This window comes from Carettochelys insculpta, chromosome 5 (assembly GCF_033958435.1).
Source record: "Carettochelys insculpta isolate YL-2023 chromosome 5, ASM3395843v1, whole genome shotgun sequence".
In the NCBI taxonomy this organism is placed as follows: Eukaryota; Metazoa; Chordata; order Testudines; family Carettochelyidae; genus Carettochelys; species Carettochelys insculpta.
This window is the reverse complement of record NC_134141.1, coordinates 5,262,759-5,839,474: the sequence shown is the minus strand read 5'-3', so window position 1 is coordinate 5,839,474 and position 576,716 is coordinate 5,262,759. Positions and strand designations below refer to the sequence as shown.

The 576,716-nt window shown below is 46.5% G+C and overlaps 8 protein-coding genes across 12 annotated transcripts in view; 4 read left to right on the top strand and 4 right to left on the bottom strand.

Moving 5' to 3' along the window:
- RNF170 (ring finger protein 170) overlaps window positions 1–17,183 on the top strand; it is a 73,630-nt gene extending 56,447 nt beyond the window's left edge. The window contains exons 8-9 of the mRNA XM_074994586.1: window positions 16,563–16,612; window positions 17,071–17,183. Of these exons, the coding sequence (XP_074850687.1) occupies window positions 16,563–16,592 (30 nt within the window). The 3' untranslated portion in view covers window positions 16,593–16,612; window positions 17,071–17,183. The remainder of the gene's footprint in view (window positions 1–16,562; window positions 16,613–17,070) is intronic.
- Window positions 17,184–25,920: 8,737 nt separating this feature from the next.
- On the bottom strand, window positions 25,921–27,428 carry LOC142013335 (transcription factor Jun-like). The gene has a single exon (XM_074994582.1). It carries the CDS (start codon window positions 27,126–27,128, stop codon window positions 25,929–25,931), a length of 1,200 nt encoding a protein of 399 aa, XP_074850683.1. The 5' UTR covers window positions 27,129–27,428; the 3' UTR covers window positions 25,921–25,928.
- Window positions 27,429–29,679: 2,251 nt separating this feature from the next.
- Window positions 29,680–39,937, top strand: THAP1 (THAP domain containing 1). 2 transcript variants are annotated; one of them, XM_074994027.1, is made up of 3 exons: window positions 29,680–29,883; window positions 30,729–30,924; window positions 39,065–39,937. In XM_074994027.1, exons 1-3 carry the CDS (start codon window positions 29,813–29,815, stop codon window positions 39,494–39,496), a joined length of 699 nt encoding a protein of 232 aa, XP_074850128.1. In that variant the 5' UTR covers window positions 29,680–29,812; the 3' UTR covers window positions 39,497–39,937. The 2 variants fall into 2 exon arrangements, with proteins under 2 accessions (XP_074850128.1, XP_074850127.1); XM_074994026.1 differs by having other exon boundaries at window positions 30,729–30,930.
- Window positions 39,938–71,586: 31,649 nt separating this feature from the next.
- On the top strand, window positions 71,587–83,038 carry CHRNB3 (cholinergic receptor nicotinic beta 3 subunit). The gene is made up of 4 exons (XM_074994581.1): window positions 71,587–71,628; window positions 76,573–76,682; window positions 78,289–79,171; window positions 82,695–83,038. The coding sequence occupies exons 1-4, from the start codon at window positions 71,602–71,604 to the stop codon at window positions 82,827–82,829; spliced, it is 1,155 nt and encodes a 384-aa protein (XP_074850682.1). The 5' UTR covers window positions 71,587–71,601; the 3' UTR covers window positions 82,830–83,038.
- A 10,938-nt stretch (window positions 83,039–93,976) lies between these two features.
- CHRNA6 (cholinergic receptor nicotinic alpha 6 subunit) lies at window positions 93,977–112,094 on the bottom strand. 4 transcript variants are annotated; one of them, XM_074994577.1, is made up of 8 exons: window positions 112,018–112,094; window positions 105,887–106,180; window positions 103,343–103,473; window positions 102,095–102,139; window positions 100,466–100,575; window positions 99,528–100,353; window positions 98,740–98,892; window positions 93,977–96,510 (listed from the first exon to the last, which is right to left on the bottom strand). In XM_074994577.1, the coding sequence occupies exons 2-8, from the start codon at window positions 105,963–105,965 to the stop codon at window positions 96,388–96,390; spliced, it is 1,467 nt and encodes a 488-aa protein (XP_074850678.1). In that variant the 5' UTR covers window positions 105,966–106,180; window positions 112,018–112,094; the 3' UTR covers window positions 93,977–96,387. The 4 variants fall into 4 exon arrangements, with proteins under 4 accessions (XP_074850678.1, XP_074850677.1, XP_074850680.1 ...); XM_074994576.1 differs by having other exon boundaries at window positions 112,027–112,065; XM_074994579.1 differs by lacking the exons at window positions 103,343–103,473; window positions 112,018–112,094 and having other exon boundaries at window positions 105,887–105,895.
- Window positions 112,095–139,147: 27,053 nt separating this feature from the next.
- On the top strand, window positions 139,148–231,626 carry LOC142013333 (neuronal acetylcholine receptor subunit alpha-7-like). The gene is made up of 10 exons (XM_074994580.1): window positions 139,148–139,226; window positions 157,759–157,898; window positions 185,364–185,408; window positions 187,957–188,066; window positions 189,658–189,737; window positions 193,311–193,478; window positions 197,887–198,081; window positions 200,082–200,168; window positions 217,136–217,245; window positions 231,105–231,626. Exons 1-10 carry the CDS (start codon window positions 139,148–139,150, stop codon window positions 231,624–231,626), a joined length of 1,536 nt encoding a protein of 511 aa, XP_074850681.1.
- A 3,816-nt stretch (window positions 231,627–235,442) lies between these two features.
- Window positions 235,443–403,726, bottom strand: DNAH6 (dynein axonemal heavy chain 6). The gene is made up of 76 exons (XM_074994025.1): window positions 403,481–403,726; window positions 400,854–401,030; window positions 399,830–400,089; window positions 398,622–398,889; window positions 397,953–398,087; window positions 397,738–397,861; window positions 395,672–395,816; window positions 391,857–392,025; window positions 390,588–390,704; window positions 387,155–387,355; window positions 386,549–386,669; window positions 383,375–383,526; window positions 381,324–381,476; window positions 377,812–378,063; window positions 376,451–376,579; window positions 375,265–375,378; window positions 371,403–371,546; window positions 370,796–371,008; window positions 369,953–370,045; window positions 368,890–369,009; window positions 366,716–366,896; window positions 364,235–364,331; window positions 363,810–364,008; window positions 363,309–363,473; window positions 361,744–361,857; window positions 359,379–359,504; window positions 359,118–359,273; window positions 357,702–357,863; window positions 354,726–354,863; window positions 350,201–350,368; window positions 349,083–349,231; window positions 347,589–347,696; window positions 345,493–346,048; window positions 343,337–343,459; window positions 342,619–342,801; window positions 341,176–341,319; window positions 338,865–339,086; window positions 336,241–336,388; window positions 333,863–334,020; window positions 329,207–329,338; window positions 326,466–326,637; window positions 323,333–323,479; window positions 323,171–323,244; window positions 318,368–318,522; window positions 317,009–317,240; window positions 312,595–312,747; window positions 312,007–312,147; window positions 309,280–309,522; window positions 308,239–308,406; window positions 307,039–307,274; window positions 304,517–304,778; window positions 302,773–302,896; window positions 301,993–302,189; window positions 301,470–301,673; window positions 297,709–297,834; window positions 287,972–288,136; window positions 284,373–284,440; window positions 278,980–279,160; window positions 276,877–277,056; window positions 275,218–275,451; window positions 274,600–274,735; window positions 273,588–273,763; window positions 272,578–272,768; window positions 271,795–271,955; window positions 269,606–269,694; window positions 267,875–268,021; window positions 265,814–265,952; window positions 259,143–259,262; window positions 253,976–254,097; window positions 252,073–252,202; window positions 249,537–249,664; window positions 244,011–244,196; window positions 242,430–242,502; window positions 240,370–240,521; window positions 239,245–239,467; window positions 235,443–235,715 (listed from the first exon to the last, which is right to left on the bottom strand). The coding sequence occupies exons 1-76, from the start codon at window positions 403,724–403,726 to the stop codon at window positions 235,612–235,614; spliced, it is 12,501 nt and encodes a 4,166-aa protein (XP_074850126.1). The 3' UTR covers window positions 235,443–235,611.
- A 12,416-nt stretch (window positions 403,727–416,142) lies between these two features.
- Window positions 416,143–513,495, bottom strand: TRABD2A (TraB domain containing 2A). The gene is made up of 7 exons (XM_074994024.1): window positions 512,983–513,495; window positions 497,588–498,148; window positions 454,541–454,687; window positions 450,247–450,421; window positions 430,101–430,191; window positions 424,741–424,995; window positions 416,143–420,254 (listed from the first exon to the last, which is right to left on the bottom strand). The coding sequence occupies exons 1-7, from the start codon at window positions 513,100–513,102 to the stop codon at window positions 420,071–420,073; spliced, it is 1,533 nt and encodes a 510-aa protein (XP_074850125.1). The 5' UTR covers window positions 513,103–513,495; the 3' UTR covers window positions 416,143–420,070.
- Between the last annotated feature and the right edge of the window lie 63,221 nt (window positions 513,496–576,716).

The window sequence follows — 576,716 nt, the reverse complement described above, 5'->3', positions numbered from 1 at the left end:
CTAATTGTCTTTTCCCCTCCTCTCCCTGACTCTTCATTCTCCAACTCTCTCTCTCCCCAGCTCCCACTTCCCAGCGGGGTCTCGAGGGCTGGACTAAAATGGCTGAGGGGAGGAATGAGGCCATCGGGCGGTAATGTCTGGTCCAGAAGAAGGAGAGGGCTAACCTGAACCAGCCCAGGCGCAGTAGATGGTGGTCCATGGTCAGAGCTGACACCTGCCTCAGCTCAGAACTAACATCTTCGATCACTCACCCTCAGGCCACATTACCCCACTGCTCTGGTCCCCACCCCCACTATCTTCATCCTGGTTCACACAGGCCTCTGCACAGGGGTGACGTTCACCTTCAGCTGTTTGTGCCACTTCCTTACTCCCCAGTTGTCCATGTCTTTAGCTTTCTTGCTGAAGGCAAACTGAAGAAGGGCCATTAGTATCCAGCCACTGGGGAGCTGTCATGCATTTCATCCCCTTCCCTTTAGAAAAGGGCCTAGATTTCTTCTGAGCAAACCACCTTTGCCAACTCATGTGACTTTATTGCTGATCTCACAATATTTGACTTCTCACTTGAAGGCCCAGCTCCTGGAGTCATGTGATGATGTAGGACTCACATACACACACCCATAGAAGGGAGGGAGGGAGGGAGGCAGCGTGGGAAGGAGCAGAGAGGAAGGGGTGATGCTTAGGGGTAGGGCTGAGAGGTAGTTAAGTGCTCCTGGGAGAGGGGTTCTGTCCCTCTCTCTCTCTCTCTGTTTGGCCTCTCTCCCAGGCAGGTGCAACCTCTGCCTGAGAGAGCCTGACCTGAAGCCAGTGAGGCCCTCTTCCCTGCCTGGGCTCAGCTGCTGGGGGCAGGGTACAGTGAACTGGAACCTCCCTGCCCTGGCAAACTTGGCCCCCTCCCCACAGCTAAGCCTTGGTGGGCTTAACCTGCTAAGTGTATAAAGCCAAACTCCCTCACCCTGTCCCTGCTCTCTGCCTCTGTTGCCTGCTCTCCCCTGCCCTCACTTTTACCCCGAGGGGGCAGAAGGCTGGGGTGTGGGAGGGGGTGAGGGTGATGAGGAGGGGCCAGAGGTGTGGGGTGCAGGACTGAGCTCTGGACTGGGGCTAAGAAGTGCTGAGTGTGGGAGAGGGCTCAGGGCTGGAGCCAGAGAGCTGAGGTGTGGGAGGGGGCTCAGGCTAAGGGTAGGGGGCTGGGTGTGGGAGGGACCGAGGGGTGTGGGTTCCTGGAGGGAGTTGGGGGGGAGGAGGTGCTCGGGGCAGGAGCTGAGGGGGAGGGGTGTGGGCTCCTGGAGGGAGTTTGGGGATGGGAGGGGCTCAGGCTAGGGACAGGGGTGTGGGATGAAGGCTCCTGACAGCGCTTACCTTAGGCAGCTCCCGGGAGTGGTGGCAGGTCCCTCTGTCTCCCAGGCAGAGGTGTGGCCAGGAGGCTTTGCATGCTGCCCTCCACCAGACACTGCCAGGCAGAACTGGCTGTGTCCCGCTCTCCTGACCTAGCTGCCAGGGCGAGTGGCCAAATGTATGTGGGGGAGGTCAGGGAGAGAAGGACAGAGCTCCCCCTGCCAGGCGATAGGGGGCAGGGAGAGCGCCATGGCCCCAGGCTGGGGGAGTCACATGACCTCCCCGTTAGACGGTGCTGCCGGCCCCGGTTGTCTAGCTCAGAACAGCTGAGGTGTAGGTCCCTGGCCAGAAACCTGGAGTATAGTGTGGACCTAGATTCCCTCCCAGCCATGGAGGAAGAGGCACTGGGGCAGTGACTGGACAAACTTCCACTGAACACTTGTAGACCTACCGCTGAGTGACCCGGCCGGAGGACTACATCCCAAGAGGACACCCCCGGTTCTGAAGAGAGAAAGTCTGCAGACCAGTACTGGAGCGATGGTGTGTGCCTGTGGGCAGGGCGTCCGCCTCAAGAGCTCCTCAGCGTGCTCAGAAGGAGACGCCAGCCCAGCGGTGAGGGAAGTGCCCAGTGACAGAGCACTTTTAGCTTCTTTGCCAAAACTCTGTTTTCTTCACTCTTTGCTCCAGCCACTTTTCCCTGAAGTCAGGGGTGGTGGGGGCGGAGGGGGATGTGCATGAGCAAAGACAGTGTGTGGTCCCACCAGAGTACAACTGTGGGCCCAGGAAAATAATGTTCAAGACTGGTTATCTTGTTGTTTTTATTTAAAAAAAAAAAATTATGCCAAGCCATCTGTGGCTAATGTAAAAAAAGATGTAAACAGATGATGCATCATGTACAGTATGTCACATGAGCGCTCCATCTGCCTTGGCGAACAGCAATGTGCCTCAGCAGCAGCTCTGGAGGCTGGAGACTCGGAGTAATCTCTGGGATAGTGCAGCATGGACAAGACTCTTGTAAATGATGAGCTTCACTTCTGGAAAAATGTACCTGGTCCCACCTCCCTTGGGTGCCTTGCGTTGGTAAACGGCTGCTCCGAACGAGTGGCAAGAGAGCAGCAGGGCTGTCGACTTCCTTGTGATGTTGCTTCCTCTCCTTCCTGACCCGCTTTGAAGAGCAGGGAGATGGTTCTCAGTGTTACGACTTAAGCTCCATTGAGATGCACGGGGCAATTGGTGTCTCAGAGCTCTTGTTTCCGGCTCTCTGCAAAGTCAGGCAGGCGCGGCTGCTGTGGTGACGCTCAGGCCAGGTTTTCAAGCTTTTCTTTGCAAACATATCAGCTAGAAACTCCCTTCTTTTTAGCTTGCTGAGAGCTGGGACGCTGCAGGACAATGGAGAGGTCTGCTTTCCCTCCTTGGTCCGCCACACTGCCCTCTGCTTTAGGGACACTGGTGTAGACTTAGGGATGCACGTGAGCATCAGACGTCCATGTCACATCACAAAATACCAAGTTGTGAGCCCATGTGCCGGTGGAGGTACGCCCGCTCCTGCAAGCCTTAATGCCTCCGGGTTGGAACAGAGAAGGGAACGGTTCCCAGAAGATGGGGAGGATATCCCACCCTGGCTACCTGCTGCCAGCCTGCCTCCCATTGGAGGAGAGGAATGTCACTCCAGGGCAGGACAGAGCAGCAGACCACCTGGTCTTCACTAGCCAGTGGGACGGGAGGGCAGTGAGATGGCAGGGAGGAGCCAGAGGGCACCTGCTGCTGCTGTGAGAAGCAGAACAAAATCCCGCCCAGGCTCAAGGCTCCAGAATAGCGCAGGGAGCAGGCCAGGGGCCTGGTCAGATTCAGTGTTCCCTGTAAGCTGAGCACTGGGGCAGCCGCCCAGCTGATTGGCAGAGGGCCCACAGCCGGCAGTCTGTGTTTTTCTTGGTGGTGCACATCTGCATATGCCTCAGCGTATACAAAAAAATTATTCCACACCTGGATGGAAAAATGAGAGAAAACGTGGTCCAGGTTCCCACTGGGAGCTGGCCATGCAGCAAAGACTGGAATGCCCCTCTGCAAGCTCACACCCCACCGCCACGTAACGCAAAGGAGAGCATTGGCTGGGAGGTTGGCCGGGCTCTTGGCAGGCCAGTGATGGGGCCAATATTCCTTCTGGCCTTTTTCACCCATGTGTGGTTTTTTTCTGTCCGTGCGCAGAATAAATTAAGTGCACCGAGACGTGTGGACCACAGAATAAATTAAGTGCACCACCAGTAGAAACACAGACTTAGCTGTGGGCGCTGTGCTCATCAGCTGGGTGGCAAGGGAGTCTCTCCCCAACAGCTGCGCAAGTGTTCGGCTTACAGAGAACACAGCTGCGAACCCAGTCTGTTGGGCTGGTGCTGGGTTCCGGGGCCACAGAATCATCCCTGGATGAGCTACAGTTTCGTGTCAGGTTGAGGCATTGCTGCTGTACCTGAGCACATTTGTTTCTGGGGTTCAGTCTGGTCTCCCCTGACGCTGTGAAAGGAAACCAAGGAATTTGGTGCTGCTAGGAGGCCCCTGCTGAGAAGTGACAGTCACCCCATAAAGGTCTCACGACAGGGTCACTAGCTGTGGCTGGCTGAATTCCTGGAGGTTTCAGTCACATCACTTTATCTTTAATGAAAGAGTCATCTTGAATTCCTGGAGATTCAGGACAATCCTGGAGGGTTGGCAACCCTAGCTCAGGAGCCTGCTGGACTTGGCCCTTGTAGTAAGGTATCTAATTAAATATGGATGTTCCCGGTAGACGGATGAGATGCTACCCTGCGGTGAGGTGTACAGCAATCAGACTAGGCCATGGGGTGACTTAAAGAGGGATACATTTTAGAGCATGAGAACTGAAAGAAGAAGCAGGCCATGCAGGAAAGCCACTGAAGACCTCTAAACTGCTTCTTCCACTCCTTCACCAGCTCAGCTGCCTTTCCTCCTCTATCGTCCCCCTCCCCGCCCCCAAGCTATCTATCCTGAGGGCGGCCCGGGTCCTTACAAGGGATTCTCTTAGGACAGGCTCAAAAGGCACTGCCAAGCCCTGCGTGGTTCCATTAGAATGACTAAATATTTCCCAGGAATGCTAAAAGGGCCTTTTCCTTTGATGCTTTGCCTGGGGTAGTATTAGTCTTAATGCTTCCAAAAGGAAATTGGCAATTCTCCTTGGAGTCTGGCCTTAGTGCTAAAGACAACCTGGGAGTCGCGGGTGGTGTATATGCACGTCTGGTCTCTCCCAGAGCTGCTCCCAGAAAATGAGGTGAGACCCTATTAAACAACTCTAGTACAGTATCTCTGAGGGCTTGTCTACAGCTGAAAATTCATTTGGATTAAAGCACAGTAGCTATTCCTGAGGGAATAAAGCTGATGTTTCTGCACCATTTTGCTCATTTTTGGGGCCTATCAAGAAAGAATCAGCAGACGAAAGAAAATTTTGTCAATGCTGCTTGTGTGTTACATTTGAAATTCAGGATCCGTCAGAAGACTTTCTACCCTTTCTGCACCATAAACAATAATTATCAATTTCTGGTGAAGGCTGAACATAGTTCGGCTGCGAAGGGAGAGAAGGACAAACCAGGTTCAGTGCTGTTTCAGGAATCTTAGTTATAACCTGCTCCCATTTAAAACCTGGTTTCTGAAATGGTGCCAAACATGATTCATCCTTGCCGACATGACTTGCAGCTAAAATGTGTTCATGCTGGCACCCGTTGTCAGCAGTGGGTAATTTTTGCAGTGCAGATGAGTCCTTAGATACCTGGAGCACTAGTGAAAATGAGGACTTCACAAGAGACTGTGGGGCACGGGGGCAGGAACCTGAGCAAGTGTGAGAAGGGACATGAAGGGCAATGCGTGAATCTCTCTGATTTTGCCAATATTGAGTAATGCCGAGGCCTAACTAACACATTGGATAACTGAAGCCTTTCTTAAAGGTTCAACAGCCTTGCCTTTCCCTCAAGATGTCAGAGCTCCGTATGATTCTCTGGCCTCTCCCAGAGCTCCTCCAACAATAAAAGGTGAGACCCAATTAAATTATCCTAATACAGTATTTCTGAGGGCTTGTCTATTCCAAATGAATTTTCAACTGTAAAGCACAATAGCTCTTCCTGAGTAACTCTGTGTTGTAGACAAACCCTAATATAAAGATATGAGCAAGAAAAAAAGTGGTTTCTGTCTGTCTTTACAAAACACAAGCCAGCAAAAAGGGTCACCTCCTATTTCTTGAACGCCTGGGGAAGTTCCCTCTCGGAAGAGCTTTGGAGCTGGACTGAATATACGTGAAACATAGGGACTAGGGAGCTGGTTTGGTCCTCATGGCCAGTTCGGCCTGGGAATGACGAAGAGTTGTTTAAAGGGTCGCAGGTGGCAGACTAAGGCGGTGGTACTCCTCCAGGAGTCCACGTAGGGGTGGGGGAATGCAGAGGACTTCGAGAGGATAGGTCAGCTGATGCAGGGTTGTCTGGTTTTAACACAAGCTATGTGAAAAGCACTAGTGAAGTCAATACAAACTGCAATTGCATTCAGACAGTGACTTGTTTATGATGCTCTGAGCGATAGGCCGGGGGCTGGGGGGCACGGCATGATTTATTTGATGATTATATGGAACAATGAGAAAGCAAGCATGTTGTCAGTACGATCGGCCGCCACGCCTGTATTAGGTCTGATTTTGTAAGCAGGTCAGTTGTGTTGGGATGCACAAGACAAATCAGACTCCTGCAAAGGGGAGCAGTAGTGCGGTGCCATTGAGAGTCACCGGATTAAGGCACTAGAGGAAAGAAGGAGGGCTAGGAGCTCTGGGTTATGCGTGGAAAGCAACCCCTTCAGTTCAGAACAAGGGCCCAGACTGTCTTACCCCGGGCTAGTGCTAGGGTTGCCAACCCTTCAGGGTTGTCCTGTGATGACGCCTCCAAAAAGACTTCCAGCCAAAACTGGCAGCTCTAGCTTGTGTGGGGGAGGGAGCAAGAACCATCCATCCTGCTGTTGGGTACGGGTTCTGTCCCTAATCTCTCAGACAGAGACTCATCCCTACTGGAGACAAAACCCAAACTAAAGGGGGCTGTGGAGATGGAGAGACTATCTTCTCCGTTCTCAGTGGGCTGCTGGAGGGGGAGGAAGCCCATTGCAATGTCTCATGGAATGCAGCCCTTACACACCTGCCACTGCAGGGCTGAGAAGTGCTGCGGCCCAGTCCCTTGGGGAGCTCCCTGCTGCACTGCATGTATGGGGTGGGAGCTGGGCAGGCGTACAAGGGCTATTTCCTAAGAGAGGCTGGAGCCAGAAGGCCCTGAAAGGGTCTTGGAAGGGTAAATATTATGCTCTTGCACACGGCCCTTGGCCGTCACGTGTCCCAGTTTTCCGTGTAGACTATGATCACCCCCCAGAAGGGTGTATCTGTGCCAAACCCCGTGTTCCAGCCTGATGTGGTTTCTTCTCGTCCAATTTACACCTTGGCTCTGAATTTGCTGGGCTTGTTGTGCTGGTGGGTTTTCTTTTGGGGGCGGGAGGTGTGAGGATTGCAGCATTCCAGGAACGTGTGGGATCCTTGCCTGACTGGTACGTGCTCTCGGCTGTAACGCTGGCTTGTGGGGTCTGTGGGGGAAGGGACGGATGCATATAGCATCCTCAGGTGTTAATGGTTTATCCATTGTTGGGTCATCAACACACAAACCCCAGGATGGAAGGCTACTAATGACAGATGGAGTTGGAAGGCTTGGGTGGGGGAGAGCTCTTCTTTGAGGAGGCCTCTAGTCTTTTCCAAACTTGGAACCAAAGGGTGCCGGGGGGATGGGAGGGAAGAGTTGTGCTCAGGATTACCTAGCCAGGCCACGTGGCCTCAGCCCTGGATGAGGGTTTGCCCAGCTGAAAAGCACAGCGGTTGAGGGAGGAAAAGAGGCGGAGTTTAAACAATAGGAGATTTGTGCTAAGACCTGGGGCGGCGGAGCAGGGAGAGAGGCATGAAGCCATTGCTTCTGCAGCCAGGGCAGTAGTGCCTGACCTGAGGTTTCTGTGAGAGGGAGTTAGGCACCTGCCCTTTGCCACCCCCCCTGTTTTAGGACCTGAATCCACATCCCTGATTTCTGACTTGCAGGACCCCAATTTCCACAAGGGATAAGAAAAGGGAGTTGCCTTCTGTTTGTCTGTGCGCCCCAGTGTGATGCTGGGTTCTGTCTAATAGGTGGGCTCTCAACATGCAGCCTGCAGCCTACCTGCCCCCTGCCACCCACCCCCGTCCCACTAAACGTAAGAGGCTCCCAGCCAGGCAGGGTGGGGAATTGAGACCTGCTGGTAAGACTGCTGTTGCTGTAGCAACAGGCGGAGGCTAAGCAGCAGCAGGAAAGCTTCCTCTGCTGCCAGTCCCAAGGTTTCTAAAGCGCATGGGTCACAGGCAGATGGGGGTCAGGATGCCTGCCCTGTGAGAGGGTCACCTGTAGTCTTGGGGCGACTTGGACCTGGGCAGGACATCACCACGCAGGCCTGCTCCTAGAGCTCTCTAAGTTGGTGGTTCTGTGTAAAGGAAGCCTGCAGCACTGGGTTAATGAGCTCGGCTGGGACGAGCAAACAGGCTATGCCTTGTCTCTGGCGGACTCCTGCCCTACCCTCTTTTGGCTGCTTTTCGATCATCTGCCAGAGAGCTTGGCAGGCAGAAATTTGTGCTGTGGCCTCAGACGCTACCTCATTCCTCTTTGTCCCGGCTCTTAAGTTTAGTACTTGAGCATGGTGCTTATCCCATGTGCGCAGTGAGATGGAAAGAAAGCTACAGCCCTTTCTGTCTACAGTCACCTTCTCACCTCTAGCTCTCTTTGCAAGGCTGGGGGAGTCAGGGACCTGAAGGGGCGGGTGGTGGCTGAGCCCTTTGCCCTGGCTAGGTTAAGAACACAGCTGTGACTCTTACCCCCTCCAACAAGCACAGCCGTGTCTGAAAAGTGTGGACAACTGAACAGCAAGAAATACAGCACTAAGCCGCTTCTGCTGAAGCTGGATGCGCAGGAACCTGCTTGTCGTGAGTCTCCGTGGGTAGCTACATGGCTGAATGGGAACCCGAAATGGCTTCACTCCAACTTCCAGGGGCTTCATGCTGCTGGTAACCAATGGAACTAATTTTTCTGGGGCCTGACCTCTGTGCGTATGGTCAGAGAATAACAGTTGCACGGGGAGAAGAGCAGAGTCCCCAGAAAGCTACACGGAGGCTGCTCCCAGTGAAAAGCATCAATGGACACAGGGCTTGGGAGGGGCAGCACTAGAGCCGAAAAGAACTCCAGGCCGCACACCACCACGTCGCAGCAATGCCAGGCAAGAGCTCATGGGCAGGAGCTTGACACCAGCCTCTGGGAAGGAGCAGTACCAGCTCTCTCAACGAGGCCTGTGTTGGGAAGGCAGGACCTGCAGCTCCCGGGTTGCTGGCGCAGCAGGTGGGCAGGGTGCTGCAAGCGTCGAGATGAAGCTGGCTCAGCTTTATTCGACTCGACAGCATGCGTTTAAGTGAAGCGTGTTCCTACACGTCAATCACTTCTTTCTCGCTCAGCTCCTGGGGGCAGTTCAGCTGCTAAGAAAAGCAGACAGCGGGTTCAGCGTGTATTGATGACAATGCCAAAGAGCGCTGCATATTTACCCCTTCAGCGCTGCTTTGGGCAGACCCTCGCCTCCCCCTCCCCCCCGGCTTGCACCTTGTAATTAAAACAAAAGATCATCAATGCAGGTCAAGACAAATATCTCCGTTTCCATTATTAGTGAGCCACCAGCCACTCTAAGGAGTCTCGCCGCACAAAACATCATGCACTTGTCAGGGTTCCCTCTAATCTTTTCCACCCAGGTGCAGAATAAATTTTATGTGCACCAAGGCATGTGTGGACACACACCACAAGGAGAAACACAACCCCAGCTGTGGGCGCTCTGCTAATCAGCTGGGCAGCATTGGTATCTCTCCTGAGCGCCTGCACAAGCATGGCCCTTTCAGGGAACACAGACACTTTTCACAGATTAGCACAGACCTATTTCAAATCCATACTGGCTAGTTGCTCCCTGAGGTCACACGGGTTGGGTACCTATGGCGAGGTTCCATGAACACCTGGCAGTCTTCTGCCACCCCAAAACTTTTGGGTTTGATGGGGGGCCAGGGCTGGCCAGTTACCTTCTTGTTTCTGGAAATGACAGTACAGTAAACCCTCAATTGAACAGGTTACTGGGGAGAAGGGGTGTCTGTTAATGCCAAAAGTCCATTATAGCCAAATGGTTCTAATGTATGATGATGCACTGACCTTCCCAGCCCATCACTCACTCCTGTCCTCTGCCTCCACTCCTACCTTCCCTCCTCACCTCCATCTCCCTCTCCCGTTGACCTCTCCTTCCACCTCCTGCAGCCGCCAGCTCCGAGCCACCCGTGTGAAGGTAGAACGTGGCTGGCCCCAGCCTGCCAGCAGGCAGCAGCCTCCAACACCCTGGCTGCTGCTCAGCGCCAATCCAGGCAGTGGCGGCCAGGCACCACACAGGCAGGGATGGGGGAGGAGAATCCTGCATCCCAATGGGCCCCCTCCGGCTTCTCTGGCTGTGGTGTCCCCAGCTGGTTCAGCAGCTCCTCCAGCCCTGGCGATCTCTGGCATTTATGTGGGGAGAGAGAGGGGAGGCGTCTGTTATATGGGGGCCGTTAAATCGAGGGTTCACAGTCAGCCATGTTAGAGTGATGGCTTTCTTTAAAAGTACTGACGGGGTTTGGTGTACGCTCTGGGGAGCAGTGTAATGCGAGATGCTGGGACAAGGGACACGAACAAGACATAAGAAGAGTTTAGGAAGCAGGTTTACTATCCGCGTCTGTGGAGTTTGGTCCCTCACCTGCCGAGTTACTCACTGGAGTGGTTAGGCCTGTCCCCAGCAGACTCTCTGCTGAGTTCCCCTCTGCAGAACTGCAATCTTGGGCAGGTTTTGGCAAGGCAGCTATCAAAGTAATGGCTGCCACGCATCAGGGAACCTACACCTAAACCAGCTTAGGCTGAGGGTCTGAGAGAATTCCAGGTCTCAGTGGAGCAGCCCAGTCAGACCATGGCTGGATGAAATGCCTCCAGCTTGTTCCCTGGGCTAAAGCAATGAAAATGAAGTAAAACCTCTCATTTAGCTGTTAAAAAAATAGTTTACCACAAGCACCAGAATGGCTTAATGTGGTCATTGTCTGGCACTGTCAGACTGAAGATAATTTAAGTGCCCAAACTGCACATTCCCATTTCTTAGCCTCTCTGGAGTTCTTAAGCATCCCCTTCTCTCCACAACGTCTGGAATTGTAAGGCACATTTTGGGGACAATTACTACTCTCAGGGGCCGTGTCTACACTAGCCCCAAACTTTGAAATAGCCATGCAAATGGCCATTTCAAAGTTTACTAATAAAGCGCTGAAATGCATATTCAGCACCTCATTAGCATGCAGGCAGCCGCGGCACTTTGAAATTGACACGGCTCGCTGCCGCGCGGCTCGTCCCAACAGGGCTCCTTTTCGAAAGGACCCCGCCTACTTCACAGTCCCCTTATTCCTATCTACTCAAAGGAATAAGGGGACTTCGAAGTAGGCGGGGTCCTTATGAAAAGGAGCCCCGTCAATTTCAAAGCACCACGGCCACCCGCATGCTAATGAGGTGCTGAATATGCATTTCAGCGCTTCATTAGTAAACTTTGAAATGGCCATTTGCATGGCCATTTCTAAGTTTGGGGTTAGTGTAGACACGGCCATGGTGTGTGAGTGAGCCGAGGTCTACACTAGACCTTAAAGTCAATTGTAGATACACCATTGCAGCTACAGAATTACATAGCTGGATTCAACATAGCTGCACTGGACTTACCAGGCCAGCCTCACTGAGGGCGGTTGAAGGGAGAAGCTTGTTTACGTGACAAGAACTATGGGTCATCGCAGGGAATTAATAGGTAACAGGTTTAAAAGAAAAGGAAATATTTCTTCATGCAACACAGTCAACCTGTGGAACTCTCTGTCGGAGGATGGTGGGAAGAACTGGGTTTTTACAGAGATCAGAGCAGTGCTAGATAAATTCAGAGAGGATAGGTCTGTCAGGGGCTCTTAGCCCGGAGGGTCAGACAGGTGCCCCTCGCCTTTGTCAGAAGCTGGGAATCAGTGACAGGGGAGGGGTCACTTGCTGTTCAGTTCATTTCCCGTCAGGTGTTGGCCATGGTCAGAAGACAGGACACGGGGCTAGCTGGGTATTTGGTCTGATTTACAACTGATAGTAACTTTTTTTTTCCCCCACTGTTTTACATATATCCCTGCTTGCTTTATTCAACAGATCTGCTCCATGGGTATCTCCAGGTCAGACTAGTCTGTGCGGAAAAACAAGTTTTTACTAGTTAGCTGAGAGACAATAATAAACCTTAATAGCATGAGCTGTATTCGAATGAGCTACTGTCAGCTCTACTCTGATTAATAGTGCTCGTTCAGAGTCCAAGCTATTGATGAGACAAAATAATTAAGATAAATAAGGGCTGGAGATGTTTAAGATTTACAGTTCAAGTTGTGAACTGTGTATGGTTGAACCTCTCTAATCTGGAATTCTCTTGCCTGGCAACACCTGTAATCTGGCATGGTTTCAGTTTGTCAGAAGACCACTTATGGGCATGGCCCAGTTTCCCAGGGTCTCAAAGGTTGTTTACCACCACCAGTCCTGGCTCTCAGTGTTCTGTGCTGTTATAAGACACAGGTGAGGGGTGGGGAGGTAAATAAGACCCCACTAAGCAGTGGAAGTGTTGGTAATACTGATAGACAATGACCTCCTGTGGTCCAGCAAATTCTTTTGTTTGGCACTGGTCAGGTCCCAGACTAGAGAGTTCAGCTGGTAGTCGGGGGAATTTATTCAGAGAAACACAAAGTTCTGCAACATTTTTACAAGTTCATTTTCCCAGCTCCAACTTGGAATGCTAAGAGAAGAAGAGCAAGGTAAAACGGCTAGCACCAGAAGAAAGACGACTAGCAAGCACCAAGCAGTTGTTCAACGTATTTTAATAGGAGAGATCAGCTGAGCTTTAGTGTTAGGCATACAGACAGTGCCAAATGTGTTTAGTTAAACACTTTAAAGTGAAATTGAAATTAAGTTTCTGAATTTTCAAAACATTACACAAAATTAAATAAAGAAATTTTATTTTTTCAGAAATTTGTATCAAAGAAATCACTCATGGCCAAGTCCTGAGCAGACAGCATCTTTCTTATAAGCTCTTCTGTTAGCTTAAAATGCATGTACAAAATTGCACATTACAAAAGTCGACTGTGTAATCTCTTTGCATGTAAACCATGACAGCCCACGGATAAGAGTTACACATTCCATTAAAAAAAAAATCTCAAACAAACTGCAATCTCCAGACAGGTGATAGTAGTACAAACTCATCAGTACATTTCTAAATTATACAGGACACGCCAGAGCACAAAGTAGAGGACTAGGCAAGTCGCCTTTCTGTCTTAAGCATATAAAACAAAGAGTTAGGATCTCAAAACAGGAGCAAGTTTGGATCCTAACAAGTCTCCCAGTGCTGTCAATGGCAGCAGGATTAGATTAAAGAGCTAATTTTTAAAAAACTGGAGATTAAAAACAGACTGCAATTGGCTACCATCAATCAGTAGGAATCAGGAGTATACTTGTAAACATGGATTTACCACTAAACTCAATTAGAGTTACAGTATCTCCTAAACACCACTAAATAAACTCAACTGTTTTACATTTAATCAAGTGCAAGTTATCAGCCAATGTTTTTTATTTTGACTAATTGCAACAGCACTATAAAAAAATCTCTTAGCTATAATCGCCATTTGCTTTTTATTAAGCCCTGTAGTCTCTGGCTTGAGTATAGAATTTTACCGTGTTTGAAAGCTGATCTGTCAAAGGTTATCTTGGAAAGTTTGTTCTGTCCAAAATGAAAAATTTGCAACAGAATCAGTTGGTTAGCTCTGCGTATGGGACACGAGCCAGAAGAGACATTTACTTTCACACAGAATTCCAAAACTCCACTAGAAACAGAAACCCTGAAGAAGGGCTGAATCCAAATGAATTAGTATCATGTGAGCAGGCTTTTTTTTTTTTTTTTTTAAAAAGGAATAAATGCCAAATTTCTCATCTAACCAACACCAAAACATAACTGCTCACGTTTCTAAATCGTCCTTGACAGTGTTCCCTGTAAGCCGAGCGCTTGGGTGGACGCCTAGTTGATTAGCAGGCTGCCCACAGCTGGCAGTGTGTGTTTACAGCGATGGCGCATATCTGTATATGCCTTGGTGCACGTAGAACTTATTCTGCCCAGGCATGGACCAAATTAAGGGGTACCCCTGCCTCCTGGGAGGGAGGTTCTCAACTAGGGAATTGATCAAGGTGAAGGAGGTACAATTGTCACCCCACTCCTAATTTGGTCATCAGGGTGGGGTGGGAGAGAAAGCAACCACTATCCCTCGAAGACTGAGCATATTCTTGTCACAGCAAAGTGGAGTCTGGGATGAGTTGCCTAAGTTTACTAGCTACTCTTCACATCAGGTTTTGAATGCATGGATTCCAGCTGGTCCTTCTAGTTACACTGAAGGATATGGTTTAAGGCTCAAGTTTTTAACTCACTGATTTTTGTACACACGTCCGGTTTTGAACAACCCAGAGGTGGTGGGTATTATTGGTGGCTATCCAGAGGAGAATACCGTGCAGTATCTTCTCCCTTCCCTGAGGGAGCCCTTTGATCCCCATTTGCTTGTTGGCAAAACAAAGCTGCCCCTTTAGAATGGAGAATCGGACCCATAGAAACCAAGCGGTGGCTAACAGAGATCCAAGCTGAAAAGTGTGAGGCACAATAGATTCCCACCCCGCACTCCACCTGCCTTATTATAAAGAAGTTTGAGGGCTCTATCCAGCCTCCCATCACTCCTGCAGCAGCTGGCCCATAAAGGCTGGGTCAGTCTACCACAATGCAGTCCATCTCCCAGAGTTCAATTTTGCTGTGTGGGTTAAGACATGGAAAAAAAAAAAAAAATCACTCTCTCTGGGCTCAGCCATCAACCCTGATACTCCACACAATAGTGTGGAGTAAAGGATGTCAAGGCGAGCCTGAACAGCCCTGATACACAGTAGGTAAGAAAGTAGATTTGGATATGTCGTGTCTCACCACACTAATGGTGGAGCTAGAACTGCGTATCAGAAATCGACTTTCTACCCTAGTGTAGATCTAGCCTGACGTACCATCAGTGTTGCTGGCATATACCTGCCCAAACCAGTTCCCTTTTGTACAGTCAGCCTCTCCCCAGGCCAGCAGTAGCAACACTCAGGATAAACAGCAGGGACAGCCCATTCTAACCCAGGAAGCTTTTTCAGCTAAGGAAGAAATTTCAGGCCGAGCATGACAACCCACCTTGGGCTTACACCTTCAAAACCAGAGCTTGCCAGGCAGCAGCAGCCAATTCCTTCCTCCCTCTTGTCCCAACTGCAGCAGAGGTGGTAGAGAACCACCTCCGACAAACTGCCGGAGTTGTCACTCCCTGATGACCTGCTTGGGGCGTTACTGCAAGCTCAACGTTGCAATCACTTGGGAACCAGGAGCACTGGCGATGCCTAGATTCAACATACGTAAGCTCTTCATTCCCTCCTAAACTGTTGTAAGGTTGGGTGGGAATGATTTCACCCCTCCCTTTTCGGCCTCGAACTCAGTCTCCTGGACATTCAGAATACAGGGTGTGGTGGGTACAGCTGGATAGTACTCTTCAATTTCATCTCCCTTAACCCATCATGCAAATCTGCTTATTTTTAAACGGCAAGTGTGAAAGCCAATAACTTCACTAACAATATAGTGCAAATTTAAAAAAAAAAACCTAAAAACAAAACTAACTCTCCCTTCACTCCCCATGTGACAGTGGTAAAGCTTTTTCAGCATAAATACAATGCTTAGTAAGAGAGCACTGAAACCGGTGGTTCGTACGCCAGAACTGCCATACACGTCTTCATAATACACAGCATTTGCAAGTAAGGAGCACTGTTCCTCCAGAGCTGACTTTTCAACCATTATAAGCCAAACACTGCTAATCTTTTAAATACAAGGGAACACCCAAAGGACTAGCAAAAACTTGTTTCCCTTTATAGTGAATCCTCAATTAGAGACCCGCCTTTTTTAAAAAATTAAGTAAAAAAAATAGCTCCTTTTTGGAGTTGTCCTTATGGCATATTTCACTTAACCACAGATCAAAGAGTTCTGCTTCATCTGCTTTGTATTCCAACTCCAAAATGTTACTTGATTTTATTTGTGGGATGGTTACCATGGGTATAAATAAATAGACTGTGAAGTTACCACTCACAAGGCTGGGAAGGGCAAAATTCCCAGAGAACAAGTTTGGGAAACATTTAAATGAGCAATACAACCTTTTGACTAAATAATATTTACAAAATTTGAACTTGATAGAGAAAACTTTTACTAAATGCATCACATGTACCAGAGACTAGTCAAAGATGATTTCATGCCTATTGTTTTATAGACTGTTTCCTCCCCCAAAGTGATTTTTTAAATGCTGCATAACATCTTCCCACCCTGATGGGATACAGGACACCTCACAGGCTTCTGCTGTGATCCCCAAACCCAGCTAGCTCAAGTTTTGGAAGCCAGAAGGACTCCTCGCTGCAGTATTAGCAGTACTAATGAGTCAGGAACAAATACAAAAGGTTGAGTTATACCAGTGATTTAACATCCCGGGAGTGTTTGAGAGCACTGCACAGATGCAATCTTGCAGAGTGTATGTAAGACAGAGATCCTGTTTGTGGTCAAGAGATTTATTATACTGGCTCTAGAATAGAGGTAGGTAGTGACTAAGGTGGCATGAAACAGTCTTACATGGTCATTACCTATCCCCCATTTTAGAGTCTTCTGCTTGCAATGGAGATTAAAGAGGAAAAATGTGGCACAGTGAAAACCCAGAACCTCATTCCTGAGCCTGCACTGTGAGAGTTCTTTTTGTACAGAGCAGGCCTAGGTGATGTGGAGGAAAGAGTCATACTCATAAAATTAGAGCTATTATGTGAGTGAATGAAGAAGGTAGTCCAAGTTCCAGGAAGTATTTTCTGCATACACCACCATAATATGCTCTTATAGATGGAGCTTCCATATCCTTTCACTTGTAAAGCCAGGCTCCTTAAACTGACTGGACGGGGCTCAGTAACAGCTATGAAATCTACTTGGGACCTAAAAATCACCACATTCAATCTCTCTGGCTTTTGCAGGACAGACAGGAGCCCTGTGTTCCCCAGTAGGGACTCTTCTTTTTCCACAGGTAAGCTTCTATCCTGTCTCTACAGCACTGATACATAATTGGACTTTACAGGTGTACCATTTTGATGCATAAAAAAAATTATCCCTGGTGTAAGACTGAATTTTGCCCATGCTGGGCCTCTGTGGCAAAGGTGATTTTGGAGGTTAGGTGGAAATCGGGAGTCCACACAGTTCTGCAAGTCTCAACTGTTGGTTGCTGAATATCTGAAAAAACTTGGTGTGGAGATAAACTCTGCTGGAAAATATGGCCTTTACCATCTTCCAGCTTTTTTCATTTAGGGCAGAATACTTACTTCAGGATGAACCTCTCTAATCGGGAGCCCTGGGGCCTGATGGGTGCCAGTTGAGAGAATTTGCTGGACCACAGGAGGTCAGTGTGGCCTAGCAGCATGGCCAACATTTCCACTGTTTACTGGACTCTTACTCAGATCTAATTTACCTCTAACTCTCTTGTAACAGCACAGAACACGGACTGGTGGCTGTAAAACTTTACAGGATCATGGGAAACTTGGTCACACCCATGAGAAGTGGTCATCGGGCTAATTAAAATCATGCCAGATTATGGATGTTGCCAGAGGAGAGAGCGCCAGATTGGAGAGGTTCAACCTGTAGTGCCTATCGATTAACAATTTTTTAAAATATACAACTTAACTGTGCTCAAAATACAGATGGGTGAACAAGATAAACAGAACTGTAAAGAGAAAAAATCTTTACTACTGGAGTTATTTTTTGCTCAGCTTTGGGGATCTAACAAAACAACCATCCAAGTAGGTGTCAACAGTACAAACACTTACCAATTCACTTTGCACAGGCAGGCTGTGTAAATTTCTGTCTTTTGCAGATGGTGCTTATTCAGAGCTACACCAGGAAACATAATGCCAAAGCCTATCTATAGCAACCATTATATCTCCAGAAGCGTATTTACTAATTACAGTACTTTATTAGCTACTTTTCATGAGCAACATCATGCAATATTGATAGAGAGAGCCCTTTGACTGAATTCACAGCCATGCACACTGAATTCTTCATTCTTATGTTCTTATGTTCTTATGTATTTAAAAAAGCAAACACGGGGAGGTAATGACTTTGGTGCTAATTCACAGCTTCTGTTATATACAGTGACCTTCCCTTTTGCCTGCAGCACATACAGCTAGGAACTGTAATGCTTGAAACTGTATCAGTGGTAAATGGCATTATAAAATAACCATCTTCTACTGCCTCTTGGAAGAAATGCTGTTTAGCAGACCTTCTAAACATGATGTTGTGATCACAGCAAGATTTGGGATAACTTTATGGGGCTTCTACCTTACTATTTAAGTGCTGGACTGTGGAACGTACAGTGGTTATATACTTTGCCACCACATTCATTACAGTTGAGGAAACTGCAGTTCCTTTTGTTTTGTATTTCTAAATGGGTAAATTAGATAAAGCAAAGTATTTAGCCCTTGCTTTGAATGCACATATATTTGCGTGCATCAATCCAATTTGTTTAGCAAAGCTTTGGATAGTTGGTTATTGACCAATGACATCTAAACTAGCAGGGTAATACTTCAATGCCCATATATGACACAAGAAACTGCATAACTTTAAAATTATTTATGGCTGGAACCACACAGAGACAAAATTCAGTATTTCTGCACTCACACCATTTATAATTTTGTCAACACCTTAGCATAGTGGCTCTGTTTTCCAGACTACTGTACCCCTTTCAGGAGTCTGGTTTGTCTTGGGCACCACCAAATTTAACCTCACTTAAATGACTTGCTTACAAAATCAAGACGTAACGATATCACAGCACCCTGTTGCTAAAAAAAATGGCTGATTTTCTTATTGTTACTGTAGAAGATCAACAGGCCTATAAATATCATGTTTCCATTGTAGTGGGGTAGTTCAGCCTGTTTTTGTGAGCCTTGTCTGAGGCACTCTCTTAGCTTTGAGGGATCCCCATGACATGGACAGTTACACTACCTGCCACCTCTAATGCCCTCCCTGTACTTGCAACCATTCCTAAACTTGTCTTGAACCCTCAGCTTGAGAAACACTGATCTAGATGAGCTGCATAGCCCCTAGAAGGCCTCTTTGTATCCCTGAGGTATGCATACCCGTGGTTTGGGACCACTGACTTAATGCATAGGTACATTTTCAAAAGACATAGCTAGTACTGCCAGGTTGGGTTGCTTCCAATGGCCCCAGTACACCTATGCTCATTAGCAATGTGGACTTTTGATTCCTTAGTCAAGGTACACACACTCTATTTGTATGACATATTTTAGCCTATCAGTGGACTTGTATTTTATGTATGCAAACTTCAGAAGCAGCTTAGAAAGAGTCTAGCCAGCAGCCATGATGTCAAACAGGGACCAGGGACTAAATAAAGTCAACCCAAAGTTGTTACGACAGACAGTCCAAAGTGTCAAAATTCAATCAAACCTTTTTAGGTGTTTTTCCCCCATTAGCACACAGGATCTCTCCGCACTTTTCTCCTCCTGTTTTCTGAAACCTGAGCAACCAGCATTTGCCCTGGAAGGACCCACAGTGCAAAAGTAAATGATGTTGGCTTAGAGCAGGAACATCTCTCTCTCCTTTCGCTGATAAGTTGAACAGAATGAACAGCATGCAAGTCCGTTCACAGCAGAAATGCATGGTACGATGTAACAACTGTGGACACAAGATTGCTTAGGAGTTTAATATACACTGCCCTTATTTTTAAAAAACATGCTCACCTAGATTGAGGCTCTCCATAAACTGTCATTTCGTTGACAACCTTCTTCTGCAAGGCAGTTGGAAAAAAAGATTGCTGAAATACACCAAAGAAGCCACTCCCATCTTTCTATAGTATCCCAGGAGTAGTTGTCCTGTAATTAATACCAGAGTTAGGACTTCGTGTACTTCAGGCTGCATTGCAGCAAGAGATTGTGGCTTTGCAGTTAGTATTTCCATGATTAACCTCGCACATACAGTGCAAGCTGCCCTGTCAAGACTCGACTTTCCTTTGCTCATGTTCCTCCCACACGCTTAAAAGGGAAGCTTCCCACCAGATGCTGTATACCTGATAGCCCATCCAGTTACTGTGCTCAACATGGTGACATGGTCTCATCCTTGGTGATCAGGATGTGTTATCAGACAGGTGATTTTGTTGTCCTTATTGCTATTTTACCAAATCAAAATACTTGGAAGATGGCAACGGTATTGGACAAATCAAACTGAGTGGCTGTCAAACTTGTACTTAGCCTCAATGATAAAATAAAGGAAATCACAAAAATCTTGTGAAGGAAACAGTAGCTGGAGATGCAAACAAAGATGGTGAAAAAAGTACGAGAAAAATCAATTCTACATCAAGACTGCAAGTTCTGACAAAATGCACTGCAAAAACAGGGGAAGCGACATTAGTTGGTTTCACAGTAAGTAGTCCTGTGGCACCTTAAAAATTAATCCATTTACTTGGACATCAGCTTTCCTGGACTGTAACACATTTCGCCAGATGCAGTATCAGATGAAGTGGGTTACATCCCATGAAATTGATGCCCAAGTAAATGGATTAGTTTTTAAGATGCCCCAGAACTTGTTTTTGCTGAAGAAACAGCAGAGGAAGTTACAAGAACTCTGAGTATAACCTTCAAGAAAAAGTCTGTCAGTCACTTAACTTTAAGAAGAGGAAGGAAGAAGCCCAGAAACTGTCGGCTTTTTGGGCAGGCATTTATACATTCAGTATATAAAATTTAGTTATGTTATGGCAACTCAAGTGCCAACTGTAGTGTGACTAACGAATAAGACATAAAGGAGATTAGTATATAGTCAAATATCAGCAACACGCTAAAATCTGATCAGAATACTGAATAAATGCCAGTAATTAAAACCCCCATACCACAGATTAGAAGTTGGTTGCTAAATAGATGACGTAGCTGTTAACAGCACGATCATTATGTAGACAAATGTCATCTGGGATAATTTAGGGTTTAATACTGGGATCTACTCAAACAACATTTTATGAGACAGGCGCATTTAACCAAAGAGGTAAGAATGATATGTAGTGACTACTCCACCAAAACACTGAAACGCACCTACCGCTGAGGTGAACGACAGCTATGGTAGCACTGCTTTTCTCTAGACAGTGTTGGTATAGGCCAGAATACTTTGTATCACACTGAAAATGGAGTAGGAATTTTACGTAAACAGAATTGCTCAAGCTGTACCAAGACCTGTGGCTTAACAAGACACCACATACTCTTAGAAAAGTGCCATGGGCACTACACTATGGGGACTACTGTGCAGCATAGCTACAACCCTGAAGCTATGCTGACAACGCTTAGTGTAGACGGAGCCTACAGCACTGAAAGGGGTTTTTCATGGTGTTCTGTAAGAACTGTATCTCCCTGAGTGGTGGGAGCTAGGCCAACAAAAGCATTCATCCATCAGCCTAACTGTCTATACTAGAAGTTAACGTGGCATAATTACAGTGCTTATGGGTGTGAATTGCTCACACCTGTTAGAGCTACAGCTATTCCACCTAAGTTTTAAGTGCAGGCCAGGCCTTAGTTGGGACACTGTCTTTATGCCTCTTCTGACCTTCAGCAGAATAGTGCACCCCAGCAATACTCTGTGACATTAGTTCAGGACTGAATTAATGAGAGAAAACTGTCATACTTATTTATCAATATCACAATTCAGAAAAAAAAGAAAAACACACCAAAACCAGGGGAAATAGAACAGGGACAAAAACCTGCATCTTACTCCCCAGAAAACACATTTATTAGGCCTGGTCCACATTACTGTGGGCCCCTGACCCAAGTTGTGCAACTTCAGGTACGTTAATACCGTAGCTGAAGTCGGCGTGCTTAGGTGTGCTTACTGCAGTATCTTTACAGCGGTAAGTCGACAGCTGATGCTCTTCTGCCAATTCTCTCTCTTCTCATTTTGGTGGAGTGCTGGAGTCGACAGAAGAGCGCTCAGTGGTAGATTTATCATGTCTATACTAGATTTGATCATTCAACCTCCACTGGATCAATCCAATTTGTAGTGAAAAGATGCCCTCCACATATCAGTAGTGTTTGGATTCCACATCTAAGCTGACAAAATTTCTACCAAAAAGCAGAAAAAAAATCCATTCTGGCAGCTCTGTAACAACCATGCTGATGTGCCAGGCCAGTTTATGAAACTGGAAGATGTTACTACACGTTCCGAGCGAGGCGTTAATTAAATAAGTTCTTCTAGTACCAGAAGCACAAACTAACAATGGAACCTGCCTCCTATACTTTTTGGCAGCAGACCAGTTGCCACAGCTCTCACCCGCTTCCCAGGAAAACAGGATTCACAAATTCAGCCAAGAGATGTTGGGTTCAACATCAAAACAAAATAGTATCTAGTGAATCCACCATCATCTTCCTGGAGCACCTAGACACAAAAATATTCCAGACTTAAATACAGGTTAAACCTCTCTGCTCTGGCACCCTTGGGACCCGACAAATCATAGGTCATTATTGTCTAGCAGCGTTCCAACACTTACACTGCTCATTTGACTCTTAGAAGATCTTCGGGGTGAATGAGAACTAAATAACACCACAGAACACTGAGACCCAGGACTGCAGACTGTAAACAAACTTTATGGGACCGCAAGAAACTTAGCCACACCAGTACGTGGACTTTTGGCGAACTAAAATCATGCCAGACCATGGATGTTGCCAAAATGGAGTGTGCCATATTAGAGAGGTTCAACCTGTACTGACATGGGCCTATGCTTTTTTGGCACAAAGTATTTTTGTATTCTAAAGCTGTAAACAAGGTGTCAGCTAAACTGTAAACAAATTTGCTCACAAGAAACAGAAGAACAGTAGCACACAGGCACAGTGATCATGAGAGATTAGAGAAACTGTCTGGAAAACAGCATAAGATTGAAGTGATGATAAATTGTATGAGACTCTTTAGCTTGAACAGCCAATATCAGGAATGTGAAGAGATCAGATATAAGTCAGGGACAATGCATAAAATTTTTGAAACCCTGAAGTCTCATTTAATGTTCAACTGACTTTTAATGAGAGTTAGGTTTCTACATGCATGTCACTTTTGTAAACAGGATATAAGCACCCAAGTCACTTAAGTGGTTATGAATATTTCCACCAACAATCAGGTCTAAAATGGCTTAATGACACTATGCTTGGTGCACTGTGTACTTTACTGGTTCTGAAAATTCAGCAAAAAGAAAAAAAAATGAGGTGAAATATGAAAAGGCACAAATGTGATACAAGGATTGGATAAAACATGAAAAAGACTGAAGGAACCATATATATATATATATATATATATATATATTCTAAAAAAAACACTTGGGGAAATAAACAGGGCATAACATTGTAAAAGATGATACAACAGGCGACAGACTAAAGTAAAGAAAGCTTAGGCTTAATATTACAAGATAAAAAGAATGGTACAACAGAGTCCAGAAGTGATAAAAGCAACACTGCAAATATTTATGATGTAGTCAGATAAGACTTCAGTAAGAACAACATGCCACATAGCTCCACAAACTGCAAAGATATGACTGGAGAAATCAAACGATGTTTTGTAGTCCTACAAAAGGGAGCGTCTCGTTGGCCCCATATTGTAATTCCAGATACTGCTAATTATCCATGAGAAATAATACACCATACTTCAGTCAAAGATGTATCTTCAACTACTTCTGAGGACCAAAGAGCAACTACAGAATGGACCAGATTGTACTGAGTGTCAGGTATTTTCCAACCTTTTCCTCAAATACTGCTAGAAGGTCTTTACTCCACCCTACTTTCATTTCAAACTACACAAGTTGACCGTGGTGCTCTATCATCAATACTCAATGTGTTTTCCTTTAATGAAGAAGGAACACTGGCAGAGCAGAGCACTTAATGCAAGTTTGTTTACCAAGTCAGGTTACCACCTTCAGTTACACACAGCTTGCATTTACGTGTGAAAAATTAATAGATTCTCTAGTTTTGCACCATCTTCTTTGAAAATGCATGCAATTTTTCATGTCCTAAGCACTGGCTCATCTTTAAACAGATTTGTCACCCAGGGCACATTACTACTGGTTGAATTCTTATTAGTGTGGTGAAATGGACTAAATGCTTAGCAAAATATTTTTACATTGTACTTCTACTACACAATTCTTAGGACAGAAGGGCTTCTCAGACGATCACTCAAGTCATTCAATTTTGGCTCTAGCTATGCTATAACTTTACTCAGTTTTAAATGATTAATAGGGTTTGCATCTTTATTACCCATTTAAGTCATTTGTGCTAAGTGTATGTCCAAACCCAGAGAAAGGGAAGTCTTGCACACAGTTTACATTTCCAACTATGCTAAGCTAAATTAACATCCCAGAGGCCTCCAATTACTGAAAAAATAACCACTGCATGCAAATCAGTTCCCCTTCATGCATTTCAAAACCTAACTGAAGTGGCTTTTAGAAGAGGACACAGATGACGTAAAACAGTTACTGAACTGGTTTAACTGATCCTGATCATCAAACAAACTACATTTATTTTTGTTTGGAATAAGTGGGTCTTACCTATGGGAGCTCATGACTTAATAATTTTGTTAGTCTTTAAGATGCTACAAGACTGCTTGTTATTTATATTACTTAAAATACTTTCAAAGACTATGGTGAGCCCCATCCTCTAAGTTGATCTGCTCATGCTGAGGTCCACTGACTCTAATGGTTCTGAGTATGAGCAGATCCAGAATAAGGGCCTTAATCCAGACAGGGTTTCTTGTTGAGTGGACCTTCGGAGTTCGTGCTGAAGTCAAAATGTAATTGTACCAAGCCACAGGACTTAATAAACCTTGATTTACAGAACTGATCAAAACATGCATATCAAAGTGTAGTAAAAAAAAAAGCAAAAACTGCCCATAATGAGGTCTTTGCTATTTATCCAGAGCATCCCAAAAAACAGGGATTAAGTCTAAGCAGAGAAAACCAATTTTTTTTCTATTCCTTCTGAGTAAAATCTAGACAAAAATAAATAAATCATACTGGACTCTTGCATCCAGAAATTCATTTCACATTCCGACTTCGACCTTCTTCTTTCCCTAGACAACTAGAAAAATGTCTTTAGAATAAAATAGAATGACAATATTTACATATTTCTTATGAAAAAATAAATCTAGTTCTCCATTATGGCTCTATGATTTATTCAAACATAATACAATGGAGTTACCATAACAGTTGTTAGAGCTAAAAAAAAACAAAACAAAATATCTGAGCCCTTTTCTGGATAGCACTGAATTGTTACTATACCCAGTAAAGAGCAAGCAGAACTGGAATGTACACACTAAAAGAAAAAAGGCATAAATGCAGCTCTCTTGCCAAAATAAATTTCTTCCACTCCTATGCATTTGCTATAAAAATAAGTTTTTAGGTGACATCAAAAATTTCAAGTTTCAATAAATAAATATATATATATTTATATAGATATCAATGCCCCAAGTTTGCACTGGCACAAGAAATAATCTGGAGCTTATGATAAGAGTATTTTCTTAGGGTTGACTTTATAATTAAATATGATTCATTCTAAGCTAAAGTTATGTGGAGAATCTCTCTCAGCTAAGCCTAGATTTCAAAACTAGACCCATACAAGTGCTTTACTTGCACGGCTTAACTGTCAGCTACAAATTAAAAGCTGCTCTGCAGCAAAACACTCTTTAAAAAAAATCCCATTCAACGCTGAGGAGGAAATACACTGCCACATTTTGTGTTACACACGCAGTTTTTTTAAAAACGTATAATTTTAGCTTTTTCAAGCTCTGAACAAACACGTGAACCATGGCTACACACCATCATTAAGATGTGTTATGCCCTTCGCCGGAAAATAAAGTTGACTCCTTTTTCATAAACTTTTTTGCAGTGCTGAAATCTTTTACAGCTCTCCCAAGTTCTTCTCGGGGACTTTGAAACACAACCCCCGCCACAGCCGTTTCTCCTGTGGCAGAGGAGGCCTCTCTCCCCCAGTTCAGCTTTCAAAGCCAAAGACCCAACAGTCCCAGGGGTCGGTCCTCGGCGCGACATCGGTGGCCACCTCGGGAGACGTTTCAGAGCCCAGGGCTGCGGGCGGACGTGTCTTCCAGGCTTCACAGGAGAGATCCCCGCTCTGGGCCTTACAGCTCTCGGGGCCTCTCACATGCTCCCGGCGCTGTTCGAGTCCCCGCGGCTGAGAGGCCACGCGAAGCCGCCGCTGCTCAGGGAAGGCGACGCTCTGGCAGGATCCGCAGCGAGCTGGGCCCGGCCCGCGGCTTCCCCCCGCCCCGGGCTGAGGCGAGAGGCCGCGGCCCCCTCCCAGCCGCCCCCCTCAGCAGGCGCTGGTCTCCGGCGCGGCGGGCTCCGCCGGGCCCTCTGGCGGCGGGGGCGGGGCGGGGGCGGCGTTGATGTGGCAGCCGCTGGAGAGGTGGCTGCGGACGCGGCCCTGCAGCTGGCTGACCTGGGCCCGCAGCAGGCTGGCGGTGGCGGCCAGCTCGGCGTTCTGCCCCTTCAGCGCCTTCACCTTCTCCTCCAGCCGCGCGATCCGCTCCAGCTTCCGCCGCCGGCACTTGGAGGCCGCGATGCGGTTGCGCAGCCGCTTGCGCTCGGCCTTCAGCCGCTCCTGGCTCTCCGCGTCCAGCGGCGACAGCGAGGGCGGCGTCGGGGCGCCGCTGCCGGCCTCGCCCGCCGGGGGCGCCTCGGGCACGGTCTGCGGCTCCTCCAGGGCCCTGGCGGCGCCGGGCGCGGGGAGCCGGCCGCTGCCCAAGGCCGGCGGCGGCGGGGCGGGGGAGAAGGGCAGGCCCGGCGGGGCGGCGGAATAGGCGGCGCCCGCGGGGCTGAGCGGCCCGGCCGGGTTGAAGCTGCTGAGGTTGGTGTAGACGGCCGGCGGGTCGGCGGCGGGCCGGGCAGGGCCGCAGGGCGCCGGCGAGAGCGGCGCCGCCAGCAGCTGGTTCTGCTTGTGCAGGTCAGCCAGGGCCTTGACGAAGCCGTCGGCGAAGCCCTCCTGCTCCTGCGTCACCTGGTGGCGGTAGAGGAAAGGCCCGGCCGCGGGGGGCGGCGCCGGCGGGGCGGCGGCGGGGCAGGGGCTGGCGGGGCCCAAGCCCGGGCTGCTCTGGATCAGCAGCTGCTCCAGGTCCGCCGCGGGCGGCAGCTTCAGCAGCGGCAGCTCAGCCGAGGCCCCGGCCGCCAGCAGCGCCGCTTCCGGGCCGCCCCTGCCGCCGGCTCCTCCCCCCGCTGCCGAGCCCGGGGGCGCCGCGGCGGAGATGAGCCGGAGAGCCGAGCTGCCCCGGCCGCTGCCGGGCGGCCGGTGCGGGAAGGAGCCCGGCAGCGCCGAGGGGGAGGCGGCCGCCCCCGCCGCCAGCTCCCGCTTCTTACCGACGCCGAGCAGCAGCTTGTGCCCCGCCGCCTCCGCCCCTGGGCCGCTGCCGAAGCTGGGGAGCGGCACGAAGTCGGGCAGCAGCTCCAGCCCCTCGTCGGGGTAGAACGGGGCCTCCATCTTCACCGCCGCCCGGCCGCTGCGGCCGCCGCTCATCCTGCCCGCCGGGCCGGCCAGGGGGCCCGCCCCGCCTCCGGCCGCAGCGGGAGCAAGGGGAGCCCCCGGCGGGGGCGGCGGGCTGCGTGCGCTGGCCTGGGGTGTCTCAGCCCGGCCCCCGGGGGAAGGAGATCCAGCGCTTCGGGGACGGAGGGCGGCTCCGCGCGCCCGGGCTCGGCTCTGCTCAGCTCCGCGAGGGAGGCGGCGGGGGCCGGGCTCACCCCTGGCAGGCGGGTGGGCTCCCCCCGGGGGCCGCGGCAGCCGCCTCCTCCGCCGCCCAGGGCTGCGCGCCTTCGGCTTGTGGCATTTACCGAAACTCCTACAGGGGAACTGATGTCAAACCCCCACCCAGCAGCGGCGCCGCCTTCGCGCCCGCTCTCCCCGCCCCTCCGGCGGCCGCCGCGCTCTCTCCCTCCCGCCCGGCCGCGGAGCGCACCCAGCTCCGCGCTGGCAGCTGCCCACACGCCCGCCCACGCTCCCTGGCTGCGGGCGGAACCGCTCCGGCAGCTGGGGGAAGGGGCTGTGCCGGAGCGCTGCCCCTCGCTGGGCTGGAGCGCGCCTCAGCGGCTTCATGCTGCCGCAGAGGCTTGTTCGGCTCCTCCTGTTCATCCGCCGGCTGGAACGCGCCTGCCCCCGGCAGCTCTCTACAAGGCTGGGGAACAGGCCGGCCCACGGCCGCGGCGAGGATTTATACCGTGCAGGCTTTGTGGGGGAGGCCCACGCTGGGTGAAATAGTCACGACCGTAATCTGGGCAGAGGACTAGGCAGTAGGTATGCCAAGGGAGTGCGCAGGTGACATAACTAGGCACTGAAAAAATCAGGCGGTACCAGATCGAAAGGTCCCTACCCGTGCCATCCCCGTGCCTCCTGACACCCTCTTCACTCACCTCACTGATGGTGTCTGCAATAGCAGGGGGTAACAGCCCTGCAGTTTTCTACTGACCTTGTAAAGGGCATCTTGGAAAGTGAGAATGAGGCAGGACCCTGCAGCTGCTCTCCCCTCCTGGCTCATGTACTGTAAAAAAGCAGCCATGTAGCATTTTAGAGACTAAGAAAATAATTTGTTACATGATGAGCTTTTGTGGGACAGACCCTCTTCTTCAGATCTGTCCCACAAAAAGCTTGCAGCTAATGCATTATTTTGCAAGTCTTTAAAGTGCTAGGTGACTGCTGGTTTGTTTTGTTGGCATACACAAAGGGCTACCTCTGTTACTGTAAAAAAAAAAAAAAAAAAAGCGAAGGCTTCGCAGAATACCTCACTGTAGTCCAGGGGTGAGAGAATTTTTTATGCGGACCCCCATTTTTGTCTCTGCAATTAGCAGTGCCGTCCCCACCAAACTTCTCTAATGTAATCCAAATCAACAGAAATTTTATGTCCATATAAAAAAGCCCTTTTGGCATGTGTAATAAGATATGTAGAACATAACATCTTTATTAATTGCTCCGCAAATACACATATAAAAGTAACATTTCAACATTTTTATGAGATGGGTGAGCCTGTTCCAACAGCCAGTTATGCTGTGCCCCTTTTACAAAATATCATGGACCTCCATGGTAAAATCTATATATCAGAATCGACTTCCTTGCCGAGTGTAGTCTGGGCCTCCTTCCATCACATTGACCTCCCTTACTCCATGCAATAGAATGAAGTCCAGGGGTGGATGGAGGAGCCCAGAGAAGTTGAGCTTGCCACATCTTAACTGTCTTAACTTACCTGTCTTCTCATAAGTATAGATCAGCCCTGAGAAACAACGGTGGGCAACCTGTGGCCTGTATATGCCTCATTGGTGATCTGTGTGTGACAAGTGAAATGCCACTGGCAAGGCTGCCAGATTCCACTGGTTGTAGTCCATGTATTTTTTTTTCTTTTTGCTACTAGTATTACAAAGGTGTCGTGCAGGTGAACCGAGCTGCCTGGCGATTGTACACCTGGACTGTGAGAGCCTTGTCCTCCCTCTGTATCCAATCAAAGCAGCTGCTGTGGTTCCATCAGCACTCCCTACAGATTCAAGGGAAGGCAAGTGCAGTTAGCAAAACTCCCCTGTGCTGGGAGACACTCTTGCTAATGTGAACCTTGTAGCCCACAGACATGGCGGGACGCTCATGCGGCCCAGTCACTAGGCTGGCTTGCTCATCGCTGGGCAAGAAGCAGCCCCTAGTGGGAAGGAGGCTTCGCCTGCCCGCCCTTTCCCAGCTCCCCTAGGGAACAGCCCAGAGTAGCTACAGGGGAGGGGACGGAACTTCTGGCCCAAGGCAGAGCGAGACCAGCGTTAATTATGTGAGCAGCACACCCCCTGCTGGCGTCACGCTGGAAGTTCAGGGAGTCCTCGCTAGGCTCCCGTCCAGACGTGTCTGCGGAGGGAGGAGGGGCAAAGGATAAGGAAGGAACTGGGTGGCTGGGGCTGCCGCGCCGCGCTCAGAGCGTCTGCCCCCATTGGTGAGTAGTCGCAGAGCCTCCGCCCACGTGTAGGGGAACGTCCAATAGAGGGCACAGGAGCACTGCTCTCGCGAGCCTTGCCCTGAAGCTGGCACCGCCATCTTGAAGTTGGGAGAGGCCGCGTCCCTTTCCTGCTCCTAGGGGCTAACAAAAAAGGATGGGGGTCGCGCGGTGACTGAGTTCGCCGGGTCCTTGCATTCATCCCTGGGGCGTTCCGGAGTGGAGCAGGCGGCCGCGGCGGGGGAGAATGGTGCAGTCCTGCTCCGCCTACCGCTGCCGGAACCGATACGACAAAGAGAAGCCGATCTCCTTCCACAAGTGAGGACGGGGCGGGAGCGCGCCTGCGCGGAGCGGGAGCGCGCCTTGGCGAGGGGGAGGGGCCTGAGGGGCGGGGGAGTAACTGTCATTGGCGAGAAGCCCACAGCGCCTGCGCACGGGCTGCACACGGGGAGGGGGGCCGCGCTCTCCCGTAGGGTGGGTCCTGCCTGAGCACGTGGGACCCGTCCCGCCTGTCTGGGCGGGGCTGTCTCTGTGCCCGGCGCTGTACAGAGCCCAAGCGTTGCCACTCCCCTCATGGAAAAGGGGGCAAGCCTGGCCTGGCCTCGCCTGTCCTTAGGCTTGTTGCCTGATGTGAGCCCAGTAAATGAGGGGCGGCATCAGCCCATCTGTTCTTGACTTTGGCCGTCTGCACCCTGTTGCTTGGCAGCGCTGTCAAAGGAACTTAAGGTTTCTTAGCAGGTTCCCTGTCTGGGAACGTGCTTGGCTGAGGCGTCATGCTCTGTAGTGAAGCCTCTTTGCCACATGCTCCTTGGGCAGACTGATGGTGGCATGTATTTGTCAGTTCCCCTGAATAATGCAAAAACTTGCCCTTAGGCCCTGGTCATCAACTTTAAAACTCATCTGTACAGGTGACCCCCTGTGCCTCCTCATCAGGTCTGTTGGCTGTGTGTGTCAGCTTGCAAACTGAGCAATGGTGCTGAATGTAGCTGTACCAGCAGGCTGCCTTACTGCTCCTTGTTTGTACAGCAGCTAGCACAGAGGCCCATGAATAGTGTCTCCTGGTGTTCCTAGGCCAATACTTCATCTTAAGTGCCTTTTGCCTGTAATGCTGTCCTCTCTTTGAAAAGCCTTTATATGGAGTTGAAGGTCCATCTTCTTTGCAGGTTTCCTCTCACAAGACCTGATCTCTGCAAGAAATGGGAAGCAGCTGTTAAAAGAAAAAATTTCAAGCCAACAAAGTACAGCAGTATTTGTTCAGAACACTTTACTCCTGATTGCTTTAAAAGAGAGTGCAACAACAAGCTACTGAAAGAAAATGCTGTGCCCACAATATTTTGCTACACTGAACCCAGTGAGAAGGTAAAGGTAACATGGAAATGCTTCCTTAGATATTGTAATATTTGTATATGTAGCCAAATACTGCTGTATCCGTCTCTTTTTTAAATGTAAAGAGAAGCAGTGTTAAGGAGATACAGATTTTCTGGTATCTCCTCGGTATTTCTGTACAAGGGTGGAAAGCCAGACAACTTTGAAGGGTCTAGAGCAGTGAGGGACCAGTTAGGCGGCCCTCCTTCATCTCAGTGGGCTGCAAGATTATTGTAACAGGGTGGCCTCCTTGGATAGGGTAGTTATGCTAACATCGCTTGCATACCTAGAATTTACGGGGTGTGCCAAGTGAACTGCAGCAGCACTTTGATTGAATGCAGAGGGATAGGGTGACCATATCTCCCCAGGCCAAATATGGGACATGGGGAATGACTCCTGGCTAAAACGGGATGGATGATCACCCTATCTGGGGTGCCGGGATCAGGGCTGCGGCTGCTCCAGTGAGCTCCTGGCTTCCCTAATATGTGGGTGGCAGCCCACTCTGCTGCACAGGTCCAGCTCCCGGCTGCCCCAGTGGGGAGAAGCTGGGCAGCTCCGGCTCCAACCCCACTGCAGCCACAGTTCAACCCCCACCCCTCCAGCTCTGACTCCAGCGGCTGCACTCCAACCCCCCTTCCCCTGGTCCCAGCTCCTGCTCCAACCTCCAAGGCCCAGCTCAACCCCCTGCATCTCCAGCTCCAATCTTGGCTCCCATTCCAACCCCACTGAATCCCCAGTTCAGACCCCCCCCAGCGGCTCCCGCTCCAGCCCCTGTGGCCCCGGCTCAGCTCCAGCCCCCGATGGGGGAAGCCGTGTGGCAGCGGAGCCACCGCACGGTCTGGTTCCCAGCTCCCCCAGGTGGGGGAAGCTGGTGAACCACAGTGAAATACGGGGCAATTAGCTCCTTTTGCAACATAAATCAGGATGCCAGAATGGTGATCGAAATACAGGGCTGTCCTGCTGCAAACAGGACAGATGGTCACCCTGCAGAGGGAGCACACAGCTCTTTCAATATTGTATGCAATCAGCGCATCCCTCATTTCATGTGCTTTTACTGTATGGGCATGTTGTGTGAGTAATGCCAGTAGGAGTTAAAACCAACATGGATGGAAATCAGTGGAATCTGGCAACCCTGCATTTGGGCAGTGGTTAACAAAATGTCTCATGGGCCACGCATAGAACCCCAATGGGCTGCAGGGTGCCCCAGTTTGGTCTACAGATATACAGAAGTGGTGTTTGGTAACAACTGAAAATGCTTAGCTGTTTTTGTGAAGCCCACATGGAAAGTTTCTATTAAGTGCAAGCTGTCTTGTGGGTTCTACGCAATCGCCACCTGAGAGCTGAGTCAGCTGCCATTCAGGGGGAAAAGGTTATAAGTATGTGACTTGGAGTCCTCAGCTGATTGATGTAGGACCAAAAAATTGTTTCTGACATGAAGGCTGTATCCCAATACTGGCTTCAGTTAGGATACAAACTCAGATTTCCTATTTTGCTGGAAACCAGTGGGTCAAGGTGAGGGAGGCAATATATTTTATTCAACCAGCTATTGTTGGTGAGACAGATAGGTTAGCCTAAGTAGTTAATGCGTGTTTCAAAGGATCATTTAAAGACATTAACATGTCTCCAGAGTACTACCTGCTCCAGGAACAACTATGTGGGTGAAATGAGGCAATCACTGAAAAGGTAAAGACACCTTAACACCTGTAACACTTTTCATAAATTAATTCATTTTAGATCTGACCTTTCAGTCCTCATCCTTAACTGTCCCTTGGAAATATGTGTTAACGACTTATGCAAAACAAACCTTGTATTTAGTTGTGACACTGGGTACATTCGCCAGACCTGACGATAAGCACTGTGTAAGATCAGAAGCTTGTCCTTTCATGAACTGAGGTAGGTCCAATAAAAGATAGTACCCCACCCACCATGTCTCTGTAATATCCTGAGCCCAAAGTGCCTGTCTCACAATGGTGCATCAATAGAATTTTAGAACAAATTGGTACGTTTAAGAGTAACGCATCACCAGAGCCAAATGACATTCACTCAGAATTTCTGAAGGAATTCAAATAAGAAATTTCAGATCTATGAACAATAGTAAGTAACTGCTGTAAAAAGTCTCCCCAGATGACTGCAAGATAGCTCGTGTAATACCATTTTTTAAAAACAGGCTTCAGAGATAGTTCTGTCAAGTATAGGCTGGTGAGACTAATTTCACTGCCGGGCAAATTGGTCGAAACTATAGTAAAGAACAGAATTATAAGTGCTAATGCAGAGATAAACATGATTGTTGGGGAAGAGTCAACACTGCTTTTGTAAAGGAAAGTTATGCTTCACCAGTGTATTAGAATTGTTTGAGGCTGCCAACCAGCATCTGTGTTAACAGTGACCTGGGTGATCTAATGTACAGTTTGAATGTGTCTAATCTGGAACTCTCTCATCTGGCAATATCTGTAATCCAGCATGATTTTAGTTAGCCAGAAGACCTCTTATCATGCATGGAGCCAAGTTTTCCCTGGTCCTGTAAAGTTTGTTTACAGCCACCAATCCTGGCTCTCTGTGTTCTGTGCTGTTGTTTAGCTGTACAGTAGAGTCTCATGATTTGCGAACTTAACGTTCACATATTCAACTATTTGCAAGCAGTCGAGTGTCCGCTTCGCTCGGGGCCCTGGGCAGGAGCGCCGGCAGCCACCGCTTCCCCCAGAACCCCGGGCACGCCCTGGATTTGCGAAAAATCAACATTTGTGAGGGTTCAAAACACGGAACCCTTGCGAATGTTGAGACCCTACTGTAACCTACCGCTAAATGTCTTCTAAGAGCCCAGTAAGCAGTGGAAGTGTTAGTAATGCTGCTAGACAATATTGACCCCCTATGGTCCAGCAAATTCTCTTGTTCAGCATCAATTAGGTCCCAAAAGGGCCGGATTAGAGAAGTTCAGCCTGTGCTTGGATTTCCAGAAAGGCTTTGTCAAAGTCCCTCACTAAAGACTTTTCAGGAAGTGAAGTAGACCTCCTGGAATAACAGAACTCATATGGCTCAATAACTGGTTAAAAGATAAGAAATAAAGGGTAGTAGTAAATGGTCCATTTTTGCAATGGGGAGAGGTTCTGCCAAGGAGCTGTGCTGTGCAACATATTCATTAATGATCTGGAAAAGGAAGAGAACTCTGCAATGGCATTTGCAAATGCAACATGTTTATTCAAGTTATGCCCAAAGCTGGCTGCAAAGTACTACAAAGGGATCGCTCAAAACGGCGATAAAATGGCAGATGAAATTCCGTATTAGTAAGGGCAAAAGAATGGACTTTGGAAAGATAATTAAGTATTCCATTATACATACATATAGACTGAACTCGGTTGTTAACACTTGAAAGAGACAGAGAGAGAGCTTCGAATCACCTTGGATTGTTCTCTGAAAATTTCAGCTTAATGCACAGCAGCAGTCAAAAAGGGCACCAAATATTAATAACTATATGGGAGAGAGTCGAAGATAAGACAGAAAATATGGTGCAACCGTGTTCATCTCTGGCACGTCTGCACTTTGAATATTGTGTCTCATTTTGGTTTCCCCATCTCCAAAAGGATATAGCGGAACTGGAGAAGGTTCAGAGACGGGCAACAAAGATGATCAAGGGTATGAAGCAGCTTCCATAGAGAAGATTACTATAGAGTTTAAGGCTGCTTAGTTTAGAAATGAGATGACTAAGAGAGGATGTGACAGACGTCTGTGCAATCATAAATTATGTGGACAAACGGACAGAGAAGTATTGTATAAACTTTCCCACAATACAAAACCAGGGCTTACCCTGTGAAATGAATAGGTAGTGGATTTAATATGTACAAACAGAAGCGCTTTTTCACACAACTCGTAATTAACATGTGGAACTCACTGCCATGGGTTGTTTTGATGGTAAAAAGTATAACTCGATCCACAGAGAACTGACCTAGATAGCTGGGGATGCAAAGTCATGCTTAGGATGACTCTAACTCTTTGAAAGAAACTAGGAGGGGAAGACGGGTGGATCCCTCTAACTGTCCTGTGCATTCCCCCAGAAGCTGTGGTACTGGCCACTGCTGGAGACAGGATACTGGGCTAGGTGAGCCATTGATCTGACTCTGTGTGGCCTTTTTTACACGTTTAAGTGACAAAGTCTGTGTAAGGATTACCAAAAGGTTTGCTGCCTAATAGTTTGTTTAATAAATTATTCAAAAATATTCCTGATATTTTTTTGCCACTGTCTGCTTCTGTATTAATTGTTCACTAAGTAATTATATGTGTCTCTGCTGTTTTACTTATTCCTGCTTTCAGGAGTTTTGATCCTATAGCTCCAAAGTTGACCTCTTTGTCTTTTCAGAAGAGGGTATTACTCACACTGGGCTATGGTTTAGCAGAGAGATGCAAGAAAAAGTAGAGTGTAATAGAATATATCTAATATTATCTCTGTATTTCCACCTCTAATACATCTTGTCTATTAGATAAACAGCACTACTACCTCCAAAGATAAAAGGAGGTGCAGGAGAAGGTGAGGAGAGGGGCACGTAGGAAGAGTAGAAAAACAGAGAAGATAACCTGGCAGTAAAGAGGGAATGTAAGTGGAAAAAGGAAGGCAGGTAATAAGACAAAGAGAAAAAAGTTGGCTGTGTCTACACTTGCATTCCTCTTTTGAAAGAGGTATGCAAATGAGGGAAATTGAAAAGGCAGATGACGTACATATTTGCATATCTGACACCTTATTTGCATATTCTTATTTTGAAAGCTTCTTTCGAAAGAAGAAAATCAGTGTAGACACTGCTCTTTTGAAAGTAAACCCCATCTTCAAAAGAATCCTTCCCTTTTTCTATTGGAAGATGGATTCTTTCGAAGATGGGGTTTACTTTCAAAAGAGCAGTTTCTACACTGGTTTTCTTCATGCGAAAGAAGCTCTTTTGAAATCAGAATATGCAAATGTGGTACCGGATATGCAAATCCACACCTCATTTGCAGTTTCGATTGCCCTCATTTGCATACCTCTTTTGAAAGAAATGCAAGTGTAGACACAGCCATCGTGTGCAAGAAAGGGTGAGCCCCTTTCAGATAAATACATTTGATACATAGTTTCTTCACTGATTGTATTTCCCTGAGAGAAGAGAGGTTTGTGTGGTGGGAGCTAAATCAGATGCAAGAAAAAGGGTGAGGAGGAGAATATTCTACGCAAGTTGTGCCCCATGAGATGGGATCGCTCTGCAGTGCTTCTTTAACTCTTCAAAGGCTGCCACAGGACAAATATGTGAGGATCATTGGCAGTGCCTGCTCCTGCATCTGACCACTGAGCCTCAATCCACGTGGATGAACCACTTCCAGGGAGCAGAGTGTAATTCTCTTTCTCCGCTTATCCATTCTGCAGCCCCTCTGTTTGTACTGTTAGTTGGGATTCCTGGTAGTGTCCACAGTGGAGGTGGATTTGGCAGTGGGCGCAGCTGTTTGCTCGGAGTGGTTGTGATATTACCAGCTCGTTTCCACAGGTGTTTAAATGGCCATAGCTAGTGGGGACTGTTACTTTTTCTCAGATTGTTGATCTTTATGTCAAAGGCTGTGTAATACTGTTTATTTTAATACCTGTTGCAGTTTCTTGTGTTAGGATCTTTCGGACAAAAGCTTTCCTTGGGTATAAGAAATATTTTGAATTCATTCATAATATGAGAGTGATGGATTAGTGAGGGAGCAGGCCTCATATACATATAGGTCTCACATATGGGACCTCTTCTGTGAAAGATGCCATGTACCATTAGTCACAAAGCAGAGACTAGAATGGACAGATACTAATTTATACACCTCTCGTTGTATGACATTAGTAAGGTTGTCTCAGATGCTCCTAAGCAGGGAGAATTGCTCCCTCAGGCCAGGTCTACACTAGACCAGAAAGTCGATGTACGATACACAATTCCAAATATGACAGTTGTGCAGCTGGAATTGACGTACTGTAGATTGATTTTTCTGGCCATCCACACAAGGGAGGTCAATGAGGGAGCCTCTCCCATTGACCTCCCTTACTCCTCATGAGAATGAGGAGTACCAGGGCTGACTGTAGAGCCCCAATGGTTTGATTTAATGCATTCCCACTAGGTGTGCTGAATTGAACCCTGGAAGATCGACCCTGAAAAAGCTGATCATCCGGTCAGTGTAGACACGGGAAACGTGGCTTCCCTGCCCTCTTTCCCTTGCAGTGTTCCCCACAAAAGGGTCTCTGACAATTATATTTGACTAGTGCAGGTTTGATGTGGTCAAAATGCTTGACATCTTCCTGTGTGGTGTGAAAAGATACATTATGGTAAAATATAAGTTCATTCTGTTTGAGGCATACAACTGGGATTGTCAAGTTGTGCTTCTGTAGCCTGATTGATTACACATGCGCTGTGAACTAAAAAACACTTTAAATCAACACCTAAATCAAACCTGACTTTCTACTTACACTCTGCTTAGTATTCTAATTGATGCAGGAGTAACGTCCAGGCAGTAGATTAAAAATAACACTAAATTGCTTGGCTTGTATTTCTTGGATACTGCTGGATTTCTCCGAGACCTGTATGTTAGACTTAGGTAGATCGCTCTGGGCTGTGGAAAAACTTTGCACCTTGTGTGATCTAGTTAGCTTACCCTGACCCTCCTTGTAGATAGAAGGTTGATAGAATTCTGTGTGGCTATCACTTCTTGGAGGAGTCGATTATTTGCATTGATGACAAAACCTTTTCAGTCAATGAAGGAAACATCTACGCTGGTCATGTAAGCATAAACATACCTCTGTGTGCGCTGAGATGCTGGCACTAGATTAGGTAATCTGTGGGAACTTGGGTGAAGTATATAGCATCTCTCTTTCTGTCACTGTTAATATCATTAAATGCATTGAGACCGTGGAAACAGACAGTTACAAAATTGCCTTTTAGCTCAATGCGTCTTTGATGGAGAAGTTCTTAGCTGGTTTTGCTAGGTAATGGATATGCTTAGTATTCAGTTTCAAGAGTTCTTTTTCATGTAAGAGTCCAAACAGAGGCAACTCTTAATGCCCTCTATAACTTTGGGGTGGAAAGGATTTAAGCCTTTCCTCAATTTATTACCCGTTTTGAGGGGGACAGGATGCATTCCATCTGTGCCCAGATAAATATACTGAGGCTGTGTCTACACTACAAAAATAACGTCAAAGTTGCTTATAAAAAGCAACTTCGAAGTAGAGCGTCTACACACACCCTATTTCGAAGTTAAACTTCAAAGTAGGGCACTACTCCATGCCCAGGAATGGAGTAAGGACTTCGAAGTTGGCCTCCCTACTTTGAAGTTAACTTCGAAATAAGGAAAAATGTGTGTAGACTCTCTGCTGGCTACTTTGTTATAGCACCAAACTTCAAAGTTAACTTTGACATTAGTTCCTAGGGTAGGTGCACCCTGAGTGTGTCTAGGACAGGTTAAAGAGACAATAAGAGTTCTTGCAGCTGATAACCCTTCAGTCATAGGACAGCTCGACACTACAGGAGAAGGTCAAATTAAGATACACAATTCTAGTTGCGTTAATTTTACACAGCTGGAGTTGACAGTTTCTGTGCCCTCTCCATTAAAGGAGGTGAACAGAATTCCCTCCTAAGGGCAAGGAGGAGTTGGGGTGCTAATGCAGGTGCCCTATAAGTTTGGTTTAGTGCGTCCCGACTAGGCACACTAAATCAAACTCCATAAGATTGACCCTGCTGCGATCAACCTTCCCCATAGTGAAGACGTACCCTTAAACACCACCACATAGCTGAACAGTTTATAATTTTAGTGTTTTGCAAAAGTCTTCAAAAGTGACTAGGGATTTTGGTTGCCTCAATTTCTAGCTGTCCAAGATGAGACTTTACAGAAAGGGGGTTCTCCGCGTTTCTGAAGCCTTTAGGTTGACTTCAAACTGAGCACTGAAAACTGAGGTTCCCCCAAATCAAGGGTTCCTTTTGACTTCATGATCAGATTTAATGCTAAAAGGGGGTGGGGGGGGGTGCTTATCACCATTCACTAATTTCAGTCCCGCTTACCACGTTGCCATATGGGTGCTGCCCCTGTTGCTGGCGCACGACAACGTGCTGATTAGATCCTCTGGTCACAAAACTGATTAAAATGTACTTTCTTGCTGTTTTAGACCGAGGAATTCACAGAGCAACCTGAAGATCTGTCTGCAGCACCACCTCCACCACCCCCGCCCCTGCTACCACCTGCACCACCGCAGCCTGCCTTCCCTTTGCCTCAAATTGATGCAAGATTTGCAGATCCCAGTGTTGGATTATTAATGCCTCCTCTCCAGACCCCTAACAATCTTGCCGTTTTCTGTGATCACAACTATACCGTAGAGGATACAGTACATCAGCGAAAGAGAATTCAGCAGCTGGAGGAACAAGTTGAAAAACTGCGCAAGAAGCTTAAGACTGCACAGCAGCGATGCAGGCGGCAGGAAAGACAGATTGAGAAACTGCGAGAGATCGTTCAGTTTCAGAAGGAGAAAGACATAGTGGCAGGAAAAGGCTACGTGATCCTGCCCAATGATTATTTTGAAATCGTAGAAGTACCAGCATAAAAACATTGGCGTTAATTTTAAAGGGGCAGTGCCAGCTAGCCTCTCCAGACTAACTCAGAAGTTCGGTTTAAAAACTAATGTGCTCTAATTGTGTGTAAAACCATTCTAAAAATAATAAAGAAGCTATAAAATACTCAAAGGGCCACAGTTTTGTTCATTGTCATCACAACTTCTAACAGGTTTTGTCAGGTTGGTAGAATTAGACTTTTATGGTAACTTTGGTGGAAAATATCAATGTTTGTTTTTTTTTAACTGCAAATTTAAAATTTTACTGCTGTGCAAAATTATGGTGGAGGGGGTCAGATAATCATGTAATGACTGTGGATATTGCAAATAGAAAGTTAAACCTTTATAACTGTACAATGTGTCAGCATCACATGTCAAAATATACTTTGTATAATTACATATATACTTTGTATATTTTGTCCTTAAATCACTATAATAAATTCTGAAGCAGTAAGTTTGATTATTGATGGAAATATTTTTCCGCTAGTTTACGCGAAATTGATGTCTACTGATGAATCCTTACAATTTTTAATAACCCGAAAGAATGCTTTACAGCCAGAGCTTACAATTAGAATCTGTATTTGGTTTTTAAAATCTGCCATGCTTTTAAGAGGGGAGGATGCAGGTTAATCATGTTTAAAACCTGTAAGCCATTTTTTTCAATGGTTGCCTGGGGTTGGCTGGGCAAAGAGTATCTCAGCTGACTGTGAAGGCCATTGGGGGCAAGATTTTCAGACCTATTTAGCATCTGCCTAATTGTGCTCCTGTTTCCATAGACTTTAATGGGAGTAGAGGCAGTTTTGAAAATCCCACCTGTGTTTTATTTTGTACGTATTGCAAGATGGCATCCTCTGCATATTATCAAAGCACCGTATAGACATTAATCCAACATCACCCCAGTATAGCCAGTTCCATGGAACATATCCAAGTAGGTGCATATCATCCTTTGGAAGAACCCATGGAAACCCATTAAAATTCTGAATCTGAAGCTGTAGCTATCGCAGCTTTGGCATTGCACTGGAAGTTCCATCAGCCCCATGTTAGCCTATATTTCTGCTTAGAAATGTGTGGTGTCAGTCAGTATTACTTTTGATAAGGCACACAGCAGGTGCGGAGGCCTAGGAGAGCTTTGTGGAAGGTGGGACTGTACTATGTTGTCTCTGTTCCCTCTTGTGGTGTCAGATGCTTTCCTCCCAGGTGGTTTAAAACAGAGGGGAGCATGGGGCAAAGTGTTACCCTCTTTTTAAAGATGGGTGAACTGAGGCAGGTTTGGACCAAATCTTTCAAACATGGGTGACTAAAGGATTTGATTTTCAAGGTTGCTGAACCCTCACAACTTTCACTGCAATCAGCTGTAACTTTTGAAATCAGTGAAGTATATGGCTTAGGGTTGCGGGGCCCGTTAGCATGACAAATTTAGCACAACAGCTTTTAAATTGGGTATATGTCTAATGAGATCTGGAAGTCACACCCCTCAGGTTCATTATCATATTCATTCTTAATGAGAGAAGCAGCTCGTGCCAACCTTGATGTAGTCATTACAAGTGAAAGAACCCCCCACCGCTCAAATCTGTTAGAAAGTAAGGGAGTGATTGTCTGTGTCCACCTCTATGCAGTGAGAATTCTAGCAATTCTAGTTCCCAACGGGCTTTCAAAGTATGTGTTTCATTTTTCACTTCACTCTGCTCTTTTGAGTGTGGCATTACGAAACGGGAAATGGTATCGAGAAAGTTTGCTACTCTGATATCTGCCACCCTGTATCTGCTTTTGTTAGTTTGGCAATGGCCCTGTACTTAAGGATCTGACAGTGTTTTTGTTTAAATGCCATTTTTAAAGTTCTCAACCTACTTTTGTACAATTCCAGGTGGACACTTAGCTGTTTACCTTTGGGGTACCTGTCCCCCATACCCTCCTTGCGAAATTGTTAATACATTTATAAGAAATGTATTTGTGGTGTCCTATGCAGGAGAAAAAGCATAGGGAAATTTAAAACAAAAATGTGCAAACTTGTGTTGCTGTTACTCTTATGGACGTAAAATATACTGGGAAATATGTAGGTTAAGAAATGGCTAATACAAAAGCACTGTCAGTTCCAAAGAATTGTTAATGTTTGCACACTGATACTATGTATGGTGACATGGGGCATGTTACATCAGCTTGTTCTTGTTTCATTTACAGTTTTTTTCCTGCAGATTCCTACTCAAGCACATCTGACTTAAAACATAGATATATGTTACTGACTTGGAGCCAGAATGAATATCGTCATTTTGTGCCCGTAATGCAGTGACTCTTAGCCCTCTGTGCTGCTTCGTTCCTGCCAATGTCCAGTAAGGAGGTAGCGATCCGTACCTCTAACTGCTTGCACTTCCTCTCTTACCATAATGGAGAATAGTGACAGAGAGGTAGCCGTGTTAGTCTATATTCTATCAAAACAAACAAGCAGTGCTTTAGCACTTTAAAGACGAACAAAATAATGCGTTAGGTGATGAGCTTTCATGGGACAGACCCGCTTCTTCAGATTCTGGTTCTGGCATGGCTATCATCTGAAGAACCGGGTCTGTCCCATGAAAGCTCATCACCTAATAAACTATTTTGTTTGTCTTTAAAGTGCTCCGTGACTGCTTTTTTGTTATAATGGAGAACGAGGTTTCTGATGGCAACAGGCACATGAGGCAGCCAGTCATGATGCAATATTTTCATCCCCAGTGGAAGCTTCCCTTTATTCCCTGCTTTGATCCCTTCCTTAAAGCAGCTAGCACAATATCTGACTATCTCCGGCAGGCCCTGACAGCTGTAACTTAATTACGCAGCCTTGATGTGAAGGGCAAGCCTTTTAGTAAAACCTAATATGCCAACTACAGCTCACATTGCTACAGGTGATTTGTGCCCCACTGGAATCTCCACCCCCAATGCTGCAGCAGATGCATTATGGGAAGAAGTGTAGGCTGCCCACGAGTGGACCTTGAAGTAAAACCAGACAGCACATGGACTAGTTTGTCCAAGCATCTCAGTAGGAAAGCTCCCATTGACTTCAGTGGGGCCAGGATGTCACCTTAGTAGCTATTGCAAATTCCACCATCAGCAGTCCTCTTTTCCCACTTGTCAGAGTGGTGCAGAATAAGGCTTTAAGAAAGGAAAGGTAGGGTAGCAGCACCACTTGAAATTAATCTAACCAGGCGTGTGGTCGTGTAACAAGGGCATGGAAGCATATGTGCTTTCCACTCTGACAGCCTAAATCATAGCTGAGAATGATGTCATAATGCGAGCTTTGTTCTCAGGACACACATCCAAGTCGCTGGTGAGTTGTGTCCAAAGCGGATCGATGGTAAAATAAAGCCCAGTTACCATGTTAAATGATTATTTAAATAATCAAGGTATAGACTAATATTGATGCAGGGATGATCCTCTCTCTACCAGTACCGGAGTGCAGAATTTAATGCTAAAGGATTTTCTGTATCAAAACCCACTTGTTCTTGTAGTTGTCTTGCTTTGACTGGGTATTAAAGGGTGGGCTAAGCTTCTGTTGGCCCCTGCTGTAGCATTCTTGAGGCCTGTTTGAAACATGCGTAGTTGTTTGTTACATTGAAAGTAATGATAGAGTTACTGTCTGTAGTTATGTTCTTCAGCCCAAGAAAACTAGAAAAAAGAGATGCAGGTTGAACCTCGTTCATCTGGCATCCTCGGGACCTGACTGATGTCAGATGAGAGAATTTGCCAGATCATGGGAGATCATTATTGTCTAGCATGTTGCCAACGCTGCTACTCCTTGAAGACATTTAGAGATAAATTACAGCTAAAAAACAGCACAGAACACTGAGACCCAGGACTGGTGGCTGGAAACAAACTTTATGGTTCCGTGGGAAACTTGGCCACACCCATGATAAGTGGCTGTCTGACTAACTAAAATCATGCAGGATTACAGATACTGCTGGATGAGAGAGTTCCAGATTAGAAAGGTTCAACCTGCAGTGACTTTAGAAACTGTCTGTGTTCATGGAGGGGTGTCACAGCAGGCTGCCAGTGTGTCTGAGGTTATGCCTACAGAGCACTTTTGTTGGTAAAACTTTTGTCAATTAGGGGAGCTAGGACTTATTTCAGTTCTGACACCTCTTTGGTCCTCCTTTTGCCCAGGGAGCCCAAGGTACAGGGTTAACTGACTCCTTGCATTCTCTTCCTTAAGCTCAAACACACCAGTGGGGTTGTAACTACTTAAGCCTGTGCCTTACCTTAATCACGCAAGAAGGCTGAAGTCCAGGAGATTCCTCCCTTGGTGAGTTGGGACCCGTGGCACTGTCAAATTAGGATAGCTCATGTATGAAAAACCCTGGTAGCCAAAACATACAAAAGTGTAGTTAGGTTCTGAAGTTTATAGTTAAGCACCTAAATCTGTAGCCTGCATTAATTTCAGTGAAAGTTGGTGAAGGGAGCTGATGGTAGCAAACTCCTCCATTTTGTCCTTCCGTTCAGGCCTGTGGGCCGGGCATATGTACCACTAGCACAAAGAGAAGTGTTTGTTGGTGTTTTGAAACACAAGACCCCATAGATTCCAGCAGTTAGGACAGAAGAACAGCCACACTGGGTCAGACCAAAGGTCCATCTTACCCAGGATCCTGTCTGCTGAGACTGGCCAATCACAGATGCTTCAGAGGGAATGAACAAGGAGGACATTCATAGAATAAACAGTGGCCGATCACAGGTGCCCCAGCAGGGATGCAGGGCTGGACTTGATGACCTCTTGAGGTCTCTTCCAGCCCTAGGAGTTAATGAACCCAACAGGTAAGCACCAAGCGATCCATTTGTTGTCATCCATTCCCAGCTCCCAAAAAACAGAGACCAGGGACAACATTTCTACCCATCCTGGCCAATAGCCATTGATGAACCTATCTTCCATGTATTTTATCTAGATCTTTTTCGAACCCTGTTAAACTTTACAGATTAAGCTGCTGAACTCTAAACTAGAGGTTTAACAGTAAACATACGGGCCTAATCTTAAAAGACTCTCAAATAAGAATAACTCACATCCTTGAACATGTTAAGTGTAGTAAGACAAACTAAATTAATGTGACTCCTAGCTTTCCTACCATTACCTGACATTGCCAGAAAGGAGAAGCAAGTCCTATCCCAAGGCATCCCATTGACTTTCAAACAGATCGAACCTTCCTAAGTGAAACTGAGAAACAGAGGTGATATATTGTTTGGAGTCACCAAGCTTAGGATGAAATCCCTTGAACTCAGAGCTCTGCTTTCCCATTTTAGTCCATCTCACACTACAAGCTGGAACCAACCAAAACTGCTGACTAACTCAGTTACTATGACAACAATCAGTTTTATCACTATGGCCGCGTCTACACGTGCACGCTACTTCGAAGTAGCGGCGCCAACTTCGAAATAGCGCCCGTCATGGCTACACGTGTTGGGCGCTATTTCGAAGTTGAAATCAACGTTAGGCGGCGAGACGTCGAAGTCGCTAACCCCATGAGGGGATGGGAATAGCACCTTACTTCGAAGTTGAACGTCGAAGTAGGGCATGTGTAGACAATCCGCGTCCCGCAACATCGAAATAGCGGGGTCCGCCATGGCGGCCATCAGCTGAGGGGTTGAGAGACGCTCTCTCTCCAGCCCCTGCGGGGCTCTATGGTCACCGTGTGCAGCAGCCCTTAGCCCAGGGCTTCTGGCTGCTGCTGCTGCAGCTGGGGATCCATGCTGCTTGCACAGGGTCTGCAACCAGTTGTCGGCTCTGTGGATCTTGTGTTGTTTAGTGCAACTGTGTCTGGGAGGGGCCCTTTAAGGGAGCGGCTTGCTGTCGAGTCCGCCCTGTGACCCTGTCTGCAGCTGTTCCTGGCACCCTTATTTCAATGTGTGCTACTTTGGCATGTAGACGTTCCCTCGCAGCGCCTATTTCGATGTGGTGCTGCCCAACTTCGAAGTTGAACGTCAACGTTGCCAGCCCTGGAGGACGTGTAGACGTTATTCATCGAAATAGACTATTTCGATGTAGCGTGCACGTGTAGACGTAGCCTATGACAATCCAATACACAAGAGGAGTCTCTGGTGGAGCTTCACTTACATTGTTCCTGTTGAGAAGATGGTTGGGATTCTTTTCTAACTCAATGAGCCTCATGACTTCAATGAACTCCCCAGGGGCAGCAGCAGCCCACCCCCACCCATGATGGCTTTTTATGAGCAATCTGTGCTGGGGGAATGATGGGCATCCTCCAGTCCACCTAACCCATTGCTGGCTTGTCAAGGATTTCTCTTACCCCTCTGTTCCCCACCTTGCTACACAGATCCTAATTTCACAAAAAGACTTTGTAGGAAGAAATAGGGGCTGGATAGTCTGCCTAGCATGGTGAGCCCAGAAACCACAGAAGCAAATAGTTGAGAGGAATAAGAATTAGAACAAACAGGCTCTCAGTTGCAGCTAAGAAGAGTTCTACCACCTTATTTCATGCCACCGAAGGACATGATGACATGATACAGAACATACCTCCAATAGCCCAAAATTTCAGATGGATAAGCTGGTCTGAAAACAGTGAACTGCAGCAGGCTGTCTTTTCCTTGATGAATGTACTTGAGGCATATACTGCTGGTTTGGATATGCTCACTGCTTGCTTAAGTAGAAGATAAGTTGTCGGTGAAGTTATTTTACGGTTACATCTACACTACCACCACACTGATGCTCTGAGATCAATCCACTGGTGGTCTATCTGGCAGGTCTAATGAAGGCCTGCCAAATAGATTGCAGATCACTCTCCTGTTAACCCTGTTACTCTACCGCACAAGAGTAAGGGAAGTCAATGGGAGAATTGTTCTGTTGACCGCCCCCCTTCCCCCCAGTGTAGAGCTTACCATAACTCTACTTGAGGTACATCAACTCCAGTGACGTTAGTCATGTAGCTGGAGTTGTACAGTTTAAGGTGACTTTCTGCTGTGGTATAGATGCAGCCCAAGCAGCAGGAGAAGGAAGCCCACACTGACTGCCATATAAGAGAAAAGAAGACGGTAGCAGTTATAAAACAGATCTGTTTGGGGTTAGGCTGTGCTTGTGGGTCTAAGCACAGAAAAAATTGCTATGCCAGCTGAGTTACCACAAGTTATTGATACTTACTGGAGAGCACACTGCAGTGAATTGAGTGATTCTTCTGTGAGGGTAAAACACATGGCTGAACAATATTCTCTTTCTGTGATTCCTAGCAGGTTGCAAGGGAACATGGAGCAGATATAACAACCATTGGATTTATGGTTGCTAAAAGATCATGAAAAGAGTCCAAAATGCCAACAAAACCACCAGTCATGTGATGAGGCAGGAGCCACCGGAATATGAGTCCTCAGACATCTCTGGCAAACATGTTATGTTTTCCCATCACACAGGAGGTGAGCAATATGTTCTGCACAGAAAAGCAAATGTACCTGAAACTGCTGGACCTAACCTGCCGCCACGAGGCAGGTGTGCTGTAATAAGGCACTTGCACAGGTCAGTGATCTTTGATACCTCAGGAAAAAATGCTGCAAGACCCTGGAAACTGACATTAGAGGGAAGTGAGGATGGTGAAACTGACCAGGCTGTTGGTACACGAGAGTTCCGACACAACCCCAGGCTTTTTGACTTCAGCGCTGTGTGCCAGAACAAGGCATCGCCATCCTGGCAGCCTGGAACCAGACCCAGAAAAACCCAGCAGCAGCTTCAAAAAGAAAACCACTCGGCGACAACCATTCAGTCTGCCTGGCGTGGCTATCAGGTCAGACGGGAAATGGATGGCAGGAACAAAGCCGCAGCCAAAATTCAGGCAGCTTTTCGAGGCTACAGGACACGCCGGGACTTGCCCCTGGGTTTTAACACCTGTGACACAGATGCAGGCCTGCAATTAAAAAAGAGATGGCAAGCAAAAGGCAAGCCAAAGCTCTTCCCAGTCATTCTGGGGTTCTATCAGCTGTGGGATTGGGACACCGGTACACCAAGCCCCATAGCTCAAAGCAGCAGCTTCAGAAGCTGCCACAAGCCGACCAACAGAGAAGGCAGCTTGTTTTTCCCCACAGTCATCTTCCCGAAAGCAGAGTCTTCGCTCAAGACCAGTAGGAAAGGTTTTGTGGTCCCTGCTGGCTTTCCTACCTGCACTGCCTTTGAAAGTAAGACACAGCTGCGAAGGATGAGTCAGGCTGCAGTTCTGATCCAAGCTGCATGGAGGAGGTATCGATCCAGGAAGCAGCTGTGGGAAGTCAAAAGGCAGGCCAAGGTGAAGGCTAAGGAGAGCCAGCTTCTCCCGAATGGCTATAAAAACAGTCCTGAGAGCTGTGAGAGACTGTTGCCGTCAGGGGCAGCTGCTGCTGCAGAAATTCCTTCTTCCCCTACTGAGCAAAAAGCCCCAGTGCAGGACCCCGCTGTGACAGAGACACCGAGTAAGGCAAGCCAAAGCACTAGCACTGAGGGCAGTGTGCCAGCTGTCAGAAATATTAACCTACACCTCTTTGTGAAGGGGGTACCTGCTGCTAGGAGACTCCCAGTGGCCATTCGAGTGTCCAGTCCTAATGCAATAGTGCAGGGCTACCACCGAGACATGAGCAGAGGGATGCAGGGGCTCTACACTGTCAAAAATCAGCATGATCCCAGGCCTTCTCGCATCATCATTCAAATAACCATGGCGGAGAAGGAAGGTACGCCAGCCTCTCCTCCTTAGTAACGGCAAAGAGGAAATAAAATCTGGGACCTGCATCGCACCGCGAGGGTTTCTTTGAAGATAAGGGCCCAGTTGTTGCAGGACTTCTGGGGTGTGTCTACAAAGCAAAGTTATTCTGGAATATCTTATTCTAGAATAACGAATCTGCTCTACAGAGAAGCCCCAGAATAAGCAAAACTTATTCCAAAATAGCGTGTCTGCACACAATGAGCCTATTTCTGGGGTCTCTAATCCAAAATACTTTGTCTGCACAGCAGAATTATTTCAGAACAAGCAAATCAGGAATAAAGCAGCAGAAATGGAGCACTTGAAAGACTAACAAATTGATTTATTCGGTGATGAGTTTTTGTGGGACAGATCCACTTCTTCAGATCAATTTCATTTCCAGTACAGAGTGACGTTTATAAGTACAGAGGACCAAAAAAAAAAAAAATTGCAATGAAAACTGACAAATCAAATAGGATAGTTTTTATTTTTATTGCATGTTTTTTTTTGGTCCTCTGTACTTATAAATGTCAGTCTGTATTGGAAATGAGATTGATCTGATGAGGTGGGTCTGTCCCACAAAAGCTCATCACCGAATAAATCATTTTGTTTGTCTTTAAAGTGCTCCATTTCTGCTGTTTTGTTTTGTTGGAGTACAGACTAACACAGCTACGTCTCTTACTGTTCAGAAACAGTAATAGAGAGAAAGCCGTGCTAGTCTATACACTATCAAAACAAAAAAACAGTCCAGTAGCACTTTAAAGACTAACAAAATAATTTATTAGGGACATGGCTATGGTCTGAAGAAGTGGGTCTGTCCCACGAAAGCTCACCACCTAGTAAATTATTTTGTTAGTCTTTAAAGTGTTACTGGACTGCTTTTTTGTTTTGTTCAGAAATCGTTTATTTCAAAATAGCCCATTCCCTGTCTATACAGCCCCTATTCAGAAATATCTATTTCAGAACAAGGCACTATTACCCGTACAATGAGGTTTACCAAATTCAAAATAAGCCATCTGCTCTTTTGAAGTTATTTTGAACAGCAGTTGTGTTGTGTAGACGCTCATGAAGTGATTTCAAAGTAACTTTGTTGTGTAGACACACCCCTGGGAAGCTGCCATTCCATTTGCTAATTTCCTCTAGCAACTCTCCCCAGCAACCTGCCAGCTGCTGCCTGCTTCTGTGATTCGTGTGACAGGGACCCGCTCGCTTTAGGTAATTCTCTGTTTCCCCTCCCAGGCCCTTCCAGCTCCCTCCCCCTCCCCCACTTACTCTGAGACAAATGTCCACTCCCTCTTCCTGTCAATGGCTCAATATCTGGATGGTGGTCTGTTTCAAGTGGAGTGCTGCAAGGCTCGGTTCTGAGGTCAGTGTTGTTCAACATCTTTGTTATTGACCTGGATGAGGGGCTGGATTGCGCCCCCTGCAAGTTTGCAGATGACACAAAACTTGGGGGAGAGGTGAGGTAGATAAGTTGCAGGGTAGAGAGAGAATCCAGAGCGACCTGGATAAATTGGAGGACTGGGCCAAAAGAAATCTGATGCGGTTCAGCAAGGAGAAGTGTAGAGTCCTGCACCTGAGCAGAAGAATCCCAAGCATTGTTACAGGCTGGGGACCGACTGGCTCAGCAGCAGTACGACAGAAAGGGACCTAGAGGTTATGGTGGATGAAAGGCTGGATATGAGTAAACAGTGTGCTCTTGTAGTCAAGAAGGCTGATGGCATATTAGGGTGCATTAGGAGGAGCATAGCGAGCAGATCTAGAGAAGTGGTTGTTCCCCTCTATTCAACACTGGTGAGGCCACATCTGGAATATTGTGTCCAGTTTTGGGCCCCCCAGTACAGAAAGGATGTGGATGTGCTGGAGCAGGTTCAGCGGAGGGCAACAAAAATAATTAAGGGGCTGGAGCACAAGACCTATGAGTATAGGCTGAGGGATTTGGGCTTGTTTTGTTTACAGAAGAGAAGACTGAGGGGTGATTTAATAGCAACCTTCAGCTTCCTGAAGGGGAGCACTAAAAAGGAAGGTGAGAAACTGTTCTCAGTGGTGTCAGATGGCAGAACAAGGAGTAAAGGTCAGAAGTTGAAGAGGGAAAGGTGTAGGTTAGGTATAAGGAAAAAGTACTTCACCAGGAGGGTGGTGAAGCACTGGAATGCGTTGCCTGGAGAGGTGGGGGACTCTCCATCCCTTGAGGTTTTTAAGTCCCGGCTTGACAAGGTCCTGGCTGGGATGACTTAGTGGGGGTTGATCCTGCTTGAAGCAGGGGGCTGGACTAGATGACCTCCAGAGGTCTCTTCCATCCCTATGATTCTGTGATTCCTTGCTGCCACTGTAACTAACGGCTGGTCTATTATTAATGGTTGTTATTATTAATGTGATTGCTTCTCACTAGTTACAGCATGGCGTTCATGTGAGAGCATCTCAAGGTGTTAGTGCCAAGGTGGGGGGCTCAAGGCCAGCTGTTAGCTGAAGTGGGGTCAGGTACACCACCTTCTGAACAATCACCTCCTTGATATTCTTTGTATTAAAATATTGCCTGTTGTTCCCCACTGAGACCGGAGCCCTGTTGTGCAGTACTGTGTGAATGTAGAGTGCTCACACGTGTAACTGAATAAGGGTAGAGAACAGAAAATAATAGAATCACCATTTTATAGATGGGGAGCATACTGAGGCATAGGAAGATTAAGTGATTGGATGAAGGTCACTCAGTAAGTCTATAGCAAAGTCAGGGAATTCAGGTCTTCTGAGTCCCAGGCCTGCTTTTCTCTACAGAGATGTATTTTAAAATAGATTTTGGAGGTAAAAACCTTTAATAAACATAGAATTTCAGAACGGTGGGACTGTAAGTGATCTCAAGAGATCACCTAGTCCAGTGCCCTCTGCACAGGGCAAGACTAAATATTATCTAACCATCCCTGACAGCTGTTTGTCTAACCTGCTCTTAAACCTCTCCTAAACATAAGTGATGTTTTGCGCGACCTGCCACTCGCTGACACAAATCTTCATTGCATCTTTACAGATTTCAACCACTTTGAAGACAACTAGACCAGGTTCTAGAAACATAAACCTCCTGAGAGGGAAAGGGCAGATGGGCCTGATCCTAGGTCAGCTGAGGACAAGGGAAGGCCTTTAAATCAGCCCCTCTGGCTTTAATTCACCCAACACGAACTTTAAAGGACTTACTAATAGCCTCAGAATGTAAAAAGAGACTAAAAGATTTAAGCTAAACTGTCAAACTCGGGGCCTAAAATTAAGCACCCATGTAAAAGTGGCCTGATTTTTCAGAGTGCTGATCACCCTGAGAACTGTACATGCGCCCTACTTCTGCACATCAGGCTGCTTGCATGAAACTTCCTACATCAGCGTTTGTGGGATGGCACTTTCAAGGGAGCTGAGCAGCTGACGATCATTGAATTTCATTCCAAAGCCCAGCCTAGGTGCCTAGCCTAGGGTGCTCACGAGTGAAAATCTGGGTCTGGATTTATATGTAATTTTCAGGTACATTATTTAATATTCCATGCAAAAGTAATACGAGGAACAACCTTACACAGGTGCAGGAACTAGGGGTGGGGGTGCTGCAGCACCCCCTGGTTTGAAGGGGTTGTGTACAGGACTTGCAGTTTAGCTCAGTGGGTTCCGGCACTCCCTATGCAAATTGTTCCAGCTCCCCTGCAAACCTACATATTTTTTAACCCCCCGGCAATCAGTTAATTTTGACTTATTGGTGCTTTTGCATGTCTTCCTTGCAATGCAGCCTTACATTTCCTAATCCTGCAACATGGGCCATGTAGGCATGGCAAACAACAGAGCAACCTGAAAGAGCCTCGTGGTTTAAACGCACACGAATGATCCTGTGCCAGTTGCTGCGATTTCATATGAAATCCACTAGGAGTCCCCATTTTCCTTTGCAGATCTTGCTGGGTTGGTCTATGTGCCTAGCTTGCTCAGGGTGCAGGAATTTGCCTTTCCCACCAGGATACAAGCAGACATGAGAAAGCCGTTCATGACAACGGAGTCTCAATCCTTTTCTTTCTGAACTCCCCACAACATGCTACAATACTCCGCAACCCCCTGTGCTACAGTAAGTGGCTTTCTGAGTACAAAAGCCAGGGCTAGCCTTCGGGGTTAGGAAGCTGGGCAGTTGCCTGGGACCTCATGACGCAGGTGTCCCTGCAAAGCTAAGTTGCTCAGGCTTTGGCTTTCGACTCATGTAGCAGGGCAGAGAGCCCTGGCCTTCAGCCCCACACTGCAAAGCTTCAGCCTCCAGCTGTGGGCCCCAGAAAGTCAAACACTTTCCCCACTGAGTTCACCCCACCCCCAGATCTGCTTGTGGCCCCGTGGTAGCCCTGGCCCCCTGCTTGAGGACCTCTGCTTTAGAGCTGCCATTACTGACGTAATAGGAGCCCTACATTTGTGCAAAGTTCTTGAGTTATGACAAAAGGAGGGTGCCAAGGATCAGAGAGGTCGCTGTGTTAGTCTGTATCTTTGAGAACAAGATGTCCTGTGGCACCGTATAGACTAACAGATATTTTGGAGCAGAAGCTTTCATGGGCATAGACGCGCTTCATCAGATCCATTTGGGTCTTTGCCCACGAAAGCTCATGCTCCAAAATATCTGTTAGTCTATACGGTGCCACAGGACGTCTTGTTGTTGACGAAAGGAAGGGTATCCCTGGAATAAATTTTTAGCAGGTTTGGTGGCATGGATCCACCAGCAATATGGAAAAGTTGCACATAATCCTGGGTCCAGATTTTCAAACCTTGGTGCCTAGAGTTAAATCCCTAAACTGCACTGATGCCTGTGAATAGTCACAGTCAGTTGATGGGACCCATCAAGTGCAGGAAGTTAACACATCCCAGTTTGCGGAAGCAGAGCCTTCGTCTCCCAATTAAAAGCGTCCTGATCGTACAAGGATCAAGGCCTGGTTTACACTGCCAAGCTTGGTCAACACAAGGCACTAACTAGGTTAGTGTCAATACTAAAATTTCACTCCTGCCACTGTAACACACCTGCTGCATCGATTTAAATACTCCAGCTCCAGAGTTTAGAGCAATGGAGATGAGTTGGGGAACTATCCGTGGGGATACTGCATGACTTACGTTAGTTATTAGTGGCATCCAGGAGGTGTCTCACAATACTGCACCTTGACTGCTCTGGTCGACATTTTGACCTCCGCTATCCAGGGGCCAGGTGCTCAGGAAGCCGCCCTTTCCCTTTAATGCCCATAAATTTATGAACTTGCATTTCCTATTTGACTGTTTTGGGGAGCTCTCCTAGCAACCCTGGAGAACATCTAGCAACTGCCTTCTGCCTGTGCTAGCTCTAAGCTGCAGATGTGCTGTGGCCTGGAGAGCCCAGAAGATGAAGGATCTCCTGGGTCTGTGGGCAAAAAGAGGCACTGCTCTGATTCAGCTGCAGAGACAGTGGCCACTACCCCAGCTTGCTCAGGGCATGGGGGAGCAGGGCTGCAGGACCAAGGAGCAGGGGTGCTGAGTGGAAGCCAAAGAGCTGCAGCATCATCCAGAAGGCAAGGGAGGTGAATAACCATTCAGGTGCAGAGCTGCCAACCTGCTGCTTTTAGCAAGAACTCCAGGCCATCCTAGGCGGAGACCTCACCCCAAAAGCCCTTCGATAATTCAAAGGAGTCTGAGCTGGTGGCAGTCCAGCCAGTTCAAGTTCAAGTGAATGTAGAGCAGGGGAAGGAGCTGCTGGTCAGTATGTTGTTTGCCTTGAAATGACGAGGAGGGACTCCCCGAAGCAGCAGGACACCTCTGTTGATTTGCTCATACTAGATAGAGTCCTAGGGCTGGAAGGGACCTCAGGAGGTCATCTAGTCCAGCCCCCTGCCCAAATCAGGATCAACCCCAACTAAGTCATCCCAGCCAGGACCTTGTCAAGCCAGGACTTAAAAACGTCTAGGGATGGAGATTCCACCACCTGTGTCAGTAACGCATTCCAGTGCTTCACCACCCTCCTGGCGAAAGAGTTTTTCCTAATATCCAACCTCCCCCTCCCCCTCTGTAACTTCAGACCATCGCTCCTTGATCTGCCATCTGTCGCCACTGAGAACAGCCTCTCCATTCTCTTTAGAGCCCCCTTTCAGGAAGCTGGAGGTTGCTAAGATAAGATAATGATGCAAACAGTGAAGACACAGCTGCTTTGTGTGTCTCATCCCTCGCTGAGGTTAAGCAGTGTGGGGTCCACAGAGCAATCTTCACGTGCGCAGGGATGTCCCGTAACTCCTCCATAGAGACCTCGATGGAACTCTCCTGCAGGTACTCTGCAGTCCTCTCCCACAGGTTTCTGGGGCCGGCTGCCCTGTTCCTTCTGCCGCCGTAGGGCACAATCTCACGCCACTCAGCAACCCAGCAGCACCACTGCGGCACACCGGCTAGCAAGAGTCAGTGCCTGCAGGACCTGTTCCCTTGCAGCCTCCGTTACCCTCAGGAGGGAGGCGCTGGCTGTCGTCACCACTGTCTGGGGGAAATAGGGCAAGTAAACAAAACACCGGAACCATCTGCATGTACTCGTGCTTGTGACCTACTCCTGCCTTGTTATGCAACTCGCCTCCTCCCTCTGGGCCGTACCCTCCATGACTGGGCCTTCCCCTGTGCTCCATACAGCCCAAGGCAAAGTCAGAGTGCCTTGCAGGGATCAGCAGCTTTTCCGAGGCAGAGCACCAAAATGTGACGCTTTGACCGCTGTGTACGGGCCGAGTGCCAGTGATCCTTTTTAAAGTTACTTGTAGTCCTACTCCCTGTTGGCAGAGAAGTCCCCTGCTGACCCCGGCATTGTTTTAGGAAGGGTCAGTTTAGACGTATGAAGGGCCATTTCTTGCTGGGATCTGACATGGTTGTTTACCCGCCATTACACAAAAGCGCTGACTTTGGAAGGGTCACTGGCCCCCAGCCCTGCGCCCTACTGGGGGCCCCACCCCTGGCTCTGTGCCCTGGCCCCACACCCAGCAGGCGCTCCAGCTCTAGCCCTGTGCCCCAACCCCACTCCCCAGTCAGGGTCCACACCTGGCTCTGTGCTGTGGAGGGCGGGGGGAGCTGCAGCCCTGCATTCCTGCGGGGGCCATGGCCTGAGCCCTGCATCCTGGCAGGGGCTCCAGAGTAGGCCTTGTACTACGGTGGGGGCTCCGGACCCCTCCCCTGCTGCTTGGGGAGGAGGGGGGGCAAAGCTAAGCTGTCACCATGTGCCACTCTAAATCGGCTTGCATGCCAAGAGTGGCACATGTGCCCGGGGTTGCCGGCCCCTGATGTAGTGCTTGTCACTTGCGTGGACCAGAGCAAGCGAGGTCAGAGCATGGGTTCCTTTTCTCTCGTGACTACACGGAGTACATCTGTGCATTGGAGCTTTTTGTGGTGGGAAATGTGGCTTTGAGGTCTTCTCCATCCACTCCAGGAGAGTCGCTCTCCCAGACAACGCGAAGGAAGAGGTAGCGGGATGACATGTTCCAAGAAGGGACACTCGAAAGTGAGTGAATTACTGTGCTGACCGTGTGTAGCTGTGACTTAGATTGACCCAGTTTTGCAGTGTAGACATGCCTCAAAGCTACTCCAGGACCTGCGTCCAGCAGCGTCTCAACCCGGTGGGGCAGTGGGTGGTGGACCAGCAGCATGAAAGAAGTAAGGGGGAAACTATGTGGAAAATGGACCCATTCAGGGTTGATCTTCTGGAGTTCAACTTAATGCACCTGGTAGAGATGTGTGAAATCAAACTATCTGGGGTCAGCCGTGCCCCCGCACTCCTCAATATCGCAAGGAATAAGGGAAATTGACAGGTGATGTTCACCTGTCCACCTCCCTTTGTGAAGACGGTCAGGTAAGTTGATTGCAGAGAAGTGGATTGCAACTATGCAGTTGCTGTAGCTAGGATTGTGTATCTACCATTGACTTACCTGCCTAGTGTGCACCAGCTGTAAAGCAGGTGACGGGGAGGAGAGGCTCAGGAATGGGGAAAGAGAAAAATAACAGGGAATGAGAAAGGCTGTGCCAGGAGAGAGAAAAAAAGGGGCAGGCTGGTGAGGTTCTGGTGGGATGTCACTGGGACAGGACAAGGGGAGAGAGTGGGGCCATGGGTGGGTGCTGGTGGAAGAAGGACTAATGAGCATGTCCAGGCAGGAAGGGCCATGTGTGAGGACAGTGGAGGGGAGGGGCACAGTCTGTGCAGGGGGTTGCAGGACAGGGCAGCGTGTCAATGGGGACCTGCTGGGCAGGGCATGCAAAGGGGACTGCCGGGCATGTCTGGAGGGAGGGGCAGAAGCGTAGCGCTGTCTGTGAGGAGAGGCGGGAGTGGCAGCCTGGCTCTGCACAGCGTTGGATCTCAGATACTGCAGCCAAGAGCCACAAGGTGCCCTGCAGATGGGCGGCGGCCTGCGGTGAGGCTGCAGAGCCGTGTCTGATGGTGACCAGGGAACAAGCAAGCGCCAGAGATACTTATGGCTGGATGCTGCTCTTTCCCTCTGGCTCAGGGATTGATCTGTGTTTAGATGTGCACCCAGGGCTCCTCACCTTGTCTCCAGGCACATTCCCAGCTGGGCCAGTACCAGGACTGCATCTCATCATCCGATTTAAAATGAGCGGCTCAGTCAGATGTCCGGCTCTTTACAGCTTGCCCCTGCAGACAAGGTCTGTCAGATGAATGGGCCTCACACCATGTCCTGCAGACCAACAACCTTGGGCTCCATCAGACCAATGCCAGGAACGTGTGACAGGTGGGGCCCGTTGCCAGCAAGCCTCCAAGGGCTGTGCGTAAGTGTGGTGGGGCAGGCGGCAGGACGAGAAGGGTTCCTCCTCCCTCACCCGCTGCCAGTCCCAGCAGCTCCCAACTATCCTCCCCAGCATCTCGCACTTCCAGTCCCTAAATTCACCATAGAGTTGCTCAGCGCCGGGCCGTCTTTCCCTGGCTACAAAGGGGCACAGCTCTGGTACCTGAGTAACCATCTGGGGGTCTCCAAGCCAGGGTGTGAAAGGCCCCAGAAAGCCTGCCAGAACATAGACAACTCCCCAAGCCTTATGGCTAAGCCTACGATTTAGTCAGACGCCTGTGCCCTTGTGGGGGGCCTGCAGCTGGGCTGTGTGGAACCTCCCCCAGCTGTGCCCAGCTCCGGTGCAAGGGCTGTGCACCTCCAATGCCTGCATCCTCTGCTGCATCCCAGCCCTGCATGCATCTGTGTGCACCAGCGCCATGACAGAGGCTGCAATGGGAGCTGAGCACCCTGCCCCGCGGCATCCTTGGACCACACGCACCCCCTTCAATTGTATCTCCCATGGCTGCGTTTCTCCCATTGGCATCCCTTATTCCTCATGAAAGGGAGAAGTACAGGGATTTACTGCCGACCCCGCGAGGTCAATTTCACACATCCCTCCCACGAGTGGAGAATTGAACCTTGGAAGATCAGTCCTAAATGGGTCAATCTTCTGGGTAATGTGGATATGATCTTAGCATCTGACATTTATCCCCAGGATTTTAAGAACACACTCTTAACTTCTCCAACCTTTTGCTTTGCTACATGACTCTCCTCTTGTGAGACAGGCTCTCCATTCTCTGATCAGCCTAGTAGCTCTTCTTTGAACCTATGCCAATTTGAACGACTATTTCTTGAACACGAGTGATCAGACCTGTACACAGTGTTCCGGGTAAGGTCTTACTCCTGCCTCATACAATGACATTAATGTTCTTCTATCTCTAGTCTACGTGGAAGAGTTCAACAGAGAAGTGGAGGAGGAAGCTGCATTGCTTGCAGCTTGAAGACCAGGAACAGAGCAGAGGAACCAGGGAGGATAAGATCCTTTAGATTACTGTGTGTGGCAAGCAGAGGCATGGACGATGCACAGTACCAGCCAGTGAGAGTATAAATGGTGCTGCAGACTGTTACACAAAGGTCATGAAAAATGTCACGAATGCTTTGAGCTACACAGAAATGTTACTTGAGAAAGGCCCATTTTCTTTAATGGAAACTCACTACCAATAAGATAATAGGCCTACATCAGTGTTTCCCAATTTTATTTGGCCACAGAACCCTTTTAATGCAAAAGAATTTTGTGGCACCCCAAATAGCACTTTTATATATGGGGGCTGAAAAAGTAGCCTACAAATAAGTAAAGATAATAATAAACAAATGCTAAACAAGGCAATGACATCAACATTTAGTTGAATTGCACACTTTTAAAAACAAAATCACATTGAATGTGTACAAAAAATAAAGCCCAAACCCGAATATGCATGATATTGGCAGTTTTCAGTGTGAAGAGTGGTTTTGTTCTTCTTTTTTTTGGCCCATTCTTTTTATATTTGGTTTAATACTGGAAAGTTGTGTTTGCATATCAGGTGTGGCTCTCAGTCGATTTCTGTGTGTCATTTTTGTTGCTGCATAATTCGAGAACCCAGTTTCACACAAGCACATGCTGGCGCAGGGTAACAACTGATGAATTGCATCTCCTGATACAGCTTGACATACACCAGCCCAAAATGACCCGCATTCCCTGAAAGTGGGTGCAGAGATTTATGGTGATATACAACAGGTGATCGCACCACAGGCTGACTGCACGAGCAGAGCTGAGTGATGATGTCATTGTCCCCACTCTCTGGCTCAGCTGGCATTACATGGGGACACTTAGTGGCAATCAGAAGTGAAAGTTGTTTTTAATAAAATTCATAAATGCTTAAATAGTTTTTAAATCATAAAATGTTATTGTAATGGAATTTTCTCGTGGAACCACTGTTTGGGAAACACTGGCCCAAATGATGTGAACCTGAAGAGTTAACAGAAAGGCTCCTGACACCCTGATTATCTGTGGTAGAACTGATAACAAGATCAAAGCAAAGTTACTGCAAGAATTTGGAAAAGTTTGATGATTGTCAAAACTGAGCTTTCCAACTTAGGGTGCAACAGCACTACAGCACAAAGTCGACTAAAGCTAGGCAACTCCAGCTACGTGAATAATGTAGCTGGAGTTGACGTACCTTTAGCTGAGTTATCCCAGGTTCTACACCGCAGACAGTCAATGGGAAAAACTCTCACGTCAACGTCCCTTACTTTTCTCATCCAGAATAGAGTAACAAGGTCAACTGGAGAGCAATCTGCAGTTGATTTTTCAGGTCTTCACTAGACCCACTAAATCAACTGCTGGTGGCTCCATCTCAGAGCCTTGATCTGAGTTTAACCAAGAGGGAAAGAGAACCTAAGTGTGTGTAATTATAAATGCAGTCTATGTGGCGTAAACACAAACTGCACTGGTAAACAATCAGATTTATTTGCAACAAAAGCGGAGGCATTTGCAAAACAATATAAAGATGGACGGTGAAAGCAGAGTGATAAATGTATTGGGAACGCAGCCATTTTGCAAAAGTGCATCTCTTGCAACCCAAGTTACAAATAAATACAAAAGCCAAATGCATGCCTGAATATAAAATTGGAAAACGAAGTTCTCTTGATTCAGAAGGCAGGTTTCTCAACAGGCTGGATTGTGATTTTGGCAATAAATTAACAACAACAAAAAAGCCCTTCAGAACATATACAGGAGCAGAGTGTAAAATGAGCCCAGCAGGCATATTACATAAAGGTTAGTGATTATCCTTGGTTAAAGACCCATGATTCCATGCAGCAAAGCCACATTGGCAAGTGTGTAAAGACAGGAACCAGTTGGAAATAGGGCACCCCCGCGTCCCTGTTTCCTCAGTTGGAAAGGGATCCTGGCAGCGCCAGTCAGCACTGCTGACCAGGCTGTTGACTATACCGTTGGCGGTACTGTGCAGTGATGTTGGCAGGCTCCCTGCTCGCCTAGGTGCCACATAGCTCCTGAAAAGTGGCCGGCACGTCCCTTCCCCAGCCACTATACATAGGAGCAGCCAGGGGTCTCTGCACACTGCCCTTGCCCCAAGCACCACCCCACCACTCCCATTGGCCAGAAACCAGGAACAGTGGGAGTGATGGGTGGCAGCAGTGGAAGAGGAAGCGCTCACAGCCATCAATGTTGCAGCTGAGGATGGAACATGCTGTTGCTTCCAGGAGCTCCTTGAGGTAAGTGCTTCCCAGAGCCTGCACACACCCGTCTCCCATGCCCCAAACCCGTTTCTCAGCCCTGGTTCCCCCTCATGCACTCCAAACCCCTCAAACTCCACCACGACCACCCTCCTGCAACCCCTTGTCCCTGGTTCTACTGCTGAGCCTGAACCACCAGCTGGAGCCCTCACACGCCTCTGCCCCTCAATCCCTTGTCCCAGCCTGGCGAAAGTGAGCGACTGAGTGACAGAAGGATGGGGAGATGGTGTGAATGTGGGTGTGGCCTCATAGAGGAGGTGGGGCCTCAGAAGAGGGGGTGGGGTGGGGCCATTGTGTTTGGTTTTGTCCAAGCGGAAAGTTGGCAACTTCAGTTTGAAGGAATGCAACAGAGTTGGCGGGGGGGGGGGGCCGTTCCCAGGAATGCTGGAGTTAAAAACCAACCTGCAAACACCGATAGTCGAATAGGGATGGAACCTGCCTGTTGAATGGGATGGAAAAAATGCTGGTAAAGAACTCAGTGAGCCATTTAACAGGCAGGGCTAGCTGGAGGTTATAACCCATCACACTGATAGAGCTCTGAGTGTGCTGCCCACCAGACATAGCCCAACAAAAGCCCCATTGGCACCAAGAAGTAAGAAGACCTTGGCCAGCTGGTAAATGAAGATGTTACAGGGTGCCAGGCTAGTCACTGCCCTAGAACTAAATCAAGCAGGGAATTTCAGAGCTCCAAAAAAGTTTAATGTGGCAACCAAAGATGGTGGATATCCCACTCGAACAGCTGAGATGGTCATGGCTAGATTTCAAACTGGAAATGAATTACCAAGTTTGGCTGCGAGCTGAGGCTTTTGGCCAGTCCATCTTGCTATGGCAAAGGCAAAAACGGGCCCTGTAAACTCCCTCTTTGCTCAGTACATGTTTAAGTGACTTGCACTTAAAGTGCCTGAGGTGGGGAAAGGAGCATTTAGGTTGAATGGGTCTGATTCAAAGCTCATTTGATGTCATCAATTGCCAGTAGCTCACGTCCAACACGAGGAAGAACTCCCAAAGCATGAGATGTAGAAACCTCTTCAATAGTCTCCCCTATGGATCTGCTAAGCCCCATCAGTTTGGTTATTTAGCGCTCCACCAGGAGGACACAGGGGAAATAAAGTAGTGAACAATCCTAGGCTCACAGAAGTGTCAGGCTGGAAGACAGGACTTGGGCTAACCTGGTTTTCGAATCACCCACTGTTTCAGCGTTTATCTATCCTTAGAGTTAAAAGCTTTCCCTGCCATCTAACCTAAATCTCCTTTGCTGCAAATCAAGCCACTTACTCCTTGGCTTACCCGCAATCCATGTGGAGTTCAGTTGTGCACTGTCCTCTTTAGAAAAACATATTCCATATATGAAGACAACCAGCCCTCCCCTCCCACCCAGCCTACTTTGCTCAAGAGGAAACATGCCCTTCTTTGAACCTTTCCTGTTCCAGTGAAGGGAGACTTTTTCCATCCCCACCACCTGCGAGGTAGTGGTAAAAGATGTATTTGTGGAATGTGTTGTTACCTACCAGCTCTGTTTTTGGGGAACCAGAGCACGACCCCCTGTCAGCGTGGTGCTCTTGGGGAGTCAGGGAGTGACACTCATGGAAAACAAATCCACTTCCACCCAGGCCTCTGCTTGAATCAAAGACAAAGCACTGGAACTGGCAGGGGTGGGTACACCTAAATCCTACCACAAGGGTGATTGGACTGAAGAAATGCCCCTAGCCTCATCTGCATTGAAGATGGAACAGAAAGACATCGCCATTAGCATAATGAATGGAGAACTGCTCTTCCAAAGCAGGAACCCCACTGAGCTATGGGATACTAAAAGCAGAGAAGCATGGTCTGATGGGAAACCTCTGTTCCAGATGCTAATGAACCCAGCCCTGCTCACACCCAAATTAGTGATTATCAGACCAGTTCTAGTAATGGAGCCTGTTGATACTCAAAATACTGAAACTGCCTAGTTGCACTGTGAGCTCCTTCAAGGAACATCACCCATCGCCAGTCATGGTCTGTCTCTATTGTCTCACCTCTCTTTACTCATAATCAAACCCAGTGCTCTTCTTCAACTATTGTCCTGTCCTTACAAAAACACCGACCCTCGCTCAACAAACTGTTCCGATGCCTGGATGTAAACTCTACGTCATTTCCATTGAAACCTCATCATCTTCTGCCTGATTGTGCTGGGGGCTCTGCTTGTCTCCTGCCCTCTGGATCCCCAGCTACCCTCACCATCTGGGACTCCTGATCAGTGCAAGCTCCATGGAGTGGTGAGATCTCTCTCTCTCTCTTTCTTGGCATAGTCTCCTAACCTTGCCTTGTGTAATTAGTTCTGTGGTTTGCTAGCCTAACATTTGCAATCAGTTTATCTACTAGTGTGACTTAAATATATATTTACTACCCAGCAATAAATAACTTTCATTGTTTCACTGGTTGCTTCTCTCTCTTTTTTAACTCTCTGGCTCATTCTTCCTCAGGGCTGTTGTTTTGGCTTCCCCACTCGCTCTGTAACAATGCCCTTTATACCTAAGCAAAAAGCTCCCTGTGGTGCCCAGAACTCCTGTGGGTTGGTCCATTGAGTGGGTATTAGTAGAACGGCCGTGCTGTGAAAGTGGGGACTGGGGGGGAGGCTGAACTGGGGCGACGTATGAGTGTGGCAGCTGAGAATGCTGTTGAACCCAGCTACTGAGTCCAAGGGCACATAAGGGCCACAGCCTGGCACTGCTGTGCAAGCCAGCCCAATGAGAAGAGGGATATATAAGGTGTCAGCTTGTAAGTGCTGATTAACCGGTCTGCTCAGATGAGCTCTGGCAGTGTGTGTGTGTGTGTACCTGGGTGGGAAGAACTGAATCCTGGGGACTCTGGGTTGGGCAGAATAGCTCCATTGGGAGGGAATGAGCAGAAGGGAGAAGTAAAGCTCCTTAGGAACACCAGTATCACAAGCAGCACCCTGTTGGTCTACAAGGTGCTGCAGGACTCCTTGTTGGTGTTGAAGATACAGACTAACTCAGCTACCTCTCTGATAACAGGCAGCGCACTGATACGATAACTCGTCTCTCCCCCTGCAGCCCCAAATAAATGAGCACACCCCAGAGTAAGGGGCAAAACTGGTAACTGTATGATGGTCAGTCTTGGCTATCTGCTGCTTCTATTTTTTTCTGACTTCACATTGTCTCTAATTCAGAGCAGGCGACTGCTCACTGGTTACAATATAGAACAAACGTGTCAGAGTTTAGGACCCAGAGATTTTTGTTTAGACTCTTACAGGATGTGACAGCTCACTGGGAATCAATGAAGTGTACTTTAAAAAGCTTTCCGGCGATGCAAGATGAGTCCTGAAGTGCACTGTCCTTCTTTGCAGACACTCTTATCCTTTGTACTTTCTAACTAGTTTGTGTTAACCCGTTTCTAGGCTAGAAGTCGTTTGCTCGTGAACACAAAAGATTAAAAAAACTGCCATGCTGCTGCTGATAGAGCTTCTTACCGTGTCACATATTCTTTGCCTGAGCAGCTCAGGTAAGTGCAAATACTTCATTTTCCAGCCGAAATGTCAGAAATGCGGATTTCTTTCTGTCACACAGGTCGGCTGAAATCAGCCATTCGCGTTCTTTGTTCTACTAATTCCTCTGCTTCGTTTTAAAACAACTAACTTGCAAAAACATGCCTTACGTTTGTTCTTACACCTAAAAAGCCTTCTTTTAAACGCAAGGCAATGACGTTACTGGTAGGTACTATTGTAGAAGAGGAGAAATGAAGAGAGATTAAGATAGCAGAGCCACTTGCTACTCAGAAAAGCTCATCTTGGGTTTAGGATCCAGTCCCACACAATATATGACAGGTGAGAAGAGAAGTAGGGTGTTAAGGGTGTGTGAGACGCAGGGAGAGAGGGAGAGTGTATAATTGTTAAAGAGAGAAGCTGCAGAGAAATCCTCAGCAAGAAGACGAACACTTAGCAGCTCAAATTAAAAGACGAATGGCTAAATGTACCAGTTATGTATTCCTTATGGAGTAGTAACAGAGAGAAAGCCGGGCTAGTCTATATACTGTCAAAACAAAAAAGCAGTCCAGTAGCACTTCAAAGCCTAACAAAATAATTTATTAGGTGAGCTTTAGTGGGACAGACCCACTTCTTCAGCCCATAGCCATACCAGAACAGACTCAATATTATCACATGTAGAAAGTTCCTTCGACTGTCCTTGCCAGAGCCTTTTCTATCCATCAGCTCCCTTGCTGGTAGGATCAGAAACCACAAACCACCATAAATGAGGAAAAGTTACTGAGGGGAGGTATAAAGTGGTCTGGCCAGCATGATGAATTAACCTTACCCACAGCAAAGGGTGGTGATGAGCCCAGAAACTTGCATACGCAGAGACACATGAATCAGAGAAAGTGGAGCTGGGTCTGACCTACAGCATCTGATATTCATGGTCACCTCTCTTCAAGGGCAACCTTAATTTCTCCAGTATATTTGCTTCCTCTGTAGAAGATTGCAGCCTGAGTCTGCTCACATTTCTCTGGAGAGATGAGATCACACCAGAATAGACCTGACTGAAAGGATGTTTTGTCAGTTATACAGCCTGTGTTTTCTGGGAACACAGTGACTTGGATGGAGAGAGAAGTACAGGGGGTGGGGGGAGAGATTGGTGCGTTCCTGCACTTCCCAGCTGATGTAACAGCTGCTAGGGTACTATTACAAATGGGCAGAACTTAGAACAGCCTGGAGGCTCCTCTAAATTGTACCTGGTGGGCCAAATGCTGTCTCAGTGCTCAGTTTTAGCCCGTTTCTCAGTTTTCTAAATAGCCTTTATCCTTCCATAGGGCTGAAGGGATGCCTGTTAATCACAGCCCTCTGGGAGGGGGTAATACCTGAAGGCTTTGCATAGAATGTAGCCTTTGTATTAGGGAGATGATGCCTGCACTTTTATGGGATGCAGCCTGCTCACCCTGTGCCATAACATTGCCCTGCCTTGCCCCACTCTCCTGCGTTTGAGGACAAATTTACACACAGTGGATAACTCAGATCACCATTTACACCATAGCTAAATTTGGCCTGATCTGTCTTTTGTGGCTCTGTTTGTGGGATCCCCATTTCTTCCTCCCTTTCTGCAGCTCCTCTGTTGATCACACTCTTCAAGGCTGATAGTAGTCCAGGTGTAAGAATCATCCCACCAAATTTACATTATGCTCCCTTGATTAGAGTCCGGCCCATACCCTGTGGGCTGCAGCTCAGGGGAGGGCTGCATTGCATTACATCGAGAAGGGGACAAAGGTGGTTGTTAATTGGTTAGCAGAGAAATCTAGCACATTTCCCTGGTTTGGGATTTTATTGGTTTATGGTCTCCCCAGTTCAGCCCTCTGCGGACAATGTACCAGTGCAATGTTCACTGGGGAAAGCTGGAGGGCTGGGCAGCAAGTGAGTCTGGTGCCTGAGAACAGTGGGAGCCAAATTCGGGCTCTCGCATTTAATGAGGCTTTTGGCAGTGGGCTGGGGAAATGGTGTGTCTTTCCCTTTCCTGGTGGACAGAGGCAATAATGAGCAGGGGTTTGGAAAAGAGGGCTGAAACTTACAGAGGCAGAATCTTAATCTCTACTCCAGCCTCTGGTGGTGGGGCTGGCCAGAGCCAGCTAAAGCCACCCTCTCCCTCTCGATGGGAATGGGGGCATGTCAGGGCAGAAGGGAGCACAGTGATCTAGCTGGAGAGAGCAGTATGGAGAAGGAGAGATTGGGGTGCTCCAGCACTTTTCGGCTAGCGTAACAGGATTTAGGGTGCAATTACAAACTGGCAAGACTTAGAGCAGCCCTGAGGCTGCTCTAAATTGCTCACAGGGGCCAGACTGGCTCTTTTGCTGTCTCAGTGCAGAGAAGATGGAAAAACGACCACATCAGATTAACTGTGCTTGGTCTCCTCAACCAGCTGCTTCACTCCACGTTCATATCCAGCAATGTAGGACATGGACAGGAGCTGGGAAGCTTCTACTACCAATCAGCAGTGAAACAGTTAACAGACTAACCGCATGCAGTGTTATTGTTAGGCTCCAGGGTCAACAACCTACCTGAGATGCATGGGGCATGTCCCATTCTCACAGGTTCCGTTACCTGCGCAAATTTCTTTATCTCAACCCCACTTCAGGGACTCACACACTTTCACCCAATTTCCAGGGCTCAAGGTGTGACCTTGTTAATTTAAATACCCACCCTTACCCAGTCCCTAGGGCTCAGGGTGTAATTCCCTGCAGGTCTACAGGATTTGTGCCACTGAAAAACCTTGCACGATACTCTTCTTGTTCTCTATTTATTGACAATTACCAAGCAAGCAGAAGGATCAGAGAGGTAGCTGTGTTAGTCTGTAGCTTCAAGAACAACAAGAAGTCCTGCAGCACTTTATAGACTAACAGATATTTTGGAGCATAAGCTTTTGTGGGCAAAGACTGTTAGCCGATGGCCAGGTGAGATGCCACTATGCCCTTGTATTAATATGAGATTTCAACTGCCAGGGCAGAGCTCACTAGTGACCAGGCTGAGAGCCGCTGAAAAGCAGCTGGGTTCTTTGTTTTGTGTTCAGTTTGCACAGTAACAGGAGGAGTCAGGTTACCACTTAATCAATTACTTTATTTATCTAACAAGTTAAGCTCTTACTGTTGCAATGTTGCTTTATTTGTTTACCTAGGGAGTTAAGCTCTTGTGGTTACAATTGTTACAAGGTTTATACTTTGATTACAAATAGCTAGCATACACTCTAATTCATAGATCTGTGCTTGTTAAATGTGTGCACAAAGAAATGGAAAGTGAAATACCTAGCAGGTCTTATCCTCACCCCTGCATTACTAACGTGGCTTGGCCAGTTTTCCTCTCAATCCCTTGGGAAGAAGTCCTTTGTCCCTTTTTCTCTGGGAGTCGGGCATCCCCGGGGACCTGGGGGGACCCTCACCCTCCTGTCTGGCAGGAAAGATGATTGGAGCTCAAATAGGGGGTCTGCTGGACCCCTCTTTTATACCCATTGGGTCACATAGGCTTCTTCCTTGGTTTAATTGAATTAAACTGTCTGATGCTGGTTCTCACAGGCAGTTCAAGGGCATAGTTCACACCTGTGAGGTAGAGACAATTAGGGGCATTTGTTTCTTAATGGGCCAGGAGATTTTTCTCCTGTCTGGTACAAGTGTCCTGGTGAATCAACTGGTGGTAATTAGCCAAGGGCAGTCCGAGACCTGGCTGTTCATTAGCCCATTGTTCTTAGCTTTGCTCCGGAGCTTCAAAGGCCGTGGCTAAGACAAGCCCATCTGCGCTCTCGGGCATTCCAGGGCTGGGCTATTCCTTTTCATGCTTTCGTGCTCTGAAGCACCTAGGGAAGGCAAGATGGAGTAGAACAAAAGGGGGAGGGTTCTGTCTGGCTACATTGACCCACTTTATCAGATGCATGAGTGGGGGGTGGTGGCTTTAGAGGGGTATTTAAAGAGCGGGGTCCCAGTAGGAGGGAGGGCCAGAGCTAACAAGGTCTATTCAGCAAGGTGGAAATGGGAGAATACAAGCAAGCAGAATACACGCTAAGCATACAGGGTCCTGCTCACCCATCCTGCTAAAGGCCGACAGATTTCTCCTGTTGGCCAAGGTCTGTTTCCCTGGATTCTGGTTGCTGCACCTCAGGATCTTGGGGGTGAGTCCTTTCTTTGGGTCTTTTCCCTTCTTCCTTCTCCCTGCTGTTTTCCTTCTTGGACTCCAGTTTAGGTAGTGAAACTTGAGTCCTGCTTCGCTCTAACTTGACTAATGATTTTAGTATAATTTTGCTAACCAATCATAACCTACTGTAACAAAATTCCTTAACCAATCAAATTCCACCACCTTAATTTGATTTACATCTTGCAAAATTAATTCTACAGCAGACAAAAACAATTACAAGCCAGACAGAGATCATACAGACAAACAGTAGGAAAATGAGGACAATTATCCTAGAATGAGGATTCCACAACTGCAGTTATTGCTAAGTAATTTGTTGCTGGATGAAATGCTGTTAACTAAGTTTACCTTACCCATCGTGAGATCTGCTTTCTTTTATCTGGTGACAGGGGGGTGACATTTGGGTGGGGTCTTGTTCTAACCTCCTGGTGGCTTTAGATGGAGTGTGAGTGGGTGACTTGTAGTCCAATTTCTTCCCATGGCGACATGCACTGAGCTGATCTAGGAACCCTTAACAAGCTTTTAAAAATACACCAAACACAATAAACACACCTAATCAGACCAGGTAACCCAGTGACAACAAAAACGTAACAAAATCCATGTCTGAGCTGATTCATCTTCCTTCTCTCTTTCCTTGTCGCTTTTGAGAGATTGTCAGTTTGCTCTGTATGTGGCAAGAGTTTTCCTGAAGCCAATTTTCCTATTTGCATTGGTGATGGTTGTCTTTTTTTTAACTGCCCATTGCACTGCCACATAAACCCACGCCCTCTTTGTCTCCTTTCAGCTGTTGCTGGGTTCAGTTTGATTGCTGAAAATGAAGACGTCCTACTGAGACACTTATTTCATGGGTACCAGAAATGGGTCCGACCTGTAGCAAACGCCAACGATACCATAAAAGTCCTTTTTGGCTTAAAGATCTCTCAGCTAGTGGATGTGGTAAGTGACTTGTAGAAACTTTAACTATGAGAAAACCTAGATCTAGCAAATTCAGGTAGTGGTTAGCCATTGTTTAAGGTTTGTGTCATTTTTCTCGGCAAATATTAAGTGAGTAGTAGTAGTAGCAGTAGGCATCCTTCAGTCTGCGTAGACTATGGATTGCGCCCTTCGTAGTTCCATTTGGGATCATCATTTGCAGCGTCGACTCTGACTGTGAAGGCCCACACGAGGGTGACAGTCCTTGCTGCATCTGTTGCATGTGTAATGGGTGTCTGGCAGGTCCTTACTGTGCTTTCTATGGGCTTGCTTCTCCTCTGCTAGCTGTCTGAGCCTCATCTCACCCTTCTGAAGGCCCTTGTGTAGTTCCTGCCTCCATCTGGTGCTATCATCTGCCAGCTCCTCCCAGCTGTCCGGCTCGATGTCTACCTCCCTGAGGTCCCTCTTGCAAACATCTTTGTAGTGCAACAGGGGGCATCTGGGAGGTCTTTTGCCAGAGGCTAGCTCGCCATACAGGATGTCTTTTGGGATCCTTCCATCACTCATCCTGTGGACGTGGCCAAGCCAGCGGAGCTGCTAGGATCAGGAATAACATAGTTCATTAAGCTTTCGCCCTGTAATACAGGATGAGGAATGGAGCTGTATGTTCAGATGCATGTCAGTTGTTAGCTGGAGATGTAACAGCTCACCACGTGCAACCTTCGTAACTACCCAGTCTCTGCATCTAGGATGTTATTGTATCTTGCTACTCTGAAAGAAGCAGGAAGACCCTACTCCAATATGGTCTTGTTTCTTGGTAATCTGCCTTTGATCTGTCTATATCTATGTGTTGTCTCTTGCCTTGCACATATTTTAAACTCCTTGGGGCAAAGGAGCATCTTTTTATTCCGTGCTTGGGTAGGGCTCCGTGACTGGGGGTCTAGGCTGCTATGGGTTGAACAAATAATAAATAGTACTAAAGTGTGGTAGGTAGTTTGCACACAGAGGGTCCCTGCTCCGATGAGTTCACAGGCTCATAGGAAGAACCCAAGGGGAGGGGAACAGAACAGAGCTGATAAATAAGGTTGTGCTTCGTGTTGTGAACTGAATCTGAGAGCTGGTTGATATTTTTTAATTTCAATTAAATTTCTAACATTAAAATTTTGCAATTACACTGAAATCAGGAACAACTTGCTCCAGCCGTTCCCACTTTCCTCTGGCCCATGATCCAACTCTCCTGCTCACTGATGGTTTTCAGTTTGCAAAATGGCAACCTTTTGATGTTCCAAAAAAAGGGGGAAGTGAATTAAAACTAAAATACCCATTTTTCAGGCAGTTCCACCAAATACCAGCCCCAAGAACCCTCAGCTGTGTGTATGGAAGAGTTGGGCGCAACTCATGTCTGGTCAGCTCATAACCCAAATAGAAGCTGGACATGAAACTAGTCCTTCCACCCTAAAAATGATTTTTCTGCCCATCCATAAAATGCTGTAATGCCTGAGCGAGTCTGCAGCTTGCTGGGGAACTCAATGTGAATGGGAGCATGGTCCCAGAGTTACTTATGCACACAGCTGCTGTGCAGTCCAGGAAAGGAGCCCTCTGGATCACACTTCTGCCCAGATCTTCTCAGACACCCTCGTTCTCCCCCATGTTGTGTAAAGGGCACGGTTCTGCAAGGACACGCCCTGGGTTACCTCCTCTCAGCATGGAGAGCGGCACTGGTACGGGCTGCGCTTCTGAAATCCGGTTCTCTCTCATCTGGCAGCGTCTGTGGTCCAGCAGGTTCCTGGATGTTGCTAGATCAGAGCCCAGTGGCTGGGAGCGGGGCCTGGCAGGGGCTGGAGAGCAGTGGCTGTGCAGCAGCAGCCCCATAGCAGCAGGGAGCTGCTGCCATCAATGGGGCTGTGGAGTGGCAGCCTGGCAGTAGCCAGGGAGCCGCTGCCACCAGGACTAGAGAGTGGCAGCCCACTCCCAGCTCTGCAGCAGTGGCCCTGGTACCCAGCCCTGTCACAGCTGCCACGGCAGGGCTGCAGCAGCTATGAGAGGACTGGGAGAGAGGGTGAGTGACAGGGTGGGATGGGCAGGGCAGTCACTAGCAAGGCAGTGAGCTGGGGCAACCCAGCAGGGGCCAGTGGCAGGGTGCAGGCTGGGGCCAGAAGTGCTGAGGGGACTGCAGCAGGGGACCACCCCTCTCCTGCAAGTTCCCTCATTCGGGACTGGTCTGGTCCCAAGGGGATGGGCCAGGGAGGTCCAGCCTATACTTAGCTTTATAGGCCTAGGCCCTGTCTCCTGTACTGGATTCAGGTAGTTCAGGCTTTGGCTGATTTTTTTCCCTCCCCTTTCCCTCTATGTCAAAGTAAACAGCACAACCCCTTGGCTTTCAAGCACATTTTGCTTTCATTTCTGCAGAGGACTATAATTGCCCAGAATCGTATTCATCTGTTACTAGGAGCCACCAGGCAGAATGCCTATGAACCTCAGCAGGGCTTGTTGGAGCTAGCGGGCATCAGGGCTGGCCGTTAAGCGCCTGGGCTGCGATCTCATTGAGCCAGTGAGTTGGGCACTTGACTCCTTTCTGACATCTGACGACCCCAGTGGAGCTTCCCCAAAGCCGTCAGAATGCAGGGGCTCCTGACGTGAGCTAGGAGACCTGGGTGCTGCGCTTTTTGGGAAATCTGCCCCTCCTGTCGTGTGCCCATCCGCACACTTCTAAAGGAGCCGAAATCCGCTGGGTCAGACACCAGCGCAGGGAGCGTTTCTTTCCTCTGGCCAGGTTTAATTTCGGTTCTCATGTCTCCCCAGGATGAAAAGAACCAGCTGATGACAACAAATGTCTGGCTGAAACAGGTAAAACACAGCACTGCATTGCATTACGTCTTGAGCTGTCTGGGAGAACGGTGGGGGGATACCAGACCTTGCTTCCCCCTCTCTGGGCTGGGAATCCTCATGTGATCATGTGATGGGGGGTGTACTCACTTACAGATCTGCATCAGGCCAGACCAGCCTAGCATAGGCAATATACAAGCCCCACTTCGGGGAGGCTAGCCCAGTAGACCTACCTCTTCTGCCTAGGGCTTCATGCCCACTCCTCTGGACCCTAGCATGCCCCTCCCGCACAGCCAGAGGTGGAGCTGAGCTCCTGCCTGCTTAGGTACCAGCTTGGAAAAGAGGATGGAGCCAGAATTTGGCTTAGATGAGGCTTTGATTCCCCTACCGCTTTTCTGGCCTTTGGCTGCAAGCCGGTCAACACAAACACATGAGCCTCCTTCTCTGTCCTGCGATTATGCCAGCTGTCTGTTGGGAGAACAACCTCTTTCTGTGCTACAGAGAGCCAAGGCAGGCCTTGGGATTCAGGTCATAGTGCCTGTCAGACTACTCTGTCTTGTTCTTACAAGCATCAGAGTGGCTGGCGCTAGCCTTTGGCCAAGGGCTGTGCCTCGTCCAGGTGCTGTTCTCAGCAAAGTCAAATGACAAAGCAAAATCCAAACAGTCAACAGATTTCTCAAATAATTAAAATGTCTTGGGCCTTTAATTCATGCTCTTTTTCGAAAGTGCTTGTCCTGGCAGGACGTCACATTTGCTGGCATTACTGAACAAAACAGCTGCATGTGTAACCATTGTTCACTGCCTTTTCCCCAGCCCCCAAAGATCTGAGTGTTTTGTTGGTGCATAGACATAGTGACAATTCTTTTGTGTACCTGACCCATTCAGTGGTTTGATTGGCTGGTTCAGGACTATGTTCTCCGATGGCTGAAGAATTTCTAAGTACAAAGGTTGAGACTGAAAACAATGAAGACCAAGCAACAGCCTTCAAATAGCCACAGAGGGGTAGCCGTGTTAGCCTGGATCTTCACACATGCACAATAAAAAGCAGTCCGGTAGCACTTTAAAGACTAACAAAATGATTTATTATGTGATGAGCTTTCGTGGGACAGACCCACTTCTTCAGATCTGGAAATTCTGATAGGATGAGTGCAGGCAAAGAGCCTAATTAGTTTTCAGACAGAGGTTGAAATATCTATGAGCAGGCTTGTTTGGTAGTGTTGCCTGCAGCGGCATTGGTCTGGACGTGATGACCCAGGAATCTCCTTCTGGTCCTATGTCCCATGTTCCCAAGTGAATAGAAAACTAGAGTCAAGTTTTGAGACACGGCTACTTTGGGCATCTCTTTCCCCACAGCTGAATGCTCAGATTGCTGCAGAAGTGCACGAAGCAGATATTTAGATTCCTAGGCTGATGTGAGCATCCAGCTTTGGGATGTGGACATCCCATTGAGGTGTGAAAGATCAGGAGCCACATCTGATGTACTCCAGGCCTGATACTCTTTTTAAGAAAAGGATGAGATGAAATCGCAACATTTTAGCAGGCAAATGTCGATAAACCTAGATCAGTTGGAATAGTGAAAAGTGAAAAAAAACCCAACAGATCTTATTCCACTGCAGCAACAGGGACTTCAGACACGTGGATAGGTCAGTTCTGGCCACAGATTATAGGTCAGGGCAAAGGCACCCCTTCCAGTCGGTTTTGGCTCTGCTTTCCGAGAGAGTTCCTGGGGGTACTGTGGGAGTTGCTTAGACTTCTTTCTGAGAACGCTGACACTTAAAGCTGTGGATTCTGATGTGGTCTGGCTGGTGAAACATTTCAAGGACATTCTGGGTCTTCTAGTTGCCTCCAGAAAGTTATCGAGTGTCAGATGAGTGAAGATCCAGGAAACAGCCTGAAAGTCGGGCACTCTGAGGTTAAATGATGGAAATTAGAGCTGGAAAAGTCCAACAGATAATCTTGTCTGTAGCCTTCATTTGTATCAGGCCTGGGCCAGGGTCTGGTTCCAGTGGGCAATGACAATAGCACGTGTAGCTATTGTCTGCTTGGGCTAACTTTCTGAGCGTGGGGGCTGCTCCACCAATACCACACAAGAGTGCCGCCTCCAGGGAGTCGTAAATGCTATATAACAAGTGAACTCCAAGCCCTAGGAGTAGGGGTCAGGCACAGCCACTGAACTGGTCCAAGGGAAGACACTGTATCTGAGGTCACGGAGCGGCTTTAAAACGGTCCTGGCAAGAAGCAATGGGCCTCCTCTAACATGTTCAGCCTTGGTGTCTGCAGCCGGTGGTGAGAGACTTCGTATCTGAAAAATCACTAGTGGTCATGTGAGAGGTTCATCCTGCAGGTTCCCACCCTGTATGTTTGAGCACGTAACATGACACACAACTCCCCTGTCAGACCCCAAATGGCGCCTGAGCACAGGGAGACATCTGTGCAAAGCCACAGGCTGTGCTTGTGCTCAAGGTTGTTTTCTTACATGTTCCCTCCTGTACTGAGAACGGTTACGTCTCCCAGATTTTCAGGGTATATTGGCACAGGTCCCAGCCCACTGGTGTGAATTAGTGCAGCCTAGGAGCTGCTCTAAGTTATGTCAGCTGGCTGGGTTCTCTGTGGGACTAGATGCCAACTGAAGATTGGCATCATGCAGACACGTTGTCCTGTCTCCTGACTTGACTTACTTGACTTAAACCCTTGTGCTCTGAGTGGAGCATAAGTCATCTACAAGGCTCCTCTGCTTCACTCTGTCTCAGGACAAAACTTCTAGCTGACCCCAGGAGTACTCTAATTGTTGCCCTTCAATCACAATAGATCTTCTCCACATTGTCTGAGGTCTTCCTCTTTTGTGTTTTCCTTGTGGGTTCCATGGGAGAGCTTGACGAACTGTGCTGGAGGATCGTTTCCTGAGAGTGTGGCCCAGCCATCCCCACTTCTTCTCTTGATTTGAACGTCAAGTGGTTCTTGTCCTGCTCTCTTCCAAAGCTCCTTGTTTGTGACCACGTCTTGACATTGGATGTGAGGGATGTGCCTCAGGCATCTGTTTATGGATGTCTGTAGCTTGTAACTTCTCTGCAGATGATTCTGTAATTTTTGGTTTTTATGGGTAGGGTTGTTAACCCTCAGCCAGCCCCTTTTACCTCGGGGAGAGGTGGTCCAAATGTGTCTGGTCTCTACCCTTTGAGCTGTCCAGGGCGAGTGACTCTTCCAGGAGCTGTAGCTGCCTCTGGCATGGATCTTCAGGTCATTGAGACAAACAAGCCACCTCAGCATGGCAAGGAATAGGCCGAGGGGTGTTACCAGGTAAGAAGTGGCACATATGTAGCTGCAGGAGCACACAAGAGCGCAGTGTGGATGTGGCCATGTAATATGGATGCAAACAAAACAGAGGCCGGAGTGATCAGGACTCCATCGCATCCCGGAGCTGCAAGGTAATGGTCCCACTCTATTGCTCTGATCCATACCTCCCTACTGTTTACAGGCCGAGTAGTTTATCATTAGTGTTGCCCTTTTGCCCTGTGTGCTTAGCCAAAATTCAGACTCTTGCGGGGTGGAAGAAAAACCAGTTACAACCTTTAGGTTCATTCTTGGTGTAATCGTCTTTATTCACAAAGGGTGTCCGAAGTCCCCTGTCCCTGAACACAGTAGAAACAGGTGGCAGGAGCTTTCCTTGCCCAGGAATTCCCAAGACTGACACTCCAGGGAGCCCTGCTCTCACACTCTGCCACTGCGTCCTCTCAGGGTCACAGCTGTAACTCCGTGTGCTGGCTGTCTCCTTCCAGCACACACAGCCTACACCACCAGGAATACATGCTGCTGACTGCAGCTGGCTGTGGGCGCTCTGCCAATCAGCTGGGCAGCCCCTGGGCAGCTGCCCAAGCTCTTAGCTTACTGGGAACACAGGACATCATCACTAGCGGTGGACTCATTGCAAACTCTGCATCTCCATAGCGTGTGAGCTGCCGAAGAAGGTTGCAATTTGGGATGCCCACAACCGATCAGCAAGAACCAGGGAGGAAGCTTCTGGGCAAACCCGGGGGCTAGTGAGGTTCTGTCTCCTGAGCTTTTACAGAAAGCTCGCCCTTCTTAGCGGTATTGATTTTGGTTTGCATGTTCTCTTTTTGCACTCTCACAGGGCGACCTATACCCATAAATAATAAACGGAGCAGCGAAAATCTGCTCCTTCACTCTCCCCAGGTCTTCATCCTGAGCACCACGTGAGCCAAAGTTAACACAGCTAAACAAGGGAGCAAAGAGAGGAGCCATGACATCACACCAGCGCTCAGGGATGCAAGAAAGGCCTTACACCAGTCTTACTCCTAAAACGCAAATGTAAATGGTCAGGGGTGCTTACTTGGTCTGTGGGTTTATGGGTGGAGCCTGGCTTTGCCCTCTCTTGCCAGCTCTGGATGTTGAGGCAACTTCTTGGATGCTGGGTCCTATGTGCCAGGCTGAAGGGTGCAAGGGAAAGGCTCAGGGGCTCAGCTTAGCTCTCTCCGCACTGGCAGCTGATTGGTGTTCTCCATGCATATTGCTGCTGTTGCTGCTTTTTTAGGAGCTTCCCAGCTTGGGAATGTCCAGTGATTTTTGAGATCCACAGGAGAGAAGGGGAAAAAGGGTGATTTTTATCTCTTCATATCTCGACCAAATCTGACTAGAATTTGACGGGGTAAAGAAAAGGCCTTTATCGGTCCTGAAGGGATTTTCCCTGCCCAATATCACAGGCCCGCCATAAACAGTGGAGGTGAGAGAGTGCCTCAAAGAAAAGGTGACAAGAACCCTTTGATAATCGAGTGTTACCACCTAAATATTCCCAGCTTCAATGACAACGATAACTGGGATCTGCAGGTGCCAGCCAAGACTTGGGGTTCCATTGTGCTGGGCTTATATCCGTGTCTTACAATCCTTCTGAGATGACCCATTGGGTGGCAGTTGTGCGTATGTGGAGAGAGGACTGTTGATTTGTTGTAGGAATGGACCGACCACAAGCTGTGCTGGAATCCTGAGGACTATGGGGGGATCACCGCAATCCGGGTCCCATCAGAGTCACTGTGGCTGCCGGACATTGTTTTGTTTGAAAAGTGAGTATATGGATCTTCGCGGTTTTTTGGAAGAAAGGCTCGTTGTTCTGAGTGCCAGATGCTTGTTTAGACTGATTCTGTGACTCACTGACATCAAGCTTCAACTATAGCAGGGCTAGCTCTGGGCTTAACAAGGGATTTTGCTAGAACGCAGCTACCCAGAAATCATTGTTCCCTGTAAGCTGAGTGCTTGGGCAGTCACCCAAGAGAGATTCAGGTGCTACCCAGCTGATTAGCAGAGTGCCTACAGCTGGCAGCCTGTGTTTCTATTGGTGGTGCACATCTGAACATGCATTGGTGCACATAACAAAATTTATTCCACACACAGATTAAAAAAAATTAGAGGGAACCCTGCCTGAAATGTGTCTGGACTAGAATACTGGTTGGCTTAGATGGCTCCATATAATGGCATATACTCTGCCTGGGACTACTCAGAAACTGAAGCTGGTGCAGAGTGGCTTTGAACCCCAGGCGCCCATTAGATCAGTGCTCTGGCATCTGCCCTGGCTTCCAGTAAGGTTGGGTTGGAACTCAAAGGCAATTTTTTAAAGACGGCCTGAGTGGCTTGGGACAAGGTTGCCTGAGAGAGCTCCTCCCCTTGTAATATGCTGAAATTTAAGTACCATCTTTCTATTCCAATTCGTTTGTCTGATAATAAGGTGGTAGAAAGTCAGCAAGTTTTCAGCAGTAGTCTCCTGTGATATTGTTGCATGTTTTTGTGAGTCGTTTTTAAGGCAGGTGTAACTCAGTGGTATGCAAAACAAATCTGACTCCTGCAAAGGGTAGGTAACCTGGCAAGGTTGAACGGCACTTGTTTCAAGACCTCAGAACCTTTTTTCTCAGCCGGTGGTACACGTACCCTTGGGGCTATGTGAGAGAAGTCGGGGGGCACTTATAATTTTTTTTTAAAGGGGAACTTTATAAAAAGGGTTGAGAAACACTGTTTTAGTCAAGCACAAGTGACTGGGCCCAGTGGAGGAGTAAAGGAGATAAATTTAATGGTCTGTAGTCCATGGGAGGTCAGATTAAATTGATGACCTAATGTTCCTTCTGGCCTTAAACTCTATGAAACTTCATAGCATCCCAAAGTCCCATGAAACCTGGGATTGTTGGGCGGTATGGAACTATTGACCCCAACAGAGTTTAGCACCTCCTTGTGCTAGGTGCTGTGTTAACACAGTGGACCAGTCCTTGCCATGACGCACTTACTGTCTAAAAAGCCAAGCCAGAAGCAGTGGGGAGGGAAAACGTCATTACAGAGCGTTGATACAGGTTGCTAGGGCTGGCAGTAGACTCAATGTCTCCTGACTTCCAGTCCCATGCTTTCTACTCTGGTTCATAGAGTCTCCCAGCATCAGACATGAACAGTTCCACTGGTCCCTGGGCTAGAAGTTGAGATCCGCTGAACAAGGAATAGTCCAGCACTTTACACAGCCCAGTGTTTATCATCTGGGGCATTTGACACAGAGTTTTAGTCCAGTATTTACACAGTGTCACCCTTCTCCCATTTCAAAGGACTCGACAACACAACTGGAATCTGAAAACCCAGACGACTGAGCTTGGGCTGGTGAAAAACCGAAACTGACCCTATTTCTCCTCTCCCCAGCGCCGATGGACGTTTTGAAGGCTCTCTGATGACCAAAGTCACAGTGAAATACAATGGGCTTGTTACCTGGACACCGCCAGCCAGTTATAAGAGCTCCTGCACGATGGACGTGACCTTTTTTCCATTTGACCGACAGAATTGCTCCATGAAATTTGGATCCTGGACCTACGATGGCAGCATGGTTGACTTGATTTTAGCAGATGAAAACGTAGATAGAAAAGACTTCTTTGACAACGGAGAGTGGGAGATCCTACATGCCAAAGGGACAAAAGGCAGCAGAAAGGATGGGTTGCATTCCTACCCTTTCATTACGTATTCCTTCGTTTTAAGACGCCTCCCGCTTTTTTACACTCTTTTCCTCATCATCCCTTGCCTGGGCTTGTCTTTTCTGACCGTGCTGGTTTTCTATTTGCCTTCAGACGAAGGGGAAAAACTTTCCTTATCCACATCTGTTTTAGTGTCCCTCACTGTTTTTCTTCTAGTCATTGAAGAAATAATACCCTCTTCTTCCAAAGTCATTCCGCTGATTGGCGAGTATTTGCTGTTCATTATGATTTTTGTAACCCTTTCAATTATCGTTACTGTTTTTGTAATTAATGTGCACCACCGGTCCTCAGCAACCTACCATCCCATGGCTCCCTGGGTGAAAAGACTCTTCCTTCAAAAACTTCCTAAGCTCTTATGCATGAAGGGTCATGCAGACCGCTATTCCTTCTCAGACGCTGGAGGAACTATCCCGGTGTTAAAATCAAAGCTCTCCAGCAAAAAGAAACAGAAACAAGCCAAGGATGGAGAAAAAGTAGTGATTGCTTTCTTGGAAAAAGCTGCTGATTCCATTAGATACATCTCTGGACATGTAAAAAAGGAGCATTTCATCCGACAGGTAAAAGTAATATGTGAGGAGTACATGATTGTTTTTTGGTTTTTTTTTTTCAGATCTGCAGCATAGCTAAATAACTTGTATTTCCTAACAACTGCAGATATGTTCTTCTTAAAGGCCTCATATCTGTCTTACATCAATATAGCTCCACTGACTTCAGGGAAGGTATGCTTGATTTAAGCTAATGTATGTCATAACAGAATCAGGCCCTAAATATTAAGTATATTTGGCTCTCCAAGCTTTTTCGCCCCAAATTATCTAGCTGTCTGTTCTGATACTGATTTTTACTAATTAGCATAGCAGCAGAAATTAACATGCAATTTCTAAAAGCTGTGGTTCTGGGGACGAGGTATACAGAGAAGTTATGAAAAAGAAACTGAGGTTTTGTCAGTACCATTCAGAAAAGAATTATGCTTGTTGTAGTTGCTTCTGATTAGTGGTAAATAATTAATGTTAATAGTATCCTTTCTTCTGAGGCCCCAGTACTTAGAGTCTGTAGTTTCCCTTTATCTTTAAAAAATGGATCAAAGAGGTCTGGACCCAAGATGTAAGACCTGTTCTTTTCAAAATTCCTCTGGTAACTTCAGAAGATCATTGAGTGACACTAGGAAATGCAGGTTAGGGACAGAGTATGTTAAATTTTTTAAAACCAAAAAAGAAAAAAAATTCAATTAAAAATAGTGTGTTTTAAACAATGTGCATAGTGTTGTAAAAGACTTAAAAACAAAAAGAGCTCTGAGATGTTTGTGAGGTTTTATTTCTCTGCTCCTTGGCCAGCGCTAGGAAGGGCTGCAGCACCGACAAATGGAGGAGGGCCAAGGGGCGGGGCCAAGATCAGTTAGCTCACAGTGCCATCCGGACCATGATACTGGGCCACCTCTCACTTTCTCAGAGCTCTGCTCCGCCAAATCAGCACTGCTGCAGCATTTCAAAGGGGCCCAGTAGCATGCCAAAGTAGCAATGGTGGGAGCTGGACTCCAGACCCCTTTGAAACACTGGACCCAGGGGCAACTGCCCCCTTTGTCCATCCCCGTCGACAGGCCTGAGGAAAAGGATGGGAAAAAGCTCACCGATGTGAACCTAGATAGCTACAATGGCTGTATAACTGACCCTTTGTCCAGAAGAGGTCATTCAATTCATCCTAAAAGTCCAAAGGGGAACATTCCCAGGGAAAGCTCCCCTCCCAGCAAACGTGAGCTCCGTCGGCATCGTGGGCTCAGGTAATTACATCACACAAATACTAAGGACTCCATCCAAAGCTTCTTTTTGTGTTTGGCTCTTTGATACTTCCTGCACCTATGAGCAGAGGGTGAATGGGAGGAACAGTGATCTGTTCTTGCAGTGGGGTTAGTGGAAGTGCCTGGCAGAGAGAAGAGAAAAGACCATGTATGATGCAAAGAAACTCATGTGCCCTGCAACCATGTCAGATGGCTTTGGCTCGCAAGGCTCCCATTGCTTTCTAGCTCCTGGGATCCCAGAGCCCAGGCTCCAACCAGAATCATACAATCATGGAATCCTAGGGCTGGAAGATGCCTCAGGAAGTCATCAAGTCCAACCCTTGCTCAAAGCAGGACCAATCCCAACTAAATCATCCCAGCCAGGCCTCTGTCAAGCCAGGACTTGAAAAACTCTAGGGATGGAGATTCCACCACCTCTCTAGGCAACGCATTCCAGTGTTACACCTTCCTCCTAGTTACATAGTTTTTCCTGATATCCAACCTAGACCTCTCCCAACATAACATCTACACTGAAATTGTATAGCCGTGCAGCCTGACCCCTGAAGGCCAAATCAGCTGGCCTGGGTGTTTTACTGCAGTGTAGCCATACCCCTAATGTCCCAGCAGCATCCTTATCTTCCTTAACTGCTCTCTGTTCCAGATGACCCACTGGCCCTACTGATTCTCTTTCAAGTGACTTGTTTCTGACATACACAAAGCTTGTCCTGCTTGTTTCCAAACCTGTTTTTCATAATCCATCTTAGCCCTTCTGAGTTCCCTTTCCCATACTCCCTGCTCACTCTCAAATTTGGCTGGCTTCACCAGGGTCAGATTTCCAACTTGGAAGGATTTCTGGTTGGCTCAGTGGGCTCCAAGCCCTGCTCGTTAGCCACAGCAATCAGCTATCTGGTTCCCTTGCGTTCAGGCTGCTCGCCCCTGCTAACAGTCCAGCATTGGTTCCTAAAGAGGCACCCTGTAGCATCCCAGGGTTTTACATCCTTTCCTGTGGGTGCTCTTGGCCAGCTGATGTGGCCCTTGCTAAGGTTTAGTGTCACTATGTTAGCTGTTGGAACCCTACTGCCAATGTTCCCTGTAAGCTGAGCTCTTGGGCAGCTGCCCAGGGGAGGTGCAGGTCCTGCCCAGCTGATTGGCTGAGCACCCACAGCTGCCAGGGCCATCCCGAGGCATACGCAGGGTATGCAGCTGCATAGGGCACCATTAAATTTGGGGCACCACTTTGCCCCAAATTAAATAGTGCCCTATGCTGCGGTTATGTCTACCCCAGCCCAATTCCCCGGTCCCTCAGCCCTCTTGCTCTTCCTCCCAGTCCCACAGCCCAATTCTCTGCCACCTCAGCCTCCTTGGTCCGCCTGCCAGCCCTGCAGCCCAATCCCCTGGCCCCTGGACCTCTGCTCCTTCTCCTGGCCCTGTGGCCGAATCCCCCACCCCCTTAGCCTCCTCACTCTGCCTCCCAGCCCTGTGGCCCAATCTCCCAGCCCCCTGCTGTGCCTCTGGACCCACAGCACTGATGGGCTGCACCATACCTCTTCCCACCTGTTCTCCTACCTGCCTCCCTGTCCTGCTCCTGCCTCCATTACCCCCCACCCTGCAGAATTGCTGCCCTGCTCTCCAGCAGGGAGGGAGGGTGCAGGTGCTCTGGCTGCATAGGGAACCTGACATCATGAGGATGGTCCTGACGCCTGCCCCAGCTGGCAGCATGTGTTTCTATCAATGGTGAAAAAAACAATATTTTGCCTGTTTGATCTCAGCATCCAGGGACGCAAGTGCTCAGTGTGAAACCAGGAGGGTAAAAATTTGTTCTTTAAACCGATACACTGTGTGTGCAGCGATGCACCAGAACTTGCTTCTGGCTCTGCAAAATCCCAATTTTCCCTTCGTACACAGCGTGTATTAGGCTCTGGCCCAGCAAAGCACTTGAACACGGTGAGGACAATGGGCTGGTCACGTGCTCAAAGTGATGGCTGGACTGATGGGCATTGCAGGATCGATGGCAAAGCACTTGAGGCTGAATCTTTTAAAAAAGTCTCTCTAGAGCCATTTCAAGGCCCTGATCCCGTAAGCACTTGCACACGTGCTTAATGTTAGTCCCTGAAGCAGACTCATTGGAGCCAATGGAGTCACTGAGTTAAGCACATGCATAAATGTTTGATGGACGCAGAGCAATATCTTTGGCATTAGCAACATTTGTTCAAAATTATAACTAGACCATATTTTGTAATTACATTTTTTGCAGCTAAAATATATATATTTAACGGACCAAGCTAATATACTATTATTTTTTCTTCTAGGTCGTTCAAGACTGGAAGTTTGTAGCTCAAGTCCTCGATCGGATCTTCCTGTGGTTATTTTTGGTGGTGTCGGTGACAGGTTCTGTTCTCATATTCACCCCTGCTTTACAGGCGTGGTTAAGCAGCAATTTATAGGAGTACATTCAGGTGTTAATGGGGATAATGGCTGAAAGATACAGTTGCCCCTTCGGACCAATGGCTGCTTATCTTTCAGGCAGCACAAGGTCAAGAAAACCAGTTGAAATGGAAACAAAACCCATAGACTCATAGAATCCTAAAACTGGAAGGGACCTCAAGAGGTCATCCCCTCCCCTCACACCAGGACCAAGCACCATCCCTGTTGGATATTTATGCAACCCCTTCTAAATATCTCCAGTGATGGAGCTCCCACAACCTCCCTAGGCAATGTATTGCAGTGTTTAACCACCCTGACAGTTAAGGATATTTTCCTAATGCCCAGCCTCCCTTGCTGCAATTTAAGCCCATTGCTTCTTGTCCTATCATCCAAGGAGAACGAGAATAATTGTTCTTCCTCCTCCTTGTAACACCCTTTAAGGTAACTGAAATCTGCTATCATGGCTCTGTTCAGGCTTCTCTTTTCCAAACTAAACAAACACAGTTCTTTCGCTCTTCTCTTATACATCATATTTTCTAGACATTTAAATCATTTTAGTTGCTCTTCTCTGGACCCACTCCAGTTTTTCCACATCTCCTAAAATGCGGTGCCTGGAACTGGCAGTACTCCAACTGAGGTCTAGTCAGCACAGGTTAGAGCGGGAGAATGATTTCTCTTGTCTTGCTCACAACACTCCTTTTAATGCACCCCAGAATCAGGTCTGCTTTTTTTGCAACACCATCACATGGCTGACTCATACTCACCTTGTGGTCCACTATGACCCCCAGATCCCTTTCTGCAGCACTCCTTCCTTCCCTTCCCATTTTGCATGTGTGAAACAGATTGTTCGTGTCTAAGCGGGTACTTAGGGAGGAACGGTGGGGTCCCCATGTATTCAATGTGCTATGTTCAAAGAAAAATTAAATAGTATAGGAATACACAGAGCATTGATGGGCGAAGATTTTTGTCAAGCCCCCGTGTTCTCTTTAAGTGTAATAAGCACAGCGGTTTTATCTATTATCAATATTTGTTTAATAACCAGCTATTATAAGGCATGTATTTGTGCGTGAGAAAATATAAACACGTATCAGGAATAGTTGCACACATAAAGCTGTACGTGATCATGTTAACTTCTCTGGACATTCAATAATGGATTTAAAAGTAGCCATTTTGCTACAAAAGCACTTTACCACAAGATTACAGAGAGAGATATCTTACTATAATGGTGGCCTGAACAGAGATCTTTACTGCTTAAAGTGTCACAAGGGCAAGTTCCCCACCTTTGGTATTCGCAGGAATAGGAAACGTCCAGCTCAATTTGCTTCATTATCTGGTCTTACTGGTGCCAGGTAATTTTTTTCTGCTCTCTCCTTCTCCCTGCTATATAAACCCTGGATTCTATTTTTCCTCTCCATTTTCTCCTGATGGGGCAGGCTTTACCCAAAAAGCGCATGGCCTAATGCATTTGTTAGGCTCTAAAGTGCCACAGGACTGCTTGTTTTTTGTGAAGTTACAGACAACACGGCTGCCCCTCTGAGACAAGTTTTAAGTGGGATTTTCCAAAGTGCTTTGTTTTAACACAGCGCTGTTCCCACTGAAGTCACTGGATTAGAAACCCCAGGAGCAGCAGGCTTGTGGGAACAGCAGGTATTAACTCCCTCTGGAAGAAGTGAGCTAACATTCCGACCCCCTTCCAGACTATTTGCTTCCATTGCTTTCTGTCACCCTCTGTGGCACAAAGAGGGTAAAACCTTTCCTCATATGTCACATTTGCAAAACTCTGTAACCATTTTTGTTGTGTTGTTTAGGAATCCACATTTTTCCTAAAGTGTGGTGCCCAGAATTGGACACAGTATCCAGATGAAGCCTGATCAGTGGCATGTAGAATGGCACAAATAAACTCCTTTGTCTTACACATGACACACCTATAAATACAGACCAAAATTATAGTTTTTTTTTTTTTTTTTGGCAACTGCATCACCTTATAGTCTCATATTCAACTCTGGCTCCTATGTAGAGAGACTTTTTGATATTACTACCACCCACAGCCTTTGCAGCAGTAATTATACCTACCTAGGCATTCCCTATTTTGCAGTGGAACACTTAATTTTTCCTTCTGAAGCGTACTTTGCACGTGTCTTTATTGAATTGCCTCCTGTTGGTTTTAGACCAGTTCTACGATTCATCAAAGGCCATTTCGAATGCTAATCCTGTCCACCAAAGTGCTTGCAACCCCCCACAGTTTGGTGTCATCTGAAAATTTTATAAACTACTCTCCGCTCCATTCTCCAGTAGTGTTGGACCTCGGACGGACCCTTGAAGGACTCTGAGAGATAGAGTCCTCCCAGTTTGATGGCAAACCATTGACAGCCACTTTTTGAATATGACCTTTCAATCAGCTGTACACCACACTTCCCTAGTTTCGACTATCAGGTAGGACTATGTCAAAATCCCAACTAAAATCAAGAGATATGATAGCTATTACTTCCCTTCTAGCCACTAGACAGTAACTCTGTCAAAGAAGGAAATTACGTTGGTTTGGGATGATTTTTCTTGACATACCCAGGTTGGCTATTTCTTATAACCCTATAAGCCTCTGGTTCTTACAAATGGATTGTTTAATAACTGATTCCAGTAGCTTTCCACAGACTGAAGTTAGAATGACTGATTTACAATTCCCCAGATCCTCTTTGTTCCTCATTTTAAACTAGGTACTGTGTGTTCCTTTCTCATTTTCTCTGGGACCTGACCCATCTTCCTATAGTGACTGGCCAGTGCCACTATTGTTTAACCTTAACTGCACCAAGTATAACATAAAAGAAAAAGAACTTTTAAACAACAGCCTGCAGTTTTGTCTGTCTTACCTAAAGCCCTAGGCTGTGTCTACACTTTCATTCCTCTTTCGAAAGAGGTATGCAAATAAGGTAAATAAAATGTAAATGAGATACAAATTTGCATTTAGACACCTCATTTGCATATCCTTATTTCAAAATGGCTTCTTTCGAAAGAAGAAAACCAGTGTAGACACTGCTCTTTTGAAAGTAAACCCCATCTTCGAAAGCATCCTTCTTCCCTTCTCTTATGGGAAGAAGGATTCTTTCAAAGATGGGGTTTACTTTCAAAAGAGCAGTGTCTACACTGGTTTTCTTCTTTCAAAAGAAGCTTATTCAAAATAAGATTATGCAAATGAAGTATCCAATATGCAAATTTGTACATCATTTGCATTTTTGCTTTACCTCATTTTCATACCTCTTTTGAAAGAGGAATGCAAGTGTAGACGCAGCCCTAGTGTGTAATGCTCATAAGAGTCCCTAGGACAAGAAAATCCCCGCCAACTGGAAAACTGCTAAAGCTCTGACCATGTTTAACAAAAAGCCAATTCAGGGAGTGTTACTACGAGCTGAGTTTTAGGAAGCCCTTTTACAAAGCTTTCAAATTACTCCTGAAGCATCTGGCTTGAAATTTAGCACTCTGAAAAGGGGTGTTGGCATGAGTCACCATAAAGTGTGATCTAACAAAAATGGCTATAAGGAAAAGGTGCTCCTTGCTCAGGAGCATTTCTCAACTGTAGGCACCCAGGATGTGACAAACAGGCTGTGGGATAAAGCTTTGAAAGCTGTACTAGAGCTGACTCTCGTGGCTGATGCATTTGTGAAAGCCCAGATGCCTGAGGAATGCAAACCACAGCTTGTAGCTGGGGAAGCGATGCCTTGCCCCTCCCGTGGTGCTGACCCCACCAGCCCTACCTTATTCAGAGCTCTCAGATCTGTCTCTGTTCTCCTGACAGTCTGCTCAACAGCAACTACACCCCCTGCCCCAGCTCCTGGGCTTTGCAGGCCAAAGAAGTTTGTTGGGCCACCAGGCGCTCGCCCAGTAGGCTGTAATTGTCTTCTCGCCTGCTAAGGGCCACAGAACAGGAGGCCATTGTCCCATCATTTTAAATTGCGCGCCCACATGTTACTGGCAAGCAATGGAGGGGGGGAGATTGGAGTGGGCAGGGAGCGTGTCTTGGGGCATGAGCACAGTTCAGGTGGTGATGGCTCCACCCTACTTTTAGGCCATGTCTGTTGCCCCTGTCGACAGGCGTCCGTTTGCCTTTTTGTTTATTTTTCAACAGTCCTCATTAAACCAAACCAACATATGCATATGGTGAACCTCCCAGCAACCAGGTCACCGTGCGGCACTTATAAACTTTCACAGTGCCGCTCCATGGCACTCAGGCACAGCTAGGGAATGGGACCTAACTGCACGCTAGACCTAGAGTAGGGCCTTTAATATTATGGGCGCAGCCTCAAGGCTTTCGCGCTGACATGTCACCAGGAGCCAATGACACAGACTAAGTTGGTGAGTTACCAAGTGACCTAGATGGGTTTCATTTGCTTGCTTCTCCCCCAGTCTCAGCGTGGCCGGTTTGCTGACAGGGTCACCTTGTGTAGCTACGCCAGACACAGCTCGTGGGGAGCGTGAGTCCTGTGGGAGCTGTATTGGCTAGCTGCTGGCACAAGACGGTCCTGAGCTCCAGTGATGGGAGCTTGCACCGTGGGATAGCTTGCATAGGAGCTGGCAACAATCTAGAGCAATTCTGCGGCAGAGGTGAACCCCTCTGGCCTACATAACTGAGCAGAATATTGGCCTAAATTTGTGGGTAAGGCCTAGGCAGGTGTCTGCTAGGAACCAGAATGTTAGGGAGCTACCACTAACAAGCTGCTCTCCTAGGCCAGTGGTTGGTTCATGTTCCCAAGCTAAGAAGACTCTACGTGTGCCTGCCAGAGGGGCAGATACACACGGCCCGATGATTGACATGATGGTCTGACCCCCAGGAAAGGATATGGTTTTAGGTGAGGGTGTGAGCCTTTCATTTAATTTACTCTGACAAGAATCCACAGCTGTTACTCGGTCCTTGACCTAATGACAGCAGGCAGAAGATGCACAGGTAAAACAGCCATTGATGTCCACGGGAGCAGCTTTCTGCCGGGCCTACGCTAGGAGGCAATGTCAAACGGAGGTACACAACTCACTTGCCTGGTGTCACTGTATATTAAATTGCGTTACTGTGGTGTCTCCACTGGGAGCAGGTGGATGAGGGACTCTCCTTGTCTCGGTCCGGTGGAGTACTAGACTCAATGAGCATGTGATCAGTAGTTGATTTAGCATGTCTTTATTCGACCCACTAAATCAATCCCCCGCGGGGATCAAGCTACACAGCGCTGATCTTGCTGGAAGTGGAGCCAAGGCCAGCATGTATTTGGAAAGCCCAGCCTCCCTCAGCTGTAGGCTGAAATTTTCAAGGCTCTGTAGGAGTTTTGTGTTTCCAAGGCCCAGGAATTTTAATGGGCTGTGGTAGCCCACTCCAGTTGGGCACTTCTTGGCATTGCCCATTTGTAAGCTATCGGTGTATGTTTATGAGGCTGGACTGTTGGTCCCTGCCAGCCATTTTTGAATGTTGCTCATCCACAATCTTGTGACCACACAATGTGCTGGCCCCTTGCGTAAACAGTGTTAATAAACCACTGAGTTGATGCTGTGGCGCACAGGCAGTTGCATGGGTTTGTGAAGCACTGAGAAATAACTTGAGACAGGCAATCTGGCCATGGATGGCTCCCAAAGGAAAGGCTGGCTGCTTTCAGGAGAAGGCACAGAAGGCTCTAAAAGGGGATAGAGCCTAAGTTAGCTAAGGCTGCATAGGCAGGTGTGGGGAGGGGGGGCAGCAAGGCCTGTAATAGTTTAGCTCAGATGAAGGTCAGTTCTGCAGTGGGTTCATTCTAGCAGGAAGGTTAAGCGACCAGCCTTGCAATAATGTGGGCATTCAGACCCTTGCAAGGCCGGCTTTAGGGGTGGGAGCTGTCCCGGGGGTGTGGGTTGTGGGGGGGCACCATAGTTAAGGGGAGCCGTGTGGCAGCACAGCACTGGCATTGTCAGCTGCTGCTCCCGGCTGGCCACTGCATGGCAGTACAGGGTGGGGTTTTTTTTTGCGGGGGGTGGGGGGGCAGATATCTCCCTACATCCCCCAGGTGGAGGAACATGGGGTGGGCGGGGGGTGGGGTGGGAGAGCTGGGAGCACAGCTAACGCTCAGCCACTCCCTCCACATCCCACTGTACACCACAGGCGGCGCTATCGGGGTGGGGGGCAGGGAGACAAGTGCTTCTGACAGACAAGTCATGGCTCCTCCCTGGGCTGTGAGCTAACACTGGGCACAACTGCACTTCTCCCTCCCTCCACGCAGCCCCAGCAGGGGGTGCTGCTGCACTCTTCCCTTCCTCTTCCCCAGTAGGGGGGCACCGCTGCGCTCTTCCCTTCCCCAGCAGGGGGCACCGCTGTGCTTTTCCTTTCCCCTTCCCCAGCAAGGGGCACCGCTGCGCTCTTCCTTCCCCTTCTCCACCAGGGGGCACCACTGCACTGCTCCCTTCCCCTTTCCCACCAGGGGGCACCACTGCACTCTTCCCTTCCCCTTCTCCACCAGGGGGCACTGCTGCGCTTCTCCCTTCCCCTTCCCCAGTAGGGGGCACCGCTGCACTTCTCCCTTCCCCTTCCCCAGTAGGGGGCACCGCTGCGCTCCTCCCTTCCCCTTCTCCACCAGGGCGCACCACTGCACTGCTCCCTTCCCCTTTCCCACCAGGGGGCACCGCTGCACTTCTCCCTTCCCCTTCCCCAGTAGGGGGCACCGCTGCGCTCCTCCCTTCCCCTTCTCCACCAGGGGGCACCACTGCACTGCTCCCTTCCCCTTCCCCAGTAGGGGGCACCGCTGCGCTTCTCCCTTCCCCTTCCCCAGTAGGGGGCACCGCTGCGCTCCTCCCTTCCCCTTCTCCACCAGGAGGTACCGCTGCACTCCTCCCGTCCCCTTCTCCACCAGGGGGCACCGCTGCGCTCCTCCCGTCCCCTTCTCCACCAGGGCGCACCACTGCACTCTTCCCTTCCCCTTCTCCACCAGGGGGCACCGCTGCGCTTCTCCCTTCCCCTTCTCCACCAGGGGGCACCACTGCACTCTTCCCTTCCCCTTCTCCACCAGGGGGCACCACTGCACTCTTCCCTTCCCCTTCTCCACCAGGGGGCACCGCTGCGCTTCTCCCTTCCCCTGCCCCAGTAGGGGGCACCGCTGCGCTCCTCCCTTCCCCTTCTTCACCAGGGCGCACCGCTGCGCTTCTCCCTTCCCCTTCCCCAGTAGGGGGCACCGCTGCGCTCCTCCCTTCCCCTTCTCCACCAGGGCGCACCGCTGCGCTTCTCCCTTCCCCTTCCCCAGTAGGGGGCACCGCTGCACTCCTCCCTTCACCTTCTCCACCAGGGCGCACCGCTGCACTTCTCCCTTCCCCTTCCCCACCAGGAGGCACCGCTGCACTCCTCCCTTCCCCTTCCCCAGCAGGGGGCACCGCTGCGCTCCTCCCTTCCCCTTCCCCAGCAGGGGGCACTGCTGCAATTCTCCCTTCCCCTTCTCCACCAGGAGGCACCGCTGCACTCTTCCTTTCCCCTTCTCCGGCAGGGGGCACCGCTGCACTCTTCCTTTCCCCTTCTCCGGCAGGGGGCACCGCTGCGCTCCTCCCTTCCTCTTCCCCAGCAGGGGGCACTGCTGCTCTTCCTCCTTCCCCTTCCCCAGCAGTGGGCGCTGCTGCTTCTCCCTTCCCCTCACGCAGCCCCAGCAGGGGGTGCTGCTGTGCTCCTCCCTTCCCCTCATGCAGCCTGGTTGGGCCGGGGGGACGGGGCATGACCTGGCTTCAGGGCACCCTGGTGCTGCTCCTACTCCACCCCCACGTTCCCCGGAAGGTGGGGGGGGGGGGGGGGTAAGAGTAGGCAGTGTTGTGGTTGAGGCCAGGGTAGCAATGCCACCTGCTCTGTTCATCCAGGACACGCTCCCTGTGTGGGCACAGTCGGGCGTGCAGGGATGGGGGTCACGGGGGCAGGGCAGAGCCCGGGCACCCATGGGGGCCATGGGTACTGGGGGGCGTTACCAGTGAGGTGGAGCCAATGAGGGGGCACCAAGACTAGGATTGCTCAGGGCCCGTTTCCTGAAGGCTGGGGAGCACAGGCCAGCTAGTCACGTAAAGGATTTTATGGCTCCCACAATCACCCTAGTATCTGCGCCGCTCACAGGCTGAGACCCGCCAGGGCTGTGCTGCAAGGCCCAGGGAGACCTGAGCCACACACAGCTCCGGGCTTTGTCTGCAATCACACTGGCACAGCCGCGAGGGCTCCCATGTACTAGGCTGGTGCCCTAACGCCTCTGTCGGCCCACAGCCCTGCCTCTCGCTCAGGGCTGGCTGTGCAGCCCTCGCCACGGCCGCAACAAAGGGCCCCCACCTTGTTACTGTCGGACTGGTGCTCAGCGCCTCTGGACACTGCCGCACTTACCCAGGGCCCGAATCCATGAGTGCAGCACCTCACGCCAGCCCCGGGGTTTAAAAGTGTCTCCGCCTCATTGGTGGCCCCACACGAATGGCTGCAGCTGGCCCAGGGCAGCAGCGCGGTGCTGGGGGCCTGGCCTGTGAGCCTGCAGAGTGTGTGAGAGAGACACAGACCATGCATCTGCTCTACCCCATGTTCCCTGTAAGCTGAGCGGTTGCAGCAGATGAAACCCAGCTGGTCAGCAGGGCACGCACAGCCCTCAGTGGGTTTCTACTGGTGGTGCGCATCTGCACATGCCTTAACAAAATTTATCCCTCCCATGGATGGAAGAAAAATAGCGGGAACACTGACTCGCCCACCCCCCCCCCAAGCTTTAGTCAGCTCCTGCTGACTGACTTGTACCTAAGCACAGTAGCCAGACTGCCCCCCGGCCCTGCCCTCCCCTCGGCTGTCTTTCTGGCTCTGTGCCAGCACCTCCTTGCTCGTCTTGCAAACGCATCAGGGCTGTGATGTAATTGCTGGCTGCAGAGACACAGCCTCTCCATGGCTGCGGTGCGTGCAGAGCAGCTGGTGTTGCCCTGCAGCATGATGGTAGATATATAACCACCTCCCCCCCCGGCCTCCGAGGTCAGCCCATCACCCCTTTGGCAATAGCAAATGGCACCTCAACAGAGAGCTGTTTGAACATGGGCCTCTCGGGTGGGGGGATGGAGGAAGGAGGGCGGTGCTTTGGATGACAGCGCCAACCCAAGACTGTTGTGTTCAGCCCCCTCCCTTGCACTGGTGCAGTGGTACAAGTCCCTTGGCTCAGCTTGCTGGAGACGTCTGCCAGGCTTAAGTGCTTCCTGCCTTGGGGCCTCAGAAGGCCGGCAGGCGGGAGGCAGAGCTTTTCTAGTTCCTTGCTCTCAGACAGGGAGCCATAGCTGCTATTCCATGGGGCACTGCCCATCGCTGGTTAAATCAGCAGCACGTCCCTGAGGCTGAGAAAGGCCACCTTGAGGCGCTGACTCGCACTGGATGACAGTGTGGAAGTACAATCCATTATTATCCTGTTTTCCTGGCCTCTCGGTGGGGTGGGGGTTGGTGTTTTTTAAATGAAAGAACAACAAAAGATCTCTCAGCGGTTTACGATGGCTGCTCTTGATGCCATCATTAAGCCAAGTCACAGGATGGGGATGAGTGTGAGAAAACAGCCCGTGCATATTTTTTTTCAGCTTTACAACCCTTGGCATAGTGCTGCATTTTGCCTTTGTGGTGCACTAGATTGGACAGAGCTGGCCCTTAAGTTGGTTAAGGCTGTTGCCCACAAAATGTCTCCAAAACTGCCCTCAAGCCCCGTGTGGAATTTCTAGGCAGCTCTGCCTCATAGCTCCAACCCGGCAGTCAGTGAGGGCGTTCAGCGGGGATATAGGTGTGCCCAGGCCAAGTTCCTACTCTCAAGCAGACAGAGTAGGACCCGCGTTGGTGTCCTGTCCCACGGAGGGCCCTAAGCATCAGTGGTTGTTCTGGGGTGGAGCAGGCTTCGCCCTGGTTGCACAATTTTCAGACAGGTCTTGGGCTTGTCCCAGTGTAGAATGGGGAAACAAAGTTTGTAACCTCAGTATTCCAATTACAGCTGGTCACAAAGGGGGTGGAGACTAACCTGGGCCCTCCCCAAGTGATACGTTGCCTCTGGTGCACTGGGTTGGAGCAAAATGTCACTTGAACCACAACATCGGAGTCCTGACTGGGGGAGAAGCTGCTGAGCTGCAGCTGCAGCTGCCCATGCCCCAGAGGCAAGAGCGAGCCCAGGTGACCTGACATTGTCGTCACGGGTAGGGGCATCAGGAACACACCAAAGTCAAACACGCCACTTGCTTCGGAAACCGCAGCTGGCCTGGCACTGCTCAGCAAACTCCAAGGGGCGGCGTGCTGGGTGCGCCCGGCCTCCTCTGCAGCCCAGGCCAGAGAACCTCCTCACAGCATGTCGTGCAGCCGGCCAGGCTCGATTTAAAAACGTCCAGTGACAAAGTCTCCACTGTGCCACCACATAAACTGGTCCAGAGGTTTTCTCACCCTCTGTTCAGTGCATGGCGGATCTCCAGTCCGCACTTGGCTAGCTACAACACCCAGCTGTGGCTGCCGCTAGACCTGGCGCTGCTGGGCTGAAGCGCCCAGGACCTATTATTGGGTCCTCCTGGAGGCACTTCATAGCTTGTAACCAAGTCACCCCCAGGCGTCTCTGATTAAAGGATGAGCAAACGTCTTACAGTGACTGCCCTTCTACCCGACCCTCGGCCCTGCAGCTGGTCCTGCCCCTACTCTCTACCCCCACTCAGACTGAACCCCCCCCACAAGGCCCCTGCATTCCCCCTGTCTGAACAGTCCCCTAGCCCAACCCCCCCACTCAGTCCAAAACCCCCCTCCCCTAACCTCTGCTCAGCACAAGGACCGCTGCACCCCAGCTTAATTAGAAGATCCCATCCCCCCCGCCAGCTTGGCTTGGGAGAGGGAGGGAAGGGTGGCCCATTGGGGGTTGGATTCCCACTTCTCCCTCCCCCTGCATCTGGGCCTGCATTGTTTCAGAGGTGTTACCTTCCGGAATCTGGCCCCCACTGAAACACGCTTTCAGCTGCAGCTCTTACTTGACCCGGCTGCAGTTTGTTTCTAAATAACAGCAAAGGGCTGAGAGCAGGCATTTGCCCCCACCCGTCTCAGCCTATGGGCCCCAGCTCCCCTGCCTTCCTAATCACACCTCAGCGAATTCCGAAAACTAATGCAACTTGACAGCACCCCTTGAAGTCCTGGAGCCTGACGCTGGTGGAAGAACCACATATAAGCTGCTCAGGCCGTCATGCTCCAGCCTTTTTATTCAGGAACAGGCTAATGCACTAAACCAGGCGTGATCAGACATCTGCACAGCCGTCACCGGACACGAGTCTGCAGCATTCAACTCTATCACAGACTGCACAGGTTATATGTGTTTTTTATTTTTCAAAGAAAATAATTTACCTGCTGTGCACTTGAAATACTGGAACAGGAAAATTATATTCGCTCCATATCCTTATTGCTTGCATAAATCAACCCCCTCTTGTCCTTGATCGAGTGTGTACTCATTTGAAATAATCAGCCATGCGCTAAATAATCGTAGCGCTTAAGCATCTGCTGTGTTGTACTATTTTTTTTAGAAAAATGTTCTTTTGTCATAAGAAATTGCATCTGTCCAGGAAATGGTGCTGATCAGATCTCTGAATGAGCTACAGTATTGTGGGAGTCGATCACATCCCCAACTGCACTGCACGTATGTCAGGGTCAAAAATCTTGTCCAGAGAAAGAGGCCTGATCTCCCACAGCTTATTCACGTAAAATCATCCTGGACTTTAATGGACATTTTGCCTTTTAATAAGGAATTCAGTTTTGAGTCTGTAGGACAGTGGTGGGTAGCCTACGACCCAGCAGGGTTCGATGTGTGGCCTGCAAGACATTGTTTACTGCTACCCAGATTTCATTCGTTTCCATCCACATCGGTGTTTTTTCCTACTGGGGGCGGGGGGAGGGTCTTACTAAAGTGACATGCATATAAAGGAAGGGAACATGACCTGTGTGCTGATTGCACAAAGCATTGACTGTGAGAGCTGTGTGTTCCCTCCACAGCCAGTCAAAGCACTGCCACCAGTGAGTTGGCACACCCACAAATTCTAGGTACAGAAGTGCAGTTAGTAAAACTACCCTGTCCTGGGAGACCATTTTTGTAGTGACAATCTTGTGACCCACTGAGATGGAGGATTATTCATGTGGCCCAGTCACTGTCCAAGGTTTTCCATTGCTGCCTTAGGAACAGGTCCAGGGACAGACCTTGTGGTAAACCATGAAAAGGTATAAAAAAACCCTTTGGAAGAAGTTCAGCAAAGCACTTCAGCTCAATTTCCACACACATTTCACTTTACCCACTGTGCGTGGTGTAGCTAAGTAAACGGGCCTATTTGCCATGCAAAAAGTTAAGCAGATATGTTGTGGCAGGACTGAAGCATGTGCTTACACCCCTCGCCCAGCTGACTTCCCTAGAACTTACTCATAAACTGAAAATTAAACAGTGTGATGAACAGCTTTGCTGAATCAGGGCCTTAAATTGGGGAGCTGCACTGCAGAAGATGGACAACTTTTCGCTGAATTGGGTCAGAATAGTCTGGTCTTTTTTTGTCAGCGTCCAAATTTCTTGGTCAAGATATAGCCAAGTTCTAAACTATTGATAAAATACTAATAATAAGCATTGCTTTTTTTTGTGCCGATACTGAGTACCAGCACCTTAGCAGCCTCAGCCCTGGGACTGGCTGGGAAGGGAGGCAGAAAGCCAGATGAGGACTGGGTCCTTTGTTTTTCACAAAAAAAAAAAAAAAAGCACTGGTAATAAGTAATCTAAATCATTCTGGGCTCCCTTCCAAAGCAACTGGTGGCTTCGATTTGGCTCATCATCTGCCTAGTGCCTAATCCCTTTTCTTAGTTTGGTTTCCACAGTACTTTTATACTTGGTGATGGCTTCGTGTTGTAAGAATACAGCCACCAACTAGGAGGCATTCAGCATGACAGTCGTGCATAATCCAAGCTCTGTAATGAAGGCTAAGTGGATAGGAAGAGCGCAAAATAGCCACTCACAATATTCAGGGCGCACATGTGACTAGAAGCAAGAGCTAACGTACATTCGGCGCTGGATTTTCCACGCTGGCCTACCTCCAACTTCAATGGAGAAAAATGGTAAAATTACAACAAAGATAGCCCTGCTTCAGTTGGAGTCGGCAGTGACCAGTGATGTCAATGGGAGCAAAGTTAGTCCAATATCGGAGGGCCTTTGAAAATCTCCCCCTATATAAGAAGGAACAGGAGGTGCCACCGAGATCCCCAAAGGGATCATTGACCTAGGTGCAATGTGCCCAGCCATTTAATGGTGTCATCAGCTGGGTGGCCAGGCAGTAGCCTGCTGTTGAAGTCAGTCAATGGGCACTGAACGATATGCAACAGGCTGATATTGACTACAGGGATGGCATACCTTCTCTTCCTTCTTCTAGCCGTCTTCGCTTGTTTGATGGTTGGATGGGACAGCCGCGCCGAGTCCTCTTAGCCAGAGGGGACATCGTCTTAACAGCACCTCTTTGCAGATGGGCCCTTTCAGGATGGGCTGAGCATCACAAGAGAAAGTGAGGGGGATGGGCGGATCTCTAAAAAAGTAGGGAATTGGACAAAGCCAAACTGAACCAGCCTTGCTGGGATTATGCGTCTGCTATTAGTGGCTGCAGAAACAACCCTGCTGTCCCAAACATACAGAGAACAATGAACACCCAAAGGAAGACCCTGTCTATCACCATAGCCACGTATTTCCAATCATCCTCCACCTGCAATGAAGAAAAGATAAACCACATTAAATGTACTATGCATGTGATAGGTTCGTTTGATGCTGTGCTGGAAACAACTGTATTGTACAAGGAGCTAGTGAGCTTTGGGAACAAGAATATACACAAGCTATTACATTTGCAAAATTGCCTCTATTTTTGGGCATTTAATGGGAGACAGCTTAAATGGGCTCGATTTCCCCGGGGGAGGGCTCAGCACTTCAATGTGTCGAACGCCGGGCTATTAAAAGTCCTAAACGAGTTTTGAAAACTATTTTGAACAGAACTACAAACTCTTGGTCCCATTTGTAGCATCTCAAATAAACACATCAGCTGCAAATGACAGAACCGTGCTACAGAACAGCAAGAGCATCAAATTCTGTGTCAGATACACCCATGTAAATCCAGGATAACTTCGATAAACAGGAGCACAGAAGGCAACTCTAGGACTTCAAGGTAGAGGAAAACAAACAAAGGATATAACAATCAAGCTCACTAGTTTAGGGTTAGGATAAAAACCAGAGAAATGCCAAAAATCTCATACAAAGTGTAATAGTAAACAGATTGCAACAAATAAAGAAATATAAAATAGTGGCAATTAGTTGAACTCTGCTTTCAGGTGGGCTGCTGGAAATCCAGTACAGCGGGAAGAATTAGTTCCTCCAGATTTCTACCGGTGTAACAAAATAGAATCTGACCCTGGAGCCGATAAAAGAGACACCTGAGGCCTGGTTCACAACTGTGATATTCCAGAGTTGTCCTGGTCAAACTCCACTAATTTCAGTCCAAAATGGGGAATCAGATCTGCAAGGTATTTCAAAGTCCTTAAATGACTCAGCCACGCATGTGCTCAAATGCTTTTCTTAATCCAGGTCTAAGTGCTTTTAGGACAATCAATGGGTGCACAGAATACACATCAGAGGATGCTATTGCCCTTTACAATTCTGCATTAAACCATCTCCAGGGAGATTATTGGCAAAACCATCACATTAAAACTAAAACTAAGCAGCAGGAGCACTGATGTAGGACTTCATACCGTTATGGTGCTTTATTTTGCCAGGACCTATTCTCATGATATTTCTGCCAGCACATCAGCAAGGTCTACTAGAACCAACATGAGATAGGCTGTGTCTGCAAGATTTCTAGCCCCACTTTGCTGATGCAGGAAGTTCAAAAAGTAAATATAAATAAAGGAGAAGCTTTATCCCAACCAGACTGACTATCCAGCCTTCTTGAGGTGCCTTTCCCCTAGGACGTCGACGTGCAATATTAATTCTTTTATGGCGAATGCTGAGCTGACATTGTCCTGTTAGCATGACTTACTCATGTGTTCCCTTCCCCTTTTAGCATCCATCTCCTTTTTTACAAGCAGAGCTGCTGTGGCTGGACTGGGCCTGGGCTTGTGGAGAGACAAGATGGGTGCGGTCCTTTTGTACAGTGAGCCAGCTTCTGCTGCTGAGATGGACCAGCTTTTGAGTTAAACACTGCTCTTCCTCAGGCCTGGGAAATGAACTTCGAGCGCCACGGGTAGGACAGATGGAATGACTTATGCTAAACCATCTGCTCTGTCTTGCATATAGCTGTGGTGCTGGGAGCGTCTTTCCCATTCACAAGCCTGCTGACAGGAGCGGCAAAGGGGACAGTTACCCCTGGGCCTGGCATTTCAGAGCTCCAACCACCACCGCAGAAGAAGTGGTGGCAGCCAGAGCTCCAGGCCCCTTTGAAACGCCATGGAGCACGGTGCTGCCACTCTGAGCACAGCACGTGTGTGGCGGGGGCGCCCTGGAACCATTTTGAAACTCCTCAGAGGGGCCTCGTTTTCGGAAAGCAGCCAGCTCCCTCTCTCGGAAAACCAGGCCCCTTTCCAGGCAGCTCAGGTTGGGCCCAGAAATGGAGGCTCCCAAAATCATCAGTCACTGAGGAAAATTTAGGCCTGTGAAACGATGGAAAGCACTGGGAAGGGAAGGGAAAGCACTATGCAGGAGGTCAGAATATACATATATTGGCAGGTTCAGAGAGCAGGTCTGTAAACCCCGAGACAACGGCAGAACCCTGAGCACCAAGCAGCACGGGGTCATAAACAAGCCACTTCAAACCAAGCCATCAGCTTTTGGAGATCAACAGCAGAGCTGCTTGGACTTCCATAGGATGGCGCCTGCCCACCTGCTCCCTGGTAGGAGTGGATGGTTCAGAATGCAGCCCTGTGTCGGGTGGTGGACATAACCCTCTTACCTCTTTAGTTTCATTTTGGCTCCTCATGTTCTCAGCGATGAACTCGATGTTGCTAATTACCTCTCTGACTTCTGCGGAGTACTCGATGGGGTCCGTCCCCCACTTCAGGGGCTGGTGACTCAATCTTCCTTTGCTGGCAACAAGTTCATTCACCTTAAAACATAAGAACATAAAAGCAGACACAGTGGGTCAGACCAAATGCCCATCTAGACCAGCATCCTGTCTTCCGACAGAGGCCAACGCCTGATGCCCCAGAGGGAGTGGACAGAACAGGTAATCATGAATGTGACCCCTCTCCTGACATCCGTTTCCAGCCTCTGACAAACAGAGGGGAGGGACACCATTCCTACCCAGCCTGGCTAATAGACATTGATGGGCCTAACCTCCATGAATTTATCTAGTTCTTTTCTGAACCCTGCTAAAATCCTGGTCTTTCCAACATCCTCTGGCAAGGAGTTCCACAGGCCTATTATGTGCTGTGGGAAGAAAAACTTCCTTTTGTTAAAACAAAAAGCAGTCAAGTAGCACTTTAAAGTTTAAAGTGCTACTTGACTGCTTTTTGTTTTGATAGTGTATAGACGAGCACGGCTTCCTCTCTGTTAGTATTCCTTTTGTTAGTATGAAACCTGCTACCCTTTAATTTCATTTGGTGATTCCCCTAGTTCTTTAGTGATGGCGACAAGCGAATACCTTTTCCTTGCTCACTTTTCCCATGCCAGTCATGATTTTATAGACGTTTACCACATCTCCCTGCTTAGTCTCCTTTTTTCTAAGCGTTTTTTTCTCACCTTGTCACAGTAGCGGCATCTCTGCTCCTTGTGTAATTTAACCTCCCTGTATGGCTTCATTTTACTAGACTTCCTAGCAAACCCTTTTGTACTCTGCTTAGAGCTGGCTTTCTTCGGCTTCTCTAGAGGCTGTGTCATCATCAGGACTTTGGGCAGCAGCCTGAGAAAGACGCTTTTCACCCATTCGGGCATGGTGTGGGTGGTTGGTGTCCGATAGTGAATGTTCAGCACAAACACTGTGACCACGATTGAGAGGGTCACAAAGATCATGGTGAAGAGCAGGTATTCGCCCACCAGCGGAATCACCAGCGAGGTTGACGGGATCGTCTCTGTGATCACCAGTAAAAATACAGTCAGCGACAGGAGCACGGAGATGCACAGGGTCACCTTTTCCCCACAGTCGGAGGGAAGGTAGAAGACAAGCACGGTTAGGAATGAAATGAAGAGGCAGGGAATGATCAGATTAATGGTGTAAAACATGGGCAGCCTTCGGATATAAAAGGAGTAGGTTATATCTGTGTAGATCTCTTCACAGCAGTTATATTTGATGTCATGTTTATAGCCAGACGCATCAACTATTTCCCATTCGCTGTTTTCCCAAAGGTCATTCATGTCCACTTTGGAGCCAATAATCAGGAGGTCAATTTTGGCTTTGTCATATGTCCAGGAGCCAAATTTCAGGGAACAGTTCTGGTGATCGAAGGGGAAAAATGTAATGTCCATCGGACAAGAACTTTTAAAAATAGCGGGTGGGGTCCATGTGATCATCCCATCGTATTTAAGAAGCGCTTTGGTCTTGCTTTCGACTTGAAAATCCCCAACGGCACTAGAAATACAAATGAGACAGCGTAAACCTTATGAACAAGGAAGCAAAACAGCATCTTCTCAGGAAGCAAAATAACACAATGAAGATGGCAGACAGAATAAAAGAATTGTACTTATTATACAAGACGATATCAGGCTTCCAAATTTTATCTGCTGGCACCCGAACAAATTCAATTCCATCATACTCCATTGGATTCCAGCGCAATTTATAGTCATTCCAAATCTAAAGGAAGGAAAAGTCGTTATTTTAAGCCTAGCGTTTTCAATGAGCATTTCAAGATTTGTGTGGGAAAGGTGCCACAAGAAAGCTAAGGCACAGCCTTTGGGATGCAGTGCAATGCAATGGCTTCAGCTAATAACAGCCATGCATACAATACACAAGAGTACTGCTCATGTTTACTCCATCCTCATTTGCAAAAGGCCATGGGTTCTGACTACTGTGGAGCATGTGGCCTGGCTTCTGGCTGTCTGCTTCTCCACAACCACCAGCCATATTGAGACCTTGGGGGGAGATTCTTCAGGTATGCAGAGAGGACAGATGAAGTCTCTTCATTACCACCTAGAGGTCCAACCAAAGCCAGGGCTTGGCGTACTCATACAGGATAGTCCCTGCCAAGGAGGACTGACAGCCTCCATAGGCCACGCAGACAAATTCAAGGGAGTGGAAACAAGGGCACAGGGCGGGAGAATGATTCATCCAGCAGGTTAATGACTGAGTCAAGGCTAGAACCTAGATCTCCTGAGTCTTGGCCTTATGCCTTTTCACTGGAGCACACCACCTTCCTGTAGGGCTTGTGGCCTGTCATTTAGCCCTGCTTAGTGGGCAGAGCACTTTGGGCCACACCCAATATGGCTGCATTTTCAAAGCAGCCTACAGGAGACAGGCAGCCAAATCTCCTTGAATTTCAAAAGGAGCTGGGCACCTCAATGTTTCAAATTGTGTATCTTACTTTGAGTTAAGGGTGCAGTGTCAATGGAGCAATGTAGCCTCTGTTCACCTGCATGCATGTACACTCACGCACGCACGCACGCACACACACACACACACGCACCCAGAGGAGAGATGAAAAAGGCCAGGGAAGATGCATAAGCAATACAACTGTGGGTCCCCACAGGAAGGAATGGGTATGTTGTGAAGCAACCCCCGCCCAGTATTTCATTGTCTGTGCAATTGGGCACACAAGCTAATATCTCCCGGATGTTTGGATAATCTGAAAATTTGGTTGCTTTGTTAAGCACCCAAAATTATTGGCTTCTGAATTAATCAGGCATTTAAATTGCTCTTAGGAAACTCTTCCTGTCTGTGGAGAGAGCTGCATATTTAACTGCCATACTGTGCACAGGCTAAGCCTATGGACATGCAAGATAACAAATGGAACGCACGGTAATATACTTGGTAGAGAATAACATACAATGGAAACATAAGAGAATGCTGTACGCAATTTCCATTTCCAAGTATGGTCCTTAGATTATAGGACATTTCAGATGTAGCTCTGGTTAAACTGACTTTTGTGGCCTGTCTACACTACAAAGTTAAGTAGGTGCAAAGACAATGAATATTGTCATGCTCCATGCAATGCAATGAAATTGGCCTATACTCCAGCATGGGTGCTGCTAGATTGCTGAGAAAGTTCTCCCATCATGTCTATTATAGACATCTGTGTCTCTGAAGACACGATGAGAGAACACATGCCCCCCCACACATTCAGAGCACCGTGTTGATGCAAAACGCTGACACTTACATGTCGTAGCCACAGGTTGGTTTCCATAATCTGATTGACTTCATCCTAAAGAGAAGCAAATGGATGCGCACATTTCATTCCCGTAACGCAATTACAGCATATGGAGAGAGTTACAAATTAGCTCAGTACAGTACAGACAGAAACCATTGAGTCTAGCACGTTAACAGAGAAACGCACAGAGGTCTTAATTCAGCCAAGTACTTAAGCACATGCTTAACTTTAAGCACCCAAGTATTCCCACTGCAGTCAGTGGGACAACTCAGATGCTTAAAGTTACAAAGGTGCATAAGTTCTTTGCTGGACTGAATGTTTAATGTGCTGCTTCCACGCAATAGAATATAAAATGCTTTGTCAACATTAACGAAAACCACACTAGAGAGAGCATATTGATGTGCTCAGGCCAGCGCAAACCTCCAAAGTAAATGCATTCACTCTTGTATTGAATCCAATGGTTGTTGGATTGGGTTCTCAGGCAGAGAGATGGCAGAAGCTTGGAAACATATATTAATTGCAAACAGCTGGCTATTTGTGAGATGCGTAGGGCCTGTCTACACTAGAGCCACTACTGTGGCACAGGTCTGGAGTTGCAGCTGTGCCATGTAGGATCATGGCATAGACACTTCCTACATCAACAGAAGTGTTTTCCTCACTGTAGTTACTGTCTCTTGGAGAGGCGAATTAATTAGGATGACAGAAGAATTTGTCCATCGACTTAGCCATGTCTACACTGGGTTTAGATTGATCTAACTGAAGCACACAGGGCGTAAGCTTTTTCACAGCCCTTGAAGAGGTAACCAGATTGACCTGCTTAGGGTATTGATCAGGTGTTAATTTGGGTGACTAATAAAAGTTAAGCATTTGGGACTGGACTTTAAAGGTAATTAGGGGCATCTTTAGGTGCTGGGGTGCATAAGAGGATTTTCTCTTGCACCTAGGCCCAGTTGCACCCAGGTGCTTTTGAAAACCCCACGAGGTGCCCGTGTGTCTCTTTAGGCATCAAACTATTCTTGAAAATCTGCCTCTAAGTTGATAAAACCCAACAGGCTGGCTCAGGATTTTTCGGTATCCAAAATGACAACTGTGGTGCATCCTGTGCATCAGATGGTAAGACTTGGGTACAAATGAGCAGCTCTTGGGTTGCACATACAATTAGTGCAATCGTGTGTAAATGACGTGCATGCCATTGAGCTTGTAAAGGTCTACAGTCAGCACCTGTGTAGCTAGTAAGCACTCTGTAATTAATCTTACCACATTAGCAAGCTGTGTAATTGCCACTTCAAAATACACGGTCACAGGATCAGATACATTTTCCACTGGTCTGATGAAGTGGTTGTAGTTGGAGAAAAGTTTTTGGAACAATCGTTCTTCTGGTTCACATGCTGAGTAACAGGCATTGACAAAAATTAACAGAGAGCAGTTACTGAGGAGGCAGGAAAGAAGAGAGAACATTTCAGGCCTGGTTTTCAATGGCTGCTCAACTTAGCCTCTGTTTTGGCGCACTAACACTTGGATGCACAGATTTTGATAGACGAGGGCCCATTAAGCTGCAGATAAAGGCCTAGCAAAATCCATTGGCACTTAAGCTAGACAAATTCTGAATAAATGTAAGGTGCAACCGATTAGCAGATTGTGTATATAACCACTGGATGGTTATACCCTGTCTAGGGACATTGCCAGGGTGCAATCTGGAGCAGAGATTGCAAACAAAAGAGCAAAAAGAGCCATTTTTTAAATTCAGTAAAACACTCAATAATTTTAGAGCTGCTGTGCATGTGAATATGAAATGGCCTTTAATAAATAACATCAAACCCCCAGGAGCAGCTGCGCAGCCCCTACCACATAGCCCCACCACAGGAGCTGCTGTGTAGCTGTACTGCACCTCCAGCCTTCCCAGGTAACTGGAGTGTAGGAGGCAGAGCTATCACAGTCCTTCCCTTGCCTTTCTTACCCCTCACCCATGGGTGCCTCTGTTATCCATCAAATAGATTACATCAATGAAGGTCAGAACTTCACTCCTATAGCCTTCAGTAAACCCAACGACGTGCTGTTCAACTGCTGCACAACTGAATGTAAGACACCCATGCTTGATTTTGAGACTGCAGGTGATGGAGAATTCACCTCAGTCATTGGCAATCTATTAAACACATGCCTCTTACTTCCAGCAGACCTTTGCTGACTTCACTCTGCAGGCATGGCTTGAATTGAGCTACGCAGCTGGTCATTGTCAAAGCTGACAAACTGTTTATAGGCCCAGTGTTTTGACACCTTTAAAATGACATTCCTTCCCCGAGGGTGAAAGAAAAATCAGCCCAAATGTACGTATCAATATGAGAGTTTGAAATGATGGTCATTAGGCCTTTTCCTTCTATTTAGGGAAAGACATTTTAAATATTCCACCTACAATCTTACGTTTGGTTATGTGGAACCTGCATATACTAGAGAAGAGGGATCAGATAAGGAGTACGTACTCTTTGTTGAGGCGTATTTGTTGCACCTACTCCAAACTAAATGCAAGTCTCTTTTGAGCTCTCCTGCCTCTTTAGCATGTGAACTCGTGCTCAGTGTAGTTTGTAAACATAAGAACGAGCTTCTACTCCAAGCCTCCTGGGATAAAAACACAGTATTTCCCAACACCTTTTCATGTGACTAGAAGGAAGAGCAAGCAAAAGTGACAGCTGCCAGCTCGAATGTTGGAGATTAAACCAGAGTGAGAGCAAGACCAAGACCAATATATTTGTAATATTCTGGACAAAGTACAATATCTGTTGTTTTTTTAATGGTCCCTTATCTTAGCTCTAAAGTCACATTTTGAAACAAGATTTTTGTTCAGGGGGTGTGCTGAGCTGCCTCAGCTCCAGTGATTTCAGTCCTTTTCACTTTTGTCTCAGTTTTAAGCTCACACTATTTGATATTAAGCTGGTACCTTCCTGCTGTCACAATTCACAAAAGCGGAGTCCTGGTAACCATGAAGGGTAGGATCTTTAAATGTTGCAAAGTCACTTGGGAACACAAGTCCCTTTGAAACTTAATGGGGCTGTTGGTCCAAAGTCAAATGTATCACACAACTGAAGCTATATGTGTAGTTAACGAGAAACTTCTAACTTGCGTATGTTTTAAAGCAAAACTTGCACAGAACCTTACAACTTTTGTCCTTATCAGTTAAGCCAGGGGCAAGCCAACTTTTTATGCTGGGCCCCGCTTTTCGCCCCTGCCATTAGCAGCCCCCTCCTGCAACCTGTCTAATGTAATCCAAAATGATGGACATTTTGGTTATGTTCACATAAAAAAAACCTTTTGGCATGTGTAAGAAAATCAGTCTGTAGAATGTAAAAACTTTATTAACTGGTATAAAAATATGAATATCCATACATAAAAACAGTGACAGCTTTCAGCTTTTTTAATGGGACGGACATGCCTGAGACCCAGCAGCCCGATCGCATTGTACCCCATTCAGCAATTTTACGCCCCCAATTGGGGGTGCACCCTCAACTTCCTATACCCCTACAGTGCCTTCACATTCAATTACTTTATCTTCTTTTTTCTATGATATGCTCAAGATATTTTCTCATTCAATCAAAGCAGGAAGAAAAGTTATATGTTAAAAAAAATAGCATAATATTCCTAAAATTTGCTTTTATAAGTAACACCCGGTTTTGTATACTGAGCTTTAACACAACAAGGCTATTTTAAGTTAAACAGTTGGTTAAAACTTTCCCTCAAGCTGAATCCAAGACAATAGGTGCAGGAAGGGGTTAAATACATTTCTTAGAGCCAGGATAAAAAGAAACCTACCTTTAACCAAGGACAGGAATGCATATGCCCACAGACAGGAGCTGGAGGAAAGAAATCTGAGCCACTTCTTGGAAAGCATCCTCCAAACAGAACAGCAACACCCTTTGGAGAAGAGTGGCTTGGAAAAGCAAAGGAATAGGTCACAAGATGCATGTGCCCTTCAGTTCTTGAACGGTCTCAGTGATGTGGTGGCGTATTTCAGTTCCGCATTGATAAATCCTGCAGCTGGAGGACCCTTACAACGGCACACTGTCTCTCTTACTACCACCAGGCGAGGACGGCTCATGCTGTGCACTGAACAGGGAACCACGAGGATTAGTGTCAGGGGAATCATTGCATTTCTAGTCATCCTCCACCCCTTCCAGTGCGTGTGACAATGCTTGATTACCAGGCGAGCTGTGTGGCTGGGAGGGGACAGACCACTGCCAGCTGGTAGGAGAGCCAGACCGCGCCCCCACCAAGTTGCCAATGTTTGCCCACCAGCAGCAGCTGTAACGGGCCTTTTCCACAGCTCCTGTGTGCAAACCTAATGGGACGGGCAGGTGAAACCAGTTCATCTCTTCCAACCGGAGAGCTTTTCTGCAGAGGGAGAAGCGACATTATCAGGGTTCAATAATCAGAAACCATCTTCACTTTGAAACCGAGAACTGCTGTAATTGCATATGACTTTTCCAGTTCCTAATCCTCACTGAGCGTAATATCATCATAGCTTTTATTACACAGTAAAGCCCAAAATGTGCGGGGTGTTTGGCCAGACAGGAAAGAAAGATGGGCTCTACCCCAGAAACTCACAATTTCGTGCGCTGCTATAGTTTTATACCGTGTGACACAGGTGCCACTGAAACACTAGAGTGGACCACTGAGCAATCATTATTTATTTGCAGTAATGACTAGCAGCCAGTGTTCCCTGTAACCCAAGTGCTTGGGGGGGCCACCCAGGACAGATTCAGGCACTGCCCAGTTGATTAGCAGAGGGCTCACAGCCACCCACCATTGGCAGCATGATTCTCTACAGGTGGTGCACATTCCCTTGCACCTCGGTGCACATAACAAAATTTATTCTGCCCACGGATGGAAAAAATTAGAGGGAACCTTGTGAGCAGCCCAACTGAACAGATATATTGCAGCACATATTGTACCTGTACACCGGAAGAGACAGCCCTTGCTATGGGCCCCAGTCCCGTAATTATGTACATGCATATGGCTTTTTAGACAGTGAGTGCAGTAGACCCTCGAGTTATGCGAGGGTTCCGTTCTGCATGCCCTCGCGTAACCCGGATTTCGCGTAAGTGGGGTCTGGCCTTTTCCCTGGTGGAATACACATTCTGCAGCCGGGGAAGCAGCACAGAGGTAAGTCCTGGGATGGGGGGGGGCAGCTGGGGAGGGGTAAGTCTGGCAGTGGGTTGGGGCTGTGGGAGGCGGGTGGGGGGCTTAGGGCTGCAGGCGGGTGAGGGGTGGAGTTGAGCCAGAGCCTTGCTAGGGAGGCGAGCCGGGCTGCGGGGGGTTTGAACTGGGGCCGCACATGGGGGGTTTAAACCTGGGCAGTGGGGTGTGAGCCAGAACCGCACATGGGCAGTGAGCCAGCAGGGGGTTGAACCGTGGCCGGGGAGGTTGAGCCGGAGTCACGCCTGAGGAGTGGTGAGCTTGAGCCAGAGGCAGGGTAGGGGGCAAACATGTGCAGGTGCTGAGCAGAGCTGGAGGGGGGCTGAGCCACAGCTGTGCAGAGCCAGGAGGGTTGAGGCAGGGCCAGGGGGGTGGGGGGGCGACCGAGTTAAGCATAACTGGAAATAGCGCATGTCCAGGGTTTACGGTAGGAATTGGGGGTCAGCCACGAATCAGCGGGTTTGTGTACTCTGAGACATCACTGTAATACCACTGACTGCCCCCACAGCCTGTTATGCATGCATGTCCTTTGCAGGGAAAGGCCTACAGAGACAGGCCAGGTACAGAGCTGGAGAAAACAGCTGCCTTATTTTGCAAAGGGGGGATGGAGGCACCACACCTGGTTAAAGACACCTCTGCATAATAGCTCCCTGTCAGATGGTTGCTTGGAAAAAGAATCCCTGGTGTGTGAGATGCTCCCACTGGATTAAGTAAATATTGTTCATTCCCAGTCAGTTAATTTCCTTTTTTGTTGACACATCCTTCTGTCGTCAGTGCAGATCACAAGAAAGTGCCTTTGTACAGCAGCAGGGCGAGAAAGTCTCTCTGTTCTAAACACTCTTCTCAGTTACCAATAAACAGAAGTGAGGGGCTGGGCTGAGAAAACAGGTCTAGGAGTAGGGCAGTCACCCAGGGCTGATGTTTGAAGTGGCTGGGGCCATCAAGGGATGGAGGGAAGAGAAGACAAAACTAAGGAATACTGACAGAGAGCCCCCTCCAAAGCCTCCTGAGGCCTAGGAGTGTCTTTCCATTAACTTCAGTGGGTCTGGAACCAGATCCAGGAAGGGGAGGAGGAACGGGGGAAAGCAGCCAACAGAACAGGTGAATGAAAAAATTCACAAAAATTAAAACAAAACCAAAAAACCTTTAAAGACTACAGGTTAAAGCTCCCAAATGGAGTGTTTTCTCGCCCAGCAATGGCCATGGTCCAGCAGGACCAGAGAGTCCCGGGGCTGGGAGGAGGAAGCGCCAGCCAGCCCAGCGGCAGGAGCCCAGGGCAGAGCAGACACAGCTGGTTTAGTGACAAAGGCGGTGCAGCAGCAGCCAGGGAACCTGGGTTGGGAGCAACAGGCATGCCTGGTAAGCTGGCGGCCCAGGTCAGGGAGCAGTGGCTCATTGCCAGGGCTGGACGGGAAGCTACAGATGCAGGAAGCTGTAGCCAGGGCTGCATGGAAAGCCCCAGACTGGGCAGCAGAGGCTCACAGTGGCTCATCCCCAGGGCCATGTGGAAAGTTGCAGATCCAGGAAACTGGTCAGTTTCCTGGCTCCCGCGAGAGGCGGGGGCATGGACCAGGGGATGGACTGGCTCAGTGGCACGGCTGCTCCCTGGCTTCCCCCAACTGGGGGAGGCAGGGGCCGGAGCCCCTGGCCAACTGCACTTGCTGATTTCGACTTGCGTTAATTCAAGCAATGCGAATGCTGAAATTGTGTGAGTAGGGTTTTACTCTACTCAGGCGTTGAAAGCTTGAATGCCATCCAGTGGGAGGAGATAACGACGTGGCTGAGGTCCCCAAGTATCCCTCTGGGGAGAAATTTCGATTCTTTGTCACTTGAAGTTTTAAAATTAAAATTCGATGTCCTGCTAAAAGAGCGGACCCAGCTCAATCCAGACCGGAAGAAGGAGTTGTTGGGTAATATTCGTTGGCTTGTGTTACACCGGCAATCAGAGCAGGTGATCCGAATGGCTCCTTAATCCATGGCTTTATAATTTCCTCAGACCTATCCTTGCTGGTGCGTGTGAATCTATCACGAAGCTGTTTGATTAATCGCTAAACACGGCTAGATGGAGACAACTGTGTGGGGACAATGCACGACGCTAGTTATGGCAAGTCTGGCTTTGCGCAAGGCTCCCATCTTGAGTGCAGTCTAGCATGGGTGCAGCTGAATCAGCAGACAGAACCAGTGCACAGTAACCTTGGACAACCTATCTGTTCCCTTCCAAAGCTGCTGCCTGGGAGCTCGCGCCGTGGCTGTCGAGCAGGTCAGATGTTTTCTAAGGAGACCTCTTCCCATTGGAAAGTGTTGATTCTGCAGAATCGAAACGTTACATGGGACTGTCTCCCTGTCATCAATTTTTTGATGCAAACGTGTTGACAGCATCTCCACTTACCTCCTCGGGCTCTCTAGCAGCTTGAGAGCTCCCCTGCTGGGTGGAGGGCAACCAGATCCCTGGACTAGCTGGGTTCCTGGGCTGTTGCCTGTAGGCGTATTGTCCGGGATGGGCAGCTGTGGAGCTAGCTTGGAAAATGTTTGAAAAATCCCACTTTGAGGTTTGGGAAAGAATTCTTTTCGAAAAATTCTGCTGGGGGAGGTTCCCCATTTCTACCTTTGAATCTGAAGTGGAATGAAAAAAAAAGGTTCAGAAATGCAAGAATCTCTCTCAGGACAGGAACTCCAGCAGTTCCAACTGGCTGCAGTTTCTCTGCTTGCTCGTGAAGCTGTGACTGCAGGGCTGGCTGGGATGTTGCGTCCGCCGTCCTTCTCTCTGGTCTCCCTGCTGCTTTGGTGTGGGTGTGGATGAAGCTGACAATGATCACAGCTCCCCACAGAGCAGCTGCGAGGAGGTGGTGGTGGTGGGGGGGCTATCGCAGGACAGGTGAAGAGAATGAGGAACACACATGGGAGAGGCAAGACATTAAGTCTCTTTGAAAATCAAGAACACTCCGGTGGCTGCTCCAGGGACCACAGGAGAGAAAATACATCGGTTGCTTCCACCTTCCCCTCATGCTCCCCTGCAGCTGGCCTCAGGGGACAATGTGCAGTGCAGACTCAGACAGCTGCCAACCTCAACTCCTCACCTCAGGCCAGAGCAGCAAGTAGCTGGTGCAGGAAATATGGAAGCTACAGAGCCTCACAGGGTGCTAGACCTGGGGCTGCCATTGACCCACCATGCGTCTCTGGGCAACCCCACGTTTATCTGATGGCTCCTGGTTTCCATCCTCCCCAACCTCTTTCCAGCCCATCACCTGCTCCCTTCTGTAGGCAATCTGACCATCTTTCCTCCTGTCACCCCAGGCCCAGCCATTTCCACCTCCTTGCACCCTGTCCTTCCCTGCTCCATTTCCCTGGCCTCGGCTCCCTTGCTCCAGCATCCTCATCCTCACTTCCTCCTCAGCGGCTGCCCGGGCTAGTCCAGTGGGGCTAACAGCCACAGGCAGCCCCAGGGCAAGGTGGGAGGGGGGACCGACTATGTGCCTCAGAAGGGGCGGGACCAAGGCAGGAAGGAGCAGGGCCAAGGCAGGAAGGAGCCATAGCAGCAGCAGCAGCCAGAGCTCTCGGCCGCCTTGAAATGTCAGATATCTCTGCAACTGTCCTTCCTCCGCACCCCATCGGCTGGCCGGGCCTAACTTAATTCCTGTCCTCATCACCATATCCAGTCAGAGAAAGAATTCAGCCCCTACATTTGGAATTCTTGCCGCTCAGGGACACCAACTCTGGGAACGCCACATGTCTGGCTCTGTCTTTAAACAGCACCACACCCAGAGAGTGGATAATTCGTACCACACGTGTAAGAACAATTAACAACACCAGTACAGTGTCAAAAGCTACACGCCCACTAACAGTTATGCTTCGTATGGACAACCTGAGCCATTACATGCAACTAAAAATAAATCATATCTTAACATCTTAAGTTTTATGTTAGATAATGATAAAAAGGCACATTGGTTATATCCAATATAATGGAAACTGACTGACTGTTGCATAAGAGACTTTATGTGGTGTGCTCACACTTTCTGGGTAGGACGTTTCTGTTTCTTCTGCGTGAATAAACATACTGTTGACCTTGTTTCCACAGACATCAGCTCACCTTAATCTCAAAAGTGAAACCAAGGCTTTCAAAAACACACGCACACTGCCCCAGAGGAATGTAATGGAAATAAACCACCAACTATGCACAATGTAAAGCGATGCATTATTTATACATCCGACCATGATAATGTCAATCATTTAAAGATCATCCACATTTGAGTATTTCTTTTAGCAAATGTCATGGCTCCTTCCCCACTCTAGCAAGACAAATGTAGAAGTGGGGGCCAGCAAAAGTACCCCCCAAAACCTTATTTACTAGGTTTTGGTATAAACTTCACCCCCAAAATCCTACAAAAAACGCTTAGATTTTGGGGATAAAATTCGCTGCCACCACCCAAGTAATCACAGGGAAAAGAGGGAGAAACTAGTTGGGAAATCTCAGCCCCAAAAGTAAAAACCAGGACACAAACATTAACCAATACCAGGTTAATAAAAAGAAAAAAAGAGAGAACTTTTATTTTTACAACAATATTCGTGTTGCAAGCCTCATGACTAGATGGAAGAGTCACAAAGTAAAACACACATGGGGAGTCTCCACCATGGGCCTAGAACTTAGTTACAATGAGAGTAAAAGAACATTTCTAAAAAGTGCACAGACATCAGATGCCACTTCCCAAACCAGAAAACAATAAAGCCTAATGGATTTACCTAAACTTTACCTTACTTACAGAAGATTGGAGGGCCTGTTCTTGGAGGGAGATATTCTATGTCTGTCTCCCTCCCGGCTGGAAAGAAGAAGAAAGACCAGAGGCCAGAAAAGGGAGGAACCAAAAAATTCCTTTGTCTCAGTTTGAAATGCTTACCTACATTCCTATAGGCCAACTCCACCTGGCTAAGGAGGTTAACCCTTTTACTCCCAGGCTGCTGGCTAACCCTCATGATCATGACAGCACATAACTCACTTTTACATAATTATAGGAATATTAAAATTCCTGGGGATATTGCACAATCATTAAATTTCAGAGAGATCCAACTTTGCCTATTCAGGAAACAACCACAAGTATATAACTAAAACAGAGAGAGAAGTACTCTATTTAGATGAAGTAGTTGAGATTTACAGCAATAAGTACAAAGAGCAACAGCTGAATTCCTTTCCCAGGAGAAGCAGAGGGACTTCTAGAGGGAGGTGATGAAGAAGGATGATGGGAATGTGTCTTTCCTGGCCACTCCCAGTTCTGAAAATGGAGAGGCTCCCCAGATTGAAAGAGGAATTTGAGGAAAAGAAAATCTTGACAGGAGCCTCCCCAGTGGAGGATATTCCCAGGAGGGGAAGGGGAAGGGAGTTTATTCTGTAAGACTGTCAAGCAAGTGGATATGCAAATAACGTGGAGGTCAAAGAAACCAAAAGCGGCTCTTGTGGATTAAGTTTAAACGAGGCCTGGATGGAAATTTTCCCTTCAAATTAGTTGTCAGTGGAATATTGGGTTTTTCAACTGAACTACAAGTTTTCACAAGAAATGGCAGCTTTCCAGGGAAAAAAGTAAATTGTTCTCGAAAAAAAATCTTTTGGTCAAATCCTGAAAACGTTCATTTTCAGTTGTGACAAAAAAGTTGTGTCAAAATTATCAGTACAAAAAATGTCTACTTCAGACAACAAACACTAAGTGGTGAAATAGAGAACGCAGGGTTTCTCTGGGCAGGGGGTATTATCTAATCTGACTGTCTGACAACATCCAGAGTGGGAAAACTACAAGGAGGTGGGAAAAGCAGCAAAGACTGACATGCAACTGCTCTTTCTATGGTGAATGCCCAGGGAACTATGGTCCATTCCTTGTTGCAGTGAGGTGGCTTGTGTGTCCCAAGGATCTGAAGACCTGCTACAGCTCCTGGAAGGGTCACCCGAACAAGACAGGTCAAAGAGTAGAGACCAGACAAATTTGGATGACTCCTCCCCAAGGTAAAAGGGGTTGGCTGAGGGTTAATTACCTTATCTGTAAAACCCAAAAGTCACACACACACCTACAAAGGAACCTGCAACTACACAAGTCTTGGGAAGAACTGGCAATCCTCAGGGACTGAGTAAGAAGCGTGGTAGGAAAAGCCAAAGGGAAGCTGCCCTGCAGATGACCCTTCTGCCACCCCAGGACAACCACCCGGTCTGGAACGTGGAACGTTTGGACCATGTGTCGAGCGGGGAAGACAGCGCAGGTTGCAATGGAGATGAAGCAGTATAAGCTTGCAGTTTTGGACTGGTGTCAGACAACAAATGCGGTACTCCTCTGGTCAGCTCGAAGTTTTGTCCAGAGACACAGTGAAGTGGCGGAGACTTGTAAGGGACCTCTGCTCCGCCTGAACTACAAGGGTATAAGTTAAGTTAGAGCCACACATGCAGGAAGAGAGACTAAACCTACGTCCAGAGGGTCAGAGAAGTTTCACTCAGCTCGAGCCTCACCAAATAACCAGTTCCACACAGAACAGCAGCCTTAGCAATGTGCTGAACAAGGGCAAGCCTCAGTCTCTGCCCGGCATTTATCTGACACACACGATACCACAGAGGAGGGGAACTAAATACAGTAGGGTCTCAACATTTGCAAGGGGTCCATGTTGAGAACCCTCACAAATCTTGAATTTCGCAAGTAGGGCAGCCTGCCCTGGAGCCCTGGGAAGTGGCGGCTGCTGGCGGTCCCTGCCTGGAGCCCCGGGGAAGTGGCAGCTTTCAGGGCTGCATGCCCCAGAGCCCCCGGGGAAGCGGCTGCTCGGCCGCTCACAAATCATTGAATTGGCAAACATTACGTTCACGACTCTTGAGACACTGCTCTACTTCTGATGGCGTGTCCGCATTATCAACAGGGAAAAACTCACGCTAGACAAATCTCCGCAAATGCTCTGAATGTGCTAAAGCCTTCCCTCAGAGCTCCTCTCTTATGCAGCCTCAGGAGCAGCACTCGTGACAAGAGCTCTGTTGATGTGTAATCCCGGCACCTTTCAATGGGATTTTTGCCTCAGACTTCAACAAGGCCAGGATTTCACTCACTGCCTTTCTTTGCGGCTGTTTCCTTTGTGACGCTCAGAGAATCCATCACAGTGGTGCCATAGTCAAGGATGAAAAAGCTTCTCTTCTGTGCCTCATTTGGAGCCCCTATGCCCCAAAGGGCTCCTGAGGTGCTGTCTCTCTGGTGTGTGCTTTGGTGATCCAGACCATGGAGCTTTACAGCATGACTCCACGGCAGGCCTGCCGACTGGAGGTTGCAAAGGGGGCACTTGCCCCAGGGCCCGGCATTGCAAAGGGGCCTGGAGCTCCATATGCCGCTGCTACTACTTCGTCCTCTTTGTCCTTAACCCCATCCCTTCCGGGGTGCAGAGCCAGGCCTCCCGCCCACCTTGCCCCAGGGCCCACGGAGGCTGTTGTCCCCGCTGCTCTACAGTAGGAGGGTCACTGCAGAGATTTTGCAACTGCATCCATTCAGGCCCTAGCCTTTCACTGAACCAGCAGCCTCAGGCCTGCTGATATGCCCTGGGAAAGTTTCCTGGGAGGTCTCAGGGCTAGACTAGGCATGGGTGATAATTTTCGCAGAGGGGCCGCTCCATGAATTTTTGCAGGACAACTCTGATTTTTCTGGCAAGCGCCTTTGTATTTAAGCTGAAAAGCTATGAGACTAGCCAGTAGATTTTTGTATTTACTAGGTGGTGCTGAAGCATGAAAGACTGGGATGGTTAGCGAGATCTGCAGGAAGGATTATGCATACTTCATTTAATGCGTAGCTCTGTGAACCTCATCTGCTTAGACATTTCTGGGCCAGAGAGAGCCATCAATATCTCCGATGGCTTTTAGCAAAACTAGAAGGAGAAATTCTGAGGTTGTGATGGCCAGGAGACACTCTGTCCAAGCAGAAGAAAGACAAAGAACATATGGAAAGAGAGGACTTAAACTGAAACACTATTTGTATTATGCCAAACAGGGGTGGAGGGAGAATCCATAGTTATAATGGGCATGATAAAGCCACGAGAAATGTGGTCTCCACTGTTAAGTGAGCAACAAACTTGCGGAGCCAGACGCACCTTTTAAAGCACAAGCTTAACATATGTGACAACCAGAATGGCTCCTGTTTCTCCTGCATGCTATGAACAGGGCTCATAGGGTTCAAAATAGAAGGGGCATCCTTGTAGTTAAGGCCCTCACGTGGCACACAGGAGAATCCTGTTCAGTTTCTGTCTCTGCTGCAGACTTCTTGTGTGACCTTAGGCAAGTCACTTAACTGCTCTGTGTCTCAGTCCTACACCTATAACACAGGGTAGCAGAGCTCCCTGTTGGTCTTGTCTGGTTAGATACTGAGCTCTTCGGGACAGAGACCCTCTCTTGGTGTGTGTTTGTACAGCACCTAGCACAACATATGTAATACAGATAACCACCCACCTGCCCCTGGTTACACAAATAACTGAGTGCCTTGCATGGTGTCAAGTATCGGAGGGGTAGCCGTGTTAATCTGGATCTATAACAGCAACGAAGGGTCCTGTGGCACCTTATAGACTAACAGAAAATTTTGAGCATGAGCTTTCGTGAGCACAGACTCATTTCATCAGATGCTGGTCTTGGAAACCTGCAGGGCCAGGTATAAATAAGCCAGAGCAAGGGTGGGGATAACAAGGTTAGCTCAGTCAGCAAGGGTGAGGCTTACTACCAGCAGTTGATCTGGAGGTGTGAACACCAAGGGAGGGGAAGCTGCTTCTGTATTTAGCTAGCCATTCGCAGTCTTTGTTTACGCCAGAGCTGAGGGCGTCGAATTTGCAGATGAATTGTAGCTCAGCAATTTCTCTTTGGAGTCTGGTCCTGAAATTTTTTTGCTGTAGGATAGCTACTTTTAAGTCTGCTACTGTGTGGCCTGGGAGATTGAAGTGCTCTCCTATGGGTTTTTGTATATTGCCATTTCCTCTTACTACAGGACAAGACCAAGAGAGAAACCAACAGAACACCACTAGCCATCACCTACAGTCCTCAGCTAAAACCTCTACAGTGCATCATCAGGGATTTACAACACATCCTGGACAATGATGCCCCGCTTTCACAGGCCTTGGGAGACAGACCAGTCCTTGCCCACAGACAACCTGCCAACCTGAAGCAAATCCTAACCAGCAACTATACACCGCACCACAGTCACTCTAACTCAGGGACCCATCCATGCAACAAACCTCGTTGCCAGCTCTGCCCACATATCTACACAAGCAACACCATTACAGGACCTAACCAGATCAGCCACACCATCGTGGGTTCATTCAGCTGCACATCTACAATATAATTTATGCCATCATGTGCCAGCAATGCCCCTCTGCTATATACATCGGACAAACTGGACAGTCTCTACGTAAAAGAATAAACGCACACAAATCAGACATCAGAAATGGCAATATACAAAAACCCGTGGGAGAGCACTTCACTCTCCCAGGCCACACAGTAGCAGACTTAAAAGTAGCTATCCTACAGCAAAGAAATTTCAGGACCAGACTCCAAAGAGAAATTTCTGAGCTGCAATTCATCTGCAAATTCGACGCCCTCAGCTCTGGCTTAAACAAAGACTGCGAATGGCTGGCTAAATACAGAAGCAGCTTCCCCTCCCTTGGTGTTCACACCTCCAGATCAACTGCTGGTAGTAAGCCTCACCCTTGCTGACTGAGCTAACCTTGTTATCCCCACCCTTGCTCTGGCTTCTTTATACCTGGCCCTGCAGATTTCCAAGACCAGCATCTGATGAAGTGAGTATGTGCTCATGAAAGCTCATGCTCAAAACTTTTCTGTTAGTCTATAAGGTGCCACAGGACCCTTCGTTGCTGTTACAAATAACTGAAGTATTTACCTGCCCTTCGGTCAGATGAGGCAAGAAGGAAGTGCGGAGGTGATGAGAAAGGATGCAATTGCTCTGCAGGCTTCAAGAGTGTGCTCAAGAGCCCTTCAGTAACTTCCCCTGCCACAGAGGCTTTGGTAGCGGTGCTACAACTGGGACAGGCACAGCTGGTGAGAGGAGGCGCGCAATCATTCCGCTCACATGCAGGCCTGGCCACGGGGAACGGCTGTTTGTGCCTCCCTCGGATGGCATTGCTGCTGCACGGCCACACGCAGAGCGTCTGGAACCGAACGAGCCCAGAACGTGGCACGTCATCATGTGGCTTGTACTCCCTTTTATCGAGCCCTCAGGGTACGGCCTACACTACCGGGAAGATCAACCTGCTCAGGGTCCATCTTCCAGAGTTCAATGTCACGTGCCTGGTAGAGACATGCACAATTGACCTATCGGGGGTCAGCAGTTGACCCCTGTACTCCTCACTTCTTGCGACAGTAAAGGAGGTTGACGGGAGAAACTATCCCACCGACCTCTCCCTGGAGGGATGGCCAGGTAAGTTGAGTGCAGATGAGTTGATTTTAGCTATGCAATTGCTGTAGCTAGAATTGCATATCTGCTATCGACTTGCTGGCCTAGTGTAGACCAAGCCTCAGGGAAGTAGAACAAATGTCATTTAACTCAGAGTCCCGAGTGAAACTAGGGTCTGCTTCACAGCCTATAGAGCCCCCATGGCAGCAGCAGAGCTTCATGGTATGTGCCTTGCCAGAGGTTAGCAGACTATCTCACTCGCCCTCTTCAGACAAGCACATCTGGTTAACTATGCCCAGGTCATTCCCAGGAGCAAAAATTCCTGCTACTTTGGGCAGCAGAGTTCCTAAACTCTGTATGGCTCCAACGTCTCTTCCACAGAGCTCCAGCCGCTTTACAGCTGCAAATCCTGCTCCTGAGCAGCTCCTAGCTCAGGAGGAAGGCAGTTACCCTCCAGCTCAAGGAATTTACATCACTTTGGGGATGCAGCAAAGCGTGTGAGCTGTGCAAGCTAATCAGACCAAGAGTCGCCAGTGATTAAACCCTACTTGAGAAGCTAGTAACAGAGAGAGCCGTGCTAGTCTATATATTATCAAAGCAAAAAAGCAACAAAGTAGCACTTTAAAGACTAACAAACTAATTTATTAGGTGAGCTTTCATCGTCTGAAGAAGTGGGTCTGTCCCATGAAAGCTCACCACCTAATAAATTATTTTGTTAGTCTTTAAAGTGCTACTTGACTGCTTTTTTGTTTTACTTGAGAAGCTGGTTGAATGTGTAAGTTTTACAGGTTGCACAGACTTTTTTTTTTTGCAGGGGGGTCATTTTAAATCCCCCTCCCCACACAATGATATAGGAAATTGATTTCTAAGTATTACAGTTCTGCTGGGGTTGGGCAAAACATCAGCGAAGCTGGTGGGTGTAACAGATGTCCTTCGGTCAGGACCAATGGCAGAAGCAGTTGAGCTGGGTTCCAGGATAGATAGGAAACCCCCCCACCCCAACCCAGGTCACGCGGCTTTGGCTTTGGCCAAGACTGACGTAAGAGTTGAGTCACGCAGTCCAAGGGGTGTCAGGAGAGTCTAGTGGCAGTGCCAGCAGTGAACGAGCCAATGGGGCCTGTGCCCAGGAACGCCTGCCAATGAGGGAGCTCTGGAAAACAGGTTGCATGCCCCCAGCAGACACCTGCTCAGGGCAGCAGAAGGCCACAGCCCCAGCAGTAGTGCCAAGTGGGCAGGATGAGGGAAGGTCCTCTGTCCCAACCCTGCTCCCTGGCAGAATCCCCTGTGCCCCAACCTGGCTGCAGCTCCTGGAGTGGAGCAGCTCTAACTACCTGCTGTAACCCCCAGGGCAATGAGGGGGACAGAGCTTTTCTAGTTTTGGGGCTGCACCGCGGGGGGCTAGAGGAGAAGGAAAAAATGGGTTGGGGAGCTGCAGGGGGCAGAATGGAAAGAACCATAGTTGGACAGGGGCAGGGCTGCAGAAGGAAGGGTCAGAATGGTGTGGGGCCAGAGGTGGAGAGGCCCTTCTACCTTGCTGTGGGCCAGGGCTCCACAAAGTCTTCATCCCCTCCTGGGTAGCTAGGAGTCTGTGTGAGAGAGACAGAGAAACAGTCCAGAGACAGAGGAAGCAGCAGAAAGTCAGGGAGGCCAGGAGAAGTGTTTGGAGTACACGGAGTGAAAGCAGGGAGGGTTTGGGGGCAGAGTGCTGGCTGGAAGAGGCTTTGAATTACGGTTTCGTTTCTATTGTGTTGAGGAAAAGAGGTCTCTGTGTGCCCTCTTTGTAAGATGGCAGGATTACGCCAAAGAAATAGCTCACTCCATCGTCACCTGCCTCCTCCTAATGGGAACAACCTGCACGAACTCAAACTCTGGCTCACTGCTGATGTCACAAGAGCTAACACAGTCTCAGCCCTGACTCAATAAGATGATCAGTCCTCAGACTGTTGTACAGTGATGCTTCCAACCACCGTCTGAGCGTGTCCTGTGAACCGTTGCACAGCTGCGCCCTTTTGGGGGCCAGCTGAGAGCACATATGTCAATTCTGGATAAATAATCTGCGGCTTAAATGGATGCTGCAAATTCGCAACTGACTGAGTGATGGAAAGATCTGTAGATCCACTGAATCCCTGCTTTTGTTCTTTGGTAGCATGGCTTTCAGCTGACTCACACTGCAGATCCTGTAGCAAAACTCTGGGTTAATAGCGTGAGATGAGTTTTTATCCTGATTTATATTAAGATGACTGTTGAAAGGAATTGTAGTTAAATGGAGGGTACTTGAAACAATCGCCATTCAATTACTGCCTCATTTTGGCAAGGGTGGCTGGGAATCAGTAATAGGACAGGAATGCACATGCTTCAGCCACACAGAGTTCACTGAGGGAGGCAAGGACCCAGTCCGTGCAGGGGAGGGCACTGAAGGGCCTGAGGGTATTATGCAGGTAACAACCCTCCTCTGGGACTTCAGGGAGGCGTGCCCCTGGCTGCACCTCTAGCAGGCAACGCAGCGAGCCTTCCAGTGCATGTAGGGGCGACCATGTCCCGCCACTGATTGGGACTGCTGAAGGCGCATGAGGGTTTCCCAAACCTCTGCTGCATTGTAACCCTGTACACACTGGGGGCCTGTCTTCCTCTAGTGGCTACCTCACATACAAAATATAAAGACCTGCTACTGCTAGCAGAGCGTCTCCTACATATTGGACCTCCCCAGTCCAGCACACTCGGGACCTGACGAGTCCCAGGTGAGGGAATTTGCTGGAGCAGGGGAGGTGGCCTGCCTCTCCTGGTCCAGCCTGCACTTCTCCCTGCCACCAGCTCTGCCCCATCCTGGCCAGCCCCCTACTCCTGGCCCCTCTGAGCTGCCAGACTTGCTGCTACCAGTCCTGGCTCCTGCCCCTGCTAGGCTGTTGGATGCTGTCCCCACAGATGGCCACCTCACCAGGCTCCTGGATGGCAGGGCTCCTGGCCCTCTTGCCATGGGGCACCTGGCCCCAGGGCTACTAGACCATGGATGTTGCTGGATGGGAGAGGTCCTGATTTGAGAGATGCCATCTGCTTTTAGTTCTGCTGGTCCCAGGTTCGAACACCACATAAGGTTAGTTATAAGCCTGCATGCAGAGGCATGATTCAGCTCAGTAGATTCAGCATACTACTGTCAGACCCCACACATGCTATAATAAGTCATTACAGCGAACCTCATACTTCAGAGGAACTTTACCCTTTTAAATTGAAAGTCTCACAGAAAGGAATGTTACTGTGCTCTGTTCCCCAGCTCGGGATTAAAATAGAAAAGCCAGAAGGGCTGTTGGGAAGAAAGTGATGGACAGCTCTGGAAATTGTTCCAAGTGAACCATAAAACTGTGAAATAAACGAGACATGTCAGGTCTGACGGCCCCAGCCTTCCAGAAATAAAGCAGCGCCGTAATGGAACACTGGGGTAAGGTATTAAGAATTAATTAGGGCATACAAAAGAGGACTATAAAAACATGAGCAATACATTGTAGGTTTGCTATGGGGGAGATCAGGCAAGGAGACATGGCTATTGGTTTCTGACTTTGGCTTTTGATCAGATTATAGGCAATGCAAAAGTGCACGTTGGATGGTAAATGGAGAAGACAAAATAGCTGTCCCTTCTGAGGTGAATAATGCCAACACCCTCCCAATCCCTTCACAAACAGCAATGCACTTATCTCAAATATTAACAAGTCTCTGGCTATAGGAGCTTCTGTTGTGCTGTGCCGAGAGGTCACGTGATGGTCGCGGCAGCTTTAATAAGGAATTAATGTTGTACTTGGCACTGAAGTGATGTCGACGGCTTTGTAATGATGATACAGTTCTGGTTGATGGATTAGGGCTGACTCAGGTGGAATGAGCACAAAGCAATCTAAGGTTCAGCTGAGCAAGCAAAAGCCAAAGCAACAGTCTTTGGAGAATTTTCATGGTGGTGTATTGTTTGTACCCAGGGCCCCCTAAACAAAACATCAGTGGTAGAAGATTGAAACTGGGGTGGATATAGGAGGAAGGGATTTCATCCCTCAAATCCCATTAACTATGAGTGGAAATTGGACATTCAGGTCCATTGCTCACCTTGGACAATGAGAATTTACTGGACTGGTTAGAGGTGACCAGCCCGGACGAAAATTCTGCACCATTTCAGCCATCCCTAATTCTACTCTAACCATTGTTACATGTCTGAGACGAAAATTATTAACTGAGAGTGACAGTATTGTTATTATTAATTGATATTATTAATTGAGATCGATGGTATTTCTCCCTTGATCACTCCAAATGACAATATGTGCACTTCCGTTTAGTTGGCATCATGAACGAGAAGAGGTAAACTGCACCATATTTACATATATGTATAAACATCCACTTACGCCACGTCTTTCTGGAATCTTTATTCATCTTCCAAAACTGAACCCAAACCAGGCCTTGTTAGGTGTGGAGGAGAGAAATGGTGAATTCATCGCTTGCAATGTTCTGACAGAAATCCTTCATCTTCCCAGAAGAGAAGCTCTTGTCCGACCACTTAGTTATTGGAGTTGTGGGTGCACTTAGCAGTGAAGGTTAATTCTCTTCCCCACCAGGGATTGCAGCATTTTGAAAATGCAATCAGCCACATCAGTGATATGGAACTGAGCAGCTTGAACAGTATCTTCCATTATAAGTCAAATTTCTAATCCCCTCTCCACCTGCCAAAAAAAAAATATCATGTTGATGCCAGACTGGCTTCCAAAACAGTGAGTCAGAAGGTAGGAAAGTTCCACCAAGCAGAGATGGAGAGATGGCTTTGGTAGTCTACTAACCCCATCAACGTGTATTTTTGGCCACTTTGTAGCTAAACCGAAGTAAAGAAATCCACAAAGAAGGGCAGAGAAAACTTCACTTACCAGATGCCCTTCTCCAAGATCAACAGTAGCTCTACACAGAAATCAATATAGAGCCTATGAACTTTTCAAATAGGGTCATGCTGGCAGCTCCAGGTGTTAAATTTAGCTCACCTTGAGCTCCAGTGACTATAAACCAGCAAGTGGCTGGGGGTGCTGTACTCCCAGTCTCTTGTCTGGGGTCTTCACATGTTTTCCACAAGCCCCCTGCTCTCACCAGTCCCCATGGCCTGCACACCACACAAAAGTGATGAAAAGGGACCTGTCCTGAGAGCTTCACAGGTGACATCAATGGAACCTACCCAGGAGACAGGAACATTCTTCCCCCTTTGAACACTGCTCGTCCTGTTACACAACGTGAAACGGAAGCAAGCTAAGGACGGGCCATTCAGGTTAATAGTGAAGTGAACCTATCCAGCCCCTTGCTGAGGCAAGGCTACTTCAAAGCACCAGTCCAAGTGGGGGCAGTAAAAATTATTGAAAGTAAAGCCACCAGCCTTAGTTCAGGAGTCTGGAGAAAATACCGACACAGCTAGGAGTCTGTGAGGAAAACCACAAACAAGTCTCAGAAGAATTACAAGACGCATTTAAACAGCAGAGCCACACTCTGTGAAAACACAACGGCAATAACTTGACAGCCATGCACCACGAAAGGGGCGATCAGCCAGTACATTACAGAGAAGAGCCTTGCATTATGGATGGCTTGGAGCACATCAGCAAGCCATACGGGCAACTCACTGGACTCTCTAATGAACTAGACTTTTGTTAACTGCAGCCATTTAAGGACCACAGGTAGTGCCAGACTCAGTGGTGCCAAAAGCCACTGTGGGCCCTGGGGCAAGGCGGGAGGGGGGAGCAGCTCTGTGCCCCAGAAAAGGCAGAGCCAAGAGCAGCAGGGGCGGGGCATCGGGACCACGGAACTGGGCCCCCACAACTCCCTCACAGCTGGGTGCAGCTGGAGCAGCACTGCCACGGCACTTCAAAGGGGCTTGGAGCTCTGGCTGCTGCTGTTGCTATGGTAGCAGCAGTGGGAGCGCCGGGCCCAGGGAAAACTGCCCTCTTTGGCTCCCCCCACCATTGGCAGGCCTGGCCACACTCGATCGGACCCCGGGTCTATCCAGTCTAATGTTGCTCAATCTTTTTTTCTTTATAAAGTTCCCCTTAAAAACATCATAAGCACCCCCGCCCCTCGACTTCTCTCGCATACCCCTAAGGGTACGTGTACCACTGGTTGAGAAACATGGTCCTAAGGTAATCTGAGGTCTTGAAACAAGCGCCGTTCAACCTTTGCAGATTACCGTACCCCTTGCAGGAGGCAGGTTTCTTTTGCATACCACCGAGTTACACCTTCCTTAAAAACTACTCACAAAAACATGCAACACTATCACAGAAGACTGCTACTGAAAACTTGCTGACTTTCTACCACCTTACTAGGGCGACCATATCTCCTGGTCCAAAATATGGGACAGGGAGATGTGAGCAGGAGGGGCAGCTCCTCCCGGCTCCACCAAGTCCCAGGGAGCTGGGAAGGAGGGGCAACCACTGATGTACTCCAGGAGCCCCGGGGAAGTGGCAGCCACTGGCGATCCCCAAGCCCCGGGAAAGTGGCCGCTGATGGCCCTCACCCAGAGCTCTGGGGAAGCAGCAGGGACGCAGCAGCTGCCCACACTTCCTCTGCTTCCCTGAGGCTTGGGACAGCAACCTACATGCTCTCTAGACAGCAGCTGCTGGCGGAAAAGGTCGGTGTAGGGAGGGCCCAAATATGGGACAATTAGTCCCTTTCAAAAAACAAGTAGGGATGCCTTTTTGGTGTCCCAAACACGGGATGGATGGTCACCCTACACCTTATTATCAAATCAATGCATTGGAATAGGAATGTTGTACTTACATTACAGTGTCAGGCATATGAAGCAATAGAAACAAGTCCTTGTCCAAACGAACTTTAGATTGCACTGACTTTACTAATGGTTTTTACGTGGCCTGTTGCAAAACTAGGCAAATATCTAGATGAGTTGATGGACTCCCTGGAAGACCTCAGTGTACCCCCAAGTGTACCCATACTCCTGAGAAACACTGATCTAGTCTACAACAGTGACATAGACCAGATGCTCCAGAGAAAGGGGTAAGTAGGTCTCTAAATTGGGACATTAGGTCTCATTCTGACCCAGCCATTAGAGACTGGGTTATGCCAGGCAGTATGAGGTGCATATGCCCTTTACCATGTAAGAAGACCTCTGTCCATCACTGGTTAACCTTTCATGCACAACCCACAAATCCACCTGCAACGCAAAGAACTTAGCTTCTGGTCCCACTGCCTCATAGACCTGGGAAGAGAATTTCTGAGTTGTAAAGCACCTGCTTTGCCATCAGAATAGATAAGACTGTTCCTTATAATTATAATTAATTATAGTCCTTGTATACTTAATTATATACTTATAATTAAGTGGGAAAGACTGATAAAGCAATTCACGTATTTCCAGTTTACATGAGTCACTTTTTAAAATAAAGTTCTGATTAAACTAATGATACAAGGAAGAGGTTTGAGACTGAATCCTCAAAAACATCAATACACAACCTGAATAAACTCTGGTATCCAGACGCCATCTGTTGGAGAAAGAGAACACTCCAGTCACATGCCACTACTTCAATCTGCCTCTGTTCAAAACAAAAAAGCAGTAAAGTAAAGTAGCACTTTAAAGACTAACAAAATAATTTATTAGGTGATGAGCTTTCGTGGGACAGACCCACTTCTTCAGACCATAGCCATACCAGCACAGACTCAATGGCTGGTCTGAAGAAGTGAATCTGTCCCACGAAAGCTCATCACCTAATAAATTATTTTGATATTTAAAATGCTACTTTACTGCTTTTTTGTTTTGATGGTATATAGACTAGCTCGGCACACAAGATGGGTGAGGTGATTTCTTTTGTTGGGCTGTCTTCTGCTAGTGGGCAAGACCGGCTTTCAAGCTTGTACGCTATGTGTCTTCAGGGCTGGGAAAAGTACTTCCAGCTTAATGCAAGGTGGAGCAGATTGTTTAGCAGAAGTAGTTAGCACATATTGTCAGGGAGTCCTGCAGAACTTTAAATACTGACAATATAATTTATTAGGTGATGAGCTTTCATGGGATAGACCCACTTCTTCAGATCTGGAAATAGTGCTGAAAGTGGACTGGCACGATGAATAGATAAGAGAGAGAGAGAGGAAAAAAAGAAATGAAAACTGACAAATCAGCTAAATAGGACAGAAGGAGGGAGAGACGGATGGGGAAGAAAATTACTGCAAGTGGCGGTTTATTACATCACAGTTTATTACACATGTCTGACGAAGCGGGTCTTTGCCCACGAAAGCTTATGCTCCAAAGTATCTGTTAGTCTGTAAGGTGCCACAGGACTTGTTGTTCTTGAAGATACAGACTAACATGGCGACCTCTCTGATACTTATTACATCAGGTCTACTCTTTGGAACTGGGACTCTCCTGGGCATGTATTTTCCCTGCCTTAATCACTCGTTTCCTTTTCTTAGCTAATAAACTTTCAGTTACCTATAAAAGTAGCCAGCAGCATGGCCTTTGGTGTAAAAGAGTACCAGCTGATCTGGGTTAGGACTGGACACATACTCAATGGGATGTGATTTTTGGTACAAGTGACCATTTACCGCAAAGTCCAGCTTGTCTGTGCAGCAAGGTAGACAGCACAGACTGAGCGGACTGTCCATGACTTCACTGCAGGATTGTTACAGTGATCCAGGAGTTCACATTCATTACTGGCTTTGTGAAATCTGATTTTACATTGTACCAACAGCTTGGGGTATCTGTAGGGTTTCTGACAGTCTGCTCTGATACAGACGCCTGTGGACATGAGCATTCAAGGTAATGTGGCTACTTATTTAATATTTATTATATATTTGATGGTTAATGTTGTGCTCCAATAGGCTGACATTATGAAACAATGTTTCTGTAAGATCATCTCAGAGTCTCTGAATTAAGATATTTTGTAATTGCAAGACAGACTTCTGCCCCAATTTGGGATGAAAAGAAAATTCAAGAGAATGGAATTTCCCATTGGTTAAAAATTGTTTTCTGAGCAGCTCACATTTGGGCCTACAGTACCTTTAAATCTGGACCTCATGTTTCCTCACAGTGCCACCTACTTCTCACCTGCTCTTAAAAGGATCAAGTAGTTATATCCATTTTACAGATAGGAAACAGAGGCACAGAGAGAAAAAAATGACATGACTGGGGGTTCCAGAACAAGGCAGAAACATAGATGGGGAAAGAACTGGGGAAAATCTGCTGGCCCATTCCTGGCTCTAACCACTAGAGAATTCTTACAATTCATCACCATTCAGAAGTTCTTGTCTAGACGTGAGAACCTTTGAGGGCATTTTGAAAGAACTGGCTTCTCTGTATCCCAGTCTGGAGCCTCACCTTTGTTACTGACCAGGACTATACAGCAGTAATGTTGATTTCTTGTGTACAATATCAAATGTGTGTTTAAGGAAGAGATTTACAGGAAGATCTTTCTGCACATGACTGGTGGACCAGAAGATGGCAGCAGATTTCTCCTGCATTTGATGTTCCATATGGTCATGAAAACAAAACAAACCAGCAGTCATGTAGCACTTTAAATACTACCAAAACAATTTATTTCATGATGAGCTTTCATGGAGCAGACCCACTTCTTCAGATCTAGAAAACAGTGATGGGGGGTTGTGGATCACCTCTGTGATCACCAGAGACAGACTATTTACGAATCTGCTGCCAAGAATGAGACACAGGGTTAAAATCCCAAATATAAAGCTGCTCAGACCCCAGAACTGGTTGGTTCTGAAGCTCTGCAGTAACTGTAGGCAAGGCTCAAAGGCAGCTTCTGTGGGTCACCCAGATTCCATCGTCTTCTGCCAAACTCCCCTAAATAGCAAAGCAGGATTTTAACCTGAGCTTTGTGGTTAGAAATGATCCCCCACGAAAAACTTGGCCAGAAAAATCAGAAGTGATTCCAGCCGCCCATTCTTGCCCAGAGTGTGTTTGTGCATATGACACATATGTCATCACAACATATGTAGACACCTGAGCTAGCACAAATATCAAAGCAGCTAGCCCCTATCCACTTATTTGGGTGATGACTGCAAACAGCAGTTTGTGCTGTTGCTTCATTGCCATTGGCACGCAAGTGACCTAGGTTAACGCTTGCTCAGCTCTGTCTACCCCTGCTGCAATCCCTCCCTGTCGCTGCAATTCAACACAACTGTTTTGCGTCCAATGACGCCCCCTCTGCTGATTTACAAATCTCAACAGAACACACAAAAGACCTCCAATGGGCTCTCTTCGCAGCAAGGCAGCCTCCATCGAGGTTCACCTGCCCCACATCTCACTCTTCACAGGCAAGGGACAATCTTGATTCTTTACCTGGAGTCAGGAACTTCCTGCCGACTGCAACTCAGCTCCCAGCAGCATAAAAAGTCCTTCTCTAAGCTCCTTACCGGGGGAGAGCCACTGCTCTGTTTCCTTTCAGCACTTTTCGCTATGGGCATCTCCCTCCCAGTGAGCTTGGACAGGCTTTTACCAGATCCAGATTCTCTTTTGCTGGTTATCTACCAAGCAGCCCAGCCAGCTAGGTAGTTAATTACTGAAAGGAGAATGGGCCCATCTTAGCCCATCTGCAAAAGATCCCATGAGGCATACACTGGGTCTAGGCTCCCCTTAAAGGGGCCAGCCACCCTGCAATGTGCTACCTAATTTAAAAGGGTTTTCTGGCTCAGCACCAATGGCTCTGGCATCAGAAGAAGAACCATCCCCCAGTCTGTTAGCTAGCTTGGCTTCCCAGGGGATGAGTAAGAATTAGTGCAGGGAAGGCACACTGTGGAAGCATGCTTGTGAGTGCAAAGTGTGAGGATGCTTGGCACATGCTATCTGGAGAGCAGAGAGTCGGGAAAGGGTCACTTTTCTCCAGGAGACATGGAGCTTCCTTCTCCTCCAAGCAACCCACTTGTCTCAATGGGGTTTGCTCCTCTGCCACGGAGGGAAGATGTTGCTCTGTCTCCCCTCTGAGAAGTAGGATGGTCAAAATTTTTGAAAAAGCCAGGCCTGAAGTCAGGCTCCTAAGTCTTTAGGTGCCCAAATGTGCAGTGTGCTTTCCAGAGACCCAGAGCATCCCGTAACCCCAAGTGACTTTAACTGGAGGTGCTGAGTGCGCTCACCTGAAGAAAACCAGGCTACTCTTTTGGTGCATAAATAAGGATTTGAGAGAGTCACTTTATAAGCCTATTACTGAACATCTTCTCTGTAGCCCTGCAGGATAAGTTAATAGGAGCCTTATGGTGGCATAAACTTCAGCTCCTTGCCTGGGGAGGGGAAGACATGAACGACTTCAACCACAATACATATAGCAAATGGGTCCAGAACTGCCTTGGACAGAGTGCCCACCAGTGCCTTTGGCCCACCAGTCTGGCTACCACCAAAGGTAACAAACTGTTTTCCTTAGGTCTTGGAATGGACTATATTGTATTCTCCCAGACACAAGCTATGGGAGAAGTCCTCAGCTGGTGTAACTTGGCATAGAGCCACTGAAATCAACGGAGCTCTGTAGATTTCCAGATCTAGTGCTGAGATCTAAAAATCTGTAAGTTAAAACCAAGATAATCAGAAAATTCAGCTTTGTTCCCAGTGATATCAACAAACCTAGATAACTTGCATCTAAGAGTCTTAAAAGAGCTGGCTGAGAAAAATCTCTAGCCTATTAATGTTAATTTTTCAATAAACCTTGGAACATTAGGGAAATTCTAGAAGACTGGAAGAAAGTTTATGTTGTGCTATTGTTCAAAAAGAGCAAAGGGGATTACACAGGTAGCTTGACATCAGTCTTGGGGGTGGGGAGGGGAGGAAAAGTAGATACAGGATCCAATTAATAAAGAATTGAAGAAATATTTTTAATACCAGTCCATATAGTTTTGTGGGAAACAGTTCTTGTCAAGCAAACATGATTTCATTCTTTGATGAGAGTATCAGTGTGGTGGACAGAGGTAACTGTGTATATATATCAGAATTTTATAAACCTAAGGTATTTGACAAAGTACTGCCCAGTGTTCTGGTTATGAAATTAGCACTACAGATTATCAATAAAGTGCACATTCAATGGATTAAAAACTAGCTCACAAACAGATCTCAAAAGGATGATTCCATGTGAATCATCACCTAATGGGGGTGTTTCAAGTGGGGGTTTACTGGAATTAGGATTAGGCTTGATGCAATCAACATTTTTCTCAAAGATCTAGGAGCAAATCCAAAGTCACAGCTGGTAAGATTTATGCAGGACAAATTGGAGAGTGATAAATAATCAGGAGATCAGGGCAGTAACTTAGAGAAACATTTTCCAAACTCAGGTCTGCAGACTCCAGGGATCCCTATGGGTGCTCTAGGGGTCTGCAGACTCTATTGAGAAACTGACAATGTCTCAGCAACCACTGGGGTGGTGACAAGGGGGGCTCTGTATGCTGCCCCTGCTCTGAGTGCTGACTCCACAGGTCTCATTGGCCGGGGACTGCATCCAATGGGAGATGTGGAGGCAGTGCCTGCAAGCAGGGGCAGCATGTGAAGGTTCTGTGGCCCCTCCATCTAGACATTGCTGCTGGAGGGATGTACCACTCGGGATCTGACTGAGCAAACACCAAGCCCCTGTCCCCTCCTTCCTGCACCATGACCAGCTAGAGTCTGCACCCAAACTCCCTCCCAGAGCCTCCACTGCCTCCTACACCGGATCCCCTGCCTCAGCTCAGAGATTACGCCCCCCTCTTGCACATAAACTCCCTGTCTGAGCCCCCTCAGCCCAGAACCTGCCCCCCCCCACCCAAACGCCCTCACAGAGCCTGCCCTAGCCTGGTAAAAGTGAGTGAGGGTGGGGGACAGCGAGAGAGGGAAAGAGGAGGGACTGAGTGATTAGGGGGTGGGACCTCAGAAGAGAGATATGGGAGGGGTGTGGCCTAAAGGGAGGGGGCAGGGCAAAGCCTGGGCAGGAGGGGGTTGGGGTGGGGACAATGGGATCTCTGCACGCTGCCCCTGTACCCCAGGAAAAATTTTAAATCAAAATGGGGGTTTTCTGGTTGCTAAAGTTTGTGAAACGCTGATGCAGAACAATTCACTTGCATCTTCAGCTGGGCCCATTCCAGCACAATCTGCTTCCACACAGCTAATTGCAAGGCCCTAAGTCTCGGAAGAAGGAACGCAGGCCGTACCCACAGAGCCGGGTCTGTGTGCTGGACAGCAGGGGCCTGAAAGGAATGCATGGGGGGGGCGCAGAGTGGACAAACAACTGAATGTGAGCTCCCGGGGAGATGCTGGGTGTAAAAGGCTAATGCTGCCCTGGGCTGTATCACCTCCAGAGGCATGAGGCAGAGTGTGGAGGGGAGATTTAGCTGAGCTCCAGGGAAATCAGCCTCCATTGAGGGGCTGCAGGTCGGGCATCCAAAAAAATTGCTGGCCAGTTTTGAAAATCTTGGCCAGGCTGGCCACTCCTACCCGCCGCTCCCGTCTGTTCTGAGCTGTGAGTTCTGCACAGATGGCGTCCAATCTGCCGCATCCCTCCGCCTCTCGGCCATCAGAGGGGAAACTCACGCCCTCGGGCATCTCTGGGAAGTGACTGAACATCCCCGTGCGCCCTGCTGTCCAGCCGCTCTTTCATGCTTGCTTTCCTCCTGCTGCTTCCTCCCCTAGCCTAGCATCCTAGGGCTCGCCTTCAATGGATGAGCTCTCCACTAGAATCACAGAATCCTAGGACTGGACGAGACCTCATGAGGTTACCAGGCCCAGCCCCCTGCCCAAAGCAGGACCAGTCTCAGCTGAATCATCCCAGTCATGGCTATGTCAAGGCGCGACTTAAAAGCTTCTAGGGATGGAGATTCCACCATCTCTCTAGGCAATTCTGTATGTGTTATTCCAGCTAGTTCCTCCTTGCAGTGAGAGGCTGTGAATTCCTCCCAGCTTCCCATGAGAGTGCAGTTCAGGGCGCTTTCTTAGTAATAACCTTTGTTTCAGCATTGGGATATCCTTCATACTTCACCCAGTAGTTAGAGATGTGGTCCCAGTATGCATCCGTCCCTTCTCATTGCTGTTCTGTGGGTTGTCTTAGGAGTTACGTCCCTTCTCTTGGTGAGCTGGATCAGGCCCTCATTGTCACTGTGATAGACAACCTGGGGTGTGAAATTTCTCCCTACCTCTCACTTTTGTGGGCTGCTTTCAAACAAAAGGCTTGAAGATGAATGGGGTGTTTAAACCTCTCACCCCAACATCTACATTTATATTGCTATAATATACATTGTTATATTGCCTGCCGCCACCGGGGAGTTTACGCATGGGAAATTCAGGTTAGACCCTTTGTGACCCATCTGTGCCATTGCCCAGTAAAACATGAGGAGAGTAATCAAGCAAGGCCCTCAACCTCAAATTCCCTGTGTTGACTTGTGCTCTGCAGAAGAATCTCACTGAGTATAGGGAACAGTTCAGCCTCAGAACACACGCTTACAGGCACTGCTCAGCCTCTGGTCAGGATGTCTCGGACCAGTGCGACAGTAGCTCCTGAGTCATGCCAGGGTCAGAGCAAAAGCTCTCCTTAGGAGGAAAGTTCTGCCATGCTCCCCAAAGTGACTGAACTCTGGCTAGGTCTAACAGCATCTGGAATTTCATTCTGCAGCCCAGTGCCCAGGACTGAAATCCTTTCCTTGGCTTTACTGTGCTTTGCCCTGGCCTGTGTGGTCCACCAAAAGGAGCAAAACTCCCCTGGTAGCTTGCAGATGGGCATTCGCAAATGTGCCTGGGGCCTTCTCTAGGCTTGGGGGGTGAGCAGCAGGGACTGGAGCATGGCCATGGGGAGGTTGTCTTCTAATGCCACTGGCGCTGTGTGCTTGCTAGGCCTTATTGTGAAACCTGATTGCTGGAGCTAAGTTGTGTTGCTAGAGTTGTGTTCTCTTTTCAGTGAGATGAGTGACAATAACCTCGACTGTCCGTGCGAGTGTCGCTGCTCCGCCAGTGTTTGCCCCATGTTTGAAAACAAGGCCCCCTCTTCACCACACCGTATTCCTGGTTGGGGAAGAACCGCGTGATGTCTTCTGGTTCATTTCGCTTCCCTTGTTTTTTTTTTTTTCCCGTGTCCTTCACCGTGATTCCTCGGTCATAAACAAGCGTCATTCCTGGGCTTCTTTTCTCTGTTTTCCTATCGGTTTCACTGATCGTGCTGCTGTTTGAGTGCCGTCGCTTGCTTTGGTATCCAGCTAGTCTGCTTGTCTAGGTTCTTATATGACTGCCTCATGGTGGTGCTCACCTGCCTTTGTAGCAATCACCACACTTCCAGGAAGACTCCTGGAGACACTTTGAATTTCCCTTTTCATACCTTTGGTGCCTTTCCCGAATGCAGACCCTTTCCAGCATGCTTTTCTCAGCCCATTCCGTCAGCTACTCTCGAAACAGCTTGAGATATGTTACAAGAATGTCAAGTATCAGAGGGGTAGCCATGTTAGTCTGGACCTGTAACAGCAACAAAGGCTCCTGTGGCACCTTATAGACTAACAGAAAAATTTTGAGCGTGAGCTTTCATGAGCACAGACTCACTTCATCAGATGTGACCAGCATCTGATGAAGTGAGTCTTTGCTCACGAAAGCTCATGCTCAAAACTTTTCTGTTAGTCTATAAGGTGCCACAGGACCCTTTGTTGCTGTTACAAGAATGGACACCTCACCCTGCCACTTTCAAAGCAGTAAATTGTGTGTCTCTTTGGGTTGTGAGTATTTCTCCTTTCAGCAACAGCTGCTTTTGATCTGTGCCCTGAACTATCCCAGTGCCTGAAATAATGAATTTGGGGTCAACACATCCTTCTATACATTGATGTGCAACCAGCATTCCCCTTGGTTTTCAGTTTTCCCACTGTAATGTGTTTGTGTAATTATTTCTTCAGTACTATTTAGAACAGACTTTCATGCCTTCCCCCTGAGTTATTCGAGCTCTTCCCCACCACAGATTATTGTTATATGCTAAATACGCCCTGAGCCTTGTTTCAGAGTAATGTTTTAACAAATCCCCGGAGAGGGAATGAGATTACTTATTTTTATGTGTTCCTCTTTCTTTGTATTTGATCTACTTTTCAGAAGATGATGCACAAACTGTGACTATTTGTCTGTCATTGGAAATGGCTTTTCACTGTTAATCTGACCAGCGTCTTTGTCTCCTCTCTTCAAACAGATGGGTAGTTTTCAGTCTTAACAGGCAGCTCATCAGATTTTGGCTGGTTCCTCAGGGTAGGGCCCCGTGATGGTGTTCCAAAACCTCATGCAAAGCACAGGCAGAAGGGACTAAGCAGTCTTCCTGCCAGCAGGCAGCAAGGCCAACCTGCCTCCCAGGTCAGCTGGCTCAGCCAGTGTGGTCTCTTGCCATACTTTCCTATGCAGTGGGATAGTTTGCTCTTGTGCCCTTAATAATGCCTCTCTGAATAACTGTCAACTGTCTTCAGTTGGTTCTCCCCTTCATCCCCCTGCTTCCCATGCAACCTAACCCACCAGCTCCCTGAGTTTGCTCTGCTCTGCCTTCCTGACATCCATTGTCTCTCTTTTGCTGCTGTTCTCCCTACCATTCCATAGAATCATGAACTCCATCATTCTGTGGTCACTCTCAGCCAAGCTGCCTTCCATTTGCAAACCAAATCTAGACCAGCCTTTCCCGAGCAGCTTTCTTCACTTTCTAAAATAAATACCTTCTCTGCCTAGACCACGGGTGGGCAGCTCTTGATAGCTGGTGTGCGGCATGGGTGGCCCTCCTTCACTTCAGTGGGCTGCAGTGGCCCATGGTCCACTGGGGTCCACTTGTAGCCCTGTGGTCCCCCCACTCTGTGCCTCCTCCCCACATGCCTCTCCCGTACTGGAGCCTTGCACCTCCTGCTCCCTTTCAGCATTTTAAGAGTATATGAATTGCCTGGTTCGTGTTCCATCCAGGCTCCTCCCCTTCCCCTCCCAGGGCTGGAACACCATGAACAGCTGTTTGCAGCATTCCAGTCCTGGGACGGAGCTGGGAGGGGAGCAGGGATGGAGCCTAAATCAGGTGATTCACAGCTCCTGCAAAGGTGCTGGGAGGGAAAGGGAGGCAGTGCAGGGTTCAGGTGCCCCAGAGACACAGGCAGACAGGGGGTCTTCAAACAACAGGTTCAGATTGCCCACCACTGGTCCAGCAAAAGCTTGTTCTGAGTGCCTGTGGTCCACAGCCGCTCAAATGCATTCCTACACATGAAAGGGTTGCCGTTTTGGCCAACACCAGGGCTTGAACCAGGGGATGGCAGCACTACACAGGGGGAGGACATACAAGTCACTCAGACCCCTGGGTTACATCCAGAGCTGCTGAGTGGTGCATGTGAAGTGAAATGGCTGGCAGCCCCTACCCATACGCCCATGAAAGGCTGAGGGCAGTTAGGCATATTGGCCAGGGGCTTTGGGATGAAATATCATTTTGTAGCTCCTTAGACATTTGCTCTGCACAAGCTAGACTCCTGCTGGACTCATCCTGACTTAATACACAGGCTTAGGCTGACCAGAGAGTGTCACAAACCAGGACCAGAATGCGATAACAGATGCCTGTGTACGACAGAGCCCCAAGCCTGTCCCTATAAAATCAGGACATCTGGTCACTTAAGCCCACTCTTACACAACAGCTCTGAATTTGGCTCAGAAAGTCTAAGAGTCAGATCCACACACAGATGTAGGTTAGAGCCTTGCTTAGGCAGGTCTGCTGGCACGGGGGGGCCGGGAGGGGAAGAGGGGCAGTTGCCTGGGGGCCTCGCGATTCCAAGGGCCCTGGAGCACCTGTGGGTCTTCCTACTCCTCCATGGTGGCTCTTCTCCTTATGTGCTGCTCTGTCATTCTCTAGCCTCAGGAATCCTGGAGAGAGGAAGCACAGAGAAGTGCCCATCTTTACTGGGGAGACTAGTTCTCCCTATTTCCCGTCTCTGGCTTCCATACTATCAACGAGCTTTGCTTAAAAGAGGCGGACAGATGGTGACGGATGACAATAACCCTGTGGGTCAACGGTTACTAGCAAAGGAGCATTTCCACGGGAGACTTCAGCTTTCAGAAGTGCGTCTGTCCACTGTGTATTTGAGAATCAACGAGAAAAAAAAAAACCAACAACCCTCATTGTGTCAGAAAAGAGGAAAAAACGGAATTATCACCCGAGTGGATTTAATTGCCAGCATGTCCTTCCAAGAAAAGAGAATAGCAATCCTTTGTTATGATGACTGTATGGGAGCAGTGAAGCCCCAGTGCACCATCAGAAGCAGCTGCTCGCTCGGCAAAACTTCTATCCTAATGTGCTGTGGTGACAAGCGTAAGCTATTAACAAAGACGACATGAGGAAAGCGATGGCTGATGTGTCTGGTTTTACAAGGTGATGGGGGTGAGTAAGTCCATTTGTGCCATCATCCTGCGATAAACAGCCCAGCTCATACGTGCCATTGTATTCCTCCCTGTGCTGCCTGCAGTGTGGCTGGGCTTTGAAAAGCTGCTCTTCCCACCAGCGCGGCGTTCAGATGAATAAACAGCATGAGGAGGTGTTGAGCTCTCCTTGGGGTGCAATGTTCTTCTGTTCCCAGCAGTGCCAGGGAGCCACAGAGGTGCCAATGGTGGTTGATCACAGAGAACCTGTGTGTGGCTTGCCCCCTGGGTCACTTAGAAATGCTTGGGTGTTGCTCTCAATTATGTACGGGTTGCAATAGCCCTCAAGGGGCAATGCATGAGGAAGGGATGGCTGGAGCACAGGGCCCTCTGGATTGGCCCGCTATTCTCATGTCTAGGTCTGGCACTACAATGGGACACAGCCCTCCGGCGGTGGCCCCACCACTGCCACATTCAGCAGTAACGCCACCTTGTGCTCTTGCTCAATCTCTCCCTGTACACATTAGCTAGTTTAATCACAGCACCATGCTCAGAGCTCACGGTCAGCTGGTTAGCCTCTAGCTCTCCAAAGGCCTTTGCAGAATCCAAGCACAGATGTCTTGCAGGACTTGAAACCCAACTGGGCCTCTTGACTCAGAGTCCCTTGCGCAGGAGAAAACTTTGAGGCCGTCCCTAGGGCCCTTGAGCCGGCTGGATGGGAATCAGTGGAGGAAGCTCTGGAAGTTGCTCCAGCTTGGTCATGACTGCAAGCTGATGCCATGTTGGAGCAAGCCAGGACCCTCTGGGGGCGGTGCAGACAGAAGCTGCACCTGCGGTGGGAGGGGCACCATGTGATTGCTGGCCGAGATTTTTGTGAAGTCAGAAAAGGGGGCGAGGGTGAGGAGAAAACCACCACCAATTGCTCCCACCCAGCAGCGAGCTCTGCAGGGAGCAGCACACACGCCTCAAAAGGTGAGACAAGCCACAGGGCTCAGAGCCTGGATGTGTCAACAGGGACTGTGGTTGGAGCCACTTCACTGAACACACTACAATTAGGATATTCCATGGAGATGGGTGAACCCAAGAGGCACTGAAAGAGAGCTGGGAAACCTGCAACTTAATTGGTTGTACCAACCCAGGGGCGTTTTCTCATCAACCCTTAGCAGACAGGGCTTAGAAGTTGGACCTTACTTAGGCAAAATGTAGGATGGGTCAAGAGATTATTATATATACCACTACAGGTTGAACCTCTCTAGTATGAAACTCTCGAGACTGGACCAGGGCTGGATGAGAGAACTTGCTGGACCACAGGAGGTCAATATGGTCTATCAGCATTACCAACACTTCCACGGCTCACGGGGCTCTTAGAAGACATTTGGGGTAAATTACAGCTACATAACAGCACGGAACGCTGAAAGCTAGGACGGAGAGCTGTAAACAAATTTTATGGGACCACAGGAAACTTGGCCACGCTCAGGATAAGTGGTCATCTGGCTAACTAAAATCATGGTGGATTACAGATGTTGCCGAAGGAGATAGTGCCGGATGAGAGAGGGTCAATGTTTAGCTAAAAGTCTGTGCTGTCATACGTGTGCACAAAAGAATTAAAATGGCAGAGAGGGTAAAAACTGGATTCTAACAAACTGCAAGGCCCAGTGGTGCTTGAAACTGGAGCCATTATGCACAAAAAAAGCCCCCCCCCACCCCCCCGGCCATGCCTGTAGCTGTTTCCACAGCTTTTCCCTGATACAGACATTTTAGCTTCAGAATGACGTGCAGAGTGACAATCCTGGTATATTATTAGGCATCTTACGGTAGCCCCTAGTGGCCCCCCCCCTGAGCCCAGCAGTCTGGTGCGCTAGGTGCTGTACAGAACTGGGAGAATTTCTGCCCCCTCCCACCCAAAAAACTTCCAATCTAAACAGAGACGATAGAAAAGATGGGAAACAGAGGCACAGAGAGCAGAAGGATCTTGCCCAAGGACACACAGCAGGGCACTCAAGCTCAAGCTCTATTCATTACACCAGGCTGCCTCCCGCCTTCACACAGTGCTCAGCAGTTGTACTGGTGGGTTAAGCACTCTGGAGCAGGTATTCCCTGGAGATGGAGGGGCCCAACAGGTGTTGAAAGTGAGCTGGGTAGCAATGCCCCTGAAAAGCAGATCGCTACAACCTAGGGGATGCCAGCTCTGGTCAGAAGGAGAACAGTCGTGGATGGTGTTTGGGGTGGGGGCGCTGGAAGATGCCTGGAGGGGCCGACGTGAGACGCCCCTGCTGGAATCACAGCGCAGAGTCCGGCTGTGGGAAGTTGCCTTGGGGATTGCCAGGCAGCAGCGTGGCCACGTTTGAGGGAGCAGAGATGGAGGCTGGGGACGAGCAGAGAAAATGGCCGGTTGGAGGGGTGCGTTCTCCACGTCTAACGTTCTCCTGCAGGGGCTCGGCCCCTAAGAAGAGGAGCTGAGGAAAAGAGGGTGAGGGAAACAGACCAGAGTGTGCGCCACATCTCCCAGCTGAGAGCAAACCTGGTGGGGAGAGCGCAGCACTGGAAGGCTTGGAGCGCTGACCCAGTGGCTGTATTGCGATGCACACATGCCAGGGGGAAGTCTGGAGGCCGCCTGTGCCCACAGCTTGCTGCTTTCTGGCTTCTGTGCAGCTCCATGCTGCAGAGGGTTTCTGGGTGTTTCCTCCCAGACGGTGGCAGGCTCTAATTCCCTGCTAGAAATCACACTGGCAGGTGAAGGGACCAGCGAGGAGCTGCCGCTCGCCTTGCCTGAGAAGCAGCTCTAGAGGCACTCGGGTACTAGCGTTGGAAACGCAGCTGATGTGCTGCCTCTGAGTTCCTCACAGAAAGTGGGGCTGTGGGCAATCGCTCTCAAGCAGCACCGGCCTGTTGCTATTCCCCTCTTCACACACTCCCTCTTGTGCTTTCTCACCGGTATTTGTTTCTGCACTAGAAAAGGTGCAGAGCACCAGGGAAAAAAATACAAGCCCAAACTAGCCAGGCTTGGCATGCACTTGATTTATTTAAGCACCGCTGAACTGGGCTCCCTTAGACTGAAGGGACACTTGGGCACATGCACTTTGCTTTCACTGTGAGTAACTGCTTGGAAGGCTCCTTATTCCTGTTAATCCGACTGGATTCATCATTTGGCGCTGCAAGCTCCTGCTGGCTACTGAGACGTGGCACTCGTGTTGGACAATGCTCACGGAGAAGTGTCTGGGATTTGTTTACTCCGGGTTATATCTATGGGCATCTTTGTTTCTGTCTTTCTTTAAAGGTAAGATCTGTTCACCTGCTTTGTATTCACAGGATTGCCCCCAAGAAATTCAGCTGTGTCTTTCTCTGAATTCAGCTGCCACAGGGGTCATATCCCAGTCCCAGGGAAGTCAGGGGGAGTTTTGTAACTGATTTCATTCGAGAAAGCAGATAAACAGTATTGATGAAGAAAACAACATCATCATCCTAGGAAACACCAGAGTTCAGTGGTGTGTTTCACAATGTAATATTCTTGTGCTCTTATTAACAACAAAGGAATGAGACACTGTAACTAGTGACTAGATGGCGAGATGAACAGAAACTTACAAATGTCAGGAGGACAGAGATATAATTGCGTTTTCTTAGTACAAAATAAGGTTAGAAGGGTCTTCCAGAACAATTTACTTCTTAGACATAATTTTATAAGATTTACCACCTATATAGACAGTAGACTTTCAATGTCTTTCTCTATAGTATAATTCCCCCCTGCCCTTTTTCTAACAGCAGTGTTTTAAGCCAGTGTTGGGTTATAAATTGCCAACATCTATCCATTTAATGCAAATTACCACTAGTCTTGTTAGAATGGGAGAATTGTACTCTAAGAATAATTCAGTGTTTTTGCATACTTTGTAAAAGAACTACTACTGGGTGTTATGGAATTACACGGGAGTTGTATGCTTCTTCCTGTATTTTAATGAGATTGTAAGATGTGTGAGACAAGCTAAAAAGACGGAAGTTGAAGATGCAATTGTCCAAAGAAAGATCCAGTATTTCACAACTGATGTTTTCTTGTCAATTTCTATATAACCACGTTTCATGTCAAAACCTCTACGTGTTTGTCCTCATTATTTTTTGACAATTGTTCTTGCTCTGAACATGTGGCAAAATTATGCCGTTCGTGTCTAGGCAGAAATCCTAGAGATTATTGCTTTAAAACAAACAGTCAGATGTAGCCTGTTGATTTTAGAACAAGGCAGGCACTGAAATAATTTCTCACCTTTGTAGTACTATATAAACCATGATCTTTCCACGTGAACCATTTTTTGTCAGTTTATCTATTTAGCCTTACACAACATACAGTCGTTTCATTGGACAGCTGAAAAGTGGGGTAAGGATAATACTGCAGGAAAGTGTCTCAGGTCAACACTCTATTCCCCAGCTACAATGGGAGTCCTGATAGTTTTGTTTGTTGTATTTTAAATGCTGAGACTTACTAATTCATGATGGAGCTGTCTGGTTTTGATGAAGAGTTTGCAAGTAGAATGCTTTTCTTACCAACAGTGTGTGATTTTCTTTTTCGAAATGTTATTTTAAAGCTACAAATGGCCACATTTAGAGCCCTGTCCTTAGAGCAGGGGGTGCACATGTGATGGACCTGCAAGTTAGAAGATCCCCAGTTATCTCAAACTCTCTATCAGGGATGACCTAGCCATGCATGGTCTTGCTGGGAGGGCAGGGGACTGGACTTGATGACCTCCTGAGATCCCTTCCAGTTCTAGTGTTCTATGATTCTATGTACACAGATAAATATTATTTATTGACCCTAAGCAACCTCTTTAGATTTGGGAAAAATGAGACATGAGTCTGACCAGTGCTGGAGCCTTTCTATCATACACTCCTGAGTTCCTCAAGGGTTACACACAACATCCACATGAAAGTCAGGCAAGTTCACTGTAATTAACATCACTATGAACACCACCACACCAAAAAGGAATTCATTAAAATTTCTCACTCGTTGCAAATCACTTCACAAGCTATTATATGGTAGAGCATGGCATGACTTTCTGGTCATCCTTTCCAGTCTGTGCAAGGCACCCACTCCTCCAAAACATGACACATCTTGTACGAAAACACTTCTATGAACTCCCTCACGCCAGCTCTTCCAATGTTTAACAAATCATCTCCACCATCTGCTTCCTAGAAGTAATGGGAAGACCTTTCATAAACTTAATAGGCAGGTGATGGTTAACCTGGGGTAAATTACATATCAGTCAAGGCTAAGGAAACAGAAGGAGAAATGGAAGTCACATGTGAAGGAACATGCAGAAGATGGTATTGAAGGAAAAACAGGTAGGAGATTGTAAGCAGCTCTAAGTTAAAACAGGCCACCCTCTAATTCACTCATACATCATGCTGGTCTCTTGTCATATAAATTACTTTCCCTACCATTTCCATGCACTCAGACTGAGGCTACATCTGCACTACCACAGAAAGTTGACAAACTGGGCAGCTCCAGCCATATACCTTAAACCAATTTTCCACAGGCTCCACACAAGAAAAGGCTGACAGGAGAAACTCTCCTGTCAAACTCCCATACTCTTCTTGTCCACGGTAGAGCAAGAGAGTCAATGGAAGAGTGATCTGCAGTCAATTTGACAGGTCTTCACTAGACCTGCTAAATCAAACACCTGTGAATCAAACTCAGAGTGTCAGTCTGGGCTGTAGCGTAGGTGTAGCCTAACTTATACCATTAATCAACATCCACCTTATACTACCTCCTGCCTCGCTCCCGAATTGGAGGTAGTATGGTCCAGTGCATAGGGTACGAGAATGAGAGTCAGGAAACCTATTTCCAGTCCCAGCCGTGCTGCTCACTTGTTACAAGTCCTTGGAAAAGTCACTTCCTGCCTCTGTTTGCCTCTCATCCTTTTTCTGTCTGGTTTAGTTTGATTGTAAAACCACTGAGGCTTTTCAGCCTCTTACCTTTGGTATAGTAAGTAGCACACTGGGTCCTGGACTGGGCTGTGACTTGTAGGTGCTCGTGTCAAACCACCACCAATGCAGCCCTACATGTCCAGGGTATAAAAACATTTAAAAAAGGGTTTTCACATTTCCTACTTAGATGTCATTTACTCACACCTTGGATTTGGCGTACAGCTCGCAGAAAATGCCACAGCCGTGGCATTTACAGTAATTAAGAAAAGAAGAACAAACGCCAGGCCTGGAAACAGAACAACAGGCACGATGGATCCAGTAGCTGAAAGCATCTATTTTCAAAAGTAACTTAGGATCCCAAGACTTAGGCTCCTAATGTCTACACTGGTGGCTGGTCTGAGTCAGCTGGCTTGGGCAAAGGAGCTGCGTAATAGTGACAAAGACATTGGGACTGGAACTGAAGCTAGAGCTCTTGGATTTTCCTACCTTGAAGAATCACACAGCCCATGCTTCAGTTCAAGCTGGAACATCTATGCCACAATTAAATGGCCCCAGGAGCCTGAGTCAGGGAGCCCAAGCAGGGGAGCCAACAGGCTCCATGGACCACTGGGCAAGATGAGGAGGGAGGGGCAGGCTCCCCATTCCCAGAAGAGGTGGGACCAAGGGTGGGAAAGGTAGGGCCAGAGGCAGCCAGCCTCCAGCACTGCCCGTAGCACAGCACGCCAACCCCCTCAGCTCTGAGTGGGTGGCTTGACACTTTCATGGCTATTTAAAGGGCCTCAGGCAATTGCCTCTTTTGTCCTTCTCTCTCATCAGGCCTGGGCATAAGCCAGGCCTGAGTTCTTAACTGTGATGTAGACATAGGGAGATATCATGGCTGGACTGAAAGCAATGGAAGTTGTGTCATGGATTTCCACAGAGCAAGAATTTCACTCTTAGGAACCTAAGTCCCACTGACTTTCAATGAGACACCAGTTCCTAGGGAGGCCAGCACCTTTAATCCATTTCATGGTGCCAAGGTAATTTTATATGGTCCATATTTTTAAAAAAATCCAACTATTTCATGGTACCAAGACAAACACCTTCCAGGAGTCTATTACACAAACATTAGTACCTCCATTAACTCTACAAGTAATCACACCAGATCTATTTTCCATAAATACACTTTGATAGGCATTAAACTACCATCTTTTAATTCTGTATTAATCTTGCCTCATGTCAGCTATTTCATTATTTTGCACAGGATCGGTCTTAGATTGGAAGGCCTATAATTACCCCGTCAGCCCATTGATACTTTCAAAGTATTAGCAGAAGATTAGTTTTCTTCCAATTTGACTGAGCTGCCCCACTGTTCCAAGATTTACTGAAAGTCATCATAAATGGTCCAGTGAGCACCTTGGCCAGCTCTTTTAAAATCTTGCCTGCCGGTTACCTGGACCTATTGATTTTAAGAATGCCTGAGAGATTTAATTTTCTATTTCCCCAGCTTGATACCCTATTCAGTCACTAACATACCCATGATGCTTGCTGGCCCATCTGAGAGGTTGCACAGTGTAGCTGAAGGTATAGGAGAAGATGCAGTATAGAACCAGACCCTCTAATAATATAAAACAGCAGACTCCCTTTGAAGATAATGGCACTGCCTAGATTTACGCCTACTGAGGGCTCTGTATTCTCTGTATGGGTGCTGGTGAAAGGAGGGAAAGATAGTCCATGATCAACTACATTGCCTCTGCCCTGTCACTTAAAAATCACTGACTGGGATCCTAATCACTATTAGAAGTGTCAGCAGGAAAATGTCTGTCCCAGAGAGAAGGGGCCAAGACTGTAGCTTTGGCCCAGAAGTTAGAGTGTGGACACCACAGCTTATTGGCATGTGAGAAGGGGAATGCCCCAGTCAGAACAAGCTCTTGGCCTTGGTTTTAATATGACTACCAGCTTTTTGTCAGAAGATTTTTTATTAGTCCTGGGAAAGTTTTCTGACTGAAATAGTTCTGCCACAAAAACTTGCAGCTTTGGGTTGTCAGGAGCACTTCATAAAATCCTATTGAATTTTCTGTTCACAATGTCTCCTTTTCTAAATTGACTTCAATAAAACAATTAAAAAATTAAATACAGGTTGAACCTTTCTAGTCCAGCACACTCTAGTCTGGTAACATCCATGGTCCAGCATGATTTTAGTTAGCCAGATGACCACTTATCATGCGTGTGGCCAAGTTTCCGGTGGTCCCATAAAGTGTGTTTACACCCATCACTCCTGGCTCTCAGTGTTCTGTGCTGTTATATAGCTGCAATTTATCCCTAAATGTCTTCTAAGAGCCCAGGAAGCAGTGGAAGTGTTGGTAATGCTGCTAGACAATAGTGACCTCCCCTGGTCTGGCAAATTCTCTGGGTTGGCACCAGTTAGGTGCCAGACAAGAGAGATTCAATGTGTAGCTGGAAACGAAAGGGAAACATTTGGAGCAGAGCCATGTGTTGGAGTTGATTTGAAAGTATGCTTCCCTCCTTCCCTGCCCCTGAAGTTTTGGGAATAGCCAGTGAATCAAAACATATCAGATATTTGAACCGCTCTCTTCCTAATAGCTACTGGGGCTTGTCTGGACATACAGGGCTTCCTGATTTTCTCCAGGGGGTTGGTTCAGTACTAGATGAGCAAATTAGTTTGACTTCACAATGATTATTGGGTCACCCGATGTTTTGCTTGGTGATCATGAATGTTTTCATAAAATGAAAAATGAGTCTAGGGCCACCATGGAGAGAATGAGTAACCGCGCCCTTGACCTTTCTGTATGAGATGTGCACAACTGAATCCAGGATTAGCAAGCACAGTAGCAATCAAGGTAGAAGGGAGATTTTTACCTGGTTATTACATTGAGATTTTCACATCAGCCGGAGGGCGTGAGGAGCCCAAATCCCATTAGCACTTCAGGGGTTATTCTGAATCTACACCCAGAACGAGCCATGCGAATGAAAAGCTATTGCAGATTGCAGGCTGGGAGGTAGCACCTCACCTTCTCCAGTAAGTGGCACTTTGCACTTAGCTTGGTTGTCACATAGTGTTCAGGACCCAGAAATCCTGCCCGATGGACTTACAATAGATGGGTAAAGCTGTGACCATGAGGGAATCCCAGAATTCCCGGAGCGTCACTAGCTTGCCTGCTGTAATATCACAGTCCTATGGGAGGCCCTATGCAATAACCCATCCCTTGATATGACTGCTGCTTGTTTGGAGTGTTCTCACTTGGGTCGGCAAAGCTGCTGACTTGGGGGAGGGGCATGGGACAATTGCCTTGGGGGGGCTGGGGATTTAAAAGGGCCCAGAGCTCCAGGCTGCCACTGTTGCTACTGCAGCAGTGCTGGAACCCTGGGCCCTTTAAATCCCTGCCAGAGCCCCGCCTCTAACCACACCCCTCCTGTCTGGGGCCCTGCCCCTTCCAGGGGTCCAGAGCCTGCACACAGTGCAGGGCCCAGTGAAGTCTGCCGCCAGCCTGGCTGGTATGCATTATTCCAAAGGAACGTGGTGTTTGGTTCATGTCATCTGCACTCAGCCATGCTGCAGCTATGGGACCCAGAGGCCATGCTGGAAATAACGCACTCTGCCTAGCCCAGGCTCACAGCTAGGGCAGTGCGGCAGGAAGAGATGCAATCGGTTGTTTGTGTGGCCGCTAGTCCTGATGTCAGTGGTACGTGGCTAAGAGTCGGCTGCTCCCGGGGGTGGGGAGTAAGGGATGCAATGGAACGTAATCTGTTAAGGACTGCAGGGGGAATGCCTCTGACACTCATGGCCACAAGGATCCAGTCTTCTCCCGGTTGGGTGCATAGACCCATGCTCTGGGCAGGTGACTCCCAGCCATTACCCCTTGAGGTTTCCTCCACTGTTTCTGAGCTTCAAGCTGTGAGGTTCCTGGTTGCCTACGCCAAGGTCTTAACCCCCGGCTTGTTGGGTTCCACGCACAGCATCCCACCCCACCCTCTGTGGAGCCTCTCTCTAGCTACGCTGAGAAGGGCAGCCCACAGCCCCGCAGGAAAGGAGCCCTGCCTTGGTGAGGCCTAGCGGAACATACAGCAGTGGTGCAGACCAAGTCCATAGGCTCTTGAGAGGCAGCCCGTGGGGAAAACGGTCTGTAATCTCCAGGAAGAGGTTACTGAGGAGATCGCTGCTTAAGGCGATGTGGCTTAGTTCACTGCTCGCCACTCGCTTGTCACTGTTAACAGAGCTAGGCCAGCGGGGACCAGCTGGGGGCTGGAGGGTGTTATGGTTGTTTGGAGCATGAGGCCCTGAAGGCGTGGGGCCAAGGCAACCCCCTTGCTCACGCTGCCCTCAGGCTTCCCTGGCAATAAAGGAGTTTCTCCTCAGGCAGACAAAGATTCCACCTCGGAATCAATTTCGGATGTTCCTCTCCTGTAAGTGTCTGGGACCCACCTGTTGCCAGACTGGCCCTGAAGGTGTAAAGTCCTGCTCCACCACTGCACTGAGCGGACAGCACTCCTGTGATAGCAGTACCAATAGGACTGCCTAACCTGGGCATTCTGTTGCCAGGCTTAACCGGAAATCAGGCCTTTTGTACATTTACAAGCCTAAACATGGTGTTTAGGGACCCATCTTTAAACAGTCATGCTTGAAAGGAGTGGCCTTAATTTTTAATGACAGAGATATTTTCTCAAAACTATGCTGAGTCCCTGGTGTGAGGAAGCACCAAGAGACGCCACCCATCCGTGCACATGCTTTAAAATGATCGTGGACTATGAAACTGAGACCAAATGGAAGGGCACTACCTAGAGAGACTGTCCGTGGCATCCCCATGTAGGCGATGAATCAGTGCCTTTCCAGGGAGCTTGGCCAGGTGATACTATTGTTGAAAATCAAGTGGAAAATGAAGGTTGCTTTTCAATTAAAGGCGTCAGCAGGGATATTCCAGGCAGACTAGGGTATTAATTTCAATGGAAATTGTGCCACGAAATCCCTCCTGGAACTCTCACTCTGCACGTTCATGTTCAGAATTGCATTTTCCCCCCAGGATGTTTGTAACATTGATCGCTGCAAGGAGTGATTCCCAACCCAGTCGAGTTGATGTCCAGCCTCAGCGGTAGCTGCACGGCCCATTCTCTAATGATGTATCGTTCGAGGGCTAAGTCAGCTTTCTAGCAATAACATTTACCTACAATACCAGTAAAGAGGAGTGGTACAATGCAACTTCAGTCATTGGCCTTTTAAGGGCCAAAGAAGCCCGTATGTCAGGTCTGATCCTGATCAGGTACCAGTTTTACACTGGAATAGCTCCCTTAAATTCAAGCGAGGTACTTCTGATTTACACCTAAGTGAGAGCAAAGTCAGGCCCCACACCCAGAAACAATCGGGCGCCTTAGCTGGTAGGAACCAAGAGCTGAGATTTTTTAAAGGTGCCTATGGGATTTGAACACCTAACTGCTATTAAAAGTAGCATCCGGAGCCCCTCGGGCAGCGTTCAAAAGCTCAGCCCAAATATTTAATTGTTTCAACCTGGTTATTTCCTAAAGCTGGAAACGACGTGCTCAGCAGGGTTGCCAACCCACAGATATTTCATTTATGGACAAAATGGGAAAAATTTATGGACAGACAAATTTTTTTTTATGGACATAATTTTTATACTATATTAAGACGACATAAATGGCCAAAAGTGAAAAGTAATTGTAGTCATTCTTACATCATCACAAGAACAATACACTATTTAACGCTCTTTCATTTTGTTAGTCATGTTGCCAGTGTGCTGATGTTAACTTGGTGGGATGACACAGACAATGACATCACATGGATCACGTGATTCATGTTACGTCACCTTGACTAAAACGTCCAATTTCCGTTGCTCCGCAGTACCATGGCTGGAGCAGCGCAGAAGTGTAATTGCTATAGAATAATTGCTGTTCTTTGAAATTTTGTTGCACTTTTACGAAATTTCTGGACACCTGATTTTTCTTTTTAAGGACTTTACAGACACATTTAATTTTGGCTCATTTTTTTTCCTCACAGACTGTCCATAAATTTACTGATGGCTGGCAACCCTGATGCTCAGAGCCACAGAAGGCACATGGGAAGCTACCCCCTGCCCTGAGTAGCTGAAATGAAGCTTATGACAGGCCCCTGCTTCCTGCTTGCACAGGCCACTTCCATGCTGGCCTGGGAAAGCGGGGACCAGAGCAAGGAATACTGAAGCAAGAGAAAACCTCCTTTCAGTCTGAGCCTCCTGCATCAGACGAGAAGCAATTCCACAGAGACCTGGCACAGCCAATGGACATGGGGCCAGGCAGAAGGCAGCCAGGTCTGTAGCTCCATGGGAATAGGGGAATTCAGAAACCTGACAGGGGATTTCTTTGTTGAGAGAGCCCAGTTGTTAACCTGGTTCTGCTCTCACAGACATGTACAGGTGTAGCGCCATTGGCTTCAGGGGCTGTCTCCCCATCTCACTCCCACGCCCCTTAGAACAGGGCCCAAATTCAAATGCTTTGGGAAGGAATCAGAGCGTGTGACTATAGATGCGTGGGGCCTGGTTCTATCCTTGCTTACAGTGGTACAAATCAGGAGTGACTCCATTTCAGGAAGTGGCATTACAGTGGCACAAAACCACTTTAAGTGAAATCAGAATGGGGTCCCTACACCCACACACTCTTCATGCTGAAATCTTGATCCCGGCTCCATCCAGACTTGATTCTCCTGGGTCTCCCCAAATCTCCAGCATGTTCACTATCAACATGGGGCTAAGCAGGCTTTTCACCCCTACAGCACATCAGTCCTGCTTTGGAACGTCTCCCCAGCCTTCCTGCAGCTGGCTGGAAACTGAAAATAAAGTAACAATGCCTGGCTTGTCGATAGCGCCTTCCATCAGCCCATCTTGAAGTGCACTGCCAGAGCATCATGACTTCCATGTTATAGACAGGGAAACTGAGGCACAGCAAGGTAAAGTATCATGGCCAGCAGAGGGTCTCCTAAGTCCCATACCCATGATTCATACTCTGGCTAATCCTTATTACACAGGTTTCACCTCTCTGGTCCCCTCCAGTCTCTCTCCACCCTGCAGGCATGTTCTTTCAATCCCATGATACAATTTGGCCCTTGTGGGCGAAAGAGTATTCCCCTCTGTCACTCCTGATAGCTGTGGTAGCCTTCATGCTTCCTTCCTCTCCCAGAGGCATTGGGTGTCAAATTTCAGCAAGACTTTTTCTCCCTCATTTGTGCCTCTTAATTTTTCTCTCCCTTGGTTGTTCTGAGTTAGTGCACTGTGTAATGCTCAGTCGTTCCAGATAAAGTGAAAAAAAAACCCCTATGTTATCATAGAGTTATTTTGACTTTTGTGAATAATTGTTTGAACAATAGCTATGTCTGTCTTAGGGGGATCTGGATTTAATTCTCTCAGCAAAATGACTGACCAAGTATGATTATTTTATAACTACAATTGGTTAATTATGTAGTAAAAGGATCCCGATTGGTTAATAATTAAATCACTCAGTGTAAGAGCCACTTGCGGAGCTCAGGAGCATCACTAATCTAAATGAAGTGTTATTTCAGAACACCACACTGGGCTACAGCATCATGGCATATTCTGTAGGGATGTGACCATCGGTGCTGTGGTGATACGCATTTTGTAATTTGCATCCCAAACAGAGCTTGGCATTTCATATATCCGCACCAGTCCAGCAGGGTCACTTTCATTTCGTTTTATTGTGCAGTGATCTGCATTATCTTCTCAGTTTGTTATTTTGCTTTTGCATCACATCAGTGTAAGATAAACCGAAGTTTTTATTCTCACCCTCAAGCACCTTTAACTCAAGTGACCACAGTGTAGTCTGCAGCCAACTTCGATTCTCAGGTGCTCCAGTATAAGTGCTAAGAAAGTTTGGATGCTTATGTCCAGAAAACATGGAAAATTTCCCCCCAATGAGACCTGAAGCCTAGAATACAAAAAAAGATTATTACAAAGGGAACCAGATGAAAGCTATTTTAACCAAAGACAAGAAGTGCTCAAGCACAGAGCGCACACATTAGAACGCAATTGATGCGAGAGAATATAATTTTCACGTCTGAATAAGGATTTAAGTTTTAAGAGCACCATTTCCTGGGGATTTTAGTCCCTATTTAATTTAAGACAAAGGACTAAGAAAAGAAAAAGAAAAGAAAAGAAAAGGCTTGCCATTGCAGCAAATAACACAACACTGGCTACACATAAGAACAAAGGCAGATGGGACAAGCTGGTATCTCTGGGGATTAAGCAAGAAATGGCAATGACACGCTTACATTCCCAGAAGTCTGCAGAATATGTTAAAAAAAACTGTATACCTGCACGTCTGGCAAAATGCTTTAAGTATGCTGCATTTCTTTAAATACATTTCTGGTTAGATCCCCAGTGACTATTCTAATTGAGGCACACCTGAAAACATATGTATGCTCCACTCCTCCACACTTTGCCTGCATCATCCCTGCTATCCGTTTCATAATTCATTATTTCACATCCTAGGAAAAAGGCCTTGCATTTGTTCATTCCATATAAAAAAAGTTTCACAGCGGAAACTAGAACCCCGATAAGAATGTGCAGAGAAATCATATGAGAAATACATATTTAAAGTGAAAATATAGCATAGGAGTCTAGAAGGTCTTCTCTAGTTTTCTGAATGGCATCTCACTGTGCCGCCTTTCCTATTATATGGAGTGAAGTCTGAATTCAGTATACGAGCAAATATTATCTATTTCTAGAGTGAGACAGAGGTTTAAGAAAGGAAAATGTGGGGAATTAAGAATATAAAATTTAAAATATTGAACAGAAAAAGAAAGAAGTATGGGAAACTAAAAATAGACTCCACAGGAATATGCAGATTCAGTTAAAGCCAACCCAGAAACTGGAAGAGCAACAAATAAGCAGAACGAGTTAACAATAGTCTAACAGATTAAGGGCTTTTGCAAGTACTTCAGAGGGGAGCGTACCACAGAAGCAGCAATGGGGTGGGAAGAGGAATGGAATTAATGCTGAGCCAAGAACACTGAGCTACTGAATCGCGCTGGCAGAGGGAGAGGCCGTGGGACGCTTTGTGGCTAAAAACTGCAGGCCAGAGGGGGAGGCACAGCTTGGGGGAGCAGCGTGTGTACTTGCCTACGCTCCCGTACCCTTCAAGCATGTCTGTACTCCCCTAAGCCTTGCCTCCCCAGTGGCACTGTGCTTGATATCCAGGCTGGTGGGGCTACGCTGTATTTATTGTACATGCTGCCAATGGACGTGTGCAGTGCAGAAGTACCCACAGAGGGAGCCGCCCCCTGCCCCAAAGAGCATCTATCGACATAGACAGACAAAGGGCTTGTCTACACTGGGGCCTCTGCACAACAGACCAAGTGCAGGGGGCAGGGAGCGAGGGCTGCTCAGTGGTGCACTCCAGAAATAGCGCCTGGCATCTGAGCACGGGGCTCCAGCAGGCTCTCCTCCTGCAGCCAGGCCCTGCTCCTTCCAGGCTTTCCAAACCAAAGTGCCCAGTTACGCTTTGCACAGCACTCCCAGCAGAGCGCTGGGCCCATGGCGACAGGGCACTGCCTGCCCCAGGGATCTTCCCAGGATGCGTCCCGCTGCCACCTCACACTAGGCTAAAGGTCACCCAGGCCAGTGGCACCACAGAGCGGTTCGACTCCATCGTCTCCCTGAGGCCTTCAGAGCACATTACAAACACCCACGAACTGAGTTTCACAGTCCCAGTTTGACAGTGGGGCCATAAACGCCATCTGTATAACCCACACTAAGGCAGTGTGGCTCCGTTTCCCTCTCGGGGCTAGACCTGTGGTGTCCATCATGGTAGCCAATAGCAACTTGTGGCTATCTGGCCAGTGGAGTGTGGCCAGCTGGCTTGAACAATAAGTGTATTTTCAGAATCGCATGGCTAGATCACTGTAGCAGTGGCCATTATAGTGTCTAGTGCTTCAGAACTGGTGGGACATCACCAACATCACCCCAGACCACATGTAGAGGTTTGAATCCACAAGCCTTTGAGCTTAGATCAATTATTGTGGCTAGACTTCTTTTCTCGCTCTCCTTTTGCACTTTACCTAGTCTCTCAAGTGGGGCCAGCTGAGTTCATTATTGCCAGTCAGCATCTCCTGGGGCACTAACTGGCTTTCAAGGGATGAGAGTGCAGGCTGGCCTACTCCCGGTCACACTTGCTCAGTAACGTCATCAAGCTGACGCCAGAGGGGACCGTTAGCTGATCTAGTATATTGCAGACCCTCACATCTTACCTGGCTACCCCTTGTATGGAGCCCAATAACCTGGGTCTGGTTCAAGCATTGCTTCCCAGGCTTGATATGAAGAGAGATGGAGAATCCACCACTCCCCTTAGGAGTCTGTGCCTCAGGTTCACCATCTTCACTGTATCAGCGAGGTAGCTGTGTTAGTCTGTATCTTCAAAAACAAGAAGTCCTGTGGCACCTTATAGATTAGCAGATATTCTGGAGCATCAGCTTCCATGGGCAAAAACCCGCTTCACTATGAAACTCTTGTACCTTACGTCTACTTCGAACTGGTTTAGCTATAGCTTCTCGCAATTAGCTCAAAGAGCCCATTAATTCCCAGGAGTATTTTCTCCCCATGAAGCCCTTCAGGACCTGGTCTTTTATCGACAGTGCTGCCTACCGGTAAGGTTGCCTTCCACTTTCTACTGTAATTTCAGAGGGGTAGCCATGCCAGTCTGGAGCTTTATAAACAAATCCAAGCAGTCCTGTAGCACCTTAAAGACTAACACATTTATTAGGTTATGAGCTAAGAGGGTCTTGTCCACAAAAGCTCGTGATCTAATAAGTAAAATTGTTAGTCTTTCGGGTGCTACAGGACTGCTTGGTTTGTGACTTTCTATTACAAGGCTGTTTTCAGCTGGTTATAATTCTGTCAGACCTTTCTCCTAGGCTTGTTCTCTGCCTGAGGCTGAATTTAAAAAGTATATTCATAAAAGTGAGTCAGCCATCTGCAGGCAGAAAGATGAGGGAAAACACATTGTGTTGAGAACATTTAACTTTTTTCCAAGCCATTTCTCTGAAGAGCTGGTGCGCTTCTATGCTTTGGAGCAGGCGCTTGACAGGCGGCAGAGAGGTAATCCCGGGGTCAAAGTTTGCTGGTCCCAGAAAATCCCCTCGGATCTGGCAGAGTTAGAAAACTCTGTGCGAGCCCTTTGTGCATGCCTGGATTTGGTTAGTCTGGCCACTAAAACCTCTGAGTGTTCCACCCACCCCGAGCGCACTCTGGCCTCGCTGCTGTGCTCCGAGCTACTTCCCAGCTTCCTCCACCTTTCACCAGCTCTGAGCACACTCTTTGGCCCCACAGTACGTGGCTGTACACGGGCAACAGCAGCCGCCGCTCTAGCCTCGAGGAAGGTTTGTCTGGTTGGAAGCCAGCAAGAGGCCAAAGGGTCCCAGCATTTCTACTGCCTAGTGGTAATATTTCTGTGTATTCAGACTTTTCCCTTGAGCCAGAGCTAATGCCTCCACCCCAGGAGGCAGGCAACTATCGCTCCCACAGTGCAAGAACGACAAGGTCATGCACAGTCACTTCTGCCAGCCCTGTGTCTAATATGGCAGACTATAGTATCACCCCAGCGACCTCTTTGAATGAAGAAGGCAAACCTGTGTCTTTGGTAACCACAGTGCACAGAAACAGCCAAGCTGAGGACCCAGAAATCCTGATTCAGCCTGTTCTAATGCTGGCTGGCAAATAGCTATGTAAAGCAGTAGCAAAATGTGTGCTGCCCCATTCAAAGGCTAATCCAAATGTAGGAGAACAACCTACTACTGCTACCTGTTCGTCTCAAATGATAGCAGTCTGTGTCAGATCTAAAAGTCCTGCATTCAGATCCTGATAATAAGCCAGGCAGGTGTCAATGTTGTCCTACATAATGGGATTATTATATTTTTATTACAGCTTTCTTTGTTGAAAAGAACAGGAAATTGCATTAAAAACCTCTAATCTAAAGGCTATTAAGCTTGCAAACTCAAACATTCTAATACCAGGAGATGTCAGATTTGAGGTTGACTGTACAACCTTAAATCAGCCCACTTGTGAGTACAGTAGAGCGCTGAGATACGCACACTCAAGCTGCACGAATCTCGGGTTAACGTGACTCTGAGTGACTGGGAGCTGGCACCTAGCTCTGGGCTGTCTGCCACTCAGGGGAGCCGAGAAACTTACTACCTAAGCAGCGTGTCAGTGGCTCTCGGCTGCCACCACTGACAGGAGCAGGGAAACCGCTGCCACCTTGACAAGACTGGTTTCACAGTTTCTCCTCTCCTGTGAGCAGGGAAAGGCCCAGAGCCAGGCTCTCGACTGCCCGCCACTCACAGGCGAGAGGAAACTGGCCAGCACTGCTGCACTGGTCAGTTTCTGGTTCCCTCAAGTTATGCAAAATTTGACTTAGTGGGGTTGTGCAGGAACACAACCGCCGCGTAAGTCAGGGGTCTGCGGTATGCATTGTGAAACGGTCTTTGCTTTCATAGCCACACACTGTAGCAGCCCTGCCTGATCAATCCACACAGTGGACTGTAAATGAGGCACATTCTCTTGTGCTTAAAGACACTGGACCAAGATTTAACAGCTCTGGGGTCTAGTCCTGGCTCTTCGTGCAAGGCAAGGCTGTGCCCTAGTGTAAATGCATGAGGGAAACGAATGGAAGTTTCACTTCATTTCTGGCATCAGTTCGGGTGATGGACTCTTCATCTTTTTCATTCATCCACAATGTCATACAGGCCCCTGGAAGAATAAAGATTCAGTCCCAGAGAGTGGAGTTCAGATCTGAGGTGGAGAGAGGAATCTCTCTGTATCTCACAATCAGCCCCCGGAACCACAGCTTATAACTGCTTGTTACCAAAAAGTGCTGTAATTGTCTCATTGAAACTTAACACCATGAAGTTTTCTGGCCTTGAAAGAGAGAAAAGTATCATCTCCCTGGTGACTGACTACTGAGTATTTTAGGGTGGAGAGTCTAGTTTTTTCTTTAGACATGTATTTTCATCTGTCCCCTCTCTCACCTCTCCTCCTGCCACAAGAATAAAAGAGATGCCAGCCTTATTAGACAGCCCAATCGTTTGTGACACCGACAGCTGCCGTGGCAATTTGCCAGGAGCCCCCAGGCTGCAGACGGCATGGAGATTTACATAAATAAAAATTAAATGCGCAGGAACATATGGATACAAATCCCAGCACAAGGGGCTGGGCTCTAAGCCGAGAGGATGCCAGCAATTGCATAACAGTGAGCAGGAAAGTGAAATCAAGTCAGAACGGAGACTGCAGTGACCCAAGTATTACCAGACCCACGAGGGCACAGGCTTGAGGTGGAATGCCTCAGCCCCATAAAGAAATGCTTCTAGTTACAGCGGGTCCGGGGGGTGGAGAGGATATCTTTGACTCTGTCTTAAGTAATACCCAGGAGAGCTTGGTGGAAATGAAGCCAAAGGACCACCAGGCAAGTACAGTCAACACTGTGGTGGGTACAGCAGAGATGGGCAGCCATCAATAGGGGTGGGCTGCAGGAGTCCCCTCCCTCACCTTGGATTGCTGCATGAGCCCACCGTCCACAGGGGTTCCAGCTGTGGCCCTGGGGCCGTTCCCTCCTCCATGTGACCCTCGCACCCTGGGGCACCGCACTTCCTTGTGCCTCCCCCCAGCACTCTTGGGGGAGCTGTGAATTGCTTGCTGTGTACTCCCCTCTCCTCCCCCCGCCCCAGCGCTGGAATGGTGCTTAGATCTAATGCCATCAGCCCTGCAAAGATTTCTCTCTCGCAGGTACTTACGTAACCGCCCTAGAGTCCAAGGGCCTCGTAATCCTGAATGCACTGACGTACCCCTATGCCTACGCACAGTCCCAGTGAAACTAACTTCCACACATGGCTCCGTCTTCGCAGGACCAAGGGGCCAGAACAATGCTGAAATTATTTGCGATGCCATAGGGGAAACCAATGGAGCACTCTCACCTCGAGCGCTCAGCTTCATTCTGGTCCCACTAATGCAAAAACGACAACAACAATCATTGCACTGCTCGGAGAAGGATCCAGAGTGACCAGGGCCAAAGGAAGTCAGTGGTCTGGAAAGACCACGGAGAAGAGAAACACTTAATTGGAGCAGGCGGTGGTGTACAGAATTGTCAACGGCTCACAGAAGATAGAGGAGCATTTCCCATTACTGCCTGGCAACAGACAGCTGAGGAGCACCTCAGGAAAGCAGATGTTCAAAACCAGCACAAGGAATTAAAAACCCACACGCAAGCACACAACGTCACAGCCGAGGCGGCGGAGATCATCGAAGCAAAGAGTTACAGGATTTTAGGAAAGGATTAGGGATTTACATGGGGCCAGAGTGCATTGAGGGGGCGCAGCAAAGGCATTGACAAAAATAACGTGCCCATGTCTCTACCCCTTTTGCTGCTATCCCCATCATGTGCAATTGTGGCACCCCTGCAACACCCCGATGGGACAAGTCTGCACCCCAGAACAAGGGTTGCAATTCTGCCCAGTCCCTCGGAGCGCTGCCACAGAAGAGGGGTTTTCTGCCTCCCCCCAGACAGCACGCGGTCACAGAGGGCCCAGCCCAGTAGAACCATTGCTAACAAGGACCCTCCAGTTAGCTCAGCTAGGATTAAACGCGTGCAAATGCCACTGTCAGGCCAATGCTCGTGCTTCGGAACACAGCACAGCCACTCAGAGCTGGGCAGAGATTTTTGGCAGCCTGGCTTTTCCATTTCAAAGTGCTTTTTGTGGTGCACCAAAACTATTTGCAAATGCAGGCAGAATTGTGCTTATAGCTTCAGCCTGGATGGGGTGGGGCGGGGCGGGGCGGGGCGGGTTGGGGAAAAAAAAAATCAATATTTGGTTTAAAAAGTTCACACACACACACACACACACACACACAGAGAGAGAGAGGTCGGGCAATGGCCAAATCTAACGCCGTTTGTTGTGCAGGCTTTTCCTGCCTGACAGCGATTGCCAACGCTTCAGGGCTGCGTTTTGTTCTCTTGCACTGCCGCTTGCTCTCCAGCCGGCACCTCTCGCTCTGGGCTGCTCTGTGAAGGAAATGCTTGCCAGGCACAATACTTTATGAAACCAACCAACAGCTGATGTGTTGGCATATGCGGGGGAGACTCACGACCATGGCGCCTCCTGCTGGTCACATAGGAATTAGCTCTTTGGCCTCTTGGGCACCGTCTTCTGGCTGCTGTCTCACCTGCTGTCACCGGCCTTCTGTTTTCCACCAGCCTCTGTCAGGATCAGCACCCCTCCCAGACCACAGTGCCCCTCCCTCAGGATCCTGTCGTGGCCACAGTGTCCCCCTCACACTGGGGTCCTCCCCTCCCACAGAACCCCCAACCCCTACACCTACTTTGCCTCAGTGGCCCACTGCTGGTCAACCTCTAGCTCCTTTCCTCAGGGGCAGACTGCAGCCTGAAATGGCCACTCATCATTGGCAAAGGGGTGGACCTGCTGCCTTCACCTGCCCTGGCTGCCTTAGGCCTCGTCTCAGGCCCTGCAGCCTGGGGCTTGCCTAGCCAGGGGTCACCCAACTCTGCCTGCTTTTCCACCTAGCCCTGCTCCGTGTTAGGAAGCCCCTGCAGCTTTCCTCGCTGCCAGCTCCTTCCTGCTCCGCAGCTGGAGCAAGAGTCTTCTCTCCTGTCCCAGAGCCTCTATTTACACAGCCCCAGCTGGGCCCTAATGGGCAGCTAATTACCTCAGCTGCTGGCTCCCCACTACTACCGTCGGATATGGGCAAAAGTGAGGAGGTCTTTACTTTCTGGGGAGCTGTTTCTCTCTTTTAGGTGCTCAAAATGAGCGAGGGCGGGTGCAAAATTAAAAGGACTTTCTGATGAGCCCAGGTGATTAATGTGTCCCTCTTTTCCCTCCCCGCCCCACCTTACAAAAGTTTCCCAGCAGGGTGAAAACCAAAGGCGCCTGTACAGAGAACTGTTGAGGAACTACAACCGCCTGGAACGCCCTGTCGTGAATGATTCCCAGCCTCTGGTAGTCGAGCTGCAACTTTCTTTGCTGCAGATCATCGATGTGGTAAGTCAGTGGCAATCGGGCTTCTTGGGTGCGACCTCATCACGGTAATAAATTCAGCTTCTGTGGGAATCAGGTAGGGACGGCCAGTGTCCTCGGCCCCCCAACTGCTCTAGAGTGGAACGCAAGAGCCGTGGTTTGGATGGAATATTTTGCAGGGTACCAACACATGGATTTGTCACTTGGCAATGCGAATCCTGCTCAATGCACGGATGTCCCTGACAACCTGAGGTCCGGTGGATTAATCTTGTAGCCTTTTAAAGCCACACTGTATGGTTAAAGAGATTGTGAACCATGTGTCACTACACATTAATACTCACAGGCTTTTCTCAGAGCCAGCCGCCAAGCTGCAGTTAGGGAGCCTGTTCTTTTTCTATTGCCATTCTTGAAGAGTTGTACACAGTGAAATTATGCATGGGCTAGCCTGGAATGACTATCTGAGGCACTGTGCAATAGGGAGGTTGGAACAATTTGTACTTTGTGGCTGTCTACAGTAGAAGCATCTGTCAGGGAAATCTCGACAGAACCGCTGTGAATAAATTGCACCCACGCACAACTTGCTCTGTTGACAGAGAACTGCCAGGCTGCACTGCCCTCTGGTGCCAGAAAGCGGAATGGCAGCTTTGCAAAGAGGGCTGCCCGGCAACTGACAGCCCTCACTGTTGACAGAACGGGACTGGCGCACTGTACTGCTGTCGATAGTACAGTGCCGACGGGTTGTTATACCTCAAGGCTACGTCTATACTAGCACACTATGTCGAAGTAGCCTATTTCGATGTAAGAACATCGAAATAGGCTACTTCGACGCTTATTGGCTACATGTCCTCCAGGGCTGGTGTCGTCGACGTTCAACATCAAAGTAGTGATGGGGAACATCGAAAGGAGCCACCCCGGAAGGAAATACGGAGCATCCATGCACACAAGCGTTCCGTCGAAATAAGGGGCCAGCAAAGCCCCAAGCCGCTCCCTTAAAGGGCCCCTCCCAGACACACTTGGCTTACACAGCACGAGATCCACAGACTCAACAACTGGTTGCAGACCGTGTGCACACAGCATGGACCTCCAGCTGCAGCAGAGGCAGCAGCAGCAGCCAGAGGCCCTGGGCTAAGAGCTGCTGCGCGTGGTGACCATAGAGCCCCACAGGGGCTGGACAGAGCGTCTCTCAACCCCTCAGCTGATGGCCGCCATGGAGGACCCCGCTATTTCGAAGTAGCGGGACGCGGATCATCTACGCACACCCTACTTCAACGTTCAATGTTGAAGTAGGGTGCTATTCCCATCTTCGGATAGGAATAGTGATTTTGACGTCTCGCTGCCTAAGGTCAGTTTCAACATCGAAATAGCACACAGCGCGTGTAGACGCGACGCGTGCTATTTAGACGTTGTGCCGGCTACTTCGAAGTAGCCGGCTAGTGTAGATGCACCCCATATGTTTGAGGGATAATACTGTCGAGGCAAATGCAGAGTTCTGTCAAGAATCTGTCAACAGAATGCTTTAAGCATATGGACGCTCCCTGAGTTATGTTGACAGAAGGCCCCTTCTGTCAGCAAAACTCTCTAGTGTAGACCCAGCCTGTGTGTGTGCGTGTGCACACACGCGCTGAAAACTAGTAACCAAACTCTTAACAAGGGAAGCAGCTTTAAAGCAGGCAGTGCTGCTCTGTCCCCAGGATCCCTGAATCCAACCCCCAAAACACAATAGCAGCTGTTTGCAGAGACAGCAGCGCCTGTCTACAAGAACCCGTGCTGCAGACAAGCTAATCCTCTGCCAAATAGCTGGGGGGCAGCAGCTTCGTCCTCTGTCCCGCTGGCCTGTGAGCACAATGCAGCCAGGGAGAGTTTGTGCAGGGCGCAGAGCGTGAACAGGGTGGAGGGCAAAGGACAGGTTGCAGCAGGATGGGTAGTGAGTGCAGACCCATGTGGGTCATTCACAACAGTTCAATCCTGGGATCAAGGGTATTTGAAAGCATGAGCTTCTCCTGCAAGCACTAGCAGATCTTGCTCCGGTAGCCAAGGGAGTAAGTCTCTACCAAGGAGACTGAAGGAGCAGCGGTTCTCTGTTCAAGTACTGACTTCTCTTTCCAGCATCCCGATGGCACTCGCCTCTCCCTTGCCTCACTCCCTGCTGTGCACAGACACGCAGGCAGCTCCTCCAGAGCCAGGCTTGGAGCAAGTGCGCAGGTGTGTGTGTGTCAGATCCCAGCACAGGAGCCTCAAATACTCATGTGCCCTTGCACAGCAACACAGGAGTGACCCTTCCAGAGGGCGTTGCAGAGTGGAAGCTACGTGACCTGTAAATGATCCAGGTCAGAATCTTTCCTCAGTGAGCAGGGTTCCTCGCCTTGCAAACACAACACAATTTACTCCCTAAACAACTTACTGCATATGAAGCGTCTACCTGCTACACTCCAGCCTCCCAAACTATGGTGTGTGTCTTGGTCTCATCCCCTGCATCTACCTACACAACACCCTCCTTTTATTATTATTATTACAGGTTGTCCTTTTCGTTTCACTAACAATAAGAGTGCCTTGGTTTTCTACCAGCCTGAGGAATGACACTCGACTATTTTCCAGACTCACCCACCTTGTCTTCTAGTCCAAGGATCACTTAAGGAGACCGGGGAGTTACATTCACATATTTGCGGGGGTGCACCAGAAAATAAGGCCCCTTTTGGGGAAAGGGTTTTTGAAAGCCCGGATGAAAGCTTCCTTCAAGAACATTTCTTTAAGCACTTTAGCTCCTTGGTGTCCTCTGTGCCAGTGAATTCAAAATGTCTATATCCCTTTCGTAGGAGCCAAAGTAGGGAAGATTTATTTTATAAACAAGGTCAGCTACGCACTGATATGCTTTCGAAACAAAGCTTTTGCTCTTTGTCTAATGCTCCAGATGTTGCTGTGCATTAGTGTTCATCAGCTATGACCTACGCCCTGACAAGGCTGCGTTAAGTCCCCTTTGAAGTCCCTGCAGAATAAACTCTCAGGAGAAGGTCTGGGATCTACACCGTAAGACACTTTAAACAGCCTTCACCAAACAAGGACGTTGTAGCAAAGCACTAGACTATCATGTAACAGACTACCCCAGTTCCCCAAAAGAACCTGTTTCGATACAGGAAAAGCTAACCGTTCGTTATGTTGGTTGTTGCCTACAGTCGCTCCCTGTGCAGGGTATCAAACAATTTCAAACCATGCCTGGTGGGGACCACAACCTGAAAGATATTCCAACCTCCCACTCCCCTGTTCTTCAAACAATTCCCTGCCCTCATCCAGATCAGCATCAGAAAGAAGCTGCTCACAGACCACAACATACAACTCACAGTAGCACCGGACCCTGCCACAACCTGATGCAAAACCTGAAGCCTTGTCCTGATGATCAATACTCTCCACAACTCACCTTTCCAGAGGCATGTGTAGGGTCCACGCCTATCGCGGCACACAGTGGGCCTCCTCCAGGGCATCCAAGCCCCCCCGACACCAAAGATATGGGTGAAACCTGACAATCACCGAGTTCTCTAATGACATCATACAGAAAATGAGGAGAGACAAAAGCCATCTATCACCAGTGGGTGAACACTTCTCACAAAGAGATCACTCCACATCTGACCTTTCAGTCCTTACCAAAGGGAACCTCAACATCATTGGCAAAAGACGAGACTGGCAGCTTCAATTCAGAATTCTGCTGGACACCAAAGATCAGGGTGTCTATACACAGTTGTGTGTTTCATTGCCACAATCTGCAGCCCACTAACTCTTTGTCCTACGCAGAGGCGTTAATTGGCCACTGCATGCAAGGTTTCTTGCACTGTGCATTAGCTTCTTGTGCTTCACAATTTGGTTCACTCTGTATTTAGCCATGCCGCAGATTGCTTATGCCAGGGCTGAAGAAGAGCTGGGTTGAGGAATGGCTGTGTGAAACTCGGGAGTCCTGGTGCCTGGTTAACCAGCCATTGCAGGGGACTTGGGAAAAGTGGAATATGGAGATGTCTTATGTGATCTCAGTTTTTTCCACCACTCTGCGGTGATGGAAGTGGGTGTGTTATGTTCCACTCACCAGGCAGAGTGGATGAATGAGTTCTGTGCGTGAACATACAGGAAAGTTTATTTTATTGCAATAAAAGGGAAATAACCCTTGGCTTTGCTCCTATTAAGTGCCATAGCAGCCAACCCACAGAAGTCATTTTCTTTTGAAATCTTGGTCCAGTCAGAGATATAACTTCACCCAACTTGTCGCTCTCACAACAAAACCGCAGTCCCTGCCCCAGAGAGCTTACATGCTACCTGTAATGCTGGGCAATGTGTGGTGCTATTAACTCTTTCATTTCCCAACAGGGAAAGGAGCCAGGGACACCCACAAGGGCTACTGCTGGACGTTAAAGAACCAGAAAAGTAGCCAGGAGCCTGTGTCTCAATACACAATCCCCCTTCTGGTGTGGCTGTTGCAGGATAAGGAGCAATTAGAGGGATATTTCCTTTGTTCTCTGGCCTTAATCTGGCTTGCTTAGAAGCCCCTTCTCCTGCTGCTTTCTCCTGCCAACACTGAATGGTTTGGTCATTTTTGGAGCAGGCCTGTGGGTAAGGATGGGCACCATCAATGTATTTTTATTTTCCTACTAGGCTGATTATATGGTCCACAGGACCAGGCCCTGGACTGGGTCTCGGAGAGATGGGCTTTATTATCAGCTCTGCCGCTGAGCTGCGGCATTCCCTTGGGCAAGCCCCTTTCCCACGGCTGGTCTTGTGTCCCTCTGACCCTATCTGTCCTCTTGCACTATGTGCCTAGCACGGCAAGAGCCTCATTGTTGGGGTTTCTATTGCTCCTGAGAAACAGGAATTGCCTTGTCCTCGAATGGCGTTAGATTAGCCCTAAACAGGACCCAGATTCTCTCCACGCATGACATACCCACTTCCAGCCCTACAGGGTGGCAGAAAAATCTCTGCCACCACATGAAACATCTTATTCCATCTTTCAGCGGAGTAGGCAGGGCAGTACGACACACCTGCTGCTAGCCCTTGGTTAGACTCCATTCTGCTGGCTTCAGTGGTACGACCCAAAGGAGTAAGAACTACTCGCCTGAGCAAGGGCTTGAAGGCCTGTGCCCTGTTCTCCCAGGGAGCTGTAACATGCCTGAAAGCAGCCATATGGCAAGCGTCCTGAGAAAGTTTCTGCGGGAAGTTTGTCGTGCTGAATCCGCTCGGACATCCCCCAGTCCTAGAGGGCAGAGTAGCTGATTCGTGGCCTGGACAAGAACTTTCACAGATAAAGATGTCCGGGTCTGGGTGAGAGCCGAATATTTTTGAAAAAAAAAAGACGAAAAGGATTTGTTAAAACCCCCACCCCATGATGTCCTGGCTGCACTGCAGAATTAATAACTTCATTAAAAACTCCTGCTAGAGAAGAGATATTTCTGTGGCTGCCTGTAATTACTGTGCCCCAGTTCATAGAGATTACTCATTGCTGAGTGGCACACTGGAAAACTTCATTCGTCTCTTGGCTCCGTCTCCTGCCTGGTTCCAAAAGAAGGGCCTGGCTATCTCTTAGCCTCAGCCGCCCCTGCAGTCCCACCTCATCTCAGCAGAGCTGAGATCCCTAGTACTGGTGCGAATGCCTGGAGCGCTTGTGAAACGCAGTGGGCCCTATTCTGGAGTCCTTGTTCATGCTTCAGCTGTGCAGCTGGGTTCACTACCATGGCACTGTGTAAGTGTGAATGTGCTACACAGCCTGAATGTACCCTGGAGATTTTAGGCCTTTGTTTCCATACTCTTGTGATTTTACTAGTGTCGAAGTTTTGTTGCATTGGCTCCGAGGCTGGGTTACCCACCGTGGGGGGAGCGTCCCCCTCTAACAGCCAGCCGAAGTAAAGCCTGTGTCTGTTCCTGGACGTAGCATCTGCTTTGCTCAAGCAATTAGGTCTCTTCAGCCAAACCAGCCGGGCCACGTTGACATCAGTGTTCAGTGAATCTCTGCCCGCTCCTGCTCGGCCTGAACAGTTTCCACACCAAAGCTCAGGTATTGCTACTGCATTGGTAGCACCTCCCAGCCATGTCCCATAATTCCCCTTCAGTGTTCTCTCCACCCACCCACTAGTTCTCAGCGCAGTCCCAGCACTAGCAAACCAGATGCTCCTGGGGACGAAAATGGCAAATTACGTGGTCAAAAGGGTGATTTTTGCAGCCTGCTGGGAGCTGAGGCATGGAGAGATTCAGGTCAAAAGCAGCCACTGATTTTGGGTGCTCAGTCTGAGATGCCAAGGCCCTGATTCTGCAGAGCACTTAGCAACATATCATGCCTCCTATGCTCGCAGCACAGCCTCCAGACAACACAGTTGCAGCGGTGAGTGCTCAGCACTTTTGCTTATCAGACCCCAGGGGCTCACGTTTGGCCTCCAGAAAGTGGGCAATGCTCGGTGCCAGAGCACGGGGGAAGGTTTGGTGTGTGTGACTTGCCCAGCGTCACTCAGACACTTAGTGGCAGAGGCAGGAGTAAAATCTAGTTACTGTCGCCAAGAGAGTCTCTTCCTACAGGTAATTTACATCTTCTACAAGAAGCAAAGCAGAGCTCTGTAACCGGGCAGGGCTCACCATGATGGTGTCTCCTGCTGGCCGTCAGCTCCACCCTCTCTCAATGGTGCCCTGCCTATTACATCTGCTCTCGGTGCCACATCACCCCAGGGATCATGGCACCTGCTTCCCGACCCAGCCTCCTGGATCTGTCACTATCTGTGCATCCCCACCATAGATGTTGTACTGCAGTCCAGCCTTCCGCCTGCGGCGGGTGAGGGAAGGGAACCTGGGCCCACCGATTACTCAGGATCATGGCCCAGGAACCCTGTAGGTGGCTGCCACGTACTTCATCCTCTCCCACTTCTCAGTATATTTCCCTGGGCCACTTTCCCTGACACAGCACCATCTTCATCCCTCCCTCAGAGCCTCAGCCTGTCAGCCCTAGCAGCCAGCTAGGAGCATCTCAGTCCCCTGGTCTCCTCCAGCATTGCTCTGTCCAGGGTGCTAGTCACCTGCTAGGACCCAGTTCACCCTCTAAGCTCCAGCCGGTGACTAATCCTGCTTGGTCCTGCAGAGCCTCTTCTATAGGCCTGGACTGGCTGTTCTGTGCAGCCTCTCTCTTCTATTTGCTCCATCTCCTGCACAGCCTTGCTAGGGCTCTATTGACCCCTCACTTGCCAGTGGGGGACGGACACCCCATCACAAGATCCTACTGACAACAGCCTCTTTCCTTGCACAACTTCAGTTCATTCCCAAAGCACTTCCAGCCTCCTTTCCCACCCTCTTCTAGACTGCACCCCCTCCGGCTCCTAGCCTCGCCCTTCTCCACCCCAAGGACCAGCTCTGGGGCTCTCTGCATGTGAATCAGGCAGTTACTTCTCACTCTTAGCTTAACAATAGGGGCTTTGAGACCCAAGTGAGCTAGGCTCCTTGATCTCCTTCCCGGTGGCTAGACTCAGCACTGCTACCACAATTGCAGTCGAAGGCCTCCTTGGTCCTCTGCAGCCTCAACCTGTAGCACACTCAGGGGGACAGAATCTTCAGGGAATGAAGCTGAGAAGCCTTAGCCAGTCTCTGAGCATGTGCTCACTGTCATTTTGCAAGGGCTTATAATGTAGCCAGATGTAGGTGGATGTTCATGAGGGTGGAAAAAGGCACATCACCACTATGGAGGTTACACCCTGTTAAATTTCCAGTCCGTGCTCCACAGCCCAGGTGTGTGTGAGCTTCTCTAAGAAAAAGTTTCAAGAATATTTTGAACTTGGCAAAACAGATTTCCTAGCCTCATTCCTGGTATTGGCTCAGCCACTTGGGCTGAAATCTTCCAAGAAAATTCAGCCTCAGGCAAACGAGTGGCATGGAAAGTTTCAGCCTAAAGTGTTGAAGTTTGGCAAAGTTAGAAGTAACTGAAATCTGGGCCTTATGGTGAAAGATGTTCTCTCTATTGTCATATGTACTGCTCTGGCTGTTGAGAGACCTTCCTGATCCTCAGCACTGTAGTAACTGAATATCTTCCATGGATTAAAAAGATGGCCGGGCCATTTCTTTCTTCTCCTTTCCCAGCCACCCAGAGTTCCTTTGTCTTTTTCTTAATGACTGCGAGAATGAGGGCACTATTATGGAAAGCAATGGCAAAGATGTGGCCTTGGAATGGATCCAGGTCAGCAGGTTAGCAGTAGGGTCCATATTTGTGGGCCAGCTCACAGGAAGGTTCCATCTCTGAGACATACCAGCCTCCTCCCTGTTGGCTGACGGTATAATTGTTCTGGTGGAACACAGTTCCTATTTTGTGGCATATAGCCAAGTACTCCCAGTGAGGCCAGGAGTTCTCAATGCACCAGGAAAGCAGGGTCAAGCCCATGTGAGAAGAATACATTTAAGGCCCCAACAACCCAGCACTGGACTCAGTTCTGGAAAACACAAGCAAAGAAATATTACATGAAAAAGTCTCCAAAGTGCCGGGTGGAGGAGCCCAGAGGGAGACTTTGCAAGAACATTATATCGACTGCCTGTTTGGAATCTCCTCTTCTCTGCATCACACATTCTTCTTCTCATTTTTATGTACCACAGTCTTTCAAACAAGCATGTGCGTACAGATAGGCACAAGTACTTTGCTGAATGGATGTTGTAGAGGCCAATATCAGGCAAAGAAGGAGCAGAGACATCCCTTGCAACTGGACAAGCGAGAATCTTAAATACAGATTCAATGTTGATGTAAATTTTTAATTTACATTTGGCTAACTTTTGCTGGAGTTTATCAGACTGTCGAGGAAAGCAATGAATAATGCATAGCTGGGGACAACGATTCCTGTCTAGTCCTGTTTATCACAGCACCTGCTAACTACGTGCAAAGCACACAGAAGGCTATTTAGGGACGACACACTCAGGCTAGAAAATACCTCAGACTCCCCAACACTGTGTATAAAATACAGTAAGATTTTAGTCATAGAATTGGTGACACTGGAAGGTGATACAACAGCTTCTTCTAGATGCTAATGATGTAGGCTATAGACATCTGTGTGGAACTCAATTTATGGATCGCTTGGCGTGGACGTGTGCTTTGACTTAGCTAAACTGGGAGCAGAAGGAGGTATGGCTCCCTAAAAAATGCTCCATGAACAGAGAAGCAGAAACGCTGGCTGCACAACTTCACAGGTGCCACCCAGCAGGGGGACTTGCCCACGCTAGGGGCAGGTCAGCTGAGCAATCCATCAGTGGGAGTTGGTCACTGGAGTTTGTAGGTCAATGGTGTGGGCAGTGGGCCTGGGGAATTCCAAGATCCCTGACTTTCAGAAAGTGCTGCGCCCCTACACTCTGGAAACCAACTCTTCCAGAGGTCTCAGGTTGGACCCCCAAAAATGGAGGCCCCTACCATCACTGTTGAAACTCATGGCCTTTGCGTGGCATGGGAGCTATGAGTCTGCTTGTTACATTGCTCTCTGCAGCAGGGCAGTTGCCAGTACAGAAGTGTAGGTGTTGCCCATGTAGGCCTGGTCTCCTGGCATGGTGCTGCACCTCCTCATTTACACCACTCTGAGCATGAGGCCCATCAGAGGCATTTTCAGTGGCCCCCCATCTATTCCCTTCCGATAGCATAAATGGTAGCCTTGCCCTCAGATCCAGTTCTCATACATCTCTTGTTTGGGTGGCCTGCAGCACTCAATCTTTTCACTGCCACTCCCTGTGTGTACTCCCTAGCTGGCGGCGGGGGGGGGCGGTATAACGGGGGGAAGATTGGTCTGACAGCAACCTGCTGGTGCTGACTTGCTACATTTTTGAAAGGAGAGAAAGAGGATCCAAGCAAAGTGTTCCTCTGCCCTTAGAGGGCCTGAAACACAAGCCCAGGTATCACAGCCCCAGGGTGAGGCCTGAGGCCAAGGTAAAAGTGGTCAAGTCTTTGCTGATATAAGGCACCAAAACTAAGCCGTGAGCAAAGGCAGGCCCTGCTTGCAGATTCTGGCAGGAATGGGGTGTACAGAAACAGTATGATATTACAGAAACACTCCTACCTAAGAGGTAGGAGGCGCAAGTCGCAAACACATACCAGAAGGTTGGTAACAGAACACCTCGTTAGGATACATCCTGGTACCAACACAATCCCAATAGACAACAGGGACAGGCCAACCCAGGTTCAGGATAGGGTCTAGGATGATAGCAGTGTTTTGATCAACCTGCTGGAAACAAGGTAATGGGTAGTATGCAGGTACATCAGAGGGTAGCCCCCGATACAAACAAGTTACACGTCACTCCTGATGTATCTGTGAATAAGACCATATCCTAAGGAGGTTGTCCTTGTCTGGATTAGGGAGAAATGGAAAATCCCACCACCTACTGAGCTGGTCCATTACAACAGACACACATGTGCTAGGGCTCTGGTGGATAGGAGGACCATGCTTCATAGACAATAAACCCTAATTTCTCTGGTTGTGTGGGGAATCTTTCAGGCTGGGTCTCCTGTGCCAGCTGTCTGCGCAGAGCTGGGCAGCACGCAGAGGAGCACGTGCACGCAGCTGTCAACCTCTGGCAGAGCAAGATACCCATCAGAACACCACATTGGTGCCATCTGAGCACAGTCATTGCAGCTGAACCTGGTGCTCGCTTGGTGCAAGTGTCCATGGGCGCTTTATGGTCTTGCATCCTCCATGCAGCAGTGGGGTTGGAGTCTAATTATCCCCAGGAACAGTTCTCCCCATGCAGCCTTCAGAGAGCAAGAGGTTCTTGAGTGGAGGAGGAGGAGAAAAGGCCTGGCCAGGAGAGGGTATATCTGCAGGCATATTCCCTCTGCAGGGTGGGGGGTTCAGAGAGGAACTGGGAGGAGCTGTGCCTCTGACACACAGCTGAGCCCTAAATGAGTCATGAGCAGCAGTGGAAATGAATACAAGCTCCCCTTCAGCAAAATCCCAGCTCCTAGTTAGGGCCAGTCTCAGCTAGTGGGAGTCATGGACTGTTTCCAACAGGAAGAGCCCACAATGGCTTTCATACGGTGTCAGGTTGTACAGTCAAGCACTTCAGTGTCATCTCAGGAATTTCCCCGACAGTTACTGTGGCAACATCCACTCAACATTTTTAGCAACCCCCTTCCAAACTGAGACATTTAACTCAACATCACAGGTCTAGATGGAACCGCAAGGATCATTCATCTCTAGACACGTTTTTATTGCAAATGAAACCTCTGAAGTATCCAGGCTGTCCAGCACAGCTAACTGAATGTTACCAGGGTAACCCTGACCCTTACAATTTCTTGTTTCTTGCAACATTAAATGGAGGGGGGGCGGAAAAAAAAAATCAGCATTTCCACTCTGCAAACTTCCTTTAATAGCATTTATGAGGCTAGTGAGATGCTGTTGGTGATCAGCATCTGGGCTGACGGGAGTTTTAGACATGGAGTACTGAGAGAAAAAACTGCTAAGTGGCCTATTTTGGAAGGTAAAGTGGACTGTTTTAATTTAATCTGTGCTGGAATGGTACCTTATGGGGTTGTCTGGTGAGTAGCCAACATGTCCCTTCACTGGATCATCTGTGAGGACTGAACCAGGGACCTCTGTCTCAAGAAACATGCGCAACTCCTTGCTGAGTGAATGGATTGGCTCTAGTAGAGTGTCACAAGTTACAAACTCCTAAATCTCAACACATAGTCCAGCCACTACATGGAGACAAAAATACACTGGACCAGCTTGTTACACTTAGACTACGTCAACACGTGAAGCCAACATAGAAATAGGCTATTTCGATGAATAACGTCTACACGTCCTCCAGGGCTGGCAACGTCGATGTTCAACTTCGACGTTTCACGGCACCACATCGAAATAGGTGCTGCGAGGGTACGTCTACACGCCAAAGTAGCACACATCGAAATAAGGGTGCCAGACACAGCTGCAGACAGGGTCACAGGGCGGACTCAACAGCAAGCCGCTCCCTTAAAGGGCCCCTCCCAGACACAGTTGCACTAAACAACACAAGACACACAGAGCTGACAACTGGTTGCAGACCCTGTGCCTGCAGCATGGATCCCCAGCTGCCGCAGCAGCAGCCAGAAGCCCTGGGCTAAGGGCTGCTGCCCACGGTGACCATAGAGCCCCGCAGGGGCTGGAGAGAGAGCATCTCTCAACCCCCCAGCTGATGGCCGCCATGGAGGACCCGGCAATTTCGACGTTGCGGGACGCAGATCGTCTACACGGTCCCTACTTCGACGTTGAACGTCGAAGTAGGGCGCTATTCCGATCCCCTCATGAGGTTAGCGACTTCGACGTCTCGCCGCCTAACGTCGAAGTTAACTTCGAAATAGCGCCCGACGCGTGTAGCCGCGACGGGCGCTATTTCGAAGTTAGTGCCGCTACTTCGAAGTAGCGTGCATGTGTAGACACAGCTTTAGAATAGCCAAAGCACAGTGTAGTTTGACTTTGCTTTCTCCAAAATGCTCTAGCAACACCCTCATTCTGCTCGCCCTACACCACCAAGCAACTACCAACTCCTAGTAGAGAGATGCACTGACTGTACAGAACACACACACTGGTCCCCACATGCCCCCTTGTAGGTGGGCACTCTAACACCAAGGTTATCCTACTGCCCCTTTTAGATCCCTCAGGACTCCATGACAGGCTTCCTTGCCTCAGTATTATCACTCTCTGGGGACAGTTTATCGCAACACTGAAGTGACACTCCACAATAAAGCCTGAAAGTAATAGTCCATTTGTCACCCCCAGGGCATACAGCCCTTGTCATCCCATGACTTCTAGTCCATCAGTGTACCAGGAACACCTCTGCTGGGAGTTCAACCTCACAAAGGGAGCCTCCATCATCTTCCCATTTCTCTTCCAGCCTTCTGGCATGGGGAAATCAGTGGGGAAGTCCCCTCACTGCCCTCAGCCCACAGCCCTCACTTGTGGCTCTTTGGCGTGGAAGTCGAAAGGCGATGCCCTCTGATCTTCTGCTACCTTCGGTGCCCTCTGGGCCTGGCTCTGTGGCTTGGGGAGGGCAGCCAGCAATCCCTTTGGCTGTCCTTCAGCACCCCACAAGAAACCTCCTACCGCTCCCCTCACGGGGCTCCTCCCTCTTCCTATGATGGACCAAGTGGGTTTACTTCTGCACTCTTCATGGCCCACCCACTGGTCTCCACCTCCTAGGTTCACCATCCCTTTCACAGTCCATGAAACGACAGGCACTTGTCTCTCAGGAGCACCCTCTTCTATCTGCATCTTTAAGGGGTCCTGGCCTTGGCATCAGACCATATCTCTAGTCAATGGTTTCACCCTCTCTGGACTTGTCTGTCCCCAGCTTAGCCATTAAGCAGATCAGCTTCCCTTCTGGGTCTTTAACACTGTCCAATTGTTGGTCGCTTCCTGGGTGGCCTATGGGTGGGGTGGGGGAGGAGCCAAGCCTGCTCCCTATGTCAGGTCCCAGCCAAGGAATGCTAAGAACAGCAGCCACATACTACCATGCCCCTTTCTTGAAACACTTCCCCGGGGCCCAGCCTTCACTGACACTTCACCCTCCCTGCTCTTCCACACTCCAACCCAACAAGGAGCTCATTGCCCCTCCTCCAGTCCCTACCTGCACTGAGCTGTCCATGGTGCTGCAGTCCTCCTTGGCCAGCCAAGAGCATCCCTGACACTCTCTGGCTCCAGCAAAGAACTGATCAGTCTTCCCTGCAGCTCCTTTTTATGTGGCTTTCCTGCACCCTGACTGGCTGCTCCATGTAGCCTCTCTGATTGGCTGCCTCCCCTGCAGCTACTCTGTACTCCTTGGAGGACTTCTCTACTGCTTCTTTCCTGGGACAGGTGTGGCAGGACACTGAGGTCTCCAGCAAAGGGCTTCTGGGCCTAGTCCACCCTGTCACAATCCACCCTAGCAGTACTTTAGCTCTCAAGCCACAAACGCACCAGTCCTACCCTCCCAGGGCGTTAAGGACCAAGACAAATCAACTCAACACCAGAGTTGTCCCATGAACTGTCAACAGGAGCCTTACAGGCTATGCTGGTTTGTCTTCGAACAGTCTGTACTCTGGCTGGTCCCCCAGAGGCTGATCATCCCTCCCTTTGGGACCATGTCTACATAGCCCACAGCAGACAGCATCTCAGCCTAGAGTGACTGACATGGGGCCAGCAAGGGTCCTGCCAGTGCACTGAAAACAGCTGCAGAGAGAGTGCTCGGAAGTCATGTCTTGGGCTCCCGGCTCCATCCCAAGGTGCTGCCTGCACAGGGCAAGTCTCAGCCCAGGCTGGGAGGCTGGCTGCTGCAGACAGCGCAGGCACACCCAAGAGGCTCAGCTGGCAAACCGCCTTGGGGAGAGCTGTTCTTCTTCCTGGTTATCCCTGAAATGGGCTGGGTCTCGCCCCATTCACTGCCATCCCTGCCTGGCTTCTGTCCAGCAGTAGCAGGACAGGGTCCACAGGCTCTCATGTACCCCTGTCTTGGCACTGTGGGGTCAGTCAGCCCCATCACAGGACTTACTGTAATCCATACGGCTAGGGAGTACCTAGCACTGTATCGGGGCTCACTGCATTTTAAAGGGGCAAACGTCACAATGGAAGTAGCTCCTGGGACCACAGCACCAATCAAATATGAAAAACCACACAAGGGTAAAGGGGAAGATTCACAAAGCACTTATCTGTTCTCCCATCAATGTCCCTAGGCTCAGCACTGGACCAATATTGTGAATTGTCTGTACTCCCATGACTCCTAGGCACCACTGTGTTAGGTGCTGTACAAACACAAAACAAAAGGATGGTTCCTGCTCCCAGGAGATTATTGTCTAAGAGCAGGAACTGTCCTTTTGTTTTGTGTTTGTACAGCACCTAACAGCATGGTGCCTCGGTATCACTTTTGAAAATCTTACCCCTAGTTATAAACCTCTGAGACAATAAATTCATTTACAGAAATGCTTGTGACTAAAATCCAGCACCGGGAACCGATGACCTTGGCTGAGCTAATTGCCTGACCAGAAGCTTTCTACTCTGCCCAATTGTCTCACAGAAGAAACTAATGCACTACGCCTCATACACAGGGAAGGACACGTGTATGGCAGAAATCTAATAGAAAATCACCAGCCCTTTGCTGGCCTCTTACGATCATGTTTCAGATCTGCAACGTCTCCCATTATTCCTCATCTTGTAATGATTGTGTTTTTCAACCTTCCAGTGTGCAGCTCAGTGGGAGGTGGAACATTTAATTATGATAGCCAGGTATCTGATCCAAACATCTGCTTTATAAAGCATCTGTGTGCTCTGTGAATGTGCAGAAAAGTGGGCCTGCTTTTCAGCAAAAGCATGCATACCGCTGCAGGTCTAACTTGCCACTGAAATTATTCCATTTACCGTCGCACATTGGGCCGCTGCGACAAACTGGAAAAAGTTTGAAAGACTTTGGAAAAAAAATCACATCCTACAAATTTGGGAAAGCGTCACATCCCCCGTTGAGAACTGGGAGCGGGGTCTGTGTTGCTTCCTCCAGGGAATGGCTGTGAGCAGCAATTTCCTGTATTGCTCTTTGCAAAGCAGATTTTACTGTGGGAGCGCCCACAGGCCCTGAAGCAAGGCAGAGACTGGACTGTGGATGGCCACCAGGGGATCCTATAGGGAACTTCATTTGCAAGACTGACGGAGACCTAAGTAGCTCAAAGCATCCATTGGTCAACATTCTTGCTGTTGCTCTTAGCAGCGAGCAAGTGGGGAAGAACACTCCTTTCGTGGGACTCCCCTCCTGGAGAGCTAGAGCCCAGCACCAAACCTGAGTTGTTTGAAGTTTGATTGCCAAGGGCATGCGAGGGGGGCTGCTGAACAGGGAGGACAAGACGGAAAGGTAGCTTATAGCCTTAAGATGGAGGATTCTAAAAACTTGAGAGGAGCATTTACAGGTCTGGGTTGGGCACCGATCTACGACCAATACGTTCCAAAACTGTAGCCGTGCCAGTAGGGGGGTCATTGACTTCTCCCGCCCTCACAGATTCCTTTCACTTGACTGCTGGCCAACGAGTTGCCTCACTAAAAACACTAAAGTATTAAGGTCTTTGCAGAGCTGGAGTCCAAGGCACGGCCCAATCACTTGGGTGACACAACAGTGGGAAAAGATTTCCTGCCCAAAACCTTCAGGAGGGCAATGCCAAAGCCTGAACCACCTATGTGCTTGTTCCCATGGGGAAGTTATGGTGCAGCAAGCTGGGTGTGAATTTACACTGCCCAAGCTCTGTGTGCAGATGTCTACTGCATGTGGAAAGTGCCTTGTCTTGCAATAGACGCTCATGAAATCTTTCTGGGATCCTCTGGTCTTGCAGACCTTCAGAGGCCCAGAGGAAGGGACAGATGCCTCCACATCTCCTCCTCCAAAGCTCCTGGACCTTACCTTACCCTGAGAGCTTGCTGATGCCAACAAACTCAGTGCACAGGGAGATGGGGAAGTTTCTCTCCTGTTCACCTCAGGAGGCCCATGGGATGGGGGAACATGCCCACATTCCTGGCCCAAATCCTGAAAGGATAAAACACTGGTTCCAAGCAATGTAAGTTAGTCAGGGAGAAACTTCCCCTAATGCACGTGCTGACATTACACAGAGTGTTACCTCCAGCTCATCAGGGAGGGTTACTGAATCCAAATGGGTTATTGTGGGATATCACAAAACGTCTTTATTAATCACCCCCTTGGGACCATGAGGCAGCTATGTGCAGAAAAGGCTCCTACCATCAGCTTGTCTAATGTAAGGAGGAGATAAAACTAGATGACAAGAAAAAATTTCTGCTCTCTCTGTGTGGTTTGGACTCTTTCAAGGCTGGAGCTGGGGAGCAGAGACCCCCAGGGTCAGGCTGGGTTAGCCCTAAAAGACATTCACTGCTAACAGATTAGAATAGCTCTGTCACCTTTTGGAACCAGACAGTGTAACTCATTTATGTGTGTCTGTGGCCTGCTTTAACACTCTCTTTTCCCTCCCCTCAGTAATAAACCCTGAGTTAATTGTAAGGTCGGATGTAAGCTGTGGCCTTGGTGTGAGCTCGAAGGTACAAATTGACCTAGGGAAGCGACTGCTGCCAGTCCTGAGAGATTGATACGAACGGAAACAAAATTGTGTATCAGCTCTGTAACTGAGCGAGCGCATGAGTGGAGGAGTGAGTGGGAAAGTACTGAAACATAGCCAGGCGACCCTGGAACTGGCTGGTGTGGCTGACCAAGCAATAAACTGGACAACTGATGGCAGAAAAATTGTCATCTAAGGGAGCTGGACCCAGTTGTGCAAGGTGCCTATGTGGCTGGAGAAGCAAGGTGCAGTCTGATGCTGCATTAGCTAGGAGGAGATCATTTGGAACAAGGAATTTGTGGACATGATCAGCCAGAGATAAAAGGCCCAAGCACCAGGGATACTGTGGAGGTGAACCAGCAAACAACACCCAAGGCAGTGTGTGCACTGCCAGAGCTCCAGCCTCCAAGCTTCACCCACACCTCGGGGCTGGCCACCTGAGTATGATGCATGAATAGGAAAATTCTGCTGGTAATTTGGGAAATGCACTGATTTTGTTGAGGGATGCTCGCGTGGGGTCGCTCCCTCTCTGTAAGGTCCTGGTATGAGGGCTTGATCACCCTTATTGCCACAAAGGCAGTTTAACAAGATATTTTGTGATCTTTGCAGTAAATGTCACTTAGAGTCTCACTTAAGCCACTTGCCTGGGTGGCAAGAGAGACTGGTGCGCCCAAGGGGACTGGCTTTGACCCCCCGTGGTAAGACACACACAGCGATTCGGGAGTTCACATTTATTACTGGCTTGGTGAAACCTGCTTCTAGAACGCAGCACCAGTTTGGTGGGGGTCTGCCCTGAGGTCAGAACTCTCAGTCGTGGGCTGCTCCAGGCAGCGTGACAGATGCACTTGGCTTACATTGTCTCTTTGTGGGTAGCACATTTTGCTGCCTACCGTGAAGGTGACCGTGCAGAGAGCTGGCAGCTTGCGGTGGTGTAATGGGCTATTTTCTGCAGCTAGTATTTGCATTGCAGGAATGGGAATACAGCTGGGGTCGTTTTCCCATTGCAAGAGATAACACGCAGCAAAATGCCCAGGCCACTGCCAGTTCATTCATGCTTTCAGTGCTGGTTGTTTTTGGACACAGTGGAACTACAAACAGGCAATGACACAGTGGATTCAGATTTCACGCAGGGGTGCAAGGGAGCTGGTGATGTGATGCAGTGGATTCAGGTTTCACATGGGACAGTGACACAGCTGATTCAGGTTTCATGCCAGAGTGCAGGGGAGCTGGTGATGTGACAAGTTGCTTTGCTTTGAGGATGTTCGCAGACACTGATTCTTTTTATCCTCAGCTCCTTTAGGGCCTTTGATTCAGAGACGGTCCTGTTATCTGCACACAGCTGTGTCATTGGCAGGCACGAACAGGAATTCACTACTCCCTTTCACTCTCATTGGAAGATCCAGAGAAAACACTAGTTGCAATAAAGACTGTGGCAGCCATGAAAGTAGACAAGGTGGGACTAGGGAATGCAGCTGGCATTGGCAACAGAAGGGCTCAGACTGCAGTGCCACTCCTTCAGAGCAAAAGAGACCTTTACTAGCTTGGTCGGGGCCAGCTGCCTGGGAGACCCTCAGCTTCCAAAGTGCCTTCCAAGTTAGACAAACAAATCGCGGGAATTTTCTCAGGCTGTCTTCTGTGGGGGAGGCGCAGGGGCTGTGATTGTTTGTCTGAAAATCGGTGGGTAACTGAACACGGCGTCTGACACTTCAGCCTAGTCCGCACTCCAGCATTAGGTGGATGCCAGGCAGCGTATGGTGACTTCATGATATCAGGGTCTAGACTTGGATGCTGCTTCTGCTGAAGTAAATCTGCTACACCGGCATGATAACTACACCGACACAACAGGTGGAGGGAGGGCTTAAGTGTGTGGAGTTAGGGTGATGCAGTGTCCAAGAGGCCTCAGAATTGCTTATGTCTCCTGCTGGCTGTTAGCCCCCAGTGCATCTGACACCTGGAGTCCTCCACCCCTGGCTCTGACTGACAACTGAACTGACAGCAGGGGTCCCAGCTGTCCCCACTCTGCCCTGGGGCTGACAGACCAAGCTGCCATGCAGGCACAGGGTTCACTTCTGCTCAAGCTGTCAGGACTTAGACACGGGGACAGGGGAGGGAACATCCAGGAGCCTACAACCTGGCTGACAAGGTGGCCTGCCAGATCTGGGGCTGCTGGCCTAGAAACTTGGAAGCTTGGACTAGAAACTCAAGAGCTGAACAGCTCTTTGTTGCCTGGAAGGGCTGAGGCTTTGGGTCAGGTTGGGACAAGCTGTGAGTTCATATGGGGGGTTGAGCAGGAGTGACTTGGAAGCCACAGGGGCATCCCATTGTAAAAGGTTGCAGGGCACAGACTGCCAGCTTCTTAGACTTCCTGACTGGTGCTAACAGGAGGATGCTCCAAAAGGAGAGCTGCCCACCGGTATTGGTTACCCTTCAGGGCTTTCAACCTACACAAGACCACAAAGAGCCACCAGGGCTAAAAGTCTCTTTGGTTTGTTCTACAGACTTCCATATCCAGCGGGTTTGTGGCTCTGCTGCCTTTGCCTCAGACCACAGAGTAGTCAGGGCAGCTGCAGAGGTTTTTTTTTATAGGCACCACATGAAGAGATGCTGAGAACTTTTTAAAAAAATCAGATGTTTCATTAAGGGGCCTAAAAGGGAACTGAATCCTTTTAAAAAGCTGGTCTCTTATCTCAGGCATTAAATGTCTGGGATGGAGCTTAATCAACTTTGGGTCAAATCCTGGCCCCACTGAATTCAGCGAAGCCAAGATGTCATCCTTGTCTCAATGAAGTTGCATCTGGGAACTATTCATATTTTCCTATTCAAAGCATTCGCTATTATAGTCTGTTCATTTTATCAGCCTGACAGATTCAGTGCTGAGGCCTGAGTCTCTTTGATCATTGCAGGCCAAATACAACGTGTTACAGCTCACAAGCTTTACCATGCTATTCCACAGCAGCTTTGCTCCACACCACTTACATCTTCAATGCATTTTGGGCTCTAACTCCTCTCTCGCTTTGTGGACAAGGTCCTGGCTGGGATGACTTAGTAGGGGTTGATCCTGCTTGAAGCAGGGGGATAGACTAGATGACCTCCTGAGGTCCCTTCCAGCCCTGTGATTCTGTGTTTATTGGCTGTCTTTCGCTGCCAAAGAATGAGACCAAAGTGCACACACCACAAAGTGGTTCTTTCCTAGTACAAAAGGAGGGGAGTTTTTAGGTCAAAATCATCATTCACCCAACCCTCCAGCACTGGGGAAACAGAAGGCTGCTACGCACATTGCTAGCCTTCATTCCATGCTGACTGGTCGGAAATGATGAGAAATGGTTGGCTAGTGCTCGAGCGAGACACGAGAAGTCATTCTTCTGCTCTACTCAGCGCTCATTAGGCCTCAATTGGAGTGCTATGCCCAGTTCTGGGCACCGCACTTCAAGAAAGATGTGGAGAAATTGGAGAAGGTCCAGAAAAGGGCAACAAGAATGATTAAAGGTCTAGAGAACATGAGCTGTGAGGGAAGACTGAAAGAACTGGGCTTGTTTAGTTTAGAAAAGAGAAGACTGAGAAGGGACATGATAGGGATTTCCAAATAGCTCAAAGAGGGTTACAAGGAGGAGGAAGAAAAACTGTTCTCAGCCTCTGAGGATAGGAGGAGGAGCAATGGGCTTAAACTGCAGCAAGGGACATTTAGATTAGACATTAGGAAAAACTTCCTAACTGTCAGAGGGTGGTTAAACGCTGGAATAAGTTACCTAGGGAGGTTGTGGGATCTCTATTACTGGAGATATTTAAGAGCAGGTTAGATAGACACCTATTGGGGATGGTCTAGATGGTGTTTGGTCCTGACAAGAAGGCAGGGAACTGGACTTGATGACCTCCTGAGGTCCCTGCCAGTTCTAGTGTTCTATGATTCTATAGAAGGGAGCCACCTGTCTCTCCCATGGCCTGGAGTCCTAATTTCTCCCAGTCCTTCCCTGCACCGATTCTGGAGCACCCTGCTTATCCACTGCCCCTTGTACAGGGAGAAGAATAATGTGACAATTGTCAGCCCCTGCCCCTCAACGTGCTTCATGAAAACTGGCTCATGAATTTGAAGCTGCACAACTCGAAGATGCTTTGGATAAAATGCATCACTGTAACTTTGAAAATGATCTATTACAACCTGCTGACTGGGTATATTCTATTTCTGTGCATGTGTCAGGTGTATGAAGTTAGAAACATGAAGCGCAAATCTGTTTATATTTCTAAGGCTACATCTACACTAGGACACAACGTTGAAGTAGCCTATTTCGAAGTAAGAACTTCGAAATAGGCTACCTTGACGATAATCGTCTACACGTCCTCCAGGGCTGGCACCGTCGACGTTCAACGTCGAAGTAGCCCCGGAGAACATCGAAAAGAGCCGCCTTGGAAGGAAACGCGGAGCGTCCACACACACACAAGCTCCCTCTTTCGAAATAAGGGGCCAGGAAAGCCCACGGACCGGGTCACAGAGCACACTAGCCCTTCCAGGGCAGCTGCAAGCCGCTCCCTTAAAGGGCCCCTCCCAGACACACTTGGACTGCACTGCACGAGCAGCCCTGCATTGGTGATACAAGCCTCACAGACCACGAGCCCACAGACATGGAGGTCCAGCAGCAGCTGGAAGCCCTACAAGCCGCCTCCCGTGGAGCAGGCGCCCTTCTAGATGCTGCCCGGGCAGCCGCCCAGCAGCTTCTGGAATGGGAGCCCTCCGCAGGAGCACCAGGAGATGCCTCTGACCAGTGGGCCCTCCTCACCCCCCCCCGCCGGGTGCCCCGCCGACTCTGGAGCTACCCCTCCAGCACCAAGTGGTGGGAGCACCTGGTTATGGGGGAATGGAAGGATGACCAGTGGCTGTGGAACTTCCGCATGAGCCGGCAGATCTTCATGGAGCTCTGCCAGTGGCTCACCCCCACACTCAGGCACCAGGACACCCGCATGCGGTGCGCCCTCACCGTCGAGAAGAGGGTTGCAATAGCTGTCTGGAAGCTGGCCACTCCAGACAGCTACCGCTCCGTGGGACAGCAGTTTGGTGTGGGAAAGGCCACAGTCGGGGCTGTCCTCATGGAGGTAAGGAGGCCTGGGGCTAAACTCCCTGCTGGGGCGGGGGGCCTGGGTGGGGGGATCACACTCTGCAAACCCTCACAGGCACCTATGTTCCCTCCCCACAGGTGGTGCGTGCACTCAATGACCTGCTGCTGAAGAGGGTCATCCAAGTTGGGGACCTGGATGCGGCCGTCGAGGGATTCGCCACCATGGGATTCCCCAACTGCTTTGGAGCCCTTGATGGGACCCACATCCCCATCCGCGCCCCAGACCACAGTGGTGGCCACTACATCAACAGGAAGGGCTACCACTCTGTGGTCCTGCAGGCCATGATCGACAGCTGTGGCCGCTTCCAGGACATCTACATGGGCTGGCCTGGCTCTACCCACGACGCCCGTGTTTTCCGGACTTCGGGACTATGCTTCCAACTGCAGGTGGGGACCTACATCCCCCAGAGGGAGATCCCTCTGGGGGTTACCACCACCGTACCCCTCTGCCTTGTGGGTGATGCGGCATACCCGCTCCAGCCCTGGCTTATGCAGCCCTATACAGGCCACCTCTCTGATAGCCAGGGGCACTACAACGCCCAACTCAACCATGCCCGACAAGTGGTCGAGCGAGCCTTCGGGCACCTGAAAGGCTGCTGGTGTTGCCTCCTGGCACGCCTAGACCTGGGCCTCCCAAACATCCCCCAGGTTGTGGGGGCCTGCTGCACACTCCACAACCTGGTGGAAAGCAAGGGGGAGGCCTTCATGCAGGGCTGGGCACAGGAGGCCGCAACAGCCTACCCCCAGCCAGCCGCCGCCCCGAGCTGCCAGGCCCACCAGGACGGGGTCCGGGTCTGGGAGGCCCTAAGGGAGTACTTTGACCAGGGGGCCCAGTGAGCGACCCCCCACGGCCATCCCTGCATCCCGCACCAGCACCCACACCTCACCCTCACCAAAAGCACATGGGACACAGGTTTTTGGAAAAATAAAACTATCATTATTTACATGAACAAAAATGTCGCCTCTTTTCGGCAAATAATATTAACAAATATAAAACAGATTCAATGGAAATAATAACTATATACAATTGGGGACATCTCTAAAAACTATTACGGGGGGGGGTGTCAAATATAAATAACTATATACAGGGGTGGGGACAACTATGTACAGGGGGGGAGACATGGGCACACCACACATTGGCCCATCATTCTGGGGTGGGGGTGGAAGGGTGCGAGCCCCGCCGTGTTTGGCTGGCCGGTCCCCCTCTCAGCCGGGGTCCCCGGCGAGGCCGGCTGGGGGCCGGGAGCACAGGGAGGTATGGCCGAGGCAGGTCCTCGGCCCTGGGTGGCTCCTGCTCTGAGGAGCTGGTGGGTGGGGCAGCAGGAGGGACAGCAGGCAGGAAAGCAGGTGGGACAGCAGCAGGCGGGACAGCAGGTGGGACCTGAGCAGGCAGGGCGGCGGGGAGGGCAGCACGGAGGACATCGGGGGCGGGGAGGCAGACAGGCCATCAGCTCCTCAAACGTATTGGCCACCCGGTTGAATGTGGCCATGAATTCCCCCCGCTCCTTGAATTGGAGCCTCCGCTCCATGAGGTCCGCCTGGCGCTGGAGGGCCTCAGCCACCTCCGGGTCATAGGTGTTGGTGCGGCAGTGTCCTCGGCGGGGATGGGCCCGTGCTGGGGCAGGCGGTGACCCCGGGAGTTGGTGCTCCGGTGGTCTGGGAGGGCTGTCAGGGACCACGGATGGTGCGGCCGCAGAAATAGGGAGAAAGGGGGCAGGGAGGCCGTGAGTACCCAGCCTTGACCCGTGGCCCAACCCCCCGTCTCCCCCAAGGGCCTGTGTCCCCCCACCATCCATCCCCCATTGGTGTGTGCAGTGATCCTGTGGGTGGCCCCCTCCAGTGGTCCGCCCCTCTCCCCTCCCACTGGGGGTGGGGTGGGGCATGGCACTGTCCATGGGTGGAGGTGCTGCTGGGCACTGGTGGCTGTGGCACCGTCCCTGTGCTGTGGATTGCCCGGGCCATGTCAGGCTGGGGTGTTGTGGGGATGTGGGGGGACCCCGGTCAAGTGGTGCCCCTGCCCCACGCTCAGGGGGTCTGTGCCCTGTGGGGTACGTACCTGACGGTGCACTGCCAGGATCAGGAGATGCTCATGCAGCGGACACCCGGCTGGAGCTGCGAGATGGGATGCAGCACAAGCTCCCCCTCCTCGCTGGACCACTCGGTGGCTGGGGTGGAGGGTCCCTGCTCTAGCCATGGTCGGGGGCAGGGCTGGCCTCTGGACCTGACCCTGGCTCCGAGGCCAGCTGGGGCTCGTCGGCCGTGCTGTCAAGGGTGGCTCGGGGGAAGGAGGTGCCCTGGGGCCCAGGATAGCCCTGAGCTCTCAGTAACAGGGGCAAGCGGCGGGGGCAGCCCCAGACTGGATGGCCGAGTCCCGGGCCCGGGCGTAACCCTGCCGCAACTCCTTGACTTTACTCCTGATGTGGTCAGGAGTGCGGGCAGGGTGACCCCAGGCAGACAGGCCCTCGGCCAGCCGGGCGAACGCCTCCGCGTTCTGCCGCTTGCTCCCCATCATGTTCAGCACCTCCTCCTCCCCCCAGAGCCCCAGCAGGTCTCGGAGTTCAGGGTCAGTCCAGGAGGGGCCCTGCTTCCTACCCCGCCGGCTGGAGGCCTGGGAGCCCTGGGATGGCCCGGAGGGGGGAGCTCTGGGGGGGCGCTCTGGAGGCTGGCTGGCTGCCATGGTGTCTGGCTGTGCAAGGACACCTCGTGGCAAGGCTGCTGCGTGCACACTGCCAGCTTCCTGCTACAGGGTTTCCAGGTCCCTGCGGCTTCAAGAGCTGCTGAGTGCAGAGATCATAGAGCCCCGCAGGGGCTGGAGAGAGCGTCTCAACCCCTCAGCTGATTGCTGCCATGGAGGACCCCGCTATTTTGAAGTGGCCGGACGCGGATCATCGACACACACCCTGCTTCGATGTTCAATGTTGAAGTAGGGCGCTATTCCCATCTTCTGATGGGAATACTGATTTCGACGTCTCGCCGCTTAACTTCGATTTGAACGTCGAAATAGCACACGGCGCATGTAGACGCGATGGGTGCTATTTTGATGTTGTGCCGGCTACTTCGAAGTAGCTGGCCAGTGTAGACGTAGCCTTTAAGTGTGCTAATGAGGGCCACTACTGATGTCAATGCTGATTTCTGATATGCCAGAAATCTAAATGACTGGTAATCAAGGTGACAGTCTGTGAATGGTTTTGTTTTTCCTGTTAGCTCAAACTGTGATTGTGCCTAGAAAGATGCATGACCATGCCACCCGATATAGGAATCCATTTTGAACTTGGTATTTTTCCATGGAGATGGGGAGAGTAAACAAAAGGTTCCTGCTCTGTGGGAAAGTCTAGTTAAGCAATGGAAAGCAATCAGGGTTTTGCTTCAGCTGGCTTTTGAAATTGCCTGCCCACTTTAAGAAGATACACATGAAGAAACCTGAAAACAAAGAACTCAGAAAAGCTGTAGACCCAGGCCAGAGAGAAAGAACAACTCTGTCTTAAAAGATTTTCCCAGAGTCAAGGACAAAGCCTGAGGAACATGCTTTGAAACAATTTATCTCAGGATACATCTGCACTACCCAGGAGATCGACCCAGCCCGGGTCAATCTTCCAGGGTTCAATTTCGTGCACCTAGTGGGGATGTGCCAAATGCAACTATCAGGGGTCGACAGTCAATCGCTGTACTCCTCAGTCTCACAAGGAGTAAGGGAAGTGGATAGGAGAATTTCTCACATCAAGCTCCCTCAGTGAAGACAGTCCAGTAAGTCAATCATAGATAAGTCAATTCCATCTATGCATTTGCCATAGCTGGAATTGAGTATCTACAATCAACTTTAAGACCTTGGTATATTCAGATTAAATTATTGTGCCTTAGCAACTTACTTTGGTATATCTCTTTTTCCTTTGTGATCACTTAAATTCTGCTTTTTATACTTAAACACTTTGGTTTCTTATCAAACCCAGTGGAACTAATTGTTACCTGCGAAGGGGGCAGAAGCGCTGTGCATCTCTGTCCTTCTTTGTTAAAGGGGGTGAACTTACAAGCTCCGTCTAAAACTCTTATATAGAATAAGACAGATTTATCTGAGGTTTTGGTCCTCTTTGGAGCTGTGTTCCTGGGTGCTGTTCTCCTGGAGCTGAGCTGGTTCAGGGCCTGTGTTGGTGTGTGTAGGAGAGGGAGCTGTTACCCCAAATCTGTGCCTTAGCTGGGTGAGACCACAGCTGAGGGCAGGTAGGTGGGCTCTGTGGTATGACCAGCACACCAGGTGACAATCCCAAGGGACTCTCTGTGACCCAAGCCACCCCAGCAGCATAACCCCAGAGCAACCGCTCTTCAAGCCCTTGATTGTGCAGGCTCTTCACAACTCAGAGCAGGGCTGGACAGGCTATTACAAGCCTGCACAATTGATGGCAGACTGTGCCGGGGCAAAGATACACTCAAGCACTGGAGTTTGAAGTCTGAAACCATCGGTGCACTTGCCTGCTTACATGCAAAGTGAAATGGGGTACAGGTAGCAGGTACCTGAGGAGAGATGGGCTTCCGTGTCCCCCCCCATGCTAGTGAGGTCTTTAGCTGAATGTTGCCCTCTAGGATAGGCATCTACAATTGGATGTTCTTAGTCCGTTGAGTGACCTTGGGGAACCAACTTCACCTCTCTGTGCCTTAGTCTCACTGGCTAGAAATAGAGACTTTTGCAAAGCACTTGGAGAGCTACAGGTGAAAAGCACTAGGTATTGTTCCTATGGATGGGGAACGGGATTCCAGCCTGCACAGAGTTGGTTTTAGACACAAAGAGCTCCACACCTGTTCTGTACAGTGTTCTCTTGACAAACATTATTGACACCCTGTGTGCTGCTGCACCCTAACTTCTGGTCCTGGCCAGTATTTTCTACAAAAACCCCAGTTATTTAACTTTTAAGATGCATCTTCAGAATCTAGGCACAGTTTGTCTGTAGTCACAATAACAACAGTGTTAATTCTCTTCAGTGACCCTGTGTCACGGGCAGCTGTAGCTCACTGTACTGCAATCATCTAATTAAAATGAAAACCTCTGCTAGATTTTGTAGAGAATAAAGATCTTCAAATAAATAATGGCCACGGTAAATTATTCTCATTGCTGATGTTGATGAATCATAACGAGTACTGAATTTTCATAGATTTGTTTTTTGAGGCCAAAAGGAACTATTACGATGATTTAGTCTGAGCTGCATCACACAGGTCAGAGATTTCACCCAGTTACTCCAATATTGGAGTACATAATTTGTGATTGCCACATTTACATTAATTTATCTTATAAGCAGGGCTTGTGCTTGATGTTGTGAGGGGAAAACACAAGGTTTTCTTGGAGTCATCAGGCTTTCTTCTCTCTTTTGTAAGGATGAGAAGAATCAGGTGCTGATAACGAATGCTTGGCTACAGATGGTGAGTAACTTTGTATCTGTTGTGAATATAAACTGCTGTTGCAGGAAGTTTTTGAATATGATCTGTTGGCAAAAGAACTTTGCCATTTTCTATACTGGGAAATAAGCAATTGAGATTTTGGAAATATTGCTGAAGATGGAGTTGGGCATGATTTCCAAAGAAGCACAAAGGAGGGATGTGACCAACTCTAATCGGCTTTCAATGGTCCTCTGAAAGTGCCAGTTTTCAGCTCCTTTCAGATCTGAAAATGAAATGATGGGCCACACGAATTCCTGGAGTAACCATGATGATCTCATGGAGCTGGTCCAGAGGACCTGGAGACAGAGGTGTCAATAAATGAGGATCTAAAGGACTCACATCCATGTTTAGGCATTGAAATTGAAGGGCTTGCTTTCAGGGGTTCAGGCACCCAGCTGTTTCCACTGAAATCAATTATTGGAATCTCCAAAGGGGCCTCAAATCCTCATGAATTTCAGTGGGAGCTGCCCATCTAGTTGTCTTAAACTTATTTGACAATCCCAGGTAGTGTCTCAAGAGGCCTAAATGTAGGAGCCGGGGAAATTTCCAAGAGCACCTAAGGGCGTAGAAACAAAAGTTCCATTAGAAAAAAAAAGGGGGGCGGTGCATGCTCCTAAGCCACTTAGGCACTGTTAGAAATCTTCTTCCCTCTCTTTTTTAAATTTGTCCGTAACCCTTGTCTGCCCTATATGACAAGCTGTGGTAGCTGGGGTTGCAGATAAGTTAGTCAGTCAGATTTGCAATTAAAGGTACACAAGTCAAACAGAAGTAATAATTCACTGGGACAACAACTCAGTTAATGTCCCAGCACAGGGGTAAGCACGGCTGTGCAGCAGGAAGTAATATGTATTCTTGTGCAACATAAATCTGAGCTTCCGGTTTGTCATCACTGAGCCTACCTCTTTAAAGGTAAAAGATCACAGGAGAGATGAATGAGTGAATCAGTGCTAATATGTGTGTTTATGAATACAGCCGTATGGGAATGGGACAAAAGAGCTTTCTGCGTGTCCTGCAGTTACCGGATGGTATGAGTGATCTTTGTTGTTAAATAAGAGAATCTAAACTATTCCAGCCTACAGTTTCACACTGCTGCCGTGTTACCACTTCCATATCTTCTGTGGCAGCTGTGCCACATGGGTCCTGCGCTTCTAGGAGGTTATTGTGTGCCTCAGAGGATCACCATGACCCTCCACGCTGCCTCTGATCTTATCTAGAGGCTGGAGTCACAGCCTACTGAGCCAGCCTCATCCCTGGAGCAGTCAAAGGCCTGGGGTGAAACCCCTCCAAAATCCTGTTCCCCCTTTCTGGGGCAGACATTTTGTGGGGTGAGGAGCGTTGGGGGGGGGTGGGAAACCAATGCCACCTACTACTTGGGGTTTCTGGCCCAGGACGCTAGGTAATGACAACTGGTGGGGGTTTTCCACTACCCCTTTTCAGTGGGCCACTTCCCCAAACGCTCCCCTGGTACCTTCTCTCGGGTACCTGAGGGAATCTTCCCTCCCTCAGCACCAGCCCTCTGTCCTCAGCTCTCCAGCAACACACTTCCTCTTCTCTGGTCTTCACTCAACTCCTTACCTCAGGAGAAACCTTTTCAGGTAGCCCAGCGGCCTTAATTGTTTACAGGGGCCTGATTAGCATGCTGCTTCATGCTAGCTCTTACATAGCCTCAGGTGCCTGCCTGCCTTGATTACATGTAAGCAGCTGCTGGCAGTTTATTCAGAGAACAGAAAAGCATTCGCCCAGTGCCCTGCATGTCTGCCCTCCACCCAGCTGTGGTAGTAGTGACAATGATGCATTTGAATGTCTGCCCTATCAGCTTTCCATGGCACTTCCTGTGCCTGCCAGGGTGACTATGGGTAACAGGGAAGTAGGGTTCAGCTCTGGAGAGGGAGCTAGAGAAATGGTTACCACTTCCAAGGAAGGCAGCAGGCGCGCAAATTACCCACTCCCGACCTGGGGATGCAGTGATGAAAAAATAACCAAACTATTGTAGCCAGCTGCCCTGGGTCTCTCATACTTCCTGCGTGCATACACCTTGGAGGAGAGAACCGAGATACGCTGAGTTTGCATGGACCCCAAAGTTCAGCAAAAATCCAAACGGGGCATTTTGTGTGCAGGGGGTGGGGTGGGAGAAATAAGATAAACAATCATTTTGGAATACTGAGTGCAATTGTATGCTTTCCAGGCTAGGCCCTCAGCTGGGCTAAGTCAGCATCCACTGATGCAAAGCCACATGAAATACATATTTCCTTACAGATTTTTCTAAACAGAAGACACGTTCAAATCTAACAGTCCAGATGTTAAGTCATTATCTCGTGAGCTCCTCAGAGCATGCACTTTTCTCATGGTCGTCACTTGTTATTTACCCCGTAACAGTAGTTACGACGGTAACATTACTAGTGCGAACATCACTGTGTTCCCATGGTACCCAAATGTACCCGACACTTCCCAAACACACTGGAAGACGCTCATTTCCTATACGATCCTATGTTGTAGAAGTGATAAATATCATTTGTCTATATTTTCCTAGTACTGGATTGATGTTTACTTGTCTTGGGATCAGTACGCATACCCAGGTGTCCAGAACTTACGCTTCCCTGCTGACCAGATATGGGTGCCTGATATTCTTCTGTATAACAGGTATGGAAGGTTTATAAATACTGAGGCAAACAATGTCTGTTCCTCCACTGATGTAAACCAGCATAGCACAGTTGACTTCCGAAGGAGGTTATGCCAGCTCAGGATTAGATTTACAGCCTCCAAACACTAGAAACAAACCAGACAAATGCTGCAGCAGACTGAAAAAAGGCCAGAACATAATTATCTTCACTATGCTCTTGAAATATAAATGATTCCAGGGCTTTGACCCTGGTCTGTATAATGAAAGATTAAGTTCTGATTACCTGTCTTGTGCTAACATATATAATTATGATGGGTGAATTTCATGCTAGTGCTTTCTCAATCATCTGGTATGGTCTTATGGAAAATTAGAAGATATTAGCATTTAAAAATGTCACGATACATATAGGTGAAAGACTATACGTAGGGACTGACAAAGCCTGTGAAACTAGAGAGAGATAAACCTGTTAGCGTCACCGGGAGTTGAATCAGGCCCTTAGATTGTAAAATAATTACAAAGTGCCCTTCAGTTCAAAGGGAGGGCAGGACAATGGAGCTGGCCTTGGACTGTCAGTGTGTGAATGTTTGTGTTACCCATTTTGAATATAAATTGTATAAATTATTAAGAGCTGAAGTGCTGGACTGGTCACATCAGCTTGGATAAACATCCAGGCATCTTGAAGCTTCCCCAAACCTCATCTAACTCCTGAAATTATGGAGATCCAATGCACAAGACATGGCAAGCGACACCGTGCCTATTATTACTATTTGTATCTCTGTAGCACTAGAAGCTCCAGTCACCAAACCTAAGTGCATTCTGTTAGGAGCTGTACAAACACAAGACAGGTTGAACCTCTCTCATCTGGCACCCTCAGGACCTGACTGGTGCTGAAAGAGAGAATCTGCTGGCCACAGGAGGTCAATACTGCCTAGCACATTACTAACACTTCCACTGATTACCGGGCTCTTAGAAGACATCTGGGGTGAATTACAGCTAACAGCACAGAACTCCGAGAACTAGGACTGGTGACTGTAAACAAACTTTATGGGACCATGGGAAACTTTGCCACACTCATGGTAAGTGGTCGTCCAGCTACTTAAAATCATGCTGGATTATGGATGTTGCTGGACAAGAGAGTTCTGGACTAGAGAGGTTCAACCTGTACAAAAAGAGTCCTAAGAGTTTACAGTCCAAATCCGTAACTGCTCACTGAGTGCCCACAAACAGCTGCCATGCCAAGTTCCTGTCCTTCTCCTGCCATTTGACCTCAGCCTGTGCCTGTTTGCTGTCTTTGAAGAGATGCTGTGGTTGCAAATACCTGCTCTGCTAGTGCCCGTTACCTCCATGTTCAGCAAGATACCACTGGGCCCAAGGTTACAATGGCTCATCTCCCATTGTCATGCTCTTGGCATGAAAGGTCCTGAGCTCTTGTGAAACTCTGGCCATTTCGGTGAGTTGCTTAACTGGGAGCGGAGCTCCTTGGCGGCATCTCCGCCACGTGACTGGGGTCTGCAGGTCCAGCCAGCAAGTTAAGAGACATGAAATTAATCATCCTTACCTTTCTGTTCACCACATTTTGAACTCAAATGCCTCTTGGGGTTTGTATTTCAGTGCGGATGAACGATTTGATGCCACATTTCACACAAACGTGCTGGTGAACTATTCTGGATCCTGTCAGTACATCCCTCCAGGTAGGAGACCGTTTTTGTTGGCGGGCTGAAATCAACGTACTTTACTAGCTTCAATCAATTCCCCTGTTTAGAGAGTTAATTGTATCAGTTAAAAAGCAGATTTAGATCCGGAGCTTTGTGCACGTGAGGCTGCGGGACATGCTTTCAAAAGAATCCAGCTTCTAGTTCAGGTCTCTGAGGACAGGCCCAATATTAAAAAGTGCTCAGCATCAAGTGGCTCCAACTGGGACAAAAATGTTTAGCTCCCGACAATGGAGAACGTTTTGACGATCAGGTGAGCTATTCACACTGCAACATACTGGGTCATAGAAATGAATGACGTTTTAGAGAGAACTGGCACCAAGAGGCCAAGATGTCAGGGGTAAACATTTTAAGCCTGTAGCCTTTTTTATTTGTTTTGAAACCTTGAAGGCTGGACTGACTCAAATGATGAACTGAAATGTATTAACTGTTCTGTATCCAAGTAAAACCACCTGGTAGAGTAATGCTGCTACAGCTTATATCAACTAATCATTTCCAGGGTAAGCACAATATGGGGGAGTAAACTCACCCCTAGAGGTGGCAGAAAAATACAAAATCGTTGACAGATTTTGGGATTTGCCTTTCTATGTTATGCCTTGAGGGTATTTTCTGAAGTTATTCACTGAGCTATGGAACAGAACCCATCATTCAATACATAAATTCGCTAACAATTTATTGAGCCGTGACCATTCAGAGACACAGCTCACGTCTCCGAACCAAGAGCGAGGCACGATTAGCCAGGCTGGCTCTTTCAAAGAGTGGAGGGTGTTATGACCGTGCCACAAGAGGGCAGCCCACGGGGCTGCAGTCGAGTCACAGAGACATCCTCTGGGTAAGGCAGTTAGTTGTGAGGGCTGTGTGACCTGCCTCAGAGCGAAGTATTCTTTCCAGCCGTGAAGGTAGATATTATGGCCTCATTCACCAGCTCTGCCCATTATCCCCAGATTACAGCTCAGTGGCAGGAACAGAGACAGTAGTTTGATCAGCTACAAACCAGACCCCAAGAGCTTTAGCAGAGACCAGCCTCTTGTCCAGGAGGCCCTCACTTAATTGTGTTTCCCCTACAACATATCTTGGTGCTCTCTGGGAACTGGAGGACAAAGAACTCTATGAGTTTAACTTACTTCCCACAGGGCCCAGAAGAGGAAGTGGGCGATGGCCCCTGCTCATGGGGCCGATACCATGCTGAACGCACCTGTTTAGGATCAGTTACAGCAGCCTTGTGGCGACGCTAGAGTTTCTCTCTCATCTGAGGGGCACTGGGAGAGACCTGGGGGAGAAGACAGGCCCAGAATCTGAACTAACGTTGCCTGGGACTGGGCATTTGTATGGGCTTCTTACTCTCCTCCTTCAACTAGATACAAAATTCCTGGCCACCCGGCAATCGATTGTTTCAGAATTTAAGTGGCTTAATCCCCTTGAACTTGTATATCTGAAGGCCACATACTCCAGGGGATAGATTCACAAAGGAACTTGGGCATCTAGAAAACCACTGGCCTGGGTTAGGGGCTCAACCCTCCAATACACTGGGAGACAGTTAGGCACTTTGGAATGGGATTCACAAAAGCCAGCACCCTGGGCCGCGCCCTGGATTAGCTCGACCACGGGAGACACCAAGGTGAGGGGTAAGTGCTAAATCCCTTTCACAAAGACAGGTGCCTACATCGGGCAGCAGAGAGACACTGTCCTCTGCTTGGGAGTCTCAGCTGCCCGGTGGAGAAATCCACTGAGTGACAGGCTGAGAAAGCGAGAGTGCAGACATCTCTAAGGAAGGCTCCGTAGTCTGGTACGCAGAGCGCTCACCTAAAACGGGGGAGACCAGGCAGCCCCCGCCCCAGCTCCGCTGACTCTGCCCACAGGAGATCAGCCTCAACCGGGGAGAGACAGGGGGAGCTCCCCCATCAGACCCCTCCCGTTGCCCAGTAGTTAGGGCTTTATCCTGAGAGCTGGCCGAGCCCTCTCCAGATCCCTGCCCCAACCTCAGGCGAAAGAGGATTTGGACCAGAGGTCCTCTCCCATCCCCTGTGAGCACCCTAACCATGGGACAAAATGCTATGAGGAAATCCCTCTCCCTTCCAGGGGTTTCCTGCGAGTCCTCGTGTGGGGCCTGGCTGGGGAGGCAAGATCTGACCTGTTTGGGTTGGCAGGGAGCAAAGCAGAGGAACAGCTCTCTTCCCTTTGCTCACACATTGCTCCGGGGCTTTGCCCTCCAGGCCTCTGGAGTGAGGCAACACTGTGTACTCCCAGAAACAAAGGCAGCCTAGGAACTTTTACTGCAGAATCTCAGACAGCAGTGAGTTTAGGGGGCTAACGGGTGCAGCAGCAGCTCAGCAGGGACTGTGTGAATCTGAGCCGGGGCCAAGTCCAGGATTTGGGTGTTAACGTGGCCAGGAAGAATCTAAGTCTCTTTGTGAATCTCACCTTCCCTGTTTATGTTACTGCTACGGCACCAGTCCCGTGGTGTAAGGAACCTCACAGCCTGCAAGGTGCTGCCCACAAACTCCCCTGAGAGGCAAGACAGGGCTGATGTCTCTGCCTCAGAGGTGAAGAACCGAAGCACAACGAGATGAAGCGACTTGTCCAGCATCCCACATGACATCTGTGGTAGAACAAAGATGTGACCCCGATCTGTGAGGCCCCAGGCTGGTGCCCTGACCCCCCCAAGAAGAGGGACTTCATTGCAGGCAGCTGAAATTAAAGGTTCTCACTCCCAGAGCAGGGATGCACACGATTCTGGTAGCTTAACTGCAGTGCCATTGTGCCGACAGGCACAAATGGATATAACAGGGCAAGGTTACCCAGCAAGCTTCTTCGGGCATTTTCATACTTCTGCATGGGGCTCACGCTAGCGCACTAAAAATAGCTGTGTAAACAATGCTTTGACATTGCAATTTGAGCTGTCAGCATGAGCCTCCACCCAAACTCCAGCCTCAGCTATTTTTAAATGTACAGTGTAGACACACCCTAGAGAAAGTATAGGCGGGATGACCCAGAGAGGAGTCCCAAGGAGTAGCCTAGCAAAGAGAGCAGTGGGGTTAAAGTTCAGCAATTTGTACAGAGGGTTTGCCATGTTAATCTGTAGCCTCACAAAAAATCTGAGGTAGTGTGTCTTACCCGCAAAAGCTCGTTACCTAATACATTTTAGTCTTTAAGGCGCTACAGGACTGCTTGTTTTTTCAGGAATTTGTATGTTTGCTGCTATCTCATGAGCTGGTTTCTCTGCTGATGTATGTAGGTGCAGCCCCCACTAAAGTCAACACTGCATGCGCTCATTGACATCAGGAGAGAACATGGCCCTTGTCCCTTTTGAAATATTGCTGCCTCAGAGGTGTCTCTCCAGAATGTCACAGAACAGGGGAAGTAATTTGGCTCAGGAAGTCATAAGAGCTGTTAGTGGAACAATTGGGTTAGAAATTCTAATCAACATCTGCTCAGCCGGGTTGGCTCTCAGGGCAGAGAGAAGCCTGACAGTTCTGCCAGATCTCAGCACAGTGTCATTTCATTTGCCCAGGAGACCTTAGATATCTGTCCCCCCGCCTCTTCTCTTCGCAGGCATTTTGAAGAGTACGTGTTACATTGACGTCCGCTGGTTCCCTTTCGATGTGCAGAAATGCGATTTGAAATTTGGTTCGTGGACCCACAATGGCTGGCTGCTTGATCTGCAGATGCTTGAAGCTGATATTTCCAATTACATCTCAAATGGAGAATGGGATTTAGTGGGTAAGTTGGTTCTCTTGAAATCTAACACCGCCTAAACTTGAAGGCAAAAATGAATAAATGGAAATGACGCCTCTTATCTGGACATTTGAAGTGCAGGTATTAAAAGCTCCTCTTTGAAAAGCAATAGAAATCTCCAAAACTGGACTGCAGCTTTTCAAGTGTTTTTCTTTCTTGTCCTGCAGTCAATTAAACCTACATATGGGAGCGAGTGTGTATGTTGCTGTGGGGGCTGATAACCAATGTAAGCCTAGTGAGGTCAACAGGTGTAGGGGGTCAGCACAAAATTTGGACCTCTTTGTTGTCTATGTGCACGGTGAGCAGCAAATCATGGTTCTGCAACTCATTGACCCTGAAGGTGACTAGGTTAGAAAGGCTGATTAAGGAACTCTTGAAAACACAACAAACCCAAACCTTACATACAGGGCTGGTCTACACTTCAAACTTGGGTCAATATACTGACAGCCCTCACAGGTGTGAAACGGAGAGGCCCCCAAGCATCCAACCTACTCCAACTTAATCCCCAGTGTAGATGCAGCTATGTTGACAGGAGAATGTTTCTGTTGACCTAGCTACCGTCGCTTGGGGAGCTAGAGTTCCTATGGCAACGGAGCAACCTCTTCTGTCATTGCATCTACACCCAGCGGTTACAGAAGCAGGGCTGTGGTGCTGTAGTGATGCCCCTATGGTGCCATCAGTGTTGACATGGCCCAGGGCAGCAAAGTCTCTATTTAACTGAGCCAGTAGCCTCCCCGCCACTCTCTCCCTGGCTCCAGCCTCCTCAGCCCTGATTTTGATCTCACTTATACAGAGGAGCCAAACTACCCTGGTCAGAATAATGCCCGGGTGCAATCAGGCTAAGCGTGATGAGAATCCAGTCTTTTTAACCTCTGCGGTGCACCTGCTTTCAATCCCCGGGAGGAAGGTACTGAGTTACACTACAGCACTTCTTCCAGCCACTTCAGGGAGCAGCACGGGAAAGACGTCTGTTACCCTCACCCACTGGGTGCAGCGCTATGTGTATCTGGGGTGCCAGGGCCACCCCCAGAGCTTAATTAGCTGGCTGCAGCATGCACTGGGTGACATATGGCCTCTCTCCATAGCTGGCAGCTCCGATGTAAAGTCTTAAGGCAGGTATTGGTGAGGTGAGAAACTAAAGGAAACATCTGGGCTCTGTTTCCAGGAAGGGCAAAGCACTCCCTGGGGAGGGGATAAAAACCTACAGTCCATCCCGCTGAACACAACACTGGTTTGCAAACCCTCCTCTGTGAGTTTATTTGCTCAGGGGACTGCTCTGTTGGCTTGAAATCCTGCCTTCCGCAAGCATACCGTGGGGTCGTGCTTGTTCCTGCTGGCCGGGATGGAGTTGTGTCAGCACCCAAGTCACTCCGACAGTGGCCAATGCAGGAGTGGGGTTAGAGAAGCAGCCGGCCTAACATCACCAGGGCCTCCGCTTCTCCATGTCAGCCTGACGCACCAACCCAACCCATCACACCCCTTCCAGTGTATCAGACCTGCTGAACTTCAGCGCCAAAGCAAAATGGGGAACAATGAGGGGCGAGAGCATCCAGCACTCATCGCCTTTTTCTCCTCTGATTATGTCTGCGCTGGTTCTGTGGACATTGTCAACCCCACATTGACCGTCTACTGAACATGGGGTGCTGTGGAGAGCCATAGAAAACACATCAGCCACCATGTCTCCAGACATCACAGTAACTTAGGGTGGGGAAGGCTAACGGTTGCTATTCATTTCTGTGTGCACCCACCCCACCGCCCTCCCTTGGAGCTAGGGTTGTCTCTGGGGATATCCCACCTTACTTTCTCCTTCACCAGGCCCCAGGCTGCAGAAGCCCATGAAGCTGTATCCTTTAATCTGCCCCTCCCCAGTTCTGCTCAGGCTGGCACCTGCATTTGCTGCCAAAACAGAGGTGTTCAGTCACCCACCACTCTTTTAACTCCCCATCACAATTTTCCCTGGCGAAGGCTCTTACAGAGCCAAACTTGCCTCAGAGCTGCCCTTCTGCTAGCCCCAGCTCCACAGTCGCCTCTTTCTCCCAGTGTTCTGTCTAGTCACCTCGGCAACTCTTTCCGAAACACCTCCTGCCTGCAGCGTCCAGGGATCACCTAAACCCTCTCAGGTGGGGCTCAGCTCAAATCAGACTTAGCTGAGGGGGGGTCTGCGCTGCCAAGCTTTGGTGACACAGCTGAGGTCGACACCCAACAGTCGACCAAACAAAACTCACCAGAGGGTGTCCCCACTTGCTCCTTCTGTCGACAAACTGTGTTCACACTCGGGGAGGGGGGCACCATCATCGACAGTGTGAGCAATGCATTGTGGGTATGGAACCCACAGCGCAGTGTGGGGGGAAGGCAGAGCTGAACCCTGCACGCTTTGGGATTCCCTTCAAGTTCTCCCCTCAGCCTCCTCAGCTGATGGGAGCGCCCTCACGTGTAGCTTGGGGCACTCTCCCTGCGGAGGAATGTCACGGCAGGACACCCGCCCGTCCTCCCCGTTCCCCCGCAGCAGCCATCTGACTAGGCTGCGTTCCTGGGGCAGAGCAGAACAGGAGCCGTCCAATGTTCTGCTCTTTGTTCCCCAAACAGAGCAGCTCACTCAGCTGTCAGCTACCTCCCGGAGCTTTGAATGGGGAGGGGCTCATGCCTGCAAAGCCGCCAGGGCAGGCATTGTGGGATACTGGCAGAAGCCAGCCCTGTCCAAAAAACCAAATCATGTCTACACCAGTGTTCCCTGTAAGCTGTGCGCTTGGTTGGCTGCCCAGGAGAGATTCAGGCACCGACCACACGAGTAGCAGTGTCCACCACTGGCAGCATGTGTTTCTATAGGTGGTGTACACCTGCACCTGCCTCGGTGCACATAACACAATTTATTCCACCTGTCCCTGGAAAAAAAGAGGGAACATTGCCACAGCCCTTTCTGAAATTCTAGCCGTTGTCATTGTGATCGGTGGGCTGCATTTCCTTCCTGTATGTGACACACCCATATGCCTGGCAAACTGTCACCAGAATCCTTGTGGGATATAGTAGCATGTTAATACATGGTTCAGACTTCACAGGTGTTACAGGGGGTGCATGAAACCAAGTGCCACACAAATCAGATCAGGTTACGTTAAAATTGACTGCCACCCACCCAAAAACACCCCAAAGGTGCCAGTTCACTTGCGGTTCCTAAGCCAAGATGCTTTTCAGAAGAATTTTCAGAAAACGTACAGACCATTTCCCAGCTCTGATCTTCCACCCACTCTTAGCTGGGTGCCTGGTCTCAGGGCATGCGAGTGCCCAGTCTCGGGGCTATGACAGCTTCCTAAAAATACCTCTGTCAGGACTGCACAGAAGCAATTTCAGCTGGATTGTGTGAGTTCTGCTGAAGCTGGGAAAAAGGCACATATTAAAGACAGCGAGTCGTAATGTTAACTGTAAAAATGACCATCTGTCTGCAACGTTTTGTCTTTTCCCTGCCGACGAGAACTTGTGTGAAAAATTGGTTGACCGTATGAAGGATGAGTGCGCTGTAGTTCTGCTGAAATGTTTCTCCAGGAACGAGTTATGTTGTTTCCAAAAATAAAATCTGCAAACCAATCTGCCAGCTCAGTATAAATTACTGCATATGGGAACCTTGCAGTCACCACGCATGCAGAGGGACATGGGACACAGGGGCATGTGTTTATATTTCTCTAGCTCCTATAATCTCAAAGCAGTTTAGGACACGTGCCTCACTTCTCTCCCACTTGCAGTGGGAACGGCATGAACCAGCCAGTGAAAGTCATACAGGGCAGTAGTGGAAGAGGGGAAATGTGGACAAAGAACCCTCGAGTAAGCTGGAGTGTCATGGGATTTTTAAGATCTGCCTAGCACAGAAAATGGCTTTGTTTTTAGTGTCTGGTGTGCACAGAGTGTGCAAACTTAAGTTTAATAAATCCTTTTAGCTTAGGGAAATAAAGATGCCTGTTGGGATGTGAAGCAACTGTTAGAAGATTTTGTCAGGTGGCCAGCTGGGGGCTTACACCACTAAATTCTCTCCACTGATCAAAAAGAGGCTCTCTCAGTGGTGGGACTCTGGAGCCTAGTGTCTTGTCTTGACTCTGCCACTGACTTTTTGTATGACCCTGGGCAAGTCATTGCACCTCTTTTCCCCATTCCCACCCTTGTCTATTTAGTTTGTATGCTCCTTGGGCCAGAGACTGTCTCTGACAAAATGTACCTCTCAGTGGGGCACTTCTCTCTACTGAGGCCTATAAGTGCTACAGGAGCACATAAATGCTAACCACTGTCTAGCCTGACTGACTGTGAACAGGGGGTCTGATGCTCAGAGACACGAAATGCTGACTCGGAGTTGCATGCTCTATCAGGCTAGCAAGGTACTTTTTCCAACCACGGATTTCCCTCCGTGCAGGTGTCCCAGGGAAGAGGAATGAGATGTACTATGAGTGCTGTAAGGAGCCCTATCCCGATGTAACATACACGGTAACCATGCGCAGGCGGACCCTCTACTATGGCTTGAACTTACTGATTCCCTGCGTCCTTATCTCCGGCTTGGCCTTGCTTGTTTTCCTTTTGCCTGCTGACTCGGGTGAGAAGATCTCACTAGGTAAGTGCTAAGGAATTGATTTTCCTTCCTATGAATTAGCCTAAAAGGGAGGGTGGATAAAATTCAGCCTTGTATGAACCATGCTGGTAGGGATTTCCCATGGCAGGGAATGAACTCAGAGTTACAGACCCTGTAGCAAGACAGCTTTCTTCAGGCCAGAATGAGAAACCTTCGCTCATCTTAGCACTGTTTCTGCACAGTGTAAGCTCAGCCATTTGTATTGAGGAGCAAAGTGGTGATACATCTTCCTGCTGATGCTGGGGATTAACAAGCAGCTGGCCTTGGTTTGGTATATTCTCATGGCCCACGCTTCGCCAGATGAATGCAGTTTACCAGCTCTGCAGGAAGGATTTAGAACAACTGCACAGACATCTCCATTGATGTAGCTGGAACACTGGATTTGGGCAGCTGGCTCTGTCCTCGGAAGCCTGGAGTTTGTAGCCATGTCACAAGTAAAAAGGACCAACAAAGCAGGTCTCAGGGTAGGCCTGGCCTGGGCATGTCCATGGAGAGGTTGAAAGAACAAGAGCATCCTGAGCTGAACAGCAATTCCACAAGGCTAAAAGTGATGGACTCACTAAGCTAAGGAAGCAAAGGTTGTGACATTTAGTTTGGGTTTAGTGTATGTTAAGAAAATCTGAATGAAGTCCCAGAGCTCTAAGGATCCAACTGGGATGAAAAGCCCCTCTCGTCACAAGATGAGTCATGGTCTGGGGGGTTACACATAGAGAGACACATCACAATATGAGCAAGGGATCGGAATCAAGATTAGGGTAGGAGTGTCCAAAGTGGTCAGCCTTGGCCCCTGCCACTAACATCCCAGGTCCCATTGACACTAATGGAAGCAGAGCTGGGCCACCACTCAGACCAGGTGCTCCTAGTGGAGTCTTCTGGCCTTAAAATCCATCAGTCTATGGAGCAGGATAAATCCTATGGCAATGATTCACTGGGTGGAACTCTGAGCCACTTGGACAGCTGGGGTTTGCTGGAGGAGGGAGCCAGAATTTGTCCTCTGTGGGTGCAAAGGTGAGAAGCCAGGGAGCATGCTTACACCCATGGCCGAGAGCTGGGATTTAGGAGGCCAGAGTAAGGCTGGCTAGAGTCGGCAGGGCAACAGGAGATGGTGGAGGCATTCAGACTGAAGGAGTCCAGGCCAAGGGGGTTCCTGGGTAGGGTCACAGCTAGTGTGGTGCATAGCTTTGCAATGCAGTAAGGAGAGAGCTGAGGGTTGCGGACAGGTGTGACAAAGTGGGATGTGTGAGGATTTTGTTCCCCTGTTGAGGTTGCACGTGTTTCCTGCTGGCCGGTGGAAACAGACGAGGGTGCCTCAGTTTGGGGTGGGAGCTTTGGTGTGATGAGTTCTCCCAGGTACACAATGGGCTTCCATGCCATTTGTAACCTAGGTAACCAAGTGATACCTTTCTTCCCTGGGAAACAGGCCAAAGGAGGGAGAAGGGGCCTGGCTGGTTTGAATTGGAACAGGACCGTTGAGTTGGGGGATCTCTGGGGACTTGGAGGGGGTCTCTGGGGAAGGAGGGTGAGGGCCAGGGCCAGGGCCAGGGCCCGGGCCCAGGCCTGGGCTCAGGGACTCACTATGGGCCCCCAAAATGGATTATACTGATGGCTTCTGGTTTCTTGCTGACAAGGCTGTTCTACACTGTGTCCCTGTCAACTAACAACCCATCTGTTCTCCTTGCTGAATGAGAGTCTCATCTGGCTGCAGGTGGGGTGCAGGGCCTGGGGACCCCCACACTCCATGACACCAGGCAAAGAGGGAAATGGGGGAGAAGGATGACAGAGTAGAGGAAGATGCCCTAGAGGCTGCATCTGGCCAGCAACTGCTCTTCTCTAGGAGCTGATTCTCAGCTGGAAGCTGAGCTGCAGCCACAGGTTTGCTTAGCCAGCAAAGGGGAGCGGGTGTTACTTCATAGCCGGGCTGTTTATGGACCGGCCCTGCAAGCACAACGATCACACTCCTCACACTTTGCTTTCCCTCGCAGGCATCACTGTCCTGCTCTCCCTGACCGTGTTCATGCTGCTCGTGGCTGAGATCATGCCCGCTACCTCGGACTCCGTCCCTCTAATCGGTACGTGTGTTCTCCATGTGACTCGCGCTTCCCAAGCTGTTCTGCTTACAGCCCACTTTGCCACGGCTCCATGTCACTATTAGAGACACTCGGGTCAGTCGTGCCGGAGGCAAGTCACATGCTCGTGCTGGCCAAGTGGGGCATGTAAGGAAACCCGGTGCGATGTCTAATGGTGGTGTGAGGTGGGCCAAAGGGCCTGGAAAAAGTGAATCAGCAGGGAACTGAACTGAGGGCAACACTCAGTTCTGGAGTTTGGGGAGGGGAGGCACATGGCCTTGAGGTTGTTCTCAGCAGGGTTCCCTGTCAGCTGACTGCATGGGCGGATGCCTAGGAGAGACTCAGGTGCCGCCCGTCTGATTAGCAGATGTTTGTACTGCGGGTGTACAGCTGCACACGCCTCGGCGCACACAAAATGCATTCCGCACATGGATGGAAAAACTAGAGGGAACTCCTGTTCCCAGAACCCCAAGATTCAGATATAGGGTGGGATTTTCAGATGCATTCAGCCTCAGCCTAACTCAGCACCAGAGGAGCCAGAGATAAAATCCTCATTACCTTCAATGGGAACAGAGATGGCCGGAGCCATGCACTTCTGAAAATCGCCCTGCTAGCCAGTCACCTTAGCCTGTCACTGTACGAAAGGGACAATGTGTGCTTGACCTACATGGCAGCGTGCCTTCCTCCACGCATGGGACATGCTGTAATTGATGAGGCACTGGGGAAACTACTGCAGAATTCGAGGTGCCAGCGTGGCATAGCTTAGCCCTGGAGAACGGAGTGGTGGTGGCTCTGTTTGCCCACGCGCTGGTTTTGTAATGGTAAAGCTGTGTAGGGTTGGGGTCCGACTTCGCTACAGAAGCGGGTAAGTCGTCGCTACAACTCCCTTTCCTGCTGCCTAGGCCCTGCCTTCCCACTCTGCCGCTGACCTCTGCCTGGCCACCTTCACCCTTCTCCTAAAGAGGCCAGGCCCGGTTAAAAGAAGAACTGGGAAAACTCAACAGTATTACCAATGTGTTTTCAATACACAGAGCCCATGGGCCAAAAAAGCTGCTTGGTTGCCCCCCACAGGCTCATTTTCCTCCTCTGGACTTGCTCCAATTTGTTCACATCTTCCGTGCAATGTAATGTCCAGAGCTGACCACACCAGGGGCCTTCTCGGCACAGACTAGGCAGAAGCCTTACTTCTGGTGTCTTGTTTACATCACTCCTGCTCATGCATCCCAGAATGACGTTCATTCTGCAGCAGCATCACACTGATGGATGACTCAGATTTAGCTTGTGGGGCCACGGTGACCCCCAGCTCCCTTTCTACAGTACTCCTTCCTGGGCAGTCCTTTTGTGTGTGTGCAACTAACGATCCCTTCCTGAGAGCAATATCTTACATTTCTCCTCATTCAGGATCACCGCAAGTTAGTGTCTAAGGATATGAATCTGCTGAAAAAAAAGTATGTGCATAACTCAGTTCAGAGAGCAGGGAACACACAGCTGCTCTGCTTTTGACCTAGGTTAGCTGCTTAAGTTCAGCCTCAGGCAGCTCTAGAGGCATTAACTAGAGCTGTTTGCCTGAGCTGACATGTTTTCATTGCTATTTTAACCCAAGAGAACTGCTGCACAGAAAGGGTAGCAGATTTCCCTAGCATTACACAGGAAGGCTGTGGCAGAGCTAAGAACCAAACCCAGAACACCTAAACCTCTACTCAGTGTTTCCATCACCTGCCTGTCTAATCCATTCTTTTGGGAGAGTCAAATGATACAGAAGGTGAGGCAGTCAGTCTTATCCCTCTGGATAAATTGAGTAGTCTGGATGGATTGATTGCCTGTTCTTGGGTAGTAATACCAATATGCTGGCAGGCTAGGATGCCAGGTGAATTTCTTCAACATCACCAAGGCCCTGTGAAAGTGAAAGGCTTGGCTTGTCACTTATGTCTCCACTGCTGTTAAAAACCTGAGCCTGTCCTGTGTCAGCTCACTCGCTCACAGGGCAGGGGCTGAGGGGCTATTTAATTGCAATATAGATATTCTGGCTCAAATCCAGGCTCCAGAACCTTGCAAACCTCTGCACTGCAATTAACTTGTCACCTAGCCGAGGGTGACAAACCAGTGTTGATGTGCCCGAAGTGGCTTTTGCGGCTCAGGTGCAAAGTGGGCTCCAGGAAGGTGAAAGAGAAGTTACTCACCGTAGTAACAGTGGTTCTTCGAGATGTGTCCCCGTGGGTGCTCCACGTTAGGTGTTGGGATCACCCCGGTGCCGCAGGTCGGATCTTTCCAGCAGTTTCTGCTGGACCGCGCATGCGCCGGCACGCGCCGCTCCTTTGCGCGCTCCCGGCCACGTGCGCGATCTGGTCCCCGCCAGTTCCTTGACCAACCGCCTCGGATGCTCCTGCAAAACACTAACAGAGATCCGAAGCGGGGAGGATGGGCGGGTGGTGGAGCACCCACGGGGACACATCTCGAAGAACCACCTTTACTACGGTGAGTAACTTCTCTTTCTTCTTCGAGTGTCCCCGTGGGTGCTCCACGTTAGGTGACTACCCAGCAGTAACCCAAGATAGGAGGTGGGTAATCGGATTATGTGCAGCTTGTCCCCGAGAGGACTGCTGCCGAGAGACGGGTATCCTCTTGGAATACCCTGTGAAGGGCGTAATGTTTAGCGAAGGTGTCATAGGATCACCAGGTTGCCGCTCTGCAAATGTCTTTTAGCGCAACGCCCTTGAAAAAGGCTGTTGATGCCGTCACTGCCCTACTGGAGTGAGCCCTGGGCGGGGTCAGTAAAGGAGTCTTTTTGAGTTCGTAGCACATTTTTATGCAGGATACGATGTGCTTTGAGATTCTCTGCGAAGAGAGACCTTCTCCTTTTGATTTGGGAGCAAGAGAGACTAGGAGTCTATCCATTTTCCGGAAGGACTTAGTCCTGTCTATATAGAAAGCCAGCGCCCTCCTCACATCCACGAGGTGTAGGCGCACCTCTTTGTTAGAGTTATGAGGCTTTGGATAAAACGAGGGTAAAACTATAGGTTCGTTAATATGAAACTCTGAAGAAACTTTGGGAACAAAGGCTGGATGCAGCCGTAAGGTTACTGCCTCCTTGGAAAATACTGTGCAGGGTGGCGTTGCCATAACTGCTGCAAGCTTGCTCACCCTGCGAGCTGACGTGATTGCGAGAAGAAAGGTCGTCTTTATCGTAAGGAGACGGAGGGAAACCGTGGCTAAAGGTTCAAATGGTGGTCCCGTTAGCGCACTAAGCACCAGGTCCAAGCTCCACGAAGGTGGAAGCGGTTTCCGAGGGGGGTATAAGTTTACCAGCCCTTTGAGAAACCTGGTAACCATGGGATGGGCAAACACCATGTGCCCTTCCTCTTCATGTCTGAAAGCCGAAATAGCGGCAAGGTGGACCTTTAACAAGGATAGGGAGAGTCCTCCTCTCTTGAGGTCCAGTAAATACTCTAATATTACAGGTATAGGCACAGCAAGGGGGGCTAACTGTTTGGTAGAACACCATGCAGTGAAGCGAGTCCATTTCTGCTTGTAGGTCTTCCTGGTGGAAGTCCTCCTGCTACTTTCTAGGACTTGTTGCACTTCCTCCGTACATGTGTTCTCTAGGGAGCTGAGCCATGGATTAACCATGCTTGTAGTCGTAGGCCTTGGGGGTGTGGATGCACTATGGACCCCTGAGCTTGCATAAGCAGATCCGGCGCCACCGGGAGGGGCATTGGTGGATGGTCCGACATGCGCAGGAGTAAGGGGAACCATTGCTGTTGATCCCACGTTGGGACTACTAGGATCATTCGGGCTCCCTCTCTCCTGGCTTTCTGCAAGACTTTGTGGATAAGCACTGTGGGAGGAAATGCGTAAAGCAGGGGGCCCCTCCACGAGATCGCGAATGCGTCCCCCAGGGACCCCCATCCCAGTCCTGCCCTGGAGCAGTATCGTGGGCACTTCTTGTTGTGTTGAGTGGCAAACAGGTCTATCTGGGGAAAACCCCATGCGTGAAAGATCGGTTGTAGCAGATCGGAACAGATCTGCCACTCGTGCGTGAGTGCGAAGCGCCTGCTCAGCTGGTCTGCCTTCACATTGTGAGCGCCTGGTAAGTACGAGGCTTTCAAGGTTATATTGTTGGCGATGCACCAGTTCCACAATCGGACTGCTTCCGCACATAAGGCACGGAACCGAGCTCCTCCTTGCCGATTTATATAAAACATGGTGGAGGTATTGTCTGTACGGATCCCGACTACTTTGCCTTGTATATGGTCTCGAAAGTGTCTGCAGGCGTTGAACACTGCTCTGAGCTCCAGTATATTTATGTGCAGTGACTATTCCGTGGAGGACCACAGTCCTTGCGTCACCTCTTTGCCCATGTGTGCTCCCCACCCTACGTGGGAGGCGTCTGTAGTGAGGAAAACCGATATTTGTGGTTGGTGAAAGGGCACCCCTGTTAGCATGTTCTTGGGGTTGACCCACCATTGCAGGGATCTGCGCACCTCTGTCGTGGGCGACACCACCCTGTGGATGGTGTGCGCTGCTGGTTTGTAGACGCTCGCCAGCCAGTGCTGCATGCTGCGCATGTGTAACCTGGCGTTCTGTACTACGAACGTCGCCGCTGCCATGTGGCCCAGCAGCTGTAAGCACGTCAGAACCGGCACCGCAGGGCTGAAGGTGATGACCTGCACGAGGGAACCGATGGCTCGAAAGCGTGTCTTTGGTAGATAAACCCTTGCTGTGATAGAATTTATATGTGCCCCTATGAACTCTATGTCCTGTGTGGGGTCTATCTTTGATTTTGCCAGATTGATGACCAGGCCAAGCGAAGAGAACGTGCCTGCTGTGACGTGTATCATGCGAAGTACCTCCTCCTTCGAGGCCCCTTTCAGTAGGCAGTCGTCCAGATATGGGAATATAAACACCCCCTGTCTGTGCAGGTAGGCTGACACCACTGCCAAGGTCTTGGTGAAGACTCTGGGGGCCGAGGAGAGGCCGAACGGCAGAACCTTGTATTGAAAATGTTCTTTGCCTACCATAAACCGGAGAAAGCGTCTGTGAGCCGGGTGGATAGTTATGTGGAAATAGGCGTCCTGTAAATCGAGGGCTGCGAACCAATCTCCATCGTCCAGTGCCGTAAGTATAGAGGCGACTGTAATCATCCGAAAGCGTTGCTTGTGTAGGTACTGGTTGAGGCCCCGAAGATCTAGGATGGGCCTCCAGCCTCCTGTCTTCTTCTCCGTGAGGAAATATCTGGAGTAGAACCCTTTCCCTCGAAGTTGCTCCGGCACTCTTTCCACTGCCCCTATGAGTATGAGATGGTCTACCTCCTGCTTGAGTCTCGCTTCGTGGGAGGCATCCTTTAGGTGGTGCCTGGGTGGAGGTCATGGCGGTGGGAGCGACTGAAAGGGGATCACGTACCCCGTGGCTATGATCTCCAGTACCCATTTGTCTGTGGTGATCCTTTGCCACTGGTCGTAGAATGGTCGGAGGTGATGGTGGAATAATAGCTTTGGATGACATTGCGCAATGGTAGTGATGGTGCAGCCCTGGATCTGTGTGTCAAACTTGTGGCCTTTGGCCCTGCCCCGAGGATGCACGGCTCTGTTGGGAACGTCGCCTGGGAGTTCTGTATTGCTGGTGCTGTTGATGTCGCCCTTGCTCGTAACCCCTGTGGTACTGGGGACGCTGTGGTTGATACTGGTACCGTCTTTGCTGAGGGTAATACTTTTTCTTCCTGTATGGAGAGGTGTAAATCCCCAAGGTCCTATGAGTAGCTCTTGAATCTTTACTGGAATGAAGGACCGAGTCGGTTGATTCAGCAAACAGCTTCTGAGTGTCAAAGGGGAGATCGACGATCTTCACCTGCAAATCCCTCGGGATACCCGATGTTTGGAGCCAGGACTCCCTGAGCATGACCACTGACGTAGCTGTTGAGCGTGCTGCCATGTCCGCTATGTCTAGGGCGATCTGAACTCCCGTCCTCGAGGCTGCGTAGCCTTCCTGCACGATGGCCTTGAGCACTGGCTTCTTGTCCTCTGGAAGCGAGTCCATGAGGGAAGTCAGCCTGGAGTAGTTGTCAAAATTATGGTTCGCTAGATGCGCTGCGTAATTCGCCATTCTCAACAGTAGGGTAGAGGAGGAGTAGACCTTTCTGCCGAACAACTCTAGTTTCTTGGCGTCTTTGTCCGTTCCCCCTGTCTTGAACTGAGAAGTTTTCGACCTCTGTTGAGACGATTCCACCACCAGAGAATTTGGTTGCGGGTGGCTGAACAGGAACTCCATGCTCTTCGCCGGGACGAAGTATTTCTTGTCCGCTCTCTTGCTTATAGGCGGAGTGGACGCAGGGGTCTGCCATATCGTGGTGGCGGACTCCATGATTGCTTCGTCGAGCGGTATAGCTATTTTGGAGGAGGCCGGCGGTCTCAGGTTTTTAAGGAGCTTATGGTGCTTCTCCTGCACCTCTGCTGTTTGGATGCCTTGCGTGAAGGCCACCCTTTTAAACAGCTCTTGGAACTGTTTGAGATCGTCCGGAGGATGGACGTCCCCTGGGGCCGTGGCCTCGTCAGGGGAAGATAGCGAGGAACCGCTAGGGTAAGCCTCTCTGGACCCCTACGGGTCCTGTTGACGGTTATACATCTGCTCGCTGGAAGCTTGCGAGGGAAAATCTCGGGGTTCCAGAATCACCTCCCCTTGAGATGTCTGTGTCTCTGTCCCCGTTTGCGATTGCCCTCAGGGATATGGAACCGTCTGGGGGGATCTGTCCCTGGGAGTATGCCTATGGCCCGCATGATAGGGGCGACCATGGCAACACGGGCACTGCTCCTGAGATGGGGACCTGGACCACTCTCGAGGCGCATACCCCCTGCGCCTGGGGGAGCGAGATCATCTGGATAATTGAGATACTGGAGAAACTGACTTGTGGTAGTACTCCAAAGGTTCAAAGCCCAAAAAGGGCGAAGGTGGTCCGAGCCATGGTGAGGCTGGCTGTAGGAACGGGGATGGGGGCTCAGGATAGGCTGGGGGTGACCCCTGCCTTCTTGTTGGGGTCCGCAGCATGAGCGGAGGGCTCAGAGCGAGCAGCCCTGCAGCCCTGTCTGGAGAAGGGCTGCGGTGCTGGGTTTTCTGTGCTGCCTTTCCCCTCCCCTGTGGGGCTGGCTCCGCCCCCTTTCACGTCGGGGATCTCGGCCCTGTTGTCTGCGCCGCGCTCGGCATGCTCCGCTGCTGTGCCGCGCGGATGGTCTCCCCCGGTGCCTGAAGGCCGCGTGCCTGTGCGCTCTGCACCGCCGGTTCCCTGGGCATCGGTGCCGCTGCCTGCGGTGCTGCCGGTTCCGGCGCTTGCCTGGCCGCTGCCATGCCCGTGGTGAGGGGCAGCTGTTTGATTATTGGAGGCTCAGCCTCTGCCACGTGCGTCTCTGTGCCGCCGCCGCTCAGCTGTAACTGCAGCTGGGGGCTATGCGCTCCACCCGTCCCGCTCGCTGTAGCTGCCAGCAGGGATCGGGTTGGTGAGAGCTTCCTCCGTTTTTGCGCTGATGGGGTGAGGGAGGCAGCTTTCCTTTTATGGGCCCCTGCAGGTCCCTCCTGCTGCGGCTGCTCCGGCACGTCTGGCTGGAGGGCCTTGTCGAAGAGCAGCATTTTGAGCCGCATCTCCCTGTTCTTCCTTGCTCTGGCTGTGAGCCTAGCACAGAAGGAACATTTCTGGGTGACATGAGATTCCCCAAAGCACCTTATACACTGACTGTGCCCGTCGGAGGCCGGCATCGCTTTGCGACATGACTCACACTTTTTGAATCCTGAAGAGGACATTATGGTGAGTCTTTGAGATGTTAATAGGGTACTTAGCACCTTCTCTGTGCCTGTTCCCCTCTCTGACTCAGCCTGCCGTGGCAGGAGGCCTAATGGCCCTACATCCCCGGGCCTCCGGTGCTCCGCTTGTTACTAAGACTGGAAGCTTTACTCCTTCCTTTTTTTTTTGGAAAAACAATAACAAGCTAACTTAATCTAAAAGACTGAAAAAGAAACTCTAAAACACTTTAAGAACGTTAAATACGCTGACTCTGGCCGTAGCCTGAGTGGATTCCGTCTGCAGCCGATGGCGGTTAAAGAGGAACTGGCGGGGACCGGATCGTGCACGTGGCTGGGAGCGCGCAAGGGAGCGGCGTGCGCCGGCGCATGTGCACGCCGGCAGAAACTGCTGGAAAGATCAGACCTGCGGCGCCGGGGCGAGCCCGACACCTAATGTGGAGCACCCACGGGGACACTCGTAGAAGAAGTGTGTGTTAGTTATAGCCAAAGCTACGCTTTTTTCACAGGGCTCACGGAATCCAGACTTCTTAAGAGCTCAGGGACTTTAAGCGGCTGTGCTGCTCCACGATACTGCAGGGGCCAGCCGGACCCCTGCTACTCCCCAGCTGCTGTGGGTGACAGGGGGATTCCTGCAGCTCCCTGCCATGGACCCCCACCCCCATCTCTGAGCCCCCCCCGGGCAGAGCTCCCAGATGTCCCGCAGCAGCTGAATGGCACCTATCTTTGTCTCCACCGCAGGGTTACTGTATCATACTGGGCATGTCACTTAAACTGAACTGCTGTCACTTTCCGGGGACCCAGGGCTCTGAATGGCAGAAATGCTGGGGGCTCCGATCTGCACTTGGAATTCAGGGCACTGAGCTTTGCACAGCTGAAGTGCTATGGAATGCTGCACACTCAGAAGAATCAGGTCCTAGTGTCTCAAACTGGGCACCCCAATAGTGGATATATTTGGCCTCTCTCTCACTATGCTTTTGTTCCTGTCCGCACAAGGAGGATAGTACCACTTCTAGACCTCACAGGAGTGTGGTGAAGATAAATTCAGTCCCGTCTGTGCAGCACTCAGCTCTCACACCAAGGAGAACCTCACAGAAGCCCTGGGGCCAATTATTACCTGTGTTTGAAGCAAGGTTAGAATAGTTCAGCAAATGAGTTCTGGGGCTACAGATTGAACTACCCAGAGCAAACAAAACACTGAGCTGCCGTCTGTTCAGCAAGTGCCTTCCAGCCCGTGAGCCCCAGGCTGTCTCAAAAAGGCAGAATTTGATTGTATAATTATAGACAATGTCAGCATTCTTGTGGTCCAAGGGACCGACTCAATGCAGCCTGCATTCTGGCCTTTCCTAATTTCACAGGCCTCAGCTTTGCAACCTTAACGTGCTTTCCAAGTACTTTTACTTTTTTGTGCATCACATCACTGGAGAAGGTTCTGGCTCAACACGAGGCACCAGAGGGGGAGCGAGCGTGAAATTCTCTTTGGCTCAGCTCCTTGCAAGCACCATTCCACCTCAGAGCTCCTCTGGGAATGGACACATCTCATTGCTAGTGATAGGGGAGGGTTGCTGCATAACCTCTCACTGTGTAAGCTGCAGGTGGGAGAAACCAGGCTCTTACGGACACCTGGTGAATGGCTTTGGAATAATGCAGGTGCTTCTAGAACCCCAGAGCTGCCCGGCCACGTGCGCGATCCCCCCTCCGAGCCAGCAGAGCTGTGCCAGAAGACAAGAACTGACATTGCTGGGGCAGGGGTGTGCCTACACTGGCAGAAAAACTCCATCTGGGTATGTACGCCATCCCTCTATTACAGGCTGCACTGGCCTGGGGCTACACACAGCGCTTTCTACCAGTGAAGCTAGTCACCAGTGGGGCTGACGGCCACTGCAGGCAAGGCGTGAGGGGGCCTGCTCCATGCCCCATCTTGAGTGGAAGGGGTGGGGCTGATGGCCAGGGACACAGCTCTTGGCCCTCTCCCCCAGCCCTCAGAGCAGCGGAGTAGCACTTCTGTGACGTTTCTCAGACGGGCCTGAGGCTCTGGCTATTGCTGCAGTAGCAAGGGCAGCAGCTGGGACCTGTGGGATCCTTTGATAGGCCGGGCTCCTGTGCGTTTGCCCCTCATGACTCCCCCACACCCTGTCAGCAGGCCTGTTAGTCACAGATGAAAAGGGGAACAAGATATACCCCTCTAAAGCACTTGTACACAGCTATAACTGCGCCCATGCTCATGGGGGCTCCACTGATGACTTACCTGTGTCTGTAGCGAAGTCGGACCCCAACCCTACACAGCTTTACCATTACAAAACCAGCGCGTGGGCAAACAGAGCCACCACCCCGCTGCTCTCCAGGGCTAAGCTATGCCATGCTGGCCCCTCACATTCTGCAGTATTTTCCCCAGTGCCTCATCAATTACAGCATGTCCGATGTGTTTAGGAAAGCATGCTGCCACGTAGGTCAAGCACACATTGGTCCTTTCATCTGGCCACCAGAGCCATTCCCCTGTGAAATGCTGTAACAGGATAAAACCTCCATGCCCCAGAACTATAAGTCCCTGCAGGCTGACTGCAGTTCTCTGGAAAATGAATGTTGAAAATGTTCCCAATGATCTGCAGTGACTGTCACCCGCTGCTCACCTGCGACACCGTGATAACAAATCAAGTCTGTCCGGGGGGTGGGTTGGGGGGAGGGCATCTCCAGGAGCAGACTGGGTCTGTGTGCTGCGGAGCATGGGTAGCCTTGACAGAATACAATGTTGTGCCTATGGGTCAAACTCCTAACCCCCAGCACACAAATCTGACTGATGGGCCACTAGGGAGAGATTATTCCTGGAACTGCTGGGTCTGTGAAATCCTCACTCAGGGACCTGCCCTGGAAATGGGCTTCATAGCTCAGAGAGGTATTGAGACTGAATAGTCATCCTCCTCACCCTGCTCCCACTGCAAGAAGCACCCTCCCCATCCAGGGGCCATGCTGGAAGAACTAGGAGGATTTGCCTATGACATACGCTGTCCCATTGTGGGATAGACCACCGTAGTGTTTGCTACAGTTATCACCCCTCTGTCAGTGGTGTCAGCAGCCCCAAAGCTGAGGTGAATATCTAGGGGTTCCTCTTCATATAAAAAGAAAAGCGGCTTGAGCCCCCCAGCTGGTAACCAGGGGGAATTAACGCTCCCCTCCTCCCTCCAGGTACCTCTGAGGGGCAGTACTGCCCCACTCGCTAGCCCTGGGCCTGTGTGCAGCCAGGAAAACCTGTAATCAGAAGGGGGAAACGAACTCAGAAGTAATTTGGGAAGACACCACACCATAAGCAAACATCCTCCCACACGCAAAGTACTGTGGGCAGGTTCCTTTGCCTGAGATTCTCCCCTTATGGGCACAGCTGCTATCCTAGATCCAGCACTCAGGGGTGCGTTCATGTGCATTTGGTTCTTACCCCCAGAGGGGAAGGTGTCACCCAACACCTCCATCACTGCAGCAGCCACAGCAACTAGTTCACAGTTGCCGTCTTTCAGTCTGTGAAAGGATTTAACCCACTTCCGTTGCAGACAGTAGGGTAGGAACCTGGGACTGCCCACTGCTCTAGGTCCCAACTGACCCTACAAAGAGGAGTCCCCTGCTGCTTCCCTTCAGCGATGTGCTTCTGTGCCACTTCCAGTAGCTTCCTGGCTCACCTGGCTTCCCTCAGCACCAATCTGTCCAGCCTTAAAGCTCCTGCAGCCAGCCAAACTGCTGTGCAGATTCTAGCAGCTTTTATATGGGCTGCCTGGAGGACTCACCTCTTCTACTACTGTTTTGCTGGGGTGGGTTGCAGTGGGACTGCAGGGCCTTCAGCAGGGTGCATGTGGGCCAAAGTACACCCTGTCATATGCCCCCCCCCCCCCATTAAATACCTCCCTGGGGAGCAGAGCTCTTCGGAAAATCTGACCCATATTCTTTGCTTTTAAGAATGCCAGATCTTTTAAAAAAGACCTTCAGCTATGCAGTGAGATAACTGGTGCATAGCGTCGTATTATTGCTCTTAGCAAAGGAACGATTAAAAGCTGCTCAGATACCAGACCCAGAAGTGAACGTGGTTTCTCACTTGTGATTCATTTGCAAAGGAATTGGAAATCCTGCATCTCGGGTTAACTGTCTATTTACATGAAAAAACTAGTGGGCCAGTTTCTAGAGTAGATGACCTATAGGCTGACAACTTAGGCCAGTGCATCAGGAACTGGTTGAGAACCCATGAGGCCTAGTTTCCATTCCCAGTTCTGCCATAGACCTCCCGGGTGACCTGAGGCAAGTTGCTTCTGTTTCTTCTCCCAGCTTGTGTCCATCTCTGCTTTTAGACTGCAAGCTTTCCAGGGCAGACCATCTCTACCTCCATGTCTGTACATGACCTACTCAGTCCAGGCTCCTAGGTGTTACTATCATACAAGTTACAAGGTGCACAATAAAACCTTTCACAGAAGGTACCACCGAAGACAGACAGAAACCTAGTCTCAATGACACAGATAGCGAAGCAAAGAGGAGAAAAATGCAGGAGCAACTTGAAAAACCTGAAAGTAGCTTAGCAGCTATAAACAGACACTTGAATGTTTGGAAAAAAAAGCCACCATAAAACCCCTGAGGCAAGGATACAAAAATCCCTAATGGAGAGGGACAAATTCCAGCCGACATGCAAAAATTATCGAAAAGTCATAACCCAAGAAACAATGCATGGCTAGACAAAGGTGCAGGGTGTAACAAATGCATGAAATACAGACATTTTGCAGCTGCTTACTGCGCCATAGAAGTCACCGAATTGATTCCCTTTACAAACAATGAAAACCATTGTTTCTCGCACCTATCGCTTGTGATGAAAGAGAGCCTGGACAGCAAAACTGAACAGCTGGGGCAGGAATACTGACCTTCATATTGACTCTGGGGTTGATGTCACAGTCATCTCAGAAAGGGGGTTGGGATCACATTCAACTTCTTCCCAGGCCTGAGGTCAAATGACACAGCTGTGACTAGCCCTGGAGTTATTCCAAACTGCTTGGGTCAGTACACCTTGGAAACATCTTGCAAAAAAGAAAAGCTACGTGATGAAAGGGTCACACAACCAACAACCTTCTTAGCAGCAGTCTCTCAGCCACGATGACCCTAATGAGAAAAGTGGAAGAACTCCATGAAATATATGGTGATATTGGACTTTTGAAAGGCGCTCCAGTGCAACCGACTTCAAGAGACAATGATGAATCATATACTGTACATACAGTTTACAGGATTCCTATTTGTTTCTTTCCTAACGTAGAAACAACATTTAAAAGAATGGTGTAGATTGCGACCCATATTTCTGTGTAACTGGTACCAATGTATATACAAGTTCCATTGTCATCATGGAGCAGAAGTGCATGTGTGCTCCAGAACAACCAGAGATGGACAAGGGACCGAAATCCACTACAGCTGAATTTAAGTAATTCCAGTAAAATATGATTTGGATCCCCTCATTAAGACGTGTTGTCCACACACAAAATGAAGAGGCTGAGAGAGCTGTGCTGACAGCCGAGGAAATCCTGCAGAAAGAAGAGCCATTCTTTGTTCTTCTGCAGCAGAGATCAACACCAACAGCCACTGAATTTAGTTCAGCACAATTCAGAACCACTGTTCCAAATCTGGGAAAGAACCCCTTCCCAAAGTAGCCAGACGTAAAGGCTACGGTTACGCTACAGCGATATGTCAACAGAAGTCATTGTCAGAAGAGATTTCCTGACAAAACTTCTGTGGACAGTGTTCCACCAGTCTTGTCAACAAGACCAGGAGTTTGTTGACAAAACTTGCTGATGTAACCGTAGCTGAAGAGAGAGTGGCCAGAATGGATTAAAAAGGGCTAAAATTGCTCGTGAACATGTCTACACCTCAGGGAACCTGGTGAACATATTCATGTCAAACTGAATGGAGAAGAAGGATGGACGACTCCCGGTGTCAAGAAGAAAAAGTATTCAGTGCTCAGCTCACACATGATGGAGCCTGATGGTGGAGCAGTCAACAGAAACTGCCAGCATCTACAGCTTATACGTTAGAACGAAGGATCAACGGAGCAAACCCTACTCATGGCAGCTGCAGGACAAGACGGTGAGTCAAGGATTGCAAGGGGAGCACGGCCAGACAGTGCTTCTGACAACCAGCCAGACAAGCAAGTCGCTCTGCATTCTGATCATGCAATTAGAAAACCAGCACATTTTAGAGACACTTCGAAAGACAATGTGATGATGCAAAGGGCAGGAATGTAGGACTTAAAGGGAGAAATCCAATGGAATACTAGACCGTATTATCGTGTTCAACCACTAGCTGGCTGGCACTGTGTGTCGAATACCTTTTTGAAACAAACCTCAGCCCTATGTGAAAGTATTAAAGGCTCTGATGCTGAGTATAAACTGGCATGTACAAGTTCTGTGACCAATCGACGTTTGGTACAGAGAAATATGAGACTGTTCCCAGGGCACTTCTGGAGGAGTCCTGGCCTGCTGTTAGCACGAGAGTCCCGTACGCCTGGGAGGGCCTGAGTTTCAGAGTGTGGTGTATTCTGAAACTCACCGACAGAAACTAAGGCTGAATTTCAGAACACTCAGCTGGGGCACCAACCTAAGGAACAGAGAAATCGGGAAACCACGGAGATTAGTTGCACTGGTTTCTGTTTAAAATCTTAAACCCAACGAAGTCTGTGATGGGGATACAACATATTAGTGCTGTGGTGTATAAAAGACAAGGCTCAGATAGAACAAAACTCAGTCAACTATAATGGCAAGGCTTTTCGGCTGGGTTCAGGGGGTCCCTGCAGGCCCTGAAAGCTGTGAAGCACAACCCTTCTCAAGGCCTTTGGAGCATGATTATACTGCAATCACTGAGGCCTGAACTCATCCATCCTTGGAACAGCTGATTCCCCCCTTGGGCAAACTGTCTGACTGCACTTGTGACTTGGCACCGTAAAAGGAAATTAAAAATAGGCCATCTATAGAGCTAGCTTGAACAGTGCATGGGAAGAGGGCAAGTGTAAAGCCAGGAAACCCCAAACTCACTCCACAAAGCCTTGCGCGTGATGGTAATCACTGGGTGAAATCCTATGGCGTGGGTTATGCAAGAGACCAGACTAGATGAGCAAAAGAGTATGAATTTATGCACACATTAAATCTTCTTTGCTAGAGAATGCCAGTCCCCACTACACACCTTATCCGTACACAGAGATCAGTCCTATCTGAGGAGGGTTTAACTAAGGTTTTGCATTTTACTAAGAGGATGGTTAACATGTTGTGCTGCAGATCTTTCAGAAGGAGAAGGAAGGGGGTTTTCTGTGTGTGAAATCTATCGCCATCAGTCAGACTTTGCTACAGTAGCATTGTATGGATCAGAAAGGTCCTCTAACCTGCTATTTCATTGTTAAGAAGAGTTTGCACTAGGGTCCTCCAGGCTGTCTGGAGCACACCATGGTCCTCTCCCCAGCCAGCCCTTAGTGTTGCTTGGATCATGCTGTGGAGCATGATGGTGGTGATTCAAAAGGTCCAGGCTCCAAGCACTGCCACCGCTGTAGTACTAGTGACCAGAAGCCCTGGGCCCTTTAGGCTCACTGGGTCCTGGGGCAATTGCCCTGTTTGTCCTTCCCTGTTGGCAGGCCTGTGTCAGGCTGAACCTCAGGTCTCTTTTAGGAGACACGCACACGCTACATTAAGAAAAAACAGGTAACTTTGACTCACGAGGTTGTACTTCCACCCAAGCGTGTGTCATCCTTCAGTTCCAAGCCCGAGGCGTAGGACTCCTTTATAAGAAAGGTTCAGAACTGAATATGTTCCTATATTTTATTATACATATAGTGCAGGTCTTTGCCTTGAGGCTCCTGCACTCTGTCGCACACTTACCTTTCTTCTGGCAACCCCTCCTCCAACACCCTGCCCTGAGTGCCCCCCACCCACTAGCAGGTGGTGGGGATTGACCATGCGACAGTATTGTAAGAGCTCTAAGATACTTCCACTCCTGCATTTGGCCACCAGGCTTCCTGGCACCCCGCGACACCTGATCATGCAGCCAACACTGGAATCCGAGTGGTACATGATCCAGGTCTTCTCGCACTGCCGTGGCTTTCTCAGCTAGGCCTGATTCCATCTTGGGTTACCACCTATCCCAGAATTTGCTTTGGGGGAGACAGAGCATAGACCTTTCCCTGCTTAGCCTTAGCATTGTCTCTTCAGGTCAATTTTAGCAGATCTCCATTTAAAAACCAAATAGCACCAAAATTGGATTTTGTTTCCCCACCGCTCTCACGAGGCCCAGCCTGGGCGCCTTGCTGCAGCTCCGAAGGCTGTTGGTCTATTTTCCCTGAGTGGCACACACAAGACAAAAGTTGGGCATTCAGAGCGCAGCAGGACTCGGTTGTGCACGTCTCCTTTCATCAGGTTTGTACACAGTCCTACTGCGTAGTCCATGAAACATCAACTCTCCAAGGTCCCTGATGGGGCAAGCTTCCCCCACCCATGAATACCTCAGCTCCGGTCTAGGCACCGAAATGAATGGGACACCAAGGCACCCATAATGTTGCTGAGCTGGTTGCAACACCTTGACACACTCTGCTTTGAGGCTTTGTCTGCTGCTGAAATTCCTTGTGAGTTTGTGGGGAGTTTTGCTTATTTTAGGGCTCCACCATGACCTGGTTAATGACCTGCATAGAGGGTGGGTACAAGGTGCTTCATTATTACCCCACTCCTTGTAGCCCAAGGCTGCCACTCCCACTCCTACACAGCTGGGCAGAACATTGGCTTCTCTCCCACAGCACTGGGCGGTGCACAAGCTGGCATAGCAGAGACAGCATGGGCCCAAGCTGTGGAACTAGTGCACAGCTGATGTCTACAACAGACTCTGGCCCTTGCTCCTGGGACAGCGCAATTATGTGCTGCCTCTTCTCAGGGCTATTTGCAAATCGAGCCCTTAATATAATTTTCTTATGCACACAATTATACTGGTTTTGATGTGATCCTAGAAGCAAACTCCCCTTGTCCTTTGCATAAGCACCATCACAATTTAATTAGAAGGGGTCTGGGATAATACCTGTATTCAAAGGGCTCCATTTCCTGAAACTCCCTCCCTCATGGGTGGCACAGGCCAGCCATCAGGACTGCAGATTTCTCCTTGTCCTTTCTAATCAAACCCACCTCTTCATGGCTATTGTTTACCTACAGCTCAATACTTCGCGAGTATCATGGTCATCGTTGGTCTCTCGGTGGTGGTCACAGTCCTGGTGCTTCAGTTTCATCATCACGATCCACAAGCAGGAAAAATGCCTCGATGGGTAAGTGGCCCCAGCACGGGGACATCCTGCAACAGGGAAAACACAGCTCAGCTCGGTACTCAACTGATGGGGCCGCAGCTCACTTTATGTGAAGGGTTCAGTTGACTACAGCAGGTGTGAGGCCGCTGTGGTACCGCACCACTTGGAAAACCCGCCCCCCCCGCCACCTGGGGGACCATTAAAATGTACCCTGGTTAGCCGGCTTCCCCCTGGAGTTTGCAGCATTCAGAGAACATGGGAAAGTCACACAGCATGGCACAGAAATGGTACCATTCCTGCCATTTGCATGCCAGGCTTTTGCACTTTCCCATGCTCTCCAAACTCTGAGCAATGCCCACTTTGCTCTCACAAACCCCCAGGGCACCAGAGAAACCCGAGCACTGCTCTATTGCCCCCGGCACATTCCTTTTTTGAGAGCACAAACAGCCCTTAGCCACCACGGATGGTTTTTTCCTTGCTATTTATGCTCAAGGATCCCCCTTGCAGCCAGCACATGACAGCCCTGAGGCTCAGAATCTGAAGCTGGACCTGTCCCCACAAATTTTCCCGTTGGTACGTGGCTCGGTATGAAATGGGCCAAGTGACTGACTGGAAGGCACACTGCTCTCTTATTCCGACAGCGTTCGGTGTGCCATCAGCTGGATCTGGGGCACATCTCCCTCTCTCACAGCCCACCCCCACTGGTCCAGCTGGCTGAGTGAGAGTAGGGCACCTACAGCCCAGACAGCCACTTCGATTGACACCAGCTAATTACATCCAGGATGCTCCTGGACTCGCCTACTGCACGAGCCAGTGCTCCACTGAAACCGCATCCCTGATCCAGATCCAAATTCTGCCCCTGGTCCCTCCACCTGTCCTGGGCCGACCCAGAGCCTCTGGTTCAGCTCAGCCAGTCTGCAAGCAGAGCATTCGGGTTTTGCGGCTGAGGCCCATCACTGGCAGGCAGGAAACTGAACCCCGTTGAGAGCCTGCAGACAGGCAGTCCCCATGGTGTGGGGAATGGCTTCCTCGGGGCAGAGGATTGTTCTCCCTGCCTCAGGCGAGTTCTGAGGGAACACACTGGAGAGATGAGCTCACCAGCATCATGATGTGTCCCTGCACCGAGTGGACATGGAGCTGAAGCTATCCAGTCCCTGCTGCTAGGGCAGGTTAGGGCTTGTTCATTGTACCGCTGGGGCCCTGGGGTGTTCTACAGCGTAACGGGGAAAGACTCACCCCTTCGGTGCCTCCTGGTGGCTGTTCTAGCAATCAGCTCTTGGCCTCTCCGGACCGGCTTCAGCGCGTGGGGTCATGCCTACCCTCACTGCTCTCTCTGCTGTTTGGACCCACGTCGCTCCCTGGCCTTCAGCGTCTCCTGGGCACGGCCCTTTGGCCTGTTCCCCTCTCCTCTTTCTCTCCCTTTCCAGGGGAGCCGGCTGTCTCTAGTCCAGCTGCTCACCTCTGGGGCACACTGCAGTCTGCACTCCCCTCAGTGGCAAGTGGGGCAAAGGCAGGGTGGGGGAGACCCAGACCCACCCGCTGCCCCGGGTCCCTATAGCCAGCAGTCACAAACTGCCCCTGCTGCAACTACTGCTGCCTGTATCGCTGGGCCACTTCTCCATAGCCCCGGTACTTGCCCTTCAGCTCAGGGCCTCAGTGGCAGCCAGCCAGGCTAGAGCTCCTTGTCAATCCCCAGTGCTGCTCTGTCAGGATATCCCTCTCCAGGCAGCCACATCCCTCCTCCCTGGCCCTCCAGGGAGAGACTGACTCTGCTCTGAGCAGCAGCCCTTCTTATATGACCCTCCCTGATCCTGGTTGGCTGTCCTAACAAGCTTTCCTCCTATTGGTTGTATCTGCAAACCCTCTTCTTATTGGTTGGAGTTCTGAAGTGTCTCTCTGAGGGCTGCTTTATCCCCTTCTCCTCCCTCTGCAGGACAACTCCCCAACCCTATATGGATATATGTAGAGCTCTGGGTGGATATGAAATTTATATCCGCGTGCGTATTTGCAAAAATGAGCTGTGGTTATCCGCACTGACACCTGCAGCGAGCGGCGGGTTTGCGGGGCTCTAGGTATCTGACTTTTTCAGCCTCAAGATCAGCCCCCTGCAATCTTTTCCTGGCATTGGCCAAGATGAGCATCCATCAGTGGAAGCTTGACAGGTGGGGGGAATTCTGTGACTAGGAGAGGGAAGTTATTTCCTTTCACTGCTATGTTCACAGAGATGGGCAGAGGCCTCTGGGAGATGGCCCCTATCTCCTCTACAGAGCAGAAGACTTTGCCCTTGAGTGTGTGCTTGGCTGTCCCCACTAGCTCCCTCATTTTTGACCCTCTGACTTGCACCCAATCCTTGTTTGTGCCTTCCAGGTAGCAGGTTAAGTCCTGGTGCTGCAGCCCTTTCTCTTCTGAAGGAGCAGCATTCCCTCACTTCGCTGGGCCTTGCCCACCAGTGCCATCTCTCAGACAGGTCTGAGGAGCAACAGACTCTCTGCATACACTCACGTAAAAGAAACGCTAAACACAGTTTCTCTCTCACTATTTCTCATGGGGCTATAGGGCACAGAAGTGCACACAAATATCTGCAATTATCTATCCAGACCGATTTTCCAAGAAGTCCACCCTACAGCATCCTCTGACACTTTGTTCATTGTTTCTGTCACCGTCTAGTAATTACTGTGAAGCGATGGAAAACTGTCACACACCCCACCGACATCACATCCCTTTCGCGATGAAACACACGAGAGGTTTGGGGTTGTGGCAGGGGGAGAGACTGCCTTGTATCCCATTTTATCTGCTCTAAAAATACTCCACAGTGTTGATGCAAGTTTAAAACAATGAAAAATCCAGTGGCTACTGGGCATACAAGTAATTGTTTTACTGCAACTGTCACAGTATGTAAAATCACCACCGCGCCTTCCCAACAGCACAGCGAATGGGTTCTGAATGATGATCATCATCCAGTTTCTCTGCTCTAAGAGAGCTCTGAAGACGCCCATCCCAATCCATGTGCCAAGAACAGCTGCAGCCAGGTCTCATCCATGCGTATATCCCCTTAATAAAAATTTTGATTGCTTGGGTCGTGGAAATGTCACCAATCTCCCAGGCTCTGGCCCCTCCAGTGGTTCCAATCACTCATCAGGCTCGTCAAGAAAACCTCTGATCATTCTGCTAAGTGTGGTGTGAAGCTGCTCAGGGAAGCTTCAGCAGTTTCCAGCACTGAGCAACGAGAGTGGAGACCCTATTTTAGTCAGCTAAATTTCCTGTGTTGGTGTGCTTGGCACTCCAGGAAGCTTCAGTAACTTAGTAAGCCTTCCTATAAGCCACAGACTAGAGGCGTGTGAAACCAGCCTCTCAATCAAAGCATTATCTTCATGGGGACCAAGCAAATAAGAGGAGCTTGCTGTCATTGGGGTGATTGGCTGTGGCTTCTGCTCACCCCAGATCTCTGCGTCCCGCACCCAGGGTGTGGAGAGGAAATATATAAAAGCTGCAGGAGATCATAGAATGAGGTTCTCCCTGCAGCAGTCTGCTAGGTTGGAATATCCTCACCCTGCAATGATCTTGGAGCAATGGAGCTCAAGCCAGTGCTGATCAGAACCCTCAACATCATAGCATCATAGACCACTATAACTGGAAGGGACCTTGAGAAGTCATCGAGTCCAGTCCTCTGCCTTCACGGCAGGACCAAGCACCATCTAAGACCCTCCCTGGTACATGGTCTCCCTAACCTGCTCTTAAATGTCCCCACCAATAGAGATTCCACAATCTCCCTAGGAAATGTGTTCCAGTTTTCAACCATCCTGACATTTAGGAAGTTTTTCCTAATGTCCGACCTAAACCTCCCTTGCTGCAGTTTAAGCCCGTTGCTTCTTGTCCTATCCTCAGAGGCCAAGGAGAACAATTTTTCTCCCTCCTCCTTGTAACAGACTTTCAGGTACCTGAAAACCACTATCACATCCATTCTAAGTCTTCTCTTTTCCATCTATTTTCTAGATGTTTAATCGTTCTTCTCGTTCTCCTTTGGATCTTCTCCAATTTCTCCATGTCTTTCTTGTAATGTGGTGCCCGGAACTGGACACAACACACTCATAAGCACTGAGTAGAACAGAAGAATGACTTCTTGTGTCCTGCTCACAGCACCCCTGTGTCCGAAGCTTCCAATAGCCACCAGTATCTCAGGGCAACCTGTATTTGTTTGTTTCAGCAGCATGGACACTTCCACCACTCACACCAGTGCAGTCACCCATTGACACAGCAGTGCTAGCTGTGGTTAATGAGGACCCTACCTAGTTACAAGAGTCAGTTACAAGGGATATGGAAAACCAAAACAAAAACCCATCTGAACTCCCTCTCCTGCCCCAAAGATGACCCACCTTGTCCCAGTCTATTAGAAAGGTATTAGAAAACCCTTTTGAACTTCAGTCTGCTTGGGAATATGTCAAGGGCTGAGCTTTCAGGATACCTGGAGCAAGGCCCTGCTCCCACATGTGGGGAGGCAGTGCTCCTTCACCCACTGCTGGATCAGTAAGCGAAGGATCTATGCCACCTTATAGAGCAACAGTTATACTGGAGCACAAGCTTTCCTGGGAAAAGACCCACTGCAGGATCTGTTTCCTTCCTCTTGTGCGTTAGGAAAGGGCTAGTGACTGAGATTCCAGGGTTGGGTATTCACAAAGTGAGAGACTGGCTTTGTGGATTGAGCACCAGCTGGGGACCCACCAAGCCTGGGTTCTGCTCCTGGCTCTGCCACTGCTCTGCTGTATGCTCTCGGGCAAGTCACTTCACTTCTCTATTTAGACGGGGAGCCCTTTTGGGCAGGAAGTGTCTCTGCCTACGTACAGCGCCCAGCAAACTGAGGCCCATAATGATTATTGGCATGAATATTGTAGAAAGCCTCATTTGAATGGGTGAGTGGCAGGCCGGGAAAGAAAGACCCACCTAGGAGAGACGGAACTAGATCCAGAGTGAAAAGGCAGGAGTGTGACAGCTGTGCTGAGGTGTCTATCTCCAAGAGAATGAGCAGGCATTTTGCTCTCTGCATACAAATACAAACGTCTTGGCCATTGTGATTCCTAGCACATTGGCCCTGGTTTTCCTCTGTGTCTGTTGCAGTCGGTGTTATGTTTCTCTTCCAGAGATAGCTCTGCCGCTTTCTTGCTCAGGAAGAATGCGAATCTATTAAGACGGTTTTCTGAAACTTGTTCTCTGCATGTTGAATCTCACTGGATTCCCTGCAGCTCATGCACCTTCCTCTCCACTGCACCCGAGGGGTTCTGTGCATTTCAGTTTCTCTCTGTGGGCTTATTTCCACCTTCCACTGCAGAGGAATTGTCTGCTGGTGAACGAGGGACAGGCTAAGGACCGGCACAGGGCAACATACAATACACACAGCTTCATTAGCTGTGTTAAGTCAGTTACCTGCTTTCCTGAGCCAGTAATGATCTTTCTCAAGTGTGCATGTTTCTTTCCCTTCCTGAATGTGATCACTCGGGAGAACTCTGGTCTGTTTCACGAGGAGACAGACGCATGGCCCAGAGGGTCAGTGCTGAGCCTATCCATATAACGCTGTGGGTGGGGTGTGTCTATGGCCACGGCACTTAAGCCCCAGGCATGCATTACAGCCTCACCTAGAGCTACTGGTGCTCTCTCCAGTCCACTGGACTGCAGGGTGCTGTATGGCCAGAGCCTTTTCTCTGGACCAGGGGGATTTGCGAAAGCCACCAGGGTTATCAAACTGGGGAGCGTAAAGTCAGGCTCCTCTGCTGGCATTTAGGTAATAAAATGCCAGGGCTGGTGGGTGCTTAGCATGTTTGACAGCCAGCTGCTGGTCTGACTCACCAGAGCCCTAAAGACGTGCATTCATAACTCCCGCTACAGGGCTTAATCCCTGGGACCAGGCTCCCAGCTACCTGCATTAGAACATCCGCATGACAGGCCAGGGCAGCAACAGGGCTCAGGATGAGCGAGCATGGATGAGGGGAGGCTGGGCTTGCAGGACGCTGGGACATCCCTCTTCCTTGTCAGAAGCGGCCGCGGGGCAGGTCTACACTACAGCACAAGGTCGAATTTAGGCACAATTTCAGCTGCATTAATTACACGGCTAAAGCTGACGTACCTTAATTCGGGCTCTGCGCCATCCCCACTAAGGGAGGTTGACGGGAACCTGCACTCCTATTGACTTCCCTTACACCTAGCTGGGTCAGGAGTACCATGGTCGACAGGGGCACCCTGTAAATTCGACGAAGTGCATCCCCACTAGGTGTGCTAAATTGAGCTCTCTGCAATTGACCACAGCAGGGTCAATCTCCCCCGTCATCAGCCGAGAGCCACAAAGGGAACATACAAAACTGAGCCCCACGCCTAACATTAGCGCTCTGCTGCCCAGTGTGCCTCATGGACCCAAGTTTGGCCGCATCCGGGCACCGTATGCGCCACCTGGGGAGCGCTGGAGACCTAAGAATAGGATTCCCAGACGCCAAGAAGAAATGCTAGGGAGAAGGGCAGGGTCGAAGGGCCGGCCCTCCATGAGAGCTGGGCTGGAGGGAGGAGCCTGTCACCCCCCAGGACTCACAGCTGGGCCTGTGCTCCTGACGCACCGATGCCAGGTCAGTGCTTCCTTGTGAAGAAGTGTTGGGCAGGGAGTGGTGATGCTCTAAGGAAGTTACAAGGCCCTGCAAGTGAGGAAGGTGGGCAGACACCTTGACAGAAACTTCCAGCAGGGCACAGGCCTGGGCAAGGCACCAGAACTTTGTACATGTCCACGGGCAGAAACGGAGGCACTTAAGTGACAGGATAGGTGGGAATTTAGGTGCCTGCAGGGTCAGGTGGCAGCCGCTCATAAGCCTGGAGGATTTGACGTGCCAGTTAAGATGATTAAATCCTTTTGTGGATCTAGCCCCTGGTGGTTAGTGCAGGTCTCTGGTGGAGGGCAGCAGCCTATTGCGTGGACAGTCTGTTAAGCTGCTAGCCTGTTGGCTGGAGGGGGCTGCTGTGCCTGCAGCTTGTCCAACGGTGCTCAAAAAGCATGCAAATGGGCACACAAAACCCTGGAACTGTCATCCCATGACCACCTGCTGGTGGCCACACTGTCACAGCTGTCATCCCAATAAACAGTGATGTGAGACTGGGTTAAGTACTGACCTGCAGTGTGTTTGTTAGGGCTATCGGCATTGGACCAAAATAAAAGAGCCACATCCGTATTTGCAGCACATTTATTCATGCACCAAAACAGCCTGCCCTATGTGAGAAGTTACAGATGCAGATTCTCCACACAGTCAGCATTTTGGCTTGAAGGAAAACCAATATTTTCACAGAATGAAAGTATTGACCTGCTGTCTGTTGGCAGCTCCAAGATCCATTAACATCTTCAAATCAGAAGCCTGGAGTAATAAGGCATGATTTCACGTTACTCAAGAGTGACTCTCTCTCAGTGACCTTGGTGAAAGATTAGCAATCCAAGGCATTCATTTGGTCTTGTGGCTCTTTAATCAGAGCAAATGATTCAGTTAAATGATGGAGAAATTGTTCTTCCTGCCAGGTCGTAGCTTTTTTCCCCCTTCGAGCGTGAGGCAAATAAGTGGATATTGAAAGCTGTGTGCCAAAGTTGCACAGTTTGAACACTAACAAAGAAGTGGGCTGCAAGGGCCCGGTGGAGGGGACACTGGGCTATAAATGAAGAGGCCTCAACTGCAAGACGCAAAAGGGTTTCCGTGGGATAACCACTTTCTTCTTGTCACTTGGGATCATCCCCCCACTTGCTGGAGTTAAGGACGTTAAAGTGACTTCTGTTAGTGGTAGCGCTCAAGTGGCACCTATGGGTCCCAACCAAGGTCATCCAGCACTTAGCACAATGAGATCCCAAACACACAGTATGAAACGCTCCCAGCTCAGAAAAACTTGCAATCCAAGCAGACAACGTAAGCACACCATGGCAGAAGGCCAGGGTTGGCATTTCCATCGTACAGAAGAACTGAGGCATAGGCAGATTACATGATCTGCAAAGGGCACACTAGAGTCTGTGGCACAGCCAGGAACTGAACCCAGCTCTCTCCCCAACAAGAACTTCCCCACTCGCGTACGAGCAAAGTGATGGACATCGAGGTTAATGCAAGTCTGAAGTAGGCATCACTCATAAACAAGGCCTATGTAACCACAGACTGTCTCTTCACTATTTTAATGCCATTTTCCATGTCACTTGTCCTGTTTTGTGTAAAGTACTTCTCTTTTTAAAAGATCGTTTGGTGCTTTCCTTCCCACGCTTCCACACTGGTGCAGGCGGCACCATGTGGATTCTCCTTCCCAAAGGCATCAGCAGCATAGGACAAGGTTTCTCGCAACAGCCAGCTCTGGTTTTTATAGTTTTGCAAATCATGGGTGTCTTTAACGTGTTCATTGCACCCCTGTTCCGCGGGAGAACCTAAAGCAGGCCACAAGCAGCATATTGCGCTGTTATCTAACCTGGTGGTGTCCTCCAGTTGTTTATCAGCTTCATACAGTGGGTAATTAATGTGGCTTGGGAACACACAAAGGTGTTTGTTAAATGTGAAGAGCTGATAATTGGGGTATCGCATTTGGTTTTGCAAGCAGCTTTGAACAGAAGTTACCCTCATGTTCTGCCACTAGGATTCATTTATCACATGTCACTAAGCCAGGCCCATATGGAAATCCCTTAGAGTCTTCTCCTGATTGTAGGATTCACTGCAAAAGTGCAGAGGGTGTTGGGTTTTGAGGAAAGGATATTTTGCCTCAGGCCCTGGAACCATCCCTTGTCCTGCTTAGTTCACCTGGTGTCCCCCTGCTCACAGTGGCTTTCAGTCGTCCTTTCCTGGCATTGCATGGGAAGGGAGATCACAATCTATGCTGCTGACCAGCAGTTCTCAGATGGCAGGGTGGGACCAGAAGTGGGTTGGGAGGAAGGTGTAACCACCTGACACCCAATTCCTCACAGTCTAGAAGACAACCAGCATGGAGAAGGAAAGAAACAACCTTAGGGCTTTCCTCTCACGCTGCAGCCATCCATGTCCTGTCCCCTCCTACCCACTCGTTAATCACAGAACAGCTTTTCAGACTCACGCAGACCCTCCCTGCACAGAGCTCCGCACGTGGGCAGAGGAAGAAGTGCTTGAAAAGGCTGTAGTGTTAGACTAATGTGAAAACTTCTCATGTTTTCTCCTCACTAGGATGCCGCTCACTCAAGTTCGTAACCTGAATTAAGAACCAGCTGTTTTCCCGGGAAAGACCTGGCCTTGGAGTGACATTACCCAGCATTGTGCAAGCCAGGCCAATCACCCTCCAAGTCCACCCACACCAAAGTCTGTCAAGAAAGATTTAATAGCCATAGTGCTCTCCAAAAGACAGTGGACACCCCCCTTACAAAGGCAGGACAAGATTTGCACAAATGGGGCCTAAAGTTCAACTCCTATATATCTTTATTTAGGCATCTAAATAGGTGCCTGAATTTCAAACACTGAGCACTCAGCAGTTCCCAGTAAAATCAATTGTTAATATTAGCAACTGTGAACCCTCCAATTCAGTGTTTCCCAAACCTATTTGGGCATGGAACACTTGGGCTTGGAATATAATGGTAGAATACATACATGCTGGCCGGGGGTAGGAGATGGGGTCGGAGGGTTTCATACCAAAAAAATTGCTGCACGTAATGCTCAAAAGTTGATTTAAAAGAGTTAACTTTTTTAGATGGCTTTTAATTTACAAAGAACAGAAAGCAAGAGAAAAATCATCTGAATAAACAACTAATGTCCTTCTGGTAGAGGACGGTCAGCAACCCTATAATTAAGTATAAAAATTAAAAATTCAGTACAAACCCAAAACAAAACATCAACATAACAGATGAAAGAAGGATGGTTAGTGTTGTCCTTTTGTAGAAAAATAGGAAGGACAATATTGTTCAAGAAAGGACTGTCCTTCCTTCAACCTTAAAAAACATTTTTATGAAAAAGATGCAAAACAAATTTCATATGGAAAAATATTTTTTAAATGTTGTGTTTTTATAAATTCCTTATTTTTACAGAAAACTACTGGAAAATAAACATAAGAAACATTTAACAGTTTTTTTTTTTAAATGGGGAAGAGTGTTTTTGCATCTTTTGATCACAAATCCACTTAACATTAGGAACAATGCACCTCATTCCTCATCCTCTTATCAGTATCACATGATTTCTCTGAACACAACTCATGCCAAAACAATCTGAATTGACTCTGATTGTTTCAGTATGAGTCTAATAATACCTATTATCATGAATGCGTTACAAATATTAATACTTCTACAACCTAAATACTATTCACATACCTCAAATACCTTTGACACAGACATAATTTCATATTTAATATTTTAGAAGGAAAAGTATTGCTAGCATCAACATTTTTTCACAGAACACCTATTCAGATTGTACAGAACACAGTTTGGGAAACACTGCTCTAACTATTAGCTGGAAATTGGTGCAGCCCAAAGGCCTTTCACTGAGGAAATGGCTTACTACCGCTTTCAAAGTGTTGGCAGCGGAGAAGATAACACAGCTTGATGGCATTTTATGTAGGTGTTTACAGGATTGGGATCCATGGTTACAATTTATCAACTTCTTGAGTGGGGAGAAGTCAGAGCAAGAAACCCATAAGCTTTTCAATTTACTAAAACACAAAAGGAGGAGACAAAGCTCTGCTGACTTCTGAGGCTTCTATTTCATGCAATTGTAACAAATATAGTAGCCTGGTGTATACTGAGAATAGCTGTGTAAATTCAGGTAGGTCTGAGAGAGTTAGGTTGCATTTGTCTATCATTTCAGGACTAGTTCCTCTGTAGGTATAATAAAAAATGCAAATGAGCTCTTTATTTAAGAGTGACTCACAAAGTGACCCGCAAAGTTCAATTAGTTCTTAAAAACACACACACACTCTATTTGACGAATTCAGCAGTTAATTTACTCCTCCATTGTTGCTCATCTTCTTTCACCTCTGTCTGTACAAACTAACAGAATTCCAGCCTGACGGGTTCAGATAAGAGCTCTAAAGATCAACTACAGAGTGAAAAAACACAATGCACCTTCATGTATGGACTCATGCAACAACCTGGACATGAAGCATTTGCCCAACAGGCTCCTATTAGCAGGCTACACCACAGAAGTTTATACATCAGAGACTGCGGAAACCACAGTAGGATTCAAACCATGCCCTCTGAAAGAGGTTCGGACTTTGACCTATTGAATTTATTAAACAGTTTTTAAAAGGCCCAGTCTGCAGTTTTGCTGAGCATCTCACAGTGGATTGAAAATGACTTTCAGTTTGGTTTATTTATTGAAATTTAAACAAGAGTGGGAAAATACCCATACAAATGCTTCTTTATCCCCATCTCTCAGCATTCAGATTCAATCCTGCTACCACAGCATCACAATTGTCACCTCCAATCTCTCAAGCATAACACAGTCATGCCACCAATGGAAAAGGACTGACATTTACTTTGTCCTCCAAAGCCACAGAGACATTGGAATGTTCACAAATGAAAGGGAGCACAAATTGACTTGTAGTGCAAAAAGTGTATTTTCTTCACTTCTGGTGTTCTCAAAACCGACTGAACTTTGCCCAAACTCCCTAAACCAGTCACACGTGGGAAGAAACAGAGCTTGGGGAGATTTTGCTTTGAAAGGGAAAGTTTGAGAAAGTAACAAGGGACTGGAAAATGGCCCATGGACAGGTGCACTCACCACTGGGGCGCCCTCTCCTGGCCAGGCACAGTGTAACAGCTCTCTCTTTTGCACCCCTTGTTGTAGGTCACTCTGTTCTCATGACGTGGTTTTCCAGCCAGCTCACAATGGAATCCCATCCCCCCTGGGGTAACAAAGCCGAAATAATAATTCAAAGCCCTTGTCAGACCTCTGGCTCCTGACTTGGCCTCGTGGCCCTCACCCCTTCTGTAAGGCATGCTTCATCTCGCCGCCCTGCCTTCCATCATCTTTCTTCTTAAACCCTTTGTGAGTTCTGGTAATGAGCAACGCCTCCCAGGGCTTCTCGCTAGGAGCTGAGTTCCTGCCATGGTCTGTTTTGCAACCTACCAGATCCCTCACTTTTGAGCTCCCTGCGCTTTTCTGTTCCCTAGCCCTGCTGCCCTACATGTCCTATCCTTGCCAGGCTCCTGAAGCACCTCCTTCGCCCCTGTTCTCTGATTCAGCCTCTCCCTAGCTGAACTAGTTCTTCCTTGTTATCTCACTGTCCCACATGAGCCTTCCACCCTGCAGGGCTTCCTACTTCTGTCCAGCCTTGGCACAAACTTCTCTACCAGCGCCTGCCGCTTTGCTCTCTTTTTGCCTCTACTACGAAGAGAGTTGGGGGTGAGTTTGTTCCCCTCTTTCTGCTGCTGCTCCTTTCCACTCAGCTCCTCCCCCCGGCTGGCAGTAATCTTTGATTAGGGCTGGCCACCCTCCAGCTGCAGCCAGGTGCCTTAACTGAGCTTCCTAATTAGTCCCTTCAATAGCAGTATGGGGTAAATACCCTACCACATGGCATTGTCAATGTAATGCCAAGGCAGTCTTAGCTTAGTTGTCATCACAAGAGTCAGGTACCTAATAATGCACTGGGAGCATGTGTGGAGTAAAGTTCTACCTTAAAACTGGTCCCCTTAGAAATAAGCCTTACAACCTATCTCTGTGTCATCCTTATTCCCATTTTACAAATGGGCAAACAGACAGAGTGAAATAGAAAAGTCCATTTGCCTGTTTCTGTGTTTTACTAAACAGAGCTGTACAAAGATGTGGCTACTCACCCCCATTGAGCACCTCCTGCTGGCTGGGTATGGCTGGCTGCACTCCCTGTTTTTGTAGTGCTCTCGATAGGCAGTTTCTCTTTTCAGATGTTTTTCAGTGACTCGGCCCTGTGGCCGAATTACACACAGTCTGTATACAAAATGGAGGAGAAAACAAGCCACTTCATAGCATGGTCCAGCAAATGGTTGGCCCTGTTTTGAAGTTCTCAGTCCTGTCTCAGGGTGTTTTCAAGCTCTTGCCTCTTTCTTGGGTGCCAAACAATACATTTTGCCTCCTCAGCCAGAGGGGAGACTTGGGTCCTGCCCATAACTCCAGCTCCCAAATCAAGGACCCTACAACCAGCAGCCTTTTTCCTATTTCATTACTAGTGTCTATTGTTGCATTCCCTGGGCTGCTTCTCACCCTGAATCAACAGCGTCTGGGGTCCTTGGCCCATTTGCTGTTTAAGCAGGGTCTCTCCCAGGCTTTCTTGCCTGGAAGTCTGTAACAGTCTCTGCCCTGTTCTCTCGGAGTTCTCTCTCACAGGACCCTTCACCTGGAGAGTTTATAACCATCTCTATCCCTTCTTGTGAAGGATTTCTCTCCCAGGGCTCTGGGCTTCTCCCTAGTCCCTGTATCTGTGAAGTCTCCCAGCCTTCCACTACTTCTGGTTGTAGCCAGTGACTGCTCTGTCCAGCCGCCACAGCTTCCTCAGCCAGCCAGTAATAGCATCCTTCTTCTTCTGGCTCCAGCCAACAAATGAGTTGGCTAGACTCCACAGCTCCTTTTATATGAGTCTGCTATGCTCTGATTGGTTACCTTACTCAGCAGCCTCTCTAGGCACCCTGGAGGACCTAGCCCTTCTGCTTTTTTGGGGGCAGGGGGCAGAGTGTGGTAGGACAGCAAGACGTTCCAGGGGCCTTAAAAGGCCTGATACACCCTATCACAAGTCAATATAAATTAGTGATAATGAAACAGCTATCCCTTACAGTGGTTTACAGCTCTGTAAAGGGAGATGTGCAGAGACAGCAAAATTGCTTTGGGAAATACAGATCCTGCAATGGTTCTAAATGCATCATTCAGTCAGTGAAAATAAACTAATGGTCTCTGAAATATTCTGTTTTTCAGGTCCGTGTTATCCTGCTGAACTGGTGTGCTTGGTTTTTAAGGATGAAAAAGCCTGGAGAGAACATAAGGCCTCTCTCTTGCAAATACAGCTATCCGAAGCACCGTTCAAGCATCAGTAGTGTTGAGATGAATGTGTTACCTGGGTACCAATCTAGCAATGGGAACATTATTTACAGCTACCATGCCATGGAAAACCCATGCTGCCCACAAAACAGTGACTCAGGTGGCAAGTGTGGAAAGGTCGCTTGCTCTTCTACAGAAGAGATTGAGCTTGTTCAAAAGAAAGCTTTAATGGACACTATCCCTGTGATTGTCAAAATCCTGGAAGAAGTTCAGTTTATTGCCATGCGCTTCAGAAAACAAGATGAGGGGGAAGAAGTTTGTAGTGAGTGGAAATTTGCAGCAGCTGTCATAGACCGATTATGCCTGGTTGCATTTTCGCTGTTTGCAATCATATGTACATTTACAATATTGATGTCGGCTCCAAATTTTATAGAAGCCGTTTCAAAGGATTTTGCGTAAGGCTCTCAAAGAGCAGCATACAGTACAAAAAAGGTAACTTCAAAGTAAAAAAACGTTACCAGTAAAACTTACATTGAACAAAGGAGCTGACATTAGTTTTGAGAGCTGATTATCTCCCACGTCAGTGATTGTAATGATTGAATAATACAAATATTGGACTCTGTTAATTCTTAGATTGTGTCTGTCTGTAACAATGTTATCTGTGACAAGTGTAGGAACGAATTCAAAACTTGGCTGCAAACACTAGTGCCTGTGTACTCCTAAGAAAGCACTAGTGAACATTTAGCTTTTGTGTAATCAGTAAAAACTGTATTGTCACTTTGATGAACATGTTCTTTAGTATATTGTCATTTTCAATAGCTGTACGTTTCAGTATCTCCTATGAGTATTGGCATGACATGCGTTTCTCATGATTGGCCATGTACCACTCTGCAGTGTCTATGCTGCATTTAGCTATACAAACAGCTGGTGTTAGCTTGTACTACTGCTGTGACTGTTGGAAACGTTTTTCAATCAAGATGTTGACAGAATGTATTTTTGCTAAATCTTTACAGAAATATTTTTTTTAAAATGTAGGAAATGTTGGTTGTGAAGAGAGAACAGAAAAATCAGTCAGCATTCAGACAACTGTACAGATTCTTGATGACACTGTTGTGTTGCTATCACTGTCTGTGTGCTTCGTTGAATACAACTGCCAATCTAATATCTGCTCATTTTTAATTTTTAGGGAGGATTCCTGGCCCCATCACAGTCAGTGGGAGTTTTGCCAGTGACTTCAATGAGGCCAGGATTTTAGTGTTAGATAGTACAGTCCAGTCTTTTGCTGAGCTGTGTTGGTGTGGTCCACTCTCAAGCTTGGCCAATGTGGTCTTGTAAAAAGAATTGCTTTAATTAACAACAACTTATTTTTGCTGGGCTGAAGTTTACAAGTAAAAACAAAAGTCTTCATGTTAATCATGTTGCTGCTGTTATTTATTGTATTGCTTAAATATTAATAAACAATAACTTTATAATGTCACTCAGTTGGAAGGTGCTGCTAAAAAAGGCACCCTTATCATAGGGTGTTTTCTGTCCCCTGTAAAATGAACCCCTCATCAGTATATTTGTCTATCTCTTCCAAGGTGATTTTAATCTGTCACTCTTATTACTTGAGCTGAAATAGGGCCCCTATACTTAAAAGTGTTTATTGTGGTCTTTCACACTGGGGTAAAACTTCTAAGCTGCGTCTACACGTGCACGCTACTTCGAAGTAGCGGCACCAACTTCGAAATAGCGCCCGTCGCGTCTACACGCGTCGGGCGCTATTTCGAAGTTAACTTCGACGTTAGGCGGCGAGACGTCGAAGTCGCTAACCTCATGAGGAGATAGGAATAGCGCCCTACTTCGACGTTCAACGTCGAAGTAGGGACCGTGTAGACGATCCGCGTCCCGCAACGTCGAAATTGCCGGGTCCTCCATGGCGGCCATCAGCTGGGGGGTTGAGAGATGCTCTCCCTCCAGCCCCTGCGGGGCTCTATGGTCACCGTGGGCAGCAGCCCTTAGCCCAGGGCTTCTGGCTGCTTCTGCGGCAGCTGGGGATCTATGCTGCAGGCACAGGGTCTGCAACCAGTTGTCAGCTCTGTGGATCTTGTGTTGTTTAGTGCAACTGTGTCTGGGAGGGGCCCTTTAAGGGAGCGGCTTGCTGTTGAGTCCGCCCTGTGACCGTCTGCAGCTGTGCCTGGCATCCCTATTTCGATGTGTGCTACTTTGATGTGTAGACGTTCCCTCGCTGCGCCTATTTCGATGTTGGGCTGAGCAACGTCGAAGTTGAACATCGAAGTTGCCGGCCCTGGAGGACGTGCAGACGTTATTCATCGAAATAGCCTATTTCGATGTTGGCTGCACGTGTAGACGTAGCCCTAGTGTTACAAACACTTTGGAGGTCTGTGAGGAACCTAGTACATTCTTGGCATTTGATCACTGATACCATATTGCCTTCTTTGGCAGATCTCTACCCTGGGTTTCACAAAAGAGGACTTAGGGGATTTGGGAACAGTTGTTTCCCACAATGGGGAGCAAGACCTTTCCCATCATTGCTGGTGGAGAGCAACAGGGACATCTTGGGCTCATAAGGGAAGAGCAATTTTGATACTTCTATTTAAACAGGTAGTGGGGAGGCTGCTTGTCAAAAGAACCATGTTTTGACCTTATAGCATTACTCATTCCCATTCTGGATGGAACCAGTTATTTTTGTGGAGAAGATACTTGTTAAGTAAAGCTGAAGCAGTTCTGGTGATTTCTGGATATTTCAGTGTCCTTGATCTCTAGCAGTCTGCTTTTGGATGTGGTTCAGCAGAGAAAAGCATTACTATCTATTGCTGATGGTTTGCTTTTGAAAATGGACATGGGTAAAGAGTCCATGCTGATTAGACCTCGAACCTTTGTTGATTTCCTAAGAAATCTTGCAGGGGTTGACAGGAAGGCCTTTTGTGGGTTCTTTCTTTACTCTTCAGAAGGTCCCAATTGGTAGCAGAGAGTATTTGCTCATCCTCTGGATAGTCCTGTGTACTGAGGTCTGACAAACGTTGTCACCTCTCCTCTTGCGTGTCTATGTATGGCTGTTAGGGTAACAAGGCACTTTTGCCTGCAGTACCATAGATGTGAGGATGACACTCAGGGCTATGTTCTGTCTTTGTTATCCTATATGTTATGGTATCTGATCTCTTAGTACTGAGTATTTAGAGAAAGGAATAGCTCAGAGATTACAGCATTGGCTTTGTCAACCCAGGCTTCTGAGCTCAATCCCTGAAGGGGCCTTTTAAGGGTCTGCAGCAGGTTAGATTAAAGAAAGAATCTGTCAGGAATGGTGGTAGATCCTGCTGTGAGGGCAGGGGACTGGACTCAATGACCTCAAGGCCCCTTCCAGTTCTATGAGACAGGCATATATTTAACAGATATCTATATATATGGTATGGAACGCGCAAGCAAGAGGAACTGGACTAAACTGGCTTAAGTTCCTCGTAGATAAAGAGAAGTAAAGCTGAAATATTTAAAAGAACCACTTGGACTTATTAATGCACCTGTCGCTGCAGGTGCATGTCCACCTTCACCAGTAGTGTTTGAGTCATAGTGATCCTTTGCTCCTCCGGATTCGCATAGGACTACAGCACACAGTGCCTTTTAATATCTATGATTGGGAAGGAGGGTTACACCTGCCCTAGGATACACCCTGCTGAATGTTACCATGCCAGCAGCATGAAATTCTCAGTGCACTTTTCTACTGCTCCATGGAGCTTGAGCTTGATATGCTGCAGGTGCACAGTGCAAGAGCTTTGAGTTCTGTATAAGCCTTTGGCTAATTTGCAGAAACAAAGTGGAAGGGGGTTTGTGTTAGTGACCAGTGGGATTTCCTCCAGAGGCTAAGTTGAAAGGCTTATTGTTCATAATTGTTATAGACACTTTACATTTTTGTGAGATACGCAGCTGCTCCAGCAACTGAGTTGAATATTTCTAAAACTGATAGACACCCTTTTCTTTCCGCAGCTTTAAGGCTAAAATATAGCAGGCAGGACAGTAACTGACCTTCAGAGTCAGTCATTCAAGGACTCAGTATTTTTGCTTTAAGAGCTTTGTCTTTGCTCTTCCAAGACAGAGAACAAAACATAAAAGCACACATGTTGTGGTAACTTAGCAGCCCAGTGCAAAGCCTATTTCTTTACATGAAACATGCAGGTATTGTAGAAGAATATTTTAACTGGAGCAGCAATGCCTAAATCTTTGGAGCAGTAAGAGGATAAGAACTAGCCTAAAAATAACAATGGACAATGACCATCAGGCAACAGTTTATTTTATAAAGTCTAATACAAGTGAAAAGAAATGACAGATTAGTATTCGGTTTTATTGTCTTATCAGGAGTCTAGGATTGTGCAAATGCTAAAATCACTCTGTCATTATACTCTGTGAATACAGTTTATACCCTTGGTCCCCTGATATGTCTGCATCCTGCTTACTCATTCAGCTGGCACAGCAACGCTGACCCTTTCGCTATCCAGTAGTCACTTGGTCTTTTGGAGGGGAGTAAGACTGTGACCACAAAATTGGTAGAATGACCTAGTTAAAAAAGCAAAGTGAAAAACTGTTACCATTTATCTGAGTAAGGCAAATCACTGTGGCAACGTGACATTATGCCAGAGAATTCAACCCCTCCAAACCAGCCCATTCACAACTAAGGTGGCTACAACATCCCATGTCTATTGCATTACAATATACCTCTCCCCAGCTGCGGCTACACTGCATTCCCTTTTCTGAAGAGGAATGAAAATGCCTCTGATCGGAAACACAAACGAGGCACTGTTGTACATATTGTGTGCCTCATTTGTATAATGGCGGCCACGCGCTGCTCCGGAAGTGCTGTTTTCGGAAAAAAAAACAAACCACTGTATGGGGTTCATTGGAAAGGAAACCCTGCTTTCAAAAGCACCAGTCTGCCTCATATATTTCAGGAAGAAGGGTTCTTTTGAAAATGGGGTTTCCCTTCACAGGAACCCTGTCTATACTGCTTTCCCCCCGCCCAAAACAGCACTTCCGGAACAGCGAGTGGCCACCATTATGCAAATGAGATGTGTGAGATGTAAATCAGCACATCATTTGCATTTCCAATCGGCCGCATTTGTATTCCCTTTCTGAAAGGGGAATGTAGTGTAGCTGCAGCCCCAGTGTCTGAGTGTGTGATGTCACATGCCATTGGGCAAATTGTTATATGATTTCAAAAGCAACCCAGTCACAGGTGGCGTCTCTCGAATCCAGTACTCTTTCCTATGGCAACAGCCAGACCATGGATGTTCCAGGACGAGAGAGTCCCAGGCTGGAGCTGTTCCTAGTGCAGGAGCCCTGCCTGCCCTGTGGCAGTGTGTGGCCAGGGGCTGGTGCCCTCGCCTGCCCCACGGCAGCTGGTGTGGAGCAGGGGCCCCCTGCCTGCCCCGTGGGACCAGAGGACAGACACAGAGTCCACTGGCTGCCCTGCAGCAGCTGAGGGCTGGAGCTCTGGGGCAGCCCCAGGGAACCCAGCCTGGGGCAGAAGTCCCAGGGGAGGAAGGCTGGAGCCACCCTAGCCCTGGAGTGCAGGACTGTCTGGGGGCAGAAGCCAGGGACCTCTCCTGGTCTGGCAAATTCTCTGGACCTGCACGTTAAAAAAAGTCAAAGTTGCTAAATGATAACAGCGTCCTTACCTACAGTGTCATTTACAAACCTAAGCACTTAAGAAGAAATACATGAATAGTCAAGGGCATCGGAAATTTCACTGCATCCGTGTAGTAAGTACACTGGGTCTGCTATCCTTACTCATCCCGGGCAGCACCTTCTCCACAAGTGGTGCCACTGATTTTAATTAAGGTGCTATTCAGTGTAAGTATATCAAAATCTGTCCCCATAGTTTTCTCAACTATAAAGAAGTGTAGATTTTATCACAAACACAGCAATCTTCACATGGCCCAGTGGATCGTTGGGGTTTTTAAGTATTTTTGTTATTGTAACCGCAACATCTAAATATATGTGGAGGAATTTACTCCATTAATTTTATCAGGACTTCAGTAGTTTGCATTCAAAATGAGACAGTTTAGCCTTTCACAACTAGATAAGGTTATGTACTCACAAAAAGTTCTGTATTTGCTCTTATGAATACCTAAGGTTTTGGTTTTTGTTTTTTAAAATACTAAGGCAGTTCTATCTAAGTAGCTAAGGCAACTCAATTTTTTAAGAGTGACCATTGTAAAGTAAAACTCTAAGTAATGGAAGTTCATGAACTGAAGGAACCCTCTCATACTAAGCTAGCTGAGACCTAGGACAGGAGGACAGTATGTACACATACCTACCAAATGCCCTCTGACCAAGGCAAGGAGTACTGATTTCTCGAGGTGGAAAAGAGGCAGCCCAAAATATTTTCTCTTCCATTCTGAGACATATCCATAGCTAGTAAACACGTAAAAGGACCATATCCATCTCTGTGAGACAGTCGATGTCTAAACCTAAGAGGAGGCTGACCATGAATCTGGGGTAAGAGGTTGGAAATGAACTGCAGCAGGAACAGAGGTGCCAATGACCTGGCTGGGAAAGCCTTCGTAAGCAACACGCCTAATCAGGAGCTACTAGAAAAACATGGGCTCTCTCCTGTTTACCTTGCTGATTATGTAAGAAACAAGAAGCAGAGGAAGAAACATATATAAGAATCCCTGACTTGAAGTTAATAGGAAGGCATTGCCCATGGAAGCAGAACAGAACACAGGATTTGGATCTCACATATACAGCTGCAACTCCACTGACTTTACCTACTTGTGGTTTTCATTCAGGTATTCCACCTTCTGAAGAGCTGTATCACAAATACGCACTGGCACCTTTGGTTAAGACCATGAAAGGGATCAGTTACGTGTCCTACTAGTATTTGGACACCTCTGGAACGTGAAGGAAGGCAATATATTCAAAAGCACAACTGTCTCTTAATGAAAAGCTATTAGGCATCAGCTCATTACCTCCATCAACATTAGCTCAATGATGTATTTCTGCACTGACACTGACAAACCATGATCATCAAGATAGATGCACAATCTCACATGGATCACGACATATAGGCACTTTAGAATCTTTAGCACCCTGACAATGTCTGAGCAATCAGATGCCTGGCTTGCATGGTGCCTCCCTGTCCACCCCTTCTGTGTGAACTGAGGAACCAGATTCATTGGAGCAGATTCCCAGCATTCTGCCCCTGCACATTTTCCATGACATTTAAGATGGGAATGAAGGCCATGCAAATAAAGGCCAGTCATTTTATAAAAGAGGCTGACCATTTTCTCTGCAAGAAGGAAAAGGAGTCAAGAATTACACCAAAATCAAACAAAACAATAGTCACAAAATTGGAATGTACAAGGAAGATACAAACAATGAGAAGGAAAATCAGACAATGTTTCTAATGGGAAACTGCAAAAGAGCTACCCATGCTGCGAAAAGGAAGCGTCAGTGGTTGTGGTTTCCAGAATGCACACTCATCTTCCATGACCTCTGTAGCTCCTGGTACTACTGAATTCTTTCAGCTGACTAGTCAGCTTCTGAATCTCGCATTGAAAGCAAAAACCTAGTAGTGTGGAGCTAAAAAAAATCTACTAATATTTGGAAAAAGTTATTTTTGCAGTTATACTAATGCATTAATAGTGCCCGATTACCACAAACCAAAGTATTATTCCTTTAGAACAGAAGCATTTCAGCAAAAAACAATAAATTATCTACATGCTTGTTTGATCTTTCCCTGAGTCTTAATCTGAGAACATTCTCTGGAGCCAGGAAAGCCTCAACTGCATTCAGCGATTCCTGCAGGACCTACGTCTCTCTTCCTTCTCAGTCTTCACAGATAATTACACAACAAATAAGTAATATACATGTTACTTACAAGATGTACTTGTGACAATAAAGGCAGAGGACAAATCTGAGTCCTTATCGCAAACTTAGGGAAAGTTAGTTTTGAATGATTTATGGGCATGACTTTCATCCAAAAGTTCAGACAAAGTTAATGTTGGAGCACTCACCTGTTCATAATCTCCATATTATACACTTCTGATGCTGATAAGCACTATGATTTTAAAGACACGATTACCTGTGGTGGAAAGTGTCCCAGCTCTGGCTCCAGTTTTATAGAGTGGTGACTGATATAACAATGGACTTGGTTCATAATTTCTATGGGGCTCAAAATGCACCACTGGCAACATTGCATTCATTTGCCTGGGCAAGGCATCTTCTATAACCATCTCTTCATCATCCCACCGACTGGCATCCATGAACATCCCGTGGACCAATACACCATCTTCTGGAGTGGGGAGCTGAAATAGACACTAGCAGGTGACAAGAAAGCAAACCCCCACAAATTTATGAACAAACAAAAATAAATGCAATGATCCAAGTAGAATGACGTGTTCACATCACCATTAAAAAGTTATAGACTCTGGGGGAACATATCTAATTAACTATGCTAATTTTCAAATTACTTTTTTCCTTAGTAAAACACTACATAAAGTCTGACATTCAGAGTTCTCTGTTATCGAACAGTGCAGTAAACCCTCCATTTAATGGACTACTGGGGGAAGGGGTGTCTGTTAATGCCGAAAGTCCGTTATAGCCAACTGGTTCTACTGTATGATGATGCGCTGACCTTCCTAGCCCATCACACACTCTTGTCCTTTGCCACTGCCTTCCCTTCACCCCTCCTGCCCCATTCTTCTCCTCACATCTCCATGTCTCTCTCCCAATTACTACCAGAGTAGCTGAATCCTGGCTTGGCTCCTTCCACCTCCTGCAGCTCTCAGCACTGCGGCTCCTCCAGCCCCCACATCTGAGCCATCCATGCAAAGGTGGCCGCCCTCAGTCTGCCAGCAGGCAGCAGCCTCCACCAAAATGGCTGCTGCTCAGCACCATTGCAAGCAGCAGGGGCCAGGAACTGACATCTTCCACGCACATGGGGCTGGGAGAGGAGAGCTCCTATGCCCCGCTGTAGCCCCTCCCCCAGTGGCGGCTCTGGTGAGTCTCCAGCATTTATCTGGGGAGGCAGAGGGAGCTGGAAGGCTGTGTCCGTTACTTCCGAAGTCCATTATATCAGAGTCTGTTAAATCGCATTATTTGTCTCATTATATGCAGCATCAGTTTCAGTTTTTGACATTATTTCTCAAAAGAGATAAGAGGAAGGATCTGTATTTTTACTTAAGTATTGAAAAAGCCTCCAGGATACCTGCATATCCATGGGCAACTCTTGTCCGAATTGGCACACTTTCAATGCTTCTGCAACTTGGGCTTGATCTCGATAAACTGGGATGACATTATAGCTGAAACTAAGCTCGTCTATTGGTAAGTTATATTTCCGAGCATGATTTTGAAGAGTGCCTGGCAAATTGGAAAAAAAAAAAGCATTCTGTAAACAAAATTAGAAGAGAAGTCAGTTGGAGTGTGCTGTCAAGAAAGCTCACTTGAGGTACTGCAAACAGGAACATGGCATATCACCCCTACAGCAGAGCTGCCTGTATGTTCACTATTAAGGCTACAAGCTGCCAGCTTGCTATCCGTTAGAGATGACCAGGAATTTTCTATCAAAATTATTGGTTGGTGAAAATGCAGTTTCTGAACAACTGAAATTTTCTACAGGAAAATTTGTGTTTTTGCTGAAGCTTTTCAAATTTCCAGTTGGAAAATCTACATCAAAGAATTTATTTGGGGACAATTCAGCCTCAGTTTAAATATTATTGGTTTATTGAATTGACGAGAAGCATTTTGAGTCAGTGTAAGATTAAACTGCATTCCCCTATCAGGCCACATCACCTCATGACATTTTGGGTTTGGGTATCTGACGTTCTGAATTCTCTTTTGATGGGCCTGGCTCATTAGCCAGATTAACTGAACCATGAACGCCGCTCCAGTCAAACTGCTTGGTATGTCATGGGAATCGTATAACTGATACATCACAAAAGCTATAGACTGGGTAGTCAACCTAGCATGCAAGGGAAAAGGGGAATACCAGGTACTATAAAGAAATGTAATAGGATAAAGAGATACAGTTTAATGTTGAACTGCTCTAAGACCAAATGTTTTGGATGTGCCAGAAATCAAAATGAACCATGTATTTGGGAATATCAGAATGTTTTGCCAGAGCTGCATGGAAGTTTTAGGAACTTTTTGTTCCGTGACAATGATATTTTAACTTTTCACCATGATTTATGGGGAAAACAAATGCTAAAACATCAGAATCTCCCAGGAGAAAGAAATTACAATTTTCACTTAGGTCTACTCTCCACATATAGTGCGAGCCAAACTGGAAGCTAACCAAACTCCCCAGTAACAATGACTAGGGTGTGAACAATGTTGGAAAGATACAAACTTGCACACAGACATATGGATCTGTCCCACAAAAACTCATCACCTAATAAATTGTTTTGTTAGTCTTTAAAGTGCTACATGACTGCTGGTTTGTTTTTTTACACGAAACCCTATATCTTAGTGACAGACAAGCGGGAGTTTTACAGTCTAAGACTTGCAGTTAACAACTCTCCTCTACAATCAAGGAAGCAGAGCTATTTCTGTGCTCTCAGTAATAACTACTTATAGTATGTGACAACAATTTAGATGCTTTCTCTGCCTACTTGAAAACAAATCAAATTGTGTTCATTTACATCTATTTGCTTTCTACTACCCTTTCAGCTTTCTGGGACTCATTGGTGGACAGGGCCATGAGACTGCTCTCTTTTAGGAGAGGAAAGGTATAAGGGTGAGTGACGCTATCTCCACTCTTTGGTTTCAGCTCCAGAGAGTGGATAGTTAGCAAAGACTTTCCTTGCAAGGCTGGGGCTAGGAAAGACCATCTCCTGCAGCTTCTCCATATTGGTACTAAAGTGAAAGGACAGAGCCAGAGCGGGCTGTGGATTCTTCTGCTTCTTTTTCCTCATCCAAAGGTTGCCCATTCCTTGAGTGGGAGTTACTGAGCTGTATGGGATTATCTCTGAGATGGGGCAAAACAGGCCACTTCTGTATGTCTCACTGGGTAGGCTGTAACCACCAAAACTGCCAATTCTGATTACTGCTCTGCAGATAGCAGACAAAAAAGAGCTATCATTTGCTCAAAATCAAAACCCAGGCCATTTTCAGCTATATGCAAAGAAAGAAATCCTGAAAACACATGCAGGGCATCAGAGCACCAACAGGCCTGGCAACTGTGTGTCCTGGCACATTTTATTTTGGAGAGCGGGCAACAGGAAAGACAGGGTTTTATGCATGCACATTATTTTGAAGTTTTTTTTTTACCTGTTAGAAATCCTTGTGGAAAAAAGAAACCCGAGATCCAGAAAGACTTCGGCTGCCCCCTTCTGAGCCAGGACTAAAACCAGAACACATTAGTGCATGTTATCTATGCAATTTCACACTTCCTATTTTACTGCATATTAACATTGAATTAAGGGCCAAATTCAACTTGCTGTAAGTTGGCACATCCTCACCGATTTCAACTTCCTCCATGTACAGCAGACCTGAACTTGGTCCCAAGACCAGAACTCTACTCCACACAATATTCAAACCATGTAGGACTGAATTTATACTTCATTATAGCATAGGAAAAAAGTTCTTATATAACAGACAGTTCTGTTTTGCTTTACACTTATAAAGTATGCATGTTACCGCTGGGTTCCTACAGCAGTTATCATTAAAATCTTGTTGAATTGCCTTTGAGAAATAAATAATGTATCTCAGTATTTGTACCATTTCTTATCTATTCCCGGTAGCAAGCACAGGGAAATAAAGGGAATGCTGGAAATACTGAATTAACCACTTCTTTTTATTTAAGGCAAAATGGCAAGGTTTGAAGAGTATCCACTATATCTCCATACCGAATTGCTCCAACTCCCCCAAACCTAATACCCTCTCACTTTGAAGTTGAATCTGAGATAGGCCTATCTTGATATTTGAATCCAGGTCTCAAAGCTCCCAGAGTGGTAATTACAGAATGCCAGGCTGCCATGCAAACACTGCCAATAGGCATGTTATGTCCTGGTTGGCATAGGCACACTAAAAGGAGCATGGTGGAAACGAAAGAGGAAAAAATGTTTCCACACAAACATGCCACATTAATGGCAGTGAGGAATAAAATGTCTAGAGGTTAGGGCAGCAAAGCAACCACAGTCTCAAAGGCTTGGCCAACTCCTGGGTAAACTTTCTAAAGAACTCTGTTATGTAACTCTATCAATGCCTCTAGACCACCTCTGAAGACGACCTTGAAGATGGGATGTTTGAAGGTGGAAGGAGTAGTGGAAAGGGAATGTTAAGGGCTGTTGGAGAAGCCTACCGGCATTGGGCAATTCCTGACGCAGCAGTGAGTCCATGCTGGCACTGGTAACAGCAAGAAGCTTAAGACACAAGTTTGGAAACCATTACTGAAGTGGAAAGGGAAATCCACCATGACTGGCATGGCAACCCCTCCCAGATGGGGCACTCTCTCACTCACCCTGGCACACAGGAAAATGCTGAGGTAGCTGAGTTGTGGGACATGCTAGTACCTTCTTTTCAAGCAAGCAGCAAGAGCAGCTCCTCAGTGCCCCAATGGCATTATGCCTTGCCTCTAGCACTTGTGACTGAAAGTAGATAGAAACCCTGTCTCTGGAGATGAATAAGACCAGCATTTGGATCTGGGTGACCTTCTGCCCCTTCTGCTAGAATTTCTGAGTGTGCTACATCCTGTCCAGGTTTCATTTAAAAATTCTGGGAGGAGGATTAGGTGGGACTTTGAGTATGGTGGGTTAGGGCAAACCTCTTCTTTCAAGCTTCTGGAATGACCAAATTCAGCCCTTGAGCAAGGACCTAGGTCACCACCTCATCCTAAGGAAATTTACTTACATCTACAAAGGCTATCCTTAGGGCAAGGTCTTTGACCCATCCGCCTAATGGCTTCAGAGAAGGATATGCTGCATTGGCCCACAAGGTCGGAACTTGGTTGTTAAGAAAGCTGTTGTACACTTTCTCCATCTCTTCCGACATCACTACAAAGCCAGCAATAGCTTTATTGAGGGTTTCTAAAGAGCCCTGAAAAATAAAAACATCATGTACCAAACTAGAAATGACTTTGTTAAAGCTGCATTTCTAAAATGGCTGTTGTGGTTATTGTGGGTCTCATAAGCTTCATCTTAAACAACTCTTCCTTCTGCATAGCCATGAACATTTTCACGTCTCAGTCAGAGTCGGCCATTAAGAGAACAGGAAGTATCCTCATTGGATATAATGGCCTGTCACTCAATTACTGCAAGTGGGTCTCAGACTCTGTGGTTTCTCTGACATCAGGGAAAAACTTACTCAGTTTCTAGACCTGTTGGAGTCAGGAAAACAATACAAAGGACCGATAGCATCTCTCCCCACTACACACCTTCCTGTACTCTGAATTCTCCTGTATTCCTGCTGAAGGATGAATGAAAGAATGGCCACACTGGGTCAGAACAAAGGTCCATCTAGCCCAGTATCCTGTCTTCTGACAGTGGCCAATGCCCAGAGGTAATCAAGTAATCATCAAGTGATCCCTCTCCTGTTGCCCATTCCCAGCTTCTGACAAACAGAAGATAGGACACCATCCCTGCCCATCCTGGCTACTAGCCATTGATGAATCTATCCTTCATAAACTTACGTAGCTCTTGTTTGAATCCTGTTATACTCCTGACCTTCACAACTTCCTCTGGCAAGGAGTCCCACAGACTGACTGTGCATTGTGTGAAGACATACTTTCTTTTGTTGGTTTTCAACCTGATGCCTATTAATATCATTTGGTGGTCCCTCATTCTTGTGTTATAAGGAGTAAATAACATTTCCTGATTTACCAAACTAAAGGTATTTATTTTAAACAGGCTGGCATAGTCTTAAATAATTTTAGATGAGATTTAGTGTAAAAATAAAGACTTTTTTTTTTGTCAAAGTAATGTATTCAGTCACTTATGAAATCGTACACTATCCTCCCCACATAATCAGATTGTGGATAATTGTATAATTTACCATCATGAACCACTACCCCGAGCCCTTTATTTTTCATGGTACTCTGGTCAAATGGTTTTCCATGCCAGTGCAGTTTTAAGAATACTCTCTATGGGAGTGTCTACGCAGCAAAGTTACTTAGGAATAATAGTCACTTTTCTCAAATAACTTTGCCAGCGTCTACACAATGCAACCACTATTTTGAAATATATTTAAATTTGGTAAACCTCATTTTATGATGAATAGTGCCTCTTCCGAAATAGGTATTTTGGAATAGGGGCTCTGAAGGCAGGGAATAGCAGATATTTGAAAATAAGCCATAATGGCTACGTCTACACGTGCAGCCAACATCGAAATAGCTTATTTCGATGTTGCGACATCGAAATAGTCTATTTCGATGAATAACGTCTACACGTCCTCCAGGGCCGGCAACGTCGATGTTCAACTTCGACGTTGCTCAGCCCAACATCGAAATAGGCGCAGCGAGGAAACGTCTACACGTCAAAGTAGCACACATCGAAATAGGGATGCCAGGCACAGCTGCAGACAGGGTCACAGGGCGGACTCAACAGCCAGCTGCTCCCTTAAAGGGCCCCTCCCAGACACAGTTGCACTAAACAACACAAGATACACAGAGCTGACAACTGGTTGCAGACCCTGTGCCTGCAGCATAGATCCCCAGCTGCCGCAGAAGCAGCCAGAAGCCCTGGGCTAAGGGCTGCTGCCCACGGTGACCATAGAGCCCCGCAGGGGCTGGAGAGAGAGCATCTCTCAACCCCCCAGCTGATGGCCGCCATGGAGGACCCGGCAATTTCGACGTTGCGGGACGCGGATCGTCTACACGGTCCCTACTTCGACGTTGAACGTCGAAGTAGGGCGCTATTCCTATCTCCTCATGAGGTTAGCGACTTCGACGTCTCGCCGCCTAACGTCGAAGTTAACTTCGAAATAGCGCCCGACGCGTGTAGACGCGACGGGCGCTATTTCGAAGTTGGTGCCGCTACTTCGAAGTAGCGTGCACGTGTAGACGCAGCTAATGTGTCCAAGGGCTCTAATCCAAAATAGGCTCTGTTGTTCCTGGACGCTCTATTTAGAAATAGTAGAGAGCTATGTCTACACTTGTATTACTCTTTTGAAAGAGGAATGCAAATGAGGGAAATTGAAAATGCAAATAAGGCACTGATTTACATATCTAGTGCTTCAATTGCATAATAGCTTTTCAGAAGAGATCCTTTTGGAAGAAAAGAAAGCAGTGCAGATGGGGCTCTTTTGAAAATAAACCCCACCTTCGAAAGAACCCTTCTTCCTATTTTATTTACGCTGTTTTTTTCTATTGAAAGAATCACTTCTGAAAAGAGATTATGCAAATGAAGCATATGTAAATCAGTGCCTCATTTGTATTTTCAATTTCCTTCATTTCCTTTTTTCAAAAGAGTAATGCAAGTGTAGACATGGCCTTTGTGTGTAGCTGTGTTATATCGAAATAAGTTATTTCAGAAAATCTTTTCTGGAATAGCTTATTTTGATAAAACGCTGCTGTGTAGACATAGCCTATGTGTTACCAACAAAAGTTAGCGTAATCCCTTTCACCATAACAATCTGTGTGGCCCTTCTTAGGGGGAGAGTTTAAATAATTCCTCCAGATGCTTATGATGAGATCCACCTAATAAAACTATGAAGGAGACAAGTATGCAATTGTCGCAAATATTTTGTGACGAAGTCCCTTGTCAACCCCTGTGGGTCCCCGCGCTTCCTGGTGGTTTTCTCTGTTGTGCCTCAGAGACTCACGGAGCCCCCTTATCTGCCCAGGCCTTTCCAGAGGCAGGAGCCTCCACTTAGCAAGCCATCCTCCTCATAGGCAAGTCCCAACTGGGGCAGATAAAGCCAGTCCCCTTGCAGGCCCACGGCTGTTCTAGTGGAGTAATCCTCTGGGGAAGGGTGGGGGGAGTCCAGACCCACCCTCTACCCTGGACTCCAGACCAGGGTCCCTACAAGGTCAAGAGGCTGCTGGCAGGGCCTTCATCCCTGCCCTAATGTAGCAACCTCACCCTGGGCCACTTCACCCACTGCTTCCCTGTGGTACCTTCTTGCTCTTGCTCCTCGGCGCGCCTTCTAAAACCTTCCCCCCTGCAAGCAGCTAGGGGGAAACTTTTATTGGGAGCGCAGTGCCTCAGCTGTCCAATGACTGCTGATTAGACTCAGCTATGGCTAATGGTTAATGAGGCCCTCTGCTGCCTGCCTTAATTGGGAAACAGGAAAGCATTCCCCCACCAACCAGTATACCTGCCTTCTTGTAGAACTCTGTAGCCCCCAGGCAGCAGTCTGTCACAATTTACATAAGGTGACCATGCACCATAACAGAAACAACTATTTAGGGCTAGTTGATTAGTTATATACACCTTTGTTTCACCCCTTCTTAGCCTGTGGCACATAACAGGTTAGTCTGTGGGTTGACAAACTTTGATCTCTTTTCAGTTATTGGTGACCTGTCACATGCAAGTGGTGAGCTGTGAGGAGATACTGGTCCTTTCTGTCCTTAAACGTTATGGCTGCGTCTACACTACATTTTGAAAGGGGAATGCAAATGAGGGAGATTGAAAATGCAAATTAAGTGCTGATATATAAATCTTGCACTTCATTTGCATAATCTCGCAGCATCATATTTTCAGAAGAGACTTTTTCTAAAGCAAAAACAGCCGTGTAAATGGTGTTCTTTCAAAAATAAGCCCATTTTTAAAAGAACCCTTTTTCCTAATTTGTTTCAGGAAGAAGGGTTCTTTTGAAAATGTGGTTTATTTTCAAAGGAACCCCATCTACACAGCTGTTTTTGCTTTTGAAAAAATCTCTTCCAAAAATGTGATTGCGCAAGATTATTCAAATGAAGCACCTCATTTGCATTTTGACCTCCCCCATTTGAATTCTCCTTTCAAAAGGGGAATGTAGTGTAGACCTAGCCTCAGACACTATACACAGCCTTGTCTAGTCAGTTTCACTAGGGAGTATGATTTAAATTTAAGTTAAGGTGCTTTACATCTTGACAAATTTTTATGGCTTAATTTGCAGTTGTGTTTGCAATTGCATGATTTGTGCACAAATTGCAGTGCACATGTAAAAAGCTAGCTAGAAATTTTACTAAGTCACTGTAAAATAAAAGGGAAAATGCAGCTGCATGTAGCATGAGTGGTGCACTGAAAGCACACTGTAATTACCAAAAATATCTGCTAAAGGAACTCTAGGATGCTGTCAAATTCTAAAATAGTTAGAAGAATTCAAGATCAGATGAGTGTCTGTACCAAAAAGCTGTTTACAGTGGCATAGCAATTGGGAAAGTATACCCTCTTTGTCAGTTTTACTCTGAACAGTTTACAAAAATCTATTCGTTAAATAGCAGAGCCCCATAATATGTAAAAGACAATGGCTCAGTGGGGCTCTGTCTACACAGCAGCGATATTCCTGAATAAGCTATTCTGGAATAGTTTATTCCAAAATAGAGCATCTACACACAAAATGCATTTCAAAGTAGCACTCAGCTATCTTGAAATAGAGCGTTTACACACAATATAGCTGATTTCGAAATAGAGCCATTGGGTGTACTGTGACCTCTTTCGAAGTAAGCTCTATTCCCTGTCCACGCTGCTCCTGTTGTAAAATACCTATTTCAGAATAGGCACTATTCCTCGTGCAATGAGGTTTACCAATTTTGAAATAAGGCATCCACTATGTCAAGTGATTTCAAAATAGCAGTGGCGTTGTGTAGATGCTGGCATAGCTATTTCGAAATAGTGGCTATTTTGATACAACTTTGCTGTGTAGACCTACCCTAAGAGAGTTAAACCAGGCCTTACTGGCACCTCAGATCTTCATCTTAAACCGATGCACACCACTAAAAAGATGATTTCATGAAAACTCTTAAGTTTGCTAAAAAAAGCGAGCTGAGCGTAAGCAAACTGCAGCTGGAAGACAGTTGTATGGGGATGGTACTTGGTGGCTGCTCTCCTGCTAAATGAACCCCCAGGTGACTGATCTTCACAGTGTTCATCTCCCTGTAGGTGTAGACAAGGTCTAAGAGGGCTATAAATGGGGTTGAGGAGTTCAGTGAGGGGAGCTACAGAGAGACTTTGAGGGAAGAGAGGGTCTCCTGCAATGGGCCTTGAAGGAGGCTGGTGGCTGCTCGGGTAGCAGTAAGGGACAGTACCTCAGGAACAGAACCACAGAGAGTCTGTGTGGAGGAGGCCTGAAGGAGAAAATGAGTGCAGGGCACTGCTGGCATGAGGGGATGGTTGGGGGTGCCACATAGGGTTACGGGGGACTAACTGAACTAAAACCACACCAGTCATTAAAAAATTGTGTCTCCAGCACTATAGAACAGGGCCACCCCATGTAAATTGGCTTAACTGAGTATCATACTCTTAACAACTCGAGCAGATTATTGAACCGATCCACTTCTTGTCCAAGTACAGTAGTTAAAGAGTCCACACGTCCTTTGTCATCCTTGACAAAAAGGCTTTCTGATGCAGCTTCTAGCTCCAGTTTTCCTGCAATGGAAACACTTGTTTAGCACTCCGAAAGATCTGGTGTCACTACAGTGAGGGAAGGAGAAGCACAGTGCTATCTCTTGACCAGACCAGGAAAACTGACAGTTTCTTTCCCAATGAGCTTAGTCTTCAAGTTCACCTCAGCTGTGGAGCTCCTCAGAGACTTGGGAGTCGGGGGAAGAACCCCCCTGCTTGCTCCCAACCCATTTCTGGAGTAGCTGTAGAGTTGCTCTATGTTTGCTACAGCAGCCTCAGGTCTCCATCTTTCCACACATAGGGAGAAGGAGCAGTCCCACTCCTCTTTTGCTGGGTAACAATGTGCAGGGTAGTCTGGGTACAGCTAGCATCTGTGCCCCAAGTCACCCCAAATCTTTCATGGGGCAGAGAGAAAGCAGGACCATGTGCAAGCCAGTACCTTCTATGTCTTCAGAGGAGGGACAGCATGTGTCCTTAGGAATACATGTATTTGGACAAGAAAGCCCAAAGACTCAGCTGCTACAAATCACCTGAACAGAAGTCACTGGAGTGGTGCCAAATTTACCCCACTTAAAGATCTGGCCCCTTGTTGTTAGATTAAATGTGATTCTTTTCATACTGTTGTTGTTTAACAGGCAGCACTACAAGCATGAAAACAGTTCACCAACTACAGAGCCTACTAATATTTTCCCTTGAAAATAAAAGCCACATATTAGTGAGAAAGATTTTCAAAATACACGTTCTAAAATCAAGATTTCCCCTTCTCTCCAAATAGAAACTACTAAACCATTCGACATTAAACACATATTGAAACATCCTTTTAAAGATGGGAAAAAATTAAACATCTTCACAATGGTTACGAAGCAAGGAATTTTTATGATATTTTGCTAGCTGGGATAAGAGCTTAGGAGAACAAACTGCATGGAGACAACTGCACCTAAATTTGCATAAGAATGGCACAATGATGTATAATTTTAAAAAAAAACCTGTAATCACTGTGCAAGGATTTAACAGTCACAACTGTTTAGAAAATCTTATGTTCTGACTGCACTAATTTGTATGACAGGATATCATAGCAACAAGATTCATCCTTTGTTCAGCTAAGGGAATTGTCACTGTTTTCTGGTAAACAGTTTTAATGATATTCCCCCAGCAGTAAGGCACATTATTTTATGGAAGGATATCTTAACACTGCTTCTATACGTATGCCCTAACACTGCAATCAGAACCACTTGGGTTGACTCTTGCTGGACTCCTATTGGATGGGGTTCTGTGTCTGTGTAAGGACCTGTCAGCATGGAATTCCATTGATTTGCCCAGCATTTTCTGTGAGGGTAAGTGACTCCCTGTGCAGATTTGATAACAGGATTGGAGCCTTTGGTTGCACATCTTAACACTTCCTGACTTAATGTGCTAAGGCTCCCTTTATTCTCCAAGGCGCAGGGAGTTCGCTCCAATTAAGCTTGTGCCTTGTCTTGAATAGGTGCTGGAGGGAAGATATGTAAGAGTGGCTGGTTAGAAGACGGAATAGGGAGAATGCCTCTGGGAAGGCAGGTCTCCATAGCCAGGTCACATGGCACTGGATTCAGCTCCAACCATTGTTCTCTCTAATCTTTTCCATCCGTATGTGGAATGAGTTTTTCTATGTGCACTGAGGCATGTGCAAATGTGCTCCACCTCTAGAAACAAATACCTTAGCTGTGGGCTCTGCTAATCATCCGGGCGGCATTTGAGTTTCTCCTGAGCAGTTGTAGAAGCACACAGCTTACAGGGAACACTGGCCCCAAGCTGAGGATATTTTTGGTTTACATTCTCTTTTGACCTGCTACCCTTTCAACATGCAAGAATGAACCTTAAGGAGGAGATCTTTCTGACTAAGAAAAATCAAGAAAACACACAAGCATGTGCTTAAATGTCATGGGTTTTTACAAGATTTAAGCACGTGCTCTCCTGAAACAACAACTTCTTTGATGGTGTCTTTGCCCCTCTCTGGATGTGCCACACACAGCGAATAGGACATGATGAATTGGATAACACTACTCCTGTATCTTATCTGCTCTAGCTAGTCAAATATCCAGTCCCCAATAATAGCCAGCATCACATGCTTTAAAGGAGAGCATAACACTCTACTATTATGCAATCACCTACCTATGATGACAGTGTAATCTTACCACAACTGTTGATTATTTTATATTTTGAAACATAAAGATTGTTATCTTCTATAAATATACATTCTAGTTAGTGTAAATCTGGATATTCTGATTATCATACAAAATATTTTGAATTCTAGTATGTTTTGCTGTCTCAGTAACACTTTGGTGCATGATTCTCCAAGGTATTAATGATTGTTAGGTGCCTTGCCCTGTGAAAATCTCCCCCATTATGAAGCAAACAATATCATTGGTAAAAACACATTAACAACGCTATCCTACCAGACAGTTTTGTCAAGATATTGCTAGCAAGCTCTTGAACAATTTCATCATTGCTTTTTCCGGATCCTTGTGTAGTTGATCTTGGCTGAACCTCAAGCATTGTTGTGATTAAAGTGCTAGTCTCTTTTCGCTGTAAAGAGACAAAGAGAAAAGCAGCGTTCCTTTAAACATTTTCCATCAAAAGTATTACTTAAATATTTTAATCTCTCTTTTTTTAGATGTTTAACTGGGAATCAATCACTTTCGTGGAACATTTTATAATATGTACATAATATTTTAATTTCTGAATTTGCTTGAAAATGGAAAACACAGTTTTAAATAGGAGTTTGCTGTGCTTTTAGGTGGCTCCTTTGACCAGCTATGGCTATCATAAGAAAAAAAGTATCTATAATCATTGAGTGTGTTATTTTGAGTCAATATTAATAAAGGGAAAAAAGCCCAGAAAATTGGGTATAATTCCTTCTCAACCTCTATCTCCTTTCCACTGCACTGAATTCCAGACCATTGATGCGGCTTGAATTCAGTATAACCATTAAAATTTGATTAAAAAATTTTGTTAATATTTTCCCTGCTGACCTATCTAAAGGTAACAATAACTTTTACTGCCTTCTACAGAAAGATGTGTGAAATGCACATTTTTTCTCAGTATGTTTCTAATGTAGTTCATTAGACTTCCTGCAGGAAATACTGAATAAGACTATAGAGTTAAGGGAGTTGAGTTAAAATTTTAATGTTTTTAATTATCTTTGTATTGCAAGTTATAAAATCCTTCCTTCAACCCCTTAGGACCAAAGTTTATTATAAAACATGTGGTTTATATTCTGGTTTTTTAAGATGGTGTGACAATCTATTGCTTTTATGGTGCTGTGCCATAAGCTTATTACCACATTTGTCTCATTTTTACAATTAATGTTACATTATAGGCAAAAGTGCATTTTTTCGAATTCAGTGCTTATCACAGACAAAAGATAATGCTTTTCAACTGATCCAATTCAAAAGTTGCTTCTCCAAGAATGTTGTTCACATGAACGTCACACAACAGCTAATATATGTTGTGCTCTTACTTCATGTAGAATTGATATGTGAATTATTAAAACTCCTTGTTTTGAGAGCTGACAGAAGTGTATTGTGTGTGGGAGAGGCAATGTGTAGTTGAGATTTTCAAAGCAGCCCAAGGGAGTTGAACAGCTAATTCCAAAGGCAGGAGAAAGGAAGAGTCATTCTCCCCATTTTACAGATAGGGAACAAAGCTACAGGGAAATTAAGTGACTTGCCTATGGTCACCAATTCTTTGCTGGAGCCAGACACAACCCAGACCACTTGAGTTTCACCCACCTGGGCCTAAATCCTCTAGTCTGCTTTCAAAATTCTCAACTACACTATTTAGCTATGTTTAATAAGTGCTTGTCTGTGTGTAATGCTGTGTTGCTTAGCTTTATAAGAGGCTGGTACTTAAGGATTTTGGAAAATCATTTGGAAACCTCCAATTAAAGGGAGTAAGTTTCAATAAATATAAACATAGGTGTTCTGAACAGATTGTCAGTGTCCCCTCAAAGCTCTCATTAGTATGATCAGGAATTATAACGTTCCATGAGAAGAGGCTGATTTGTATAAAACCAAGGATAGAATTAATGTCATTAAAGAATTGACCAGCATAAATCACAGTGCACTTCATTAAAATGCTGCTCGACAAGAAGCAGGTTTAAGAAAACATTCTGTAGTCTTCTATTATATGTGGGAAAAATAAACGTAATGTGCAGGGATGGATTGCCTAGCAATTCCAGCTCATTATTTCTGCTTAACAAACTACAATTATTAAATCAAATTCTCCCTTTATGCTATAAAGTATTATTTGTTTAATATAATTAAATTTAGACCATGTATTTAAAAAGTGCTCACAAACCTGGAAAGCCAAATTGGCATTCTCGTGCATTCCAAATATTTCTGGGTCATCGATCAAAGGAAGATTTTCAATATAGTCTTTATAATCTTGCAAACTATCAGCCAGAGGGGCAAAGTATATACCTGTTACACAAACACACATGCAGACTCCATATTAAGACGTTTTATTGTGCAATAAATGAACAAAAACATGGAAATATCAAAATGAAAGTATAGTATATTAGTGAAAAATGTAAGTTACTGAAAGTGCACCCAAGGAACTAAAACAACAAACTACCAAAATGAAGATGGAGGTGCTTTAAAATACAATGGATGGTAACATTTGTCACAACGAATGACAGGCATATATTAGATTCTGACACACTAAAATTGCAAGAGGCAGAATTTTACAAAGATAGGGCCAAAAGTCTTACATGATCATGTCTTAGCATTTCTAAGGAACTAGAACTTGTGAAGCAAATAGGTTTCCCCTCTTATATTCTAGAATAGAAAAGCAACTGGATATTGTTGCCTTAAGAAACAATATAAAACAGAAGCAGGATATGAAATGTTGGTTGCTATATCCCACAGACAGAACAAACATTATTTAAAATAAAAAGACTCAAACGGCTTTCACTGGGTTGACTGCTGAGCTAAAAACCTGACACGTGTTAACTCACACTGGCACAGGTTGAACCTCTCTGGTACGAGATTCTGATTTGGCACATCCATGGTCTGGCAGGACCATAGAGGTTGCCAGATCAGAGTGCTCCTGAACCAGAGAGCCCCATTGGCAGAAGTTGCTGGCAGTCAGGAGCAAAGATTGTCTGCAGCTGAGAGCCACAGAGAGGAGCTAGACTGACAGCTCTAAGTTGGGAAGACTGGCCAGAGGTCCAGGAGCAGAGCTCCTGCCGGAAGCCTGTGGGCCAGGAGCAGGCGTGGCTGCCAGGAGTGGGACCCAGTTGGCAGGCTAGCGGCCCCCAGGAGAGCTTGGAGGTCTGACCTCCTCTAATCCAACAAACTCCCTGGTGTGGGACTAGTCAGGTCCCAAGGGTATCAGACCAGGGAGGTCCCACCGGTGTATTGAACTCCAGGTTCGTTCCTGACTGCCCTTCCAATGCTCTGCTGGATCATTACTGTGCTCTTCCTCTTGGGAGACTTCTCGTTACTTTGCAACTTACACAAGTAGGGCTAAAATGACTCATAATTAAGCAGAGTCTGTTGACACCGTGACTGCCAGGCCTGAAAGAAGGAGCAACTGGTGTGGCTGAGATGACAAGTGCTGGGATGAAGTAAGTGCAATCTGTCACTGGCCTGTGATGGATACTGAGCAAATTGATACTGAATTCTATTCTCCACTCTCCCTTTTCTTCCAGGGAAATGCACATGGAGAGACTCAAACAAATAACAGTGAAAGTATTGCAGCTGTGTGTGGAGCATAGAACAGAAGGATGGTCCAGTGCTTAGATCTTTGGAGAGTTGGAGTCTGTGACAAGGTTGCTGTGTGATCTTAGGCTTGTCACTTAGCCTCTATGTAACTCCGTTCCCCATCTGTATAATGGACATCAGAGCAGAAGGATGCACTCAGTGACTACAATGAGACCACATTCATTTCAGGAAGAAGAGTTCTTTTGAAAATGGGGTTTTTTTTCTGAAGGAACCCTGTCTACACAGATGTTTTTGCTTCTGGAAAAGTCCTTTCTGGAAGCACGATCGTGTGCAAATATGCAAATGAGGTGCAAGATATGTAAATCTGTGCTTCATTTGCATTTTCAATCTCACTTATTTGCACTCCAGTTCAGGAAGGGGAGCGCTGTGTAGACACAGCTTCTCTATCTTTATCTATCTATGGCTCTTCATCCCTAACCGGTGGCCACAACTCCCATAGTAGTTATACTTGTGATGGGGTGGCAGCACGTCTGCAAAGTTGTTCCTGATTCCTGAGGAGAAATGGTGAAGTGGGTTGTGGTGGGTCACTGAGATAGACGGCTCTCTGTCTGACACTGAAAAAAAGGGAGGTGGAGGTGCCTTATGGGGTAGGGGGTGAGCAGAGCAGTCCTGAGAAAAGGAAGCTGAGGGATAGCCCAGCTCAAGGAGAAGGTGTAAACTGAGCCTTATGGGCTTGACTCTTCATTACACTGTGCCTCGTGTACTCATTTCCAACTGTGCAAAGGAGTGTATAAAATGCTCCCAAATTGGTGTGAAATGTCCCTCTGTGCCCAGGTGGTTGCCTCAAACTGGAAATTAAAAGGGCTAGAACAGCCATTGGAAATCATATATGAAATATATGCAGCAATCAATCAGAAGGTGGTTGAAGGCAGCCAATCAGGGCCAGACTAGTCCCTATAAGAACAGCTGCTGGGCAGAGGGAGTTTAGTCTCTCTCCAGTTCTGCAGGGGGAAGGGACTTGCTGCCTGTATAGAGGAACCACAGACAGAGCAGTGCAGGGAAAAGTCAGAGGGAGCCAAGGGAGCTTCAGTGAGACCAACTCCCAGGATGAGGCCCTGACACAGGGACCCAAAGGGGTACAAAGGAGCAGCCAGAGAAGAAAGAAACAGCAGGTCAACCCCCTCTTGCCAAAGATGAGAGTGGTCAGTTTAGACTGTAGTTTGCCTCTGTGGGATGGGGCAAGATCAAGGATGGCAGTGCACCACTGAGGGGCCAGTGGTGTGACTAGGCATCGCTGGCTTCATAAAGAGGAAGAAGCCATAGGCAAACACTGCTAGAGGGCAGTATCCAGGGGAAGGGGGTACCACGGTCTGGGAGGGACACGGATCTCAGTATGGTGGAGGCAAGTAATTTCAGGTGAACCAATGCCAGCAGAAGGCACTCTGGAGCTGAAAAGAGCTAATTCCCAGGATGGTCAGTGATGAATGTGAGCCTGCTACACTCTCTGATAAACTCTTATTTCAGGCAGAGAATGTGGACAACTTGCAGAGAGTATAGCCATAGGATTCACCTCTAATTCCTGGTTGAGCATGGTGCTGTGCAGCTTTTCAAAGTTTAATGGGAAGCAAGAGAGCTTCCACTTCTCCCTAGAGATGATCAGTGTGAAAAGATTTAGCACCATCAGCAGAAGACAAGGTGAACTATATACTCCGCAGCAATGCTTGAATTTTGTGGTTGTGCTAAACTTTTTGCCCAGACCCACTAAATCCTTTAACTGAGCCAGTTCTGGTGAGGAGTTCAAAATGCAGCTCTAAGAAGAGAAGAGATTCTGTAAATATAGGAACGGAGGTCTAGGTTCATCATCTCTCTCTCATTTCCACATCAGATATGTTCAGTTCACAAGTGAAAATATATTTTTTTCTAATCTGCCATTCACCAAAGAATATCCATGTCAAAGGTTCTGCTGGTCATATGCTGCCCTTAATTACAAATGCATAAGCGCTTTGTCTTTAGATTGGGCCCCTGAAGATACCTGGGCAGCTCCATTGTCTTCAATGGGCTTCCTCAGATTTAATTTATTGGTTCTTAGTAAACAAGTCTGTTGATGTGCAAGGATTAGATACAATCCAGATCTCATTTTATTAGAGGAGATGGTTTCTATTTCCAATCTCAGAGAGGTAGCCGAGTTAGTCTGTATCTTCAAAAACAAGAAGTCCTGTGGCACACCTTATAGACTAACAGATATTTTGGAGCACAAGCTTTCGTAGGCAAAGATGAATTGGGTCTTTGCCCATAAAAGCTTATGCTCCAAAATATCTCTTAGTCTATAAGGTGCCACAGGACTTCTATTTCCAATGTGACTGTGAGCCACTGATGAGCTCCCACTTAGGGTGCCAGATTTTTAACAGTGTTCAGATTACTATGAGCTCTTGTGAAAACCATGGGAGCTGGGTGGTCTGAGCACTTTTGAAAATCTTACCCTTGCTCTCTCCATGCTTCAGTTTCCCTGTGTAAAAAATGGAGATAACCATATTTAGTCATCATGGCAGTTTGTTCTAAGATCTATTGGTTAGAAGCTCCACCAGTTATTATTATGAATTGTGTTGGCTCAGCAATGCTAACTGAAGTATAAAACACAAGCAAAATCAATTTTGTCACTAAATTCAGCTGATGTAACACTTGCTACAAATTGTGGGACGAGTCTTCCTTTCACACACACAGGCATCAACCATGTGTAAAACTAGGGCAACAAGAGAATTGGGCGTAAGGATTGGAAGAAGCTGTTAACATTTTACATGGTGACTTTTTAGAAAAGAAACACACTCTAAGGAGTCCCTGAAAATCTTAGTCAGTCCACGACATAGTGCAGGGTTCACAGGATCCCAAGTACTACAAAGCTGGGGCCAAGGGATTATTTTTTGAAAAAGCTCTTCTGAGTCAGAGACTTCTGTCTACGGGAATGAAAGGAGGTACTTGACCAATAATGTCCTCTCTGGGGTAAGAGACACTTTTCTCTATTAAACAAGAAACTAGGAAGACTTTAAGTAAGCTTGTTATCAAATAAGTTGAGGATCAGACAGCTAGCAAAGGAGAAGTGAGCCCACAGAAAGCACAGCAAAGACCTGCCAGACACCCATTACATATGCAACAGATGCAGCAAGGACTGTCACTCTCGTGTGGGTCTTCACAGTCACAGCCGACGCTGCAAATGAGGATGCCAAATGGAACTACGAAGGGCGCGATCCATAGTCTACGTAGACTGAAGGATGCTACTACTAAACATATCGGAGAACCAGATCTGAGTGACCAAAAGACCAGAGTTTTTCTGTCACATAAACATAGAATTAAATACATCAAGGCTGTATCTAGACTAGCCCCACAACTTCGAAAGGGGCATGGTAATTAGGGTGTTGGGAGATTGCTAATGAAGTGCTGCAGTGCATATTCAGCACTTCATTAGGCTAAATCTCCCCTGTGACAACTTTAAAGTGTGAAACATTGAAGTGTTGGCTTGTGGGTAGCCGTAGGTCAGCCACAGGTACTTTGAGGTGCCCCCGCTACTTCGAAGTCCCTTTACTCCTCAACTCAAAGTTGTCGCGGGGGAGATTTAACTTAATGAAGTGCTGCATATGCACCATAGCACTTCATTAGTAATCTCCTGACACCCTAATTAACATGCACCCTTTGAAGTTGAGGGGTAGTCTAGACACAGCCAAAATCATAAAAAAGTGTTAGACAAACATGATTCCAGGTTTTCATTAACTTAAATCCAAATACTCCATAACTCTAACTGGATTTACCTGACTCAGAATATTTGTAATAATCTTCTAATGTTTCAGGAGCAAAAAACCTCTTTAACACTGTACGTAGGCATCTCTGATCCCAGGTGTCTGTAACTCGCCCTCCATAAGTAATTTCACCTGCAACAGAGTTTGCTTTTTACAGTTTATGATTTCATATAACAATTCACATATAAAAAAGATGTTACTTTTAAACTTCTAACTTTCATCTGCTCTAGAATCCAAGATAGCATGATTTTTTGTGTGTCACTTTTATAGAAATAAGTGTGCCTGTCAGGTTTTTGTCACAGTGATAACTAATAAAATCTGATACTGCAATATACCTAAGTCAACTGATAAAAATTTAGGAAAATATCAGATTTCCAAACAGGTTGTGCACACAATTATGTCCCTATTTTGTGCAAGTACTATTGTAGCTCTATATATGTTAACCAGACAGCTGCATATCATGTGCCTAATTTTTTTGTAGGTAGTCCATCATGTCCGACGATGATGTCTTGAGCTTGCACAGGCTCATCGGTTGTGGATTCACGTGTGGCTGAGGAGTCCAAGCTTTGAATGGCATGGGCGTTCACAGTGGGGGGGCAAGGGAAACGTCCTGGCTCTTTTGGTGCAGCTACTGCTGTTGGTTTCTTCCTCTCACAAGCATCAATGAGACGTACATGTCGCTGCTCTTCAAAGTTGTCATATGCATGTCATACAAGAGCACGCCAGCTGTTCGGTCTTTTGCATGCTGCTCTAGCTGATCTGGTTTTAAACCAGCATGAGCAATGTTGGCCTTCACGCAGTCTTTATATCACTTGCGAGGCCTACCTTGATTCCTTACTTTTCGTACCACTGGAACCAGGATTCTGAGGTCAGAGTGGAACTGCCCCTGTGCAACGGCTTTTCCACTTTAAACATTCTCCCGCACAGGTACTTTGCACATTCTCATCACTTCTGTCTACCTCAAAGTCCTGCAGTGATGGCGGAGGGGCAAAGCAACAGGTGGAGGTGACCATTGGGAGTCATAGCTCCAAACATGCATGTAGGCGGCCTGTGGGCTTTGGTCGCTCAACTCTGACCCCAGGACGACAGGAGTTCAGCAGCATCCCAGGCGACTGAGCAGGCCTTTTTAGGAACAGCACTGATCACCCTCAAAATGAGGGAGGGGACTAGACAAGGTGTCCTAAAAATTGCTCGTCCCAACCAAAATGGCCAGCATGCCGCAGCTGGTAGTTTTACCTTCACAACAGTCGAAAAACAGTGAAAAGAAAGATGATGTTTGCAGCATGGAATGTTTGCACCCTCTTGGACAGGGAGAATGCTATGAGGCCTGAGAGAAGAACGGCCCTCATAGCAGGAGAACTGGCATGTTATAACATTGACATAGCTGCCCTGAGCAAGACCAGACCGGCAGAGGAAGGCTCCATCTGCGAACCAAAAGGAGGTTACACCTTCTTATGGAAAGGCAGGCCAGAAAATGAAGACAGATTCCACGGAGTGGGACTTGCCATCAAGACATCACTTCTGCACCAGCTTCCTGACCTACCAACTTGCATCAGTGAGTATCTGATCAAGCTCTGCTTCGCTCTCAACACCTCTTGTCACATGACAGTCATCAGCGCTTATGCCCTCACACTGACTAGCAGTGATGAAGCAGAAGAAAGTTTCTATCAGGACCTTGACCATCTTGTGAAAGCAACTCCTCCTAGTGACAAGCTTCTCCTGTTGGGTGACTTCAACACCAAGGTCGGCAAGGACTGTAGGACCTAGAAAGTGGTGCTGGGGCATCATGGTGTTTGTAACATGAATGCCAGTGGCCGCCTTCTGCTGAGCTTGTGTGCAGAAAACAACCTGACGATTACCAATACTCTCTTCAGGCAAGCTGATAAATACAAGACCACATGGATGCACCCAAGATCAAAACAGTGGCACCTGATTGACTATATCATCAGTCACAGGTAGGACATTTGAGATGTTAAGATCACCAGGGCCACGTGGGGAGCTGAGTACTGGACTGATCATAGACTCGTCAGATCAGTCCTGATGCTGCATATCACACCACTCCACTGCAAGAAGCTCAAGGTTGTCAGACCCTCCTTCAGCATCGGGAAGCTGCAACATATGGGTATCGTGAGAAATTCACAGGCTGACTTGACAAAGTGCTGACGTCCCATGAACCTCTGACTGGAGACCCAACATAAAAGTGGGACCAGTTCAAAACCCTTGTGACGGAGTCAGCCAAGTCAACACTAGGGCCGTGTCTACAGTAGCCAAAAACTTCGAAATTGCCATGCAAATGGCCATTTTGAAGTTTACTAATGAAGCACTGAAATACATATTCAGCGCCTCCTTAGCATGCGGGCGGCCACGGCACTTTGAAATTGCTGCCGCTCGCCGCCGCGTGGCTTGTCCAGATGAGGTTTCTTTTTGAAAGGACCCCGGCTACTCTGAAGTCCCCTTATTCCCATGAGCAGATAGGAATAAGGGTACTTTGAAGTAGCCGGGGTCCTTTCAAAAAGGAGCCCCGTCTGGGCGAGCCGTGTCAATTTCAAAGTGCCGCAGCCGCCCGCATGCTAATGAGGCGCTGAATATGTATTTCAGTGCTTCATTAGTAAACTTCAAAATGGCCATTTGCATGGCCATTTCGAAGTTTTTGGCTCGTGTAGATGTAGCCTAAGACTGAAAAAAGAGAGTTCACCAAGACTGGTTTGATGAAAATGACGAGGCCATCATGAAGATCTTAGAGGAAAAAGAAAACGCATTTCTGCTATGGCAAAATGATCAGTCCTCAATCTCCAAACATGATCGTTTCAAACACCTTCAGAGCCAGACACAAACGCACTTTGCAAAATGCAAGATGAGTGGTGGGAGAGTAAAGCTGATGAAGTCCAATACTACGGTGACACCAAGAAATCCAAGATGTTCTTCAGTGCTATCAAAGCTATATATGGACCTTTAAAGACAAGTGCTACACCTCTCCTGTCTGCAGATGGCATGACCCTTCTGAGGGAAAAGAACAGAATCAACAATAGGTGGAGAGAGCACTTCAGCAACCTTCTCAACAGACCCTCCATTGTCGACCCTGTGGCCCTAGACCAGATCCCTCGGAAACCCACAAGAGACGGTCTTGACCTGCCCCTACAACGGATGAGGTCAAAAAGGCAATCAGCCAGACCAGCTCTGGCAAAGCCCCTGGGATGGACAGTATCTCTGCCTAATTAACCATCTGCATACACAGTCACTCAATTTGCTGTGTAACTGGAGTAACTGCATACACACATGCAATACACACAATTTACACACACTACACATGCAATACACAAAATTTACACAGCCCATTCTGAACCTGCAAACTCTGTCCCCAAATGTGGTAACAGAAACTTTGTTCCCTGATGAACTCCTTTCTGGGATCCACTCCTGCCCTACTGTCAAATATATCCATGGCAGCTAAGACTTGTCCACGGAGCTAGATGTCTTGGAAATTACTCTCATACCACCTTCATACTTTCCAAGCTATGAAGAAACATTAGCTTCTTTGTCATGGCTCTATTGGAACTTGTCAGAGTAGAATCACAGTCAATAGTATTTAGCTACCTACAGGGATCAGAAAAGAGGCCATCTTAGGGAGCCCAAAGAACTTCCATGTTGTGGGGCAAATTAAGGCATGGGCAGACTAAGCAATCACTCAGCTCTGGGGGGGAACTCTGTTAATTAGACTGAATTGTGCATGGGTGAGGGGGCCCCAAAATATTCATGCTTTCGGCCCCTAATGGGCCAGCACCATCAGTCTAATCAGATAATGAATATTCCATTCTCGACCTGGCCTTTAGCTCAAATTGGGACACTGGAGACACATCAAGCAATAAGGAAAAATTATTAGGGAGGAAGAGGTAAGGAGGATAAAAAGAATGTTCCTCATTCCAAAATATGATAGAATTAATCTGTTTAAGGACAATGCTGGGAGCTGCATAAAGGTATTGATGGACAAGCAGGAGATACCTTTGCAGACTCCTTTTCAGTGGCCTACACCTTTTCTGCTCAGAACACTTTCTGCAGTCAGTTCTCCACAGCTGTGTATGCACTGGCAATTGATGGGACTCCTCTATCAACAGTTGATTTTGAGGCTCTCAGGACCAGACATTTATGGTGTAGGGGGATGAACAGGGACATTGGGTTCTTGAACCAATCAGTTCTCTTAACATAAATTTGAACAGCTCTTCACACACTGAAAAACATCTATCATGTTTTTTCTTCAGGTGTTTTAAGAAGTGTGCTTTTACAACAAAATAACAATACACAAGTGCTAGGAAGCCTGGCCATTTAAAGGTAAGCTATTCTTGATAAAAGCAAAAAGGGGCATAGATAGGAGCAAGAGACATGGAGAAGGTGAGATTTTGCTCGTAGGTCTGAAACTTGAACTCTGGCAGCATTTCATTCTGCACGAAGGAAAAAAGCAGAAGAATTAATGTGGAAGTACCCATCCTCCTTAAGCAGATGTTGGTCCAATAAAAGATGTTATGTCCTGTACCTTGTTCTTCTAATACCCTGGTACTGACACAGCCACAACAATACCGCATACATCCTCCTTAAAAACATATTAAATAAATGTTCACAAAGCGAATTAAAGACAATTTTTTAAGATAATGAGAATTCAGTCCAATCCAACTTTCAAGAAACTTCCATGAAGCTGAAGTAAAATCAATTAGCTATAAACAAGCATTTAATAGATATGGCTGAGTGAACAAATCTTTACAATTCAAACTGACAGATTACTTTCTGATGCAATTTGTGCCACAGAAAGGGCTTCACTTAGCAGGCAGGCTTGAAAGCGCTTGTATTCCTCTCAGAGAATTTACGGTAGTTTTAATCTTCAGCTTGATAAAGCTCAGAACAGAATAATGGGGCCTATTTTTCATTTACTTTGGAAAAGTTTTTTTTTTTCTTATATAGCACAGGTAACTAATGGGGGAATGTAAAACTAGGCAAAGAGGTTATATGCCCATCTCTATCTTGGGAAGTAACTAATAATTCTAACACTGGAATACTACAACCAAATTACAAGGTTCGTGATACAGCCAATAAGAAGTGAAAAAACTACAAACCATCAAGAAGTAGACATGTGGAACAGATTTTGACATTTCAGGGGTAATCGAGAGGACATGTTAGATTACGGGATCAGATATGTTTTGCTGAAACTACTGTGAATGAGGGTTTCTATTTCTGAATTTTACAGCAAATTTTACTTTTAGCAAATACTCTGTGGAAGATGCATTTAAGTCCTTCATAAGTCACTTTCATTATTTTTATGATCATGAACTACCATTTTTGTTTCTTAACTAATGATACAAAATCACTGCATGCGGCTGATCAGCAAAGCAAAGAGGGACGTTATTGAAACTGTGAAGAAAAATTATCTTAAACTCCTGCTGTCAGAAAACAAGAATGATACCTATATTCTTGGGACAGTGTTGACTGCATTGTTCCATTAGAGAATGCTATGAGCTCGGAGTTCCAACTTCTTTGACTTTCAGAACAAGTGCCTAACCATTACTATTTTACTCCAGTTTTACGCTGTTGTTAGTGCACTAAACTTAAATGTAGTTACTCTAATGAGAAGCTGGAGTAACTCCATGATGAATCAGACCCTATGTATTCCTAAAAAGATTTATTACCATATATAACACTGCTTTTGAACAGAGGCTTCGGTTTGCTACCCTATACAATGGCAATTACTAATGGTTAGAAAAGATTCATCAATTTCTCCACAGTTGCTGAAGAATTTTAAATCACTTATGTTTGACTCTGTAAAGTGAGAGCTGATTATTTATTTAATGCTTTCCCAAGATTAAACTGGATATAATCTGAAAGATGGTTGTCTTATTGTTATGGGTAATTAAGCAGCTACTTGGATATTACTTATTTAATAGCACGTTTCCATTGGAGTGGTCGTGTCTTCATGCATCTGCACGTCCACAATAGTTCTGAATGCTGGGACTTATATGTTCAAGGTGATGGGGAAGGCATCAGGTTAGAAGGCTGCTAATTTGTTCCAGTGGGTAAAATCTTCCAAACCGAAGCTTTGCAGGACGGACATAACTTGGGACAGGTCTTTGTTGTTTGACCTATACCTTTCATGCCAGTCTGTTAAATAGCATTGTAATGGTGAAGTCTGAACTTCAGCTAGAGGTGTAATTTCCACCTCAGGGAGACATACCCATGCTAGCAGTGATCGGGCTTGTGTGATAAAAATAGAAGTGGGATGGGATGGGATATCTAGGGATTTAGACTGGATCATGCACAACAGCTAACCCATCCCACTGTTTACACCGGTGTGTCTACTCTTCTATTTTCAGGACACTAACTCAACCAGAGCAAGTAAGGTTATGATTATCCACAATGGAAATTACACCACTAGCACCAGTGTAAATGTGTACTCATCTAGTGACTTATCCTAAATCAAACTTTAAAATGTCATAAAAGGTGAAGTCTGATGACAGAGCCCATGTTATTGCACTGACTTCAGCAGGTTCCACAGTTGTAAGTAAAGGCATAAAATGGCCCTATAAAAATAATCAACTTAGACCTGCTACATTGTTGCAATAGCTTAGTAATATCTTTTGTTTAGTGAGGAATGCTAGAAGGAGAACTGTTAATACCAGAACTCTTAAAATATCTGAGCACTGTACCTGTTATGTAAGTTAGGGCATCCCAGGGTATCTTTCCCTCCTGACAGTAAAGATTTAGGTTCAGCAAGGCACATTCTCTGTCGCTGTCATTAAATTCATAGCAGATGTTCCACCCAAGAGGTCCAAACTTTTTCCTCTCCTTGAATATTAGATTAAAAGCAAAACCAAATAAGACTATTGTGTTTAAGATGCTCAGAGCTTTTCTACCTGTAATTTCAAATACTTGTAAGGGAAATGATAAAGAGATTGATTAGCACAGACCTTAGCAAGTGGAGATGTACAAGCTTTATTGCCCCATGAGTAGCCCTGAAAGAACCAGTCCTTGAGACACTCCCCTTGAATCACATTTTCCTCCTAGCTCCTAGGGCAAGAGAGAATATTTTCTGCGTGGCTTATGCTTTGAGAACACTGCAGCCCCTATGCCCCCTCCGTCCCCAACAACAGGTCAGCTGAGCTTTAATTTTATCAGTCCCCACCCCTTCCTGTATAATTAAAAGTAAAGTATTAGCTTTTGGTCACTTAGGAAATACATTTATCAGTTACAGATGGGAAAGGATGTCTCAGAATTCGACCTATGTTCTACTGCTCTCCATCTGCCCACTTCATGTAATTCTGAATATTGCATATTCTTCAAAATAAATCACTCTGTGATATTTTTTCTCTAAGGCTATGTCTACACTAGGGGAAAACTTTGAAATGGCCATGCTAATAGGCAAATCAGAGCATACTAATGAGGCACTGAAATGAATATTCAGTCCCTCATTAGCTTGCTGCCATCCACGGCACTTCAGAAATGATGCATTTTGCTCGTGCAAGGCTCGTCTACATGGAGGTCCTTTTTGAAAGGACTCTGCAAATTTCGAAATCCCCTTATTCCTATCAGCTGATTTGACGCTTGCAGGGTCCTTTCAAAAAGGACCCCCGTGTAGACGAGCCACATGCAAGTGAAATGCAGCACTTTCAAAGTGCCGTGGCTGGCAGAATGCTAATGAGGCTCTGAATATTCATTTCAGTGCCTCATTAGTATTCTCTGATTTGGCCATTAGCATGGCCATTTCAAAGTTTTCCCCTAGTGTAGACGTAGCCTAAGTGAGATGAACGTAAATGACCCAACATACATGAATAATTTGTCAGCAGCAACCTAGTATGCTAAGCATGGATAAAATTGGCATGTAAATAGATTTTACTTCATGCTTCCATGACATTTTAATAGAGAATAAGTAAAAAACAAACAGAAAGATTTAGGAAGAGGAAGTTAAGCTGCATCTAAATTTTGTGAATTTCCATTTTTTGTCTTCCCACCTCCAATTCAATTGCAATTAGCTAGCAACTTAATGATAAAGAAATTAATAATTCAGTTATTAGCTTAATTCAATCAGAAATTCCATCATTATGGGACAAACCCTGAAGTCCTTACTCAGACTTTATTCAGCCCTTTTTCAAGCAAATATCTATTAACTTGAATGAAAATTTGCCCATATAACGACTGATTGTTTAAATAGGCAGAGAACTAGTCCTTACTCAGGTTTCAGGGTGTTTTGCAGTCTTTCAATAACCAGGAGGAAAACACAATAAATAAAGAAGAACATTCCCTTCCTCTTACTGTCATATGTCCCTCTGTAACCTATGAATTAATTTAATTTAAACCACGCAGAATTCTTCTGATCGGCTGTTTGCTAACACAGCAAAGAGGAACTAATTTCCCTTAAATAAAATGTTTGGTCATATTTACACATAAGAAATCTCAGGAGACATACTTATATTTGATATAATTAATGTGGCACAGGCATATAACTGTAATCTTTTAAGAGAGAAGAAGTCTTGTGCTTTGTTTGGACCTTTCCTTTTAAATTACAATTAGCTTAGCTGATGAGAGTACTTTGCATTACTAATATAACTTACTGTTCTAGTTTCTGGAAATGAACGGCTAAATAAGCTTTGCACTAAAATATTGCTACTATAGGTATGATTACATTAGACATATTATGAATATAATGGGCGTACTGAACTAATTTAACTATCTCAGTACCTCTGTTTCTGAATTAACACTGGAGGGGGTACCTGAATTATAGCATGGAAGGAGCAAATGCCAAAAATCATTTTCCTCCAATTTTTGCCAAGGATATTTTCTTCAAAAAATGTAGTTGTCATCTCTGTGAATGCTCGCCTGATGTTTGCACGAAGCCCCCTTGGGGGTTCATTGGTTACCTGAATTGGGGAAAATAATAAGTTCTTGTTAAACGCATTAAGTCTGCTCTCCAGTGTTTTACTGCAGAACTGTCAAGTTGCCACTTGAATGGATATCTGCATGCGAGATGTGATTTTTATGTAGAGGAGACTCATCTACATTAAGCTTTAGGATGTAAACAAATGAACACACTGATTATTTATCCTAGAAAATATATGGATATGAAAAGATATGTTATGAAAATTAGTATATTTGGAGCAGAAAGAGATTAGGCAAAATGTGCATGCACTAATTAAATAAATAAAAATTGCAAGAAGGGTGATTAAAGTAAGCACTCTCCATATTTGGAGTACACGCTATTCAAGTTTAGCTGCTTTATTTAGACAACAGCTTCCAGATTCCAAATCTTCATTTAGCAGAAGACAGTCCTACTGGGCAGACAGACTATGCAGTCATCTGTAGTCAGTATCTTGAGTTAAATGGATTAGGGTTACAAAAATCAGTAAGGGCGACAGAGCTCTAGCTAAGATAAGCTCTTCCTTCTCATTCAGCAACGTATTCTATTTGCTGCTGCCCCAGGCTATATTTTTAAGGAGGTAGGCCTTGTCAATCTTGAGTGTCTGGATTAGCGTGAAGGTTACTTATGGTACTACAGGAAAATGGACAGATACTGTGGTGATGCATATAGTATAAGAACCTAGATAGAACAGAATTGAATGGACCAAACTAGCACAGATTCAATGTGTTGTCTTCAACAAGGAAGGCCTTTCAGATTTTTCTGTCTTCTCCCAACGTGTCACTGGGGAAGACAGAACATTCCTAGGTTATGTTTAGACTGTTTAGCCATTTCAGGATACAGATGTATCCCAAAATAGCAACTCAGAAGATTTTCCCTGCACTCAAAATAGCTGTTATTTCAAGTGCTGTATTTGGGTTCCACTACCCCTCACTGTGTGAGTGATAATGGAACCTTCGAAATAGGCCCATAATTCAAACTGCTGTGCTGTTTGGATGGCATCAAGTTCAAAATAAGGTCTCTTGACATAATTTACACAATGCTGTGGTGCAGAGGTCTCTTGAACCAAAAAATGGGGTGAGGATACACAACTAAAAGAGCTGCTAAATTTGCAGTCATATGGCAACAGGACTGGCACATAGAGGATCAACATTGTCTATAAAAAGCTCTTCAGGGCAAACATGGGACCTTTTCTGCTGCATTCTGCATTCTCACAAAATACCATGATCCTTCTGATGGCCTGGTTTTGGTGGTGATTGCTGAACATGTTGTATTTACAGGTACCAAGTGGAGAAAAGACTTTTTTGACTCATTTTGGCTCATTGGAACTTTGGACACCTCCAGTTTGCACTGGTGGGATTGCTGATTGTCAGCTGATCACATTTTGTGTTTTTAAAGATAATGATGTGTCTGGCAGTCCTACATATAAAGAGAAAAAGACACAAACATTTCAACTTATATAATCAAAATTCAAAAAGGATATTAATTAGAAAACACAGATTAAATGTTTGATTTGGGATACTCTATGAGTAACTTATTTCGTCTGTGCATTTTACATTTTGCTTAGGGTTATCTCCAGATATATTACCTTGACAGAGTTCTGAAGGACAGTGACAGGAAAAGTTTCAGAAGGCATGGAACTTAAATAGAGTCGAAAGCTCTCCTGAATAAAAACATCTGAAAACCAAAGAATGAGTTACATTCACTTTACTCCTGCAAACACATTTAGTTCTTTAAATTCACACACAAATCTTAAACAATTTGGAATAAGCTCTATCTTTCCAATGACATGAGTACTGGAATTACATATGTGGCGTAATGTACATTTATGGTCTGGAAGATGGAGGATACAGCATTATATTTAAATTACAGAGGATAATCTGGGAAGGTGAATCAGGAGATAAAGAAAATGCATACACAAAAAAATAGGAAGAAATAGATGTGTTACTTGGAAAAGAAAAACCTGAAAAGTAATAATGTTGAAAGAGACCCAGGGTGATAGCACACAGTTAGGTATGAGATTGAAATGTGATACGGCATCAGGAAATCCTAATGTAATTTGGAGCTGTACATGCAGAAGTATCATGCCATAAATAACAATCCCGTGGTATGTGATCATATTGCTACCACACCTGGAATACTGTGTTCTGTTCTCGGCACCTAAATAATACAAATCTACAGAAAAATTGAAGGCAGTAAAGAAAAGCGTGACACAATAGTTAAGAGAATGGCAGCACTGACATGCAAAGGAAGAGTGACAGAGCTAAATAGCTGGAACTTTCAAAGGAGTATAAAGAAATCAGATGGCTAACTTCCACTGATCTTCAATGGGAGTTGGATCTCTAAAGCAACCCCAGTGTGCACAGCTAAATACTAACATACAGAGGAAGATATCAGAGGGGTAGCTGTGTTAGTCTGGATCTGTAACAGCAACGAAGGGTCCTGTGGCACCTTATAGACTAACAGAAAAGTTTTGAGCATGAGCTTTCATGAGAAAAGACTCACTTCATCAGATGCTGGTCATGGAAATCTGCAGGGCCAGGTATAAATAAGCCAGAGCAAGGCTGGGGATAACAAAGTTAGCTCAGTCAGGAAGGATGAGGCTTACTACCAGCAATTGATCTGGAGGTGTGAACACCAAGGGAGGGGAAGCTGCTTTTGTATTTAGCCAGCCATTCACAGTCTTTGTTTAATCCTGAGCTGAGGGTGTTGAATTTGCAGATGAATTGTAGCTCACCAATTTCTCTTTGGAGTCTGGTCTTGAAATTTTTTTGCTGTAGGATAGCTACTTTTAAGTCTGCTACTGTGTGGAAAGAGAAACAGTGGGCATACAAACAAATGGAATATTATAATGGTAGAAAAGGAATTAATAGGGACTTAGAGGCAAAAAGCAGGACAGCTGGCCTCAGTTGCAGCTGCTGAAATAAAAAGGATTCATTTTCAGAGGACTTGACGATGAAGAGAAGGAAACGCTCGAAGAGTGATGAGTTCAGGTCTCTATGAGTCTGTAAATGTAGTTGGAAAAGGTCTAGCAAAGAAAAATGATCTCTCGTTAGTGACTAGAGATTTCCCGGGGGAGCTGGCTGAAGCAACCCAGACCTGGATTTTGATAATGTACAAAAAACTTCATAGACGGAACCAAATCACTGAAAGCAAAGAAATTCCCATGTAAGCCATTTAACACCCAGGTAGTCACTTACAAACACACACAGTCATGACAATCAACCATAACTTTAACTCTGTCCCTCCATAAAACTAAAAAGCAGTCTTGTAGCTCTTTAAAGACTTCCTGTCTGCACATACCCTTCTACTAAATTACCCACTTCCATGCCCCACTAGTAGTGGACATTTGGTAAAGCAGTTTGGTGTATTGGGTGAAGAAGATAGGTAAGTACTGTGATGAATTAATTACTCTCTCTTTACTTCACCTTCCAATTTGTGGATAGGCATAATATAACCGTGTCTTACAGGGTGTTGGCACAGCGATGATAAATTCATTAACATGAACACATTCTTTAATATACATAAGGCGAACAGATACAACAGTGAAAGCCTATAAACAAGCAAATGAAAGTAATAAATAAATGAGTAGTAAAGCACACAGAAAAAAGGTAAGACTCTGTCATAGGGATGAGCACTTTCTTAATCCTATAGACAACCATTTCTTAGGCGCTTTTCCTTCTCAACTGAAAGACAAGCAAAAAGCGGAAAAGCACACTCCTGATTTGGCACTCCCATCAGGGAAGCATATTGTATGGTAGAAGGTACATTACGTACTTGGCTCAGTAAAGCTTTTTATAAGCTCTTCCATAGCTAACATCCATGAAACTGCTAGGTGACAATTTTGAAGAAAAACCCAGTTTCCTGTTTTCATTGCGTCCTTTATCATCTTTTCTGCAATAGGTCCTTGTCCTTGCCCTAGTGAAATTGACTGTACTCTGAAACAGAACAAATTTGGTCAATGTTCATGATGCAAATATTGAAACAAACAGTGACTTTTGAAATGGTAGGGTTTTTAGGGTTTGTTGCTTTTAAAGACAGTGGGCAAAATTTCCCAATTTGGGTGCTGAAATACAGACTCCCTGATTCATATTTAGACCTTAAGTAAAAGCGGTTTAATTTTCAGACATTCTGGGCACCCACAAAATCCACTGAAGTCAATGGGAGGTGAAAGTGCTCATAAACTTTAAAAATTGTTCCAGAGTTATTTAGGTGCCTAATATGTTTTTAAGAGTCTGGTTTCACAGCTTTGGTTACTGTTACAAATACAAAAATCTCTGAAACACAGCTACATTTTTTGGAGAACTTAATAAATTGTTTTAAGATACATTAATGTTTGGGGAGAGTGAAACCCTGACACCACTGAAGTCAATGGGGCCAGTATTTCATCCACCAATAGCACATGCTACAGTATAACTTAACAGAATAAATGCAAAAACATAAGAAGGTGGGATTTTCAAAGAAGACTGGAAGAATTAAGTACCCAGTTTCCTTAAAATCCTCACAGTTTTTGAACATCCCAGCTGAATACCATCTATAATAAAATGATGTCATTTGTACCGTTCTGAATATCCTCGTTCTTTTGCGAACCTCTGGAAAGCTCCCATGGGGTCAGAGCCTGTGCTTAGGATAAACACTAGAGGAGTTGAAGAAGACATGTCTTGATAAAGAGTTCCCAAGTCAACTGGTGGATTCTCTATGAATTGTTTTCCAAGGTTCTCTATTACAAACTCAGTAAGTGCAGAGACTACCTGAAGATATGAAAACATACCAATTTACAAACAGCAAGAGGCACAGAGAACAGTTTATACATGTGACATGTATGTCTTTCCAGGCCAGGACTGTATTTTGCTTGTCTTTGTACAGCACAATCAGGCCCAGTCCTTGTCAGGGCTTTTGTATACTACTACATTACAAATAATGAAGACTAATTATTCAGTGGAAATCATCAGTCCCCCAAACTCAAAATCATTACTATCCCTTCAAGCAACACCCTCCCAAACCCCTACAAAGAAAACATTTGCTGCACAGTGTTAACACAAAACAAACATGGTTCAGTTAGTACGAGGAGCATTTCACAAAGTGTGATTCAACATCCAAAAAATCTAGATAATATCAGAAGAATTGGCAAAGTAGAACAGGCCATGGTCCATAAAAGCATGTAAGAAGTGCCAATGAAATCAAACTCTCCAAGGCACTCTAAAAGATACAGACTTTGCAGCTGACCCATAGTATATAAAAACTAAGAAGGGAGAGATTGTGGCTGGCACAAGGTTTCTCTCCATTTTGCCACACCTGGATCGGTCACTATCACAGTCCCTCTGTTTAGGAGAATACAGGGACCACTCTTGACGTAGATCCACATTTGTCCCCAAGAAACAAGGGAAAGGGTAGATCTGTCTAGCCATCCTCACAATGCAGATCCAACCTTCCATTGGGAAGGTCCACCTCTGCATCATCCTCTCTTCAAGCCAATACCCAAAAGGCACAATATGACCCAAAGTAAACAATCTGGCAAATTCCTGTAACTTTGGCATATGGATACAAATTTCTGTACAGTTAGCTTTTACCTTTTCTTCCATAAAGCTTTTCACAATAATTAGTTTCTGAAACATGCTCAGTCTTGTGTCCCAGGAAGCTTTCATTGTGCCTTCCTTCGTTTCTTCTTCTTTTTGTTCAGCAGACGGGGAGGGTTCAGAATCATACGTTTCTGAAGTTTCTGGGTTGACATGAATTTCAAGGCACCCTACGAATGACATTGTCATTAGCAGCATCTTAAATTTAGAATTTGTTAAGCAGAAATCATCCACAATTGCTTTCTCCGCCTTGTGGTCTCAAAGAAAAGATTGAAAAGCTGACCCAAGGGCAACTGAGATATCTGCTGGATCTTGGAGAGAGCCCAAAACAATAGCTCTGGGACAGGCAAGGTGCTCTATTCATCTTAATCAGGTGTTGCCTGCAGTATCACTGGTGGGGAGCCCCGTCATCTTCGCTGCTGCCCTTGTGTGTGTGGCAGGAGGGTAGTGTAGCAGGCCCACTCTTCCAGCAAAGCGGAGATGTTTTGGCTATTGGGGTGGAGTACTGGCGGGAGGGGCTCCTGGCTGTTACTTCCGCATCACTGGGAGAATGAGGGGACCCCTGCTGGTTCTGACAGAAGGGATCATATAGTTGCCGTGCTGCCTCAGGTAGGCAGGGAGAGCCCTGCCGCCATTCATGCGGCACAGAAGGGAGCCCCTATTGCCACTTTAGGGCCTGGCAGAGATAGAGAAGCTTGTCTGTTGCTATCCCTATGGGGAAGCTTCAGCCTGTCCAAAGAAAATAGCTGGCAAGTCCCCCAGCAGAAAGTGTAAATGGGAGTAACAGGAAAAGGAGACATTATCTTAAAGGGGGAATGCAAAAATATATCACATACATAGCACGCATCTTAAGGTTGCCTGCTGCAGGAGCTAAGTTAGTTTCTGAAGCTGTTCAAAAACAATTTTGATGCAATATAAGCAGAACCATTGTAGGAAACCCACTCTGAAGCAGGGGTTTGGGACAGACAAAATGGCTTTTCCAACCTACTTTCTTATATCATGTTACCTAATTTAATGAAAATGTGTGTGGACAGTATTGCATTTTTAATTCCTTGAAAACACGGGAGAGTTTCCTCTAAGTCACAACATGTAAACCACGTGGAGTCTTCAAGCCACGGAACGTCAGGCTTAGCAGGGCGTTCCTGTTAGAAAGAGCAAAGTCTCAGTGAAAATATGAAAAAGAAGTTGAATAAGAGTTCAACCAACATAGTATTATTTTGCTAGTCAAAATGGGAAAGTGTCCCCAATTCAGAAAACTATTTACGCATGATCTTGAGTTCATTCTTATTCAGGACATCTCTTAAATGCATGCTCAACTTTATACGCTTAAGTTCCATTGAGATGCTTAAAATTAAGTATGTGCTTAAATGTTGGCTTGAATAATGAAGCTTTCTTGGACTGGAACCAGTAAGTGACAAATATCTAAAATCACTCTTCAAATGTTTCAGACCTCAAAATATATCACATTACATAATGGAGAATCATAATTAGAAGTCATCAAAGTGACTAGTGGAAAGACAAATTCAGACACCAACTTCCTTTCATTATTTACAAATCGCTTTGCAAAACCAAAAATATATAATCATTGACAATTTTCTTTGTCATAAATCCACTCCAAGTGCACCTTATCTAAGCCAGCAGACCCACGGAGAAAAAAAGTCCATTCTGTATCTGTAAGTTCATCTCTCTGGCGCATGATCTCAATACATAGCATAAAGCTGTAGATGAGTTTGTGTTGTTCAAAAAGGCCACGGGAAACATTAGTATACGTTGCATAGAGAGTCTGACTAAGCAGTATTGCCAGGCGCTGCTGCAGATTATTATTCTTTTCAGACATCTCAATAGTAGTATTAAATAACTGTAAGAAAAAATAAAAATAGTTATGAGCTTATTTCCAATTGTTAATAACAGCACACTTCTAGCTTGATTCAATGAATTAGAACCATCATTTGCAAACTGTCATATTGTACAATATTGAAGTGACGGATCCTCTCACAGAGAAAGCATGTCTCTTCCCAACCTCTCAGTAATGAGTTTCATTTTTCTGCAACCCTGTAGTGCACGTTATTTTGAAGAAGTAATATTATGAGAATAGTATGAGGGTAAGATGAGAAAATAAACTCACTTGAATATGATGGGTCTGGCTTACATCCGCTCATTTTGTTTGACAGAGATTACTTGCTACTGTGGCATAGAAAGTTCAGTGGGACTACAGGGAAATGAGCTCATAGGCATCACTGTTCCATGGGCTAAAATTTCAGAACCAGTGAACTAGAAAAATAAGCTAACTTTGGAACATCAGGTCCCCATATGGGTCTTGTGGTTAGTGTATGAGATCTGGGTTCTTCTGCAGACCTCTTGTGAGAGGCTGGACAAATATCTTACATGAATAAAACTCAAGGGCTATGGCCATACTTGGCCAAAACTTCAAAATGGCTGTGCCAATGGCCAAATCGAAGAATACTAATGAGGTGCTGAACTGAATATTCAGGGCCTCATTAGCATTAGAATGCTGTCAGCCACGGCGCTTCGGAAGTGCCACTTTTGAATGCGCGTGGCTTGGTGCAGCTATACAGGGGTCCTTTTCAAAAGCACATTTTGAAATCCTCTTGTTCCTCAAACAGCTGAGAGGAATAAGGGGATTTCGAAATGTGTGGGGCCCTTTTGAACAGGACCCCGTGCAGCTGTGCCGAGGAATCAGAGGATTTCAAAATGTGTGGGGTCCTTTTGAAAAGGACCCTTGCGTGGCCATGCCGAGCCATACGTGTTCAAAACTGGCACTTTTGAAGTGCCACAGCCAGCAGCATGCTAATGCTAGTAAGGCGCTGAATATTCAATTCAGTACCTCATTAGCATTCTTTGATTTGACCATTAGCCTGGCCATTTTGAATCTTTGGCCAAGTGTGGCCACAGCCAAGTTGTTTAAATGTAAGCACAGAAACAACAGCCCATTTTAAGTGGTGCTGATCATCACATTAAACTTCTTGATGGTAGTGGAGTCTCTGGGAGTTCTGCAGTTTTAAAAATGGAACAACTTATCTCTAGACAGCTAAATGTGTATCTGTCTAATTTTGGAAATGGTATTTTGTACCATACTTGGAAGTTTTACAGCACTACTAGTTTTCCAAACTTATCATAAAATTAGAAACAGAATGAATTCTTCTTTGAGGTAATGAAAAAGAGCTTCTTAAAGGCTTAAATTTTGCTGCCCGTTATATTTAACTATTTCTATTCATATCTTCATTATACCATATGTTAGTTACTTCAAAGAAAATAAACTAACCTGCTTAAAATATTTTAAGGAAAACTGATACATAGGATCAATCTCTGACAGACTTGCAATTACAAAGTACATGACGGACCCTCGAGTGGCCACAGGGCGGTACTTTTCGCGAGCAGCATTTATCTTCTCTTCAGTAGATTCTGCTTCTTGCAGCCTTGTTTTAATGGCACCAGATGTAACCTAAAAGAAACAAGCTCTAATAGCATTTTAGAAAGCATTTCACGATCATGAGAATTTGGAGCATGAAGAGCAAGCTCCTCATTTGATGCTGACAGCAAAATTTTTATGCATCACTTGCTAAAGACATGTAAGCGCAATCTCATGCTGTGGCAGATACGCTTATATTCCAAGAGCTAAAGAGAACTTTTGTCTGTCACAAACCAGAAGCTCAAGATCCAGCTTTGGTTATGTCTTAGCTATTGGATGCTTTTAGAAGAAATAATACTTCCTCTGATAAGTCAAAGAGGAATGCTATGCATTTATTCAAACCGATATATTACGAACCATTTTGTAATTTCTAGTGGCACCATCATTTGTCAACAATACCAAGTTTACCTCCAAGAATAACTAGTAAAGTTTTTAGCAGCAGCTGTATTCCAGAAGACCATGAGATTTGACAATGACTTCATTAACAATTATGACAAGAAAAAATTAGAAAGGAAATTGCATTTTGAATGCTTACCAAATAGTGAACAGAAGAATACAGCACAAACAAACACAAGTTCAACACCTTATTAGCCTGACTACCAAGAGTTGCTGGAGCGTTGAAGAAAATGGAAAAAAGAAGTTTACTAACATCATGCGAGATGTTTCCTCTGCTAGAAGTGATGGACTGATATCTACACCTCAACGAAGCTATGCAAATTCACTTCATCTGAAGTGCTACCCCTACTCCAGAGCTCTACTTTCAAATTAATGAATATCTGCAGGGTCTAATTTTCTGGCTTTCCCTGGAATTAGTTTCTTACACATTTCAGAAAGTGAATGTTGTGCTCCAAAATCAGCCAGAAAGAGTTTAGAGTGGTAGGTTACAGTTTCCCAAATTATACACAGCACTTGATACTTCAAGGGTAACAGTACTGCAAACTTCCTCACACTACCCATCTGGTGCGTCTCAGTCCTGACTTGAAAGAACCACCTTTAAAAGTGAAAGGGAAGTTCACTCTTCACGGCATGTTCGATATGTTGCTAAGACCACAAACTGGAGGGCCAGCTTTGCCCCACTGGGTCTGTGGTTTTTGTAACACAGACGTTTGTCCATTAAGAACTAGGCTGACCTAAGGAATTCTGTGATTCACCGCAAGATCTTTATTACTGATTTCACTCTGAATAAAATCTTAATTTGCAAACAGTTCCATTGGGTAAGACGATCTAGCCCCTATTCACAGTGAGGAGAAAGTAGGCAAACTCCCATATACTTCAGTCAGATTACTTGTGCAGTAAGATACAATTCAGTATGAACCCATGTAGCTGAACCTAGCCTTGGTAAGCAAAGTGAAACCCCTGAGTAATTATTACACATGGATTCCTTAAACGAGAAAACTACAATTTCATAAAAACTTCTGAGCCAAATACACGTAGAGTGACAACTACTGAAGTGAGCATTTGCCACCAGGTCCCACAGAGTTAACAGCTATTCCCTATTCTAAGTACAAGGGGAAATTGTCGCAACTCACACAAACAGCATGGTAACTGTTGCCAAAAGCTGACATTTTAATGGCAACCAGATTAGCAGATGATTTTTAGGATAGTAACAAACCATTGTAAATTTTGTACAGGTAAAATATTTCCTACCTATCCTACCATATTAAAAAGCTAGCCTACAACATTAAAATGTTAATACAAATGATGATAGGAAATTACTGGATATAATTAATTTAGATTTTCTAAATAGTTCTATACTGGGATGCATGACCCCTAAATCAGACTAACTGCATTACATGGGTGTGGATTTTGAAAGCTTGGCCTATTATTTTAGGACTGCAGATCTGTAAAGGAAAAATCTAAATCTGAGAACTCTTTCCTTGTGTAACATCCCACACAGCCCTAGATCAATCACTTATTTGTAATTAAAATAAGGTATTGTAAAAGTGTGTCTCCTGCCTTTGATTCCTGCAGTGTGTTGATGAGTTCTTCATTGTCTAGGATGTTTCCCTCAGAGGTAAACAACATTTTTAGAATTTTGTCTTCAATAGCTTTCAGCTGATTCTTATCAGCATTGATTCTCACAATGAGCTGGGTTCTCTGCTCCTCAAGCTCAGGTTTCTCCAGACGCACAACATCACTGGAAAAGAAGTTTGATTTCCTGGTTAATACCTCCATCACCTATTTTCTCCTGCCCTTACTTGTCTTTTTGTTTAGTGGGCCAGTTCACTCCCACAAATTTTCCCAAATACTCCTGGCCTGTCTGTCCATTCCTTCTGTACCTCTCCAGTGGCATAGAGGCAAAGCAGAGCAATTACAGATTCCCCTAACATAGGGAAAATCACATGTGACATAGCGGATATTACTGAACAGGCTAGAAGTGAAACCCAAGTGTAACGTCCTCTGACAGATCAAGTCAAAGGAGCCACTGTAATTCAGAGCTCATCTTAGGATACCCTAAATTACATTAGGGGCATTCAGCTTCTTGCCAAGGGAGGGAGCAGAAGCTCCCAGCACCAAGCTAAAGGGGGCCTAGCTCTGTTCCACAGAACATGCAGCTCCATGAAGTTCCTAGGAAAACACAAAGCTACTGCAATGGCCAAGATGTAAGATTAATAACCTTCTTTAGCAGGCTATCTAGGAAAATCCTGCAGAAGACATTCCATAGTTAGTACTGGCTAAGAGTGATGGCAGGATCACCACAGATACTTCCTGATCTATGAATGTGGTATGATGTTGCAATCTTACCTAGCAGAGGTAGATAACTGTTGGTACAAGGTGATTGGCACTGTTTAAGGACCAGAACAGAACATAAATTGAGGCCCAGAACCACCAAAACACTCTAACGTGTTTAAATCTAAGTGCACAAATAGAGGAATTATGTGCTTACAGTTAAGCAAATGCTTAAGATATGTGAAGAAATATGGCTTTAGAGAATATATCCACAAGATATTTCTGTTAATCATGCACACTTTAAAATGTACTTACTTTCAGCTATATGTAAAGAAAATAGATGTAACTGATAGAATACATACATCAAATAGTAATAATTATTTTAAACATTATTTAGAAGACCAAATTATTCACAAGACCAAAATACGTCTGACCTTATCCACCCAAACAAGATTGTAACTTATCAGGATTGTAAATTACTTCGAGATGTGAGTGCAGCCGTGTACTCCACTCAGGTGTGTGGATGAGCAATACACCAAAGCCAGAGAACTTTCCTTAGAAGTACATGTATGGTCAGTTTTCATACCCAAGGTGCCTCTCCCAGGTCTACAGAAAAGCAGACTCAGCTGGGCTCACTTCCTTTGCTGTCATATCCAAGGTTTGGAGATTTTGATACCATGTGGCCATTGGGAGCTCCAGGTGGTCAAAATAAACAAACAGTCTCTTAGCCTACCAGAAGTTTACCCTGATGGGCTACAGGCTACAGGTTGCCCACCTCTGCCTATAGGTGTTACAGATGCTGGGTTACTCCACAGAGATTTGGCAAGCTCCAGTATCACTCCATTTATAGGCATAGTGACTCTCCAGGAGCTAAGGACTGAAGAATAGCCACTAACTTATGGGTGTTTTCTCCTGAACAAACCCAGCCTGAATACCCAATGATAATACCATTCATCTTAGGAGGTTTTGATAAGATTTAAAACCCTTCAGTTCCATAGATGAGAACTCGGGCAATGTAATATCACCTGGTGAAGAAGAAGAAGAGGGAAGTGGGATCACTGAAACCTCATACAGCAAACATTTGACCATCTCAATAGTTCAGGTTGCATCAGGTCAGAGGGAGCCTGCTTCTTCTGTGGCTGTGACACAGGCGGCTCATGTGGAGAGGCCATCTGAGGAAGAGGTGGTCGAGCCCTGTACTCAGCAGATGATCAGGACTTTGCTGAATGAAAAACCAGCCATGGATGCCTAGGAGGCCAGAGTGGATAGAGATATAAGTGGGCAGTATGTGATAGGCCTGGAAGCTTTGTTCCTGCCGTAGGAGTGAAACCAATCACAGTACCAACAGTGATCACGCTGGCTTTGAAAATCTGAGTGGTACTGCAAACAAAAAGGAGAGGTAGACATGTCTGTGCCCTATCTCAAAGCCCTTTCACAGCCATGTGTCAGTAACTGGGGAGAAAATAGATGGGCTGAACTGTCTATAGTCCAACACACCGGCCTAGTCAGCACCAATGATGGTACAGTTGAAGTCACTCTGAGTACCAATAAATGTATTACACTCACATACAGTACACCCAAGTGGCATTGGAACCAAACACAAAGCAGATAGACATGGCACCAGAATTGCTGTTGGTACCAAAGATAGCATTTACCCTTAGTACCAAACAGGGCCCTGGGTCCTGCAACCCTGTGCTTGCAGATGTCTCTGCTGGTAATAACGTTGAGTTGTCCACCCATCCAGGTGGTGCTGAGGACACTTAAGATGAAGCCACAAAGCCACAACAGTCACATTTTCTTAAAAAAGTGATAAATCAGGAACAGACAGTTGCAGCAATTCTCCTGCTGCCTGATAAATTGGTGGTGTAGAAACCGTCCATGTAGACACCATTGTACAGTGCTGGACAACCCAGGATGATACTGGCGCTGACAGTGCAGAGTGTAATTAATCAAGCATTGGCACTAGACAGTGGGTTGACAATCCAGCTCTATCCCACATACTGGCAGACTAAAGTTGTTGTGCTGCTCTCCTAGATTGGGAGGAAAAAATTCTCCTTTTTCTCATTTCCTCTCCTAGTCCCCAGAGAAAAAGAATAGTCCTTCTTCCTCTTGGGCAAAGAATCCAAGTCTGTACATGCAGCCTGATATGTAACAGCTCAGAAGCTCCCTCAGTGACCTGATGGTATGCAGCAATCTCCAGCTCCAAAACAGGCCTCATGACTTGCTTCATCTTTACAAGCAAGTTCCTTGGAACCTGAATTCTCTCAAACGACTTACAGATGCAGGACTTTTCCATAATGTGCCTTTCCATAAGTAGCAGTACTCATCATATGTAAGGTGAGGTTTGCTACTAGACACAAGAAACCTACATGAGGGACAATGTTTAAAACAGGCCTCACCCAGGGCTAAAATCCTACTAATTACACCAAGCTAAACCAAATCCTAAGATAATGGGTCTGGATTTAATGCACCCCAGTGTACTGAGGGAATTGGCAGCTGTCATTGCTGAACCTTTGGCCATTATCTTTGAAGACTCTTGGAGATTGGGAGAGATCCCGGGTGACTGGAAAAAGGCAAACGTAGTGCCCATCTTTAAAAAAGAAAAGCAGTACAATCCAGGGAACTACAGACCAGTCAGCCTTACCTCAATCCCTGGGAAAATAATAGAGAGGATCCTCAAGTAATCCATTTTGGAGCACTTGGAAGAGGGGAAAATGAGCAAAAGTAGCCAACTTGGATTCACTGGGGCAAGTCCTGCCTGACCAATCTGATTAGCTTCTATGATGAGGTAACAAGCTCTGTGGACATGGGGAAGTCAGTGGATGTGATATACCTTGACTTCAGCAAATTTTCTGATACGGTCTCCCACAACATTCTTGCCCATAAGTTAAGGAAATATGGATTGAATCTTTGGACTATAAGATCGACAGAAAACTGGCTTGATGGTCGGACCCAACGGGTAGTGGTCAATGGCTCAATATCTGGATATTGGTCAGTTTCAAGTGGAGTGCCGCAAGGCTCGATTCTGGGGCTGGTGTTGTTCAACATCTTTATTAATGACCTGGATGAGGGACTGGATTGCACCTTCAGCAAGTTCACGGATGACACAAAACTAGCAGGAGAGGTAGATACATTGGAGGGTAGACAGAGAATCCAGAGGGACCTGGATAAATTGGAGGACTGAGCCAAAAGAAATCTGATGTGGTTCAACAAGGAGAAGTGTAGAGTCTTGCACCTGGGCCGGAAGAATCCCAAGCATTGTTATAGGCTGGGGACCAAGTGGCTCAGCAGCAGTATGACAGAAAGGGACCTAGGGGTTATGGTGGATGAAAGGCTGGATATGAGTAAACAGTGTGTCCTTATAGCCAAGAGGGCTAATGGTATACTAGTGTGCAATAGGAGCAGCATTTTGAGCAGATCTAGAGAGGCTGTTGTTCCCTTCTATTTGGCACTGGTGAGGCCGCATCTGGAATACTGTGTCCACTTTTGGGCCCCTCACTATAAAAAGATGTGGATGTGCTGGAGCAGGTTCAGCGCAGGGCAACAAAACTGATTAAGGGGCTGGACCACAAGACCTGTGAGGATAAGCTGAGGGATTTGGGCTTGTTTAGTTTACAGAAGAGAAGACTTCGGGGTGATTTAATAGCAGCCTTCAACTTCCTGAAGGGGAACTCTAAAAGAGGAGGGTGAGAAACTGTTCTCAACGGTGTCAGGTGGCAGAACAAGAAGTAATGGCCTGACATTAAAGAGGGAGAGGTGCAGGTTAGATACTAGGAAAGACTACTTCATCAGGAGGGTGGTGAAGTGCTGGAATGTGTTGCCTAGAGAAGTTGTGGATTCTCCATTCCTCAAGGTTTTCAAGTCCCGGCTTGACAAGGCCCTGGCTGGGAGGACTTAGTGGGGGTTGATTCTGCTTGAAGCAGGGGGCTGGACTAGATGAACCTCCTGAGGTCCCCTCCAGCCCTATGATTCTATGATAATACTAAACTCAAAGAAGTATTTACAGAAGAGCATGGAGTGAGACTCTGATTCAATTCACAGGCAATGAGAAGGAACTGGTGGGAGTCAGGGCAGCACTGTCCTAATATCGCTTTGGGAGGAGGTACAAGGGCCAGAAGGGCATGAGCTCTGTTGCAACGGGTATTGAGTTTTCCAGCCTCAGTGCACTGAGCACGGTCATACCTGAGTGGAATACATGTCTGTGTCCACTCAAAGCAGAACCCCATGTTCTAAATATATTTCTCACTTTAAAATTAATGCAAGTCTGATCTTGTCCTATCATCCACTACATATTTAGGATACTATCATTTTGTATTCTCAGAAACATTACCACTTATGTCACATCTGCACATTCCACACTCATTAAATGGGTCTGATCCAGCTCCCTCTAAAGTCACATAGTGGGTCATGGTTTTTAAATCTAGTCTGTTTGACGCTGTTAGAAAAGTATAAGTAAGGTGCTACATATTGCAAATAGCTGATTTCTAGTATGATACTTAAAATAATTAGATAAAGCTATCCCAACATGAGACGTTTTAGAAAACATGCAAACCAAGGCAAGAAAGGGTTTGCCATTAAGTTATTGATGATTGTGACTTGGTACTATATATATTTTCTTTATTGTTTTCATTCTGTTATTTATTATTCTGAAATAAGTAATGGGAATAAAAGTTACAGACCTTAGCAGCTGATCCTCTAGGCCAGATCTGGTTACAGTGAAATTGATTATAGTAACTTTAATACACACCTGTAGAATAAACAAAACAAATGACAAGAAATTACTTCTGCATAGGTTAAATACAATAAAATAAGGCCTTTCCGATCTAAACTTCTATTCAAGTCTGGTCACAACTTACTCAAAAATTTCCATTTTGCTGAAATTTCACATGGCTAGTTTTTTTGGTTTAATATGATTTTTTGGGAGTCCGAGTAAAATTTTGGTGGGGTGAGAGGATGAAATAAAAGTCTGTTTTCACTTTGTAAAATAATTTTTCCAACAATTATTTGCAGTAGCAAAACTCAAAAAAAAAAAAAGGCTATGAACTTTGGATTTTATAAGAAGCTAGTCTGTAATTACCAGTAGGAAGGACGGCAATTTGGAGAAAATATGTCTACAAAGTACAACAAGTCGTCTTGTGGCACTTTAAAGACTAACAGATATTTTGGAGCACAACCTTTTGTGGGCAAAGACACACTTCATCAGATGCATCAGTTGTGGGGGGTGTTTTTAGGGGGTATTTAAAGAGTGGGGTCCCAGAAAAAGAGAGGGACAGAGCTGACAAGGTCTATTCAGCAAGGTGGAAATGGCCCATCATCAACAGTCGGCATCAAAAGAGTTAAAAACAAGTCAGATCAGACAGGGGAATATGAGCCATTGTCAGAGTCTAATGGGGAGATCTTTACACCAGGGCAGAGAAGCTGCCTTTGTAAGATGCGAACCACTCCCAGTCTCTACACTCCATGAAAGAATAAATGGACATAAATCAGACATCAGGAATGGTAAATGTACAGAAGCCTGTGGGGGAACACTTCAATCTCCCTGGACACTCAGTAGCAGATTTAAGGGTTGCAATCCTGAAACAAGGAAATTTCAGAAATCAAATAGAGAGAGAGTTCTCTAAGCTGCAATTTATCTGCAAATTTGACTCCATTAACCAAGGATTAAACAGAGACTGGGAGTGGCTTGCATCTTACAAAGGCAACTTCTCTGCCCTGCGTGTTAAGATCTCCCCATTAGATTCTCACAATGGCTCATATCCCCCTGTCTGATCTGACTTGTTTTTTCCTCTTTTGATACCTACTATTGATAATGGGCCATTTCCACCTTGCTGAATAGACCTTGTCAGCTCTGGCCCTCTCTTTTTCTGGAACCCCATTCTTTAAATACTCCTCTGAAACTAGCCCCCCGCCTCACTCATGCATCTGATGAAGTGGGTCTTTGCCCATGAAAGGTTATGCTCCAAAATATCTGTTAGTCTATAAGGTGCCACGAGACTTCTTCTTGTTCTCGAAGTTACAGACTAACATGGCTACCTCTCTGATACTTGTCTACAAATTACATAATTCTCAAATATTTGCAAATTTTGGGGAGGGATAGCTCAGTGATTTGAGCCTTGGCATGCTAAATCCAGGGTTGTGAGTTCAATTTTTGAGAGGGCCATTTAGGGATTCAGGACAAATAGGTCCTGCTGTGAGGGCAGGGAACTGGACTCAATGACCTCTGAAGGTCCCTTCCAGCTCAATGAGACAGGTACATCTCCATAATCTGGTGCATGCACAGAAAGCATCAGTGGCAACTTTTAAGTTCAACAAGAAGTCCTGTGGCACCTTACAGACTAAGAGATATTTTGGAGCATAAACTTTTGTGGGCAAAGGCCAGCTTCATCAGATGATGCAGCAGGTCTTTGCCCACGAAAGCTTATGCTCCAAAATACCTGTTAGTCTATAAAGGTGCCACAGGACTTCTTGTTGTTCTCGAAGATGCAGACTAACATGGCTACCTCTCTGATACTTTTAAGTTGTGATCTTAAAGATGGATGTGGCATGAATATTTGTGTGGCCATTAAAAAACATACAAGAGTTAAATGTAAAGTGACTATCCATCCCATTTTCAGCGAGACAGCCCATATTTTGGACACTATTCTGGTGTCCAATTGATTTTGCAAAAGGGGCTAACTGCCCCATATGTCACAGGGTTCACTGGCTTCCCCAGCCTGGGGGAGCGAAGAGCTGGGACCCAGATTGCACGGTGGCTCAGCTGCTGCCCAGCTTCCCCCAGGGGGAGCTAGAGCTGAGCTGAAGCCATGGGGGTTGAAACAGGAGCTGTGGGACAGGGGGTGAAGCAGGACTTCTGTGGCTTTGGATCTGGGGCTTGGGCGGTGGGGGTTGGAACAGGAGCCATGAAACGGGGTGAAGCAGGGCTTCCACGGAGCTGGATCTGGGACTTGGGCGGTGGAGGTTGGAGTGGGAGGCGGGGCTGGAGCTGGGGCTGCAGATGGTTGACCCCAGGCCACAGAGATTGGAGCAGGACCTCGGGCAGGGAATGGACAGGGGTTAGAGTAGGGCCACTGGAGCCAGACCTGAGACCAGTGGGGGTTGAGCCAGGCTGCGGAAGTTGAAGCAGGAGCTGGGGTGACAGGAGGTGGGGCATGTTGGAGCTGGCCCGCTGGAGACAGAGCAGCAGGGGGTTGAGCTGGCGGTGGGGTGAACTGTGGATGCAGTGGGGTTGGAGCTGGAGCTGCCCAGCTTCCCCTGGCTGAGGCAGCTGGGAACTGGACCTGTGCAGCGGCGCAGGCTGCCACCCACAGCTTGGGGAAGCCAGGAGCTTCGCCGGCAGGTGGCAGCCCTCTTCCTGGTGTCCCACATAAGGTGACCATCCATCCCGTTCTGGCCAGGACAGGGGTCATTTCCCATGTCCCATATTTGGCTAGGGGACATATGGTCACCCTATGGCTAGTAGGTTTTCCAAGAAAATGTGCAGTGAGATTTTGGGGCAGGAGCAGGTTGTGGAAGATCTAACTGGCAGCGGTTTCCAGAGGAACCACTATTGAAACAATCCCCTTCCATGCAGTAAGATCTCCTCAGAAAGCCCCACCACAGGTCCTTTAAACAGTCCATACAGTTTGCCCATTAGTGAATGAGGGTCTTTATTGAAAGTCTTGCTGTCATGTTATTAATATTTGCTAGAGAAGCCATGTGACAGACCTCCCCTTTCAGGAGAGGAACTTCTGAAAGTCCCCACATACAAGATTCCAAGCAGCCTGGAGTCTGAGCCTCCAATATGGGATACAATAAAATGGTTGATCCCTGAGACATGACTCGTCCCTGGTGACATGGTGGAACAGGAGCAAACTTCTTTCTCAGTAAGAATGTTGATAAGTCCATGAAAGTTATCATGTACACTAGCACTAGACTCTGGTGCTACATTCATTCATGGAATAGTAAGGCAGGTGGACCTAGATCATCAGCAGGATGGAATGAACCTGTGATCTTAAGGGCTAAAGCCATATGCTCTACCACATGAGCTAAAAGCCAGCTGGCTCTCAGCTAAGGCTGCAGAGCAGAGACTTCACTCTCCCTTGTCAGTGGTCACAGTGCCTCTGGAGTTACAAAATGTAAGGACAGAGTCTTCTTATTTTTCACCTGCTTTAAAACATCAATTGTAAAAGATATCAGATGACACCTGGGAAGGTCTGCAATAATGTGGGCCAACAGAATTTGATAATGTTTTTGCAATAATATTATAACTTGTATATTAATGTAGAATGCTGCATCATACCTCTGGAAGGTAGTGTGGATTTGGTAGTTTAGTTGTCATGTAAAACCTAAAGTTTCTGTCATAATCAATGTCAGAATCTCCAAGGCGAATAAGCGTTCTTCCGCCAGAAATAAAGGTCTGCTTCAAAAGAACAGGCTCCAGTGCAGGGTCCAAGGTTTCCTTCAGCTTTGGAAAGAGAAACCAGATGTAAGGCATTTTCTACATTGATCTGGTACCTGAAATATTTCATTAGTAAAATGTACAATTAAATTAACACTATCCATTCTGTGAAAGGAGAATTATTATTGATCGAAATATCGGAAGGACACATACCCACACTTTCCTAAGATTAACTGGGCTCAATAACATGAGCACCATAGCCCAATCCCATCATACACTTTGGATTAATTTAGCATGTGCTTTAAGTACTTTGTTGGAGAGTTTTTGTTTGTTTGTTGTTGTTGTTGTTTGTTTTTGCTCCTCAGTTGAAAGGGTAGAGTCCAGTAATGGGATTTCTTGTCCACTCTCACTACTCTTTATTATCTGTGTTATGGGCAGGTCCTGGTCTTCCTGTATCTCTGATATGGTATAGTTAAGACAGAAAAATCACCACAGTGTGGGAACCAGAAACAGTATACTGGGCAAAACTACAGTTATGATTCAACAGAACACATCAGTGTGTGTTTACACCAATCCTATCTGGCAAAGTAGTAAAGCCCATAATTACTTCTTTGCTGAGGACTATAAATATAACATTCAGTCACAGGAAAATGCAAGGATGACATCTGTCCCTTGGCTTTGAGGATGTGACAATTATTTTGCCACTTGGCAAGAAGATCTGGATCTATGTTTGCTTCTGGACAATCAGACAGCAGGGATGGTCAACTGTGCTTTTTTCACATATGCTTACTGAGAAGAACACTTTCTTTTGGACGTGTATCTTACTATACTTATTCATGTATTTGTCACCTCCAGGTTTGCTGACTTTCAGAGCATGTTGAAGAGCATATGTGTTTACCCTGCACTTTTCTTAAAGGAATATTATTGTGTTGGGAATTCTTGGTCTGTTCACATTTGCTAATATGCAAACAAAGACATATTTTCTATATTCTGTTAGCTATTGGACAGATGCTTTTACTGACTTTTTAAATGAGAGAGATTTTAAGAGGCACAGTTTATAAAAAGTGCAAAAATAAAGCAAAATACACAGATTTGAATTTTGAGTGAGTCACGTATCACCAGATCCCAGTGCTAAATATATCATGCCAATTAATACAACGTTGAATTTTTACCCTCTAGTATTGAAAAACTTAAAGATACATAATACATAATTTGGTGGAAATTTACTGATGTATATCTTCTTTCTTCTCTGTAGTTACTTATCCTGACTGCTACTCAAATCAGAACCTTAGGTCTCTCAGCCAAGATGTACTGAATTCTTAAAGTCACAGCTCTGGAATGCCTAGAAACAGCTTCTACTACATGCATATGGGATTTCAGAATTATCTGCCTGTAGTGAGCCACTGTGGCCTCCCGCTGACTCAGAGGCAGAGGAGGCTGCACAGAAGCCCTGGTGGGTGGGCCCGGAGCCAGAACACCAGTGGCCCGCCCCTCAGAGGGCGGGGCCTAAAGCCAAAAGGGCGGGGCTCGGGACCCTTTAAAGCCTGGGCCTCCAGGCAGGGAGAGGGCGCCTGCGCAAGCTCCCCGGCGCCAGGGGCAGAGCGCCCACTGCCACCCGGCCGGGCCGGAGGAGCAAGCCCCCAGCGGCCCGGAGCAACCATGGATCCAGATGCCCCAGGGGGACTACCCAGACTTCCCAGGACCCTCGTGCCAGTGGAGACCGCCCGCCTTAGAGGAAACCCCGGGCCCTGCCAGTCCAACGAGGGTCAGCGACCACGAGGCCCCAGGAGCAGCCTGCCCCGGAGCTCCGGCGGGCCCCTGCAGCCCCCAGGCCCAGGATCGCCTCGGGACCACCGTGCTACTGCCGCCGGACTACCCCAATTATGTGGACATGACCGACTGGCTGGAGCCCCCAAAGGTAGACGATTTAGAGGAAGCTGACCCCGTGGGACCCCCTGATCAGATGGACTGGGACCTTCCCCCAACGGAGGTGGAGGTAGGAAGTGGACCAGGGAACGCTGCACCAGAACCCATGGCGGTGTGTTGTGGCCTGGATCTCTGCCGCTGTGGTCACGTGTAAGCGACCCACAGGGCCCCGGGCCGGGTCGCAGTGGAGTGGGAGGGCCTGCGACCCCCTACCCGCCTCCTTCACAGGGTAAGCCCTTGTTGGGCTTGTGCTCCAAACCCTTGTGCTGCCGCCCCGCCCCAAACTGAGGCTGGGCTTGTGCTCCAAACCCTTGTGCTGCTGCCCCACCCCAAACTGAGGCTGGGCTTGTGCTCCAAACCCTTGTGCTGCTGCCCCACCCCAAACTGAGGCTGGGCTTGTGCCCCAAACCCCTGTGAACTGCTGCCCGCCCTGGACTGAGGGCTGGGCCGGGCTTGTATTATAAACTGTGAACTGCTGCCCGCCCTGGACTGAGGGCTGGGCCGGGCTTGTATTATAAACTGTGAACTGCTGCCTGCCCTGGACTGAGGGCTGGGCCTGGTTTGTATTATACACTGTGAACTTCTGCCTGCCCTGGACTGAGGGCTGGGCCGGGCTTGTACTCTAAACTGTGAACTGCTGTGCCACCCTGAAGGAAGGGCTGGGCCCGTCTTGTAACCCTTTTTGTTGCTGTGCCGCCCTGAGGCAAGGGTGGGGCATCCCAGGACCGCTGGTGTGGCTGCGGTCCCCTCCGGAGCTACAGGCACTGCCCTAGCTCCGGACTCCTACACTGCCTGTACTCAAGATTAAAATATTATCCATAAGCAATTAGTTATATGTGTTGCTGTCACTTAAATTGTTGGGTAACCCACAAATTGGATAGTAATTGCTCCTGAACAGCCTAAAGTTCAGTGACACCACTGTCGTGAAATGTGGGCTGCAGGCAGAGACATTTTGTCATCCACGATTTTAGTGCTTGTGAAAAGGAAAAATAGTGTGTTTGAGCCAGGACTAGTAACAAGTCTTTACCCAAAGTTCTAAGTTTAAACTCACTTTCTTGTGGCGTAATCAACTCTGGATGGGCAGAATGGAAAATGGATTATAAGATCATTTTCTTCCTGTGATTAACATCTCCCTTAGTCCTTTATCCAGTGCCATTGTCTCTGTAGGGGCATCTTAGTCAGCTGAACTCATTGCTTAGCAACCTATTCACTTGGCTGTGCCCTGAGTTATATACTCCCACATTTGTAGCGTATAAATAGTTTCTCAAACAAGGTCAATGTCAGTGAAATTCTAACTTCAACTTCATTCAGACCTGAATTAATTTTTTAACATGCACCCAGAACAAACATACCACTCACTATGAAGGCACTTCCTGGTTTGTGGCTGACTGGTGAAGGTGATAATCAAGGAAAATAATTTTTAAAAGGTAACTATTTTCCCTTCCACCATATTAACATCTATAGTGGCCCTTTACTCAAGGAAGTGGCAAGTAGTAAGATTCGGGGGCGGGGGGGGAAGAAAAAGATGAGTATAAAGTTAAATAATCCATGTTCTGGTGGGGAGAAACTTATTAAATACTTTCCTACCAAAGGACGCTTTTATGGAAGCTGAAGACCAATCTCATAGTGTTTTTTTGAATGACAAAGGAGCTATACCCGTGTTTCCGCACTGCAAATTTCTTCTGAGTTTACTATGGATCTCTTCCCAAGACATAGCTACTAGAGATTCAATGATCTTTTGGCCAGAAGTGATCATTCTGATCATCTAGCTGGATTTCTATGGCCCGTGCTGTGCACAGATTTCACCTGGTGATGCCTGCATGTAGCTTGATAACTTCTGGTTGAACTACAGAATATTGTGGAATAGGGCGAAATAACTGTTTTAACAGAAGAGGTAGATCTCTTCCTGACAAACCATTTTATCTATACTTCCAGAGACTATTTGGAGGTGTTGGCTTATATACATTGTGTAGAACTGGAAACAAACAGGTGATTTTTTTGAGTGCTTTCACATATCTCATGTATATAAGCCTTCAAACACACATCTCGACTGCACTATGACCACAAACAGATATAAGGTGGGATGCTGATGGACATCTTTGTACAGATGACAGAGGACAGAAATTAAAATCTTCTCTTAGAAACTAAGGAATTGCATTGGAAATGTTGCCAGTTCAGAAATTCATCATGTAAAAGTTATGGGAATTAAAAATTATGTGCAGTAGGGTCTCAACATTAGTAAACCTAAGGTTTGCGAATTCAAGTATTCATGAGTGGCTGTGAGCGGCCGCTTCTCCAGGACTCCAGGGCACAGAGTGCTGACAGCTGCTGCTTCCCATTGCTCTGGGTTGGAGAGCACCAGTAGCTGCTGCAACCCTAGGGCTCTGGGCAGGGAGCGCTGGCAGCCACGGCTTCCCCTGGGGCCCCGGACAGGGAGTGCCTGCAGCCACAGCTTCCCTGGGGCTCCAAGGAGGAGAACCGGCAGCCACGGCTTCCCCAGAGCCCCAGGAGGAGCAGCAGCAGCCGGGCTCCAGGTGGGAACGGCTGCCAGACAGTACTGTGCTGTACTGTATTCGTGAAATTCAACATTCACGAGGGGTCTCAACTTGGAACCCTCACGAATATTGAGACTCCACTGTACTTATCTTGCAAATGGTGTTCTTCTAAATGTGTAATCTGTATACGCATTCTACTGTTGGCGTGTGCACATCCACTGTACGTGAGTCAGAGACTTTCCTAGCCAGCAACCCTATGAGGGGTGGGATGCCCCGCACACCCTCCCACCTGCAACTGAGGACTGAAGTGGAGGGAGTACTCAACGAAAAACTATCTATGAACCCAATGTCAAAGACTCGGACTTATGTCTACATGAGCCAAAGAAAGTCAACCACAGATACGCAATTCTAGCAATGCAATTGCATAGCTAAAATTGATGTATCTGCACTTAGCTAACTTGGCTGTCTATACGGGGTAAGATCACTGGGAGAGGTTCTCCTGTTGACCTCCCTTACTCCTTGCATCTCTCAAGGAGTACAGAGATTGACTGGTACCTCCTGAGAGGCTGATTTCACATGTCTCTACCAGATGTGCAAATCTGAACCTCACAAGATCGACCCTGAGTTGATCTTCCAGGATAGTGTAGACCTGCCCTCTGAGTAGCAGGAGTGAGGGTTGGGTCAGACTCTGTATACAGATAACAGATCCAGAAGAGCATAAGTTATTGTACAGAGAAGTTACCATTTCTACTACTAGTGATGAGCTTTCTACATATACTATGCCACTGATGATGCTTCCCCTCAACCCCAAGCAGTCCCCCACCCCCAGTGATGGCAGACACTAGGGGTTGGTGAATAGTGACTGCAGTACATTTCAGCCACATTTTGCATGGTCTCTGGAAGCTGCACAATTGCATTCTGTGAAGTGAATGTGTGGAGGGAGTAGCAGGCCGCTGCCTTACAAATGTCCTGAATAGACAAATCCCTGAAAGTGGCCAACACCTTGGACCAATCTCATCGAATGAGCCATTACTTTGTCAGGTGGTGTCTTTCCAGTCACCTGATAACAAAGTTTGATATATGGGAAATCCAATGAAAGATCCTTTGCATAGGAGACAGCTTCACTTTTGGCCCTTTTTGCCATATGCTGTCATCAGTTTAGGAGACTTCCTGAAGATTGCAGTTCTGTCAAGATAGACTGAAAGAACTCTGCTTATGGAAAAACCGCTGCAGGGACTGTCAATGAGTTCTGCACACCTAGTGAGCATGCTGCTGAAAGGGTTATGTGATGGCAGATGTACCAGTTTCAAATGTCAACCGACTCTATACAAAAAGGGAGGGAGCTCACTCCCTGCTGCTAGTGTACACAGAAGACAGTTATGTTGTCCAACATTACTTGGACATGTCAGAACTGGATGAGCGGAAAGAAGGCACTAGAGGCTTGACAGACTGTTCTGAGAGCTCATAAACTGATATGCATTCTGCTATATGACCACATGTAGGAGCCCTGACTTAGAATATGCAGTAATAAGGAGGAACTGGAGAGATGCCGGTCACTCGATCACTTATCCCTTCAGTTTGGAGCATGAGCACTGTTATGCACATGTGCAGAGCAATGGATGCTGCTCACCAAAAAAGTCTGAACTCAGGTGTCTGAGGCACACATGTATCCCTGTGTGGAGTGCACAAAGGGACCATCACATGAAGAAGTGTGTTTCTGAGATCCCATGGATGGCTAACCATCAGGTAAAGCTCAGCATGGCTAACGCAGATTTCTGACCCTTTCTCCACAAACCCTCTGCCCTATCCCCTTTCTTTTTTGTTTTTTAAATACATTAGAAGCAGGAAGCCTGCTAAAAAAGCAGTGGGGCCCTTGGATGATAAAGATATAAAAGGAGCGATCAAGGAAGACAGTGCCATTGCGGAGCGATTAAATGATTTCTTTGCTTCAGTCTTCACGGCTGAAGATGTTACAGAGGTTCCTAAATCTGAGCCAGCCTTTTTAGGTGACAAATCTGAGGAACTCACTCAGATTGAAGTGACATTAGAGGAGGTTTTGGAATTAATTGATAAGCTGAATAGTAACAAGTCTCCAGGACCAGACAGCATTCACCCAAGGGTTCTGAAAGAACTCAAATGTGAAATTGCAGAGTTATTAACAGTGGTTTGTAACCTATCCTTTAAATCCACTTTGGTACCAAATGACTGGAAGACGGCCAATATAACACCAATATTTAAAAAAGGCTCTAGAGGAGATCCTGGCAATTATAGACCGATAAGTTTAACATCAGTACCAGGCAAATTAGTAGAAACACTAGTAAAGAGTAAAATTGCAAGGCACGTAGAAGAGCACGAATTGTTGGGCAAAAGTCAGCATGGTTTCTGCAGAGGGAAGTCGTGTCTAACTAATCTATTAGAATTCTTTGAAGGGGTTAATAAACATGCGGACAAGGGGCACCCAGTGGACATAATATACCTAGATTTCCAGAAAGCCTTTGACACGGTCCCACACCAAAGGCTTTTATGTAAATTAGGTGGTCATGGGATAGGAGGAAAGGTCCTTTCATGGATCGGGAATTGGTTAAAAGACAGAAAACAAAGGGTGGGAATAAATGGTAAATTTTCACAATGGAGGAGGGTAACTAGTGGTGTTCCCCAGGGGTCAGTCCTGGGACCGATCCTGTTCAACTTGTTCATCAATGATCTAGAAAATGAGGTAAGCAGTGAGGTGGCAAAGTTTGCAGATGACACCAAGTTGTTCAGGACAGTCAAAAGCAAAAGGGATTGTGAAGAACTACAAAAAGATCTCAGCAAACTGAGTGATTGGGCAGCAAAATGGCAAATGAAATTTAATGTGGGTAAGTGTAAGGTGATGCATGTTGGAAGAAATAACCCAAATTACACGCACTACATGATGGGGTCAAATTTAGCTACGACAGATCAGGAAAGGGATCTTGGAGTTATAGTGGATAGTTCTCTGAAGACATCCACGCAGTGTGCAGCGGCAGTTAGTAAGGCAAATAGGATGTTAGGAATTATTAAAAAAGGGATCGATAATAAGACAAAAGATATCATACTTCCCCTATATAAAACTATGGTACGCCCACATCTCGAGTACTGCGTGCAGATGTGGTCTCCTCACCTCAAAAAAGATATATTGGCATTAGAAAAGGTTCAGAAAAGGGCGACTAAGATGATTAGGGGCTTGGAACGGGTCCCATATGGGGAGAGGCTAGAGAGACTGGGACTTTTCAGTTTGGAAAAAAGGCGATTGAGGGGCGATATGATAGAGGTATATAAAATCATGAATGGTGTGGAGAAAGTGAATATAGAAAAATTATTTACCTTTTCCCATAATACAAGAACTAGGGGACACCAAATGAAATTGATGGGTAGTAGGTTCAAAACTAATAAAAGGAAATTTTTCTTCACACAGCGCACAGTCAACCTGTGGAACTCCTTGCCCGAGGAGGCTGTGAAGGCCAGGACTCTATTAGGGTTTAAAAAAGAGCTTGATAAATTTTTGCAGGTTAGGTCCATAAATGGCTATTAGCCAGGGATAAAGTATGGTGCCCTAGCCTTCAGAACAAGGGCAGGAGATGGATGGCAGGAGATAAATCACTTGATCATTGTCTTCTGTTCTCCTTCTCTGGGGCACCTGGCATTGGCCACCGTCAGCAGATGGGATGCTGGGCTGGATGGACCTTTGGTCTGACCCAGTATGGCCATTCTTATGTTCTTATGTTCTTATGTTCTTGCTAACTGTGGACAACACCATCCTGCCTGACCGCCATACTTATAAACTGGCTATTATCTTTCACTTGGTCCTCTCTCTGGGTCTTCACATACAGGTTACAGCCCAATCTTTCATCTTTTTCTGCATAACATCTCTAAAATCCGGCCTTTCCTATCCATTCATACAGCTAAGACATTCACGATACTCTCATCATCTCACATCTTGATTACTGCAATGTCCTTTTCTTTGGCCTTGCCAAAAGCAATTTTGTCCTGCTGATATCCCTTCTGAATGATGCTGCAAAGATCATTTTCTTATCACAGAACTTTGACTATGATATCCCACTCTTTCTATTCCTCCACTGGCTTTTCTTTCTCTATTGCATCAAACACATGCTGCTTGTCTTCACTTCTGAGGCCCTTCAGAGCCTGTCCCTACACAGCTTATCACTTGTTCTCAGTTAAGGTGTCAACACTGACCTCTGATGGGTTCACGTTACCAGCCCCCACTGCCCACTTGTTAAATTCTAAAAAACCATCTTCTTGCTTTCTCTCATGGTGCCTCAGACACTTGGGAGCAGCACGCCTTAAAAATCCATAGAACTACCTTATTTATTGTGGTTTACATTTTTTCTTAAAACCCTCAGTCAAATTTCCATAGGGAATTACTTAAAAATGTTGCATCCAGGCTGATAAACAACAGACCTGTACAACACACCCATAATCCTCAGGTTTGTCTCAGCTACACCAACCTTCAAGAGGGAGTATGGAAAAAGTTATGACTTTATTTCACCACTGGGGCCCCAGAAATTACCATGCTGATCCCCAACATAAATTAATGCCACCTCAGGAATTCCCCATCTGACATCTTAAACCAAATTTAAGACTACTTTGGACCGCAGTAGAACGAGAGGACTGAGAATTTGGCCCTCTGTCTTTATGAGGGCTAACAAATAAAATGGCTGTAGTATTTCTATACCAAGCCATTGATCAATATGAAAGTACAAAAGCATTACTAGATTTTTCTGAAAGCAAAGACAATTTTTTTTCAGTGTTTCAAAGCCTTATCGGATGATCAGAAAAATCTTCTCTAGCTAGAGTTCACCCACATGAAAATTCAAATTGACAGTGGGTTTCTCATGAAAAAGAAAAAAAGCAAAGCAGACACCTCTGATTCTCATTATATTTTAGATTATCATCTAAAAGGATGAATTTCTCCTGGAGCTTTTTGTGAATTACAGCAAGCTTTTGTTTTGCTTTCTGAATAGCCATATTTATTGAAGAGATTATTTTTTTATTTTTATCTGAAAATATAGTATTCTTTCTCTGAAAGGAATAATGTAGCTAAAATTTAGAAGATATTATGTAAGAGTTCTGGGATTTGTGATGAAAAATTTGACAACATCCTTAGTAATTCCAACATATTAAAATAAATAGAAATACAATTATAATAAACAAGTTTATGCATTAAAAGATACACACCTCTTCCAGAAGAACAGGTAAACCCAATCTGATAGCATTCTCAAGAGTACGCAGGAAACCAGTGTCAGTAAGCTTAATTATCTTTAAACCACATCTTGCTTCTTTGTTTCTTATCCACCGATTTGCCTATGTAGGAAATAAGACAGTAATCACTGAGATGCGTTATGTATCATATTTGACCAGAGGGTTAATTAACACGTTTGCCTCTACATTCAGAAGTCCAATTCTTAAGACTACTGCAAGTGATCATGAAAAGTAAATTAATTGCACTAACTTTTTACGCTTGAGAAGCATCATTGGAAAATAAAATCTATGGCTTTATTGTGCTCAGTGTGATATTCAGCTGTACTGGTGCTTGGTATTTCACTGTCCTTTAAAGGTCCAGATTGTGCTAGTTCAGGCACAGAATCGTTTTTGGGGACTAGTACGAGGCAGCGCCCCACCAAAGAAAGCTCTAGGAGGGACTCTATGGCTACGTCTACACGTGAAGCCAACATCGAAATAGCTTATTTCGATGTAGCAACATCGAAATAGGCTATTTCGATGAATAACGTCTACACGTCCTCCAGGGCTGGCAACGTCGATGTTCAACTTCGACGTTGCGCGGCACCACATCAAAATAGGCGCTGCGAGGGTACGTCTACACGCCAAAGTAGCACACATCGAAATAAGGGTGCCAGGCACAGCTGCAGACAGGGTCACAGGGCGGACTCAACAGCAAGCCGCTCCCTTAAAGGGCCCCTCCCAGACACAGTTGCACTAAACAACACAAGATACACAGAGCCGACAACTGGTTGCAGACCCTGTGCATGCAGCATGGATCCCCAGCTGCTGCAGCAGCAGCCAGAAACCCTGGGCTAAGGGCTGCTGCCCACGGTGACCATAGAGCCCCGTAGGGGCTGGAGAGAGAGCATCTCTCAACCCCCCAGCTGATGGTCACCATGGAGGACCCGGCAATTTCAACGTTGCGGGATGCGGATCGTCTACATGGTCCCTACTTCGACGTTGAATGTCGAAGTAGGGCGCTATTCCGATCCCCTCATGAGGTTAGCGACTTCGATGTCTCGCCGCCTAATGTCGAAGTTAACTTCGAAATAGCGCCCGACGCGTGTAGCCGTGACGGGCGCTATGTCGAAGTTAGTGCCGCTACTTCGAAGTAGCGTGCACGTGTAGACACAGCTTATATGAGAGGCCACTGTCCCTCTACTCTGTGGTAAAGATTACTCTTTCTGATGCACCCAATGCCGGTGTGGAGACAGGGGACTGGCCTCCTACAGCTTGAGTTGTGCTCTAGAAAAGAGCAATGCCTGTGCTTATCTGACCCAGATATGTGTCTCCTGGCTCATTCAGTCTGTGGCCCCTCTCCTCCAGGTAGGACACCAGACCATGAATGCCTATAGAAGAGGAAAGGATGGTGGCTGCAGAGCTGAGTGAAAAAGGAACAAACATCCAGACAGACACCACTGAACCCTAAAGGAATTTATAGTAAAATTTAGAATTGCAATGTTTTCATGTAAAAATTAAATTGCAAAAGTTTTTTTTCCTTTCTAAATTCATTCATTGGGCTCACTTACCTCTTCCAATTACTGTGTGAACCATGCAGGGAATTGTCCTAACAAAACTGGATATTGTTTAATGGACATTTCACAGAAGACTAAGGATATTCGGAAAAATCACAAAAGCAGTGGTAAAAGTTTTAGCACCACAAAGCGCCCCCCAATTGTGAGGATGCTGTTTTCATGCTGTTTTCATTTTGCTCTTTTTTTTCAGGTTCAGTCATCATTGTCTTCTTTCATTGTATGTAATGCCATTCATAACCCCACCCATCTTTAGCTGTGTCTACACGTGCACGCTACTTCGAAGTAGCGGCACTAACTTCGAAATAGCGCCCGTCGCGGCTACACGCGCCGGGCGCTATTTCGAAGTTAACTTCGACGTTAGGCGGCGAGACGTCGAAGTTGCTAACCTCATGAGGGGATAGGAATAGCGCCCTACTTCGACGTTCAACGTCGAAGTAGGGACCGTGTAGACGATCCGCGTCCCGCAACGTCGAAATTGCCGGGTCCTCCATGGCGGCCATCAGCTGGGGGGTTGAGAGATGCTCTCTCTCCAGCCCCTGCGGGGCTCTATGGTCACCGTGGGCAGCAGCCCTTAGCCCAGGGCTTCTGGCTGCTGCTGCGGCAGCTGGGGATCCATGCTGCAGGCACAGGGTCTGCAACCAGTTGTCGGCTCTGTGTATCTTGTGTTGTTTAGTGCAACTGTGTCTGGGAGGGGCCCTTTAAGGGAGCGGCTTGCTGTTGAGTCCGCCCTGTGACCCTGTCTGCAGCTGTGCCTGGCACCCTTATTTCGATGTGTGCTACTTTGGCGTGTAGACGTACCCTCGCAGCGCCTATTTCGATGTGGTGCCGCGCAACGTCGAAGTTGAACATCGACGTTGCCAGCCCTGGAGGACGTGTAGACGTTATTCATCGAAATAGCCTATTTCGATGTTGCTACATCGAAATAAGCTACTTCGATGTTGGCTTCACGTGTAGACGTAGCCTTTGTGACTCACTCCTGGACACAAACCTAGGGTGTTCATCTCTTGTCAAAACATCATACATTTTTTGTATTATGGAGAGTTTCTAATATCACACATTCCATGTTATTTATCATTAGAAGCCCCTTGGTAAAGATTTATAGTATTCTATTCATTGTTCCAATTTTGACTGGAATGAGAGTGTTAAATTAGATTGCATGTGGCATATTTTAAAGTCACTGGTCTCTTAGGCTGCATCTACACTAGCAAGACCTTTCAGAAAATTAGGCCCTCTTCTGAAAGGACAAATGGAGTGTCTCAACACAAAATGTTTTCTTTCGAATTTCTTTTGAAAGAATGTGACGCTTCTTCTGGAGGCCCTCCTCCTCTCCCAACGAGGAAGAGCATCTTTTTCTGAAAGATTCTTTCAGAAAAAGTGTGCATAGACACTCTGCAGGCCCTTCTTTCGAAAGAGCAGTCCTCATGGTGCTGAACTTTTCAGTCTCTGGCCCGTTCTTTTGAAATAGTGTGGGCTGTCTCAATGCTCTCTTTTGAAACAGCAGATTGGCCTTTTGGTCCGCTTTTTGCATGTGGACGTGCCCTTTTGAAAGATGATGTTCTGGAAGATCATCTTTCGAAAGATAACTGTAGTGTAGATGCGGCCTCAGGATATTTCTACACTACAGAGTTATTCCGGAATACCTTATTCCAGAGTTATTATTCCAAAATAAACTATTCTGGAATAACACATTCACACTTCTGGGAAGCCCCAAAATAAGCAAACTTATTCTGAAATAGCACGTCCACACACAATAGAGCGTAATTCAGATTAGAACCTGTGGAAGCAGTGTTATTTTGGAATAAGATATTCCAGAATAGCCCCTATTCCCTGTCTACACAACCCCTGTTCCAAAGCATCTATTTTGAAATAGGTGGTATTCCTTGAAGAATGAGGTTTACAGAAATCGAAATAAGTGGTTTTGCTGTGTAGGCACTCACAGCTGTTCTGAAATAACTTTGTTGTGTAGACACACCCTTAATGAAAATATATGGGCCAGATCCTCTGCTGACATTAGGTACTCCGGCAATACTGAAGTACGTTGATTTGCACAAGCTGAGGCTCTGGTCGCAAACCAACAAAGAAAAACGTCTCGTTGTTGGAACTTCCTGGTACAAAAACTTGTGGATAAGTTGAATTTTTGGAAAGGGAGCTGCCTCAGTACAGTTCACAACTGGTGCTCACCTGATCCTGTGGGTCAATCATCAGTGGCCAGCGTCGCCCTCGAGTCACAAGAATCCCATTTTCAGTAGATACATAGTCACGTGGTAACCCATCTGTGTTCCACTGGCGAATTTCATATGGGTCTCCCAAAATGTTTATCAGACTGAAGTCTGGACTGATAGGAATCTCTAGATTCTGACATTTCTTGATCCAGCAATCTATCAGCTGAGACAGATAGGTTAATTGTCAAAAAGAAGTTCATAGGCAATTAAATTACCTAACTGAATATAAACAACAATCTATCTTTTCAGAATACACAGGGGTCATTTTTCTATATTACTGTAATAATCCTACATTCTTCAGAATTGACACAAATAGCTCAATATGTATTAAAACGGGATTCTAAACATCAGGATTAAGGATCATTAAAGCAGTTGTGAGGGAACGGTCGGTATTGGACCTGGTCAGTGGTTAGAACAATTCTGTCACAAGCACCACATTAGGGAAGGAAAAAACCAAGATAACGGAGATGGTTTTCACTCACCAGTTGCCTATAAAGTGCTGTAAAAGCCCCGTAATAGGCAACACAAGCAGCTGCAATGAATACATTCCCTATGATGTTTGAAATCTCATTTTCAAAATTCTTGATGCTTTCTTCCCATCGAACTTGTTCATCTCCTAGTGCAGCTGTAAGCTTTCCAGCTCTAGTGAGGCGAGCTTGGGTAAGTGCCATGGTCCTTGCTAAACAGTAATAAAATTATTGGACTGTAAACATTATTCAGAAGTTGTTTTTCCTCATAATCTTGTTTTCTTGCTTTTTATTTCAGCCTCCTTCTGCTTCTACCCTTTCTTCTTGTCTTAAATTCCACAATGGCCTCCTGGCAAACCTCTTTTTGGCTTATTTCCTGAGTACCTCAGGACACACAATGGTCCACAAACACATGTTCTGACTGTTAAACGCCCAGCGCACCCTTTTGCCATCATCCTGCCATGTTATCATCATCTGCTAATGGAATCGTATTGCACCATTTGAAGCTATGAAGGCATAGACACAAGGCTAACTGTTGGCAGAAGTTGGAGCATCTCCTTATCACAGTAGTTGCTAACCAGAGAAATGGTGGGGACAGACATGTATCTGACCCTTTCACTGCAGCCCAACTGATGTGCATAGTAATTTCCATAACACTGCGCTGATTTTGTGTATAGTATGGGACTGCCTGGATTGGGACTAGTGAGTTTCCCCAGACCCACTTAACTGCATAGTGGAGAGATGAAAGTGAAAGACTAATTCAACTGTTTAATTACATCAAGGGGAATCGCTTACCAAGGCTCTCTTTTTCTTCAAGGCTTCTTTCGTACTGGTCTTGTAATGCCTGTATCTGATCCTCCACCTGTTTTAATTTCCTTTGCTTGTCTCGTAGGGTAGACATAGTAGCATCAAGCTCAGCCTAAGAATGTAAGGAAACTTAGGCCAAGGTTTTCAAATATGGAAGCCTGATTTTTAATAGAGCTAAAGTCCACAGAAGCTGCAGGAATCAAGGGCTGGTGAAAATCGGGTCACTTATTCAGCTCTCTACATATGAATAAGGAGCCCTTTGAAAACCATGGCTTTAAACCAGAACACGTTTGTCCTGTTAAAAATAGCACTTTCATGAGTGACTCCACCGTTTTTCTACAGAGTTGGTTACCAAACTGTCAGACATTTTAGTCTCTAGAATAACCAACTTAACTGAATATTGATACAAGACAGGTAGCTGGGGAAAGTCTCCCATGGACCACAGCTCTTTGAAAATTCATCCCCACATAGCTTGTGTTTACCCAGTCTGGGAGCAACTAGGAGACAATATCACATGCAAATACCCAATTGTCCCCATGTATTGATTCCACCTGATGAATGGAGTACCCATCTCATGCTTCATTCTGCCCACTTATAGACAGTAGGGAGTGGATACATCATCTCTGGAATGAGATGTAGCTTCTGTAACAAAGCAGTAAAGCAACCTAAGAGGCTACTTTCTGTGCCATTTGTCTGAAGAGCTAAAGGAATAATTCTGGATGAAAAAGATCCTATTACTTGTGTAGTACCCAAAGGCACCGAGACCTCATCTGGGGTGAGTGAAGTCTCTGCTCTACAGCCTTGGTTGAGAGCCAGCTGTCCTTTAGCTCATGTGGTAGAGTGCAAGGCTTTAGAATCTATGCTCACAGGTTCTATCCCTAGGACCAGCAACTTGGGTCTGTTGACATTACAACTGGTGCATTGACTGGGAAGAACTGCTGGAAGGTCTCAAAAGCCCAGGATGTGCTTCCTCAGCCCAGGGAAGCATGTAGCATCTGGGGGTCTCTACTTTCACTGATACCAAACCCGGGTCATACCAATCCCCATGGGCTCTAAACTGTGGCTGCATGCTGTTCTGGTTCTCTGGTGCTGTGGACTCCCAACTTTGTGAAAAATAATCAAACTTCCCCTATCCGAGTCACAGCACCAGTAGCTTTAAAAAAATGTAACCCCTCCTGTCCACTAGCCCAGTGTGAGGTTAATCAGCATAGGGGAAGCCTTGTGATTTCTTGCATAACTTGGGAGACTAGGCTGGAGGCTCCTTGGTGTGCTCTGCATTGCGTGTTAATGTGTGTGTGTACCTCAGACCAGACCCACTCAGACAAACCACCAAGAACAAGCTTTATTCTGTAGGAAAACACAAAGCAGGATCATAGTTCAGCAGCCCCGCTCCTCTGCCTGCAGCCTGCACGCTGCTTCAGCTCAGTCTCTGCTGAGGCCCTTGGGGGCAGGGTGCACATCCTGGCAGGAATAAGGGAGTCCTCCCAGCATGCTGCAATTTGTAGTCCACAACTTGTAGTTCCCAGGGCTGGGGGTGAAATGCACTGGTCCTTGGGCTACATTTGGATCAGAAGATCTTTGGAGCAGGAACTGATTTTTGGTCTGCATGCAATACCCTACACAATGGGTCCTTATTCATGACTGGGACTTCGAGGAACTACCACTATAAAATAATTAAAAAGCCCATCAGTTATTCTAACAAATAAAAGACGCGAGTGATATAGACACATACCTGTGCAGCATTTAACTTTTGCCTCTTTGGCTCAACTTCTTTGACAACTCTTGAGTATAAATCCATGGCTCTCACCCACATGCACATAGACCTACATGCTTTGGACACCTTCTCTACTTTTTCAGGCACAAAATCTGGGTTATTTATGTATTTCTGAAGCTTTAACAATATTTGAGGCTTTATGTTTTCTTTATCATATTCTAAAAGTTTTTTGAGAAAATTGGAATCTCCAAGAAGCTGTTTTGCTGTTGCCCAGTCAGGCCTAAAAGAAAAATAACAGGAAGAGAATCTGAGACAGACTTGACCCAAGAACCTGATCTGAAATAACAGTCACACTTTTCAAACCACAACCTCTTCCTCTGAATGGTGTTTTGAAGAGCTTGTCTACAACCAGTGCTTGATAAAACCACAGCAACACCATTTACATTTTTATATCACAAGTAATGACCATAAATGTGGGATAGCATAGATTGCTTCCATAGGACACCTGCAAGCAAAGGGATAAGCCTCTGATGAAAGGTTAACACAAAGAGACTGTAGTTCTGTTGTGCCAAATGGGCACATAAGAGCTAAGAAACTAGTGTTTTGTGAAAATGTGATGAACTACAGGTAGCCCCTCTGTGGATTTCAGCTAATCTACAGACAAGGCAGGCTTCCAAACTTCATACTTTTCTAGCAAAGTGGATCCTATAGGCTTTCTGCCACTGAAATCCCAGCCAACTCATAATAACAGGTATGAATTTGCACTTTATTCTCCTCGTTCCTTGTTTCTCTTGCCAAGAACCATATTCATTTCTGTTCTGGTTTGGTCCTGTCAAGGTAATAAACATTTGATATTGAAGCCATGGAATCTAGCCTTTCTTTGTGCACAAGCTTGTAACTATCTGGCCTGGCTCACATGGGCTGTGTCTACACGTGCCCCAAACTTCGAAATGGCCATGCAAATGGCCATTTCGAAGTTTACTAATGAAGCGCTGAAATGCATATTCAGCGCTTCATTAGCATGCGGGCAGCAGCTGCGCTTCGAAATTGATGCTTCTTGCCGCCGCGCGGCACGTCCAGACGGGGCTCCTTTTCGAAAGGACGCCGCCTACTTCGAAGTCCCCTTATTCCCATGAGCTCATGGGAATAAGGGGACTTCGAAGTAGGCGGGGCCCTTTCGAAAAGGAGCCCCGTCTGGACGCGCCGCGCGGCGGCAAGGCTCGTCAATTTCGAAGCGCCGCTGCCGCCCGCATGCTAATGAAGCGCTGAATATGCATTTCAGCGCTTCATTAGTAAACTTCGAAATGCACTTTATTTGCATGGCCATTTCGAAGTTTGGGGCATGTGTAGACACAGCCATGGAGACCCAAAACTATCTTAATCAAAATTTTTGGATATGGTCTTTATGGAGAGTCCACCATCACCCTGTAATTCACAGAACCAGATCCTCAGATGGTGACAATCAATGTAGTATCTTTGCGGTCACTGGAGCTATGTCAATTTACACCAACTGAAGTTCTGATCATGAAACTCTTGTACTGATATGTAACAGAGAGGAAGCCGTGCTAGTCTATACACTATCAAAACAAAAAGCAGTCAAGTAGCACTTTAAAGACTAGCAAAATAGTTTATTAGGTGAGCTTTCGTGGGACAGACCCACTTCTTCAGACCATACCCAGACCAGTCTGGTTCTTTATCATACTGGGTATTTTAGCATCAGTATCTAAAATAGGGATTTTAATTGTTTTGTTATGATGTCTTGTTGATCTCCAGATCTTCTTTGGACATTAACTGCTGCATTGCTTGAGGGATACCAACCACATGATGCTTCAAGAAACTAGAATTTGATCCAACTATGTCACAACAAGTTTTATCATTAAGAATTTTGGAAACTCTTATAAAATACTGCTTGTATCAAAGACCTAGACATAAATGTTATGCAAAGTTAAATGTAACCTCATAATTTAAGTTTTTTTCTCCTCACTCAAAATTGTTTACAAAGCATACACGTGATCCATTACAATAACTTAGCAATGGATTCAAGAAACAAATTTGAAATTGATTCAGAAACTTTGAAAAAGTTCACAAAATTTGATGTACGGTTTTAGTCTCACCCACTCTTGGAAAATAGACCATTACAAACTGTATATGTCCATCTAGATTTGAATTTGCTTAATGTTCTGGGATGTTTTGATCCAGGGTTTTGTCCCATCTCTTTTATAAATGTAAACACTATATTATGATGAACCATTTTTTGGAGAAGAGCGCAGAAGATATTTTGCATGAGAGACCCACAAAGTAAAACTAAGCTGTCAAAGAGACAATATTATGATTCAACCAAAGATACACTCCACATGACTGCAGTCTTCCTGTTAAAATGTGAATTTACTGCAGAATTAGGTATCATTATACAAAACATTTTACTAAGGAAGGACTGGAGGGGCAGGAGGAAGAAAAATCAAATACAAACTAAAGAAAAGGATTCATAAGTAATAAAATAAATTAAAACAACATATACTATATAGCTCTGAATGGCTTACTTTGCATTTAAAAGAATGGAAATGGCTTCCATGACAGTCATAACAAGATCAGGAGGCTTGGTAAAAACTCTGATTTCAGATATATCTGCTTTATCCAAAGAGTCAAGAGCTTTGTTTGCAGCCTCTAAAGCAGGGAGAGCTTCATCCAGATCCCTTTGAGCATCATCAGCAATTGCCTGAGTCTCTTCCGCTTTCACTTTTGCAATAGCTTCATCTTCTTGAACAACACGGCGGACCTCAAAATTAATGTGCAGTGAAATATTTTCACAACACAAGAATGATGCAAATTGTTTAACATGCTCTGTCTTTGTTTCTTTAACAGGTTTCCTTAATGCTCACTTCTACATTTTTTGTTTTACAAATAAAGCATGCAAAACAGAATGATAGAGGAGTGTCACTGATTCAGACACACAAAGAAATTCATTAACTGGTGAAAGATACTAGAATCCCATTACTTTTGAGGAGCAGTGGCCAGTGAAGGCCAAAAATCCAGATTAAATATGGTGCGCATGCTCTGTCCTACCACTTGCAGCATAGCTGGCTACATTGTCATTGGCTCCACCTCAGCAGCTGTAATCACTGAGGTGTGGATCACAGGGAAGGTCTACACTAGCGGAGAAAGTTGACCTAAGATGTGCAACTCCACCTACAAGAATAGTGTACCTGGAGTCAGTGCACCTTAGATTGAATTACTCTCCCATCCACACACTGGGAGGTCAACGGGACAAACTCTCCCATCGACTTCCCTTACTCCTCATGACTGCGAGTTCTCCCAGGGTCAATGGGGGTTTCCTTGGTGTTCAATTTAGTATGTCCATATTAGACCTGCTAAATTGAATCTGGGAAGACTGATCTCTGGTGTTTCAGCCCAGGGCCAAGTGTAGAAGCCCACAGAGTACACAAGCAACTTTACCACTTCTTAGAGCTGCATTAACTGACATAGAAAATATCTACATAGACTCCGCTGCTTCCACAGAGGAAAGGTCTACACTGGCACAAGCTACACTTCAGAGTAACAGGACACAGTTTAATTGCCTTTCTTTTTCAAGGCTGAGTTTTGCACTTTTAGGCCGTTGTGCCATATAAAAGAGGATAGCACAGAGCCCATCATTTTTAATATTCAAACCCATCACTTCATCTATGAATTACTGAGCAATAACATGTTTTCTCTCACAAATACTATAAGATAATTCTTTGTACCTGATCAGCATTTTCTTGATCCACTGCTAATTTTTCCATCAGAGCTTCAACATCAACTGATTTCTCTACAAGAACTGGCTCTAATGCTGAGAGATCTAATTTCATTTTATCTACAAGAACATTCGTCTCTAACAGTTTGGATAATCCATTCTTCACTCGATCCCGAGCCTGAAGCACAATAAATACATATGGCTTACCTAATTACTTCTTCTCAAACACCAACTCCAAAAAATATATCTGTTCTTTTTTTAAACGCTGTACTTCCAAACAGCTCTGACATGATAAAAATATAAACATATGTACAAATATATTTAACTTGTTTTAATGGAAGTTTTACATCAGTTGCAAATTATTTTATAAATAATCTGTATAGTTAAGTTTTTGAGGGTGGTTATAATAAGAATGTTAAATTAGTATAGCTGTAATGGCATTTAAAATAAAATAAAATTAAAAAAAACACATCTAAATGTGTTTAGCATGATCTACACATCTAAATGTGTTTAGCATGTGTTTAAGCATGATCATGCTTATCAAAACAAAGGTCCCAGAGATTTAGACTCAAGTTTGATTTTTGCTGAATGAAATATTTCACAAATAAGAATATTATTACAATCTTTTCAGGCAATGCTTAAAATATCAGTGAAATGTTTGTTTGCTTTTCTTTAGCTTTGATATAATCATTGTGCTGCAATGTTTTTATTCCAAGCATGATGTGCTCAGACAGGAGATGGGGAAGTGAAATGACTCATCCTTTTTTCGCTTCCCATGAGAATGAAGTGCAAAAGGGTAAGAAAAGCAGAACTAGCAGAAAGTAAATTAGACTTTAAAAATCCCTTGTTTTAGTAATGACTAGTTAGCAAAGAAAAATTGGGTTGACTTAATAGTAAAAAAAAACAAAAAACCCCTTCAAGCTATTTTGCTTATGGTAAACCCTGAAGATGCTGAACTATGAAGGAAAATTAATAGAAAAATCTGAGGGAAAGTAAGACACATTTCTGAGATGCAATAAGCAGAAATTTTGTTTAATAAAATTAAACCTACTGAAACCAACTGCTTCCTTTTTTCTCCCAGCATAGACAAGTAGAGATTGATTAATTCTAAATATGAAGTGGGTGTTGTGTAATATCGTCGCCGAAGCTCAGCATAATATCGATCTGCCATTTCAGTCACGCTCATATGAATATCTACACACATTACTGAAACTTTCTCTTTCATCTCGTCACTTCCAAGGTCAACATTCAGGAAGAATGTCCTGGACACTGAAAGAAGTGCTTCTCTGGGCCACTGTGTATGGGGAAAAGATGATCAGAATAATAGTCATTCATATCATCATGGTCAAAGCCAACAGTTATGGTGAAATACAAGTATCAGAGAAATAGCTGTGTTAGTCTGTATCTTCAAGAACAACAAGAAGTACTGTGGCACCTTATAGACTAACAGATATTTTGGAGCATAAGCTTTCATGGGCAAAGACCCGCTTCAGCAGATTCATGGTTTGGTGGGGGGCTCCAGAGGGGTATTTAAAGAGTGGAGTCCCAGTAAAAGGGAGGGCCAGAGCTGACAAGGTCTATTCAGCAAGGTGGAAATGTTCCATTACCAGTAGTATGTATCAAAAGAGGAAATAACAAGTCAGATCAGAGGGGGCCCATTGTCAGAGTCTAATGGGGACATATTAACACCCAGGGCAAAGAAGCTGCTTTTGTAAGGGGCCAGCCACTCCCAGTCTCTGTTTAATCCTTGGTTGATGGAGTCAAATTTGTCAATCAGTTTCTACGTAAAAGAATAAATGGACATAAATCAGACATCAGGAATGGTAAATGTACAGAAACCTGTGAGAGAGCACTTCAATCTCCCTGGACACTCAGTAGCAGATTTAAAAGTAGCAGTCCTACAATAAAGAATTTCAAAAATCAGATGGAGAGAGAACTCTCTGAGCTGCAATTTATCTGCAAATTTGACTCCATCAACCAAGGTTTAAACAGAGACTGGGAGTGGCTGGCCCCTTACGAAAACATCATCTCTGCCCTGAGTGTTAATATCTCCCCACTAGGCTCTGACAATGGGCCCACATCCCTCTGTTTGATCTGACTTGTTTTTTCCTCTTTTGATACATACTACTGATAATGGGCCATTTCCACCTTGCTGAATAGACCTCGTCAGCTCTGGCCCTCCCTTTTACTGGGACCCCGCTCTTTAAATACCCCTCTGGAAACCACTCCCGCACTCATGCATCTGCTGAAGCGGGTCTTTGTCCACAAAAGCTTATGCTCCAAAATCTCTGTTAGCCTGAATGGTGCCACAGGACCTCTTGTTGTTCTTGATGGTGAAATACAGTAATTCTCAATACAAACTAAATGTTTTCTATGAACCATTCCAGAAACATTAAAAAAACAAAAAACAGACCACCTTTGTCAAATGGCTCTATGAATTTCACAAGCCTACAGCTATTGAAACTTGCCAGCTTCTGCTGAGATGTTTTTAGATAAGACTTAATGGGTTGGGGTGGATTTACTGGTTCCTACAAGCTATGTAGACTTTGAACCCAATCAGATGACAAAGCAAAGGTCTGCAAGCTGAGAAAACTCATGGAAGTGATCTTTGTGTGTCTCTCCTCGGGTTACCTAGACTTTCAGCTTGCTTTCTTTGGACTCCTGCCCAGGACAGGGGAGAGGGGACCAGAGATCAGCATCTTGTCTCATTTAGGGGGTAAAGCCTTGAAAATATGAGCTCCTTAAGGGACAGTAAAGAGTATGTATGGCGCCGGGAGAGGGAAATTGTTGGCTTCTGCTCCAGTGTCACCTTTTAAAGTGAGGACTGCAGTAGATAAAGCAGGCTTGCTGAACTGATGCTTTGTCTGCCCCCCTGGAGGCAGAGAATCTGTTCAAAGAATGAAAGGGTATCAAATCTGGAGCCCTGTGGACAAGTCTCAGCTGCTTCTAGTTTTGTCAAATATCTCAGACAGAAGGAGAGGCCAGAATCCAATATGTTACCATCAGCTGAGTGGAAACCACGGTCAGTTATTTGAGACACTCTAATTAATGAGACTCTCAGAATTAACTGTCATTGAAAAATAACACATAGGCCACATAATCCAGGATGAAAATCAGGAGGCTAGATTTTTACTTGTTTTTTTTTTTGTTTAAACAACACAGTGTATATAATCATAACAATATCACTGAGAAATCCTGTGGCACCTTATAGACTAACTGATATTTTGGAGCATAAGCATTTGTGAGCAAAGACCTGCTTCATCAGATGCAGCGTAACAAAGATTCCAGAGGTCTAATTAGCTCATGAAAAGGAGGGAGCCCCAATCAAAAGGAAGGCCAGAGTTGACAAGCTGCTAATGTGGAGGTGTGAACACCAAGAGAAGAGAAACTACTTTTGTAGTTGGCCAGCCATGGCCAGGCTCCCAGACTGGCTGGCAGTGGCTAGCCAACTACAAAAGTAGTTTCTCCTCTCTTGGTGTTCACGCCTTCACATTAGCGGTTCGTCAACTCTGGCCTTCCTTTTGATTGGGGCTCCCTCCTTTCCATGAGCTAATTAGACCTCCAGAATCTCCACTACATTGCATCTGATGAAGTGGGTCTTTGCCCACGAAAGCTTACGCTCTGAAATATCATTTAGTCTATAAGGTGCCACAAGATTTCTCACTGTTTTTGTGGATATTGACTAACACGGCTACCCCTCTGATACTTGTCACCATAATAGCAATGTTTACTACTGAGAGATCTCAAAGTCTGTGACTCTGTGGACCTTGGTACGAACCTGCACAAACCAGTCAATAGTACAGCAGTTCACCAGGGATGGAAACATCCGACATCGTGCTCGGAAAGCTTCTCCTACAGGACTCATACAGAGAACGATATGGAGTTTCTGACGAACTCGGCTAATGAAGTATTGAAAGACCTGTTTAAAAAGATCATACAGGTGTTCACAGTGTACAGTAAAATAAAGAGAATGAAAAATGAGATTATTTGCTCAGGGGAAATCTAGTAGTTACGCACTGCAGGGAACAATCCTGCTTTGGCTGCATGATGTAACAGGCCCTCTCAAGCTCCACAGTTAGTCTCAGAAATTGTCTATGGAACTCTTCTCTCAAAAGGGAGGAATAGGAATGTTTTGCCCACACATGACAGAATAGAAGTGATTATTGAAAGTCCTGGAAATTGATCTTCTTGAGTGTAAACAAAATGTCATGGTCTCCTCTTCTAAATTAAATTTACTGGATAAATCAGAGACTGATAAAGGGCATGTGCGAAAGCATAGTTAATTCTTTAAAAATCAGAACTTTGGCAATGTCTATTTACTATATAATCTGATACAATAAATTAATATTTACAATACATCTCCTACCTCATCTCTGTTCCCCTCTGGTATTCCTGCCTCTTTAGCTTTGGGTCTTGTAGGGGCCAGAACCTGTTCCAACTCATCTTTTTCAAACAAATTAGGTACTTCCCCAGAATTGAGAATATTGTTTATATCTTCTAAGAATTCCTCTACAACAATCTACAGATAAGAATTTATACATATTAGATTTCATATTAATTAACGTGCATGTACTTTGCAAGTATAAATGGAGGAAAAAGATCAGGAAAATAAAACTAAGTGCTGAATTCATGAGCTATACAAATTGTAAGAAAAAATGTTTAATGTTTTTAACTGTAAAAATATATTTGAAAATCTTTACCGTTAAATATTTGAAATGGATACATCAGAACATTAACCCCATTCATTTTTATTTCTATGTCCAGAAGTTTTAACAACATACACACGCTTCAGTGAGATCTGGGATTTGGGTCTTTTGAAGTTAGTGATACTGGCTGTAGGATCTTGTCGTTTAGTTAACTTTATTGCGCTTATGGTCACTTTACTACTTTGATATTAGTCTGTTTGTGTTCAAATGGAGGGGCAAATATTTTCATCTATCAACCAAGAAGAACCTGCTCCTGACCAGGTGAACAGCCTTTCTCTCCATCTGTACCTCACAACACAGCACTCCCTGTTTCATAGATAATCAGTGCTGCCAATTCTATGATCGTTGTTCTCGCCTGCAGCCTGATCTCCTGATGTGTCCCACCTCCGAAGGGACAGCACAGGTGCCCACTTTGGAGGAAGCTGTTTGGCCCCTGCTCCATCCTCTGTCCCTCGTTTCTGAGGCCTCATTGCCCTACCTTGGGCTGTACATGCAGGCGTGCCTGGGCTCCATGCACTGTGAGACTGGTGAGTGGGAGTCTCACTGCAATGAAGAGCCAAAGCCAGAGATGCTCCTACAGGAGGCTGTGGAGAAATTTTTGGGGCTGGCTTACACTTGCTGCCCTGGCAGCACATCCAGACTGGGTACCTCTGCACATGCGGACCAGGGAAGGCAGGCCCTGGGAGCAAGAGCTAGAGAGCTGAGCAGTGACCAAGCAGCTGCCCCACAGGAAAGGGGAATAGCAAGGTTTGTAATTCAGCATGGCTGTGGAAGCAAAGACCCTTGACATCCAGGTGGCGAAAAGTCACTTCCCACCTGGGAGCTTTACTTCCTGCTCTGCACAAACTCCACATAGCACTGAGGAGGAGGAACTGGTGTTGGAGTCCCCATGGGAGGAGCACAAAGGGGGAGCTTGCTCAGCCAGGCACTAATGGTGCCTCTGGCAGCTGTGCTGGCTGCCTGCAGTGCTGCTTGTCTGGGAGCAGGAACTCTGAGATAAATTATGAGGCCTTCTGGGACCGGAATCAAGCTGGGGCCACATGAGTACAGGAAAGCGATGGGCCTCAGACCTACCTCAGCATGGACTCAGACCCTCCAACCCTGCAGGGTCCTGGGACCTTAAGTCCAAGTCCTACATCAGCACATTTGGTGAGTAGATGCAAGGGGGATTGATCTTGAGCATGGGCTCAAGCCTGTGCTTACATTGCTACAGAGACACGCCAGTTCCCACCTCAATTCATTTAACTTAGCAAAAATAAAGTTAATTTGTAACTTGATCATGGCCTAGGAGTACCCACATAAGGAGAAAATGTCTGATGCTTCAGTGCTCTATAATCTAGCTGACAATGACAAAATAACTCTGAATGCCTAGAAGATGAAGCTAGAGAAGTTTAAATGGGAAACAAAGCATAAATTTTTAAGATTAAGAGTGATTAAACAATGGAGTAATCTACGCAAAGGCTGAACCTTGATTGGTGCGTGTACCATGTTTCTAAACTGCCACTTTTAAAACTAACCAAAATATTTTTGATAATTATTGCAAAATATTCAGGTATTTACTAGAAACCCCATGTAATCACAACTTCTTAAGCAGGTTTGTAGCTTTTATGTGGTGGATGCATGAGGAACCTAACATGTTCAGGTCTCTCTGATTGCTACTATTGCTGGTTTTGTGTATACTCTGGCCTCTCATGCAGACAGCACAATAGCGGTTAGATGTAATCTGTTATCTCCAAAGAGAGTGTAATGAGTCAGTCTGCAACATATCTCTAATTTTTTTTTTGCCATTTTTCTAATTTTCATCCAGCCACTGAGACTTTATTGCTATTACTTAGCTACAAACTACGAAAAATGACCATTATATTGCCAATAGAATCTCTATTCAGTGGCTAAGCTCCTGTGAAATCTGTAAAAAGCAAGTGTGGTTGAAAAGCCTCTGTTTTGCAGAAACAAAATCTCTCTTTTCAGTAGATGCAAAGTTTTCACATTGTATTCCTCTGTTCTTACTGAATTTCAATTAACGTTAAGAGAAGTACTCGGTCTTGGTTCTTCATTTAGTCTGGCTTTCCCTATACTTGGGGTAATCTTGTGTACTTTGTTGTATGCCAGCCACTTCTTCAAATACTGTCTGAATTTGGGGTAGTTTCTTTTGCATTTCTTCGGGTACAACATGCTTTCTCCCTTGTCAAGCAGAGCTACCGATCATGCTAAGGACTTGTGAGGGCCCCATTCATACAAATATAACAAGCTTACATGCAGTGCACATGTGAATATTAATATGCATGTGACAACTGTGAGCCTTAAAAGTAAATTAATATATTAAAATTACCTTTTATTATTCATCTCAAGACTCATGAAAATCATACAGTGAAATAAGTTCTATACAGCTTCTGAATGCAAGTATCAGCAGGCAGGAAATGAGATGTTTCAAGGAGGAAATGAGCTTCCTGATAAGGACTTGGGTCTGCCATCATCAGCAGGAAGAAGCACAGGGACCTATGTGAAGCAAGTTGGAAAGAACCCTGCCCTCCCTCCAACCCCATTCAAACAGCTCATGGAGATGATAGCTAGGAACAGGGCTTGTGCTGCTCACTCCATCTTCTGGAACTTCCATTCATTAACAACAGTAGATTGAATTCTTCCCTCTCCTTTGTGCAAAGTTTAGCTCCAACCTAGCCCTAAGCAACTGATCTGTGCTTGTTACAGTACTAATTAGAACAGTTTCTTGGGGTCAGAAAGTGAAGCCCTTAGTCTCATTGGCGACTGGTTGCTCGCTTGAGGAGCCCCACTGCCATTATTGGGAGTACTCGTTACCTACTCCACAGGGGAAGTAAAAATTTCACAATCAGGCCCTCGGCTCCCAAAGAAAGATCAAAAACTGTTTACTGTACAATAGCTGAACTGATCACAACTTCTGAGGAGGCCACTTCTATTCTTTTTAGCACAAAGTTGAAGCAGCTCCTCTGAACACATATGAGTCAAGCAAAATAATCTTCTGAAGGCAAAACGTGAGAAACTCCTTTTGCAATTGTGGCTTTGAGAGAATAGAAAAGAACTTGGCGTAGCCAAACGAATGATAAAACCTTGAAGCCAGTTTGCTTATTCAATAACAGAACTCACATAAAAGTATGCTGTGATGTGGGAAAGCATACTGAATTCTCAGACCCTGGCAAATAAACCAGGAAGGCCCCCTGAATTCAGATACATTCAAGGATACAGAAACTGTGAAGGCAGGGATGTTTCCTATGCTTGTTGTGAGTACCTAAAATGCTCTTCCAGATTACAGTTTATTCATAGAAATGATATTGTCTGAGCTCTGGGAATAAATTATAAGATTCAAATATATTTTTAGATGCCCTGATCTATTTCCAGTATGAAAAGTATAACACTTTTCTATGCTTTTTAAACAGATACAACTTATATACCTTATACATACTGATATTTTTTCAGTACCTTCCTTTGCCTAGTTAATTATTTACTTCTGGCTTCTGATCATAACCTCTCCTTTTTCCATCTCAACTGATCACATCATTAATTTTCACTAATATCATTCACTATATACTTCTTGAGTGCCTTGAACAAAAAGCCAATGTGACTGATCTTCATTTGGTGTAAATCCGAATAGCTCCATTGACTTAATTTTTCATTTCCACTCATCCTTTCTACTTCAGAAGACTAACGCTGAAAGTGGCATGTGTAGAAACAGCCTAAGACTCTGTCTTTGGTCTTGTCATGATTTTGGCCCACTCTTCCTGTCTGACACCACATTCACCTACAGTCTCAAATCTTCGCATCTTTCTTCCTATGCCCCTTTGACATCATTCTCCAAAGCTGGATGTAGCCCTTTCATTTACACTACTCCAGCTACCAAGAAACCTCCTCTTCCTTCCCCTGAGTCACTTCTTCTTTTTAAATATTATTCTAAGATTACATTTCCTGATTTAAGCTTATAAGACTTTCTCTAATGCATTTTCTTACTCCATATAAATGACACCACAAAATAGCTTGTTAACATATATGCCACATTTTAATGATAAAACCAACTATATTTCTGGTTGACCCATTTAAATGTACCTGTGTGTCAGTGAAGAGGAAAACCATATCTTTATCTTCCACTCCTGCCATCTTATACAGCTTCCTCAGATCATCATGAAAACTGTCGTAATTATAACCACGGCTAAGTTCTATCTGAAAGCATTTGTATCCACATATATGAGAAGCAAGTCTAGTGAGAGACTGTTTGCCAGTACCTCCCACCCCAACAAGCAGGGCATTTCCTCTTTCTTGGCGGATCATCCGAGCAATTCTATAGGGCAAAAGGAAGCACAGAATTAGAAATAATAAAAAATTACAGAATTTTCTAAGTCTCAGAGGGGTAGCTGTGTTAGTCCGCAGCCTCACAAAGAAAAGAAAAGCAGTCCTGTTGCACTTTAAAGAATTTATTTATTAGATAATGAACTTTCGCGGGTAATGACTCATAAAAATCTGAAGAAGTGGGTCTTACCCATGAAGGCTCATTACCTGATAAATAAATTTGTTAGTCTTTAAGGCGATACAGAATTTTCCAACTATTTCTTAAGAGATTCATTATGATGTCACAGGAATATCACACAAGTGTGATACCATATTAAAGCCCTATAATTCTACAATCCAAACATGGAAGTCTCCCTGCACAATACCAAGGTTGGAAAGGAAAACAACATTCTCTGGTCTGCCCAGAAGCTTAGGCAGAAAACAAATGCAGACTCTCACAAGCCAAGTTCAGAGAAATATTTCAGACACTGATCTAGAAGCATTAATTCAGAGTAACTTCACTCAAAAGAAAACTCAGTTTCCTTTTGAGATCACCAGACTATAAACAAAATCCACTCAATGTACCTTGCAACCCACATCCTAGTTGAACAATAGAATAGAGGTAATCTGTAACTCGGAATAGCTTTTGACATATCCTGACTTTAAAATCTAGGTGCCAATAGACTGCAGAAACTGACGGTGTCAAGTGACTTCAATGTTCATGTTGATGACAAGTCTTCTGAAGCACGGAGTTTCCTGGGTATCATGATGATCACAGGGCTTTGCTAGATGGTTGTTCACTCCACTCATGGAGCAGGGCACACTCTTGATACAGGGTTCAACATTGGATTATACCATTTGCATGGACTGGCAATTACCTCCTACCATCTCAGGCTGACCACCAGTTTACATCTGAGGGCAGGATTAATTTAATAGATTTGCTTAGTAGGGGCTCCATAGTTAATTAGGTATATATTTTAAGGCATGCTTTCAGCATATAAACCTGTGACTGGTCACACAATTTAAATGCTCTTCAAAATGACTTACATTCATTTGTTAACGCTAATCTAATCATCACCTTTAATGCACAGATGCCCCCTAGGAACTAGATATTTTAAAAGAAACTAACCAGTCCTGTACCTTGAAACATGCTCGATGGCATCCTGGAAGAACACCAGCTTTGTCTCTTTAGAGCTTGATATATTGTAATCATCCAGATAGTCTTGTAAAACTGATATAATCTTTTCCGTATCAGTCAGATCCTCATATATTCGATCTGCTTTATCTGCACCGACCTAAAAGGAAATTGTTTGAACAAAACAAGATAAATGAGAACAAAATGACTGGAATTACAGGGCTCAAAATCTCCACAACTTATGAGTCAAGATTTCCAGTACTTAGGTCCTAGAGTTAGGTTCTGAAATCCACAGTTAGGCATCTGAGTGATATGCTGAGTGCTAAATATCCAGCAGTTCCCTTTGACTTCAAAGTGTTCATTGGAGACGTTAAGAAAAAACATGCAGGGATTAAATTAATTTTCATTTTAGCTTTGAAACTTGTTAAGAGCAGTCTCATCCTACCTCTCTACTCCTTACACATCTGTGGCCAAAGTTTGCAACGAACCTCTAATCATACTTTTACTGATGCTCCTGCCTCATAGAATCATAGGGCTGGAAGAAACCTCAGGAGGTCGAGTCCAGCCCCCTTCTTCAAGCAGGATCAACCCCAACTAAGTCATCCCAGCCAGGACATTAGCAAGCCAGGACTTAAAAACCTATGAAATCAGTCCTAGCATTTAGTTCAAAGAATTCAGCTGTTGTGTTTTTTCCCCTCACTTACTAGCCTCTTTTACTCAGCTGTAACCTGCATTCCACATATATCCTTACCTACTGAGTAAATGTCATAATGTGATCTCAGCTGGGACTCATCACAAAAGATTTCCTCACAAGGAAGGAGTTACTGCTTGCAGAGGTGAGTTGAAGCAATTTAAAAACTGCCCTAGTGTATAGAGAAAATAATGAAACTTGAACATGTATGCTCTGTGAGAGAAACAATGCCTCTCCACAGGCCCTGATTCTCATGGGAGACTTTAATCATCCAGGCATGTATCGGGAGACCAATACATCAGCACACAGACAATCCAGGAAGTTTTTGGAGAATGTTGGGGATAACTTCTTGGTACAAGTGCTGAAAGAACCGACCAGGGGCCATGCGCAACGTGACTTGCTGCTCACAAACAGGGAAGAACTAGTAGAAGAAATAGAAGTGGGAGGGAACCTGGGCTGCAGCGACCATGAGATCGTAGATTTCAGGATCTGGACAAAAGGAAGAAGGGTGAGCAGTAACATACAGACCCTTGATTTCAGAAGAGCAGACTTTGACTCCCTAAGAGACCAGATGAGCAGGATCCCTTGGGAAATGAAGATGAAGGGGAAAAGAGTTGAAGAGAACTGGAAGTATTTTAAAGAAGTCTTACTGAAGGCACAGGAACAAACAATCCCGCTGCAGAGTAAGAAATGCAAACATGGTAGGCAACCAGCTTGGCTTAACAGGGAAATCCTTAGTCAGCTTAAATTTAAAAAGGATGCATACAAGAAATGGAAACATGGACAGTTGACTAAGGAGGAGTATAAACATACAGCTGGAGAATGCCGGGCAGCAATCAGGAAAGCGAAAGCACAACTGCAGCTGACAAGGGATGTGAAGAGTAACAAGAAGGGTTTCAACAGGCATGTGAACAATAAATAGGTTATTAGAGAAGGTGTGGGGCCATTAGTGGATGAGGGAGGTAACCTAGTGACAGATGATGCAGGAAAAGCTGAAGTACTGAATGCTTTTTTGCCTCAGTCTTCACGGACAAAGTCAACTTCCCCAGGATGGTCCTAGATGATGCAGTATGGGAAGGTGGAGGGCAGCCATCTGTGGGGAAGGAACAAGTTCTCAGCTATCTAGAAAAACTAGATGTGCACAAGTCCATGGGTCTGGATTTAATGCACCCCAGGGTACTGAGGGAATTGGCAGAGGTCATTGCTGAACCTTTGGCCATTATCCTTGAAGACTCTTGGAGATCGGGGGAGATACTGGATGACTGGAAGAAGGCAAATGTAGTGTCCATCTTTAAAAAAGGAAAGAAGGACAATCCAGGAAACTATAGACCCATCAGCCTTACCTCAATCCCTGGGAAAATAATGGAGGGAATCCTCAAGGAATCCATTTTGAAGCACTTGGAAGAGGGGAAAGTGATCAAAAGTAGCCAACATGGATTCACCAGGAGTAAGTCCTGCCTGACCAATCTGATTAGCTTCTATGATGAGGTAACAAGCTCTGTGGACATGGGGAAGTCAGTGGATGTGATACACCTTGACTTCAGCAAGGCTTTTGATACGGTCTCCCACAACATTCTTGTCCATAAGTTAAGGAAATATGGATTTGATCCTTGGACTATAAGATGGATAGAAAGCTGACTTGATGGTTGGGCCCAACGGGTAGTGGTCAATGCCTCAATATCTGGATGGTGGTCTGTTTCAAGTGGAGTTACCGCAAGGCTCGGTTCTGGGGCCAGTGTTATTCAACATCTTTATTAATGACCTGGATGAGGGACTGGATTGCACCCTCAGCAAGTCTGCAGATGACACAAAACTAGGGGGAGAGGTAGATACGTTGGAGGGTAGAGAGAGAATCCAGAGGGACCTGGATAAATTGGAGGACTGGGCCAAAAGAAATCTGATGCGGTTCAATATGGAGAAGTGTAGAGTCCTGCACCTGGGGCGGAAGAATCCCAAACATTGTTACAGGCTGGGGACCGACTGGCTCAGCAGCAGTACGATGGAAAGGGATGTAGGGGTTATGGTGGATGAAAGGCTGGATATGAGTAAACAGTGTGCCCGTGTAGCCAAGAAAGCTAACAGCATACTGGGGTGCATTAGGAGGAGCATTTCGAGCAGATCTAGAGAAGTAGTTATTCCTCTTTAATCGGCACTGGTGAGGCCACATCTGGAATATTGTGTCCAGTTTTGGGCCCCCCAGTATAAAAAGGATGTGGATTTGCTGGAGCAGGTTCAGAGAAGGGCAACAAAAATGATTAAGGGTGTGGAGCACAAGACCTATGAGAATAGGCTGAGGGATTTGGGCTTGTTTAGTTTACAGAAGAGAAGACTTAGAGGTGATTTAATAGCAGCCTTCAAATTCCTGAAGGGGAACTCTAAAAAGGAGGGTGAGAAACTGTTCTCAGTGGTGTCAGATGGCAGAACAAAGACTAATGGTCAGAAGTTGAAGAGGGAGAGGTGTAGGTTAGATATTAGGAAAAACTACTTCACCAGGCGGGTGGTGAAGCATTGAAATGTGTTGCCTAGAGAGGTGGTGGATTCTCCATCCCTTGAGGTTTTTAAGTCCCAGCTAGACAAGGTCCTGGCTGGGATGACTTAGTGGGGGTTGATCCTGCTTGAAGCAGGGGGCTGGACTAGATGACCTCCTGAGGTCCCTTCCAGCCCTGTGATTCTGTGATTCCACAAGTCCCTGAGACCTGTGTCCTGGATATGTTTGATAAAAAGCACATTTGTCCCTTAAACTGCCCCCCAATTTGTAGCTACTCTATCTAATTGAGTGTTTATGGCACTACTTAAATCCTTTCCTACTATAATCTTTGTTAAATGGCATTAGCTTTTAAAAACAACCATTAGAGATTTAGCTTGTCCTTAGCATGACTCACAGATGGTACCAATGCTGGCTTCCTTTCCTATCTGTTCCTGTCAGGATCCAGAGACCAAATGTCTACCTGGAATCTATTTTGGTCCCTAGCATGTGACATTATTTAGAAAGAATACTTGCCTTATTTCCCTTTCTTAGTACATCCTCTGTTGGAAAGCACCTGATGAAATCACTTGCCCTTGAACTACTCTTGTCCCCAGGTATCTTGGGGGGAAGAAACTTTATGAAGATGAACCAGACTTATTTCAAGCAAGTATTTTATAATTAGGATCACTCAATTTTGCTATTCCTCAGTCTAAACGATGTCACTGGTAACAGAGGCAGTCAAAATGTCAACAGCTTTTCCCAGTGAAAGTAAATTATCTGCTACATCTGATTTTTAGATAAAAAGCTATTCACCTCTTCCTAATAGAGGGGAATCCATTCTAGGCTTCTATCTGTTGCAGCTTAGTGTTTTCACAAGAGTACACTGTTTCCCTTAAGGGTGGTCTGCAGTCAGGAGCACTGTGTGGAATCCCAGTTCTGCTAACACAGACACTTTAGTGGACTGGTCTTCTAAATATAACATAAATGGCTACATTCACTTTTGATATAATGAGCACAACTCCTTTCACTGCAATGGAAATATTCCTGTTTATTGCATCAGTGAATCAAGCCCATAGAATTTAGGATTAGTTTATGCTGAAATAATGCATTTTACAAACTCTGAAATCACATTCAACTAAGGTAACAGAACATATTGGCTGGGTCTACATGGCACTCCCCCCAGCGCCACTGCTGGCAGAGCTATGCAAAATGAGCTTCGCGGCATTGCAAATGGCATGCTATTTTCATACTCCCGAAGCTCATTACCATATCCCCGTGCGAGTTGGGCATCAGCAGAAGGGGCTACTGGCACTGCAGAGGCCGTGTGGATGTTCCTCTGCCGGCTAAATCCCCTCTGTCACCAATCTCTTATGCCTCAAACATTTAAGGCATAAAGGACTGGCAACAGAGAGGGGTTTAGCCAGCAGAACCATGTCCACACAACCTCCGCAGTGTCTGCACCCCCTTCTGCCGACGCTGAACTCTCACGGGGATATGGTAATGAGCTTCAGGAGTACACAAATGGCATGCCATTTGCAATCCTGAGATGCACATTTTGCATAGCTCTGCTGGCAGCAGCACTGGGGGGAAGCACCGTGTAGACATAGCCATGCGATATTCTATTAAAATTTAGGATTACTAGAAACTCACTTTAAGGAAGTCCCCAAAGATGATTGGTTTTCTTACAAAGTAATCTGGGTCAACTGGGACTCCAAAATGTTTGCCTACAAATGAAAATCCTCGATTAGATAGGCTTGTGTACCATACGTGTACGTATCTTGTAACATAAGTGGAGTAAACTGATTTGCTTACTGGCCATTTCAGATAACATAGAATGAAAATACTGTTTATCTTCACTGTTGATGAGGCGGTCATGGAAGACTCTCTGACACTCATGGCAAAAGAGTCTGAAGATCTGTGTTTGGTTTGTGACTGCTCCCGGATCACACTGGAGAATGCCTGGGTGTACAGTACAGGAATAACACTTCATTCAACTAACATAAATGCTGATAATCAGCCTTTAAACAATATTGAAATAATCCTTTTAAATGCACTGAAAAGAGAATTTATTACTGTGAAAAGAGTTTCCTGGATGAGATTCAAATGCTTGAGCAGCAGCTGAAGGTTCTAAATGCCTCAACAGGATCAGACACTAATTAGAAAGAAACAGACTGAAGGAAAGGGGAGTGTTATTCTGAAAACTGAAGTACATATGAATATCAAGTAAGAATGTTTACACAAGATGAGGTGGTTGTAGCAGGAAGGTAAGAAGGAGGTAATTAAATGGCAAGACATCTCTATATAAATACAGCAAAAGTACAAGAACAGGAATTAAATAACAAACACTTATCATTATGCATACAGAAACAATGCCAAGAACTGACTACTTATACAGAGAAGGTGGCAAAAAATCATGACTGCAAAGTTAATAGAGAAGGATATGGCCTATATAGGAGAGATCAGCTAAGAAAAAGTAGAGGGAATATTGAATATATTTTTGTTATTAATTCTAAACAATATTGCATGTATACACCATGCACCAACATCATGTCCAACATAAAACATTATAAAACTATTTATGCGGTCCTTATAATATTTATAAGAACACAAATTGCATACAACCACTGAGGTGAGACAGAAACAGAGGTTGAAATACTGGAAACATAAAATTGGTTTTACGGCTCAGACATCTAATCAAGTTCATTGCCTCCCATATTGACAAGTGTCAGATGCTGCAGAGGAAGCCTAAGGACACCCACACATAATACATGAAACCTACTGTGTAGTATCATACATGGAGGAAAAAACTCCTTCTTGAATCCAGCAATCAATCTTTTAGGCCCTGAAACGTAAGATCTTATTAAGACCTTATTAAGTTAGCTTGCTATATGTAAAAATAAAGCTGTCCAGCATAGTAATCTACCTTAAGTGAAGGCACAACTTTGAACTCCACAGGTTGGCCATATCCTGCATCAAATATTACTAGTTTTGTTGCCCTTCAATTTCTTTAGGGATTTAAGAGGTTCACTTATTCTTTTATTATGGGACATGTAGTCAAACAGCAGCAGCTCAGGCTGCCTTTCATACTTGTGAAAACTCTATTAAACTCCTTCTGACTTTTTTCATTTAGAATCTAAATAACCCTAGTCTTCATAATCTCTTGTGCAGTATGTAAATCCAACCATGCTTCTTACAGTCTTTGGTGGCACTCTTTGAACTGTTTCACTTCCTACTCTTTTAGAAACTGCGAACGAGGGAAACAAAACACAGAGAGACAATTAAATGTCAAAGCAAAAGGAGGGCAGAAAAAGTACATTAACTAGAACACCATTTATCACCTCTAAGCAGCCACCAGGTGCACAGACCATCAAGTGAACGAACAGGCAGCAGAAGTGCACGTAACATACAAACAAATCCTGTGCAGGCCTAATGTCAGGACATGAGTCAGGTTGTGGGCATGGCTCAGAGGACAGGCACGTATAACTTAATTTTAAAATATCCAGCCACCAGGCAAACCCAGAAGCCCATCAAAGACGTTTCAGACCGTCAAGGTAGGTATAGTAACACATTTCATTGGACCAATTGCTGTTGGTGACAGAAACACGCTTCCAAGTTGGGCACACTGCTCAAGAGAACTAATCATTATACTGTCCTAGCCTTCCTTTGGGGAGACAGGACTGACACCGTTAGTTCCCCAAACAATCTCCTCTTGCAAAGGAGAATAAGGGAAAGTGGATCTCTCTGTCCTCAGCACTGATACCAGACTTCATATGATGATCTCTCAGGAGGAGTTTTTATTTACTGTAAACCCTTGATGTAATGGACTAATGTGGGGGGAAGGGGTGTCCGTTAATGCCAAAAGTCCGTTATAGCCAAATGGTTCTACTGTATGACTATACACTGACCTTCCCAGCCCTTCACTCACTTCTGTCCTCTGCCTTGCCTCCTCCCTTTCCCACTCCTGTCCCATTCTTCTCCTCACACCTCTATCTCCCTCTCTCAATAACCAGGAGAGGAGCTGAATGCCAGCTGGCTCCTTCCACCTCCTGCAGCTCTTAGCCATGCACACAAAGGTAGAGCATTGTTGCCCCCAGCCTGCCAGTGGGCAGCAGCCTCCAACACCATGGGTGGTGCTCAGTGTCATTGCATACTGTGGTGGCCAGGCACCGACATGCTCCACGCACATGGGGCTGAGGGAGGAGAGTTCCTTCGCCACACCACAGCCTCCCTCCCCCACTGGCTTCTCTGGCCCCGGTGGCCCCAGCCACTGCAGTGGACCCTCTGGCCGCATTGGCCCTAGGTGGTCTTCCAACCCCAGCAATGGCCCTGATGAGTCTTCAGCATTTGTGTGTGATGCAGGGGCAGGGGGCTGGCAGACAGCGTCTGTTATTTCTGAAGCCCATTATATCGGAGTCTATTAAATTGAGGGTTTACTGTAATACCCCACTGAGTAGTTTACATGGACTTTCATGGGCTGCTATTTATCTTAGGGCATAAGAAGGAATTACTCACTTTGGGACCTTTTCTCCCCCTTTCGCCGACAGCAGATGAGCATTTTCTGTTTAAGGCACATGGCTGTACAATAATGTTCACACACTCATTCAGCCACCTGACTTTAAAAATAATCAGTTAGGCTGGGTGGATGCTGACGCTGCTCTGAATTCCTCTTACCTTTTGAACCAGGCTAGGCTTTGTCTTTTCTGTGTTATGTGGGAATCGGAGAAAACCATGATCTGCTCTTAGATATACGGAAAGCAGAAAAAATGGCTGAACAAAGACAAATTATTCCTCGCAAATCATACACTCTGCATAACAAATTTCAGACGCTATAACAGTGAAATAGGTAACATGAAGTGCTTAGAAAGTCCTCCAAGAAAGAGTACGGACACCTGAAAAAACTATAGGAACTAGAAAAAATATTACATCAAAACCAAACTTGTTTTACCTTGTACACACTTGGACAAATCACGTAAATTAAATACATAATGGGATTTTGCAGGTGTTGGAAGAAGATCAATGCTCATTCTTTGATATATTTCCACAGCAGCATCCACTATATTTGTTGCTGTCTGCTTTACTGCAGGAGAGAATTCAGCCAAAAAGCCCTTTAAAATTGCCTGTACCCACAACAACACAAAAAATAAGAGACACAATTTAGAACTGAGCATATGGGATGTTTTCACTTGGTCTGCTGTCATAAAACGCTGAAAAGTTTGATTTTTATCCAAATGAGCTGTGATTGCAATCTGTAATAGTTAAAAAGGATTTAATTTGAAAAATTTATCATAAGGGAAATGAAGCTAGAGCTACATATACACACAAAAGTTGAAGGTAATTTGACCAAGACTTTCAACAATAGGTACTCCAAAGCTAGGTTCCTAAATCAATAGCTGGATTATCAAAAGTGCAGGGCACTCAGCACCTCTTACTATAGTACTGTCGACTTAGCCAGGTTGGGAAGGGGAGTAGCTAAAGTGTGTCGCACTATGGCTCTTCCATGTTGCAGGGTAGCTAACTGGGACTCACACAAAGATGAGGTAAGATGGAGCAGTCCTGGGGACAACGCTAATTTACGCTGGTATTTGGCCAAACTCAAGAACAGACTGTACTTAGGGAGAAGCAAAGGCAGGTAAAAAGACAGTTACCTGTTTCGTAACTGGTGTTATTTGAGATGCGTTGCTCATGTCCATTCGAAGGTGAGCGTGCACTGGCACATCGCCAGTTGCCGGAAGCTTTTTGCTCTAGCCAGTACCCATAGGGTCAGTGCGGTGCCCCCTGGAGTGGCCCCTGCATGGCAACCAATATATGCACCACCCACCCCGCCCCCCACTCAGTTCCTTCTTCCCATCTGTGTTAGGAGCATGTCAGGGTAGCTTGGCACCTGGGATGGCACTAGGCCCACCGGTGTCATTACCAACGGTGCTGTAGGTCCTGGTGCCTGCAAGGGTGGTGCCCAGAGTTGGTCTGGTGCCATCTGTGACAGTGCCAACACCGGTGCCCAGCCCACTGAAGGAGCCTCTTGCATGGTCAGCCCCTGTGACTGTTCAGGCCGAGGCGCCCCCAATGACTCCAATGGTGCCGCCTTCAGCACCTGGAGAGTCCCACATGCCCTAGCAGGGAGTCCCACAGCCTGTCCTTGAATTTTATGGACCACCAGTGGGGTCCAAAAGGGCCACTGGGGTGCACCTTGAGAGGATGCCTGCCAACCCTCACCCGCAGGGTGCCGGCTCCGGTGTCGACATCCACTGTGGCATGATGATGTCGTGCTCCCGTTCCTGGATGAGCTGGAGTAATAAGAGTTGGACTCTGACACCAGTGACCAGGATGGTGATGTCTACAAGCCGAACTACGAGAGAAGAGTGAGCTCCAGGAACCGACAGTGCGGCGAGAAGTAACTGAGCGAGGGGAAGGTCGGGTGGCATATACATTGGTCGCCCTGCAGGCACCACTCCAGGGGGCACCACACCAGCCCTTTGGCTACCATCTAGGGCAAAAAGCTTCCAGCAACTGGGCATGTGCCACCAGCACACACCCAACTTGGAATACACATGAGCAATAATTCGAAGAAGAAACTATCCTTATTGCACCTCCAGAGTCCTCTTATGAGGCAAAGCGCACAATCTGGCCCTAGCATCTCCTTAGTCAGAGGATAGGGATGCAAAATAGGGCATTGAAACATGGAGATATATTCATATCTCAGAGCTGGAAGGGCCCTTGAGAGGTCATCGAGTCTAGTCCTTTGCCCTCACAGCAGGCCTTATTGCCATCCCTGACAGATTATGTTTTTAATCTAATCTGCCCCAGATCCTTGAAAGGCCCCTCATATATTGAGCTCACAATGCTGGGTTTACAAGGCCAATGCTCTAACCACTGAGCTATGATTGTGGAGAGTGAAAGAGAAGTCCACTGAAAGAAAACGAAATCAAACTCTTCAAACAGTGACTTTTAAAAAATATTTTGGTGAATCCAAAATAACTTCAAGTACATGAAAAAGTATATTAAGGAACAACATTTGATCTACTGAAATAAACAGAGTAGGGATTCTTGTTTCTCAGAAAAGTATTGACTAAGCTACTGGACACCAATGAATACCGAGAGACCCATAAAAGTGATAAGAACAGATCCATCAAAAGAAAAAGTTCTAGAAAAAATATAGTCATGAGAATGTCCTCAATAACCTAGAAGCAGAGCACTATAATAAATATCAATACACAGCCATCCTTATATTCATTTAATTATGCCTGGCAGCTATTGAATAATGCACAAACATTGGACGTGTTTAGCCAATTAAAGTAATATGTTTACAGAAACTGAAGAGTAGAAGAATAAGGAACCATCTAAGATTATATAAAAATAAAGACAAAAACAATGAACACAACTGAAATAAAAATACCTCAGAAGGTTAACTACTACTAATTTTAAATATATGCTTCTTCTTGGCTTTAAATTCATTGAAGTCAGTGGAAAGACTCTTCCTGACTTCAAAGAACTTTAGATCAGGCTTCTTGTGCATTTAGCCTCAGTCTCCGAAAACAAATTTCAATTCATTTTAAGAATTTGCAAAGGTTCCAATATATCACATATTCCTAAACATTTGTCTAAATATGGGATCATGCTGTGAGATGGCAGGGTAAACAGATGAACATGTTTTCCATACCTTATAGCAATGCAGAAGTTGCTACTGACCTGAAAAATTTGTTTCAGGCTGTGCTCCGAAGGCGTTGGAAGGCATAGCATGGCAAAGTGCCTTATGAAACGCGGAGTTACTGGATTGCGACCACCGCCTGGGGGTGCACAAGCTGATGCAATGGTTACACCCTGCAGGAGAGGGAAACTGATGCACTATTTGTGTCAAACAGAATACTTGGTACTTTATTTAATCATGCAAACACTGTTATTTGTACACTTGGTACCTACATCTTTAGCAAGCTACTGGTAAAACAAATGCAATTCTTCCCGCCTAGCTCGTTCTTTTTGTTGTATGCAAAATAATTCATTTAGGAAGGCCTTTCAAGCACAATATCAAGTCCCAGAATAGACATGGTCAGTTCCAGCACCATCCTTAGGATTTATGGGGTCCCACATAGTACTGTTAAACTGGTGTCCGTATGTCTGATGGAAGCTGGGTTGAGTGAAACAATGATTTTTTACAATCATTCGCAACACACTAATGAAATATTTTTAAAGCAAGTTTTAAACTAAGGGCTCTGTCGATTAACACAGTAAATTTGGAAACTGACAGTATATATCCAGGGTTGCCAAATGCTTGTTAAATGGCTTCATTACGATTTGAATGGCTCTTTCACAGGTCCAGTGTTTTGCGAATAGCGCAGGCCAGCTTCTTCACTGTTAACTAGCTCCTCTTTGGAGGAAACAGAGCCACAGAGCAGGGATAGGAAGAGGCAGGTGGGTGGACATTAAGACCCAACTTTTCAGGTGTGCTATGCAGCTGTATATTCTGCATATGGATAAGGATGGCTCTGGTCCCTACTCTTTCCACTCCCCATATTTTCATCTCGTATAGTAACACATACAGGTGAAATTAATGAAAGAGTGAAGTCCCCCATCCTACAGCATTCTCACTGCAAACTAAATGTTGATTGTCGCCAACTGGCCACACAGCTGCTGTGTAGGGAAAGATAAGCACCACCCATAAAATGCCTGTGCAGAATTACAGCTCCAGCACTCAGGAGAGCACAGGGTTAGAATCTCAGACCATGTCTACAATACAGTTATCTGTTGACAGGAGCTACTGTTGGAAGATATCTTCCAACAAAAACTTCTGTTAACAGATTGTGGCCACACATGAAAGCAGATCGCTCTGTTGATCCGCTCTGTCAACAGAGAACAACTGGACTGCCCGGCCACTCTCTAGACAGAATGGCCAAACAGAAGCACAGCAGAGAGGGCTGCCTGGTGATCCAGAAGCTCTGTCTGTTGACAGAGGGCCCCTGAAGCATCCACGTGGCTTTTTTGTTGACAGATTCTGTCAAGAAAGGCATTCTGCCTTGTGGGGCAGAGGCAGGTGGCTGTCAACAAAAGTGCCAAGTTCTGTCAACAGTATGTCGACAGAACGCATTTTTAGAGTGGACGCACCATGGGTTTTGTCGACAGAACACCAGTTTTGTCAACAAAACCGTTTAGTGTAGATGTAGCCATAGAATCATGGGGTTGGAGGAGACCTCAGGAAGTTATTGAATCCAACCCCAGCTGAAAGTGGGATCAATCGCAACTAAATCATCCCAGCCAGGACTTTGCCAAGCCAGGACTTAAAAGTCTTCTAGGGATGTAGATTCCACCACTTCTCTAGGTAACCCATCCCAGAGCTTCACCACTCTCCGGGTAAATAGTTTTCCCTAATACCCAACCTAGACCTCTCCCACCACAGCTTCAGACCATTGCTCCTTATTCTGCCATCTATCACAACTGAGAACAGCTTCTCCCCATCCACTTTGGAACCCCCTTGGGTAACTGAAAGCTGCTATCAAATCTCTGTCACTCTTCTCTTCTGTAAACTAAATAACCCCAAATCCCTCAGAGTCTCCTCATAAGTCATGAGCTCCAGCCCTCTTATCATTTTTAAGCTCTCCACTGGACTCTCACCAGTGCGTCCACATCCCTTCTGTAATGGTGGACCCAGAAATGGACGTATTGCTACTGTGTTGCTCTCTCCCAGGAGCAATGGACTGGAAAAGGGGTGGAGAAGACTAAGAAACAGGCAGACCAATGGCTGGTGGCAAAGTGAGATATGCTGCAGCCACTTAAAGACTATAGTAGACTGCACTGCCCACATTATACCCAGGATCTTTAGGAGGTGTTCTGTAGCAGAATGCCTGATGTTCCCTGAGTGTGTCTCTGCTCTACAATTATTCAACACGCAGGAGGCAGGGCCATGGCTAAAACATCATTTTTTACTACTTTATATGCAAGTCTACTACATTCGTACAACTTAGCTGTGAAATCCTTTGGCAGCCACTCTACATTGCGAGAAGATGGGAAATTTCTTTTTTGAATGACTGCAAGAGCTTGCCCCGTTTCAAAATCAACCCAACCTTCTTTTGCTACCCTATGAACACTACACACGTTGGCCGTGTCTACACTAGCCCCAAACTTCGAAATGGCCACGCAAATGGCCATTTCGAAGTTTACTAATGAAGTGCTGAAATGCATATTCAGCACTTCATTAGCATGCGGGCGGCCGTGGCACTTCGAAATTGATGCGGCTCGCCGTTGTGCGGCTCGTCCCGATGGGGCTGCTTCTCAAAAGGACACTGCCTACTTCAAAGTCCCCTTATTCCCATCTGCTCACAGGAATGAGGGGACTTCGAAATTGACGCAGCTCGTCCTAACGGGGCTCCTTTTCAAAAGGACCCCGCCTACTTCGAAGTGCCGCGGCCGCCCGCATGCTAATGAGGCACTGAATATGTATTTCATCACTTCATTAGTAAACTTCGAAATGGCCATTTACATGACCATTTCAAAGTTTGGGGCTCGTGTAGACATAGCCGTTGGGTGATAGGATTGTGACATCAGAGGGAATTCAGCCAATCATCAAACTTTACACTTGACTTCAGTCTATACACTGGTCAAAATGGCATAAAAGTCTTGCCAGATTTTTCTTAACATTCCAGTCTTTGTTCTGAAATGTTTTGACGATCTGCAAAGACATTGGATTTCAAAATATGACCTGGTCACTAAGTTAAGAGTACAACTCTAGAAGTGGGGAGCTGCACAGGCAGAGACAAAACGAACAGTATATTTTATGAAAAGATGGGAAGGGGAAAACAATGGATGCATGATTATCCACTTGAACAATTATAAGGGTCTCTCTATCTCAAAATGAATGTCAAACTCCACTCCTTCATTAGATACAGAACATGTTTTACGGTTAACGAGGGAAGATGGAAATCAAGACTTCTACATTCTAGTTACAGCCTTGCCTTTAACTCACTGTGGAGGAAGAAGGAAACCACAATCTTTGAGTTCCTCTGTTTCCCCTTTCTAAAGTGGCAATAAAATATGTAACAACCTCACAGATATATTGTGAGGTTTAATTAATTAATTTGATTTGTAAAATGCAGAAATCTTTGAATAGAATGCTCTGCAGCATACTATATTCTAAGCAGAAAAATAAAACATCATTAAAAACTTGCAAAGTGACAGCACTCATATGCCAGGAAAAATCATAGTTAAGGTTGCCTGTCCAGCTAGAACTCTCCTCCCTTAGAACAGAAAAGGGTACTACAGCAGAAGAAAATTCTTGCAAACTGAACAGTTGTGCTTTGCACAGCTCTACTTATAACATGTTCCTGTAGCCTGTGATTTCGATGGACCCCTTGAACTGCTGAAGCATCAGGTAGGGGCTAAATACCTGTGCCAGACAGCCAGTTCTATTCTACAGATGATGTAAGGGCATGGCCAATGTAGGGATGCAAGACCACAGTGCACTTATATGGTGGACAATCCCTTGAGGCAAAAGCCAATCTACATAGCATGAAGCACCCCTGAGATATTCCAGTCTATACCACAAACGGCCATGGTTAACAAGGCCCCAGAGTCAGGAAGCAGCATACTCCTTTGCAGCTTCCAAGCTCAACTGTCTGCCCTATAACCATTTGACACAAAACATTTAAAATAACATCTGTTTTAACACTTCTTTTTGACACTCCCTTGTTTGGTCTGTTCGGAGTTTAGGCACGTCAAAAGACTTCACCCACAACTGCACAAAAAAAACCCTAGTCAAATTCTGGCAGCCGAGGAATGGAATTCTCTACCACCCGATTCTTTTCTTGTACCTGATGGCATAGGGATATACGTTACACTGCAAAGAAGGAAAGAAGAAATACTTACTGGCTAATACCAGCACCATTATTGGGGGCAGGGGATGGGCAAATCCAGAAGGTGACAACTATGATTTTCTTCTAACAACCTTTAAGGGTTGTTAGAAGAAAATCAGCCCCTCACTCCTCGAGTGATAGAAGCTTGAAATCCTACAGGGGCAGCACATACTTCACATTGAGCTCATGCTATTGCCTCAAAGAGCAGTGATGACAGGCATCAGAGGGAAATGCATCCTCCTCGGACAGATGAGGTGTTGATGCTAAATGGGCAAGAGGGTAGGCAGTGTGGAAGGATGAAAACTTAAGTGTTCTGGAGGGTCACACAGTTTCACACAAACACATACCCCTCAAAAATTCAGAGCGTGAGTACTAAGGTACGTTAAAAAATCCAAGTGATGTTTAGAAGCAATGCAGAGTGAGAGCATACTCACTGTACACAAAAAATACAATGAACTTTATCAAATTCATAGCATAGTTAGATAATCTAAAAGTTGGGGGTGACCTGTATTTCTTTCCAAAATAGTTTCTCTCTGTCATAGAATCCTCCAAAATCTTGGTATTGCCGAAGTAGCTCAATAGGAGGCTGAGAACCATAGCGATCCAATTTAGGCATGTTTAGATCATCCACAAAAATAACAACTCTTTTGTTTCCTGGTGCGCCTAAGAAATAAAAATATAAAAAGAAGACAAATCAGTGCTGGTAATTTCTGTTTCTGAAATGGAAATTACAGGTATGAAAATAAAGCCTTAAGCTGGTTACACTGAGCCCTAATCTACACTACAAATTTATGTCAGCATAACTACATTGCGCACATGTGATACCATTATGCTGACCTAACTCCTGCTATACACAGCCCTAGGTCACTGGAGGGCCTTCTCCCATCAACACAGCTACCACCTCTCAGGGAGGTGGAATACCTATGTCAAAAATACAATTGCCAGGTGTCCAGTATTTGACTGGAACATCCAGTGAAAAAGTGCCCTGGGGGGTTCCAGTCAGCACCACAGACTGGGCCATTAAAAGTCCGGTTGGTGGCACCAAGGAGCTCAGGTACATTCCCTGCCAGCCTTGGCTGCACACAGCTCCCAGAAGCAGTGGAATCTCCCCTCTTGGGATCCTATACTTAGGAGAAACAAGAGGGCTCTACAAGCTGCACCTCTATATAGGAGGCAGAGGGGGAACATGCTGCTGCTTCTGGGAGCTGCTTGAGCTTGCCCCTCTGAGCCCCTCCCAGGGCCCAAACCCATCCCAGCCCTGACCTCTCTCCTGCCCTCTGAATCCCTTGGCTGCAACCTGGAGTACCTGCCTACAGCCCAAACCCCTCATCCGCACCTCCACCCCAGCATCTGCAACCCCAGCTGGTGCCCTCACACCCCCTGCACCCAAACTTTCTGCCCCAGACCAAATATCCATCCTGAACCCCAAAGGCTTAATTTCTGGCCCCATCCCTGTGCCCACACCTTCCTAACAGCCCTGGCCCTCTCTGGCATCCCAACATCTTGAGCCAACCCAGTGAAAATGAGCAAAGGTGGGAACAGAGAATGACAGAGAGAGGAAGCAGGGGCAGGGCTTTGGAGAAGGTGGCGGGGCAGGGCCTCAGAGGAGAGATGGGAAAAGGGACAGGGCAAGAGTGCTCACACTGGAAGTCCCAGCTTGGCATACCAGAGCAGATCCACTAGACCAAGTCTGCAGTCTGATGATCCACAGGATACTGGCCAGAGAATCTGCCTTTTAAGGGAATTACAAGCTGTGCTTTGGAGACACCACTGGCTACAAGACACCCACCCTCCCTGTCCACTTCCTCCACGTATGAACTCATATCACACATAATGGACATGATGGGGAAAGTGAGAGAGCTGATAAGAAAGTCACTTGAGAAGTAGAACCCACAACTCCACTAGGGATCCAGGTCACCTCTCTGAAAACACCTCTTGCAGTTTGCCAGGTGGAATCTATCAGCCTGACATTCCAGCAGTTGAGGACTGTCATATTCCAGGGAGGTTGGTTGTGTGCAGCACAGGAGTGCAGGCACAGGCTGGAATGTTTGGACTTCTAATTGTCTTACTCACCCCCAACCTTCATATCTAGACCTGTTCCATGGCTCCCAATGTCTTGCCCTGCTCCTTAGTCCCCTGGCCTTTTTCAGTCCCCTACTCCTCTAACTATTCTACACTGAAATAAACATAATGCTAATATATTTTATTTACAAACATCCACAATAAACACAACAAATTCCCCATAAAAAGACTCAAACACAAAACCTGATCTCTGACTGCATATTTTTCAGGTACACGTACAAAGAACACATTTTAGACTTTGGCAGGAAACATACGTATTAATGTGTTCAATGTCAGAGTTCAGGTTGTGCATTTCAGTCTCATTATGATGAAGCAGATTTTTGCACCATGGACAGTTACATCTTAAAACTAAAAGGAAATTCGCTGTGGAGTGAAAGACCACACGTGTATGGTTATTGTGAAGTTGGGGGTGAAAAGGTGTGAACTAAGACTTAGTGGTTTATTTTACTTTTAGTAATTGTGTTATAGGAAACATACAAACTTAATTTTAAGATAAGAATGTTTTTATTGGGGAAAATGTAAATTCAAGAGCCCACTTGTAAATCATTATATATAACAAGTTTTACACTATGCAATATTATTACGTTACATGTAGAGCTTTGACACTCCAATTCTGCCCTCAAGTGTAAACTACAAGAACTGCACTGTTTAACAAGCAAAACTTTGGTTCTATTTCCATTTATTAATAAGTTTTCCTTGAAGTTAGCCCTCAAGATCACTATACTTGGAAGTAAAATGCCATATAAAAATTTGTACCCTAATGCAATTCAGAGACGCAAATAGATGATTAAAAATCATTACCTAAAATATTTTTTCTTTTCTTTTCTAATTTGGACTCAATAATCTCTTGTGTTCGAGCAGAGGACGTCTGAGCAGAGAAGTTTAAGTAAACAGGAACGTAGCCTGCTTCTTCTTGTATTCGGTTTAGCAATCCCCTTGCAACTACAGACTTCAAGTAAAGAAAAAAACAGGAGCACTAATTGCAATATTCACAAAGTTGCATACATGTACACACTCTTTATGGTTCTATTATGCATCACTTCAGTAAATTTCACTGTTCAACAGCAAACAAGGTAAAGAATAGTAGGCCAGCCCCTACTACCTACAATTCTCAGCCTCTCCCCTGCTGATTTTCTAGCATCATAGATGCAGAGTGAGTACTCCTGAAATCTGTCCTGTACAGGAGCCACTGGTATTTCTTGCACTGTTTCTTCTCTGCTTGGCTGCTGTTTAGGAACAAAGCGATCACCAAACTGGATTAGACCAGGCTTCATCACACATCCAGTTTAGTATCCTATCTCTGATGGTGGCAAGTATCACCAGTGTCAGAGAAAGTACATACTGCAGGTATGCAGTTATTGGATAACTTGACTCTAGGTAAAGTTTCCTCCTAACGCTCAATGGTAAGTTGCTCAATGCTCAAAGGTTAATGCTTTTCCTTGCAACAAACCCCCCTACTAACTTTGTCCACACATTTATTTTGGGGATACCATCAATGGACCTAACTATGTTAGTTACAAGATCAAAGGCACATTTTTGTGCACTTCGAGCAATATTATATTTGCCATCATGTGTGCCATCAATGCCCTGGTACTATGTACATTGGACAGACTGGGCAAAACTTTCACCAAAGAATAAATGGACAAAGAGCAGACATCAGGAAACTCAATATACATTAGCCGGTCAGTGAACACTTCAATGGAGTGGGCCATTCCGTTAAATACCTGAAATTTGTGTCCTAGAACAAAAAGAATTTAAAAATAGATTACAGCAAGAGATTTGTGAATTGGAATTCATATTAAAATTTGACACATTAACATGTGGTATGAACAGAGACATCAATTACTTCATGCATTAAAAGGACTCTTTCCCTTCCTTTGATGCCTGTAATTATCTCAGGCAGGATACTTAACATCCCCATTCCCATCAGCCCCCTCCTTCAGTCCTACGTACTTGATTTATCAGGTTTTATTGCAATTATTTTTTTGGTCCTCTCTACTTATAAATGTCAGTCTGTATTGGAAATGAAATTGACCTTGTGAAGTGGGCTGGTTCCACAAAAGCTCATCACCAAATAAATAATTTTGTTAGTCTTTAAAGTGCTACATTTCTGCTGTTTTGTTTTGTTTTGTTGGAGTACAGACTAACACGGCTACCTCTCTGTTACTGTTTTGTTTGTTTCAATGATCAGAGCTCAGCTTTTGTTTTTATTAGTTTCCATTTGCCCTTTCTGTGGATCCTAGTATTGTGTTTGCTTTTCTGCCTGCTACTGCACACTGAGCAGAGCTCCTCATTGAGCTGCGTGCAATCATGCCACACCTCTAAACTAAACCATTTGTTAATCTGGAAGCCAGCAAAGTGTTCAGGTAGTTCAAATTATTCCTTCCACTGAGCATTACTTTGTTTCTCAACACTGAATCTCACCTGCCGTCATGTCACCCATCCATTGAGCTGGGTTAGGTCCCATGAAGTTCCTGAATCTTCTTTAGTTATGACTAATCTAAATAATTCTGCATCACCTGCAAAACTGGAGACCTAATTTTTCCACCAAGTATAAAACAATACAAGGTCTAAATGGAACTTTGAAACACTCTGATGTTAACCCTGTGCCTTGATAAAAATTGCCCATGTATCTCCACCCTGGTTTCTGTCTCTTACCAAGTTTCTGATCCATGACCTGACTTTGACTCTCAAACCCTGACTGCTTATTTTCTTTGGTAACTTCTTCTGTGGGATTTGGCCATAAACCAATGGCGCATCTACACTACGAACTAACTTTGAAGTTAATTTTGAAGTCAGGCACTACTTCAAAGTAGCCAGAAGAGAGTCTACACACATTTTCCCTTACTTCAAAGTAGTGAGCCAAACTTTGAAGTCCTTACTCCATTCCTGGGAATGGAGTAGTGCCCTACCTTGAAGTTTAACTTCGAAGTAGGGTGTGTGTAGATGCTTAACTTCAAAGTTGCTTACTTCAAAGGCCTGTGGGAAGGAAAACGTCTCTCTCTGGATACAGGAGTGAGACAGTGACCTCAAGATTAGGGGGAGAATGAGGGCAGATTCCCGTCTCTACACTCATCACCCCTCCCCCCTCATAATCAAGCCAGACCTCTTGCACCTGTACTAGTAAGGCTCTTTCCAACTGGGCCTCTTGTGCTCCTCCCCCATTCTGGTCAGAATCCTATTGATGTTGGGGATAATCTGACAAACTGAAATCTAGAAACGTTTGATTTTAGTGGACCTCATAATTTCCCAATTTGCACATAAATCAAGGGACTCTAAAGTGTGGTGGGGAGGGAGTTGAAGGATCCAGCCATAAAGGGGGGTGAGGGTCTGGCAGGGTATACAGCTCAGCCTACAGAATCAATTAAGTGCACACGTCTCCAGTGTTAATCAAGTGACTCCACTGCTATCCAAAAGGTTCTTACCTTGCCAACCCCGGTAATTCCTGTGAGCAATACGGAGTGTTTGACAGCTAGTAATTTTTCCATCAAGTAGCCATAACGCACAGTGTCTGTGGTTGGAACAAGCGTCTCAAAAAATGGCACTTCTCTGCTGAACTTGAAAGTAGGTATAATCCTCTCCCAGGGATCCAGTCGTCTACTATCAAAATCCATGTAAACGCTCCACAGATCTCCAGAGGTTGGAAGCTAAGAGGACAAAATAATCCTAAACTGTACTTAATGTTAATAATAAAAAGTTATCTTAAAAGTGACATGCCTTTAACATCTCTGCATTCTCCAGTCACATGTACTAAAGCAGTAACTGAATTTCCATCTTCTTCATGCTCTTCTGCATTTGGGTATCGCACAAACTGGACACAGAATCTTATATTTAAATATTTTAAAATATGGTCTGAAGAAGTGGGTCTGTCCCACAAAAGCTCAGCTAATAAATTATTTTGCTAGTCTTTAAAGTGCTACTTGACTGCTTTTTGTTTTGATAGTATATAGACCAGCACAGCTCCCTCTCTGTTACTATTAAATATTTTAGGGATTCTTTATAATGAATGGCATGTAGACACTGCAGCCATTAAAAACAGCATCAAACTGAAGATTTGATTGCTACCATGACTCTGAGTATTACAGGCAGTCTTGCCTGCTGGATTGCTCACATTGAGGACTGTCCCACTAGTGAAGATATCTGTAGAGGAATGTCAGTTGACAGGGCTGCTGCAAAGAGGCCAACAAACCACCCCTGAGCTGAACCACTTGCTTCAGTAAGGCAAAGGTGCACAAGGTGGCATCAATATAGCAGCACTCCTCTCTTAGGGCTCCTGAGAAAGTCTTCTTACAACTTAAACACCATCACAGCATCTGCTTCGCCCCCTTCCCGTTTGGGGGTAGTGTTGAAATACAGGCAAGGAGCCAGCCCAGTGTGCTCATTCCTGGAAAAACCCTGTTTTGTCTTCAAATCTCCCTCAGTGACAGAAAGTGAAGTTAAACTGCTCAACATTGGCTCCAAAATGGCTGCAAAAGCATTTTGGAAAGCGATTGCTAGAGCATGTCAACACAGTGACATTCGAAGAAAAGTTAAGGCAAATCAGCTAAAGTTGTTATGTCAATGCATATACTTTAGAGCAGTGTTTCTCAACTGGGAGACTTGTACCCTTGGGGATGTAATGAGGTCTTCCAGGGGGTACATCAACTCATCTAGGTATTTACCTAATTTTGCAACAGGCTACATAAAAAAAAAAAACAAAAACAAAAAAAAACCAGTAATAGTCAGTACGGTCTAAAACTTCATTCGGATAATGACTTGTTTCTATTGCTTCATATGCCTTATGCTGAAATCCAAGTACAACATTTCCATTCCTATTCATTGATTTGATAATAAGATGGTATAAAATCAGCAAGTTTTCAGTAGTAGTCTTCTGTAATATTTTTGCATGATTTTGTAAGTAAGTAAGTAGTTTTCAAGTGAGGTGTAACTTGATAGGCAAAAAAAAAAAAAGTGTACCATAATCTGGAAAGGTTGAATGGGCCTTGTTTCAGGACCTCAGATTACCTTAGGACCATGTTTCTCAAATCGGTGGCATGTGTACCTTTAGAGGTACATGCAAGTACCCCCAGATTTCTTTCATTTTTTTAAAAAGGGGTACTTAATAAAAAATGGTTGAGAAATACTGTGTTAGAGCATGTTAAACTGCTACCCCTCTCTATCACCCCATGTTTGCTCTAATTCAGAAGCAAAATGGTCTTAGTTGAGAGAATTAAGTTAGAATGAACTAAATGACATTACTTTTAAAGAGTGACTCCATTTGGGGGTTATGCACATTCACTTCAGAACTTGGGTTGATTTGCCTTAGTGTTCCTGAATATCCCCATGTAGGCCTTGGTCTTTAAAAAAAAAATTGTCACTGCTTCTTTAATGACCACAAATGGTCAGGACTTAGCCTATGTCTACACTGTGCAGCTTTCCCTGACAAGGGTGTAGCGACACAGTGCTATCGCTAAAAGTTTGGAAGTGCAAACCTTGTCTGTCGGCACTTTTGCTAATGAAATACTTCTACCTCCCTGCAAGCAGAATTCACTTTGTTGGCAGGACAGAGGTTCTGCCAGCAAAATAGTGTTTGCAGTTGAACTTCCCATGACACAACTTTCATCCTTGCCAGGGTCTGGAGTTAAACATAGCTTTAGGTTTAGGAAAGAAGAACCCTTCTGCTGACTCTATATTATCACGCTGCTACCCTATGTACAGAAGCTACTGTAAGTGCTGTGCATCAAATTGTTTCTTTACCTTGGCTTCAGGATTGTCCTCAAACTGTTGTCTCACAAATGTATCAAAAGCATCCCAGTAGTTTTCAGTTAAATTTCCACCCAGTGACCATAAATAGCAGAAAACAAAAGTCTGGCAGACTATGGTGTTTAATTTTGATTGGTCCTGTAAAGAAGAAAGACAAGTTGTACATTACTTTTCTGTACATCAGTGTCTTGAAAAAAGCCCAGCTATTACAAAAGCTGAATGAGTTTTCAAGAGTAACAATACTCAGAGAGGGTTTGATCTGAAGAAGTGGGTCTGTCCCACAAAAGCTCATCACTGAACAAATCATTTTGTTAACCTTAAAGTGCTAGATTTCTGCTGCTTTCTTTTGTTGGAGTGCAGACTAACACAGCTACCTCTCTTAATATTCAGGGACAGTCAGCTATACACGTTCTCAGTCCAAAGGCCAATAGGTTTAAAAAATTTAAAATGTTGAACTGATGAGCCTGCCTGGTCATTCTGAGCAGAACATGTCATCACCCTATAAATGTGGAGATGATGGAGGACAGAATATGTATGTGGTGAGTTCTGATGGTAGGACTTCATGGCCACAGCAGGGCCAGGGGTAGGACCTCACAGCCACAGCAAGGCTGATTGGAGGGCCTTTGCTTAAAAAAGGGTAATCCAGTTAAGCACTATTGTTTAACGAGTTAATCTTTTTAACATCCATAGTTCATCAGTAAAAAATACATTAAAAGATAAGAAACAGATTAAAGACAGTAATTCAACTAAGGCTATGTATACACTGCAATCAAAAGCATGACTGCACCTGCATGTAAACATACCTGAGCTAGCTTTGATCTAGTGAGCTTGAATACTGCTAGGTCAGAAACTGACAGCATGGGTCCCAGGCAGGGTTGTAGCGCCCACACTGCCACAGCTTTGCAGCTCATTTTGCTTGAGTGAGCTAGATCAAAACTAGCTCTGGCATGTCTACACAGGCAGAACTCTGCTTGCAGTGCAGACATACCCTAAGAGATTCCAGTCACATAATGCACGTTTCCTCATTTCTGATAGTTTTCATTCTGCTCAAATACTAGCTAAAAAATGTCTCATATTGTTCTCTGAAATGCCTACACCTCACTAAGACTGTTATTATTCACCTCTCAGCCCATTACCACCAACAGGTATTTTATCTGAAAATGCAGATTCCAATTTACTCACGTTAAAACTACTTTTCTACATGGTCTAAAGCTAATGTCCTAGTGAACAGAAAAGTACGTGCTCTCCTAAACAAACAAGCTAGAATTTCTGTTAGCTCAGATCATTAATAGATCTCATGATGTAAAATTAAACAGCACATGCTAAAAAGTTATTCAAAATAATGCAATTATTTCACATTTAAGTTTTATATCAGAATTATAAGTGATTTCTACATATCTTGAGTGTATTATGGAATGGGATGTTAAATATTTATACCATTTTAAGATCAGGGCCTCCTTTTCCGAGCAGCAAAGACTCCAGCAAACAACAAAGGGTAGTAACTTTACTGATGTCCACTTGTGGAATAGCTTGTGAGCATTTTTTATTGACAAACCTTAGACCATCTTCAACATAACGACAAAACAGATCAAACAAATGTTGTTTTGTTTCCTCATTTAACTAAAATGAAAACAATATTTATATTATAAAATGATTTTAAAAATTGTGTTCAACAATGGAAACACGACAGGCAGCTGCACAGCATCCTTGACATCTAGAACATACTTATAAATTGTATGCACATGCATACACACAACACATTTTTATATATTACAGATATGCAAACAAAGAATTAGTCTCACAAATCCGTTTCTGCAACCCTGATTGATGTGAGTTCTCTTTATTCATATGATATAGTCCATAGAAGACAAATAATAATCTGGAAAGTTTCATGAAGCAGTAATAGTACATAGGTGCACATTCCTCTTACTTCAATAGATTTTATATATTCAGATTCCTACTTTAATAGTTAATTATAATTAATGCTTAATGATGTTATTAATACTCTTTATTTTAAATCAATTAAAATATATAAATACAAAATAAAATCCTTCAATATTTATAAAAATATCAAATATTTGTTCCTCACAAGATCTTTCAGGCAGAGATTTGGAATTTCATAACAGGACTTAAAACTAACTTTTCTGACACCTACTTTACTTGCAAGACCTGCCATCCAGGTCTGTACATAGGGGATCCACTTCAGTTCATCAGGGTCGATGTATACCATTCCACATCGGCTAACTGTTGCAGGTGAGGCAACTCTCAGATCTTGCACCTGAAGAGTATGGATACTGGCTATAGAACATCATACCGTATATTTCAAATGCACTAAAGGAGATGGTTGTTTCCAATTTCCGTCACCTTAACTTAACTTGTGGGCAGGCATTCAAGTCTGAACTATAATCTACCACCCTATTCTATGGTCATATTTATTCCCTGTTAGCTTCTTGAGCTCCACCCTCCACCTGAAGTTTCCTCTTTCCCAGTGCTTTTTTGTGGTGGTACTTGCCAGTACTCAGTACCAGCATGGGAGGCAGGGAGTCAGCTGAGTACCGACTCCTCTTTTTTTTTTAAAAAAAAGGCACTGCTCCTTCCAATCTGAAGACAAAAAATGTGTGACTGGTAAAATTGTTTCTCTTTTTTTTTGGCATGCTGACTTGGTGCTATCTACCAGAGAGTTAATTACGGTCACATTCACACAGGGACCTGCTTTACTTAGCAATTATACCAAGAAACATATTTGTTAAGCATCAATAAAGAAGTCTGTTAGTGAAGTGATTTGGAAACTACAGGAAAAGCTGTCAATCTTAGCATAGCAATTAAATCACTTTTGGCACAGGAAATCATGAGAATACTCAGAATTTCACTTCAATTTACTCTTTATACAAGAAAGAGTTTTTCTAAAACAGTTAGAAACATGAACCTGTCACAAATCCTTGACTATTCCAGAAAGAAAGCTAATGAACAATATCTTGAATACTTACAGACCATTCTTGGTTTGGGACAGTCACTGTTTCCAGTACTTTAGCTGATGTTAAATCTACTTACTCATAGCTATAAAAGTTCTTGAACACTTTGACACTAGGTTCCTGAGGAAATACTGAATGCTAATAACATGTAAGTGAGGAAATACGGCTCTAGCCAGATCACCATGTCAGTGATGAAATTCAACAACCAAAATGCATGCATTGTCAACAGTGATGAGGCTTTTCCATTTTGACTAACTTTGATCGTTTTCATGACTGTCTGAATGGCTGCAACAGCATAAATATCATTCAACTAATTACTGACTCCAATGGAGTCTTGAATGGGATAAATCTGGACGAAAATATCTAGACTGGCTAAATGATACCAGAGTAGGTTGTGAGAACCACTGGGATTAAACATAAAGGAAGGGAAAGAATTACTTACTGAGGGACAATCAGCTAATGAGGTGAAACTGAGTCCTCACAGGGTAACAGAAAAAAATTCCCAACAGTGAAATCTGGTTGGAATCTTTCTAGCTCTCTTTTTATGATGTAAGAATGATACTGGCTGTGTCTACACGTGCCCCAAACTTTGAAATGGCCATGCAAATGGCCATTTCGAAGTTTACTAATGAAGCGCTGAAATGCATATTCAGTGCTTCATTAGCATGCGGGCGGCAGCGGCGCTTCGAAATTGATGAGCCTTGCAGCCGCGCGGCGCGTCCAGACGGGGCTCCTTTTCGAAAGGACGCCACCTTCTTCGAAGTCCCCTTATTCCCATGAGCTCATGGGAATAAGGGGACTTCGAAGTAGGCGGGGCCCTTTCGAAAAGGAGCCCCGTCTGGACGCGATGCGCAGCGGCAAGGCTCGTCAATTTCGAAGCGCCGCTGCTGCCCGCATGCTAATGAAGCGCTGAATATGCATTTCAGCGCTTCATTAGTAAACTTCGAAATGGCCATTTGCATGGCCATTTCGACGTTTGGGGCACGTGTAGACACAGCCACTATTATCTCAGAAAGGCAACTTAGTTTCTGGGTAAATAAGACTGTGTGAGCAGATGACCAGGAGAGATACAAGAAGAGGAGTTACTCAGGTCTAATCTTAGATTCTGGGTAACTATCAAGGAAAGATTCCCTGACGTTGACCCTGAATTGCTCATGTGAGAAGGGGAAGTCATTCTTCAGAAATCCCCAGACACAGAAATATAAACAGAGACCAGCAAACTCAAAAAAGCTGCAATAAATTCACATGTATCTGAGCCATATAATGCTATAATCCCTACATTAAGCAAAATGGACCATGAAGAGCCCAGAGAATACTAAAATCCAAGAAATTACAGTACCTCAAACATCATATGGATGGAGGGCGTGAGTTTGATTCTTTCACTGTTTGCCAGGCAAAGCATTTTGTTATCATCCAAAACTGTGTTCAAGTTTTCAATCCACAGTGCATCCACTGGCCCGTCACTGATGATCCACTTGTGATCTTCAGAGGTGTCATTTACAGCAGCTCGAACACTCAGACCCATCAAACCATCTTTCCACTCCAGAGTTAAATTATTAACTTCACCATACAATTCGCCCATTGTAATTGATTTGGGGTTTAGAATATAGGTTTTGACAGGTTGGTAAAAAGGGTTTTCCTCACCAGCCTCCTGTAAATCTCCTAAAGACTGCGCCAGAATTTGGTAAACTGTTGTTTTTCCACCTCCTGTTGGCCCAACTAGCATAACACCATGCCTCACTAACATGGTTTCATAGAGCTGTATGACTTTATGAACCATGCTTGCTTCAGGCTGCAATCCTTTGGAAAGCATGACATCGATAATCGTTGACTGTAGTATCCCATAGTCATGCTCTGGGATTATGACTCCCGGAAAAAGATCAGAAATAATTCCACTGTCAGAGACAAAAGGAGAAAAAATGATTATTTTTATTAATTGTAGGAAACTAATTACAAATAACATGGATTATAAATTTAGAAACATCCATTTTCCTACTGAAGTACTCCATATCCATTCTAGTGGGCTGTTGTGTTCACTTGCCAGCTTTCGTACAGAGTGACCACCTAACACTAGAATGACAGCCCCAGGGTTTAAACCAACATTTTCACACATGGGTGATTACAGTGAAGAACTTAAAACCATATTTTGAAACTTGAATTAGTGACCTAATTTTCAGAGGTGCTGAGAACCTGCAGACCCCACTGACGTCAGTGGAAGCTGCAGGTACTCAACACACACAAACCCAGACTCACTTAGGCAGAACACTTAAGCACATGCTTAAGTGCTTTCCTGAACAGAGACCTGACTGAGGTACCAATATATGAAACTCGGTGCCTAAATTTATACACTGAATGATGGGGTGCAACAATGGGGCAGCAGAGGATTGGGTCCCCCCCATACACACCCTGGCTGGATCAGGTTCAGAGGCATCAGCAGGAGGCCATGGGGGCAATGAGTGCCCCCCCATCCCATAGGCTCATGGATCCAGTGACCTGGGCTGGAGCCAGCTTCCCAGAAGTAGGACAGTGGTAGCAGACAGGCAGGATGAACTGCACACTTGAACTCTGTGTAAGTGATGGTAGGAGACCCGCAGACATGAAGAAGGAGGTGCAGGAAACAAGGGCCACAGGGAAGGAGGTATAGCCAGTTCAGGGGACAGATTTTTTAAGAGTGGTGGTGCACATTCACACATGCCTTGGTACACATAAAATTTATTCTGCACATGCATGGAAAAGATCAGAGGGAACATTGGCAGGCACATGTGGCAACCTAGTGGTCTGGATGCTGGGGAGACAGCCCCAGGAAGGTTGAGTGATGGGGGAGCATCCCCTGGTTGGGGAGGTAATATGAGGATGTGCTGGAGGGTAGTTCCTAAGGGGTGGAGGGATGGGTGCATGGGGATAAGATTGTGGCTGGGAACTGGGTATAGAGCAGAGACGGGTAACCAGGAATAGTGGGTGGGCCAGACAAATGGCCCTCCTTCATGTCAACGGGCTGCAGCAACCTGTAGTCCACTGGGTTTCCACCTGTGGCTCCCATGTCGCCCCCTTCCCCATCATGTCATGCCACCTTGACAGCACATTAATTGTAACAGTTAATCTTTTGACTTGTTTCGCTAATTTAAAATACTCTGGGTAGGCATTTGCCAGTGTTGAACTGAAAGGCACTGTACTGATTTGAATAATCTTGCTGTCATAACAAACAGCACACCTTTTAATTTTGGTGTGTATTTGTACATCTATACTGTGTATGTGGGCTACATAACACAATAATAAATAGATTGAGAAGTACTGTATAAGACATAAACAGCAATAGCCTCTCCACAAAACTACAAATTAAACTATTCTTAGAAAGTTGGGTCATCTATTAGGCTTTGGCAACATAACTGTGATACAACAAGATGATGAAAACAAACTAGTATTATGGAACTATACCTGAACAGAAGCGCATCATCCGCAAGAAATTTGGGTAGGTTAGAATCTCGTAAAGCCCTTATTAATACCACATCCTCATTCAGATCTGGGTTCTCTCTTTTTAGTGACCTGAATTTTAAAAAAGCAAACAAGATGTCTGAATTTTACTCAGTCTATTTTTATACTGATTATTGTTTATGGGAACTGTAGGGCTGGGTCTACACATGCCCCTTCCTTTTGACAGGGGCATGTTAATGAGCGGGTTTCAAAAGATGCTAATAAGGTGCTGCAATGAATATGCAGTGCCTCATTAGCATAATGGCGGCCATGGTGATTTGAAAGTGCAGCTTTTCGAATCACGCGCCACCCGTGGAGACGGGACCTTCTGAAAGGATCCCCCCAGTTTTCGAAAGCCTCTTCTTTCTACCTGGTGTTAGGAAGAAGGGCTTTTGAAAACTGGGGGGGGGGGTCCTTTCGGAAGGTCCCGTCTCCACTGGCGGTGCACGATTTGAAAAGCTGCACTTTCGAATCACCGTGGCTGCTATTATGCTAATGAGGCACTGCATATTCATTGCAGCGCCTCATTAGCATCTTTTGAGCCCGCTCATTAACATGCCCCTTTCGAAAGGGAGGGGCTTGTGTAAACACAGGATAGATGAACCTGTGTAAGTAATGTCTCATAAAATACCTAAGAATTCTAGTATATTTCCCTTACACTGTTGAGATATAATTTTGCATTGACTCAGCAATCCATTAATTATATATGAACCATAACTTTTGATTACTCGGTATGCTTCTATTATTTATTCCTCAGAAACCAGTAATCCTAGAGTCTGGAAGCAGTGTTAGCTAACCAAATCACCAACAACAAAACATGCATGCAAAACAGACAGAGAATTCCATGAAAGCTAGTTACTTATCTCCACAAGACAATTTATAGGGCTCAGTTTTGGATTTTTTTTTTGGCCCATTGTCTTTCTTTGCCCCCACCCGCTTCTGACCTATGCACCTGAATTGTCAGTTTTGATTTCAATTTTTTTGTGTTTGTACCTCTCTGCTATATAATCATTATGCCAATTCACTTTCAGCACTATCTCTGGATCTGAAGAAGTGGGTCTGCCCCACGAAAGCTAATAAATTATTCTGTTAGTATTTAAATTGCTACATGACTACTTTTTTGTTTTCTTTTGGAATGTAAAAAAAGCATAGCACTTCTGAAATTCATAGATTTAATATAAGATTTTCAGATATTCTGAAGAATATAGTTAGAGTGAAAACATACCGTCTTATCTGCCTAATCTACTTGTCCCTATAATCTGGTAATTTCTCTATTTTCATAAATTACACTACTGCATAAAAATATTGTGCAAAAATCATGCAGTGATCATCCACTTTTCATTTACAATAGCTGTAATTACAGAAGGATTTTTTAAAACACAGTAGTGTTAATATTTCTAAGTGTATGAAATTATATTCATAATGCTATTATACCTCACACAGTGTAAAAATTCTTACCCAGCCATGACTAATACAGATTTGACTGCTCTCATCCCAAAGTCATAATGATCTTGCTGAGAAAGCTGCTCGCTACAAAGTTTGTACATTTGAGTCATCTTCCTTGCTAGAATTTTGCTAGATTCAAATCCTTCAGAATACAGAATCACCTAAAGTAAACAAGAGACACCTACGTTTTTATTAAATACTCCGAATGTTTATTTCTATGGGCTAGTTGCTAATCTCATATTGTCTTAAGTGGAAGAAGGAACTGGCACTGAATGCATGCATATTAATATATGAATTAGGGATAATCATGTGTTAATTTATTTTAACTCTAGTTTTTTGCAAACATTCTCAGGTTTGCAGTCCTTTCTACAGGAAATAAAGCAGTAAAACAATTCACTTTGGGAAAATATTAAGGACCAGATCAGCAAACCTTACATCCCAAATTCTCACAAATGTATCTATTTACTTTCATGGCAACATTTGTGTGAGTACATGGTCACCAGTGTGGGCAAGCCTTGCCCTAAAGAATCAGAAGTCTCAGGCATAAGGCTATGTAATAAGTGTAGAAAATACTTTAAATTAAGGACTTACATGTCTAAGGGCACTGAAACATAGTATTTTTCCTGTTCAAACAAAAGAACGCTGTATGGCATTAACTAAATGGATTTATGAAGAAACTCCATCTTCTGAGGAAATAACAAGCAGTCCTGTGGCACCTTGAGACCTACAAACCCACTAGGTCATGAGCTTTCATGGGTAAAACCCACTAGGGTTTGTTGGTCTCTAAGGTGCCACACAACTGCTTATTCTTGGTGAAGTTACAGGCTAATACACTACTTCTCGGAAACTATTTACCTTTCAAGGAAATAGTTCACAAAGAGCGCTATGAACCAGCATAACTTCATTACTTATACTCGAAAAGACTCCAAGGAGGTAGAGAATACATATTCATGATAATACCATGGTTCATTACTATTAACCGATAACATTGCCCTAAAATAAGTATTTGCCACACATTTATCATATTATAGATTCATAGATTTTAAAGCCAAAGGGATCATCATTGTGATTATTCATTTTGACATCTTGCATATCCTAGACTACAAAACGTTCCCTGTATTTACAGGTACCTCAGCAATCAAGGCATAATTTGGAACCATCATTGCAAAGGGTCTGAAGAGAGCCTTTAGGTTGTCAGGCAGCTCTGTTCGTCCAGCATAGCCAGGATTCATTGTGATGAATGCTGCACAGGTCATCACCAACTTAATTTCCCGTCCCTCAAACATAAATCGAGAGAACTGTTGGAAAGAGAGTGAAGTGTCAAAATGCCATATACTAAATTTCTACAAAAAAAGTGAAATTAGACATTCATTTAAAAATGAAGACTGTTTGAAGGAGGAGATTACAGATAGCAAATAGAGGTTTGTATCTACATCTGGGTACAAATACACTTGTATAATGCAATTTTCATTTTGAAAAACTAAACTACTGGCATCACATAGGGTTGTAAAAGTGAAACAAAACAGAAGTCAAGGTGAAAAAGAAATCCTCATGTGCACAACAGACGGCTCTGTGGCATTTCAGGTTGTGAAGTGGGGCTATTCCACAATGGTTGGCTCTGCTCACAGAGGCAGACATCTCTGAGGTTCCATCATGTCTAGAATTAGGGTTTGCTTGTGGGTTTTGTTTTCAGTTCAGAAGCAGAGGAGAGTACATTCACTGGAGTCTCATGCTGCTCTTTATTTACTGAGGGGCATTGGGCCAGTGCAGACCTCCCAGTTCTCACAAAACCAACAGCTATAGAACCAGAGGGTTTTGCCTCCAGAGTAGCTCCTCCTTGCTCCTGACTAGCAAGGCCTGAAGCTGGCTCTGATGCTCTTTGAGAGCTCTTGAGGTAAAACTGCTGATTACACACACTGATGGAGAGTCCTTCCCCCAGGTAAGCCAGACACCTCCTGTGGGCATCTGGAGTGACAATTTCAGCAGAACAAGAGGTACACCTCTTAAGTCCTGGCCTCTTCTGCTTTGGATCTATTGTAAAACCCCTGAGCCCATGCTGAGGCACTAAACCCAGTAAAATGAATACAAGAAATAGCTTCCAAACACAAACAATCAAAGCTCAAATGTCTAACATTAATCCTAACTGAAAATGCTAAGAAAGACACTGAGTTTTTTAAGAGGATGGAACAGTTTGGTGAGGTTCCTGGTCCTCAGCTTCTAGGTGAGGTTGACCAGGAACACTTTGACAGGAATCCTCTTCCTTCCCTACTGAGACTTCCTAGACACAGGGGAGACAATGCCTCTCTGCTTGTTGCTTTGGAACATTATGACCTGATTGTCCATCTGAATCAGGCCCACCTATTGCAACATTGGGGTTTGAAAGTTTCTGCGTGTTGTGAACCTGATCCTAGGAACTGAAGATCTGCATTATGTGGAAGATAGCTGAATAAGAATGGAGGAGAGAAAAGCCCAGAGAAAAGAGATCTGAGATCAGTATGGGAAGGAGGTGGGCAGCCCTTGGTGGGGAAAGAACAGGTTAAGAGCTATTTAGAAAAGCAAGACACACACAAACCCATGGGTCCAGATTCAATGCATCCCAGGCTACTGAGGGAATTGGCAGATGTCCAGAGCCTTTGGCTATTACCTTTGAAAACTCATGGAGATCAGGAGAAATCCTGGGTGACTGGAAAAAGGCAAATGTAGTGCCCATCTTTAAAAAAGGAAACAAGAAAAATCCAGGGATCTATAGCCCGGTCAGCCTTACCTCAGTCCCTGGAAATATCATGAAGGGGATTCTCAAGGAATCCATTCTGAAGCACTTGGAAGATGGGAAAGTGATCAAGCGTAGTCAATATGGTTTCACCAAGGGCAAGTCATGCCTGACCAGTCTGATTAGCTTCTATGATGAGGTAACTGGTTCTTTGGACATGGGGAAGTCAATGGATGTGATATACCTTGACTTTAGCACAGCTTTTGATACATCTTTATTAATGATCTGGATGAAGGGATGGACTGCACCTTCAGCAAATTTGCAGATGACACTAAGCTAGTGGGACAGGTAGATACATTGGAGGGTAGGGATAGGGTCCAGAGTAACCTAGATAAATTGGAGGATTTTGCCAAAAGAAATCTGATGAGGTTGAACAAGGACAAGTGCAGGGTCCTGCACTTGGGATGGAAAAATCCCAAGCATTCTTATAGGCTGAGTGCTAACTGGTTAAGCAGCAGTGCAGCAGAAAAGGACCTGGGGATTATGGTGGATAAGAGGCTGAATATGAGTCAACGTTGTGCCCTTGTAGTCAAGAAGGCTAATGGCATATTGGGGTGCATTAGGAGAAGCATTTCCAGCACATCTACTGAAGTTATTATTCCCTTCTATTCAGGACTGGTGAGGCCTCATCTGGAATATGGAACTGCTCCAGTTCTGGATCTCCCCATATATAAAAGATATGGATGCATTGTAGTGGGTTCAGTGGAGGGCAAGGAAAATTATTAGGGGGCTGGAGCATATGACCTATGAGGAGAGACTGAGGGATTTGGGCTTACTTAGTTTACAGAAGAGAAGAGTGAGGGGCAATTTGATAGCAGCATTCAGCTTCCTGAAGGGGGGCTCTAAAGAGGATGGAGAGAGGCTGTTCTCAGTAGTGACGGATGGCAGAACAAGAAGCAAAGGTCAGACATTACAGAAGGAGAGGTTTACGTTGGATATTAGAAAAAAAATATTTCACTGGGAGGCTGGTGAAGCACTGGAATGCTTTACCTAGAGAGGAGGTGGAATCTCCATTCCTAGAAGTTTTTAAGTCCTGGCTTGACGAAGTCCCCACTGGGATGATTTAGTTAGGGCTGATCCTACTTTAGGCAGGGGGCTGGACTAGATGGCCTCCTAAGGTCCCTTCCACCCTAGGAGTCTATAATTCTATGAAACAGAGAAGGATCTTTTTTATTTTCCTGTTTCCTGGAAATTGGAAGTATAATGCCTTTGGGGGTTTTCTGTGTAGGGCAAGATCTATGGAGACACAACAAAGTGCCTCATGATCTTTCAAAATGAAAAGCCCAGTGGTCTAAACCTAGAGCCCATTTACCTGTCTTTTGCCTAATCTCTAGACACAGAAGTTAAATGGTGAGGGGTTGGAGGCCTCTCTAATTGGGGATAAGATGCAAGGGCAGCCACAAAGACCCTTCACATCCATTACTTTGGTGTCAGGGCTGCAATAGTATCTGTAGTCTGCCCTGCAGCCCCAACACACTGGGGTTACATCAATGAATTCAGATAGATGAAAACCAACAGTCCTCCCCATAACTCTTCCCCAAATTCTCTCCTCTGTAGGCCTGATGTTGAGCCACTGGGAAGCCCTGGCCTCTGTGCTTTGCCCCACCCCATATATAGAACCACACTGTATGCACAGTTCTCATTTGGGCCAGGATATTTAGCCTTATGGATATGTAAGACATGTAATTAACAACCATATGGTTCAACAAAAGCTGTGACTCAGTTTCCAAATGTGGAGACAGACTCCTAGCTTTAGAATCATTCAACCCTGTAAACAATTCATTTCTCCCAATTTTATTAATTACTTCTGGAATTTTGAAAACGCCACTTCTTATGAGTCACCTCAAGATCTACGCTTTACTTCTGTGACTGAATCCAACTCCTCTAATACTTTGACATAATTCAGAAAGGATACCTCGTGTTATCTTAGTTGCTGTGTACATACACTGCCCATGGCAACAATATCCTTTATTTGGTTTGATCTGGTAAGAAGCAACAACCGGAATGTTGAGGAATGGAAATAAAATCAAGTAATAATTTATAAGATTCTAAGGAGGAGCTTAAAAATGGCAGAAGGCAAGAATGGCTAATATGCTGTGAATAAGAAAGGGTGCATGAAAGAAAAGTACTTATGAATTCTAAATTTGAGAAGAAATAAGATGTATTTGTTTTGGAACTCAACTGCATTTCATTTGGTGGTCTCTAGTGCCCACTGGCATGAAGTCAATATAGCCTAAATGTTACCAGTTAGTATTAATTAAATCTGTAGAGCTGTGCTGGGAAGAGCTTTTGAACAATAATTCAATTAAAGAAACACCAAAAAGTAACAAATATTTAACTCATTTTTACTGAAAAATAACATGAAAAACCTAGCAGTTTAATATCCCAGCTTTAAATAAAATTGATAATGGAGCACAATTCCTCTTGTCATATGAGTTGGGGATTTTAATTCAACATCAGGAAATATGCCATCATAGCCCCAATTCTGTAAACAATGTATCTTTTCTCCAGCATTTACTCACACTAAATTCAATGGGACTACATGCAAAAATAAAGATATACTCAGTAGCAAGTCTTTGCTAGATCAGACCCAGAGCGGTCACTGTTTAGCACCCCTGCTGGAACTCTCACAATAAAAGGATAAGGACTGAATGGGTGTGTAGAATGGAGATTCAGCTACTCTCCGATCTTTACAAGTGAGCTCACTGGTCAGGTTGTGACACATTTGTGGGGAAGCTTGCACTGCTGCTGCACATGCTGTACTTGTACTCTGGTTAAATGAAGGATTTAAAATCTCAGCTTAGAACCCTTCACAAGTAGGACATTCATCAAAAATGCAGATAAAATAATCCACCTGCTTTACTATCTAATACAAAAGATATTACCTTTGCAGCTTTGGCATTCCTAATAGTAATCAGCTGCTGAGCGATCACAGAGAGAACTTCAATATCAATTCGGTTAAATTCATCAAAGCAGCACCATGCTCCAGACTGGGCCAAACCACTGAAGAACCGTCCCATCATCTGAAACCATAGAAGCATCATAGCTTATACACTGACATATCTCAAGTTCTTCAGAAGCTACAACACTCATTAGTGCAGGGTGAGAAAAATGCAGAGGAAGAAGACGTGGCCCTATGTGGAAGAAAGAAAAACCTGACTTATTTGTACAGCATACAGTACCCTGAGGCCCTCCCATTCCGATTGGATCCAGAGCACTGAATGAGGCAGAGAACCTGGGCAAAGAAATCACCATATTACCCTGCAATTAAAAATGAATAGGCACAAGGGGCAAAATAAAATGTTTAGAGTAAAAGCCCCAGAATGATTCTAGTCAACTGGAAAGCCATAGTTTTACACACTCTTGCTTCTGGTCAGCTTTATGTCTTAAAGCACTTCAAGATAGTTTCATTATGTGGCCCAATTCTGAACTGAAAAAAATAAAGAAAAGTTTAGGAGCAGAGAGAGAGCTAAAGAAAGAGAAAAGAGGCCCTGAAACAGATTCTCAATGCTGAAAATAGGAGAGAAAAAGGGAAAGGGGCCCTGGAAATAGAAAGAAAAAATGAAGAGAAAGCTGGCATCAGAGAGTATCTGCACTGGAGTAGGCCACTGGAGAGCTATACACCCAGAGGAAAAGACAATGGAAACTCTTTAAAATGTATTTTATTGCCACATGTATATTCAAATGCCTTCTTAGAAAAATGTCTTCAATATCATTAATACTACAATAAAAAAATCCTTGTTCACCAAAAAGACACCCCCTGGTTTGTGAAATCCAAACCCTTCCCTGAATTCTATTCTCCACGTTTTTTTAAAATAAAATTAATACAATCAAATCAGCTCCCAATTTAAAAGTTAAATGCTCACCTACAAAATTCTCAGTAACAGTGCCCAGATTTGCACTCCCATTTCACCACTCAGTAGGCATAAAGGGATATGGTCTGGCCCCTGCTGAGTATTTTCACAGCGGAAAGGAATTCCAAAGTGGTGCAAAGCTGGTGGAGTTGGCTTCTGCATGTCAACCCAACACAGCAAGGGAGTCTTGTTGAAGAGGCAGTGGGTGTGATAAGGCAGCAGTTAGTGAAGAGGTGGAATGGTGTCTACTTCCCTATGGCAAGCATCAGCTAGTGAAGGATATATTTGTGCAGGGATGAGTGAGCTTTTTACATCAGCCCCCACTTTTTGTCCATCCCAGAGAGCTTTGGAAGTGAGTGGTGATCTCCCAGAAGTGATGCACTGCACTCCCTCAGCAATGGTGGCGGAAGCTGCCCTACGGGCGAGGTGGGGACAGACGCCAATAAGTCAGCTTTCTGAATGCCACTTTATCTTTTGAAAAGCTTGGATTTATTTTTAATTATTCAAGGAAGAGAGATCAGCAAAAAAAAAAAAATTATAAATCTCCTTTCTATAGATTGGACCTGTGGGATCATTTCTCTAACCTGAGCACTAAACAGAAAGAGACTGATAGTAATAGTGCTGGTTTTGTAACTTACGCTGCTTCTTACTGTAAGGGATTCTCAGCAACAATGAAACTTTAAACAAAATATGCTCCTCTCTCTTTGCATCAGACTCTCAGAAGTTTCAAAGCCAGTCTAGCTCAAGGTGCCCCAAGGAATTCAGTCTGAACATGACTTATAAAACAGAATTAGCATTTGTAAGGCAAAGCCCCTGGCGGAGCTTGAGCCCAGGCCCAGTGCTTGGGACATCTCAGTTTATTGCTGAAGTGGGCCTGGTGGGAGCAGGGAGTGAGTATCTGACAGGTGCTGATCCAGTCTGGCCTAGGAGCTCAGCTGTCAATCTACACAAAGTGTGAAGCCTTCATGCTTCTCTGACCACGTTGTCCCCACAGCCTTTCCTGCTGGCAGCTGCAAGCAGAGCCTTTTGTAAGGCATGGAGCAGGCTGTGGGCAGTGGGAAGTTCAGCCCAAGTTCCACTGAACACTCAGCCACTCACTTCCCCACAGGAGGGTTATTAATCAACCTGCTCTCCTGCAGCAAGGCCACATCCTCCTCCGAAGAAAGAGCTCCTGTCTCCGTCAAAACAAACAAACAAAAAGAGACCAGGAGACAGCTCTCAGGAGAACTCAGCACACTAGGAGCAGAGTGTCTGCAGAGAAGGTAACTGATTTGGCAGGGGAAGGGGAGAGTCATCCCGATCACACAGCGATTGTGCTGTGCCCCCTCCATTTCTTGGCCCCCCACTTTGTGCACCCCTACCTTACTGAACTGTTCACAGCTGTCATGTCAGAACAGGTTTATGTCAGGACCAGAGCTGGAACAGTTTGGGACTGCCAGCCCTAACATATTGAGCACATCTTGGCAACAGAGAGAATCTAACTCAAGATGAGATTTTAAAATACATTTCTAAAGAGTAGGGAAACTTGTTATTATGGATACCTCTTCAAAAAACTACCTTTTTATACATCCACAATACTTGCATCTGATACTTTCCTTCCTCACGGAGAAGGGGGAACCTCTTTATCTCTATAGCTCAAACTTCTTAAAAACTTCCCTGTCTTCTTCACTCTTTCCTAATGCTCATGAAGAGTTTTTGCTAATTTTCATGCGTCAGCCACTTCTTTTCTTTTCACTATCCCCTCCTCTTCCTTTTCACAGTGCAAAGAGCAAATTCTGTGGTAGGACAAAATTACAATGCAATTTCTATGGAGAGATTTAACAAAGGAAACCTTTGTGGCTAATGCACATGACTACAAATTCAAGAGCCCTGGTTTCCACTCCCAGCTCTACCATTCATTTCCTCTGAGACTATAGACAATTAACTTCACAGGGACAAATGGGGCATTCAGTTCTGCAGTTCTGACTGCAGGGAGATTGCTCATATGAATACATTTACTTCTCATACCTTGTAATCCAAACCATCAGAGCAGTTAAACACAACACACTGGATGGCTAGCGCTTTGGCGAGGTCTTTGGTAGTCTCTGTTTTACCAGTTCCAGCAGGTCCAGCAGGAGCTCCACCTAGGTCAAGCTGCAAAGCTCCCATCAGGCAAAGGTAGCACCGATCCTGGGAGATTGATACAGTACTGTTACCTAGGGAGGAGGAGGTATTTGCCACAGTTTTTCTGACTTATTTAAACCCTTCATAGGCCTGCTGACAGATTGACAAATAACCTGTGTATAAGGTGACTGCAAGTAGTATGGAGCAGATCCTCACTTGTAGCTCCTCATATGGCTTTGGCAATTTACACCAGCTGAAGCTCTGCTCCAATATATTTAAATCAGCAAAAACTGTCCCAAACACACTTTTAAACAGTAAAGCTCAGCATATGAGCATCCAGTGGGCTAAACTCTAAAGTCCTCATTTTAGTAAAACTCCTGTTATCCAGCTTTATTACATTGCTTACTGTGCATAAGTCTGGTTTTCCAATATGCCAGTTTGGATGGTTCACTGCAATCAAAAACTCAGTTCAAAACCTGTCCACAAATAATCCTATATTTTTCCCACCATAATAGAAAATGCACAGATGTTCTGTAGATTAGCTGAACTAACCACCTTGCAGAGCTGCAGTAAAAGCTTGATTATCCAGCATCCTGCAGGAACAGGGAATGACAGACAATCACATTTGCTGGTTAGTTTACAGGGCCACTCGCCCTGCTTGCTGACCATGGTGGGGAAGCACACTGCTCCTGAGGCTCGAGGGGAGCACTGCTGCTGCCCACCCCAACAGCGCAGCTGGTACTGGCCAGGGAAGCTGCCCTGTGGCAATTAGCCCACTTAGCTACATTGTGGCAGCTGGCTCAGGCTGAGAAGCCCACCCCATGACAGCTGGTCCCAGACAGGAAGCTGGCCCCATTCAGCCAGCCCCTGCAGAGGGAGCTGCCCCATGGGGGCTGCACCGTGGCTGCTGGCTGAGACCAAGAAGCCAGCTCCATTCAACTGGCCCCCGTCCTGGGGATGAGGGTGTGGCTCTGTGGCAGACGGTCCCAACAGGGCAGCCAGCCATGGGGCAGCTGCCCCAAGTGTTGGTGATCTATGTTCCAGATAATTCAGCTTTTACTGTATATAGGAACATATCGAATCCCCTCACCAAAGTTAAAAAAATAGTAACAGGCTGTTATTTTCCAGAGCACTTTAGTTTTATTTTGCTGCGAAGAGCTAATGTTATAAAGGAACATAAGCCCCTGTTTTGTACAATGCTATAAGTCAACCCCATACTGAAAGATTTCTAAATACCAGCTATGGGTTATTCATTACTAATACTTCTAAAGCAACAAAACCCTATATAAATAATGATGAAGGGTGTAAGTAAATACGTACAGTCAGTGGGGTTATCACTAATCTCGGACACGCGCCCAGGTATTCATAGCCATACGTATACTGGGATAAAGCCATCCTAGCAACACAGTTATCCAGATCAAGATCCCAATAATAACGTAGTTGTCTCTGCCATTCAAAGCTGTCAACTGAGTCCACCTACAGAGATAATAAGCAGTACATTTTTGAATACTTTTTTTCAAAGAAGTTAAATTTGATACTTTTGTTCATAATGTTATTTTGGGGAAAAAACAGCTGCTTTACCTTTTCCGCCACAAGCTCACTAACAATATCTCTTGCATGTACATCAATAGTTATCAACGCTGTTATAATATTTCGGTGTAATTTTGGAAGGATGCCACGGACTAATCCAGCCAGTGCACTTAACCTCTACAAAAGGATTTAAAAAGTGTTAAAGTATTTTCTTACTACACTGAAAATATCAGAACTTGAAAAATAAATGGTCAGGTTATCAGCAGGTACAAATTAGCACAGCTCCAGGATATGTCTGAAGCTAAGAAATAAAATTGCACATTTTTAGAGATATTATGGATATTTGGAATATAGCTGTTTTACATGTGAGGGCCATTAAAATAAAGCTTGCATATGTTTTTTTTCCTATTTTTGATTGCTTTCAAATGGTTCTCAATACAGAGAAGAAAAACAATGCATAAACTCAGCAGATCTAAAACCAACTAAAGAACAAAAAATCATGAACAAAATTACAGAAAATCAAACAGGAAGACTGCTGATGTGGAAGCTGACTACCAGACTCCCCAGATATTAGCTCCACCAGCAGCTAAATATTATCAAACACCAATGTGAAAGCATTGGCTCCGAGTATTTGGCTGCTACATACTGAAACCTCTACCCACTCTGGCTAACTCTTCCCACAAAAGCGCTGTGCCTAGCTCCCCAGACTCATGTGCCCACTCACATGACCAAAAGACCATTTTTGAGGAAAGTTTGGCCGACATGGGCACTCACAGTTCCCTCATGTCATTCCATAGAAGCAGGGTATAAAGACCCATCCCCTTAAGCCATCTGTCAGTTCTTATGCCTCCCGAAGCCTTGTCTGGAGATGAGGTCCAAAGCAGAGTTAAGGATACAGGGGTCAGTGAGGCTTGATGGAGGCAAGGCAGGTGGAAAACTGGTTACTGTTTGCAAGTTGGGGCTACTATAAGAGGGTGCATAACTGGCTGGGTAATTGTTCTTAGTAGTTATGAACAGTTTACAGTTATGCTGGAAGGCAATAACAAGTGTGGATCTGTGGGGATCAGTTTTGGGACTGGTGCTGTTCAATATCTTCAATACTGATTTAGGTAATGGCATAGAGAGTACACTTATAAAGTTTGCAGTTGATACCAAGCTGGGAAGGGTTGCAAGTGCTTTGGAAGCTAGGGTCAGAATTCATACTGGACAAACTGGAGAAATGGTCTGAGGTAAACAGGATGAAGTTTTATAAGGATATATGCAAAATATTCCACTTAGGAAAGAATAATCAGTTTCACTCACATAAAATGGGCAATTCCTATCGAGGAAGAAGTGCTGTGGAACAGGATATAGCGGTCACAGTCAACCACAAACTAAATATCAGTCAACAGTGTAACACCAGTGCAAAAACAGCAAACTAAATTCTGCGAGACAATAGCAGGAGTGTTGTGATAGACATGACAAGTAATTCTTTGGCTCTACTCTGCACTGATTAGGCCTCAGTTGGAATACTGTGTTCATTTCTGAGCACCACATTTCAAGAAAGATGTGGAGAAACTGGAGACGATCCAGAGGAGAGCAACAAAAGGTGTAGAAAACATGACCTCTGAGGAAAGACCTAAGGAACTGGGTTTATTTAGTCTGGAAAAGAGAAAACTGAGAGCGGACATGACCAAAACTTTCAAATATCTGAAAGATTGTTACAAGGAAGAGGGAGAAAAATTATTCTCCTTAACATCTGATGATAATAGGACAAGAAGCAATGGGCTTAAATTATGGCAAGAGAGGTTTAATTTGGACATTAGGAAGAACTTCCTAACTTTCAGGGTGATTAAACATAGGAACAACTTGCCTATGGAGGCTGTGGAATCTCCATCTTTCGAGATATTTATGAGCTGGTTGGATAGGTATCTGTTGAGGATTATCTAGATGGTGCTTGGTCCTGCCGCAAGGGCAGCGTACTGGAACGGAGGACTTTTTGAGCTCCTTACCAGTTTTATGGAAGATTCCCCTTCACGATCTTGCCTATGTAAAGCCTATTGCAAGAAGCTAGTTAGCAGCGAGCTCCCTAAGACAGAGGCACAGCATTCCCCAAACCAGCATCTGCTCTTGACGTCATGTCAAGAAGTCACTTGTGAAGATATGAACGGAATTCCATGCAGCAAGCCCTACATATTTTGAAAGAAGCCACTAACCATATATTTTCCTTTAAGACTTACCCTGGTGGAGTAAGCCCTGACATGGCTCAGACATGTGAACATCACCTGGTTCACAACATTACTAGATACACACTTGAGAGCACTTAGAAGAATTTTACTTTCTTTTTAAAAATTAATTCAAAACTAATTTTCAGGAATGGCACAACAAAACTTTAAGCTCTTTTCATGCCAGCTCCCTCACCCCCAAAAAAACTCACATCAAAATTTATTTTTTCAAAGTCAGCCAAGGCTTGTAAGTGATCACGATCTTCTCCTTCTAAGCAATGAGTCAGATCACGGCACCACATGAGCTGGGAAACAGTCAGGACAACCTGCATAAAGGGAACATACAAATACTATTGATACAGCTCACAGAAGTTGACAGAGTAGGAACGCAGGTACGATAAAGATGGGGATCACATAAACAAGCAAGACTGTGATCATGCAAGCAAGCATGGGCTTAAACTGGACAACTCATGGGCTTAAAACTACGTATATGTTTAGATGTTTGCAGGATCAATGCCAAAGTAAGTTGGGTAAGTGTAGTGCACCGGGTTGCTATCCAGACCAATGGAGCTGCGGTGTCACCCCTGTTCTACAGCCTTTCGTGTCCTACAATGCCTAGCTGAAGTAGCTCCCACCTAGGCCACCCACAAACAGCCATTCAGCATGCAAGACAAATCTTGAGTTTCTGTGAGTAGCTAGGGCTCCGGTCTGGCTTGGTCAGACTGCAAGGTGACCCCAGCATGCTTCCAGCCCTGGATTTTCCCCCAAGACAGTCCAAATATAAAGTCCATTATTCCTTTAAAGGAATAAATATACAACAGCTTAGATACAATTATCCTACAACTACCTTAGAGTTCTCCAGACACTTAAATGAAAACACACTGGATTAGATAAAATAATCAGATGAGTTTATTAACTGCAAAGAGATTTTTGAGTAGAACTAATGAGACATCATAATCAAAAATGGTTACAAGAAAAATAAAGATAAACACATTCTACTGCCTAATTTAGAGAAATTATATTAGATTCAAACAGAGTTTCTTATCACTTATTTCTAGCAGCACTACTGATCAAACTCATGGATTAGGACCCTTCCCACAGAGTCCAGCTGCTGCTTCCTTTATCTTTTCAGGTACAGAGAGTGAGGTGGGCAGTGAGAGAGAAAAGGTTGTTCTTGGGGTGTTTGCCCCTCCTTTTGCTATACTCCCCTTTTCCAAGACATGCACAGAAAACTTTTACATGTCTGTCAGTCCTGGGATCGGGATCTTTTGTGATATTCCAATATGCCGGATGTTCCAATATACTCTGGGTGAGGGCTCTGCGCCACTCAGGGGAGCTGCTCTGGGCAGGGAGCTGCTCTGGGCAGCTTGCACATGGATATTCTGCATGGGGAGCCAATCTGGGCAGCAGGCACTGGGCAGGAGAGCAGAGGAGCCACCGGCTACACACAAGGGACAGAATGCCAGTTAGTTGAAATGTCCAGTTGTTTGAATACCAGTTAAAACAGAGTTTACTGTATGTTTGACTAACTTAGTTTTACATGAATCTCAACATGTATTTTTAACATCATATGGGATAAACACATAACTTTATACAGGAAGCTGCTGCTCACATTTTACCATGCTATTACTGATCAGCAAGTTAGGAGTTTTTTAAATGATTCCTTATTTGGCATACCTTGTACAAACATTATTGCAACCGTGTACAGTATGTAAACACAGGGTTGTATTCCATCACAGTAGGTAAAAAAAAACACTCAAAAATGAGCATGGCTTACCTGAGATGGGTGTCCAGCAACAACCCATTCCGATCTCACTCTGGTTTGATAATCAGCAATAGCAGCTTTAGTCAGACGTCGAAGAGAGGTGAACATGGCTTCTTCTACTTTACTAAGCCAATCTTCTACATTTCCTCTGGCTTTAAGTCCTTTCCCTAAACTAACCTAAAATCAATAGCTGTGTTAGTCACAGAGATAGTATTTCGTCTGAGTTTATACATTCATACCACGATGTTGTAACTATTCTCTAGGAGCATTAAAGGCACAGCAAAAATGGCCTGATTCACTAGTTTATTTTTATGCCAGTGTATCTGCACTGAAATCTATGGAGGTCTAGCTTCATAAACCTGGAATAATGCAGTGATGGGTCTGATCTATTCTGTATGTATTCATATAGACCTGCTGCGTTTCTAACGATTTGCTTTCACATACTGTGTACTGTATATGGAAAACAAAAATATTTACTGGAAACAGATTAAATGAGTAAGGAAATTTACTTACCCTCTCTCCCTCAGGTGACAACATTGCTAAAATATCATTAGTAAAAACCTTTTCCTGTTCTCCCTCAGATGGCGTCATCATGGCAAATTCTAGTTTAGAAACCGAATCAAAGCATTTTCTTAAATGAGGCTGAACTGCTTGAGGATTGCGAGTCTGGGCCAAGATTTCCAGGAGTTCATCATTTGATAAAAAGTAAAATCTATTTGATAAACAAAAGAACTTTAGTGGCAAAATATTTTTTGTAAAAATAAAAAGCATTCTCAATGGTAGCTAAAATAGCATAATTTCAAAGGGTTTAATAGTATGACTAAAAATTCTTGTCTTTTGTATTAGTAGCACACAGTGTAACACTAAATCAAATATGTGCCTTGCATTGATGTCAATCAACTGATTGTACAGATTGTTTGCAATGACTTTTTACTAACCTTGGGAAGATAACTCGTTTGGACTCCAAATAAGCCTCTAGGCATTTTTGAATTTGATCTAGCAGCCCGTTGTTATTCTGAAACGTCTCTAAAAGACCTATTCAGAGAAAAAAAAAGATTATTTGAAAAAAACTGTAGTGAAAATAAAAAACAAAAGAGAAATGTCACGATTAAGGAAAAACTCCCCTTTTTACAAGCTATAGCTGAAACCCCCGTCGCTAGATAAAACTCTGCACCGTTATGTGTTAATAACTTAAGTGTGCATTTTAGAATTCACCTATGAAAACAGGGCACATAGTCAATACCGCTTCACCCACTAATGTCATTGTCATTTAATGGTACATGGGCAAAATTCCTGTCCCTCACAGGAAGCCCTGAACAAACAAACAAATGACCCTGCCCGAGGCTTGGAAGTGAAAAGTGCATCCTTCAGGGCACAATCAGGGCACTGGGCAGTTGTCCAGGTGCTCTTTGGCTGCTCCTTCAACCTAGTGGCTGTGAGTTACCCAGGCACAGGGACGTGTGTCATTTTAGGATTCCAGTGTGCCCTTCTCCTTCCTTCTGTGCCACCCTGGAAAAAGCCAAGACAGAGCAGTTCTCAGTGGTGAACAAGAGAGATTTCCCTGCCTATGCCTTGTGCAGGAAAACGCGTCATCCAATCCAGCAAGTATCCCTTTTGCATCTTAAAATACAGTGAGCCCACTGTATCGTTTGTAAACTATGAAGACTTTCAGTGGACAGGAAGGTATTCAGATACCCAAACAAGTCTAAAAACCAGTAAAAAAAGTCCTAACATTCTATTGACAAAAACGGATTCTGCAGAAATGCAGCCGCAGAAAGCTGAATGTTTTCACTGCTGCAAATTTTACTTTAATCCAACATGAATTCTCCAACCGTGGCAAATGAAAGAGTTTGTGTTCAGTGCCAGTTAGTACCCGGATCTTAACACTTAACATGGAAACCCTCATGTCTGATTTTCCATTGCCCTGCACTTTCTGAAGTCATCGGAACATTGGTTCAAAGTGAGTTTTAAACAGCATGTTATGAGACTGGTATTGATTTCACCCACTATGTACTTCATTCCAGGGAGCATTTAAAGGATCAAGCCTTTAAGGAAATGTTTACAAGTTAGGTGAGCGAAGAAGGGGAGAGATGAATGGATGAATGTCACAAGCCATCCTCTGACAAGGGTCACCTGTAAGGAAGCTGAGTAGGGGATGCTCAGGGAGATCCACGGCGCAGCAGGGAGTCACCAGACAGACTGAGGACTCACTGTATGTCGACATTTGAAATGCTATAGTGGCACAGCGGGCCTGCTGCAACTGGACTCAGTGGGGCCAACAGCTGCTGGAGGCCCTGGGCATGGTGGGAGGGGGGCCCAGTTCTGGGGCTGAGCAGTGCCGCTGCGGCACTTCAAAGGGGATGCAGCTCCAGCCACTGCTGCTGCTACTTTGGCAGTGGTGGCAGCCAGAGCTTGGGGCCCCGTTGAAACACTGGGCCCAGGGTAATTGCCTCCTTTGTCCCCTCCACCCCTGTAATCAGGCCTGCTGTTGTAATGCTTCAATATAGACATTACCTATGTTAACAGGAATAGGCAATCCACCTCCCTGAGAAGCAGTAGGTAGGATGACAGAAGACAGTGCTATCTATAGCAGGGATTAGGTTGTCTTAACCACACTGCTGTGTGGATTTTTTTACACCCCTGAACAACATAGTTAAGCTAACAGGAAAGAAAGAAAGAAATAAAAAGGGCTGGAAGGAGAGAAAATTAAAAGGACATAGGACACTGAAAATAATACTGGACGGTATACACTATGGCTGTGTCTACACTAGCCCCTTCTTGAAGGGAGCATGGTAATCAGCCTGATCAGAGAATACTAACAAAGTGCTGCAATGAATATACAGCACTTCTTTGGGTTAATTCTCCCCGTGGCAACTTCCAAGTGTCAAACCTCAAAGTGTTGGCATGCCATGTAGCTGTGGGCACTTCAAACTACCCATGCAATTTCAAAGTGCCCTTACTCCCCCAGAGTTACCACAGGGAGAATTAGCCTAATGAAGTGCTATATATTCATTGCAGTACTTCATTAGTATTCTCCGATCAGGCTGATTACCATGCCCCCTTCGAAGAAGGGGCTAGTGTAGGCATAGCCTATCAGTAGGAAGAGAAGAGAAAACAGAGTGAAACTAGGTAGAGCAAGCACATATAAAGAAAGCAAATGAGATACAGCAAGTTACATTCTGAAGATATATTAATCAAAGTTGATTGACAACATACTGCAATTAATGAAGTACATAGTAACCAGGACACTTTTGTTTTGTGCCTTTATTCTGCAAGGGGAGTGGCCTTGGGGTAGAGGCCTACAGGTGTTTTTAATCCTGCTAATAGACCTCATTGTCAGGCTAGGATGCGCTGAATGAGGATTAACCTCTGGTACAATGGCTTATACATGGATTGGGATAATACACCGTTATTCATACCGGGCTGAGTAGCAGCACGAAGAGCATTTGGCAGACGATTCACTTTTCTCATTATTTCCTTCCAGGATTTATCCACCTGTAAGAACATCTTTGCCTCTGCAGGTAGCTGCCTCTGTATATCAGGAGCACTGAAAATACTTTCCAAGTAGAGCCAGTTTCTCTGACATGTCAACCACTCTTCCTAGAAAAAGAAAAACTTAAGCAATTAGTCCCACCCGGAGACTGTCAAAACTTCCATATTCACAAAATAATTTTATCCCTTTGGCTCAGCTACCAGGCACTGGAGGAGACAGCGTGCACTTTGCCCCCCCAAAATGTCTCCAAAAATAATTTTCTGTAGCCAGGTTGGACAGTTAAGAAGAACTCACCAAGTAAATTCCATTTGATAACATTTGCTGCTTTGAAAAATCTGGCAAATTTTCTTGGATAATTATTTGTAAGGTTCTCTCAAACTGTAATTTTTTTAAAAAGGGGGAAAATAAAGGATAAAATATATGCTGCTTGACAAGAGCCTTCATTTTACGACACGACAAGCTGCATGAGATTGACTTGGCCACTGGCAAACAAAGGGTTCACTCCAAGCCTCGCCTTCCTCCCTTGCATGAACTCAGGGCAAGTCTGATAAGATGGTGCTGGATATTGCAGGCCAAGCAGATTCTCCAGCAACACCAAGATGTCGGACTAAGAAGAGGTACTTACACAAGGCTCTTTTGCTCCATACTTACTATTATGGCTTGTGTTCTGGAAGCTCTACTGGAGTTAGCAACCTCAGAAACGCTAGTGCAGGCAGAGATCCAGGTGGCTGCCAGTATTTTCAGCACCACATCCCCTAACCCTGATCAGAATACGTATACATAGCACTGGCAGCAATTGGTGCCTTGTCTACTTTGTTACTGGTATCAGTGAAGTTGCAATGGTGGCAGCAACAGTGAGAAATTATAGAGATGTAAACTTCAGACTCTGCTGTTACCCTGTAGCCTCTTTGCACTAGCTAGGAGGACATAAATGAGACCCACAATAGGCAGAATCCCCCTTGCAGCTGATACTGGTGTCTGGGGATCTGTCTGCACCGCAATTAGACACCTGTGGTTGACCCAGGTTGACTTGGGCTCATGGGAATCCTGTTTAATTGCACAGTAGACATTTTAATTGAGCTCTGGGAACCTGCCATCTCAGCAATACATGAGCACACTTAGGACATCATCTTTTCTCCTGCTGCAGAAAACTCTCCCAGCTCCCACCAGCGCTGTGCGATCCTCTTGCAGAGTCACATATGCAGAGGAAGAGAGCTGGCCAGTGTTGCTTCTCTTTCTAATTTTATGGCTTTATCGTTTATAATTTTAACAATCACACATTCACATTTTCTCTAAGCTTTAAGTATCACGAATAATTTCCCAGAGACTTATGTTAGAAGCATTTCAATTTAGGACTACATGCTTCAAGTATTTAAGCTGGCAGGGTCTCGTATATTGATCCTCAGTTGATCATTTGCAGTATTGCAGAGTAGAATCCTTCCTCTACCTCCTGACATTAGCTGTGTCCACTTCACAGCTGATGAACTGGACCATTATTTTCTCTTAATTATATGAATTACATCTATCTGATCCAGAATAACTCCCTGCTAGCAAATCGTCCGGCACAAAATCCCCCATGCCAAGAACTCAGAGTTGACTTGGTCTTCTCCACTCCAGCAACAAGGCACCAGCCATCCTGCTTCACAAGATGCTTAGACCTTGCCTCCTCCTGGACCTGGCCTGTTGGAGGACACACTCATCACTCACCCAAGACCTTGAGAGATTTGTTATCACCTATTACTGATGCTCTTACTACGCACCCTAGCTTCTCTCTGCTGGCAGCCAACAACCACATTCAATTTGCAGAAGCCATTGACTTGCCAGTTAGATAGCATTCTCTGTGTGAATGTTAAACAAAAATAAGCTCAGTATTTGAACTGTGTAAGTCACTGACACATTTGGGATAATGTTTTTCTGAACAAATATAAGATCAATTGGGAATTCTGCAACATTACCTGGTAAAATTAGGTTTTAAAAATCTCTTTTCAGCAATTTCACAACATACTGAGTATTTTAAATAGGACTAGAACTCTATCACTCTGCACCATGTGTAAGATTCCAGCTAAGTGTTAACAAGGTGTTTTGTTGTTTGCTACTCACCAATGTTTGACTAAATAAGGAGAGCTGCTTTTGCCATTCATCAACACGTGCTTTGAGAGGACCCACGTATCGTGAGGAGGCTATAGTTGCTACATTAATGGTGCTGTCATCAAGAAGAACCTTAAATAAGAAGTACACAGTCTGTCACTTACTGCCCAGGTGCCTGATTCTCCACTGGCAACAATCAAAATAAGTATAAATAGAAAATAATTAAAACAATATTGTGTAGCACATTACCAACACTTTTGCTGCTTACTGCTCCCTTAGGCTGGGTCTACACTTGCCATGGAAGATCAATACTTAGGTTCAATCTTCTGGGGTGCCTTTTACACATAAGTGAAATGGTGCATTCCAGGGTCAATGTTGACCCCAGAACTCCTTGTGAGCCACAAGGGTTAAGGAATGCCAATGGGAGGAATGCTCCCATCAGCATTCTGCCATGAGGACAGGGACGAGTGTCAATGGCTGCATAATTGATTTTTGGTACACAATTGGTGTACCTGAAATTGTGTAGGAGATGTCGACATTCCCAGTAAGTGTAGACCCAGCCTTAGAAGACATTTAGGGATCAATTACAGCTAATTAACTGCACAGAACACAGAGAGACAGGACGGGTGGCTGTAAACAAATGTTATGGGACCACAGGAAAGTTGGCAACACCGATGATAAGTGGTTGACCAGGTAACTACAATGCTGGATTACAGATGTTGCCGGATGAGAGAATGCCAGACTAGAGAGGTTCAACCTGTGTTTACAATTTATTAACAGAATTACATATTGTAATAGACACAATTGTTAACTTTGAAGAACTGAGTATTTATGGAAAAACTACAAACGCTCTTGAGGAAAACATTTGTTATCAACTAGATAAGACAAAAAAATGTGAAATTATACTTTGTTTATACGTTTTAAAAATAACACAAAATGTTCCATCAATACAGACCATTAGCAGATCATTGCTAGAATTTTATAATGTAATCTGTGTCTGCTAGTTTAGTTTGAATTTTTGGTAGTTACAACTAAACTTTCCTCTGCTGCTTATTAAATACAAGTCGTGACTTACCTGAATGTCATCTGTGCCACCAAGGATAAAAACATCTTTCGAATCACGATGAGGGAGAACAATGAATTCAGTTGTTTTCCATGAATCCTCCACCTGGTTGAGAAAATTATAAACCTTGTAAGTCTACTCACAATATTAAAATATTTATATTTTACTAATTAAATAAAATATAGACCATCTAACTCCCATTAATGAAAAAAAATCTTTCACCTAAATAGACATTGTCAAATGATTATTTTACTTTGTTATCTCTTCTCAGAGGAAAAAAGGAAAAATCTCAGTTGTCTGTCCTTTTTCATTTAAAAAGCATCAAACCTTTTGTTATTTTGCATAAAACTATAATAAATAATATATCTTGGTTGTTGTCTGTCCACAATAGTATCAAATTACACAGCAATGTTTCAAGCCAAAGCATGACTTGAACACAGACCTACTGACTTTAAGAGGCACATAGAATCATAGAAAACTAGAACTGGAAGGGACCTCAAGAAGTCATCAAGTCCAGTCCCCTGCCCTCATGGCAGGACCACGCACCATCTATATCATGCTACTGGATGTTCTATGGGCCCAACATTCTCTGTCAAAGACTGTTCTGTGGGCAGCATAACCCAGCATCAATCTCTACCTTTTTAAGCCCTCTTCAGTATGCTCTTTGGCAGAGCAAAGGTCTGGTGTGTCAGAAATCATATTTATGCTTTGTCTTTCACTCAAATATAAAAATTCTACTTACCATTAACGTGGGGCTTCTTTGCTGTGAACTGTAATTGACGGCCACATTCTTTCTTATGTCAAGGTTTTCAGTACATTGTCAAAAGCAAAGACAAAGATGTTTCTAAGAATTACCTTTTTGAGAATGGTCTCCAAGGAAGCTTCTCCAGAAGCTTGTCCAGACACGTCCTGAATTTCTTGAGCAAAGTCAAAAGCACTGAGCTCAACAAGTCGAGCCAAAGATAATGGGCATTCCACATCCACCAGTGGTGCATTAACTATTTGCTCCAAAACTGCCCAGTGTCTAGGTTTCAGAAAGGGATTTCGTAGGTCTGTGATAACAGGAAGCTGAAAAAGTAAAACAACATATTTATTTTTCATTCATGTACTTTACAACCTTAGACTGCTCCCAAGGCACCAATTTTAAAATAAAGCTTGTAAGTAGAACTTGTAAAAGACTTTTGATCAAAATTTGCATGTAATTATCTTTAGGAGTAAAAATGACCTTCCCCTCACAGTTTCTTTTTGTTTGACGTTTTTGGCAAAAAACAAAATCTTCATCCATTTTTGAAAACTAGAAGTTTTCCATTTTTGTTTCTTTTTCCTCTTTTCTATTTTGCCTCTGGAAGAGCTATATAAAATGAGGGAACCTTTGAAGCTTACTGAAAAATAAGAATTACATTTAAATGTCATGTCTGTCTAAAATTATTTTAGGAAAGCTAATTTTAAGTTGCTATTTTACCTTTTCTCTCATCTTCTCCACATTTCCTTTGAGTCGCGGCACTATATTATTGGGTGGCAAACCTTTTTCCAACTGAGTCACAAATTTGGCATACTTGGAAACCTGAGAATTCAGGTATTCTGGATCCAGGCTATCAAATTTACACTGTGGAAATCAGATGTAGAAAATATGCTAATTAATTAATGGACATGTTTGCTTTGAATAGTATTTTTCTTGACCAAGAAATCACTGAAACCAAAAGAGCTATTCATACAGTAAGGTACTACTAACATAAATAAGGGTAGCAAAATCTGGCACATAGTATGTATGACAGTTATGTTAAATATTCAGATTTTACAAACTGGAAGCTGTGAGTGCCCAAAGATTGAATGCCACAAACATCAGTCATTCATCGAAAATGAAATAGGAATTTTTTCAGAGCTTTAAAAAACAGTGTATTCTAAAGCAAGGCAGTCCTATATACACCTATTGCATTATATACCTGCAATTCTTATTCTCAGGAAGTTCAGTAAAACACTAATGATAGGAAGATGTAGTGTGATGTGCCAAATTTTGCAAATTAATTAAAACAGAATATACTGTTGTGTGATAATAGACAAAGCTGGCACTTTTGATGCCTGGAGTTATCCACTGCCACAACACAAGCACATTGACAACAACAAACTCTAACTGCAAGCAGATTTCCATAGAACTCAAGTCCATTGTCTGCCTTGTTTTCCCCAGGGTCCAATCTTTGTCTTGGTGTTAAGTTTACACTGGCCATTTATTTGTCTGTAATTTTTGGATGGGGGTGTGAAAAACACACACACACACACACACACTGAGAACAGCAAGTTGTAGCACTGTAAAGTGCTGGTGTGAAGCAGGCTACAGCACCGGGTGCTACTCACCTCCTGGAGGTTGTTTACCTAAAGCACTGAGAAAGTTCTCTCTCTCTCTCTCTCTCTCTCTTCACAGCTGCCATGGCCACACTTGCGATCTAAAGCACTGCCGTGGCTGTACTTTAAGTGTAGACAAAGCCCAAATCACTGCACAGCACACATAGACATCTAGTAGGCTATTAATATTGTGCAGGTAAATACACTATGACACCAGCTTTCATACCATGACAAAAGATAGCGTGGAATTCCTCTAGGCTATGATGGAAGAAGGTTCCCACTTAAGGTGTATGGCAGCCTGATATACAATAGGAGACACACCTCAGTGTTTTACAGGGGGAACAAATGGAGCCAAATTTGATCTGAACAAGCAGGAAAGACTAAAAGTGTGCGTGAAGGGGATCAATTACAAAAACACTAGTATTGAAACAATGAGACACCTCACAGAACAAAATTTAACCTTTCATCTCCATTTATATATTTAGTGGTCACTGACACTCAGGCTACACCTACACTAGACTAAGAAAATCAACTGCAGATACTCAATTCTAGCTAAGCCAATTGTGTAGTTAAAATCGAAGTATCTGTGCTCATGTAACTTGTCTGTCTGTACACAGGAAGGTCGATTTCATGAATCCATACTAGACATGCAAAATTGAACCCTGGAAGATTGACCCTGAGTGATCTTCTGGGGTAATGTAGACATAGCCGCTGAGATCATGGCATAGGAAACATTCATAATAAAAAACCAAAGATTAAATGTTTATTTTTCCAACTAATGCATTTGCAACAACAGTAATAGGGAACCTCTCTTCCAATCAGCAGTGAAATTAGGTACTGACAGCTAGTGGCACTAAGGGTAGTCCCACTCCTTGACAGGAAAAGAACGTCTGTTGGAGGGGTGTCACTAGCTGCCTTAAGCCTCTAAATCATGGGAGTTTCCAACAGTATAGCACTGGGAAAACACACACAAGAATGGGGTATTACTATAATGACTGAGGCTTTGTATGTTGATAATATCTTATAATAATATTATTTACTGATTTATGTATACTGCAGTAGCACCTAGAGTCATTGCTCTGGGGCCCACTGTACTAGGCCCTGTACATCATGCAATAAAAAGATGGCCCTGGCCATAAAGAGCTTCCAGTCTATGTACATAATTAGAGACAATAGGTGGTAAGAATAGAGACACAATCAGTGAGATGTTTAAAATTAACAGAAGGTAAATTTAGAATAAAAACTTCTTCACAAATTGCCATGCCTTATGAAAATCATCTTATGAATATGAATATGCATAATCTGAAGATGCTTTATGCAAAATGGATGAGGTAACATCTCATTTTTAAAGTTACAGTCTACTGAAGCTGAATATATCCCAAAAGGCATCAGAGTGCCAAATAAATCTCTTACGCTGTGTAAACGTTTTACACAACAAAACTTCATAAAGATGTTCATCCTCTTTAACAATGATAGAGAGATATGCACAGTGATTGCTCCCCCAGGTCCCTCCCCCCAGTAATACTTATTTACACAGGGCTTGGTAATAAGCAAAAGTGTTTTATTAAGTATAAAAAGTAGAATTTAAGCGACTGCAAGTGTTAACAGACAGATCAAAGTAAGTTACTATGTTAAAATATACAAAAGGATGCCCACTAATCCTAATACACTAAGAAATTTGTTACATGTAAATTTCAGCCCTAAACAGTTGTTCTTATCTCGGGTAAAATGCTTCAAGTCAGAGTTGATCTTTACTCTGGCCTGGGTCTACAGCTTTTCAGAGTTCTTCGGAGTTCTTTCTTTTCAGGTTTTCTTCATGTGTATCTTCTTAGGGCAGGCAAGGCTGTTTCAAAGGCCAGCTCAAGACAAAGATCTGATTGCTTTCCATTCCTTAAATAGACTTTCTCCCAGGACAGAAACCCTTTGCTCAGTCTCCCAATCCCCACTGAAAAGTATTAAATTCAAGATGGATCCCCATACCAGGTGGCATGGTTATGTGCCTTTCTACGACCAACCACAGTTTTGGCTTACTGGAAAAAAATAACTCATTCATGGATTGTTGGCTTGAGTACTGAGCAATTAACTTCCTAAAGTATCACTAATGGCTCTAATTAGCATATTTAGAATTAAAAACAGATTCATACTTCATATTTATAACTTCACATAAAAGAATAATATGTATTAAACAGACAATAACTTTTAAAATTAGATGTTACATGATGTGTTTTGTATAAAGCTTTCTTGAGTTACGCATATTCATATTCATAAGCCAATCTTCATCAAGCATGCAGAGAGGCATGACACAAATCACAAGTCATCCTATGGAAATTATTACTCCAAGAAGTCAGAATATCAAAAACTACAGCTGGAAGTGAAGAGGAGGCAAAATAATTTTACAGCTTGGAAGAGTATTAGCTGTTTTGATGGCCAAAACATGAGTAGACAGTTTGCTTCAGGGTGTCATCTGAACGCTGCACAATCCAACTCGTGAACAGTTTGAAGAGAAGTCCGAAGAAAGGCACAGGAAGAAAAGAGAAACTTTATCTAAGGGAAGACTACTTTTATCCTTTTTGTTTTGCTTTTCGTTTTCCCTTTTAGTAGCCTTGGTAACTGCAGATATCCACAGTGATGCAAATAAATTAAATAGACTTCATAATCCAAAGATTTGATGTGAACGGTTGAAATGAAACTTACTTATGTACAAAATCCCTGCCACGCTATTCAAGCTTAACAGTTTGATTCAGAATACTCACATGATAGTATAGAGTAATTAAAAGAAGCATAAACCATGGAATAATGTGCAAAAAAATTAACTGTACAGTTGTTTTTTATAACAGTGTGGTGCAAAAACCTATAATGCGATTTTGGAAAGAGAGAAGAAATTGCCTTATTCTACATATTAATACCTAGAATTATTTTATTATAAACTGTAGCATACTTCAGTTTCATACTTCGTTATTTAAAAATCAGAGTATTTAATTTACCTCCATCCACTCTGTTTGGAGTATTTCCCATTCAGAACAAGAATCCCAAAGCAGCTGTTTCAGTTTCAGTTCTGCACAAACTTCCTCTAAAGCATCGAATTTTGAAACTTCCACCTTAAAATAGAAATTTAAAAAGTCATGTTAACAATTAACATTATAAAACAATCTAATACATATTTTTAGAAATACTCAGTTCATGTTTGCCAAATCTACAGCTAACATTGCAGGAGGAAAAAAAAAACAGTCCAACAGCACTTTAAAGACTAATAAAATAACAAGGTGATGAGGTTTTGTGGTGGGTCTGTCCCACAAAAACACATCATCTAACAAAATTATTTTGTTAGTCTTTAAAGTGCTACTTAACAGAAAATGTGGAAATGGTAGAGGTCCTTAATGACTTCATTGTTTCAGTTTTCACAAAGAACGTTTGTGTGTCTGGATGTCTAACATAGTGAATGCCAGTGAAAATGAGGTATGATCAGGAGCTGAATTAGGAAAAGAGCAAGTTAAAATTACTTAGATAAAGTAGATCTAGAAGATAATAACGTGATAGGTAACAATCAGCATGGATTTGTAAAGAACAAATAATGTCAAACCAACTTCATAGCTTTCTTTGACAGGGTAACAAGCTAAATATGAGTCTACAGTGTAACACTCTTGCAAAAAGACACACATCACCCTGGGATGTCTTAGTGGGAGCTTCAAAGCAAGATATGAGAAATATTTCTTCTGTTTTTCTCCATGCTAATTAGGCCACAACTGGAGTATTGTGTTCAGTTCCAGGAAAAATACGGACAAGTTAGAAAAGGTCCAGAGAAGAGCAACAAAAATGATTAAAAGTCTAGAAAACATGACTTATTAGGGAAGATTGAAAAAAATGGGTTGTTTAGTCTAGAAAACAGAAATCTCAGAAGGGACATGTAAACAGTTTTCAAGTACATAAAAGCTTGTTAGAAGCAGGAGGGAGAAAAATTGTTCTTAACCTTCAAGCATGACACCAGAAATAATGGGACCCTGTGCACAAGCAGATTTGGGCACGCAATACCTGTTTCCAAAAAGACAGTAGGTGGGACATTGGTTTTACAAAGTTCTGCTATTCAGAAATACTTGCTTGTCTAACTCTGGAGAAAATAAAATTCAATTAAGGCTTCATAAAAGCACAGCAAAGAGCTAAGAGAAAAAATACCTTAAAATTCTTCTGGTAGGATTTATACTGGAATGCCCGTTTCTGTAGTTCATCTAGAATAGCTTGCAAGTCAGTTAGAGTTTGTTTCACTTTGTCTTGATCAGCTGCAATATCCAAAATCTGTGGGTCCTGTTTAGAAAAAACAACTGTTTGTTAAATTTAACTTTTAGTCCAGGTTGAGATAAACAGCCCATATTTCAGGTTTATGGAAATAAATTTTAAACTCAGTGCACCAGTATTTAAATATTCAAATTTATATCATAATGTACGCATGAGGAGATTTAACTTATATTAAATGACTCACATAAATAGGTAGGAAAAGTTACCTAGTCTGAAAGGTTCCAGATCAAATTTCTTCCTTTTATAAATATATTTCCCCCCCATCATCTTCAATTATTGGTAGTTGGTATGACTAAATACATCATGGAACTTCACAATGCCTTGTTGGAGCTACACATTAAAGTCATCTTTTTAGAACTTGTATCAGAGGTGTAGTCGTGTTAGTCTGGATCTGCAAAAGCAACAAGGGGCCCTGTGGCACCTTATAGACTAACAGGTGACCTGCATCTGACAAAGTGGGTCTTTGCCCACAAAAGCTTATGCTCATACATTTCTGTTAGTCTATAAGGTGCCACAGGACCCCTGGTTGCTTTTCTAGAACTTGATGGCTTATGGCAACATCTTTTAGGAAAACCTGTAATCGGGCCAGTCATGCTCACTTTCGAAAATGTGCACATTTCAAACTATGTCTGAGTATTGAAGATCAAATCCTGTCCTTCTATCTGCAGCACCCTGGTTATAGCAGAGTTGCTCTGGCTCCCCTGATAGTGGTAGAAGGTCGGGATTTCGGGACTCCATATGGGGTCCACAGCCCTGAGAATGCACAGGACCCATCTTTCTTGGTGACTCACTGTATGCCAATGCTAGGATCCTTGGTATGAGGGCAGAAAGGGGAAGGAAGAGACAAGCTGATGAACCGCATCACATGCAGAAGCTGTAAGTAGGGGGGACACTGCTGAAGTTCTGAGATGGGTTGGGGAGAAGGATTTCATCCCTGACAGACTCACTGTGCAAAGATCAGCTCCTCTCTTTTAGTTGAGAAGATACAATTTGGTCCTACATGTTTAGCTCCACCAGGCCACATCCTGCCCTAAGAAATACCATACAACCTTCAATTCATATAGCGCAATGAAAAATGTGAGCTTTTGCATTGGCTTACTTATCAAGCCTTACTCCACATGGTTGAACAGACTGTAGATATCTTCATAGTACTTATTACTGCTCAGTTCCCTTGTTTTACTAAAGCAAAAATGCAGAAATTCTATTAAGTATAAAAACAATACAAACTGCTCTTTGCAAACCTGAGCTTGCTGTTTCACTTCTTTCACTTCATCATTGAGCTCTACAACATCTTGGTCTAAATGCTGACAAAATTTGGTAATACTGGAATCTCTTTCACCCACTGACTTGTCAATTGCATTGCGAACTGCAACAATGGATGGCTTCAGAGTTGCGAAGAGAGCAAAATCTTCAGGAGGTGTAGGTACTTGATATTGTTCAATAAGCTGATACATCTGAGCTACCACATTCCCTTCTTCTTCCAGGCTCTCAATCTACAAAAACAGTCGTATTTCAAATGACTGTGAATCAACCATGTTTTCTTCAGTGAGCCTTACCTGTATTCAGTCTTAATTACATTGTTGACACATACCAAAATGTGCTTATGAAAGTAGAATAATTTCAATAAGAAAACTAGTCCAAGCAAAGGATTTTTAATCATATAAAAAGATAAACTGGTTAATTTTTGTCCCTGAATTGTTTAGTTTCTTATATGATTATGATCTGAAAACAGAGTAAATCCAAGAAGCTGGAGAAGACAGACACGTTTGTTTGGAACTGTGGCATCTTCTTCAACGTATCCTCCCTTACCATACAGTAGGTTAAGTTATCATTTATTCCATTAGCAAGAGCTCTGACACCCACATATTAGGCACTGGAACATACAGATACTCAATTTGTTTTATTTTGCTAGCTGCAAGTAAGTCTATTTCTGGATGTTCTGGTTCCCACCTGGAGAAGATAGATTTTGCTACTATTAAAAGTGTGAAACTTCAGTCTAAAAGGAATTGAAGAAAGCTACTAGCAGTTGAAAAAGGGGGTATAAACACTGAAAATGTTGACCAGCCTCTAACACGGAATTCACCACTTGTGAAGGAAATAAAAGTACACATTTTTCATCTGGTAATAATTCGAAACACTTAATGAATGAAAACAGTTGACTTTGTCCTTGCCTGTAAAGTTGTCTCCTCATAACAGGAAATCCACTAGTCTGGAATGAATTATTGGTTTGGCCAGACTGCCCATCATGCATGCCGAGGCAGCTCACTGCTAAGGATTTCTGAGATCACAGCTTCCCCCTACTTATGGTTGGTAAATTGTATCACGAGCTAAGCTCACAACTTCCAATGTGTCTGTCCCTGAAACAACTCACAACATGCCCAGAAGCTGTCATCTTACCTCAATGAGGTAAGAAAGATTTGTACAAAAAGGAAGAAAAAAATCTCCTGGTGCAGTTGACAAGAGACAACATTAGAAAGAAACTCCAAGACTTTCAATAGCATCACACTGTCGTGCCTAATAAGATGTTCAGAATATTGTTCCTTTTCATACAGGTGACTCACATAAGACAAGCTACCTCAAATGAGTAGGAAAAACCACTGAGGTTGCAGTCCACAGGTCAAATGACTGCTGCATTAGCTAACCCAGGACCAATTTCTGTCAATGTTTAGATAGAAGGGTAAATTTTTGTCATGGCATTCATAAATTTGACCACTGGAGGAGGAGATGCTCTGAATTTTAAGCTGCCAATCAAATTATGCCTCATTCAAAGCAGCACATGTTCCCAGCACCAGGAGATCTTTGATGATCTTAAACACTAACAAGGGCAGATTAAAGAAGAAGGCATTTATTTCCATGCCTTGCCATTCCTTTCCCTGGAGCAGAGTAAACACCATTTTTGTTGCCATTTGACATGAATAAGTCAATCTGTGGACTCCCCCACTCCAGGAAGACTGACTAAAACATTTGCTGCTCAAGTCCCACTGTCTTGGAGAAAGTGTCTGATGTCTCGGCCAATTGGCTTGACTATTGATCTTACTCTGCACAGATGCAGCTGATATTATGAGGTTCCTCATCCTGTACTGTGGACAAATACTTCCCATGGCACAAGTGAAACTCCATTTGCGTATACTAGCCTAAGAAGGAGACTTATCAATTGATCCTGTTAAATTGGACCTCTGTCAGACACCATTCCTTTGCCAAATTTCTGATCCTGTGTCACCTTCTTAAAGACTGAGGGATTGTACCTGGGAAGGTAAACTAGTTGTGCAAGACCTTGGTCATGGACATGAGGAGTGTCTGAAGAGTCTCTACTATGCAATAGCATCACAGGAAGCCGTCAGTCCCAGGAGATGGAAGGGACCCCAGACAGTACTCCACTGCTAGAGGAGGACACTCATAGACAGTGTTCCTGCTGTGCTTGTTTCCTCTAGTCACAAGCTCCATTGAGCTCAGTGCATCATGAGCCTGCCAGGAGATCAGTGAGGAGGAGGAGGGGAAAAGCACTCCAGACATAGCCAGTGACCAAGGCCTTTCAACAACAAATGGAGCAGACAGAGTTCTTCTCTTCTCTAGTGACTTCTACCAGTAGAGGCAGAATACTGGACTTGTGACGCAGATCCCAATTTTATATAGAGGAACCCAGGGCACCAAAACGCCCCACTACCTTACTGACACTGGACAAGAGGTCTCCGTGATGGAAGTGGTCAACTTAGTAGTCTGCTCCTGACTAATGAACTGACCACATACAAAAAAATAGATACAGGTTGCACCTCTCAAATCTGGTACTCTCACGTCTGACAACATCTGTTGTCCAGTATAACCACAGATGTTGCTAGATGAAAGAGTAGTGGGCAGGTGCAGGAGGCCCAGCAGGGCTGTGAGCAGGAGGCCCTGCCTGTGTGACTGCAGAGTGAGAGGTTGTCGCTGGTCCAGGAATGAGAGCCCCCTTGCCCCACAGGAGCAGGAGCCAGAACTCTGCCATGAGCTGGAGCCCTTGGCTGCCCCACAGCAGCGCAGGGCCAGGAGCCTGGGCCCCTACTTGTCCTGCAGCAGTGGAGGCCTGGAACCAGAGCTCCCTGGCAGTGGGGGCCAGGAGCTGTAGCCCCCACCTGCCCCACAGCAATGGGAGCTGGAAGGTCTGCTGTGGGATCGGGAATCAGATCCCCTGCCTGTTCTGTGGCAAATGGAGGCTGCCATGGGGTTGGGAACTGGAGCCCCTAACCTGCCTCACAGCAGCAAGTGCAGTGATCTGGAACCCCTCTTGCCCTGCAGCAGTGGGGATGGGGAGGCTGCTGTGGGGCTGAGAGCTGGAGCCATACCTGTTCTGTGGCACAGGGGCTGCAGGGCTGGAGCCCTGTGGCATCTTCAGGAAGCCTGGGCTGGGGCCAGAGTCCCACAGCAGGGATGCTGGTGCTCCAGCAGCCCCTTAGCACAGCCATGCACTTTCCCTTGTCCAGCAAATTCTCTTGTTTGGGACCTGTCAGGTCTCAAGCATGCTAGATAAGGGAGGTACAGCCTATATAACACAAGTTTGATATTAAATCGGATCCAGTCTTACAATTTCTAGTAATATTCCATTAAGAGATGATAACATAGAATCTTTATATTTTACTTTTGTGGGTGGCGATGGCACAGGAATACATGGTCTCTCTTCCCCACCTTTTTGAAGAAAATGCATAATACAAAGTACACATGCAGCTTCCCTACGCAGTGACCTCTCATCCCCATCTCCTACAAGTTAGCATGTACTTACTCGTTCCTGAATTTCATCAAGGAATATCAAGCTACTAACATATTCTGTAGTTGTGGATGGGAGAAACTCAAGTTTAAATTTGGCATCTTGTGCCTCAGCTATAATAGCAGTCACTTTTTGCTTTCCAATAACTGGGAGCATATCATTAATGACCTAGAAAACAAAGAGAACTATTAGATTGTGCAAGTATTCTTAAAAGCTAGAGGTGAAAGGCCGTATATTGACTTAGCTAGAGGGCTTTTGGTTGTCAGGTGAGAAATTTAGATTAGATTTTCAGTGCTAATTTTGTGCCCAATCCTGTAGTCCTTCATTGCTTGAGTGAACTGAAGGGGACTACTTCCACGAAGGAAAATTGCAGAATCATGTGTCAAGGCAACAGGGACTGTGAGTAATGCAAAGCAAACAACATAGATGGAAATGGTGACTGAGTCATTGAACCATTACTCTGCACCAATTGAAGAAATGTGCTGACAGACTGGAGACGATGTTCTTCCAGACTCTACTATCCAGAAGATCCTTGACTATAGTCCAGGATCTCAAATGTGAATGTGGCAAAAAGCAAATAAAAGCAGGTGTCCTCCGGGTTCTGTAAGTCATACAGAAGACACCCTCACTCTCTGAAATGCAGATGCAATTAAGTGAAATAAATCTGTTACTGTAATACTAACTTTTGGATTTAGCAGAGCAACTAAATGCTATGCTTCACAAACCATTATTCAGCCTTAATGAGTACATATTTATACATTTAAACTAAGAGAAAAAACACAAGCTAGGCTGTAGGGCTTTTTGCCCTTCATTAAAAAACACAATACAGTAAAATTCCTTTAATCCGGCATGTCCTGGACCAGACGTGCTGGTTTACCAAATTTTCCGGGCTGTTGGACATTACCATAATCTCCACACCCTAGTTCAACGCCACCCCCTCGTTGTGGTTCAACACACCCACACCCAGCTGCGACTCACCACTCCTGTGCATCTGCAGCTTCTTCTCTACCCTGTGCTCTTGCAGCTTCTTCACCACGCCTAAGCTTCTCAGCTTCACCATCCCACGTTTCTCAGGTTCTTCACCCTCAGCTTCTGCACTCCCGTGCATCTGCAGCTTCACCTCCTCTGCACGCCCCAGCTCCAACTCCCACACACCCCTGCTCAACTCCACCCCTGGCTCCCATGCAGCCCTAATCCACCCCAGACTTAACCCCCCACCTGCCCCTCTCCCACAGCCTGAACTCACCACCCAAGCCAACAACTTATACACATTTCGAGATGCACATATCACAGGGGATGCCGAACCATCAGGATTTCCAGACCATCAGAGGCTGGATTAAAGGAATTTTACTATACAAAAATTGTTACAAAACTGAGGGAGTAGCATGTACCTCTTTTAGTCACATCCCTACCATCGGTCTGCACACACGAATCAAAATTCCCCAGCCTTTCCATTTCTTTCCCCCAACCACACAAAACAAAAAGCCATCTCCAATTGCCATAACCCTTCTCAGATGCACACGTGGGCAGGTTTGCATCATACACAGAAGGTCAAAAAATTCAGGATATTTTGGACTGGATGGGAGTGAGTTCTAAAGACAAAGAGCCTGCAAGAAGAATTCTCTGCTAGAAGCTCTTGTCTTTTTAACCATGGGAGCTCCAACTCGAGAGCTTCCACTTATCTGAGCTGCAGCAGAATGTCGCAGGGAGAGACAAACTCTCTCAGATAGGGAAGTGCCAGGCCAGTTAGGACAGTGCAGATCCCAAAATGCTGTCACAATGTACTCAAGGCAAGATACTCCACTTCACAATCAAGATGTCACACAGTAATATTTTGCAATTAATCTTGAAGAATGTTGCAAAGTAGCCGTTGTAGGAGTCTGAACAGAATTTGAAAACAGGATGAACCCATGATAAAGCTGGAGCTGTCAAAACATAACATTTTTTCTGTACTAAAATACACATAACAGTAGCAAAAGAAACTGGCCAATTTGTCCATTTGCATCACTGGGCAATCACTGACCTCAGCAATACAGAAATGGAATCAATTCTTGCTTTAGCTTTACCTCCAAGCAGCGCTTTGGTGATGGTATTAATTTTTCTTTCAGTTTTTTAGCATCTATAAGCAACAAGCCTAAATTTCTTTTCTGCTTTATAGCCAAAGCATCTTTGTGTTCTCTGTGATATTTCTCCAGTTGTTCTGCGAAGAATCCAACATCTGTGTATAATAAATCACAATGTCAAACTAAAAACAATAACTGACATTTTGAAGAAATGTTTTATCAAAGTGTATTCACAGAACAAATAGCTGTAAACAGAACAAAACATATTTAGGACTTTGATTAGAGAAACAGAAACAAATGTAAACCTACTATTCAATTGCATAATGTACTGAAACAAGAGGCAGAGCTATGTGTCAGTGGTTCAACGCTGAACTTCAGCTTTAAGAGAGACACAGGCTGCCTGTATACTAAGAAATAAATTCAAATTTAATTCAGTTAGCTTGATATTACCACATGACTGTCTTCACTATAAATACCATTAGCTCGATCTTGGGAGCACTAATATTGAGATTACAATATCACAGTTACCTGACGGGTATAGAATCAAACTCCAATTCAGAAGTTCGATTAAAGGCCAATTCAGAAGTTTGATTAAAGGCCAGTGTGGAACTGCCACATCTTAAAATTGAATTTATTAGCCTCCACAAGTGTCCTGTATGTACCCCACAAAGCTATTCGCTGCACCTGGCTCCCAGCTCCCTGCTACTAGCAGGAGCCGGGAAACTGATCAGGGCTGCTGCGCTGCTGGTTTCCTGGGTCCTGCAGTTTTGCTGGAGCTGGGAAATTGTCCAGGGCTAGTGCGCTGTCAGTTTCCCAGGGTACTTGCAACTTGGGGGACCCAGGAAACTGACAGTGCATCAGCTCTGGTCAATTTCCCGGCTCCCCCAAGTTGCAAGTACCTCAGGAAACTGACAGCACTGCTGGACCTGGCTCCCAGCTCCTCACTACTAGCAGGAGCTGGGAAACTGACCAGGGCGGCTGTGCTAAGAGTTTCCGGGGTCCCCGGGAAATGGACAGTGTTGCCGCACCTGGCTCCCAGCTCAAAACGTGGAGCTGAGGGAACTGTGGAATAGGTTCCTACAATGCACTGCTGCAACAGTCGATGTTTAGTGATTTCAGTGTGGAAGAAATATGTCAAATTTGTAGGGAGCCTGTGGGACATGAGGATACTCAAAATTGAATTAAAAAAACAGCATTATAAAAATTGCTTTTAATAAATTCAAATTCATCTTGCAGTGTAAACATAGCCACAGATAATTCAATTTAGAAAAAATATCCTGAACCTTTGCCCAAAGCTGAAACTGGAGGGACAAATGTACTTTACTGCTCTGGAGGAAGTGGCCTGGCCTGGCGCAGGTACCTGCCTACCACACCAGAGAAACACTGAAATACACAGCTTGACTGTACATCAGAGCCATTGCTCTATGAGAGAGTGCTGTATCAGCACTCCTTCTGGCATCAACACATCTGAGACCACATACATCAGCTGTAAACCTCAGAAGAGCATGCATCCTGGCTAGATGGGTCTCTTGGATATTGGAAGGGTTTTAAAACATTAGACCAGTAGCTCTCAACCTTTGCAGACTACTGTACCTCTTCCAGGAATCTGATTTATTTTGCACAACCAAGTTTCACCTCACTTAAAAACTACTTGCTTAAAAAAAATATCAAACATATAAATACAAAAGTATCACAGCACACTATAACTAAAGAATTGCTGACTTTCCCATTTTTCCAAATTATAAAATAAATCAATAAGAATATAAATATTGTTCTTGCATGTCAGTGTATAGTATCTCGAGCAGTATAATCAATTCACTGGCTGTATGAAATTGTAGTTTGTACTGACTTCACTAGTGCTTTTTATGTAGACTGTCGTAAAACTAGGCAAATAGATGAGCTGAGGTACTCCATGGGAGACCCCTGCCTACCACTGCAGACATTCTGTCTCACTGCCAAAGGTGGTGAGAAGGAATTGTAGGGCCATTAAGCCCACTTAGCCCTCTATGCCTTGCCGTGTATGAGACGGTATCCAAACCCCACACTGGGATGGAAGAGGTTGAAGGACAATACTGGGGGCCAGCTAACCAGGCCCCTCCATCCCCTGTGAGCATGCTCCCCCTGGAGGTAGCGTGGAAAAGGGAGCAAACCAGCTGAGAAGGTGGCAGGCTGGGGAGGAGTGCAGACATACCCTGCAGCTTCCTGCCAAAAAGCAGCAGGAGACGCCTCTCTGAAGTACCAGCTCTGTATGCTGAGCTCATTTGGGACTGATGGTTTGGCTTCCTTTCCATTTGTCCTTGTTTGAGACCAGAAACTGAGGGAGCAGTAGTAGGAAGTGACCCATGGTGACTAACTCAATGGCTCCAGGGACCAATACTGGTGATGCTCCAAGGCCCTGGATCAAAACCAGAGGTATGGGTGGGCTGTGTTCATCTACCACTACCCCATGACTGAGTGAATGCTAACCTTAGACCACCAGACTACCAAGAACCCAAACACAGGAGGCACAAAGATGGCTAGAGGAGCAACAGGCAGTGCTCGCCAAAAGGATCTGATTACACATACATGGGGTCTGTGTACACCATGAGTGAAATCCATATGGACAATCCTTTCTGAACGAATTCAAATAATTCAGTGTGCTGCCTACCCTGACAACCCCTTCCACTGATGGAATAGTGGAGCAGAGAAGAAAACGGGAAAATGGAATAAGAGCAGCTTTGTGCCCATCAATATTAACAGCAGACCTGCCAGACTAGAGAACAGATCCGAACTCAAAAGGTGCAAAGTAAGGCTCGGATTCCGCAACTGGACCTTGCACCTACATACAACAGCAGTAACTTAAAAAGGTTTCCACCTGAGCACAGGGGTCACCTGTGCAGATCCAATTGCAGGATCAGGTCTTAAATATAGTTTATGACACTGCAGCAGATCTCAGTGGAGATCATGCCATTGTGACCTTGTGTACACACATCGTTACAGATTAGTTTGTGTGAGAGTAAATAAATATCTGAACCCATGACTAACACAACTCCACTGGAAAGCATTTTAGGGAACAGCTAAAACCAAATCAAGGTAAACACTGCAGATATTTGCTTGAACAACACAGAAAAACAATTAAATATTATCATCTGTAAGAATATTTGTTTAAAAAAAAAATCAGACAAGAAGCCAACACACCATGTTCCTGCTGTTTCAGAGCTTCCAAGTCAAGACTTTCATTTTCTTTGAAAAATAACCGAAACTGTTCAAAAGTGTCTGCATATAAGCTGGCTGCCTCAAATGCTGAATACACAGTTTCCTAAATATTACAAAAAAAAGTTATTACACATAATAATTTGTTTGGACTAAATTAATAAAAGGAAGGAAAACAATTCTACCTGAGAGATTTCTTCTTTTTTGGACTTTAAAAGAAAAATCTCTGGAGGAACTGTAAGGTTCAGTGGATTAGTAATGGGATAGTGAATCTTATCTTTAGGTCGCTAATCTGCATCTAACTCAGAACAAGGATGAATCAAACCCACCGCTATATAAGATCTGGCAGTGATCTGGTTAAAATATTGAGAGTCTCAGTTCATTTCCTTGTGGAGAGATGCCCATAAACATAACTGGCATCTGTTAGCACTCTTAGCCGAGAGGCCAAAGAGCGGCTAGGCATGCAAACTGTACTATTTGATCCCACTTAGCCATCTGTAGGATCTCTGCCTTTAGAAAGACTTATTATGCAGTAGCATTTATTAGTTAATGCTTAAAAAAATCAAATCTAAAACTGAAACTGTTTGGTACCTTTATTTGCTGGATGATAGCCTGCAAATGCTTATCATCTTTAAACATAGTCGATAAGCTTGGTCCTTCCCCACAAGTCTTTTCTTCAATTTTGTTATTAATAATTGGACGAGTAAAGGCATCAAAGTATTTATCAGGTACAAGATTAGCAACAGACAACACGGTTGCCTGAAACTGATTAATAATATGTGCAATACCTTCCTGTTAGACAATAGAAAATAACGTTATAAACACTCAGACTCCTCCTGAACTTGTGAAACAAGATACAGTGTGTTCATATATATGCAAAAGTATAGTGCAAACAATCGATATGTCTCATTCTCTCACCAGCAGGAATGGAGAGTAAAGCACAGCAAAGCAATGTTTTTACCAGGAAAGATACTAGATGTGACCTCATAGGCAAAACAAAACAGGGAGAAACCCAGAGAATTCCCCATTACAAAGAATACAGTCTGAGTCAAAAGGTGCTCTGCTTGTAGAGAACAGCTTGCTCTCCACCAACAACTGATGCAGAATATCACTGTGATACCATTGCAGGTGGAAGAAGAGAATTTCCTGAAGAAAGCTATGGAGATGCAGTTAGCCCAGGTGGACAAAGTTTAAAGGAGTAGCCCAGCTTGTCTTTGGCTGCGTCTACACTACAAAATAAATTCAAATTTAAGGCAGTTAGCTTGATATTACCACGTGACTGTCTTCACTGTAAATTCCATTAGCTCGATTTAGGGAACACTAGTATCGAGATTACAAAATCACAGTTACCTGACGGGTATAGCATCAAGCTCGAATTCAGAAGTTTGATTAAAGCCCAGTGTGGAAGTGCCATGTCTTAAAATTGAATTTATTAGCCTCCAGAGGTCTTCCATATGTAACCCATAATACTCCTCAGTGCTCTGTTTTGGCTGCTACTCTCCAGTAACAGGAAGAGCATGAATTTCCAAGTGGGAGCAGCAAACCTTTGGCTGTGGGCTTATGTTTGTATGAGAGGTGAGAAATGTCTTTCTTTGTTTGCTATTAGCACTGTGAGCACATCTACACACTACAAATATCCCTTGCGAGGAGTTTGTGGCTCTGTCTCTACACTTGTTATTTTTTTCTGCACTGCCTGGTGCCTGTCACTGCCCCGCAGTACCACGTGTCAACAAGGCTGTGGTGGGGGTCATGCTTGCATAATACGCCGAGAAACTTCTTCTCAGTGGTTGACATTAGTGTGCAAACCCCCTTTCCTCCCCCGCAGGCACCACAGAGTCTGGGTCTTCCGGCGCTCTGCCACATCATGTGGGTAGCCCCCGACCCAGTAAAAGGATGTGCCTGCCATTCGGTGCTGACTATGGTGCCAGGCAGCACAATGATAGATTGTGCAAGTTTAGGGCTTCAAGGGTGGGAAAGATATTTGAGGGCTTGCTGCCACCATGGGTAAGTCTCCCCAAGTGGCTAAGACACTGGGGGTTTTGCAGCTGCCATGGGGAAGTCTCCCCTGGTGGCTAAGACACTCAAGGAGGACCACTTCAACTGGCCCCCCACTGAAGACCCCCTACGCCCATACCGGGCCTTGCTGCCACTGGAAAGAAGCCTCCTCTGGAAACTAAGGGCCTTGCTGCCATCTGGGGGGAAGTCTCTCCTGGCGTCCAAGATAGTCGAGGAGGCACACTTCTACTGGTCCCCCACTGAAGCCCCCCATGCCCATAGTGGGGCTTGCTGCCACTGAGGGGAGAAGCCTCCCCTAGCGGCTAACATACATGGGAGGAATACTTCAGCAATGATGGGAGGTGGGACGCTCAGTGGATGGCCAGTTGAGAACACAGTTGTGGCACCTGTGTTGGCAACATAATAGTTTGGAAACCAAAAACTCTTTTTTCCCCTACACTTTTCTATCCTCTTTCTTCTAACTTGAAAATACAGTCCAGGCCCCTGTATTATTTACAGGGATTACATGCAATGATGGGAGATGGGACACTCAGTGGATGGCCAGTTGAGAGCACAGTTGTTGCACCCGTGTTGGCAATATCTGTAGAATGAGGGGAGAAATCAAAAATTGTTTTTCCTATACTTTTCCACCCTCTAACAGTAGAATACACAGTCATTGCACAGAAGCTTTATAGTGCACTGGAAAGCCAAAGACTCCCCATCAGCAACTCTGTTTTCTGAAAAAACTTTCCTGTCTTCATTTTCTTCATGCTTTTCAGGGTCCCTCTATTAGTTTCAATAAAGTCAAAAATCTTTTTTCCAAGACTTTTCTATCCTCTTTCTTCTAACTCTGAGGGTCCCTGTATTATTTCCAAGGATCAGCATATTTTCAGGGAGTGGGAGGGGAATGAGGAAAATGCTATGTGGGAAGATGATGTCAAAGTCCAGCAAGTGTACCCAGAACGCTATGAGGATGAGGGAACTGTGGGATAGGTTCCACCAATGCACCACTGCAGCAGTCGATGTTAGCCAATTTAAGTGGCAGCAATAAGTCAGCTTTGTGAGGAGCATGTGGGAAGTAAGGATGGTCAAATTCGAACTTATAAATCCCAGAATTACAAAATTGATATTAATGAATTTGAATTTATCTCATAGTGTAGAGGTAGCCTTACTCTAGTGCAATAGCTATGTGGACGTTGTGGCGCTGGCAGAGACATAGACTAGCCCCTCAAGTTTATCTATTTTTTTCATTTGGCGATTCCTAGTTCCTGAGTTACAGGAACAAGTAAATAACCTTTCCCTACTCACTTTCTCCACGCTAGACTCTATCATATCCTTCCTTAGTCTCCTCTTTTCTAAGATGAAAAGTCCCAGTCTTTTTTTTTCTTCTCTCGTCAAAATGCACCCGTTCCAAACACCTCATCATTTTTGTTGCCCTTTTCTGAACTTTTTCCATTGCCAAGATAACTTTTCTGAGATAAGGTGACTACATCTGTATGCAGTAATTAAGATGAGGGTGTACCATGGGTTTATACAGAAGCAATAAGATATTCTGTCTTATTCTCTATCCTTTTTTTAAATGATTCCCAACATTAGATTTGCTTTGTTGACTGCTGCTGCACACTGAATGGAAGTTTTCAGAGAACTACCCACAATGACTACAATTTATCTTCCTTAAGGGGTAATGGTTAATTTAATCCCCATCATTTTACAGGTATATTAGGGATTATGTTTTCCAACATGCATTACTTCACATACAGTACCTTTGAGGTTGAAAGCACATAATTGTTTCCATTTTTACAGTAAGAGAGACATATAGCCCAGACCTACAGGGATATATTCACTACTATGCTACAACTATTTTGCACCACTTTAATGACCAGGATTTGCTGCTGCTTTGTGTTTCTGGAATCCACAAGAACCAACAGAGCATACCAGTGAATCTGGCCCACACTTGTGACATTTCTGTTCAATGAAACTGATTAAAACATTAAACTAGATGGTAAATTGATACTTTCTTACAACATACCTGGAAGTCATCCAAAGATGGTGCAAACAACAATGCATGGATCTCCAAAATTAACTCTGTTAGAAACATCGGCAGAAATGATTCTTCTTCATCCTGTCCTGTGGTCCCTGACACAACCTGAAATGATGAAACCAGAACTGCACAAATCTCAAAAGACCAGGAAACATTTAAAGCTCTTGGGTGAAAAATAATCATCACTTTTTCTGTATGACCCTGCACATTACTTTTAGGAAGACAAAAGAAGAATGAAAAAGTCTGGTTAAAAAAAATGTCAGCAGCCAATTTTGGATCCACTGAAATCAACGGCAAAATTTCTGTTATTTCAACTGGAACCAAACCAGGCCCTAAATTCTTTGTGAACAAACTTGCAAAGACAGATTCTCCTGATCTCAATTAAACCGTATATACATAAAAATTAACTCTGTCAAAGTCAGTGGAATTACATCAGGAAAAAACTGTGGTGAGCAAGATCAGAATCAAGCCTTTAGAAGAGTTTCTTGTCAGATAGCAGCAATTTTTGTGCCTCTTGCTACAGATCAGAAATTTGACTCCATATATGAATGTAAGTGAATGCTTTTGCTTCTTGGTACCATACCAAAGGTTGTCCTGCAGAGGGTTTGTGCACATATTAAACCTTAAAAGGGGCACCAAAGGAAAAGTCTGGAAGAAGGCAAATCGCGAAGTCTGAGATCTCAATTCAGATATAAAAGAATTTTTTCCAGATTTAGGAATTTAAACATAAGTTTTTTTTTTAGCACAGGCTGATTTGGCACATGTTGTTTGCAAATGGATGAGGACAGAAAGCAGCATTACAAATGTGTAATTTTTGTTTCTTTACTGTGCTTAAAATAATATAGCAGCCACAGATCTCAAGCAGTGGGTTCTACCTATAAAAGCTCACGACCTAAGAAATTTGTTAGTCTCTAAGATGCCACAGGACTGCTTGTTACATAACAAACAGTAACATTTCTAGAACAGTGCAAGTCAAGGTGCCCTCTATGAAAATGATAATCAGCATAGATTCACCTATTAATGTCCCACAAGAATTTAAACTTTCTTATCAAACTTTCCTCTAAGCTTCCTTTTGAAACCAATTTATAAGCAGAAAACTATGCTACATGTAAGCTAAAATTACAGCAATTATTCCTGCTGAGCACCCAGCACTTTTGAAATCAACCCACTTATTTATATGCCTCCTTAAGGACTAATGGGATTCTATGCACTTGTTTTTAAAAATGCTGGACTTAGATTTCATTGAAAGAAAATTACCTTCTTTTCAGAAACTTCCTTTGTTTCCTCCATATTCCACTTCTGTATGACATCTGCAGCAGGTGTTCTTTTCAACTTATCAGTAAGGAAGTTCAAAAGAGTAGTAACTGATTTTACTGCCAGGACATGCATAGTGTTTACTATTAAGTAGTCAGCAAGACGGATGAAGCTTGAGGGACAGAAGAAAAAGGTAAAATACTTATCCCTTAATGTAAATACCACAAGTCTTTATGATAAGAGCATCTGATTTTTATGAAAAGGTATATTTTATACTTTCATAGGGCTAATTTCAGAAGTCCTCACTCATTACTTATGCAGGCAAAATTCCGAAGACTCTTACTTGAACCTTTTCCTGTGTAAACACAGAGTGAAAACTGAGTGCAGATTTCAGGATTTGAGCCAAGAATTCTCCAATGGACAGAAGAAAATGATCTAACTTGAATATGCATAGAATGCTTAAATATACAGAAGAAAAAAAATCTATAGAACTTTGAGAGATGGTTTTGTGATCAACTTACAAAACAAATAATAGAACAAACTCTTGTAGAACCATAAAATCCAAGGGCTGGAAGGGACCCTAGGAGGTTATCTAATCCAGCCCCCTGCCTAAAGCAGCATCAACCTTAACTAAATCATCCCACCCCGGACTTCGTCATGCTGGGACCTAGAAACCTCTAGGGATGGAGATTCCACCACTTTTCTAGGTAATGCATTCCAGTGCTTCAGCATCCTTCTGGTGAAATAGTTTTTCCTAATAGCCATCCTACACCTCTCGCTCTGTAGTTTTACACCATTGCTTCTTGTTCTGCCATCTGTCACTACTGAGAACAGCCTCTCTCTTCACTCTTCATATTAAAAATCAAAACAGCCTGTAAAAGATGGTTGAGCCACATTCACCCATGTATTGCAGCCGCTTTGTGCTGCTGTGGAATGGATTTATCTTTTGTAGCACCAGAGTAGAGCAAAACTACTGAAATGTAATGGCAAACCTGGTTCAGCAATATTTACATAAGTGATAACTTAGTTTCATCTAGAAAAATATAGAACGTTCCTTCAAGAAACAAATTTTATTATGTAAATTCAGCAACAGAGCCTCAACTGTAGGGATGTTCTTCTATAATCTCTCAAAGTAAAGCAGTATAATTGGGCTTTTATTAACTTATTATCTTAACTTGTTTCAAGGATTGCCCCCTATAAGTTGAGTCACAAAACAGCACTGACATAAATGCTAAAAGAGGCATTTATAAAAATTGACAGTTTTGGTGGGCAACTCTCTAATTGGATTGTAAAACTGAAATTATTGTACAAGTTGAACCTCTCTAATCTGAAACTCTCATCTAGCAACAACCATAATCTGGAATGACTTTAGTTAGCCGGCCAACCACTTATCATGGGTGTGGTCAACTTTCCCATGGTCCCATAAAGTTTGTTTACAGGCACCAATCCTGGGTCTCAGTGTTCTGTGCTGCTGTGTATCTGCAATTTACCCCTATATGTCTTCTAAGAGCCCAGTAAGCAATGGAAGTGTTAGTAACGCTGATAGACAATATTGACCTACCATGGTCTGGCAAATTCTCTCATTTGGCACCAGTCAAGTCCCGAGAGTACCAGATGAGAGAGGCTCAACCAGTACACGTGAAAAACTACTATACAGTAAGTATATCAGTGTTTCAGGCTGTTTGATTATTTTAATTGTGAATTATTTCATTTCATAACTTCTTTTAAAAAACTTCCTAACTGTACAGAGTTGATCACTATGCCAAACAAAAAGCTTGTCTATATTTTTATTTCTAGTTAAAAAAGAGCAAAGCTTGGTTTGCTCTTTTTTTTAATAGCTGAAACCATTAAGTTAGTGGGATTGCAAAGCCATCTCAAAAACAGGCCTTGTTTATGTAAACATGTATGAGCAAAAACAAAACATGCAGTTACTCAGCTTTCTCCAATAAGATGAGATTGTTTGTCATATTTTCTGAAATGGTGCTAATGCTGTTCTGGGCAGAAATTTTAATGGTTAGGTGTACGGCTGGAGATATGATCTAGCAGAGATTCTGTGCTGCAGTACTCACAGCCCTGGGATGGGGTTATGGCAGCTTGAGGCCATCTTTATGCCTTCCTCATCTTGGACTCTTCTAGAAACTGAAAAGCATCTTGGAATCTTAGGCTACATTTACACTGATCATGGAAGATTGACTGCTCAGGTTTGATCTTCCGGGGCACTGTTTTGCACATGTGGTGCATTTTGAGGTCAATGTTGATCCCGGAACTCCTAGTGAGCTACGAGGATTAAAAGGAGACCTCCTCCCGTCGACCTTCTGCTGTGAAGACAGGGACCAAAGGCGATGGCTGAAAAGTCAATTTTAGGTACACAACTGTTGTACTTAAAATTGCGTCTCAGCTGTTGACCTTCTGGGTGAGTGCAGACATAGCCTAAGTAACAGCAGCTCCTCATGAGGCCCTATGGGTTGCAGCACTGCCTAGAAGCTCTGCCTTGACTTGTTCCTCCTTTTCTCTTGGTGGGATTTGCAACAGGAACATAGGGAGGTAACTTTATTGCCATCCTTCGCCAGATGAATGCTCCCTTGGCAGGATATGGGCTTTTAGGGTCCCTTTACACAGTGTAAAAGATCCAGAGCAGAAGTGAGGGGTAGCACTGAAGGGGTGGGGAGGGCTTTGTGCACTGTCCCCACACGCAGCAAAATCTCTCAGCTCCTATGGGCTGTAAGAGATTTTGCTGAGGGTGAGGACAGCAGATGGAGTCTTCCTCCTCCCCACTCCCACACACATTGCAGAGAGCCACAGGGAACAGCCAGCCTCTTTCAGCAGTCTGGAGTTGCTGGCAGGGAGGGAAGCCTGCTCAGACTGCTGATGGCAGGGAGCAGCTCAGATATGCACCACCCAGCCAGAGCCCGCCTCTGGCAACCCAGCCCCCCCCACACCCCGACTTTCTCCCAGACCCTGCACCCTCTCCTAAAGCCTTCCCCCAGGCCAGAATCCTCTCCTGAACCCATAGCCCCTCCCAGGCTCTGCATACCAATCCCCTACCCCAGCTCACCATCCAAACACTCTACACCATCCTCCCTTTTGCCCCAGTTCACAACAGCCTCCCAGATACTGCACCCACTCTTACATCCCTCCACCAGGCTAGAATCCTCTCCTGCACCCAGACCCCCCCACTCATAGACCCTGTACCCCAATACCCTTCCCCAGGTCACAAACCCCTCTTTACCAAACTCCCTCTCAGATCCCACACTCTCTCTTGCACCCCAGCCTCTTACCCCGAACTCCCTTCTGCCCCCACCTCTGTCAAAGGACCCTGTACTCTCTCCATAGAAAAGTACAGCCCTTGACCACTTACCACAATCTTGGAGTGGCCCACCCACGCATCAGAAATTATTACCCATCCCTGGGCCAAGTTGTGATATGATCTCTAACTTTGCATACAAGGCAGCCTATGACTGCACTGCTCCACAAGCAGACTTGGAAGATGACTCTGAGCTAAAGAGAAGTCCCCCAGAAGGCAATAACAGGCCTCACTACAAAGAAGACATTACCTGATGGAGTGGAAAGGGAGCATGATCTGTGTGCTGTCTTGAAAAGAGAGAAAGGGGGAAGAAAGGAGGTCAGTCGCAGGGCACGGAGAAGAAAGGATATGGGGTTGGGGAAGAGAGCAGAAGGCCACTGGACAGACTCCAGTGTTTGGCAGAAAGATTTAGACATTAGGAGATTAGTCAGTTTCTTCACCATCTCTTCAATTTGCTTGTTTAAGATCTCAACACTCATGAGAACAACTTTTGTTACAAACACCAGATACTAACCATGTTAACCTTCTACAATGAGACCTTTTGTTGGCCTGTTCTGTGTAGGTCATTTTGTCAGCTGTTTCTCCATAACAGTCTCTTTCATAATGAGGGACAACAAGGAGACTTGAAACTGCTAATCCAGTTACCATAATTACTGGTTCTGTGTAAAAGATATGCAAAGATGTCAATGAAATTATTGCAAGGACTACGGTGTTTTTATTGGAAAATTCTAGTTATATAAGAGTATCATGAAAACAATTCAGTCAAGTTGAATCAAAAGCAAAGGGCTTGGATTTTGGGGTTTTGCTAAATGAAAAATATTTCAGAGTACCCAAGAAACTCCACGAAGAAAACTGTGCAGAAATTCCTTGACAGAAGGATTCATAGGAAATTCTCCCTTCTCAACTGCTGCAAAGAAAGCGGTGAGCTCAGTTCCCAAATGCTGTGGATCCTCAAATATCTAAATGAATCACAAGTGACCCTTTAGAGGCCAAAGGCATCTACAGTGGTCACACCTGTACTTCTCCTCCAATTTCATGTCAGTTTAGGTAATACAAACACGGTGTCACAAACATTTAAGTGTAAACTACAAATTTCCATGTCGCACTATGACAACTGGCCCCAACTAGCTACAGAAGTAATGAAGAGCAGGAAACAGCAAGGAGCTACAATCAGGTGCCATACCCAACCACTAAACTTTAAACCTTGGGGTGACAAGCCACAGAACATCTCATAAATGTCCTGAAGTAGAAGTGTAAGCAGCAGCAAATGGACAGCATTTCAACAAGTATTTAAGACTATTTAATATTTTAAATATATACAAATTATAGACAAGTAGGCAAATGTTTTTCTATAATGCTGTGGAAACCAAAGGAGCTACACTGATTTGCATTAGTTGAGGTTTTGGCCCACTATTGATAAAATTTAACAAAGTAGTCCTTTGAATATAGTTTTTGCTTTTTTTCAAAAAAAATTACCGGCACATTTGGGTTTAAAGTTTATGAGCCTATTAACACAATCCTCATCCTGAGTGCACTTTTCTCAGTTTACATGCATTCGTCCTTGAATGTAATGGAGACCATGTTTGAAAGTATGTACATGACTAATTGGTAAGGTTCTCTTCTTGATTTAGGCCCCAGTCCGGTAAAGTATTTAAGCATATCCATAACCCTACTGACTTCTGTGGAACTACTCATATGCCTACAATTACACAGAGCAGGGCTGGGAGACCTAGGATCCATGGGTCAGATCGATCTCTGGCTTAATTTGATCCAATCCCCGGCCTTGGTGCCCCCTGCTGGGCTGGAGTCCAAATGCCGACACACCCCACTATGGAGGGAAGCCCTAAGGCTGGGGGTTCACCATTGAACTGGAGAGTGGCCAGCGCTGGGTTAAGTCTGAGTGAGGATGACGGGTGGGTTCTTCGGGTTTGGGGGTTGTTTTTGTGTAGGTTGGGTTTTTTTTGTTTTTTGTTTTTTTGGTTTTTTGCTTCTCACGTTGGGATCTTTGGAAGCAGGTGAGTAGTGAGGGGGGTTGTTTGTTTTTTGCTTGTGTGTGTCTCCCTGACTGATTTTTCTGTGGACCAGTGGCCCCTGACCTAAAAAACAATCCACCACGCCTTGTACAGAGCACACAGTGTATGTCCATGCCTTGTCAAAATCAGCCAATTCGGGCTCACAGAGTTAAAGTTCAGCGGCAGAACTTACTGTTACTGGAGTTCAGAATCCGCCTGTGTTTCTGCCCATTTGAAGCTGAATGCAAATTCAATTCTTTATGGAGGCCTGACCCAAAGAGTCAAAGCTGGATGCTAATATTATGATTTGTGAGGTGGTTTCCTATAGGAATTATTAAACATTATTTATTATCACATGAACTATACATAGATAAGGAAGATGGGAAACCTTAAAAGATGCAGCTTTTCCACAATACAATACATATTCTGAATTGTAACCTCCACCTACTGGATTAAGGGAAATGTATTGAGACTCATTCAAGAAACAGTTCAGGGGCCTGGCATATAGGATAAAATGCACTGAAATAGCCACATGTCCCACAGTCATTTTCTAAATGTATTTCCATACCTGCACTGTCTGGATCATAAAAATAATCATCAGGAGTAAATCCAGATTCAAGCAGGGCAGTTCGACAAGCACTTCTAACAACTTCTTTTGCTAGCTCCCTGAACTCTGCTAGCCGGCTTGCCACCTGAAAATTACAGTACACATAAAAATAAAAAGTGTAAACTTAGCCTCTCAAAGAGCATGAAAGGAACTTGGAGCCAATCAAAACAATTTACCTCATCCAGTTGTTTGAACTGAGTGCTTCTAAATTCCTCCAGCGTGTATGTATAACCTTTCTCAATACGACAAAGTCCCATGTCACTGATTCGGTAACACATTTCTTGAACATTAAGTACTGCAGGTCGCAAGGACTGCCAAATAATATTAATAGTTTATCAAGTGATATTTAGAAATTAAAATCCAAACAAAGGCTTATTTTTATGACTTTTTGGAAATCACTAAATAAGTTTTTGATTGTATGTTTGGTAACAGAATACAGGTACCCTGGGGAACTGACTAGCACTGACCCAGACAATTTGCTGAATCAAAGGAGGTTAATATTGTCTGGCAGCGTTACCAACACATCCACTGCTTACTGGTCTCTTAGAAGACACTTAAGGGTAATTACAGCTAAACAACAGCACACTACACTGCGAGCCAGGACTGGTGGCTGTAACCAAACTTTATGGGACAGCAGGAAACTTGGCCACATCCATAAGTGGTTATCTAGCCAACTAAATCATGCCAGACCATGGATGTTGCAGGACCAGAGAGTGTTATCCTAGAGAGGTTCAGTCTCTCATCTACATAAGGGCAGAACTCCATCTGAGGAGACTCATCCATATTTTAGCAATTACATTAGCTTTCTATAGCCTTCAGAAATATCATCATTAGCCGATACATACAGCATTAAGGATGAACAAGTTCTCCTGCAAAGCTTTACGGCATGCACTGATCTTCTTGGCACGGACATTTTTCCTCCACTCTGTAAATGACTTCAGTTTGCAAAAGATAGCAAAAATGGGAATCTTAGTAAATGTTTTGTGATACAGATATTCCTGCTCCCAGCGACCTAGCTCCATGAATTCAACTTCTCCATCACATGTGTGGATAACTGCTTTCTGGCTAATGGTGTAGTAGTCATTTTTGTTGATGCAGTCGTAGCTTACAATTCTAAAAATAAATGCAAAATTGCTTTTAATAAGTAACAAATGAGTTCACAAGTCTCCAGTAAAATGTATACAAAAGCTAAAGCAGTAGGCTCATTAAGATAGCTTTGTGATTGCCTTGGTTCACTAGTTGCAGCAGGAGACAAAGATCTGTTCCGTCTTCTCAGCTCCCCTTGTGACTCTCAAGAAGCAAAGAAAGAGCAGCAGCTTGGACTGCACTCAGTTATGACATCACCATTCAAAATGGGTACTTACCTTTAATTAACTAAGCTCTCCCTTGTACTTTAATGGGGTTACCAACATGCTTTTCTGAATTGGAAAAGTGTGCCCAACATCTCACAGGACTGAGTCATGGAAAGTAACCATAGGTCATCTAGTCTTCAGCATTGTGCTCTGCTTCAGACTGATAAGGGAGGTCAATTTCATCTCCACAATCCCACTTGTACAGTGGGAGATGAATTATGCCCTAGAGGCTTGGCTGGATAGCATGTTTTTTGTATCTACCATATTACAGGTACCAGATAGAGGATTAGATCCTAAGCAGGTATACCAATTTACAGCAGCTGAGGAGATCTGTACTACAGCCAGGTTGTCATTAAGATATGCACTTCTTGGCCTTGTGCTTGAAAACACTCCTGAAAGAGGTACTCATCTCTTTATCTGATAACACACTTTATGCTATATTTATAGCCTATAAAGAATGTAGACCTTGCATTCTCTCTATATCTGATTATCATTATACTGAAAATATAAAGAAACATTCTTAAATAGTAACTGTTCCAATATGAAGTAGAATTAAATGCTAAAGTATAATGGGAAAAATTAAGAAGACAATTAGTCACAATTAAAAATAGATGATTATACCCAAATCCTGCTCATTATAAACTTATACAATAAGTTTGGATGCATAATCTGAATAAACATCTTGAAACAAAATAACTCACTTCAAATTAAAAGTATCATATTTAATTGATGACTTAGGAACTGCTGGAGTCATGTACAGGAATCCAAGATTTTTGTTTTCACATATTATTTTAATAATTTTCAGAGGATCTGTAATGTTAGCTTTAATAACATCTTCTGTATCATTAAAAACATAAGAAGGTGGAAAAGCAGAAGATTTACAGGCACTTGGCTTTAGAGCAGTACGTAGCTGTTTGGGAGGAGTAGGAGTTAGTACCTTAGTGGGGCTTTCCTGCTGCACCTTAAAATAAAACCAAAATAAGATATCAGTTTGCAGAAAAAATGTATCAGACCTGGCAAAATATCCTTATGTCATGGCAATGCCCTTTTATAACATCCTTAATTCAAAGATAATAGCAATTGCAAATTAATATTTAAATATAAAATCAGAGTCTAGGGAAATGAATTTGGGGGGCAAGAAAGGAAAGAAGTAATCCATTAAGAAAATCAATATTAAAGCCTGCTAAGAGGCCCCTGCCTGTAACCTACTCGCACTGTTCTATACACCTGTCCTTTCAGCCTGATAACGACTGTGTGGAAGTGATCACCCTTTCTTGGGTTTTCAAGTAATCTCAAAAGCTGAAACATTACTGGGACACCACAGAATTCTTGGAGTACAATGAAGGGGAGTTGAAATGGAGTGTGGGACTCGCCTAACTCGATTATACTGCTCCATGTGGGCCAGACAGATATCCATGATGAAAGGCAGACTGATGCTATCTTTGCAGTTCTGGAAGTGGGATGCAGGAGGGACGAGCAGAGATGTCTTCACTGCAGACCTGTGAGGTCAGGATCCTGCTCACCTTTCAAAGGAGAACTTCTCTCTTCCCTTCAGGCTACCTCCCAAAGATTTCTCTGAATGGGTCAATCTGGGTCAATGTAATTATCTCATGTTAAAAGGCTGCACCCCTTCCTTACACAGAAATGCCACTGATGAGTCAACACAGTGGTGGTCAATTACAGTTCATGGTTTGGGTCCCTATTCAATACCAACATTTTTCTTACATGCTCTGGAAGTTCAGCTAACGAAGCACAGGACACCATCGGTTTCACGGAAGCAGACCATTTTATTTTGTCTGCTGCTGGAGAAGGCTGTAGTAATCCACAAGCTAATAAATGCTCTCTGTTCTTTTGATATATGTATTCAGGCTGTTTATGATGCTGATATACCCTTAGAACAGGCTTAAGGAAAGAAAACATATAAAATATTGAAGGAATTAATTTGCAGAAAAGGAATAAAAAAGGAAAATTGAACAGTTTTACATTAGGAAGTTGCAAGCCTCACAGCCGCGCTGGCAGTTGGTCGGAATGACAAGAACATAGTGTGTATCCTGGGACATGCAGGGTTAGAGGATACTTACGCTAATGCTTTACTTTATTGCTAATTCACCTGAACAACTCCTCCTCTACACTGTTTTATCAATTTCATGTCAATAACAACTTCTCCTTGACAGTATCAATTTGGTACTGCAGGCAGAGGAGCCTGAGTAGTACCACTATGGTGCCAGAAGTAACACAACCAGTCACCATTCATATCCTCAGTATCTCTAACTGTACCCTTAAACCCTAACCATAGAACTGCTGACTGTCTTGGTCATCTCTCCCCTTGACACTGCCCATTTTCTGCTGTAGGCAGAAAAATCATGGAATCACAGAATGCTAGAACTGGAAGGGACGTCACTCTCCTGCCCTCATAGCGGGACCAAAACTATCTCTATCTCCCCTGTTTGATATTTATCTAACCTATTCTTAAATATTTCCAGTGATGGAGATTGTACAACCACCCAAGGCAATTCCACTAATTAACCACCCTGACATTAAATTTTTCCTAACTTCCAGCCTAAACCTCCCTTGCTGCAATTTAAGCCCATTGCTTCTTGTCCTATTTTCAGAGACTAGGAAGAATAATTTTAATCCCTCCTCCTTGTAACACCCTTTTAGGTACTTGAAAGCTAATATCATGTCCCCTCTCAGCCTTCTCTTTTTCAAACTAAACAAACCCCATTCTTTTAATCTTCTGAGAGTCTCACTTCAAAAAAAAAAAATGCTCGTTGTTAGGCGAACTAAAACACAGATGGGGCAAACATAAATGATCTCACCTAGACCAAGTATGGCGTGGAGGAAGCCATGAAACAAATCTTCAGCCTCATACCTATTAAACATATAGAGCTCCTGACCAGAGCCAAACCTGCGGTTCCAGGCCTGAGTCCCCCATACACACAGAGATATTAAAGTTCAATCAGTTAAACAGTCCAGGCTGGAGCAGCCCTGTCCATGGCAGCCCCTGAGGGGAAGGGCGGCTGGAAGGAAAGAGGGGTATTGGGGCTGCTCTGGCCAGCTGGACTGTCCCCATCCATGGTAGACTGGGGCTGCTTCAGCTGGCGCACCCCTGCCCATGGTGCTCCCTGGCCGGGCCACTGCGGACAAGGAGCTGCACCGTCCACACTGGAGTGCCCTCCCACCCAGGGCACCACCACAAGCAAGAATGTTCCAGTCGAGCCAGAGCAGCCCCAGTCACTGTTGCGCAATGAGAAGCGGCTCTCCAACCTGGCCAGAGCAGCCTCTAACTGCAGCAGAGCTCAAGTGGCTTGCCCAGCCTCCACCCTGCAACCCCTTTAATTGGTTAAACCTAGCATTTAACTGGTTAACCAACTAAAATCCCTACCATCAGCTCAGTCACAGCACTTCAGTCCTGACCTGCAATTTTCTTTGTATACCTTACCCAATTGTTTGAGTTAACAAATGAAGTGGAGTGAGTGATGACTGGCAGAGTTGCCTACGATGTCACAATGCTTCGCTGCCTGCAACACCAAATGGGGCTTATGGAGAAATCAGGTTTTTCTCATATTCTGGTTTTTAACTCTTGAGCATATAAACTTGGACTGAAAATACCTTTTCTAATCAGCATTTTAATTAGAGGACGTGTGCTTTTTAAAAAAATACTAAAGAAAGCTGTTGTGCTTTCATGTATTACTTAATATTCCAGATACAAAAAACTGCAGACTAGGTCCTCGGCTGGTGTAATTAACTATAGCGCCAGTACAACAGCTTGCATGAGCTAAGAATCTGGCCCTGAATTTCTAGTACTTTACAACAGGCCTATACATCTTACTAGAACTAATGACTATGGGACAAAATTTTATTAGACTGCTAGGCCGTGTCTACACTAGCCAAAAACTTCAAAATGGCCATGCAAATGGCCATTTCGAAGTTTACTAATGAAGTGCTGAAACACATATTCAGCGCCTCATTAGCATGCGGGCGGCCGCGGCACTTTGAAATTGATGTGGCTCGCCGCCGCTCGGCTTGTCCAGACAGGGCTCCTTTTCGAAAGGACCCCGGCTACTTCAAAGCCCCCTTATTCCTATCTGCTCATAGGAATAAGGGGACATCGAAGCAGCTGGGGTCCTTTCAAAAAGGAGCCCCATCTGGACGAGCCGCGTCAATTCCAAAGTGCCGCAGCTGCCCGCATGCTAATGAGGCGCTGAATATGTACTTCAGCGCTTCATTGGTAAACTTCGAAATGGCCATTTGCATGGCCATTTCAAAGTTTTTGGCTAGTGTAGACATAGTCGGAATGTAATAGCTCCCATTTACAGATCAGTTCAAAAATCATATTTTTGTAAACGTACCAAAGGTTCCAGTTTTATGGCTTGCTGTCTCTTCCTTGTTTTTTCTTGAGATTTTGTACTGTGTATGAATGTAAGACGTTCAGGATTTGTTGCTATCTGTTTTGGAGCCATACAAACTAGTCTTTCCCTCAGCTTACGGGCATTAGCGATTGAAGCAGGAAGTTCTGCAGCTGTACTTTCATTTTTGCTGCCACTGACAGTAGAAGATGATGTAGTTAAAGAAGGCAAGGACAGCTTCTTAGACATAGTTACCTAAAATAAAGTATACATAATTTTAAAATAAAACTAAGGAGCGTGTATGTCTTATTTCAAATCTAAATCCATTTTGTTTCAGAATTTAAAATGCCCAAATATTAACTATCACAACAAACCATACTATAATATATAGGTCAGATACCAACCTGGTTATTACGTTATATGCAAGAACTGAGAGAGAACATCAAAGGATTTTGAGAATATGTTTGGTTGAAAGACATATACAACAGCTTCACGGGGGAAGCTATGGAACCTCTATTTCTATAATTTTCTTCCTCTCCAAATCTTTCCTCTTCTGTATATCTAGAATTTATTCTAATTAAATTATATAACTGTTAAGAAACTCTGCTTTCCTCAAGCAGATCAAAGGCTTGGAGGGGTGGGGTGGTTGAAAAGCAGTCAGCCACTCCTACGTTATTTATCTCCTGGTCCACCAGAAGACCACCCTTGGTAGGTCCACAGAGATGAGGATCTGATGATGGAGAGTGGGTAAGAAGAGGAACAAGATCAAGGTCATGGCAACATGGTATTTCCCTCCTACCCAAACCTCAGCAGGGATTACATAAATAAATTAATGAGTCACAACTGGTAGCTAATTGGCACTAACTCATTCAAACTCCCTTGTGGCAGGTGTTCTGGCCATCAAGAGCCCGCAGGGAACTAGAATGAATTCAGAGAGCCCTGCGGACATAAAATTTGCACCTACATCCAATCTGCGAACAGCAAGCATATGCTGTGGATATAAAGCAGATAGCTGTAGATTTGTGGGGCTCTGTGGTCTTAGCTTAACCTCCTTCCCTTCCCATCCATCAGTTTTGTGCAGGAGTAAGAAAGATAATGTAAAGCAAACAGCATTCTTTCCTCTCTCTCAGACCACATCTTTTATTCCACTTCTAGTACTCCAACTAGCCAACATCAAGAGATTTGGAATATGGAAAGAGCAAAGTGTCTATAGTTTTGGAGTTGTAAATGTAACATGGTTAAGAACCCCAGTACAGCAGGCCCTTGATTTAACAGATGCTGATTTAACTAACTTTGGAAATACTGGATCTTGTCCACCAGCTTTTCCCCCCCTCCACTCTCCCCAAATAAATGCCAGGGACTCACCAGAGCCGCTGTCGCAGCCACTGGAACCACCACAGCTGGGGGACCCACAGGGGCTACAGGAGGGAAACTTGGTTTCCACAAGAGTGCCCAGCCTTGGGTGCATGATGAGCAGCTTGCGGTAGGCAAGCCCAGAGGCTCTCCTCTGTAAACAGCACAAACAGCCTGCTGCAGAGCTCTCCCTCTCCCAAGCCTACTGCGTTTCTCCCAGGTCTCGGACACAGCACTTCCTAGTGCACCTTGCAAAGTGCCTCCAGTCCTGCAGATTTGATTCAATCAACTTTTGGCATTAACACACATCCCTTACCTCCTATTAGTCTGTTAAACTGAGGGTTTACTGTACTATACAAATTCAAATAGTTCTGTTTTCCATGGATTTTATCAGAGTAGTGACAGCACAGGAACTGGGAACCATACAAACTAGTTTAAAAGTTAAAACATAGAAAAAAGAAGAGTCTGACTTCAACTGGACACTATACCCTTCAGGAGAAATACAAAATTTCTAGATCAGTTTCTCTGCAACAAGAGATCTCCTATCTTGGCAAAAATTCAAATGTTTCACCTCTACTTGTGAGCCCATGGGCAAATTAGCTAACAAGTTCACAATCGCTGAAGAGAGCTCTATGATGAGTGGCAGGTGTTCATTTCCTGCTGGAAATGATTGTAGCAAAACCAGACTACAGGAATTCCACTCACTTTTTCTCTCTGAAAGTACTAAGAACACCTCTCCTTTAGGAATGTTAAGGGTGAATAATCTGGCAATCAGGAAACCACTGAAATTTCTGTTGGTTATTCCGTTAACCCTTCCCTTCTGCCTGCTGCTCTGCATTTAAAAAAGTACACAGGCTGGCTCAGCTTCTGTCCCTGTCACAGGGATTGGGCTCTTCCCCACCCACATCCTGTCACTCTGTATTGAAAGACCAGCCTTCCTGGGCAACACTGCTCTGCTTCCAGAGAGCTGGAGAGAGCAATGGGTTTGAGTGTTGGGGGCACACAAGGATCTAGAGGGTGCTTGGGAGGGTGGGATCTCACCAGCTCATGCTTGGTGGGGAGTGCCTAGCACACTCCTGCCAGGGGATGGATGCATCTATGTGGGGGAGGACCTGCAAGGAGGGATGCCAGCGGTCCGGGGAAGTTTCTAGAAAAAGGGAGATAGCAGCAGTCCCAGCCAACGGCCATGCAGGGAGCCAAGGACAGGGAGATGCAGGTGGTCTGGGGAAGTACTGGCTGGGAGAGAAAGCAAGAGGGAGTCCTGACCATGGGCAGGGGTTCCTGGCTGGGGAGGATGCATGTAGCCCAGGAGGATGCAGTGGGGAGTCCTTGCCAAAGGGGCTGGCAGGGGCAGGAAAAGGCAGAGGCAAACCCCAGCGTGGGAGGCGGGGGGGCTGATGCAGAAGGTCTGTGGGATGCTTGGCTGGGTGTGGGGGACGTATATAACCTGGGGGGTTCCCAGACAGAGGTTATGCAGGGGTGTTCCCCTCTGAAAGGGACTGCAGGTGGACAATACGATCCAGGCTTGGGGGATGGAGAGGTGGGGTCCAGCAGGGGAAGCAGGTGATGTGCATGTAAGTTCTGTAAGGAGCTCCAGGAAGGGTGCAGGTGCTCTTGTGACAGAGGGGGGCATGGTCCCAGATAGGAGTGGGGTGTAGAGCTGTCCTTGCCAAGAGATGGAGGATACAGAAGGTCCTGGTGGGAGGAACCCCTGAGAGGGCAAAGGAGGATCCTTCCTGGGCATTACAGGGGAGTCCTGCTCAGGGAAATACGGGAAGTCCCTGTGGGAGACCCAGGCCAGAAGGCATTCAGGATCCCAGTGAGAGGATGCAGGTGAGTCCTGGCCGGAGAGATTCAGGGGGCCCTGGGGAGGGGTACAAGGGGTCCTGGCAAGGGGGCAGTAGGGAGAGTGCAGGGGGAGTCCAGAGCGGTCTGCCCAGAGGTCAGGGTACGGGGGTCCCAGACAAGAGGTGTGGGGAGATCCCAGAGGGGGCCTGGCGAGGGGGCTGAAGAGGGGGACCTGGGGAGGTCCAGATGGGGAGGGGACACGAGGCTCTCGGCCGCGAGGCGCAGACGGTTCAGGGATGTGCCAGAGCAGCTGGCCGGGGGCGGGTGCAGGGGCGCCCGGGGAAGCCGGACGGGGCTGTAAGGAGGTGATGGGGAGGGGGCAGGAGGATGACGGTGGTCCCAGATGGGGGGATGAGGAGGGCCCCAGGGCCCAGCGGGGATTCGGGGGGTTCCCGGGGTTCCTGGCCGGCGAGGGTCCTCAGGGGCCAGGCAGGAGGTTCCGGGGGGTTCCCGACCGGGCGGGGAGGGTTCGAGGGTCCCCAGGGGCCGCCGAGGGGTCCCGGGGTTCCCAGACACCCGCGCTGGGTGGGGGGAGGCCGGACACTCACGCGCTCCCCAACCTCTCGGCTCGCGGCGAGTCGCCCGTCGCTCGGCAACGGCCCTGGCACCTCCCCGCCGCCCGCCCTCGCAGGCCGGGGGCGGGGCGAACGCTCTCCGCGCGGGCGGCTGCCAGCCAATGGGGGCGCTGCAGCGGCTGCCGCGGCGGGGCTGAGGCGGAGCGCGCGCGGCGCTGCCCCTTGAAGCCCTTTCCAGGGACTCCGTGAATGGGCCGGGCCGGGCCGGGCCACCGCCTGGCCCCGGGGGCTCCTTGCCGGCGCGTGCGGCAGGGGGAGCACAGGTGCGTTCCCGGCTGGCTGCCGACGCCCCGCTCGGAGACGGCGGCGCCTGACTGGAGAACCGCCGCGGCGTCCCGGGGCGCCTCGCAGCCCAGCCGGTCTGTTTTGGGGGCCTCCGCCGTGGGCGTACCTGGGGCTTTGGCCCCGGAAACCTGCCCGTCGCTGCGGTGCCTCAGGAGCAGTGCGGGTGCCGGAGGTGAGCGGCGGGGACCCACACCCTGCGTAGGCTGCAACCCGGTGTCGGCGCCTCCGCTTTGGCTGTATCGACACTGCCGGATAAACTCGCGTTAAAGGCCGTAGGCGAGATTGCGTCAGGCGACTGCCTTCGCCGCAAACACCAGGGCTGGGTCTACACGCGCTGGTGCCCCTTCCCTTCGAAAGGGCATGTTAATGAGCGGGCGCGAAAGATGCTAATGAGGCGCTGCAATGAGTACCCGTAAGAAGGGCTTTCGAAAAGGGCGGCGGGGGGGGGGGTGTCCTTTCGGAAGGTCCCGTCTCCACGTGCGGCGCGCGATTCGAAAAGCCGCACTTTCCAAGCGCTGCGTCTGCCATTATGCTAATGAATATGCAGCACCTCATTAGCAGATTTTGAATCTGCTGATTAACATGCCCCTTTCGAAAGGAAGGGGCATGTGTAGACCCAGCCCACGAGCTCCATTCAGGGACCACTAATATCGACAGAATGATAGCATTCAAACGGTGGTGGGGGGTGTGGTGTCATGTTCAAATCTGAGGCTGTGTCTACACTGGCACAAATCTTTGAAATTGTCATATTTTGAAGATTACTAATGAGGTGCTGAATTGAATATTGAATATTCAGCGCTTCATTAGCATTAGGACGCTTCCAACTGTGGCGCTTCAAAAGCGCCGCTTTCGAAAGCGCGTGGCTTGGCACGGCTACACGGGAGTCCTTTTCGAAAGGACCCCGCACCTTTCGAAATCCCCTTATTCCAATCAGTGAGCGGGATAAGGGGATTTAGAAAGGTGCGAGGTCCTTTCGAAAAGACCCCCATGTAGCCATGCCGAGCCACGCACTTTCAAATGCGGTGCTTTTGAAGTGCCGTGGCCAGAAGTGTCCTAATGCTAAGGAGGCGCTGAATGTTCAGTTCAGCACCTCATTAGTAATCTTCGAAATGGCCATTAGCATGGCTATTTTGAAGATTTGTGCCCGTGTAGACGTGTCCTAACGGTGCGTCAACACTTGCATTTCTCTTTCTAAAGAGGTATGCAAATGTGGTGAATCGAAAATGCAAATGATATAAATTTGCGTATTTGGGATCTCATTTGCATATTCTAATTTCAAAAGAGCTTCTTTCGAACGAAGAAAGCCAGTGTAGATGCTGCTATTTCGAAAGTAAATCCATCTTCGAAAGAATCCTTCTTCCCTTTATTTAATGGGAAGGATTCTTTTGAAGAGGGGGTTTACTTTCGAAAGAGTAGCATCTACACTGGCTTTCTTCTTCTAAAAGAAGCTCTTTCACAATTAGGATATGCAAATTAGGTGCCACATATGCAAATTTGTGCCTCATTTGCATTTTCAATTCACTGTATTTGCATAGGTCTTTTGAAAGAGGAATGCAGGTGTAGATGCACCCTGACAGTTGGATCGAAGGCTGGTGTGGAAACAGTGTGGCTATGTCTACACTAGCCCCTGCCTTTTTCGAAAGGGGGATGCTAATGAGACACTGCTATGACTATGCAGTGCCTCATTAGCATAATGCCAGCTGCAGTAATTCGAAAGTGCCACTTTCAAATGGTATGCCACCCGTGTAGATGGGGACCTTCCGAAAGGATACCCCAGTTTTTGAAACCCCTTCTTCCTAAAACTAAATAGTATTAAGAGGCTTTTGAAGTCTGGGGGTTGCTTCCAAAAGGCCCCTGTCTACATGGGCAGCACACTGTTCAAAAGTGGCACTTTTGAACTGGTGTGGCCAGCATTATGCTAATGAGGCACTGCATATTCATAGTAGCACCTTATTAGCATCTGCTGTAATGTCTCATTAGCATTCCCCTTTTGAAAGGTAGGGGCTAGTGTAGACATAGCCTGTGTCTTTGAGTCAAATTCATTATCCTCCAGAGGCTGACTGGTGCTGCTGCACTTGGTTCCCAGCTCCCTGCCACTCATGGGAGCCAGAAAATTGACCAGCACAGCACCTGGCTCCCTGCTCTGCCTGGTTCCTGGCTCCCTAGAGCCAGGCACAGCAGTGCTGGTCAGTTTCCCAGTTCCCTCAAGCTGCAGGGACTGGGAACCAGGCAGCAGGGTGGAGGGGGAGGGCATCTGACTGTGGTGGAGGTTCAGCAGGGTCCAGGGGGAGGGTGCAAAATGTGGGGCTGAGGGAACTATGGGATAGGTTCCCACAATGCACTGCTGCAAGTCTGTTGGGCCACTCTAGTGTGGCAGCACTAACTCAACTTTGTGGGAAGTGAGGATACAGTAAATCCCCGAAATACATGACTTTGAGTTGCACATAACTCACTTTAACATGAGTTAAGCACAACTTGAAGCTGCTCTGCATTTGTCAGCTTGCCTAGTTATGTGGTGGTTGCAGGAACACAATCCCTACGTAACTCAGGGTTTTATTTGTACTCAAAATCAAATTTATAAAACCCAGCGTTGTAAAATCAAATTTACCTGGTAGTGCAGATGTAGCCTTTGTGAATACAGGCCAGGTCTCCGTTAGGGGTTCAATTCGAATTAAATATGCCACTACGTTGATTTTGTAGCTGGAGTCGACGTACTTTGATTTGAACTTTGGCTCTGCCCCACTGCGGGAGGTCAACAAAGCAAATGCTCCCATCCATGGAGATGCCCTGAATGTTTGATTTAGCATGTCCCTACTAGACAAGTCAGAAGATTGACCTTCAGAGTGTGGATCTGTACATAATTATAGGCATGCCCCCAGATGAACACAGCTATCCGTCTGAAACAGTTTTGACAGGCTGTGTTTGGTACCATGCTGATTCAAACACCAAGTGATTACATTTACAGTAAACTTTTATATCTGGCAACCCCAGGACCTGGAGGGTGCTCTGTGTTCAAATATGGCAGTTAATAGAAAGCAGCTGGGGGACCCCTGTGGGGGACCCCACCAGCCCCGTGGCTGGGAGCAGGCTGGGGCATGGAGACCCAGTGGCAGCTCCAGTCCTGGGGAGTTTGGGGAACCCTGGTGGGGCACGGAGCTCCTTTCCTCAGCCAGGTTCCCTGGTGATCTCCCTGCCATGGGGCTGATAGCAGGACACCCTCCTGGGCTCCCCAACGCAGGCTGGGCTCTTCCCAGTGGGGCTGCTGGCAGGGTCTGCGTGCTGGGGGGTGGGGGAGAGTCCCTGACCCAGCTCCACAGTGCAGAGCTCCCTGACCCTGGCTGGGCTTCCCCCAGTGGGGCTCCCCAGAGTGGGCTGCCAGTGGGGCTCTCTGCCATGAGCAGGGCTCTGCTGCAGCCACACAGCAGGAACTCTGTGGTCCAGCAACATCTGTGGTCTTGCCAGACCAGATATGGTGCCGGAGGAGAGAGTTTCAACCTGTAGTTAATCTCTTTAGTCCTCTGCCTATAGCAGATTGAATACTGTGAGTGAAACTTATCATAAATACAGATTGTTAAAAACATGCTAAGCACAATCTATATACTTACATGACTGCTGTCAGCTGAGTATCTGAACACTAGAGGATATATATTTGTAGCACCCCTGTGAGGCAGGAAAGCATTAACAATGCCTTTTTAAAGAAGGAAAGTTGTGCAAAGTGAGGAAAATGACTTAGCCAAGTCATACAAGAAGTTTGTACCAGAGCCAGGAACTCCATCTAGACTTCCCACGTCCTGCTTCAGTACCTTAATTACAAACTTCATCCCTGATCCCAAGAGCGCATGATTTAAATAAATCACGATACCACAAAAAGGGATAGGAGAAAGGCAGGACAAGCCTTAAGCGAGTTAAGAACGCAGGCATTCAGTTCGCTATGTTTTTGTTTGCTTGCATTTGTCATATTAGTTTGACTTTAATGTTATCTCATCCTGATTACTTTCAATACATATAGTTAGCAACATAGCAAATATTTTCAGAAAATACAATGGGAAGTCCTGTGGCACCTTATAGACTAACAGATTTTTTGGAACATAAGCTTTTGTGGGCAAAGACCCACTTCGTCAGATGCATGTCAGTCAATAAGATGCCACAGCACTTCTCAATTGCTTTTGTGGATACAAACTAACACGGCTACCCCTCTGATACTTGTAACCAAATATTTTCAGATGACCATTTAGACATGCTTTCTGTATTTGATTCACATTGCTGAAAGGGTTAGTTTAGTTTGCAAAATAAAACAAACAGGTATCCAGTAAAGTGAATCAGAGCAGAAGCCTCTTGCAAATGCTTCTTGAAACATTTCTAAAAGAGCAAGTGCTAACCTAGCCACGTAATTTTTATACACGTTAAATATCAAATCCCAAGGTCTTGCCATCATGCAGTGCTCCGGTTCCCTTCTAATACCATATGCGTTCTGCTTAAGCACACGGGCGACACCTAGTGTCAGTGTAAGGATACTGCATACTTGGAAAGATTGGCCCAAAATTAAGCATTATTTTAGTGTTGTTGTACATAACATTTGAATCTCTCAGTTATGGTCAGTGATCATAAAAGAGGATTTTTTTCAAATTCTCATCTCTTGTCCCCACCTCCCATATTTTCAGTTGATACCAGAGAGCTCAATCTAGGTTTTATCTCAAAAGGCACAGCGCAGGTGTTCTGCTGCTGCCTGACCATTTGTTGCCTGTTTGCCTTAATTTACTACTGAACATTTCTTTTCGCATCCATGCAGAAGTTCAGATTTCACTACAAAATGCTAATTAGCTGAAAAGTGATTTAAAGAGACAGTATCAACTTTGAAAGCTATTCTAAACACCACTAACAAAACATACTGTAACCATATCTCTGCTACCACGTTAGATTAGTAAAAATAAATGTTGGGGGCAGTTTTATATGATTGCTTCTGCTGCCTATTTATTTTGCCCATTTCCCTGAGGTTGCACAATGTAAACAAAGGGAGGTTCATGTTGTTTCATACACACATGCCTCCTAGAGGTCATTTAGTCCAGGCCCCTGCCCTCCCAGCAGGACTGAGGCACCATTCCTGATATCTATTTGCCCCAATCCCTAAATGGCCTCCTCAAGGATTGAGCTCATAGCCCTGGGTTTAGCAGGCCAGTGTTCAAACTGTTGAGCTATCCCTCCCCTCTGAAACATAATTGGAGATACACATCTCCTGGAACAGGCCTCAGGAAGTCATCTAGTCCAGACCCCTGCCCTTTTGGCAGAGCAAAGTACCATCCTTAGTCTCTATTTACCGTACTCCCTAAATGGCCTTCTCAAGGCTCAAACTCACAACCCCCTAAGTTAGCCAATCAATGCTTAAACCACTCTTTCATGGCTTTACCATCACCCTACTGAAGTTTCCAGTGGTGAGGTGGAATCAAAGGAACCTGCTCAGACAGGTGCTGATGGAGAGGCAAGGAATCACTTCCATTCTGGCCAGCAATATACTGGGCAGGGAGATAGGCAGGCATTGCCTCCTGCATGGACAGGAGGGAACAGGGATGTTTGGGATGTCAGCAGGAAAGGTGGAGTCCCTGGGGGGCATGGGGCTTGGGATATATGCAGAGATGCCCCTCAGGCTGAAAAAGTGGGGAACCTCCCAATGGGAGGTTGCCCTAGAGATGCAGGTTGTGTGGTGGACAGGGAGGGGAAGCAGTAAGTGAATACATCAGAGTGCAGCTGCAATACTGAAGAAGCTGCCCTTTAGAGTATAACAGGTTCACTGCTTTAGGGCTTGTGCAGGTGAGGGATCCCCCACCACAGCAGGGAGGGATCCCAGAGGGTAATACCTCCCTGCCCCATATCAGCCATGATCCCAGTGCTGGCTCCCTGTGAAGAAATATCCTAAGCAGTGTTTGTTTGAGATGCCTGAGGGATTTCAGCCTAGCACTCCCTCTGTTGGTGACCCACAGCTATATAAAGTGCTTTTGTGAAAAACTTGGAGAGCCCAGGCCCCCTCTTACTTGTGCCTGAAGCTGTTCCAATAGTTACACTAGCAGCCCTCAGTCAGTGAACCACAGCTGGTGTGCTGTCTAGAGGTGCTGCAGAGGGAAGCCAGGTGTTAATTAATATCCCAAGTCACCAACACTAGTTCCATCTTCCTTTTCATTTCCAGGCTGCCAGTTTAACTCACTGGGGAGTGCTGGTGGCTAAAGCTGTGCCAGAAGAACAGCTCAGCTCAACACTATGCATGCAATGCTGGTAGTCCATTACTGGATCACTTGCAGTAGGGCAACCTCTGTTGTCCCAAAACCAAACTCAAATAACTTTTCCTATTTCAAATATTAGTCCTTGTTTTTTGGGCCAGGCACTAGATCCTAGCAAAAGGAGTCTTGGGGCGTAAATGTCATCTCTGCTGACCCAGGCTTTTGTTTCTCTCCCTCTCCCTCGGCTTTTGTTTCTCTCTCTCTCTCTCTCTCTCTGTCTCTCTCACACACACACACACACACACACACACACACACACACAAAATTTAAAAATGTTTACAACTGTGCAAATTCCAATAGACTTCAGATTTTCACACAAATTCTACCCTGGCTCCCACCTACCAATTTATAGACTGACCTGACAGTTTTTGTGGATTTCACAGGAGGCAAAATTCAGCCTTAAACAAAAATGTAGCTGGATCCATAATTATGCTGCTCCATAATATAATCTAAGCATAAACCTTACTCTTCCAGATCCCCAGAATCACAGGGCAAAGACTATTTATGCACTCTAGGAGAGAGTTTGTTCCCCCCATGAGCTGTTCATTCACCTAAAGCTGTTGCCCTTTGTGTGTTTTCACCCAAAGAGCAAAAAAAAAGAACTTGAATCCAAATGGCCCTTCTTACCTGGTTGGTCACTTACATTAAAATAAAAGTAAAGTCTTAAGTATAGCCATCCTCAACCATCCAGAAATCACCATGCCAAATTCACCACTCCCACCACGTCAGACCCAGTATTTGGTAAATAGCGATAGCAAAAGGAAATGCAGATTTATCCCCCTCCTGTCCCAAACCTTCCCCAGCTAAAGGTAAAAAAAAGAAAAGTACGCACAACACAACTAATTGGGGATCTAACAGACCCAGTTTCAAAGATGCACAAATACATATAGATAAGCCTAACACATAATAGAAAACAGCCAGTGGGCACACACAAATCATGTAGACTGCATGCACATCATCTAATCAGCTGCCTCACTAATCATGTGATTACAGATACTTTATTTGCACACTGGGTGTTTGTGTGAACATAGTAGGAGTATGTAACTAAATGTTACACTATACATGGCATTGTACACAATTGTACATAGCTAACTTTGAAAATGAGGGCCTGCTTTATACAGATGATTGAGTCCTTCAATGATATTTAAAATTCCCTGGGATCTTTTTGTAGCTTGAAAGCCTGAACTTCAGGTTCTTTGCATTAGGATTGCTACACTACCCCGAGTGGAGATCGGTGTTGGTTCAAACATCTGTCCCATTGAGTCCTCTTCAGAGATGCACTTCCAAACTCAGCAGAAAGTAACATTCCTGCTCGAATTCCTTTCCTATTCATTAGCACCTTGATCTGCTTAATAGGGCAAGTTAATCCTCTGGGCTAAATTTTCAAATAATTAAATCCAAGGAGTGAAATGTACACCATTTCAATCTCACTTACACCCTCAAGGTAAACTGTCAGTCTTGAGATCTCTGGGCATGTCAAAGACTACGTGAAGCACAAGAGAGCTCTGGGGACAGGTCAGTAAGTTTTCACTTGTGTTAAAAAGTTCCAGTCTGTTCAAATGAGCCACACAACAAAATGTATTACCCGGCACATTTTCAAAACTCATGTGCTGACTGTGGTCAACACATAATTGAACACAAAACACGTGACTGAACACGCACTGGCAATAGGAATGTTGTAGGTCACCTCGAGCAGCACTCGTGTTGTATTTTGTTGTGTTACTCATTTTAACATGGTGAGTGTACTAGCACCCCATATTCTGAGGAGCTGAGTCCCCAGTTTAATCTGATTCTACCTGCCTCTGCACTTTATTTGCACACTACATGTATGCACTAGGGTTTTGTTGTGTAGGCCAGGTCTACATTATAAATTTACATTGGTTAACTATGTTGCTCAAAAGTGAGAAAACTCGAAGGGTGTAAAATTGCTCAGGGGTGTAAAAATCATGCTGACCTAACCCCCAGCATAGACAGCGCTATGTTGATGAGATAGATTTTCATGTTGACATAACTACTGCCTCTTACAAAGGTGGATCAACTGGAGATGCTGTCCTATTGGCATACTAACATCTTCACCAAAGTGGCATCGCTGCAGTGTTTTAAGTGTAAACCTGCTCACAGTTAGGGCTGACTTTCCATCCCTTCCTTCATGTGAGTGGTCTCATGTCATTAGGACTAGATGCATAGGGCAAGACGGCACATGTGATAGAAGGTGACAGGGTTTGGCCCATACAGAGTAAACCAGCACCCTTTTGGTGGTAAGTGACAAGTCAGCCTTGAGGGGTATAACCAGTTTCCGCAGAAATATAACAAGTTCACAGTTTCTTTGGGTTAGTTTAATGGTTTAAATGGTTCATTCTGATATAATCATTTCAGTGTAAAAGATGGGGATTTCTCCCATTATTTTCCAGAGATCAAACTACCAGAGATATTTAACTTCTAAAGTGCATTCCACAGCTATCCAAATGGGAGCTTTCTGTGTGATTTCTACACACTGTCACAGTATTTTACATAGCTGATCAAAAGAACCTATAATAACCCAGTGAACTCTACCAGCATGTGCACCTTGCTTGTGGAGTAATTGCAGCTTAAACGCTACAGGGAAGAAAATGGGACCAGTCATAGGACTTACCCAGCATTTGAAGTGAAACTGAGCTCTTTGAATGTCTTGGCCTTCTTCATCAATTCACAAATGCTACAGTCTCCTACGGAGCTCCAGCGTGGACATTACAAAAGAAACAAGCTCTATCAAGCAGAGCACAAAGAATAGAGGAAACAAAAGCTTATGTTTCTTCATCGCTATTTAGCTTTCACTTTTTGTGAGCCATGCACCCCTTTTTTCTGATCTTCTGAAGTCTAATTTTGCATTATTAATGGTAACAATAAACGCTTAATAAACTTTTTAAAGGAAACCTTGAGAAACCACTTTTAGTGCTTTGTTTCTGTTTGTTCTTTTGTGCTGCTGCTCCTTCAAGAGAATCAAAACAAGTGAGATCATAGAAGGGGGTTGGAGAATAGAGAGGTAGGCAGACAGCTGCATGCCTTACTCCTGCTCATTGTTAGCATGAACATGGGCAGGCTTTTGCGCACAAGCTTTTGTGAACCAGGTTGAAGAACGTGCAATTTTTTGCTCCTTTCTGCAATTTTATCTTGAGGATTATGCTCTCAGTGGGGTTGAAAGTAAACTATTAATGAATCCCCCTTTTACTCTGGGTATTCATAACTTAGAGAAGACGTGTGAGATAATAGTATGACATTAATGGGTACGAGTGAGCATTGTGTTGTGTAATGCCTCCTGTGAAGCTCCAGAAGAAATCCTAATAGTTAACAAAACTGGAAATAAATGAGAAAATGAATTAAGATGTAATGCTTGAAAAGCCACAAACAGCAGTGAGAAAACTCACAAGAGAACAAAAGTTGGAAGAAGCACTAGGTTCACGGTAAGTGATGTCTGTGTATGTATGCTTACTCCATAAGGAAGTGAAAACTACAAGGCCCACGTAGGCCATATGAGACAGAAGAGGAATTTATGAATAAGCCATTTTTAAAGGGGGAGGGGAGTGATTAGCTCAATTTTTCTAGGTTTTTTTGAGTACAAATGTACTTTTTCATTATTCGAGCAACAGAAACGTACTGAATAGTAACAGAAAGAAAGCCGTGCTAGTCTATACACTGTCAAAACAAAAAAGCAGTAAAGTAGCACTTTAAAGACTAACAGAATAATTTATTAGGTGAGCTTTCGTAGGACAGACCCACTTCTTCAGACTTACTGGGATTGTAATACGGGGGTATAAACTGAACATAGACCCTGACTGTGATTTTTTAAGCACATGCCACTTGAACAGAGTAAAACAAAGAGCCTCCTGCTTCAATGAGGCTGTTGCCTAACCAGCAAATTCTCAGATGAATGAGTTTTAACTTCCTTTTCCTTCGTTTATTACTTGGATAGAACCCATCTCTCCAGTAGAGGGTGAAATCCTCGACTCACTGAGGTTAATAGCAATAAACACTTTGATTTCAAAGAGACCAGATTTCATACAGAATGTTTGGGACATTGTGCTAAAATAAGGTTAGAAGGGTGATGGTGAAGAATTAAATCAAAATGCCGATTCAGCTATTTGGCAAGTCCACCAGGAAGAAAGGTGTACTAAATACCTTATACTTACCTCTGGAGACAACAGCCTAGAGATTCCAGCCAAGATGATACGGATGGCCTTAAATGAGGCTCCAGAACTTAGAAGATCCCTCACCACAATGCAGACTGAACCTCCTGAGAATGAGACAAGATAACTAAAGCTAGTCTGATTGTTTTGGACAGACAGATGGGAACCAGTCCTGTGAGCACAACTCCAGTCTACTAGGCGGGTACTTGGAACACTGCAGTTACTGCTTGTGACACTACAATCTTCCAAAAGTATTGCCAAGTGGACACAAGCCTCAGTGGCCAACAAAGTAGCCATTTCCCCTAGTCTGAGCACTTCTGGCTACCGGTGGCTGCTGGACCGCCCCTGAGGCAGTTTGAACTTCTGCCATGGCTCAGCTTCACTAGCCCTGGATCCTGGGAACAAAAGTGGCACAGTTCTGATGGACCCAATGATCTTACTCAGACCCAAAGTGTACGGCAGCCTCCACATCACTGAATGAAAGCAATTATATTTTGATGAGATTGTCTCTTGGGATGCATTGTACGCAGATGAACAATTAATTTGGTTAAATATACCAGGTGTCTGCATGACTCAGCAGAAGGGAATTGACTGAGGACTTCTTACTTCCCTTAGTGCCACTGAGCAACAGCTCTGGGAGGTGGAGAAGGCACAGGAATGAGTCTGTGGGGAGCAGGGAGGAAAGCCAGTACTGCCTGATGTATGCGCTGGCAACTGTGCACAGGTCATGCCATAGAGGAGGAAGAGAGGGGAAGCTGAGGCTTTAATTTAGGGAAAAAAAATGGCAAGTTTAGGTAGTTCAGCTCATGGCCCTAATCAGCGACCACAGTTAGTGAAATGCTCCCCCTGCTCACAGCCAGGGGGCATTCTGAAGCAAGGAGTCCTTTGAACCCATTCCACAATACCACAGCTGACGCAACATCTTCACAGGAGCTGGAAGGTGTCATTTTCAACTTGGAGAGACATCGGCATGTCAGCTGCTACGATCTCAGATGAGCTTGTTCTCCGAAGGTGAGTCCGAGTCACTGTCTGTGCCACCACAGTCAGACAGCTATTTATAGTGAACTAGCGCAAGCAGAATCGGCACCTGTGTGCTCACCTGAGCTCCCAGGTAGCTCATATTTCCTGGCACTCTGGGCTATGTCTACTTTACAGGAGCTAAAGCACCATGATAGCCCCATAGTCCAGACTTACTCCAGTGATAGGAAGGGGACTCTCGAGGGGCAGTTGAGCTAGCAGTGTCTACATCAGACCAAGAATTTTTCACCGCCTGAGCGACATAGATAGATCCACCTCACTTTTAGGTGTAGACCAGACCTGAGCAAAAATTAGATGAATGGGAGGAGAAATGGAGCTGTGCGACAGAAAAGTCTGGTCAATTGAAGGGTTTAACTCATTGTTATTTTGGCTTGTCTTCTCTCCCCTCAGATACATCGCCAAGCACCAAGGACCCAGATACTCTCAGCACACATTATCTATGCAGATTTTCTCCATTCAGAGAAGGCCAGTGTTAATTAAGAATAACACTATCAAAAGCAACTTTCAATAGGACTTAAAACTCCCAACCCAATTAGTTACTTTTTGAACATTTTACCCTGAGCCAAAACGTTATCAGTTGATCCCAAAATGGCGAGAAATCAAAGCAGAAGATACCAAGGTAGATGTCAAATACCAACCTCTTCCTTTCAGCTATGCTGATGTATGTAACACATTCTGTTCTGACCAAAGTAACCAATGATTTAGTAGCATTTAAAACTTATTGCACCACGTGAGGCAGTTAAGGCAAAAATATATATTTAGTCGGGTTCCTACAACTAAACAACAGCTATGTTACAGTGACATTGTACATCTCCCAAGAGCATTATGGGATACCTTGAAATAATTCTTCTGCAAGAGAAGAATAAATAATGGCTTTCATTAAAAATATCTTCTCCTGTGTTGGGCATGTCAAGCCAATTAATATTGTTAGTGTTCCACAATCAGGAAAAGGAGAAGTCTAAAGATATTCCAAAGAAGAGGAAGCCTGCCTGGAGACTCTGGTCTTCTATGTTTTAACCCCACAAGTTTTTACCCAAAGACCCTGCAGTTTTACCCTAAGTTTCACTGCAGCATTGTTAATGTCTGCAAAGCCAGCGTCAATAGCAACATGAGCAGAGAGTGAACAGGCACTTGGGCGCTGCTGGCTGCTGTTTGGAGGTGACTGGATCGCCCGTGTCCCCGTGGCTGAGGTTCTACTGTAATGTAGCCGTTAATGATGCGAATCCGGGGAGGTGGGTCAGTGGCACTGCAAGGCAAACAGAAGAATCTTGGTCAGAAATTATTCCCTAGGTGCAATGAACATCACACACCAGGGGTCAAATTGTCATAGAAATGCCCACAGGCAGCTTGTGGAGCTGTATGCAGATTGTGAGAGTTCCCAAATGAAGCCATGAATTTGGCCTCCCTGCCGCACGGATCTGTAAGGAAAGGGAACCTTTTTACTTTCCCCACACAGAGCCTCTAGCCCCATTGACAGCTAGGGATGTTAAAGTGAAACGAGTTAACTGGTAAGCCTCATGCTAAATTGGGCGGGGGTGGGGCCTCAGGAGGAGGAGAGGTTGGCTGGGGAGGCTGCTCCAGCCTAGCCACACTAGAGCAGCCCCCTACTCCCATGGACCGAGACTGGCCAGGGTACCCCGGCACTGTCCACGTCCTCTCCAGCTTCACCCCTCCTCCATTTAACCGGTTAACCAGTTTAGCCTAGCATTTAACCAGTTAACCAATTAAACAGGATTTAGCATCCCAACTGACAGCAGGACTCCCTGATGACACACACTCTGTTAACAGCAGGGCACTGCACACCCATCTCTCTTGGAGGAGGACAGAATCAGGCGATGCTCCTTTCGGAATAACTAAGCAGATCTTCACTGCCAGTAGAGAAGAGATGGTCCTGGGCAATGCTCAATCCCCATCTTGTACCACACTCAGTTCTGGAGGAGCAGACAGGTATCAGCAACCTTCCTGAGCCCCTGCAGTCAGCCTTTGGGCTCACTGGCAGCTTTAGCAGATAAACAAGCCTAGCTTTGCAGCAGAGGAGGTTTTGCCAAACAGCTCTCTTGCAACCCACGCAGCCCCAGTTAATAGGTGGGTGCAGCTGCTTTCGATGGCAAAGCTTGAACCCCTCTGGATTTATGTATTAGCATGAATCAAGCCTCTCTGCAGCTACCATATAAACAATGCTCTATATGAAAGATCACCAGTGGCAGATGAAGAAAGCTCATAGGCCATACATGGAGCTGTGGGAGTGAAGAAAAGACAAACATCCCTTAGAAAAGTTTCCCAGTCCAGAGAAAGCAAAGGTCCACGTGAAAAGCCTGTCCCAAATACAAGTGATAACTGTGGGCACTGCACTCTCTGGAGAACACGGTGGAGCCAGATTTGACCCTGGAGCTAGAGAAAGACATACCTCAAATCCCCTGGCCCAGTATTGTGAGGTGGAAACTACAATAAATTCCAGCAAAATCCCAGCAAGCATAACTCTACAAGCATATTCATTTCATTCGTACCAGTGCTCTCCAGCTGCTGTACACTATTCCTGCTTGACACTGGCCAAGTGCATTAAGCAAAAATGCTTGGGGAATTTGAAGGCAATTAGTCTCCTTTTTGAAAACACTTACCACTCCATATCCAAAACCCCCCGCAGGAGGCTCTTCCAGTAACTGGACAGACGCCAGCTGGCAGTGCAACAAAGCAACAAGGCTGACACTGGATGCACACAGGAGCAGAGCAAAGCAGTTCAGCCAAACCCACTACAAGACTGCATGGAATCACTTGATTTAGGCTTTTCGTATTTATGTGCTCATAGTAGTTAAGTTACAAATGGCCCAGACCCAAGCACAACATTTGCAACCAGATAGATTTATCCACTGATGGAGATGAAGATACGGACTGATCATGGCTGAAGGGCTCATATTAATGACTAGAAGTGACATGTCAAACAGCACCAGTAGGTGGAGTAGTTAGCACAACAGAAGCCTTCTGTTTTGTGTTTTGTGTGTGTGTGTGCGCGCGCGTGCACGCACGAACATGTGTGTTTGCTATTTTGTTTTTCAAACAAGGCAGCAATTTCAGGAACTGTACATCACATAGATCCCATAACAGATCTATGGCATAAAGTTAGTATTGATTTGCCACACGCTGAAACATAGTGCAGAGATCCCTGCTATGGACAGCATGGGGGCTGTAGAATAATCACAGTTAACTCACGCAACTAAATAGTTAATCACAATTTTAAAAATTAATTGCAATTAATCAGTTTTAATTGCACAGTTAAATAACAGAATACCAATGGAAATGTATTAAATAGTTTCAATTTTTTCTGTTTTTGAATGCAAAATGTACAGTGCTCACTTATTGTTGTTACAAATATATGCATTGTAAAAATGATACAATAATAATTTTCTGTTCTCTTCAAATACTGTAGTGCAATGTATTTATCCTGAAAGTGCAATTTACAAATACTGATTTTTTTAATTACATAACTGCCCTCCAAAATAAAACAATGTAAATATTTACTTCACAATAGTCCACTCAGTCATACTCCTTAGTCACAAATTTAATTACCATGTTATTTTTAATGAGCGTCATCAGCACTGGCACATGTCTTCTGGAATGGTGGCTGGAGCACGAAGGGACACATGAATTGTTAACATATCTGGCATATAAGTATCTTATGACTCCAGCTACCAGTGCCACATGAATGCCTCATCTCACTTTTAGGTGATGTACATAAGAAGCAGGCAGCATTATCTTCTGTAAATGTAACTAAATGTGTTTGTCTGAGCAACCAGCTGAAGAAGTAGGACTGAGTGGACTTGCTGTAGGTTCTAAATTTTGTCATTGTTTTATTTTTGATTGCAGTTATTTTTGTACATAAGTCTACCTTTGTAAGTTCAGCTTTTGTGATAAAGAGATTGCATTACAGTACTTGTATGAGTACAGTATTTGAAGCCAAAAAGACTTTGTGTTTTACAGTGCAAATACTTGCAATGAAAATAAATATAAAGTGAGCACTGGATACTCTGCATAGTGTTGTAAATAAAATCGATATATTTAAAAATGCAGAAAACATCCAAAATATTTAAATAGTATGTTATTATTGTTTAGTAGTACAATTAATCAAGTTTTTTAAATCGCTTGAGTGCCCTAGAATTTAACCTGAAGTGCAGCATTAGACAGTTTAGTGACAACCAGCTCTACTCTGCTGCGCATATAGTGCCTTCCTTTAATTCTACCTAACCAGAAGGCATCCTGCAGATAACCAGGAAGAAATAACCAACACTCTGCTTGATTTTCCCCAATACAGAAGCTGTCTGGGAGGCTCATCTTCTAGTCATTTATTCCCTGTGCTTCTAGAGTCACTATTCAAATCAGACTTTGTCTGTGGTTCAAGTAAACTGCAAAGAGAGAGATGTCCTGTGCCACCATCTGAGACCTAAAGGCAGCTATACGAGGAGTCAGGAAGGGGTGCTGATAGTAGCCACTAACAGCATTTTATCAAGTTTGTGCTCCCTGAGGGTCTGACTAGAGAATTCCCAAAGTGGACACTGGAGAAACAGTTCTTAATCCTGTTTATCCTCAATTGACACTGCCTCCCATGTTGCCCACCTCTCACTGTAAAAATGACCCTCAGCTAAGACTCTGATTCTGCAACTACAGAAGTGGTCCCATTGACTTCAAGAGGAATGATCACACACAAAGTTAGGCATGTGTGGGAATTTGGGGATCAAGGGTCTGGGCCTAAACTGGGAAAAGTTCTAGATTATCTTTTAGAGCTGTCTGCCAAAGATCAAGCTAATAGCAGCTACAGCAATCAAAACCACCACCAACTCTTAACTAACATCAACTTCATTAACTGCAGTAAACTAAAAGTCATATCAACCTATGCAGCCATATTTAATAAATGGTATAATGATCATTTCTGCATTTAAACGCAATAAGGAACAGCAATTGCAGCTTTCCCCCGCACCTGTCCCAGTAACACATCATTCAGACGGATGGAAAAGCAACGTAACACATATTCACATAACATATCAATGCAGTGCAGGTTCTCTGAAGTATTCTCTACCTTCAGGCTGATGAAAACTAATTATGCAGGGAGTCCCACTGAATTGATTGAGAAACTTGTGTAAATTTTACTGGGACTGATTCTCTATTGCCCTGCTCCTTCAATAGTTATTTAAAAGTGCACCCAGTGTGTGTGAAAGATGCACAGTCTGAATGAGCACATTTCACAAGGGTAAATTTTGGCACAAGAAGGAAGAGAGCCAAGCCTACATTTTATCAGATGGGAAGGAAATAAGGTAAACCTACAGATACCCATTCAGCAGTGAGTCAGTGGCATATGGAAGGTGCTTGAGAAATGATGCACAGATAAGGCTGCTATGGTTCTTGCAGTTGCATCTTTTGTAGGAGAGTCATCTCTCTTGGTTGGCGAAAACCACCTTCATCTTCCCTAGCCCTAGCCCACCTTATTTTTGATACCAAACCAGACAGAACCTATTAATGGTGTGCTGGAGCCCCTGGAGACAGGAATAGGTGTCCATTCTTTACTTTTTAAATCTCAATGCATAAACAAGAATTGCAAGTGAGAAGAAGCTGAATTTGGCTCTGAGGGTTTGCACCAGAGGAAGTGAACAGAGTTTAAAACACAAGGTCTGTGGTATATTAACCAGCCTCAATAAACAGCCAACAATATGGCAGCATGCCCTCCCTCCCCCATTGGATGCTACCTTTCTTCAATGCGAACCCAGAGGTCATTGAACTGGCGGAGCCTTTGCCTCTTCTGTTGCTTCTTCTTCTTCTTCTTGTATTTCCTGTCTGCTTTCTCCAGAGGGTCAATGCTCTCGGGTAGCAGCAGGTGGGGCAGAAGTTCGTCATCCTCTTTTGGAGGGTGCCGAGGGCGGTGCAACTCTTGGGCGATCACGTACGGGGTGAATGCTGGGGATGACGATGACAAGGTTGACCAGGTTTTTTGATTCTTCCCACTGCAGTAGAAAGAAAACCAGAATGTTTGGAAATGCCATGAGTGGAGGTCTTGGTTTAGCCCCATGGTACTAGAAATGTCAGGCAGCCTACTGATCCCCTAACTCTGTAAGTACTCCCCCTGGAAGTTCTTCTGATTTAAAGCTTAGCATTTAAGCCCTCCCACCCCACCCCTCCCAAGTCACACCTCCATTAAAGCAGACTCTCTTCTGTTCAGATGACCCTTAGGAAGATTGTCTCTAACACTGACCAATGCACAGGCTGAGTGCAAGAGGAAAGTGTGCAAGAATAACATAATACTGTTGGCTGACTCCATGACCAAGCCGCTGATGCTGAGAGGTGATAAGTGTTTGCTGAAGTCAGACTGGCAGGTAACATTTCTCAGAATCAGGCCAAAAATTAAGTGTCTATGGCCAAGTAGGTTGATGATGTTCATCTCATCTGACCTCCTGTCCATAACACAGCTTAGAGACTGTCCCCATTATTCCTGCCTCTGGCCCAGACGGAGGTAGAACAACCTGTTAGGAAGGCAGCCACTGTGGAGGCAGACCTACACTTCAAACGCTGCACCAGCACAGCTGCGCTGGCTGAAGTGAAGCTGTGTGCCCATGGGAGAGCTTATACCATCAGTGGAGCTAACCTACCTTCCCAAGGAGAACTGGGAGGACTCCCCTGCTGACACACAAGGGTAGGCCAGTACAAGTCAGTTGTGGGCCACACACAGCCCCACGTAGGGAGGTGCAGAGGCTTGTGAATTCCTCTAGGTTCTGGGCTGGGGCCAGATATGAAGTTTCCGGCTGCAGGAGGGGACCCTGGGCTGGGTCTGAGGGGTTTGCAGTGCAGAGTAAGCTCAGGCTGGAGCTGGGGGATGGGGCGTGGGAGGGGGTTTCTGACCTGGAGCAGGGGGTTTGGGGTGGGCGTGCAGGCTCTGGGAGGGAGTTTGACTGTAGGAGTGGGATCAGGGCTGGAGCAGGGGGTCAGGGTGCAGGAAGGGGGCTCACGGCTGAGGCCAGGGGTGCAAGATTGAGATGCAAGAAGGGGGTCAGGGCTGGGGCCAAGTAAGGGAAGGTATGAGGGGTGTGAGCCCCAGCCAGATGCTGTTTACCTCAGGTGGCAGCACAGCAGGGCAAGTGCCTCTCCTAGAAACAGCTACAGTGTGGCCAGGCAGCTGGACTGTGTACACTACCTGCCCCAGCCATTGTTCCCATGGGCTGCAATTCCCAGCCAATGGCTGCTTGAGGGTGGTGCCTAAGGATGGAGGCAGGTGCACCCAGGCTCCCAGAAGTGAGTTTCCCTGACTGCCCCTGCGCCAAGGGGCCGCAGGGACAGCCGACCGTCCTGCCCTCCCCATCCCTGCTCCCTCATGCCCACAGTGGGGGAGCTGATGCTCACAGCTCAGATACATAGGGGCAGGAGCCAAGGATCAGGGCTTCCAGCCCACGACAAGGAGACTTGCCCCAGGCCAGCTGACATAAAGCAGGGGACTGGTCCAGCCCATGAGACACAGGGTCCCCACATCTGGTCTAAAGATTCCAAAGGATGGCGAATGCACCACATCCCTTGGTAAGCTGTTCCACCAGTGAATTTCCCTCCTGTTATAAACCTACTTGGTGTAAACAAGCAACATACCAATGAAAGGCTGGAAACTTCAAACTGTCGGTATCAATACGGCCTGTGGTTCCCTCCCGGGGGAATGAAGTTATTGAGTTGGCAATTATTTCCCAAAGAAAACTGAGCCATGACCACTGAGCCGGGATGACTGAGAGGACAGAGGCAAGGCCAGTAAAGAGAATGTTTGGGACCGCTGACGGAGAAGGCACTCTGAAGGAAGAACTTGCTCAGAGACATTTAACACAGGGCTGGGTTTTGTGATCCAAACAGCTGTTTTTCCCTTTTCCAGCATGACTGTACTCAGCTTCCCTCCCAACTCCAGTCTTACCTGCCCTTGTCTCTGCTTCTTACGGCATTGCACTGTGGCCTCCTGGGCCTGGTACCAACTTGCTGAACTCTACACTTAAGTTTCTCTTAAAGACCCTCTCCTACCATGCTGCCTAGAGCAACCTGAGTGGGCCTGGGCAACACCTCTATTTATTCTCCTTCCCCCACCCTCTGTTGTCCCACCAGTCCTGAAACTGTGAGCAAGGACCGCCCCTTTGTGAGGGTTCAGAAAGCACTGGGCATATCATGGGCACTGCCACAAACACATTACAATGAGATTTAGGAACCCAAGCCGTTGGTGAGTGCATAGAGCAGCTGTGTTAGTCTCCACAAACTCATACCATAGCATATTTTTAGAGTGATCCCAGTTGTTACGGTGCAGATCTCAGGTCATTTGATGTTTCCTGCAGTAATTCAGTGGGAGAACCTTTGAAAGGCAGCAGGCCCTGAACCCAGGGACAGTCAGAGGCATGGAGACCCAGGCAGCAACTTTCCCTCCAACCAGGGGATGCTTGATTCCTGCTCTGCCCAAGCCCCACCTTCACTCCACCCCTTCTACTAGGCTCCACCCCTTCCCACAGTAGCTCCGCTCCCACCCCTCCATTTCACCCCCTCTCCCAAACCTCCAACTCACCTCCTCCCCTGAGCATAACCTGTTCCCATCTCCTTCTGCTCCCTCCTGGAGTTTCCTCAATGCTGTGAATCAGCTATTTGCAGAGCTCGGGAAGCACTGGGAGGGAGGGGGAGGAGTCAGTGAGGGGTGGGGAGGGGAAGTGGGAGGGGAAGAGCTTGCTACTAGTGGGTGATTTTTCCCCTGGTGTGCTCCAGCCCCAGAGCACCCACAGAGACTTGGCACATCTCTCTCCCCCGGGCTCAGGTCACCCCAGCAGGACATCTGCAACCCTTGCAGAGCACAGCAGCTGCAGAAGGGAGTGGGAGTCACACTCAGTGCAGCTCTGATTGGATGAGGAATATTTTATGAAACAGAAATAACATTTAAAAGCTCAGAATAGAAACACCGGGAGCTTAATGAAATTTGGGGAACTACATATAATTGTCCTTGGTGCTCTGCTGTGAGGCTAGAGCAGTCTCTCTCCTCATCGACTTTTGCTATGGCCCCTCTCTGAAGGCAGAGCTGCCACCAGTCCCGGGGCAGAAGTGAGGATGGCATGGGATAGTACTCTTGCCCTTACTGCTGCTTCTGGTGCACCATCTTCAGAGCTGTGCTCCTGGCCAACAGCCACACTCCGGCTGCCCTGCTCTGAAGACAGCACAGAAATAACGGCGTCAATACCATGCCAGTAATAACTTGGAAAGCCCCTTGGAACTTCTTTTGAGTCAGGACCCCCAGGTTGAGAAACACTGGTCTCCTCCCTGAAATCTGTATGGTACAGGGTCATCATCATCATCATTATAGGTGGGAGGGATAGCTCAGGGGTTTGAGCTTTGGCCTACTAACCCCAGGGTTGTGAGCTCAACCCTTGAGGAGGCCATGTAGGGATTGTCCTGGGCAAATAGAAGTCCAGGACAGTGCTTGCTCCTGCCAAGAGGGTAGGTGACTGGACTAGCTGACCTCCCAAGGTCCCTTCCAACTCTAGGAGAGGTGTATCAATAACTGTGGGCTCAGTGCCTGTTGGTGTCTGATGCCTCTCTCGCTATTTCCTTCCATCTTTCCCTGTAGAGTGGCTTAGTTTCTGTAGACTAGCTCTGCACCAATCTACTCTATCATCTATACAGCACAGGGCAAAAGCACTCAAAAGATCAGATTTTATGGTCCATCATGTGTTTCTTATGGCCGTGCATTTGGTAAGGCCCTAGTCATAGATTGCCATAATCTGAGAATGACTTTTGACTATTTACCAACCTACAGGCCTGTTAGTTTGACCTCAGTTGTCTGCAAGGACTCAAAACAAATTCTAAAAGAGAAAGTAGTTAAGGATATAGAGAAAAATGGTGATTGGGATAAAATGCAGCCCAGTTTTACAAATAGTAGATCAGGCCAGATCTCTGAGCTCCTTCTTTGAGAAAATTACTGATTTTTGTAGAAGAAGAAAATGCAGGAGATCCAAGCCACTTTAGTAAGGCTTCTGATACAGGACCACATGGGAAATTGCTATATTGGAAAAATGGGGATTAACATGAGGATTGAAAGGTGGAGAGGGAACTGGTTAAAGAGGAGTCTACAATGGCTTATACTGAAAGGTGAAGGGTCAGGCTGGAGAGAGGTTGCTAGTTGAGTTCCTTGAGGATTGATCTTGGACTGGTTCCCTGCAAGCTGAGCATTGGGTGGCCATGCAGGAGAGATTCAAATACCACCCAGCTGACTAGCAGAGCACCCCCAGCCAACAGTGTGTGCTTCTAGTGATGGTACACATCCACACATTCCGTGGTGCACATAAGAAAATTTATTCTGTGCATGGAGGGAAAAAAATTGAGTAATCAGTGGTATTGGAGGCCCATCAGACAGCTTGGGAACAAGAACAGAGCTTAGCAGTAACAGGGTTATGGGGGATGCAGGTGAGGCTGGAAGTCAGACTGGAAATGTCCAGGAGAGCACTGCAGAACGAGACAAGACAGAGAAGTCAGGCAGCAGTCTTAGGAGGTTTAGAGAGAGTACAAGGGTGGCAGGTGAGATCCAGGGATATGGAACAGTGCTTGTGTACGCAGGGGAAAGAGACAAAGGAGAGATATTGGTTAAACACACAAAAGAGGAAAGGAATGGGAAAAGAGTCCCACAAGCACAAAAAAAAAATGGGGAAGATGTACCAAGCTGGAGTGGGAACAGGGGAAAAGGGCCTGTAAAACTGAACACCAGTAGCATGGCACTTTTGTGCAGCGCTGCAGGAACCTAGCTTGCTCACTCAAACGGGTTTACCTTGCCGTTCAAAACTACCCACTAACTCGCAGCTTTACAAGTTATGGGGAAAACACATCCAAGTCAATGTTCAAAAGCAACCTGGCAAGTGCCACACATATCACGTTTCCAAATTAACTCCCAGAAGATATATGAAACAAAGGGATTGTACTGGGAAATAGCGAAGAGTAGTAAACTGCATATAATGATGTCTATCCGCTTCCGCAATATCTCTATGATTGTCTACAGCTTATCTATCTCTAGGGCATCTCAGCAATGAAAAAACAGAAATATATATATACACATATATATTACTTGTTGATGGGGTGTCCAGCTGGAGTATGGTCTACCTCATACCCTTCTCTTCTCAAAACATCAATCACTGTGTTGTTGCCCATGAAATGACCTGCAATTAAGGGGGGAAAAACAGAAGCTTTGGAGCACAACAAACAAGCATAGCACAAACATAATATAGTAACAAGTACATACACACCACCTCCACCCCTTCCCAAGAAAATGCTCTCAGCATTCCACCACAGCAGCACTTTCTGGAGCAGAAGATCTTGCCAGAGCAACTGGTTTCCTTTTCTCTCCTATGGGGTCTTGAAAACATGCATAATACACCAAACTATTGGAGAAGTCTTCATACTACCGCTCCGGCTGATCTCACTGGGTCATTCTGAAGTTCTACGCTGCTAAGCACTACCAGTCACTCACTGTGGTAAATAAAAAATTCCGTCCGCCTAACACGTCTCCTGTAGTTTCGACTGGAGAAAATATCCTTCGCTTCCTGTCCTAAATTGTTCCAATGCGTTCCTGCACATTGTTAAATGGGAGAACCGCTGAACCAAAACTGTAACCCTTTGTGTGATTCAAACCAGGGCCTGCTCCTCCACCTTCAGCCCCTCTGCTTTCAGCACCTGTGTAAACAGGTACTGCCCTCTGACCTCGTGACGAATGAGGTCGCTCAGATATATTAAGTTACACCGGTATCAATATGGAGCAGCAACATTTACTTCAATGCACGTAACCAAAGTCAGAATCAAAGTACTCTACAAATGCAAAGGCCTGAGATATGATGTTAAGCATCATCATCAATCTTCTGTTATCATTATTAAATTAAGTCATTCAACTGGGATGAATTAAAAATAGCTTGGACTCAGATCAGACTCTGCCCTGGCCTGGCTAGAATTCAATCCTTCATTTCCTTTATAATAAGCAATTAAAGACCAAGACCTGTGACTTCAGTAAAATCCACTAAACTTTGGAGAGGATTTAGCTGGCTCTGGCATAATTCTGTCCATGGCTTGTAAATCCATTCCATTTTCAGCCAGATGGGTATGCTTCTTTGCCTGAGTGCTGACATCATAATGAAGTGATTATGACAGTCTATTATAATAAACCCTGATGAGCATGTGAAAAGAATTCTTCCCACTTGCTGACTGATTGTGACTTCAGGTTTGTTTGGGTACCTCATCTGCCAGGGATTCTCAGAAGCAGACACAGAAAAGTACAGCTTAGACTTTCAACGCTCTCTCCTGCTTGGTCATTTACCAGGCTGCTAGTAAATAAAATTAGAATAAAACCATAATTTGTAGCGAGCTCTCCTCCTCCTGCAGAAGCCCTTGGTGTTAAAATTACCATGAGCACTTAGAAAAAGAATGTCAATCAAAAACATTTTTGTATATATACAGGAATAAAACTAAGGAAGAGGATCAGTGTAAAGGATGGTGTGGTCTGATCTCAAACACTTGAAAGTCTAGTCTGAACAGAGATCACCAAAAGGATTTTAAAAATCCAACAGCATCGGCTCAAGTGACATTTGCTGGCAAGCAGCGAGGCACACTAGATGAGCAAACACATGTGAGGACACATTCCGACCAAGCTGCCTTGCTGCAGTCCTGCTAGACAGGGAGTGACCACAATCGAGCTTATGGCCACTAAAACATGAGTTGCTTTTCAGGGTCAGACGGGGATATATAAGGACATTACCTGAGCAAAGTGCCCATCAGAAATAAAACAAGAAACTGTATTAGTGATATGCACTGTCAGCTACACGCCTGTCCATACCAAGGTTCTTAACCATTATTTCATTATCAGCTATCTATACTTTTAAAACAGCAGCACTGATCTAGTTGTTAAAAATCTCAGGTTCTTGTCTATTTCAATAACACACTGTATCTCATGTGTCCTAGTCTCTATCACACAACCAAAGGGGAAACTCCCTGTGTGATTTTTCATTATTCTTTTTCCTAACAGGGATTTAGGGTTGTAGGCACCATGGCACAGAAAATGGAACCCAGATGCACATACTGTGGGATCGGCCAACAGCCAGGCAACTGTGGAAAGAGGTGGACACAAGTGAAAGGAATGTTTGGCCTGAGCAACCAATCCTCACCCAAGAACTGTAGCTTAGGTTAAGGATTGACAGCACTGAGTTTTACTCCCTCACAATGACTTTGGTTCTGGAGGGCTGTGATGATTACCACACGTGATTTTTACAAAATTGGAGGCAAAGGCTTATGCCCAGAATACAGCAATGGTTTTTAGACCTGAGTTTGCAGCTAAAGAAAGATTAGCTTATCCAAGTAAAGAGCAATTATAGGAACTCAAAGAAATCTGATACCAAGTAGGTTTCATATACATTTGTCTTAAAAATGCTGGGATAGCTCAAATAATGCTAGATTTCCACTCAACCTTACCTCTCTGAGTTTTTCCCCTCCCTCCTCTCATCTCTCTGCTCTTTTTCCTATTTATGTCCTTATGTTATTTTTACCCCCCACCACATGTTATGTCCATACAGTAGTGTCAGATTTTGCACTGCCCAGTCTTGAAGCTGTAAAGGTGCATAACTGCAGACTTTTATTGGCTAGCAGGTAAAATGTGCAGTGCTAGGGAACATACCAGCTGTAAGTCATTTTCCTTTTTGTATTTTGAATTGTTTAGGAAAATTAAAAGAAAATCATCATTATGATTTAAGTTGCTGTTCAGAAAAGCAGTCAAGCAACCATTACTCTTTGTAATGTGATGGAGTAAGAAGAACATTGTTTTTATTACACTGATTTTTTTCTTTTTTAATGAAAGTGACTGAGGATCTGATCTGAAGTCAATGGGAGGTCTGCGCTGACATCAGTGACTAAACGGACAAGGCTTTACTATCCAAGAGAAATCACGTGCTAGTAAATCTCAGGAAAAGAGAAACAGGACCAAAATGTACATGTGAAAACATCACTACGCATGCAAATATGCCCTGCTGTACAAGGAGGCCTTCAAAAACTCAGTTCACAACCCTTATAAACACCAGAAACCACCTCCCGTACCCAGCTGGCATGTTATCACCCACAGGAGAGGACATTACATCCAAAAGGACATCAGCCGTGTTTCACTACGAAGAGAAAGCCTGTGCCCCAAGGAGCTTGCAACTCATGCCAGAGGTGATAGTGTGGACAAAAGTAGCAAGCAACAGAGGATGACTCACGAGAGGGAGGCGGGTCACAGCCGGAGGATCTCAAGGCTTTTCAGGCCAGCCAGCTTCTCCTCTCTCTGAGAGCTAGGGGAAGTTGGCCTTGGTTAATACTAAATTTCTGTTCTGGGAACACATCTAGCCCAAGCCTTCTCTACAGTAAGATCCCTGGTTATGTACACACGGGATTCGTCTCCTCACAGAAAGCAAATATACACAAGCGATGAGATTCTCCCTGTCAAGACTTAAGATCAAACAGTTGCTCTGTATGAGAGAATGAGCCCCCACAAGCATGACAGGGAGTAGGCCTCTTTCACCTGTTTTCTATTTTGGCCTAACACACTTGAATGCCCCCAAAAGAAAAGCCCCAGGCCCTTGTCCGATCAGAAAGGCTCCTCCTTTCTTTCCGTACACAGCTCTCCATTATCCCTATACCACTAGGTGAAGTGATGCATTTGAGAGGTCAATTTACTCTGGCAGGGGGTGGGGAGCCATGAATCTCTATTCTTCTGTGTTCAGACTCAAAAGGGAACTGAAGGGCTGTTGTCTGCACCAGCTCAGCCATACTCTCTACTGGAGAGTAAATAAAACCGAGCCTTTAATCTGTACTGAAAGGAAGTGGAGTGCAGGGACTGTGATGGGCAACATGCTCCAGTAACAAAGCTGTCTGACCAACATGTGCCTGTAAACCGGTCAGAGACCTGGCCCCTGGATTTCAAGTCTTCCCAACACCCCTCTCAAATGTTCTGCATTACGTGAGTCTGTTGGGTAAGGGATTTTGGGTGGGTCTGTTTCTTTATTTTTTGGTAATCTTTCAACAACCCACTCAGTTTCTCTTGTCCGCTGCCTCGACGGCTCTGCATGCACACAAAGGTGTTCTAGTCTTTATAATAAAGTCGAGAATATCCATTTCAGCAGGGGGACTTTTGCACTCAAATTCAACCCCCGTGAATTTGTGTTTGTAAAATTCTAGCCAAGCAGGTGAGGAAAAGGCCAGTTATGAGGGGTTTCACTGGTATTCCAGAATTTGTCTCTTAATCATTATATTTTGTAAATGATGCCACTGTCAGAAATTCAACAAAAATATCCTATCTAATGAATTTGATCAATCCTTTCTTTTAAGTCTATGTAACAAAAAAAGAAACTAAAACTTGACATCCATGTACTTGTGTGTGTTTCTTTAGCAGAAATATCTCAGCAGTTTTCTCTCACAACCCCACAGAAAAGCCAGTAACCCATAACTCACAAACTCTCCCACAATAACAAACCAGTGTGTATATATATGGGTGAACAAAAATGTTTCTCAGGAAATGCATTTTAGATTGATGCCCTCTGAGTAGCGGTAAGAACAGCTGTAGCATGTGATTATGGTGATGCAACCACGAAGTGGTGCAATGGGTCCTGACCACTGGGATATCCTGAGTCAGGATGTTTATTTCTCTGACCTTGCTGGGAACATTCAAATGGCTTTTGAGAGCCAGGGACTCATGGATTGCTAAGACAAGCCACATTACGAATATCTTAGACAAACAAGTCGTCTAATGTTTAGAAACGTCCGGGAAAGGAGAGAGAATCTGTAACCACTTTTCCTAAAATGCTCTCAAAACACAAAACTTTTAAAAATAATAGGGTGTACATCGACAGCAAGTGCCACCAGCAGCTGCAGATGCGGAGGCTGGAACCTGGTTGGCTGCATTAAGTTTACTTGTATGATCAAGCCTGATCCTCCTTTATCAACGTTCCACCTCATAGACTATGTCCCCTGAGCATGAAGGATAGCTCTTGGCTCAGTATTTCAGCTGGCTGAGAGAGAGAAAACAAAACAAAAAGCAAAAACAAAACAAACAAAAAACAACAACAACAAAAAAAAGTCAAGCAAATCACCCCCTGCTTGCTCCCGTTTAGAATTTCACTCATCCAGCAGATCACTCGTCAAGGAATGGATCAGTGAAGAGTCCTCTCTTCCCAACAGCTGGGACACCAACTGCCTTCTTCCTGAGTGTGAAAAGCAGGGCCCTGATCTGCCAAGTCCACCCAAAAGCAGCACAAACAACAGGAGAGAGTCTAGGGTGGCAGCCAGGCTCATAAGAGATGTAGGAAGGGATCTCACAGGTCAGTCTTGCAGATAACAGCATTCACATTTTTTATATCTCAGCGAAGGCAGAGCCTGCTGAACAGCTTGGGCAGTACAAAAACCAGCACTGTATTCCTTGAAGTCACTTCATGAACAGAACCTCAACGTCTGGGCTGATCACTGCCACAAGGCTCAGGGTTTCTTAAATGATCTTCCTGCAGGATGGGAAGAAGAAGTGAAAACAGAACCTGGAAACGGCCAACCGGAAGGAGTAACCACAAGATGCAGTTTTAGGACCCAGTGCTGAGAAGACAAAACACCAAAGCAAGTCCTCGGAGCTCCTCCCCAGGAATGGATGGTCATTGTAGACCAGTTACCTTTCAAGTACAGGGACTTCCAAAAGCAGAGTTCCTCTGTCAAAAGCAATCTCTGTTTTGTCTTACAGTTGCTGAAATAGACAAAGCAGGATAACCTGGAGTAGGGAAAAGGACTGCAGGAGCCAGTCTCCTGGTAGCTTCATCCAGCACTAACAATCTTGCAACAGGACTAGTGCAAATCAACCACTCCAGCCCATTTGTAATCAAGAGTGACCTGCGTGGTGTCACCCTCCTACACGTCCTATACTGTATCTTCAAAGCCTAGCAAGCCAGAACAGAAGTAGCCTGAAACAGAAACAACCCCGATGTACAAGTTTCATATGGCTTTTACTGAGCTTAACTTGGGCAGAGTCCAGCACACACTGGGAAACGATTTCCCATTTGTCTTGGCATTGTCAGCTACTCCACCCAGAGCGGTGAACGGTGGAGATGGCATCTTGCTACCCACTTGGCAGAGATGGACGAATCAGCCTCCTAAGACAAACAGGATGAAAGAAACATGACCACGTGACTGAGACTAACGCTGTGATGGAAGGGAGATTTAAACCAAGGATCCAATGGCAGGAAGATGAGCTGTGATCCAGGTTGCCTTCATACTGGTCTGAAGGGTCACCCTTTTAGTGCGAGGAATGCCGATGTATAGGTCAGCATAGCGTACAGGCAAACTATTGAAAACCAGTCATAAAGTGAAATGCCACGTCTCTTTTCCAGATATACATTATGCAGCTAGTCAGAGTTTAAATATCAGAAGCTGACCATAACATTGCACCAGCTAACCAAAGTCAATGACAGGGACAGTGAAGCTAGCTCATGGCGGTGCGGTGGCTGGGTACAGACAACAACATTTGCAAAGCCACGCTGGAGCGGAAGATTGCTCCCAGGCCCTTTAGCTTGTTGCTGGTCTTTGCTTTACGCTGATGCTGCTTCTTTTGCTGCCAGTTTCCCAGGACATTTTAAAGCTACTGGCTGTTTGTTGTGGAGCAAGATCCTTCCTCTATGTTGTTTGAGGGCTTGTCCACACACAAACGCTGCGTGGCTTTAACTATAGTTGTCTAGTTAAAGCACACAGCCTCCTACCTAATCCGCCAGTTAAGAGATCAATACAAAGATGCTTTATAAACTATTCCCCTACAGGTATAACTGCCTTCTACTGGTATAATTGCATCTACACTGCAGTTGTACTGGTATAACTATACCAGTTAAAAGAAGAAAAACATCACAACCCTAACTGAAATAGTAATTCCAGGCCTCACTTTACAGGAGCTACTTTCCTTCTCATCTAATTTACTGAAAGCAGAGAGAATGCTTTCAGGGTGTTCTTGGACTCAGGTATCTGTGTTTATCATTTCTCCTTTAGCTCACTTCCTTATGGACAAGTTTCTGCTGTTTCCTCAGTTATGCCAGCGGAGGACAACTTGTGGACTCTACTCCAATTTGAAGTTCTCAGTCACCCTCTCTCTGAAGTTACTTTTGAAACATTTTTGCGTATTCAGTCCATTTACTGAAACAGAAAAATTCCACATAATTTTTTTTTCTTCAATGACCAAGCCCACCCTTTACAGCAGTCAAGTCTCTCTGTTGCTTTGATAAAATATTCTCAGGGCCTGATTTTCAGGAAAGGTCTCAGTGGCCCACAGCTTCCAGTTAGGCAGCTACACAAAGGGATCCAGATTTTCAAAAGCTCAGCTCCGATTATTTTCAGTGGGGGAATTAGCCATTATTCCCAACAGGCACTGAGAATTTTTGATATTTTGGCTCTTTTAGTTTATACCATTTGGATGCTCTTTTGCAATGTAGCTCCTTTCATTGAACAACTCAGCTGGACTCTCCTGGCCACCTCCTAAGTTTGGAAGAGTGCAGAAACCATCAGCATGCTGATGTGGCAATCAGCTGCAGAGGGCAAGATGCCAACAGGCAATCAGGTGATAAGTGGAGAAAAGAAAAAGTGCAAGATGACTAAATCTCACCAGGTCACACACTCTGGAATCTCATCAGCTGCATACGGGGCTGGGCTCTAGGCTCACAGGTCTTTTAGAATCAGAGACGGCTGCCTTCTCATGGACTGGCCTAAATGTGTGTGGCAGCGGGAAGGAGATTACACGGACAGATCTGTTTACTGATTGCATTATTAAGCATGTATCAAGACATTACATAGTCTCTTATTTACTGCATTCATTCTCCAGATCGTCACTTCGTCTTAGTGAGTGGGCTTGTGTGTTCCAATTAGCCCGAAAACAATGCCTTCCGGAATCTCATCTATCCAGCCGGGTCACCCCCGGTGGCACGGTTAAGGGGGAGGGTCCAGATGAAAAACAATCCTATAAAGTCCTCAACAGCAAAACAAACAGGGGATAGCAAGGGTAATGCTGCAATGGCTGTGAAGGCAGCTGAAGGCTGCAACAGACAGGAGACTCCCATTCATTGTGGATCCCATGCTACTGGACCTGGGTCTTCTGTCCATCAGGAACTGTGTAGTGGCTGCAATGCAACAGTCTCCCCATGTTAAAAGAAGTCACACGCAGGCGCCATCCCCTGCGTACTACTCTCCTAAATGTAAGCCCTATGCAACTGGCGCATGGCGATGGGAGCAGGATTGTGAAATCCGGAAGTTTTTAGTCATGGAGCAGCAGGTAGAGGGTGGATGTATGTGTCAGTTGTTCTGTTTCAAGGACTGAGCTGGTAGAATGGTCTGGCTGCTGCATCCATGACTAAATAGCTCTATTTAGGGTCTCCTCTGCTCACCACACATGGGGAGAGGGCTAGAAAACATGCCCTAAACCACCTCCGCCCCCCGACAGGATAACAACGTCCAGTGGGATCACCTCTGTGAGGTCAAAATCAAACAGTAAACTTTGGAACATGGACTATTCGGACTCTAATGGACAACCCAAACAGTGAGTGACCTGAAAGATGCACAGCAATTATTGTCCATGAGCTGCAACGATTCAACATCGACATCGCTGCCCTGGCAGAAACGCGTAGACCAGAAGGAGGACAGCTAAGAGAAGAAGGCAGAGGGTTCACATTTTTCTGGAAAGGAACTCCAAAGGAAGAAAAATGAATTCATGGAGTAGGATTTGCTATCAAAAATGAACTGACACAGATTTTATCTGAAGTCCCTGTCGGCATCAGTGAGCGTCTCCTAACTCTTCACTTGAAGCTTGCTAAAAACCAATAGAGAACTGTCATCAGTGCTTATGCACCAACCCTAGATGCCGAAGATGTGACGGAGAAGTTCTACACCTAACTGGACACAGTCCTGAAAGACATCTCCAAAGAAGACAATACTATTCTCTCGGGTGATTTCAATGCAAGGTTCTAAAGAGGTGTGGATCTCTGGCAAACTACCATGGGGAAAGAAGGAGCAGCAGCCACTTCAATGGAGTGCTCTCCTTACGAAATGTGTGGAACACAATCTTGTCACCATGAACACCATCTTCCACCAGAAAATCAAATTTAAGACTTCATGGTAACATCCTAGATTGAAGCACTGACACCTCATAGACTGTGTCATTGTCCACACTTGGGATCAGCGTGATGTCCTTGTCACACATGCAGTGACCAGTGCTGATGACTGCTGGACCAAGTACCACCTTATTTGATCCACAATGGCGATTAGGATTGTCACCAAATGGAGAAGTCAGAGAAAACAGAGATGACGAAAGATCAATGTACAAGGCTTGAAGGACCCCATCAGACGAAGTGAAATCCAAATAGCTCTCCAAAGGAAGCTGCTGACAGTACACCCTGAAGATGTGGAAGAATACTGGTGTTAAATGAAAAATAACATCATTGGAGCTTAGTAACAAAGAGGAAGCCGTGCTAGTCTATATACTATCAAAACAAAAAGCAGTCAAGCAGCACTTTAAAGACTAGCAAAATGGTTTATTAGGTGAGCTTTCGTGGGACAGACCCACTTCTTCAGACCATTCTTCAGACCTGGTCTGAAGAAGTCGGTCTGTACCACGAAAGCTCACCTAATAAACCATTTTGCTAGTCTTTAAAGTGCTACTTGACTGCTTTTTGTTTTGATCATTGGAGCTTGTCGAGAAACCGCTGCCTACCAGCCCAGGAAACATCAGGACTCGTTTGATGAGAATGATGTGGAAACTGAACACCTGACTGAGGCAAAATGGAAAGCCTTTAAGGTCTATCAAAGTGACCTCAACTGCACAATGAAGGGAGAAGTGCATGCCAAGGCCCAGGCAGAATTCCAATGTAAAACAAGGACTCCGAAAAAATAGCGGTGGACCGAGAAGGCACGAAAACTCGGTTTCTTCAATGCTACCAAACCTGTTCACAGACCGAGAAATCATGTAATCAGTCCCCTGAGATCAAAGGATGGTACCCAACTCTGGAAAGAAAATGAAGCCATTGCTGCACTGTGGAGGGTGCACTCTGATGAGCTCTTGAACAGCCCCTCTACCATGGTCTTAGAATTCCTTGACCAAATCCCTCAGCAACTACCTCAGGATGATCTTGCAACACTTCCTACCCTGGGTGAGGTCCAAACTGCCATCAAAGTAATGAAGTGCAACAAGGAAACCAGACTATTTAGAATCCCCACAGAAGTCTTCAAAAGAGGCAGGCCGGAGCTCCATAAACAACTACACCTCCTGATTCTCAAGAGCTGGGATAGGGAGCAGATGCCATGAGATTTCAGAGACATACGACTTGTCAGTCTTTTCAAGAAGGACGACAAGTAGGACTGTGGAAATTTTCGTGGCATCTCCCTCCTGACAACGGCAGGGAAAATCTTAGCTTGACTACTTGCAAAATGACTCCTGCTAAGCTCAGAAGAAATTCTCCCAGAATCCCAGTGTGGCTTCCGACCATTCCAAGGAACAGTGGACATAATCTTCACTGCCCAACAACAGCAAGAAAAATGTTGTGAAGAAAACCAAGCCTTATCCATGAGTTTTATCAATCCGACCAAAGAATTCAGCTCTGTCAATCATAGCACTCAAGATCGGCTGCCCCCCACCAAAAAATCACTGGCATCTTGAGGCTGCTTCACAACACCATGACTGCCAGAGTATTGAGCAACAACAGATACTAAAGGACCTTTTGAGGTCAAAAGGTTAGTCAAACAAGGCAGCATCATTGCCCCATCACTGTTCTACATCTTCATAGCCATGACCCTTCACCTCATGGATGGCAAACTTCCAGATGGTGTGAAGATTGTCTCTAGAATGAATGAGAAGCTTTTCAGTCTCAGGAGACTGAAGGTTAAAAGCAAGACCTCCATGACCTCGATTATAGAGGTCCAGTACATGAATGACAACATGATTGCTGCTCTTTCTCCTGCAGCCCTTCAGCCTATCTTAACGGCCTTCATTGAAGCATACAAAAATCTCAGCCTCACGATGAATATCAACAAGACCAAGCAGCTCCACCAATCCTCGCCAACAGGACAATCTCATGCACCTTCTACTGAAGTCAATGCAGAATTGCTGGAAAATGTGGAGTGCTTCCATACCTTGGAAGTTATCTTTCTGCTAAAGTCAACATTGATGCAGAAATCCAGCATCATCTGAGCAGAGGAAGCTCTGCTTTCTCCCACCTGAGACAAAGGGTCTTTGAGAACCAGGACATCCATCCTAAGACACAAGCTTCTTGTATACTGCTCAGTGGTTGTTCCAACACTACTGCATACATGTGAAACCTACATACAAGCATCATTTGAAGGCACCTGAACAGTATCATCAAGGCTGCCTCAGGATAATCATAAATATCTCTTGGGAAGACAGGCGCATGAACACTTGCATCCTTGAGGAGTCGAACATGACCAGTAGTGAAGCCATTATCATTCATCAACAACTTCAATGGACTGCTCACATGGTTAGCATGTCTGATCAGCACCTCCCACAACAGATTGTTTTCTGAGTTGGAGGAAGGACAGAAGAGCTTTGGGGGCCAGCCGAAATGATATAAAGACATGATGAAAATAAACATGAAAAAGTGTTCAAAAACAACAAGAACTCCTGTGGCACCTTATAGACTAACAGATATTTTGGAGCATAAGCTTTTGTGGGCAAAGACCCACTTTGTCAGCATCTGACTCATGCATCTGATGAAGTGGGCCTTTGCCCACGAAAGCTTTTGTTCCAAAATATCTGTTAGTCTATAATGTGCCACAAGACTTCTTGTTGTTCTTGAAGCTACAGACTAACACAGCTACCTCTCTGATACTTATCACAAATATGAGGGTGACATAAAGACATCCTACTGGTTATTGAGCAACTGCCAAGAAGATTTACTGCGAAGTAATAAAACTTAAATAAATTAATTAATTATATGCTGAAATGCCTACAGTATACATCTCCTATATACTTGCTTTGCTGAAAGAGTTAAAGAAAACCCCAAATGGCCTGTCTCTACCACTAGTGGAGTGGGAAAAAATGTAATTTTTCTTCTTTTACATTTTTCCCCATGCAACCAATGAATGCAGACGTGATTGTTGGCATTCCGATGAGCAGATTTGGACTTGGACTGTGGCTCACTTTGAATATGAAGCTTCCTCAGAACTGTTGTGCTTAAGGCCTCACACAACATAAAGAACGTAGTTTCATATGATTCATATGATTTTCAAAACTGATTTAATAAAGCTGCAATTCCCCTAATTCAAAACATAGTCATAAATCATATCAAACTGTATTTCTACCCCGCAGTTTCTGTAGGTATATGTAGATCCCTTGGCAAAAGTGAGGGAGACTTATTTCAAAACTTGTCTTAAAAGTTCAATGCCTAACAACTAAATAAATCAGGGGGTTGAAGGAAGATTTTCCAAAGTAAAAACTGTATGATCAGGCCCCAAAGTTGAATGCACAAGAGGAAAATATTACTCAGCTCTCCAAAGAAGTCATATACATGCACAAAAATATAAATGAAAAAAAAACAACGATTTCTGTTTTGGCAGCTTGCCTGTCCAAGGAGTATCTGTACCGGCATTTTGCATTTAAATTGGTATCCCAGCTGCAGCTGCACCAACAGTATCAGAGAAAGAGCTATTAATGTAAATTGGCTACTCATGTTTTTTATCTGCCCAACAACAAGACCAGCAGTCTGAGGAAACACAGTGGTAAAAACGCCTATGTTCTGTTTTGGACAAATGTTCTCACAGTGGCTATCACCGCAGAGCTGTGATGGTGGTAACCCAGTGGTGGGACATTTCCAGAGAAAGGGCTTTGGGGACATGTCTACACTAGCCTTTTTTTAGAAGCAAGCTTTCACACTGCTACCCGTATGGGAACCTTAACAAAGGAGCTGACAGCCAACCACCACTGACCTCTGCTGTGAGCACCTCGCTCTCTCCTGACTTACCTTCTTTTGAAGATTCCACTGATGCTTTGGAAAGGGTATTTTTGCACAGTCATCACTTGAACTGTGCATATTTGCTACAGACTCCAGGCTGAGTGCCCTGTGTGTGGCCCCTTGGTCTTTGGAAATGGTTCCTGCATCCAAACACTGTATCCCCATTGGGGAATGTCATAATGATAATCCTACATAAGCATTCCCTGTTAAGTGCTTGAGCGTCCACCCAGGAGACATTCAGGTGCTGCCCAGCTGATTAGCAGAGTGATCAGTCTCTGATAGTGAGCAGTGTGTGTTTCTATTGGTGGTGCATGTCTGCACACGCCTCGGTGCACATAAAAATTTATTCCACCCATGGATGGAAAAAATTAGAGGTAGCCCTGTCTTACACTAGCTGCAGTCTCCAAGAAGTTACAGAGTAAACAGACAGAAAACAGACTGATACCAAGTTGGATCAGCCACTCCCAAGTTACACAGGTTCACACCTCTCAGGGACTCGGCCTTTTGGTTGCACTTGTGAAGCTCAACACAATCCCACATCCCAGAATCAGAGGAGCACAGTAGGGAATCAGGCCCTTCGGGCACAGGGAAATGCAAAACTGACTTAACTTGGCTTACCATGATCTCACTTGACTCCTCCTTGTTTGGTTTTATTCTGGGGTTTTTCAAATCAATCTCTTTCAGGCCCAAGTGTGTCTCTTGAATTTCTTTATAAGCTGCCTCTGTTGGCTTTTCCAGTAAACTTATCATTCAAGTTCAGCACCCTTTGCAAAAAGTAGCTGCTTATGTTCCCATTTTACTCCTGGAATTCCAATGCTGATTACCTAGGTTATGTCTGTACTAGACATAGAAAGTCGACCTCAAATACACAATTGTAGCTACGCCAATAGCATGGCTAAAAATTGACATATTTGCATTCGGCTAACTCGTCTGTCTTTATAGGGGAAGGTCAACAGGAGAGTTTCTCCCTTTGACCTCCCTTACTCCTCACGTATCATGAGGAGTACAGGGGTCAACTGCGACCCCTGAGAGATCAATTTTGCATGTCCAAACTAGATGCACGAAATCAAACCCTGGAAGATTTATCCTGAGTCGGTCAATCTTCTGTAGTAGTGTAGATAAGCCCTCAGATCAGTGTGAGAGTTTCAAAAGTGCCTGAGCAAGTTAACCTCCTAACTCCAATTAACCTTCAAAGGGACTCAAGCTCACAACTTGCCCAAGTTTGTATCTACATTATCACAGAAAGTCAACCAAAGTTAGGCAACTCCAGCTCTGTGAATAACGTAGCTAGAGTCAACTTAGCTTGAGCCATCTTAAAAGGGGTCTACAACACAGGGGGCTGACAGGAGCAACTCCTCCATTGACTTCCCTTACACTTCTCATCTGGGGTAGAGTAGAGGGATCAACTGCAGAGCAATCTGCAGTCAATTTGGCAGGTCTTCACTAGACCCACTAAATCAGCCACTGGTAGATCAATCTCAGAGCTTTGATCCGGGCTGTAAAGTAGACATAGGCTAAGTAACTGAAAATCCTACCTTAAGGACTTTTAAAAGTGCCCTACAAGTACATATATCCTGGCTTTGTATTTGTTCTTTTCCTAATATTTCTGCATACTCATGTCTTCTCCTCTTTCTCGCAGGCTGTAAACCCACCTAGAATTAGGACTTCCCCTTCTAATTTAGATTCTTTGGGCTTCTCCCCCTAAACTGCATCTTTTTTCAAGACCACAAAACAAATCATAAGAACTTATACTAACTAACATTTCCACTAGAGTAGTGCAAGGAAGGTAATCTTGGTGGGACCCCATTGTACTAGGTGTTGAACATGACAGTTCCTGCCCCACAGAGGTGACAATCTCCGCATGCCACCCACTGGGGCTCTGCCTATGGTCCATGGACCTCCAGCTGCCCTCCTTCCCCATGCGCTTCTCATGCACCAGGGCACCAGAACCCCACAATTCCTTGCTCTTTCCTCTCCTTCCCAGCACTTTCAGAGCACCATGAATCACCTGATTCACACTCTGTCCCCGCTCTTCTCCCTCCCAGAACTGGAGCCAGGTGATTCATAGCACTTCAGAAGTGCTGTGAGGGACAGTGGGGAGCAGAGAAATGTGGGGCTCTGTGCCCAAGAGCCATAGGGGTCAGGGGGACCGTGAGGCCACAAGGTGGAACCTCAGAGGGCACCGGACTACTGCGACCCACTAGGATGAAGGAGGGCAACACACACGGTCCACTCACCCTTTTGGGTTACCCATTGCTAGTGTAGAGTTCTTCCCAGAGACAGGCGCTAACAAATGTGTCATAGCCCTTTTAAAGCCCATGGGAAGCCAGTGGGAGCCTCTCCATTGACTCCCACAGGCATTGGCTCAGACCCTTAAATAGCAACATATCATCCCTCTTTCTGCCAGTGTCCCTCTCCTACCACAATCTAGCACCTTTTTCTTTCAGCCAGTTGTGTACTTGGTCAGTCACAATCACTCTTCTATGACTCTTCTCCCTAACGACGACTGCTCCTCTCCCTACCCATTTCTTAGACGGTACCAGAACAAATGCGAACTGTGAATTAATTTCCATTTAGAACCTATTAAGCCACTCAGCTGCTTGATTCAGGAGGAAAGCCAGCAAGACCTGGTAGTTCTGAGATGTTAAGTCTCTAACGATTTACTGAATAGTTAACTCAGACACTGACTAATCAGGCTGTTCATAACATTTTCCCTACCTGGGTAGTCTGCAAAGATAAAAAAAGAAAAAACAATGCAAAAGCATAAAGAAAGAAATGGCCTTCCCCACCTTTTAATCACACAGGTGAGCATTTCCTGTTTCAGGCAGCTGCAGTGCAATCTCTCAATTGTATCTACCAATGCCATGGACTGAGATGGAGAGCTCTCTAACAGCCCCCTAAATGCAGGTTTCCCCTTCTCATTTGTATCTTGGCAAGAGGCTAGTCTTTCTGGAAAGTTTCATCAAAATCCATTCAGCTATTTGGCTTGGTGGTTTGGTTTTCTGTTTATGCTTGTGTTGAAAATTAAGCCTCTTTTGCACAAAACTGGTTCTGCCGTTGTGTGATGAGTGAGAAGGGGCCCACTAAAATATACGGACAAGCGTTTGGTTCACTAAACTCTACAGAATAAGGCAGGCATGAAGATGGACTCTGCTATACCTTAACTCAGTACATGTGGCATAGCATCAGAAACTGGAGTTTACAGCCAGGATTTTGTGTTGAGACTGGCTAACGTTGACCTGTGCAGAATCCACTGAAGTACATGAAAGCGTGTAAGGGTCCATGCTCTCCAACTTGATACCCCATCCCCTGCCCCCGATCGAGGCCTATGCAATGAAATAGTCAGTGCCCAGTCATAACACAAGGTGTGATTACGCTTTAAGGCACGGTACAGGGAAAAGAGCTGAAGCTAAACTTCTATTAATTCTGCATTTCCTCTTCTGACTGCTCTAGTCTCACCAGGAACATGGCACTAACGCTAGTATTTTGCATGAACTTCTCTACCAAACAAAGCACTAACGTCCATCTGAAGCCACTGAAAGCCACACCGTCTATCAGTTTTTCTGGTTCGATGAAGTTTTGATAAAAACACAGACACAAAGAAGAGGGGAAGCTTATAGCATCTCACCCACGCCCCAACTCAAGCTTTGTTAAAAGAAAGTAGGAGAGGAAAATGTTTGCAGGACAGGGCAGTTAACACCGAAGAACAACATTACCCTTGCCTTCCAAAAATCTACACCTTCCCAAAAGCCAAACGTTTCAAACCTCTGGAAACAAGCAATTAATTTGGCCCCACCCCTCACCCCAGGCCCTGTCAGCATCCTTCAGCCATCTCTAGTGCACCTCCCAATTTAGTTTAAATTTGCCCCTGGAGATGCACCTCCACTGCAAGTGAAAGTGCGACTACAGCACAGGCTGGCCTAACGTGCACAGCTCACAAGAGTAGTATAGACATGGTCACGTGAGTTAGCAACCTGCATATGTATCTAGGCTCCCAGGTGGCCTTGTGTCCTTATTTTGTTCTGTAACTGAAAGGTGCTGCTGGAGGCATTCTGTCCACTGCGGGCCTGATTCTTAAATACATTTATTTTTAGCTGCTGACGATTTGACCCCATTATCACCACCCTGGTCTTTCTCTCCCCCCTTCAGCGCTCCCAAAGCTGTCTCATAGTGGCCGTGATCCACGTATGGTCTTTCATGCTGGGATTGTGCCTTGTTCTATGAGAAGCCAAGCACGTTTCTGGGCACTCAATCACAACGACCAAGGAAAACACTCAAGTCATGCATAAAACCATCCCAATGACTGCCCTGCAGCTCAGCACAGGCTTGGCTCCATAGTGACTTACTGCAAGACAAGCCAGGGTGTGAAATGAAAGTACGGCAATCAGCTGGCCGTGTGGACCCTGCTATCACACACTGAACGCTACTCCCATTTCAAATAGCAGCGTGCACATTGATGCTGTAGATTCACACCCTGGCGTGCTGCCAGGTAGCTGCTGCGCAGCCAAGTCTCGAGAGAGACGAAATAAATCAACACAATGGACGACGGGAGAAAACTGAAATGTCCGGTTTATTCTGCACATGTCATTGTGTGGTGCTGCTCGAAGGTGACTCCTCGGAAGATAGTGCTTCTGGACAGGGTGACAGTTGTGTCCATGTGGACTCCTCTGCTTCTGAATGTTGACCATTCCATGGTCAGCTATGACCCAGTTCCTGAAGTGCTAAGTGGCTCGGATTAGCTTTTCTCAGGAGGAGGAAAAAGATGCCTTCTTCTGTGGCTGGTGTTTGTTTACTATCCATGGTCTGTGATCACCAATATGAACCATCAAGGATTCACCGCTTGCTTGGACGTGATACGAGTTGAAAGAGTCAGGTTGATTTCTACTGGGGAGGCCCAATACAGCCAAAGTCTCAACTTGTGGCGCACACCCAAATGACCTAACTCAGGTAACCTGAGTCTGATCAACTTTTCTCCAGGAGGATGGGGGTGGGTGGAGAGCTGCATGCAGCAGTGTAGTAGTGCAGAAGGATGGTATGTATACAATCTTTATGCATGCCTGAACAGATCCTATCAGCTACCTTCCATTACCTCCCTGCTCAAAGTGAGAGGTATTTGTTATGCTAAGCAGATAGCCTGTAACCACAGATACCTGTGCTGCATGTGCAGGGATTTCTCCTTATTGTCAATGCAAATGCTGTCACCACATTTAGATAAATATTTCCCTTTCCTTATCTAGACTTTCTAACCTCTCCCAAGCAGCAGGGGGATCAGATGAATGTGTCACATGCAGCTCATGGTTGGTAGGATGCTGCTGTCTTGGAGCCTGGTTTTAGCTGCATTTCTCTTTTCAGTGGCCATTAAAGCACACAGACAATTTAATGGGAGCCAGCGAGTCTGGGAAGGAGACTGGGGCTCTCTTCTTGTCCAATCTACAGATCTCCTCGTGTGACTTTGAGCAAGTCACTTCCCTTTTAATATGTAATTGACAGCCTATTTTAAAGGCCTACACTTTTATAATCTAATACGATCATTTAAACTAAATGCAAAAAATAATAATAAATAATAACGCTTGTCGCCAAGTCAAATCACTGACTTGGTGGAGGTCATTGGCTAGCTATGTGGAACCAGAGTTGGTTGAAGGCCTAAACCAATTTGACAGCAGTAGCCTCATTCGCAAGTGCAGAGAGAATATTTTTTTCATTTCAGTTTAATCAACTAGTTCAGCTCAATGACTAGTTCATGCAAAATGACAAAACCCACTGGGAGCTGAAACAGTCGGAATGCTTGTTTTCCTCTTCCAGTCAGAATAAAAACTGTGCAAGAAAGTACGATCTGTCAGTTCCTAACTCCTGAAACCAGTGATGACTAGAAAAAGTCAGTTCAATGCAGTACCTACAGATAATACTTTGCATAATCAAATCAGAGGGTTAGCTGTGTTGGTCTGTAGCTTCACAAACAGCAAGCAGTTTTGTGGCACCTCAGAGGCTAACAAGTATTAGGTCATGAGTGTTCATCAGTAAAACCCACTTCCTCAGATGAAAAAAAAAAATGGAGTGGGTTTTACCCATGAAAGCTCATGACCCAAAAAATGTGTTTGTCTCTAAGGTGCCACAGGACTGCTTGTTATTCATAATAAACCAATTAGTTTTAAATGCAAAGCGTGTTTTGATGAACTTATATAGAAACTAGTATCCAGCATATTTAAGGTAGTTTTATTCAAGTAATTATAAAAATTGAAAATGCTGCTTTTGTGCAGTGTTATTTGAATACTGATTTCAGTCCCAATGGAGCTTGACACAAATGGTGAATAGAAAATTCATCTAGTAAATAAATGCATTATTCACCATTTTCCAAGCTGAGAAAAAGATAAAAACTTAAAATCTGAATACGTGTAAATTTAACCATATAATGGCTTAAAATAATTACGTTTAGCTTTACTGTATCCTCTTGGTTAGCAAAAAGAAGTATTGGACGTATTATAGTTATTTATTTATCTTATTTATAAATTATTTATATTTATTTATATTTATCTATTTATAAAGCCCTAAGTAGATATAAAATTGGATTGTATTCACTTCTGACCCATGATCCACAAACATGGCAAGCGGATATCTCCAGATTTGAGGAGCTCTAGATATAAAATTTGGATCCCCATCCCTCCATAGTCCATCAATATGGTCCATAGAATAGCTCCCAGCCAACAAGAAGCAACCCTTCCGTAGGAAATAACTGAAAAGTATTGACTCAAAGCACAGTTAAAAAGCAGTGACTTAAACCAACTTTTCCTGCTTGTGAACTTAAATCACTATTAAAATCAGGTGATTTAAATCACTTTGATTTGACTCAATCCACCCTGGCAAGGACTGTCCTTATCGGCAGGTACATCACACAGCACCATGCCACCTCAATCTCATTGGAAGTGTCTTAGCTCTACTGATATTTGAACCAGATATCCATGAACCAAGACTTCAGGCAGTAAACCAAGTATGCAGCTTCAGCAACCCTCCCTACCCACAGGGCAAGCTTCAAAGAGTTCACAATTATCTTTAATTTGAATAATTGTCTACATCTAAAGAGAGGGTTACGGGAAGGGGGTTTGTTATGCCTCCAAGGGTCTGATCCTGCAGTGACTTCTACATGAGGGATTCAGAAGAGTCTGGAGGGGCTGAGAGCAGAGCTTGTAAAAATGCAGGAAGGAAGTAACCACACTCGCGAGTCCCTCTAGCACGTACCAGCGCCAAATGCAAAGAAGAAACTCTTGTCGGGGTACTCCTCCAGCAGGTCCTTCACCCTCCTTCCCATCCTCTCATTGCGCTTGTAGATCAGCTCCTGACGGAAATAGCTGTCTATCTCCTGGGCGGTAACACGCTCGTGGGGCGGCAGGGTGGCATTGATAAAGTTTGGGACCTAGGCAAGAAAGAAAAACCTTTGTGGGAAACGACTTTACTCCCCCCAGAAGTGACTAGTGGGAGGATTCCAGGGGGGTCCCCCGTCACGTGCCTCTGCCCCTTGCCCATGCTCTAACCCCCATCCATTCTCTGTCCATGCCCTGCTCCTGCGCCACCTCCTCCCTCTACGCCACTCTCGCCTGCCTCTGCCTGTGGAAGCACAGCACCACTTCCATTAGGTGCAGGCGCAGTCCTCCAACCCCAGCCCCTGGAGCAGTGTGAACTGCCCCCACACTCACCAGAACCAGCACAGGGCTGATGTTGAGTGTGGGGTGGGTCAAAGCAGTGGGGGATACATGTGGCCCCCCCCCCCCCCCCCCGCTGCCTCTGATTCTACGGGTGTATTTCAAGGAGGCTCAGACTGTCATGGTCACTGAGGAGCAAGGCATCCTGCCCACCCCCAACACAAACACCGTGTTCCACGGGTCAAACCTCCTTCTCACTGACTTTTGGGCAATGCTCCATTTCTCAAGTTGTGTGTGATTGTAAAACCTGTACCATGGAATGAAAGCAGATATTCAGGGTTTCACAAACAGTAGCTCTGGAATCCTGCTGAGGGGGTGAAATGAAATTGTATTTGTTCCTGGCTGTCTTTAGCTTCATACCTTTTCCTTAAAACCCCCAATATTATAGCAAGATTCAGATCACAGGGACAGTGTCATGTGAGACATTTGTCTGCAGTCCTGAAAGCTGGTCTGGCTGGAGGAAAACCACTACCACGCAACTAGAATTCGTCCAAAAAAAAATCCAATATTTTCCCAAAAAAGGACAATTTTTTTCCATTTATTGACCAGCTCCACGTACATTATTTACAAGGTGGTCCCCGGATCTCAGGTCATTACAGTGTCCTTTAAACACTTGTTCTCAAACCCCACCACAACACACACACCAGTAAGCCCAAAGTTGCCTGTGTTTGCCTGCTGCCACACACACACACACACACACACACACACACACACACAGAGTTAAGTGGAGTGTCTCCCTTTGCCCAACACTGAGTTCCAGAGCAGCATCAGCTGGAGTGACTCTAGAGAGGCAGCTACTCGAGTTTCAGAGTCAAAGCTCGTGTGATCAGACAGGACCACAAGATCACCTGGTCTGACCTCCTGCATGGCACAGGAGGCCAACACCATCTGGTACCCACATGCTAAACCCACCCATTGAAATGAGACCAAAGTCTTACAGACTGTGGGAGATAAGATTATTGCACCAGTGTCCCAGGCCCTGCAGTAGCAGGGTTATGATGGAGACACACCCAGCTAATCCTGGCAAACACAGCGTATACTGCAGGGGAAGGTGAAGAACCCCCAAGATCACCGCCAACCTAACCTGAGGGAAAATCCCTTCCCAATTCCACCCAGGGCGAGCAGTTTTCCCTGAGTTTGTAAGCAAGACCCAACCATCCATGTGCCTGAAAGAAAAAATGCCCAGTGCCACCTCAGGGCCCTAGTCTGCCCCTTCTAAGGTACCGTCTCCAGCTGTGGCATCACTGATGCTTTACAGGAAGAAGAGTAAAAAATAAAAGCTCCAGAATCATTGAGGGTGGGGAAGTGCTGTATGAAGGAGGACAGGTGGGGAGGTGAGGGAGAAAGAGGAATGTCCACCTCGTTCCCTCCCCTGGCTGCCTCCCAATGGGTCCTGAAGCCCACAAAATCAAGGAGAGTGTTATATTTTGTTTTCCACACCCCAGGAGTGTTAGCACTTCCCAGATCATGTCCTACCAGTTGAGAATGACTGTCTGAACAAATGTGGACTATTAGGGTAGCAGAGGGGTGCTATGTGACCTAGCTCATGTATATTCTGTCTCTGGGAGTGACCTTTATGCAGTGAAGAAAGTCTCTGGTGCAGGTGAAGGACAACTTGTCCCTCAGAGACATGGCATTGGCCGTTCGCTCTGGGGCCCAGAAGCAAAACGTGTGTAAACATCTGTGAAATGGGGATAATGACGCTCACCTCCTCTGTAAAGTGCTCTGAGACGTGTGGCTGTAAAGTGCTACCTCAGAGCTAAGTGTTACTTATTAGTATCCTCGCTAACCATTCACTCAGCCGCAACCCAGAGGCAACAGCAAGGCGTGCACAACAGAGACAGTGATCCATGCCTAGAGCTCAGTGCCAGGAGAGTGCACAATGGCCTGAAAATGACAGCATTTGGGTCCCCAGAGACCCAGGGCTAGTGACAGACTTCATTAGGCCCTGGGCATATGGGGGCAGGTGGGGGCCACAGATGCAGCCCCCTCCCCTGGGAAGGGTGGGCTTCGAGGGGGAAAGGGTGGGCTAGGTGCTGCCAGTCCTCAGTGCCACCCGGACCCGAGCCCCAGGGTAACTGCACCCTTTGTCCCCCTCCTCCCACCAGTGGCTCTGAGCCTGGTGCCACACTTAACATGCTCTGCCACAAAGGGAAACGCCAGCCCCTCAGGGAACCCCCACACCCCTGCGCACTCACGCAGCTCTGGTAGGCCGAGACCTACGTTTTCATGCTAAGGAGACCCTCAAGCTCCGTGGCTGTCAGAGATCTAACGCCTGCGCCACTGCAGTTCCCTGTCCGCCACCCTGACAAGGCCGAATGACTCCCTCCAGTGCATGTTCCCGGCGTTAACTGTATCAGAGTAGTGGGGCTCCCGTCACATTGTCCCAGAACCTGTTCCCACGACTGACGCGACGAGGCTGCACACATTGCTCCTGATCTGCAGCCTACGTCTGACCTTCCTCTGTTCCATACCAGTTCTCCCACTCAGGCCTTGTCTGCACCACCGAGTTGCACGGCGTTAAAGCACATGTACCTACTATGACTCTAGAGTGGTTCCTCGGTGAGAAGGGAAACGGCTACACGAGTATAAAGCCCTTTTCTAGCGGAACAGTTGTACCCATACAGGGCGCGTGCAGGATTTCACTGCTAAACTAGAAACTGAAAGAACTGTACCAATACAAAAGCTGCACATAGACCAGGCCATCTACACCCCTTTGCCCTCCTAAATAACCTCTCGCCCCTCCTGCACAACCCTCACGCCCCACCCCGGCTCAACCCCCTGCATGGCCTCACAGCCCCAGCTCAACTCACCCCCTGCCCCGCTCCCATGGCCCCAACCCACTGCCAGGCTAACCCCTTCCCAACCATCCTCAATGCCCCCCAGCCCCAGGACTTGTATTTCGAAAGGAGCTGCACTTGCTCCTGCTACTTCCCCGGCTGCGCAGCTCCCCCCACGTACAGCCGCAGAAGCAGCTCCCTTACCTGCACGCTGAAAAAGCAGGAGTCAATTTCATTGGTTTAATGGTCCGGCTGGCCATTAAACCAATTAAATCAAGTCCTGCTCTTTCCTCTGCAGGCAGGGAGCCGGAGGCAGAGAGGCACCAGCGGTACCGGTGCCTTTCAAAAATGGTGTCAGGAAAAAAGGTGGCGGAACCAAGTTCTGTTGCGTTCCGCTGGGAAAAAATCCCTGTGCATATCCATCCTGGAACCCCTTTCAGTCTATATCCCCCTCCTCAGCACACTGTGCTGGAGAAGCCAGAGTTAACCCCTGGCATGCCAGGAGTCCTGGCCTTACTGCTTTTTCCTGTCACAGTAACACTAGCTAGCACGCTTGGACTGGCTGGACTCCTGAGCCAAGTCTGTGACTTTCTCGTGTTGCAAGAAAGGAAAGAGTCAAACCAAGAGGAACAGAACTTCCCCCACCCTCAAAAAACACCCCAGACCAGGCACAGCAGTGGTGGGCAACCAAGAACAGCCCTTTCGCCACAAATCGGCTGATTCACACACACACACACACACACACACACACACACACACCTGCCCAGAGCTGGAACAGCCCCGAACAGCTGATTCACAGGTGGAGTTCTAGGCTGCCCACCACCGAGGTCCACCCTGACCCAGAAGCAGGCACAGTAAGTGGAATCCTTCCTCCTCCACCCCCATGTCTACGATACTAAACGAAACAATAAGCGGCTCCGCTTCTTGGCCAACATACTGGGACCTCTCTGGAGCGGAGGCAGCGCCATCCATCGATGGTCGGCCAGACTCGGGGAATCCTCTGGCCCTCGGGGACATGTGCACAGTACAGGGGGTTGCAGAGGTGAGACTCACTTGAGAAGTGTCATGGCTGAAGATGATGGAGTTGAGGTCCCCACAGTTGTAATGCTTGATAAGGTCCTCTGTCGTACAGGGGATCTGGAGACTGCCTGCTCGGAGGCTCTCCTGCTGCAAGAGAGTCTGATTCAAAGCAAAGATCACCTGAGGGAAGGAGGAGGGAGGGAAAGACAGAGTTCCTCATCAGTGCTTAACTCAAGACTCTTCCACGCTCCTCCCACTCCACCTGTGGTAATCCCCAGTCTTCCACCGCCCCACCCGGCCTGCAAAGTTAAAGGCACGTACACCTTGGAAATAGCAGCTACTCTGCCTCAGCTTCTGGGGGTGGGGCGCTGTCCTGCCTCCCCGTCTGCTCCCCAGCACACAGGAGGCTCAGGCAAGGAGCTGCTGGCTGCAGCTTCTCTATCTCTACATCTCTGGGGGATGCAATGGGGCAAGTGACCCAGCACCTGAATGAGATCGGGGGCAGGGTAAGGGCTGGCAGACAGAGGTGTGGCGCGGGAGAAGGAGAGCAGTGGGCAGAGGCATTTTTGTCCATGCCCAACTAGGGCAGTACGTAAACAAGGATCTCTGAGCGCTACCTGACAGCAGTCTGCCTTCTGGATGGACGCGGCTGCCCGCATTGGTCTATGAAGCACAATTACTTCCTCTTTGACAGCTACCTTGGCTAAAATCCAATGTCCGGAACCAGTGATCTCGGGCAGGCTTTATTCCTCCAAACTAGAGCTCTCCTAAGCACCAGCAGTGCCTTGAGCCAGGCAAGTGAAGCTTTACAGACCACTGGAAGCCAGTCCTGGGGCTGGGACACTGATCTCAACTGGCTGCATTTCAGAACTGGAAACTTTCCTTCCCAGTTTTCACTTTCCAGGGAGCAACATCCTCATTTCAGTTCCAGCTATCCAACCTACAGCTCTGCGTGGTATTGCAGGTAGGCATCAAGTAAGAACAACTTCTGGGCCAACCATGCAGATTAGCGTGGGTGTGCTCTGGCTGCTTGCGCAGGACCCATTTATACCATCAGCACCCATGGGGTGTCATCAGAGAGCTCAAAGGAACTCAGTACTTTGCAAAATCAAGCCAGCAGCATGGGAAGCAAGGAAAGTCAAGAGATGCCACATGCGCAGGCATCAGCAGCGTCCTAATCTCTTAGAGTAACTCATGAAGTGCACATCCAACAATGTCATTGCTAAAAAATACTGCCTCTGGCTGCAAAAGCTGTGCGGTGGCATTTGCTGGACATAGAACATGACATGTTTGTCCCAGACTGGTTACAATGCAGTTAGTGTCTTCAAAGGACCCTGCTGCATTTAGGAACTGTGCTTAAAATCCGCCCCACACAATTATTTGAACGAACAGCGCCATTTCAGCTGTTTGCAATACCAGCTGCTGCTTCAAGCTGTGCTCCTGTGGAAGTTTATCTTCCGTAAACAATCCCTGATTGATAGTCCCGGGATTTCATAGCAAGGAGAATTCCTGAGCTCATGTACTCAAAGTGCTTAATCTGGGTGACTGACTTGAATCAGAGTTGGTAACTCTTATCTAGCGTTACTGCTAGGAGATCAAGTTATTCTCATGACAGAGGGATGACCTGGGATGCCCACCGGAGTGAGATTTTCAAGATCTGATTCTCATCTCACTAACCAGATACTCTAACCCAGAAAACGTTCTTCTGAGTTTCTCAGGAGCACGAAAACAAGTACACAATCGGAATCAGGCCCACACCGGATCGAGAGCCTTTGAATGGGATGACAAGTATCAGAAGGGTGGCTGCCTTAGGCTGAATCTACAAAAACGAGAACTCCTGTGGCACCTTATAGATTAACAGATTTATTGGAGCAGAAGCTTTTGTGGGCAAAGACCCACTTCGTCAGATACATCTGATGAAAAGGGTTTTTGCCCACGAAAGCTTCTGCTCCAATAAATCTGTCTGTCTATAAAGTGCCACAGGAGTTCTCGTGGTTTTGAATAGGGTGCTGGCACAAAGTTAAAGTCGTCCCCTCCCCCTGACCCTGCAACAAGTAGGAACACTGAGCTCCTGGATGCTGTTGGAAAAGGCAGGAGAGAATCCCAACAAGGAAAAGTCAGACAGAAATTTGCAACAGTAAATTGCAAGAAACCTTTATAATCAATTCTGCATGGCTGAGGGGTGTTTCAATTAAGCCGAACCATACAGAAGATAGAATTCTATTCTGCGAGTATCTCCTGTGTCACACTGTAGTATATTAACTCAGAAATCTCCCTTGCACTGAGATCCACAGGAAAGCACGCCACATTTGGTCTCCTTTCAGAAATACTCCTTCCCCCGCATCCCACCCCACTCCATTAAGTGCATTCACACCAGCATCAAAGCCAGGCCTGAAAAGATGTATTCGGAGAACAAAAGTAACACGTTTATTAGAAAAGGCGCCCCCACCCTCCACCTCCACCTCACACCTCTGACTTTCACTGAGACCCCTCTCCCCTCCCCACACCCCCCTTCCCAGCCCTTTTCGTACTGTGGAAAAAAATTGATTAAGCTCTCTGGGGTGAGAGTGTATACACACACACACACACACACACACACACACATACACACCCACACACACACATTGCTGCAGGTCTCTTTCTCCTCCCTGAGATTTCCTCAGCTGTCAGGAGACACTTGTCCCCTTTGCGGGCATTGTTGGAGCAGCCTGCTAGGCTAAGGGGGTGGGGACGACGGACGGGGTTAGAGCCCGGCAGATGCCTTTTTTGTCAAAGACAAGAGACCCCCTGCCATCCTCTCCACTTTTCAGCACTTTCATCCAGGCCGGATCAAAGTGCTGCTCTGCATATGAAAGGACCCCGGCATTATGCACCGCAAATTAGCCCATCGCCACCCCGCTAGCCTCCCCGTCCTCCCAACAAAAGCGCTCACATCTGTTCCATCATTTGCCTCATCTTCTGGGGGGGTTTCTCGCTCTCAGTTTTGAGGGCCATTCAGCCCCTTGAATTATAGTTTGGGGGAGCATCTTCCTTGCGACGGGCCAGCTCAGCCAGACAATTTGCTTTTAACTGTCGTCCGCCGTTGCGGCGGCTTTGGTGTCCGGCCTCAGCTCCTCATTGCATTGGCTGCCGTCGCCTTCTCCATTGAGCCCTGCGCTCCCTGAAGAGCTCCTTTCTCTTCCCCTCTTCACCTGAAGGGGACCGTTCCCTCTGCGCAAGTGAGCACAGCCGCCCCGAATCAAAGGGGGACTCCAATCAAAGGCACCGTGGCAATGAAAGTCAATAATCCTCCTTTGTCATGGTAATGGGTCCCACTGAGCACCAAGAAGAAAGCAGGACTCCTGGCTTAGAGGCAAGGCACTTCTCAGATGTGCTCTAGCTGCATCTCAGCTCCCATTGACGTGAAAGGCTGGGAGAGCGCCCTTCACAAAGCCTGGCACCTGAACCTCCCTGCTACCGCAAGTAACCCGGCACAGACCACTCAAGGCCTGGCGACAGCAGGGGTCTCACGTAGCGAGCAGCCCGAACGCTGCAGGGGGACTGAGTATGAACTGTGCTCGTAACCATCCCCTCCCAGACCATTCCCCAGCGCAAACCCCGTTCCCACCTGACAACTAAGGGCAGAGAGAAAAGGAACAGGTTCCCTTATCCAATTTGTTTTTCAGGGTTAAAAAAATCAGATTTATGAGACAGAGAGGGAGAGAGAGAGAGAGAGGGAGATGCACACACATGGGCTTAAGTGTCCTGAAATCACTTCTAAGATACCGAAATCCCATTCAGGTAGCAGAGCTGCATCCGCTGATGGCAACTGACAGGGAAAACACCTAGGTCTCTTTTTGCTCGTGGTGCTGTTTCGTTTATTGTATTTTTATTCTTAAAAGGTGGAGCCATACCTCAGGTCGGTGCAAGCATTACATGCCCATCAGTGACCCTTCTACAGCTGGGTAAACTGAGGCAGAGAGAAGTCATGCAACTTGCCCCAGCTCAGACAGAGTGTCACTGGCAGAGCTGGTAAGGGGACTCTGAGGAGTAGACTGCATTGGTACATACGGCGACCAAACTCCAGCTTGTTGCAATTCCAAAATGGAACTGCAGCTAATTGATAGGTACTTAATTACTTAATATTTGTAAAGTGGTAGCACCATGTAACCGACAACCCCTCTCACAAAGGCTTTACAGTACACTGAGGCAGAGGGAGGGCAGTGACTACACCATTTCTGAGTGGTTCTTTACATACCCAATGGCAGAGGTACACCCCACGTTAACAGCCATAACACCACCACCACCACCACCACCACCACCTTGAATTCATCTGGTGCCTTTTGTTCCAATATCTTAGAGTGCTTTGCAAACTTTAAGCTTACAACACAGCTGATAGTGCAAATAAATCTCATTTTCTTTATCAGTGAACCTCTCTCACTAAATACATCTATGCAAGCTACATAAAAAGGACATGAAGGCAGCAAAGTCAATCACTCAAAAGTAAACACCAGAATCAGAGGTGCTCATGTCATAGAATAATAGGGCTGGAAGAGACCTGAGGAGGTCATCTGCTTCAAGCAGCATCAACCCCAACGAAGTCATCTCAGCCAGGACCTTGTCAAGCCAGGACTTAAAAACCTGCAGGGAAGGTGCAGGGGCCCGTGGCGCGGCAAGAGGAGAGGTCCCTTTCCGCTGTACTGCTGCTTAGCCAGTCGGTCCCCAGCCTATAACAATGCTTGGGATTCTTCCGTCCCAAGCGCAGAACTCTATACTCTTCCTTGTTGAGCCACATCAGATTTCTTTTGGCCCAATCCTCCATGTGTTCTAAGCAACTGCAAACACAATCTTCTTATGAAAAGTACCAGGCAACTGTAATGATAGGTGTCATTATCTGTGCACTCCTGGGCACACACAAAAACCTGTAAGAGTCTCCTACCGGCATATCTGCTGACTTGACCACACCTTTCACCAGGTAGATGCTTCCACGACTCAAGATACACAACGCTAAAACATTTAGACCAATTACATCACTTCCGTGTCAGAATGACTGTAGTGGTAATTTATTCCTGTTTCAGAATTCCCCTTGTCCTGAGTAAGACAGAAAAATCCCATGCTAAGCCAAACCTCTTTAGAATTAATAAACACGGGCTACGTCTACACTAGGCAAAGTAAGTTGACCACAGATATGCAATTCTAGTGACAGCAATTGCATAGCTAGAATCAATGTATCTGCGCTTGGCTAACTAGGCTGCCTCTACTGCAGAAGGGCAATGGGAGAGTTTCTTCCATCAACCTCCCTTACCCCTCGCATCTTGCAAGGAGTACAGAGGTCGACCGGCCCCTGAAAGGTCGATTTCACACTTCCCTACTAGACACATGAAACTGAACCCCAGAAGATCAACCCTCAGCAGGTAGATCTTCTAGGGTAGTGTAGACATAGCCTCAGTAAGATCTCTGAGGCAGGGACTTTTTGTTCTCTGCCTGCATAGCCCCTGGCACGGTGAGATGTTTTTCCCTGTCTGGGCTCCTATAAACTAAGATAAGGCAAATAAATAAATAACAATAATGGTGACAAGTATCAGAGAGGTAGCCGAGTTAGTCTGTATCTTCAAAAGTAACAAGAAGTCCTGTGGCATCTTATAGACTAACGAATATTTTGGAGTATAAGCTTGCATAGGCACGAAAGCTTATTCTCCAAAATATCTGTTAGTCTATAAAATGCCACAGGACTTCTTGTTAATAATGGTAAAGGCATTTCAGTATTTATGGCCCCAGATTTGAAGCAACCTAGTTTTAAAGATGTGTTGGATTTTTTTCATATTATTGCCAGAGGATGTTGCGAATGCCAAAACTGTAACAGTGTTAAAAAAAAAGAGCTAGAAAAATTCATGGAGGTTAGGTCCATCAGTGGCTATTGGCCAGGACGGGCAGGGAGGGCGATCCTAGCCTCTGTTTGTCAGAAGCTGAAAATAGGTGACAGGGGATGGATCAGATGCTGATTACCTGCTCCGCGGATTCCCTCTGGGGCACCAGGCTTTGGTCACTGTCAGAAGACAGGATACTGGGTTAGATGGACCTTTGGTCTGACCCATTCTGGCTGTTCTTGTGGTCTACATCATGGCATTAGTGGAGCTCTGAAACCTGAGTTCTGGCTTCTGTCCAGAGCTATAGATCCCGGAGCAATAAAGCTTAAAGCATTTAGACTAGCATCTCAGAACACGACAGCCCAGCAACCATTCTCACCAGCTCCGAGAAGCTAAAAGCAGGATACTTCTTTCTACAGTGTATCCGTAACAGTGTGCTGTGACACTTTTGCCATTTTAGGTCTGTTTACAAATAAAACATCCACAATTAAACAAGTAGTCTTCCAGCAAGGTGAAACCTGGGGTAAGACAGACAAATCAGACTCCTGGAAGAAACATAGCAGTCTGGAAAGGCTGAGAGTCACTGATCTAGGCCAACCACAGTTCAGATGAACCCAAACAATAATCATATCCCTTCTTGTAACTGTGCCACAGGAAACTTAAAAGCCAACTGTAACTTTTCTAGCTTGGAAAACATGTTCCTTCAAAATGTTCAAACACTAATAGAATATTTTTCCACACAACAGAACAATTAGGCTTCAGGGGTCTGACTGCTGCTGCAGACAGAACAAGGACTTTGAATGAGCATTTATGTTACAGCAATTTAAAGGACCTTTACGTTGGTTTCTGGCCCTGAACTGGAAGGAGGTGCAATGGGAAGGTGTCTTCCAAGGATCTCAGTGGAGTAGCCATGTTAGTCTGCAGCTTCACAAAAAACCAAAACAGAACAAGAAGTCCTGTAGCACCTCACAGGCCAACTAACTTCCCAGGGTATTGGCAGCAGCAAGAGTTTGGGTCTGAGGCCATGGTTGCGAAGACAAACAAGAACTGACCCTTGAGAGGGTTCCTTACTAGGTTCAGTCGCATCTAGAGATTTGGTTTTTCAGGTCTTCAAGGCCCTCAGCAGGCAGAAGAGGGGCCAAAACTTTCAAAATACAGGAGCCCAAAGCTAGGAGCTTATGTTCATGTTTCCAGAGCTTAAAACCAATAGCCTCATTTTCAGTTGAAATCAATGGCAACTGCCGGGTACGCTGCATTTTGGAAGTCAAGTTCCTTACTTATGACTAGTAACTGGACAAAGCAGCCTAATGTTAGGCTCCCCGTTATTTTAAAATCCAGGTTGTGGGAGGGTTCCCCTGTGTTTCTCTTTAAAGAGTTTATTCTCTGCCTACTCAGTAAGGCTACCTGGGGTTTGTAACTGCGACTAGTAGCTTTGACTCATCCACAAGAAAGTTCACAGGGCTGGTAAGTTATTTCACTTGCTCACTCAAAGTATGAATGCTTTCAGCCCGTTAACTTTGGCATTAAACATCCAGTGGGATGAGACCAGGTTTTAATACACTGAAAACTCAAAGCAGAGCCTAACCATCAACGCTCTTTGCGACCAGTCCTTGGAATTTCCCTTCCATTGCTAAATACAGTAAAACAACATTTGCACTGTAAAATAGTTGCAGTAAAGAAACACTCGGGGCCTGCAGGAGGTATACAGAGGCTGGCTCAAAGATTCCCGGAGGAACTCAGAATATCCGAATTTACATCCTTTAAACAAGTAGTACTGTCCTTCAAAATGGACAACGAAGATCTGCAGGTTGAAAGTGAGGGCTGTTCTACCAACCAGTAAAACTATGATTATTTCCAGACAAGTGAAATTCAGAATAGTTGATTATGCACATCTTCATCACCTTAGGTGACCAGCAGCCACCTTAATGCTGTCTGGTTGCCACAGTTTAAGATCTTGATAGTCCAATAATTTTGCCAGTGGCCTCACTGAGTCGGTCACCTTCCACAGGACAGTTCTCAGCACATGGTCAGATGTGCTCACTGCCAAGGCCTAAGCTAACATTTCCACAATACTCCCTGGAAAGCATATGTCTCTGCTAAGAGCACCTGATTTCATGAGCAAACACAGCCAAAAAAGCATGGTTTTCACCAGGAGTGGACAATTTTTGACAGGGGCCCCTCCAAGAATTTGGTAAGTGGCCAAGGGCTGAACTTTTCTATGGGGGGTGCAGGGTCTGGGAGGGAGGCTGGGTACAGAAGGGAGCTCAGGATAGTGGACTGGGGTGCAGGGGAGGGTGTGGGCTCTGAGAGGAACACTGGGTGAAGAAGAGGGTTGTGACTTGGGGAAGGGGATTTGGAGGCAGGGTCTGGGAGGGGCGCAGGAGAGGATTCTGGCTGGGGGAAGGGGTGCAAGGGGAATGCAGGATCTGGGAGGGAGTTGTAACCTGGGGGAAGGGGAGATTGCAGAGGGCTTGGGCAGTGACATGCAGCAGGGAGTTTGGGAGCAGGAAGGGCTGGGGTGCCAGAGGCAGGCTCTGTCCAGGGGGTGTTCACGTAAGTGGCTCCCAGCTGGCCGCCCTGCGGGACCCCAGTGCGGGTGCTCTCTCTCTCTCGAGATGAACAGGCACATGGAAGGAGCTGCCAGATGTCTGGAGCAGCCTGGGGCTGCAGAAGGCAAAAAGCCTGCCTGGAGGCCCCAGTGGGGCAGGATGGGTCAAACGGCTCGACGGGCCAGATCAGACCTGCGGGCTAGATCTTGCTCACTGCGGCTTTTACAGGTAAAATGCCATCTCCTGTTACTGGGGCAGGTGACGGAGCTCAGGAAGGCCTGGAGTTGTCCAAGGTGACATAGCAAAACAAGAACAAAGCACTAAAAGAGTATTTGGCACCTGCCTCTGGCCTATGAAACAAAAAGTCTCTCCGGACCTCTGACTAGCTTTCAAACCCACTTGAAGTGATCAGAGAAGAGCTCAGTGTAACCGGTGAGGCAATCTCCTTTTTTGATGGGAAATCTGACCGACTAGCAGCACAAGAGAACTCTGCGGCGACCTGCAGGTTTGAAAGATGTGGGAGCAAATTACCAATAGAATCACCTGCTGCTTGATACAATCAAGGATAGAAAACGGCACTAGCCCACAATCTCATGCAGAACAAAACCGCAGTCATGTAGCACTTTAAAGATTAACAAAATGATTTACTAGTCTTTAAAGCGCTACTGTTTTGTTTTGTTAGAATACGACTGACCCGGCTACTTCTCTGTTACTACTCAATAGTCTAGTCCAGGTTGTACCTCTCTAGTCCAGCACTCTCTCGTCTGGCAACATCCCTAATCCAGCATGATTTCAGTTAGCTGGACAATCACTTATCATGGGTATGGCCAAGATCCCCGTGGTCCCATTAAGTTTGTTTACAGCCACCAGTCCTGGCTCTCAGTGTTCTGGGCTGTTGCTTGGCTGTAATTTACCCCTATATGTCTTCTAAGAGCCCAGCAAGCAATGGAAGTGTTAGTAATGCTGATAGACAATATTGACCTCCCGTGGTCTTGTCCGGCACCAGTCAGGTTCCAAAGGTGCTGGGCTAGAGAGGGTCAGCCTGCGCTTGCAGCATGCCTGGGCCAAGGAAATGGAAAGGCCAAAGAGGTTCTGAATCTCCCACGCTGACTGACATGCTGCAAACACAGTGCCAGTCACACGCAGCCAGATATATTCCCTGCTCCACCAAATGGACGGCTGTCAAGGAGCTGCTTCTGGGTCTTGGATTTTCTGCACCAGCCGTGAGACGGGTTAGGGCGGGGATCATGGGCCAGCTGAGATAACCAGAATGGAATGGGCTCTGGCCACACCCCTCCTGTCTGGCCCGTCTTCTGCACCTCTGAATGAAGCTGCATAGAAACTTGCTTGTAAGCCCTCTGCACCTCTGGGGATTCTCCCAAGTCAAGGGACCCCGAACAAGGTGCTCTCAGGCAGTGTTCCCTCCAATTTTTCCCATCCATGGGCAGAATAATTTTGTTATGTGCACCACCAGTAGACACACACGCTGCTGGCTGCGGGTGCTCCGCTAGTCCGCTGGGGGGCACCTGAATCTCTCCTGGGTGGCCGCCCAAACATTCAGCTTACAAGGAACTCTGCTCTCAGGTGATTTCCATTCCCTTTCAGCAGATTCAGCATCATACAGTGACCAGAGAAGTAGCTCCATAGCATCGAAGAGAAAGGGGCAGAGAATGGGTTTGCAGGATTTTGTATTTGTTCTTGTTCACTATCCATACACAAGAAAGGAATCCGAATTAACACCCCCATCCCCCAAGAACCCCATCAAATAAGGACCATCAGGCAAGTATAAACAATGCTGTGCTGGGGGCCCCCAGCTGGTGGCCCCATGAACACTCAGAGAGTCTTTTAGATAGTGGGCAGGCCCGAGCCAGGCTTTGGAAAATGCTGCGTTGTTGACATAGTTGTGATGTGAGAGGTGTGGGGCAGGGAAGGGATAGCACAGTGGTTTGAGCATTTGCCTGCTAAAGGCAGGCTTGTGAGTTCCGTCCTTGAGAAGACCCTTTATGGATTGGGACAAATAGATGCCAGGGATGGTGCTTGGTCCCACCAAGTGTGTGGGGGGGACTGGACTAGATGACCTCCTAAAGTCCCCTCCAGTTCCAGGTGATGTGTATCAATTACAACTTAACAAAAAAAAATTCTTTGGGAGGGGGAACATATTGGAAGCCCCCAGAGCATGTGCCCTCTACCTTAATCTCACTAACAAAGCCAACACTTCATGTTGAGCAGCTTTCCTGGAAGAGGGCCCCAAGATCCCTGATAAAGGGGTTTGCCCTCATGCTGCCTGGGTTCCCGAACAGGTGCATGCTGTGTAAGCAAACACGTTCCCTCAGAGAAACGCCCAAACTGTCAGTCTCTGATTTCTTTCCCAACACAAAGCCAGCATGGCTGGCCATGAAGCCTGTTACTGCTCAGCAGGGAGCAACAGTCACAAATAAATGTCAAAGCAGAGGTGGGATGGCACTGGATTTAGTAAGTAAAAATGGGACTGAACCATAATTTGCTTATGTGTTGTACCCCATCCCCATGTTTTTGACTACACTGTCGCCCTCTGGGGCATGGGTTGCCATCCCTGATCTGTTTGGACAGCACCGAGTCCATCTGCAGCCCTACCACAAACATCCATAATAATTGCAAAAATACAACAAGCCAAAAACTCAAACGAGAAGCCCTGCAGCTTGCTTGCGGCGGCGTCTCAAACGGTGCATGCCGGGCTTGTGTTAAGTCACTCAAGCAACGACCCCAGTTACTCACCACTTCCCAGTGAAACCAGACTGAGGGGTTAACCAATGGTTCTCAGCCCTGACACGGGCTCTTCGCTTTCCCCTCCGGGAGCACCCGGGCCAGCCCCTCCCGCTCTGTAAGCTCACGCCGTTCAGAGGCAGGGTCCCCACTTCCCTTTAATCTTCACTTAGCCGGGACATGCCCTTCAGACAGGCCTTAATTACTTCTCTCCTCCACCATTACACCTCTCCATCCCTGCCTGCAGTTCTTTGCCCAGCTCTCGCAAATTGATCATCGTGCTTCTGCTCAGAGCCAGCCGGTCCACAGGACAAACTGGGGCAGCTGCCCCAGGTCCCGCATTTTGGGGGGCACGGCAGCAGTGTGCAGCTGCAGGGGGTCACTTCCTCTTGCCCGCCCATCACACCTGTGTGTGGCACAAGCAGCAGGCTGCCAGGCTGCTCCGTTGCACCGTCCCGCACCCTCCCAGCCCCCTGAGCCTGGCCCCTCCCTGGCAGGGGGGAGTGGCCCCCACTGCCTGGGAAGAAGCAGGGCTCAGCAGGCTGGGAGGCAGGATGCAGCGGAGCAAGCTGTCACTTGTACCACCTGCGTGGTGCATGTGAGGGGAGGTGACCCCCTGCAGCTGCCAGCACACCCTGCCCCACGTAACCCCGGGTCCAGTTGGTCAGGGACAGGGTAACGGAGTGGGGGAGCAGTGGTGCCTGCAGGGTGGGGTGCTGCCCAGGGCCCCACACCTGGGGCATTTGGGTGGGGAGGTGGGTCAGCCCTAGGCCCTTCCCCACCCTCCAGGACAGCACTACTTCTGTTAATGAAGTGTCATGGGGTGTTCACCCCACACAGGCCTCAGAGTTAATGAAGCTGGGAAAGGTCATTTAACTGGGTAAGCCACAGCTAAGGAGAATTATGTGGCCTAACCAGCCCCTGAAGCATGACAGAGCCCATTGAGAAGAACAGGCAAAGCTACTCGAAAGCCAGGCAGCTGGCAAGAGCAAGGGGCTGCCGTGAGGGAGCCTGCCGACCCTCTCTGGCCATTCGAGAAATGGAAGCAAGCTGAGGGGAGAGAATACGGGGCTGGATGGATCATTGGTCTGACCCAGTATGCCCATTCTCACGTTCTAAGAAGTTTTGTCTTGCTTCATTCTTTTTTACACCCCCTATGTGATGGGATTGGTGGTGTTTATGTGTCCATCATAACTTCAACTGAACGTCCAGTTATTTACATTACAGTGATTCGTGACTCCCTTTCCCTTATTTCTGCATGGAGATGTCCCAGGAGTGGCGTGTACCCGGTAAGTTGGCCTGTGGTTCTAGGCACTTAAAGGTACAGGGCTCAGGGTCACACTCTGAACCAAACCCCAGTTTCCAGATAAATCCAGTTGCTGCACTTCAGCTTTCGACCCTTCTGGTTGCGGGTTTGTTCCACTTTATCACAGCGCCCTCAGGGAAGTGATCACTTAAATCACTTCAGCGCTCAACAGGTCACCTGAACACAACCGGAGCTGCTCAATCCAGACCCACAGACCTGCCCCCAATGCATTCCAGTGTAGTACGGTCTCTGGGGAGAGCGGCCTGTTACCGCCCAGCGCCTCTGCTTTGTAGTGACACATCAATTGCTATCCCCTTACGTCTTTTAAACCCTCCAGCTCACCCGGACTTTTCAGCAAGAGTTGCCAATGGTTCAGAAACATCATTGGCTAAACCCCTTTAAAAACACCTTACAACGGCCGTGTGCCAAATTGCAGTAATTTATCAATACAGTGCTTTCTGCATCATTTCCACCACCCGGAGAATTGCTGCACTTCGCACACACTGGAAACAAAAGAGTGCTTTTCAGTTGGCCTATCTCCACTGCAGGTAGCAGCTTCCTGACACAGTCATATGTACTTATTAGCACATTTTATCTGATGACCTCAAAGTGCTTTACAAACATTATGACCTGGTCTATGCAGTTTTTGCACTGGGACACCTACAGGCTGAACTTCTCTCATGCAGCACCCTCAGGTCCTAACTGGCGCCAGATGAGAAAATTTGCCAGACCATGGGAGGTCAATATTGTTTAGCAGCATTACCAACACTTCCACTGCTGACGGGGATCTTAGAAGACATTTGGGGGTAAATTACAGCTAAATAACAACACAGAACACTGAAAGGCAGGACTTGTGGCTATAAATAAACTTTATAGGACCACAGGAAACTTGGCCATGTCCATGGTAAGTGGTCATCCAGCTACCTAAAATCGTGCCAGATTACTGATGTTGCTGGATGAGCGAGTTAACGGATTAGAGAGGTTCAACCTGTATTACAATTAGGGAATGACTTTTACCAAAACAGTTATGCTGGTATAACCCCTAATGTGGACTCATCTGAACTAGAATAAAGGTGCCTTATACAAGTACAGCCATAAGCTATACCAGTATAAGCCACCTTTATATCAGTGTAACAGCATCCACAATGCAGGGATTGTACCACTTTTGCTACTCTGGCATAGTTATGGATCACGGCACAAGGGAAGTTGAAAGGTAGAAATCTTGGGGAGATTCAGCTATTGCTGGCACCTTATCATACCTTATAAACATTTCTCTTAATACCCCTACTCTTTTTCTGGGCAAGAACAAATTGAAAGTCTTACTGAAGCCCAAGTGGATTAAGTTCACTACATTCATTTTGCCCACAAATCCTAAATATTGTACATAAAGGTTATCAAAAGTGCTTGAGCATAATGTATTCTTTTTATGAACTTGCATTGCTTGCATGTCGCTGAACCATATTTATTTTCTGATATACCCAACTAGAGCTGTACGAGCAACAGATATTGTGTTTCACTGGCAATTCCAAAAAACCTCTGAGGGTGTGAAGATTCGTAACAGGGTGAAACTGAAAATGAATGTTTTTGAAATTTTCAGCAAATTAAAACATTGAAAAAAATCAGGTAGAACTAAACATTTCACTTTGACAAAACTGAACTATTTTGATTTTGACTCTTTATGATGGGGCTTTTTAAAAATAAAATTAGAAGGAAATGTTGAAACAAAAAGTCATTTTGAACCAAAAAAAAATCAAAAATGTTTTGTTACCAAAAGATTGAAAAACAAAGCATTTAAAAGTTTTCAAATCCTTTTATTTAGGGCATTGGGTTTTTCTAAACCAGACCAATTTGGCAATGCTGATAGGAATATATAAATTGTCTCAATGTCACTCAATGTGTATTTTCTTCCAAAAGAAGTTCTGGCTGAAAAAATTCAACCAGTTCCCTATCTAAGTGCTTACAAATTCGAACTTTTCTTTTCATGATGTTGTAACCTTCTCCTGAGGTCAAACCATCTGGCCAGGAACTTAAACCGTCCTTTTTACCCTGTTAAAGAGGGTTACTACATTTGTTTCTGCCAACTCTCTGGAGGTCTCACCTGTTTTCCGTGAATTTTCAAAAATGATGGCTAGCACTTCCGCTGTATCCTGTGCTAGTTCCTTTAGAAGTCTTGGACGTGTCATCTGGTCCTGCTGATTTAGAAATATTTAGTTTTACCAGGTATTCTTTTATCTGCTCCATGTTCATAACTTTCCCTGGCTAACCAACATCAGCTCTCACCACTTCCTGATGGTTCACACTTGCACAATTTATTTTAAAAAATCAGTTTGCTTCATCAGACACAGATCATCCTTCCCATCAGGCTCTGATGTTTGTCCCCTTAGAATTCAACTCTTGCCATGGATTTCCCCCACCTTCCCAGATAGGGAAAAAGCGTTATAACTATATCTCCTTACAAAAAGGTGCCTCTGTGTTTTGGTTTATTATTAATATTGCCAGCGCCTTTGGTGTGCTTCACAAATTGGCACATTTTGCATGGATTTCTTCAAGACTCTGTGGCCAAGAAAAATATAATATATTTTACTATTTCCAGGTTTGCTATTTAATTTAAATAGTGAAAAAAATTAAACCAATGGAAACCCATAATGCAGTGGACTTAAAGTGAGTTAATTCTTGCTTACAATTATTTAGCTAAAGTGCATTTACACTAAGGGTTCGCAGTGGTTTAACTAGCAAGTTTTTGAAATTTTAATTAATCAGAGAACTTTTCCAACACGCACTGCAGGTTTTCAATGCCTCACTCCTACTGATTTTCAACAGAAGGCATCAAACTGCCATTTGCACTACCAAAAATCTGCACCCAAGTCTAGACCTCTTCTTCTTCCAAATGTGAGAACTGTTCCAATCTTTTTCACCATAATTTGTTGCAGTGGAATTTCCCTTGACTTTGCCTCCATTATAATATCATTCAATGGTCTTCCATCTATCACTGCTTCCCTAAGGTCTTGCCCAGCAAAACTCTTCCTCATTTCCAAACTATCTGTTGAAATCAAAAACCATTGACGGAAATCTTATCATACGTAGTGCAGAGAAAACACCTCCCGGGAAAAGACGAACTTGGGCATACCTAGAAATTCCACCTTAAGGTTCAACTTCACAGGCCCCTGCCCAGCTCATTCAAAGATTCAAAAGCATGTGCACTAATAAGAACATTCAGATCACCTTAACTCTGACCTCTCCAAGAACAGCCTGAAGCTCAGACAAGCTAGGAAAACTCCTCAGGTGGTGCAGATGGTCACACCTCCAAATGCAGCCATGACAGTTTACATCCTTGATCTGCCTCTTTCCCTTTAACCATTGCAAAGGTTAAATATTGCCATTTGTCAACACTAATGGGAGGACCAAAGAATCTATCAGCTGAGTTGTTTAACACTGTTCCACTCCACGCAATCCGTCCTTTGAATGATTGGAGACGATGGCCTCAGAATTTGATTGTGCCCAGAGCAGCGCTTTTGTGCTCTCTCCTTGCTAACCAATTTGCAGTAACATCCCTTACAAAAGTCTGAGTTTTGCTGAAGAGGAATTTTCACAGCAGTTTGGACGGAGAGGCTGCCAAACTCTCTTTTATATTCAAATTCAACACATTAACATGTGGTTTGAACCGGGATGGGAATTTTCTAGCTCATTATAGGGGCTCTTTTGCATACTTTGCTTTACCTAATTCTTGACTCTCCACCTCCGCCTTCTGCCCCTCTGCTCTCTGATTTGCTCATCTTGATAATATTTTTCTGAATTGTCAACCTTGATTACTATTTTTGGTTCTCTGTGCCTTAAATATTGAGCCTGTTCTGGTATGGCTATGGTCTGAAGAAGTGGGTCTGTCCCACAAAAGCTCATCACCTAATAAATCATTTTGTTAGTTTTAAAGTGCTACTGGACTGGTTTTTCGTTTTGGTAGTATGTAGACTATCTGTTCCCATGCAAAAAGTATTACACGGAGGTCCTGCTTAGGGATAAGTCTTCGTACAGCTCTACAATAGGAAAATATACTTGTTCAATAAACAGATGAAAAATAAACTCTCTGATTTGCAAGATATTTTGGTCTTTGTATGAACTATTGATATCCAATGTGTCAGAATTTCATAGCCTTAACGTTGCTTTTAACTCTTAATAGGCTATAATGATAACAACATGTTCTCCCTCTGACAATGGCTTCTTGAAGGGCGGCACAAGCAGGAAAAAGAAAATATACAAGTACGATATAAACTGCATGTTTCTACTGCACTCAGGCCATGAGCATGTGAGTAACCCCATTAAAATGTCCTAAATCTAGGCATCGTTGTGCCTGTATTGATCGTAGGATACTAGAGAAACAAGGAGGCTGCCTCACCAGCAGAAGTAGACCTAACAAAAGATGCTACCTCACTAACTTTCTCTTGCTTAAAGGTAGACACATGTTTAAGTCCCTTCCTGAGTTAGGCTTTCACAGAATATTAACTTCAAGACAAAAAGCACTCAAGTAGCACTTTAAAGACTAGCAAAATAGTTTATTAGGTGAGCTTTCGTGGGACAGACCCACTTCTTCAGACCATAGCCAGACCAGACCAGACTCAATATTTAAGGCACAGAGAACCAAAAACAGTAAGCAAGGAGGACAAATCAGAAAAAGATAACCAAGGTGAGCAGATCAGAGAGTGGAGGGGTCGGGGGGAAGGTCAAGAATTAGATTGAGCCAAGTATCACTGGTAATAATGCAGGTTAGCAGATAAACCTCAAATGCAACAACAGGGGTCAGCAACCCCCAGCACAGGTGCCAAGAGAGGCACGTGAGCTGATTTTCATTGGCACACGAGGCAGGAGCTCAACCCTGCCCCTCTCCTTCCCCGTGCAGCCTGGAGCTTGCTCAAATCCATGACGCCTGTGGATTAACAAAAGACCAACTAACGCTACCAACCACCACCTAAACAATAAAGCTCTGTGTCTTTATTTATTTATCAATGATGGCTCCCCTGACAAAGAAATCAATGCCAGAATCTGCCAGGCCAGCCGGACACTAGGGCGTCTGAGAGCGCGAGTGTTGAATCAGCACAATATCCGATAGTTCACTAAACTGAAAGTGCACAGGCTGTAGTCCTGACCAGTCTCCTGTTCGGCTGTGAAACCTGGACCTTGTGCAGAAGACATGTGAAACTGCTGGAGCGCTTCCACACACACAGCCTGAGGTCAATACTGCACATTCGATGGCAGGACAGAGTTACAAACCTGGAAGTCCTGGACAGAGCAGGAACCACAAGCATCGAAGCCAGGATTCTGAAAGCCCAGCTTCGCTGGTCAGGACACGTCAGACGAATGGAGGAGTCAAGAATCCCTAAGCAACTCTTCTATGGTGAACTCTCCCAGGGCAAGAGGAATCAAGGTAGGCCTCGCAAGAGGTATAAAGACTGCGTGAAGGCCAACATTGCTCATGCTGGTTTAAAACCAGATCAGCTAGAGCAGCATGCAAAAGACCGAACAGGCTAACGTTGCTCTCCTACGACACGTGTATGACAACTTTGAAGAGTAGTGACGCATACGCCTCATTGATGCTCGAGAGAGGAAGAAAGCAACAGCAGCCGCCGCACCAACAGAGCCAGGACAATTCCCTTACCCCCACTGTGAATGCCCATGCCGTTCAACGCTTGGACTCCTCAGCCATATGCGAGTCCACAACCGATGAGCCTGTGCAAGCTCAAGACGTCATCGTCGGACACAACATACTACCCACATACAATGAAGCTGTTGTAAGTAGGACTATTAGAAACTTTAAAAAGTACCACCTTCAGTAGGAGCGTACAGAGATCAAAAGGTCAAATTTCGGCACTTTGCCTCAGAAAGGTTGCTGACTCCGGTGCTACAAGTTCTGAATGAGGTAGATGATAGATGTACTTTTATTACAAGTATTTCACCTTGCTTGTGCATAGAGTCCACACTTCCCCTTCATCCAAAAACTATTCTATGTTGAGCTAAAATAACATTTCTTCTACAAAGAAAAGATTAAAGGCAATTGGAGGTGTTATTGTCATATAATGTTATGTGCCTGGGCTCCTGGATAAACCAGACATTGCATTGGGTCCAACTTTCTAAAAGCAATAACCCACACACGGCCATGCGAACAGTTACAAATGCCTTACAAGAGAATAGTCCATCATCCCGTAAACTGCGGACTACTCCACTCTTCGCCGTATATTTTCTTGATTTTAAAAGTCTCATACAATTATCCCTGAAGTTGCTTCTCTGGGAAGGCAGATTGGCCATTAAAACATCGGACCACGAGCATATTTCTCCTGATGCTCAGTCTAGCTTTTCTGTTTTTAATTTGAGAAAAGCAGCGGGGGGGAAGGTAAGACTGTAAAAAACAAAGCTTTCTCATCCAGATTACAGCATGTTTGTGCAGTGCCTGATCTAACGGGAAGTTCTCTGTGCTACCATAATACAATCTACAGAGCTAGTATTATCTTTAACACCTAACCATTCTCCAGCTCCTCATCACACGGAGGAACACTTCTTTTTTCTTGCCTTTATTCACCTCTGAGCTCTTCCACTCTATCTATGGAATACAAGATAGTGCAGAAGGTGTGGGAGGTCCAGACATGGGGATCTGTGGGAAGGGTAAGAGAGGACTATCTAAACATAAGGGCAGGAGCCCATGCTTTTGCTGTCTCCACACAGCTAAGTGGGCAAGATACAGCTCAACCCACACTGTGCCCCATATCCTCAATGGAGCATGCCAGCCCGGGTTCAGTGTGCCCTCCTTACGAATCTAAGGACCTTGAGTATGGACGGTTGGAGGTTTGGGGCAGCATCACAATGGACAGCTGGGTGTATGCCTCCAATGTAGACATATCCTTCTTACCATGTCAGCCAATTCTGCAGAGCTCCAAGGGAGAGAGCAAAAGATGTAATTAATGAATTTAATACATCTAAAAATGTCCTTGTTAAGACCCAATATTGAGCAGGAAGTAAAAGGAAAAACATGTTTTGGTTGCATGTTGATTTTAAAAGCCGAGCTGCTGGCCAGCCAAAGAGCTACCTGAGGGCAGAATACAAGCCTGCTCACCAAAGGTGCATGAGAAGCGCCATTTATCTCACAGGGGATAGTCAATGTTAGATACATCGACTCCAGCTACGCAATTGTTGTAGCTGAAATTGAGTATCTAGGATCGACTTTCAGGCCTCGTGCAGACCTGGCCATGGCAGTTTCAGCTCCTCTCACAGCCCTTCCTTCAAGGATAGATTTAGAGACATATACCCTGGGTCCAGTCATCTGATGACAGCAAAAATCACAATGCACTCAACAGGCCCAGAAGGGATTGTGTGAAACAATTTCAAAGAGCCCCTCAGTCTGGAGCGTGGAGAAGCGGAAACTGCAGACCATGCATGCATGCAACTGGACATCTCCCTGCCCACTCCACTCAAACTGCAGAGAACCTTCAGGAGCAAGCCACTTGTAGGCCCCCTCCCACTAGCCTTAAAGAGACATCAGAAGCCAACAGAATTACACCAATATCTACCAGGTGAGGCTCTGTCCCATGAGCCTTTTAAGGAAAACCCCCATAAGGAAGCATATTCCCAGTACTCAAACACCTCTTACTTGCGCCCCAGTTTTTCAGCTTGCCCGTGTTCAACCCGGATGCTGGGTCTGTCTCTTCTTTTCTAGGCTCCCTTGTTTTCATACTAAAGCACATTGCAGAGAAGACTAAATGTATTTCAGAACCAGGACAGTGGAACGGTGCATTATCAAGGGATAGCCGGTGTGTTCATCTGCCTTTCAAGCCTCGACCACACTAGAGCATTCCCATGGTTGTGAACTCTCCTGGTGGCCCCAGTGTGTCCTGTTGAGAATTGTCACATTGCTAAGTCTTGCTGGGAGAGGGTTTAGATGCCGCAGTGATAAAAACATGCCTGCTCACGCACAGCAGAAATTGCCCCAGCTGGACAGCCCCTGAGAAGGGCGAGCAAGAACGCAGCCATAATGCAGCCAATCACAATATGCTTTGAAATACAAAACTGCTTGCAAAGTGCAGCAGCAAAACAGCGAGTAACCCCAATGCTACACAAACACCCAACGCTCCTATTGCTGAGAAGAGAGGAGCAGATGAGAAGAACAGGAGGTAGAACAGGAAAGGTGAAAGAGCTGGTAGCAGCCAGTTATTGAGAGACAAGAAGAACACAGGTTGCACCAGTCTAGTCTGGCACCTTTGGGACCTGACTGGTGCTGAATGAGAGAATTTGCCCAACCGCATGAGGTCAATGTTGTCTAGCACATTACCAACACTCCCACTGCTTCCTGGGCTCTCAGGAGACATTTAGGGGTAAATTACAGCCACACAACAGCACAGAACACTGAGAGCCAGGACGGGTGGCAGCAAACAAACTTTATGGGACCACAGGAAACTTGGCCACGCCCACGATAAGTGGTCCTCCAGCTAACGAAAATCATGCTGGATTATGGATGTTGCCAGACCAGAGAGTGCTGAACAAGAGAGGTTTAACCTGTACCTGCATGATTGTAAAGATTCAGGATTCAAGTCTTACTGAAAAGGAAGAATGGGAGGAACAAGTAACAATGGGGCTTCAGACAGGGGGAAAAGACAAACTTTACTGGACAGGCAGGCAAACAACAGAGATTGTCAGTTGACATGGAAGGGCACAAAAACCAGACCTACTCAGTCAAAAGGAAAGAAGGACATCACCTGTGTAATGCAGCAGGAGAACTGAGAAACATGCCAGACCCAGTAACAACTAAGTAAGGCCATGAAGTACCAGTGGGGATCCCAGGAAAATTATCGCTGATTTAACACTGGTTTCCAACGTGAGAAGAAAAAAGTGGGCAATGGAAAAGACGACGTTTTCCAGGCCTGTCAGTTGTACCATGCACAAAACTCGCACCAGCCAGAATGGGAAAAACACAGCTGTGTGGAAGTAAGGGACAGGCTTCAAGTCTGGAAGGCAGAATTTAAAATACTGTTAACAGGCCTTGTGTATATAAATGAGCTGCATGTTTATTTTCTTTAGGCCACTCATAGGAGCAACATCCACATGTCTCATTTCCCCAAGAATCACAGATTGTTCTGGTGATATAGGAGAAGAAAGCAGAGTGAGAAGGGAAAAGCAGGAGATCTGACAGAGACACATGTCAAAATACACCACAGGCAGCTACTTTATCACCACTTCCCTTCATACAAGCAAAGAGTTTCTTCTTGTAAAAGACTCGACTTATGGGACAACTGATCATTGGGAAGTACCTTCCAGAAGCGCTGGTGGGTTTCTAACTGGTTACTCAGGTACTTATGGGAAACATGCTCAGTACAACAGGTGGGTTTCATAACTTTGACCGAGTAACTGATCAAAGGAGCTGGGGAAAGAGGTCAGATGCCCCAGGCACTGGGAAGCTGAAACCTTTGAAACTCAAGTGCAGGTTTTTAGAAAGATGACAGAAAACGAATCCTTTTTATTGGACATGACTGAAACAGCTGGAGTTGCTCTCCCGCATTGCCAGGGTGGAGATTTAAAAGTTGAACAGCAAGACAAAAATTGAGAACAGTTGGGCACAGATGTCTGGCTCAACTTCTCCTACCCCACTTTTAGGTTGGAGGCAGTGTGCAAGCTTGGTCACCTCTCTGCAAACAGTGACCAGTATTTTCAGAGACAGTTGCTTGCATATAGTCTAAATCCTGGTGTCAATTTCTAGAAGTAGATGGCTTGATTTTCAGAAGTTCTGAGCACCTGAAAGCCCACTGGGTGCTACGGAGTTCTTAGCACTTTTGAAAAAAACAGCTTGCCACCTACCTTTGAAAACACGGTCTGCGTTCTGTCTGTGATGCTCTCTGGGTGCTGCCTACCTAAGAGTGGTGGGCTCAGGAGTGCTTGTCCTGCTGTGGGATACTGGGTGAGTCTCTCAACATGCCTGTATCCCAGTTTCCCATTCGGTAAAACAGAGCTCATAGCAACCCTCTCCCCGCGCTTTAGTCGAGTGCATTGAGATCAATGGATGACCACCGTGTGCTATGTAACTGTCAGGCAGACACAGTAGACAGAAGATATCCCAAAGTGTAGCATCACCAATGCCAGAGGTCTCATTGCAATTCAAGCTATTTGTGATGTCACAGACTCTGCACACGCTCAAGGTCTTGTCCTGCAAGCATTTACGCAGGTGCCTATATTAAAGCACCTAAGGAGCACCACCAAGAGAAACAGGACTACGTGGATGCTTTAAATCTATGCGCATACATTTTTGCGGGACTGGGAACTTAGTTTGTATACCCCATGGTCTTGACTACAACTTAACCAGCTAGATCAACCTACAGGCTGTTACCCAGCATCTACACTAGGAAGGGGGGTAGGGTAGCCTACGCTAGCATGTGTTAGCTAACCCCTGCTCTTGACTCAGCCACTTTCATAGCTAAAGGATAGTCCACAATGGGTCCCAGACAGTGTTCCCTGGAAGCTGAGTGCTTGGGCAGGCAGCCAGCCAGCAGAGATTCAAATGCTGCCCCGCTGATTAGCAGTGCGCCCACAGCCGGCAACATGTTTCTCCTGTGGTGCACATCTGCACATGCTTTGGTGCACTAATTTATTCCCCACATGGTGAAGAAGAATTAGAGGGAACACTGGTCCCAAACCATGTCAGATCCTCTAAGCCGCAGTGCAATATAAATGTTTCCAACTCACAAGGAGGTACAAAAACAGATTTTACAGTAGAAAAAAATTTTTTTTTAGAAATTTAGATGGAGCTGATTTCTGAGCTGATTTATCCCCCTTCCTGAACCTGACTAACCAGGGGCCTTCCAGCCCCAAATTATGTGTTCAGCTCAGTCTTCAGCACTGCTTTGCACTTCACCTAACTGGAAAAGAAACTTTGATATGCGCAGGGCCCCCAAAAGGTGGTGGTCTTGTTGGAACGGAGATAACTTTGACACAAGAGCAGACGGGGAATTGTTTGATGTAGAGGTTTGAGAGGATTTTCTGGAAGGTGTCAGAAAATGCCAATGTCAAAACTGAATCGACTTACAGTAAAAGGCTGCTTGTAAACAAACTTCCGGCTTCTAAAACATTCTGAAAAGTTTCAACTTGGGAGAGGAAAGCATTCCCTTTTCTCAGGGTGGCATGAATATTTGTGTGGAAGTTTAAAGTTCATTTATACGGAAAATGGTTTCAGCACTCTAGGAAATAATTTTTGGACTGTTTGGAAAAAACTGTAAGATTTCACTATTTTTTTTTGGGGTGCTCCTCTGGAATGGAAACACTTTTTCAAACTCTCCAACATTCTCCCAGGACGGGAAAAGCACTTCACATTCAGCAATAACTCTGACCATCGTGAGGAACGGCTGGGGAGATGATATGCCATAGCCTGCAAACCCTTCAACACAGAGAGGGACCATATGTCATGACGTGTGGCTCAGCGATGCAGGCAGAGAACGCAACGAGAAGGTAAGAAACCGCGTAAGATGCATAGGCCAATTATTTGCTTCTCACTTCCATTTTGACTCCTCTCTTGTTTTATTTCCTTTAAGGATTAAGCCATTTTCCCACAGTTTTGCACAAGGTTTGGATATGAACACAGAATCTGGGACAGTTGGCAGCAGTACAAGACACACCTGATTTGGGTTTTGCAGATGCTCTGCTTTCAAGTACACTCTGTGCCCCCTTGCCTGCAAAGGTAGTTGAGTAAGAAAATACTTACCTGTATCCAGCTGTGTCCAGTCTGCCCACGTTTTCATTAACACCACCACTGATAATACATTTGGCAACCCTGTAACTCAGGAGCAAGAACTTGTACTTCAGGTAACTAACAATCTCACTGAAACTTTTCCCCTGCATGCTTCTCAGGTGGGGTTTCAGATAGTAGGATAGCTCAGTGGTTTGAGCACTGGCCTGCTAAATCTAGGGTTGTGAGCTCAATCCTTGAGAAGACCATTTAGGGATCTGGGGCAATTAGATTTAAAAAAAAAAAAGGGGGGGGGAGGGATAGTGCTCAGCCCTGGCCCTGCCAAGAGGGAAGGGGACTGGCCTTGATCTCCCAAGATCCCTTCCAGCTCTCCATATTCCTCCTCACTATGCACCACGAGGGACTATCCTTGCATAACAGGTAAAGTCAGTCACAAGCAGCTCCTCCTGCTGTGACAGGCATGACGTATCTGTCGCAAAGCACAGTAGAAATCAGGTACAAAGGTTGTCTACTAGGTGTTTGTTAGATTCACAAGCAAGAGCCTCTTATATACTACAGGTCGAGCCTCTCTAGTCTGACAGTCTCTTCTCCAGCAACATCTGTAATCTGATGTGATTTTAGTTAGCTGGACAACTACTTATCACGGGTGTGGCCAAGTTTCCCATGGTCCCATAAAGTTTGATACAGCCACCAGTCCTGCTCTCAAGTGTTCTGTGCTGTTGTTTAGCTGTAATTTACCCCTAAGAGCCCAGTAAGCAGTGGAAGTGTTGGCAATGCGTTAGACAATATTGACCTCCCACGGTCCGGCAAATTCTCTCTTTGCACCAATTAGGTCTTTTTTTAAATTGGTGATATATAAGTCACTGGGTCTAAAACCCAGAGAGTCCAAACAAGAGCAGATTTTCAGATGTGCCTGGGGGTTTAGGCACACCATATCAACGACAGTGGTGCTTGTGCTCCTAAATCCCTGGCTACTTCTGAAAGTCTCTCCTAGTCACTGTACATCTGCATAAAATGCAGCAGTGTTTCCCAAGCACCCAGCCTGGCGGAAAATGACGCACACAGCCAAGCTGTGTAAGAAGCCTATGAACCATCTGGAACAGTTTGAATGTGCAGACAAAGGGGCTTGAGTCAATTTTGAAATATTGGATCTGAAACTTGGCGGCTGTACATGGGTTACCCAAGCGGGTGTTTGGCAGACACTGTGAAGTGGCTGTCACTTCTGCTTTGCTTCTGCCAGGACACCTGCAGGCACTTCAGCCTTCGGGGCTCTGCTCATTACAATTAACACAAATAAATCCAGCATTAACCTTGCATGGAAAGAAAAGTTACCTTGACTAACTCCTACTCTTCTTTAGCCACAGCAAATTACCAGCTTAAGGATATTAGCACCAGGACATGTCAGAGTGTTCCCCAATAGGTGAGCTGATGTTTGGGCATCTCTCCTTTCCTAACCTGATGCAAACGGACACTTGTCTTGCAGATCTGTTTAGAATCAGTCCGCTGGAGACAAGATGCCAATCACTTCCTCCGTTTGCAGGACCATTTCATTTACTGCAGCTATTAACTCTGTGCCCCTTCACAGAGAACTGGAAAATGAAAACACCTGCAAGACATCGGCATTTATTCCAAGATGTATGGAGCAATCCGTTCTGCAGCAGACTCCTGCTCTGGACCGAGAGAGTGGTAGAGGAGAGAAGCTTAGTCAAATGCAGCAAGCAAATCCCTGCTGGAGAAGCTATAAATAATTATCAAAAGGCACGTCCTGGAAGTACTCAGGACATTGTCAAGCCTACGGAAAGCACTTCTAAAAATACCCCCACGTGAAGTAACAAAACCCTCCCTCACTAAGCAATCAGGCGAAAAAGAGGAAAGAAAAGAACATTACCCAGGACTAAAAACTTAAAGCAATCTTTCAGGCTTTCCTTTCTTTCTTCTGGAGTAAGTAAGCACACTCATTCTGATGTCCTCCTTTCTTCTGAATCATTGCTTTAATATTTAGAGACACAAGGTGTCAATGGACAAGAGTTTGAATAACTTGGCTAAGTAAGGCTGTGTCCCGACTACTCCCAGCTTCGCAGGGGGCATGGTAATTGGGGTGTTGGGAGATTACTAATGAAGTGCTGTGGTGCATATGCAGCACTTCATTAGGCTAAACCTGCCCCGCGGCAACTTCCAAGCGTGAAATATCGACGTGTCGGCTTGCGTGTAGCCGCGGGTACTTCCAAGTGCCCGTGCTCCTTCAAAGTCCCTTTACTCCTCCCTTTACTCAAAACTTTAGACACGGCCTAAGAGTGATTTTTGGAGGAGATGGAACCCTAGTCACCTTTATTGCGAAATGCAAACATCTCTCCTTAATATTTCTTTCCTTTTCCCATTTGAAAATAAAGGAGGCCTTAGCTTGAGCAATAAGTCGTGTTTAAATTGCTTTCTGCCCTAAGCCTCAGCAGCTGAGAAAAGCCCAGAAGTTCACTGGAATGACAGCAGGGAGAAAGGTACTCCTTGCGGTCCATGCTTAGGCCAGGTAGTGCATATTCTCGGTCTACTTCACTCGAACAAGCCTACTGCGAATTCCGCTGAGAGCCCAAATCCTCTGTGAGCTCCTGGCCAGCAAATGGAAGATTCCACTGGGAGGTCTACATTGAATGCATCAAGTGTATGGTCCTCACCTAACCCCCTCTTCCCAGCATGGTGACTGGCTGGGGATAGGTCACATGGGCTGACCCCAGCAAACCTGCAGAAGATACTGAAAGAATGTGTAAAGCTCTTTTTCTTATTGCCCCTGTACCTGGGACCAATCACTTTGCCCTGCCTAGCCAACAGCATAAGGTGGGCGAGTTTTCTCACTCTTGACTGCCCTGCAAGTTGTGTCTGTGTAAGGAAAGTAAGCTCCTGATCCTGTGTGATCCTCCAGGATAATTTCTATGGCCATGCACATAGAAGAGATCCTGGGATGAAGCTACAGCCATAGGCACCGACTCTGCGTTCGCACCAGGGCTGGCCACGACAAAAATTAGCAGGTGCTCAGCACCCACCGGCAGCCAAGCTCCCAAAGCAAAGCCTTTACAGCCTGACTTGCGTCAAGATGGATCACTTCCCCCTCTTAATTCTACTCCACAAAAATCACACAACTGAAAAGCAGAGGAGTTGCCCTTACACTGCTGAAACAGATAAATGTGCGGGGTTCAGGAATCACCGTGAGACTCATCAAGTCTTTGACTGTTTCTGACTTTTGTTGGTACCTTGGCAACAGGAAGGCACCTTATTTCCCCCTGCCAATTATACCAAATAAGATATGGAGTTGCTTTTTTAAAGTATATAAATCAGGCTGAAGCAAGGGCAATTCACCAGCCCTGTTAAAACACCACTGCTTTCAGGAAAGGGTATTACCAACAGCATTAACTATAATCTTGAGCTCAACTCTAAGAGCCTGTTGATAAAACTCTCCGCTGGAATGTTCAGTTGCCAAGATAAGGAAGGTGTTGTCTGCTGGCTAATCCCCAGTTACTTTGCTCCAAAGACTGGAGTGCAGGAGGAATCAGGAGCTGGAGCACATGCCTTCTGGAACTTGAAAAAGTTCTGTACAGGATTGGTAAATCCACTGTGTAATACTTCCAGCACTTAAGGGGAAGACAGAAATTCTGATGCATCTCCAGGTTTCCATTACCCAGATCTCTGGCAAGACTGTAGATGATGAATTGGCCTCGAGAGATAGAAGGGATTAAGGGGCAATGGGATAGCAAATAAACCAGAGTTCGAGCAGACAAGCACCAGTGGAGTAACTAAGGACACAGTAGCAGGCACTCTTGCTTGGTTAGCGTTAAAAGAAACCTGCAGCACAAATTTGCCATCCCAGCTCCCCAGCAAGCACTTCAAAGCTCAGTGATGTTCCGACTCCGCTTTGAATGGGTAAGGGGTTTGAGGGAAAACCACAGAGGTGGTGAAGACGCGCAGAAAGTCTTTTAAGTCAGTGATAAGAAGGGAAGCTTTGTTATTGTGCTCTCTGGTGGAAGTGAGAACTGGGAGGAGTCCCACAGAAAGGCATGATGGGCACATGATCAAGGCATCCAGACCTGCCCAGCTGAGTGTGATATGGGTCTACAGCAGCATTCCCAAACAGTGTTCCATGGAAAACTGGTGTTCTGCGTGATGTTAATGGGTGTTCAGTGAAAAAAAAATGACACTAGTGATATTTTTCCTTCTTAAATATTAAATATGAAATTATGTCTATCAACTTACTAAGGTGTTGGAGTAGTATTTAGATTGTAGGTATATTAACATTTATAGCATATTCATAATAGTATAGTTGTTATTATGCAACCTGTGCCAAAACTATCAGAGTCAATTCGGACTGTTTCCGCACAAGTCGTGTTCAGAGAAATCACAGGATACTGCACCTGATATGAGGATCCAACTCTCCAGCACTGGTCCTAATATTAAATAGATTTGTGTTCAAAAGATGCAGAAACACTTTTTCCCATTAAAAAAACTGTCAAATGTGCCTTATTTTTATTTTCTAGTAGTTTTCTGTAAAAATAACAAATTCGTAAAAACACAAAATTTAAAAATATTTCCACGCCTAATTTGTTTTGCATTTCTTTTTCATAAAAATGTTTTTTAAGCTTTAAAGAAGGGCAGTCCTTTTTTTGGAACAATATTGTCCTCTCTATTTTTGCACAAAAGTACCACACTAACCAGCCTTCTTTCAGCTGTTACACTGATGTTTTGGTTTGGGTTTGTACTTAATTTTTAAGTTTTCACTTAAATTAGAGGGTTGCTGACCATCCTCCTATCAGAAGGCCCTCAGCTGTTTATTCAGATTATTTACTCTTGTTATTTTTTGCTCTTTGTAAAATAAAATATGTCTAAAAAAACCCAACTCTTTTAAATCAACTTTTGAGCATTATGTGCAGCAGTATCTAGGTACAAGACCCTCCACACACACAACAATCAGCATGTGTGTTCTGTCAATATATTCCGAGCCCAAAAATGTTCCGTGGCCAAATTAGTTTGGGAAATGCTGGTCTATAGTAACATGGCAATAACAGTATTGTCATAAACCTGTGCTTTGACACAGTCATGCCTCAGTTTCATCCTTCACTACACTGCAGACGGTCCTGGCCAAAGGCAAGAGCAACCTCAGACTGTGTCTATGTAAACACCCACAGGTGGACTCAAACCTGAGACCTCTAGAGCCTAGTGCAGGATCCCCGACAATTTGAGCTAAATGCCAGCTGGATCTCAGCTAAGGCTGCAGAGAAGACTCTTTCTTGCTCTGCGTAAGTGGTCAAAGGGCAACTACATGGGCCAGCGACCCACATCCCTAGATGTATGGGTTACACCTACACCGCAGTTCTACTCCCAGGCTTCGCCAATACATCCTGACAGTTACCGGGACCCTCTCCACTTGATCCTAGCTCTATCCTGGACTGCTCACCCACTCTGTGGCACTGGCTGGGGCAGATGGGCTGAGCTCATGGCACTCTGAAGGAGGCGGGATGCAATTTGGCACTGTCCCTTCCTAGCGGTGACTCCTGCCCTCAGCTCCCTCTCCCCATCAAGTGACAGGAATTTGTTCCTTTCTCCTCCTTCAAAATCTCTTAGCTACTGCCAGTTAACAAGATTGCCCACTGGAGATTTGGTGCAGATTGTGCCAGACAAGTGAGCTTCTCCTTCCTTCACCTCTTCTCCTTTCCCCTCAAGCCTTACATGTTACTGCAGGCAACACCAAAGGTAGCCTCTGATATACGCTGCTGAATGCTGAGGCTATGTCTGCTGCCCTTCCAAGATTTTGGGAGCTCTAGCCTGAAGCAGACACATGCTGGCACTAGGACTGCCATTTACAGGCAGCAGAAGGCTAAGATCTTGTGCCTCAGTGGTTTTTACCTTTGGGTTTAAAGCAGTTGCGGAGGAACTCCAGTTTTGGGGGGGGGGGCTGTTGCACAGAAACTCCAGGCGGGTTTCATCAGAACAGGCTGTGCTGTCAGTGTGTCTACATATTCCACACCAAGGGGCTCGCAGCAGTGCAACAGGAAAGCTGAGCAAAGGAGCGGGGAAGGCAGGTAACCTGAAAACTCAGCTCTAATTCTGCCCCCTTGTGCTTAATCAAAACAAGAGCATGAGCGCAATGTATTCACAAGGCTGCAGCTCCCCTTCAACGAGAGCTCTACTTTAGCTCTCAGTCAGAAGGCAAGGGCTCTTAATACACTGGCTACTTGAGAGAGACACTTTTCAACCAAAGCCAACACTGGGGTAGCGTAGGGAGGGATAATAAATGGCTCATAGTTGTAGGATCTCAGTTAATCTACTTGATCAGACAAGATTTGTAATCTGGACAATTTCCACAGAAGGCCTGTGTGTTCTTTAATATCCATGTAAGTGTCCTGGGGTTTATTTGGAATCTCTCCACCATCTTTGCTGAAGACGTGCAGACCTCAGGAAACGATCTGCAAGACAAGAGCAGAGACCCAAGTGCCAAGCCTGATAGGGTATTTTAAAAGTCTACAAAGGAGCCACAGGCCTGGGTGTTGAGAGTTGTGAAAAGAACCAGCATGGAAGCTAAACACTTGGGCCCAGGGCTGCTCGCATTTCTCCCGTACTGTCTGGGGACTGCGGCTGTGAATAGGATAAAGCGAGAGTCCATGTATGGGGGTACATCAGCCTGAGCTTAAAAGGCTGCACGAGAGGGTACTACTTTCACAGCTACAGAAGGGAGAAAACATGACTGGGGGATTGCAAAGGACTTTTTCAAAGGCTAGAGAGACAAGGATCTACTGGGCATCCGTCTCACCAAAAAGGAGCAACTGAAGGAGATACACCAGTGGGACGCTTGTTGACTTACTTTATCATCTGGCAGACACCGAGTGGTGTTGAGAGACCTCTCTAATAGGTGTCAACCAGTGGTGTTAAGCAAGTAGCCTCGGAGGTGGCTAGCTCTGGTCCATTTGTTATCTAGCCGGCATTCCACATCCAGACACTGTAGGATGCAGCCTCTGCTTTAAAACCAGAGCCATGCACCCAGCTGGTGTCAACTGGCACTGTTCCACGGAAAGCAATGGGGCTATGCTGATGTACAGCAGCCGAGGAGCTGACCTAGCACTTTGGTTTTTGGCCTTGTTATGAAGACGGTTTGCTGCACATGACCCAGCGGTGACAGCCTGAAAAACCCCGCCTGGGCTGAGCAGAAATACACCCCAGCGCTGACGTCGCCAGGAGCAGCCGATCAAATCAAAGATACGGCTACACTGGGAGACAACTGTGCCGACGACAAATGGCACAGAACACTGCAGGTAGGAGAGTAACCAAACTGGGATTACAGGGTGAAGAAGCAGAGCTCCCCTGAGTTCAGAAGAGCTGCACTGAGTCTGAGGCCAAATGAGATTCGAAACTCTTCCAGACGAGGTCTATAGACGTGCAGAGCTTCTGAGCCTGCGCGGGTGCTACTGCACTTGAAAACATACCTGGTACTGCAATAGAGCATCCTGGACAGGTTCTTCCCATCCCAATAAAATGCATCCCTCAGTTCGCCCAAGCAGTCAGGCCTTTTAAGGGTTTAGCAACGCGTGGCACCGTTGGCTCTTTGAGAGAGGCTTTAAAGTGGGCAATAGGTGCTCTTGCCTGGTCCTCACCCTTTAGCCCTGGAAATGAAGCTAGTCTGATCCCTGTGTGACCTCACTGTCACTATCCAGGCCAGTACCATGTAAGACTATCTGGGGTCAGCTAGCCAGCTAGTTCATTGTGGTACATGTTGAAAACGAGGAGGAGGACTGGCTGTGCTCGCATGCACAAGAGAATCCAAGAGGGATAATCACTAGGTGGTTTCTTTCCATTGGGGCCTAAAATGTCCTTATATTCGTAGCAGTCACTGAACCATTATAGGGCTGTTATTGCGGCTTTAGCCCGCACGCCATGAGTGTCCATGCACTTGGCCTGAGACCCCTTTCCTTAGGAAACGACTCTAGTTCACTGAAGCCACCAGGCCAGTCCTGCAGCTGAGAAGGGGTGGAAGCTGCAAAGATGGCTCCAAGTCCCAGTCCTGCAACAACAGGCCCTCAGCCAATTTAGAGCTGCTTGGAGGCTTCTCTAAATTCTGCCTAGCTGCCCATAGCCCAACAGGGCTATTCTAGGACTGCCTGAGTGCAGCTGCACTCTTCTGACACTCCCTTTTTCCAGGCCAACTCCCCGCATCGTGGTCGGTGAGGGGACAGTGCAGAGTCACTACACTATCTCGATGCCATTTGGGGAATGGAGGGACTCCTGGGTGGATCGTGAAGTCAGTTTCATAGCCCCTTTGCACAGCTGAAGCAAACAGAGAAGTCACAGCTCTGCTCCAACATCCTCCCAGGAGATCACCCAGCACATCTGTGTTGTAGCAGAACAGTCAGTAATACCAAACAGGTGCTACCTTCCTGGGCTCTAATGACTGGCAGGGAACAGTAGGTTAGACTCTCTAAAGCAATGGACACTGGATTGCCTCAGATGAGAACCTGCCTTACTGAGATGTGTCACACTGGGTACGAGTCAGACACGTCTGTGACACAGCTTTGAGAAACTGATGTGCAGAACGGTTATTTCAGCGAAGACTCTCTAGCCACTGGTTCAATTTACCTTCTCACCACAGGTTGAACCTCTCTCATCTGGCACCATCACGACCTGAGTGGTGCCAAAAGAGAGAATTTGCTGGACCACAGGAGGTCAATATTGTCTAGCACATTATCAACACTTCCACGACTTCCTGGGCTCTTAGAAGACATTCAGGGGTAAATTACAGCTAAACAGCACAGAACCCTGAGAGCCAGGACTGGTGGCTGTAAACAAACTTTATGGGACCACAGGAAAGTTGGCTACACCCCTGAGGACAGGTCGCTCAGCTAACTAAAATCATACAGGATTACGGATATGGCTGGATGAGGGAGTTCCGGATTAGACAGGTTCAACCTGTAGCATGTCTGTGCACCCCTTTCACAACCACATGACTAGACACATCCCCCAACCTCCGAAGCGGCACCATGACAACCAGCTTCTGGCCGCTCACAGGATCCCACGAGGTTAGAATGCGTAATCCCTGCAAGTCGCAGGAACCCAAAGAACGGTGGTAGGTGCTCACATGCTAAGGTCACTGGCAGTGGAAAGACGGAAAAAAAAAACGCCCAAAGCAAAGCTCATAATGACTGGAAGTTATGAAAACATTACACTTGAGTTAGCACAAACTATAGGTGACTGTTTTGATGGCACGTCTTCACTAATCCAGACTGAAAGGGCCCCCATCACGTCAAAGCAGCCCTTTAAGAATCCAAATGGCTCGGAAACCTAACCAGCAGTAAAAGTGCCTCAGCGGGCGGGGCTGCATGGCTGCTGAGGTGTCACCGGTTCACTCTTCATCCAGAACTTGGGGGGAAATCCCCTCCCCGACTGCTCTTTAATAGCAAGCTGCAGTGCTGGACTGGCAGTTTGCAAGCTGTCTTGTCATCGCAGCCGTGCCCTCAAGATCCTGGTTTGAGCCAACTGGCCAGGAGTCAGTGCAGATTGAAGAATCCCAGATGGAAATCGTCATTCTTCAGGTCAAGCTGGAGCGTCCTTAATGACAACTGAGTTATAGAGAAAGAGAATCAGCCTATAGTCTTCCAACACCTTCCCACCAAGGACAGACAAGCTCACCTGCAATTGACTAAGAATTCTGGTGCATCTCTGCACGAAGAATAGGCTATGCCCTGAGGCATACACAGGTAAGTCAGACACAGTAACAGGGTTAGGGCTTTGTTGTGTGAATGTTTGCCTTTGGGCTAGGATAACCTAGGTGCTCAGCACCATGCAGTAAAACCACGACATATTTTTATGTGTATGAGACTAGTCCTGATCACCTGAGTCGGGTTTTGCTCATGTAAGCAGGAAAATATAAGCAGCTGAAGAAATGCACAAGGAAGCAAAACCATTGCAAACTCCTCCAAGAACATGCTTTGGCCAGAAAAAGGTAACATCACATCTGAATTCGCGTGCATCTCACTGACAGCAAAACGCCCACGTTGCTAACTACACAGTGTTTTAACTAAAGAAACAAGCAGTTCTGTAGCACTTTAAAGACTAACAAAATAATTTATTAGGTGATGAGCTTTCATGGGACAGACCCAGTTCTTCAGATCTGGAGATAGTGCTGTCAGTGTTTGCTAACAAAGGGGACATCTTCACTGCAGGATACCTCGGGTGATCAGCGCCCAGGTCTGAGCGCCCAGGTTAGCCTAGTCTGGGTATGAGCTGGTGCACTGCTATGACCTCCACACATCAGTTTGTCCTCACTACTGCTCCGTTCCTCTGCGGGTGCTGTAGGACTCCTGGGGGACACAACCTCAGTCTCTGCGCTGCAGTAAGTAGAGCAGATATTTTTCCCCCGGGAATTTTGGCAGACCTTGTCTGTGCAACAGGGCACCGGGTTGGGAGGGGGATCGTGGGAAGGCCCTGGAGAACTGTCAGCACACAAGTGAGTTGCCTGTATGTGCTTTGCAAAGCAAGTGGGTTACCTCTGGAGTTGAAGGAATCCCACACTCCAGCTCCTTTGCCCCAACACCTCCAGGACTCATCAGCTAGCTCAGGCAGAGAGTACCACTAAACTTGGGTGAAAGTGCTGCATGTGTAGATGGGAAGGAGGTGAAAGCAGAACCCAAGTAAGAGCCCCAGTGTGCTCTGCAGGGAAGACAAACCCTAAGGAACTTGTTCCAGCACTCGGGCAGACCAGACAGGCTCAAGCCAGCGGGGCTTTCACTTGTATTAAACACCCAGGATTGGGCCCTGACCTCAATAAAATGGTTTTCACCACTGTGTGGTGTGGAAAGTCCTGATGTGTTCAGTGGTACATTTGTACAGGATTAGTGTTGGCCTTTCATTCACAGAGCTCCTCACAGAAACAAGCAGGGAAAACAACACAATGCTATCGGCCAGACATGACCGATTCCCTGATGCTCGGGCCACGCGCTCACAATGGCAAGCGAGGAGCCCAGTGGAAGAGCGTGGAACAGACCTGTTACGATACACTGCATTCCCTTGCGTCCACAACGACAACACACCAGAGATTTGCATCACATGCCAAACAGACTCCTGTGCTCCCTGGTTGGCGCAGCTGAATCAAATCTGCTCATAAGTTTAGAGCACCTCGCGCTACAGAATGCTGCATTCCTCATTCCAGGGAGGTTACAGGCCGGGGACAAGCACTGGATAGACTTTGGGGAACTATGGGCTGTCCTCAGCAGGGAAGAATGATGCGTACCTCCCATCATGAGCCACAGCCATCAACAGGATCGCTGTCTCTGCAGCTATTTGGAGCCATGTCTCCGAACTCCTTGAGTTCTGACCCCTCACCCCAGATGACACCAAACGAGGATGCTATCCTTGAAGCCAAACCAGAAGAATTGGCTACATGTTAGGAAGGGTTAAGAGAAGAAGACTTGCTGGTAGCAAAGAATTTTGTGTGACAAAATCAGGCAGATTCGATGCAAACTGCAACAGATTTAAACTTCCGCAGCTCAGACAGTGCAAAGATGTGCCAACATTTGTCACAGTCACTCTTTTAAGGCACTTTGAAGAAGGAAGTGTAAATGACACAGAAGAGGATCAGAGGATAAAAATCAGTCACGTAACCGGGCGTGCATGGGGAGTAGAGATTCTGTGAAAACCGAACATGGGGAACCCTCCAAAAAAAAAAAACCCGGTTAATAGAGAAACACGCAAAAGCTACCCAAACAAAGTTCTTCACTGGAATGTTCTCTTAATGCTTTTAGCAGATGCCCTATATAAGCCAGACCAGAAGCAATACATTTTCAGCCAAGAATTAATTCAAGTTCTGGTCAAATGCAGCAATCCTGCTAATCCTATTAGAACAGTGTCACCAGATTGTGAGAAATTTACAAGGCCAGTTACATAAATCTGCCCAAGTGGGCTTCTACGACAGCATTGTGATTACAATAAATCTCATACCTAAACTTTTTATACACTCGGCTTTCACTGATGGGACTGGATTTAAGGGGCAAGGATGGCCATGCTAACCTCTCGCTGGACTCAAACTGCACCCTCCACTGGGGAAAGCTGCTCCCAAATACTTGTCTGTTCACATCTGATCTTTGTGCACTTAGCAAAGATAACGATAAACCTCATGCAAAGGGAGCAGGGGGGCCGTTCTAAGAGACATCATCTAGCGCAGGTCTGAGATCAACTGACAGGATCCTCACCTGAGTGTAAACACGGCTCTCCTTTACCCACCGGGTAAACGGAGTGAGAAAGCTACCCAGTGTCTCAGAGTTTATATTCCTAGTTTTACACAGACTACCAGTCAGCTGCAGACTTGTGCTTGCATCCGTTTTGTCCGTCTCTCAAAAGTTACGCTGTTAGAAGTGGCACCAAAGTTACCGAGAAGCTATCAGTGCTATTCAGCGCAGAGTGCGTCAGTGAAGTACCAAAGCCTACTTGGCACATCATGCCTGAGTAGAGGAGCCCAGGAGAGAGGGCAGATGTGACCTGGACAGACACACTTACAGGCAGCACACGCACAGGACAATGTTTTAAATTCCATTTCAAACCATTCCCAGGCCAGATGCAGCGACGTCTTGGGAGTCTGCAGCCTAAGCCAATATTCCGAGGCAGCAGGAGCTGGGAATACATCAGATCGTGGAGGAGAAAACAGGCCCTTGCGCCACTCTAGTGGCGCCCTCTGGTGCTCACAAGCAAGCCCCAGACGGAGGGAAGGTGGCTGTGCTGTGTGGTCCTCGCAGCAGATAGGAGTGAGGTCCCAAGGAGCCAAGGGAAGCAAGGCTCCAGATTCCCACGCCACTCGGGAGTTCCTCTCCAATTCCAGGAAAGACCGTTTCCTTCCTAAACAGTGGAGCAGGGTGGCCAGTCTTCACCTGGCTTCCTCCTGCTTCTCACTGGCACAGAACTAACCACCTCACCCGAGATGGGTTCCAAACCAGTCCCCAAAGCTCTTAACACCAACAGCCACACGACATGTCCCCCCCACCACAGAGATACCTAGCTCAACATCTGACCAGCAACATCTGAACCTACTGCAGATGAGGTCATGGGACAGTGTGCATTTGGCAATGGATCAGCATGAATTAGCACCCCAGTAGCATGCAGACAACCCCTGGGACAGCGTCATCTACAGCACACACAGACAGCCCAGCCTCCCGGCAATGTTCCCTCGAATGTGTTCCATCCATGTATGGAACAAATGTTTTATGTGCCTGGAGGCATGTGCATGGCCAGTAGAAACAAACACCTGGCTGTGAGTGCTCTGCCAATCAGCTGGGTGGCATCCGAATCTCTCCAGGGCAGTTGCTTAAGTGCCTAGCATACAGGGAACACTGCGCCCCAGCGATCTGAGGCTGGCTGGAGAGCTCGCCCATGCGTCAACAACCAAAATAGCAAGAAGAGCCATTTTTTTCCAATTGGGTAAAAAACTGAAAAATTCAAGAGCCACAATGCACATGAATATGAGATGTTCCTTAATAAATAACATCCAGCTGTACCTTTTGTAACCCCTACTTCAAGAACGGCACACACACAATGATTTGCAACGCGATACATGTTTACTGCAGGACATTCACAACGAACTTTTTACATGTTCTATTTCCTCACACTTGACACACGTGTTTGTACCACCGTCCTCCTGACTTCCACTCCCGAACCTTCTCTCTCTTTCTAGAGAATGCCAAGGGGGAGTTATCCAACGTTTCAAGATCACATCTCCTTTGCTGTTTAGAAAGGAGTTGTTCATTCTGGGGCTTTTAGACAGTCACTGTTTATTGAAAATAATCAGGAGTTTGGTTTTTTTGTTCGGTTGTTTTTTTTTAAGTTTGCAGTTATAGCATCAGGAACCGCAAAGAGGTCCATAAAGAGCCGCATGTGGCTCTGGAGCCGCAGGTTGCAGACCCCTGCACTTGCCAAGAGGTTTTGTTTTAGTTTTGTTTTGGTTTTTTTCATATGAACACAACTGAAATTTCCTTCAGTTTGGATACATTGGATAGGTTGGGGAGGGGGCTGCAGGGATGAAAAGAAGGGCCCGATGTCAGAAGTTTGCTCACCCCTGCTTTAAGGCCCTTGGATTTTATTTAATACCTCCCTCCACTGAGGGCATCTGCCCTCAGCTGGTTAGGGCATCATTTTTCAGGCTTGGTGTCCACCACTGTGGGACGTACCTCCAGCCACAGCCTCAGCCATGGCTGTTGTTCCCCACCCCTGTGAAAGGCCAGGAACCTAGGGCTCTGTGAGTTGGGTTCAGTCACAGCCACACATCATGAGTTCCAGGACAAATTCTCTGCAGCTAGGTAGGACAAAGGCCTATGTTCAGCTCAGGACACATCACCCACCGCCACACGCTCTATGCTCCACTCCTGTCGCTTGTCCCCTCTAATTAACAGGTCACATTTGAAGTCCCAGCCCTCACCTTCAGAGCCCTCCGTGGAACAGGCCTAAAATGACCCTTGTCACCTTGTGCTCCCACATGTACACCCACAAACAGCAGTGGCAGAAACAGAAGCAGTAGCTCTGTGCATTCCCTGGGCTAGGCAGTCTCAAGGCAACAGAGCAGACAGAACTTTGCTGCTGACTGGCCCATCAGCCTGGAACTTGTTGCCCCAGAGGAGACCAGCGCCACCCTAACGTCAGTGCCTGCAGGGCAACATGCCTAAGCCATGGCATCTCTCATCAAGCACTCCCGTGGTGACTCTGCTCACAAAACCCCCACCGTTAGCCCAGCCCTGATGCCTGGGAAGAAGGAGACACCAGTATTGTGATGTGCTCTGGCAGTCAGGTTGGGAGCTGGTCAGACGACAGAGAGGGGTGCTATGTGGGAATGCAGCAGGTAGACAGAGACAGAATCAATCACTGGCTCACATGTTCCACCGACTGTGTTTCCACTAGGCTGCTGTGCCAAGCTAATTATTAATTTTAAATCAGGAAATACAGGCCATCAGAAACCACTTTCTGAACTGAGCAAGTACAAGCGTCATCTGAGCAGCCTTAGATGTACACAGTTCAGGCAGAGTTGGTCATTTTCAAGTCTTCCCACAGAATCTACACTGGTGTGTAAAACAAATGGAGGGTCCAGCCCTGCACTCAAGGGTTGCATTGCTCTTAGGCTGAGGCAGAGGTGCAAACTCTCCAACTTAGCGAATGATGTCTTAACTAGAATGACAATATAAGTGCAAATGCTTAACCATTTCCCTGCTGAGACACCTGAATAATGCCCTGTCTTCTGTGTCTAGACATACAGGCTACAGGCTTATTGACATACCAACTGGAACCAAAATAACGGAAACCCTGTCACAGACAGGCACTGAAATGATTTCAGGTGTAAATTAAATCAATTCAGTGACTTTCCTGTTGTGTAGGGAGAGGGCTCTACTTCCTGGTGTTCCAATCAGATCAAGGAGGAGTTGTTAAAATATAAACACCTTCGAGCTACACCCAAGGTGCAGAACACTGCAACATCCAACTCCAAACAGTATCCTGTTTAACCTGTTTGCCAGTCTCTGCAATGACAGGACCTCAATCAGCAGCTTTGGTAGATTATTCTACCCCACTGCCAATTTCTCCTAATGTCAAGGCCACTCCTTTAACATCCAACATAAACTATTTCTTCCTTAGCTTTGGGCCATGCGTGACTCCTTGATCTATACCTTCCTGAGATGCTTTGTCTGCATTGCTCTCACCAAAGGTGATTTTGTATTGTGTACAAGACCACAACTCATAGAGCTGGAAAGGACCTGGGAAGGTCACCAAGTCCAGTCCCCTGCCCTCTTGACAGGGCCGAGCACCCCTCCCCCCGACTTTTTTTTAATCTATTTGCCCCAGATCGCTAAATTGCCCCCGCTGGATCGAATTCACAAACCTGAGTTTAGCAGGCCAATGCTCAAACCCCCGAGCTATCCCTTGTACAGTCACACAAGAGTTGAACTCGCCATCGTCGAAATTAAAGGCAAACAGTAATCAAAAAAATTATTTGGGTGAGTTAATAAAAAGCTTTTTCTTCTGGCCTGATTCTGTAGATTTTAAATGGGGGGAGGGGTGGAAACTAAAATTCAATGACACATCAAAGTTTAACAGTCTGAATGCAGATCATTCCTCAAACAAACATAGGACCTGTTTCTGCAACAACTGGAGTTTCTGTCCTTACAGGGACTGCACCAAGAGAGATGCTAAGCTTCAGAGAGGGGAAACTTTTAAACAAAAGAAATGGTGTGAAGGATGAGGGCAGGAAAATAAATGAGGCAGGCCGAGTGTGGAGACTGTTTCATTTTTCTCTCTCCCAGAAATTACGTATAGCACAGAAAAACCAAAAGGGATTAAAAAAAAAAAAAAGACATAGAAGCAGAGCTAAAAGCATGATACAGGGCATGTTCACACCAAAAATGCATCATTTCTGAGCAGGGAAGGCAGCCTACGCTCATAAAGAACAGAAGCTTTTGGCAAATACAGTGTGATAGAGCCATAAAAATAACGACGAGGAGGACGTTAGAAGAACACACACAGTGAAGGAGCAAAACCTCTTGCAGAGTGAGGGCTATACTATGTCTCTGCCCGCCAAAGGATGGCAAGAAATACCTGTCCTAGGTTCACTCTGTGAGGTTCGTAAAAACAATGTCACGTCAGAGGCCTCAAAGAAGAGCAACTCCAGCCATTCAATGCCAATACCGACTCTGTTCCAAGGGGAAGGTTCAGCTGAGACCCTGAATACTGGAGGGTATGGGACCCAGCCACGAGAAAGGTGTCACTTATTATCAGGAGCTCCCTTGTGCCCAGTCTGCCCATGGGATGGAGGCGGAAGGCAGCTGTGGGATGAGCTAGGAGGAAGCAGTCAAACCTAGCACATAGATGGCTGGGGAGAAGAGAGATGATGTGGCGAGGGAGAGGCAGGAGGACACGGGGCGGGAAGCTGAACTGGAACTGGTGAGCTCTTAGCAGAAGCCCCCTTAACCAGCCAGCCAGCCAGCCTTGAAGTGCTGCCACAAGAACAATGCAGAAAACACAGCCACGGCTAAACAGGGCCGAGAGGCCAACGCTGAACCCGTCCTATGGAGGGGTCCTAAGGGAGAGCTGTAATCGCACAAAGAGCAATAAAAACAGTGCAGAACAGCGGGGGCCCGGGGGGGGAGGGGTTTACAAAACACACACTGCACAGGAGCGTAAAACAACAGGAGCTAGCCAGGCTTCTCCCTGGTAAACCACGTCTCTCTGGGCTGCCTGAACACCATTAAAGAATTAAATAGCACCTGTCAGTCTATAAGGTGCCACAGGGCTTCCTGTTGTGTTTAAAAATCACCTGTGAAGAAAAAAAAAAGTGGGGGTGGGGCGTTTTTTGCTTCTCTGTAAGGTATAAGAGTGTTGGGGGTTAGGGGACCATTTTTCTCTCTCTTTCCCCTGGAAGACTACCTGGATAACTGCAGCACTGGGAGGCACATTCAATGACAGGAGTTATTTCTAGTCAGCCTGTTAATACCCAGCTCCGTCACTGACACACAATTCTCACAGCTGCCTGAACGAACAGTCAGAACAAAGCTCTGGCACTGAAGATTTACAGTATCTAAGCCCGAGGTTCCACCAAGCACCAGGTCCCTCCAAAAATATCAAGAGGCTGGCTTAAAAAAGCCCCATGAGACTGGTTTTTGTTGTTAAAGAATGCATTTGGGCTGCTTTTGCTTTGCTTTTTGGTGTCCGAGCCTTTCAAGCAGTTCTCTGCAATGGCAAGGCTAGAAATGTGCTGTGTTGGTCTAATGAAAACTGAGGCTTTCACGTAATCGCTTGATTTCGCGAGCAGGGGCAATGCAGTCAGACTCATGATAAAACCCTGAGACCCAGCAATGCTGGATTTCACGCCCCCTGCCCTGCGAGAGAACTCCTATATGGCACAGATGGACACTCCATGAAACACTGCTCACCAAACAAGACAGATTTTGTGTTTCTGGTCAGGTTGAGATTAAAAGGAACAGTGAACAAGCAAAATCACACTCCCTGGGTATATATTCAGGGTGAGATCCTGGCCCCTCTGAAGTCAACGGCAAAGTGCCCACGGACATCATGAAGTCCAGTGTTTCACTCCCAAACTTTTCAGACTTCTTTATTCATCATAAAACCACAAAGAACAAGCACAGCCTGAGTCCTCCTCAACACAGGTCACCTGGGCCAGCGCACACCAGAGAGGCAAAGGATGCAATCAGACTGACAAAGTCCCCACCTCCGCGGCCAGAGGAGACATATTGTGGATTAAAAACTGCTTACAGATTAGGCTAAAGGGTCAAATCTCAGCAAAGAAAGGGTTAACAGTAGGAGGTACCTGTGCACCAAGAGATTTAGAGCCGTTCTGTGCCCAGTCCTGGACAGGGGAAGGAGTGATGGTTTTAGGATGTGGAATTACAGTGCAGGGGTTCCCTGTAAGCTGAGCACTCGGGCAGCTGCCCAGGAGACATCAGGTGCTGCCCAGATGATTAGCCGAGTGCCTACGGCCACCAGTATGTTTCCATTGGTGGTGCACATCAGGACATATCTTGGTGCATGCAACAAAATTTATTCTGCCCCTTGATGAAAAAAATTAGTGGGAACGCTGCTGAAGAGGAAGCCAGGAGCCCTCACCTCCATGCTCCAAGTAGGGGCAGGGTGTGAGTTTTTCCTCCCATATTAATGGGATTAGGTTCCCCAATATGTGCAGCGGGGGAGACAGGACATGTCCCACACAGGGACTTTGGGGAAAGAAGGAGGGGTGTATCACAGTAACTGCAATGGATTGAGCACTGCTCCTGCCTGGCCACTCCCTCCCCTTCCCCATGGCCCTAGCTGAGGGCAGTGCCTCCCAGCCCTCAGGTCACAGGTTCTCTGCTCGAGAGCCCCTGTGTTCAAACACTTGTCCTTAAAGACTCGGCTGCTGCATGTCCAACAACGTTTTCCTCTTACCTGGGAGAAATTCAGCCCGTTCAGCGGGTGGCATTGTTCCTCCACCCTCTCCACCGCCCCGGTCTGCTTCCTCAGGCGCTCCGCTTCCTGGGCCAGGTAGAGATCCAGGACAGGCACGCCACGTGACTTAACATCCACCTCGGTCAGCGAATTCACCATCAGCATCACCCACACAGGTCGCTTCCGCTCCCAGTTCCCAGCGATGGCATTGAAGAGGTAGTCGGCATAGAGCCCTTTGCCCCGCTGGTCCGGAGTCATCCACGAAGGCATCATGAGCTTGACGTACTCCAGGTGGCGCTTGAGCCGGCGGTAGATGTCCCGGGGGAGCACGTCTTGCAGGTTCTCGCCCTGGGGCAGCAGCTGGCAGCTGGTCAGGGCAGAGATGGTGTAGGGATCGGTGAGGTCCAGCTCGAAGTACACGATGTGGCTGTGCTGAAAGGCCTTCTTGGAGTTCTCAGGAATGAAGTCCCAGACCCGGGTGTAGGGGACGTGGATGGTGCCAAAGAAGTAAGATGGGGGCTCTCGCTTGATGGTCCACAGGAAAGAGTTCAGCTCGCTTTGCTGCAGGGGAGAGAAACACGGTGGAGTAAACCAACAGTGGCCTGGAGGGGTGGGCATGGGGAGCAGACCACACAGAGGGGGAAGAGGAGAGGAATACCCCCACCCCCAGCCCAGCAAGTGACATACACTGTACATAGATATGTTGTTTTAATAGGATCTCCCTCATGCTGGCACGGCTGCACCCCAAAAGACAAGAAACCACACAGCATCGCTGGCCACAGGAATGGCTTCTCCTTTTGAAGGACAGCAGCAGTACCGAGTGGCCAGAGCAGGGCTGGGGACTTAGGAAGCCTGGGTTCTACCCCTGGCTCTGCCACTGGCCAGCTGGGGGCGGGGAGCGATCACACTGCTCCCTGCCTCAGTTTCCCCATCTGTTAAATGAGAATCATAAAAGCCACCTCTTTTGCAAAGGGCTAGAGACCTGCCGACGACCACTGTTATTCACAGCAGAGGGCTGGCCAAGCTATCGGGACGGTGGTTGTTTTTTCAGCTTGCGAGGCTCGTTTGGCAGTAGAGTTCTGCCCGCCGTCTTACAGGGGGTTTGCTTTGTTTCTAAACCCAAAGACCCAGGTTTTAACTGTTTGTTTGTTTGTTTGTTTTTTAACTACAAAACCAGTGGATCTGGCCTCTCCCTCTCCCTGACCAACCCCAGCAAAAAAGGAGCCCTCAGCTCTGCCCTGGATGCCAGCACTGTCTGCAGATACCAGGGATGTGGACTACCAAAGCTCCCTCAGGGCGGGGACGAGGGTAGCAAAGCTCCCTAGAAGGCTCTGGCTCCCCTGCGGCTGAGCAGGTCAAATGCATGGGTGCAGGTAACCCAGGCAACGGACGGCACTGCATTCCCAAAACGGCTCCGGTTCTCCGGCTGCCTAGGGCGGGCTGGGGCTGTCTGAGTGCCCAGGGTGGCAGGAGCTATGGCGCAGCAGCCCAGCTCTGCGGCCAGCTGGCAAGGGTGAGGCCACACCACCTGTTCGGATGGGGGACACTGAGAGGTCACAGGCTGGGGGCAGTAACCTGGGGTGGGGGCTGGGACTGGTTCCCTGAGGGGGCTGCAGAAGGGGTGGGACCTCCGGCAGAAGGGGCAGGTCTGGGACCTGCCTTCCCCAGATGGATCTTCACCCTTCACCCAAGAGACCAAGCCCGTGTTTTTCAGATCCATGGATTCGTTTCTGAGGCCTGCCAAGTGAAAGCAAACACACGCATGAGGGCAGAAAGCTTTTGTGCAGGGAACTGCCTTGACACAGCTTTTTGTGATGCAAGTATGTTTGGACAGGGAAAGTCTGTGTCAGGCTCCGTCCATGGAAAGCTTCTAAGTGTGCGTGTAACATGAGCAACAACTGGCCGGCGGACATGCTGGGTAAGGCACACGCTCAGATAGCGATTTGGAAATACAGGCTGTACAAGGGGACAGACGTCCATTCCAGACCCTGCACCGTCACCTACCTCAGCTCCGCTTTAGAAGAAACAGCCGAGTACTTTAGAAGGGGAGAGAAGAAGGGAGGGTGCTGCCTGAGAGGTGCTGCTAGGCCCACAGTTGCAAGAAGTGTCTTTTGAAAGAGAAAAAACTTCTACATTTATTTTAAAAGACTCTCCTTTTCCAATGCCTTCCAACTCCTCACTGTGCAGCACAGTGACCTGAGCAGCAGCAAACCTTGGACCGAGTTATAAAGAAATCCTGTTCCGTTTGGATGGTTTGGATTTCAGCACCTGGTCCTCAGACTTCACTGAGTTTGCGTTAGAAGACAATAATCGAAAATGTTCTCATCATGAAGAATCCTAGAGGGTAACATTGTATCAAGTCATGGAGTGGCCCAGAGCAGCATTTCTCAACTTTTTAAATAAAGTTCCCCTTTTTCAAAAAGAAATTTATAAGTAACACCCCCCCCCCCCGAGGGTACATGTAACCCCTGGTTGAGAAACTTGGTCCTAAGGTAATCAGGTCGTGATACAAGTGCCATTCAACCTTCCTACATTTTGTGCCCTTTGCAGGAGTCAGATTTGTTCTGCATACCACCCAGTTACACCTCCCTTAAAAAACGACTTACAAAAACACACAAAAATATCACAGGAGACGACTGCTGAAAACTTGCTGACTTTCTACCACCTTATTATCAAATCGATGTATTGGATTAGAAATGTTGTGCTTACATTTCAGCATAAGGCATACAAAGCAGCAGAAGCAAATCATTGTTTGAATTAACTCTTAGATTGTACCGAACTTACTAGTGTTTTTCATGCAGCCTTTTGTAAAACAAGACAAATATCTAGATTAGTTGATGGACCCTCTGGAAGATCTCAATGTACCCCCAAGAATACTTGAACCGCTGGTTGAGAAACACTGGTCTGTGGCATGACAGTCCATGTATATGGGACCACATCTGGAATGGCTTCACTCAGTGGAGTTACGCCAGGTCACACCAGCTGATGAGCTGGCCCATGTCATCTACAACCAGAGTGCACTGGGATTCGGCCCTGATGTACAAGGCTATCTGCAGGCAGAGCTGCTCCTGACTGTCTGTGCATAAGCAGGGGTGCACAAAACATCCGTCCCGTCCCTCCCTGGCCATAAGAAATCTGGGGGCCAGAAGGGTTAATCGGAAAGACCGTTCCACAGTGGCTCATCCCAGACAGTGTTTCTGAGAGTGTTTGCTACCAAACAGCCCCAGATCACAACACTCCTCAGCTGGAAACTCCAGCAAGCCCACTTACTGTTAGACAGCCATTAGCTCTCCAAAGCAAGTAAGGGTTGCATTGCTCTGAGGCAAAGCTCTGTGCAGGTGGAAGAACTGACAGGTGCCTGCAAACAGCTGGCATGGCACAACTGGAATATGTTACTGGCATATATGCCACAAAACCCACTCTACTGCTGTACAGGTTCAACCTCCCTAATCCAGCACTCTTCTTAGCTGGCAGCTTCTGCAATCCAGCCTGATTTTGGTTAGTGGACGACCACTTGTCATGGGTGTGGCCAAGTTTCCTGTAGTCCCATAAAGTTTGTTTCCAGCCACCAGTCCTGGCTCTCAGTGTTCTGGGCTGTTATTTAGCTGTAATTTACCCCTTAATGTCCTCTAACAGCCCAGTGAGCAGACAAAGCATTAGTAATGCTGCCAGACAACACTGACCTCCTGTAGTTCAGCAAATTCTCTCATTTGGCACCTGGCAGGTCCTGAGGATGCCAGGCTAGAGAGGTTCAACCTCTATGAACATTTTCTATAGTAACAGAGAGGGAGCTGTGTTAGTCTATACGCATAGTCTATAGTCTATACACTATACACTTGAAGTGGGTCTGTCCCGCAAAAGCTCACCTAATAAACTATTTTGCTGGTCTTTAAAGTGCTACTTGGCTGCTTTTTGTTTTGAACATTTTCTAGCATGTTGGGATTTCTCCGAACTCAACTCCCTCACCCTGCAGAAAGCTAAACAAGAGCAAAGGGACTCCACTGGCCTGAAGAAAGAGACTAAAACTCCCCACAATGGATCGTGAGATGCTAGACAAGGAAAAGGGAGGAAAGGGCAGGGACATGGAATGAATAAGGGGAAGTGACTGTGGGAGAAGAACACAGAAAGGCACATGAAAGAGGGAGAATCTGGGAGAGGAAGCGGGGGGGGAAGGAAACGTGGTTTAACAGAAATGGGAAAGCCATAACGTAGGGTAGGGGCAGAAATATATAAAGTAATGAACAGAAGAGGGAAAACAGACAGGAAGCAAAGCCCAGTTAAGTAAAGCACTTCTGCTCTTGCCCGAATGTTAGTAGGCACATGGTCATGTCCCCTTCCTGAGCAGGGAAGCTCTTCTCAATCCATGTGCTTAACGACCAATGACTCTAATGGAACCGAAGCAAATGCTTTAAATTAAGAGTGTGAGTGAGTGAGTGGTCTGGTGACTCTGGATGGTTTGCTGAATCAAGGCCTAGGTTAGATAAGGGCCGGGAATAGAAAAGGGAGGTGAAAGACAGCTTAGGAAGAAAAACATAACACTAGCCACAACGAAACAAAGCAGACAAAGGACGGAGGAAGACTAGCAAAGCTGGAGAAAAGAGGAAGGCAAAAGAACACTAATAAGGGCAATCATTTTAAAATCAGTTGGTGGAAAGCTGAATGGTCCAAAAACAAGGACTGGATTTTCCTTTCCATGACGTCCCTTGTCACATGCTTGACGCCCCCTAGAAGGCGTGCCTGTGCTTCCAGACCAGTGTCAACGGGCCTTTGCGCAAGCAGAATCAGCCCCATATGTGACTGCTGGACAAGTAAGTTTGGAAGACCAACAAGGAAATTTTCCAAAGCACAAATGGGAGGTGGGCACCTAGCATCCACTCTCCTTCCATGGAGCTAAGCACCTGACTGCTAATGGTGCCTTAGAACATCTCCCCATCCCCCAAGCAGTCACTGGCAGGTGGGCACAGGAGACCTTGCTGGGCAAGGGGATGTGCAGCTGTGTGTCAAGCGGTGACGGTTTGGAATTGGTGTTGTCTGGGTGTTAGCTGCACTGCTGCTGCTCCATTTCTCAGCACCTTTACATTCATTTTGGTGTGTTTTATTTTTGATATGATGCCCTTTTTGACTTACTAATGACTTTAGCAGAAGCCGCTCAACCAGGATGTGACCTCTTTACCAAGAAGCTACTCACCTGCAACAAGGCGGCTTTCCCAGGCACAGTCACCAACTTCCGCTCAGTATTAACCTTCATCACGGACAAGCCACTAAGGGTAGGACTTGCCAGAGCCGTGCCATGTTGAGTTTATTCTTCTCCCATTGCAGTCTATGAGAGTTTTTACCATTGACATCAGCGGTAAGGTGGGATTTTCCAAAGCATGTGGCATTGGCCTAACTTTTGAGGGCAAGGGGTGTTTTTGAAAATGGATGCCTACACTTACCATTAAATACACGGCCTCCTTTTCCAAAGGGCAAACTCCAGGAGTTCCTGCTAAAATCCATGTGATTTCCAAGTAGACAAGGTCTCTTTAAAAACAATCTAAGATCATTTCATTCACCAGCATTTTAATTTCATAGGTGACTTAACCAGCTATCAGTTCCTAGAGAAAATGTAAGGGAGACGTTAATGTGGTGAGAAAACAAATGGAAGCCAGCTAGGAGGAGTGACAGGTGGTGTCACTTACTAGCTGTAAGCAAACAAAAAGACAGGAGAGCAGCCCTCACTGGGGATGGGCTGGGAAGGGCAGCCCATGCTTTAAACAGGTCTGATCTTGTATGCAGCAGGCAGTGCATGGGGGGGAGCCAGGGATGCAAAGAATCTTAGGGAAAGAGCTGCTCTGTCTAGTTCAAAACTTCGGTGCCTCAACAGATTTACTGAACAAAAGCAGCTGGAAGGCTGAAGCCACCGTGCAGAGAACGGCGCTTTAGCCAGCTGGAACATCAAGGGTGACAGTGAGGCTCAGCTGCGGTCACAAACAAACTCCCTGGAAGAGAAAGGGCCAGAATAGTCACATACACTGGGCAGGCCAAAGGGTTTTCCAGCACTATCGGCGCCTGAAACGTGCATTACCAAAGAACTGTTATTTCACAGCAGCACTTTCAGGGCTAAGGGATCAGGCTCCCTCCGTGCAAGTCTCAGAGCGAGCAACAGTCCCTGCCCCAAAGAGTCTGCAAGCTGCAAGGACAGTGTACTGCGCTGGAGAGGCCAGCCCCAGCCACGCCCTCAGCGCTGGCACTCGCGGGGTCTCAGATGAACGCTCTGTGCGTAAAGAGCACTTGGATATCATTACAGATATTTCTGTGCACTAAACCATCAGCGACTGCTATGAATAAGGGCGGCAGGCAGGGCCACCTCACTCGTCTCTGAAAACTGCTACGGGACCTTTAATTCCCACAAGAATGGGCCGCCATTCACCCTCTCTTTGGAAGGACGGCACAGCTGGGGGGAAGCACACCCTTTTGACTGCACAGCACAGCCCACTCCAGACAGGAGCCCGACGCTGGAATGTAATAATCCTGTTGGCCAACACAGAGCTGCAGCTGTTGTTGCTGGAGGAAGCTGCACCTCTAGCCAGGAGGTGGCGCTGCCATTCACAGCATTTGACACCGCCACTCTGGAGAAAACCAGGAGCTCTTACGCCCATTGACCCAGCAGCCTCCCCCTTCCCAGCCACTGAAGGTGTGCAGGGGAGGTTGGGCAGCTGACCCAAGGGGCTGCCTTTGGAAAGCCCTTGTGTTTCTCCCACCTCCTCTCCCCAGGGAGGTACAGCTTGGTTTTAGGCCTCCAGTGAGTAGGCATCTGGTATATTTTCACTCTAGGACCAGTTCCTGAATAGCGTCTGAGCTCTGCTCAGCACAGACGGAGAGAAGGAGGTGGCGGTGCTGTGATAGGAAGGAAGGACTAGTGGCTAATGCACCATCCTGAGATGGGGAGACCTGGGCTAAATTCCCTGCTCTGCCACAGACTTCCTGTGTGACCTTTGGCACCTCACTTAGTCCCCATCCAGTCAATGGGAAAAACAGCTCTGCCCTGCCCCTCAGAGATTGAGAGAATAAATACATCACAGAATGTAGGGTGGTCAAATTCTAGGGTACTAAAAGTCACTGACGTACCTGAGATCACAAGTGGGGGTGAGACTTTCACATGCATTCTGCACGGGCCTAATTCTGCCACCCTTGGATTCTGCCCCAGCCAGGCTGAGCACCTTTGAAAACACTACAAACTCATCCTAACTTGCCCTATCACTTGGTATTTTTCCATGTCTTCTTCTTGGTAGTCCATCAAGTCCAACGATGACGTCTTGAGCTTGCACAAGCTCATTGTTGTGGAATCGCATGCGACCGAGGAGTCCAACAGCACGGGCATTGTCCTGGCTCTGTTGGTGCGGCTGCTGTTAGTGCTTTTCTCCTCTCATAAGCATCAATTGGGCGTATGCGTCACTGCTCTTTGAAGTTGTCATACGAGAGCACGCCAGCCTGTTCGGTCTTCTGCATGCTGCTCTAGCTGCTCTAGCTTTAATCCAGCATGAGCAACGTTGGCCTTCACACAGTCTTTATACCTCTTGCGAGGCCGACCTTGATTGCTTTTGCCCTGGGAGAGTTCACCACAGAGGAGTTGCTGAGCGATTCTTAACTCCTCCATTCGTATGACGTGCCCTGTCCAGCGAAGCTGGGCTGTCAGAATCATGGCTTTGATGCTCGTGGTTCCTGCTCTGTCCAGGACTTCCAGGTTCATGACTCTGTCCTGCCATCAAATGTGCAGTAATGACCTCAGCCTGTGTGTGCGGAAGTGTTCCAGCAGTTTCACATGTTTTCTGTACAACGTCCAGGTTTCAAATCCATGCAGGAGACTGGTCAGGACTACAGCCTGTGCACTTTCAGTTTAGTGGACTGTTGGATATTGTGCTGATTCTGGCATTGATTTCTTTGTCAAGGGAGCCATCATTGGCTATCACGCTGCCGAGGTACTTGGCATTTTTCCAAATAGAATCAAAACAAAAAGCAGTCAAGTAGCACTTTAAAGACTAGCAAAATAATTTATTAGGTGATGGGCTTTCGTGGGACAGACCCACTTCTTCAGACCACAGCCAGACCAGAACAGACTCAATATCCCTCTCTGTTACTTTTCCAAATAGGTTACAGATAAAAGCAAGCACCCTCCTCTTTCCCCTCCTCCCCTCCAAAAGGGGGACCAGTCTGACAAAGTGCTAAGTGGCTGCGAGATAACACAGGAACAGCGGTGACACTTGTTCAGCCTTGCAGCGCTATGCAACAATTGGCAGCCTCTCTCTCCCACCTCATTTCAAGAGCCCCGAGTAGATAAAGTCACTGGGGCTGATTGCCCTGCACCACCATTGTACACTGCTCCAGCAGCAGAAAGGGGCCTTAGAGCGGGCAATAGACTTTCCACTTTTAAGGCCCTTTGGCACAGCCAAAGAGATGCACAGGGGGCCATGAAACTCTGCTAATTTCAATTACTTCATTCTGATTAACACCAGCATAGGAGGATCCAGGGAGGAAACACACCACCCTCACCTTCAGGTACCAGCCACTTTATTATTTATATTGTGACCAAGCCTGAATGCCAGAAGAAGAGAGGAAGGAAGGATGGCCCCCTAGCCAGGATGCTCGCCTTTGGACCGCGGCGACGTAGGTTAAATCCCCTGCTTGCCGAGGGCTGCCTCAGTTGTCATCAGTAAAATGGGTATATAAGCACTATGCATTATTGTGGGGATGATACTGAGATGACTCTGAGGTGTGAAGATACTACAGTGATGACAGCCAAATAAAGACCACAGCTGAACAGAGAGCAGAACTCCACTACCGTAGGCACTGTACAAACATATCACAGGAGAAAGCTGTCCCTACCTCAAACAGCTTACAAAAGACAAAAAAGAGTTTGAAGGAAATGGAGGGGCAGAGTGACTTACCGGAGGCCAAATCAGTCACTAGCACAGCTCAGAACAGAGTGCTGGGCCCTCACCACAAGGCCAAGCTATCTCCCCAAGTTAGCTGATCCAGTTATAATTACTTTTACAATTGTGTGTGCCCTTTGACTTCTTACTTGTTTTTGCAGAGCAGAGGTGCAAATGCTCTTGCTAAAGGGTGCTTCTAATAGCTTTTTCACTTATTTATTGTTAAAACATCATGAAATAGACCAAGATTCAAGCTACTTTAAACCAACTGTGACAGGTTTTGTTGCAAATACCGGCTTGCTTTTCCAGTAAGGCATAAGCAGTCTTTGTGGGACCTTAACAGGACACAGCATTCAGACTGAAATCTACACCCCCTACTTCATCTGTCAGGTGACATCCATCATTTCATGTGCGGACCAAGATCTCTCAGTACATCAGAGCTAAAACCCGCCAAATGGGGAGGTTTATATGACATCCGCACAAAGTATTTTATTGTAACATATTGATCAGGGATATGGTCATTTTACTCCCCAACAGTTACTTCAAAACTGTTGAGACTTTGCATTGGTTGCAACCCTACAAAGATAACAGAAAAATCAATAATGCAGTTGAGCCCTGGGAAGGTACAAAGGTCTCCAGAGGAATTACGCTGGTCAGATGCCAAAAAGTTAGTGACCTGAACCCCTCCCCTGCCCTCCCACAAAGCCAGGCCCCCCCAGTCCCCCATCTAAGCGCCTCCTCCTCCCCCCAACCCACACTCACTCTCATTTGCAGAAGGCAGACAGCTCCACATGGGTCTTTGCCAGCTGCCTGCTTTTTATAGCAACTGCGCTGGGTCATCCATGTAAAACGGCAGGGGCTGAGAGCTGGAAGCAAAAGCCGGCTCTTTCTTCAGGTGAGGGGAATGATGGTGGGGGGCTGAGTCATCTCATGCCCTAACCCTAACCCATGCCCCCCCCCGGAGTCTCCAAACCCCCCCCCCCCAGTTTGGGAAACCATTATGTAGATTATCAACAAGGAAGGAACTTTTCACTGACAGTGTGGTGCAGTGGGTATGGAACTTGATGGGGGAAGCCAGAGTGCTGAGTACCTGACTTCTCTTTCTGACTCACCGTGTGGCAAGCCACATCACTGCTGATCCTCCCTCCCACCTGTGCCTATCTTGTGTATTTAGACTGTACATTCTTCAGGGCAGGGAACGTTCCCCCAGGAATATACATACAGTGGCTCCAATCTCATCTGGAACCTCCAGGCCAGACACAGAACCCAGGTCATCTGGCCGCTCAACTGGGATGCAATCTGTTGCACCATGCAATCTCCTTGAATTCATTACCACATTCCCTATTTCTGCCTAAGTTCTGTAGAGAAAACTAAGAACACATCCCTCAAGCAGCCCCAAAATCTTACTCTACCCGAGCTTTTCGCCCTCCTCCCAGCTCCTTTGTCTGCTGGTCATCTCTTCCAGTGTCTCACCTTTGTCACATCCCCCCTTAGCTTGTAACTATTCAAAGCAGGGACTGTGGCTGTGATCCCCAAAGGCATTTCGGCACCTAACTACTTTTGGGTCTTTGTACAGTGAGTGAAGTGCCTTGTGCACCTGTATGCAAATGTTAAATATTATTATGAATAATATTCTCTTCATTTCCCCCCTTTAAATTACTGACAAATATTTAATGTCCTAACTCTAGGCTAGTCAAGTTTGCTTCGGGAAAAGTACTGCATTGCATGCAATTTAAAGAATCCAAATTTAGTACCTTTTTCCACCCGAGGTGAAAAATAAAAATCAGGTGTTAAAGCTAAAAGCCAGAAGTTAGAGCAGACGGGTGAGATAAAGTCAAGAGACAAACTGTGTCTGCTCTGTCAAAGCAAATATAATGGGGAAAAGTTAGCCATTTGGATTAATTGATCCATTTATTGTGAACAATGCCCCTTAGCAAACAGTTACACCTGCTAATTGCTGGGTGCTGGCATTAAACACCTAAATGTACATCAACATTTTGCAGAGCACGCTACCAGATCAAATGAGTTTGTCTGTGAATTGGGGAAATCCTAAATGTCCACAAGACACTTTCTTGCAAATTAATTCTTTTAAAAGCTCCCCCGCCCCCCAATTCCAGGAAAACATAAGACTGTTTCCTACTATGCCAAACATTCAGGATTTGGGGAGAATTAGTGGCTGCAGTATTAGCAGTATCATGGAGCTTAGACAAAAAAGCTCTCTGAAGAACTAGTGTTTGTCAAATTCTCTTTTTCAACACTTGCATCAGGATGGAAGGTGGGGGAATCAGGGAAGAGGAGAGGTATAAAAGCAGTTGCGGAGGGCGGGTGTCTGACAAAGCACATCCCTTGATTTGAGGAACTGCTATTTATAAAAAAAGCTGTATCCCCTTCAGGCACAATGGGGAATGTTGTTTATAAAGAGACAGAGTTAGAAGTGTTCCTATGGGATTTCAAGAGCTTGTTTCTATTATACATAATACCCAGCTCCTTTTCAGGAAAAGAGCTGGATACACGTAGTTATATGACCTGAAAATACCATCTATCATTGAATAGTGTAATTTCTCCCACTGTCCTAATGACCCGAGGAAGCAGACTGCCAATATGGAAAACTACAGGCGGTCTCACATTTTAATGGCATAGTAATCAGGAGATAATGAGCCATCATTAACACATTTCACCTCAGGTTTTCCTGACAAAGGCTAAAAGTCTTGTGGCATCACATGTCAGACGTCCACATTTGCAGTTTTCCACACATCCTTTTTTTTCCTGCCAACATCTGCAGACACCACAAAACTTTTTTTTTTTTTCCCCTGTCCAGGCTACAAATTCATGCAAGCCCAGGGCTTCGATGGCCCACGCTTTGAAGGGAGCCAAGCGCAATCTGTCACCTGCTCTCCAGACCCGGTGAGCTTTTATGAGAGTGCAACACACACAAGATTACTCTGAAATCTGGTTTACTTCCTGGCCTCAGTAATAAACTGACTGGCTTGCTGGCAAGACGCCGTCCACCTGGTAGAGGTTGGGAGCTGATGATGCTAGGCCTGCTCTGCCATCTCCAATAAGCTGCCTGTAGTGTGAAACCACATCAAGCCTGTGATGCTCCAAAGCTGCCCAGTCCATGGCTGCCCAGTGTATGGACAGTTCATCAGAAGGCAGCAGGCCCCAGTATGAGACAGGTGGGCTGCAGGGGAAGTGGGCAGCCAGCGTGCGGGAGCACACGTGAACAGAGCAAAAGAAAGGGACCTCTAGCCTTCCCCCCGCTGCCAGATCCTTCGCCAAGGGTCTGTCTCCAACCTGACTCTTGTGGCCAGCTGCCAAGTCCTCCCACAGGATCCCTACACCAGTGTAACCCACGGGTGTACTGTGTGCAAAGAGGAGCCAGTTGTGGATTTGTCCCCTCCCTTGGCATAGGACCCCTGCTCTTCAAAGGAGTGTTGCTCCTTAGGGTCTTCCCTACGCTGCCCTTTGCTATGCCTGGATTTGTGCATCATGTTAGCTAACCCCCAGGGCTAACCATTAGGAGTGAGTGTAGACGGGGCAAACAATGCTGAATATCTTCTCTGGCCCATGGGAACAGGCCAGGTTGCCTCTGAGCCACGTGCTGAATCCAACCCACTGCCGCACTTCTTAATTAACTAGAGAAAGAATGGCTCAAGTTTCCAAAAGTGTCAAGTGATGCCTAGATTTTTGGATGTCCAGCTTAAAAAATCTTTAAAGCATCTGATTTTTGGAGGTTGGGTACTCAGTGCTTTCTGAAAAATCAGTTCCCTTTGAGGGGTTTCACACTGGCTACCCAAAAATGGAGGCTTCCCAAAAATCACAAGTCACTTCTGAAAAATCTTGGCCTTTAAGCTTTTTGTTCATCACGTGTCTGTCCTCATCCACACTTGCAGCTTACTCCCCCTCAGCGTGGGTCAACCAATGCCATGGTGAACAGCCATGTTCGGAAAGTCAAATTCAATCACACCAAGACAGCCTCAAGCAGGGCAGTAATGAAAAAAAGTTTACACCACTAGATTCTTAATAGGTATTCTTGGCTTTTGGACAGGGTGTGGCCAGTGTTCCCTCTAAGGTGAGTGCTTGGGTGGCCCCCCAGGAGATTCAGGTGCTGCTCAGCTGATTAGCAGAGCACCCACCGCCAGCAGTATGTGGGTCTATTGGTGGCGCACACCTGCACATCCTTGGTGCACATAACAAAATTTATTCTGCTCGTGAATGGAAAAAAATTAGAGGGAACCCTGGGCGTCGCTATCCAACTTGGGGTTGAGAGATGGGCCAAAAATCTATTGTCATATAAAATAAATAGTGACAGAAACACAACCAGGTCCCGATTCCAACACAAAGCATGCTAAAGTAACGCGCTGCCTCCGCAGAAGCAAGGAATCTTGGTGAAAGTCAGCCGGAAGCCAAGACTCTGAGAAGTCCTCTACTAATGGAAAAACAAACTACAAAAGTAGATCCAGGTGGGGCTCGGAGAACAGCCATAGTTTGATTTCTATAAGCAGGGGAGTTCCAGTTAGGCAAAGGCCATGTGTGGGGGTGAGGGGAGGCAAATTCCATGCCTACCCGAGGCTTGCAAATTATCAGTGTTCCCAATGCCTTCCCCAAAACCATGCCCAAGGTTTGAGCTAAGTTGCCTTGGACCCCTATTCTTACACGGGAGGTCACTAATTATTCCAGCCCTGAAGAAGAGCTCTGTGGATCCTGAAGGCTTGTCTCTTAGAAGTGCGTCTTTCCCACAAAAGCTCATTACCTAATAAATAATACTGTTAGTCTTTAAGGTGCTACAGGACTGCTTGCTTTGTTTCACGAATGGCCGTTGTCCAATAAACACCTCAGCCCCCTTGTGTCTCTGTGGGACCAGCACAGCTACAGCACTGCAAACACGTAATAACGCCCATTAGTTTCACATAAGGTAGTTGAATCCTGAAGCAGAAGAGTCCTAATTCTCCCATGTAAACATGTGCTCACCCTTTTCTTGGGCCCGACTCACATACGCCAACAAGCACTGGCACTGTGAAGCGTGGCATTTGTGCATGCCCATCCTTAGGGTGCACACTCCTGACTGTTGCATACAATAAACACTGCATAAGTGGAGCTCGTATCCTTGCAGAAATCTGGGCCACTCTGTGGTTTGGAGCACGTCAACTTTAGTCTCTCTCATTCTCCCCATCTGTAAAATGGGTACAATATTCCATTGCTCCCCAAGGTGTGATCTGAATTAGTTAGTGTTTGTACAGGTCTCTGAACAGGGAACACACTTTGTAAACGTTCTGTTGTACTACTAGTTTGTCTCCCAGCAGCCTTCTTAGGAAGGTTTAACCATAACAGAACAAGGACAGATTGAGGTTATCCTCAATTAAAGTAAATGCCAATTTATGTCCTTTACCATCGATTCTCTGTTTGTAGGCCTGGATTCCTAAGTGATATGATTTCCCCTTCTTCTCTACCACCAGCTGCTATAGGCAGCACAGTTTCCTAGCACTAAGAAAAAAAACCTGCTGGTGGCAGCTTTATGAGAAACTGGTTTTAGTTACACATTTCTGGCAGCAGCTCTTATTAAACGAGTGCACCACAGCAAGGCTGCCAGGAGGGAATAACATAGAACCCGGACCTTAATAAAACTCAGCTCTGCCTTGCCTGGGAGGGTGAGAGACCACAAAAGCACAAGACTTCTGCAAAACGGTCCCTTCTGGCAAAGAATCTCCGGCCAACTGCATCGAGGGCGATTTACCAAGCCAGCCCGAGGGGCGAGGTTTGACTGTTCGGAGCTCAGGCCTGTTGCCGCGTTCCCGGGGAGAGGTTACAGAGGTCAGCCCCGGAGCGGGCTGCCCACTAGCTGCTGCGCGTAGGACAGCTTTCGGCGTGTTTCCGCGGCGGCCAGCTAGGGGGAGCCTGCCCTGCCTCCAGCCGCGCTCTGCCCGCCCGGCGCGGGCTCCCGGGACCGGCGGAACGTGCCGGATGTGGCCGGTAGAACTTCGGCGCGGCTCGGACGAGCCGTTTCCATTGCAAGCCGCGTGTGCACGGAGGGCGAACCCGGGCCGTGGGCGCGGAACACGCGGGGGGCAAAGGGCGCAGGGGCTGGAAGCGGCCCCGGGCTGCAGCCAGCGAAGGCGGCCGGAGGGAGGCCAGGAGCCCAGCAAGCAGCGGGCCGGCGCGCCTCGCTTCTCCTGACCGCCCCGGCTGGCTCGCACCACGGACGCCGCAAATCCCATTTACGCCTCCTCCTTTACGAGCCCCCGCCGGGAGCGGCTCCTACCCCCACCCGTCCCTGAGAAGCTGCTCTCCCCGCCGGTGCGTCCGGGGGGACCCCCCCGAAGCCAGCGGAGCCCGCTGAGCCGCCGGGACTCCCCGATCCCGCTGCCGCCCGGGGAGCCGGGCAGGGGAGGTGCCCCACGCCGGGCTGCTGCAAAGGGGCGCGGGGCGGGTCCCCGCAGCGCCCCCCGCACACAGCCACCGAGTCCCCCCCCGCCCCCCGGCACTTACCTTCCTGCGCAGCGCGCAGCCGGCGGCCGCCCCGCCGCTGGAGGGGCTCCGGCTGTGGCGGGCTCGGGCCAGCAGGAGGAGGCAGCTCTGCACCAGGCAAGCCCAGGCGAGCTGCACCATCGTCGCTCCGAGCCCGGGGCAGTGGCGAGCCGCTAGCAGGGGAGCGGAGAGTCACCCCGACGCCCCTGCGCCCGCCCCGCAGCGAGTCCCCGCGCCGGGCCGTAGGGGGGGCTCGCCATGCCGGGGGCAGCCCTCCCGCGGGGCCCGGCCGCTGCTCTCCGCCCCGGCAGGAGGCTGGGCTGCTCTGCAGACGGCGGCACGATTGGCCGCGGGAGGTGCCTAACCCTAGCGCCCCCCGCCCGGGCCGCAGCAGGGGGCAGGACGCCTCCGCCCGGGGCGCCGGCTGCTGCTGGCCGGGCAGGGAGGGGACTGGGGCCGCCCGCTCGCCTCTGCTCCCTCCAAGCCCGGCTGGGCTGTGACGGGGCTAGCGAGGGAGGCCGGGACACCTCCTCCGCCTCGCAGCAGCCCCCAGCGGGCAGCGGTAAGAGAGCGGGGAGCGGATTCCAGCGCAAGCCCGAGACACCCCCCCCCCCCCGCAACTTCTGCAGCGCTTCTGGGGAGCTCCGGCAGTTAGTGCCAGGGCCGGGCCAGGAGGGGCAAGGACAGCGCAGATCGGGGGACACAACCAGCCGGCGATGCAAGCGGGGAGCCGCGGCCCTGGCTCGGATTTAAAGGGGCAAATGCTGCCGGAGGAGGTGGGGCTGGAGCCTGCAAAAATCGAGCCCCTGCCTAGCTTCGCGCCCCGCGGGCAGCCCTGGGACCGAGCCCCTAAAACCCGTCACACCCGGCGGAGGGAGCCCCGCTCCCTGGCAAAGCCCCTGCCCAGCTACAGACCCCAGAGGAGGGCGAGCAGGGAACAGGAGAATTTGACTCTTCCTGTGCCGGGCAGCAGGGCTGGGGGGCGATGAAAGACTGATCCCTTTGGCAAAACTGGCAGCACGCTGGCCGAGGAGGGGGTGACCCCTCTCCAGGGCGGGGCTGGCTGCATCACACTGCCAGGGAGAGAAACTCCACCCGCAGCGGCCCTTGGGGTGTGTTAGCCAGAGGCAGGACTTTACCAGGGGCATTGGGTCAGCAGGAAGCGGACAGACCGCAGGGCTGTTGTCGATAGCTGTACCCGGCTCACCACGAGGAATAAGCTGCTGTCGACAGAGAGGTGTTGACAAAACACCTGTCTGGAGGTTCCAAGGGGTTGGCTGTCGACAGAAGAGGCCTCTGAGATGCCCCACAGGCGCAATCAGCGCTCCGGGGTTCCTGCCTCTAGCCCTTCTTAAAGCCCCAGGGCGCCGGGGAACCCCGTGGCAGGAAGCTGAGAGCATAGAAGCAACCAGGCAGCATGCTCATCCCATGCCCTCATGTCCACACCGGCGCAGATGTGGCCGAGCACCAGGCAGCCTGGGATCCTCCTGGGGTCCCCACATCTTTCCTGGGGCTCCAAAAGGTGTCCCCCAACCTGGACTGGGGCAGAGACGCAAGCGCTGCTGGATTTGTGGGCAGAGGAAGAGACCTTGCAGGACCCCAGAGCCAGGCACTGCAATGCAGACAAACATAGCTGGATGACTGAGGCCCCGGCAGAACAGAGCCACCCTCGCCACCCCCTCAAACAAGGCCCTGCAAAAGTCAAGGAGTTGTGACAGGGGTACCTGCGGGCCCAGCTGCTCAGGGGCGGAATCCCCAACCTGCCCCTACTCCACAGAACTGCACCCCCTCCTGGGTGGGGAGCACATGGATTCAGCCTGGATTTGGGGCTCAACACCCTCCTTGTCAAGTGGGAGGCAGAGCAGCTGCCACAGGAGGGGCAGCAGCAGGAGTCTAACTTGGAGACCAGCAGCCTGGTCATCACCCTGGACCTGGTCTCCAGCAACCAGGGCACCTCCGGGGCCACCTCTGAGATTGGTGAGGGCTCCTCCTGTGCATGCCCTGTTTGTCTCATGCCCCAGAGCCTGGGAGGCGGGCGCAGATGGACTGTGCTGCAAGTGTTGCTGGGCTGGCTCGGGTGGGACCATGTGCAGCAGGAGTGTGCACCACCCGGAGCCAGCCGACAGCTGCAGGCGGCATCCTGCCGCCAGGCTCATGGGAGGCCAGATGAGCGTCAGGCCCTGAGGTTCAGGGGCCCTCCCAGTACCTGCCGCAGCTGGAAGCAGGCCAGCCACAGGGGTGCCGGCGTGACTCCAGGCACACTCGGGAGTGCAATGCACAGGCACATCTGCATCTGAGCTGCAGGTGGCAGAGCGGGCCCCGGGGAGGGCTCAGCAGCTCCCGGCTCCCTGCCATTCAGGAGGGGACCCCTCTGTGGCTGGACAGCCCCCGGGCTGCTAGCCTATTGACCGGGGAGAAGGGGGTGGCAGTGGCCAGTATAGTACCGTAGGCACCTCAGAGTCCCTGTGTGGCAGGGCCTGCTGTGTAAGCCACACATCTTTGCTCCTGGGGCTAGCCCCATCCATTGGCCCAAGGAAAGTTGGTCACTGCTCACGGTGGGGGGCACAGCCTCCGGCTGTGTTGCACAAATGACTCACTGTCTCTCCCTCCTTGTGTTCTGTACAGCTGGACCAGCATTGACTGAGGGCTGGCCACCCCCACAACACCTCCAGACTGCCCTGGGAGCCCAAGGAGGAGCAGGTCACCATCCTGAAGGACATTCAGCACACCCTGGCCTACTGTGTCCCAGAGGATGTGGAGTAGCAGTCGTGGGCATGAGACCAGCTCATATCCCGCTGTGACTCCGTCACCGGCATCTGGCGATACATGCTGGTCCAGCCGCCTGCTGCTGCCCTCCCGCAAGGTGCCCAGGACCCCTGTCTGCTTCCCTGGCCAATGGCTGTTCCCTCTGCCCCTCAGCTCACCCCGCAACCCAACCCAGACCCTGCCCCAACCCCTCCTCATCCATACCTCCCCCTGGTACCAGTGCCAGGCCAGTCCCAGCAGGGCCCCCCATGTTTGGTGGGAAGGGACCCCGAGGCCGATGCTGCTCAGAGTCTCACTCTCTCTTGGGTTTGTGGTCCTCCCTCCCCGTGTGATCTGAGGCCCCCAGCCCCCGTTCCAAGCCCCCCATGTCCAAGTTGAGAGACTCCTCCACCAGACTACAGTCCCAGCCACCGTCCCATCCACACACACACACTTTGTAAATAGTTTGCACAATAAACCATTTATCGTTTACCACACAAACTTGTGCCTTTATTATTCAGGGGTGGGAAGGGGCGAAGGGAAGGTCATGGTGGTGACGGGCTAGGGAGGGATATGAGGGTTCTTTGGAGAAGCTCTTGCTCAGGGCATCTTGGATCCACACCCTGTCCCAATGGGCCTGGCGGATGGCAGCTGTGCTCTGCTCCTCACATGCTTGCCCCTTGGGGCTGGCAGCTGCTCCCCACCATGGGAAGAAGGCCTGTCCCTTCCCCTTATGACGCTGGGCAGGATACAAGCTCCCCCAAGCTCAGGGATGTTGTGCTCCCCAGTGTTGAAGTGGGTTAGCAGACACCTGAATGGTGCATTGAGGTAGCTAAAGGCGCACTCAGACTGCATCCTGGTGTGGTTCAGGTACTCAGTGAATTGTTCCCTGCTGGAGTCCAGCTGTCCAGGATATGGCTTCATCAGCCACAGTATGAGGGGTAGGCCACCTCCCCCACAACGCAGATTGGCATCTGCACATCCCCAACTGCCAGCTTGTGGCAGGCGATGAAAGTGCCCACCTCCAGCCTCTGGCACAGGCTGGAATTGCAGAACATACGGGTGTTGTGCATCCTTCCTACCCAGCTGATGTAAATGTTCATGAATTGTCCATGGTGGTCGACTTTTGGCCTGCAGCACCATTGAGAACTAGCCCTTCCTGTTGATGAACTTGGCCACACGATGCTCTGGGTCATGGATCGGGATGTGGGTCCAATCGATGGCTCCAGCACAGTTCAGGAACCCCAGGGCGGCAAATCCAGCCATGACCTATTCAAGGTCTCTCAGATGGATGACCCTCTACAGTAGGATCGAGTTGATGGCCCTTATGACCTGAAGAGGGAGATGACTAAACACATATGACAGGAACTGAGGGAGGGAGTACCTGGGCCCTCAGGGGGCCCTGGCCCCCACCTGTCCGCTTCCCTCATGGCCCTCTGGGAGCACCCCCTGTGATGCTGCCCCCTGCACCCCCAGCAGCAGGGCTATGTGACTGTGGGCCAGCACAATCCCCCAGGGCTGGGGCTTCTCCTGCCCCACACTTGCCAACCCCACTTCTCGAGGGTCTCCCTTTGGCAGAATGCCCCCTCTCCTGGGCAGAGAACATTACCTCCATGAGGAGAGACCCGATAGTGGACTTCCCCAGATCAGTTGCCCACCAGGTGGTAGCATTCAGGGGTGGCCAGCTTCCAGATGGCAATTGCAACCCACTTCTCCATGGAGATGGCGGGCCACAGCTGGGTGTCACATCTCCGGAGGGCAGGGGTGAGCCAGGCACAGAGCTCCAAGAAGGTGGCATCTGTATGGGGAAGTTTTAGAGCCACTGCTCGTCCTCCCATTTCTTCATAACGTGCCGGTCCCACCACTTCAAACTGGGGTATTGCTTCCAGAGCTGCCCGCACACCGTGGCGGGCACTTTCACGTGCAGAGTGCCGCAGCCAGGACGACGGTCACGAAGCTGCCTCTCAGGGTCAACCTCACTGAGGAACAGGAAGGCAGATGCCAGAAAGTTCAGCACAATGCTGCAGCATGTCCGTGTGGGGCCATCACAATCTCAGGTTCAGATCCAGTGGCATGCCACCCACGGACCAGCTGTATTGCCTGCAAATGCAGGGCAAGCATTGTGGGCACTGTGAGAACTTTGCTGTCTCTCACAGGGGCAGGAAACAATGGTCTGGAGGGGTCCTTTAAGGGTGCATCTCCACAGGGCTCCAGCACCGTTTCTTTGAAGGAAGTGGTGACCTCAACCCGGGCTGACATGGATCCAGGTGGCCATTTTGCCAAGAGAGTGGCCAGGCTGTCTGGTCGCTCTCTGTCAGGAGAGCGGATCGCTCTTTCAATGCCCCTGGGTGTCCGGCCGTGATCTGTCGACAGGAGTTTTGTCACCAGGTGTCAGTTCTGACACAAACTTCTGTCAGCAATACCCTGCAGTCTTGAGTTGTCAGAGCAACAGGGAGAAAAAAAGGTTTCACACCGCACTTGTAATATGACAGCAGCAAGGAAATGACAAATCAATGCTGCTCCAAGGAGGCTCATGCAGCTGAGCTCTGGTACAGCAGAAAAGGCGGATGCCAAGAAGAGTAGTTGCTATCCCATACCAGACTTCTCATCTCTTTAGTGCTTTCTGATCAGCAGGAGTGCAGAACACTACATGCTATGCTAGGCAGGCCAGAGGTTACAACCCAGAGATGAATTCCTGGGACATTTGTGGGATTTCAGGAAGCTAATTGGTGTTCCCCACCAGTACAGAACTCCTGGGGTTGCGAGCAGGCATCTTCAAACCACATCCATCACTTCACATTTCTGAGGTCCACAGCTTCCCATGGTGCAAAATGTTCTTTCCCTCCTGGAGAGTATATATCATTTATGCAACTGTTTTGCAATTTACCACCTACACAAAAACTTTGCCACCGCTGATATACCAAGCTGTACCAGCGAACCACCAGATATAAGAACCATATAAAAGGGGATGGTTCAGGGGAGCAATGTGGCTTAGGCAGGGTCTACACTAGGGGAAGAAAAATCAATTTAAGATATGCTACTCCAGATCTGAGAATTGCACACCTGGGGTCCTCATACCTTAAACTGATTTTTTGCTGCCGTCCACACAGTGGGAGGTTGACCGGAGAAACTCTTCCATCAGCTTCCCTTACTCCTCATGACTGTGAGAAGTACTGGGTTGATGGCAGTGTTCTGATCATTCAGTTTAGCATGGCCCTACTAGGCCAGCATGACGATCTTCCAGTAAGTACAGACATGCCCTTAGTGCACTAGATTGCAACTCAGCTGACCTTGTTTTCATTCCTGGCTCTGGTCTTGATCTCTGGGTAACCTTAGGCAACTCACTTGCCACTTTGTGCCTCAGTTTCCCCATCTATAAAAATAGAAATCATGATAACGCTTTTCTAATGAAACATACTAACTACCAAGGTATACTCCACTGGCCAAACTTATGCATTTCCCTACAGTCAAAGGTTGGTAGGATTTTATTTTAAATTTAACTTAGAATTTCCTGTTCTGTAATGTTTAAGTTATTTAACCAAAAGTGATGTTCTTCCTTTAAGTTACAGGATACTTTTTCAATTTGTTTGGGATATTAGGAGACCTATTACACAATTTTAGTGGTTATAGCTACTCAGAGCCAAGGACAAAGTGAGGTTCCTAATTCACTGAAGATTGGATTGTCTATAGCAGTTTCCATGTACGTGCAACTTTATGATTCTTCTATTGTTTTTTCCTCCACTCTACCACTTGGCCTCAGATACAGCACAAAGGAAGCCACTATTTTGTACTAATTCCTGCCATAAAGATGCCAGATTGTGGTGGCATGAACCTAACCTCTGTCACCATTTTGTGATGCAGAAATACTGTGCACTGACATATTAATTTATTTGCCATGACAATCCAGTAATCTTCATGTGATCCTTTCAAAAATCGTTGCAATAGGTGCTTCCATCTAAGGTTTTAATTGTCAGCGTTCAACCATATTTGCTCACATGATACATCCAAAGTGTTTAAATCTCAACATTTTACATTGTCAGTAATTTCTGGTTAAAAACAATGCAGAGTAAAGCTAAGAGCCTGTGTGCTGGGCTTCAGAACAAAAATGGCCAAGTTTCATATTCCTCAACAGGAATGTTCTGCTAACTATAGTAGTGTTAATGGAGCTGCTGTAATTCCTGTACAAGTAAACTCTTGTGACATAAGCAAACAAAGGAAAAATATAAATCTGTTTAAAGTTTGGATACCAGCTCACTCTATAACGTGCTTTCTATGTGAAACTATTGCAGGGTAGAGGTAATTGTTGTTTTTTTCTTGTTTGATTAGAGACAAAAGAAAAAGAAACAGGTCTCTTGCAGGAGGAAGAGGACATGAAACAAGTGGAGACAAATTGGAGGTGGGAAGAATTTTGGCACTTTGCAAACCTCTGTCCATAAACCAGTTTCCACGTATCAAGACATCAAAATGCAGCACCATTCTTAACAGATGGCCAAGACCTTCATAATCTCTCGCTATGAAATGAGCATTACTAGGCTCTAAAGTTAACACTCCCTTGTGATGAATGGGGCAGCCACACTTCTCTCATTGTTACTGAGCGCAAGTGTGGCATCCTGTGCCTGGCACAGTCATTTACACCAGTGCAAAAGTGGGTCTAAGATGCTGCCATACTGATTTGGCAGCATTTTAAACCCAGCTCCCACTGACACATATGATTATACTATGCACAGGGCAATGAAGAAATGAGGGTCATTGTTCAGGCTGGCTAGAGACTAAGGCAGCCCTCACTATATTAGTGATGTAAGAGACAGATTTAGGGTGAATCCTGGCCCAACTGAAGTCAAAAATAAAACTCCCATTGACTTCAACTGGGTTACAAAATTCAGTCCTTCATTTCTGTAATGAATAATTAGTTCTTGGAGTACAAGGTAAAGGCCGGCCTACCCACTCCCCTAAAAAAGTACCAACTCAGCAAGCTGCCAGAAGCTTGCCCAGTTCAGCCCAGTTCCATATGCACTAACTTTTTTCAGTTATAATTTTCTCCTGGGCTTTCTGAAAACGTGCATGCAATAAAAGACCACTATGTGTGTAGGCAATATATAAAATGCATATTACTCCTTCAGTAGATCATGCTAACTGTTTAAAAAAGCAACGTGTTCTGGCAAAGAGCCCTTGGTTTTGACTAGGGATATAATTTACAAGCAATGTGTAAAGTAATCCCTCCAACAGATCTTATTTTAAAGAACTACTGTTTGGAAGATAACTGAGCATTCAGGCATGTGACACTGGTTGGGTAATTAGAGTTTCAAATGTGGTGGCTGTAAACCAATCACTGCTAAGTAAATAGTGTTTCAGACTGATCAGCCTTAGCAGCCAGGTGCTAAACACTGTGAAATCATTTACCTGCCATGTGTCCTCATTAACAATGACTGGTGGAACTTCAAGTGTTCAGTAAGCCAGCTCCGCATCTGTTTATCTACATGATGGGGTGAGGGAGCTACATGAATTTCTCATGCCAAATTGATTAAATTGTATATTGCAAGAATGTCTTGTGCGGTGCAGTCTTGCTATCAAGACTGGTGAATGATTTCTTACATGAGAATAGTAACAGCGAGGTAGCCATGTTAGTCTGTACTCCAACAAAACAAAGCAACAGAAACGTAGCACTTTAAAGACTAATGAAATGATTTATTCGGTGATGAGCTTTTGTGGGACAGACCCACTTCATCAGATCAATCTCATTTCCAATACAGAATGACATTTAAAAGTACAGAGGACAAAAAGAAAGAAAAAATGCAATAAAAACTGACAAATCAAATAGGATTGAAGGAAGGGGGTGAGAGGTGGGGTGGATGTCCTTACATGCGAAACAGTTTCAGTCAAATGTGGGTATAGAGTAGCAAGAGAAAATAACTAATGATATGAACTGGAGCATGTGTAACTCACTGGAACACAGGTCAAACAGGTCAAAGTGCTGCTTGCTGTATCAGCTGAATGGATGTATATTCCAAAGCAACTGATCCATAGTGAATTGCCTAACGGAAAGCAGGACAAGAGGTGGGCAAAGGAAATGTTTTAAAGATACTTTCAGACTGTACATTGGTATTGTATTTCAGTTAAAAGCCAGAGTTTTCTGTCATTAATGGACACACAGAGGGAAAACCAGAATTACTAAGATTCTGTCCAACCTGGGTTTGTTAATTCTTTTTGTCTCCCCTGTAGCTATCTCTGTGATTTCAGTGGGACTTAAGTATCTGCTTAAGGGCATTACTGAGCATGATTGAACTTAAGCACATGCTTAAATACTTCCCTGAATTGGGGTCTTAACGCTTCCCTCACTGCACACTGAGGATGTTTTAATTTGAGTCAGCTGATCGTTACCTCAAGGTGTATCTGTGTACTTGCTGGTCTCCGCATCACAAATGCGTGTGTCCTGGAACTGACATTGATGAGTTACCCAGTGTGTCATGGAAAAGGTCTTAGCTAATTTGTGTTAAGTGGCTATCACTTAAGTCATGTTTTTTGTTTAAAAAAAACAAACCTCTCCTATGTACTAGCCCTGAGAGCTCTGGCATGGAGAGGTTGTCTAGACTGATGTCTAGATATTATATTCAAATCAAATATCAGGCCCTACAAGCTAAGTTATGATACAGTCATAATCAAACACCATGAAATTCACAGGGCTGCTTGCATGGCACGGACAGCTACATTTGCTGATTTTTCTATTAAAATCTTGAAAGAGAGATCATAAAACAGGCACTAAAGGAGACCAAAGAGCCTTTCTCATTGGGTTGAGAAAAAGTGCTTCACTTTATCTGCATTTGAAAGGAAGTTTGCTTAGAAGGATTGATGTGAACTTCAGAGCCTCAGAAACACACAGCCCCAATTATGCCGCCAGATAAAAAGGGTTAGTGAACTTTGTAGTGTGTTACTGTATGAAAGTGTTAGGTCAGCTGGAAGGGAAATATGGGGAATATATTACAAAGTGAAGTGGTTACATGTAATTATCACGCATAGTCAGCCAGAAGCTCAAAATAAAGAGGAAAGAGTGAGATGCTGTACTCTAAACACATCTTAATAATAGTCATCTCAATTTGAATGGAGAAGGAAAGCTAAACAAAAATAAATCTCTTAGGCACTGAAAGGACATGAAGCCAGAGTACACGACCAGAACAGGGAGCACTGAATTGCGTTAACCCCGGCTCTCTAGGAATAACAAAAACGACAGAGGCATTTGGAAGATCAGCCTGTTAAGAGTTAAAACTTTTACATACCCCCGCCCCATCTGAAAAGAATACCAAAGGGATTTAATCAAACAATGGTCATTTAGAAAAAGAGAGTGAGGAGCAATGAAGCGCCATAGCTGGTAAAAATTGAATGAAATATTCAGATATTAATTTTGATTTTAAAAACAAACAAAAATCTATAATTAAATGAAAGGGCCACTGTTAAAACAAACATCCCAAAGACTTAGCTTTGCTACTTATTTATTATGAACAATAAATAGCAAGTTCTTATACAGCACAGCTCATCTGTAGATGTGAAAGCACTTATTATAGAATTCTAGGGCTGGGGGGGACCTCAGGAGGCCATCTAGTCCAGCCTCCTGCCTGAAGCAGGATCAACCCCAACTAAATCATCCCAGCCAGGACTGGATCAAGCCAGGACTTAAAAACCTCTAGGGATGGAGATTCCACCACCTCTCTAGGTAACATTGCAGTGCTTCACCACCCTCCTGGTGAAACAGGTTTTCCTAAAATCCAACCTACACCTCTCGCTCTGTAACTTCAGTCTATTGATCCTTATTCTGTCATCGATTACCATTGAGAACAGTCTCTCTCCATCCTCTTTAGAGCCCCCTTTCAGGAAGCTGAAGACTGTTATCAAATCACCCCTCAGTCTTCTCTTCTGCAAACTAAAGAAGTCCAAATCTCTCAGACGTCATGTGCTCCAGACCCCTAATAATTTTCATTGCCCTGCGCTGAAACCTCTCCAATGTGTCCACATCCTTTCTATACTGGGGGGCCCAGAACTGGATGCAATACTCCAGATGTGGCCTCACCAGTGCCAAGTAGAAGAGAATAACAACTTCTCTAGATCTGCTGGAAGTGCTTCTCCTAATACACCCCAATATGCCGTTAGCCTTCTTGGCTACAAGGGCACACTGTTGACTCATATCCAGGCTCTCATTCACTGTAATCTCCAGGTCCTTTTCTGCTGCACTGCTACTTAGCCAGTCGGTCTCCAGACTGTAACAGTGCTAGGGATTCTTCCATCCCAACTGCAGGACTCTGAACTTGTCCTTGTTGAACCTCATCCTTCTTTTCACCCAGTCCTCCAATTTGTCTAGGTCACTCTGGACCCTATCCTTGGTGTCATCTGCAAATTTGCGGAGGGTGCAATCCATCCCCTCATCCAGGTAATTAATACAGATGTTGAACACTTCACAAAAGAACTTTGGTATCATTGTTGCCATTGTACAGAAGTAGAAACTGAGGCACAGAGAGGCAAAGTGACTTGCCCCAGGTTATCCAGCAGGCCAATAGCAGATCTGGGAAAAGAAGCAGGGTCTCCATGGCTGTGTCTACACTAGCCCCAAACTTCGAAACGGTCATGCAAATGGCCATTTCGAAGTTTACTAATGAAGCGCTGAAATACATATTCAGCACCTCATTAGCATGCGGGCGGCCGCGGCACTTTGAAATTGACGCGGCTCGCCACCGCGCGGCTCGTCCCGATGGGGCTCCTTTTCGAAAGGACCCCGCCTACTTTGAAGTCCCCTTATTTCCATCTGCTCACGGGAATAAGGGGACTTCGAAGTAGGCGGGGTCCTTTCGAAAAGGAGCCCCGTTGGGACGAGCCGCATCAATTTCAAAGTGCCGCGGCCGCCCGCATGCTAATGAGGCGCTGAATATGTATTTCAGAGCTTCATTAGTAAACTTCGAAATGGCCATTTGCATGGCCGTTTCGAAGTTTGGGGCTAGTGTAGACACGGCCCATATGTTATTCACAGGGCCTGGTTACATACTTATCCTCTATGAAGAGCTCTGAGGATCCACTGGCTTGGGAGGTGAATACCTTTTCTGCAATAGGAGGGAGAGCCACATATTCTGTTTCCTGCACGTCCTCCTTCACATCCCTGCCACACAAAAACCAGTAAACTCAGACCAGGTTTACACTAGACATTAAAGTCAATTGCAGATATGCAATTCTAGCTCCGGCAATTGCACAGCTGGAATTTGTTTATTTACAATTGTCGTACCTGACTGTCCTCACAGAGGGAGGTCAAAGGGGGAAACTCTCCCGTTGACTTCCCTCACTCCTCGCAAGATACAGGAGCACAGGGGTTGACTGCTGGCCCCAGATACTTCCAATTTGCCTGTCCCCACTAGGTGCATGAAATTAAACCCAGAAGTTTAACCCTGACTGGGTTGATCTTCCATGTAGCAAAGACCTACCCTGAGAGGGGAAACCTGCGGTGTTTCCTGTCCCCTAGATGGGAGTAACCTGAGAAAGGAAAAACAAGGTCCCAGCTGCGTAATTATAAATATTTTAATTACAGTAGGCCAGATTCTGAACCCTTTCTGAGTTTTCACACCCAGGCAAATTCCTGAAGACCTCCAGGAAATTCCAGCAGTGTTTGCTGGGAAAGAATTGAGAAGAGAAAACCAGAGCAGCTGCAAGTTTCCCTCATTTCAACTTTTCAGTGAGAAAAGACAGACAAACATTTCAGAAAAATCCATCCTGATGTTTTGACCAGTCATACAGCGAGCTGGACACTTTTGACAGTCACAACCTTGACCACAAAGAAGGAAAGAGGTTTTCTTTAACGACATTTGCATCCTGTTTTTTTTCGACCAGCCATAGTCAAAACCGAGCAGATCTCTCAGAATTTGGCCCAAGGTAGTAAAACACAATGATATCGTCCATAGGTGTACTGTGATTAGACAGTACAGATTGTAATCTGAGGAGCATCTCCTATGGATAAATGGCAGGTGCAAACAGATGACACTTGACTATCTTAGATACATGATTAAGTCAGAGTCAGCCTCTTGGAATACCATGGGTGAAATCCTGGATCCAGTGAAATCAATGGTAATTTTGCCACTGACTTGAGTGGGGCCAGGATTTCATCCACTGTCCTGAGGAGTCAAAGGATCCAGGGGATCGGTAAAGGGGCCCACCCGCATACAACCAAAACCACTTTGAACGTCCTACACTTATTCCATTCCCTTTCTTATATCCAAAGTAACAGGCAACTTCATCTGTTCTGGGGTGTCCTATCAATGCATTGCAGTCACGCTCATAAACCATTTGACTTCTACCATCTGCTTTCAATGAGAGGCAGGCCTGACCTGCAAGCTTCAGGACTGCCTTTAGATCTGAATCCAAATAAAGATTATGGACTATGTGAACCTGGGATCGTGGTCCAGCCCATTGCATTACTATTTGTTTGTATTGTTAGCACATCGAGATCTTCCACTAGCGATTGGGCCCCATTGTGCTAGGTGCTGTACATATATATATACATATTGACTGTCATACCACAGAGACTGTACCACCTAACAACGAGCTCCTGCAAAGAATCATGCCCATGCATAACTTTATGTGCGGTGTAGTTTCCACCCAGGTGGGGATTAGGTCTGACTTTTACCAAAGGTTCATGGTGGGATTTCGGGTTCAGACTTTCAATAGTCTGCATATGTCATGACAGAGGGATGGTTTTTACTACAGCACGTCGGTGGCAACAACTGTCGAGAAAAGATTCCATCCTAACCCTGTATTTTTAGCAGCACATTCTGTAATTTTCTTTAAATCGCTTCAGGAGACTCAATCAGCACCTGCTCTGCTTTCAGCCCAACAGAGTTTTTTTCCCCTTTGCACCAAAGACTGTAGCTAATGGCTGGCCATTTTGTTATCATCATAAACCTGACCAGTACATTTACTCTTCACTTGTTTGGAGGCACTGTACAAATCCCACTTGACAGAACGGCTATTTCCAATGCTGAATGCATTGCCTGGGAGTTGTCCAGTTTTTTGAAAAAACAACATGGAGTGCTGTAGCACCATGGAGACTAGCGGATTTATTAAGGCATAAGCTTTCATGGGTAAAGCCCACTTCATCAGATGTAATGAAGTAGAAATAAAAAGGCAGGTATAGATAAAAAAAAGAAAATCCTGCAAAAAAAAAAGTTACTACACCTCCTAAATTAGATTACTACATATAATTTTACAGAAAATAAAATAAAATCCTAAATTACAAGAAAAGAGATGATCTAAGACCTTAGGAGCAACAGTTCAGAAGCCTGTAGGGCAGGGGTCGGCAACCCGCAGCACGTGTGCCAGTCTGTAAGCTGAATTTTTAATTGTCACACAAGGCAGGAGCTGAGCCCCATCCCTTCTCCCCCACGCAGCTGGGCGCTTGCTCAAAGCCTGTGGATTAACAAGAGACGGGCTACTGCTACCAAGCGCCACCTACATGGTAAAGTTCTGCATCTTTATTTAGTTATTAATGAAGCTGTTGTAAGTAGAACTATTAGTGACTTCAAAAAAGCATCACCAGCGCTTGGAACGTTTGTAGGGATCAAAAGGTCAAATTTGTGCGCTTGGCCTGGGAAAGGTTGCTGCCCCTGGTGTAGGCCATGAAACTTTCTTACCAAGCTAATTAACAGCTGATGTGCAGGCACCACTGATCCAAATCATCCTCATCTCATTCTGGGTCCCAATCTGCACTCCACGCTTAAAGTCAATGAGTGCTTTGCTATTGATGTCAGTGGGTTAAAGAACGGATCCTGAAACTCCAGAACATTTCATAGGAATGGACTGTAGACAGGGTCTCTCCAATGCTGCCTGCTCCCATGGTGGCTTGTGGGGACTAGAATGCTGCAGTGTTGCTAAGCAGCATGAGCTGACAACGTAAACCGAGTTGTTGCATTGCCAGCAATAGCCTTAAAATAAATGCACACCCAGGAACTGAGTAATTTTATGTTCTGATCCAGTCAAGAATTTAAGCCCAGGCTTAGCTTTAAGCAGGGGAGCAGAGCCACTGAACTCAGCTCCCTCCTCCACAAGAAGTCAGATACTGTGATTCTAACAACATGAGAAGAAGAAAACAGATGGAAGGGGAACCAGCTAGTGCTCTGGGTAATTAATTCTGGTTTCAGAGGGGTCGTCATGTTAGTCTGTATCTTCAAAAACAACAAGAAGTCCTGTGGCATCTTATAGACTAACAGCTATTTTGGAGCATAAGCTTTCGTGGGCAAAGACCCGCTTCCTCAGATCCACTCATGTAAATCAGGGTGACCTGATACCCAATTCCCAGCAGCATTGTTCTATTTATCAGCAAGCGTATCTGCTTTTCACCCGTCCTGTGGACACCAACTCTCCAATCCTGTCAGTTCCATCCAGCTTCTGCTTTGGGAGGATAAGCAGCATGGTATGTTAAACACTACTTGGACACCTAGTTTATTCAAACATACTCAAGGCTTTTCTTGGAGATCAGCCACACATTCATGCTGGGAGGTTTCTAACTATGGGCTTGAGTTATCCAAGGAAAAATACTTCTGAACTCTTCCCCCCCACCACTTGTAGGATAAACATCCATTTTTACGACTGTCCAACTTTAAAGGACCAAGTAGAAGTTTACCAAATTTTCTACACGCACTCACCTGTGCACTGAGACACGCCGCAGAAGCTACAGACAAATGGGGATTACTTTGAAATAGTGGAAGCACCTTCAAAGGGATGCAAGTGGCTCTTTAATTAGTATTTTTGGCAGTAGTAAACAAATACTGACACAGCTCCCAAGTGCAGGCAGGCTGCTCCACAGGCACTGAAGTAAACACGCCTTTGCCCTGAAGAGCTCACAGTCAAATGCCTGATCCTGCCCTTACTACTCTCAGGCCTAATCCTCAATCACACAGAAGCTTGAGCCTCCTCTAAGGGAAGTCACCAGGAGTCTGGTCATTGATGTCAGCAGGAGGCCTGTGATTACTCCCACTGAAGTCAACAAAACTACCTGCCTGGGCGAGGATCCTCCTGCCTAACCACACGAACAAAGCCTAGGGCGGGGAGAAAATTTAGAGGGGGATTTTAAAAACCTCTTGGGGCCAGCCTAGCTCTGCTTTCACCAAAACCAACAGCAACGCTCCCAAGGAAGGCAACAGCAGGGCTCCCTCAATGAAAGCAGAGCTAGGCCCATGCTGAGGGCTCCTGAAAATCCTACCCTCAGTCTATGTATTTAGCCCCATGCAGCTCCTCTTTACTGTTTCTTATCCCTTTTCCGGGAGATTCCCACCATTCTGTTTTTAACGAAGTCTCAGGTTTTAGATTCAACCCAATAACATCCCTCCTCCCTGACCCGGCCTCGTGACCCTTCGAACAGACTCAGCAGGATGGGGGGGCGGGCACAGGTTTACTCCCTGTGAGAACAGCAGAACAGCAGCCGCAGTCTTCTCACGTGAGAGGTGGTCTCCAGTCCCAGCCCGTCAGCACTGCGTCTGATCGGGCAGCAGTGGTGGGACAGGGTGGCCAGGCCTTTGGGAGAGCGGCACGCTGGGGAGCACTTGGCAGGCAGCCCTGCCCTCACGACAGCTGGCTGCCAGCCTCACCAGAAAGGGCTGCCACAGGAGCTGGGAGCTGGGGCTTTACGATCGCACCGGTGACCCTCCCTTCCAATAGTCGGTGATGTTTTGGCCAGACCAGGTAAGGAGATGGAGCAAGAGGACATTTCCCTCCTGAGCACGGCTTGAGAGCTGAGCCAAAGGCCCCCTTTGCCTTTATTCCTTTCAACTTTCCCTAACGTGTCTCGTGTCTGAGGGAAGTCAGGCCACCTTAGTGTATGCTAAGAGCCATGCTGAACAGCCTGATCTGTAGTGAAGGCTATGGGCCGCACCCTCACCCCCCTTTCCTGGTCTCCCTAGCCAGCTGGTCACGTAGCAGCACCACAAAGCAAAGCTGGAACCACACGTAGACTTTGAGGGAAACATGCAGGCCTGGAAAGCAAGCGGCATGCACTTATCCTGCAGTCGGTCAGCTCTGATGGCTTGTGCAGGGGCGGTAGAGCCATGGAGGAACAACTGGCCCACACCCTGTATGTAGGATGAGGGCTTGGGGCAATTTTGCACTGTCAGGTAGATGGAGAAAATGAGCCAGCAGGTTTTTTGTCTCTAATTTCCCAGTTTTGTGATTCATTCATGATTACCGGCCAACAGAGTACAAGGGGAACTGGTATTTTAAATCCTTCTAAGGAGCATTTCCTCTCTGTCAGGTTCTGTCCTTGCTTTGGTCTATTTGTGCCACCCTCACAAATGGTGCAAGGGTAACACAAGAGCGACCAGCGCGCATTACACTGTCCTTCACTAGGTTTTTAAGGCAATGGGATGAATTATTTGTGCGACTTATGCATTCAGGTACATGGAAAAACTTAAATCACCCAAACTCACTGGGACACTCTGAGTTCAGCAGCCCCAGTGGTGTTAGGGGAACAACAGTATTCCATCGCTGCCTCACAATTTAATCAAATGCTTCAAAACCCTTTCTGGTTTGATGCCATACAACCCCAGAGGCCTTTTAAAAGGTGAAGCCTTGGGAAACTATGACTCTGTGTGCTGTTGACTCATATTGGGGATTCGCATCTTCTGGCATCATCTTCCCCCAGCAGGGAACACGGCTGGTTTGGATCACTTGTCTCAGAGATGCGAGAGAGACATTTTGGTTTCTTCTCCTCAGCCGGCACGGAAGCCCTACTGCCTACTTTGCTTGAATGCCAAGGCTTGGAAGATACAGCCTGGTGTTATTTACTGAGACTGCCAGGCAGGGAGGGAGAGATCTACAGCCTGCCATGGAGGTTTGATGGGGTGAGTAGTTTGCTGGGGTGCATTCTCATTTACACTGAATGAGGCTCTGCAGACCCCATCCCTCAGTTTCCTGCTCCCCAGGATTTTCTGTCTCTCCCCATGCACTGCCCTCTGACTGGGTCACTCTCAGGTCAATCCCCTTTAGGGCTAACAAATCCAAACAAAAGAGTTAAACAAACAAAAAGCCCCTCCAGGAGCGTGTCTTCAGCTTGTCCCCGTGCCCCATTCCTGGCCACATTGGGAGCCTCTCAGGTTTGGCCATAGCGCACTGGGGCCCAGCCAGCTCCCCTGGAGTAGCTGGTCAGCCATGGCTGGATTCTCCTTTTGGCACACTGTCCCACTCTGGGACAGAGCAGCGAGCCCCAGGCTGGGTCCCCCACAGTCTTCAACCCTCCTCAGCCCTGGGCTCAGGCCCTTCCACCAAAGCCTACCTGCTCCCTTGGGTTCCACTCTATACACAAGGCTTTCTCGGGCCCCTGGTGAGCACTGAGCCCTCATAACTATCCCCAGAACCTCCTCACTCCCACATGCTCAGGCCTGGAGCAGCTAATTATTTATGGCCCAGATGTGGCTGGGGCAGTCACCCTCTGACATGCCCCTATTCAGAACTCTGGCAATAACTTCTAACCAGGACTTACTGCACTTCAGTAATCTTCCCTTGCCCTGGTTATGGCTGTCCTGAATTTCAGCCCCAGTAGGACATTCAAACTTAACACACCTGCTTCAGAACCTATCACTAAATGTGGGAGAAGTGAAACCTGGACAGTGCAGGGCTGGCTCAAGGCCGCACACCCTTCCCACCCCTCACACAGGATTTGCCAGGTCCACTCCACCCATACCACCCCGCTGAGCCCCATACCACCTGGGCCTGACTTTGCCCACGAGCGCTGAGCTGCCTGGGGTCAGGGGCTGTGGGGTGTGTCAGCTCTGGAGGCAACCAGCACTTGGCTCTGCTCTTCTCCTGGTGGGAAGCCTGGCCCTCAGCTGACCCCAGGCAGCAGTCACCCAGCTCCACTCTGCCTCGCATCCAGGACAAGTGCCCAGCTTTGGCAACAAAGTAGGGACGGCCAGGACAGGGCTGACAGGGGGAGGGTCCCAGCCAAACTCAGAGACCCACCCTAAGTGACCTCAGGTGTGGGCACTCACCCTGGGGAGAGCGGCACCAGCTCCCCTGTCTGTATGGCCAGCCATGGAGCCCAGAGAAGCAGCACTGACCCCCAGACTGTTTCCCCGCTGGAAGACCACAGTATGGAGAATGCTGACGTCGGGTAGCAAGTCCCAAACTAGCCCAACCTGAGGACACCTGTTTAAGGACCCCCCCTGCCAAACAGCTTCTAATTATTCCAGGGGTGGGGTGCTCAACACCCACCTTGGGTCCTGCCCCCACTCCACCTGTTTTCCCAAAGCCCCACCTCTTCCTGCCCTCTCTCTTTCCACCCCCTCCCTCAAGCCATTTCCCACCCCTCCCTGCACTGTCTGCAAGTGGCTGAACAGCATGCAGTGGGTATGGGGGGCAGGTGGGGGGATTTGATCAGCAGGTCCAGGAGCCCTGGACATGACTTGCAGACCCCCTGCAGTTTCTGGCTCCATGGACCCTAGTTTGAGATCAGCTGCCAGGATAGACCCCTCCTCGAGATGACAGCCCAAGAAACACCAGGGTTAATTTGACCACATTGATTGTAAGTTGTGTTAAATCCTCTAGGAGAAAACCCGCCAACTCGCTCAGTTCAGACGCCTGTCTTGAAGACCACGACACCGCTCCTTTTAGCCGTGACACATTCCCCCTGGGCTGGCACGCAACACGCTTCCGGACAGCTCTAAAAAAGGCCTGCAGGCAGAAGCAGCGTAACCTGAAACGCAGGGAGGATGTTTCACTTCCTCATGGAACAGGCCAGTGCGTTCCCATAAATTGCAAATCAAATACCTCCAGGAAGGTGAGGTCATGGTGTCCTTTTGCCTAAGGAGTCTGGACCAAGAAAAACCACACCACTTGCTTTGTTCTGTAGCCTATTAAACAGTAAAGGAGGTCACTGTCACTTGTGGCAGTCACCACAGAACGTGATGGGCAAATGGGGCAGAGCCCCGCCCCCCTTAAATTCCCCTGACAGATCCAGTTAGAGTCAGTTATACATGGTCATGTCCTGCCACAAAACGTGAAGTTCTCCTGGCTTTAACATACCCACTTTCCGAACTAAACACTGTTAGAGGTCTCCTGCTTTTCAATCTCCAGCCTTCCCTCTTCATCCTCCCTTGAGGATCCTCGCAAAGGGAGGGAAAAGCCTAATGAAAACGAACACTGTATTTGCCAGTGATCAGATAGTGCCTCTGCATCCTGAAACGGTGCCTTTGAGTCCACTGATCTCAGAGGGTTGCAAACAGCAGCCGATCCTCACAAAGCTGGTTGGAGGTAGGGGGGTATTTCACAGAGAAGGAAAAGCTGAAGCAAAGTGTGGTTGTGAACTACAGTAGCTCACAGTGGGAGAGCCAGGAGCACAGCCAGATGTCCAGACTCCCACTAGTCTGTTCTAACCACCAGAGCGTGCACCATGTCTGTATAGGTTGAAACTCTCTGGTCCAGCACCCTCGGGACCTGACTGCTGCCAAATGAGTAAATTTGCCAGACCACAGGAGGTCAATATTGTCTAGCACATTACCAACACTTCCACTGCTTACTGGGCTCTTAGAAGACATTTAGGGGTAAACTACAACTAAATAACAACACAGAACACTGAAAGCCAGGACTGGTGGCTGTAAACAAATTTTATGTGACTGTGGGCAACTTGGCCACACCCATGGTAAGAGGTCAGCCGGCTAACTAAAGCCATACTGGATTATGGATGTTGCCTGATGAAGAAGTGCCAGGTTAGAGGTTCCAACTGTATTTAGAGAGTTTACCCTGGCGCATTGCGCGTAACCTTTTCCAAAGCACTTCAGTGACTCAGAAGCCTAAAGCCCACTGACTTTCAGCAAGACTTGGGCTGCTAGGTACTTTTGCAAATGGAACTCGGATGTTTCTAATAATATTACCCCGTACATGTATAAACAGATGTACATTCCAAAACATGCAAGCCAAATAAGCTGATGAAGTTAATCAAAACAAGCCAATGCCATTAACCATTTATTACTGTAGACAAGAGTTTGGATCAGGATCTCATCACGCTTTTTGCCTTACAAACACACAGACAAGGTGCCTGCCTCAAGAAAGCAGAACAGGAATAAAATGTTTCAGCACAGCACAGTGGGAAGGGGGACAGGAATGTATTCAGTACACTCATCCCTCATTAAACAAGTACTTTACTTATGAGTACTCACTTAAAATGAGGGACACATATACTTACCTTAGTTCACTAGACAAGTGAACTCCCCCCTGCTATTACGAACTTTACCCCACTTCCCGCGGCTCTAACCTGCTGTACCCTGATGCCCCTCCCCCACCTGGAGGCCCCAACCTGTGGCAGCCTGAAGCCCCCACCAGCCCCGCAGACAGGCCTCGGCAGCCTTAACCCCCCACCGGCCCGTGGCCCCAGCCCATGGCAGCCTTAACTCCCCCACCGACCCCATAGATCAGCCCATGGCAGCCTTAACCCCCCAGTGGCCCCACAGACCAGCCCATGGTAGCCTTGACTGACCCACTGCAGCCTTAACCCCACTGCTGGCACCGCAGACCAGCCCGCAGCAACCTTAACCCTCCCCACCAGCCCCACAGATCTAACCCCCTGCAGCCTGACCCCCGCTGGCCACACACCCAACCTGCAGCACCCTTAACCCCACCCAACGGACCTTACCTGCCACCAGGTTTTAACCCTCCCTCCCACTCATGGCCCCAAACGGCCCCCAGCATTTAAACTCCCTCCCCCCACCCCAAAGCCAAAGTTCTCTTACCTTTCAAAAGCAGCTCCACACGCTGCCTCTCCTTCACCAACAAGAGACTTTTATGTGTATTTTAATAGGAATTTAGCATCCCCCTAACAAGTTTTCAACTACAAGCAGAAAGGTGGGAACCAATTGTGCTTGTAGAGTGAGGGATGAGTGTAATCGTCCCAAAACGTTAACCCATATATTTAATATCCAGCCATCCCTGTAATCTCACTGATAATGCATTACAACAATAAAGAGAACTCTAAATAGAAACACCCAGAAATCCTGACCAGTGATCTTACATTAAAGGGTCTGCACCCAGACATTACATTTTACTCATTTCAAATGCACATTGCTACATCACTGCCTGTTCAGTGCCACAGGTGAAGTCTTCAAGGAGGCGTGTGCTCTGACCTGGATTATGACACACCCATGTAACTCTCATTTCAATTTACAAATAGCTTATTTTGGTTCACCTTAAGCCAACAAGAAAAAAAACTGAGTAAATTATCAACCTGCCTCAATTTCATTTGACTTAAGCAGCTCTTCTTTACTTCACAAGGAGTAGTTCTATTCTACAGTCTGGCCACGTTAAGGCTATTTTACCTGCTAAATTATTTCCCACTTTGCAACTTATTTCTCCCCCCAAGGAGCCAGCCCAGCGCCACAGCTACCTCTAATGGCAGCTGCTCCCCTTGCTTCGTGCAGCACACTGCATTGGAACTGGCTCATGGCATAGCTCCCCGTGAATGTTTCCTAGTTTACTGGGGCTTTTTCCCAGAGGACTTTAACAAAACTCTGGCTTGTCAAGTCTCTCTCAGATGACAGAGCAGTTCTTCAACCTTCCCCCCACTCCCAGAAAAGGCTGCCTGAAAACCGCTGCAAACATGGCAAGTAAATAAAGGGAAGTACGCACAGCCAATTTGTGGAACTCCTTGCCAGAGGACGTTGTGATGGGCAGGATGCCAACAGGCATCAGAGAAGCACGGTATAAATTCATTGAGGATAGGCCCGTCCATGGCTGCTAGACAGGATGGGCAGAGATAGTATCCCTAGCCTCTGTGCGTCAGGAGCTGGGAATGGGCAGCGGGGGATGAATCACTTGGTGATTACCTCTTCTGTACATTCCTCTGGGATGCTGGGCATTGGCCACTGTCAGAAGCCAGGCTCGATGGACCTTTGGTCTGACCCAATATGGCCGTTCTTATGTTCTGTTCTTATGCCTTGTGCACACAGCTGGACAGAGGCGCTCTCCCAGAATTCATTGGGGAAGAATTATACAGCTTCTCGGGTTACTGTAGCACAAACGTACCACCAGCAATCATAGAATCATAGAACACTAGGACCGGAAGGGGCCTCGAGAGGCCATCGAGTCCAGTCCCCTGCCCCGACGGCAGGACCGACCACTATCTACACCATCCCTGATAGACATCTATCTAATCTGTTCTTAAATATCTCCAGCGAGGGAGATTCCACAACCTCCCTTGGCAATTTATTCCAGTACTTGACCACCCTGACAGTTAGGAACTTTTTCCTAATGTCCAACCTAAACTTCCCTTGCTGCAGCTTAAGTCCATTGCCTCTTGTTCTCTCCTCAGAGGCCAAGAAGAACAAGTTTTCTCCCTCCTCCTTAGGACACCCTTTAAGATATCTGAAAACCGCTATCATGTCCCCCCTCAATCTTCTTTTTTCCAAGCTAAACAAGCCCAATTCTTTCAGCCTTTCTTCATAAGTCATGTTCTCCAGACCTTTTATCATTCTAGTTGCTCTTCTCTGGACCTTCTCTAATTTCTCCACATCTTTCTTGAATTGGGGTGCCCAGAACTGGACACAATATTCCAGCTGAGGTCTAACCAGCGCAGAGTAGAGCAGTAGAATGATTTCTCATGTCTTGTTCACAACACACCTGCTAATGCATCCCAGAATCATGTTTGCTTTTTTTGCAACAGCATCACACTGTTGACTCATATTTAACTTGTGATCTACTAGAACCCCCTAGATCCCTTTCTGCTGTACTCCTTCCTAGACAGTCTTTTCCCATTCTGTATGTGTGAAACAGATTATTCCTTCCTAAGTGCAGCACCTTACATTTATCTTTATTAAACTTCATCCTGTTTACTTCAGACCATTTCTCTAATTTATCTAGATCATTCTGAATTATGACCCTATCCTCCAGGGTAGTTGCAACCCCTCCCAGCTTGGTATCATCTGCAAACTTAATAAGCGTACTTTCTATGCCAATATCCAAATCATTAATGAAGATATTGAACAGAACTGGTCCCAAAACAGACCCCTGCGGAACCCCACTTGTTATGCTTTTCCAGCAGGATTGAGCACCATTAACAACTGCTCTCTGGGTGCGATTAGCCAGCCAGTTATGCACCCACCTTATTGCAGCGCGATTTAAGTTGGACTTGCCTAGTTTGTCGATAAGAATATTATGCGAGACAGTATCAAATGCTTTACTAAAGTCTAGGTATACCACATCCCTTATCTACGAGTCTCGTTATCGTGTCAAAAAAAGCTATCAGGTTGGTTTGACATGATTTGTTTTTTACAAAACCATGCTGGCTGTTCCCTATCACTTTACTACCTTCCAAGTGCTTGCAGATGACTTCCTTAACTACCTGCTCCATTATCTTTCCTGGCACAGAAGTTAAGCTTACTGGCCCGTAATTTCCTGGGTTGTTCTTATTCCCCTTTTTGTAGATGGGCACTATATTTGCCCTCTTCCAGTCTTCTGGAATCTCTCCTGTCTCCCATGACTTTCCAAAAATGAGAGCTAACGGCTCAGCTACCTGTTCTATCAGCTCCTTGAGGATTCCAGGATGCATTTCATCAGGCCCTGGTGACTTGCAGACATCTAATTTTTCCAAATGGTTTTTAACTTGTTCTTTTTTTATTTCAAAAACTAACTCTACCCCTTTTCCACCAGCATTCACTATGTCAGGCATTCCTTCAGATTTCTCTGTGAAGACCGAAACAAAGAAGTCATTAAGCATCTCTGCCATTTCCAAGTTCCCCATTACTGTTTCTCCCTCCTCACTGAGCAATGGCCCTACCCTGTCCTTGGTCTTCCTCTTGTTTCTAATATATTTGTAAAAGGCCTTCTTGTTACCCTTTATGCCTGTAGCTAGTTGGAGCTCATTTTGTGCCTTAGCCCTTCTAATTTTACTCCTGCATTCCTGTTATTTGCCTGTGTTCATTCTTTGTAATTTGTCCCAGTTTCCATTTTTTATAGGATTCCTTTTTTAGTTTGAGATCATGCAGGATCTTCTTGTTAAGCCAAGGCGGTCTTTGCCCATATTTACTATCTTTCCTACATAGGGGAATAGCTTGTTTTTGGGCCCTTAATAATGTCTCTTTGAAAAACTGCCAACTCTCCTCAGTTTTTTTTCCCCTCAGTTTTTCCTCCCATGGGATCTTACCTACCAGCTCTCTGAGTTTACCAAAATCTGCCTTCCTGAAATCCATCATCTCTATTTTGCTATTTTCTCTCCTACCAGTCCTTAGAATTGTGAATTCTATGATTTCATGATCACTTTCACCCAAGCAGCCTCCCACCTTCAAATTCTCGACCAAGTCCTCCTTATTTGTCAAAACCAAATCCAGAACAGTTTCTCCCCTGGTGGCTTTTTCAACTTTTTGGAATAAAAAATTGTCTCCAATGCAGTCTAAGAACTTATTGGATAGTCTGTGCCCCGCTGTATTAGTGTCCCAGCATATATCTGGATAGTTAAAGTCCCCCATCACCACCAAATCCTGGGCTCTGGATGATTTTGTTAGTTGCTTAAAAAAAGCATCATCCACCTCTTCCACCTGGTTAGGTGGCCTGTAGTAGACTCCTAACAGGACATCACCCTTGTTTTCCACCCCTCTTAAACTAACCCACAGACTCTCAACACGTCCATCTCCTATGTCCATCTCCACCTCAGTCCAAGTGTGTACATTTTTTATATATAAGGCAACACCTCCCCCCTTTTTTCCCTGTCTATCTTTCCTAACCAGGCTGTAGCCTTCAATACTAACATTCCAATCATGTGTATTATCCCACCAAGTTTCTGTGATGCCAGTGATATCATAGTTGTATTTATTTATTAGCACTTCCAGTTCTTCCTGCTTATTACCCATACTTCTTGCATTGGTATATAGGCATCTCAGATATTGATTTGAACTTGCCCCCCAGTTTTTTCCTGGCCTTCTTTTTACTCTGACATTGTTGCCCATCCTCCCTCCTACTTCCGACCCATCTCCCAGGTTTCCATGTTCTCCACTTACCTGAACCCGCGGAGCACGGAACGAGTGGGGACACGGTGACACAGGCAGGGCTTTGCAGTGCGGCTGCTCACATCTGGGTACCGATCACTGGGGCTAACTCTGAGGTGAAAACAAACCCTAATAAGGCTTTGGGACTTAGTGAAATAAGACTTACATGATACATCCGCACCAGCAAACGGCAACTGCAGCAAAGACCTGGGGCCAAGCTCGGCTTTAGTCTAATTCCAGCTGTGTGACACTGGGGGGGGAATATTGCCTCGGGATTTTATTTTATCAGCGTCCCTATTACTAGGCCGGGTTAACGAAACTCACATTTCTTATGGGCACTATCCTAATGCAACCTGCCCTCCCCACTCCTTTGGGGTGTTTTTGGTAACTGCCGATCATTCCTGACCGCTGTCTCCATGCTCAAAGACCTCTGAAAAACTTTGAAAAAGTCAGGTTGGCTTCCCAAAACAACAGTGCCAGAGCCAGTGCCCTATCAGCTGACTTCTTGCACTCCATTTACCAAGCAGGTGGCAGTGTTTTCACCCAGCTGTACAATAGTTAGAGAAGTGGCCTAGTAAACCTAGGGTTGTGAGACCAGCCATTGAGGGGGCCATTTAGGGGTCTGGGCAAATAGATTTAAAAAAAAAAAACCCTGTCAGAGATGGTGGTTGGTCTTGCTGCGAGGGCAGGTGACCAGATTCAATGACCCCTCAAGGTCCCTTCCAGCTCTATGAAATAGGTTTATCTCCATTATTGTTTGACTGTCTCAGTTTCTGCGAACACATCCAGAAAGAGAATATCTTCTGACACTAAAGGCTTGTTTCTTGGTCTGAGGTTTCCAAATGGGGCGGGGGAGTGGGGTTTGTTTCAGAGACCTGGGTAACAAGCTCATCTTTGTTATTTTGTACATTATCAACTCTATCAGTCCATAGCCATTTTTTAAACTGTTTTATTGGTCCAATATCCTGGAATTAGAGGTGCCACTTAAAAATTAATCCTTGGGTTTTGTCTGTTTGCATTAGACCTGGTCATCCTCCATAGGCAATGTCCGTAATACAGAGCAAAGCAGTTGCTCTCATGCCACTTAATTTTATTTAAAACACAGAATCACTCAGTTTTGAACAAGCTGCCTGAGTTTCATCTTTGTGCATAAAATTAACTAGCTGCTACAAGTTTTCACTTCTTGAGATTATTCAGGGTGCTTTCTGGTTGTTTTCCTTGTTTACACTAAACACACTTTTGTAAACCAGAACTAGAGGTTCTTTAATCCTCTCATCTTTGCTACGCAGAAACCAAACTCTGCAAGAAGGGAGGAATTACAACAAAAGAAAGGGAGATCTTTTGGGGGTGCTTGCTTGTCACAGGAAGTTCACATTTCCTCCTGGTTCCTGAAAAGGTCACAGAAACAACCTTTTTGATTTTCTGTTACGAGGCAGTGTGGACTAGTGGGCAGATTACAAGAGTCGGGGGATTTTAGGGCTAATCCCACCTCTGCCACTGCCTTCCTAGGTCTCCCTGGGCAGATTACTTCAACTTTGTGTCTCAGCTTCCCATCTATAAAATGTGGCTAATTTGTAAAGTTCTTTGAGATCTCTGAATGAAAATGTTATAAGAGTTCCATACTGTCACGACAGCACCCCAGAGAACTGGAAGTTTTATGTATGTGCATTCACATTTGTATCCTGATTACTAAAGCTTTTACATTCTACGTACTTACAATAAGGTCTCAGAACCCAGAGTACGCAACCCTGCTCTTACACAGCTGATCCCCAATTCCTACAGTAAACCCTGGAAATGTGTGATTCCAGTTGTGCTTAACTCGGACCTCCCACCCTGGCCCAACCCCCCAGGCTCCACACGGCCCCAGCTCAGCCCCCCTGCCCCCAGCTCTGCTCACCACCCACGCATAGCTCCTGCTCACCACCCACCCCTGCCTCTGGCTCAAGCTCACCACCCCCCAGGTGTGACTCTGGCTCAACCTCCCCAGCCCCGGTTCAACCCCCTGCCGCTCACACCCCACCCCACCCCACCCCCATGCCTGGCTCTGGCTCAACCCCCTCTCCCTGCCCTGGTTCAAACCCCTCACACATGGCCCCGGTTCTATCCTCCCACCCCGGTTTAAACCCCCCATCCCAAGGCTCTGTTTCAACACCCCTGCCCTGGTTCAAATCCCCCTTGCGCAACTCCATTTCCATCCTCCTGCCCTGCTTTAAACCCCCTGTACATGGCTCCTGTTCAACCCCCACCCCCAACACTCCAGTTCAAACCTCCCATGTGTGGCCCTGTTTCAAATCCCCCACAGCCCAGCTCACCACCCGAGCAGGGCTGCAGCTCACCACCCCCGTGCACAGCTCTGGCTCAGCTCTACCCCCCTGCAGCCCTAACCCACCCCAGGCTTAACCGCCACAGCCCCAACCCACTGCCAGGCTTACTGCTCCCCCCACCCCAGGACTTACCTCTCTGCTGCTTCCCCGACTGCAGAACGTGTGTTCTGCCGGGGAAAAAGCCGGACCCCACTTACGCGAAATCTGGGTTACGCGAGGGTGCGTGGAACAGAACTCCCATGTAACTTGAGGGGCTACTGTATTGTCTTAGACATGCCAAAAGTGGGGGGAGAGGGTTTCCATATAAACATCACCAAAATTTCTGTCGGTTTAGGTTACATTAGACAAGGGCTGGCGGGGGGCGGGCGGCTGCTAACTGCAGGGATGAAAAGCAGGGCCCAGTGTAAAAAAGTTCACTAGCCCAGATTTTGAGCTGGCACAGAGACGTCTATGCAAACTAGGCATCACATTTCCTACCTCAACTGCAGACATATCCTTCATCTCGTATGTTTTACAGTTATCTTGCCAATGGGCCAAAACCATTCCTGGTGTCATTTCACAACTATCCAATTTGCACTTCCAGTCATGGTAATTGCACACACAAATTGGGCATGTGATTTTTTTTTTCCACCAATGACAACTGAGTCTGCCTTTATGGAAGTCAGGCCCTTATTCTCCTATCCATATTCAACACCTTAACCGCAGCACGCAAGAAAAACAAGCAGCAGAAATGTGAAGAGAGGAACTAAAAGGAGAACCGAAGAGGAGGTAGGGGAAAAATCACCTCCGTAACTGTGAAATGGAATTTCTCTTTTCCTACTGGGTATCCCACAAGGCGCAACCTAAGTCAATCAGCCGGCATACGATGTGTTCTGTGGATGGAGCTGCAGCGGTGCGTATCCGACACACAGATGTTTCAGCTTGAGTTGGTTAGCTCTCCAGCATGCAGACAGAATTCTGAGGCTGATCATTCACAGATGTTGCACATGGAGAGACTGGTCCATCCCCTGCAAATAAACATACTCCTTTGCCTCGGGGCAGCTCCCGCAGCAGAGACGCCCCGAGGAGAAAGCAGCGCTCCCAGGGGCAGGGCTTTTGTGGTTGCCTCTGGTAGGGCTGTTCTGCCTCTGAAACACAGAGCCCTGGGAGCCGTTTCTGAAGCAGGGAAAGCTTTGTTTTAGTTTTTCAACCACACCTTTGAATACTGCCTGAGCAAAAGGAGGCTTTTTGAAGTCAAAGACTCAATTTCAAAAAGGGCTGTGCTCAGTCGCCCCTCCTCAGGCAATGGGGTGCCAGTGGCCATGGTTAAAAGCGGGCGGCAGAAAGGAGCAGGAAGTTGTTTGCAACCACCGAGTGCCTCTGGCCAGCCACTCCAGACAATTAAAGGACAAATTCTTTAGCCTGTGATGCCACCATTGGCCAGCAGTGCTGGAACTAGGGATGCTGCCGCATTCTTTGGCTTGATCTGGCTTCCCTCATCTACCGGTTTACAGTTTGGTTCAATGCCTCTCTCTGCCCCACAGTACAGATTGTCCCAGGGCCCACGCCTGCATCACCATCTCCAAGCATCAGAAGGCCTGAGGCTGCCTGAAAAACAATGAGATGTTAAGAGCTAAGAAATGTGAGGTTCATTTTATTCACCGTCTGGCGTCTGAGCTATTTGGGGTTGTGTTTCCAAGCTCTTCCTCTGCAACAGCAAGGGCTAGGAACTTCCTTTGCTCTTTTAAAACCAAGCCCCAGGATTCACGGGGAGCGAGCTGCCAACACTGCAGCATCATGAGAGACGGCCTCAGGAGAGCCTAGCAACCTCTTTATTGAGCCAACGGACGTAGGAGCAATGCTAACGTATCGGTGTCAGGGATGTTAATGGTTAACCAGGTAGCTTCACCCAACATGGATGAAACTTACCAGTTACAGTTAACTGGTGGGAGGCTGCCGCAGCGCCCCCTATGCCCACCTATGCTCCGGGCCTGCAGGACCCACTGTGGGTGGGGGCTTTCCAGCTCAGCCCAAGTAGCCACCATCCCCAGCCACCCCCCTCATCTCCCCCATTTTAATCTGTCAACTAATTAAATGGGATGTTACACCCCAGTTTTGTACATGCCGAAGACAGTGTTGCATCTCCAGGGGCACATACACAGTTCTCCCTCATCCAGCTCGCCCGGCAACCCCCTTGCCTACTTCTGAAACTTTAGGACCAGAAAGAAGTGCTTAAACACCCCTAACGTGGAGTACAAGCCCAGACCTTTCACAGGTCTTTCTTCCTGCTGTCGCGTTAAGGTGCAGGGCACTTTACAAAGAGCCTCAGAAGAAGAGACCATTCTCACCACCTCCAAGAGGGGAAGGGGAGACTGGCTGTTTGTTACTCTGGAAGGGAGGCATGCAAGCCCAGGGGATTTTCAAGCAGCAGCACAGTTTGTTCTAATGAAGGTCTTGGAGGGCCAAGGTGGCCAATGGCTTTTGTTGGGCTCACTTCTGCTGGGGACAGAGACAAGCCGTCGAGCTTACACAGCGCTCCTCCTGCGAGATGATGGTGCAGGCCCACCAACTGAGGGGAGGGAGGGGCAAAGAGGGCAATTTCCCTGCCACTACCCCTGCTACTGTAACAGTGGTGGTGGCCGGAGCCTGGGCCCTGTAAATCAGTGCTGAAGGGCTGGCTGGGGGAGACTACCCCAGCCCTGCCCCTTCTGGTCCTGCCCCCGCCGCCCAGTCGTGCCCTGAAGCCTGCCAGGTCTGCCTGCTGCTCCGCCATCAGGCTATACTCTTGGTTAACTGCTCACGCTGCCTGCAGCCGGGTCTTTTCAGCCATTCAGAGCAGCCAGCAGGCGCTGAGTTCTAGCTGCAAAGTGTGAAGCACCCGGGTATTACTGGACAGCAGGACAGAGCTCCAGCCACTGCTGTCCCACATGACTGCATGCATTGCTCTCAAGTCCAGCTGCAGGCAGAGCCAGGGCACCCCAACATGCAGCAGGGCTCTGGGGAGAGGAAACCACCAAGAGTTTTCCAAAAATCCTTTCACATGTGGGGTGTGTCCAGTAACCCCTCTGGACCCGGCAATTGTTCTGTCTCCAGCTTTATCTGTTCAGAAAAGCCCCCGAAGAACCCAGAAGACGAAGAGTGACACTAGGTTAGTCTAATAACATCCACAGCCTCTCTAGTCCCCATAGCTTGTAATGACACCCATGGACAGACTCCCTGGACAGCCTGAACTCAGGAACACCCGTCTTCAGTCAATCCAGAGCCATTAGCGTAAAAGGCAGACGTGGACTCAAACCGCTCACCCCCACATGGCCGCTAGAGGGAGCCAAAGACCCACACTGTGATGTGCGTTATATAAAACATTCTCCAAGCCCTCCTTAAAGAACAATTTAGGCCCACCAGCATCAACCCAGGGTCCGATTCCAATGGCTTCGGGATTAGGCCCATAATCTCTGCCTTCGTGCCGCCCACCACAAAGGGGACAGGGGAGCGAAAGGGAGGACAATTTTCTTGTCACGTGATTTATGGGGAGACAGCACGGAAGCAAAGCCGGAGCCCAAACACGACTAAGTAACGGCAGCTCTCCTTCACCTCAGTGCTCAGCAGCTCTGGGGTCTGGCCTGGAAGGAAACCCGAAAAGCATGGGTGGAAATGGAAAGGAACAGTTCAGGAGGAATGCCGAGTCACCAAGGCCTAATCAAAGCATCTGCTGCAGCTTAAACGGGACCAGCAAAGCTTGCGGGCCTCCTTTAATTGCAACGGCTGCTCTTAAGGTTTCCGTCTGTCTGCGTTGCTCCCAGGAGCTGTCAGTAATAGTAGCTCTTAACAAGCAGCTTCTGTGCACTCCATCTTTCATCAGGAGGCAGCAAGTGACTTTAGGGGCTTTTCTGGAGACCCAAGAGTATTACCTAAGCTAAGGTCAGCCAGTCAGTTCAGTACCTGGCTTGTGCACTAAGCACACAAGAGTCCCCTGGGCCCAGATGTCAGTCTAAATCTGTTGACCTCTAGTAACAAATGCTAATAAATGCCCACTCCGGCACAAAATACAGTGCAGACACTGCTTCCTGTTCTGCATTTAAATGACCGGGAAGCCTGTAGCTTAATGGGTGCATGATCACAGATTTTGCTAGCCAGTGTAACTGTACATGCTCCAGTCTGGAAGAAGAAACAAAGTTCTGGAGCTGTTTCAGAAACTGTTTGTAGGAATAACCAGTCACTAGAGCAGGAACAACTTAGAAGGAAATCCCTCTTATCAGAGAGGGAGAGCTCAGTGTTTGGCGCACTGGCCTTGTAAACCCACGGGTGTGAATTCAGTCCCTGAGGGCACTTTTCAAGGGTCTGGGGCAGGGTAGGTTAAAAAAAAAAATCTGTGAGAGATGATGATCGGTCCTGTTGTGAGGGCAGGGGACAGGACTCGATGACCTCTCGAGGTCCTTTCCAGCTCTTTGAGATACGTATATCGCTGTGTATCACTTTAGAATATCAGTGGCTTTACGCTGTACAGTCAGCAGCAGTTTGCGTACAGACAGGCCCTAAATGTCTATGTGGCCAGAGGCAGCCCGGCTGCATCCTGGCTCCTACTCAGAGCCCAAGGGCTGTGTTTGCAGAATCTAGGCCTTCCTCAGTCTCCCATGCTGGTTCTTCTGTGGAGCAACGGGGAAGAGAGGAACACTGGAAAGAGAAACCCCACCAGTCGCTCGGGGGTGAACAGAGCAGTCATGCTGAGCTTCTTCCATACGTGGACCTGTTTGGATCAAAGAAACAACTTCCAGGTTTGGAAGAGTCCAGTTCTCTCAGGCAACGTAGGCATGAATTTCACGCACGCGAAGGCACCTTGACACTGCTCATAGACACACTCTAAGGGTCCTCTTTGACTGCTAGAACAGAGCCAAGGGGCCTTGGTGTGACTGAGAATCCAGGCCGAGCTTTCTAGGGCCTGATTCTCCTCTTGCACTACAGGAGAGTCACTCCTGATTACACCCAGGTGTACCAGAGATGGGAGCCAAGCCCCTAGTGCTTTGGAAGATATCACTACGATTTACTTATTGTTGGCACTGATTAGAGGAAGCTATTTTTTTCTTAGGATGAATGTTAGAAAAAAACTTCCTAATCATCAGGGTGGTGAAGCCCTGGAAAAAATTGCCGAGGGACGTTGTGATATCTTCATCACCAGTGATTTTTAAGAGCAAGTTAAGCAAACATCTGCCAGGGACCACTGAGATCCCTGGTATCCAACCAGTTTTGCTATAGCAAACTAGCCACATTTATTCTGAAACTATATTGCTTGCTCAAGCCAAATAGCCACTCTCAACCGGCCACATAGCCACGTGGCTAGCAGCTAGCGCACTGAGCAGCACAGACAGGGATGGTGCTTGGTCCTGCCATGAGGGCAGGGGACTGGACTTGATACCCTCTCGCAGTCCCTTCCAGTCCTATGATTCTCTGAGTGGGTAATTTTCTTGCACTCGCTGCTCTCACTATTCTGAGTAGCTGTTGCTGTTTCTTTCCCCTTATCTTCATGGCATTCGTGACAACCTTTTCCTGCTTCCTGAGAATACTGGGTCACATCCTCAGTTGGTATAAGTCAGCATCACTCCATTGACTTCAAGGGACTTACACCCAGCATTTCAAGCAAAGGTGCCGCTGAAAGCCTTTCGTCTCCAAACACGGCGGTTTATTGTGATGCACTTTGTTTATTTGCTCTCTCCCTTCCCCTCCCCACCCCCAACCCCCTGCCCTGGTCACTCCATTCCCAAATTCCCTTTCTGGCCCTGGGAAGGCCCTCTGACAGCCTGGCCTGGTATGTCACATAGAAGGCAGCAAGACAGAGACGCCAGCCAAGGCAACTCAGCTCTGGGTGAACAAAGAAAGCAATTAAAACAAGCTGCACCAGGGCACAGACAACCTCCTGGATTCCAGACACACATTCCAAGACCCCGTCAGTTTCAAGGGCTCTCTCCTGACGCCCTTGGCTGGCATTTGGTAAGTGTGATGCATGTACGCTCTCTAGTATAAAGCCCTAAACGGCCAGGGAACTCCCTACCTATGAGCCTGTGAGTTGCTGAGCATCTTCCACTCTCATTGATTCTAATAATCATTGCAAGGGCTCAGCTCCTGGCAGGATGAGACCCAAAAAGATACCTCTCCCCACGTGACCTACTGCTGGAGCGAAGGTCAGAGGTGGCACCTCAGCTGAGGTGCTATGTGATAAATGAGAGAGGGCAGCCAGCAGGGCGTTTTCAGTTAGGGCCTCTGGACTTTGGAACTTGGATTCCTCCCCAGGTGCATAACTGCCCCTATGTCACAGCTCTCCAGGTGCGCAGTACGGCTCCTAGGTCTGGGAAGAGCCGGGTGCTTGGCTGCAACCCGGGGGTGGATGCCCTTTAGTTCTTGTTGGGGCTCTGTAACACTTGGCTACTGGATTCAATCAGGAGTAACTGAGGCATCCATTTGTTAGAGTATTTCAGATCATCAAGGGTATCCAGAGCATGGGAGAGCTGCTGGCTGGCAAAAATCCATGTCACTCGGTGCTAGTTTTCAGAATGCTGGCCTCCAGGTAACACTGCTAGGAAGCAGCTGGGCAGCGTCCTCATGGCTCGCACCAATCCTATCGACATTTGCTGAAGTCCCAGGGGGAGTTTCAGAAAGTTGCCTATGGTACAGCTGACTGGTGCTGTATGTCACACAAGTCCTGCACCACCAACAGAAACACATGCTGCCAGTGGCTGTGGGCATTCTGCAAATCAGCTTTCTGCCACCTGAATCTCTCCTGGACAGCTGCTCAAATGCACAATTTACAAGGAACACTGATCATGAAGCAGCTAGATTTGTGATGCCAGGATGTCGTTCCACAAAGCAACAGATTTGCAGCAGGCCGCCCTCAACCTCCAGCTTTTAGTGCGAGGAAAATATCTTTGGCTTCATCATTCAGTTTGGCCCCAGTTCAGCAAGGTACCTAAGCATGTGCCTAACTTCAGGCTTGCGAACTCTCTTTGACCTCAACAGGAGGAAAGGCCCTGATTCACAAAGGTCTCAGTCTGATCCTATAGAACCCTCACTCACATGAGTAGGCTCAGTGATTTCAACAGCACTAGGGCTGCTCATTCATGTAATCATAATCAGGCCCATATAATATCTCTGATTGGCTCTGGCAATGGCAGGTCGGCTTTTTTTCCCTTCCACACTGGGCAATGCTGATAAATGAGCAGAAGGAAACCACATGCACCAAAGCCTGGACCTGCTGCACAGGCTGATTCTGGGAAGGACAGTTCTCAGACTCAGGGAAACAGAAGCATTAGGATTTCTGAGGCTGATGGCGCCGTATTAGACCCAGAGTCAGACAGCCAGCGCACCCAGGTGTTCACACAGAACGGGAGCCAGGTCACATCCCTGCAGTTTGACCAGGATTCAAGGGGGGAATCACCCCAGTCTCTTCCCTCCAAAGAGGGGGAATGGCGACCCACAAAGAGACTGGAGGTATGGCGAGACTGGCTACCCCCATCCCAGAGGGCAACCGAAGCTTCAAGGCAGGCATAATGGTGCTGTTAGGGTTGGACAGAGCAGCACGTTGAGAAAGAGTGAGGGATTGTGAGGAGAGACAACAGAGAGACTGGAGAGGCTGAACCAGATATTCAGACCAACTTGATATTTATATTTCAGGAACACTGTAGTTCAGCTCTGAACAGCAGCCCAGCCTCCCCTCACTTCTAGCCATTAGAGAGTCCCGGGAGCTGTTTGTTAGCATTCCACCCCAGGGGGTGAATTCCCAGCCCATGGGGGAGCTAACCCCCTGGCTGAGCACAGCTAACCCACCCCTGCTAGAAAGAATGAACCTAGCAGGGTTCCAGGAGACTCTGAAGAAGGCATGGAGGCAAGCGCACCAGACAGCAGGTGCTGAAGCTGTTGCAAGTGAAAGAAGCCCTTGGCCACACCCCAAGGTCTCCTCCTTCCTTGGAAACCACACAGGCTCATGCTCTGCAGTGTTGCTGGCATACCTGTCAGGAACAACAGAGAAACATTTCTAGCCAAAGGCAGCCTGGGGTAAGTTTGCCAAGTGGAGTTGCCTCATTCTTAGGGCAACCATATCTCCCTAACCCAAAGACAGGACAGTGGGGAGGGGCGGATCCATCCCGCTGCACCAGGCCCTGGGAAGGCGGCAGCCACAGTCGCTCCTGGCCCCAAGCCCAGGGGAAGCGGCAGATGCAGGCGCTCCCAGCCCCAGCCCCAGCCCCCAAGGGCCTAAATGTGGGACAATTTGTCCCTTTTGAAAAATAAGTCGGGACACCTTTTTGGTACCTCAAATACGAGACGGATGGTCACCCTATTTGTTGTTTGGTTATGGTTATGAGCAAGTGGTTACATTTAAATGGGGACAGCAAGGAACATCTACCACAAAGCCTCCATCCCCACAGCTCTCATGCTACTATGCCATTTCAAGCTTCTCCCTTCTCCTTGAGGCAACAAAAGGTGGAAGTGTATAAACGGGAGGTCAGAAGGTAGTTGGCTCACAGAGCTAAGACTATCTCCTGTGCTTCACATGGTTTTGAGAGCTGCTAAAGAAAACTCCCAGGCCTTTGGGGGGCACCCTAGCTCAACATTAGGTGCGTAGGTGCCAGCTTCCTCTGGGGCTGAGGGAGGGGTTCAGCCTCCCACTCTGCCCCCACTTGACCTCTTCCTCCAAGTCCCTAACCTGCCCCACATTTTTCCACCTCTGCTCCGCTCCAGGCTCTTCCCATCTGCTTCCCTGAGCACACCCCAGCCCCCTTCCCTCCCAGAACCTCCTGCACACTGCAGAACAGCTGATCTGCAGGAGGGGGCCCTTGGGAGGAAGGGGGAGGAGTTAATTGGCTGGGCTACCAGTCAGGGAGGTGCTTGTGGGGAGGGGAGAGCTGTCTTCTGGGGGATGCTAAGTTGGTGCCTATGAATTATTCCCCCACCCCCCGAAGCTATGTCAATTATTTTCTTCACACCTGGGACCAAATTCTTCTCCCATTTACACAAGTGGAAATCAGGAGTGACTTCACTAGAATTCTGCTAGTAGAAAGCATATGAGATGAATGAGATCAGAATTAGATCCTGCATGTTATAAAAATAGTCCGTTTGAGTCGGAAAACTACCGATTTTATGGCAGCCACTTACTTTTAAAAGGACCCAAATTATTTGAATGGTTTTCACTTTACCAGTGACAAGAACTCTTGTGTCACAGTATTATACATGAATTAAAACCTTTAAAGACTCACGAAACTACTGCTTTCAGCCTTTCCACCAACCCCCATCCCAATACAGCATTATCTCCTGCAAGTGTCAACCAAGGTGTTCCTTTGACTGTTTGGCTGAATGAATGGTAGGACTGAGCGGACTTGTAGGCTCCAGACTTTTCCACTGTTTTATTTTTGAATACAGTTTTTTTCTACATAATTCTACATTTGTAAGTTCAAATTCCATGATAAAGAGATTATACCACAACACTTGTGTGGAGTGAATTGACAAATACTATTTCTTTTGTTTTCTACAGCACAGAGATTTGTAAATAAAATAAAATAAATATAAAGTGAGCCCTGTATACATCACGTTCTGTGTCGTAACTGAATCAATATTAAAAAGGTAGAAAATGTCAACGTATTTAAAATAATGGCATTTGATTATTGCTCAACAACGTGATTAATTTTTGTAGTGTGTGACAGCCCTAGTAATAATGTCACCTTTCCTGTAGATGGCTCCATTCGTTTCATTGAGCTGTTTCTGGTCAGCACACAAGCTGTGAATGAGAATCTGAGATTGTGGCAGCCTGATGGGTCCCAGATATTAGAGAGAGAAGGTGGGTGAGTAAATATCTTTTACTGGATAAACTAGAAGAGCTCTGGGTGGCTTGAAGGCACATCTCTCTCACCAATAGAAGCTGACTCAATGAAAGCTATTATTTTACCTCCTTTGTCTGTTTATGAATCTCTGACTCAGAGGGCATCTCAGTGGCAAGCCAGTCCTGAAGCCACTGGTTTTAGCCTGGCTGGGGTTAATGTAGACTGCCATCTTCTTGATGCAGATAGATCACCGTGCCCTTGCAGTTGTAGAAGACTTTTGCTGCTTGTTCTTCATAACGACACCAACAGATCGCGAAGCAAATTTGTAAGAGGCCTTGCCTTCCCCAGCATCCTTTGCAAGTCCTCTTTCGACCACTGCTGTGCAACGGAGTGCGCCCTGCCTTCCTTCCCAGGGGCAGGTGCATGTCAGTGATGATCTGAGTGAATCTGGAAGACGTTATGGGAAAGGCAGCGGTAAAGACACTCACCTGGGACTCAGGAAATGCCTTATACTCCCAGTGAGGCTGCTGGGTGACCCCAGGAAGGTCACTTCAGCACTTCCTCAGTCTTCTCATCTGTAAAATGAGGGTGAGGACACAAACCGCCTTTAGAAGATGAGCTCTGTAGATGACAAGTGCTGTGTGAGATCTAGGGATATTGTGTACACATATGTTGTCATTTTTAGACGACCAGCTGCCCTGTTTCCGAGGGGCCCATCCCACCAACTGGAAGACGGGTGCTGAAGCTTGCCATCATCTTGCAGTTGTCATCTTCCTTTGCAGGGTGTTGAGTCAACAGACGTACACACAGGAAAACTGTAACTGCTATTTTCTGTAAGGCTTTGAAACTTCAGTGTGAGCTTTGTATCATTTTACTCGAGAGAGTGACAGTTGTCTAAACACACAGCCGACTGAGGAAGGTGGTTGCTACAAGAACTCTCACAAAGAATAAACTCCATTTCTCTAATTAATTACAGCGAGTGATAGGAACAGGCCCTAGTATTTAGCTGAGGAAAAGTATAAGAAGCCGCTGGCTAGTAGGCAGGTGGATACTGTGGCTAAGGCATTGGTACCAGGTGATCTGGTTTCTTTTCCCAGCTCCTGGGGTGGCCTACGGCAAGTCATGTGTATTTGGTTTTGGGTCACTTTACAGGCACCCTGCTCCAGTTGGGCCCCTCCAGAACTTTAGACAATCTCTGGTGTGGCTCACAATGCCCATTTCTGGGACTGGTTTAGTATTAAGTAAAGTTCCCACACTACGCAAAGTCCATAGTCCCAAACTCACCCAAACAATCCTTGACGAGTCCTCGCAAAGCCCAAAGGATTGTACTGAGTTCCAGTTCTTCAGCCACATCCAGGGCAGCATCTCCTCTGTTTCAGTGCTTCATCTGCAGCCACCAGCTCTTGGAGCTTACCCTTGTGAACCTGCATCTGGTTCCTGCCACTGGGCTTCTCTCAGTCAACCACCTGCAGCTTCCCGCCACCTTTTAATCAGGGCTGGTTAAGTCTTGGGCACCACAGCCCAGGGGCAAGTCAATCTGTCACATTCCCTGTCCTGAGGGTACAGAGAAGATTATATATTGCAACAGCCCATCTGCTTAGCAACACAGTTACATTGAGCATGGGACCCTTCCTGCTATAGCCCCTGCTTATGGAACCATACAAAGCCTTTGTCCTAGTATTTATAGCCCCTAATGAGGAAAACCGAAGTACCTGAGAGACCTGTCTCCTCCATGATCTTGTGTCCTACCATGACCATTCCAATGGGCTCACAGTGCTGTTGATGAACATGCGCTGGGCCAAGGCTATAGGGCTCACCCCTGCAAGAGAGAAGAACAATATTGGACCTCGCTGATGGGAACTGAGGGGCAGAATTCTTCTCTGTGACATTCACTCAGTTCTAACTGAAACATCTATGCACCCTTTGTGTGGACTGGTAAGGGAGGAAGAAGTTATTCTTGCACACTTGGAAGGTGGTCAGATACTGTAGTGAAAGGGGACATATTAGGTACAAACAGGAGCCATTTCCCAAATCCCAGTGTGGAGTTCATTTTTGGAGGCTAGTGAACTTTACAGCTTCCTCTTTGATAAAGCTTCTTCACCAGGCTTCCCTTTTCAGGAGCAGACGTTTTGTGGGGTGGGGAGGGTTGAGGGGAAGCCCAAGCCTGCCCAGTACTCCAGGTTTCTGGCCCAGGAACTCTAGGTAGTGGCAAATGATGGACTCCCCGCTGACCAACCCCAGTATAGGAGCCTTTTCAGTGGGCCACTTCCCCAAATGTTCCCCTAGTACCTTCTCCCAGGTACCTGAGCAAATCTTCCCTCCTTCAGCACCAGCCCTCTTTCCTCAGCTCTCCAGTAACATGCTCCCTCCTCTCAGTCCTTCACTCTTCTTCCCTTCTCCTTACCTGAGAGGAAACCTTTTCAAGTAGCCCAACAGGCCTTAATTGGCTGCAGGTGCCTGACTAGCCTGCTGCTTCAGGCTAACTCTAAAATAGCCTCAGGTAGGCACCTGTCTGCCTTGGTTACATGGCACCAGTGTCTGGCAGTTTATTCAGGGAACAGAAAAGCATTCACCCAGCTCCCAATGTGTCCGCCCTCCACCCAGCTAGTGTTGCCAGGTGCCCTGGGTCTGTCACAATACACATAATCCAAGAAGGGCTCTGCTACGAAGAGTTTGCAATCTGGTAGACAACACAGACAAAGGATTATCAACCCCAATTTTCCATATAGGAAGCTTAGCATCAGCAAGATTGACTTGACCAAGATCACATGGGCAACATAATTACAATTATGATATATTGGCTCAAACCGGTGAAAATCTTCTGCATCTGTAGTTGGGCCCTGGGTGGAAGCCCTGGGTCTCTGCTGTGTAGTAGTGCAAAAATAACATGCCTGTAAGCTGTTGTCTTAGAAATATTTCCAGTTAATGTAGCTGTTAAGCTCCTATTCAGTCTTCACTCCATGAAAGTGCAGGCTTCCACTAAAGTGACCCTCCCCTTCCCTCGAGAAGCTTTGAAATTACCGAGCCATCTGTCTGCTTCCATCAGCTGCTAACTGGGAAATGATGCCAGGTCAGTTAGAAATGGGGTTTAAACAAGCCACTGTGCTGAAATACAATTGTAGCTGGTGATGTCACCAGAAACTCTCTAGCTGGGTCCAGGGTATTCCCAGATGTCTCTCATTTACTCCACATGGAGCGTGTTCCTCTTCCCCAGCAGGAGCATCGCTGCTTCTCTGGGCTCTTCGCTCTGGAGCTACGCAATGTGACACCCCAGTAACAGATCTACATCACTGGCATTTTGCAGTCAGCCCGCAAGCTTTTCTGGTTAACGCCTCTCTTATTCACACTGAGCCCAGCGACTACCAGCCCGAAGTGGTGCAGGGGATCCGAAGGGACAGTTTGCACTTGAGCCAGTAAAAGGTTTAGGGCATAGATATGATGTGCTCCCGGTGATCTGTGCCTTGATGGAGGTGACCTTCTGCATGTTGGTGTAGTGGGAGTCTGTGCAATTTTGCCATCAAGCTTCAGCCTGCAGGTGGAAAACAGATTAATCCTGGTGGCTGGCTCCTGAGCCAAGAAGAAGGTGCAGGTGGTGTGGGAGGAAGTGGAGAGAGTTTTGCAGAAAGCTGGAGAGGAAAGATGGCATTTTTTGTCTTTGGTGCTAGCCAGTAATCCAAGTTTAGGGTTGAGGCCGTGAGACTGAAGTGATAATGCCTCCCTGGGGATGCTATAGAGCCCATAAAGTGACGGTCATGTCCTGCAGCTGTGACAAGCAAAGGCAGAAGACACAAAGCACAGAGACACATTTACAGCACGGATGAACAAGGAGATTGGTGTCAAAGGAGCCTGGAGTAAATACAGAGGCAGAGGATTTGGGGGACAAGAAGGAGGATGTCATCCCAGGTGTATGATCATCATGAAAGGAAATGCACAGCTCTGGCTCAAGCCACAGATCTGCACTGGGAGTGTGTACTCTGCATTGCGAACCCAGGGGTAATGGACTTGAGTCAGCTGACCTGTGTTCGGGGACCCTGGGCGTGAGCATCTACATTCCATTGGAACACCTTGTTAAAGTCATGCTGCAATCTGGCGTCCGCCCGGCAGTGTGCAGATTCGAATCAAAGTAACCGTAGTCCCGAGTCCCTAGCATCCCCCGCCTCCTGAAATGTGGCCGTTCTAGCCCTAGTACCACGGCGCAGTGTAGGAAAACTGAACTGCCCACCCTGCCTGTTGCCAAAACACAGCTCCAGCCCAGGAGGAAGTCCGGCAGTGCATTTGCAGCTCAGTGGTCAGAAGAGAACAGGTTCACGTGGACCTGAGCTGCCACTGTTTGCCAAGCGCGGGGAGGTGGCACCCTTCATTTTCAACAGAGTGGACTGCAGCAGGCTGGGACACAGAAGACAAAGGAAATTGTCCCATGGAATTGTGGGATTCTTCCATCTGACTCCTGGGATGACAGTTTAGCAAAGCAATAGGGCTCACCCCTGGCTCCTGGCTTACCGCTAGGGTCCTGGGAGACCGGGTCCAAGCCCTGGTTAGTACAAGTGTTGCACAGACAAAAGGTGGGGGTGGGGTAGATTTGAGTCTGGGCTCAAACGAGGGCTTACACTGCAGTGTTGTAGACAGAGCCGAAGGGTGGTGCAGATGTGTGCTGCCCCCACAGGAACTCAGACAACTTTGTGGTGCAGTGCAGGGAGACCTAAGGGCAGAGTGCTTAGGCAGGGAAGGAGCCCAGAGAGCTGGCTGCACATCCAGTCAGAGGTGCTGCCCCAGACTTCTGTACATGCAACACACGGTGATACCGGGGACACTTTTAGAAGGAGGGGAATAGAGCTTCTCCGTGGAACGCTTCCTCGTCCTCCCCAGCTTGCAGTGAAAGTGACTCACCTGGTCGCCACACCACTTTTATTCTTGGTTGTACCTGTGTTCATGCTTCTGTCCTCTGTTTGGATGGTTCATCTTCCAGAACCAATCAGCACAGACCAAACCAACAGACCCTGCAAGTTCCAGGTGTGAACGTCCTGCCTTACCATATGAATTGTGGGAAGGGGTAGCTGAAATGATTTGCAAAAACACCTTCACAGAGAATGCAAAATCCTGGCGCGCATCCAAGCTGTTCATGGGCAATTTGCAAACAGAAAAAGAGGTGAAAATCCTTCCAAGATGTTATTCACTGGGAATGATTTGTGTCACCTCACTGGGCAGGAACATACCTGATTGATAAGATCATTCCAAAACATGCTCTCACCTGGGCACCATGGAACTGGGGTTACTGGAGCTAGCTCAGACCTGCTCCTCCTGCTCTCAGACAGTGGTCAAGCCTCATAGGCTGGGCTTCTGAGATTGGGGCCAATGATTGACTGTTGTCCTACAACAGCAATAAGTTACAACCCATCTCATAGAATCACAGGGCTGGAAGGGACCTCAGGAGGTCATCTAGTCCAGTCCCCTGCTCCAAGCAGGATCAACCCAAAATAAGTCATCCCAGCCAGGACCTTGTCAAGCCTGGACTTAAAAACCTCTAGGCTGTGTCTACACTACAAAAATAACTTTGAAGTTGCTTACTTTGAAGTACAACTTTGAAGTAAGCAACTTCAAAGTTGAGTGTCTGCACACACCCTACTTCAAAGTTAAACCTCAAAGTAGGGCACTACTCCATTCCTGGGAATGGAGTAAGGATTTTGACGTTGGGCTCCCTACAAGGTTAACTTTGAAGTAAGGGAAGATGGGTGTAGACTCTCTGCTGGCTACTTCAAAGTAGTGCCTAACTTCAAAGTTAACTTAAAGTTAGTTCCTAGTGTAGACACGCCCCTAGGGATGGAGAATCCACCACCTCTCTAGGCAACACATTCTAGTGCTTCACCACCCTCCTGGTGAAGTAGTTTTTCCTAATATCTAACCTACACCTCTCCCTTTTTAACTTCAGACCATTGCTCCTTGTTCTGCCATCTGACACCACTGAGAACAGTTTCTCACTATCCTCTTTAGAGCTCCCCTTCAGGAAGTTGAAGGTTGCTATTAAATGACCCCTCAGTCTTCTCTTCTGTAAACTAAACAAGCCCAAATCCCTCAGCCACTCCTCATAAGTCATGTGCTCCAGCCCCTTAATCATTTTTGTTGCCCTCTGCTGAACCTGCTCCAGCACATCCACATCCTTTTATACTGGGGGGTGTGTGCAAAACTGGACACAATATTCCAGATGTGGCCTCACCAGTGCTAAATAAAGGGGAACAACCACTTCTCTAGATCTGCTTGCAATGGTCCTCCTAATGCACCCTAATATGACGTTAGCCTGCTTGTCTACATGTTTACTCATATCCAGCCTTTCATCCACCATAACCCCTATGTCCCTTTCTGCTATACTGCTGCTGAGCCAGTCACTTCCCAGGTGCAGGAATCTATACTTCTTCTTATTGTCAGCTGCCCATGTTTCCATTTCTTGTATGCATCCTTTTTGAGTTTAAGCTGACTAAGGATTTCCCTGTCAAGCCAAGCTGGTTGCCTACCATGTTTGCATTTCTTACTATGCAGTGGCATGGTTTGTTCCTGTGCCTTCAGTAAGACTTCTTTAAAATACTGCCAGTTCTCTTGAACTCTTTCCCCCTTCACCTTTGTTTCCCAAGGGATTTTGCTCATCGGTTCTCTCAGGGAGTTGAAGTCTGCTCTTTTAAAATCAAGGGTCTGTTTGTTAGTGCTTACCCTTCTTCCTTTTGTCAGGATCCTGAAATCTACCATCTCATGGTCACTGCAGCCCAGGTTTCCACCCATTTCTATGTCTCCTACTAGTTCTTCCCTGTTTGTCAGCAGCAGGTCAAGTTGTGGACAGCCCCTGGCCGGTTCCTTCAGCACTTGTACCAAGAAGTTATCCCCAACAGTTTCCAAAAACTTCCTGGCTTGTCTGTGTGCTGCTGTGTTGGTCTCCCAATACATGCCCGGATGATTAAAGTCTCCCATGAGAACCAGGGCCTGTGATTGGGAAGCTTCACTTAGCGGTCTGAAGAAATCCTCATCCACCTCATCTTCCTGATGTGGTGGTCGATAGCAGACACCAGCGACAACATCACCTCTTTTGTTTCTGCCTCTAAGCTTAACCCAAAACCACTCAACTGGATTTTCTCCCTACTTATACTGGAGCTCTGAGCAATCACACTGCTCCCTCACATAGAGCGCAACTCCTCCTCCTTTTCTCCCGTCTGTCCTTCCTAAACAATTCTCCTCTGTCTGTCCTTCCATGGCCGTGCTCCAGTTTTGTGAATCATCCCACCAAGTCTCTGTTATTCCAACCACCTCATACTTGTGTGACTGTGCCAGGGCCTCTAATTCTTCCTGTTTGTTCCCCAGGCTTCTGGCATTTGTGTACAAGCATCTTCAGCCCCTCTGGCCAGGGAGAAAGAGATGGAGGAGATGTCGTTCCAGGGCTCCACCACTCCTTGTGCTCTTGCTCCAGAGAAGTAGGGTCTAGATGCTCGAAAGTATTTAGGGAGTCGGGTCCTATCAAAATTCAAAGGAGTTGAAGATTTGGCCCCAGGTAACTCCACTTCTCACTCTTTGGTCCCACGGTCTGAGAGTAGCCTGCACACTGGTGCACAGGCAAGAAGTCTGAGTCACAATCAAGCTCACAGTGTGAGTGTGAAAAAGCCCTTTGAAAAGATCTTATATTAAGGGCAAATTTCCTCCAGAGCAGAGCTGAGTAGGTTATTCTGAGTGAGTAATGTGAACAGAATATTTTTCAGAGGGTCACATTATTTGACCTTGAGATCTCTTCCTGTGCCACATTCAGAATTCTAAGGGGAGAGACAATATTCTACATAAAAAGTTAGATGTACCCAGAGGAGCAAAGATAGAACAATTTTGAAACGCTACCTTATGCCCTAATTTCACTTACAAATCAGAGTGCTCTCTCTCTCCCATGAGCACGTTGAAGAGATTACCTGGCTTCCAGCAAAGTGGGATGGAAGTGAACCACAGATGTAATTTGGAAAAAATCCAGTGCAAATGATGCATGACAGCATTAGAGACAGCACCCCCTGCTGGTGTCAATAAACAAGCGGCTCTGATCTCATCGCTGTCCAAGGTGCCGTGCCAGCATACTCTAGTTGTGAGGGCCTGGGACTTAGCTCAGTTTAGTCACGCTGCTCAGTGATATGGGTTTTTATACACCTCAGAGCCATGGGGGCAGACCAAGCTAATTCACTAGTGTCCAGGAAGAACACCTGAAGAACATGCAATCTGAAAAGAGAAGAGAGACAAAGGCTGGGAAGAGAAGTGAAGGGGAAATGACCTGCTGAATGATTTTAGGGAAGTCAGCAGCAAAGCTGGGACTATAAACCTAGTTTTCTCATGCCCAGAATGCCATTTGGCCCCAAATCATACTGTCTTCCCATGCTTTCTTGCTCCATAATGATATACGTAGCGGATAAAACATGGAGTGCGGCTCAGGAGCTCTTAGTGCAGTTCCTGGCTCTGTCCCTGGCCTTGCTGGATGACCACCACCAAATTGTTTCAACGACTCCATGCTTCCTCTTTTCCCGTCTGTAAAATGGGAATACCGCCGCTGCCCAATTTTGTAATGTATTTTGAGACACACGGATGAAAAGCTCTTTAGTGTATAAGAGCTAAATGCTATTATTGCTACTCCGTATTCACTTTTTTGCTGCTGTCTTGTCACATGGCAAACTCTTGTTTAATTCGCTGTCCACTCACACTCCTAAGTTTCTTAACAAAGTTTCTCACCCCATTAAATGTATTAGATTGCATTTCTCTCCTCCACGACTCATTTACCTTTAGTCTAATCTCATGAAGTCCCTTCCATTTTACATCTTCTGTATGAATGGTTCAAGTTCTTTCGGTGAAAGACTTAAGAAGCTCAGACTCATTAGTTTATAGAAGAGAAACTTAAAAGGTTACTATCAAAACAAAAAAGCAGTAAAGTAGCACTTTAAAGACTAACAAAATAATTTATTAGGTGAGCTTTTGTGGGACCTAATAAAATTATTATTAATAATAATACAATAATAATAACAAATACATTATCACCTAATAAATTATTTGTTAGTCTTCAAAGTGCTACTTTACTGCTTTTTTGTTTTTATAGTATATAGACTAGCACGGCTTTCTGTCTGTTATTAAAAGGTTACTTGGTCACAGTCTACACATGCCTAGGTGGGAAGAAGACTTCTGATGGTAGACAGTTTACTATTCCAGCAAAGAGTACAAGATCAATGACTGGATGCTGAACCTAGGTAAATTCAGGTTTGGAGTGCAAATTTGTAATAGCAGTGTAATTAACCACTGGAACAATTATTCAATGATGTGGTAGATTGTTCCATCACTTGAAGTCTTATAATTAAGTAGCAACCAGTATAGCATGGAAAGAAGGGAAGGCACCTAAGGAATGGACAAGATCCATGACAGTGGCAACACACAAGAAAGGAAGTGCATTGGAGTGCAAGAACTACAGAACAATTGCCCTAACGAGTCACCTAGGCAAGGTGCTGGTGATGATACTGTTGTAAAGACTAAGATCGCAGACAGAAGAACATCTAGTGGACAAGCAAGCGGGGTTCAGGAAAGAGAAATATCATACAGCAGATACCGGCACTAAGATTGATAGCGGAGAGAGCTCGACAAAAGAACAAGAACATCTACACTTGCTTCATCAATTTTCAGATAGCATTTGACAGTAGAGATCAGAAAGTGACTTGAGCAGTTTTGGAGTCATAGGGAGGGGACAGCAGACTCATATGGTTGTTGAAGGATATCAGTGACAATGTGGAGGCAGTGGTGAGATCATGTGGAGAGTTGGGAAGTTGGTTTAGAATGAGTAGAGGTATGAGACAAGGAGATCTGATATCACCAAGTATCTTCATCATGCATCTAGAGAGAGCAATGGACAAGATCAAGGAAGAGGTAGAAGGGACATCTGTGCATGGGATAAGAATTTACAACTTGAGGTTCACAGATGATACAGTTATAATTGAGGAAGTTGAGGAGAAGATAACAAAAATGGTCCAGGTGCTAAATGAGGAAGGGAAGCGGTATGGACTGATGATGAACATTGATGAAACAAAAACAATGGTATTGGAGATAAAGAAATAGGAAGGAAGCTCAGTGTAGATGGGACTGAACTAGAGAACATAGAGAAGCTCATGTATCTGGGGAGCAACAAAACGTATGATCTAGACTGTAAGAAGGAAATGCGACTAGAATAGAGAAAGCAAGAGCGAGTTTGAAGGTGATGGATAAGATATGGAAAAGTGAAATGATTAGTTTAGGAATGAAACTGGGCATCCTGAAAACGTGTATTCAGCAACATGTTGTACAGGTGTGAGACATGGGTGATAACGAGACATTCGAAGAGAAGAATATTCGAGAGGAGTTATAGAAAGATCCTGAGAATAGGATGGATGCAGACGCTCACCAATGAGAAATTATATAGGAAGATACATCTGAAGGAGAACCTATTACAGAAAGTTATACAACACAAAAGTTACAACTCTTCGGTCATATTTACAGAACGAACGACAAATGAAAAATCAAGACCCTGGTATTGAGCATAATGGATGGTTTGAATAGGAGAGGCAGACCCCACAGAGAATAGGTAGATGATAGAGTAGATTGGTGCGAACTTAGTCTACAGAAACTAAGCCACTCTGCACTGGACAGGGAAAGGTGGAAAGAAATAGTGAGAGAGGCATCAGACACCAATGGGCGCTGAGCTCATGGCTGCTGCTGCTGATTATGACATCAATTATGGGCTTAACACAGGAATCAGTTGGTGAAATTCTACAGCCTGTGACATATAAGTTTGGCTGAATGGCCCCTTATCTGTGAATCTATACCCACTATCTGCATCCAGTCAGACAGTCATTTCTCATTCTTACCTTGCCATACATTAAAATGGACAGGGCCTGACTGTCATCCCTGTAAGGCCCCTTTTATGCCACGTCAGTCACAGCCACTGTGTGGCCCATTTACACTGCCAGAGTGATCATCGTAAAGGGACCTTTGACTATATAAGAATCAGCACAACATTCTCCAGCTGTAAATTCATAATAAAACCCAAACCATTGCCTGTCCCTCCAATAACTACCCAGCTACCATCATAAAGGAATTGAAAATGAGCTGTGCTGCACTGCAGCTCTTTTGTTCGGTGTTTGTAGTGTCAAAGTTAGAAAGGACAGTGCTGTGTGATTGAGCGGCTCAGAGGTACACTTGGCTAGGAGAGAAGAATTGGCTTTGGTATAAAGGGATAACTCAGCTGTATGCCCTCATATATTTGCCCAGCTCTCCCTCTTTTCCCGGCTCTGTTTATCATAGCCCTTCATGAAAGAATATAATCAGAGCTGCATCTCCTTTACTGCGTTGCTTTGAAGCATGGCATTGTGCTAACGATCGCTAAACCCACCTTTGAAGTTGGGGAATGTGCTGCTTTGCTGGGAGAAGAACAGAGAGAACGTAAAAACACTTTTGTTTTCTTTTTGATGGCTGGCTGTCACGGGCAGAAGAACAAGGGTGCGCCGGGGACAGGCAGCGGGAATGCACCATGGAATGAAAGATTTCAGTGCTGCGGGGCTCCCAGCGGCAGCTGCGACAGACTGCTCCCAAGGGGCTTCAACTGAATGGTCATTCAGTGGGGAATCATGCCACACAGACACAGCGAGGTAGGCAGGACAGAGGAGGAGCAGCAGTGACAGCCATGTTGGGGCTGAGGCACATTGCCTCCCGCAAGTTCCTGGCTGCGCTGAGGCAACTTGCAACACCTCTTGAAGGGATGCATCCTGCTTACTTCCATACATCCCACCCAGCTCATAAGAGGAAGCAACCCTGGCTCCTCACTCGCTCTTCCCCAAGCACAGCAGTGCAAGGATTGACTCCTAGAACACTGGAATGGACTCCAAGAGTCCAGTCCCACCTGTGGCAGCTCTAAGTGGCGTTGCTTCGTGTGCAGTCCTGAGTTTCACCATGTGCTAGGTTTCTCATAAATCCCATAACATACAAACAGCCCTAACACAGCTAAGCGTGGATACTGGTACATGCACTGACACATCATTCTAGAGCTGGTCCACAACTCAGCTGCCAGCAAATTCCATGCTTTTAAAACCAGAACGAAAGCAAAACTTTAAAATTGTCACTCAAACAACAATCTGGAAAGTGTTTTTGTTTCAGCCCAATTGAAATGTTCTGCTTTGATTTTCTTTTTAATTTAATTTTAGAGAAAATGAATTTCAAACCAAAATGTCCCTTTGAAAGACACCCCAGAACTTTCCCTTCCAAAAAATGCCAAACAGGGCACTTCAGCTTGTCTGAGTGCTTTGCAATTTTTAATCAAAGTTGGCGTTCCTTAAGAACACATGGAGTTTGCACAAGTCAGTCTTTTCTGATAGAAAAAAAATGTGTCAGTAGGAATTCTTCTTCCTATCAACCTTACAGACCAGCATTACAGAATATGTGCAGGGTCCTACACAGAGATTCATGACACCACCAAATTTCATAGTATTAGCAACCCCTTCTCCCGTGTATGCTTCCTTTATGCTGAACAGGAGATGAAAAATACACTTAGTGTAGACCATTATGCAGCCTTTCATTCATTAATCTTTGACCACTAATAGGTGCAGAAGATGGGCTCCCATGGCAGACTTTGGAGACTCATGAAAGAACGGGAATGGATGGAGCATATAGACACCATCTGTGCTTGACTGATGTTAACACAGAACATGAATAACAAGGAGTCTTGTAGCCCCTTAAAGACTAACAAATGTATTAGGTAATGAGCTTTCATGAGTAATCTGAAGAAGAGGGACTTACCCATGAAAGCTCATTACCTAAGATATTTCTTAGTCTTTCAGGTGCTACAGGACTGCTTGTTATTTGTGCAGCTAAAGACTAAGACAGCTACACTTCCCCCCCGCCCCAAGATTACAATGCCTGTCAGAGAGAGAGAGGGTTCCTATTATAGCTACCAACATGACTGTGGAACACATAGCAGTCCATCCTGATGACACAGCTATGGACCTGTCTAATCAAAGAGGATGAAGAGGGAGGAAACTTTTGTTTCCATGGAAACATTAAGCCATGGCTTTGAGGTGCAGCATGTTAATACTGCCTCATCGCCACTGAAAGTGATGTGAGGCCATGGTGATTCTTGCCTAGGGTGCTCTGTTTCCATGGAAACATGGAGACATCACTGTGGATAGAGTGATGTATAGCCATCTCCATTGACAGTCATCAGCTGTCACACTAGTGCAAATTCTCACGACCAAATCTTTGCATTTATTTAGGCTTGCTAAAAGCTGCCTGTAATGTAACAGTCTGAAATAGAAGGGGCACTGACAAACCTTTTGTCAAAAAGCAAATGCAGGCTCCGTAGAAATACTGAGCATGGCACAAAAACCTTCCAGTGTCATATGTATGAAGAAATATGGATCAGCACTAGAAATCTGTGCTCCTCTCTGTCTTCAGTTCACATTTTGCACGCAGGACTTGCAAAACTGGCTTACAGGACATGACCCTTAAGGCAGGTCTGCACTAGAGGTGAAAATTGACCTAAGATGCTCAACTCCAGCTATGAGAATAGCATTGCCGGAGTCAACATACCTCAGGTCGAATTTTGCCAACTTCCCCACAGTGGGAAGCCAATAGGAGAGACTCTTGCAAGGAACTCCAGGGTCAACAGGGGCACCCTCAGCATTTGATTTAGTGGGTCCATACGAGACCTGCTAAATCGAACCCCGGAAGATCAACCTGCAAGTGCTTCGACCCGGCACTAAGTGTAGGCAAGCCCTTAGTTGTATTTACGTAAGAGACTGTTATACTGACAGAGCTGGAACACTTTATCATTTGACTGAAATATTCTAGTGTTTTAGGATTAGATTTTTAAACTGGTAAATGTCAGTAGGCATCCATTTCATTGTACAAACTACAAAAAAAAATCCTGTTGATGAAGACAGAAACGTATGCAAGATAGATATGCAAAGAAAGAAAAATGCTGCTTGCAAACTTAGAGTTTGGTGGAAGGATTTGTATATTTTGACATGTTGGGTTGCCAGTTTGTGTTTTTATGAGAATATAGCTGCCACCTCTTGCATATCATCTATTGTCATCCACTAGTTATTGTCTGACCCCACTCCTCCCAATTTCCTGTAACTGAACGTTTAAATGGGTAAAATAGAAAACAAGCTTAAAAATAACACTGATAATAGCTAAACAGAGGTAGCTGTGTTAGTCTGTATTCCAACAAAACAAACCAGCAGTCATGTGGCACTTTAAAGACTAACAAAATAATTTATTAGGTGATGAGCTTTTGTGGGACAGACCCACTTCTTTACTACAGGTAATAGCTGTCAACAATTAAACACCGGTTAAATTCTGATGAGATTACTTGTGGCTCATGTAAGCCTATTGTGCCCCTTTCATGACCTTGGCTCCCTGGCATTCTGACAGTGGCGCTTAGAGTGTGATCACTGGAAAGGCCCATGTTTGGTTACTGCCCTGCCACATGGGAGAAGCAACACATGAGGTCAGAGCCCATGTCACGACAACAGAGGTTAGTTACAGGCACTGGGGCTGCACGTGATACGGTTGTCCTATTAGCCTCAGCCAGCTCGGCTCGGCAATACTCCAAACCTGTCATTACGCTCCAGTCCCAGGGCCTGTCGTCAGTGTCTAGCAACCACACAAAAACTGATGCATCACGTGACTAATTTACACTTAGGGACTAACTGCTTTATGGCATTTGCGTTTTTGAATTCGGCCCTTTTGAGGCGAGCGTGACACACTTTACAATAGTGAATGTATATTATTATTAATCATTTATAGTGTGGTCTCTCCCAGTTGTAAGGTTGCCAACTCTCCTGCAAGCCGGGTTAATTTTCTGGAGGCTACTGAAGCCAAACCAGGAGACTTTAGGCTGCTAAAAGTCCAGATGTGCAGAAGGGCTGTGGCCGTGCTGCTTTTGGGACTGGTGTGGAGCCAGGGCGGGGCAGGAATCTGCTTTAGCTCCTCTGCATTGCCAGCTGGGAGCCCTTCCATCACCCAAACTCATTCTCAGAGCAGCACCTGGCACACACCCCTGGCTGGCACCCCATTCCCAGGGAAAGTGAACAAGGGTTGGGTAGGGTGAACAGAGGATGGAGTGGGGATAGGGCCTCAGAGAAGGGGTGGGACAAGGGCATTTGGATGATAAGACACTTGGCAACCTTACCTAGAAGCCCTAGTCACAGTGCAGGGCCCCATTGAACTAGGCCCTGTATAAACACGGAACAAAGGAAGCTGCTGCTCCAGTGAGCTCCCAAACTAGAGAGACAGGGCAGATAAACAGCACGGTAAACAGATGCATAGGAAAGTGAAGTGACTTGCCCCATGGACATTGCAGGTCAATGGCAGAGAGCAAACATAACACTGGTCTCCCAAACTAGCATCCCTCCTGGAGTACTGTGGCAGGGCCAAGGTAGGGAGCTGCAGCAGCCTAATGGAAGCCAAAATACAGGGATCTGGGTGAGCGGGTTCCTATTTTCTGCACAGAAGGCTCCTGAGACTCATTCAGAGCTGGCTGGTAGCAGCAGGCTAATTAGACACCTGCGGCCAGTTAAGGATAGGAGGTTCATTTTAAAAGGGTTCCCCCAGGTGATGGAAGAAGAGAAGGAGAAGAGGAGTGGACCAGGAGTGGAGGAAGTTCTGACAGAGCAGAGCTCTGGAGGAAGGCAAAGCCCAGCCAGGTGCCTGAGTGAAGGCAATAGAGGGAATGGGTGGGGATGTGCCTCAGAGTAGAGGCTGCAACTGGGGCAAAGGAGAAGCCCCATCAGTTGCTCTATTCAGGATCCCTGTGCTGGAGCCCAGAGTAGTGGGTAGGTCTGGGCTCCCACCACCCCTCCCCAGGCCCTCAAAGGGGTGCCCCAGCAGGAATAAGGGGAAAGAAGGACTGCTGGAGGGGTTTGCCTCAGCTAAATGGTGAGAATGTCTTGGTAAGTGGAGTCTCTCAACTCTGGAAAGACAAGAGGCAGCGTGGGAGTCACCGTGAGCCTCTGAGGCAGGCTAAAAGGCCACCAGGGTGCATGGGACCCAGAGTGCGTGACTGGAGCTCCCCCCCAGGACTTCACAATGCAGCTTCCAATAGATTGTCATTGGCCACAGGGAAGAGGTGTGAAGGATGCCGTAGTTTGGCACGAGGCAGTCCCAGGCAGGCGGGAGAGCTAGGCTCCACTCCTGCTCCGGTCACTCTCTCATTGTTTATCTGCACCGGAACAGCTTCGCCAGCCAAGGTGGAGGGAAGCTGACTTCAGAATATGTTATAGCCGACATGCAGGCGAGGCATATCCGGTCAGGTAACCCCCCAAGTCCTGCTTGGCCTGCCAGGGGAAGGAGAGGGGCTCTGTCCCTCTTCCGTTGTGCCTCCCCCAACACAGTCAGCGCCTGTCCCTGGCAGTCAGGCCTAGGTGCTGGAACTGGGGGAGCCGCCGCACCCCCTGGCTGGAAGGGCTTTCTAGTTACAGTTTGGTTTAAGAGCGTCAGTGCCCCTGTCAGGAAAATTGTTACAGCACCTGGGGCCAGGCCTGGGCAGGAGGCAGAGGGGGCAGGATGGAGCCGCTTCTTACACCACCTGCAAGTAACCTCTCTGAGTCGCTGCTTTGTGCAGCAGGGGAGCTGAATTTATTTTTAGGGCCGGGGTGCTCAGCTGCACCCCCCCCACACACAAACCCCCTATTCCTGCCCCTCACTGCCTCAGGCTGGGGTCACACCTAGGGTTGCCAATGCTCCAGGACTGGATGCCATTGCTGCAAATGGCATCCAGTCAGGCAGAGTAGGCAACTTAACAATAGCTAGAGGTGGCTGTGGAGCCCTGGGTCAGTGGGGTGGGGCCCAGACAAACAGCACAACCTCTAGGGCCGGTGGCCTGCACCCTAGAGGTGGTGGGATGTGGAGCCTGCAAGGTCAGTGGGCAGAGGGACCTCTTTGAGTGCAGAAGCTGGCAGGGCCTGCAGAACCCCAGAGACACTGCCCGGAAGTTAGGAAACCAGGCCCAGAGACAGTGGTGGGGCTGGCCCCTGGGCACAGGGCAGCCAGGTGGAAAACCTGATGATGCTGCAGCATGCCTCCCCCACCACCCCGCATCCTTATTTCCCACACCTATGTTATGAAGTGGCTGCCAGAGAGAGCCCAGCTTGGGGGTAGCGGTGGTGGTGGTGGTGGCCTCCCATGTCCCCACTCCTCTCTGTCTTGCTGTTGGGCATGGGGCCAAGCAAGACAGAAACACACCAGGAGAAGATGGGGGCCCCCACTTTCTCTGCCCTGTTCCCAGCAGCCAGGACTGGGCAGGAAGTCACAAGGGGACACCAAAGTGACACCAGGGAACAGAATTGAGTACCGAGGGCCCATTCATGTCAAGAGGAGTCTGATGGCTTGAGTAGGTTTTGTATCAGACTCTTAGTCTTTATGCACCACATGTGAAACAGCAGCTGGGATCTCAAGCTGAGTTTGCTTGGTAAACACCCTCCCTGGCTCTCGAACCACAGGCAAATAATTGAAGATGGATGTGTGCCCTCTGTTTTGTTGGATCAAATGCAAAGCAGTTCAATCCGAAATCCCACAACTGCTGTCTGGCATCAGCAAAGCCTTGTTTTCGAGTTGGCAGACATCAAGGAATCCGTTCCTCTTGCAACAGTTCAGATTTGATCTTTGACTCCTAAGGAATCACAAGCCACAAAAATAGCCCTGGGGCGTTTAGAAAGCACAATTTTCCCCCTCCACATTCAGACAGCTGCAGCGTAGGTAACTGGTGCCCAGTTTTCTTTCCAGCCAAGAAGCTCCACAAGCCATTGTGCAAAGGAAAAGGAAAAACACCTCACACCCAATCTCTGCTCTCGGTATTCAGAAAAGAACAGCTCCACTTGCACCCTTCACACTCACTTTACCAAGATCCAGGGCCTCTTCATTTGCTCCCAGGTCAACCCCTGCTACTGTGTCATTTACTTTTATTGAAATAACCACCAGCTTTTCCTACAAGAGTAAAGTTAGAACCTGCTTTTCAGGCATAGCTGTACCAATCAGGTAAGCAGACATGTGGTCAGGGCTCAGCTATTGAGCAGACAGCCCTCTAAAAACACGGCCAAACACACCTCCATCCTACTTGTCATTACATCTAGGCCCTCTCCAAGGTCTGGGCCTTCTTCCACCACCAAACAATTTTTTTCTGGCACCAAAAGCTCTCAATTGTACACTGATCACCTCTTGTCTCAACTACTGTAACCTCCTCTTTTTGGAGGCTTCACTCACATAAGCTGTGTCTACACGTGCACGCTACTTCGAAGTAGTGGCACTAACTTCGAAATAGCGCCCGTCACGGCTACACGCGCTGGGCGCTATTTCGAAGTTAACTTCGACGTTAGGCGGTGAGACGTCAAAGTCGCTAACCCCATGAGGGGATAGGAATAGCGCCCTACTTCGATGTTCAACGTCGAAGTAGGGACTGTGTAGTCGTTGCGCATCCCGCAACTTCGAAATAGCAGGGTCTGCCATGGCGACCATCAGCTGAGGGGTTGAGAGACGCTCTCTCTCGAGCCCCTGCGGGGCTCTATGGTCACCGTGGGCAGCAGCCCTTAGCCCAGGGCTTCTGGCTGCTGCTGCGGCAGCTGGGGATCCATGCTGCAGGCACAGGCTCTGCAACCAGTTGTCGGCTCTGTGTATTTTGTGTTGTTTAGTGCAACTGTGTCTGGGAGGGGCCCTTTAAGGGAGCGGCTTGCTGTTGAGTCCGCCCTGTGACCCTGTCTGCAGCTGTGCCTGGCACCCTTATTTCGATGTGTGCTACTTTGGCATGTAGATGTTTCCTCGCAGCGCCTATTTCGATGTGCTGCCGCGCAACGTCGAAGTTGAACATCGACGTTGCCAGCCCTGGAGGACGTGTAGATGTTATTCATCGAAATAAGCTATTTCGATGTAGGCTTCACGTGTAGACATAGCCATAGTGATGCAAAACCCAGTTGCAAAATTTCTACCATGCTGAACCTGTCAGTCCTCTTATTGAACCCCCAGGCTGGCTTCCCTTTCTCCATTGCACTAAGTTCAAGGCTCTGTCCCTCCCTATCCATTTCTTTTGGCATTCCCTACCTACCCAATCACCTTTTCTGCTCTTTTAATGACATCATACCCACCACTGTTTCCCCACGCACAATGCCCTGCCCCTCAGCTGTTTCCATGATTCCCTCTGAGCTGCCCCTTATGGTTGGAACTACCTTCTCAAGTGAGGCTGCAAGCTTCTGATCCTCTCTATGTTCATGTCACTGCTCATGACCGCCTTCTCCATGGACCGCCAAAAATTAGTCAGTTAAAAACCTCCCTCGTGACTCCACCATGCTGTATGCAAGTAACCTCATGGTCCTACACTCCTGCTGGGACCATCACCTTTAAACTTGCGGTAGGCTGGTCATAGACAACTCAAGGCCTGCATTAGGGTTGACCATGATTATTTAACATATTTTTCAAGAGGACACTTCTAGGGCAGTGCAAAGAAGTCGGGAAGTTTGGAATAAGTGTCTAACACATTGGGGGGCAGGCTCTCAGCCAATTTGTGGCAGCTGATCGTATTTCAGGAAAACCTCCCTTTGGTCTGTAATTTTTCCAGGGCCATCTCACCTGAAGGGGCAGGGTAAGGGAATCTGAGCCACGGGGTACAAACCTATTTGATTTTCAATGTTTGAATAACTTTAAAGTGATCAGATGATAGTGCAAACCCAACCGTGTCATTCCCCCTAATGTCACACAGCCATGTGGGCCTGTTTTAACATATCAAAGGGAAAAATCTTTGAAACTGCCTCGCAGAAACTGGTTAAGGTCCTCCTCTGCCTCCATGTGCAGTAGTCAGTCTTACCTTCACAAAGTTGAACAAGTTGCACTGAATTGGGAGCTCAAATTACATACTGGACCACCCCTCGGCAGGAGATGACAAGTAGAACAAGCCCACTATGAATACGGTAGCAGCAGCAGAATTGGAATGTGAAGAAAGAGGGGCATGGATTTACAACATTGGTGATCCTAAAATAAGGTACCTAATAAAGTAGCCCGGTTTTCAAAATTGCTGGGCATCCTGTGGCTCCCAGCTCGCAGCTGACAGGAGTATAGTCAGGGCTGTCAATGAGCAGTTAAACCAGAATCCATCCCTTATGGAGAAGCATAAAACCCATCAACAGATAAATCATTGCCAGGGATGCTTCCAGAATTGTGACATGCTAGCCGGGGGGGGGGGGGGGGGGCGGGGGGGCGGGGGTGTGTGGAAACAGGCTGTACGTTACATAAACCTAAACCCACGGCACCCTCTGGTGGTGAGAAGAGAAACATAGAGGTCACCGTGAATATAAATTTTCCTGTTTTAGTGCTAGCCCCAACCCATGGAAGGATTTAGATTGGATCATGCCAGTGCCGGACAGCTAAAACATAACAGAACAAAAGAATGAGAAGAGGGAGGGAACTCAGAAGTCCTCCAGTATCTACCCCAATATTGCATTTATCTCCTTCATGCACCAGTGTCCCTCCTTTTACCATGACTCTCTGTTCTCCACTGTCCAACACACACAACAATAAAGAGACCACAGTGTCAATAGCACAGTGCTAACCTGTTAGTACTTCTGCTCCAATTGTCACAAGAAGGCTTCTTGAAAAGACTTCGTCCTGAGTCACTGAGATCTGTGACATCAAGGATACAATACTTCCTAGGCTAAAATCCAGGATTTCCACATGCTTCCTCACCAGGTCACTCGAGCTTTCTGTAACAAATCACAGATAATGCCAGTGACCAAACCTAGACTCTTAAGCATTAAAAATACAGCCCTCTACCACCTGAACCAACAGAATTACTGTACCTGGGCATGGTACACAGGGCTGGGAATGATTAATGTCTTCTCCCACTACTCCAGACCAAGACCTGCTATCAGAGCCAGTCAGTCAAATCAGTCCCACAAGCACTTAGGCAACTTGTCAGCCTGCACCAAGTTGGAAGATCCTTTGCTTCCTCTTTAGACGTGCCCGAGAGAAGCCTTTGTATGTGTGTCTGAGGTTTCACCAGTATAGCCCAGCCTTGGCCACTGCTGTTGGAGAGCACCAACTGGTTACATCATCCATCTCCCCAAGAGCCGCTGCCCCTTGAGAGAAGCAATTGGATCATGACAGACGGGGTGTGCTGAGGCTCTTGTGGGGAAGGAAGGATCATTTTTGAACAGGTGAACTATTTTCACCTTCAGAAGTGCTCTGAAGCAAGCAAGAAAGTGTGCCCTACAGGCTACTGAGACCATAGTGTAGGAGTATGGTAGGCAGAGAGCCTGAAACAGGAGGCTGTATATCAGAGGACTGACAGGAGGCCTAAGGCCTAGACTAAAGTAATGGTTTGCTAATAGAAAGCCAAGTGGAGCGATAAGCCAGAGGTAGCCCAGCTCACAGAATCTGGCATGAACAGGGCTGTTAATGCAGGAAACCTCAGACTTATGAAATACTAGGCACAGACCATGTGGGCAAGCACATTGCAGAAGGAGGGTAGCAGAGCACGCAATAGGAACCATCTTGGTGCCAACACACTCCTCACAAATAGTAAGATCAGACTGGCCCAGCCTCAGGTATTAAGGTCAGGGTGACAGCATGATGGAGATGGATGTTTTCATCAAATCAAATTGAACAAAGCAATGGGTGTCATCCAGATACCTGAGAGGGTGACACCCTGACCTGTAACCTGTTTGCATCTGTGTATAAAGATGTATCACTGACAGGCTGCCTTTGTCTGGCCTAGGGGGCTGTGGAAAGCACTGTCACTGACTAAGCAGATCTGCTGCAATGGGCGTGCATGTGTTAGTGGTCTGGTAAAGTCAGTTGCATACTAGGACTGTGCTTTATGGACAATAAACCTGGTTGGACACCTTATCGGAGTATGTGGGCACTGGGAATGCTCTGCATGGATAGCCAGCTCAGATAGCGAGCCCTGCATCTCTGGGTCTGCTGTGCTGGGTACCAGTGCAGAGCCCAGACAGCCCACGGACGGAGCACATGCACACAGCTGAAAGGTTGTTAACGTTTGACAGAGCAAAACATCCGTCAGCAGACCACATCTGGGGAGATCTGATGACTAGGACCAGACAGCACTCAGGAAACATGAGATTGGTGAGGCAGATTGTGCTTGGATGAGAAACTTCTTCTCCAGCATCCATTAAATCTCCAGCAGCAGTAAAGAAATTCACACCTGAGGCCTCATTTCATTTGCACAATGGGATCTTAACACTTGCTATGGTGGTGCGATGAGTTATCTATCCCCTGCTCTGAAGGCCCCTTTAGAATGCCAGAGCCGTGCAAAGGGGCCTTAGAGTGACTGAGGATGAGGTCCTGGCCTGGTTCTTGTAAAAGGGACAAGGTGTTTCTGTGAGTTGAGTCTTCAAGGTAAAATTTCCTGTGACCCTGTCCCAAGGTCACCAATGAGCCCTTCTTCAGCACTGATTACAGAGGCACCGGGGACTGTCTGCACAGGGATCTGTGAGTAAGATTTGGGTCAAAGGACTGTCTTAGTCTTAGATGTCAGCCAAGTCAGCGAAACAGAGGAGATAAACCTCTATGAACTCAAAGGAGTCCTCGGAGCTTCCTCAAAGAGAAGGGGGTTTTCATCTCTCTTCTGATCCCAGGCAGCAAATGCAACATAGGCAGTGCAGTGACCTTCACTGAAACAAGCCCAAAGAGCATAATTTTCCAAAGAGCTCTGCACTGGCCTAACTCTTGCCTGATCTCAGGAGTGAAGTAACCCTTGCTGGTTTGTAACAGGCACTGCTGAAGTGCCAGGAACGTACCTTTTGAAAACAAATGTCCTTTGATCGTCATCATAAGCAGCGAGTAGAGGTGAGGCCAGACAAGAGTGCCAAAAAGAGACCTGGCTTGACAGACCCACAAAACCTAAAGCAATTGCTTCTGTTAACACTAAGTCAGCATGGCTGGAGAACAGACATCTGAGCTGTGACAGGGGAGATGGTTCTGAGGCACTTAAAATGGAGAACTGCGGGAAATGGGGCTAGGCTTGGCGAGGGGCAGAGATGTGTGCAAAGGGAGGAAATTCACAATTATGCAAAACAGAATCAAGCCAGTCAGGAACAATTCAGCATGTTGGAAGCATCACTGAACAATGAATGGAGAAAGAGTTGTTTCAGTGAACGTACTGCTGCAAAGCTACAAGCATCAGCCATTCCGAGGCAATCAACGGATCTATCAATGTTACATTAGATCAGTAGTTCTTAGTTTTAATGGGATTGCCAGGGCTGACTTAGACTTGCTGGGGCTGAAGTCTGAGCCCCATCATCTGAACCAAAGCCCAAGGGCTTTGACTTGGAACTCCCAGTCCCCCTGGCCAGGCCAATGGGGCTTGGGGTTTTGTTCCCCCCCAAACACCTGGGGTAGTGTGTTATGGGCAGGCTCAAGCTTTGTGCCCCACTCCCAGGGCCATGCAGTCAGAAAGTGGTTAGGGTACAATGATGCTTCAGAACCCCAGCATTCAATTTTATAACCAGGAGGAACCATTATGATCTGAATTCCTGCACAGCACAGTACAGAGATTGTAGAGCAATGTGGCCTTCTCCACCCAGAATACAGTGAGTGCAAGGTTAGCGGTAGTACCAGTAGTTGCCCATTCTGGACTCCACCCCTGTTGTTCTCATTGATTCCAGCACGCAGTCCTGTAACTATAACTATCTAAACATATGTGTGACCACCATGTGTTGTAAGAGATCCTCAACATTTGTGTTTTCAAAATTACTTTATCTGCATTATGAGAGCAACGGCTGCTTAGCAAACCTTTATCTTCAAGCTAACAAATACAAGGCCAGTTATTCTGTGCAGTTTAATCAAGAAATGGAATCATTTTATTATCACATTACCATTGCAAGACAATTTCACAACAGCCAAATTCAGTCAGCATAGCTTACAGGCCGTTCTATTGTCTATAATTCATGAGGTATCACTTACTTGGCAGGCACAGCATCTAAGAGGCCGTTACAATATCATTCCCAGTGAAAAAAGACACATCATCCTTCTCTTGGATGAGATCTAGGGTCAGCTTAGCAACCAAGAACTGATGTTTGTTCCTTTCAGGCCATTTAAAATTCTATATTTTCTGAAGGGCTTTTAGAAAAAGTATTATGAACATTATATTTGTCGAAAAAATACACAAGGTGGACTTTTCAGATGAGCTCTGTGCTGGCCCATCTCTTGCACTGATCTTTGGGGTAAAATACAATCTATTTCAGTGGCAGCAGATTTAGGCAAGTTCTCTAAGGTGATGAACTGACCACCCTGGCCAATGCAATTCTTGACTTGTTCCCAGAGAAAGTACATTGTAGACAAGAGTGCACACATCTTCACTCTGCTCTGTCAACAATTTGCCTCAGGATGGGTGTAGGCTGGAGCAGTCACTCACTTTGCGTGGCTTTAAGGGAATATACAAGGCGTCTGTCTGTGAATAGAACCTCTGCTGCCTCACTCATCTACCCATGCATGTAACCTTGCCCCGTCTCTTCAAACTTCTCAGGGAACACCTTGTAAACTACAGGTAGCATTTTCAAAGCCCCTAAGTGATTGAGGAGGACATGTCTGCAAAGAAAAGTCAATGGGACTTGTGGGCAGGGCTTTCAAAAGGTAATCCCCCTTCAGGTAGTTGAAGGCTGCTATCAAATCCCCCCTCGCTCTTCTCATCTGTAGACGAAATAAGCCTAAATCCCTCAGCCTTTCCCCGTAAGTCATGTGTTCCAGCCCTCTAATCAATTTTATTGCCCTCCGCTAGACTCTCTGCAATGCGTCCACATCCTTCTTGTAATGTGGTGGAGGGGGAGTGGGCAGAATTGCACAGAATATTTCAGCTGTGGAGCAGCTCTCAGGCCAGGGCCAGGCCAATGCAGGATTCTTCCTGCCAGTCTGTTTCTCTAATGCTAGTCTCATTTTTGCTTTAACGACTCAAGTAATGGGGCAACAGTGTTGCCAGTTCCACAGACCTCGCTGTTGGGTAATCTAATCTAAGGTCACCATTGGCAGCATCCAGTCTGAATGCAGGCCCCAGAAATTCCCTGAATCAGCTCCTGTTTGCAGCTAGGGCAGCTCTAGGAAAACATCCCCTTGCAAATTTAAAGTGGTCCATGACAAAGAACCCAGCATGGCCCTTACTAACTTGTCCTATTGGAAATGTTCCCTTTTGCCCCAATGTGCCATTGTAGCCACAGGCCCAGCTGAGCCCAGGTGGCATTCCCCTGGTGCTGTAAGCTGCTGCTCAGACCACAGCCCTCTCCCCACTTCTCACTGCTCTCCTGAAGACTGCACCAGCCGACGTGCCATAGGGACAGACCCAACACAGATGCCTTATCTCCCACCCAGAGGACAGCAGATGAGCTCCTCCTTCCAGGCCAGGTGCCTGAGCAACCTTTGTACCTCTCTCCATTTCCCCTCTTTACTGTCACTACTCACCCCCACCCCTTGCTTGGGTGCCCACCCACCCTCACCTCAAGTCCTGAACATGGGGGGCAGAGGGAGAAATCAAGGTTTAATTTCACTTCCACCATTCCAAGCAATGTCGTGGTTTGGATGCTCTTTGCACAGGGATGCTGAACACACTCTGAGGCAGAGAGGTACGTGCCCAAACAAGATGCATCAATTCCTAGGGAAGAGCCACCACCTGATGAATAAATGAAAGCATTTGGCCACATGGATGAGGGAATGGGGGTGGAAACTGAGAGGTCCTGAACATGTAATGGAAGGAAGGATATTTTTAGGTTTAAAAAAAAAAGGGGGGTAGAGAACCATAGTGCAGAGGCACACACAGACTGTCCCTGGCCCATGGATCCAGTCCAGCCGTGGAGATGGGATGGGCAAAGACAGGAGAGGAGCAGTGTTAGAGCACGGGGGAAGGGAGGACAGAGAGACAGTAGTGCTGA

Bases quoted from the DNA above. Each gene is read 5' to 3' on its own strand.
- LOC142013335 (XM_074994582.1), bottom strand. From the start codon at position 27,128: ATGAGCGGCGGCCGCAGCGGCCGGGCGGCGGTGAAGATGGAGGCCCCG.
- THAP1 (XM_074994026.1), top strand. From the start codon at position 29,813: ATGGTGCAGTCCTGCTCCGCCTACCGCTGCCGGAACCGATACGACAAA. The intron at 29,884-30,728 runs GTGAGGACGGGG...TCTTCTTTGCAG, and splicing joins AAGCCGATCTCCTTCCACAA to GTTTCCTCTCACAAGACCTG. The intron at 30,931-39,064 runs GTAACATGGAAA...TTGCTGTTTTAG, and splicing joins AACCCAGTGAGAAGGTAAAG to ACCGAGGAATTCACAGAGCA.
- CHRNB3 (XM_074994581.1), top strand. From the start codon at position 71,602: ATGACAACAAATGTCTGGCTGAAACAG. The intron at 71,629-76,572 runs GTAAAACACAGC...GATTTGTTGTAG, and splicing joins CAAATGTCTGGCTGAAACAG to GAATGGACCGACCACAAGCT. The intron at 79,172-82,694 runs GTAAAAGTAATA...TTTTTCTTCTAG, and splicing joins AGGAGCATTTCATCCGACAG to GTCGTTCAAGACTGGAAGTT.
- CHRNA6 (XM_074994577.1), bottom strand. From the start codon at position 105,965: ATGCTTTCCAAGAAGTGGCTCAGATTTCTTTCCTCCAGCTCCTGTCTG. The intron at 102,140-103,342 runs GTAAGATTAATT...GCTTCTCTTTAG, and splicing joins TTACACAGCTTGCTAATGTG to GATGAAGTCAATCAGATTAT. The intron at 96,511-98,739 runs GTAAGAGGGTTA...TCTTCATTGCAG, and splicing joins GCCAAAATGAAACTAAAGAG to GTGGAGGATGATTGGAAATA.
- LOC142013333 (XM_074994580.1), top strand. From the start codon at position 139,148: ATGCTCACGGAGAAGTGTCTGGGATTTGTTTACTCCGGGTTATATCTA. The intron at 157,899-185,363 runs GTAAGTCAGTGG...CTCTTTTGTAAG, and splicing joins TGCTGCAGATCATCGATGTG to GATGAGAAGAATCAGGTGCT. The intron at 198,082-200,081 runs GTAAGTGCTAAG...TTTCCCTCGCAG, and splicing joins GGGTGAGAAGATCTCACTAG to GCATCACTGTCCTGCTCTCC.
- DNAH6 (XM_074994025.1), bottom strand. From the start codon at position 403,726: ATGTCTAAGAAGCTGTCCTTGCCTTCTTTAACTACATCATCTTCTACT. The intron at 343,460-345,492 runs GTACTGTAATTT...CATACTCTTCAG, and splicing joins CCATCCATATGATGTTTGAG to GTGCAAGATCTGAGAGTTGC. The intron at 323,480-326,465 runs GTAAAACAAGTT...CTGTACACCCAG, and splicing joins TTTGTCCAAGTGTGTACAAG to GCATTCTCCAGTGTGATCCG.
- TRABD2A (XM_074994024.1), bottom strand. From the start codon at position 513,102: ATGGTGCAGCTCGCCTGGGCTTGCCTGGTGCAGAGCTGCCTCCTCCTG. The intron at 498,149-512,982 runs GTAAGTGCCGGG...TCTCCCCTGCAG, and splicing joins GCTGCGCGCTGCGCAGGAAG to CAAAGCGAGCTGAACTCTTT. The intron at 430,192-450,246 runs GTACGTGCTAGA...CCTTAATTGCAG, and splicing joins CTTCTTTGCATTTGGCGCTG to GTCATTTCATGGGCAACAAC.